Source organism: Typopeltis vanoorti, chromosome 2 (assembly GCF_054136105.1).
Source record: "Typopeltis vanoorti isolate ZY-2024b chromosome 2, IOZ_Tvanoo_1.0, whole genome shotgun sequence".
Classification (NCBI taxonomy): Eukaryota; Metazoa; Arthropoda; class Arachnida; order Uropygi; family Thelyphonidae; genus Typopeltis; species Typopeltis vanoorti.
The window spans coordinates 2,022,681-2,537,063 of NC_143550.1; the positions used below are offsets into that span (position 1 = coordinate 2,022,681).

The 514,383-nt window shown below is 37.5% G+C and overlaps 2 protein-coding genes across 2 annotated transcripts in view; both read right to left on the bottom strand.

The window, feature by feature from the left end:
• Positions 1–5,505, bottom strand: part of LOC150108780 (histone H4-like) — a 9,491-nt gene extending 3,986 nt beyond the window's left edge. The window contains exon 1 of the mRNA XM_090410140.1: positions 1–5,505. This exon is cut by the window's left edge and continues 3,986 nt beyond it. The gene's annotated coding sequence lies outside the window, so the exon portion shown is untranslated.
• A 16,061-nt stretch (positions 5,506–21,566) lies between these two features.
• LOC150108781 (protein-lysine N-trimethyltransferase SMYD5-like) lies at positions 21,567–418,756 on the bottom strand. The gene is made up of 12 exons (XM_090414210.1): positions 418,700–418,756; positions 369,273–369,521; positions 315,840–315,961; positions 280,244–280,313; positions 259,496–259,600; positions 225,672–225,734; positions 200,592–200,662; positions 166,164–166,270; positions 122,293–122,349; positions 94,549–94,643; positions 31,130–31,200; positions 21,567–22,505 (listed from the first exon to the last, which is right to left on the bottom strand). The coding sequence occupies exons 1-12, from the start codon at positions 418,754–418,756 to the stop codon at positions 22,358–22,360; spliced, it is 1,215 nt and encodes a 404-aa protein (XP_090270336.1). The 3' UTR covers positions 21,567–22,357.
• Positions 418,757–514,383: the final 95,627 nt, after the last annotated feature.

A 514,383-nucleotide genomic window follows, 5' to 3' on the forward strand; every position in this document is an offset into this window, starting at 1 on the left:
GACGGAAGTGGATAAAATAGTTGAGTTAATGAGCGACCATTTTGCAAGCATATATCTTCCTAGTCAGGTTAATGCTTTAAGCTATGTGACAGACAATAATGTGGGAAAAGAGGTGGATGAATTGGAGGTGCTGAGGATATTGCAGAATTTCAAATATAAAATACAGCTGTGGGATTAGATGGGATATCAGCTAGGATTTTGCAAGAATGTGCAAGGGAACTGGCAATGCCTCTGACTAAGCTGTTTAAGTCTCAGCTCTGGTAGAGTTCCAAGGAAGTGGAAAGAGGGCAAAATTATTTTTTTGCACAAGGGAGGTTCTAAGACTACAGTAGAAAATTAGAGACCAATCAGTATCTCAGGCGTGGTGGTAAAAGTACTAGAAAAATTGGCAAAAAAGAGAATTCAAGAATGGGTAGATAAAAATATGACACTGTACGAGGTGGTCTGAACAGTTCTCTGCCTAACAATGAAAAAAAAAGAATTTATAATTTCAAAATTATTTGTATTTTTCAACATAATCTCCCTTACGACTAATACATTTATTCCAGAGATGCTACAGTGCCATTATCCCGTTCCTGTAGTGGTTCTTAGTAAGATCTGCAAAATACCCCTCTACAGCTGCAATCACCTCTTGATTCGAAGAAAAAAGGTGACCAGCGAAGAAGAGTATTAGTTTTGGGAACAGATAGAAGTCGGAGAGAGCCAAATCTGGGGAATAGGGTGGATGTTCCAACAATTCATAGTGCAGATCCCTTAATTTTCCCATTGCCAAAACACCTTTGCAGGTTCGTTGTCTTGATAAAAGATGATCTTTTTCTTCTGCAAACTGGGTCTTTTCTCACAAATTTTTTCGTCTAGTCTGGTTAAAAAATCGGAATAATATTCCCCAGTTATTGTTTTACCCTTTTCAAGATAATTAATAAACAAAATGCCTTTAGCATCCCAAAACATCAATGCCATGACCTTTACTGCTGATGGAACCAACTTTGTCTTCTTTGGCACTGAACAATCAGCTTATGTTTGACTGCTCTTTGGATTCTGGTGTGCAATGGTGAATCCAAGTATCAGCCATAGTAATAAATCGATGCACAAAATCAGTTTTATTTTTGTTAAAATGCTCCAAGCACTGTTCAGAGATTTTCATGCGACTGCATTTTTGATCTGCTGTGAGCAAGTGGGGCACACATCTTGTTGAGCAAAGCTTTTTCATTTACAATTCTTCATACAAAATATATCAGACATGTTCTTTTGAAATGCCTATAGTCTCAGCAATTTCATGCACTTTAACTCGCCAGTCATCCATACCATATCATCCACTTGATGAATGATTTCTGGTGTTGTTACAATTTTTGGAGTCCTTCAGGATCATCTTCAAGGCTTGTACGGCCACATTTAAACTTGGCAGCCCATTTCTTCATTGTCGAAAACAAAGGAGAAGAGTGCCCTTAAACTTTTATGAACTTCGAATGAATTTCTTTTGGCATTAAACCTTCTTTTTACAAAGAATTTTATAACTGCACGATACTCAATTTTATCCATTATAAAGGGATATACAGAACACTTTTGCTTCAGACAGCTGTATCAAACAAACTACTTGATAGAATGACTTGCAATTTCACATGGATGCTTATGAGAGATGTACCAACTTAAAAAAAAAACAAACTTGCTGATAGTGAGTATATATGGTCGAAGCTGAGAACTTTTCAGACCACCCTTGTATGAGGGTCAACATGGCTTTGTGAAGGGTTGGTCATGCCTTAGTAATTTACTAACTTTTTATAACAGAGTATCAGATGAATTAGATAAAGGAAATGGCTACACGATGATTTTGCAGCGACATCTGACAGAATACCACATGGAACACTGTTATACAAATTAGCACAAATGGGGATGGATATGACACTGATTAAATGGACAAGAGGGTTGCTGCTGAACAGATATCAAAAAGTGGTATATGGAGGGACAGAATTGAGGTGAAAACAGGTGATTAGTTGTGTGCACCAAGGTTTGGTGCTGGGACCACTGCTATTTAATTTAATGAAAGAGATGTACAGTTATGCATTTTGGGATAAATAGATTAGAAGCTCTGTATCACACTGACAGTACTATACTCCAGGAAATAGATGAAGCTAGAGATTTCAGAGTGGTGGTAGACATAGTTAAAGTTTAGAGGACATATTGCTAAGGTAGCTCATAAGATTACTTGGCTATTGAAGAACACACATTATACAAGCAGAGACAAGGAAGTTGTAATTCCTTGATACACCTACTTCTGGATTACTGTGCTCAAGTCTGGTCCCTTAAGTTTCTTGGGAATGTGGAAGTGGTGGAGAGGATTCAGAGGTGAGTAACCAAGATGGTGAGTGGCCTGTGGAATGTTCCCCACAAGAATAGATCGAAAGTGTGTGGATTGCAAAAGTTGGTTGATATGAGAAAAAGAGGGGATAAGACAGAAACATTTAAGTTGCTTAAAGGATTTTATAGGATATATGCAGGGGAAATGTTTCAGCATTTCACTAGAGGGACATGAACAAGGGGGGCCATCCCTGGAAGTTGAATAAAGGTGTGGTCAGTAGTGATGTTTGGACTAGTTTTTTGCTTGGAGAGTGGTGAATGAGTGGAATGGGTTGCCAGAGTGAGTTGAGAGTGCTTTTTTCTGTTAACGGGTTCAAGGAGAGGTGTGTAGATTATGCGGATAAATTGGGTCTTCTGCAAATGGTCTTCAGACACCATGGAGGTACCCGTATAATAATAATAAAACGGATGGCATGCAAAAACTGGATACAATTGGCACAGACCATCCGTGATAAGTTCCTGAGCACCAGTAGCACCATGGTGAACACTAATACTGTATGAAAAGAACTCCATTTGCTGGGTTTCCATGGAAGAGCAGGAAATACAAGCACACAAGCTGAACATTATAACACAAACTAGGCGCTTCGACTGGCCTGGTACAAAGAGCATGTGAATTGGACAATGTACCAGTGGAAACCGGTACTCTGGAGTGATGAATCAAGGTTCACCTGTTTCAGTCTGATGGCAGGGTGCGGGTGTGAAGGCAGCCTGGTGAACGCTTGTTACCACAATGTCTTGTACCCACAGTAAACTTTATTGGTCTCGAGAAGCAATGTGTGGGATGCATCCAGCTGGTTTGGAATGGGACCACTAGTCATTGTCTGGAATTCCATGAAGAGGACTCAGTACCTTGATATTCTGGATAATTGGGTGCTGCCCACACTGTGAAATTTTTATGGAACAGACCCGTGTTACTATGAAGATGACAATGCCCAATGCCACAAAGTTGCAGCTGTTATGGAATAGTATGAAGAAATGAGTGTTAAAATGACTGCTCTGGCCTGTGTAGAGTCCTGATCTCAACCCAATCAAACACCTGTGGGACGAATTGGAGTGGCGATTGAGGTTCAGAGCAGCATGTCCTCAATCTGTCACTGAACTCAGTGCTGCTTTGATGGAGGAATGGAGACAAATTCCACCTGATGTTTGTCATACATTGGTGGAAAGCCTCCTTCAAAGGGGTGCAGGATCAAAGCCAAAGGTGGACATACCCAATTGTAAGGTTTACCTGCTGGTATCAATTGTAAATTGCTAAAATGTCTGGACAATTATTGGTAGAAAGTGTATGTCAGGACAGGGAAAACAAGAATTGCAAGGATGGTCTCATGTGGAGATAGTGACTTGAGAAATGAGAGGGTATACTACTGCACACAGCCAGGTGAAGTATGTCATGGTGTTTTTTTTCCCTTTTAGTCGTTTCTGACCCTAGGTGACTTTGTAGGCATTGCCCACAAAGTGTTCCTGGTGAGATTTTTACAAGGTAGTTCACCATCGCATCCCCCCCCCCCAAATTTTATCCAGACTCGGGACCTATATATGGCTGGGACGTATTCATGACTGTAATCCATGTGTGTTCACGGGGCCAGTTTGCCTGTTCTGGGGGAACGAAAAACCCCTACCTCCGTATGAGACCGAACTAACTTCCCTTTTGTCAAAAGATACCAGATAAAGGTGTTGTCACTGATAGAAATCCAACCTAGGTCTTTCCGACCAAAGGGATTTGTCTATACTGACTGAGTTACGGAGGCTCAGGTGGAGTATGAGGGGAGTGAAAATGGTTATAAGAATACTGGAAATGACATGCTTAGGAAAAGCTGGTTTTTCTGTATACAAATGATAAGAGTATTAGAAATAAAGGGAATGAGCTGATAACAGTTATTAACTTAGTCTCTCCAAAGATTGTTGTATCAGTGAAACATGGTTAACTGAGAAGAATATTCTAACAGGGGATAGAAATCAAAGGGTATACTATATTTCAGCAGAATAGGGAAGGTAAATGTGGTCATGGTGTATTATTCATGATAAGAGATGAACTGTGCCCTCTCAGGGTGGAGGGTAACAGTGGAAATAACACTATTGGCTTTGAGAGAATACTGTGTAAAATAAATGTTTATAAGAAAATATATTTAGTGGGATGTTGCTATAAACCAGGGAATATAGATGGTGATGAGTAGGAAATGTTTAGGCAAATTAGTTTGGCAAGTGTAAAGCTAGTGATTATTATGGGGGGACTTTGACTATAGCAATATAAACTAGACAAAGGAGGTAGCATTCCCTACTAGGGGAAATGAATATATGGATTTCTGAGGGACAACTGTTTTAGGTAGCATGTAGTAGAGGTAACACGAAGACCAAGAATTTCAGATCAGGAGGTCACAGCATCAGGAGGATCTGATCGTGACTAAGATGTTGTACTTGCCCACCCCAGCTGGTGCGAGCGACCATGTAATCCTGACTTAGGGGATGAATAGGCATGTAGAAATATCAAGGCAGAAAGAATTTCTCCCTTGTGTATCATAGACTTAGAAACCAGCATGCAGAGAAACAATGGATGAAAGAATTTGAAGGGAAGAGAGATCAGTACTGCATGGGAGATAGTTAAGGAAAAATTGTTGACAGCAATGGCAGATTGAATATCATGAGTGAAGAAGATAAAGCAATTTGGAATCAAATATATGACAAGAGAAATTGTAAATGAAAAAGAGATTACAGATAGTGGAGAACAGTTGCATGAGAAATATAAGGCTTTGGTTAGGAAAGTGACTAGTATTGCAAGCAGAGAAAAATTAGAATATGAGAGGAGACTAGCGCTGCAATCAAAGGAGAATTCCAAGGCATTTTGTTAGCTTTATTACGAGTGGGGTGGATTACCTTGTTGGATAGAGTTGGACTTGGGTAAATGCAGATGACATAGTTGAACTATTTCTTGATCAGTTTATTAGTGTGTCAATCCTGGGTATTAAATCAGTGAGTTATAAGGAATGGTGATGACAATGAAGAGAACGTATTCCAATTACTGAGTATTCTAAATGTCAGTAAAGCAGGGGGACTAGATGGAATTTCATCATTTTTAAGGGAACATACTGTGGAATTGACCATGCCATTAACTTGTCTGTTTATGGAAGTCTTGTAAAAAGACAGGTTCCTGGAGAGTGAAAGAAGAGTAAGATGGTGCTACTACAGCATAAAAGTGGTTGTAGAATGGAAGTATCAAACTATAGGCCCGTTTGTATTTCTTCTGTCGTTAAGATTTTGGAGAAATTGGTAAGAACTCGAAACAGAATTGGGCAGATAAGGGAAATATTATTTATGCAGGCCAGCATGGATTTCTTAAAGGGTGCTCTTGTTTTAAAAATCTGGTTACCTTTTATAACAGAGTAGCAAGAGCAGTGGATTAGGGTAAGGCATACTCTAGTTTTTATTTTTTTATTTTATTTTTTTGATTTTGCAAAGCCACATGACAAGATGATTTTTAAGATGCATATTATGTGTTTGGATATTAGATTAGTGGATTGGCTCTCTGATAGATATAGGTGGTGCATATGGCAGAGCCTTATCAAACTGTAGGAAGGTTACAAGTGGAGTTCCACATGTTTCAGTGCTGGGATAATTACTGTTTTCAAATTTTATGCAAATAGTATTGTTGCCATACTAAAGGAAGATATTCAGTTGTTTGCAGTTGATGTGGAGCTTGGGAAGGTTATTAGTAATAGTGCTAAGGTTTTGTCTCTTCAAGTGGACTTGAATAAGCTGGAAAGGTGGGCTGAATGGAACTAAATGTAAGGTTTTGAAATTTAGGATGTAGATGAGAGACTTCATTCTCATTTGGTGGAATTATGCTGGAAGAAGTGGAGAAAGCAAATGATATTGGGTGATTTTTGATAGAAATTTGAAGTTCAGAGGACATACTGTAAACATTGTAAGCTAGCTCAGAGAATTGCTGTAATATTGAGAACAATGATCAAGAGATAAAAGGGTGGTGGTCTCCACTGTGTAAAGCTTTTATCAGACCTCATTTGGATTTCAGTGCTCAGTCTGGTCACCAGGATCTGAAGTAACCTTGAAGGGGGTGCAGAGATGGATAACAAAAATTATATCAGGACTGTACAATGTAATCATGAGGACAGACTGAAAGTATGAATGACTGCAGAATTTAGTGGAGAGAAGGCAAATGTCAGGGAATATGAGCGAGGCATTTAAGCTGTTTTTTTTTTTTTTTTTTTTTTTATAAAATTAACACTAAGGAAATTTTTTTAGAACATATGGTAGAATGAGGGGAAGGAACAAGAGGCTGTCCCTGGAAGTTACATAATGGAGTGGTGAGTAAAAGGGTAAAAAGTAAGTTTTTTTGCATGGAGAGTGCAGGAGCATGGAATGCATTGCCTGAGAGAGCAATGAAAACACAGTGGATGAGTCTAAGGAGTGGTACAATAGACTTTGTATTGACTAGTACTGACTGCCTGCAATGAGTCTTGTGACTCCATGGAGGGCATATTGAAAGTGTTGCAAAGAGTGCACATCATATTATTCCTATGATAAGAATTACACTAACAGACCACAATTGGACTACTGTGCTCAGATTTGGTTATCTCTTTTCATTGTGACATGGAAAAATTGGAGATGGTCTAGAGATGAGCGACTAAAACAATACTAGGACTCTGCAATATTGACTATGTAGAGATATGGATTACAGTTTGGTGGATAGGAGAAAAGAGGTGATATCATAGAGATGTTAGTGAGAGAATTTCAGCAGAAGGCAAGAAGGGAAGAATCAAAGATCATCCATGGAAGTTGTGCAGGAGTGTGGTGAAGATGGTGTGAAGAGTAGATTTTTTACATGGAGAATTGCGAGTGAATGGAATACATTACTGGAATATGTTGGTAATGCAGAGAGTGTTAAGGATTTTAAGATTCAGTATGATAAATATGTAGTCAGTTGAATGAACTTCCCACAATGAGTCTGATAACTCCCTAAAGAGAGTGTGATAATAATAATATGCTTGTCTTGTTAAATGCCTTTTTTTGATTGTGCTATTCTTATTCTCATATTTGATGTTATAAGGCTTTCTAGCTAGGTAAATTGTTTTACTTGCATTAATCTTTTCCCTTGAAGTGAGAGATTTAGAATTTGCTCTCCATCCTTGGTATACTACTTTTTTTTCTCACTGTTCTTCATCTTTCATTTACGAGTTTTTTCATCTCTGCAAGTGACTGTTGTAGTTCTTTTTCATTTTCTGCTATTAATGCTATGTCGTCTGCAAATTTTATTGTATCATAAAGCCTACTGGTGATCTTTATTCCACTATTAATTTTTTTCTTTGTTCAACATGTAGATATTCTATTATTATTATTTATTTATTTTATAAGGAACTTGATAATTCTAGTTAGGATTTTAACTGTGGAATAAGAGACTTAACATTCAGTGATCTTTATATGCTTATGCTCAAAATCTTTTGGAATTTCAGATTTTATAAGGTTGACACAAAAGAAATTTTTAACAAGTATCATTTCATTGATCATTTTAAACTGTTCACTTTTTTGCTTCTTTGTTTAGTGCTTGTAAAATTTCTCTTGGGACAAGGTCTACTCCTGGTGCTTTAGGCTAATTCTGACTTGAAGAGAGGTGGTCCTTTCTCATTTTCCATTACCTGAGTTTCTTCCTCTAGGAGCAATTTATCTAATTTTTAGTTTCTCTCTTATATAAAGTTCTTGGGTGTATTGCACCCATATTAGCACTTTTCCCATCCTTACTCTTGATTGTGCTTGGTGTCTTTATCCTTTCTCTGAATCTTGAATGCCCTAATGGTGTTACCTTTATTCATGTTTATATCTATTCTTTTGTTTTCTTGGCTTCTCTGTTCACCATGGTTTTATATTTTCTATACTCCTCTTGTTTTTTTTTCCCTTTTTTTGTGCTTTCTTCTTTGTGTCATTAGCTCTAATATTTCTCCCTTGATTCATAGCTTGTACATCACATTTTTTTCCTTCTACTCCAAAATATTTTTTCTGCAGCTCTCTCTCTCTCTCTCTTTATAGGTTCTCATTTTTTGTTAATTTAATTTCCATGGAGCTTTTAGGGATTTATTAATTTGTCTAGTTTTTCTCTAAAGACTTTGAGCATTTTGATAATTTTTTATTTTACAGATATTCATTTTTTTTTTGTACAACTTATTTATACATGATTTTTCAAATTGTAATTGATTTATCATTACAACTGGGATATAGTCAGTGTTCACATCTGCTCCAGGATAACTTCTGCATAGTTTTACATGGTTAGGATAGTTTTTTTTTTTTTTTTTTTGGATGAGTATGTAGTCTAAATGATTGTTTGGGGCAAACCACATGTCTTCTTTTTGGCTATTCAGAGTGTATTTATTATAGTCAAGGTGTAGCTTTTGTCAAGTTCCAAATTTACCAATAATCTTCTCCTCTCCAACAACTGCAATCACCCATCAAGTTTTTTTTATCATTTTCTCCTAAGTACTTCTTCAATCTGTTCATATACTTCTTCTATTTCCTCGTTGTGGTATTTCTGTTGTTAGCACGTATATCTATATAAGGGTTACATATGTTGGTTCTGCTTGAATCTTAATCAGGATTATTCTTTTGTTATATTCCCAAATGCTTTTAATTTATGTTCTAATGTCTTATTTACCAGGAATCCAACACCTGCTATGTCATTTGGGGAACCCAATAGATCATTCTGTAATCTCTATTTGTCAGGCCATCTTACCTCATTTATTTTAAGAATGTCAATTTTTATTTGTCTAAATTCTATTTTTAAATTTAAAACATTCCTTCATGGATCTCACATTCCAAGTACCTATTTTTCCAGGGATTTTGCTGGCTGATGGCCTGAGAGGCCCTACAATGATCTCTCTTGCTGGGGATAGCCATTCAATTCTCAGGAGTGCTGGTTTCCCTTAACTGGTGATCTTTTAGTTTAGTTTTATGCTATGTATGGTGATCCCCAATGTTATGCTTCTTGAGAAAATAAAATAGTGGATTCTAGTTTTCTTTCATCTCACAGTGATGTCACCATTTTTCCATGCCTACATTTATCTGGTCTTGAGCCTTGCCAAATTATCCTTCTTCAGCTTCAATCCAGTACTGGTAGAATTGCTGCTCACTATCAAATTCACTGATATAAATTAAAATTAGTAGCCATCCAAGAAACAAGATGGACTGGAACAAATCAGGCAATGCAGAGCAGTTGATCTTGCCCTGCACTGCCTGAAAGTGGGAAGGATCACTACTGGCCCATGTAATGGCCCCTTCCATAATGCATAGCATTATACAAACCCAAAAGGATATGTGCTTTGTATTATGGGACACTAACATATGATGTTAGTATCTTGAGATATACTGCATCTTGATACTAACACAATTAATGTGAAGCCATTAGCCTCTATATACAAGTAGAAAAGTCATGAAGATACTTCATGTGCAAACTTTGCTTACACTTGAATAAAAGATTAAACATGAATATAATTTCTTGACAAGTTTAAGTTTAAAGGATTACTTGGAAATGTTTAGGCAAATTAGTTGGGCATGTAAAAAGATGATCCTGATGGGAGACTTTAATTACAGGAATATGGATTGGAAGGAGGAAATAGTGTATGGGAACAAGGAGAGCGAGTTTGTGGAATTTCTGAGAGATAAGTTATCTTAAGCAGCATGTGACTGAAGCAACTAGAGGCTTTAATGTTTTGGATTTGGTGATAACTTCACAAGATGTAGTTGTTAATGAGGTGTTGATACTTCCGTCAGTTGGTGAAAGTGATCATGAGGTACTTGTTTGGGAAGTGATGAAACAAGAAAAGGTCACTGCTAAAAATGGATACATGTGGAAGTATAAAGCAGGTGATTACAGGAAGCTCTGTGGTCAGTTAGCATCAGTACGTTGGGTAGATTAGCTGAGAAGAAAAGATGTTGAAAATGCATGGAAACTCATCATAAGGCAGTATCTGACAAAAGCAATGTATGACTGCATACCGAGGGTTAAGCGAGTAAATAGAGTGGGAGTGAAATGGATGAACAGCGAAATCAAGCAAGCTGTGCTGGAAAAGAAAATGTTATGGAGGAGGTACAAGACAGTTGATGGTGATCAGATCCATGAAGAGTATAAGATGCAGACTAAAAAGGTGATGAGCATAGTAAAGAAAGAAAAGGTGCAGTATGAGAGGAGATTGGTTGGTCAGGCCAAGATTAACTTGGGGGAATTTTTCTGCTACATGGCAAGCAAGAGGAAGAATAATTATGGCAGCAGACCAACAGCTGCAAAAGATATAGTGAAATTATTGAACGAGCACTTTATCAGCGTATATCATACATGTATAAATTATCTGGTACAATATATAGAAGAGAGGCAAGTATTAGGAGAATTGGAAGTGAAAGAAACAGAGGTGTATCAGATATTGGTTGGATTACATGTGAATTAAGGAATGTGCACCACAGTTGGTTATGCCCTTGACCTGGTTATTTAATGAAAGTCTTGCAGTGGGTAGGTTCCTAAGGAGTGGAAAGGGGACAAAATAATACCACTCCACAAGCATGGTTCTAAGACAGAAGTCTCAAACTACAATGCATAAATTACTTGCATAAAATGCAAGTAATTTACTTGCATTTTATGATAAGGTGATGAGTTGTTAGATAAGGGAGAATCATATACAGCAGTGGTTCTCAAACTTTTTCCACTGGTGTATCCCCTTTTAAACCCATTTCTATAATAAATACTGATACTTTTGTTCAGTGCCTATCTTAACTTATCATGTGGTAATCTATCAAACGCTTTTGCAAAGTCTAAGAATATCACTGTATATCATCGGCTCCCAACTGGTGGTACGCGTACCCCCGGGGGTACATGCCTGGCCGTTCAGGGGTACACAAAAAACAATCAGTAATGGTGGAAAAACAAGTAAAGTAAACTATTTTAAATTAAGATAGGCACTGAACAAAAGTATCAGTATTTATTATAGAAATGTGTTTAAAAGGGGGTACACCAGTGGAAAAAGTTTGAGAACCACTGCTGTACATGATTCTCCCTTATCTAATAACTCATCACCTTATCATAAAATGCAAGTAAATTACTGAAACGGGACCTACCCTTTACAAATCCATGCTGACCTTCATAAAGAATATTATATCCATCAATCCAATTCTGTATTCTATTCCTAAGCTGCAGAGAATGGGAAGACAGTATGTTGGTTAGATGGATCAGAGATTAGCTCTCTGAACAATACCAGCAGGTTGTGTATGATGGAGCAGTGTCTCAAAAAAAGGAGGGTGACCAGTGGCGTGCCCCTACTGTTCAACTTATTTGTAAACGATATATCATGTGGACTGACTGGGGATCTTCAGTTATTTGGTAATAATACAAAGTTGGGAAGAATTATAAGTAGCACTGCTGATGCTGAATCCCTTCAGGAAGATTTAAATAGACTTTTTACTTGGACAAAACAGTGGGGTTGTAGTTTTAATATCAATAAGTGCAAAGTGTTGCATTTTGGAGTGCAGAAATATTAGGCTATGTACTATATTGATGGTACCGTACTGCAGGAAGTGGATGAGATTAGAGATTTGGGAGTGATGGCTGACAGTAGACTGAAGTTTAGAGGGCATATTGCTAGGGTTGCACATTATAGTGCTGCTATGATAAGAAGTACTCTAACATGCAAGGATAAGAAAGTGGTTGTACCATTGTATAAGGCACTGGTCAGACCACACTTGGACTAGTGTGCTGAGATCTGGTAACCTGGTTTTCAGTGCAATGTGGAGACATTGGAGAGGGTCCAGAGATGAGTGACTAAGACAATATCAGGATTTTGGAATGCTGGGTATGGAGAGAGGTTGAAGAGATGTACATTGCAGAGTTTGGTGGATAGGAGGAAGAGAGGTGATATGATAGAGACGTTTAAGTTAGTGAAAGGATTTTATCAGATTAATCCAGAGAGGATTATAAAAAGAATAGAAGGTGAAAGGGGAAGAACCAGAGGTCATACCTTTAAGTTATGTAAAAGTGTGGTGAAGAAGGGTGCGAGGAGTAGATTTTTTACATGGAGAATTGTCAGTGAATGAACTTCCCACGATGAGCATGTCGACTCCATGGAGGGTGTAATAATACTACTACTACTACTAATAATAATAATAGAGTAATCAATGAGTTTTGTGGGATAAGTTTTTATAATTATACGTCAGAAAATTAGCTTTTCTTTTATGAAAATTCTAGTTTTTAAAGTGGTAACTATTTTGCTTGTACAACAGTTGGAAAATTTTATGTATAAAGAATGTGATTTCGCATGTTGGTGACGAATTCATACATCATCTTATTTCTTTCTTCCCTTCAACATGAATTGACTCTTTTTGTTATATTGCCAGCTGAGGTTCTTGTATCTGTGGTCAGAGAGTACACTTGTCACCTTATACTCTTCATGCTGCTAATGGTTACTCTGTTCTTTATACCTTCTCCATAACACATCCTCTTTCTCAGAAGTTCCTATATAATTCCATGATTCATTTATTTCACTCCTACTTTATTTATCCTATAAACTTCAGGAATACAGTTTAACATTGCCCTAAGTAATTTATTCCGAACCAAATCCCATAACTGATTTCCTCTCCCTTTCAAATGATTAAGCCACTGAAAATCACCAATCTGTTTCCATAATTTATCATAGTCTCCTGCTTTGTAATTCCACACATCTCTTGTTCCATGAAGCTAGTAACTAGATAGCCAATCCCACATCAAAATCACTCTCCCCAATTATCTTCTATTATCACTATATGATATATGTTAAATCTAACACTCAAGTCCCACATGGTACCTCAACTATATGCTGCATAAGGTAATTGTCCCACAGTAGCTCAAGAAACTCAATTTCCTTACTCATACATGTCATTTCCTGCTTACAGTCAATGTATGATGGTATAATGTATGGAGCTTCAATGACTTGTGGAGTGCAAAATAGAATGCTAGAGAAGTGCTTGCCTGCAGGAACAACAGATAGTGTGACTATGGCCATTAAGCAAAATTAAGGAGTGGGTCAGATGATTGTAATGGTGGGTACAAATGACCTGAAAGGAAGTATGAATCAGATAGCGAGAGATTTGAGGTTTATGATAGAAGTTATAAGGCAAAAGAGTGTGAGAGGGAATATATTAAGCATGGATATAATAATGCAGTGTTGGAGGAAGAGAGCATCAATAATGAATAGCAATAGCCACAATGTGTTGAAAGAGAAGCTTAGATTATGTGGATGCTTGGAGTGCATTTGAGGAGAGAGAGAACTGCATGCAAGAAACAGATTACATTTGAATGAGGAGGGACTTAGGCATATCAAGCCAAATGAGAGTATTAGTGCAGGAAAATTAGAGTTGTCAGGATGGATGGAATCAGTGGGACCTCTTGTGGGAACTGATACTGGGGAGATGGGTGGAATGAATGGTGATATGAAGAGTCAAATGAAGTCTAGAGGGTACAATAATATGTAAATACGTATAGAAATACTGACAACACATTCATGTTTCTCTATACAAATGCTAGGAGTAACAGGAATAAAGGGGTTTTTGGTTTTGGAGATAATTGGTGGCATTGATGGCCTCAGCCTTTCCAAAATTATTAGGATCAGAGAAACACATGGTTGATGGAAGATGATATACTAAGAGCAACAGAAGAAGATATAGCCTAATCTGGTAAGACAGGAAGGGCAAACAAGATGGTGGAATATTGTTTATGATAAATAATGAGTTGTGTCTTCTCAGAGTAAAGGAGTTGGTGGTAAATGGTACTAATGGTTTTGAGAGCATATGGATTGAGGTGAAGGTGGGAAGGACAGTATATTTAGTGGGATGTTGCTATAAGTTATGGAACACAATGGGCAAAACAGCAGAAGATGCTTAGTCAGCATTTGGAAAGTGAAAACAAATGATCATTATGGGAGATTTTAACTACAGCTGAATAAATTGAAGAGAACAAACAGCATATAGTAGTAGTAAGAGAATGGAATTACTGGAATTCTTGAGGAACAAATGTCTTATGCAACATGTAGTAGAAGAAACACAAGGTTCAAAGTTTTGGATTTGGTCATTGCAATGGAGGAGCTGCTTTTAACTGAGATGACATCCTTGTCCCCTACTTGAAGAGAGTGGCCACGTAGTATTGCATTTGGGAGATGAAAAGAGAATAGTATCATGAAGAGAGAAAGAAATTAACGTGGAATTATTTGGCAGGCAATTATAATAATCACAGAAATCAAACTTGGTTCAGTTTTGTGGATGGAAGAATTGGAAGTGAAAGATATCAGGGTATGAGAACTAGTAAAGAAATATTTATCAGCGGCAATGGCAAGTTCTATACCTAGAGTGAAAATGAGAACACAATTTCGTGTAAAGTGGATAATAAATTATATCAAATGGGAAGTGCAGATGAAGATGTTATAGAAGGAGGAGGGGGGGGGGAGTGAGGAGTGGGTGTGCAAATAGTATAAGACTCAATCCAGGAAAGAGACTAGAATGATAAGGAAGCAAAACAAATATGAGAACAGATTAGCCCTGAGATCAAAGGAAAATCAAAATCCAAAAGAATTCTTTCATAAGGTGGCCAGTAGGAGGAGGAGGAAATGTGATTGAGGAAGAATGACATTGTTAGATGAAAGTGGAAGAAGAGTGACTGTAGCAGACGACTAGTTGAGTTTTTAATGATCATTTTATTGGAGCATTTCATCCTGGAAAAGAAGGTTTTATTACCAGATGGATGGTTCAAGATTTGGAAGTGAGAGAGGAGAGTGTATTACAGACGTATCAGAAATAAGGGAGAAGAAATGGTTTCACTGATTGAATTTATTCATCCCAAAATCATTAAAATAAGTGAACCATGTTTGAATGAAGACGATATTCTAACAGGAATAGAAATGGAAGGATACAGCATTTTTAGCGAGGATAGAAAGGACAAGAAGGGAGGGGGAAGTGCTGCTGATGATAGCAGGAGAATTATGTCCACAAAGAGGGAAATAGTGGTGGTGAGGCAGTGTGGTGTAACATGGAGGTTGACAGACAGACATATTTAATTGGATGTTGCTATAGGATCGGGAATGTGGAGGGTGGCGATGAAGAAACGTATAAACAACTTAGATCAGTGAACAAAGGAAGGGGAATTATTATGGGTGATATTAATTATTGCAGTATAGACTGGAATGAAGAGATAGCATTTGGGAATAAGAAAAATGAATTTCTTAAGTTTTTGAGAGATAAATCTCGAGCAGCATGAGGAGTGCACACAAGGATCGAGATTTCTAGATTTGATCATTTCATCAGAGGATGTAATTGTGAGAGGGGCTGTATACTTTCCTCCAGTTGATGAAAGTGATCACGAGTGATCAATTGGGTTGTGGCTAGCATTATGCAGACTTTTGTGAGGAAAGGATACATGTAGAATTATAAGGCTGGTGATTATGACAAGCTTGGAGCTATAACATGGAACAAGGAGTTAATTGTTAAGGAAATAAATACTGCATGTGAACTGACAAAGAACATCAATGTGGGAGTTCCAAAGGCCAAAAGGCTGAATATGGTAGGTGTAAAATGAATGAATGTGGAGCTTAAGCATGAAATTTGGAAAAAGAAGGTACTTTGGAGGAAGTACAAGATGAAAAATGATAATAATCAGTTACATGAAGAGTATAAAGAACAAGCTAGGAGAGTGACTCTGTTAGTAAGGAAACAAAAGTGCAGTATGAGCAAAAACTGGCATATCAGGTGAAAAAAAACCCTAGACAGTTTTTTTCCAGATAAGTTGCAAGTAAAAGGAAGAATGATCATGGCAAGACGAAGTTAATGGATGAAAGTGGTAGAATGGTAACTTCTGCAGAAGATATTCTTGAGGTATTCAGGGATCAGTTTATAAAGGTGTTTCATCCTGATCAGGGTGGAATCATGAAGAACTTAAGTGTAAAGGACACAGGAGAGGATGGCTTAATTGTGAGTGAGCAGGAGGTATTTGAGAAATAAATAAACTTGCTGTCAATAAGGAAGTAGGATTTGATGACATCCCCATGCATCTTAAGGGAATGTTTCAGGGAATTGGCAGTAGTATTGACAAGCCTGTTTAATAGGAGTCTTGCAATAGCACAGGTTCCAAAGGAATGGAAGGAGGGTAAAATTGTTCCAATGCATAAAGGTGGTGATAAGGCTGCAGCTTGAAATTATAGGCCAATCTGTATATCTGGAGTTGTGGTGAAGGCACTAGAGAGAGAGAGATTGGTGAGAAGCAGGATACAGAAATGGGTTGATAACAGCAGTATTCTCTATGGATATCAGCATGGATTTGTTAAGGGGAGATTCATGTTTCACTAACTTACTTATGTACCGTAACAAAGTGAAAAACATCTTGGACAGGGGAAGTTGGCATATACAGTGGTGTACTTCAATTTTGCAAAAGCTTTTGAACGACTGCCACACAACAAGCTAGTAAATAAATTGAAACATATGGGATTGGATAACAGACTTTTGAGTTGGATCAGTGACTAGCTGTCAGATAGGTATCAGAAAGTTGTATATTGGGGTGCAGTATCCTGAAGGAGGAAAGTCACTGGCAGTGTACCACAGAGATCAGTTTTGGGACCACTGTTGTTCAATTTGTATGTTAATGATATTGGAATGAGTTTAACTAGTGATATGCAGCTGTTTGCATATGATGCAAAACTGGGGAGAGCAGTGTAGAGTCAAGCGAATGTTATGGCCTCACAAGAGCACTTGAATAGATTGCATGAATGGGCAGGTAAGTGGAACTGTCAGTTCAATGTTGCAAAGTTTAAGGTTTTGAGATTTGGTAAGCAACGATGGGATGCGAAGTATATACTTGGTGGGGAATCTTTAAAGGAAGTAGAAGAGATGAGAGATCCAGATGATTGTGATGCCATTGTGTAAGGACTTGATCAGGTTTCATATGGATTATTGTGCACAGATTTGGTCACTGGGTTTTCATGCAAATCTTCTCTGGACCCTGTCCAATGGTCCAGAGAAGATTCACAAAGGTGGTTGGTGGTCTTTAGAATATGGAATACGAGGACAGATTGAGAGAATATAAGTTGCAAAGCCTGGCGAATAGGAGGTGGAGATATGATTGAGACATCTAAGCTAGTCAGGTTGACACGGAAGAGATTTTTCATTGAATGGGAGGGGGGGGGGGATAGAACAAGAAGCCATCACTGGAAACTGTATAAGGAGGGTGTGAGGAGATGGTTCTTTGCATGGAGAGTAGTTGGTGAGTGGAATGCACTGTCTGAGTGTGTGTTGTGAATGTAGACACATTGAATCAATTTAAAGCGTGGTTCAATGAGCATTGTGTGCAATAGCGTGTACCTCCCATGATGAGTCTCTGCCTCCATGAAGGTCAGATGCTAATAATAATTACAAATATTAAGTACTCTGGATGTGAATAAGGCAATAGATCTGGAGTCAAAAGACAGCAAGAGTGAGCCACTGCATAAGAGTGTTGGTAAAACAGAAGTATTAAACTAGAGGACAATTTGTATTTGTTTTGCTGTTGTTAAGGTTTTGGAGGAGATTGTATACAGCATTGAGCAGATGAGGATAATGTTATCTGCGAGGATCAGCATGGATCTGTTAAGGAGTGCTTTTCTTTAAGTAATTTAATTGCCTTTTATAATAAAGTAACAGGAGTGGTTGATAAAGGTAATGCACATATTGCCACTTTTTTGGATTTTACAAAGGCATTTGACAGTGTGCAATATGATAAGCTGATATTTAAGTTAAAGCATATGGGTTTATATATCAGATCAATAAATTGGATTGGCTGTCTGAGAAATATCAGAAGGTTGCCAGTGGGATTCCTCATGGCTCAGCACTGTTTAACCTGTATATATCAGTGACACTGTCAATGGATTGCATGTAAATATTCAGTTGTTTGCAGATAATGTGGAACTGGTAACGGTTGTTAGTAATAGTGCTGATGTGGTAGTCCTTCAGGAGGATTTGAATAAGCTATGTAGATGGGAAAATGAATGGGCTTTTCAGTTTAATGCAACTAGATGTTAAGGTATTGAAATGTGGGATCCATCGATGAATGGCTGCACACTTTGTTCATGGAACTGTACTGGAAGTGGAGGGGGCAAGGGACCTTGGCTTTGTTTCTATCAGTCATCAATCCAAGGTCCCTTGCCCCCTCCATAACACAAATGTGGTGAAGAGGATTGTTAAAATATGCTGAGAAGGACACTGAACAGCACAGATATAAGAGTGGTGATTCCACTGTACAAGGCCCTGATCAGACTACATATGCGTATTGAGCTCAGATTTAGTTGTTGGGATTTGAAGGGGATAAATTGACTTTGGTATCAGTGCAAGGGACATAACAAAAAACCATCAGGACTGCACATTGAGGATACTCAGAGCATGCAGACTACAGAGTTTTGGAGAGAGAGAAGGAGAGGCAATATGATTGAGACCTTTAAACTGCAGAAAGGCAGTTATGGGATTGCTGTTAGGGATGCCTTTTATATGGTAACATAAGAGAAAGGAGCAAGGACAGGGAGTCATTCTTGGAAGTATGAATGTTAATGGTGAAAAAGAGGATGAGTGTTTTTTTTTTTTTTCCAAGGAAGGCAGTTGAACTGTGGGAATGCATTGCTTGGTAAGGTGGTGAGAGCATGAACAGTGAATGAATTTAAGGAATGGTATGATAGGCTGTGTTATTTAAGATGGCTCATCTTAAATAACACAAGTCATTGTGTTATTTAAGATGACACAAGGCTTGGGGCTTCTTGCGACTCCACAGAGGTTCATAATAATAATAATAGTTATTCTTCTGGATTCTAATATGGGTAACCAGTTGACTATAAAGAAACAACTGCTGATCATAAAATGTGAAAAAGTGTATCATTATTTATTTTAAACTTTTTATTCCTGTTCTTTACTTAATCTGAAAATAATTCTTGAAACCAGATTGAAACATTGGGGGTTTGTTAATTTCAGGTACTTTTCATGCTACAAACGATTAATTCATCTTCAGTTGAGATGCTACTTCACTGATCTGATTTCTGAGTAAACAGTGTCTGCTTTCCACTTTTTATGGGTACAACTTAAAATGGATGTTTGGGAATGTCATTAGGGCATTGTACGTCTTTGATTTTATATCAACATGCTTTGGCATGCCTAAAATTCAAGAGGCACTGTGAGAGTGACATTTGTGAAAGTCATTTAGGGGAAAATAAATGTTTACACTAGCTGTTAACACCTTGCTTATTGGAGACTTGAAAGAAAGAAACCATGTTTAGTGTCTAGAAGAGGTTTCCCTGATTATCTTAGTCAGTAATTTTCAATGAGGATGCTTTGGAAATTTGCAGGGACATTTAGAACTAACACAATAATTGGGAAGTGAAACCACTCTGCAGGATAACAAGGTTTCACTGTTCATGTACTTAAGATTAATAAGGAACAAACAACTCACATAAGAAATACTATTTTAAAAATGATTAACAATAGACACAAAGCAGTTGTCAATATTTGAAATCACTGATAACTTTTTCACAAGACAGGATTCCCATTTCCAATGTCAATACTCATACATCAGATGGTGTACCAGCTATGAATGGTTGATTACAGAGTTCTATATCATTTTTTTGAAGTTATTCTTTATTAGGTTTTCCATATACTGGTCACAATATCAATCGAAATAGCAGGTAAAAATCCCAGATTTTTTAAAAAATATATTCTTTCTTTCCCCTCTATTTATAGGATGTGGATTCAAATTCGCCTATTCAAAGATTTCTGTGAATGTGCTTATATAGTAGATGATTTTTTTTCACTGTATAGAGTGAGTCCACCACCTATGCCTGCTTAGAGAAGGGCTGAGGTAACTGGAAAAAGTTACATGTTTGATTTCTATAACAGGGCAGCATTATCTAACACTAACCTGTTTTAACAATATTAAAAATAAATGCAAAAAGATTTCCAATCTTTTGTCAGTAGGATTCATATTAAAAAAATCTGTAACAGAAATGAAAGGAGTGAGATATACTTTAATTTAATTTAGGGATAAAGTAATGAGGAGAAAGACAAAATAACCTCCTACATATCCAACTTGTAACCATCACACTTATAATTTTCTTCCATGTAGTGATACTCTGAATTTAATTGAGCAATCTCTGGAAATCCCAGGCATCTTCAAAAAGGCAGTTTAGTTCATGTTATTGGTTTAGTTCAGGTGAATGAAATATAGATCTTAACAGATTATTATGCAGCAATTTTGATATATCTGAACAGAATCAAACTTACTTTTTTTTTTTTTTGCTATTTAGCTTGCTTCCATCAGTGGTCAAGACTAAAAATTATAAAAGACAGGTTAATAAAAGTCATTAACAATGCAACTGTTTTCAACTGTGAATGAACAATAGATGAACTGGTTAAGTATAAAAATGTTCATTTAACAGAATTATCTCAGCCCCTGTCCTTAGTGGGATCCGATACTTAATGAAAGAAAGAATGATGAAAAGAATAGTTGCAAACAACTTCATCTCTATTGATCAAATGTTTACATGCAGGACTGTTCACATAGTACCCAAACATTTTATTAAATGTTACCATGTCGAATGCATAAATCTGCCTCTGATTGCAAGCAACTGCTAAATGAAGGAGACTTTGCAAGGAATTTGATTCTGAGAAATACTCAGGTGCTTTAAGCAAGGATTATGTCTGTAAGATGAGTATATTATATGATTCAATTGAAAGTTTTGAAATAAGTATCATCAAATGAAAGCTAATATTATATGATCAGTATCAACACCAAATTAAATAAGACTTTCATGGTGTTCTATCAACTTGTATAATGAATGGATAATTTCAAAGCATACTTTGAAGCTCGAGGATGCTCTTCAGATGGTAGTGATATAGTACAGCAATGACTGAACAATTTACTGCCAGTATGTAGTATTAGTAAACATTCTCTGTGACTTATACAGTATGGAAAATGCACTGATATTTTATTTTTCTTTCTTTTTTTCAGAAAACTGCATTTAATGGAAAATTAGTTTTATCATGAGGATTTACATTAAAGAAAAGGATGATATAGTGATTTCAGCTAGCAATGGTTTTTATCTCAACTTTATTCAAATATCAATATAAGATGCTTCCAAGCAAATCACCAAGAATCTCAAGTTTTCAACATGAAGAGAATTATGGAGACAACTATCATTTTTGAATAACTTACTTTAACATAGAATAAACTTATAGCAATAAAGGAGAGGATACTGAGTTCTGTTTTTGAAAAAAGTAATGCATCACAAAAAAGTTAAAAGAACCAAAATACAATACATGACTATGCAAATTTTGTTTTAATATATTTGCATTCTGCATATGTAAAAGGAATGGTGCACAATTTGAATACAGTATCTCCTATTAGGATGTGTGTATTGTTAATAAATATGTGAAAGTATGGCATGCATCACTGGAGGTGTCACATAATAATAATCATATTTACTACAGTGTACAAGAGATGAATTCTATACAATATATTCTATTGAGGGAGATTACCAAATACAATATTATCTTTATACATATACACGTTTTCATGTATAAATGCTAAATAAAATAATTCCATGGATAGAGACAGCCTACAGGACATCTCAGCAATATAACCAACGGAAATAAATATACACAAGTTAGTTTTCATGTTTATAAAGTTATGAAAATATGAGAAACTCTACAACATTTAAATGCTATTTTTACACTGACAATTTAAGAATGATTCCAACAACGACTACAGAAGTTTTATGTACAGCAAGTGATAAAATTAAAAACAAAAAAAAAAACAATAACACCATATTTAAGTACGTACAGTAAATTATGAGATGTACTTTACACCTATTGAAGCTGCATTTTACTGAATGCTGAAATGTGCTCCAATTCAAATATAACTACATGAATAAAACAAAACATGCTTTATTATAAAAATGAAGCTAACTTATTGTAGCTGTGCTTGTCACACATTTTACCGATTTCCAGAATCCTTTTCACTTCCTTCTTTAACTATTTTCTTGTCTTCTATATCCATGTTTTCTTCTTCTTCACTAGTGATATCAGGATCATTAATTTGTGACTGGCACTTTGGGCAGTTGCATGTGAAGAGGTAGTTTTCCCTATATGCATGAAGGAATGGTAAACTAAAAACTTCAATATTAATTTTTAAATGCAAATAAAACAATATTTTAGAAATTAATTAAAACTATAGAGTACAAAGTTATTCCTTACATGATTAGTTCTTTTCGTAACAGTTCATTTCTCAAGCATTCATCTTTAATAAAGCTTATATGTTTTAATGGGCAATGTAAATGCACTGCCAATCCATGTAAAAAATCATCAATTTAATAGAGTAATCTTACCATCTATCCAACCCTTCATTTATCAGAATGGCAAGTTCGGATAATTGAAGCTCTATCATATAGTGCTCTACAGACAAGCCAGTTGATATACAAGGATTGTTCTTTTGAAGGTCAGATAAATGGTAGATTATTGCATAATAAGATATAAAAAACAGTTTATTTGTAGCAGAAAGCATGTCTTCCTAGATGGGACATCATATGACAGAGAATGGATTAGTGCTGCTGCTTATTGTAGTGTTCTGATACAGAGTGGAAAATACTGATAATTTTTTAATTCATGCACTAGTTAACTCACATACTGTGCACAAAATGTTTAATGAAATATTTTCCATTTAGATTTTCTCATTCATTAAGATCAAATATTAAAGTGCTTCAGTAATTGTTTCACATCAAGTCTTGATTGATAGATTTTTGAATTGGAAAAAAAAAAAAAAATTAAATTTCAGTTATAACTAGATAGGATATTCTATCATACATTTCTGGAAAATTTCCCATGTCACTTCTCTAAATTAAATTAATTTTTATTATTATTGTTGGAGGTGGAGGAAATAACAGTTCTTGGGGTAATAGTCAATAAGGATTTGAAATTTAGGGGACACATTGTCAAAATTGTGAGAACACGAAGAATTCTGGGAATGATGCAGAGGACATTGACTTATAGAAGTAAGGAGATTCTTGTTCCATTGCATAAGGCTTTGATTAGATCACACATGGACTTCTGTGCACAGATTTGGTCACGTGGTTTTCGAAAGGACGAAGAGATGTTGGAAGCTGTATGAGGAGGGTGTGAGCAGGGGAGTGAGAAGCAGGTATTTTGAATGTAGAGTTGTGAATGATTGGAATGCCTTGCCTGAGAGTGTGGTGTCTGAAGGAATTTGAGTGTGTTTAAGGCATGGTATGATGAGCTGTGTGTATGACAAAAGGACCTCTTAGATGAGTCTTGGGATGATAATAATAATACTAATAATTAGGTCATGATTCTGACCAAAAGAAAACAACACAGATACACCCAAGACAAAAACACTAAGCTGACATAACATAGCCCCCACTTTTCCCACGAGCTCCGAACACACAGTCAAAACAGCTTACACCCTATCACTCCCACCCCTAATCTTGTTTCATTATATTCTATCCTTCTCCTTTCCCAGAAAAATTTCTATCTTTCACCTTCTTCCCAAAGAATTCAAAGCCTGCCCTTGAAACCCAGCTTTTAAATTCACATACCTTTGTCTTATCCACAATTATCCCACATCTTTCTATCCACATTTCCACACCCTCTTCCTTTCAGTCAGATGATGATGGGGAGGAGAGACTGACTGTAAGTGAGCAAGAGGTGTTTGGGGAGTTGAGTAAACTAGATGTAAATAAGGCTGTGGGACTTGATAATATATCACCACGTATTCTGAAGGAGTGTGCCAGAGAGTTGCACCTGCCTTGACATATTTTTTTAATACGAGTCTTGCACTCGGTCAAGTTCCTAAAGAGTGGAAGGAGGGCAAGATTGTGCCACTTCATAAAGGAGGTGATCGAACTCAAGCATCAAACTATAGGCCTATCTGTGTGTCAGGTGTTGTGGTTAAGTTGTTGGAGAAGCTTGTGAGAACTAGGATCCAGAGTTGGGTTGACAACAATGGTATAATCTTTGATGGACAGCATGGATTTGCTAAAGGGAGGTCATGTTTTAGTAATCTACTTACTTATTACAAAAAAGTGACTGCTTCCTTGGACAGAGGAGAAGGATACACAGTAATATACTTGGATTTCGCAAAAGCTTTTGATAGAGTGCCTCATGATAAGTTGACAGTCAAACTAGAGCAGATGGGGTTGGATATTAGATTAGTGCATTGGATTGGAGACTGGCTATCTGATAGGTATCAACAAGTTGTGTATGAGGGTGCAATATCCAGGAAAAGGAAAGTCACTAGTGGAGTGCCTCAGGGGTCTGTTTTAGGGCCATTACTATTTAACTTATATATTAATGATATTGGTGAAGATTTGGATGGAGATATTCAGTTGTTTGCAGATGATGCAAAGTTGGGACGAACCATAAGGAGTAGTGAAGATGTTGTGGCCTTGCAAGAAGACTTGAATAAATTGAGTGATTGGGCAAGCAAATGGGGATGTGAGTTCAATGTTGCAAAATGTAAAGTTTTAAAATTTGGAAAACAAAGATGGGATGCAGAATTTATGCTTGGTGAGAATATATTGTTGGAAGTAGAGGAAATAAGAGATCTGGGGGTGATAGTGGATAAGGATCTAAAATTTAGGGGACACATCGCCAAAATTGTGAAGACAACACAAAGACTTCTGGGAATGATGCGGAGCACACTGACATGTAGAAGTAGGGAGATACTTGTTCCAATGTATAAGGCTTTGATTAGGCCGCACTTGGACTATTGTGCCCAGATTTGGTCACCGGGTTTTCAGAAGGATGAAGAGATGTTGGAAAGGGTCCAAAGGCGACTGACTAAGGTAGTTTCTGACCTCTGGAATGTTGAGTATGAGGAAAGATTGAAAAGATGTAATTTGCAGAGTCTCGTGGAGAGAAGGAAGAGGGGAGATATGATAGAGACCTACAAGTTGGTAAGGGGTTATTATAGGATCAATGGTGGAGAAGTTCTACAGAGAATAGTGGGAGATCAGGGGAGAACCAGAGGTCATCCCTGGAAACTGTATAAGGAGGGTGTGAGTAAGGGAGTGAGAGGCAGGTTTTTTTCGTACAGAGTTGTGAGTGATTGGAATGCCTTGCCTGAGAGCGTGGTGTCTGCAAGTAGTTTGAATGTGTTTAAGACACGGTATGATGAGATGTGTGTGTAAGATAAAAGGACCTCCTAGATGAGTCTTTGACTCCATGAGGTCTTGTTTAATAATAATAATAATAATAATACTTCAGGAGTAATATATAAATGCGTATCGCCATATGCTGGATGTGGCTAAAAATAAGACAACCAGGAATATCCTACAAATGTATGTACAAAATCATTCCTTCCTAATTTTCTTAATGCATCTATGTCTTTAAAACATCAGTAATGCCCTAAAAATTGAGTCACAAGTGAATGACATCATAAAAAGGGATACTCCTAAAGAAAAATAGACAAAATAGCCATAAAAAATTAATAATTCTATCATGTTTTTAAAACCTACTTTACACAGATGAGACAATGAATAATTACAGAGGATTCAAGTTTTAATAAAGCGACAAAAATGGTTGTACAAATAATGAGATAATAATCAACAGATACAGAAAACTTGTGGTTCCATTGTATTGCCAGCCTGGCTGGCTGAGTGATTAGCATATCTTCTTCCCAGCCAAAAGGCTGCAGGTTCGAATCCTGCCGTGGGCATGGATGTTTGTGATTGTCTGTGGAAATACTAGTGGTGGTGGTCCCCGATAGATGACGTTGGTGTAGTTGCGGTCAGTTGGTGGAGACATAGTTGTAGAGTAGGTGCCCTCCCTCAATTTGACTCCCTGGAGATGACAAATAATAAAACTGTGATCAGACCACATCTGGATTATTATGCTGAGATTTGGTTGCCGGGATTTGAAGGGGATAAATTAACTTTGGAGAGGTTGAAAAAGTGGATAACAAAGATGATATGAGGACTGTACACTGCAGAGTTTGGTGGATAGAAGGGTAGAGTATTCATGTTAAAAAAACGTTTAATTTTCTTGACCAAAAAGCTATGGAAAAAATTTTATTGGGATTATATTGATCAAGTGTATATAATAAACAACTAAGTTATACCAACTAGTTTCACCAACTAAGTCTGTTGGCATCTTCAGGGTATATTATGTACCCTGAAGATGCCAACAGACTTAGTTGGTGAAACTAGTTGGTATAACTTAGTTGTTTATTATATACACTTGATCAATATAATCCCAATAAAAGTTTTTCCAGGGTAGAGTATTATTATTCAGACCTCCATGGAGTCAAAAGACTTATTGCTGGAGATCCTTCCTAAGAAACACAAAGTCTATCAACACTCATCGTGGGAGGTCCACCCTAGGAAACACAATGTCTATCATACCACTCTTTAAACTCATTGACCGTTCTCACTCTCACTACTCTATCAGGCAATGCATTCCATGGTTCAACCACCCTCCATGCAAAGAAACCACTCCTCACCCTCTTGTCACAGTTTCCTTTCATAACTTCCAGGGATGGCCTCTTGTCATCACTCCTTCCCGCTGTTCAACCAAATGAAAGACCATCCCAGTGTCAACCCTGTAACCACCTCTCAACAGTTTAAAAGTCTCAATCATATCACCTCTCCTTCTTCTATACACCAAACTCTGCAGTCCACATTCCCTCAGCCGATCCTCGTAACTATCCTTGTACAGTCCTGAAACCATCTTTGTTATCCGCCTTTGTACCCTTTTCACAGTTAATTTATCCCCTTCAAATCCTGGGGACCAAATCTGAGAACAATAGTCTAAGTGTGGTCTGATCAGGCTCATACAACGGAATGATAACTGTTTTATCTCTGCAGGTCAGTGTCCTTCTCATTATTGCAGCAATCCTCTGTGTTACCTTCGCTACCTTTGCAATATGTCCCCTAAATTTCAGGTTTCTATCAATCATCAACCCCAGATCTCGTCTCCCCTACTTCCTCCAGTATAACTCCTCCCATTGAGTATGCAGCGTCCCATCGATGTGTCCCAAACCTCAAGACCTTACATTTTGCTGCATTAAACTGACATCCCCAATTCATTTGCCCATCTATCTAACCATCCAGTCCCACAGCTTTACTGACATCCAGAGTACTCAGTATTTGGAACAAAGTCTCCTCCTGCACCTCTAAACCTGCCCTATCCCTCTAGTATTAACATTTACTCCTCCAGAATGAAATACTCCAATAAAGTGTTCATGGAACAATTCCACTATGTCCTCTGCCTCAGTCACTCTATTCCCATTTTTATCCCACAATGTTATTCTTCCACAGTCATTTCTCCTCCTACTGGCCACACAGCTAAAAAATTCCCTAGGACTGTCTTTGGATCTTAGGGCCAGTTTCTTCTCATATTCCAGTTTTGCCTTCCTTACCATACTAGTCACTCTCCTGGCCTGTGTCTTATATTCTTCATGCATCTTCTCTTCATCTGTCTCCTTATATCTCTTCCATAGTCTCTTTTTCGCATGCAGTTCCTGTTTAATATTGTTTGTCATCCACTTTACTTCAAATTGTGTTCTCTTCTTCACTCGTGGAATACAGCTTACTATTGCTGCTAACAAATATTCCTTCACAATTTCCCAAGCACTAATGATGTCCTTCCAATTCCTCCCTCCATGAAACTTCCCCAAGTTGACGTCTAAGACTATTATAATGACCAGATTAAATCACAGATATAATCAAATAAGATATAATCACAAGATTATATCTTGATTGAGATGTTAAACTGCTGAGAGGTAGTTACAGGGTTGACACTGAGGAGATCTTTTGTATGGTAGATCAAGCAGATGGGGCAAGGAAAAGGGGCCATCCCTGGAAGTTTTGAATGGAAGTGGTGAGTAAGAGAGTGAAGATTGGCTTTTACGCATGGAGGATAGTTGGACTATAGAATGCATTGCCTGATAGGATAGTGAGAGCACAAACAGTGAATGAGTTAAGGAATGATAAGATAGACTGCATTGTTTAAGATGAGCTTTCCATGAAAAATTTTGTGAGGTCCTGAATAATAATCAGTTACTGGCAGTGACATACCTAGAGTCCGAATAATAAATCAAGTAAGGGTTAAATGGATGAATAACACCATTAAGCTTGAGTTGCAAAAAAAGAAACAACTATGGAGGGAATTTAAGGAGAAGGGTGACCGGCAGGCACATGAACGGTATAAAGCGCAGGCCAGAAGGGTGACGAGTGTGGTAAGAAAAGCAAAAAAGGATTACGAAAGAACATTGGCCATGCAGGCTAAAGAGAATCCTAAACAGTTTTTTAGATATGTAGCAAGTAAAAGGAAAAATGTACATGGCAGATTGATTTTAAAGAATGCCGATGGTAGGGAGGTAACTGAATCAGTGGAGATAGTTGAGTTACTGAGTGAGCACTTTGCAAAAGTATATCATCCAGGTGGTGACATTGCAGAAACGAATAAACCAGTAGATTATACAGGAATTGTGGTTAATGAAGTGGAGGTGAGTAGTCTATTGCATAACCTCAATGTCAATACATCTGTGGGATTGGATGGTATACCAGCTCGTGTTGTACGAGCAGCAGCTAAAGAATTGTCGGTACCCTTGATCATTTTGTTTAATTTGAGTCTCGGGTCTGGGTTAGTCCCGAGCGGGTGGAAAGAGGGGAAAATAGTTCCACTGCATAAAGGTGGTTCCAAGACTGCTGTTGTAAATTACCGACCGATTAGCATATCAGGAATCATTGTCAAGGTCTTAGAGAAAATAGTCAAGAGGAAAATACAAGATTGGATAGAAGAAAATGGGATACTGTATCAGGGACAGCATGGTTTTGTGAAGGGTAGGTCATGCCTCAGTAACTTGCTCACGTATTATAACACAGTGACGGCTGAACTGGATAAGGGTAATGGGTTTACGGTGATTCTGCTGGACCTTGCCAAGGCCTTTGACAGGATTCCACATGGAATTCTAATCAGTAAATTGCAGCATATGGGAATGGACATGGGGTTGGTGAGATGGATAGGAGGGTGGTTGACGGAGAGATATCAGAGAGTGGTTTACTCGGGAGTGGAGTCCACAAGACGGCCTGTGACTAGTGGTGTGCCACAAGGATCTGTTCTTGGACCACTGCTGTTTAATTTGTTCATAAATGATTTAGGAAATGATCTGAGAGGAACAGTTCATTTGTTTGCGGATGATGCGAAGTTGGGTAGGGCAATAGTGAATGCAGATGACGTCAAAATTTTGCAGGATGATTTGGATAGATTGGAGGTCTGGGCTAAGGAGAATGGATGTCAGTTTAATGTGGCAAAATGTAAGGTTATGCACTTTGGAGTGAAAAGATTGGCGGCAGATTACTGCATTGGTGGAACCCTGCTCCAGGAAATTGATGAGGCACGAGATTTAGGAGTGTTGGTAGATAAGGAATTGAAATTTAGGGGACACATTGCAAAAGTGACCAAAACAGCTCATCAAATCACTTGGTTGCTGAGGAATACGTTGACAAGCAGGTTATTGTTCCTCTCTATCGAGCCTTGATAAGACCCCATCTAGACTACTGTGCTCAGATTTGGTCACCTAGGTTTCTTCTTGATGGGGAGGAGGTGGAGAGGATCCAGAGGCGAGTGACCAAGATGATAGCAGGTCTGTGGAATGAACCGTATGAGAACAGGTTGAGGATTTGTGGGTTGCAAAAATTGGTTGATAGGCGGAGGAGGGGAGATATGATTGAGACATTCAAATTACTGAAGGGTTTCTATAAAATTAATTCAGAAGATATTTTTGAGAACAGGGCTGGTTGTGGGAGGACTAGGGGACATCCATGGAAACTGGGCAAAAGTGTGGTTAGTAAAGGTGTTAGAGCTGGGTTCTTTACTTTTAGAGTAGTGAATGAGTGGAATGCGCTCCCTGAGTCTGTAGTGGATGCTGTGACAGTGAATGAGTTTAAGGCGAGGTATGATAGATACTGTATGAATGTCAAATAGTTGTGATGAATATGATTTGGGGCCTCCCTCGATGAGTCTAATGACTCCCTGGAGTTGCCCGTAATAATAGTAATAGTAATATTTAATACAGACTTTATTTTTTTATTTATTAAGCATTTATTTTCAGACAACTTATTGGTCTGGTTGGATGAGTGGTTAGTAAGCATATCTGCTTTCAAACCAACAGGCTGCAGGTTGGAATACTGGCATGGGCATGTATGTTTGTGATTGTCTTTAGCTGGAAGATGAATTTTACCACCACCATGGTTATAGGAGGCCTGAAATGGCTTAAAAAAGAAATCAATAAAAATACAAAAAAAAATTATTATTATTATGTAACACCTCCAGGGAGTCCAAAGACTCATAGAGGGAAGGCACCTACTCTACAACTCTCCATCTCCACCAATCGCAACTACTTTCATCATCTACACCAGGGTTTCCCAAATAGTGTTCCGAAAACTGGTGTTCCGTGGAAAGCGAATAAGTGTTCCGTGAAAAATTATCAAAATTAATTATAAGTTCTTTTCGCTATACACTTTGGTATCAATTTGCTCTAGCTACTCAGAACGATGCATTTTGTGAGTGGGAATCACAAATACACACTTTTGTTTTCAAAAAACTTAAAAATATTTTATTCCATATTATGTTTCAGTCTAAAGAACTGCACCAACACCAGCAGAGTAACTAATTCTGAGAAGACAGTAAATAACACAGCAAAGTTGGTATCACGAAAATCACTAATTATTATTATTACATAAAAGGCTACCTGAGATGTTTAATTCGGCTATGCCTGCTTCTTGTACGATTACATTCATCCAAGTAACAAACTAGGATTTCCTACAAAAAAATTTAATACTAAATTAAAGCAAAGAATATTAAACCAAAATGATAACATAGAAATTAAATGTAAAATTTACTAAATCAGTTCATTACTCTGAAAGTAGATGAAATGAATTTCAATGACTTATTGATATCCCTTGAATTCTTGTATTTACCATTATTATACCAATTTATACACCTATTTAATTTATAAATCAGGCACAGTAAGATATTAACAACAATAACTAATAATAAAATAGGACAATTATAACAACATATTGCACTAAAAATTATTTATCTGAATGGGAATGGAATCTTAGTAACCTCACCATACATTTTATATATTTATTATTTTATGAAGTTGAGAACTTTCACCTTTTAACTTAAAAGGAAGCACATTATGGCTTCTCTTTGGCAAATTCGAATTTTCAGCATCACTACTCTTGCTCTTTGGGCCATTATTAAGTAAAATAAGAGTTACTTGAACACAAGCACTGCGATACCATTACAGTTAATCTGATAACTGAGACCTACTCAGAACGATGCATTATTTAAAACTAATGAATTGTTTATTTCTGGAATTTTTCATTTAATATTTTCGGGCGGTTACTAAGTGACTAACGAGCGGGTAGTGTATATAGTACAGCATGGATATGCTGGGAAAAGGGGTGACTCACGTCCTAGGCGGGGGACAGCACGAGATTTCATTATATTACTCAGAATGGTACTCAATTTAAAACTTATAAATTGTTTATTCGTAAAAGAAAGAGCCATAAGGCTCCATTTCAGTGATATAAAATTACATAGGCAAAGTGGAAACTCTCAGGTCAACTTATGAAACTATGAAAATTTTGTAACCTGACCTGAGAGCTTACAAGAATATAATCCTCGGCATCCCTAGTTGCCTCAACTTGCACTAGGCAATACTTAGGTAGTGAAGCTAAGGAAACTCGGGGATGGGGAGGTTAACTGAGCAAACATTCGGCTTTGAAATAATGTTGGATCTAGTATCCACTTTGCCTGTGTAATTATAAATTATTTATTTTTGGAATTTTCCATTTAATATTTTGTGACCAAGGTTGAGACTGGATAACTAAAACCGTGAACCGGTGGATAAGGGGGGGGGGATGGTACATGGCATCAGAAGACCAACACAACACAGGCATTATTCACAGAATACTTCTCATACTTCTACTTAAATGTAATCAACTTCCAGGGCATTCCCACCCACCTCAGGCAATCCATTCTGGTCACCCACCACTCTCTAAGCAAAAAGTCTAATCCTTACATCCTTACTAACTACACTATTAAGCAATTTTCAGGTATGACCCCTAGTTTTATCTCTCTCTACTCATTGTGTATAGAAAAAAAAATATTTTATATCAATTTTATACAACCCCTCCAATATCTTATAAGTTTTTATCATATCCCTTCACCTGGCAACACTACTTAAATATACTCAGAGAGCACATTCCACAAACCTATCACCAATTGTCATGTGTCTCTGGATCTTCTCCTCCTCCTCCTCCCCAAGAAACCCGGTGACCAAATATGTGCATAGTAGTCAAGATGTGGGCCATATCATATCCTTATAAAGGAGGGATAATAACTTTCCTCTCTCAACTTCTCAATGTGTTCTTCAATATTCATAATCAGTTGAGCTATTTTGCAAAACTTCCTCAATTCCCTACAATCCAGTACCATCAATGTGATACAAAGTATGTAATCTTTTCATTCAAAAGTGCATAAATTTAAATTCTGCAAGATTAAATTGACAACCATATCTGCATCACCTTTATTAACTCCCCCCCACCACATTTTTGTATCATCAGCTAAACAACTGAATGCTCTCTCTCTCTCAAGTCATTTCCTATATCATTAATATAAAAATTAAACAGTAGTGGCTCTAGAACAAAGCCTTCAGGCAGTCTGCTAGTCACCCTTATTCTCTGAGATTCTGCTCCACCACATATACTGCTCTTGGATTTCTGATTGTCAGCCATATCTTATCCATGACAACTGCTTCATTATCCATCTCCATTTGTCCCAACTCATGCAAGTTTTCCATGCAATTTTCTGCCAAATGTTTTTGTAAAATTTCACATCGGTATCATAATGTAGCCATTTGCCTAATTCAATTATCACTATTATAAAATATAAGTAAATTACCAAGGTATGTACTACTGTTTACAAAGCCAAAACACAAAGGTGCCTAGCATAAAGTATCATATTCCTGTCTATCCAGTCCTGAATTCTACCTTAACCAATTTTTCCAATACTCTAGTCAATACTTTTCCAATACTTCTGAGATATTTCTGTCTTGCAGCATCCTTCAAGTAATGAAATTATTTTTCCTTTCCACATAACAGAACTTGCTAGAGTTGAGACTTAGATTAAACAAATTGGCCAGAGGCACTGCCAGTTCTCTTGCAAATTCTCATAACACACAGGCTGATATGCATACAATTATACTGTTGTATTCCTTTGATATTTCTCAATATGCTGAGAACCTCCAGTTCATCTATGTTAACTGCCATATCTCATTCTCATTGGGAACTGCAATACTTCCACATGGATGATACACACTTGAAAAGAGATCAATTAGTAACTGAACTATTTCTTCTGCTTCAACCACTTTCCTAACATCAGTAGAGAATGAAGTTTTCATTCTTCCTCTTAATAGAGGAAGAATGAAATTTTTAGATAGAGCAAAAACCTGCATGATTTCTTCAGATGAACCGCTTAGCTAATTGTTGAAAGTTTATTTTTCACTTGGTCAGACTATAATAAATTTAGTTTAATCCTTTATCCAAGTGTGTGCAAACAAAGTTTGCACCTGAAAGTATCTTCAGGACTGGGGTAAAGTGGTACAACACAAGGCGACTCCTTGCAAAGGTGGAGAAAGCTACCAACACTCCTATCTCAGTATCTCCCATAATGCAAAACACATCTCCTTGCGGATATGTATAATGTTATGCATTAAGGGAAGGGCCACTACCCAGACTAGTTTCGACCTTTATTGAGGTCACTTCAGTGGGGCCCAGGCCCAAGTGGAGATACCAAAGCAGAAGCAATAGCAAGGTCATCTCCTCCTATAGGAGCTGCCAAACGGTGTGCCACCTTTTTATTAAATTACTCTGGATTTAGAGAAATATGTTGAAAGTTTATTTTTCACTTGGTCAAACTATAATAAATTTAGTTTAATCCTTTATCCAAGTGTGTGCAAACAAAGTTTGCGCCTGAAAGTATCTTCAAGACTGGGGTAAAGTGGTACAACACCGGGCGACTCCTTGCAAAGGTGGAGAAAGTTACCAACACTCCTATCTCAGTATCTCCCATAATGTCTCCCATAATGCAAAGCACATCTCCTTGCAGATATGTATAATGTTATGCATTAAGGGAAGGGCCACTACCCAGACTAGTTTCGACCTTTATTGAGGTCTCTTCAGTGGGAGCCAGGCCCAAGTGGAGATACCAAAGCAGAAGCATTAGCAAGGTCATCTCCTCCTATAGGAGCTGCCAAACAGTGTGCCACCTTTTTATTAAATTACTCTGGATTTAGAGAAATATGTTGAAAGTTTATTTTTCACTTGGTCAAACTATAATAAATTTAGTTTAATCCTTTATCCAAGTGTGTGCAAACAAAGTTTGCGCCTGAAAGTATCTTCAAGACTGGGGTAAAGTGGTACAACACCGGGCGACTCCTTGCAAAGGTGGAGAAAGTTACCAACACTCCTATCTCAGTATCTCCCATAATGCAAAACACATCTCCTGGCAGATATGTATATGCATAACATTATATAATATATATAATGTTATATATTTGAGACTGTATATATTTGAGGCTATCTTGCAGCATACAGTCTCAAATAAACTGTCTTCCTCAGATCTAAAATGCTCATAACATTATTTTTGTTGATTAAAGTTCTTTGGCTATAATCAGTAATACTATTGTTCCTGTTCGATTCTTCTATCATCCCTGAAAATACAATATCCTTTATTCTATCTCTATATCATCTTCTGTCAAATCATGTCTCAATGTTGGCAATTATTATTATTATTATTATTATTTGACACCTCCAGGGAGTCCAAAGACTCATCGAGGGAAGGCACCTGCTCTACAAGCTCTGTCTCAACCACTCAAACCACCAACCGACTGCAACTACATCAACGCCATCCACCACCACTAATATTTCCACAGACAAGCACAAACATTCATGCCCATGGCAGAATTCGAACCCACAGCCTTTTGGCTGGAGAGCGGATATGCTAACCACTCGGCCAATCAGGCTGGCTATTTTTGACCAACAGAGTTGACCAATGCCAAAAACTCTTCTTTTATTTCTGATACTTGTGGCATTTGTATACAATGCATTTCGACATCCCACTTGGCCCACAATTACATAATGTAATTATTATTAACATCCGACCTCCATGAAGTCAGAGACTCATCGAGGGAGATATACACACTATTGCACACAATGCTCATCCAACCATGCTTTAAACTGATTCAATGTGTCTAAATTCACAACACACTCAGGCAATGCTTTTCACTCACCATGCAAAGAACCTTCTCCTCACATCCTCCTTATATAGTTTCCAGCGATGGCTTCTTGTTCTACCCTCCTCTCCCATTCTATGAAAAATTTCTTCCATGTTAACTTGATAATAAATCCCCGACTAGCATATATGTCTCAATAATACCTTCCCCACCCTCTTCCTCCTATTCAAGAGGCTTTGCAGCTTACATTCTCTCAACCTGTACTCGTTCTCCACATTCCAAAGACCACTGACCACCTTTGTGAATCTTTTCTAGATCCTTTCCAACATATCCTCATCACCATGAAAATATGGTGACCAAATCTGTGCACAAGGCCATATACAATGGCATTATAACCTCTCTATTTCTGTATGTCAGGGTCCTCAGCATCATTGCCATTATCCGATGTGATGTCTTCACAACTTGTGCAATATGGCCCTGAATTTCAGGTCCTTGTCCACCATTACTTCTAGATCTCTTATCTCCTCTACTTTCTTTAAAGATTACTCACCAAGTGTATACTATGCATCCATCATTGCTTACCAAATCTCAAAACCTTACACTTTTGCAACATTGAACTGATAGTTCCACTTACCTGCCCATTCACACAATCTATTCAAGTCCTCTTGTAAGGCAATAATATCTGCTTGGCTCTGCATTGCTCTTCCCAGTTTTGCATCATCTGCAAACAGCTGCATATCACTAGTTAAATCCATGAACATAACAATTGTCCCAAAAATGATCCCTGTGGTACACCACTAGTGACCTTCCTCTTTTAGGATACGGCACCTCTATATACAACTTTCTGAAACCTATCTAACAGCCGGTCACTGATCCAACTCAGAAGTCTCTTATCCAATCCCATCTATTTCAATTTATTTACCAGCTTGTCATGTGGCAGTCTGTCAAGAGCTTTTGCAAAATCCAAGTACAACACTGTATATGTATCTCCCCTGTCCAAAGTATTTGTCATGCTGATAACGACAGAGAGTACTGCTGTTATCAAGCCATTTCTGTATTCTACTTCTCATCAATACCTTCACCAACTAAATTCCCTTAAGATGCGTGGTGATATGTCATCAAATCCTATTGTCGCTATTAACAAATTACTTACCCATTCAGATTTAAAACCTGGTGAACCTGAATTCAGCATTTCATTTCTCTACTCGCACTCCTTTTCCCCTCATTTTTCCCAGAGATGGTAAGATTCATGTGTTAATGCATCTACCCTCTAATACTTCTAGTCTCCCTGATTTTGCCCTTCCAACCTCTCATTGAAACAATATTTCTCCAAATATAACACTTAAAAATCATTCAAATGTGGTCTGACAGGCATACACCAGTCCTTTTATCCACCAAATTCACTCTATAAATGTATGAACTGCATACCATTCCACTTGTACAATCTTCTCTGATTTAAAATCATGGCCCTTCAAATTCAGCCCTATCATACACAGTGGCAGAAACTTACAATTTACGTTTTCTCACTTTTTCCCAGCAACTTTCATATCTTTTCTCATTGCATATTTCACACCTTTCAAGTCATCCATGCATGCCCAAACAGCCTTCAATTTATTCAATAAAGATCATGAAAACAAACATATAGTCATGTTTCCTCAAAACAAAAATTTTATGAATGACCATAAGTAAAGTACATAAATGGTGGGGATGCCGATTTAACGTCACAAAATGTAAGGTTTTAAAATTTGGGAATTTATGCTTGGTGGGAATATATTGATGGAGGTGGAGGAAATAAGAAATCTTGGGGTGATGGTGGATAAGGATCTAAAATTCAGAGGACACATTCACAAAATTGTGAGGACAACACAACCAATTCTAAGAATGACACGGAGGACACTGATTTGTAGAAGTAAGGAGATTCTTGTTCCATTGTATAAGGCTCTGATTAGGTCACACATGGACTACTGTGCATAGATTGGTCACTTGGTTTTTAGAAAAATGAAGAGATGCTGGAAAGGGCCAGAGGCAACTGACTAAGGCAGTTTCTGATCTCTGGAATGTTGAATATGAGAAAAGGTTGAGAAAATGCAATTTACACAGTCTAGTCGATATGAGGAAGAGGGGTGATATGATAGAGACATAGAAGTTGGCAAGCAGTTGTTGTAGCATCAATGTTGAAGAGAGTTTTCATAAAATGGTTAGAGCTCAGGGGAGAACAAGAAGTCATCCCTGAAAACTGTATAAAGAGGGTGTGAGTAAGGTAGTGAGAAGCAGGTTTTTTTCATGCAGAGTTGTGAATGATTGGAATGCCTTGCCTGACAGTGTGGTGTTTGCAGAGAATTTGAAGGTGTTTAAGGTGCAGTATGATGAGCTGTGTGTATGATCAAAGGACCCTCCCCCCAGATGAGTTTGAGTCCATGAGGCCTTATGGCAATAATAATAATAATAATAAATGTCATTAGAGTGCATTAAGGAAGGCAAGCATTGCAAATCAATGAAAGTCATGGATTTTTATACCTCTCTTAACAGACAGAGACTAAGTTAGGTCCATGAAAGAGTTATCAGAAACTATATGTTAAGTGATATCTAAAATACAAGGTTTGTAAATAAAGTAGTGGCAACATTGTTAGGAGATGTTTGAAACTAAAATGTTACTCTTGACAGATGGTGCTAGTTGTATATATTGTACATATGCATATAGAGACCCAGCCCATTCTAACAGGTGTCCTAGTGTGGAGAAGTGGTTAAAGTGAACATCTCAGTGTTGAAAGTTTTTTCACTTGGTCATACTATAAATTAAAAATGTCAAAAACATTCTAAGGTATGTGTTCACAAGATTAGAACAATGATCCTGGAACAAGGTCCAGGTTGCACGAGGTAAAACAGTGACTGACTGTTATCGTGGCCTTAGGGAAGCCTGTGGCAACAGTGTCCTACCACACTGGACTGTCGAAAGATAAGTCAGTGTATTTCATGTGGGGCGAGATCACCTTGATGATGATCACTGTGTGGGACGACCTGCCGTTTCAGATGAACATGTTGAGTTTGTTCGAGGATTCCTTGTGGCAGATGATCCAGGAAACTGGAATAAATTATCAAAGTGTTTAGCAAATCCTAAAAAAGAGTATGTGCAAAATTTCAGCTTGTTGGGTTCCACATCACTTGACTGAGATGCAAAAATGACACAGGTACGCAGTTGCTGGCTTCCATCTGGAATGATACAAAAATGAAGATGCATTCCTGAATCATATTGTGGTCATTGATAAAACTTGGGCAAGGCTTATGAGTGTGAACTGAAGAGACAATCCAACAAATGGCACCATTCAGGATTGCCCCAAAAAAATTTTGCCAGGAACCAAGCAAAATTAGAGTTATACTTACAACGTTCAAGGTGTCATACTATGCCCCAAGGGCAAAACTGTTAATGCACAGTACTATTGATGATTTCTGGACCATCATTTGCACCTGGCTTTAAGGAGAAAGCCACCATATTTTTTCACAGGTTCCCCACCATGTTTTTTGCACGACAATGCATGATGTCATGTGTCACAATTGGTGATAGAGATGTTGGACAGTGGCAATGGGAAGTATTGGAACATCCTCCACATTCATCAGACATGAGTCCTTGCGACTTTAACTTATTATCCAACATGAAAGAACCCCTCAAAGGTCTGTGGTTTTGTGATGTGCAAGAGGTTCTTCGAGCAGTAAGTCGCACTGTCACAGATATCAACAGGTTTCTGAACTATTTTTTACGAAGGAAGATGTTTTTCCTATATGATGTGAGATCATGTTGGTGAGGTATTTCGCCAAGTTGGAAGTCGGTGAATCTCTTCCATCTGCTATTGGTCTTAAAGGTATATCTGTCTTGTGGATCTTTGGAACACCATAGATTCTTGGTACCGAAGGATGTTTTGATCCTAAGTATTTTTTTAAGTTCTTCCGTCCAAAGAGGCACTTTTTTATGAGATTATTTGTTTTTTTGTGTGTATGCCAAGTCGGGTTTGTAGGTGTTTGTATCCTCCAGGAGACTTTTCATTTTATTATCATATTCTGTAGCATTTAAAACGACAGTTGCATTGCCTTTATCTGCTTTGATTATGACAATATTTTTACAATCCTTTAACTTTTTAAGGCAAGCGTATTCAGTGTAAGGTAGATTCCTAAGAGGTAATCTGCTTTTTAAGTAAAGCTGTATTCTATATATGGATAAGATCTGCCGTGTTGTCCGGTAGATTTCTAATTCCTTTTTCTATTTGTGCTATGATATCAATTTTTGATACGAAACGTGGGGTTAAGGCAAAGTTAAAACCCTTAAGTAAAAGGTTGTTCTCTTCTTTTGTTAGGACTCTCGAAGAAAGGTTAAAAATTAAGAATTAGAAATCTACCAGACAACACAGCAGATCATATCCGTATAGAGAGTACAGCTTTATTATTAAAAAGCAGATTACCTTGTAGGAATCTACCTTACAATGAATACGCTTGCCTTAAAAAGTTAAAGGATGACAAAAATATTGACATAATGAAAGAGGATAAAGGTAACGGCAACTGTTGTTTAAATGCTACAGAATATGATAATAAAATGAAAAGTCTCCTGGAGGATACAAACACCTACAAACCCTTAGACAGAGACCCGACTTGGCATACACACAATAAAACAAATGATCTCATAAAAAAAGTGCATCTCTGGACAGAAGAACTTAAAAAATATTTACAATCAAAACAACCTTTGATACCAAGAATCTATGGTGTTCCAAAGATCCACAAGACACCTTTAAGACCGATAGCAGATGGCAGAGATTCACCGACTTCCAACTTGGCGAAATACCTCACCAACATGATCTCACATCATATAGGAAAAACATCTTCTTTCATAAAAAATAGTACACATTTCATAGAAAAAGTGAAAGATATACATATTGGTCCATCAGACATCTTAGCAAGTTTAGACATTATCAGCTTGTTTACAAACGTCCCGAGACAAGAAATTTTGAATCTCCTAGAAGACCTCTTCCCTCTGGACATCTTAGATCTTTTTAAACATTGCATAAATAATACTTTTTTCACTTATCAAGACAGAATCTGGGAACAAAAAGAAGGACTGGCCATGGGTTCATCATTATCACCGGTATTAGCAAACCTATTTATGGAAAAATTTGAAAACAATGCTCTAAAGAATTACCATAAAAAACTAAAAATATGGCTATGCTATGTAGACGATATTTTCATCATATTCAATGGAACAACAGATGAACTTATAAATTTTAAAGATTATCTTAACGATTTGCACAACACCATAAAATTCACTTTAGAACAAGAAGAAAATAGAAAACTTCCTTTTCTAGATATTTTATTAGAAGTTAATGAAGAAAATAAACTCTCCTTCTCAGTATATAGGAAGCCGACCAACACAGGAAGATTTCTAAATGCAGCCTCACACCACCATCCTTCACAAAAAATAAGCTTAATTAAAACTCTTCGAGACAGAGCATACAATATCTCCAGCACACAAGAAAAATGTAATGAAGAACTAAAATACTTAACACAAATCCTCCAACAGAATGGATACGAAACGAAAACCATCAAGAGAATCATTAAAATGCCTCCAACTAACAACACAATAAAACAGGATTACAAAAACGCAATCTCGCTTCCTTATATCAAAAATGTTACAGATAAGCTAGCCAAATTATTGAATGAACACAACGTATAAGTAGCCTTCCTTCCTATGGAAAAAATATCAAGATTCCTACATCCACCAAAACCACCTCATCATCCTCTTAAAAAACCAGGAGTCTACAAAATCCATTGCTCTTGTGGGATTTGCTACGTAGGACAGACAGGAAGATCTGGAGAAATACGCATGGCTGAACACCAAAAAAACATACAATACAAAAGAGAACAAAAAACGGGTCTTGCTTTCCATACCACTTCCACTGTACACGATGTACTCTGGCAAAAAAACGACAATATCATGCATAGAAACAACTGCTACATAAGAAAATTTAAAGAAGCTGCTAATATGCTGAAAAACCCAACCCAATGCAATAAAAATCAAGGTTTAATTCTCCATCAAGTGTGGTCAGCTCTAATAAAAAATCTACCTCAATCTGAGCTAGGACTGTATGAACGAGAACAAGTGACATCGTCCAGTATTATTCAAGATATAAAACGTCAATAACGTTTTATATCTGCATTCTGTCATTTGAGTCTATGAATAGCCAGACGATTATGATTTGTATTTATTAATTTCTCTTGTTTAAACTTTAAGTTATACTATTTACCTCTGAAGATGAAAATCCTACGATTTACGAAACTTGTCGAGAATTATTATTTCAGTATGTTGTATAACTGAATAATAAAAAATGTGGTGTAATCACCGAAATATGTCTTTTGATCTACTGAATGTCCTGTTTTCTGCGAGAACTTTTGAGGATTGTATGACTGTAGTTGAAGGTAAGCCTTGTCTTCCTCTTCCAAATTTACTAAGCAAGCACAAAGATGCAAAAACTATATGACACACTTCTCTATTTCACAATACACTACAGCAGCAGCAGAATGGGTAACTGGATGTGGAATGTGGTCAAGACTATTTTGTTGGCCTTGTTTATTATTCTCCAGAGAGAAAGGCATTTAGAATAAGCATGGATATTCTGACCTTAACCATTTAACAGCTGCAGTGCAAAAACATGAGCACTCTCAATCACATGTTGTTGCTGTATGCTATTTGGCTAAGCAAGGGTTTCCTTTGAGAGGTCATGATGAGTCTGAAGATTCAACTAATAGAGGAAATTACACAGAATTTTTAAATGTGCTCCATGAGTATGATACTCTTTTAGACAGCCATTTTAAGGATTCATCTGTATTTCGAGGCACTTCTTTAACAGTACAAAATGATATTATTAGCACTATATCTGATGTGGGTAAAGATGCTATAAAAAAAGAAATTGCTGCCACTACATTTGTGGTTATTATTCTGGATGAAACATTTGATGTCATGTCAAAATTGAAGATATTGACGGTTTCCCGTTTTGTCCACAATGGGAAAATACATGAAAGGTTCATCAGATTTATAGACATAAGTGATGGATAGAATGTCTAGTGGTCTTTTTAAACAGAGTTGGAGAATTTAATATCAAGGACAAGTTAGTTGACCAAACATTGTGTCATTGTAATGAGTGGCCATATTAATGGCTTACAGAGGAAAGTTATCGAGGCACATCAAGTTGCCACCAGAGGGCTACATGGTGTGTAGTATTTGTAGAGAGCTCCTGAAAAGATAAGTGTTATTTTGAGTAAAAATTGGCAATATTGCTTGAATCTTATGTAGTATTGTTTACTTTTGGTAACTTAGTGTGTCTGTGTGATTTTTGTGTGTTTTCTGCATTATTTAATTAGTATTTTGATAAGATATGATAGATAGTGTGCACATGGTACCGATGAGAAGAAAACAATGGCGTCCAAATAATGATAGTGTAGTGAATGTGTGCCGAAAGTGTAAGGAAAGTGAGGATTTGAAGTGTGTCTCAGGTCGCGAGACTGATGTCGATGTTGAAAGTCAGAACGTAGAAAATAGTGATATGACAGGAATTTGCGATGTAGTACCAGATAGTTTTGAGAGTGAAGGTAAAAATACAGAGCGAGAGAATGGTTTAACAGATAAAAAAAAATGAAGAGTTAGTTTCAATGAGTAAGATTACACGGTTGCACGGCATGATACATAGGTGAAGCGGCGGCTTGAGCATTTGCAAAATTGTTTACCGAGCACATCAGCTAATAAAAGGCAAATGTATGAAAAGAAAAATAAGAGTATGATTGGGAGTGTAAGAAAAATGAAGGAGCGAATGTTGTACAGTGATTCTTTAGTAAGAGGTGTAATTGATGAGTTTGTTAAAATCTTACTTACTGGGTGCAAAAATTAAGGATGTAAGTGAGTCTATCAGAGCGCAAAAGCAAAGGGTGAAAGAATTTATAGTAGTGGCAAGAACAAATGATTTAAAAGGTGATAAATTTGCTATGAGAGAGGACCTGAAGGAATTACTAGAGGAAGCAAAAGAAAAGAGTGAGATAGTTAAGATGGTGAGTCTGTTGCCACGGTATGACAGAGAAGAGTTGAGAAGGAGGACCATAATTGCAAATGATTTATGCGCTGGTTATGCATTCATCTTATATAATTCCTTTCGCCCATCAAACTCACTCCACACGTGGAGTGAGTTTGATGGGCGAAAGGATTTATATAAGATGAATGTTTTGCATCTGAATGGATTTGGTGTGCAGAGACTGAAAAAATGTTGTTGAATGAACAGGAAGTGGATGTGCCGAATCAGGGAAACTAGAGTTATTAAGGGGGGAGGGGAGGAAGTGGATATGCAGACTTTAGGGAGGCAGTTGAGTTTATGAATGTGTATAATATGCCCAAGCAAGTACAAAGGACAACAAATCAGAATGGGATAGTTAGTATAAGAAATCAGAATAGGGGTGGGACTAACGGGCTTCTGCATTTCATGTATACTAATGCCATGAGTATTAGGAACAAGAAGGAAGAATTTTTGGCCTTGGTTGGCTCTTCCAGGCCACAGGTTATTGGCATTAGTGAAACATGGCTGACAGAAGATGATATAGTTAGTGGGGTAGAATGTGAGGGGTATAGTGTGTTCAGGAGGGATAAAGAGAATAAAATGGGGGGGACGAGTGTTATTGATGGTAGCTGATGAACTGCAGCCAAGGAGAATAGAAGTAGAACTGCAGGGATTAAGAAAAGAGCACATTTGAGGCTATCTGGTGTGAGACTGTGACTAGCAGAACAAAATATACAGTTGAGTGCTGCTATAGACCAAGTGATGGAATAGATGGTGGAGATAGTATGTATAAGCAAATAGAAGCAATGAGTGGAAGGAGGGTAATTATTATGGGGGATTTCAACTATGATAACATAGATTGGAAGGAGGAGAAGACACATGGGAAGAAGGAATTGGATTTTATGCAGTTATTAAGGGATAACTATCTGTGACAGCATGTAATGGAAAATACTAGGGTTCAGAGAGTGCTTGACCTAGTAACTGCATCCGAGAATTTGGCTGTAATGAATATGACCACATTGCCACCAATTGGTGACAGTGATCATAGGGTCTTGACCTGGGAGGTGGCTAAATGTGTGGAATTTTCAATTAAGACAGGGAACATGTGGAATTACCAGGCTGGTAAGTATGACAAGCTTAGGAGATTGCTTGTTCAGTGCCATGGCATGTAAAACTGCAAGGGCTGGATGTTGATAGTGCATGGGAGGTGGTTAAGGAGTGTTTGCAGGAGGCAATGGCTGACTGTATACCAAGAGTCCAAATAGTAAATGAAGTAGGGGTTAAATGGATGAATAACCATTAAGCTTGAGCTGCAAAAAAAGAAACTGTGGAGGGAATTTAAGGAGAAAGATGACCTGCAGGCACATGAACAGTATGAAGTGCAGGCCAGAAGGGTAACGAGTGTGGTAAGAAAAGAAAAAGCGGATTATGAAAGAAAATTTTTTCGAGATGTGGCAAGTAAAAGAAAAATGTATATGGCAGAATGATTTTAAAGAATGCTGATGGTAGGGAGGTAACTGAATCAGTTGATATAGTGGAATTGCTGAGTGAGCCCTTTGCAAGAGTATATCATCCAGGTGGTGATATTGCAGGAATGAAGGAACCAACAGCTTATACGGGAATTGTGGTGAATGAAGTGGAGGTGAATAGTCTATTACAAAACTTCAATGTGAATACATCTGTGGGATTGGATGGTATACCAGCTTGTGTCGTACGTGAAGCGGCTAAAGAATTGTCGGTGCTCTTGACCATTTTATTTAATTTGAGTCTCGGGTCTGGGTTAGTCCCGAGGGGGTGGAAAGAGGGGAAAATAGTTCCACTGCATAAAGGAGGTTCCAAGAATGCTGTTGAAAATTACCGACTGATCAGCATATCAGGGGTCATTGTCAAGGTCTTGGAGAAAGTAGTCAAGAGGAAAATATAGGAATGGGATACTGTATGGGTGACAGCATGGTTTTGTGAACAAATTTCTGAGGGATCATGCCTCAGTAACTTGTTCACGTTTTATAACACAGTGATGGCTGAACTGGATAAGGGTAATGGGTTTACAGTGATTCTGCCGGACCTTGCTAAGGCCTTTGACAGGATACCACACGGAATTCTAATCAGTAAACTGCAGCATATGGGAATGGATATAGGGTTGGTGAGATGGATGGGAGGGTGGTTGATGGAGAGATATCAGAGAGTAGTTTATTCAGGAGTAGAGTCCAAAAGACAGCCTGTGACTATGATGTGCCGCAGGGTTCTGTTCTTGGGCTACTACCATTTAATTTGTTCATTAACAATATAGGAAGGGATCTGAGAGGAACTGTTCATTTGTTTGCTGATGATGCAAAGTTGGGTAGAGCAATAGTGAATGCACAGGATGTCAAAATTTTGCAGGATGATTTGGATAGTTTGGAGGACTGGGTTAAGGAGAATGGATGTTAATTTAATGTGGCAAAATGTAAGGTTATGCATTTTAGGGTGAAAAGATTAGCAGCAGTATACCACATTAGTGGAACTGTACTCCAAGAGACTGCCAGGGATTTGGGAGTGTTGGTAGATAGGGAGTTTAGGGGGCACATTGCAAAAGTGGCTAAATCAGCTCATCAAATCACTTGGTTACTGAAGAATACTTTGACGAGCAGAGACAAGCAAGTTATTGTTCCTCTGTATCGAGCCTTGATAAGACTCCCATCTAGACTATTGTGCCCAGATTTGGGTGCCAGGGTTTCTTCTTGATGGAGAGGATCCAGAGACGAGTGACCGAGATGATAGCAGGTCTATGGAATGAACCTTATGAGAACAGGTTGAAGATTTGTGTTGCAGAAATTGGTTGATAGGCAGAAGAGGGGTGATATGATTGAGACATTCAAATTACTGAAGGGTTTCTATAGGATTAAGTCAGAAGATATTTTTGAGAACAGGACTGGTGGTGGGAAGACTAGGGGCCATCCATGGAAACTGGGCAAGAGTGTAGTTAGCAAGGGTGTTAGAGCTAGGTTTTTTACTTGGAGAGTGGTGAATGAGTGGAATAAGCTGGCAGAGTCTGTTGTGGGTGCCATGACTGTGAATGAGTTCAAGGCGAAGTATGATAGATACTGTGTGAATGTTCAATAGTTGTTCTTGACATAATGTTAGGGCCTCCCTCGATGAGCCTAAGGACTCCTTGGAGTTGCCCGTAATAATAATATTTATACATTGCTATGCCCACGTTTTGAATTTAGTTTTGAAGCAAAGCCTCTCAAATATCAAGGAATGCAGATTGTTTTTCCAAACTGTTAGTACATTGGCAGCACATTTTTCTAAATTATCGAAAAGAATAAATGCTTTGCAAGATTTTGTTGCTAAAAAATTACCCTCAGTTGCACCAACCAGATGGAACTTTACTTCCCATTCAACAAGCACAGTGAAACGTCACGGAAATCAACTTATTGATTTTTTTGAACACACAGTGGATAATTCTGGGGAATGGGACGTGGATGTTATAATCAAAGCTAGTGTTTTTTTTGCATTTCTTGCAAGATTTTCAACCAATTTTGTTGAAAATCGGTTGAAATTTTTTTCTGTTTTATATGACTATACCGATGTCTTAAATAATATACTGTAAACTTCATAGTATGGTATATTGTACTGTTGTAAAAAGTGATTGACACTATTAAGCAGCTTAGGAATGACAGGGAATAGGATTTGATGATATTTGGGTTTCTATCAAAGGAAAAGCATACAGTTGATGAGTCGTGCCCTAAGAGATGAAAAGGACTGGAAGAGACGGAGAAGAGCATGTGCCTTTGATTATACCAGGGAACAGCTGACTGCATGTGCCTGGAGATGGAAGAGGATACGATACTCTTCACTTTCGAAACTTGAATTTTTTCGACTTTGTAGTGAAAGATATGGTAAGTACGCAAAGACATTTTCTGATGATATTTTAGAAAACTTAAAGGATTTCTTCTATGGCCAGTTTTTGACTACATTTGCTTGAAAAATGAACTGAAAGTACTATTTTTTTCTGAAGAATTTGCCAGGAAACCAGTGCATCAACAAGAAAATCAACTTCAGGTTGCATTCAAGGAAATTTATAAGTTAGCAGAACTTGTCACTTCGATTCCGAGCTATAATGCTACAGTCAAGTGTTTTTTTTGGCTATGAAGAGAGTCTCTTCATAGCCAAAAAAGTATACAGGAAAGGCTGTGTGCGACCTAAGCTTAATCGCTATTGAAAAGACATTGATGATGGAACTGAAGGAAAAACCTTCATTTTATGATGATGTGCTAACACAATTCCTAAAGAAAACAGAAAATTGGAACTTGTGTATAAAGTAAGTAAAACGAGAATTTCAGCCTTTCTTTGATATTCCGTCCAGAAAAATGATAATTTCCCAAGTTATTACTTTTTCTGATTTCTATGTGAATTATATATAACTGTATTTAAAAATGGTATCAAAATTCAAATTATCCATGTCTCACTCTAGTATTTGCCAATGATAATCTAACCTCACCAAGAAGTGTAAATCCTTTGTTTCTCAGAAAAACAGTGCGCATGAAGCATAGCTATTGTTCATTTGACCTTTATGCTTTCCATATTTAAAATTATATTAACACTCTGTCATGTTCGCACCTGGATGTCTGTCGTTACTTTATTCCCTGGGAGGTACTAGCTTTTAGCGTATGTATTCCAGTTCTGCATCGAGTGGTTGCATTTTCAGAAAGATTATATGGCATGTTAGTCCAACTTCCATTGTAGAATTTTATTTCTAAAATTAATATTTGTTAGGTGTCTGGATGATATCGAATATCTCAAATGCAATTTAAACTGATTTCAAGTTATATATATATATACATTCATTTTGCTTTACATAAATTGATGTTTTATGTATCCAGTAGCTGTATTACAAACAGATGTTACACATATTTTCTGGAACTGAAAATTTGAAAGCAGATGTTAGGACAAATGTGTTTAATTAGGTGTTATGTTTAGTAATACAATAAATCGGTTCTGTTCGCAAGCATGCAGCATAGCCTGCAGGAGCAGAGTGTTTTTCCATTAAGTGTGTCGTTCGAGTTGTCTCACACTAATTGTTCCTAAATATAGTACACAAATGTTAAATATCTGTTTACTGTATTTAGTGATAAATAAAGCTAATTGATTTTCTTGCTTGTGTTGGTAAGTTCTTTAACAGTATAGGGACATTTTTATTCTAGTCTTCAGAGACAGGCAGTAAAAATTTATCTATTCCTGAATAAAAATGAATACTTCTGTTTATTATAAGAAGTTGTTGATCTACAACAAAATACCAGCATATGTGAGATTGATAATGCAGAAGATCTGCTAAACTAAAAAAAAAAAAAAAACTATACGATTCCCGAAAAGTGTGGATAATTGTGATAATGATCAGATATTTTATTATGTATTCTATTATTGCATAAAATGTATACAGAGTCTCAGTAAACAAAAGAAAATTCTTAGAGCGAAATATACATAAACCAGAGAAATACACATAACATGCACAACAAATTTTACAAGATGATTTGCTGCTTCATCAAACCACATGTATTCCTGCCATGCCTAAATGAATCACCCAATCAACATTATTAGTTCATTGGATTAGCCTCTCCCTGTAGTTCTTAACTGAACTACTAAATGTGGCTGTTTATTATTAGTTAGTTATTTATACTTTGCAAACAAATCCTCTCCTCATCTTTTTTTTTTAATTATGCCATCACAAATTCACTTATTCATGTCTAGACTTCATAGGACCACATGCTATTCGCTCTACTCAGCAACTTATAGAACACACACATATCACAAATGCTAATTATTAATAATTCGTTTGCCATTAATGAAAGTATTTATACTCACACTTATGTATGGGAAATGAAAGGAGGAAAGAATAAGTGTGAGTAGAAATACTTTCATTAATGGCAAACGAATCATTAATAATCCTTTGTGATATGTGTTCCATAAGTCGCTGTGCAGAGCGAATAGCATGTGATCTTATAAGTCTAGATGGCTGAGTGGTCAGCGTATCCGCTCTCCAGCCAAAAGGCTATGGGTTCGAATCCCACCGTGGGCATGGATGTTTGTGATTGTCTATGAAAATAGTAGTAGTGGTGGTTGGCAGTAGATGGCATTGGTATAGTTGCGGCTCATTGCAGTTGGTGGATTGAGTCGTGGAGACAGAGCTGTAGAGCAGGTGCCCTCCCTCGATGAGTCTTTCAACTCCCAGAGGTGTCCAAGTAATAATAATAATAATGATGATGATGGTTCACATATTTTCACCTTTGAGTAATTCAAATATACCAATGAAATAGAGCATTCTCTTTCATTGTTGTTTTCTAATAAATCCTAAAATAAACAGATTGTTCCCCCACTCTATGTACGTTACAATTAATTGCTAATTAAAGTGATCAAAATTCCTATGAAATGCAACAAAAATCAAGGTTTGATTTTAAATCAAGTTTGGTCAGCATTTATCAAACATTTACCCAGTTCAGACATCGAACAGAGTGAAAGTGAACCACAGAACGCGACATCGAATAGCATTGTTCCGCTAACACGTATTAATGGTTGTATAGATCTGTTATTCGGTTATTTAATGAACTTTCTTGATGCTCATAATATCAACAAATGAACATGTTTTTTTCGTAATTTCATTTCTTATAGTTTGTGCTTTAAACTGTTAGTTATCTTTACTCCTGAAGATGTTAGTCTGACGACTAACGAAACTTGTCGGGTTTGTTTTTTAGTACTTGTTTAGTTTTAAAAAACAAACAGTCTTTTTTAAATAAAAATGTGGTCACAAAACCAAAATAATTTGATTGCTAATTAAAGTATTCATTGGTAGAAGCACAACTGACCAAATCTTCATTTTAAGGCAAGTCTTTGAGAAATCTTGGGAATATGCCAAGAATGTCTACATGTTTTGTGGACTAGGAGAAGGCATATGACCGGGTTCCTCAGCTTTGGCAAGTAGTACAGGAGTATGGAGTGGATGGCAAACTATTAGCTTCCATCAAGTCCCTGTATGAATGCCCAGAGTTTTGTGTCAGGGTAAACAGCACAAAGTCTGAACCTTTCACAGTCTCCATTGGCCTCTGCCAAGGGTGTGTTCTATCACCCCTCCTTTTCTTAATATTTATGGACTGGATTGATAGGCACAGCCGAGGCAGTGAGTGTGTCAGAATTGGAAGATGTAGCATTGGACGTCTCCTTTTTGCAGATGACTTAGTTCTGCTTAGCACTTTCACAGATGACCTCCAGTGGATCCTGGATAGGTTTGCAGCTGTTTGTGCAGACGCCGGAATGAAGATCAGCGTGGCCAAAACTAAAACATTTGTGGTCTCAAGACAACCATCCCAGTGCACTCCACATGTAAGTGGGGTCCCAATGAGGCAGGTAGAGAAGTTTAAATACCTTGGGTCCATATTCACGAATGATGGAAAATGGGACGTAGAGCTAGATACTTGAATTGGCTTAGCAAGCTCAATATTGCGGGAGCTTGGCCATTTGGTAGTATTCAAGCGGGAGTTAAGCCAGAAGGCAAAGCTGGCTGTCTTCAATACAGTCTATGTCCCCATCCTCACCTATGGTCATGAGAGTTGGGTAATGACCGGAATGCGGAAACGAATCCAAGCGGCTGAAATGAGTTTCCTTCGAGGGGGTTGCGGGGCTGACAAGACTCGACAGAGTCAGAAGCTCTGCAATTCGGGAAACCCTCAATACTCAACCGCTGCTTCTCCATGTTGAGAGATCACAGTTACGTTGGTATGGGCACCTGGTCAGAATGCCACAAGGGAGGCTCCCTCAGCAGGCCCTCTTTGCCAAGCCAGAGGGTGGGAGGCCATGTGGAAGGCCAGGGACTCGCTGGATAGATTATATCCAAAACCTTGGGTGGACACATTTGGGAATCCCACCAAAACACCTGAGCTTGGTGGCAGAGGATCGTGACCATTGGAAGTTCCTCTTGTAGCTGTTGCCCCCACAACCCAATTAGGAAAGGTGGGCCTTGAAGATGTATGTATGTATGTATTAAAGTATTCAAAGTTATCATACAATTAATTGCATTGGACCAATTAAGATGAGTGCTGATGCGTTATGCACTCTCAAAACTTTCATACATCGATAAAAAAGCAATCATGCGGTCCAATTGACGTGAATTTTGTAGCATGGGTTGCATAACCCACACGACATCACACCCAACCAAAACGGGCAGGCGACAGCATTGATTCTTTCTCATTCAAAGGTAGGCTGTCTCTCAATACACAGTTCTTCTCTGTCGTCAAATGCACTCCAGGCATCGACAGAATCAAAGCATCTCTTTTGACATCAAACTATTAATTATTTTTACTCTTCTCTTCATCTCTGCATTATCATATTTGGGTAACACAAGTATGATATTTCTGTAGATAATGTAATTCACTTTATCTACAGAATGATATAATAAAATGAAATTATGTAATGTAACTTAATTCAAAAAGTAAATTACAAAAAATGTAATTCACTTTTTAAGCATGTAACACTTCATTCAGAGGCAAAAAAAAAAGGGAGGAGGAGATATAATAGAAATATTTAAGTTAAAGAATTTTATAAGATTAATGCAGGGGAAATGCTTCAGCATTTGGCTAGTGGGGACAGAACAACAGGGTCATCCATGGAGGTTGGTAAGAGTATGGTCAGCAAGGGGATGAGGACTAGATTTTTCATTTGGAGAGTGGTTAATAAATAGAATAGGTTGCCTGAGTCAGTTGTGAGTGCTTATAAGTATATTTATAAGGTTGTAAACTAAATACTACAGAAATACAACCTTAATGCCACCATTAAATCTCTTGCAAAAGAACTTATTCAAATCATCCAAGGATCCATTTCCTCCACTGGTCCACCTTGGAGTTTACTGTACTCATTGCACTTGTAATTTGCCTATTATAGGTGAAACAGGACACACAATTCCTATCTGAAAAAAGAAATGTAAATAACACATTAAATTTAATAACCATGGTAAATATGACTTTTCTGATCATGCCCTGAATACTCTACATAGAACTTACTGGAAAGGCACCTGTTGTTTACATCACACCAAAACGTGGTATGAGTGTAAATTTAAGGAGGCCTGTGAAATTCTTATCAATCACCCTAATCTTAACAATAATGGTGGTCTAAAAATCTAAGAATATGGATGGCACATAGCCTTTTGGGCTAAGAGTTAATTATAATTAGGACTGTAGTAATCAAAGATTTTTAGTTCTAACATAACAAACACTTATGTTAAACATTATTTAAAATGAAGCCTATTGGCTCTTTATATTTAAGTAACTTATGTTAAATAATTGATTAGGCTACCAGTTTTGCTGTATTAAAACTTTTATATGAATTTGTTCACAGATGATGTTATAAACAGAATATAGCTTTGATGCAGAATTTTTTCACTATGGGTCAGGCCAGTAGAATAACAGTGATCAAATCATCGTGACCTTGACATGCTGTTTGAAATGGAATATAGCTTGTCTTTATATATATATACATATATATATATATTTGATCACTGTTATTCTACTGGCCTGACCTGTAGTGAAAAAATTCTGCATCAAAGCTATATTCTGTATATAAAGTTTCTATATATATATATATATATATATACATATATTCATATTTTTATATACCGACTTAGATCCGAGAGTTAGAACAAACAAATTTATTCACAACGCAACATGTTTTGTCGGAAGGCCGACTTCTTCAGGCATTAAGAAACACAGAAAGCAAATAAAAAAACACTATAAAGAAACATCGTGTCATTGAAATTTGACTATTATAAACTTCAGTTACTTTTGAACTGGAGCTACAGTCCGTGCTAAAGTTCTATTGTTAGGCATCTGTGAGCGTGTGACTTCACGGGTGTGCCAATATCTGATAGCAGTTGAATGAGTCCGGTAAATTGTAACTAAGGTCACTGTTTATATGATGAGGGTCCATAACAATTTCCTTAGATTCTTATATATATATATATATAGAAAGTAATTTTACCTTTGGTGTACTATCCGTTAAAGATACCAAGAAATTTTTATTTAATAAGGTCAAAGCAACTCGTATAGGTAAATGTAAGTTCTGCATTACTTCAACCTTGGTATCACCACCTCTGGGTCTGGCTCCTACTGACAAGACCTCAATAAAGGTGGCAACCAGGTCTGGGTAGTGACCCTTCCCATAATACATAGCATTATACATGTCCGTAAGGATATGTGCTTTGTATTATGGGATTATTATTGATATTATTTGACACCTCCAGGGAGTGCAAAGACTCATCGAGGGAGGGTACCTGCTCTACATCTGTCTCCACCACTCAATCCACCAACTGACCGTAACTACACCAACACCATCTACTGCCAACCACCACCACTACTATTTTCACAGACAACACAAACATCCATGCCCACGGTGGGATTCAAACCCACAGCCGTTTGGCTGGATAGCAAATATGCTGGCGGAGTGGTTCTAACTTAGACAAGTGATCAGAGCTTATGCCACCTTTATCACGAGTTGCCTCAGACCTGAAAGCACTTCAGGCGCAAACTTAGCTTGTTTGCTTATTTGGGAAAAAAAGGGTTAAAACCAAGTATATGAAATTTCTTGGTATCTTTAACACACACACACACACACACACCAGAGGATAACCTTAATATGAAAGTTGAAACATTGGAGAATTAAAGTAATTATTCCTAACATGATTGTAGTCTCCATAATTTACTGAAATGAACAGTATTAATCTTGCTTTAGTAGTATGTTATACAGAGGTATCAGCCAACATACAAGTTTTTTCATAACTGTTCATTTCAATTTGTAATGAGGAATTCTGGAAAATGGGAGAAACAACTGCAGATAATAATAATATTATTATTATCTGAGACCTCCAGGTAATCAAGGACTAATCAAGGGAGGCTATATATCATCCAAATTAATTAATCATACCTTCCTTAAACTAATTCACAAAAGATGCCCTCGCCACTAAAAAAAAGGCAAACTATCCCCTCACACGTTGCTCTGAGAGAAAAATCTTTTTTATCCTTTTCTTAAAACAGCGAACAAACTTAATTTCACGGATGCTTCCATATAAAAAAATTTCATAAGACAATATCTTATATCACCCACTTAGAAGTTCATACACTTCTATTACATCACTCCTCTTAATTCTGTTAACCAGACTCAGCAGTCTATATGCTCTCTCCTTCAATCTACATTCCATAATCCCAATATAATTTGTAACTTCTTTGCACTGTTTCCACAACTTCTTCATCCCCTTGTAATCTAAGAAACCAAATCTGTGTACAGTACTCCACAATCTTATCAAGGCCTCATAAAGAAGCAAAATGACTTTCTTATCCTTACATGTCAAGGTTTGTTTCAATATCACAATTATCCTCCGAGTTATATTTGTAATTTTTGATATGTGACCTTTGAACTTCCATTTCCTATCAAACATAATGCAAAGATACCAAACACATCAGTTTCTTCTAGAATAACCCTGCCAATATAATATGCTACTGGAAATATCCTAATGCCAGAGTGCAAAACTTTACACTTACTACACTACACTGATAGCCATTATCGTTTGCCCAAATTTTCAGCATATTCAAATCATTGTGCAAGTGCCAGATATCAGTAACATCTCTGATTGCCCTGCCTATCTTTGCATCAGCAGCAAACAACTGAACATCTCCTGTTAGCTCCTTTGAATGTATAGACTGAATAACAATGGTTCAAGGACTGATCCCAGGGATACACCACTGCCTACATTAAATCCGGAAGATTCATGCCTAACATATACCATTTTCATAGCTGTCTATCAACCATTCACTTATCCAGATCAAGAGTTTACATTCCAAACCCAAATTCTTAAGTTTGTGCAACAGCCTTTAATGTGGTGTCCTATCAAATACCTTAGCAAAATTCAACTGTATCATAGTGTAACCATTCCCTTTATCCAACTCAGCGATAACATTATTATAAAATATGAGCAAATTGCTAAAACATGAAGACTTGTTCTGAAAATTTTCCTCTGTATTAATCTTTAATTTAAAAACAATTCGATAATTTGTATATCTCAATCATATCATCCCTTTTCCACCTCTAAACCAATTTTTGTAATCCAGAAATCTTCAACCTGGCCTCATAAGGTTCATTCCATTGGTCACTTGCCTCAGGATCCTCTCCACCTCCTCATGCTCTTCATGCTGATTCAGGGCATGAGTATACAGAGGATTTCAAATAGGAAGTAATCATTTAGTTTTGAGCAGGATAAAATTTAATATCCTATTGAAAAAAAAAATGTAAATTTTAAAAACAATTACCTCACTTTGGTAAACATATACTATTCTTTGCAAAGTATAGCTTGTCTGTCAACATATTTCTGTATGAAAGTTTAAGGCATGGTGTATACCTCCTATGATGAGTCTTTAGACACTGTGGAAGTCAGGTGTTAATAAAAAAAGGTTGAAACCAGCAGCCTGGATAGTGATGCTTACCATAATGGGATACCAAGGCAATTAATTAATGTGAAGTCAACAGCCTCTAAATACAAGTAGACTAGTCATGATATTACTTTACACTTTTGCATAGGATTAAAAACGATCATATAATTTATCATCATGTATAATATACATATACTAATATGTCCATTGATCTTCAGACCTGTCAACTATCACTTTCAAATATCTACAAATATCCTCCTGCAGTCACTTATGGAGATGGACGTGCTTCAGGACACTCCATCCTATACCTTATTTTAGTGCAGCTTTTAAGGTCAGTTAGATTTAAATAATATATTAAAAGAATCGTTATCATAAGATCCATCACACATAAGTTATTTCTTACCTTATTGCATAATGCTCAAAATTTATTAGTCATTTTTCAAAAATTCCTTTGTCTCTGCAAACAAATGTATTTTGGTCTAAGACAGCTCCACATTGCCTGTAATTGCCTGCAGTCACACCAAAAAGCAGCAGTAATGAATCATTGCCAGCAACAGCAAATATAATTCAGCCTTGGCTCAGCAGGTGTCAGTCAAAGGTCTCATGAAACTAGGATGCTCGGAAAAGACACCAATCTCAACCTTGCCAAAAGCAATGGACAAAGGTCAGTACTCTATTTTATGCCAATACTATAGCTAATACCTCAGCACGGATTCCTACTACTGGAATGGCTACCATGTGTACAAATAACTAACCGTGTTCCCTGAGATGATGGAAGTCATCTTTGCAATCAAAAATACCCCATTAGAGAAATATCCAGACGCAGTGGCACACATGTCACACCATAAAATATAATCCACATTTAAGGAGTTATTGGTACAGTGCAAATGTATTTTAATAATGTATTCTGGTCCAAGGTATTCATTGAAAAAGGAGTAAACATCAGTGCTTGCAATTAGAATATTTCAACAATCATGTTATGCCCACAAAAGTAACAGTGGCAAATGTTCCATCGGAAGAAGAAAAAAAAAAAAAAGGTGCTAGTGTCGTGAGAGAACGTAGCGGTAGATTTGAGTTGTGCCAAAAAAAGTATTTTTAATTAGTGTATAGCGTGGCTTTTTGTTGCAAACTCTGCTGCATTTTTTCAGTTTGGATACAAGTGTCCTTTAGTGGTGTTGTTGTTGAAATTTTTCATTGTTTATATTGTGTTTTGCTACTTGTTTCTTGTACCGCTTCAGCTTCTGAAGATGGCATCCATAAAGAAACATACGTCAGCAGCATAGAAGGCTTCTGTATGAAAGTCTAGCAGTTTTTGCAGTAGATGCGTTGTGAAAACTGCTATATGTATGCACTGAAAAATGTGAAAGATTTGTGAAATGTTCAGGTAAATAAGAAGGAGGAGGAAAGCATTAATGCATGTGAAAAGTGTCTAGATAGATTACAGCAATTAGAAATGGGGGTAAACATTGCAACCATAGTAGATGAGCTTCAGCAGGAGTTTGTGAAAATGAAAAGTGAAATGAAACACCTCGAAGAGGATATTAAACAACTAAAGGAGAAGTTAGCTGATGATAAGGACAAGGAGGAAGTTAATACTATTAAGAAAGAGTAAAAGATTAGTTGTATATATCAGTGTATGGGGACTCGATCATTAGAAAGTGATTACTAATAAAGTGCACAAAGCATGCTTTCCTGGTGGAACAATGAAGCAAATAACTAATGCATTGCAGAAAAGGAAATACAGGGCATTAAAATTAGTGGTAATCGTGGGCAATGACTTAGTTGGGGAGAAAAAAAATATTGATAGAAACTTGAAGTTGTTGCAGCAGGAACACAAGAATAGTGTTGTTGGGAAAGTCATAGGCATGTTGCCCAGATATGATAACAGTGAAACTGAGAAGGAGAGCAGAGATAATGAATAGTAAGATGGCCAACTTGTGTGAGGCAAAGGGGGTTCAATTTGTAAATCTATAGAATGAATTTGAAGGGAAGTTGGAATGGTATTACATTAGAGTTACATTAGAGGGGGTTCGATGTCGGGCATTTAGAAAGGATATTATTTTCTGAGAAGGCACAGAGTCGAGAAGTTAATGTAGCAAATGATCTGCGTCTACCTGTGAAACAGGATAGCACAAATCAAAAGATTGTACAGCAGGAGGAAGATGGATATGAGGTTGAAGATATGATTGCAGCAGCATAAGATGATGGAATGCATAAAGGTGAGGATGAGACAAGTAGGAATAAAAATCACAGTCAGGATCAGGGAAACGGGAATGGTCAAGACTGACTGAAGAGAGAGGTGTAGTATATCAGCTAGAATAGAGAATATTGGTGCTGGTAGAATGGCCTCAAACACACAATGACCGTTATGTTTATACACAAATGTAAGGAGTATTCGAAACAAGAGAGCTCAGTTTGTTGCACTGATTGAGACGGTATGCACAAAAATAATTGGAATAAGTGAAACTTGGTTGTCTGAGGAGGATGTGATGTCGGGAATAGAATTAGAAGAATATATAATTTTCTGGAAGGATAGAAATGTGAAAAGAGAAGGGGGAGTACTGTTAATGAATGCAGAGGAATTGTGTCCTCAAAGTGTGGAAGTTGGTAGTGCATGCATAGATTTTGAATTTGCATGGGGCAAAGTTGAAATAAACAGGTTAGTATATCTGATAGGATGATGTTATAGATCAGGGAATACAGAGAATACTGATTGTGAAATGTTTAGGTAAATTAGTTGGGCATGTAAAAAAGAAGGTGATCTGGATGAGGGACTTTAATTACAGGAATATAGACTGGAAGGATAAGATAGTGTGTGGGAACAAGAAGAGCGAGTTAGTGGAATTTCTGAGAGATAAGTATCTTAAGCAGCATGTGACTGAAGCAACTAGAGGCTTTAATGATTTGGATTTGGTGATAACTTCACAAGATGTAGTTGTTAATGAGGTGATGACACTGCCGCCAGTTGGTGAGAGTGATCAGAAGTACTTGTTTGGGAAGTGATGAAATAAGAAAAGGTCACTGCCAAAAATGGATACATGTGGAAGTATAAAGTAGGTGATTGTAGGAAGATGTGTAGTCACTTAGGATCAGTACGTTAGGTAGATGAGCTGAGCAGATAAGATGTTGACAATGCATAGAAACTCATCATAAGGCAGTATCTGACAAAAGCAATGTATGACTGCATACCGAGGGTTAAGCGAGTAAATATAGTAGGAGTGAAATGGATGAACAGTGAAATCAAGCAAGCTGTGTTGGAAAAGAAAATGTTATAAAGGAGGTACAAGACATTTGGTGGTGATCAGATCCATGAGAGTACAGGCTAGAAAGGTGATGATCAGTGGCGAATTCTCCATGCTTGCTGCGCAAGCTCATTAATGTTATGCATGCATTTATAAGCATTCCATTTAGGCTTTTATTTTTGTAGACAGAAGACGTCTTAAGCTTGCAAGGCAATAATTAAGCTTTGCATTGTGTATCGAAGCCGATGCTTGCTTGTCCAGTCAAAGCTACCTTGGCTTGCTCGGTTGTAGGAGCTTACAGGTCCTCGCAGCAGCACTGTGATTTCATGTGCGCACATAGCCATTTCATGCGTCTCACTCTGTTGCTTAAACCACAGACCATACACAGTCAACGTAGCTCTAGCCAGTGAGCTTTAGCAGCCTTTACAAATGTGCGTGTTGCTTGGGAAAATTAAGTTACAACCAACTTTTTATGACGGTGTTATTGACCAGTTCATAGAGAACCATAGGGTAGATTTTTTTTTTTCTTTTTTTAACTAGTAAAATTTATTTGTAAGATTCCTATAATAGTACAAAATGTTGAACAATCATATGTGTAACCTAAGAGCAACAGCTCATCCAGGTTACGATATGCATAAAGTTACAAAAATTTATGTAATTCATTTTCATTAGATACACATATGTACATTCATATAATATACATATTACATATTATTATAATATAATTACATAATAAAATCGCAGGAGACATGCTAATATGTACAGAGAAAGTTGCATAACAATTAATAAGGAACATAATAAAGCAGTTAAATAGCATTAAAATTTTTATGATCTTTGAATACAAATATGCTAAAAAGCAATAATTTACACAATTATTTTGAACAGAGATTCCTCATTTCTGTGGGAAAATAAATACTCTTTGATTAGAGTTTTGTATTTGTTTGGGTTAGTTTCATTTCTTATTGTTAAAGGTAGTGTGTTGCATACTTTTGGTGCTAAATAAGTATAATGTTTGTGTATTGCTTTTTTATTTGCTTTTGGAACTATATGTTTCGTACATCCTTTCGTACAAAAGGATGTACGGACCAATTCGTACATCCTTTATTTCTTTTTCCCCTTCAGCAGCATGAAATGACTGTTCTTGGCAAACTGTCAGCCCCAATTCTATGAAATGTTGGTGTACAATACCAAGGAACATACCCTCTCTTATGTGGATAGGAACTGGCATGAATTCATTAAATGTTTCAAGAAAATACTAGGAAAGTGGGTAGTAATACAAGCCTCTGCCACCACAAGAGGGAGAGTAATAATAATAATAATTATTATTATTAACATCCAGCTTATAAGCTATACCTTGCACCACACAGATTGTACTCTATACCAAGAAATTAATAATATAAAATACACCTCCGAATAAAAAATTTCAATAATCAAAGAAAATGCGTTGAATGATTTGCAATTCTAATTTATTGCATAGAAAATAATTATTACCAAATATGAATTCTTCAACTTTTTGGTTCTGTCCACTGTTGGACAAAGGTCTCCCCCATGGTTTTCCAGACCACTCAGTTTTCTGCCTCTCCCATCTATCTCACCCCTGCAACTTGTTCCAGTTCATCCCTCCACCTTCTTCGCAGTCTTCCCCTTCATCTTGCTGCTCCATCCATTGGTCTCCACTCTGTTGTTTTTCTAGTCCATCTCCTGCCTGTCATTGCATCTGGCAATATGGCCAGCCCATCTCCACTTAGCCTGTTCAATGTATTTTACAATATCCATGACACCTGTTTGAGATCTTATCCAGGTATTTATCTTCCTATCTCTTAATGTTATTTTTAGCATACTTCTCTCCATGTGATACTGTGTTGTTCTCAGCTTTTTGTTTAGGGGCTTCTGTTAAAGTCTATGTTTCTCCCCTGTATGTTAGGACAGGAAGTATGCGCTGGTATGAAGTATGCACAGGAAGTATGCTTTCTCTTCTAGATTCACAGGGATATCACTTTTGAATATATCTCTCATTTTCCCATAAGCTATCCATCCAAAGTGAATCCTTCGTTTAATCTCTTAAAGTTAAACACAGCTACTACCATCGATAATGCTAATGAAATCTTAACAAAACCGCTCTTGCATTGTGCATTAGAAATACGAGATGTAAAAAGGCACCAAAGAGAGAGGAAAAAACTAAGACAGGAAACCTTAGATCTGATGAAGAAAAGAAGAGATATGAAAAGAGATTTGAATGAGACCAATAAAATAGCATATTTGTAAATTTGTAAAACTATATGCAAAAGGATGAAAAATGAAATTAGATCGTATAATTCTAGGAAAATTAAAGAAACAATAGAAAACAATAGTAATATGAAGCTCCTAAGAAGATGAACATTATCAGTTGGAACAAAGGAAATAGCTATAAGAGGAAAAAATGGTGAACTTATAAAAACTATAGATGCAATAATAAAAAGAATTCAGGAATTTTATATTGAACTCTATGAAGACAAGGACCGAGACATCCAATAATCAACTATGGATAACTCAAGTGAGGAAGAATATGATGCCTCTGAGATCTCACAAGGTGAAGTGGAAATGACATTGTGGGAAACAAAGAATGGAAAGGCGCCAGGAGAAGATGGAATTATGGTAGGCTTCTTAAAACTGGGAGGAAGCCCTGTCATCAAACAGCTGACTAAACTCTTTAATAAATGCCTAAAACAGAGAAAAATTCCAAAAAAAAATTGGAAAAATCCACTCCTAATATTAATTTTTAAAAAGGGCAATAAAGAAGAAATTAAAAACTACAGTCCTATAAGCCTACTCCCCACCATATATAATGTCTTCACAAAAATTACAGATAATCGAATAAAATCTAAACTTCAGAGAATGTAATCTTGTGAACAAGCTGGATTTAGGGAGAATTACAATACTTTGGACCATATTCATACATTAAGACAGCTCTCTGAAAAATCAATTGAATACAATAAATCCTTATGTCTGGTCTATATAGACTATGAAAAAGCATTTGATTCAGTTAAAACATCTGCAATACTAAAAGCTCTTGAAACCCAGGGAACTGAGAAACCATATATTGAAACACTAAAACATATTTACAATAATGCAACTTCTGTAATTAATTATATAAAAACAGTGAAAAGTTTCTAGTACAAAAAAGGCATCTAGCAAGGTGATATTTACAGCTGCATTAGAAGAAGTCTTTAGAAGCCTTGATTGGGAAACAAAAGGTATAAACATAAATGGAGAAAGGCTGCATCATCTGAAATTTGCAGATGATGATGTCCTAATAGCAGATAATCTTGAAGATCTGGAAAAAAGGCTAAATCAGATAACTGAAGCATCCAGAGTAACTGGATTAAAAATAAATACAGAAAAAACAAAAATAATGATGAATAAATACATAAACCAAAGAACTGTCAAAGTTGAAAACCATGAAATAGAACAAGTTACCTTATAAATTGTATATTTAGTTTAATCCTTTAACCAAGTGTAAGAAAACAATGTTTGCACCTGAAGTATCTTCAGGGTTGGGGAAACTCGTGGCCAAGGTGGACTAAGTTATTATTATTATTATTCTGGCCTCCATGGAGTCGAAAGACTCATCATGGGAGGTCCTTCCTAAGAACATAAAGTCTGTCACGACTCATCGAGGGGGAGATCCCGCCCCCCTAAGAAACACAAAGTCTATCATACCACTCCTTAAACTCAGTGACTGTTCTCGCTCTCACCACTCCATCAGGCAATGCATTCCACGGCTCAACCACCCTCCACGCAAAGAAACCACTCCTCACTCTCTTGCTCACAGTTTCCTTTCGTAACTTCCAGGGATGGCCTCTTGTCATCACTCCTTCCCGCTGTTCAACCAAGCGAAAGAACTCCTGAGTGTAAACCGTGTACCCCTCTCAACAGTTTAAAAGTCTCAATTATATCACCTCTCCTTCTTCTATCCACCAAACTCTGTAGTCCACATTCCCTCAGCCGATCCTCGTAACTATCCTTGTACAGTCCTGAAACCATCTTTGTCATCCGTCTTTGTATCCTTTACACAGTTAATTTATCCCCTTCAAATCCTGGAGACCAAATCTGAGAACAATAGTCCAAGTGTGGTCTGATCAGAGACTTATATAATGGAATGATAACCCTCTTATCTCTGCAGGTCAGTGTCCTTCTCATAATTGCAGCAATCCTCTGTGTTACCCTCACCACCTTTGCAATATGTTCCCTAAACTTCAGGTTTCTATCAACCATTAACCCCAGATCTCTTGTCTCCTCTACTTCTTCATAACTCCTCCCATTGAGTATGCTGCATCCCATCGATGTTTCCCAAACCTCAAGACCTTACATTTTGCTGCATTAAACTGACACCCCCATTCATTTGCCCATCTATCTAGCTTATTCAAATCCTCTTGCAGGGCTACCACATCTGCACTATTACTAATAATCCTTCCTAGCTTCGCATCATCCGCAAACAACCGAATATCCTCTTGCAATCCACTAGCAACGTCATTGATATAAAGGTTAAACAATATAGGTCCTAGTACTGAGCCCTGTGGGACCGCACTTGTAACCCTCCGCCTCCTTGAAACTGCTCCACCATACACAACTCTCTGATACCTATCAAACAGCCAATCCTGAATCCAGTTGACCAATCTGACATCCAGACCCATGTGCTGCAACTTAAATATCAACTTATCATGTGGCACCCTGTCAAATGCCTTTGCTAAGTCTAAGAAAACTGCAGTATATGCTTTTCCCTCATCTGATGTTCTTGTAACTTTATTATAAAAGGCTAGCATATTGCTAAAACTCTTAAGAGCACCCTTTCACAAATCCATGTTGTCTCTCACAGATAACATTACCTCATCTGCCCAATGTTGTATACGGTCGCTCACCACTTTCTCCAAGATCTTAACAACTACTGATGACACACAGACTGGCCTATAATTAGACACTTCCAGTCTGTTACCACCCTTATGCAATGGCACTATCTTACCTTCCTTCCATTCCCTGGGCACCTTTGCCGAAGCCAGACTTTCATTGAAAAGCCAGGTTAAAGGCACTGTCAGTTCCCTTGCACATTCTCTCAAAACTCGTGGTGAAATACCATCTGGTCCCAAAGCTTTACTGACATCCAGAGTACTCAGTATCTGAAACACACTCTCCTCCTGTACCTCTAAACCTCGAACCAGCCCTATCCCTCTATCATTAAAACTGACTCCTCTAGGATGAAATACTCCAATAAAGTGTTCATTGAACAATTCCACTATGTCCTCTGCATCAGTCACTCTATTCCCATTTTTATCCCACAATATCATTCTTCCACAGTCATTTCTCCTCCTACTGGCCACATAGCTAAAAAATTCCCTAGGATTTTCTTTGGATCTTACGTTCAACCTCCTCTCATATTCCAGTTTCGCTTTCCGTACCACACTAATCACTCTTCTGGCCTGTGTCTTATATTCTTCATGCATCCACTCTTCACCTGTCTCCTTATATCTCTTCCATAGCCTCTTTTTCACATGCAATTCCTGTTTAATATTGTTTGTCATCCACTTTACTCCAAATCGTGTCCTCTTCTTCACTCGTGGTATACAACTTACCATTGCAGCTAACAAATATTCTTTCACAATTTCCCATGCACTAATGATATCCCAGCCTTCCAATTCCTCCCTCCATGAAACTTCCCGAAGTTGACGTCTAAGACTATTATAATCACCTGCTTTATAATTCCACATAAGTTCCCATCTCTTTGATACTCCTGCATGTCTATTCATTTTCCAAGTCAAAACCATATGGTCACTCTCTCCAACTGGTGGGAGAGATGTCATCTCAGTTATTATCAGCTCTTTGGATGCTCATGTCTATTCATTTTCCAAGTCAAAACCATATGGTTACTCTCTCCAACTGGTGGGAGAGATGTCATCTCAGTTATTATCAGCTCTTTGGATGCTATAACCAAATCCAAAACTCTTGAGCCTCTTGTTCCCTCTGTTACATGTTGCCTAAGACATTTGTCCATCAAGAATTCTAGAAATTCCATTCCCCTATTGCTACATGCATCTTCCTCTCTCCAATTTATACTACTGTGGTTAAAATCCCCCATAACAATCATTCTTCTTGCACTTGCCAAACTTAGCTGTCTAAACATCTCCTGGTCCCCATCCTCTGTGCTCCTGGGTCTGTAGCAACAGCCCACTAAATATCCTGTCTTGCCTACCTCTACCTCACACCATAGGCTCTCAAAATCATTTGTCTCACTTCCTTCCAAAGCCTCCACTCTTAGAGGACATAGGTCATCACTTATCATAAGCAGTACCCCACCACCACGCTTTCCCCTCCTATCCTGACGAAAAATGCTATACCCAGCGACTTCTATTCCTGTTATTATATCCCCTTCTGTCAACCACGTCTCAGTGATCCCAATAATTTTTTGCCAGGCTGATGCTATCTGCACCACCAATTCCTCTCCCTTATTCCAGATACTCCTGATATTAGTATAAAACATATAAATGCCATTGTTTCTATACCCAGCATTATCCCTTCTAGACTCCACTGGGCTCAGTGCTACCTGACATCGTCTCCCTTCTCCCAAGTATCCATTCCCACAAGAGGCCATCACATCTCATCACTTCCAGTTCTCATCACTTTCCTTAGTATCCCATAATGCAAAGCCCATCTCCTTGTGGACATGTATACTGCTATGCATTATGGGGTCACTACCCAGACCAGTTTCGACCTTTACTGAGGTATTTTCAGTGGGAGCCAGACCCAGAGGTGATACCAAGGTTGAAGCAATGCAGGCTCCCACTCAACCTCAATAAAGGTTGAAACCGGTCTGGATCACTACCCAGACAGGTTTCAATCCTGCTCACGGCAGGATGCAAACCCGCAAACATTTGGCTGAATAGCAGATATGCTAACCACTCGGCCAACCAGGCCGGCATCCAACCCGATCTGCTCTAGTTTGACTATCAATTTATCATGCAATAATCTATCAAAAGCCTTTGCAAAACTAAGTATATTATTGTGTATCCTTCTCCTCTGTCCAAGGAAGCGGTCACCTTATTGTAATAAGTAAGTAGATTACTAAAACATGACCTTCCTTTAGCAAATCCATGCTGTCCACTATTTCTTACTATCGTTCACACTCTATAATTTAAGGAATTTATTTGATTAATGACTGCACCAGTTAAATTATCCTTTGAGTGTGAAATTTTAAGAATATTAAATGAAGACAAAGCAGATATTATTCCACGTTAACTCTAACCATTGCCTTATATCAGTCATGGCTTAAATTTATTATTTAGCATAAAATAAATACCTTTCCCCTCATTGTAAATTACAAGTCATAGACAATTTCATGTGATTCTATCTTAGGCTTAGATCGCCTACAATTCTAGCATTTCTATTTCATGACCAAAAATGGTTTAGTATAACTTACTAGGATATGTTCATTAGATACAGCAGTTCACTTACTCTTATGATAGATACTTATTTAACTATAACATGAATATTAGAAGGACAGAATATATGAATTATCCGGAATATCCTTCTAAGTACTTATGATGAGTTTAATTCCATATACTTCTTTCATGACAGTTCTTATTTGATTCCTTTGTCTATGCAATAATGTTCCTTTTCTTCTGGCTGTATGCCTGTTCTTTCTTTCCTTCCATTCTTTGTCTTTATTGTTGATATTCTTTATCCTCTGAATTCCATTCATGAGCAAAGTGGCAACCTCGGCAATTCGCCGACTGCTTTCTCCATTGATCTCTCACTTGTACTGATCTCCTCATGCGAGACAATCCAGCAACTGATGGTAGGCTTTCACATGGCGATGGACCCAGGGAAGAAAAGGACCAAAAGCCCCAAGTTCCTTCTCCTTCCTGATGTGAGAGCTTTTATAGCCCCAGACTTCACATAGTACATATGCATTTCTCTCAAGATTTCCATCTTGGAGTCAAGTTAACATCGGGATATGCTGACGTCACAATTCATGCAACATCAGTTTGAATAACACAAGATATTTCTCATAGTTATTACATACAAGAAATTTAGTATTTTACAAACAGTGACAATATCATTTATATTTTTCATTCTAGTTAACAACTTGTAAAATGAACATGATGCAACGTTAATCATGCGAGATTTTACAGGTGCATCATATATGTTGCACAGAGTGACCTCTCGATCTTTGAAACAAATGGGGTGTTGTTTATACTAACTTGTGACAATAAATTTTTGTCCATGGTAGCCAACAATCATCTATTGGAAAGTACCTTACATTCCTTACTTTTCTATCATGTTTTTACTATTATTGTATGTGGCACTAAAAGACTGTTATTATTAATAATTGCTTTGTTAGAAAACAGTGAAAATTATTTTAATAATGCTGATACCTATAAATAAATAATCCATTTTAAACATCATTTTCCTGCTACTTAATGGAAAAGTGTGAATAATGATCATCATCATCATCATCAAATCAAATTCCTGCCATGTACCCTCAAGGGGAATAATGATCATAGAATTGTTAATTTCACATAAATTTGTAATACTCTCTTATAATAACTGTTACTTGCAAGTAATATGTAATATTATCTTAACTGCTACTCTCATGTAACTTGTAATATTAGCTTCTTTCAACAATTAATGAGATGTAAACTCTCTGCCTGACTTCAGAGAATCAATGCCAGTTAATCCTTGTACATAATGCATCACCTTGTACATAAACGCATCACCAAAGTGAGGATCATTTGGTGATGTGCATATGTTTGGACTGGAAGGCCGGAAACAATAGTCTAACCATGGGAATAAAGTATAGTAGTCTCGGAGACTGTCCCATTTGCACCGTTATAGTGCCAAACTACTCTTGTGTGGGGGTGACTGTGTAAGCATTGTTGCATGGGGGAGTAGATGAGGGGGCTCACTACATTCACTGCATATTTGGAGTAGTCATTAGTAAGGAAGAGATCTAGGGTATTTGCAGAGTGGTTTGGGTTATCTGGTATTCTGGTTGGTTTTTGAACAATTTGTGTGAGGTCATTAGTGACTGCAAATGTTTCAGCATCTCTGCCTGCAGGATCTGTATAACTGGAAGAGGAAAGCCAATTGGTGTTATGGACTTTGAAATCACCCAGGAGGATGATTTCGCTGTTAGGAGAGTGGGACTGGAGAAATTCAACTTTTAAGGAGAGGAAATGGAAGAGTTCAGAGTGATTGGTGGTATTAGGAGAGCAATAGAGACAGCAGGTGAATTTGACTGCGTTGGGGAGGGATATCTTCAGCCAAAGAAGGTCGAAGTTTTCTAAAATTAACTATATAAAAAAAAAAATAGTTAAAAGCTATATTCTATTTAAGACATCAGAGGAGCATTCTTTCATATAGATATTTTGTTACAGTGAAAATGATGTCCTAATTTCACATGACAATTGTTATATTAGATTTAGGATCCTGGATTACCTATGGTTCCCTTTAAAATGAACTCTTAGGGAGAAAGGTTAAGTGAGTAGAAAATGTACCTTCCATATGTCTGGGATTTTTAGATGATCATTATTGTTAAGATTAGGGAAATTGATAAGAATCTTACAGGCCTCCTTAAATTTATGTTCATGCCAAGTTTTGATGTGATGTAAACAACAGGTGCTTTTAAAGTCAATTCTATGTAAAGTGTTCAGGGCATGATCAGAAAGACCAGCTTGACCATAGTTATTATATCTAATGTGTCATTTATGTACCTTTTTTCTGATAGGAATTGGGTGCACAATTCCTATCAGAAAAAAGGATGGAGATCAGTGGCGGACGGTGAAAATTTTAAGTGGGGGTGCTGCATATACAAAAAAAAAAAAAATAATAATAATAAAAAAAAACACTTTTTTCCCTAATCAGTAACGAATTTATTAATAAATAAATTTATATATTAAAAATTGCTTTATTAAAAATATTTCATCCTCACCATGAACAAACACCAATAATAAAAGTTTCGTATATCAACAGCAATAACAGGTGCAAACGAATATCGGCGTTAGAACGCAGTGCATTTGTTTTGTGTAACGATAATTGAAAAAATATAATTCTTTTCCTATTTTCAACAGTGACACTCGTCATAATTTAGCCTTGTATCTATAATAAATAAATAATTATATGTTATTTTAACAAAATAAAATAAGATTTATAAAAAAAAAAGTTCACCACGAACACGCATCAATAATAAACATTTCGTATCTCACAGAAATAATGAGCGCAGGCATAAGATACACTGCACAAGCGGCAGTGTATCTAATGACGTAACGTGCAATGACAAGGGCAAACGAATATCGGCGTTAGATCACAGTGCATTTGTTTCGTGTAACGATAGTTGAAAAAATATTATTCTTTTCATATTTTCAACAGTGACACTCGTCATAATTCAGCCTTGTATCTATAATAAATAAATAATTATAAGCTATTTTAACAGAATAAAATAAGATTTACAAAAAATAGTTCACCATGCACACGCACCAATAATAAACATTTCATATCTCATAGCAATAAGGCGCATAAGCATACTAAAAATACACTGTCGTTTGAGCAGTTACAGTTGGGAATGACGTAACGTGCAATGACAAGCTCAAATGAATATCGGCATTAGATCGCAGTGCATTTGTTTCGAAATCTAAAGTGTAAATCGAACAATTCCAATTATCAACTATTCAATCAATGTCAAAACATAAGCTGTAACCTTTAACATGTTGTACTGCATTTATATAATGTTGTAAGCATCGTTATTATTTATAAACACAAACAAAATTTAATTTTTTAATTTTTTCCTTTGGGGTGCTGCAGTGTCGCAGTGCTTATGTACGGGCCACCACTCATGGAGATATTCAGTTGTTTGCAGATGATGCAAAGTTGGGACGAACTATGAAGAGCAGAGAAGGTTGTGGCCTTACAAGAAGACTTGAATAAATTGAGTGATTGGACACGGGAATGGGGATGCGAGTTCAATGTTGTAAAATGTAATTTTTAAAATTTGGGATAACAAAGATGGGATGCAGAATTTATGTTTGGTGAGGATATACTGTCAGAGGTTGAGGAAATAAGAGATCTTGGGGTGATAGTGGATAAGTATCTGAAATTTAGGGAACACATTGACAAAACTGTGAAGACAACACTAAGACTTCTGGGAATGATGCAGAGGACACTGACTTGTAGAAGTAGGGAGATTCTTGTTCCATTGTATAAGGCTTTGATTAGGTCACACATGGACTACTGTGCCTAAATTTGGTTCTCAAAAGGACAAAGAGTTTCCAGAGGCGACTGACTAAGGTAGTTTCCGACCTCTGGAATGTCGAATATAAGGAAAGATTAGGAAGATGCAATTTACAGAGTCTAGTGGATAGGAGGAAGAGGGGAGATATGATAGAGACCTACAAGTTAATAATGGGTTGTTATAGGATCAATGTTGGAGAGGTTCTACAAAAAAACAGTGGGAGATCAGGGAGAACCAGAGGTCATGCCTGGAAACTGTATAAAGAGGGTGTGAGCAGGGGAGTGAAAAGTAGGTTTTTTGCATGCAGAGTTGTGAATGATTGGAATGCCTTTCCTAAGAGTGTGGTGTCTACAGAGAATTTGAGTGTGTTTAAAGTGCAGTATGAAGAGCTGTGTGTATGATAAAAGGACCACCTCCTAGAGGAGTCTTTGACTATTTGGGATCTTGGGTAATAATAATAATATATTTTTTTTTATTACTTCTTTAAATTAAAAAAACAAATTACCAGATAGCTTATCTACAACCCATAGCAGAGTTTGCACAATACAGTATACAGCCTACATGTTTGTATTCCACAGTGCAAACATGTACTTACTGACATTAATGTCAAAAATCAAGTCATCCATCCATGCTAAAGAACTATTTAAATTTTCCTGAAAGAACTTCATATCAATGTTACTCTTTACATCTTATCAGCAAACTGATAATTTAGTATCAATATACATAATATATAATTAATAAACAAATCAAACAAGTGACCCAAGAACAGAACTCTATGAATACCTTTGCAGTCCAGTCTAAGAATATTCTTGGACTATCCTTGTAGATAAACTTATATGTTGGTGATACATAACTGCTAATTTTTAGGGAAAGACAATGTATACAATTATATTAATTAAAAAACTTTAATTAATACTTCCTATATTTCAGTAATGTTACATTACCATCTTCAGGGAACACAAATAATAATGATATCTGCACGCAGGCACTACCACTGAACAAATATGGCTGAAGACAACAACTGAAGTAAGTCCTAGAATCCTAAATGGCCATCTAGTGGGTTATATTGGGTAGTAGTCTTGGCTGTTGGGCTGATGTTCTAAGAATGCAAGCTTCCCATATTTGGTGCAGTCTCATGCATCCAAATTTGTTCAGGCTTGGGGAGTTTTTTTTTAGAGCTGAGGCTGATTCTAGGAATAATCTCTCATATTTATACTTGCTGCGGTGTAGTAAGATGGCCTTCTTCCAGCGTATTTTATGGTGGGTGTACAAAGCATGGTCAGCAAGTCCTGAGTGGCTGTATTGGCAGAAACAGATATAATCTTTATGTTCAGATATCCTGATATTAGCTGTCCTGCCTATTTGGGTGCAGTAAGATGGTTTGCAATTACAAGGGACCTGGTATACTCCAGGTAGGTCTAGGGGAAGTGGCTGGTCCTTGGGGGAGCAAATAAGAGATGCCAATTTTTTATATGGTTTGTAACAAGTTGTCAAGTCATATTTTTTAGGATTTTGGTTAGCTTTTCAGAAGTATCCTGAATATAAGGAATGGTGATAGATTTAGAGTAGTCCCTGTTATGGAGGGGGGTCGGGATTAATTGGTTCAATATTTTTTGGATTTTATGAGGTTGTAGCCATTGGCTACAAAGCTGTTAAGAATATGGTTAAGTTCAGTAGTAAGGGCATTGTTATCTGAACTGATTAATTCTGCCCTGTTATATAGGGTTTTTATAATTCCATATTGTTGAGAGGGGGGGGTGATTGCTGGTGAATGTATCTACCTGTATATGTAGGTTTTCTGTAAACAGAGAAAGCCAGGGGGATCTATCCGTGAATAATCAGGGTGTCTAGGAAAGGGAGATTGTTATTGTTTTCTTTTTCCAAGGTAAACTGGGTCCTGGGGTGTTGATTGTTTAAGTGTGATAAGAAGTTGTGGAGCCATCAGCCAAATAGCGAACACATCATCTACCTAGCGTAGCCAAACGTAGGTTTAAGTGGAGCTGAGTTTAAGGCCTTTTCTTCGAAGGTCTCCATAAAGAAGTTGGCCAGACGTGGAGAACCCATGGCTGTCCCATCTATTTGTTTATAGAATTTTCCCTGCCAAACGAAATAGCCAGAGTTCATGGTGAACTGAAATAGGGCAGAGATATCGGGGGGGATTTGGCTTGGATGATGTCCAAAGTATCTTTGAGTGGGACATCGATGAAGGAGGTGGAGACATCAAAACTGACCATTATGTCAGTGTGTTGGAGTGAGAGGTTTTCTATACTGGCTTTAAAGTGGACTGAATATTTCATGTGTGAAGGTGTGTTGGCAGTATATTGTGTGAGCACTTTGGCTAATTTGTATGTGGGGGAATCAATGCCATCCCCAACGGGACGTAATGGTACATTCTGTTTATGGATTTTGGGAAGTCCATATATTCTGGGGGGGGGGGCTAGAGTTAAAAGGTTTTAGTATGTTAGTCATTTTCACAAGAAGTAACCTTCTTAAGGAGTCTATGGGTGTTCTGATTTGGGAGCTGGTGGGATCATATTCTATAGATAGATAAGTAGACTGATCTAAGAGCAAAGAGGAAAGCTTACCTGTGTAGTCAGTTTTGTAATTGGAAGTTCATTTTGCACTTGGTTAGACTAAATAAATTTACTTTAATCCTTTATCCAAGTGTAAGCAAACAAAGTTTGCACCTGAAAGTAACTTCAGGACTGAGGTAAGGTGGTACATCCCTTGGCAACTCATAGTAAAGGTGGACCAGACTCTCATCACTTGTCTCAGTATCTCCAATAATGCAAAGCACATCTCCTGGCAGACATGTATTCTGCCATGCATTAAGGGAAGGGCCACTACCCAGACCGGTTTTAACCTTTATTGAGGTCTCGTCAGTGGGAGGCAGACGCAGAGTGGTGATAGTAAGGCAAAAGCAATGGAGAGGTCATATTTACCTAAACGAGTTGCCAACCGGTGTACCACCTGATTATTAAATTACTCTGGATTTAGAGAAAGATGTTGGAAGTTTATTTTGCACTTGGTTAGACTATAATAAAGTTAGTTTAATCCTTTATCCAAGTGTAAGGAAACAAAGTTTGTGCCTGAAAATATCTTCAGGACTGAGGTAAGCTGGTACATCCCTTGGCAACTCGTTACAAAGGTGGACCAAGCTCTCATCACTCCTTGTCTCAGTATCTCCCATAATGCAAAGCACATCTCCTTGCGGACTCCGCAAGGAGCCAAGGGATGTACCACTTTACCTCAGTCCTAAAGATATTTTCAGGCGCAAACTTTGTTTGCTTACACTTGGATAAAGGATTAAACTAAATTTATTATATTTTAGTAATTATTATTTTACTGATATTTTTTATTTCCTGTAGAGCTTTGAATTCTTCTTTAGATAGGTTGCTTTTTGGAGGTTTAGCTTGGGTACAGTGGCGGATTTAGGCACAGGCGGAGGAGGCAGCCGCCTCGGGCCCAGCAAGGTTAGGGGGCCCTCGGCCAACACCATATATATTTTTTTTAGTAAAAATTTGAAAAACTAATATTCCATTTTGTTTAAATTTTTTCTTAATTCTTGGAACTACTGTCTGTACTGTTGTTTAATTGTAACTATATAATAAAATAATTCTATTTTCATATTTGTTTTCCAAATCAACCGCTTCAAATAAAGGCGGTATAAACGGTTAAGGAACTAATAAAATTCTTGTAACCCTCAGTATCCTTTATCCTTTGTTGTGGTTCGGTTGTTGTAATTGTAATTATAAAATAATTGTTTTGAATATATATGCATATTTAATATTTTAGCCATGAAACGAACGTACTTGTCCGGGGCAGAAAAAAAGAAAACAATGAAAGGAAAAAGAAAAATTATCACTCTCTCAAAAAAAAACTCCTTGGAGTTTTTTTCGAGTTCATCTTCATCTAAATTTCAGAGCAACGAAGATCATCAACCAACACGTGATGAACGAGACGAAAAAGAAGATAGTACAAAATGGTAACATAATAGAAAACGCTGAATGAAATGAAGAAAATTCTGCGAAGGAAGAAGAAGGTGCGAAATATGACGAAACAACCGACTGCCGAACTTGAACGAGATGTGCAAGACACAGAGGAAAATGCCGAAGAAGAAAAAGAATGAGGTGCTGATGCAGATCAACATAAACAATCAGACTCCGATAATTTTCCAAAAGATATCGCTTTATGGCAGTGCAAAATATCGGAGAAAATGGTAAATTACTTTATAAATAATAAACCATGCAATATCGGAGACAACGTCTTTAAATGTTGAATATAATGACAGAAATCAGATGTACTACAGAAATATTTCAAGTGTTCATTTTTACTGTGAAAAAGCAAATGGCACAAAAGAATATCGAGAATGGCTTATTTTTTCAGAAAGTAGCAAAATGATTTACTGCTATGTTTGCAAACTTTTTACATGTTCTATTATTAAATTTAGTACAGGACAAAATGATTGGAAAAATCTCTAAAGAACATATTTCCTTAATGTTGATTTAAAAAAAAAGATTGTTGATAACTGGACGTATTGATTCTCATTTGATTAATTAGATTGATATTGAACAAAAATAGGCGAGATACTGTAACACATTTTAGGAATGTTAGTCAAATGGGTAATATTTATTATCCTACTAGTTTCACCGATTTTTGCTATTGGCATCTTCAGGGATACAATTGGTAAGCGATATGAAGGTAACAGACTAGGTTTTAACTAAGAGTTTTAAATCATACATGTATACAGGTATGTTATATACTCCAGAGTACTTGTAGAATGGATGAGGATCTCTCGGTGATCTTAAAAATTTCCGAATAGTATTGACCGGCTTCAATGCTACTCTAATATCGTGTGGTTTTAGAAGGATAGCCAATTTTTTGGAAATGCTGCTGACAAATGGAATAGTTATATTACTAATGAATGGGTGTCATCACGTTGTCTTTGTGGTATATCCGAAAAGAGAATCTTGTTGCAGAGTCTTTTAGGATCACCATTTAAGGATAGTTCTCAGGATATTGTAGTTAATTCTTGTAAGTCATCTTGGTCTGTGGTGCACTGTATAGCTCTTTTCTTAAGTATATGGATAATGCTAAGTTTCTGGGATATATGATGTGACGAGTTGAAATGGAGGTAACATCCAGTATTCGCAAGTTTTCTATACACAGACAGGTTGATACTGTTATTGGTTTGTTTCTTTATTAGGATATCTAGGAATAAAAGTTTTTCATCTTTTTCAATTTCTAATGTGAATTTGAAGGTATGGTGGAAACTATTGATTTGGTTGAAATAATTCATTAGTTCTTCTTTCTTATGATTCCAAATGATAAAGATGTCATCTACATATCTGTACCAAGTTTTAGGTTTTGGGGTAATTTGAGATAAGATTTTATCTTCTAGGTCTTCCATGAATAAGTCAGCACAAGAAGGAGAGAGGGGGCTACCCATGGCTAATCCGGTAAGTTGTTTGTAGACGGGTTTTTGCCAAACGAAATAATTCGAAGTTAAATAATGTTTGAACAACATAATGATGTTTCTTGGGAACAAGTTGTCTATGATGTTGATGACTTCCACAACTGGGATGTTTGTAAACAGATGTGATGTCCAGGCTTGCTAGTATAACATCTTGAGAGATAGGAATGTTTTTTAATTTTTCAATAAAATGTTGTGAGTTTTTGATATAAGTATCCGAGTTGTGAATGTGTTGTTGTAAAATCTTGGCTAGATATTTAGACAGTTGGTAAGTTGGAGAATAGATTCCATCAACTATTGGACGTAATGGTGTACCTTCTTTATGTATTTTAGGAATGCCATACAATCTTGGAGTCAACGAGTGCATGGATTTTAGCTTTCTTATCAAGTCTATAGGCCAGTTTGTCATTCCACATAAGAGTTCATTGGTGTCATTATGTTTTTTTTGCGTAGGATCTGTACTGAGAACGTTATAGACAGACGTGTCTGATAATAGATTGTTAATTTTCTCTTCATAATCTTTTGTATTCAAGATAACAGTATTATTGCCTTCGTCAGCTTTAAGTATGATGATGTCTTTATTAATCTTTAATTTGAGTAGTGTTCTTTCCATTTGGTTAGAGTTGGTGTTAGGGGATCTTGACGGAGCGGAGAGGATTATGCTGCTTTTTAATCGTAAGTCATTAGCTATTGGGTGTAGTAGCAATGAAATGGCTTTTTCTAAGTTGATGAACTCTATTTTAGGAATAGCAGTAGGTTTTAAGGCGAAATTGAATCCTTTTTTGAGAATTGAGATCTCAGGTTTTGTTAAAATGTGTTTAGATAGTTTCATTATCACTTGGTTATCTGGTAGAGATGGTTTAGAGTTAATGTAATTATCATATAGCAAGTTGAATTTATCAATTTGCGTCTTTTTGCTATAACTGAAGGTTTTGGCATAACTGTTGTTAATCATATTATCTAAAAGTTGCCAGGTATCTACGTCAAGGTTATTAGAGATGTCTGTGAAGAAATCACAGCATTGAGAGTCTATTTGGTTGAGAAAGGCTCTCATATGGCTAATTCTTTCCCAGAGAAGGGCGAATGAAGTTTTGTGGTAAATAATATTAGTTTTTTTTGTTTTAAAATGTTGTTTGAGACGAAGAAATTTTGGGATAACGTTATTGTCTTGACACCTTTTTAAAAATGTCAGGAGGTTTAAACACTTAGCCTTTTTGCACTTTAAACCTTCAAGATTGCATACCTTTCGTTTAGTGATCTCGTCGATCCTGTTCATAATGTGATTTTCTTTCTTGACTATTTGTATAAGAAGCTATAACACATTTTAGGAATGTTAGTCAAGTGGGTAATATTTATTATCCTACTAGTTTCACCGATTTTTGCTATCAGCATCTTCAGGGATACAATTGGTAAGCGATATGAAGGTAACAGACTTGGTTTTAGCTGACAGATCTAATTCATACAAAATTAGTACAGTGCGAGACAATGCACGTGTGTCTGAAACATGATTTATTTGTTATGAGACATAATGTAATTGGCACCCAATACATCAGTACTATAACTATTCCATTTGTCAGCAGCATTTCCAAAAAATTGGCTATCCTTCTAAAACCACACGATATTAGAGTAGCATTGAAGCAGGTCAATATTATTCGGAAATTTTTAAGATCACCGAGAGACCCTCATCCATTCTACAAGTACTCTTGGAGTATATAATATACCTTGTTCCTGTGGTTTAAACATTGGTCAGACCTCTAGAAGCTTCGAAATGAGACAGAAGGTGCACATAGGCTATGTTAGAAACAACAGACAAGATATCTCAGGCCTTTCTTCCCACTTTGCCTCTACCAACCATCTTATTGAGTGGGATAAGAGTCATATGCCCTATATAGAAGAAAACTACCATTCCAGAACCTTCAAGGAGGCTGCTATGGTCGACCGTTCAACAGGAAACCTAAATAAGAATCAAGGTCTAATCCTACTGGAAATTTGGAAAACTTTAATTAGATCACTAAACATCAAAGAAATGAACTTTCACGCCAATTACATTATGTCTCGTAACAAATAAATCATGTTCCTGAGACACGCGCATTGTCTCGCACTGTACTAATTTTGTATGAATTAGAACTGTCAGTTAAAACCTAGTCTGTTACCTTCATATCGCTTACCAATTGTATCCCTGAAGATGCCGATAGAAAAAATCGGTGAAACTAGTAGGATAATAAATATCACCCTTCTAATATTCCTAAAATGTGTTATAGTTTCTTATACAAGTAGTCAAGAAAGAAAATCACAATATTGGCGAGATGTTTTAAAAAGAATTGTAGCCACAGTAAAGTTGTTAGTAAGTTTGGGTTTAGGATTTCGGGGGCACAGAGAAGATGAAATTGTTTTAACAAAAGAGGAAATTTTATAACTTGTATAGAATATTTATCACAGTTTGATGAGTTTATTACAAATCATTTAACAAGATATGATAATATCAGAAGCGGAAAGGTTAATTACTTATCTCATACGATATGTGATGAATTTATTGCTTTAATGGGAACTGAAGTAAAGGAGAAATTAATTTTGGAAGTTAGAGAAGCTCTGTATTATTCATTGTCGTCGATTCCAAACCCGATGTGAGCCATATAGACCAGTTAACTTTTATATTGAGATATGTAAATAGTAAAGGAGATGTGCTGGAACGTTTTTTTGGTTTTCTGCAATTAAATAATCATTATGCAAAAAATTTAGAGGAACTCGTTTTTAAAAATTTAATGCTCTATCTTTAGATATAAAAAATTGTCTTGGTTAAACATACGACAATGCAGCAAATATAATGGTCTACAAGCAAGAATTAAGATGTTGAATGAATCAGCAATTTTCATTCCATGTTCCACTCACACACTTAACATTTCAATTAAGATTGAAACTCTGCTGCAGAAGCTTGTTCAAAGGCTGTTTCTTATTTCGATTTCGTACAGAACGTATATAATTTTTTTTCTAAATCTATGCAACGATGGAATTTACTTACAGACAGTTTTGCCGATACAAATTCCAAACATATGAAAAGAATCAGCGACACAAGATGGTCATCATGAGCTGATGCCGTATCTTCTTTGCGATTAAATTATAAACATATTAAAACTGTTCTTATTAAAATAGGAGAAAATGAACTTGAAAAACCAGATAATAATTTTGCAAGCCAAAACATTGTCAAAATATTTCGATAAATACGAAATTGCAGTGTTAACAATATTATGGGATAGATTATTGCAAAGAATAAATGACACAAGTGTTTCGCTTCAAGAAATTCAAACACATTTGTTGCAATGTGTAAAACTTTTAAAATCTATAATGGATGTACAAAATGATTTTGAAACCATAGAACGACAAGCAAATCTATTAACTGATGAAACAAATTATGAAATAAACCGGATAAAGAAACAAAAAAGACATTTTGATGAATTAAATACAGCATCAAATAACACGAACAAAACAATTCTAACAGGCCACAAATTGTTCATTGTAGAAACTCATAATATGATTTGTGATAGATTGAGTACCGAAATTTCCACCAATATTAATATGTATTCTAATGTGTTAAGTCATTTTCAATTATATTTTGATCACGATATGAGTAAAGACGACATAAACGATTGCATTTCTAAATTGGGAAATATATATAAGAATGATACTGAAATTAGCTATTTCAATGACGAAGTACATAATTTCTTAAAATACATAAAAGAAGAAAAAATCACATGCATTTCAAATGTACAAAACAATCATTAATGGATATTAATGGATTGCAATCAACTTTTCCAAATGTAGAAACAATACTAAAAATTTTTTTAACAATGCTTATTTGTAATGCTTCTGCAGAAAGATCTTTTTTCCGTCCTTTAAGCGCGTCAAGAATTATTTAAGAAATTCATTGGGGCAAGATCGACTATCAAATTTGTCACTGATGTTTATTGAAAATTCTGTATTACAAGAATTAGAATTTGATTTATTAATTGACAAATTTGCTGCTGCAAAAAGTAGAAAAGTGCCAGTATAATTTCATAAAATACTTATGTACAACATACAGACTGTATGTGAATGATTATAATATTATCGAATTGTTCCTATAATATGTAATATATACAATTAAAATTACCTATCTATTTTCATATTTATATGTATACAAAACATTTTATAATTTTTGTTGTGAAGTAATTATTGTTATGTATGTATGTGTATGCATTGTGCAATTACACATAAAATATTTTTAAAAAAAATTAAAATGAATTGTTTGTAACTTAATCATTTAAAGGGCCCCGAAAATCACAAATGCCTCGGGCCCCTTAATGCCTAAATCCGCCACTGCTTGGGTAAGAACATCGCTAGTCTGATATTGTTAGCAAAATGGTTGGGAAACTTGCAGATACCATGTTCTACCTGAATCATTATTTCTTCAGAAGGGATATTTTTTTGGTGCTACGACGAAGTTGTGGCCTAGGGAGAGTATGCTGATTGCTTCAGGCTTCAAGGTATGAGATGACAGGTTTATTACTGTGTTGAGAGGTAGATGAAGTTTGCAAGATGAGTTCTTTTTTAAACTTTCGAATTTTTTGATGTGCTGACATCGTACTTTTTGGAATTCCTTTTCTCAACAATTAGAGACATCGGAGAGGATCATCCAAAGCTCATCATTCAGTGTGGTGGCAAGCTCTTCTTCTAGCCGACGAATAGCCTTGTTAGTATTGGCCAAGAGAATGTAAGTAGCGGCAATTTGCTCCCATAACAGAGCAAATCTAGTGCACCTATATATGAGGAGAGCTTTAGGTGAAGTGAATCGGTGCTTTAATTTTATGCAATTAGGGATCATATTATTATCCCGGCAGCGTTTTAAAAAGGCTAATCGATTCAGTTGTCTAGAGATCTACAGTTTTAACTTGCTGTATTGATGGCTTGGACACACTCCACAACTTTTTATCACACTTAAACAATCAACACCCCAGGATCCAGTTTACCTTGGAAAAAGAAAACAATAACAATCTCCCTTTCCTAGACACTCTGATTATTCACCAGTCGGATGGATCCCCCTGGCTTTCTCTGTTTACAGAAAACCTACATATACAGGTAGATACATTCACGAGCAATCCCCCCCCCACCCTCTCAACAATATGGAATTATAAAAACCCTACATAACAGGGCAAAATTAATCAGTTCAGATAACAATGCCCTTACTACTGAACTTAACCATATTCTCAATACCTTTGTATCTAATGGCTACAACCCCAATAAAATCCAAAAAATGTTAAACCAATTAACCCCAACCCCCCCTCCATAACATGGACTACTCTAAATCTATCACCATTCCTTATATTCAGGATACTTCTGAAAAGCTAACAAAAATCCTAAAAAAATATGACTTGACAACTTGTTACAAACCATATAAAAAACTGGCATCTCTTATCCACTGCCCCAAGAACCAGTCACTTCCTAGACCTACCTGGAGTATACCAGGTCCCTTGTAGTTGCAAACCATCATACTGCGGCCAAACAGGCAGGACAACTAATATCAGGATATCTGAACATAAGGATTATATCCGTTTCCGCCAATACAACCACTCAGGACTTGCTGACCATGCTTTGTACACCCACCATAACATACGCTGGAAGAAAGCCACCTTATTACATGCAGCAAGAATAATTATGAGAGATTATTCCTAAAATCAGCCTCAGCTCTAAAAAAAACTCTCCAAGCCTCAACAAATTTGGATGCATGAGACTGCCTCAAATATGGGAAGCTTGCATTTTTAGAACATCAGCCCAACAGCCAAGACTACTACCCAATTTAGCCCACTAGGTGGTACCTTTTAGGACTCTAGGACTGACTTCAGTTGTTGTCTTCAGCCATATTTGTTCAGTGTTAGTGCATGTGTGCACATATCATTATTTTTTATGTTCCCTGAAGATGGTAATGTAACATTACTGAAATATAGGAAGTATTAATTAAAGTTGCTCAATTAATATAACAGTATACGATGTCTTTCCCTAAAAATCAACAGTTATTCTTGGACTTTGCGAGAGCATTTGATAGATTACCACGTGAGAAGTTGGTAATCTTTATTATTGGGAGGTGTACAAGCTGCAGAGGATAGGAAATGATAACATATTGGTTAGATGGATCGGAGACTCTCTCTCTCTCTCTCTCAACAATACCAGCTAGTTGTGTATGATGAAGGCATGTCTCAGAAAAGGAAGGTAACCAGTGACATGCCTCAAGGTTCTCTTCTAGGGGCCCCTACTGTTTAACTTATTTGTTAATAATATGTCATGTGGATTGACTAGGGATCTTCATATGTTTGCCAATAATGCAAAGTTAGGTTGAATTATCAGGAGTAGAGCTGATGTTTATTCTCTAGAGGAAAATTTGTATAGACTTTTAGCTTGGAAAATGAGTGGGGTGGCTGTTTTAATATTAATAAATGCAAGGTGTTACACTTTGGCATACAGAGATAGAAGGCTATGTACTGTATGGGTGGAGCTGTACTTCAGGAAGTGGATCAGATTTTGGCTCTTGGAGCGATGTGGACCAGTGGTCTCCAAAGTGTGGTATGCGTACCCCAGGGGGTATGCGAGTCGATATGTGGGGGTACGTCAAAAAAAGTTTTACATTGATAGGAAAAAAATTAAGTAATTAATTAAAGATAAAGAATATTACTTTCTTTCATCGATTAAACATATATCTAATATAGACAAAGACATTATAAAGATCCTGTAAACTTAAATTTGCGAGTAGCGCACATTGGACGACTTTGCATACATAATCGTCCGTGGCAAAGCTGTCATGTTTTTTAAAACTAGGGAGTAAATCTCTTACTTCTTATCATTGCCACTGTTTGTAGAGCATCCTAGTGTTGACAAGCCCAACCAGAGAAGGAAAATTGCTTAGTTATCCTGCTATCTACAGATGACACCACAGTTGTATTAATCATTTGATTATTAGTATTAAGTTTAATGATTTTTTTAGCATATGTTGTTTCTGTGCAATTCCAATGCCTTTTTGTGCTTACTTTTACATTTACATTAGAAATAATGAATTAATATTATCAAAATTGCTTACATTTTTTAAAAGTGTTTGATATTATCAATAGTAAATGAATTATATTTAAATTTTACAAAATAACCCTCACAAAATGGATAAATGTTTAAAAAAATTTCCTCCAAAGAAACCGCAAATTGAAGATAATTATGATAGTACTTCTACATCCGATGAAGAACAAGGAAAAAACAGGATTGATTCTTCTATTCAAACAAGTTCGTTATCAGTCAAATTAAGTGATAAAACATTAATCTGAAACTAAACAAAACCTTGTCCAAGAAAGTTCAAAATTATCAAGAAGACTACTTGAAATGGGGATTTACATCGACGATAGCCAACAATGAACCTTGTCCTACATGTGTATTGTGTCATGAGATGCTATGTAATGGAAGTATGAAACCATCATTATTAGTATGACACTTAAAAACAAAACATCCTGAACATGAACACAAATCTATACAATTCTTTGAATGATGTTTGAAGACACGTAATTCTCAAATCCAACAACTTAAAAAAATTCACTAAAATTAACGATAAATATTTGGAGGCATCTCTTGAGGTTGCATTCTTAATTGCAGAAGACCAAAAGCCACACGCCATTGGGAAAACACTTGTACTCCCAACTGCCATAAAAATGGTAGAAATAATCCATGGAAAAGAATATGCAGATAAACTAAAATCTATTCCCTTATCAGCAAATATTATTGGTAGACCATTGCAGATAATTTAAAGAAGCAACGTATCGCAGTATCAGAAGCCATCAAACCAGAATTTCAAGAAATTATGAAAGAAATGCAAGGCCATTGTTCACATTAAATATTGTAATAAATATGTTTGTAAGCTGTTAATAATAAAAATAATGTGTAAAAATAACTAGCATTATTAATTATTATATGATGATACAAGGCATATTTCCTCTTTATAATACTTATTACAATAGATTTTTGCTCGATCAATTGGAGGTGCGCACTATTTATTTTTTCTGTCTTGGGGGTATGTGATCAAAAAAAAAAAGTTCGGAGACCACTGATGTAGACAATAGACTGAAGTTCTGGGGGCACATTACATGTGTTGCAAATACTGCACGTTGTATTGCTGCTATGATTAAAAAGTACATTAAAATGTGGGGATAAGGAGATGGTTGTGCCTCTATATAAGGCATTGATCCAACCACATATGGACTATTGTGCTTCGATTTGATCACCTAGTTTGCATTGTGGTGTGGAAAAACTAGAGCGGGCCCAAAGATGAATAACCATAGTGATATCACGATTCAGGATTGTTGGTTATATAGAGTGTTTGAGAGAATATGGTTTACAGAAATTGGTGGATAGGAGGAAAAGAAGAGATATGATAGAGACCTTCAAGTCAGTTAAGGGATTCTCTCGATTAATACAGAAGAAATTATAAAAAGAGTAGATGTCAAGATGGGAAGAATGAGAGGTCATCCCTGGAAGTTGTATAAAAATGTGGTGAAGAAGGGAGTGAGGAGTAGATTATTTTACATGGAGAGTTGTTAGTGAGTGGAATGCATTGCATGAGTGAGTTGTGAGTGCAGCTAGTGTAAATAATTTCAGAGTTCATTATGACAGATATGTTGTTGGTTGAGTGGGCCTCCCACGATGAGTCTGTTGACTCCATGGAGGTAACCAAATAATAATAATAATTTTATGAGTGTCTATTCTATGAGTCATCTATCCTCATCCATCAATTTGGTATGCTTTACCAATCTCTCCAATTACTAATTACAACAACAGATATATAAACTGGTCTATATTTTGCAATGTTCATCTTAACACTATTGACGTGCAGTGGCTTTGTCTTTTTTCTATCCATCTGAAATCCTCCTTCTTGCAAGACTCATTAAACAGGTTGAAGAAGACTGTGAATGGATGTTAAGATGGCCACTGCTTATGCAATTATATATTTAGTAGAAAGTGAATGACTGATGCAATTCAGTGAATCAGAACTGATTTTTATTATTATTCAGGACTCCATGGAGTCAAAAGACTCATCATGGGAGTTTCCTCCTAGGAAACACAAAGTCTATTATACTACTTCTTAAATTCAGTGACCATTCTCGCTTGCACCACTCTATCAGACAATTCCATGGTTCAACCACCCTCCATGCCAAGAAACCATTTGAAAAGAAAATTTGAGAACAATAGTCTAAGTGTGGTCTGATCAGGGTCTTATACAATGGAACGATAATTCTTTCATCTCTGCAGGTCAGCGTCCTTCTCAGTATTGCAGCAATCCTCTGGGTTACCTTCACCACCTTTGCAATATGTTCCCTGAATTTCAGTTTTCTATCAATCATCAGCAGATCTCCCCAGATCACCCTCAGATTTTGTCTCCCCTACTTCCTCCAGTACAGCTCCTCCAATTGAGTATGTAGCCTCCCATCGATGTATCCCAAACCCGACACTTCCATTCATTCGTCCATCTGTCTAGTTCATTCAAATCCACTTGCAGGGCTGCTGCATCTGCACTATTACTAATAACCCTTCCCATCTTCACATCATCTGCAAACAACTGAATATCCTCTGAAATTCATTGACAATATAAAGGTAAAACTCATGGAATTTTTTTTAGGCAAATCTCACCATGAAAGTTTATAAATCTATAGTACATTAGTACCATAAGTAGCTAACTTTTTTATTCTATTGTTATTAATATTCAATTTATCATTATTATTATTCAGGTCCCCATGGAGTCAAAAGACTCATCGTGGGAGGTCCTTCCTAAGAAACACAGTCATTTCTCCTCCTACTGGCCACATAGCTAAAAAATTCGCTAAGATTTTTTTTGGATCTTAGGGCCAATCTCTTCATATATTCCAGTTTCACTTTCCTTACCATACTAGTCACTCTCCTGGTGTGTGTCTTATATTCTTCATGCATCTTCTCTTCATCTGTCTTCTTCCATAGCTCTTTTTCGCATGCAGTTCTTGTTTAATATTGTTTGTCATCTACTTTACTCCAAATTGTGTCCTCTTCTCCACTCGTGGAATACAGCTTACTATTGCTGCTAACAAATATTCCTTCACAATTTCCCAAGCACTAATCATATCCCTTTCTTTCAATTCCACCCTCCATGAAACTTTCCCAAGTTGACGTCTAAGACTATTATAATCACCTGCCTTATAATTCCACATAAGTTCCCGTCTCTTTGATACTCCTGCATGTCTATTTATCTTCCAAGTCAAAACCATATGGTCACTCTCTCCAACTGGTGGGAGAGATGTCATCTCAATTATTATCAACTCTTCTGATGCTATGACCAAATCCAAAACTCTTGAACCTCTTGTTCTGTCTATTACATGTTGCCTAAGACATTTGTCCCTCAAGAATTCTAGAAATTCCATTCCCTTATTGCTACATGCATCTTCCTCTCCCCAATTTATACTGCTGTAGTTAAAATCTCCCATAACAATCATTCTTCTTGCACTTGCCAAACTCAACTGTCTAAACATCTCCTGGTCCCTACCCAAAATTTTAAATTAATTTTTCCCCTGGTCCAGAAACCCTGCTCTAGAGACCAAACCCGAAACCTTTTAAGCACTTCAGGTGTCTGATAAGAAGAGGCAGTGGTCTCAGATTAGGAAATGAAATTCATCTACCACCTAATCATTTGCATCCATGCCCATGATGAGATTTAATCAAACATGCAGCCTGTTGGTTGCAGAGTGAATAAGGTAATCATTCAACCAAGTAGGCTGGCAGAAAAGTAACTGCAGAAAAAAAAGCAGAAACAGATCATCTGTGAGAGAGGATTTTCAATTACCATATTACTTTGTTCTGGGCAGCCTCAAGAATTTGTAGAAAGAAAGCAAAACGCACTAGTCCAAGTGCAAGTGCTGCTTTAGCAGAAAACACAAGCAAATTTTCGTTGAATAGGCTTCTGTGGAGATAGGATATTTTTAGAACTTTTTTTTAGTAATTAACCACAAACAAAGATTTCAAATAGAAACGATATTTTTATTTCGACTAGTTTTGTGAAATACTTTGTTTCACTTCATCAAGAAATAACATAAATAAACTAAGAACTAGAAAGCAAGTAATAACAGTTAATATCTGTAGTGAAAAATATTTGAACAGAAAGCATGCATTTGCTATTACACTGGCTGCTGGTTTGTGGGTTGCTCGAACATACCACTGGTAGATATAAATGTGTTGTGATGGATTAAGAAAGACTAGACTTTATGTAAAATCATCCCTTGTTTTTTTTTGTTACACTGTAGAGGATGCTTCATCATTTCAGCTGATTCCTTGAATATTCTTGAGTAAAAACAGTAATCAATGTAGGGCATTTTAGTTTGTTGTCATTCTACTTGGTGTTTTGTTTCCATTGTATGTACCACATACACAGGTTTGCGCTTTATTCAAAGTCCTTGAAGTGTTCTGATCAGCATATTCTCACCAAATCTACCAGTCTGCCTTTGTAGTGTATACCACAACTGAAATTGGTCTTGTGGAAACCTGGTTTTTTGAGTGATAGATGGTTTAGGAGGTTTCAAGTGTTCAGAGATTTTTGTTGATTGGGTAGAAACAACTTTTAAGTTTTGTTGGTGAAGCAATCTTGCTATTTTATCTGTGATTGATTGTAATATATATGGAAGAATCACTGCTCCTTTGTATTCTTGGTTTTTTTTTTTTTTTTTTTGTTCTTTTGATTGTTTTCGAGGGTTAAAATAAAATTTTTTGACTAATGTTCTGTTGTAGCCAATTTTTGGAAGGACAGAATTAAGATACTGTAGAACTTGTTTTATTTTATCCATGTTGGTGAAAATTCTTCATCTGGCCCAGTACTATTACACAATTAGAAGATTTTCTCACCTTCCTGAACAACATTCATCCTCAGAATAAATTCACAGTTGAATCATAAAGAAATACGTCTTATCATTTTTGGATACACTAGTTGAGAAATCAGAACAAAACACACTCAACTTCTCAGTCTACATGAAACAAACCAACCCAGGAAGTTACTTTTGTGCAACTTCTCATCATCACCCAGTGCAAAAATAGGCATCATCCATTCTTTATGATGCTCTATCATGTAAGGAGCATGAGAGCAGAAAAGAAGGGAAGACTGCATTTTAGTAGCACAAAAGGTGACTCAGGCTGCCCTTGATACACTGAAAGGTGGCATAGAGAGCTGTGTTTAAGGCAATGGCTGAGGAAGATTTTGGTATGTCTAAACATTAGATGGTTTGTCTAGTGAGAAAGAGAAATGGAACGTACTATCTTAAGCAAAACTGTAATACATATTTTTATATATATATGTTACGTGCAAATTATGAAATTGCACAATCCATGAACTGTATAATGTGCTTGTATAGTTCATGGAATGTGTAGAATTTTGCACAATTCATTCATGCTCATCTCATGAATTGGGTGCATAGTAACAGCAGCAGTGCATGATGTGCGGAAACTCGTGATAAACTGGTGAAGAGCATTTCTTATTAGTTGTTGCTTCAAGTTGCTGTGTTTTAAGAATTTTTTTTGTAATAGTATTAGTCAAGTGTTACAGTAAATTTGTACAACATTACATCAGAATTCCTTTCGTCGTATTTAGTAATGTTAGTTTCTCATTGGCATGAGTTGCAGGACTCAAGGCTTACACAATATGACAATTCATCACTATTAACTTAATAAAGTGATATTTTAGGATTCCACGAACTATACAAGCGTGTTATACAGTTCATGGAATGAGCAAAAATGTTGCGCACTCCGTGAATTGTGTGATTTCATAATTTGCATGTAACATATGTCACCCAATTCATGAAATGAGCAGAAAACTTAATGCTCATTTCATGATTGTGCAAAATTCTACACATTCCACGAACTGTACAAGCACGGTATACAGTTCATGGAATGAGCAAAAATGTTGTGCATTCCGTGAATTGTGCAATTGCATAATCTGCGCGTAACATATATATTACATGAAATGTAGTGCTATTATAATATCCTATACACCCCTAGAGGGTACATGTCTAGAATTTGATGATGATGATATATATATATATCATCATATATATATAAGCTATAATATACAAAGACCAGTATGCTATGTTTATTAATTGTGTATTCTCCAGCAGGTCTGTCTATTTTGTAGGATATAAAATCCTACCATTTTTATAAGAGACCTGCTAACTCAGCTTCTACTGAAAAGTCCTTAAAGGTTTTCCCATACATGAGATCTGAACCCCAGGTTCTTTCGAATGTTGCAATACAAGTGTACTTGAGTTTTGAGGTCAGTAAAAGAAGAACACTGATGTTCTTTTTTACCGAGAAACATTTTTATGAGAAACAGGGCATAAACACAGTTCAGAGGCACTTTTGTGATTTCAAAAATTCTGAATAGGAAGCTCCATGACCTGCAGTGAACAGAGTAAGCCAACTAGTTATGCAATTACACACAGGCAGAAGCCAAATTGTAGGATTTCAGTTGAAAGAGCAAATGTATATGCCAAACCAGATCAGATGTAAATCAATTAAATCACGATTGAAAAGAGAGGGTTCTAGATTTGGGACTTTGCAACAGAATATCAGAGAGTACAAATACACAAGTGCCACTTTTATAGCAGTTAAAGCTATAATTGGAGGTTCAATCTAATTGGAGATTAGGTATGGATGTAAATGGTGTTCACCATTTATATTTGTTTTATGCTATGAACACTTCAGGGGATGCGATTTTTCTGGGGTTTTTGATATACGGTCATATCCCGACTTAAGCGGTTTCATATATGTACGTATTCCCGTCCACTTCACCACTAGTCGTATCTTTCTGGCGCCGGATGCATTCACCAGTGTCGCACATGCTGTGAACAAGCACTGACGCGTTTCGCGTGGTCTCCATTCATACACGATTTTTATAGTTTACAAACCTTGGATTGCTTAATGTTATGTTCTTGATAAAAATTTTATCACATAAAAAATAATAATGTCGTCCAAAGGAAGCAAGTCCGATTCTTCTACAGCTAGAAAGAAAAGAAAAACATCGACTTTGGAAACAAAACTCAACATTATTAAGGATTTTGAAGGCGGAATGAAAATTTGTGAGCTAGCAAAGAAGTTTGATCTACAGGAATCCACAGTAAGAACAATCATAAAAGAAAGGTTTACAGATTTTGGAGGACATGGATTCTAACGAGGAACGAATTGTAGCCACAAGGTAAGGAATAAAAAAATCATTAGCTTGCTATGAAGAAATTTTGCGTGATAAGAAAAAGACATTATGCCGTCAGATGAATCTATAAGATTTCATGAAACCATTGAAATCGAAATAACTTTCTTTTTTTTTTTTTTTATGTATGAAAAACTACAATTATGATTATATTTCTTAAAAAATATAGGTGTTTTTGTAAACCTTTGGTCCCAATTAATTAATATTTTGTATGTTTATATGCAAAATTATACCCGAGTTACGTGAATTCGACTTACGAGCTTTTTGTTGGTCCCATCTACCGCTTAACTTTGGGATATGACTGCATTTAAAAAATATATTTAAACACCAAAACATAAAAAACACCAAAAGTGTTCTTTGAGGAAAGTTTTTTAATTGTAGTGACCATACAATAAAAAGGTTTTTTTATGTGGAAATAATTTTTATTACAGCGTTTATTTATGTTTTTTTTCTATATAGTTTTTTTTTCAGTGTTACATTGCATTATGTCCTCGGAATGGATACTGAACACGTGAAGAGAAAGTGGGCATCCTTGCGTACATGAAACCAATCAGTTAATACAACAGTTGTTCTTATGGTGGCTTCTTGCTCATTGTACAAATTATCTATCAATCTGATAACATGTTGAGGAAAACTCACTATGTTCATTACTTCTCACAATTTCACATGCTGCTGACCACATTCAAAAGCTTTTGAGTAGTCTATGCAGCACATGACTAAAGGAAAGCTGAACTCTATATTTTTTCAATGATCTATCCAAGGCAAAGAATCTGATCTTTGGTATCCTCGCCATTCCTAAAATTCTATTAAGAATAATCATTCATGGAATCTTTCTTGTGAAACTAATGGTTCTATAGTTATTGAAGTCCTTCATATCTCTCTTAGTGCAATGTATGAATACTGACTTCTTCCAATCTCTAGGCCATACTCCTGCCTGAATCAATTTATGAAACATTTATATCCCTTCATCCCCTGTGGCCTTAATTAACACTCTGTGAATTCCATCTGAATGTGAGGCCTTATTATTATTAAGCTTTTTTAATTAGTCTTTCAGCTCATGCAAAAGTAGAAGTGGTTCCAACTCAACTTTCTGAAGGGAAGGAGTCTCTTCAAATGTTTCCTCATCCTTCTGCTGTATACCTTTCCTCATAGCACTATTTCCATCTGTTTTTGATCTCCTCTTCTCTTGTTAGTCCTCCATTCCTCTCCTTGATAGTGTTCACTTTGGGCTTAAACATAGCTTCAGGTCACATACTAACTTAAAAATCCTTTTTTGTAATTGTGCCTTCTCCCCATCTGGAATATCTCTTCACATTTCTTAGCATAATATTTATCCTTGTTCTTCCTGATGTGTTTTCTGACTTCTCTGTGTAATGTTCAATACCTGTGTCTTTGTTTCTCCAACATCTTTTCTTTGATCAGATCCCATTTTGATTCTGAGATCAATGGATCTCTTGGTCTTCTAACTAGACCTAGATATTTCTTGGCTTCATCCTGTATTACAACCTTGACTCCCTCCCAGAGCATTTCAGGCATCAAAAGAGCATCCAAACTTTTTGAAGTTTCTTATGTGAGCCTTCTGAGGATTATTCTAACTTCAAGTCTAGTGGGACAGGAATGACTTGGAAGGTTTTGGTGTCTCAGTCTTATTCTGGCTCTTACCAGTTGATGGTCTGGGCTACAGTCTGTTCCTGGATGAGTGTGCACACTGAAGATGTTTTTCTTCTCTGTGGGAGTGCTTGGCTAATCAATTTGGTGCCATGACCTATCAATGTTTGATGACCAAGTATAAGGATTTGGCAGGTGCTTAATGGAAGCAGGTATGTGTAATAACTAATCTGTTAGCATGTGCAAATTCCAACAGTCATCTTTGACAATGGGTGTGTTGAATTCTTCCAGAGTAAACCTCCCCCCCCCCCCCCCCTTAGCAGACAGTCTAATACACTGTGTAGGTTTTCATAGAACTCATCACTATCTTCATCAGGCCCATCTGAGATACATAAACTACCAAGAGGCACATTGGTGGGATAAGCCTTCAGTTTAATAAGTATCCTTTCATTTGCAGGCTTATATCCAAGAAGGAATTATTCATCAATATTACAGCAACTCTCCCACCCCCATGATGCTGTAAATCTCCCCCTGAATAAACAACCAGCTCATCACCCTGTAATAACTTCTAAGTATTCCATATACCTACATAAAGTTTACTTCTAAGTTTAAGAAGTATATCAGTCTCCAATACAGGGAAGTGTTACATACACAGAAGACATAGGATATGCAACACTTCTCTGTATTGGAGACTAATATACTTCTTGAACATGATGATCCTCTGTTTACACCTGAACACAGCTATGATTATTCTGCACAACAGCCAATGCAGCATATTATTCATTATAAGGTACTATCATATCAAGATTGTGGAGTGGAGTGGAGTTAAGAAGAAGTGGTAGAATTGCAGAGGCCCTTTTCACAGAATGGGGGAAATACTTGATCCAATTGATGGCTTCTTATTCTTTGTTCAAGACAACTCTTTTAGAGCTTCCTTTATTTGCCACTTGAGGAATGTGCCAAATTAGAGTGGGTTTTCACCAAGGATGTAAACGTTTGTGTAAAGTAACTCGTGTAAGTTAGGATCTGTCTATGTGCACACGGGCAAGCACGTGCACACACACAAAAACTTAGCTTACCAACCACAGTGGTAATATACTAATAGGTTTATAACTTTTTGTGGGGGATGAGTTGTTGCATAAAAATTTGTCTAACAAGCTATGAATGTATTTTACTAGCAAATACCCCATGTTTTCAATGCCAAAGGCATGAAAGTAATTAAAGCAATTTTATAAACTCTTAACAGTGAAGTAACTTTTTATAAAATGTTAATGGTTAAAGTTTGTAAAATATCAACAGTAAGTTAGCATATTTTTCAGACAATAAGATGCACGCCAAATTTATGAGACAATTTTTAGAAAAAATATATTATTATATAAAAATATTCACAAACCTTAAATTTCATTTACTATTACCATAACTTGTACCAGCAGCATTCAGTTCACTGAATGCTGCTGGTACAATTGCTGGTACAAATATTATTGTCTGAACTATTATTATCACTCTCTTCAAAAACTAAGTCATCTTCAGTACCATCCATCAAGTTACTTATGCCGCATTTTCTTAAGACTTAATAATCGTCTCGCCCACTAACTACTATTGATGCTGGTAAAGTTCTCATATGTAAATTGGGGATTCCCACATATGCAGCGAGACACACGTTTGGCTCATATTGAAAACGTGGGAATCCAAGACTTACCAAGTATCACTTACCTTTGGACCATAAGACGCACCCTAATTCTAAGTTGATTTCTCTACATAAAAAGTGTGTCTTACAGTCCAAAAAATATGGTAAGTTCAGAGACTATCATGCTTCTCCTCAAATCAACAGAATACCTCCCATCTTTTGGCTAGTACTCAACTAAGGGGAATGAATACATACATTTATTATTTAAATGGACATCAACAAAAGACAGTAACTGTTTTCATCATTGCCACAACACCTGTTATTATTGAAGGACTACTATGCTCAAAAATGAAGACAGATCACCTTAGCTATAGTTGGGAGAAAATATTATTTATTATTATTATGGGCAACTCCAAGGAGTCCTTAGACTCATCGAGGGAGGCCCTAAACATCATGTCAAGAACTATCCAACATTTGTGCAGTATCTATCATACTCTTCTTTGAACTCATTCACAGTCATGGCACCCACAACAGACTCCGGCAACCTATTCCACTCATTTACTACTCTACAAGCAAACCTAGTTCTCCCACCAACACACCTGTTCTGAAAAATTTCCTCTGAATTAATCTTATAAAAACCTATCAGTTATTTGTATGTCTCAATTATATCATCCTTTTCCACCTATCAACCAGTTTCAGTAACCGACAAATCTTCAAACTGTTCTCATAAGGTTTATTCCATAGACTTGCTACTATCTTGATCACTCATGTCTGGTTCCTCTCCACCACCACCTCATTTTGTGTAACTTATTGTAACTCAAATTAGAATTACTTTAACATAAATGATATCAAAATTTGTTGAACAAACCTCTCCTGGCTCAATGTCTATCACAGCTTCCATTACAAGGGTGAAATTATTATAAGGAAAAGTAGCTTCTGCATTGGGAACACAACTGTGGTTACCTGGAAAAAATATGAAAATTAAATCAAATATATTACTCAATAGTGTTTCTACTGGAGTAGTTTATAATCATTTAACAAACAATGCTTTAGCATTACAAATAAACTGACAGAAACTATTATTGAATGACAATGTGAATGTAATTATATCTGATGGTATTTTTATAATCCTTGGAAAAGAAGCCAATTGTGTACAACTTCAGGAGTAGTTCACTATAAAAAAATTCTTAATCACCTTGTTAGCTACCTGCTCTTCAACCAACAGGCTTTAGGTTTGAATACCATTATGGGCATGAACGTATGTGATTGTCTTCAGGTGGTACATAAATTTCATTTGCTGGTGTGAGACCACCACCCTTCTTATTAGATACCTGAAGTGCTTGAAAAATTTCCATGTTTGGTCTCTCTAGAGAGACAAAAGAGATTTACATGGGAGATATCTATGTTTGGTTTCTCTAAAGAGAGAACCAAAACATAAAACTCTAGAAAGACCACAGCTATTTTTCACAATGGTCCTGAAACTCTACTATAGCAGGATTTGCAGGACAAGGGTGAAAAAAATGTAAGAAATAATTGAGTACATGCTATAAACTGCCACTGGTTCCCCGAGCAAAACCAAAACTGCATATTGGAGGGGAAGGATGTATTTGTATCAGGATATATTAGAAACCACTAACTGAGGAGAATTCCATATATGCTTGGCACATTTAAATCACTAAAAGGTGTGAATATTATTATTATTAACATCTGACCTCCATGGAGTCAGAGACTCATCATGGGAGGTACACACTATTGCACACAATGCTCATCCAGCCGTGCTTTAAAATGATTCAATGTGTCTACATTCACAACACACTCAGGCAATGCTTTCCACTCACCAACCACTCTCCATGCAAAGAACCTTCTCCTCACTCCTCTGCTCACACCCTCCTTATATAGTTTCCAGCGATGGCCTCTTGTTCTACCCTCCTCTCCCATTCTATGAAAAATCTCAAAGACCACTGACCACCTTTGTGAATCTTCTTTGGACCCTTTCCAACATATCCTCGTCACCATGACCAAATCTGTGCACAATAATCCATATAGGCATGATCAAGGCCTTATATAATGGCATCACAATCTTTTCATTTCTGTACATCAGGGTCCTCCAGATCATTACCATCATCCGATGTGACATCTTCAGAACTTGTGCAATGTGGCCCCTGAATTTCAGGTCCTTGTCCACCATCACTCCTAGATCTCTCATCTCCTCTACTTCAATTAAAGATTCCCCACCAAGTATATACTTCACGTCCCATTGTTGCTTACCAAATCTCAAAACCTTAAACTTTGCAACATCGAACTGAGAGTTCCACTTATCTGCACATTCATGCAATATACTCAAGTCCTCTTGCAAGGTATTATCATCTGCTTGACTCTGCATTGCTCTGCCCAGTTTTGCATCATCTGCAAACAGCTGCATATCACTAGTTAATCCTATCCCAATATCATTAAATACAAATTGAACAACAATGGTCCCAAAATTGACACCTGCAGTACACCACTAGTGACCTTTCTCTTTCGGGATCCAGCACCCCTCATATACAACTTTCTGATACCTGTCTGACAGCCAGTCACTGATCCAACTCAGAAGTCTGTTATTCAATCTCATCTGTTTCAATTTATTTAATAGCTTGTCAGTCTATCAAAAGCTTTTGCAAAATCCAAGTACACCACTGTACATACATCTCCCATGTGCAAGTATTTGTCACCTGATACATAAGTTAGTATAACATGATAAACTTTTAACAAATCCATGCTGATAACCACAGAGAATACTGCTGGTATCTACCCATTTCTGTATCCTACTTCTCATCAATATCTCCAGTACTTTCACCACAATTCCTGATAAACAGATTGGCCTATAATATGAAGCTACAGCCTTATCACCACCTTTATGCAGTGGAACAATTTTACCCTCCTTCTACTCCCTTGGAACATGTGCTGTTGCAAGACTCTTATTAAATAACTCCTTTAAGATGCATGGTGATATGTCATGAAATCCTATCGCCTTATTGACATCAAGTTTGTTCTTTCCTCAAATACCTCCTGCTCACTCACAATTAAAACACCCTCTCCTATGTCCTCTACACTTAAGTTCCTCATGATTCCATCCTGATGAAACACCCTTATATACTAAATTTAGTTTAATTCTTTATATAGGTGTGTGCAAACAAAGTTTGTGCCTGAAACTATCTTCGGGACTGGGGTAAAGTGGTACAACACCGGGCAACTCCTTGCAAAGGTGGAGCAAGCTACCAACACTCCTATCACAGTATCTCCCATAATGCAAAACACATCTCCTTGCGGATATGTATAATGTTATGCATTAAGGGAAGGGCCACTACTCAGACTAGTTTCGACCTTTATTGAGGTCTCTTCAGTGGGAGCCAGGCCCAAGTGGAGATACCAGGCAGAAGTATTAGCAAGGTCATCTCCTCCTATAGGAGCTGCCAAACGGTGTGCCACCTTTTTATTAAATTACTCTGGATTTAGAGAAAGGTGTTGAAAGTTTATTTTTCACTTGGTCAGACTATAATAAATTTAGTTTAATCCTTTATCCAAGTGTGTGCAAACAAAGTTTGCACCTGAAAGTATCTTCAGGACTGGGGTAAAGTGGTACAACACACCGTTTGGCAGCTCCTATAGGAGGAGATGACCTTGCTAATGCTTCTGCCTGGTATCTCCACTTGGGCCTGGCTCCCACTGAAGAGACCTCAATAAAGGTCGAAACTAGTCTGGGTAGTGGCCCTTCCCTTAATGCATAACATTATACATATCCGCAAGGAGATGTATTTTGCATTATGGGAGATACTGTGATAGGAGTGTTGGTAGCTTGCTCCACCTTTGCAAGGAGTTGCCCAGTGTTGTACCACTTTACCCCAGTCCTGACGATACTTTCAGGCGCAAACTTTGTTTGCACACACTTGGATAAAGGATTAAACTAAATTTATTATAGTCTGACCAAGTGAAAAATAAACTTTCAACCCTTATATACTGATCACTAAATAACCCAACAATGTCTTCTGCAGAAGTTACCATTCTACCACTTTCATCCATTAACATAATATTACTATGATCATTCTTCCTTCTACTTGCCACATATCTAAAAAACTCTAAGGTTTTCTTCACCTGATTTGCCAATTTCTTGCACTCATACTGCACTTTTGTTTTCCTTACTGAGTCACTCTCCTGGCTTGTTCTTTATACTCTTCCTGTAACTGATTATTACCATTATTCATCTTGTACTTCTTCCAAAGTACCTTCTTTTTCTAAGGTAGGTGTAAAATCGATGAATGTGTAACTTAAGCGATTTTACACCTACCTTATTCACCTTTTTGGACTTCGGAATACATTCACACAGCGATGTTATGTATTTCTTTGTCTGTTTCCATTCAGCATTTATTTCCTAACTGCTCAACTCCTCATTTCATGTCATAGCTCCTAGCTTTCTCGTTCTGTGACACAAGGTGAGAATGACTGGAAAATATAAGGGAGGGGAAAAAACAGGTGTGAATAGAAATACTTTTATCATAGCCAAATGAATTACTAATAATTTACAGTTGCAACATTATGTTTGTTTGTTTCCATTAAGTTGCTGCAGGGCATCCTATAATCTGTAGACATGCATGTTTGCAGTAATGGCTGGATAAAAAAAAAAAACCTCATGAGGAAAGATTGCAAAATTATAAATAAGTAACCAATAAAAAAAATTGCTTGTACACATTAGCAGCTTAAGCGATTGAGCACATGCATCAAATTAATAATGATTAGATGATTCATCTTAGTGTAGATCATGAGTTAAGTGTGCACTGATGGAGTGATGAGTGAGCAGATCATTCTGTACAACTTGCTGTGCTTGTTATGTGTATTTATTTCTATTTTTTTATTTATATGTTGTTATTATTATTCAGGACCTACATGGAGTCCTAACTCATTGTGGGAGGCTCATCTTTCACATTACAATTCTACAATAACAATCTTTAAATTCATCCACTTTTCATACTCTCAGTATCCTATCAGGCAATTCAATTGACAGTCCAACCACCTTCCATGAAATTATCATTTCCATTTATAATTTCCACACTTTGCAGTCTGCATGCCCTTAGTCTATCCTCATAGCTAACGTTGTACAGTCTTGATATCATTTTTGTTATCCTCGTTGGATCTTGGGACTAATCTCTTTTCTTATTCAAGTTCTGCTTTTTTTACCCCATTAGCACTTTCCTGATCTGAGTTACATTCCTCATGCAACTGCTTTCCAACGCTGTCCTTATAATTTTTACACAACCTTTTCATCACAGCTCCTGCTTGATATTGTCAGTCATCAACTTTACACCAAATTGTGTTCACGTTTTCATCGCGGTATATAACTTGCCATTACTGCCAACAAATATTTCTTTACTAGTTACTATGAACTGGTGATATCTTGCCTTTCTAATTAATGGAACTGGCCCAAGTTTATTTCTAAGATTATCCTAATCACCTGCCTTATAATTCCACATATATTCCTTTCTTCTCAATACTTCTGCATGTCTGCTTATCTTCCAAGTTAAGACTATAAGGTTTACTTTCCGACTGGGGACAGGGATGACATTTCAGTAATAATCAGGTCCTCTGATGCTAGGACCAAATTGAAAACTTTTGAGTCTTGTGTTCCTTCTACCATATATTGTCTTAGGCATTTGTCCCTCAAAAATATACAGAAATTCTATTCCTTTACTACCACATGCTGTTTTCTCTTCCCACTTTATACAGCTGTAGTTAAAATCTCCCATAATGATAATTTGTTTTGCACTTACCAAACTCAACTGTCAAAAAAGTCGTGCTCTTTAAATTCTGTATTCCCTAGCCTATAGCTAACATCTCACTAAATATCCTATCCTCCTGGCAACTCCTACCTTACACCATATACTCTCAAAAACCATTAGTACCATTTCCCTCCAATTCTTCTTATCTGATGGGACAACTCATTACTTACCATAAGCAATACTCCACTGTGTTTACTCTTCCTATCTTGCCGAAATGCCCTTCCACTTCTATTACCATCAGTATATCATCTATCAACCATGTGATCACAATAATCTTTGGATTGGCTGAGGCTATCAATGCTAATAATTCCTCTCATTTATTCTTGATACTACTGGCATTTGTATAAACACCAGGGGTCCTGTCAGACTCCATTTGACTCTGCATAACACCATACATTTTCACATTTCCCTAGAGTCTATTCCTACAAGAGGCCAACCCTGCTTCCATCCACCCTGACAATTCTAGTTTTCCTCCACAAATACACTCACTTGTCCTTAGAATAACATTCTCTCCAGATGACTACTTCCTTTCTCATTCAAATGCAGTCTGTCTTTCACATACAGTTCTCTTCTATCCTCAAATACACTGCAAGTATCTACATAATCTGAGTCTCTCTCTTATGACACATTCTTGCTATCGTGGCATTCATTACTGATGCTCGCTCTTCAACTCTATATTATCATATCTAGGTAACATGCTTACTACCTTCCCTCTCACACACTCTTCTGCCATACAATCTCAAATCTCTCGCTACCTAATTTAAGCTACCTCTCAAGCTATCTGTATTCACTGTTACCATCATCTCATCCAGTTTCTCACTTAACTCTCATCCTCACTGAATTGTCATAATCACACTCTAGGCCAGCAGTTCTTAACCGGAGTTTCACAGAACATTTGTGTTCTGCAAACTGGTTAAAAGTGTTCCACTGGTGAAAGATGTCACATGACACAGTTCTGAGTGTAATTGGCTATTCTGATCCTAACAACTGAAGACTGCTATGTGCGTTGACCTCTAAACCAATAGAATATCGTTTATAGGTCATGTGTTTGCAGGAGGGGCAGGGAGGAGCATCCTTTTTAAAGTCATTCAGTGATGTGTGTTTGGATTGTGTGTTGTGTAACATTGTAACAGCGCACAGTCCATTTTTAATGTGTATTTGGTTTATGGGTTGTCTAACATCGTAGTAGCACACAACATATAAATTTATTATTAAACAAAAACATGATTCTGAGGCAAATATTAACGATGGGGCAAGTACAACTGGAAGCAGTAGTAATGATGATGTTGCAAATACGTCTCATACAGAAGACAGCATTATACCTAATAAAAAAAAAAAAATTAGCTAATGCTGTTTTTTTTTTTTTTGTTCCCATATAGGGAGTAGGCGAGGCTGTTTTTAAGCCCTATCTAACTTTTGGAGACTGAGTGGGCAGTTCAATCTCCACTGGTAGCCAATCGGAGATAGCTGGCCCAAGGCTATCACTAATTAATCGGCACGCAGTGAAGGTGGCGACTAGTAAGTGCAGCCACCTGGTGGTCCCTAACCCTAACACAATATTTTAATGTCTGAAATTAGTGTGGGTTCGATGGCCGATTTTCTTGAGTTTCCGGGAGAAAAAACCTGCTAGCCCATGCCAGAGATCGACTAACTCTGGAACTGGTCGAGAAAAGGCTCAGAAAAAGTTCCTCTAGTCAGCAACTAGATTAGAACGCCTTTCGTTGTGCGGTCAAGCGCTGTAGAGTGCAAACACCACTTCTACTGAGCTACATGTGGTTAAATCACTATCCCATATTTAATGAGTTCCATCAGCACCTGGTGCCTTGCTGTTTTTGAGCAGCATTATGCTTTCCTCTGCTTCAGCTATGGAAGGTTTAATTATTTCTGGGTGACAATTTAGTAGTTTGTTAAAGTACTCTCTGAACCTATTTGCTATTTCATCTCTAGAGGGCAGTATTTGTCCATTGCTATTGTTGATTACTTTTATTTTCAAATGTAGGTCTGATTTTTGGTTTCATGGAAAAAATTTCTGGGATTATTTACTGTAAAGTATTTATGGATTTCTTCAATCTGTTCACGAAAAAATTTTCTTTTCTGTTGTCTTCTTTTATTGGCTTTTCCTTGCTGATTCCCAGATAAAGGACTTTGCTTTACAACTCATATCGATCATTTCTGCTCAAAACCAAATATACGGCAGCTATACCCATTGTTGAATCGTCGTAGCCGGCTAAGCATGGAACTTGGTTCTCCTTCTATCATTCCCATACCTCTCTACCCCTTTTGTTTGCTCGTTCCTTTCTCCTAATCCCATCTCTCATGCTTCGGAATTAATTTTACATACATTCCACTTCTTCTCTCTATATCTCTATCTTTCTCTATGAAAAATATTGAATAACAATTGAAAATATTGAATGCATGTATTAAATCAGTCCTTTTATACGAATGCGAAACATGGTTGGTTTCAAAGAAAACTACAAACCGATGTCTGCGGAGAATACTTCGAATTAAGTGGCCACAAATTATTACTAATGAACACCACTGGGACATATTGCAAAGGTAGTGAAGGTAACACAGAGGATTGCTGCAATAATGAGTAGGACACTGACCTGCAGAGATAAAAGGGTTATCATTCTGTTGTATAAGACTCTGATCAGACCACACTTAGACAATTGTTCTCAGATCTTGTCCCCAGGATTTGAAGGGGATAAATTAACTGTGGAAAGGGTACAAAGGCGGATAACAAAGATGGTGCCAGGACTGTACAATGTTAGTTATGAGGATCGGCTGAGGGAGTGTGGACTGCAGAGTTATTGGATAGAAGAAGGAGAGGTGATATGATTGAGACTTTTAAACTGTTGAGAGGTGGTTACAGGGTTGACACTGGGGAGTTCTTTCGCTTGGCTGAACAGCAGGAAGGAGTGATGATAAGGGGGGGCCATCCCTGGAAGTTACGAAAGGAAACCGTGAGAAAGAGGGTAAGGAGTGGTTTCTTTGCATGGAGGGTGGTTGAACCATGGAATGTATTGCCTAATAGAGTGGTGAGAGCAAGAACGGTCAATGCATTTAAGGAGTGGTATGAATCAGCAAAAAGTCAACCTTGAAATAAGAAAATGAAAATTTAAATGTATTGAACATACACTTACAAAAGATCATGAAGAAATTTGTCACACAGCACTGGAATGGAATTCTCAAGAAAAGAGAAAGTGTGGCCATCCTAAAAATACATGGAGGAGATCAACATTAATAGAATGTGAGAAGAAGAGTATTGCGAATTAAGACCAATAGCAAGGATAAGCAACCAATGGAAAGCATTTACAGACTCCCAATGTTCCTGATGGAATCTGGAAAAGAAGAAGATCTGAGCACAGATATCCAGATGTGGTGTGATCAAAGCTTTATACAATCGGACCAGCACATTTTTATCTCTCATGGTCAATGTTATATTCAACATTGTGACAATTCTCTGAGATGTCTTCACAACCTTTGTAATATGTTCTTGAAATTTGAAATCTCTAAGCAGAAACACCCCAAGATCCCTTGCTTCCTCCACTTCTTCCAGCATAACTCCACTAAGTGAGTACAAAGCATCCCATCTGTGGATCCCAGATTTTAAAACATTATATTTAGTTGCATTTGCTAACTGGGTTGTGGGGGCAGCAGCTGCAAGAGGAACTTCCAATGGTCACGATCCTCCACCACCAAGCTCAGGTTGCATTAAACAGATATCTTCATTCATTTGCCCACTATTCCAGCTTATTCAAATCCTCTTGAAGAGCCAAAACATTAGCACTATTACTAATAATCCTCCAAAGTTTCACATCATCTGCAAACATCTTCTCTCTGTAATCCTATGACAATATAACTGACACCAAGATTGAACAGCAGTGATCCCAGGAATGAACCCTGTGGAGTAACCTTTTTACTCCTTGATAGTGCTTCCCCAATACAACTGTCTGATATCTATCACAGAGCCAATCCAATCCACTAACCTGATACTCAAATCTGTGTGAAAAAATTTAGAAATCAACTTGTCATGTGACACCCTGTCAAATGCCTTGGAAAAATCCAAAAAAAATGACAATGTATGCTTTAACCTCATCCACTGCTCTTGTTACTCTATTGTAAGAGGTAACCAGATTCTAATAGATAATCAAATCCAGGCTGGTCTGCATAAATAATATTACTCTCATCTGCCGAATTCTGTATACGAGTTCTTACAAATTTCTCCAAAATCTTAACAACTATATATAAAACTTGAAATCAGATAGAATTACATTTGATGTTTTCCATATCAATGGAATGGTTCAAACATAGAAATAAAATTTTACAGGAAAAAAAATTAAAACTGGCATGCTACATGTATCGAAAACTGTAAAAATATGCCTGTCTGATGCAGAAGTGACACATGGGAATCAAATATTTTCCCACATAATGTGCAACCACACAAGACACAGCCTGGGATGAACATCTTGAAAGTTTTTCCATTTGGTTATACCATAAATTAAAGATGCCCAGAAATTATATTCTTGGATAAAATAACTTCACATCACTTGCCTTATTATCGCATAATGCAAAACACATATCCTTACAGACATGTATAATGCTATGCATTATGGGAAGGGTCATTACCCAGACTGGTTTCTACCTTTATTGAGGCAAAAACTAGTGGGAGCCAGACCCAGAAGAAATACCAAGGTTGAATTAATGCAGAAGTCATATTGTCATATATAAGTAGGCAAAAGGTGTCACACTTTATTACTAAATTAGCCTCTATGTAAGAGTTTTCCAGTCGTGAAGTTACTTCATGTGCAAACTGTTTACTTACACTTGGATAAAGTGTAAGACTAAACCAAGAATATAATTTCTTGGCATCTTCAATTTATAGCATAACCAAGTGGAAAAAAAAATTTCAACATCTATCTCTAATCCAGAGTATTTTAGTTATTATATGTGACACCTTTTTAAAAGACCACACTAAGGCAACTTGCGAATGCCAGGGAGTGCATTCCCATAAGTTCTCTGGTGAACTTTCTTTACGAAGCTTTCATAGTTTCGACTTTCGGCTTTGAAATAATGCTGGATCTAATATTAATTTTGCTGATGTAATTTTGCATAACCAAACTGAAGCCTTTTGGCTCTTTATTTTAGTAATTACAGTGGTATCTCGCTAATCCGAACTAATAAAAACCGTGCTCGTTCGGATTAGCGAATCCCCCCTCCCCCCAGAGACAACAATAACTAATGTTTAAGACAAAAAAAATCAGATTCTAATGTTACAGAGAATTTACTTCTGTAAATAAATTAACTGATAGAAAAAAGCTACTGCACTATAATGTGAAACAAAAAAATAACACAGTACACAAGTTTATTTTAGTAAAAAAATTTAATTTGTATGTCCCTGTATTGTTGAGGATTCTGATTTAATAAAATTGCATACTTCGTAACTTAGCTTCTTGGAAGCTAAACTTTTATCAAATGCTTCTTCTCGGAGTTGCATTATGAACAAAATTTTGTAGAATGGCGTATCATTCTGCTTAGCCCATTCTATACACATTAAACCTGCCAATTGCTCTCCATATTTTACTTTTTTTTCTTCGATTTCTTCATCGTCTTCTAATTCATTCTGTAGCATCATATTTATAATTTCAGCATCTGATTTGATTTCGAATTCACTTTCGGTTCTACTTGTAATCCATTCTGTAACATCTGTTTGTGAAATATCAACATCTGGTTTTATATTTTTAACCAAATTATGCACGTTTTGAATTTCCTCTTTTTGTGTATATTTGTGATTCATACCAACAATACAGTATGTACTGTAAAGTATAAAAAAAGCAAACATGAACACACAATAAATCAAAATAGGCCTCCAGTATAACTGTGCAATCGACAGTATGAAAAAAATACTGTACTATAATAATAATAAAATAAATAATATTAGTTAAAATTATAATTATTAAATACAAATAATAATAAAAATAAATAAAACTTTTTTCTTTCAAACCGCAGTTCGGATTACTGGAGGGTTCGGACTAAAGAGGTTCGGATTACCGAGATATCACTGTACTTTTACTCAATGACCAAGAGTTAGCTTATGAAAAATATATTTCTCTGACATTTCAAGTTCCTTTGTACTGAACGAGAGTTTTTGCTCTCTTAAAGTTTCTGCCTGGTCTGTGAAGAGAGCCAACCAGTTCAAAACACTGTCAGGCCAGTGAAACCTTATCAAAATGGACTAATAAAAGGTGAATATATAGATGCTTGGGCAGCGCCTACGTCTTTTAAGCAGTCTACACTAAGGCAACTCGTGAATGCCGGAGAATGTATTCTCGTAGGCTCTCTGGTCAACTTACCTTAAGAAACTTTCATAGTTTCTACATTCAGCCTTTATTATAATAATAATAATAATTATTATTATTATTCAATAATAATAATAATAATTATTATTATTATTTAAAATGTGGAAATGTGGGATGTAGAAATAATGCGGGATTTAATATCCACTTAATTTAAATAATAATTATTATTATTATTATTATGTGACACCTCCAGGGAGTCCAAAGACTCATCAAGGGAGAGTGTGCCAACAGCATCGAACGATTGATACTTCCAACTACTAACCGCACTCAAACTTGCTTAACTTTTTGCGAGCCATTAGGCAGAGTCTCTACCAATCGACCAACCTTTGCTGGCATGCTGGATCTAATATCCACTTTGCTTATGCAATAATTATTGAGTTTCCTACCACTCTTCAAAATAGTGATACAGAGATGGTCCTTCATGTCCCCATTGGCCTACAAGTGTCCTTTCAATAAAATATCTACTTTTCTAGGCTCAGCTAAAGTGCGGTAAAATTTGCCAGTGTGGATTACCACATTTTGGCCAAGCAGGTAGATCTTCAGCCCTGCATTGTGATGAACATTTAGACTAAATTCCAAGAGCCACAGTATCTGGGATTTGCAGAGCACACTATCGCCACCAGAGACATTGAATATTTTACAAGAAAATTAAGGTTCTCTATAAGAGTAATAATCTCTTGGAACATTTATAGAAAGAGTTGTGAGACCTTGCTACATCGACTGAATGTAAATATAAAAGATGGACTTAAATTATCCCTCTTATGAGAAATAGTTCTTGCAAATTCCAGAATTAAATTTCATAATATTTTTTATTCATTATTAAATTTTTTTAAAGTTATTTTACTAGAACCTTAATATAATTAGACCATGATGCTCTACATCATGTACGTGCAGTTTGTGTGCATCATCATTAAATATACCTATTTCTGTTTTTGTTGTTTAATTTGTAAGCCATATTGAAGATGTCTTTGATACTAGGGCAAATATTTTATACAAATAAAAATATATATGCTAAGATAAATTTGTATCAAGTTATTTATTAATTATCATGTCTTACATTTTTATATGTCAAGTTATAGTAGCATTTAAATAAAGGTGATCGAAAGACTGGGAAGAACACAGAAGATTATTATTATTTTATTATTATTATGTAACACCTACAGGGAGTCCAAAGACTCATCAAGGGAGGGCGCCTATTTGACAACTCTCCGTCTCCAACAGACACAACTACCTTCATCATCTACACCAACGTCATCTACCATTAACCACCACCACTAGTATTTTCACAGGCAATCACAAACATCCATACCCACAGCCTTTTGGCTGGAGAGCGGATACACTAACTAATCAGCCAACCAGGCAGGTAGATAAATATATATATCCATAGGTGATAAAATGTTTCTTTCAATATTTTAAAAAAAGAAAAATGGAGGAAAGATTATTATAAAAGGAATATGAGACGATAGTAATCTAAAAACATAGGAGATTAATATATTCTGGATGTCAGCAGTAATTACTTTTAAAGATTAATAGATAAGATAAATTTAGTTTAATCCTTTATCCAAGTGTAAGCAAACAAAGTTTGCACCTGAAGTATCTTCAGGACTGAGGCAATTCGTGGTAAAGGTGGACCAAGCTCTCATCACTTGTCTTAGCAACCCCCATAATGCAAAGCACATCTCCTTGCAGACATGTATAATGCTATGCATTAAGGGAAGGGCCACTACCCAGACCGGTTTCGACCTTTATTGAGGTCTCATTAGTGGAAGCCAGACCCAGAGGTGGTGATACAAAGGTGCAAGTAATGGAGAAGTCATATTTACCTGTACTCTTTTTTTTGAAAATAATCCTGACATCAAAACAAGGAATTGGACAATGAAATGTATTTGTGCCTACAGTTCCACAGATGGTTCTACTAAGAAGTGGAGGAGTGAATAGAGGCCATTTGACAAACAAATAATAAAAAAAAAGATGGTTCTTGTTGGTGATCTACACAACAGAGTAGGAAATGAATACCAGACATATAGAAATGTTTGGGGAAAATTTAGAAAAAAGAGCATAAGTATCTTCAGTCCTGAAGATACTTCAGGTGCAAACTTTGTTTGCTTACACTTGGATAAATGATTAAACTAAATTTATTATAGTCTAACCAAGTGAAAAAAACAAGAGTGATTTAATAATAAGGTGAGACACCTTTTGGCAACTCGTATGGCTAAATATGACTTCTCCATTACTTCCACCTTAGTATCACCACCTCTGGGTCTGGCTCCCACTGATGAGACCTCAATAAAGGTCGAAATCGGTCTGGGTGGTGGCCCTTCCCTTAATGCACAGCATTATACATGTCCGCAAGGAGATGCAAAGACAAGTGATGAGAGCTTGGTCCACCTTTACCAGGAGTTGCCTCAGTCCTGAAGATACTTCAGGTGCAAACTTTGTTTGCTTACACTTGGATAAATGATTAAACTAAATTTATTATAGTCTAACCAAGTGAAAAAAACAAGAGTGATTTAATAATAAGGTGAGACACCTTTTGGCAACTCGTATGGCTAAATATGACTTCTCCATTACTTCCACCTTAGTATCACCACCTCTGGGTCTGGCTCCCACTGATGAGACCTCAATAAAGGTCGAAATCGGTCTGGGTGGTGGCCCTTCCCTTAATGCACAGCATTATACATGTCCGCAAGGAGATGCAAAGACAAGTGATGAGAGCTTGGTCCACCTTTACCAGGAGTTGCCTCAGTCCTGAAGATACTTCAGGTGCAAACTTTGTTTGCTTACACTTGGATAAAAGATTGAACTAAATTTATTATAGTCTAACCAAGTGAAAAAAACAAACAAAAAAACTTCCAACATTAAAAGATAAGGAAAGGAGAGGAAGAAGTAGTGCACTGTTCTAAACATGAAAATAATATAATAAAATAAAATATATAGCAAAATAAACTTCCAACATCTTTCTCTAAATCCAGAGTAATTCAATAATAAGGTGGTACACCTATTGGCAACTTATATAGGTAAATATGACCTTTCCTATTGCTTCTGCCTTAGTATCTCAACGTTTGGGTCTGCCTCCCATGCTGAATATGAGAGTCTCTGTTTGGGGATAGGTTTTTGCTCATCTCTGAGTAGAGCCACTGCTGAGATTATGACTCTGTCTGGTGGTGGGGTAAGCCTGCCACTGGGTAGGGCCAACACTGAGAAGTTCTTTGTGGTGATGAGGTGAGCCTGTCACTGAGTGGAACAAAGCTGAGTTGGGCGATCTTTCGGGATCGTCTAATTTTTAGAGCGGTCTTTACTTAAATACACCTCAATAAAGGTCGAAACCAGTCTGGGTAGTGGCCCTTCCCTTAATGCATAGCAGTATACATGTCTGCAAGGAGATGTACTTTGCATTATGGGAGATACTGAGACAAGGAGTGATGAGAGCTTGGTCCACCTTTGCTCGGAGTTGCCTGGTGTTGCATCATCTTACCTCAGTCTTGAAGATATTTTCAGGCACAAACTTTGTTTGCTTACACTTGGATAAAGGATTAAACTAAATTTATTATGAAAATAATCTTGAATGGTAGGCAATAACAAACATAACTGATGTAAACAAACATCAAAACAAGGAATTGGACAATGAAAAGTATTTGTGCCTACAGTTCCACAGATGGTTCAGCTAAGAAGTGGAGGAGTGAATAGAGGCCATTTGACAAACAAACAAAAAAAAAAAAGATAGTCCTTGTTGGTGATCTATACAACAGAGTAGGAAATGAATACCAGACATATAGAAATGTTTGGGGAAAATTTAAAAAAAAGTGCAAAACTAATGTTAATGGTGGACACATGCTGAATTTCTGTTCATGATCTGGAGTATTATGTTGGAGGTTTATTGGATTTTTTTACAACACTCAAAAAGAATTAAATTAGAATTTAATGCTTCCTATATTTCGTCCTAGTTACTAGGACATCTACGGGGATTACATAAACAATTAATGTAACATGCACACAAAAACTTACAATACTAAGCCCAACCACGTGGGTGACACTAAAGTCCTATCTAGGTGGAGCGCCCTCTAAGGGCAGTAGTAGGTGGCCTGGAATGTAAGGTGGGACCTCTGGTGATGAGTGTTTCCCAAATCTTCGGAAGCTTAATGCAACCATATTTGTTAAGATTTGGTTGGTTTCTGAGAGCTGCTGCTGCTTCTAAGAAAAGTCTCTCTTTCTTGAATTTGCTGTGGTGGAGCATGGTGGTTTTCTTCCATGATACTCTGTGGGTGGTGTCCAAAACATGGTCAGCCAAGCCTGAATGGCCATAGTTGTGTTTAACGATGTACGACTTGTGTTCCTCCAGGCGGATGGATGCTGATCTGCCTGTCTGTCCAAAGTACGCAAGCTTACAGGAACAGGGTAGCAAGTTTGCGGTAGGGCTTATATGCTGTGTGTAGGTTATACTTTTTTAGTATCTTGGCTATTTTTTCCGAGGTGCCTCGGATGTAGGGTATGGTGATGGCATTTTTAAAATCTTGTTGACGAGAGGGACGGGGAATGGGGGAGGAATCGATTATTTTTTTGATACTGTGTTCGCTGTAGCCATTGGAGAGGAAAGTTCTGTGTATGTGGTTAAGCTCAGTAGTGAGGGCGGTTCCACTGGAACAAAGATTGTGGGCTCTCTTGGTAAGGGTTTTAATGATGCCATATTGTTGTGAGGGGTGGTGGTGGGAGAGTATATAGAAATATATAGAAATAGAAAACTGTATACAGAAAACCCACACACACAGGCAGATATATTCACAAACTCTCCCACCACCACCCCTCACAACAATATGGCATCATTAACCACCCTCACTACTGAGCTTAACCACATACACAGAATTTTCCTCTCCAATGGCTACAGCGAACACAGTATCAAAAAAATAATCAATTCCTCCCCCATTCCCCGTCCCTCTCGTTAACAAGATTTTAAAAATGCCATCACCATACCCTACATCCGAGGCACCTCGGAAAAAACAGCCAAGATACTAAAAAAGTATAACCTACACACAGCATATAAGCCCTACCGCAAACTTGCTACCCTTATCCGTTCTACGAAAGATCAGCTCCCTCCTCTCTCTCTGCCTGGAGTTTACAAAGTACCCTGTTCCTGTAAGCTTGCGTACTTTGGACAGACAGGCAGATCAGCATCCATCCGCCTGGAGGAACACAAGTCGTACATCGTTAAACACAGCTATGGCCATTCAGGCTTGGCTGACCATGTTTTGGACACCACCCACAGAGTATCATGGAAGAAAACCACCATGCTCCACCACAGCAAATTCAAGAAAGAGAGACTTTTCTTAGAAGCAGCAGCAGCTCTCAGAAACCAACCAAATCTTAACAAATATGGTTGCATTAAGCTTCCGAAGATTTGGGAAACACTCATCACCAGAGGTCCCACCTTACATTCCAGGCCACCTACTACCGCCCTTAGAGGGCGCTCCACCTAGATAGGACTTTAGTGTCACCCATGTGGTTGGGCTTAGTATTGTAAGTTTTTGTGTGCATGTTACATTAATTGTTTATGTAATCCCCGTAGATGTCCTAGTGACTAGGACGAAATATAGGAAGCATTAAATTCTAATTTAATTCTTTTTGAGTGTTGTAAAAAAATCCATTAAACCTCCAACATAATGTCCTCACAGCACTTAAGCCTCTACACAAGAATGATCTGGAGTAATCATTATCAACCTCATGCTCCAACAAAGAGATGTGTATAAATCCATACGAAATGAAGACATAAGAAAAGTCTCACTGACTTAAGTTATTGTTGATAGCAACATCTTCACACTGATTAAGAACACAAGCGTATACAGAGGATTTGAAATAGTACATTATAACTGTTTGGTTTGGAGTAGGATGAAACCCAATACCATACTGAAAAGAGAAGTATAAAAAGCTTCTAAAAGAACAGAAGTTGAGCAGCATATAGATGTGAACTGTAGATTCAAATATATTCAAGAAAAATGCAGAAGTTTAAAGACAAGAAACCAAACCTTGGAGACTCAGTGGCAGACACTGAAAGAGTACTGTAAAAGGAATCAGAGATGATAAAGGTGACATGAGAACTAAAGAAAAGATGTTCTTAATATCTGTTTATTCTGGATTAATTACTTCTGAGAACAGTAGTAGAAAATATTCAACAGGAGTGCAATCAGGAGTACATATCAATAGTTGAGGTAAAAGAAGCTATCAAAGACAAAAAAGCAGAAAGGGCTGTTCAATAAGTAATAAGACTAATTTTACTGTCGCGAAACCACTCATCACAATATTAATTTCTGTGGAATAAAGAAATGTTGCTGTCTGTATTAACAAGAGAGGTTAATAGATGGCGTATACGGGCTGATGTGCCAGAGTGTCATGTGACTAAATGTAAGCTTGTTTCGGCGTGCCTATGAGCCACAAACAGTCATCGAAATGGAAGCATCCTTGGAACAGCGTTATGCGATTAAATTTTGTGTGTGTTTGCAAAAATTGGCATCGGACACTTTTAACATGATACGCGAAGCTTTCTACGATGAAGCAATGTCGAGGGCAAGTGTTTTTCGCTGGCATAAAACTTTTAAGGAAGGAAGGCAAAATGTGGAAGATCTTGAACGTAAGGGAAGACCTTCAACGTCCATCACAGAGACAATGATCAACACAGCAGTGATTATCAAGGAGGATCACAGAATTACAGTACGCCAGCTGCATGTTGTCCTGAATATTTCTGTTGAAAGTGTTCACTCAATCATGGCTGAACATTTGGGACTGAAACGTGTTTGCGCCTGATGGATATCCAAACTCTTGACACCGGAGCAAATGCAGCATCGAGTGGATGTGTGCACAGAATGGAAAGAAAGACTGGAACAAGAAGGCGACAACTTCTTAAAATGCATCATTACAGCAGATGAAGCTTGGTTGTATCACTATGACCCTACAATGAAATAACAAAGCAGTGAATGGAAGCATCCGTCTACGGCTATCCCCAAGAAAGCAAAAACTGTAAAATCGGCTGGTAAAGTTATGACCATAACGTTATTTTGACTACAAAGGCATTGTTTACCAACACGCTGTAGAACCCGGGAATACTGTAAACGGCTCATACTATGCGGATGTTTTATGGACAATGGTACAGCACGTCAAAAGGAAGCGTCCATTGCTGAAGAATGGCTTCTTATTGCACCACGATAACGCAAGGCCACATATTGCTGGTGGTGTAGTGGACGTTTTGCAGAAGAACAACATAGATATCCTACCACACCCTCCATACAGTCCTAATCTCGCACCGTGCGATTTCTGGCTGTTTCCTCAGCTCAAGAAACCACTAAGAAGCTGCCATTTCGAAAGCAACAAAGCATGTGTAAAAGCTGCGGAGGCGGTTTTGAAAGAACTTTCAAAAAACGGACTTTCACATGTGTTTAAGAAGTGGACGCAACGTTGGGACAAATGCATCATGTCTCACGGTAGTTACTTCGAAAAAGACCATGTAAATGATGACGATTAAGGGTAATCTGTTTTCTGTATAAATATAGTCTTATAACTTATTGAACAGTTTCCGTAGATGATATTATACCACATATACAGAGATGTAGAAATTTTACTGTGGCTGCACAGTATAATTCAGGACTCATTATTATTATTATTACCTCAAGACTTCATGGAGTCAAAGACTCTTCTGGGAGGTCCTTTTATCACACACACAGCTCATCATAGCGTGTCTTAAACACACTCAAACTCCTTGCAGACACCACACTCTCAGACAATGCATTCCAATCATTTACAACTCTGCACAAAAAAAACCTGCCCCTCACTCCCACCCTCTTTATACAGTTTCCAGGGATGACCTCTGGTTCTCCCACTATTTTCGGTAGAGGCCACCAGACTCTGCAAATTACATCTTCTCAATCTTTCCTCATACTTGACATTCCAGAGGTAAGAAACTACCTTAGTCAGTCGCCTGTGGACACTCTCCAACATCTCTTCATCCTTCTGAAAACCAGATGACCAAATCTGGGCACAATAGTCCATGTGTAGCCTAATCAAAGCCTTATACAACGCAACAAGACTCTCCCTACTTCTACAAGTCAGTGTCCTCCGCATCATTCCCAGAAGCCTTTGTGTTGTCTTCACAATTTTGCTATATGTCCCCTAAATTTCAGATCCTTATCCACTATCACCCCTCAGATCTCTTATTTCCTCCACCTCTGACAATATATCCTCACCAAGCATAAATTCTACATCCCATCTTTGTTTTCCAAATCTTAAAACCTACATTTTGCAACATTGAACTCGCATCCCCATTTCCATGTGCAATCACTCAATTTATTAAAGTCTTCTTGTAAGGTCACAACATCTTCTCTACTCTTCATGGTTCGTCCCAACTTTGCATCATCTGCAAAAACTGAATATCTCCATCCAAATCTTCACCAGTATCGTTAATATAGAAATTAAACAGTAATGGCCCTAAAACAGATCCCTGAGGCACTCCACTAGTGACTTTCCTTTTCCTGGATATCATTCCCCCATACACAACTTGTTGATACCTGTCGTGACGACTCTTTTCTGTCGTGTTCTAAATCTATCTAGTTTCAAGTCACTTTTATGAATAATACAACTAATTACGAAATGATCACCGATCCAAAAGTAGGGAAATTTATATTTATACTGCGCCACCCTATTCTTAGATTAGTCTATATAAATAGTAGGATCAGTTCTAAATTAAGTTAGCAGTCATCTCATTAGGCCGAATCATCTATTATCATTTTTACTTGGGGTTTCCGCAAGATTCGAATGTTTATGAACGGTGCAATAATAAGGAATTCAGGCAAACACAATATTTAGATCAACAAAATAAAACATTTAATATATGATATGGTTAACAAAATACAAGAACTCTATTTTAAAATGGAACTATACAATTAACTTAACACATCTTCTTAGGTCACAGATGCTAATTCAATGTTCTAACTTTCATATACTATTCACAGTCCCAAAAACACAAATCTTCTTCTCTCAAGTTAATATAACAATTTCACATTTTATTCAGTCTTCACAAATCTATCAGCTCAATGTTTATATTCACAGCAGGCAATAAACTACGTAAGCTATATTCCAAGCAAATATATTCCCGGACCTTGAGCATCGGAGGTATATTACAGTTAATGCTAGAATAGAGAAACTTATACAACTACTCTTACCAGACAAATTCTTCAATACATCAAATTATTGAGAGAGCACTTATGAATTAACTTAATTAACATTAGCGGAACACACATAACAAATATTCTCCATAGTTTAAACTGTATTACTGTAAGTCGCACTTCACTATTCCAAACAACAGTAATTAGGTACTAATATCTTTTCCTGTTCACTTTTCTCCAAGTAACCAATATAACCTTTTCCTAGGGCAACATAAAATTTAATCGTAATTCAGATTAACTGGAACTAATCAGAATTTTCGCATTGACTGTCCAGTTTCCTTTTATCTGATTACGGCATCAACCTTTCTTCATAACAACAGCAGATTTCGCTTATGACATTAAACTTTATGTTTCACTACTTATAGGTTCACTTCCGAACACTATACTCATAAATTTCTGCCCTGAGGATTATATAATCTTGGTTCCGCAAAACTCTCTCCTCACTCCTTAATAATAATTCTTCTCTTCCTTTCTATCTTATCTATGACCTTCCCTCTTCTTTTCCTTTCTCTCTATATATCTCCTCTATCTATATGACCTTCACTCCCACCTTACGTTCGAACGCCACGCTCTACTCCACTCGTGGTTGTTTACGCGTGCGTCTCCATGACAACAGACTGCACGTAAACATTTCGCTAATGTAATGTATGGTCTATTATTATTCATGAGTGATTACATAACATTAAATATTTCACAAATAAAAACAACAGAATATTTAAGCTACTTCTTTAACTTTTTGATTACGTATACAGTTAAATATAAATTAACACTTTACGTTACACCACATATATTTAATTATACAAAATTCTAAACATATTATTATTTTATAAACTAATAGCAGGTCAGATTTTGAGTAAATATTTAATTAGTAATTCTTATTTAAGGAATAATAAATAAATTTATATGAACCATGATTAATATTTAATAAGCAATGTTAAATGTGAATGAAAAATAATAAATTACATAACATGGCTTCATTCACAATTTAACATTGGCTCACCCTTTCTTTGAAAAATTTTTATTATAAGAAAAATTTTTCTTTTTACACTAGGCTCCTTTAAAAAAAAACTGGATTACATATTTCCTTTTCGATTTTTGAAGTAATAGCTAGTTTTACTGAAACTTGGTTCTTTATTATGTTTTGTGCTTTTATTCTCTTTTACATTATCAACAATTCTCTTATTACTATTATTATCACTTTCTGCATGTCTTTCAAGTTTGTAGTATAGGATTCTCTTCTTTGAAATAAATTCACGTTCTCCATTATTAGAATTAAGTCTTTGTTGTCTCACAACCTGGCGGTTTGTTCTACGATATAGATTAGACATTTTACCAAAATTGACTTCAACCGATAGTTTACTATTAGTGGTAATTTCTGATTTGGGCTTTGTCACTACTACTTTTTGTTCATCAGTAAGAAGAGGAGTATCAGATTGAATGTGTACATAAGAGTTATCACCACTATCTCTATTAGATGATTGATTCACAGCTGATTTTTCTTCAGTAGATGGTCCTGATTCAAGTGGCAATCTAAGCTGTTTTGTTTGATACTTAGACTTATCATAATTATGAATTTCATTTCTTCTAGTATATCTCCTTTTGTTCATCAGGGTTATTTCCTCCTTAGAAAAGTCACAAGAAAACTGATATCTTGCTAAGAAGTTTGTTCCCAAGATAATGTGAGAACCTAGATTGGAAGTAGTGGGGACAACAAGTAGGTCTTGCCACACGTACAGTCCAAATTCTGGCAGGTATATTCTTGCTCGAAGCTTTTCATATGCCACAAAGTTTGAGTTTGAGAGAGAAGTAATCCTTACAGGTTGTCTCAGCTTGGCAGTGCTCTTCCACAGTTTGTTTTTTAATGTTAGGAAATAATCCATCCTGATGGTAGAGGCATTGCATCCTGTATCTAATAAGATGTCACATTTAGAACCCAGGATTTCTCCTCTAACTGTCATCATTCTTTCATTAGGTGCCTGGTGTTTCTGAATTCCATTATTTCTTCTGTGGTTCACATATCCAAATTTTGAATTCCATCTGTTGTTATAGTAATTTTCTTTGTTATGGAAGCAGTTCCTGGCATAATGTCCAACTTTGTTGCAATTGTAACACCTAAGAGGATTTCTTTGCTTTATCTCTGTCTTGGATTGAGGAATAGCAGACATTTGTTGTCTAACATCATTTAATCCTCGCATTACCCTATCTAGACTACTTAAAATAGGTTGACTTTGTTGTTCAACTTGATGTTTGATCATCTCATCAATTTTATTTGTAGTGGGATTTTGATTTTCTTGAGATTTCAGAGTAATAGCTGATAACTGTCTCACAACTTCATTAAGACTATCCATTATAGGCTGATTTAACTTATTCACTTCCTGGTGAATTAAAGTTTTTACTTCTGTCATCAGTTTCCTGTCCAATTGCTCTTTACTCTCTGTCACGTAGTTTACACTACTTGAATTTTCTCCAGTATTCTTTGCTTTTCCCTTTTCAACTTTACTTCTCTTTTCTATTTCTGATTGGTTGAATGAACTATCAGTTTTATTCACGACATTCAGAAGACTTGCATTAGTTGAGGGATAAAGGTCTCCTAGTTTTTGTTCTTTTTCCTTAACACTTTTGAGACACTCTTCTAAAGTAGAAATTTTCTTCTTGTAGGCTGTTTCTCTTAATTCTTGCCTAACACCTTGTCTAAATTGTTGGAACACAGCAAAATCTAAGTGAGGTTTATCTTCACCAGTAACATTCAAACTGTTGGCCAATGTTAATAACCGATTGTGAAAATCAGTAACAGTCTCTTTATCCTTTTGAACAATTTTCTGCAATTTCCACAAGTTAGGACCTACACTTCTAAGTTTACAAAATTGAGACAATAAGGTGTCTTTAAATTTGGAATACTCAAAAGTTTCTCGAAGTATTGGAGAAGAATGCAAAAATGTTTTTGCTTTACCTACCAATTTACTTCTAATCAGAACTAGCAATTGAAAATCAGTCCAACCTGCAATTTCTCTAAGTTTTTCAACATAGGTAAAGAAAAATAGTACATCATCTGATTCTTCACCTGAATATTGGGGAAAAACCTGTTGCGGGTTTACCGTACGAAAGAATTCACTGTCATTCATTTCAGAGCTTGATGTGACAGCCATAGTGATTAATAAATTACTATCTCAATTAATTCAATCTTTTTACTTTAAAATTAACTTTTATCTTTGCCTGAGTCCAAATTATAACCAGTTCACTGTGATTTAATTATTTCACTTTCTAAAATTTCAGGGAGTAATTCTACGATTATTATCACTAAACTTAAATTCAATTTCTTATCTTATAGTTGTTAAATTTAATTCCTACCTATTAAATCACATCCTGTCGACTGCGCCATTTGTCGTGACGACTCCTTTCTGTCGTGTTCTAAATCTATCTAGTTTCAAGTCACTTTTATGAATAATACAACTAATTACGAAATGATCACCGATCCAAAAGTAGGGAAATTTATATTTATACTGCGCCACCCTATTCTTAGATTAGTCTATATAAATAGTAGGATCAGTTCTAAATTAAGTTAACAGTCATCTCATTAGGCCGAATCATCTATCATCATTTTTACTTGGGGTTCCCGCAAGATTCGAATGTTTATGAACGGTGCAATAATAAGGAATTCAGGCAAACACAATATTTAGATCAACAAAATAAAACATTTAATATATGATATGGTTAACAAATACAAGAACTCTATTTTAAAATGGAACTATACAATTAACTTAACACTTCTTCTTAGGTCACTGATGCTAATTCAATGTTCTAACTTTCATATACTATTCACAGTCTCAAAAACACAAATCTTCTTATCTCAAGTTAATATAACAATTTCACATCTTATTTAATCTTCACAAATCTATCAGCTCAATGTTTATATTCACAGCAGGCAATAAACTACGTAAGCTATATTCCAAGCAAATATATTCCCGGACCTTGAGCATCGGAGATATATTACAGTTAATGCTAGAATAGAGAAACTTATACAACTACTCTTACCAGACAAATTCTTCAATACATCAAATTATTGAGAGAGCACTTATGAATTAACTTAATTAACATTAGCGGAACACACATAACAAATATTCTCCATAGTTTAAACTGTATTACTGTAAGTCGCACTTCACTATTCCAAACAACAGTAATTAGGTACTAATATCTTTTCCTGTTCACTTTTCTCCAAGTAACCAATATAACCTTTTCCTAGGGCAACATAGAATTTAATCGTAATCCAGATTAACAGGAACTAATCAGAATTTTCGCATTGACTGTCCAGTTTCCTTTTATCTGATTACGGCATCAACCTTTCTTCATAACAACAGCAGTTTTCGCTTATAACATTAAACTTTATGTTTCACTACTTATAGGTTCACTTCCGAACACTATACTCATAAATCTCTGCCCTGAGGATTATATAATCTTGGCTCCGCAAAACTCTCTCCTCCTTCTTAATAATAATTCTTCTCTATCTTTTCTATCTTATCTATGACCTTCCCTCTTCTTTCTCCTTGCTTTCTATATCCCTCTATGACCTTCACTCCCACCTTACGTTCGAACGCCACGCTCTACTCCACTCGTGGTTGTTTACGCGTGCATCTCCATGACAACAGACTGCACGTAAACATTTCGCTAATCTAATGTATGGTCTATTATTATTCATGAGTGATTACATAACATTAAATATTTCACAAATAAAAACAACAGAATATTTAAGCTACTTCTTTAACTTTTTGATTACGTATACAGTTAAATATAAATTAACACTTTACGTTACACCACATATATTTAATTATACAAAATTCTAAACATATTATTATTCTATAAGTTAATAGCAGGTCAGATTTTGAGTAAATATTTAATTAGTAATTCTTAATTAAGGAATAATAAACAATTTTATATAAACCATGATTAATATTTAATAAGCCATGTTAAATGTGAATGAAAAATAATAAATTACATAACATAGCTTCATTCACAATTTAACAATACCTATTAGATAACCAGTCTCTAATCCAATGCACTAATCTAATATCAAACCCCATCTTCTCTAGTTTGACTGTCAACTTATCATGAGACACTCTATCAAAAGCCTTTGCGAAATCCAAGTATATTACTATGTATCCTTCTCCTCTGTCCAAGGAAGCAGATTACTAAAACGTGACCTCCCTTTAGCAAATCCATGCTGTCCATCAAAGATAATACTATTATTGTCAATCCAATTCTTGATCCTAGTTCTCACAAACATCTCCAACAACTTAACCACAACAACTGACACACAGATAGATAGGTCTATAGCTTGATGCTTAAATTCGATCACCTACTTTATGAAGTGGTACAATCTTGCCCTCCTTCCACTCCTTAGGAACTTGACCGAGTGCAAGACTCACATTAAAAAAATATGTCAAGGCAGGTGTCAACTCCCTGGCACATTCCTGAAGAATATGTGGTGATATATTAACAAGTCCCACAGCCTTATTAACATCTAGTTTGCTCAACTCCCCATACACCTCTCGCTCACTTACAGTTAGTCTCTCCTCCCCATCATCAACTGCTCTCAATCTCACCATGTCACATTCACAAGATTGAAAGATCTTTATGAACTGCTCATTAAGTATCTCCACCACACATTCCACAACAGCTATCTTTATATCATTTTCTCCAATCAATATCATCCTTCCATAATCATTCTTTCTTTTGCTGGCCACATATCGAAAGAACTCCTTAGGATTCTTTTTGGCTTCATTAGCTAACTGCTGTTCATACCTCTTTAGCTACCCTAACCAAGTCACCCTCCTTGCCTGATCTTTGTAGACCTCATGGAATCGGTTATTTCCACTTCTCTTATGCTGCCTCCACAATGCCCTTTTTCTCTGTATTATATGCTTAATCTCTTTATTCATCCATCTCACACCTACTTTATTTAACCTTCTCACTCTTGGAATACATTTAGACATTGCATCTTCCAGACAGTTTTTGAAAATTCCCAAGCTGCACTGATCTCTTTTCCAGCTAACTCCTCATTCAATGCTACACCCACAAGCTGTCTCCTAAGCTCTTCACAATCACCCCCCCCCCTTGTAGTTCCACATATATCCTTTTCTCACCGAGGTCCTCACTCTGCTGGCAACCACCCAGATAATCACCTCATTTATAATTACATCTGATGAGATGACCAAAGAGAATGTCAAATTCAAGACGAGTGGAGAAGATCTCATAGTACCTATCTATAAAAAGGGAAATATAACTAACTGGGAGAATTACAGAGGAATATCTCTAATGAGTGTTCCATGGTATATTTATGCAAGCATACTTGAGAAGAGGCTAAGAAAAATTGTGGAAGGGAAACTTGAACAAGCTGTGTTTACACCAAATGAATGTTGACAGGTCAGATGTTCACTTTAAGATAAACAGATGAGAAGAAACTGCATGCATATAACATGAATCTGTACTCATGTATTGTAGATCTGGGTAAAGCATACAAAGGTGTCAAGAGAAAACTTTTCAAAATGTTATAATTATGTGGGATTAATGCGACATTACACAGAGGATACTAGTCTATATTTAAGTTATAAGTCAGCAATTACAACTGAAGGAAGTAGAGGAATATTACTTGAAGCAAAATCAGAGAGAAAGAAAGATGCTATCTCCACTGTTATTCATCATCTATATGGATCATATTTTGAAGGAAACTGGCAATAGGCTTGATATCAAAATTGGAAAGGTGACTCGGAGTTCTTTACTTAATGTAGATGATGCTATACTACTAAATAAATCTAGTGCAAGTCTTCCAGATTCCTTAATAAATTGAATAACTGCTATAAAAAATGGTTTGAAAATCAGCAGCAAAAAACTATGAAATAGGCAATAACATTGAAACACGAGCAATGTTTTGAATGTTATTGAAAATAACATCGAAATAACTAACAATTCATGCGAAAACATGAATTGTTTCTGCAGTTACTTGATTGCAATTCCATGTTTTTTGGAAATCTGAAAATGATAAGAAATTCATTAAAACATTAGCAATATAATACATGTTTTGTTCTTGTGTTGTGCATTAATACTATGAAAGGTTAACATGAATAATTGTCAATAGCTTGCATTTCAAAAGACACAATAGAAGAATGTTTAAAAAACTTCTTTATAATAGACCAAATTAAAATGAAAATAACAGTACAAACTAAGTACTTCATATACATATACTTACATGAACTCTGCAATGGATACAATCCAGATCCTTCATTATTGAGAAAGGCCCCAGTTTCTATATGTGAATATGTATTAACATAAAGTTGCTCATATAAAGAAAATAAACTAATATTACTTTTAGTTTAAAAAAAGAAAACGAATAATCAGTTATTAATAGTCATATTTAATAATTTAGGGACACAAAACACACATGCTGAAATGATTATTTTATAATTATTAATAAAATAACAATTTATGTTTCGACCCCTGTATTGAGGTCATCATCAGAAAGATACGTGTATAGGAACCAAGCTACATGCTATTGCACTCTTTTTCTTTCACTACGCATTATTCCCGCTTCCTATGCAGGGTCCGCATGTTACTTAGATGCGACTTCTTGTTAGTACCACTCCCAACTGACCTGTTGCCTAGCCTGCCGCTGGGGGGGATATATTTTTTACTGTAGCAGCGTATGTTCACGGGCCCGGTTTGCCTGCTTGCAGGATGAAAAATGCCAGATAAACTGGCGGATAAAACCCTGCCAATTTATGACTGCCTAACTTGGCTATGGCTGAGGAAGATCCTCAAATTCTTCACGTCTTCGACAGGAATCGAACCTGGGACACTACTTCCCCAGTCATACGGTTGTGCAGTGCAAAGCCACTAGGCTAACCGCATGGACATGCTGTTGCACTCTATAAAGGTAAATTAAATCTACGTTGTTAACTATTTTTCTTAGCCTGACCTCTAGTGATAAAAAAATAAAATAAATGAAAACTACAATAAACTATGCTAAAGTCCTCATGTACTAAGATTCTTCTGGAATTGTACAGTTCTGGAAAAAAAAAAAACACTTCAAGTCTTCTTGTATTGAGATTTTTCTTTGTGGTTGCTATGAAGGTTGCAGATGGGTCCTCCACATTCCTGGAATGGTTAGACCATCATTTTTTATTCAGATTTGGATTATGTTTGAGCATTTCACATGCTTCTTTGAGTTTCCTCTCGAACCAGGTTTTGGTGCGGTGTAGGGACTTGGAACCTTTCCAATCAATTTTATTTTATCTTTTAATTTATTTTTTTATTTTTATTTATTTATTTTATTTTTTTATCACTAGAGGTCAGGCTAAGAAAAAGATTAGTTTTATAATCTTTTTCTTTCCACTATGAATAGTCATTCTCGTGGAAAGGCTTAGACGTTGGTTATGCATTTTCACTATATAATTTAAGGAATTTAAGCATTTTCACTATATAATGAGGACATTGACAATGCCCTAACCACAGAACTAAACCACATTCTCAACACTTTCTCAGACAATGGCTACCCCCCCAAAAATATTGAAACCAGTAAACCACAACCCCCCCTCCCCTCACGACAAGGATTACTCTAAATCCATCACCATACCCTACATCCAAGGCACCTTGGAAAAAATCACAAAAATCTTAAAAAAACATGACTTAACTTCTTGTTACAGACCATATAAAAAATTGGCATCCCTTATCTGCTCTACTAAAGACCAACCCCCTCCCCCCCTAGACCTACCTGGTGTATACCAGGTCCCTTGCAGCTGTAAGCTGTCCTACTTCGGCCAAACAGGTAGGACAGCAAATATCAGAATTTCAGAACACAAGGACTACATCCGTTTTCACAAATACAGCCACTCTGGTCTTGCTGACCATACGCTGGATACCTGCCATAGAATACGGTGGAAGAAAGCCAGGATAATACACTGTAGCAAATACAGATATGAAAGGCTTTTCATGGAATCAGCTTCAGCCCTAAGAAACGATCCAAACCTCAACAAATTTGGCTGCATGAGACTTCCTCAAATTTGGGAAACCTACATCAGAAGACCTTCAGCCCAATCGCCCAAGAATACCAACATTGCCCGCTAGAGGGCACAATCAGGACTTTAGGAGAAATAATAGCTTCTTACTTCTTCCTCACTTACAGTTTTGTTGTGCCTGCGTGCACGTGTCTTGTACTAAAGTTCTTGAAAATGGCAACGTGATGTTGCTGAAATATTGAAATATATTAAAATTTATTTTAATGTATATCCTAGTATGTTGTAATTTCCTTAAATTATATAGTAAAAATATGAATAGTCAAGTGGATTACAGTCATAGAACTTTATTAATATTAAGTGAATGTTAATTTCACATGTTTTGCCATCTTTTTTTTTTTTTTTTGTTTCAATGTCTCCAGGGTATATATAATTATAGATAATTTGAAAGCTATTGGATTGGGAAGGCACATCATGCAAAATCTGTATATTGTGTGGAAACCTCAAGTGTGATTGTCGGTATAACAGAATAACTCCAATGTTACAGAATAACTTTCAGATGTTATAAAGTATAATTCCTTGGTTTCGATTAATGTGCAGTGTCCTCAGAAGACTCCTTAACATTGTGATGAAGTTATTCTCTTCTAAGTATGACATGGAGGATGCTTTCCATGAGTCTGCTTCTTTTGTCTCTTATTTTCATTGTTGAATCTTTTTTTTTTTTTTTACAGGTTTCAAACTTTCCCCAATTTGACCCATGTGCACATTTCTGCAGGAAGAAGGAATCATATATACTTCAGGATTTGTTTAAAGAAAGAACATTGTCTTTGGTGGGAATATCAAAAATATTGTAAGGTGGTAAGTGGTTTGAGGACTGTGACAAATTTTAATAACTATTTGTCTTGATGTGCTGTCAACAGATGGTAGAGAGAGAGAGAGAGAGAGCCATTATAATTCATTTCTGAGTTAACATACGATGATTTATGATAAAATACTTCAGTAACTCCTTTGAGTAGCCATTTTGAAGAAATTGACAAAATAGAATGCATAGAACTGAAGCTTCTATTAGACAAAAGTAATAATGTAATAATATTCTTACTACTAATAAATATGTATTAAATTGAATTGCTGTCCTGATTGGCTGAGCGATCAGCATATCTGCACTCCAGCCTGAAGGTTCGAATCCTGCTGTGGGCATGGATGTTGGCGATTGTCTGTAGATGGCGTTGGAGTAGATCATGATGGTAGTTGCGGTTCGTTGTAGTTGGTGGATTGAGTGGTGGAGACAGAGAGTTGAAGAGTAAGTGCCCTCCCTCGATTCGGACTTCCTGAAGGTGTTACGCAATAATAATAATAAAATTATTAAAACTTTAAACTTTCTAAACTAAAAACTTAAGTTCTAAGCAAAGGTATTAGTTTTGTCATTACTTGAAAACACATTCAGCAAGTTGTGTATGGGTGAGCAATATCCCAGAAGAGGAAGTCACTAGTGGTGTGCCTCAGAGGTCTGTTTTAAGGCCAATGCTGTTTAACCTATATGTTAATGATATTGGCAAAGATTTGGATGGGGATATTCAGTTGTTTGCAGATGATGCAAAGTTGGAATGAGCTATGAAGTAGAGAAGATGTTGTGGCCTTACAAGAAGACTTGAATAAATTAAGTGAATAGGCATGGGAATGAGATGCATGCTCAATGTTGCAAAATGTATGGTTTTAAAATTTGGGAAATAAAGATGGGATGTAGAATTTATGCTTGTGGGGATATATTGTTGGAGGTGGAGGAAATAAGAGATCTTTGGGTGGCAGTGGATAAGGATCTGAAATTTATGGGACATATTGTCAAAACTGTGAGGACAACACAATGAATTCTGTGAATGATGCAGAGGCCACTGACTTGGAAAAGTAAGGAGATTCTTGTTCCATTGTATAAGGCTTTGGTTAGGCAGCACATAACTACTGTGCACAAATTTGGTTACCTGGTTTTCAAAAGGACGAAGAGATGTTGGAAAGGGTTCAGAGGTAACTGACTAAGGTAGTTCTTGATCTCTGGAATTTTGAATATGAGGAAAGGTTGAGAAGATGCAATTTATAGAGTCTAGTGGACAGGAGGAAGAGGAGGTGATATGATAGAGACCTACAAGTAAGGGATTGTTATAGGATCAATGTTGGAGAGATTTTACAGAAAACAGTGGGAGATCAGGGGAGAACCAGAGGTCATCCCTGGAAGCTGTATAAGGAAGGTGTGGACATGGGAGTGAAAACCAGGTTTTTTGCAGGCAGAGTTGTGAATGATTGGAATGCCTTGCTTGAGAGTGTGATGTTTGCAGAGAATTTGAGTGTGTTTAAGGTGCTGTATGATGAGCTGTGTTTATGACAAAAAGACCTCCTAGATGAGTCTTTGACTCCATGGGATCTGGGGATAATAATAATCATAATAATAAAAACTGATATGATGCAATGTGTTGAAAAAACTACCAAGCTTCTGTCATATGATAAAGAATTAAGTAATCTTCTTAATGCTTCATCGCATGATACTTAGTACTTCTTTTTTATTAAAAAGTCGTTTACCCAAAAGTAACATTGCGGCATTAGAGAAGAGCGCTTTAAGAGGTTTCATGACAGGAAGTTCCATAGCCATTTCAAATAGTGTGGATTATTACATCAGAATTGCATCTATATTATTAGCTCTACCACTTGGAAATGGACCACGATCCAACTTGGTTGTCAGACACAAAAACCAATTATATGATTTCTAATACAGTTGGAATTCACAGATATTAAAAACACAAACATCCTGCATAGGCATGGATATTTGTGATTGTCCTCCTTCCCAATATGGACTGGATCACCATGGGAGAAGTAGACCCAAAACCTCCTGCAAAGGAACAGGCCTTCACCCTGCAGTGGGTAGAAAATAGGATGTTAATTTTGTCAGCCTGGTTGGCCGAGTCGGTAGCGTACCTGCTCTCCAGCCTAAAGGCTGCAGGTTCGAATCCCACCACGGGCATGGATGTTTGTGATTGTCTGTGGAAATATCAGTGGTGGTCAATGGTAGATGGCGTTGGTGTGGTTGCAGTCAGTTGTTGATTGAATGGTGGAGATGGAGTTGTAGAGTAGGTGCCCTCCCTCGATGAGTCCTTGGACTCCCTGGAGGTGTCAATAATAATAATTAAAAACACGAGAAGTTAAGACACCCTATTACATTCAAGCTGTAAGAAGTAACTAAAGTACATAAAGAGGATGTGCCACCCCCATCTCCTATGGCAGAAGCTCTCCTATGTCTTGCAAAATACCCATCAAACCTAAAGCCTCGCATAGGAGATTCAAATTCCTTCTTGATAAACTCAGCACAATGCACAGAGAAACTTTCAGACATACAAATTACTTCATCATTCTTAATATTTTGCCATTACAGAAACTATCTTTATAATTCTATCTTATATGTAAGAAATAACAGTCAATAATTTTGTGCACAATGAGGACTATGCTTTATGCTGCTGCCAAAACTTTATATTATTATTATTATCATCATACGGAGTCTCCATCTAGTCTGGAAACTCATTGTGAGAGACCAAGATTAATGTTTTCATACACACAAAAAATATCATACTTTTCCTTACACTCATTTACTCTCAAGGCACTCAACTAATTCTGGCAATTCATTCCATTTAATAACCACTCCAAGCAAAAAATCTTGGCTGTACACCCTTACTAATCACACAACTTTCATGAATGACCTCTAGTTCGTTCTCTGACTATTTGTTATATATTGAAACATCTCCTTTGCATCAATTTTATAAAACCCCTTTAATATTATTATTATCTGAGACCTCCATGGAGTCAAGGACTCATTGAAGGAGGCTATAAATCATCCAAACCAGCTATCATACCCTCCCTTAAATTCATTCACACTAGATGCACTCACTACCCCTAAGGGCAAATTATTCCACTCACTCACTGCTCTCTGGGAGAAAAACCTAGCTCTTACCCCTTTCTTGACTGTGAACAAACTTAACTTCCATTGATGCCTCTGTGTTCTCTCCCCACCTTCCATATAACGAAAAATTTCATCAGCTGAAATCCTATAACACCCATTCAAAAGTTTATAGACTTCTATCATATCACCCTCTTTCTCCTGTTAACCAGAGTCTGCAATCCACATACTCACAATCTGTCCTCATAAACTAAATCCCATAATCTGGATATAATCTTTGTAATTCTTCTTTGCACCCTTTCCACAGCTTCTTTATCCCCCTGGAACCCGGGAGACCAAATCTGCACACAATAATCCGGGTGTGGTCTTATCAAAGCTTTATAAAGAGGCAAAATGACTTCCTTATTCTTACATGTCAAGGTTTGCTTCAACATTGCAATTATCCTCTGAGTTGTATTTGCTATGTGACCTTTGAACTTTAAATTTTTATCCACCAATACATACCAAGATCCCTTGCCTCTTCAGTTTCTTGTAGCATAATCCTGCTAATATAATATGCTGCTGTAACTTTAATCACCAAACTGTATAACTTTACACTTACTAACATTAAACTGACAGTCATTTTTGTTTGCCGATGATGCGAAAACAGGCAGGGCAATCAGGGATGCTATACTGATATTCAGCAATTACAAAATAATTTGAATAGACTGGAAAATTTGGGCAAACGAAAATTGCACACCTGATGACAGACCTTGCCCGATGTCGTTAATGCATAGATTGAACAATAATGGCTCAAGTACTGAACCCTGAGGTACACTACTGGTTACCTTAAATCTGTCAGATTCACACCCACTGTATACCATTTTTGATATTTTTCTGTCAACTATCCCCTGATTCAAGTCAAGAGATTATATTCCAATCCCATATTCTCCAGTTTATGCAACAGCCTTTCGTGTGGTATCCTATCAAATGCCTTAGAAAAATCCAAGGGAATGGATACACATTATCATAGTGTATCCATTCTCTTTATACAACTCGGCAGTAACATTGTTATAAAATATGAGCAAATTGCTTAAACAATATAAAATATAAGTTTCTTTCATCTCCTGTCTTTTACATCTATCAACTAAACTTTATAACCGATACACACCTTCAAACCTAACATCATAAGAATTATACAGAACTGAAACCAGCTGGTCATTTGCCTCTCAATCCTCTCTACCATCTCCTGATCTCCAAGAAAACTAGGCGACCAAATCTGTGCACTGTAGTTAAGAAGCAGTTGAATCAAATTTACTAGTTAGTGTATTTTTAAACTTCCAAAAATCCTTTGAGCCATTTTACCAACTTTTGCAATATGCCCTCTAAACTTCAACTCTGTCCATCATTATCCAGAAGTCCCTGGCCTCATCTATTTCTGCAATTTAGTGCCATCAATGTGACACACAGTATGGAACCTTTTCGACCCAAAGTGCATAATCTTATATTTTGCAACATTAAATTGACAATCATTATCCTTTGTTGCAATACCAATTTGTTTAAATCATCCTGAAGGATATGTACATTGCCTTTATCAACTATCACCCTCTTGTTTTGCATAATCAGTAAACAACTGAATATCTCCCCCTTAAATCTTTACTGATAACATTCATATACACAAATGAAAAAGTAATTAAAATAACTAAACACTGGGTTTATTGGTTGTAAAGATTTAATACTACTAGTCACCTACTAGTTTTGCCACATAACCGTGCAGATGTGGTAGTCATGCAAGAGGATTTGAATAAGCTAGACAGATGGGCAAATGAATGGGGGGAAAGTCGGTTTAATTCAGCAAAATGTAAGGTCTTGAGGTTTGGGAGACATCAATGGGACGCTGTGTACTCCATTGGAGGAGATATACTGGACGAAGCAGGGGGGACAAGAGATCTGGGTTTGATGATTGATAGAAACCTGAAATTCAAGGGACATATTGCAAAGGTGGTGAAGGTAACACAGAGGATTGCTGCAATAATGAGAAGACCACTGACCTGCAGAGATAAAACAGTTATCATTCCGTTGTATAAGCCTGATCAGACCACACTTAGACTATTGTTCTCAGATTTGGTCCCCAGGATTTGAAAGGGATAAATTAACCGTGGAAAGTATACAGAGGCAGATAACAAAGACAGTTTCAGGACTGTACAATGTTAGTTATGAGGATCGGCTGAGGGAATGTGGAGTGCAGAGTTTGGTGGATAGAAGAAGGAGAGGTGATATGATTGAGACTTTTAAACTGTTGAGAGGTAGTTACAGGGTTAACACTGGGGGAGTTCTTTCACTTGGTTGAACAGCGGGAAGGAGTGATGACAACGAACCATCCCTGGAAGTTATGAAAGGAAACTGTGAGCAAGAAGGTGAGGAGTGGTTTCTTTGCATGGAGGGTGGTTGAACTGTGGAATGCATTGCCTGATGGAGGTGAGAGCGAGAACGGCCAATAAGTTTAAGGAGTGGTATGATAGACTTTGTGTTTCCTTGGAGGGACCTCCCACGATGAGTCTTGATAGACTTGTGTTTCCTAGGAAGGACCTCCAGCGATGAGACTTTTCACTCCTTGGAGGCCTAAGTAATAATAACCTAGTGGCTTCATCTGGATTTTGATGGACATACAAATGTGAATATACAACACAACAAGCATTAATTATGACAAACAATATCAAACAGGAACTGAAGGTGAAAAAAAGGTTATGGAAGAGATATAAGGAGAGGGGTGGAGAGCAGATGCATGAAGAATATAAGATTGAGGCCAAGAGAGGGACTAATATGGTCAGGAAGGCGAAACTGGAATATGAGAAGAGATTGGCACTAAGATCCAAAGATAATCCTAGGAAATATTTTAGCTATGTGGCCAGTAGGAGGAGACATGATTGTGGAAGAATGACACTGTGGGATAAAAATGGGAATAGAGTGACAGATGAAGAGGATATAGTGGAATTGTTCAATAAACACGTTATTGGGGTATTTCATCCTAGAGAAGTAAATTTTAGTACTAGCGGGATAGGGCAGGTTTGAGGTGCAAGAGGAGAGTGTGTTCCAAATACTGAGTACCCTGGATGTCATTAAATCTGTGGGACTGGATGGTATTTCACCATGGGTTTTGAGATAATATGCTAAAAAACTGACAGCTCCGTTCACCTGGCTTTTCAATGAAAGTCTGGTATGGGAAAGGTACCCAAGAAATGGAAGAAAGGTAAGATAATGTAATTGCATAAAGGCGGAAGCAGACTAGATGTGTCAAACTATAGGCCAGTTTGTGTTTCATCAGTAGTTGTTAAGATCTTGGAGAAATTAGTGAGGGACAATATACAGTGTTAGGCAGATGAGGGTAATATTATCTGTGAGAGTCGACATGGATTTCATAAGGGATGCTCTTACTTTAGTAATATGATTTCCTTTTATAATAAAGTGACAAGAGCAGTTGATGAGGGAAAGGCATATACTGCCATTTTTTTGGATTTTGCAAAGGCATTTGACAGGGTGTTATATAATAAGCTGATATTTAAGTTGCAGCACATGGGTTTAGATATCGGGTTAGTCATCTGGATTCAACATTGGCTGTCTGATAGGTATCAGTGAGTTGTGTATGGTTGGGCAGTATCAAGGAGGCAGAAGTTACAAGTGGAGGTCCCACAGGGCTCAGTACTGGGATCTGTATTGTTTAACCTTTATATCAATGACATTGTCAATGGATTGCATGAGGATATTCAGTTGTTTGCAGATGACGTGAAGCTGCAAAGGGTTATTAGTAATAGTGCAAATGCAGCAGCAGCACTACAAGAAGATTTGAATAAACTAGACAGATGGGTGAATCAATGGGAAGTACTGGGGCCGATGATTGATAGAAAACTGAAATTCAAGGAACATATTGCAAAGGTAGAGAAGGTAACAAAGAGGATTGCTGCAGAGATAAAAGAGTTATTGTTCCATTGCATAAGACCCTGATCAGACCACACTTAGACTATTGTTCTCAAATTTGGTCCCAAGGATTTGAAGGGGATAAATTAACTGTGGAAAGGATACAGTTTCAGGACTGTACAATGTTAGTTATGAGGATCGGCTGAGGGAATGTGAACTGCAGTTAGTAAATCGAAGAAGGAGAGGTGATATGATTGAGACTTTTAAACTGTTGAGAGGACGTTACAGGGTTGACACTAGGGAGTTCTTTCATTTGGTGGAACAGCAGGAAGGAGTGATGACAAGGAGCCATCCCTAGAAGTTGCAAAAAGAAGCTGTGAGAAAGGGTTTCTCTGCATATTTAGGGTAGTTGACCTGTGGAATGCATTGCCTCATATAGTGCTGAGAGCAAGAACAGTGAATGAGTTGAAGTAGTGGTATGATAGACTGTGTTTTCTAGGAAGGACCTCCCACGATGAGTCTTTTGACTCTACGGAGGTCATTCATTGTTCAGCAGGTGCGTCCGATAGTTAGCAGAGAAATTGAACTCTGCTGTGTTTAGAGCTCTAATGAGTGATTTCCAAATGTTGCACAAAATCATCCCTTGGTTACTGTTTAGACTACCTTGTGAGTGATTACCGCTGTAGCCTCTTTGATGTTGCAGGAGCTGTAGTCTTCTTCTATATATGGCTTGGAGCTCTTATCTCATTCAATGTTGTGGTAGGTGTGGGAGAAATGGAATACCAACCTGAACTGTCCTCTCTGTTTTTATTGACATCTCCAAAATGTGCCTTTTGTCTTATTTATAAACTTCTCGAAGTTTGCATATGTAATTAAGGTCACAAGAACATGGAATATTGCAAACTAGAGGTTGTTTGTTGAAAGAGTTCTGGTCCTCAGGTGAGCGTAATAGATTTCTTTGTCTTGAGGGTTTGAAGGCTACCCTACTGTAATGAGATTAGCAATATTTTGTGAATGTTCGCCCACAAAAGGGATGCAAATCGATGCTCTGTAATGAATGTCATGAATTTGTTGTGGCAAGGGAGTAGAGAATAGTAATCTTTGTGCTATTTTTTTTTAGAGTATCCATTGCTGATCAATAGTTGAAGGACAGAATGCAGTTCTTCTGTTAATATTCCTTCATCTCTTATAATAGAGATTTCCCTCTTTTTCAGCATACGTTCGATGCCTAATTTTTGTGAAATGGTGCAACAAGGAGAAATGTAGATAACGACCTGTGTGGGCTGGCTTATGGTACACCAAGAGAAATGCCTCCGTCTGCTTGTTTCGTAATCAAAACGTCTAGAAAAGGTAATTTTCCTTCATTTTGAAGTTCTAAGGTGAATTTGATTTTATGGTGGAAGGAGTTGATAGATGTTAAAAAAAACATTTAATTTTCTTGACCAAAAAGCTCTGGAAAGACTTTTATTGGGATTATATTGATCAAGTGCATATAATAAACAACTAAGTTATACCAACTAGTTTCACCAACTAAGTCTGTTGGCATCTTCAGGTTACATAAATGATGTAAGGCACTAAAAAATAAGTAAAAAACTGTTACAAACTATAATCAACCGATTCCAAGATCGTTAAATTTTTTGATTTGGTTTCGTTTGCTTGTTGTAAAGGCTGTATCATAGCTAGTAGTGACCATTTTGTCCAAATGCGACCATATGTCTTGATCTAAAGTACTAGAAATATCGTCATAAATCTGATAACAGTCTAAATCTATTTGGCTTAAAAGAAATCTGGTATGCTGTATCCGTTCACGTAGAAGTGCCAAAGATGTTTTAAAATAAATATGTTTCGCTCGTCTTGAATGGAATTGTTCTTTTAAAAATAGAAACTTTGGAATAATGTTGTTATCTCTACATGTTTTCAAAAAAGTGAGGTGATTTATGGTTTGGCATTTTTACATTTAAGGAATTCAAAACGGCGTACCTTTCTTTTGGTTTCCCCAAAAGATTCTATTCATGTTAAAAAAACGTTTAATTTTCTTGACCAAAAAGCTCTGGAAAGACTTTTATTGGGATTATATCGATCAAGTGCATATAATTAACAACTAAGTTATTCCAACTAGTTTCACCAACTAAGTCTGTTGGCATCTTCAGGTTACATAAATGATGTAAGGCACTAAAAAATAAGTAAAAAACTGTTACAAACTATAATCAACCGATTCCAATTATATTAAACAAAGAACAGAGCACATGCAATACATTCATAGAGCGTGGATGATAACACGTGTTGTTATTTAGGAATGTTCTATAGTTGGCACTATAATTCAGTTCTGACGAGTTGAAGGATCTGATAAGGTTCTTCCAGATCACGGGCAAGATTAGTCCTTGGTTCCTGTTAAGGTTTTGTATACAGTGGGCAACTGTTGTGGCCTCCTTAAAAATTCGGGAGCGGAAGTCCTCCTCCATGTAAGGAATTGTGCTTCTATCCTACTCTGTGGTATGGTTCGTTCTTGAGAAATGAAAAGACAACAAGATGATGTACAATATATTTCTGCCATTGTCACTCCATACTTAGGGACAGTTTCCAATAAGATTGCTAGACTCCTTAGACCACATAAAATAACAGTGGCCTTTAAACCCACAGAAACGATTAGACAATTCTTAAGGTCTCCAAAAGATAGCCATCCTTTCTCCAAATATGCTGGAGTTTATAACATACCATGCTCGTGTGGCTTGAATTACATCGGCCAAACTTCAAGGAGCCTTGAAATTCTCTGTCAATAATAACAGAGAAGAAAAATCGGGGTTAGCTTTTCGTTTCTCAAGAACGAACCATACCATAGAGTGGGATAGAAGCACAATTCCTTACATGGAGGAGGACTTCCGCTCCCGAATTTTTAAGGAGGCCACAACAGTTGCCCACTGTATACAAAACCTTAACAGGAACCAAGGACTAATCTTGCCCATGATCTGGAAGATCCTTCAACTCGCCAGAACTGAATTATAGTGCCAACTATAGAACGTTCCTAAATAACAACAAGTGATATCATCCATGCTCTATGAATGTATTGTACGCGCTCTATTCTTTGTTTAATATAATTGGAATCGGTTGATTATAGTTTGTAACGGATTTTTACTTATTTTTTAGTGCCTTACATCAGTTATGTACCCTGAAAATGCCAACAGCCTTAGTTGGTGAAACTAGTTGGAATAACTTAGTTGTTTATTATATGCACTTGATCAATATAATACCAATAAAAGTCTTTCCGGAGTTGATAGATGCCAGTAAATCATGTAATTCTGCTACACTGTGTTTCCATAACATGAAGATGTCATCTACATATCTCCACCAAACTGACCGTTTAGGATTTGTAGATAATAATATTTTTTGAAATTTTCCATGAATAAGTTCACACACAAAGGAGATAGAGCTTCCCACTGCAAGGCCCAAAAGTTGTTTGTAGATTTTTCCATTCCATCGGAAAAAATCTGAGTCGAGACAGTGTTTATAGAGTTGAGAGATGTCTTGTGGGACCAGATTATCTTTTAGTACCATAACTTCATCAACAGGAACATTCATAAATAATGATACAATAGTGAGACTAGCTAGAATGTCTGTTTGTGAGATAAAAATAAATAAGACAAAAGGAAAATACTGGCGACATCAATAACAACAGAGAGGACAGTTCAGGTTTGGTATTCCATTTCTCCCACACCCAGCACAACAATGAATGGGATAAGAGCTGCATGCCATATATAGAAGAAGACTACAGCTCCTGCAACATCAAAGAGGCTACAGTGGTAATCTACTCACAAGATACTCTAAACAGAAACCAAAGGATGATTTTGTGTGACATTTGGAAATCACTCATTAGATATCTAAACACTGCAGTTAAATTTCTCTGCTAACTATTCGAGGACGCACCTGCTGAACAATGAATGACTATGTGCCAGCATCCATGCTTCCTATGTTTCTTTCTACAACAGAAACACATGCTTCGTGTATTTCTGTTGTACTTACGTAATGCTTGTATTGTATATTCACATTTGTATGTTGATCAAAACCCAGATGAAGTCACTAGGTTATGTGACTAAACTAATAGGTGACTAACAGTATTAAATCTTTACGACCAATAAATCCAGTGTTTAGTTATTTTAATTACATTAGTTTTTGTGTTGAAAATAACATACTTAAAAGAGTAGTGAATTGTGAAGGACTCCACTAGTCACCCTAATTCTCCTAGATTCCACTCCACCATATACAACTCTCTGATCTGCTAGCCACCACCCTATTCATGCCTACTAGTTTTATATCCATTCCCATTTGCTCCAATTTTTATAATAGTTTTCCATGTAGCATTCTGTCAAATGCCTTTGCAGAGTCCAGCAGTATCATGGTGTAGCAATTTCTTGTATCCAATTAGTGTGTCACTTTATTATAAAATATGATAAATTACTAAGACCAGACCTACTGTTTACAAAGTCACGCTGATATCATGTTGGAGGTTTAATGGAATATTTACAGCACTACGAAAGGATTAAAACTGATTTTAATGCTTCCAATATTTCATCTCAGCCACTGAGATATCTTCAGGGATTAACAAATAATCTTGTAACTCTTGTAACATACACTCAAATACAACACAATACTAAGTGAAACACGTGCGTGACTCTAAAGTCCTATCTAGGTAGTGCACCCCTATGGGCATTTGGGAAGTATTATGCAACTATATTTATTTAAATTCAGTTGATTTCTGAGTGTCGCTGCAGATTCTAAAAACAATCTTTCTTTTTTTGAATTTACTATAGTGGAGCACAGTTTTTCTCCAGGAGATCCTGTGCGTTGTATTCAAAACATTGTCTGCAAGGCCAAATTGACCACAGTCATGATTGCAGATTATGATTTGTGTTCTAAACGAATGGTTGCTGATCTACTTGTCTGCCCAAAGGTGGAGGTGGACGGCAGATGGCGCTGATGTAGTTAATTGGTAGTAGAGGTTCGGTGGTGGTGGAGACGGAGAGTTGTACACTAAGTGTCCTCACGTGATGAGTCTTCGGACTCCTTGGAGGTGTCACGAATAATAATAATAATTGAACAAATTCCTTTTTAACTTCTTGGTATCAGCCGGACCAAAAAAATTGCAGAGGCTTACTATATAATTGCTTTTCTTAAGCTTCTGTGACATCTGTAATATTTATTATGTACAAATGAGCAGGGAAGATTATGGGTTTAAGTACTATGGCTTTAGAAGAAAAGGAAAGTGGCCCGATTTTTCAGTCTTTAAAAGTTTCAATATTGGGTTAGTGAAGAAGAGAATTCCAAGTATAATGAGGTGTTCTCTCTTAGGGATTAGTCCAAAAGGAATGTCTCCAATATCCCACTTTCCAAAAACTCTTAATTCTGTCTTGTCTGCATTAGCACTTAATTTATTATTTGTAACTCCTCCAGGGAGTCCAAAGACTCATTGAGGGAGGGCACCTACTCTACAACTCTGTCTCCACCAACCGCAACTACCTTCATCATCCACACCAATGCCATCTACCACTGACCACCACCACCACTAGTATTTTCACTGACAATCACAAACATCAATGCCCATGGTGGGCTTCGAACCGGCAGCCTTTTGCCTGGAGAGCAGATAAGTTAACCACTCGGCCAACCAGGCTGGCTAATTTAGTGATCTTGCTGAATTTTTCCAAAATATCAAAGAGATGTATATGGAATCATTATCCTTCAAAGTGCCGTGGAAAAATATCTTTTCTGGATGGGGTTGGATATTAGATTAGTGCATTGGATAGGAGACTGGCTATCTGAAAGGCATTAGCAAGTTGTGTATGGGGGAGCAATATCCTGGAAGAGGAAAATCACTAGTGGTGTGCCTCAGAAGTCTGTTTTATGGCCATTGCTGTTCAACCTGCATGTTAATGATATTGGTGAAGATTTGGATGGGGATATTCAGTTGTTTACAGATGATGGAGAGTTGGGACAAAGTATGAAGAGTAGAGAAGATGTTGTGGTCTTACAAGAAGACTTGAATAAATTGAGTGAATGGGCATGGGAAAGGGGATACAAGTTCAATATAAAACGTAAGGTTTAAAATTTGGGAAAGAAGGATGGAATGTAGAATTTATGCTTGGTGAGGATATATATATTGTTGGAGGTGGAGGAAATAAGAGATCTTGGTGAGGACAACACAAAGAATTCTGAGAATGATGTGGAGGAACTGACTTGTTGAAGTAAGGAGATTCTTGTTCCATTGCATAAAACTTTGATTAGGCCACACATGGACTACTGTGCACAGATTTGGTCAACTGGTTTTCAAAAGGACGAAGAAATGTTGGAAAGGGTCCAGAGACAACTTACTTAGGTAGTTTCTGATATCTGGAATGTTGAATATGAGAAAAGGTTGAGAAGATGCAATTTACAGTCTAGTGGATAGGAGGAAGAGGGGTGATATGACAGAAACCTACAAGTTAGTAATTGTTATAGGATCAATGTTGGAGAGATTTTACAGAAAACAGTGGGAGATCAGAGGAGAACTAGATGACATCCCTAGAAGCTTTATAAGGAGGGTGTGAGCAGGGAAGTGAGAAGCAGGTTTTTGCATGCAGAGTTATGAATGACTGGAATGCTTTGCCTGAGAGTGTGCTGTTTGTAGAGGTTTTGAGTGTGTTTAATGTGTGGTATGATGAGCTGCGTGTGTATGACAAATAGACCTCCTAGATGAGTCTTTGACTCCATAGGATCTGGGGATAATAATAATAATAAATCTTTGAAAGCTCCAATAAGAAAGAAGTGGTTATCTATCTGTTAAAGTTTATATATCTGCAGATGTATGTTTGTAGGAGAAGCAAAAACCTGATATTATTGCATAGCATAAGTTTCCATTTAGTTTCTTGTTTCACTTGACTGTGGAATCCTCATGAATTTAATAAAGACAAATCAGAAAGGAGATGCTACGATTAGTGAAGTGTCAATGATAAGTCTTTAACTTCTAGATTTTGGATGAACCTGATGAGGTCTTTAATCTGTGAATGGGCAATTGTGTAGCCTGCTTTTTGTAAACTATTTTCCACTTTTTTATAGTTGCTTTCCATTAATATCAATTTCATGCCTATCATTGTAGATTTGGACGCTAGTTATTTTCTTTTCATGCAGATGATAATTGTACTGTGAAACTTTGAATCAGTAAACTATATTATTATTTCTTTGATTGTATCTATTCCTTTCCCTTTATTAACCACCTTATCGACCATTATAAATCAAATACGCATCCTCATACGCTTAGTATCCATCATATATTTCAATGTAATATCAATGGTATTACAATTTTAATATGCACTTCGCATCCATGGAAACTTGGACGTATATATATACGTCCTGGCCGGTAGCATGGTTAATATGAGATGGTTCTTCAGTCCATAAACTCTTTTGAGTCTGAAGAGTTTATTTGATGATCAGCAAGCTCCTCCATTTTATTTTTTTTATTATTTCTTTTAGATTTAGTTCCTTTTTTTAACGCATCTTTTAATTTTTTTGTTTATCCTCAATTTTTTTATTAATTCATCTTTTCTTTTTGATGATCTGATCTGCATATTAAGTTTTTTCGGTCGTCTTACTTTTTGTTGCTTCTCCAGTTTCTCCTTGTAGAACAGTTTCATGTGTTTGCATTTCATCTAGTATCTGTTAAGTTGTTATACTAGGTTCATTATTTGTAATTTCAACTAATGTTCTATCCATATTTGATTGGGAAAGTCCTGCAGTTTTGGAATTTTGGGGCTAATTTCTGATTGATTTGGTCATGCACTTTTGTGATTTTACCAAGTACAGTTTGTTTAAAAGCACCACCTTTACTAGACTGAACTGAAAGATCCAGGAATTCTTTTTTATGCCTCTCTGTACAGTATATACAGTATTCTAAGTGGCTCTATCGGTTCTCCCACTCTTTCTGAAAAGACAGGTGTTAATGTGGTGTTCAGAACTTTTGCATTTCTTACAGGGTTTGAGACACAGATCAAGGATATATGTCCGATCTCTATCCAGCTGAAATATTTAGATTTGAGGCAGTTGCCACCCAAGTATTCACATGAACCACAATGCAGGCACTGCCTCTGTACTCCAGGATAGTTTACCATAACTCGGTTTATACCTATGTTGAGAAAATTTGATACGGGCACTTACATATCCACGTGACGGTGACCTCACCAGCAAAACAGTTTGGATGATCTTCACCTGATAAACCCTTTTTGCATGTTACTGATTTTACCACATTTCAAGAATGTCTGTATACGAATTTCATTACTGTTCTCTATATATTCCATTTGAAATCGTTCGATTTTCACTGTTTTAACCTGGCTTCCCACCATTACAAGAATTACTGTGATGTATTTGAATGAAAAACACTGTAATAGTTTATCCTTTGTTTCCACATCTTTAACTACAATTAAATATTTCCCTCTACCATATGGCATGAAAGAATAAATCTTCCTAGCACCCCAACTATCTCTTTTAAAACCTTAGTCCCCAGAGTTCGCACCCTTGAAGGAATTGGTGCCATTATCTTGGACGGGGGGGGGCTACTATATTCTGCAGTATCTATAAAATAGATACTACAAAAAGTAATCTGGTAATGCAGATATTAACTGCACTACCAGCAATCTTAATATTTACTTAAAAACACCAATGTTAGTGGGGCAAAACATCACTAGCAGCAGAAAAAATTAAATCAAAGTGAAAAACGTAAGGAAAGAAAACTAAACTACTTATCTTGCAGAAATCTGAGATGTCATCAGCAGCAGCCAGACCCAGAAGGTTGGTAATGCAGAAGTCATATTTCCATGTACAAGTAGTTCAAAAGATGTCACACCTTATTACTTAAAGACTCTGGATTGAGGATAGATGTTGAAAGTTTTTTTCCCTTAGTTATACTATAAATTAAAGATGCCAAGAAATTATTTTCTTGGTTTCATCCTTTATCCAAGTGCAAGCAAACAAAATTTGTGCATGAAGTAACTTCACAACTGGACTACTTGTATATAGAGGCTAACTTCACATCAACTGCCTTAGTATCCCATAATGCAGAGCATATATCCTTATAGACAAGTATAATGCTATGCATTATAGGAAGGGCCACTACCCAGACTGGTTTCGATCTTTATTCAAGTCTCATTAGTGGGAGCCAGACCCAGAAGTGATATCAAGGTTGAAATAATGCAGAAGTCATATTTCCATATACAAGTAGTCAAAAGGTGTCACACATAAGTCGTGAAATTACTCCACACACACAAGTACCCCAGTCGTGAAGTTACTTCACAAACAAACTTTGTTTGCTTACACTTGGATAAATGATGAAACCAAGAATATAATTTTTTGGCATCTCTAATATATAGTATAATCAAGTGGTCTCCTTGGGGGAGACCATACTCCTACCAGCAAGTCCCTTGGGTAGCAGATGAGGGAAGCCCCAACGGGCTGCTCCAAATAAGAAATAAGGAGCTGTGGACCAAAGACTGCAGCATAGGAATGGCAGGTTGGCTGCAGATAGTTTGCCATAAACCTCTATGAACACGGAGAATTCAAATAGAGAAAATGATACCCCGTCCAGGGCAGCCGAAACAACTGCTTCTCGAGCACAGGAAGCAGTTAGGAAATATGCAATGTGGTCAGCCAAAAAAGTGTTCTTACCTCCCAATATAAGAACACTTTATAAGACAAAAAAGCTGGGACTAATGGAAAAGGAATTGGAAAAAATCAAATGGGATATAATTGGTCTTGTGGAAACACATTGGCCAGGAGAAGGAGCTATAAATTTAGAAAGCAGAAGATTATTCTACTCAGGAAGAGATAATGTCCATAGAGATGGAGTTGGCTTACTAGTAAAAAATACCCTTATAAAATCCATCCCATTGAGCCACATGGACCAAGAATGATCGATTAGAATGAAAGCTAAAGAGGAAATATACATAAAAATAATCCAGATCTATGCACCAGACCATTCACATGATGATGAAGAAATAGATGTGTTCTATTACAAAACTACAAGACCTCGTAAAACTAAAAAAAAAAGATATCTTAATAGTCATGAGAGAAATAACAGAGGAGAAAAATTACTTGAATTCTGCAAACAAATTAATCTATTTGTTTCTAACACCCAATTCTACCATAGGCCTTCCCATAAATAAATATACTTGGACATCACCAGATGGAGTCACCAAAAACTGTATTGACTACATTTTAATAAGAAATAAATGGAAAGCATCAGTCCAGAATGACAAAGCACTAAACAAGCCTGATTTCGACTCTGACCATGATGCCTTCTCAGCAAAGATTAAATTAAAATTCAAAAATAACATTCCAAAGAGCAACTGTAACCTAATAGACATAGGCAAAATAAACAAAGAACATATAAATAAATTATATGAGAATACTAACCTAATAGACATAGGCAAAATAAACAAAGAACATATAAATAAATTATATGAGAATACTAACCTAATAGATATAGGCAAAATAAACAAAGAACATATAAATAAATTATATGAGAATACTAACCTAATAGACATAGGCAAAATAAACAAAGAACATATAAATAAATTATATGAGAATACTATAGAAACAGCACTGCAAAAAATACCCTTTGCTAACGTAGAAACTGTATGGAACCAAGGAAGAAAACACTGCTATCAAGATTCTAGGCACAGCCATCAAACCAAATAACAATTGGATCCCCTGAAATCTTAAAACTCCTAGAAGAAAAAAGGAGGCTAAAAACATGTTAAATCAGATTAATTCCAAAGAAAGCAGACAACACTATAAAAGGCTAAAAAAAAAAATTGATAGAATTTTCAAAGCAGCAAAGGAATCATGGTTAGAAGAAAAAGTAAAACAATGTGAGGAAGCAAGTAAAAAGCATGACCCTAAAACTGTTTGTAAAATAATAAAAGATCTAACCAAAGAATATAATAACATCACCTTAAAAATGAAAGGTTATAATAATAGAAACCAGTGTGATTCAAGATATATAAAAAATATGGAAGGAATACTACCAAACTCTATTCCAAAGAAACCAAATGTGGGATTCATCAAATAGCGAAGAAAAAGAAAGAGTGCCTGCTATCCTAAAAGATGAGCTAATTAAAGAGAAAAAAAAACAAATGAAAACATTCAAAACTCCTGGAATCGACCAAATTCCTACTGAACTTTGGAAACACAGAGACATTTTCAAATATTTATTGAAACTTTTTAACCAAATCTTATTCTGATAAGAAATACCTAAGGATTGGAAAAGTGGGATCATAATATCAATCCATAAAAAAGGTGACAAACAAAAATCTGAAAACTATAGCCCTATCACCTTTTTAAATCATAGCTACAAGATATTCGTTCAAATTATAAAAAACACATGCATAAATTAAAGGAAGAAATCATCGGCTGGTTTCAGACCCACAAGATATACTATTGATCAAATCTTCACACTTAATACTATAGCAGAAATGCACTGGGAACACAATCTACCACTATACTGCAGCTTCATTGACTTTAAACAAGCTTTTGATCCCATAGACAGAGACAAACTGATCAACATGCTAAACTCTAAATCAATAGACTCCGAATTGTTGACCTTCATTTCAAACTTTTACAAAGACACAAAAGCACTCGTCAAATTTAACAATATAAAAACAGAAGAATTTAAGATAGAAAAGGAGTCATGCAGGGCTGCCCACTTTCACCACACTTATTCAACATATATCTAGAGGAAATATGCAAGGAAATCTCCAATGAACCAGGGATAAATATAAATGGAAGAAATACCAACCACATCAAATATGCAGACGAAATATGCATATAGTAATCCTGGCCATCTTTTAAATGAAGCATGTAAAAACTTTGGAATGAGGATCAACAGCAGCAAGACCAAAATAATGAAAATAGGAAGAGAAGTTGAAAACATTTCAATAACTCTGGAGAACCAAACCCTAGAACAAGTAAAATACTTTGTCTACTTAGGAAACACCATTACACAGAATTTAGACAGCAATGAAACAGTAAAACACAGAATTAACATTTGGATGGTTGAACATTATAAAAAACACATGCATAAATTAAAGGAAGAAATCATCGGCTGGTTTCAGACCCACAAGATATACTATTGATCAAATCTTCACACTTAATACTATAGCAGAAATGCACTGGGAACACAATATACCACTATACTGCAGCTTCATATTTCACCACGAGTTTTGAGAGAATGTGCTAGGGAATTGACAATACCTTTAACGTGGCTTTTCAATGAAAGTCTGGCTTTGGCAAAGGTGCCCAGGGAATGGAAGGAAGGTAAGATAGTGCCATTGCATAAGGGTGGTAACAGACTGGAAGTGTCTAATTATAGGCCAGTCTGTGTGTGATCAGTAGTTGTTAAGATCTTGGAGAAAGTAGTGAGGGACCGTGTACAGCATTGGGCAGATGAGGGTAATGTTATCTGTGAGAATCAACATGGATTTGTGAAAGGACACAAGATATACTATTGATCAAATCTTCACACTTAATACTATAGCAGAAATGCACTGGGAACACAATATACCACTATACTGCAGCTTCATATTTCACCACGAGTTTTGAGAGAATGTGCTAGGGAATTGACAATACCTTTAACGTGGCTTTTCAATGAAAGTCTGGCTTTGGCAAAGGTGCCCAGGGAATGGAAGGAAGGTAAGATAGTGCCATTGCATAAGGGTGGTAACAGACTGGAAGTGTCTAATTATAGGCCAGTCTGTGTGTGATCAGTAGTTGTTAAGATCTTGGAGAAAGTAGTGAGGGACCGTGTACAGCATTGGGCAGATGAGAGTAATGTTATCTGTGAGAATCAACATGGATTTGTGAAAGGACGCTCTTGTTTTAGCAATATGCTAGCCTTTTATAATAAAGTTACAAGAGCATTAGATGAGGGAAAGGCATATACTGCAATTTTCTTAGACTTGGCGAAGGCATTTGACAGGGTGCCACATGATAAGCTGATATTTAAGTTGCAGCACATGCGTCTGGATGTCAGATTGGTCAACTGGATTCAGGATTGGCTGTCTGATAGGTATCAGAGAGTTGAGTATGGTGGAGCAGTTTCCAGGAGGCAGAGGGTTACAAGTGGGGTCCCACAGGGCTCAGTACTAGGACCTATATTGTTTAACCTTTATATCAATGACATAGCCAGTGGATTGCAGGGGGATATTCAGTTGTTTGCGGATGATGCGAAGCTTGGAAGGATTATTAGTAATAGTGCAGATGTGGTAGCCCTGCAAGAGGATTTAAATAAGCTAGATAGATGGGCAAATGAATGGGGATGTCAGTTTAATGCAGCAAAATGTAAGGTCTTGAGGTTTGGGAAACATCGATGGGATGCTGCATACTCTATGGGAGGAGTTATAGTGGAGGAAGTAGGGGAGACAAGAGATCTGGGGTTGATGATTGATAGAAACCTGAAGTTTAGGGGACATATTGCAAAGGTGGTGAAGGTAACACAGAGGATTGCTGCTATTATGAGAAGGACACTGACCTGCAGAGATAAGAGGGTTATCATTCCGTTGTATAAGTCTCTGATCAGACCACACTTGGACTATTGTTCTCAGATTTGGTCCCCAGGATTTGAAGGGGATAAATTAACTGTGGAAAGGATACAAAGACGGATGACAAAGATGGTTTCAGGACTGTACAAGGATAGTTATGAGGATCGGCTGAGAGAATGTGGACTGCAGAGTTTGGTGGATAGAAGAAGGAGAGGTGATATGATTGAGACTTTTAAACTGTTGAGAGGTGGTTACAGGGTTGACACTGGGGAGTTCTTTCGCTTGGTTGATCAGCGGGAAGGAGTGATGACAAGAGGCCATCCCTGGAAGTTACGAAAGGAAACTGTGAGCAAGAGGGTAAGGAGTGGTTTCTTTGTGTGGAGGGTGGTTGAGCCGTGGAATGCATTGCCTGATGGAGTGGTGGGAGCGAGAACGGTCAGTGAGTTTAAGGAGTGGTATGATAAACTTTGTGTTTCTCAGGGGGGGGGACCTCCCCTCGATGAGTCTTGACAGACTTTATGTCTTAGAAAGGACCTCCCTCGATGAGTCTTTTGACTCCTTGGAGGCCTGAATAATAATAAAATAAATAAAAAACATGAATAAACTAAACAAAGTATGGAACAATAACAAACTCTCGAAACATCTTAAAATCAAATTATTCAAAGCCATGATCATCCCTATAGCAACACATGGAAGTGAGTCATGGCAACTCATTAAGAAGGAACTACTCAAAATAATTGCATTTGAAGGGAAGTGTGTAAGAAAAATAAACAAAACACACTGGACTGAACATAAAACCACAGAACAAGTAAAGCAGGATCTCAACTACCAGGACAACCTCACAGACATTATTTTTCAGCAACAGCTCTGTTGGTTCAGCTATGTCCAGAGAATGCCTCTTCACAGATTTCCAAACATTGTGCTAAAAGGAAGAACAAGAAAACAGCATGACCTTTATTGACATCCACCTGGAAGATTAAAGAAACGTTGGCTCATATCCTTAAAAGAAAAAGGCAAATTCCACAACTTCATTACTATGTTCGAGAAGACTAGAAGTAGAACCATTTGGAGATAGATTGTACAAAGGGGGAACTCAACCCTGGTCCAGATGGATGATTAAAAGAAGAAGTGGAAAAAACTTTCAACATCTATCTATAATCCAGAGTATTTTAGTAATAAGGTGTGACATATTTTGATTACTTGTATATGGAAGAATGACCTGTGCATTACTTCAAACTTTGATATCACTTTGATCTGGCTCCCACTGATGAGCTCTCAATAAAAGTCATGGAAGTTTAATATCTAATACTTCTGGGTCTGGTGCCCACTGATGTGCTTTTGTACTGAAGTAGTTGCTTTCCCTAAGATATGAGCAGCTCTGCTCAGTGGTAGGGCGAGCCTGCCATTGGCCAGAGTCACCACTGAGGGTTTTCCTGGGGGGTGGTGGGGAGTGAGCCTGTCACTGAGTGGAACTGTCACTGAGTTAAATTATTCTTCGGGTCAGCCACTATTGGGTAATCTGGGGGATCACGAGTTTTTGGAGAGGTATTCCTGCACTTAAACATACCTCAATAAAGGTCATGCTATGTGTGGAATAACAGTTCCTTCAACTATGAAGGAAAATAAGGTATTAGCATATGCTGATGATGTACTTGGCACTTTGAAACAATGATTCCATATATGTATTTTTTTTTTTGATATTTTGGAAAAATTCAGCAAGATCACTGGATTAACTACTAATGCAAACAAGACAAAAATAAAAGTTTTTCGAAAGTGGGATCTTGGAGGCATCCCTTTTAGACTAACCGCTAAGAGAGAGAGTGAACCCCTCATTATGCTTGGAATTCCCACCTCCACTTATCCAATATTACCAGTTTAAGAATTTATATACAATAACTCTGAAACCTGAGCAGATTGGAAAATTGGACCACTTTCCATTTCTTCTAAAGCCATAATACTCAAAACCATAATCTTTTCTGCTCAGTTGTACATAATAGATACTACAGAGACATCACAGAAGCTAAAGAAAAGCAATTATATAGTAAGACTGTGGCTGGACTAAAAAAATTGGCACACAATTTTTTTAGTCCAGCCAATACCAAGAAGTTAAAAAGGAATTTCTTCAACTATCAAAGAAACATTGAGGATTTAGGCTTCCAGTCTTAAAATTCTGCTATTCAAGAAATCCAGCTTCAAAAATCCATAAAATATTGCATACCAATCACACATGTGCAGACCTTCTCCTGTATTACCTGGGTTTTCATCTTTCCCAGTTTGGAGTAAATGATTATAAAGGTCTAAAAGAGATGAGATTGTTCCTGAATACTACAACACTCTGTCCTTATCTCTAAGTTTGCTACAACACTCTGGCATTGACATTCTTTCCATTAAAAAAGTAAAATTTGGTATTATTATTATTATTATTATTATTATTATTACGGGTATCTCCATGGAGTCAGTAGACTCATCGCGGGAGACCCAAGCTAGCAAAACAATATCTGTCATATCTCTTCTTGAATTCATTTACAGATGAAGAGCTCACAACAAAGTCAGGCAATGAATTCCACTCATTCACCACCCTCCAGGCAAAAAACCTTGTTCTGACACCTTTGTTAACCACACTCTTCTTTAATTTCCAGAGATGACCTCTTGTTCTTCCATCACTATCACACAGCTGAAACATTTCCCCTGCATCAATCCTATAAAAACCTTTTAGTAATTTGAATGTTTCTATCATATCCCCTCTTCTTCGCCTATCAACCAATCTCTGCAATCCACAAGCTCTCAATCTATCAATGTAGGGAGCATTTTTTATATCACTCACCAACTTGGTCACTCTTCTCTGAACCCTCTCCACAGCCTCCTCATCTCCAAGGAATCCAGGTGACCAGACCTGAGCACAGTAATCCAAATGTGGAAGTATCAATGCTTTATAAAGGGGAATAATAACCTCTTTATCTCTGGATGTCAGTGTGTTCCTCAACAACCAAGTAATCCTATGTGCAATCTTGGACACCTTAGCAATGTGTCCTCTGAACTTCATCTCCTTATCTACCAATACCCCTAAGTCCCTAGCCTCATCAATCTCTTGGAGTACCTTTCCATCGATGTAGTACACAGCTGGTAATCTTTTAATCCCAAAATGCAAGACTTTACACTTTTCCACACTGAACTGACATCCATTTTCTTTTGCCCATTTTACCAGCTTATTTAAATCCTCCTGCAAACTTTCAACATCAGTTTGATTTTTTATTGCACTACACAACTTTGCATCATCAGCAAACAACTGAATATCTCCCTTTAAGCCGTTTCCTATATCATTTATATACAAATTAAACAACATTGGCCCAAGCACAGAGCCCTGAGGCACACCACTGGTCACCTGCCTCATTCTGGACTCGGCTCCTCCATACACCACCTTATGGTATCTCTCCCTGAGCCATTCTCCTATCCATATCACCAATTTAATATCCATTCCCATCTGCTCCAATTTGCGTAACAGTGTTCTATGGGGTATCCTGTCAAAAGCCTTAGCAAAATCCAGAAGTACCACTGTGTAGCCAGTTCCTTTGTCCAACTCTGATGTTATTCTATTATGGATAGTTAATAGATTGCTAAGGCAGGATCTACCTTTAACAAAACCATGTTGGCCTCTATAGAGTATCATATCCTGATCCACCCATTCTTGAATTTTGTCTTTAACCAACTTTTCCAATACTTTTACCACTACTCCTGAGATGGTGATTGGTCTGTAATTCAATACTGCAGTTTTAGAGCCACCCTTATGCAAAGGAACCACTTTGCCTAACTTCCACTCCCTAGGGACCATACCAGAGTTCAAACTTAAATTAAATATCCACGTAAGAGGGGTTGACAATTCATTTGCACATTCACGCAACACCCGAGCTGATATTCCATCTAAGCCTACCGCAGTGTTTGCATTTAAGTTTCGCAATATATTTAATACCTCTGATTCTTTAGCTTCAATTCTCACATTAGGTATTGCTATAGGTATAGAGATATCCTCACTTGGGTGATAGACTTTTGAGAAGTGATCACTCTTTAATAAAGAAATCTTTAATATCTTTTGCCACGAACTTCCACATTTGGGTACTGACAACAATACTTTGTTTCATAAATTACTGAAGTTCCAAGGATACCTTAACATGAAGGGTCTGGCTTGGAGAAATGCATATGACTGCCTTCCAGTCAATACCATCAAATGGAGGGACTTTAACATCAGAGATCTAATCTGTGACAGTTGTTACCAATTGGAAATAATAGATCATGCGTTCTACAGCTTCCCCTCTTGCCCTGCATATCTGGAATAGATTATATAATGTGTTGAGCATTCCATTACTTACACAACAAAACCGTTTTTTTTTTTTTTTTTTTTGGCGGTACCCACCACCTGTCAGCAATGGGAAGAGAATTTTGATTTTTATTATTAATTTAAAATTCCATTTATGGAAGGTTAGAAAGAAACATGAATTTGAAAACCAGCAATATGATATACAAATGCTTTATAATATTGTATTGTGGAAATTTTAATGTTCACCACTCAAACGATTTTTGTATTTAGAAACAAGCATTCTAAAAGATATCAAATTTTTAACTAGATGGCGGACCACCCACATTATGCAATATTCACTAGGGGAAGATAAAATTCTGTCTATTCTTGCTATGAGAGGTTTTTTAAATAGTTCCATTCTCTTAAATTCAATGTGGTCTTATAGTCAATTGCAGGGATGACTAAAGAGAAATCCGAGGTAGAGAAGGTCAACTCAAAGCAGTTAACTCAGATAAGACTAACCACTTGGGTATCAGTCATCTTTGCGTTGTAGTTTCAATTGGTCTTTTGGTTGTTTATCTATATAGGGCTGTCCAAAGCACTGCCCGCAGGCAGCCCACTTGTGGGTTTTGATTTTCATGAGCGAAAAAAATAAAATAACAATTTGAATTCAATGCGTGCTAGACATTTTAATTCTATCACTAATCGATAATCGTGATGTTTGTTAATTTTATATGGTGTATTTACATCACTATATACCCACATGATTTTCAATTAGATGTGCCAAAGAAGCATTCTAATACTGTTTTGTTCCAACGTGCATGCTCTGGTGTTGTTCGTTTGTTCAGCTATTCAGGTTGTGTTGCTGCTGCTCACCAAATTACTAGATACACATTATTATGTGTATCTAGTAATTTGGATAAATAATATCTAGCCCTCGGATAAATCTTTTTTTTTTTTAAATGCGGCCCTTGGATTACCAAAGGTTGGACAGCCCTGATCTATATGAAATTGTTGAAAAAAGGAAAACTGATAGCCTTTGGCTATATATCATGATATAAAAGAGCTGAGGCCTTTTCTTTCTCTCATACTATCTATCTTTCTTTTCTTTCTCCTAATACTATCAGGCTCTCTTGCAACCCTATACTAACTACTTAAGGGCTATGATGAGCACCCCCTTTACTTTTTCAGCTCAACAAATATCAAAATTGGTCTGGGTAGTGACCCTTCAATAATCATTAGCATCAAACTTGTCCATAAGGATAGGTGCTCTGCATTATGGGATACTAAGGCAACTGATGTGAAGTCATTATCCTCTATATACAAGTAGTCCAATTGGGAAGTTACTTCATGTACAAATTATTATTATTATTCAGGCCTCCATGGAGTCAAAAGACTCATCGTCGGAAGACCTTTCTAAGAAACACGTCTATCAAGACTCATCGAGAGATGTCCCTCCTAGGAAACACAAAGTCTATCATACCACTCTCTAAATGCATTGACTGTTTTTGCTCTCACCACTCCATCAGGCAATGCATTCCATGGTTCAACCACCCTCCATGCAAAGAAATCACTCCTCAACCTCTTTCTCACAGTTTCCTTTCGTAACTTCCAGGGATGGCCCCTTGTCATGACTCCTTCCCGCTGTTCAACCAAGCGAAAGAACTCCCCAGTGTCAACCATGTAAACACCTCTCAACAGTTTAAAAATCTCAATCATATCACCCCTCCTTCTTCTATCCACCAAACTATGCAGTTCACACTCCCTCAGCCGATCCACATAACTAACACTGTAAAGTCCCGACACCATCTTTGTTATCCGCCTTTGTACCCTTTCCACAGTTAATTTATCCCCTTCAAATTCTGGGGACCAGATCTGAGAACAATAGTCTAAGTATGGTCTGATCAGAGCTTATACAGCAGAAAGATAACCATTTTATCTCTGCAGGTCAGTGTCATTCTCATTATTGCAGCAATCCTCTGTTACATTCACTACCTTTGCAATATGCTCCTAAATTTCAGGTTTCTATCAATCATCAAACCCAGATCTCTCATCTCTCCTACTTCTTCCAGTTTAACTCCTCCCATAGAGTATGCAGTGTCCCATCGATGTGTCCCACGCCTCAAGACCTTACATTTTACAGCATTAAACTGACACCCCCCCCCATTCATTTGTCCATCTATCTAACTTATTCAAATCCTCTTGCAGGGCTACCATATCTGCACTATTACTAATAACCCTTCCCAGCTTCACATCATCCGCAAACAACCGAATATCCCCTTGCAATCCACTGACAATGTCATTGATATAAAGGTTAAACAATATAGATCCAGGTACTGAGCCCTGTGGAACCCCACTTGTAACCTTCTGCCTATTTGATATTGCTCCACCATACACAACTCTCTGATACCTATTGGACAGCCAATCCTGAATCCAGTTGACCAATCTGACATCCAGACCCATGTGTTGCAACTTGAATATCAGCTTATCATGTGGCACCCTGTCAAATGCCTTTGGTAAGTCTAGGAAAATGGCAGTATATGATTTCCCTCATCTAATGCTCTTGTAACTTTATCATAAAAGGCTAGCATATTGCTAAAACAAGAGCGCCCCTACACAAATTCATGTTGACTCTCAATGGTAACATTACTCTCATCTGCCCAATGCTGTATACGGTCCCTCACTACTTTCTCCAAGATCTTAACAACTACTGATGACACACACAGACTGGCGTATAATTAGACACTTCCAGTCTGTTACCACCCTTATGCAATGGCACTATCTTACCTTCCTTCCATTCCCTGGACACCTTTGCCAAAGCCAGGTTAAAGGCACTGTCAGTTCCTTAGCACATTCTCTCAAAACTCGTGGTGAAATACCATCAAGTCCCACCGCTTTACTAACATCCAGAGTACTCAGTATGTGGAACACACTCTCCTCTTACACCTCTAAACCTCGAACCTGCTCTATCCCTCTAGTATTCATATTGACTCCTCCAGGTTGAAATACTCCAATAAAATGTTCTTGAACAATTCCACTATGTCCTATGCCTCAGTCACTCTATTCCCATTTTTATCCCACAATGTCATTTCTTCTCCTACTGGTCACAATAGCTAAAAAATTCCCTAGGATTTTCCTTGGATCTAAGGGCCAATTTTTTCTCATATTCCAGTTTTGCCTTCCTTACCATATTAGTCATTATTCTCGCCTGTGTCTTATATTCTTCATGCATTTTCTCTCCACCTGTCTCCTTATATCTCTTCTATAGCCTCTTTTTCTCATGTAGATCCTGTTTAATATTGTTTGTCATCCTATTTACTCCCAATTGTGTTCTCTTCTTCACTTGTGAATACAGCTTACCGTTGCTGCTAACAAATATTCCTTCACAATTTTCCAAGACTAATGATATTCTGGCCATCCAATTCCTCCCACCACGAAACTTCCCCAAGTTGACGTCTAAGACTATTATAATCATCTTCTTTATAATTCGACATACTTTCCCATCTCTTTGATACTCCTGCATGTCTATTCATTTTCCAAGTCAAAACCATATGGTCACTCTCTAAAACTGGTGGGAGAGATGTCTTCTCAGTTATTATCAGCTCTTTGGATGCTATAACTAAATCTAAAACTGTTGAATCTCTTGTTCCCTCTGTTACATATTGCCTAAGACATTTGTCCCTCAAGAATTCTAGAAATTCCATTCCCTTATTGCTACATGCATCTTCCTTTCCCCAATCTATACTGCTGTAGTTAAAATCTTACATAACAATCGTTCTTGCACTTGCCACGCTCAACTTCTCAACATATCCTGGTCCCCACCCTCCGTGCTCCTTGGTCTGCAGCAACACCCCACTAAATATCCTGTCTTGCCCACTTCCACCTCACACCATATGCTTTCAAAATCATTAGTGTCACAGCCTTCCAAAGCCTCCACTCTTAAAGGACATAGGTCGTCACTTATCATAAGCAGTACTCCACCACCACCACGCTTTCTCTTCCTATTCTGCCAAAAAATGCTGCACCAAGCAACTTCTATTCCTGTTATTATATCCTCTTCTGTCAACCACGTCTCTGTGATCCCAATAATCTGTGGCCAGGCTGTTGCTATCAGTGCTGACAATTCCTCTCCCTTATTCCAAATACTCCTGGCATTGGTATAAAGCATAAAAATGCCATTGTTTCTATACCCAGCATTATCCCCTCTAGACTCCACTGGGCTCAGCGTTACCTGATGTTGTCCCCCTTCTCCCATTCCCACACTGGGACACACTGACTCGTTCAGATCAGCAATCTCTCCAAATGCCTCCGTCCTTCCTCATTCAAATGCAAGCAGTCTCTCGCATACAATTGATCTCTGCTCTCAAACGCACTCCAAGCATCCACATATTCGAATTCTTTCTTCTGACACATTCTCGCTATTATGCCATTCAATATCACCGCTCTTCTGCTCAGCTCGACATTATCATGCCTAGGCAACACACACACTATCTTTCCTCTCTCTGTCTTCTTTCGTACAGCCTCAATCAAGAATCTCATATCTCTCACTGCCATATTTACACCACCACTCAAGTCATTTATTCCCACCGTCACAATCATCTCATCCACCCTTTCACCTCTCTTAATTGCCATAGCCACACTTTCTATCATTCCTCCTGGCAAACACTCCTCACGCATCCTATCTTGAACACCACGGATCATTGAGTCCCCATATATTACACCTCTTACCACCGTATTTCTCGAATGCTCACATGCATCCCTCACTTTCTCTCTCTTGTAACAGTTTCTCTCTGTGCTCCCCTACTTACCTGCCTTCCTGACATCACTCTGTCTCTAGTCCCTGTGCTCCCTTGCATTCCTCTCATTCCCTCTCTCCTGCTGTTTCCACTTATCTTATTCTCACCTCTTCTATTATTTATACAACTCTCTCTCATTCCCTCTCTTCTACTGATCCCATTCTCTCCTCTTCTATCACTCCCATAACTCCTCTCATTCCCTCTCTTATACTGTTCCTATTCTCTCTTCTTCTTCTACCATTCCCATAACTTTCTCTCAATCCCTCTCCTCTACTATTGAAACCAAGAATATAATTTCTTGGCATCTTTAATTTATAATTATCCATTAGCAAATGAATAAATTCCACTTCCACCTTGCCATTTCCCTTCTTCCTCCCTCAAATGTATGTCCCCATAGTTATCCGCTCTCCAGCCAAAAGGCTGTGGGTTCGAATACCACTATGGGCATAAATATTTGTGACTCTCTGTGAAAATACTAGTGATGGTGGTGGCCAGTAGACGATGATGTCGTAGATGATAAAGGTAGTTACGATTCACTGTAGTTGGTGGAGTGGGTGTCCTCCCTAGATGAGTCTTTGGACCCTTGGAGATGTGACGTAATAATAATAATATTAAGTGGGAGATGCAGAAAAAGTTGGAGAGTATATAAAGAGAAGGGGATCAGCAAAATTATTAGAAGTGCAATGCATAGGCAATGAGCATGACTAGTATATAGTAAGGCGAAAGCAGAATATGAATGGAAGCTATTTGACGGTCAAAGCGTGCATGCGCGCGTGCACACACACATATATTTATATAGAGAGAGAAAGAGACCAATCAGTATCTTAGGCATGATGGTAAAAAGTACTGCTAAAACTGATCAAAAAGATAATTCAAAAATGGGTGGATAAAAATATGATACTGCATGAGGGGAAAAATTTCTCTGCGAAGGGTAGGTCATGCCTTAGTAATTTACTAACTTTTTGTAATAGAGTAACAGCTTGGATAGAAAAATGGATACATGTTGATTCTGCTGGATTTTGCAAAGGCATTTACGAGAATACCATATGGAACTCATGTAAATTAGAACACGTGGGGATGGATATGACACTGGTTATGTGGATAAGAGGGTGGCTGCTGGCCAGATATCAAAAAGTGGTATATGGAGGGACAGAATCAAGGTGAAAACAAGTAATCAGTGGTGTGCCGCAAGGTTCAGTGCTGGAACCACTATTGTTTAATTTGTACATAAATGATATATGAAATCATCTGAAAGGAAATATTCAGCTGTTTGCTGATCATGAAAAATTAGTCAGAGTAATAGTTAATCAAGGTGATGTGGAAAGCTTGCAGGACGATTTAAACAGGGAGATATTAAGTGGTTGCACTTGATATCTCCAAAGCCTTTGAATGGGTCTGGCACAAAGGCTTACTAAGCAAACTACCATCATTCGGTCTGACCAAGGACTTCTGTAATTGGATTGCCAGCTTTCTGTCTAAACACACACTGTATGTGATGGTGGATGGCTCCCTATCCTCACCATCCAATCAATGCTGGGATTCTGCAAGGTTCTGTCCTCTCACCAACCCTCTTCCTGCTATATATCAACAACTTACTTCAGTTGGCCTCCAACCCAATACACAGTTTTGCAGATGACAGCACACTACACTACTCGCTTTCATTTGACAAACCTTACCCTACACAACTCACCTCAACCTACAGAACATCAACCACCATCACCCTCAATTCTGATCTCCAAGCCATCCTACAAGGGGGTTCGGATAAACTCATCAATTTCAATGCTAATAAAATCCAGTTCTTTCCTATTTCTCATAAAAAAGAACCCTTTTTTTCCAGTATCCTTTTTGATAATACCCAAATTTCCAGACAGTTTGAGATCTCTCTTCTTGGAATTACCCACACATCAAATTTCTCCTGGCATAAACACATCACAACAATTGCATCATCAGCTTCAAAAAAAAAATAGGATTTCTCTTTCGCTCAATACGGTACTTCATCCCTAAGCAGCTATTAACATTATACAAATCACAAATCCGCCCACTAGTGAATACTGCTCCCACATATGGGGGGTGGGGCCCCTAAAAGCTCTCTCAAAATGCTTGATTCAATACAGAGGAGAGCAATTAGACTTATTAATGACCCATCTCTTACCAACTCTTTCCCCTCACTTTCACACAGACGTTTGGTTTCTGCAGTATGTATATTCTACGAATATTTCCATGGGAAATGCTCATCTGAAATAACATCAATAATTCCTCCACTCAGTACTAAGCTTGTTGGAATACATACACCTAGAAAAAAAAAGAACACGTTTTTTTTCCTCCTCCTTCACCCCTGCAACTGCTACACTGTGGAATGTGAATTGTAAATGAAAATTGTAAATTGCAAATGATTGTAAATTATATTCCTTTTCCAAGGAATACAATTTACAATAATTTAAATCAAATGTAAAAAAGTTCCTCCTTTCCCAATCTACTACCCATACACGGTACTAATGTACTATAGGTTGAACAACCAACCTCTTGTGTATGGCCACAACATAAACTGACAGCTTCTTATGAATCTATCAGTATGGGCAAAATATAATGGGTATCAATTTAATGTGGTGAAATATAAAGTTATGCATTTTGGGATAAATAAATTACAAGCTGTCTACCATATTGATGGAAATAGATGAAGCTAGAGATTTAGGGGTAGTAGTAGACAGAGAGTTAAAGTTTAGAGGACATATTGCTAAGGTAGCACATAAGATTACTTGGCTAGTGAAGAACACATTAACAAGTAGAGATAAGGAAGTCGTAATTGCTCTTTATAAGGCCTTGATATGTCCAGTCTGGTCCCCTGGGGATGTGGAAACGGTGGAGAGGATTCTGAGGCGAGTGACCAAGATGGTGAGTGGCCTGTGGAATGTTCCCTATGAGGACAGATTGAAGGTGTATGGATTGCAAAAGTTGGTTGATAGGAGAAAAAGAGAGGATATGATAGAAACATTTAAGTTGCTAAAAAGATTTTATAGGATTGATATATAGGGGAAATGTTTCAGCACTTGGTTAGAGGAGCCAGAACAAAGGTTCATTCCCTGGAAGTTGAATAAAGGTGTGCTTAGTAGGGGTGTGAGGACTACATTGTTTTTACTTTGAGAGTTTTGAATGAGTGGAATGGGTTGCCAGTGTCAGTTGTAAGTACTGTGTCTGTTTCTGAGTTCAAGCAGAGGCATGATTGATTGTGTGGATAGTTTGGGTCTCTCACAATGAATCTTTTGACTGCATATAATAATAATATTCAAAAGTTTTTTTTTGTTTGTTGTTGTTGTGTGGTGAGGAACAGGAGGAACTACTACAAAAGGATATCTTTAATGAGTGCTGAAGATAGGAAAGTAACAGAAATAGATAAAATATTTCAGCTACTAAGTGATCATTCACTCAGTAACAAAAATATTCAGTTCCTGACACTGCAAGGGCTGCTGTGTCAGGACATTGAGTGATGTGAGAATAGAGGTAGACGAAGTGCAGGTGCTAAGGATAACACAGAACTTGAATGTAAATTTGACGACATGCTTGGCTGAGTGGTTAGCGTATCCGCTCTCCAGCCAAAAGGCTGCGGGTTCGAATCCCACCGTGGGCATGGATGTTTGTGATTGTCTGTGGAAAAACTAGTGGCGGTAGTCAGCAGTAGATGGCGTTGGCAGAGTTGAGGTCAGTTGGTGGATTGGGTGCAGAAACAGAGTTGTAGAGCAAATGCCCTCCCTCGATGAGTCTTTAGACTCTCTGGAGGTGTCAAATAATAATAATAATAAAAAAATATGGCCATAGGATTAGATGAAATATCAGTCCACACATGAGAATTTAAAAGGATATCCCAATTCTTTTGCATGAAGTCTCAGCTCTGGGAAAGTGGCTATTGAGTGGAAAGAGGGTAACACATTTCTGATGCATAAAAGAGGCTCCAAGATAGAGGCAGAAAATTTCAGACCAGTAAGTATCTTAGGATTTGTATGCAGAAGTTAGTAAAAGAATTCAGGAATGGGTGGAATGGATATGATACTCCACATGAGCAACATCATTTTGTGAATGGTAGGTGTTGTTTTTGTAATTTCCTCACTTTTTACAATAAATTGACTACAAACTGAATACTGCTAGACTTTGCAAAGACGTTTGACAAGATGCCACTAATTGTTACATAAATTGGAGCAAATAGGGATGGGTAAGAAGCTGGTGATATGGATATGATGGAGGCTCATGAATGTATCAATGAGTAACATTGATGTTACTCATTGATACGTTGTCACAGGTGAGTGACCAGTGGTATACTACAGGACACAGCGCTTCCTGCTATTTAATTTGTACACCAGTGGTACAGGAAATGATTAAAGGGGAAATATTCAGTTGTAGGCCTATGACGTAAAAGTGGGAAGAGAGAAGAATAAGATGATGATATGGATCCTGCATGATTGAGATGATGATATGGATCATGCATGGTGACTTAAAGAGAATGTTGGTATGGGCACAAACCACTGTCAGTTTAAATTGGAAAAGCATATGATGATGCACTATGCTAAGAAGATATCACAAGCCATGTATGCAGCTTGTAATATCCTCTATGATATGTTGATGGAAATGAAGTACAGAAAATTTTGCGAGGGCAAGGATTTCAGTGTTTACAAAGTTGAAGTTTATAGGACATATGCTTAAGAACACTAAGCATGGATAGGAAGTTTATTCCTATTTATAAGGTTTTAATTAGATCACAAGAGGATTACTCTACAACCATCTGGTTACCTGCATCCGTCATCACATTATGAGAATGGACTGAAGGTCTGTTGCTTACAAAAAACTTATCCAAGTTGAGAAGAGGGGGAGGATATGATAAGGCAACATAAGTTATTAAAGGGGATTTATAGAATTATTGATACAGAAGACGTTTTTCAATATGTGGTAGAAAGTAAGAAAAAAGGAGTCAACTCTGGAAACTTGTGTGTGGGTGTAATTAGCAAGATTGAGGAGTAAGTTTTTTTTGCTTGGAGGGTGGTGAACAGGTGTGTGGATTGCCATAGGCAGTTGCAAGTGTTTAGTCATTGGATGAGTTCAAGGTAAAGAATGACAAGCATTGTAAGAACATTGGCTAAAGTGGTAAGCCAAATTAGTTGACTCTGGTGACCAAGTCACAGCTGTGTGTGTGTGTGTGTGTATATATATATATATATATATATATAAAACCTTTCCATCTGGACTATGAGAAATGTTAGTCCACATCACCAACCCACCTAGCCAACCTGGTGACTATGGGCATATTATTATTATCATTATTATTCAGGCCTCCATGGAGTCAAAAGACTCATTGTGGGAGATCCTTCCTAGGAAACAAAGTCTATCATACCATTCCTTGAACTCATTGACCATTCTTGCTCTCACCACTCTATCAGATAATGCATTTCACGGTTCAACCATCCTTCATGCAAAGAAACCACTCCTCACCCTCTTGCAACTTCCAGGGATGGCCCTTGTCATCGCTCCTTCCTGCTGTTCCACTAAATAAAAGAACTCCCAGTGTCAACCCTGTAACTACCTCTCAACCATTTAAAAGTCTCAATCGTATCATCTCTCCTTCTTCCAAATCTACAAAACTCTGCAGTCCACATTCCATCAGCCGTTCCTCATAATTAACATTTTACAGTCCTGAGACCATCTTTGTTATCTGACTCTGTACCCTTTCCACAGTAATTTATCCCTTTCAAATCCTGGGGACCAAATTTGAAAACAATAATCCAAGTGTGGTCTGATCAGGATCTTATACAATGGAACATTAACTCTTATCTCTGCATTTTAGCTTCCATCTCAGTATTGCAGCAATCCTCATGGTTACCTTCACCACCTTTGCAATATGTTCCTTGAATTTCAGTTTTCTATCAATAATCATCCCTAGATCTGTCTCCCCTACTTCCTCCAGTACAGATCCTCCAATCGAGTATGCAGCCTCCCATCGATGTATCCCAAACTTCAAGACTTTACACTTTGGTGCATGAAACCAACACCCACATTCATTTGCTCATCTATATAGTTCAGTGATGGCGAACCTATGACATGCGTGTCAGCACTGACACACTTGAGGGTTTCAGGTGACACACTATGAATGTTGAGTTATTGGTATTCTGATGAAAAAACTGCGATAAATCATGTAAGATCGCTCTCAGTTAAGGTGAAGAAATGTTTCGGTTCATTGAAAGAATTATATTTTATAGTTAGCCTATTTCTATTTTATTTTGTAACAAGCCTATAAACAACGAGCATTTTAAGTTTACGTTTTCCCATCGATGTATCCCAAACTTCAAGACTTTACACTTTGGTGCATGAAACCAACACCCACATTCATTTGCTCATCTATATAGTTCAGTGATGGCGAACCTATGACATGCGTGTCAGCACTGACACACTTGAGGGTTTCAGGTGACACACTATGAATGTTGAGTTATTGGTATTCTGATGAAAAAACTGCGATAAATCATGTAAGATCGCTCTCAGTTAAGGTGAAGAAATGTTTCGGTTCATTGAAAGAATTATATTTTATAGTTAGCCTATTTCTATTTTATTTTGTAACAAGCCTATAAACAACGAGCATTTTAAGTTTACGTTTTCTTTCTTAATCATTATAATTTCTGCATAGTCATATGATATTATACAAACTTATAAAAATTATTATCAATATTATACGATAAAAACTTATAAATACGTGCTTTATATATTATAAACTTAAAAGTTTTCATTTGACCTCTGTGTGAAATTCGTTCATGCATGCATTCCAAGTCTCTCGACTGAGTAATACAAGTTCGAAAAATATTTAAAACCACTTTAACAGAAAATATAATTCGCAGCATTAAATATTGAATTTATTTGAGTAAATAATGAAAACATTTTTATAGTTGCAATAAATTCAGTAAATTTTGTTAAATAATGCAAATAGTAACAACTTAGGATGACGTCGCAACAAAACCAAATAGCTATTTAGTAGCATGATAGAGAGTAAAATGTAACAAGGTTGCTACGAACGTACCGGTAACAAATCTAGCAACCCTGCTGAAAGAAGTAGTGGTAGTCTTGCATGGTCTGCCACTTAAGTAATTTGAGTTGATGGTGTATAATTCATTTCCAGTAATTGTTAGTTCTTATTAATTATTACTGCTTTATTACAGTTGTATATAATTGTGCTCTTTTTTAATTTGTGAACCCTTTTACAATGGCAGCTAGCACTAATAAAAAAAAACTAAAATTATCACAGAAAGGAAGTGGAAGAAATTTCCAAGATGCTCGGACTGAACAATATGGTGTTATTGATAGAGGCGATAAAGTTCTCTGTAAATTGTGTGGTGAGCTATCTGTGAGTAGAACTTGGAATGCAAGAAGACATTTTGAAAATAAGCACAAATGGCTCCTACAAAAAACTTTTTAAGAACGAAAGAATACATATCGCAACATCTAAAACTGGCAGAATCACAATCAAGGACTTTAATTAAATTTGTTTCAGGACCTTCAAATTTAGTAGCCGCAAGTTACAGTATTTCACATACTATTGTTGAACGTGGGAAACCACTTAATGATGGCGATTATATTAAAGAAGCTTTTGTAAAGTGTGCACCATTTTTATTTGAGGACTTTCATAATAAGGAAGCTATTGTAAAGTGCATGAAAGCGTTACCATTAAGTAGGAATACTATTAAAGACAGAGTTATATCAATGAATGCTAGTATAGAAATTCAATTAAAACAAGACTCGAATTCATGAAATTGTTTTTCCATTTGTCTCGACGAAACTACAGATATTACGTCATCAGCTCGATTGGCTATTATTGCAAGGTATGTTCATGGTGATTCTATGCACGAGGAATTGATAAAGTTAGAAAATTTACCTCAAAACATGACAGGTAGACATATGTGACTGTGTGGTTAAAGTGTTCCGTGAGAAACAGATAGATTTATCAAAAATATTTTTGATTACAACTGATGGCGCGACTAATATGGTTGGCTGTAATGTCGGTTTTATCAAACAATTCACAGAATATGTTGGTCATCTCCTGCTTTGTTTCCATTGTATTATACATCAGGAGACACTGTGTGTGAAATCAGGCTTAAAGGATTTGGATGATGTGATGAGAATTGTGACAAAGGTAACTAATTTTATTGCTGCCAGGGCTTTAAACAAATGAGAATTTAATTAATTTTTAAGCGAATTTGAATCAGTTTACAATGGTCTATTAATGTACAATAATATTCGATGGTTGAGTCGTGGCCAAGTACTTGAACGGTTTGTTGAATGTTTAAATGAAATTAAATTATATTTAAATACGAAGGGCATGGAGCATGAATTTTCTCAGTCGAACGATTCTGCTGGAGCATGAATTTTCTCAGTCAAACGATTCTGCTTGGCTCAGTAAGCTGATGTTTTTCACAGATTTTTCATTACACCTGAATGAACTTAATATATAATTGCAAGGTTTCGAAAAATCTGTCGATGTTATGTTTGGCACGATTAAGAGCTTCGAGAATAAACTCAAAATATTTCAATGTGATTTAGAAAGTAACAATCTTAAATATTTCCCAAGAGCGAAATTTTTTTTTAACGAAACCAGCCTCAAAAATCGTGAACAACATATCGACCAATCTATCAAAGTTCTAAAGTCAGTAGCTGAGCAGTTTTCTTCTAGATTTGAGAAATTTCGAATGTTGGAACAAACAATCCAATTCATAAAGCATCTCGATGAAACAGAATTCATGGATCTTAAATTAGATGGTTTTGAGTGGTTGGATTTAAAAGATCTAGAAATGCAACTAGCCAACTTTCAGTGTAATCCCATCTGGAAAAAAAAGTTTATTGCTCTTAGAAATAAATTAGAAGAACTTGAGTGGGAATGTCTGCATGATATCTTATGTAAAAATTCAGACAGTGAAATTCTAAGCATGTGGAATAGCCTTCCCGAATACTTTCATGCTCTTAAAATCTTTGCTAAAGCTCTTCTAACAATTTACTCTTCTACATACTCTTGTGAAACTCTATTTTCTCCCTTAAATACTATCAAATCGAAGAAAGGGAGAAACAGATTGAGTGATGATTTGAGCGCTGCTTGTGTAGCATTAAAATGTACACACTATAGCCCTTCTATAAAGCAACTTTCTACCAGTACTCAGCAACAGAAAAGTCATTAAATGTAATGTAAGTTTGTAATTTCACTTTATTAAATTAATTGTATAATATGAATTCATAGATTTTATATCAATGTCCTATTAAATAAATAGCCTAACATGATATGTATAAGTCACCATCTATGATTATGTAGTTAAATTTATAATGCATGTATGCAAGTGGCACATCAACAACATCAATATTTAAAAAAAAAAAAAATGTTCGATACCCCTGGGTAAAAAAGGTTTGCCATCACTGGTCTAGTTTATTCAAATCCTCTTGCAGGGCTACCACATCTGCACTATTACTAATAACCCTTCCCAGCTTCACATCATCTGCAAACAACTGAATATCCCCCCTGCAATCAATTGACAATGTCATTGATATAAAGGTTAAACAATACAGGTCCCAGTACTGAGCACTGTGGGACTCCACTTGTAACCTTCTGCCTCCTTGATACCGCCCCACCATATACACAACTCTCTGATACCTATCAGACAGCCAATCTCCTGAATCCATTTGACTAACCCAACATTTAAACCCATGTGCTGCAACTTAAATATCAGCTTATCATATGGCACTGTCAAATGCCTTTGCAAAATCCAAAAAAAAATGGCAGTATATGCCTTTCTCTCATCGACTGCTCTTGTCACTTTATTATAAAAGGCACTCATATTACTAAAGCAAGAGCATTCCTTAACAAATCCATGTTGACTCTCACAGATAACATTACCCTCATCTGGAAGTAGCAGGGTTTTTTCTCCTGGAAAATCGAGTTTTTCATCCCACATACAGACAAATCGGCCTTCAGAACACATGTAATTTACAGACAAAAAATACTGTTGTTGGTGAGGATGGCAATAGATGGCATTGATGGTACTAGTGTTGTAGTTGGAGAGGAAGATGTATTTAGCGAAGTAGAGTAGTGTGCCCTCCCACAATGAGTCCTTGGACTCCCTGGACGTGTCACAATAATAATAATCTGTCCAACACTATATGGTCCCTCACTAATTTCTCTAAGATCTTAACAACTACTGATAATCTTCCAAGAATGCTTTATCCTTCTCTCTTATTACAGTAAGAAACCGGGCCCCAACAGAAAAGACTTTGCTCTCATTCTCTGGAGGTGGCCAAGGCACAATAGGTGATAAAAATCACCAGAGATATAGACAGAACTGTCATCTGATGATGACCTTGACTACTTATAATGAACAATCCCTTTACTCTGATTCAAAGACTTCTTGAACTGAAGGATGAACTTGGTAAAATTAATTTGGACTAAGTGAAATAGGGAGAAAGGGAGAAGACTTTATAGATTACACAGTGGATATCTAGTCTATTGCATGGGTAGAGAGAATGGATTATTAATAAGAAACTGAAAACTCTTCAGATAGAATGGCAAAGTCCATTCCAATCCAATCCATCAGTCCAATCTAGAACTAGTGATCTAGCTATTAAGAGAGATCAATTACAACTCATCCAGGCATATGCCCACCATGAGTTAAGATGATGATAAAGTCAAATCTTTTTACAAAGACATCTGACACCTACCTGAGTAACAAAGGAAAACAACAGCTTAAAATGATTAAACTTAAAATTATACTTCAATGCAAGGATTGGTCAACAACAAGAATACAAAACATCAGTTGGTAAATTTGACTATGGTGAAAGAAATGAACATGGTAACCTTCTGGTACAATTTACAGAATCAGAAATTCTTTTATATAAAAAATGGGATAAAGAAGACTTGAAAAATTATAGACCTATTTAGCCTCCTACCTGTAATTTACAAGTTGTTTATAGGGATGCTGTCACATCACCCAGGGAAAATGCTGCCCTATGCTCAACCATATAAACAATCAGGCTTCTGAAGTAGTTTCAGCATCACAAATCACATACAAATACTATGAGAAATAACAGAGATCCAACAAATACAGACTCCCACTTCACTTGGCATTCATTGATTACAAGAAAGCATTTGATTCCATAACACTGGCAATCATCAACTGGCTAGTCTTGCTCTGATGACTTTTCCAAGGTGAATGACAAAAGCTACTGTGGTGATTATATGAATCTCCTTTACTCAACCTAGGAAGATTTTTTTCCTCTCTAAATACTAAGAATGTCAATTTCAGAAGAGTACTAAAAAATAAAAACAGCTGTAAATCATGAAAGTACATTAATCATTTGAAATAAAAAAAATCTTCACACTGTTTTATTACTTTAATGGAATCTCCTCCCCTCCCCTTCTCCCCCAAAAAACAATGTCTCATGGCACTGAAGAGAAAAAAAAGATTTCTGATGACCTTGAAAATAAATGAGGATATCTACATGTTGCATGAAAAATAGTACAGAATTTTAATAATAAATGTGTAATCAGCATATTTAGCAACAAGTCACATGATATATACTCTATTATTAAAAGATGCACTTCACAAGTTTCACATTCTTAAGTAATTAACATATATACCTTTTTCAATATCATCGTAAAGCTTGTCAATTAGGTTATTTAACCTCTCCCTCTCCTCATAAGATAAATCTAATGCATCACAGTTTTTCATCCATGCACTTAGAGCACTGAAAGATAATAATAAAGATAATTAGAAATTAGACTTGTTTACATTATTTTTATTTATTATTATCAAGGTTGCTCACTCCGAAAGAATGGAATACTTCCTTGTTGCAGGAAGTCTTCCATTCTACACACAAAATTAACTATACTATTTTATCCATATTTCTCTCAATGCTGGCCTGGCTGGCCCAATGGTTAGTGTATTTACTTCCAACCAACAGGGCTGTGGAGTCAAATCTCACTCACCGGGGACATGAATGCTGTGTAAATGTCCTTCACTGCCCAATGCGAGCACCACCCCACTTTTTGGAGCATGATGGAAAAGTTCTACATTTAGTCTCTATATAAGAGTTAGATAATCTGGAAACCATGCTCTACATACAAGGACACAGAACTCCTCCAATTCCACTACTTACCAATGTAATATACATTCACTTCCCACTATTCCAATGCATTCCATTCACCAACACTATCTACCATGTGTATTTATAGTAATTTACTATTTATTAGACTTTCACAACAATGAGCCTTCAATTACCAACCCTTATATGTCTATTTCTGGTAGAGTGCTATGAAATTATACTTCAATTATCTGACACTTCACTTATCAGCAGTTGCTGTTCTGATAATTGAAGGGTCGTATAAATGTAAATTGCTGGACTTCTAATGCTCTTGCTCAACATCTTATACAAATGACAACATGTGAACAAGATGTAATCTGAGTATCACAAACCGAATAAGAAACTCAAAGATTGGAATCAGAGAGAGAGTTTCATGCCGAATATAGTAAACTATAAAAGTATCGGCGATTACTAGCGTGAGCTAATGCAAGTAGTCCTAGTATGTAGTACAATCTCGGGCAACTCGCAGCAAAGGTGGTAAAGTTCTGATCACTATTCTTGGTACTTCCCATAATGTAAAAACACATTTCCTAGGAAATGTATGTTGTTATTACATTATGGTGGGAGGTCACTACCTAGGCCGGTTTCAGCCTTTATTGAGGCTTCATCAGTGAGTAGCTAGACCAAATTAATACCAAATGGTATAAGCGAAAAGAACTTATATACTCTGCTATACTCTGATATCGGGGTCGCTTGGTGTCGCACGGATTAGATCGTCGGCTTGTCGAGAGCTCCTGAAAAGATTAGTATTATTTTGTGTTAACATTAGATATTTTACTAGAATTTTAAGTAGTATTGTTTGCTTTTTGTTTCTTGGTGTGTCTGTGCAATTTTTGCGTGTTTTCTGTTATTTCAATTATTATTTTTAAGAAAAGATAGCGTACACATGGCACCGATAAAGAAAAAATGGCGGCCAGGTCGCCATGTTTGTTTAAGAGTTTTGATGTAAACGAATTTATGCAATGTGCTGTCTGTGAGATGTATGCCTTGCGAAGAGTGGTAGGAGTCTGGTTAGAAAGTGATAGTGGAGTTAATATGTGTAGAAAGTGTAAAGAGAATGAAGACTTCAAGCGCGTTTCGTGTATCGGGACTGATATCGTTAACGGTAGTCAGAATGTAGAAAATGGCGGTGTACTAGAGAATTGCGTGGTAGTCCAGATAGGTGTGAGAGCGTCGCTGAAAGTGTAAATGAAGGTAGAAACACAGAAAGAATGGATGATTTGAACGATAATGAAAATGGTGAGATAAATACGAGTAGCGAAATTGCCCGTTTGAATGGCGCGATACACAGAGCCAAAAGACAACTGGAGCGTATGGAAAAATGTGTGTTGAACATACCGACAAATAACCGGCGGAAGTCTGTGACGGCAAATAATAGAATGTTCGTAAACGTCAATAACATGAAGGAGCGAGTGCTGTATGGGGATTCGCTATTAAGAGGCGTAATAATTGAGTTTAACGAAGTCATACCAGCCGGGTGCGAACATAAAGGACGTCAGCGAATCTATTCGACTGCAAAAACAGAGGGTGAAAGAGATGATAATCGTGGCAGGAACGAATGATTTCAAAGAGGACAAAATGGAAATGATAGAGGATGTGAGGGAGTTGTTTGAGGTAGCAAAAGAGAAGAGTGAGAGAGTTAGGATGGTGAGTATCTTACCGCAGTATGACAGCGAAGTGTTTAGAAGGAGGGGCATAATTGCCAATGACTTTATGCGTGGGTTATGCATGGAGAGTGGTGTGGAATCTGTGGATGTGTGGAATGAGTTCGATGGGCGAAAAGACTTATATAAGATGGATGGGTTACATTTGAATGGAGTTCGTGTACGGAGACTTGAAAGAGTGTTGATGAATGATGTGGAAGTGGAGGTACAGACTCAGGGAAACTAGATTTATTAAGAGGGGGGGGAGTAGATATGCAGACTTTAGGGGGGGCAGTTAAGTGTATGAATGAGTATATTATGCTCGAGCGAGTACGACGGACAACAAATCAGAATGGGATAGTTAGCATAAGGCATCAAAGTAGGGATGGGACAAATGGGCTTCTGTGATTCATGTACACTAATGCCAGGAGTATTAGGAACAAGAAGGAAGAGATTTTGGCCATGGTTGGCACTTCCAGGCCACAGGTTGTCGGTATTAGTGAAACAAGGCTGACAGAAGATGATAAAGCTAGTGGGATTGAATGCGATGGGTATGGAGTGTTCAGGAGTGACAGGGTGAATAAAAAGGGGGGAGGAGTGTTATTGATGATAGCTGATGAGCTTCAGCCAAGGAGAATAGAAGTTGAACTGCAGGATGGGGGAAAAAGCAAATTTGAGGCTGTTTGGTGTGAGATAGAATCTAGCAGAACAAAATATACAATTGGGTGCTGCTATAGACTGGGTGATGGAGTGGATGGTGGGGATAGTATGCATAAGCAAATAGAAGAAATGAGTGGAAGGAGGGTAATTATTATGGGTGATTTCAATTATGATAACATTGACTGGAAAGAGGAGAGGGCACATGGGAGGAAGGAATTGGATTTTATGCAGTTATTAAGGGACAACTATCTACGGCAACATGTATTGGAAAATACCAGGGGGCAGAGAGTGCTGGACCTAGTAATTGCAACTGAGAATGTAGCTGTAACGAACATGACCATGTTGCCACCAATTGGTGAGAGTGACCATAAGGTCATGACTTGGGAGGTGTCTAAAGGAGTCGAATTTACAATTAAGACAGGGATACATGTGGAATTACCGGGCTGCTAAGTATGACAAGCTTAGGTGTGTGCTTGGCTCAATGCCATGGCATGTAAAACTGCAAGGGCTGGATGTTGATAGTGCATGGGAAGTGGTTAAGAACTGTTTGCAGGAGGCAATGGTTGACTGTATACCAAGAGTCCGAATAATAAATCAGGTAGGGGTTAAATGGATGAATAACACTATTAAGCTTGAGCTGCAAAAAAAGAAACAATTGTGGAGGGAATTTAAGGAGAAGGATGACCATCAGGTGCAGGAACAGTATAAAGCTCAGGCCAGGATGGTAACAAGGGTGGTAAGAAATGCAAAAGCAGATTACGAAAGGAAATTGGCCATGCAGGCTAAAGAGAATCCCAAACAGTTTTTTCAATATGTTGCAAGTAAAAGGAAAAATGCTCATGGTAGAATGATCTTAAAAAATGCTGAGGGTAGGGAGGTAACCGAATCAGTCGACGTTGTGGAATTACTGAGCGAGCACTTTGCAAGAGTACATCATCCAGGTGGTGACTTTGCGGAAATGGAAGAACCAACAGCTTATACTGGAATTGTGATGAATGAAGTAGAGGTAACTAGTCTATTACAGAACCTCAATGTCAATACATCTGTGAGATTGGATGGTATACCAACTCGATTCGTACGTGAAGCGGCCAAACAATTGTCAGTGCCCTTGACCATTTTGTTTAATTTGAGCCTCAGGACTGGGTCAGTCCCAAAGGGGTGGAAAGAGGGGAAAATAGTTCCACTGCACAAAGGTGGTTCCAAGGCTGCTGTTGAAAATTACCGGCCAATCAGCATAACAGTAATCATTATCAAGGTCTTAGAGAAAATAGTCACGAGGAAAATAAAAGATTGGATAGAAGAAAATGGGATACTGTATCGGGGACAGCATGGTTTTGTGAAGGGTAGATCATGCCTCAGTAACTTGCTCAAGTATTATAACACAGTGACGGCTGAACTGGATAAGGGTAATGGGTTTACAGTGATTCTACTGGACCTTGCTAAGGCCTTTGACAGGATACCACATGGAATTCTAATCAGTAAATTGCAGCATATGGGAATGGACATAGGGTTGGTGAGATGGATAGGAGGGTGGTTGACGGAGAGATATCAGAGAGTGGTTTACTCAGGAGTAGAGTCCACAAGACGGCCTGTGACTAGTGGTGTGCCACAAGGATCTGTTCTTGGACCACTGCTGTTTAATTTGTTCATAAATGATATAGGAAAGGATCTGAGAGGAACAGTTCATTTGTTTGCAGATGATGCGAAGTTGGGTAGGGCAATAGTGAATGCAGATGACGTCAAAATTTTGCAGGATGATTTGGATAGATTGGAGGTCTGGGCTAGGGAGAATGGATGTCAATTTAATGTGGCAAAATGTAAGGTTATGCATTTTGGGGTGAAAAGATTGGAGGCAGTTTACTGCATTGGTGGAACCGTGCTCCAGGAAATTGATGAGGCACAAGATTTAGGAGTGTTGGTGGATAAGGAATTGAAATTTAGGGGACACATTTTAAAAGTGGCCAAATCAGCTCATCAAATCACTTGGTTGCTGAAGAATACGTTGACAAGCAGAGACAAGCAGGTTATTGTTCCTCTGTATCGAGCCTTGATAAGACCCCATCTCGACTACTGTGCTCAGATTTGGTCACCTAGGTTTCTTCTTGATGGGGAGGAGGTGGAGAGGATCCAGAGGCGAGTGACCAAGATGATAGCAGGTCTGTGGAATGAACCGTATGAGAACAGGTTGAGGATTTGTGGGTTGCAAAAATTGGTTGATAGGCGGAGGAGGGGAGATATGATTGAGACATTCAAATTACTGAAGGGTTTCTATAAAATTAATTCAGAAGATATTTTTGAGAACAGTGCTGGTTGTGGTGTGGGAGGACTAGGGGACATCCATGGAAACTGGGCAAAAGTGTGGTTAGTAAAGGTGTTAGAGCTGGGTTCTTTACTTTTAGAGTAGTGAATGAGTGGAATGTGCTCCCTGAGTCTGTGGTGGATGCTGTGACAGTGAATGAGTTTAAGGCGAGGTATGATAGATACTGTATGAATGTCGAATAGTTGTGATGAATATGATTTGGGGCCTCCCTCGAAGAGTCTAATGACTCCCTGGAGTTGCCCGTAATAATAATAATAATATACGAGTTGTCAAAGAGGTGCACCCATTAAGTTACTTAAATATAAAGAGCCAATAGGCTTCATTTCGGTGATGGAGTTGGAGTTGCCATAATAATAATAATAATATACGAGTTGTCAAAGAGGTGCACCCATTAAGTTACTTAAATATAATGAGCCAATAGGCTTCATTTCGGCAATATAAACATTATGTAAATTAAGGGGATATTAAATCACACATTGTTTTAAAACCGAATAAGAAACTCAAAGATTGGAATCAGAGAATTTCATGCCAAATATAGTAAACTATAAAAGTAATCGCCGATACTTTTATAGTTTACTATATTTGGCATGAAATTCTCTGATTCCAATCTTTGAGTTTCTTATTCGGTTTTAAAACAATGTGGGATTTAATATCCCCTTAATTTAAATAATGTTTATATCACCAAAATGAAGCCTACTGGCTCTTTATATTTAAGTAACTTAATGGTTGCACCTTTTTGACAACTCATATAGCAGAGTATATAAGTTCTTTTCGCTAAACCCTTTGGTATTTATTTGGTCTAGCTACTCACTGATGAAGCCTCAATAAAGGCTGAAACCAGTCTGGGTAGTGACCTCCCACCATAATGTAATAACAGCATACATTTCCTAGGAAATGTGTTTTTACATTACGGGAAATACCAAGATTAGGTTACTTAAGTATAAAGAGCTAATAAGCTTCATTTCGGCAATGAAAACATTACTTAAATTAAGGGGATATTAAATCCCACATAGCTTTAAAACCGAATAAGAAACTCAAAGATTGGAATCTGAGAGTTTCTTGCCGAATATAGTAAACTATAAAGTAATACGTAGTACGTATTGTACTACGTACTAGGATCACTTGCATTGGCTAACGCTAGTGTCGCCGATACTTTATAGTTTACTATATTCGGCAAGAAACTCTCAGATTCCAATCTTTGAGTTTCTTATTCGGTTTTAAAACTATGTGGGATTTAATATCCCCTTAATTTAAGTAACCAAGATTAGGGATCAGAACTTTACCACCTTTGCTGGGAGTTATTATTATTATTATTATTGTTCCGGGAAACTCCAAGTAGTCGACACACTCATCGAGGGAGGCCCTAACATCATGTCAAGAACAACTATTCAACATTCACACGGTATCTATCAAACCTTGTCTTGAACTCATTCACGGTCGTAGCACCCACAACAGACTCTGGAAGCTTATTCCACTCATTCACCACTCTCCAAGTAAAAAACCTAGCTCTAACACCCTTGTCAACCACGCTCTTGCCCAGCTTCCATGCATGGCCCCTAGTCCTCCCACCACCAGTCATATTTTCAAAAATATCTATTGGATCAATCTTATAAAAACCCTTCAGTAATTTGATTGTCTCAATCATATCACCCCCTCCTTCGCCTATCATCCAATCTCTGCAACCCACAAATCCTCAACCTATTCCCATAAGGTTCATTCCACAGACCTGCTATCATCTTGGTCACTCGTCTCTGGACCCTCTCCACTTCCTCCCCATCACGAAGAAACCCTGGTGCCCATAACTGGGCACAGAAGTGCAGATGGGGTCTTATCAAGGCTCGATACAGAGGAACAACAACTTGTTTGTCTCTGCATGTTAAAGTATTTTTCAGAATCCAAGTGATTTGGTGAGCTGTTTTAGTCACTTTTGCAACGTGCCCCCTAAACTTCAACTCCCCATCCACCAACACTCCCAAATCCCTGGCCTCATCAATCTCCTGGAGTACGGTTCCACCAATGCGATATACTGCTGCTGCTATTCTTTTCACCCCAAAGTGCATAACCTTACACTTTGCCACATTAAATTGACATCCATTTTTCCTAGCCCAGTCCTCCAAACTATCCAAATCATCCTGTAAAATTTTGACATCCTGTGCACTCACAATTGCTCTACCTAACTTTGCATCATCAGCAAACAAGTGAACACTTCCTCTCAAATCCTTTCCAATATCATTGATGAACAAATTGAAAAGCAGTGGTCCAAGAACTGAGCCACTCCACTAGTCACAAACCGTCTTTTAGACTCCACTCCTGAATAAACCACTCTCTGGTATCTCTCCTTCAACCACCCTCCTATCCATCTCACCAACCCTATATCTATCCCCATCTGCTCCAGTTTACTGATTAGGGTTCCATGTGGTATCCTATCAAAGGCCTTGGCAAGGTCCAGTGGTATCACTGTAAACCCATTACCCCTATCCAGTTCAGCCGTCACTGTGTTATAAAACGTGAGCAAGTTACTGAGGCATGATCTACCCTTCATAAAACCATGTTGTCCCCCATACAATATCCCATTTTCATCTATCCAATCCTGTATTCTTTTCTTGACTAATTTCTCTAAGACCTTGACAATGATTCCTGATATGCTAATCGGTCGGTAATTTACAACAGCAGTCTTGGAACCAACTTTATGCAGTGGAATTATTTTCCCCTCTTTCCACCTGCTCGGGACTAACCCAGACCCGAGACACAAATTAAACAAGATGGTCAAGGGTACTGACAATTCTTTAGCTGCTTCTCGTACAACACGAGCTGGTATACCATCCAATCCCACAGATGTATTGACATTGAGGTTATGCAATAGACTACCCACCTCCACTTCATTCACCACAATTCCCGTATAATCTACTGGTACATTCGTTTCTGCAATGTCACCACCTGGATGATATATTCTTGCAAAGTGCTCACTCAGTAACTCAACTATCTCAACTGATTCAGTTACCCCCCTACCATCGGCATTCTTTAAAATCATTCTGCCATGTACATTGTTCCTTTTACTTGCTACATATCTAAAAAACTGTTTAGGATTCTCTTTAGCCTGCATGGCCAATGTTCTTTCGTAATCCTTTTTTGCTTTTCTTACCACACTCGTCACCCTTCTGGCCTGCGCTTTATACCGTTCATGTGCCTGCCTGTCACCTTTCTCCTTAAATTCCCTCTAGAGTTGTTTCTTTTTTTGCAGCTCAAGCTTAATGGTGTTATTCATCCATTTAACCCCTACTTGATTTATTATTCGGACTCTAGGTATACAGTCAGCCATTGCTTCATGCAAGCACTTCTTAACTACCTCCCATGCGCTATCAACTTCTAGTCCTTGCAGTTGTACATGCCATGGCACTGAACCAATCAATCTCCTAAGCTTGTCATACTTTCCAGCCTGATAATTCCACATGTACCCTGTCTTAATTGAAAATTCTACACCTTTAGCCACCTCCCAAGTCAAGACCCTATGATCACTCTCACCGATTGGTGGCAATATGGTCATATTTGTTACAGCCAAATCCTCAGATGTAATTACTAGGTCAAGCACTCTCTGACCCCTAGTATTTTCCATTACATGCTGTCGCATATAGTTATCCCTTAATAACCGCATAAAATCCAATTGCTTCCTCCCGTGTGTCCTCTCCTCACTCCAATCAATGCGACCATAGTTGAAATCTCCCATAATAATCACCCTCCTTCCACTCATTTCTTCTATTTGCTTGTGCATACTGTCACCACCATCTTTTCCATCACCTGGTCTATAGCAGCACCCAATTGTATATTTAGTTCTGCTAGCCACAATCTCACACCAAATGGCCTCAAATGTGCTCTTTTCTCTATCCTGCAATTCAACTTCTATTCTCCTTGGCTATAGCTCATCAGCTATCATCAACAATACTCCTCCCCCCATTTTATTCTCTCTGTCATTCCTGAACACACTATACCCATCACATTCAATCCCACTGGCTATATCATCTACAGTCAGCCATGTCTCACTAATACCAATAACCTGTGGTCTGGAAGTGCCAACCATGGCCAAAAACTCTTCCTTCTTGTTCCTAATACTCCTAGTATTAGTGTACATGAATTTAAGACCTCCATTAGCCCCAACCCTACCTTGATGCCTTATATTAACTATCCCACTCTGATTTGTTATCCTTATTTGCTCTGGCATATTATATTCATTCCTACATTCAACTGCCTCCCTAAGGACTGTATATCTACTCCCCACCCACCCCCTTAACAAATCTAGTTTCCCTGAATTGGCACATCCACTACATTCAGCAACACTTTCTCAAGTCTTCTTATACCGTAACCATTCAAATGCAAGCCATCCATCTTATACAGATCCTTTCGCCCATCAAACTCACTCCACACGTCCACAAATTCCACACCACTCGTCATACATAACCCACGCATAAAGTCATTCACAATTATGGCCCTCCTTTTAAACATTTCACTGTCATATCGTGGCAAAAGACTAATCATTCTAACTCTCTCACTCTTTTCTTTTGCTACCTCAAACAATTCATTCAGGTCTTCTATCATTTCCATTTGATCTCCTTTCAAATCATTCGTACCTGTTGCCTGAGATGGTACTACGTACTAGGACTACTTGCCTCACGCTAGTAATCACCGATACTTTTATATTTTACTATATTCGGCATGAAACTCTCTGATTCCAATCTTTGAGTTTCTTATTCGGTTTTAAAACAATGTGGGATTTAATATCCCCTTAATTTAAATAAAGTTTATATCACCAAAATGAAGCCTATTGGCTCTTTATATTTAAGTGAGTATCACAATTTATTCAAGCATCATTGAAGGCACTGCACAATACATTCTGTACTTCTATTTGATAAGTTCTACAAATTAAAAAAATATGTGTATTACAAGTCTCATTTTGTACTCCTTGACAATGTCTCTGTAACTGAGATAAAATATTGGAAGAATTAAATACTATTTTAACCATTTTAATCCTTTCCTAGCATTGTTTCACTAGGAAAGTGAAACTCCATGAAACTTTTAACATTAATTATTATTATATTATTATTATTGTTCAAAAGACTCATCATGGGAAGTCCCCCCCTAAGAAAGACAAAGTCTATCATACCACTCCTTAAACTCATTGATCGTTCTTGCACTCACCACTCCATCAGGCAATGCATTCCACGGTTCAACCACCCTACATGCAAAGAAACCACTCCTCACCCTCTTGTTCACAGTTTTCTTTCATAACTTCCGAGGATGGCCTCTTGTCATCACTCCTCCTGTTGTTCAACTAAGCGAAAGAAATCCCCAGTGTCAACCCTGTAACCACCTCTCAACAGTTTAAAAGTCTCAAACATATCACCTCTCCTTCTTCTATCCACCAAACTCTGCAGTCCACATTCCCTCAGCCAATCCTCATAACCAAAATTGTACAATCCTGAAACCATCTTTGTATCCTTTCCACAGTTAATTTATCCCCTTCAAATCCTGGGGACCAAATCTGAGAACAATAGTCTAAGTGTGGTCTGATCAGACACTTATACAACGGAATGATAACCCTTTTATCTCTGCAGGTCAGTGTCCTTCTCATAATTGCAGCAATCTTCTGTGTTACCTTCACCACCTTTGCAATATGTCCCCTAAATTTCAGGTTTCTATCAATCATCAATCCCAGATCTCTTGTCTCCCCTACTTCCTCCAGTATAACTCCTCCTATAGAATATGCTGCATCCCATCGATGTTTCCCAAACCTCAAGACCTTACATTTTGCTGCATTAAACTGACACCCCCATTCATTTGCCCATCTATCTAGCTTATTCAAATCCTCTTGCAGGGCTACCACGTCTGCACTATTACTAATAGTCCTACCCAGCTTTGCATCATCTGCAAACAACCGAATATCTCCTTGCAATCCACTGGCAATGTCATTGATATAAAGGTTAAACAATATAGGTCCTAGTACTAAGTCCTGTGGAACCCCACTTGTAACCCTCTGCATCCTTGAAACTGCTCCACCATACAACACTCTCTGATACCTATCAGAAAGCCAATCCTGAATCCAGTTGAGCAATATGACAACCAGACCGATGTGCTGCAACTTAAATATCAGCTTATCATGTGGCACCCTATCAAATGCGTTTGCTAAGTCTAAGAAAATTGCAGTATATGCCTTTCCCTCATCTAATGCTCTTGTAACTTTATTATAAAAGGCTAGCATATTGCTAAAACAAGAGCACCCCTTAACAAATCCATGTTGACTCTCAATGGTAACATTACTCTCATCTGCCCAATGCTGTATACGGTCCCTCACTACTTTCTCCAAGATCATAACAACTACTGATGACACACACAGACTGGCGTATAATTAGACACTTCCAGTCTGTTACCACCCTTATGCAATGGTACTATCTTACCTTCCTTCCATTCCCTGGGCACCTTTCGCGCAGCGAGACTTTCATTGAAAAACCAGGTTAAAGGCACTATCAGTTCCTTAGCACATTCTCTTAAAACTTGTGGTGAAATACCACCAAGTCCCACCGCTTTACTAACATCCAGAATACTCAGTATGTGGAACACACTCTCCTCCTGCACCTTTAAACCTCGAACCTGCTCTATCCCTCTAGTATTCATATCGACTCCTCCAGGATGAAATACTCCAATAAAATATTTATTGAACAATTCCACTATGTCCTCTGCCTCAGTCACTCTATTCCCATTTTTATCCCACAATGTCATTCTTCCACAGTCATTTCTCCTCCTACTGGTCACATAGCTAAAAAATTCCTTAGGATTTTCCTTGGATCTAAGGGCCAATCTTTTCTCATATTCCAGTTTCGCCTTCCTTACCATACTAGTCATTCTTCTGGCCTGTGTCTTATATTCTTCATTCATCTTCTCTTCATCTCTCTCCTTATATCTCTTCCATAGCCTCTTTTTCGCATGTAGCTCCTGTTTAATATTGTTTGTCATCCTATTTACTCCAAATTGTGTCCTCTTCTTCACTCGTGGTATACAACTTACCATTGCTGCTAACAAATATTCTTTCATAATTTCCCATGCACTAATGATATCCCAGCCTTCTAATTCCTCCCTCCATGAAACTTCCTGAAGTAGACGTCTAAGACTATTATAATCACCTGCTTTATAATTCCACAACTTTTTCCACAATTATACTCCATTAAGTTCTCGTCTCTTTGATACTCCTGCATGTCTATTCATTTTCCAAGTCAAAACCTTATGGTCACTCTCTCCAACTGGTGGGAGAGATGTCATCTCAGTTATTATCAACTGTTCTGATGCTATAACCAAATCCAAAACTCTCGAACCTCTTGTTCCCTCTGTTACATGTTGCCTAAGACATTTGTCCCTCAAGAATTCTAGAAATTCCATTCACCTATTGCTACATGCATCTTCCTCTCTCCAATTTATACTACTGTAGTTAAAATCTCCCATAACAATTAAGTTCTACAAACTTCCCCCTCTCTCAATCCATTCATTATACTCAGCAATCTACAATCCTGATAAAATCTTGGTTAGACTTTGAACCTTCTTGCATCTTCATATCTCAGATAATGAGAAGATCAGATCTGTGCATAGAAATCCAGTTATGCACTTTAATAATGGCTCATATACTGATGTGAATGCAACTATGGGATTAGATGGTATAACAGCTCGTTTATTATGAAAATGTACTAGTGAAATCGCAGTGACTTTAACCAGATTGCTTTATTTAAGTCCCTTTTTATATGATGATACCGAAGTAGAGAAAACAGTTCCATTGCATAAAGGAGGCTCCAAGATTGAGGGAACAAATTACTAACTCATCAGCATCTCAAGAGTGATGATCAGTATATGGGAGAAGCCAGTTAAGGGAAAAATCCAGGATTCAGGATTGGGTAGACAGGAATGGGATTCTATATGGGAGGCAGCAAGGTTTTGCAAAGGACAGATCATGCTTAAGTAACTTACTTTTATAATAAAGTGACAATTGAGCAGGATGAAAGTAATGGCTACATGGTGATTGTGGTAGGCTTTGCTAAGGCTTTTGAAAGGATACCACAACATGGAATTCCATTACACGATTTGCAGCAAATGGAAATGAATATAAAGTTTGTGATGTGGATAAGAGTGGGTGATGAAGAGATATCAGACAGGAGTTTATTAAAGAGTAGCATCTGGTAGAGTCCATTGCCTTCAACATTTCCAAAGCTTTCAACCGTGTATGGCATTGTGGCCTGCATAACATATTGCCATCCTCTGGTCTCCATGCCATCAGCTATAACTGGGTAGGCAGCTCTCTGGTCGTTCTCTGTGAGTCATGGTAGAGATGGATCCCTCTCATCAATGCTAGAATGCCTCAAGGTTCTCTCCTATCACCTACTCTCTTTCTGCTGTTCATAAATAACCTACTCACAATCACCAATTATCCTATCTGCAGCTTTGTGGATGATAGTACTCCCCCCCCCCCCACCCTACTCATTTGACAAACCATACAAATACTCTAACATCCCAAACTACAAGATCATCTACAACCAGTGCCTTAAACATTTATCTATATCCTCCTTATCACTAACAAGCAGAGATAAGGTTATTACAGCCCTTTATAAGGATGGCATCATCTGGAATACTGTGCATAGATGTAATCACCTGTAATCACATCCAAGAATATGGTTTCCAAGATCTCAGAACACTGGTAGTGTAGTCTTTGATTGCAGTCAGAGCACTGTGGCCCATCCCCTTTGTCACTTAATGGCTTTGTACACTTGTTACAGGACATTTTGTTTAGTGAATATGTACCATTCCTATTCTTGGATGGTACATATTATTATTATTATTATTATTATTACAGGTTTTTTTAATTTATAAGTGTTGGAAGGTAATTCTACGTGTCATGCTGAAGAAAGATGTATCATTCGTCGAAATCGGCTAAGCAGAATCCAAATTTTGAATGCTGAAAGTCTTAGACAAAGAGGACTGTGGCCATTAACGAGTAAAGAACAAAGGACGTCGCTATTTTAAAGCACACGCTACAGTTGCTTAGGGGGAAAAAAGTCCAAAGGTCACCGAGACATCAAAGTAACAGGAGAACAAAGCCATTAAGTGACAAAGGGGCTGGGCTGCAGTGCTCTGGCTGCGATGGAAGTCTACACTAACAGTACTTTGAGATCGTGGAAACCATGTGGAAAGCAAAGGGATCTGCAATATGTACTGAATGGCACTGTACATAATGCCATTTTTTATTTAGGGATGAGGAAGAGTTTGAACAGAAGTGAGAGTCAAGTGACCAAGATGGTGGCAGGTCTAAGGAATTCTCCTTGTAACGAGGGATTGTAAATTTGTAGGTTACAGAAATTAGTTAATAGGTAGAAAAGCAGTGATATGTTAGAGACAACCAAATTACTTAAAAGCTTTTACAGGATTGATACAGAGGCTGGCCTAGTTGGCCGAATGGTTAGCATATCCACTCTTCAGCCAAAAGGCTGTGGGTTTGAACCCTGCCGTGGGCATGGATGTTTGTGATTGTCTGTGGAAATACTAATGGTGGTGGGTGGTAGATGGTGTTGATGTAATTGTGGTTAATTGTAGTTGGTGGATTGAGTGGTGGAGACAGAGTTGTAGAGTAGGGTGCCCTCCCTCAATGACCCCTTCGACTCCCTGGAAGTGTCATGTAATTAAAAAAGAAAAGAGGAAATTTCTCAGTATATGTCTGGTGGTGAAGGAGAACTAGGGGCCATCCCTGGAAATTAAGCAAGAATGTGGTTAAGTAACAGTGTAGAGTAGATGTTTTTGTCTTGGAGAGTGGTGAAACAGCAGAAACAGGTTGCCAGTCTGTCGTGGATGCTGTATTGGCAAATGAGTTCAAAGTGAAGTAAAACACATTGTACAAACGGTCAGTGCTCAATATAATTTTTAGAATCTCTTTTGAGTTATGTATTCAATGGAGTTGTCCATGTAGTAGAAATAATAAGAGCATAATTACCTTCCTATCTCTGCTTGTCAATATCCTTTTTAGTATAGGGATATTATATTCTCATGATTAAAAAACAGATTTTGTTACTAGTTAAAATATTATTTTTATTATTACATGATACCTCCAAGGACTCGTTTAATTCACCAACTACACAGAACTGCTAATACCATCATCATCTACACACAACACTGCTGCCCACCGCCACTAATATTTGTCTGTAAATTGCACGTGCTCTCAAGGCTGATTTGCCTGTACACAGGATTAAAAACCCTGAGTTTCTGGGAGAAAAAGCCCTGCTATCGACATGTGATATCCGCAAACTCACCATCAATTGAAAAAAAACGCATATAAAGCTTCTTCTCATTATGACAAGAATCGAACTTAGGCCTTTTCCAATTGAAGGGTGCAATGTACCACTGTTCTTCCAATTGCACTACAGAGGCATTTTTTAAAACCTTTGCCACTTTGAAGTACAGTTACACCCCAAGTTACGTAACACCCGACTTATGTAAATTCTCAGTTACGTAATAAATCTACTAGTGCGTATGAACACATTTGAAGCTTTGCACAGGTGCATATTTAACAGCCTTATTGCAGTACAGTAGTAGTAGATGCCCTGTGCGGTTAGCTCAGTCACTCGTTATCACTGCTAGTTTCATAATTTTTTTACCCTTAAATTGGAATGCAAATGCAAAATCGAATGTGCTGGTAATAAATCTAAAAAACAAAGGTCTGTAATTAATTTAGAAGAAAAGTTGAACATTGAAAGTTGAATACATAATTTGTATGTATGAAGGCAGGAAAATTCTATCAACAATAGCTCGGGAAATAAATCGACCTATTTCAACAGTGAATACAATAGTGAAGGATAAAGTTCGCATTGTTGAAAGCACGAAAGGTGCAGTATAGCGCCTTCATACAGTTACACCCTGAGTTACTTAAGTAATTCAGGGTGTAACTGTATATGAAGGTATTAAAAAGATTTCTTTTCAAATAACCTAGCATTCTTAGCTATAAATTAAAGATGCCAAGAAATAATATTCTTGATTTAATCATTTATCTAAGTTTAAGCAAACAAAGTCTACACATGAAGTATCTTCACAACTGAGTCACTCGTATATTAGAGGCTAATGACTACACATTAAATGCCTTATTAATAGCATTCCTAGCTGTTTGCAATAATCTGAAGATCTTCTTAGGCTGGGACATCCTAACTGCTAAGGCCTAGCAGACTAAGGAGGAGCTGGAGAGAGAGACCCTACAAACTTTTAAGTACTCGTTCCCATGTTCAAGAACCTTTGATATAGACTTCACAAATATGCTGAAGTATTTCAAATCATGTTTCAAGTTTTTCCACTTGGTTATAGTATAAATTAAAGATGCCAAGAAATTATATTTTTGGTTTAATTCTTTATCCAAGTGTAAGCAAACAAATTTGCAAGTGAAGTAACTTCATCACTGGGCAACTCGTATATGGAGGTTACAGACTTCACATCACTTGCCTTAGTATCACATAATGCAAAGCACATATTCTTATGGACATGTATATTGCTATGCATTATGGGAGGGGTCACTAGCCAGACCAACTTTGACCTTTAGTGAGGTCTCATTGGTGGGAGCCAGATCCAGAAGTGATACCAAGGTTGAAAAAATGCAGAAGTCATATTTCCACATACAAGTAGTCAAACCCATCCCAAAATCCTTTTACTATTCATAATACTTCTGGTATTTGTGAATACACAACAATTTTACGTTTCTTCCAGATGATATTTGAAAAAAAAAAAAAAAAAAAAAAATTGCTTAGCTTCTCCCATCATGATTCAAGCCTCCATGGAGTCAAAAGACTCATTGTGAGAGGTCCTTCCTAGAAAACACAGTCTATCATACTACTCCTTGAACCCATTGACCGTTTGTGCTGTCACCACTCTATCAGGCAATGCATTCCATGGTTCAATCACTCACCATGCAAAGAAACCACTCCTCACCCTCTTGTCCACAGCTTCCTTTCACAACTTCCAGGGATGGCCCCTTGTCCTCGTTCCTTCTCCCTGTTCCACCAAGTGAAAGAACTTCCCACTGTCAACCTTGTAACTACCTCTCAACAGTTTAAAAGTCTCAATCATATTACCTCTCCCTCAGCAGTCCACATTCCTTCAGTCAATCCTCATAACTAACATTGTATAGTCCTGAAACCATCTTTGTTATCTGTCTCTGTACTCTTTTCACAGTTAATTTATCCCCTTCAAATCTTAGGGACCAAATTTGAGAACAATAGTCCAAATGTTCTATTGCTTCCAGATAAGTCTTTGACTCTATGAGGTCCTGGGTAATAATGTGGTCTGATCAGGGCTTTATACAATGGAATGACAACTCTTATCTCTGCAGGTCAGCATCCTTCTAAGTATTGCATCAATCCTCTGGGTTACCTTCACCACATGTTTCCTGAATTCAGGTTTCTATCAATCATCACCCAAAGATCTCTTGTCTTCCCTACTTCCTCCAGTACAGCTCCCATTACAATGAACATAGTATCATGATTCTGCCCCTTTGCTTCCACATCCTGCAATAATCATACAGAAAATATGACTAACATTACTTTCAAAGTTCACTTCTTCTTCTTCTTTGGAGCATCAATCGGAAGACTGGTTAGTTAGCAACACATCATAACATCCTGTCTTGTGAACTCCTTTTTATCTCTTCATAACTTTTAGCACTGGTAAGCATCATTATGTTATTTATATATGAAATTCTTGGTCTGCCTGATGGCCTCTTTCCTTTCACAGTCGCCCCATGCCTCAGATGGTGTCCAATTAAGCTTTTTCTTCTCTTATTGATGTGGTTCATTAGTGACAGCTCTTCATGAACTATATTTAGAACTTCATTACTTTTTCTTTCTGTCCAACTAATTTTCATCATCTTTCTCCAGCACCAAAGTTCAAATGCCTCCAACTTTTTGATGTCTTGTTTTGTTAGCGTCCTGGCCTCATAACCATATAATGCAATGCTCCATATGTATGTTTTCACTAGCCTTTTTTTAAAGCTGGGTGCTAAGTCCTTTACTGGTAAACATGTTTCTTCTGTTATAGAATGCTTTTTTGGCCAAGATTATTTGTACTTGAATATCTGATTGGTTTCTTCCATCTTCTGTGATAAAACTTCCAAGATATTTAAAAGAGGATACCTGTTGTATTAGGTTATTACTTATTTCCAGGTTTATTTTCATTGGATTTGCTTTACTTCCCTTATTCAGCCCCTCCCTCCCCCAAAAATGATAACTTCATTTTTTTTTAAAAATGTGAATTTCACTCAAGAGAGGTTGTAAACTGTATTGTATATTAAGCACAAAGGTTGGTATAAGGATTAGATGATATGCATTTTTACTTTCATATCTTTTCTCATAACTATACAGCATTGGGCAGATGAGGGTAATGTTATCTGTGAGAGTCAAAATGCATTTGTGAATGGGCGCTCTTGTTTTAGCAATATGCTAGCCTTTTATAATAAAGTTACAAGAACATTAGAGGAGGGAAAGGCATATACTGCAATTTTCTTAGACTTAGCGAAGGCATTGGACAGGGTGCAACATGATAAGCTGATATTCAAGTTGCAGCACATGGGTCTGGATGTCAGATTGCTCAACTGGATTCAGCATTGGCTGTCTGATAGGTATCAGATAGTTGTGTATGGTGGAGCAGTTTCAAGGAGGCAGACGGTTACAAGTGGGGTCCCACAGGGCTCAGTATTAGGACCTATATTGTTTAACCTTTATATCAATGACATTGCCAGTGGATTGCAAGGGGATATTCAGTTGTTTGCAGATGATGCAGAGCTGGGAAGGACTATTAGTAATAGTGCAGATGTGTTAGCCCTGCAAGAGGATTTGAATAAGCTAGATAGATGGGCAAATGAATGGGGGTGTCAATTTAATGCAGCAAAATGTAAGGTCTTGAGGTTTGGGAAACATCGATGGGATGCAGCATATTCTATAGGAGGAGTTATACTGGAGGAAGTAGGGGAGACAAGAGATCTGGGATTGATGATTGATAGAAACCTGAAATTTAGGGGACATATTGCAAAGGTGGTGAAGGTAACACAGTGGATTGCTGCAATTATGAGAAGGACACTGACCTGCAGAGATAAAAGGGTTATTATTCCATTGTATAAGTCTCTGATCAGACCACACTTAGACTATTGTTCTCAGATTTGGTCCCCAGGATTTGAAGGGGATAAAGTAACTGTGGAAAGGATACAAAGACGGATGACAAAGATGGTTTCAGGACTGTACAATTTTGATTATGAGAATCGGCTGAGGGAATGTGGACTGCAGCGTTTGGTGGATAGAAGAAGGAGAGGTGATATGATCGAGACTTTTAAACTGTTGAGAGGTAGTTACAGGGTTGACACTGGGGAGTTCTTTCACTTGGTTGAACAGCGGGAAGGAGTGATGACAAGAGGCCATCCCTGGAAGTTACGAAAGGAAACTGTAAGCAAGAGGGTGAGGAGTGGTTTCTTTGCGTGGAGGGTGGTTGAACCATGGAATGCATTGCCTGATGGAGTGGTGAGAGCGAGAACGGTCAATGAGTTTAAGGAGTGGTATGATAGACTATGTGTTTCTTGGGGGGGAACCTCTCCTCGATGAGTCTTGACAGACTTTATGTTCTTAGGAAGGACCTCCCATGATGAGTCTTTTGACTCCATGGAGGCCTGAATAATAATAATAACTACCATTCCATGTTTTCTGGATATCCAATTTTGTTATTGGCCTTTGCACTCTCTTCAAATCCCAGTATCTAGATATATGTATGGTAATCCAGATGTGGTGTGATCAGAGATTGATCAGTCTTTAAACAAAGGAACTACTACATTCTTATATCTACTGGTCATTACCCCAAGTACTGTAATAACAATTCTCTTGGTTGTCATTGCTGCTTTTGCAATATATCCAATGGTGAGCTATGGAAATTTTAACAAAGGGCTCACAACATCGAGTAAAAAAAAGGCCTAACTTAGTGTTATAATACTTATATTGCGACTTTGTAGCGCTTCTGACAGATATGTCTGAAGGATATCAATGAATTCCTGTAGGATATCAATCATTAATGCTAGATCTTTTAAAAATTCCAAATTGAGAAGTCAGTTTAAAAAGCTCTTATATTTATCATTCGATGCAAAATGCTTGCATAAAGCTCGATAATTTCTCCACAAAGCAAGAGTCGTTCGTAAACTGCAAGCTGCCCATCGTGGTCCAAACACACGACCGATCTTTAAAATTTCGATACCAAGGTCTTTTGCAATCGTATATAAATCTTGTTGATTTTTTGTGACTGATGATAAAAAGCATATAATTTACCCATAAATATTTCAAAATGATTTATTTCTTTAATATTTTTTTATTGAATCCTCTAAGGCTAAGCGTAAACGATGAGCGCAATGCCAAATCACAACGTTGGGAAATTTTTGTAGAAGTTTGATTGCGACACCTGATCTGTTTCCTAACATTACACTAGCTCCAACAGAACAAAATGCAATGAAATGATTTTTTATATAGTTATCAGAAAATCAATATGAATTTAAAGTAGCAATTATAGTAGCATGTATACATTCCACGGTGGTATTTTCTAGTTCTACAAGATTATTAAACAAGAACAAGGGGCTCGCAAATTTCAGAAAAATTTAACAAAGGGCTCGCACGAGCACATTATAGCTCACCACTGAATATATCCCTTGAACTTTAAATTTTCTATCAACTTATTATCAATTTCTATCTGGATACCTCTTCCACTTCTTCCGGTATTGTTCCAGTAGAGTATGCAGTTTCCATTCTGTGGACTCCAAATTTCAAGATGCATTAAACTGACATCCTAATTCATTTTTCCCATATTTTCAGCTTTGAAAAATAAAATATTCCTGATGAACCACAACACTGGCATTATTAATATCTCTACACCAGCTTCACAAATAACTGAATACCTCCCTAACAGTGACTCACAATATACAGAGGAAGAATGGATCAAACAAAATATACAGAAAATTAACAATCCTCTAAAAGACTCTTCTACTTATCAGGTTATAGATTAGGAATTCTAATAAATCTCAAAAGGAAAAAAAGTGCATAAATTATCAAAAAAAAAAAAAAAAGTTACGCCCTGTTCCAAAGAAATTATCAAAAACTCAAACATTAAATGTTTGAGTTTTTGTCCCCAGGATTTGAGGGGGATAAATTAACTGTGAAAAGAGTACAGAGGTGGATAACAAAGAAGGTTCCAAGACTGTACAATGCTACTTATGAGGATCGGCTGAGAGAATGTGGACTGCAGAGTTTGGTAGATAGGAGAGGGTGATACGATTGAGACTTTTAAACTGTTGAGAGGTAGTTACAGGGTTGACACTAGGAAGTTCTTTTGCTTGGTGGAATAGCAAGAAGGAGCGATGACAAAGGTCTATCCCTGGAAGTTACAAAATGAAGCCACGAGCAAGAGGGCGAGGAGTGGTTTCTTTGCATGGGGAGGTGGTTGAACCGTGGAATGCATTGCGTGATAGAGTGGTGAGAGTATGAATGGTCAATGAGTTCAAAGAGTGGTATGATGGATTTCGTGTTTCCTAGGAAGGACCTCCCACGAAGAGTCTTTTGACTCCATTGGGGCCTGAATAATAATAATAATTAAATGCTAAACCATTCTGAATATATGGTGCTCCAAAATTTCAAAAACTCAATAACCCAATCATTCTATAGTTACCTTAAACAGTCCCACCTAAAAAACTTAGCACCATGGTTTGCAAAATTTCGTCTTTCCCCATGGGCAACTTTCTTCCTTTCATAAAAAATTCTATTCACTTTAAAACTTGAATAAAAAAGGGAACCTAAAAATTTAGGCATCATACTTTGATATGCAGTAAAGCATGGACAGGAATATAATACTCTGTGGCAGGCAGCAAGGCTTTGTAAAATGTGGTGTCTGCACGATTTATCGCAGAAAATTAATCGTGGGGAAATAGTTTTAATATTAATAAGTGCAAGATATTGCATTTTATTCTAAAATGCAATATCTTGCACTTATTAATATTAAAACTACAACTCCACTCCTTTGTCCAAGTCAAGAGTCTATTAAAATCTTCCTGAAGGGATTTTAAGATCAGCAGTGATCTTAAAATTCTCCTCAACTTTGCATCATCAGCAAACGACTGATATCCCATGATATATCGTTTACAAACAATTAAACAGCAAGTGTCCAAGAAGAGAACCAGAGAGCATACCACTGGTTAACTTCATATTTTGAGAAACTTCCCATCATACACAACTTGCTGGTATCATTCAGAGAGCCAATTTACGATCCATCTAACCAACGAGGATATGTTGGAAAGGGTCCAGTGAAGATTAACAAAGGTGGTCAGTGGTCTTTGGAATATGGAGTGCAAGGACAGATTGAGAGAACGTAAGTTGCAGAGCCTCATGAATAGGAGGAAGAGGGGAGGGAGGGTATGGTTGAGTCATATAAGCTAGTCAGGGGTTGTTATCAGGTTGACATTATTATTATTATTCAGGCCTCCATGGAGTCAAAAGACTCATCGTGGGAGGTCCTTTCTAAGAAACACAAGTCTATCAAGACTCATCGAGGGAGGTCCCTCCTAGAAAACACAGAGGAAATTTTTCATGGAATAGGAGAGTGGGGGTAGAACAAGAGGCCATTGCTGGAAACTGTAAAAGGAGGATGTGAGCAGGGGAGTGAGGAGCAGGTTCTTTGCATGAAGAGTGGTCAGTGAGTGGAATGCATTGTGAATGTAAACACACTGAATCAGTTTAAAGCACGGTTAGATGAGCACTGTGTGCAATAGTGTGTACCTCCCACGATGAGTCTCCAACACCATGGAGGTCAGATATTAATAATAATAATAATGTACTATCTATTCCCACCCTCTACAGCTTGTACACCAATTTATCATGTAGTAATCTATCAAACGCTTCTGCAAGTCCATGAATATCTATGTATATGTTTCTCCCTTATCTAACACACTCATTAACTTATAAAATGCAAGTAAATGCTAAAACAAGACCTACCCTTTACAAATCCATCTTGACGATCATATAGAATGCCAGTCCATCAACCCAATTATATATTCTATTCCTAACTAATCTCTCTCTTCAACACCTTAACTACAACTTCAGTTACACAGTCTGGTCTATAATTGGAAACTTGTGTCCTAGAACCATGCTTGTGGATTGGTACTATTTTACCTTCTTTCCACTCCTTAGGAACTCTACCTACCGCAAGACCTTCATTAAATAACTAGGTCAAGAGCATAGCTAACTGTTGTGCTGCACATTCCTTAAGAATATATGGTTATAGATCCCATATGTCCTGGTTTGCCCGGGAGAGTCCCGGTTTTATTACTTCTGTCCGACGTCCCGATATGTTTAGTTCAGGACGCTAAATGTCACGGATTTTTTAGAATATAAAAATATTAACATTTCTAATAAGAATAAGTACAAGTCGTAATATTTTTTTGGGTCTTTTAAAAATGTATGTTTACAAAACAAAAAGCAGAGACATTTATTTTGTAGTTCGGTGAATTACCAGAATGTTAGAATTTTGGAAAAACGATTTAGTTCCATACATTTCATTCAGCAGGAGAAAAGAATGTCAGAATGAGGGAGACAGTCACCCAACTGTATGTTTAACTAATCGCAACCACAGCACCCATTTCGTTCGTCTGGTCGGCCGTAAATTTTTAGCAATCTTTTGTCTCAAGCTTAGTTCGCATAGCATACGATATCCAAAGGTCTGAAATGTTTCTCATTGGTCGACATGTTTTTGAATATTAATGCACCACAATAGTTCATTTTCTTTCAACCAATGAGAAACATTTCGGACTGTTGGATATCGTACGCTATGCGAACTAAGCTTCACGCATCAGGCGCTAAATTGTTTTTATATTGCTACAGGGTATATGATATAACCTAGTTTTGAACTGTTCATTTCGTATTCTTGCATTCTCGTATTAATTGTGAATATTGTATTTTTTAAATTAATAAAGTTATACCATTTGTTACAAAATGCCCAAAAGAAAGTGTAATTTCAACGAAAAATTGAAGGATCTTTTTCCTTTCATTTTCATAACAAAAAGCAGTGATTGTGATGATAGCTCAAGAGTGAAATGTAGTGTGTGCCATGCAGAATTTAACATTGGCCAATAGGTAAGGCAAATATAATTGACCATGTCAATACAAAAAAGCACAAGTCTGCTGTGTCTGCAAAAAGTTCAAGTCAATTCATTGACATCATTTTTTGGGTATCAAAAGTTAGGTAGCCAAGAAATGGAGTTGGTTGCACAAGAGGCTACATTTGTTTTTCATGCAGTTAAACACAATAACCATTTCCAATCTATGGATTGTACGTCCTCTATTTAAAAAAAATTCTTGAATAAGAAATTTTCATGTGCACAAACGAAGTACAAGGCTATTATTACCAATGTCTTATCACTACATGTAAAAAGTGAAATATCGGAAGATCTGAGGAATGTAAAATATTGTTGCATATCCATAGATGCATCTAATCATATTGATCTTAAGATTGTACCTATCAATGTGAGGTATTTCACTGTTGATAAAGGGATTTCAACAGAAATATTAGAATTTTCTAGCCTTCCTGGAGAAGCTTCTGATCTAATTTGTGATCACATTTTAAATGCTGCCCAAAAATATATTACTGATAAAATAATAGGCATTTCAGCAGATAATACCAACACAAATTTTGGTGGATTAAAAAGGAAAGGTAAAATTAATGTTTTTACTAAATTACAAAACAAATTAAACAAGAAAATTAATAGGTGTAGGTTGTGCAGCTCACATTATACATGATGCTGTACAAACTGCTGCCGATATCTTACCAATAGATATTCAAACAATTCTGGGTAAAGTTTTCCAGCATTTTCACAAATTCACTGTCAGAGTCGAAAGTCTAAAATCTTTTTGTGATTTTGTCGAAACTGAATACAAGACTATTTTTTGGTCATAGCAAAACACAATGGCTTTCACTGCAGCCATGTTTAATTCGTTTTATTGAAATGTATGATGGGCTTAAATCCTATTTCTTGTCTCAAGATAAATGTCCAATTATTTTGAATATGTTTTTCAGTGATAAGAAGTCTTTCATTTATCTTCTATTTTTAAAAACTCAGATGAAAATGTTTTCTGAGGCAATCACGCGAATCTAAAGAGAATATGCTACAGGTTGTGAGGTAAAAAAAGAGATAGACATTCTTATTACGAAAATTTTATTGCATGAAAATGAGAAGTGTTTACCCAGTGAAGTGAAAATTGAAATGAAAAATCTTTGTGAAGAAAGTTTAATGACTGAATCATCATTTAGAGACAACATCTCCAATTTCTACTTCACTGCAATTCAATATATTCAAGAATGGACTCAAAATCAGTTTAGTGTATTTACTAAAATGGAATGGGCTTGCTTGAACATACCTGTATCTTGGGAAAATTTAATGGAATGTGTCAAAGAAATTAAGACTATCTTACCAAATTTCAACTTAAATGAAGAGAACTTATTTGATGAGTACAGCCATGTTAAAATGTATGCAACTCAGTATAAAATTAATGAATGGAATAATGCAGTTGTAAACTTGAGGATAGGTGGAAAGAAATCTTTGGTCATTTTAAAAAGGAACAAATTACTTACACTGAGATAGCTTCAATTATAAGTTTTTGTTTGACCTTACCAGGATCAAATGCTTCTATTTAACGAATTTTTTCATTGATGAATTCATTATGGACAAATGAAAGGAATCGCTTGCAACTGGACACAGTTAAATCTATCATGCTTGTTAAAACCCATTACAGAAACATGTCATGTTCAGAGTTTTTCGATATTGCATCTAAGAATCGACAACTCTTGCACAAAATCCATTCTTCGACCAAATATAATAATGATTCTGCAAGTAGCAGTAAAATGGGACAGGCAATGACCAGCTGTAATGTACAAGAAGAGGCAGAATAAGGAAGAGAGGAGGTATATATTCAAAATTAATTATAAATTTGTTTTTATTTTTTTTTAATTTTTAAATAAAATAAAATAAATTAAATAAATTTATTTTTCATATAATTTCAGATATTATGCATCTACACAATACGCATAAGGCTCGTGTTGTTTATATTTTATTGTATTTACATTGTAGTTCCCGTTTTATTGACATATTAACATTTTATATCTTTATTCTGTGTCTTTATATATCATATACTTATTAATGTTTGATTTAAGTGTTATGTGTTTAAGTATTGTCATCTGTGTTTAAGTGTTGTTATTAGAATTCTATTTATTTGACGTATGTATAAACATTTATGTTATTTACATTAACAAATCAAATCAAATCAAATTCAAATTCAAATAAATATTTAATTTTTTTATTTTAAAATACATAATGTTAACGAATAAAATTTATTTCTCTTAACCCTTAATTCTACAAAATTTATTGTGTCCCAGTTTTTTGTTTTCAAAAAATGGGATCCCTATACATGGTGAATATGTCTTCCATTTCCACAGCCTTATTAACATCTAACCCAATCAACACCTGATACACCACTGATTCTTTCACTTCCAATTCTCTTAATACAGGTCCCTGGGTTACTGACGACCCGACTTACGGTGTTCCGTACTTACGAACAAGCTCCCACGGCTCCCCATAAGGATAATCAATAATTAAATAATGAAATTAATAATTCGGGAACTAGTTTCTTTCATGCATGTAAACAAACCTGCACTTTGCCGCATTATTAAAGCAGCTCTTCCTGTTATTTGGAAGTCAAATTTAAGGGCTTGGTCACACTTGCCATGTATGAAGATTGGTTCTTGAACTGTTTTATTCCTGGTGTGGAACATTATTGTTCATAAAGAAAAATTCCCTTTAAAATTCTGCTTGCTGCTTGTGCTGGACAATGCTCCTGGACATCCAACATCTTTAGATGACCTTCACCCTAATGTAAAGGTCGTATTTTGCCACCCAACACTACATCGTTACTACAGCCAATGGACCAGGGAGTTATTTCTGCATTTAAGGCTTATTACTTATGGCATACATTCCTGCAAGCATTCAGGGCTACGGAAGATGATGTGATGACCTTGAGAGTGTTCTGAAAGAAATATAACATCCATGATGCCATCAAAAACATTGCTGATTCTTGGGAAGAAGTGAAACAATCAAAACAATTAAAGGAGTGTGTAACAAACTGTGCCCTCAATTCTATGATGATTTTCATGGCTTCACAGAAGACATCCCCGAAGTCAGAAAAGCTGTGGTGAATAGTGGCAATGCACTGCAACTGGACATCAATGAAAATGATGCCAGTGACATCCAATCTTGTGAAGTCCCATTCACAAGAATTAACCAATGAAGACCTTATGGAGATAGAGAAGCAGCTGATAGAAATACAAGAACACGAAGAATCAGAAGATTCAGAGGCAAGAAAGTTTACAACAAAAGAATTAACTGAAGCCTTTCATCTCATTGAAGCAGGATTTGCTAAGCTTGAGGAGTAAGATCTTAACATTCAGTGGTTTATAAAAGTTTATTGTGCAGTTAGTGAAAGCATCAGCTGCTGTTACAAGGACATTTATGATGAAAAACAGAAAAGGCTGTGCAAATAACCATAGATACCTTTTTCAAAAAACTAACTTCAGTGCTAAGCTCCCCCCTTCTCCAGAAACAGAATCAAATCCTGATTCTCCAGCAACAGGTCCATCCTCTCTAGCACCAGTTCCATTATCATCTTCCAATTAATGTTAGCCTCCCTTCTTGCCTCGGCAAGACACTGATGCGACTGTTAATGTTCTTGTTTGAAATTTTTCTTATCTGCTATCTAAACATTTTGTATGAGTTTGTTTTTATATTCTGTTTGTTTGAAATTAAAAGAAAGAGCACAATAGTTTCTGTAACTTATTATTACAGTACAGGGGTATTATTATTATTAGCACTGCATATGCGCTGTTCATCAGGGATCCGGGTTACATACAAATCTGACTTAAAGATGTTCTCTGGAACGTTTCTCGTTCGTAACCCGGGGACTGCCTGTACTTGCCTCCATTCTATATATTGAACTGCATCATTTACTCCAATATGATATACACTGATAAAGTGCTCATTCAATAATTCCACTATATTCTTTGCAATGGTAACTCTTTTCTTTCTTTACCATGCTCATCATCTTTCTAGCTTGCACTTTATACTCTTCATGGATCTCACCACCACCAACTGTCTTGTACCTCCTGTATAGCATTTTCTTTTCCAACACAGCTTGCTTGATTTCACTGTTCATTCCTTCATTCATTTTGCTCCTACTCTATTTACTTGCTTAACCCTTGGTATGTAGTTATACATTGCTTGTGTTGGATATTGTCTTGTGAAGATCCATGCACCGTCAACATCTTTTCTGCTGAGTTCATCTACCCAACGTACTGATGCTGCCTGACTACACAGCTTACTATAATCACCCACTTTATACTTCCGCATATATTCATTTTTATCAGTAATCTTTTCTTGTTTCACCATTTCCCACACAAGTACCTCTCAATCACTCTCTCACCAACCAGTGGCAGTGTCAACACCTCATCAGCAACTATATCTTCTGAAGTTATCACCAAATAAAAAACACTAAAGCCTCTAGATGCTTTAGTCACATGCTGCTTAAGATATTTATCTCTCTGAAACTCAATAAACTCACTTTTCTTGTTCCCATATACTATCTCCTCCTCCTTCCATTCTACATTCCTGTAATTAAAGTCTCCCATTAGGATCGCCTTCTTTTTACATGCCCAACCAATTTACCTAAAGATTTTTGCAATCAGTATTCTTTATATTCCATGGCCTATAACAGCATCCTATTATATACACTAGCCTGTTAATTTCATCTTCACACCACACAGATTCAAAATCTGTGCATGCACTATCAACTTCCACACTTTCTGGACACAAGTCCTCTGCAATCTTTAACAGCACTCCACCTCGTCTTTTCACATTCCTATGCTCCTGGAAAATTATATATCCTTCCATTTCTATTCCTGACATCACATCCTCCTCAGACAACCAAGCGTCACTTATTCCAATTATCTTTGGGCATACCAACTCACTCAATACAACAAACTCAGCTCTCTTATTTCAAATACTACTCCTTACATTCGTGTACAAATATAATAATCCCTGTGTCTTTGAGGCCATTCTACCAGCACCAACATTCTTTACTCTAGCTGCTATACCACACCTCTCTCTTTGGTCTGACCACTCCTGTTTCCCTGATCCTGACTGATTCCATTCCTACCATTTCATCCTCACCTTTATGCATTCCATCACCTTGTGCTGCTACAACTATATCTTCAACCTCATATCCATCTTCCATCTGTTGCACAATCCATTTAGCTGTGCTATCCTTCTTCCCAAGTACACTGATCATTTACTACATTAACTTCTTGACTCTGTGACTTCTCTAACCTTTATTTCCTCTTCCCTTTTATAAGGTGGCAATTACCTCTCCAGCTGCTGTACTGCATGTAATGATGGATGACTTTCTTTTCTTAGAATTCTCTAGGTGGAACTGCTGAAAGAACTTCCTTCATCTACATTCTCCTTTACATTAATTAACTTAGAGAGGATGATCTAGTCAACTTTAATGCAATCAATACACAGTCCTGTCCATTTCTTGGAGGAAAGATCATCTCATTTCTCATTATTCAGATAAGAACAGAGCCCTTCATATTACAAACATTGCATCTACATCTGTCTCAGACTCTTCTTCTTTGGCTCTTAACCTTACTATTCTCCCATACAGCTGCCAACTTTCTACATATACTAAAGATGTTCTATCTAAGATCTTGACTAACATTAACAAACCTAGATGCAGCAAAGAGTGAGGTGCCAGCAGAGTGTATGAATGATGTTTTGAAGAAGCTGCTAAAAATACATGGTCATACATTCATAGGATTGGACAAGGTCAAAGCCTTACAAGAGATAGGTGCCAGAACAGTGTTGCTAGCTAAAGAGTTAGAGTTGCAAATGAAGAAATGGTAAAAATTAAAGAAAATGAAAATGAATGGTGAAAATGAAGTAGGGAGGTTAGCAGAAGAACATCTCTCAAATGAGGGCCTTTAGAGCTAAAAGTGGAGAAAGTTGCAGAAGAAAAAAAAGAAGAACAAGCAGTCAAACATTCTAAAGAATGTGTATATTGAAAAAACTGGTAGAGGTACATCTATTAACAAAGTAGTTCAGTTGTTTGAGAAACAGACCTTAACATGGAAAAAATGATCAAAATAGACAGAATGATGCAAGCTGCAATTGCCTGCTCAAAGAAATTTATGCAGAAAAGGCAAACTGTGCAAGATTAAGTTGATGTAATGTGTACATTTTTAAAGAAGTCCACTTCTGCTGTTACCTCACCCACCTGAAGATGAGCCTAGACTTTCCACAAGTTATGCATATGTCAAACCATCATCAGAAAACACTGATTTAATTCCTGAATTTGAAAAATTTGGTGTTGATGATCTAGCCTCTCCTTAACTCATCCAATTAATAAAGCAGCAGATTTAAAGAATTAATCTTTTTCCATTGGTTTCCAGCATATTATTTTACTGATAAGTGCAGAGAAATACTGCACATTGATGTTTCATTATAGCACAGTACGTACAGAGTAATTTTATGTTATAATTTGTATATTGTATTATTTCACTATACAAAAAAGTGCAATTTAGTGAAAATATAATTGGCACTGCTAGCATGCAAAGATGGATGTAATGCATGGCACGAGCTGTTAAAAAACAAAGTATTAATAGTTAAGAAAGATATCAATGTGTTTATTTCATAACAATACTGAATTTTATGTTTGTGCTATTTATGATTTTTTTTTTTTTGTATGATTGTGTGGTACTTTGTTAGAACTTTACTGTCTCAGTATTGTCTCCATGTGTATCAATTGTATTCAACATGCAACCACCAGTTTTAGCACACCTATCACCCCCACCACCACCATTTAAAGACTACGATATTCATAGCATAGTTGATGATTTTGTAGTTTGCTATGCATGCAGAATGTACATATTCCATTGTATAAAAATGTGACAAGTGCGAGACAGGAATGTGTATGTGTGCATGAAATGTAAGCAGTGGGAGGCGTTTAGAGATATAAGTGTCTCAATCTTGGGATTTAGCGGTGGCAGAGATAATGCTTCAGAAATGGGTGATCTGCTCACATCACCAAAAGTTTGGGGATGAGCAGTGTATGAGAAGATACAGAAAATGTTTAAAACTTATATATAGTTTTACCCTTGAGAACTCTAGCAGACGGAGATGGTTTGTCTGATGGCCATGATTGTATTTGTGAATGTCAATTGAAAACAGAATGTGTGGAGACAAAAATAGAACTCCTGAGAAAGGAAATGGAAGAAATGAATACTGAGTTGAGGAGGGTGAATGAAGATCTTGGGAGGATAGATAGGTTAGCCAGGGTGAGAAGAATGAGAGTACGTGTAGGAGAACAGCATCAGAGAACAAGGCAGAGACAGAGAGAAAGAAAATGGAAGAGATTGGGGATAAGAAAAAATTGCAGAAAGTCAAAAGTGTGTAGGAACAAGGCATCAGAGAATATGAGACTTCTGGGATAGAGAGATGAGAGGGAGAAGGGAGAGAAATGAGAGAGAGAGAGAGAGAGATTGGAAGCCATAAGATTCGGGCATGCCAATGAGAGAAGGATGAATAAATCTGTTTGGAGTATCAATAATTAGAGGTGTGCAGAGTAGAGTAGAATGCCAGAGGAGGGCTTCAATGGTGGAATGATCAACAGTGTGGCAATGGCAGTGTAGAGGAGCTGATAGTAAAGTTTATGACGAATGACCTGACAGGTAGTGTGAATTGTATAGTGCAAGATTTGCAGTTGATATTAGACATATTGCACCTATAATGTGGAAAGATAATCAGTGTGTTGCCCCAGTATAATAATGCAGAGTGGAATAGAAGATGACAAATGAGATGATAATGTGCAGGGAAAAGAGGTCTGGAATATGTGGATGTGTGGAGTTGGTTTAAAGATAGAAGAGAGCTGTATGCAAGAGATGGATTACATTTGAATGCAGAAGGGTGCAGGCATCTGGAGAAACTGTTGTTTTCTGGGAAACTAGAATTGCACAAGTGGAATGTTGCAGGAATGGACTCATGTGGGGATAGTGACTTGAAGCGAGAGGGTATACACTATATTATAGAGCCAGGTGAAGTATAAGGGGAGTAATAATGGCTATAACTAGTAATATCCTGGTTTTTATGTATACAAATGTTAGGATCATTAGGAATAAAGGGAATGAGTTTGTTGTATTGAATATGACTCAGTCTCTCCAAAAGTTGTTGGTAGCAGTGAAACTTGATTAACCAAGGAGGATGTTCTAACAGAGATAGAAATTGAAGGGTATAGCATATTTTGGCAAGATAGGGAAGATAAATGTGGTGGTGGTGGAGTATTACTCATAAGAGATGAATTCTGTGCTCTCAGGGTGGAGAATCTCATTTGAAATAACAGTAATGGCTTTGAGATTCTGGTGTATAGGATTATACGTTGATTATCCAGCATCGTGTTGTTTAAAGAAATTAACAACATAGATTAGATAATAACTAAAAATTTTTCCAAAGTTAAATCGGCATCTTCAGAGATTAATATACTGGTATTAAACTCGTGTGCCCACAGGCACACTTTAATAACAAAGATAAAACAGGAGAGATACAGAAATATTCAAAGTCCTATAATTACACCACCTATTGGCTTTGGTTGGGTGTTCTTGTCTATTTGGCTGACATAAGAGAGGCTTTTCATATAAGTCGCCTCCCATGCAAAAACCATATGGGTAATTCTTGGGATATACAGATGAGATGCTTCATTCTCACTTGGAGGAGTTATACTGGATGAAGTGGAGAAAGCAAATGATCTTCATGTAAATTTAGATAGAAATTTGAAGTTAAGAGAACATATTTCAAATGTTAGTGTAGTTTTGAAGACTGCTGTAATGTTGAAGAGAGTATTGACCATGAGAGATAAAAGTATGCTATCCCATTGTATAGAGCTTTGATCAGACCACAGTATTTCTGTGTTTAGATCTGGTCACTAGGATATGAAAGAGATGAAGTAACCTTGGAGATGGTACAGAGATGGATATCAAAAATGATATCAGAACTTTACAATGTTGATTATGAGGATAGACCTGGATAGAAGACAAATGTAGAGGTATGACTGAGGCATTTAAGCTGTTGAAGTGTTATTATCATGTTAACACTGAGAAGATTTTCACATGGTAGAATGATGTGGAGTAGAAGCAAAAACAAGGGGCATCCCTAGAAGATGCAAGAGGGAATGATGAGTAAAAGAGAGTAAGAGATATTTATTTTATTTTTTGCATGGAAAATAGAAGGAACATGGAATGCATTGCCTGAGAGAGTAGTGAATGTGTAGGCAGTGGATGTGTTTAAGGAGTGGTATGATAGATTTGGTATTGACCTTCAACGATGAGACTTGTGACTCCATGGAGTTCAGAAAATTAATAATAAAAACAGACCTACACATTTTTGCATCAGGCATGTTAATATGTTCTTATGGTTTAATTGTGTAAACCATAAAGACAGGTTGTTAAGCATGCCCTTATGGTTTACACAGTGATTTCCGGATCATGACCTTCTTGGCTTACAACAGGATCATCAGAACTGAACCCCCATTATAAGTCGAGACTATTAATTGTACACACACACACAATATTCTTTTTTATGTTTATTCTCACTCACACAAACTTAATTTGATCCTAAGAGTATCATTTTTTACTTGGCTGTCTCACAACTGCATACAAGGAAAGATTCTATTCTCCATGTACTTCATTGCTGTTTGATTTTGTAATGTCAAACTATAATATGATGAAGATGGTTTGTGATACAAGTACCAATATATCCATACTTTACCTGGTCTTAGTTCATTAAATTTTCAACTAAAATTTCATGTAAGTATTCTAATCAATAACATCCATTCCTTCATCAAAATATCCAGGTGATTAAGCTTCCATTATAACACAAAGCAATGACATTGCTTTGTGCAATGACAATTGCACTTTCATTGCACAATTGCAATTGTGCAATGAAAAAAAAAATATTTAAAAAGTAATCCTAATATATGTACATTAATATCAGTTTCAATAATGACCTAGCAGAACACTGAGAAGTTAGTTTTCAGACCTTTTCACATAATCACTTCAATAAAAGAAAAAGAATAACAATTTTCATTATTACCTTGTTCCTACACCTTGACCATTGGTTCCTACAAGGGCTATTAAAGAACGAAATCCTTCAGGTGTAAACCACTGTTTGCAAAAATATAAAATAAACAAATGAGTTCTAAAAATAGCATCTGTCAAATAAAAAATTAATCACTAACTAAAAAAAAAAAAATGCATAAACAAGCAGTTTTTAAAAGTGATTATGTTATGTCATTTATCAATAGTTGATCAGTTAGGTAAGGCAATGTGTAGCATTTCATTAATTGGTAACCCTCAAGCCTAGTTTTAATTGTTAAGAAAGAACAAAAGTTAACATCCCTCAAGAATAATGATTTATTGTAGAATTTATTGTTGAAGACTTACTGAGTGGGGTGCTTAAGGGTCAAAGCTGTATAACTGAGAGGAGACCTCCACATAGCCTTTAAAGGAATGCGGAGAACCTACTAGGGCTTCTGACCTAATGTCCAATCCTCACCTTCTCGTGGTGCACCTTGTTGGGTATCTACTTGGATACTGAACAGACGAGGATGGGCTGGCAATTTGGGATTTAGCCAACCAATTTGTATTTTTACTGGCTTAAACCAAAAGATATAAATGATGGTACAACATGATAAAATTTCATGCCGGCTGGGGCGTCGCCCGGTTAAACAAGGCCCCCAGGGAACCAGGGCGAACAGCGAAAAGTCAACTACTGGAACAAATCTGAAAACAAACCCCAACTCAACATCACCAGAGTTAAAGATCAGTACCATCAACGTAAGAAGCCTGAATGGCAGAGAAATGGAGCTAGCTGAGGAATTAGATAAGTACCAGATCGACATAATAGGGGTGACTGAAACAAAAAAGACCAAAACTGGTGAGATCTTTCTGAGCAATAAATACAAAATGTTATATTCAGGCAATGACAATCAAGGAAAAGAAGGAGTAGCCATAGCATTCAACACAAAATACGAGGCTAATCTTCTTGAATGGCAGTCATCGTCTCAAGTAGAGTAATGTGGGAAAATATGAGAATGGGGAACTGGACAATGAGACTTATTTGTGCCTATGGTCCCACAGAAGGTTCTACTAAGGTAGAAGTGGAGGAATTTTTTGAGGCTTTAGAAAAAGCAACTGACACAATGAAAAATGAAAAGTTAGTCCTTGTTGGGGATCTAAATAGCAGAGTAGGAAATGACTGTGAGACATACAAAACTATTTTGGGAAAATTTGGAGAAAAGAGAAAAGCTAATAATAATGGCAAATATCTGTTGGATTTCTGCTCAGGACATGGACTAGTTATTACTAACACCATGTTCCAACATAAAAATGTGCCCAAATTCACATGGAGAGAAGAGGCTAGGAATAAGCCAGTGGATTGCAGGGGGATATTCAGTTGTTTGCGGATGATGCGAAGCTGGGAAGGATTATTAGTAATAGTGCAGATGTGGTAGCCCTGCAAGAGGATTTAAATAAGCTAGATAGATGGGCAAATGAATGGGGGTGTCAGTTTAATGCAGCAAAATGTAAGGTCTTGAGGTTTGGGAAACATCGATGGGATGCTGCATACTCTATGGGAGGACTTATACCGGAGGAAGTAGGGGAGACAAGAGATCTGGGGTTGATGATTGATAGAAACCTGAAGTTTAGGGGACATATTGCAAAGGTGGTGAAGGTAACACAGAGGATTGCTGCTATTATGAGAAGGACACTGACCTGCAGAGATAAGAGGGTTATCATTCAGTTGTATAAGTCTCTGATCAGACCACACTTGGACTATTGTTCTCAGATTTGGTCCCCAGGATTTGAAGGGGATAAATTAACTGTGGAAAGGATACAAAGACGGATGACAAAGATGGTTTCAGGACTGTACAAGGATAGTTATGAGGATCGGCTGAGAGAATGTGGACTGCAGAGTTTGGTGGATAGAAGAAGGAGAGGTGATGTGATTGAGCCTGTTAAACTGTTGAGAGGTGGTTACAGGGTTGACACTGGGGAGTTCTTTCGCTTTGTTGAACAGCAGGAAGGAGTGATGACAAGAGGGCATCCCTGGAAGTTACGAAAGGAAACTGTGAGCAAGAGGGTAAGGAGCGGTTTCTTTGTGTGGAGGGTGGTTGAGCCGTGGAATGCATTGCCTGATGGAGTAGTGGGAGCGAGAACGGTCAGTGAGTTTAAAGAGTGGTATGATAGAATTTGTGTGTCTCATGAGGGACCTCCCCTCGATGAGTCTTGACAGACTTTATGTCTTAGGAAGGACCTCCCTCGATGAGTCTTTTGACTCCTTGGAGGCCTGAATAATAATAATAATAAGAAGAAGAAGAAGAAAAGTCTCATTGACTATATTATTGTTGATAGTGGTGTTTTCTCCCTGGTGCAGGACACCAGAGTGTACAGAGGATTTGAAATTGGAAGTGATCACTATTTAGTCTTGAGAAGGATAAAATTGAATTTCATATTGAAAAGAATAACCTGTAAGAAAGTTTTAAAGTGAATAAAAGTTGAGCAGCTCTCAGATGTGAACTGTTGACTAAAATACACAAAGATTATTGAAGAAAAAATGAAAGAGTTTGAGAACAGGAATCAAATCTTGGAGATTCAGTTGCAAACTCTGAAGAAAACATTGATTGATTCTGCCAGAGAAGCATGTGGTGAGGTTGTCTGTAAGGATAAAAAAATCAGAACTCCCTGGATGACACAGGAAGTTAAAGAGGCAGTGAAGGAAAAGAAGAAAGCATATCAAAAGTTCCTGTCAAATAAGTCAGATTGCACTCTTAGAGAATATAGAGACAAATGCAAGAATGCTAAACACTGTGTAAAACTAGCTAAACAAAAGTCATGGGAGGACTTTGGCAAGAATATAGAAAATAAATATCAAGAAGGTGGCAAAATATTCTGGAGGTTGTTGAAGAAGCTTAAGAATGGAGGAAAGAGTGATGCAAAAGGAATTAGAGATGATAAAGGTGACATGAAAACAGGAGAAAAAAAAATATCCTTGAAGTATGGAGTAATTACTTTGAAAAACTGCTAAATGAAACAAGCAGTGATGACAGCACAGTGGTAAAAAACACTGACCAGGCATGCAGTCAGGAATACATATCCATACTTGAAGCAGAAAAAGCCATCAAAGGCTTGAAATGTGGAAAGGCAGCAGGAGTAGATGATATTCGACCAGAAATGCTGAAGTATGGTGGTATAAGAGTCTTACAGTGGCTGCACTGCATAGTTCAGAAAGCCTGGACAGAGGGACAAATTCCCGATGATTGGAATAGAGCTCTCATAGTACCCATATATTAAAAGGGAAATAAAACTGCATGTGAGAATTACAGAGGTATTTCCCTACTGAGTGTTCCTGGCAAGATCTATGCAAGTATACTTGAGAAACGGTTGAGAAAAATTGTGGAAGAAAATCTTGGTGAAGAACAAGCTGGATTCAGGCCAAATAGAGGCTGTCAGGATCAGATCTTCACTTTACGACAAATAGTCGAGTAAGCATGGGAATATAACAAAGATCTGTATTTAAGTTTTGTAGATCTGGAAAAAGCATATGATAAGGTGCCAAGAGAGAAGCTATTCAAAACACTACAGTTGTATGGTGTCAGTGGGGCATTATATCAAGCAATACTTAGTCTTTATTTGAGTTGTAAGTCAGCAGTTAGAATTGAAGGAAGTATAGGAAGATGGTTTAATGTTAAATCTGGTGTGAGACAAGGATGTACATTATCCCCTCTGTTATTCATTATCTATATGGATCACATTATGAAGGAAAGTGGTATTAAACATGATATCAAAATTGGAGATGTTAATGTCAGCTCTTTGCTTAATGCAGATGATGTTATACTTCTAAATAAATCCGCTACAAATCTGCAAGATTCTCTGACTAAATTGAATAACTGTTGTAATAGATATGGTATGAAGGTCAGCAATAAAAAGACAAAGAAAATGAAAATAGGCAGAATCATTGAAAATGTCAACTGTGTTGTGAATGCAGAACCTGTGGAACAAGTAAAACATTTCAGCTATTTAGGCACGATTTTTACTGAAGATGGTAAATTAAATATAGAAATAGACAACAGAATCAACAAAGCTGGTATGGTGGGAAGTCAATTGAATAAATTCATATGGAATAAGAGAGAAATTAGTCGGAACACTAAATTAGCTGTATACAAGACAGTGTTCAAACTAGTTTTAACTTATGGATCTGAGAGCTGGGTCAGAAGTAAAACACTTGATCAAAGACTAGAGACCACGGATATGAGAGTCCTGAGAAAGATTATAGGCATGAATAGATGGCATCAGTGGCAATATCATATTAAAAACGAGGATATTAGGAAAGAACTTGACATTATCAGCATCCAGGAATGCGTTAGAGCTAATCTCAGGTGGTATGGTCACTTAAACAGAATGGGCGAGGAAAGATTAGCAAAACAAGTGTTCTCTGCCATGTTGGCAGCAAAACGACCCAGAGGAAGACCAAGATATAGGTGGATTGATACGGTACAAAGTGCTTTAGACGATAGAAATAAAAGATCTGATAATGTTGGAGTCTTGACAAGTAACAGACTGATTCGGAGGAAAATTGTAGATAGGAAATTAATAATGATGTAATTTTTTTCATGTAGTACTATCATATCCTGTACACCTCTTGAGGGTACATGGCAGGAATTTGATGATGATGACTTACTGAGTTATTTATGAAACAGAATGAAACTCAGGCAGGCAAGTCTTTATTTAGAGAAATATTTTATATGATGTTAAAGGAAATTGGAAGTATGCTCAAAAACAGAAAATTACACAATTCTAAGAGCCTTTTCTCTAATGCTTCTTTATTCAACAAGGAAAGTAGACAGAACTCTTTTAGCCCTGGAAATCAATGAATAGCTTGTCCGCATCCTTAGCTGCCAGTAATAGCCGAGTTATCACTGATTTGAAACTATGGGATAAATGAATGACAGACAACTACTCCATCTTGTGATCTGAAATCAGAGTGTGCATTTATATCTGGGGGGGGAGAAATAATCAAGTTTCCCTTCTCCAGAAATATGTAGTTTCTGTGATTAAAAACATTCTTTCTAGCATAAAAAAATTGAATAACTCAGAAAGACAACTGAAAAAAGCTCTAAGTGGCAAGAGAAATCAAATGTACAGCATTTTTATTCTGAAACCCCTACAAATAAGAATGGCTAACCTACCTTCGAAAAAGTCCATATTCTATTCTCACATCAAATGAAGTAATGAACACAGATCATATCAAATCAAACTGCAGTTGGTCTTCCAACTGCACTATGGAGGTGCAGTTAAAAAAAAAAGAATGCATCCAGTGATAAAGCAAGTGGCTGAAATTGGGTAATGCACATAAATTTTGTATCATTTATATCAGCCTGAAAAAGAAATCCCAAAAACAACGTGTGTGTTAATTTTGCTTAATTAGACATGAGTGACAATGAATTTTATTCTAAATTACTTTCAAGAAGATTAGTTAAGCAACATTGTTATGGGAGATTTTAACTTCAGTAGTATAAACTGGAGAGAGGAAGATGCATGTAGCAATAGGGGAATGGAATTTCTAGAATTCTTGAGGGACAAATGTCTTAGGCAACATGTAACAGAGGGAACAAGAGGTTCAAAAGTTTTGGATTTGGTCATGCATCAGAAGAGCTGATAATAACTGAGTTGACGTCTCTCCCACCAGTTGGAGAGAGTGACCATATGGTGTTGACTTGGAAAATGAATAAACATGCAGGAGTATCAAAGAGACGGGAACTTATGTGGAATTATAAGGCAGGTGATTATAATAGTCTTAGACGTCAACTTCGGGAAGTTTCATGGAGGGAGGAATTGGAAGGCCGGGATATCACTAGCGCGTGGGAAATTGTGAAAGAATATTTGTTATCAGCAATGGTAAGTTGTATACCACGAGTGAAGAAGAGGACGCAATTTGGAGTAAAGTGGATGACAAACAATATTAAACAGGAATTGCATGCGAAAAAGAGGCTATGGAAGAGATATAAGGAGACAGGTGAAGAGATGCATGAGGAATATAAGACACAGGCCAGAAGAGTGACTAGTGTGGTAAGGAAAGCGAAACTGGAATATGAGAGGAGATTGGCCCTAAGATCCAAAGAAAATCCTAGGGAATTTTTTAGCTATGTGGCCAGTAGGAGGAGAAATGACTGTGGAAGAATGATATTGTGGGATAAAAATGGGAATAGAGTGACTGATGCAGAGGACATAGTGGAATTGTTCAATGAACACTTTATTGGAGTATTTCATCCTAGAGGAGTCAGTTTTAATGCTAGAGGGATAGGACTGGTTCAAGGTCTGGAGGTACAGGAGGAGAGTGTGTTTCAGATACTGAGTACGCTGGATGTCAGTAAAGCTGTGGGACTGGATGGTATTTCACCACGAGTTTTGAGAGAATGTGCTAGGGAATTGACAGTGCCTTTAACGTGGGTTTTCAATGAAAGTCTGGCTTTGGCAAAGGTGCCCAGGGAATGGAAGGAAGGTAAGATAGTGCCATTGCATAAGGGTGGTAACAGACTGGAAGTGTCTAATTATAGGCCAGTCTGTGTGTCATCAGTAGTTGTTAAGATCTTGGAGAAAGTAGTGAGGAACCGTATACAGCATTAGGCAGATGAGGGTAATGTTATCTGTGAGAATCAACATGGATTTGTGAAAGGACGTTCTTGTTTTAGCAATATGCTAGCCGTTTATAATAAAGTTACAAGAACATTAGATGAGGGAAAGGCATATACTGCAATTTTCTTAGACTTGGCGAAGGTATTTGACAGGGTGCCACATGATAAGCTGATATTTAAGTTGCAGCACATGGGTCTGGATGTCAGGTTGGTCAACTGGATTCAGGATTGGCTGTCTGATAGATATCAGAGAGTTGTGTATGGTGGAGCAGTCTCCAGGAGGCAGAGGGTTACAAGTGGGGTCCCACAGGGCTCGGTACTAGGACCTATATTGTTTAACCTTTATATCAATGACATAGCCAGTGGATTGCAGGGGGATATTCAGTTGTTTGCAGATGATGCAAAGCTGGGAAGGATTATTAGTAATAGTGCAGATGTGGTAGCCCTGCTAGAGGATTTAAATAAGCTAGATAGATGGGCAAATGAATGGGGGTGTCAATTTAATGCAGCAAAATGTAAGGTCTTGAGGTTTGGGAAACATCGATGGGATGCTGCATACTCTATGGGAGGACTTATACCGGAGGAAGTAGGGGAGACAAGAGATCTGGGGTTTATGATTGATAGAAACCTGAAGTTTAGGGGACATATTGCAAAGGTGGTGAAGGTAACACAGAGGATTGCTGCTATTATGAGAAGGACACTGACCTGCAGAGATAAGAGGGTTATCATTCCGTTGTATAAGTCTCTGATCAGACCACACTTGGACTACTGTTCTCAGATTTGGTCCCCGGGATTTGAAGGGGATAAATTAACTGTGGAAAGGATACAAAGACGGATGACAAAGATGGTTTCAGGACTGTACAAGGATAGTTATGAGGATCGGCTGAGAGAATGTGGACTGCAGAGTTTGGTGGATAGAAGGAGAGGTGATATGATTGAGACTTTTAAACTGTTGAGAGGTGGTTACAGGGTTGACACTGGGGAGTTCTTTCGCTTGGTTGAACAGCAGGAAGGAGTGATGACAAGAGGTCATCCCTGGAAGTTACGAAAGGAAACTGTGAGCAAGAGGGTAAGGAGTGGTTTCTTTGTGTGGAAGGTGGTTGAGCCGTGGAATGCATTGCCTGATGGAGTGGTGGGAGCGAGAATGGTCAGTGAGTTTAAAGAGTGGTATGATAGACTTTGTGTGTCTCAGGGGAGGACCTCCCCTCGATGGGTCTTGACAGACTTTATGTCTTAGGAAGGACCTCCCTTGATGAGTCTTTTGACTCCTTGGAGGCCTAAATAATAATAATAATAAATCATTCATGAAATAATCACATTCAATGTATATGTGAATCCAATGTTTGTCCTAAATTAAGCTTTAATGTTTATTAATCCTAGTTTGATATCATTTTACAGTATACTTATAGTTTCTACACTTAGGAAGCAGAAAAAAAAAATCTTCACACATATCACCAATTTATAATAAGACAGTACAATTATTATTATAAAATACAAAAAATGGCAGCATGTGCCTTTCTTTGCTGGTTATTTTATCATAAAAGAATCAAATCACTAAAACAAGAGCACCCCCTTTAACAAATCCCTGGTGACTTTCACAAATAATATTACCCTCCTCTGCCCAGTATTCTATATAATCCCATAATACTTTCTCCTAAATCTTAACAACCACAGAAGAAATACAAACTTATATAGTTTGATGCCTGCATTTTACCACTACCTTTGAGCAATGATGCTATCTCACCCTTCTTCCACTAACTAGGCACTTGCTCCCTGTAGCTATGCTTTCATTGAGCAGCCAGGTGAATGGAACTGTCAGTTACTAAGTACACACTGAAATTCCATCCAGTCTCTGCCTTATTGTTCTCCAGAGTACTTAGTATTTGAAACATACTCTCCTCATGCATTTCTAAGCCTTCAATCTTTTCTATTCATCCAGCAATAAAACTTACTTTCCAGAATGAATTGCCCCAATATCATTAAAAGAGTTCCACTTTAAAGAGATCATTAAAGAGTTCCACTACATCACCTTCACTAGTCACTTTGCCTCCTTTTCCATATAATATGGCCATTCGTCCACAATCACATCAACTCCAACTGGCCACATAATGAAAGAATTCCTTAGGATTTTCTTCGAATAGTAGAGGTAAACTCACCTTATATTCCATTTCTGTCTTCCTTACTATACTAGTCACTTTCCTGGCCTGAGTCTTATATTCCTCTCCACCTCTCTCTCTCTCTCTTTATACTTTTTTCAGCAACCTCTATTTCATCCACAATTCCTGTTTGATTTCATTGGCATCCACTTTACACCAAGTCATTTTATCTTGTTCAATTGAGGAATGCTAGTTGCCATTACTGTTGATACGAGTAAATATTCCCTCACTAGCTCTCATGTACTGCTTATATTTCCTTCTCCCTTGCAATCCCTCCATCCATGGAACTTCCCCAAGTTGATTTGAAAGATTATAGTGATGTGTCTAATAATTCCACAATAATTCCTTTCTCCTCAGAACTTCTGCATGTCTATTCAGCCTCAAAGTCAACTGCATGGTCACTCATCAACAGAGGGAGCAACTGATATTTCAGTTATAATCAGCTCCACTGATGCAAGGACCAAATACAAAATGTTGATACTCATGTTCCCTAACCAAATGACTCAGGCAAACAGGTAGTAGATTACATGTTGCCAGAGACATTTGTCTCTCAAGAAATCCTGAAATTCCATTCCCTTACTACTGTATGGCGCTTCCTCCACCCAATTATTATTATTTTTTATTATTTGTCATCTCCAGGGAGTCCAAAGACTCATCGAGAGAGGGCATCTACTCTACAACTCTATCTCCACCACTCACAATCCACCAACTGACCGCAACTACATCAACGGCATCTATCGCCGACCATCACTACTAGTATTTCCACAGACAATCATAAACAGCTATGCCCACAGTGGGATTCGAACCCGCAGCCTTTTGGCTGGGGAATGGATACATTAACCACTCAGCCAGCCAGGCTGGCATTTCATGATTAACTTCGTGAAATTCATAAGGAAACCTAAGCCTGATTATTCAAATCAGGCTTAGGTTTGAATCAATGTCACTAATTCAACTTTTATTCCTGATTCTCCTAACATTTGTAAAAAGAAACATCAATGCATTGTCACCATTTCTATACCTATTATCATTCTTTCAAGACTCCAATTTGACAGGAATGAAAAGAGAAGAAGTTAGCTCTATTACATAAAAGAGGCTCTCAAAAGATTGTACTGTATATTATCTAATCTCACAAATGACTATCTTTTGAGCCTCTTTTATGTAATAGAGCTAACTTCTTCTCTTTTCATTCCTGTGAGACCCACCAGAGGTGTGACTTAAACAGTCTGGTCAAAGCCACTGGCAATTCCCTAGCAATTCTCATAACAGGTAAGCTGATATATCATCTATTCCTGTATCTAAATTTAAATTAAAGATAACATCCTTAATATTGTCATATCCAGCTCATCTACCACTATAATCAGTTATTGTTATGCTTGTTACTGCATCTTTGCTGGATGATACACCCTTGCAAAATGTTGATTCATAATTCAAATAACTAGTTTGCTTTAGTCAACTCCTTACCATTAGCTTTAATCAAAATTATTCTACCATAATCATTCTTATAGAAAGTTTTACCATTGGGTAACCAAGTATATTATACTTGATAAGAAATTATATTAATCCCCTACCCAAGAGTAAAGCAAACAAAGTTTACCTCAGAACTATCTTCGCAATTTGCCTACTTGTTATATGGAGGATGTTGGCTTTTGCATCAATTGCCTCAGTATCCCATAATGCAAAAAAGTTTTAACTCTTTAATTATGGAAAGGGCAACTGCCCAAACCAGTTTTGACCTTTGAGGTCTAATCAATGACAGCCTCATTAGTGACCGGCACTTCCCATAACAAGACCCAGGAAGATACCAAGGTTAAATCAATGCAGAACTAATATTTTCTATATAGGGTCATTTTAGGATCAAAGCCAAATAAATGAGAGGAGACCATCACATCGCCATTGGGAGAATGTGGAGAATGGACTGGGGCATCTAACCTAAGGTATAATCCTCAGCTTTGTGATGCACCCTGTTAGTAGGTATCTACTGGGCACAGAATGAATAAGGATGGGCTGGCAATTTGAGACTTAGACAACCAAACCGTACTCTTTATTGGCTTAAACCACAAATGCATACAATGGTACAACATGATGAGATTTCGTGCCGGCCGGGGTGTCACCCGGTTAAACAAGGTCCACTCTGTTTTTGTCAGAAAACCAGGGTGAACAATGAAAAGTCAGCTACTGGAACAAGCTCCAACTTAACACCTAGAAGAAGAAGAATAAACTCAACATCAGAAGAACTGAAAATAGAAACAGAAATCAAACTTGCAGAAAAATTAGAAAAGTACTTTTTTTTTTATTTATTTTTATTATTATCCCATGGTATTATTACACCAGATCATAGAGGTCAAGTTCATGTATTTTATACAGCACCGTTTTTGGGTTGTTATAGAGTTCACATCTTGAAATATTCATACAGTTTAGCAAATGCATTGGTGATGCTTCCTCGATGTTACAGATTTTGCAGGTGGGGAAGACTTTTATGCCATTGCTAAACTTGATTGGTCCTGTGTGGCCGGTCTTGAGGTGAGAGATCATTGTAGTGGCACTGCAATTAAACTTGGAGTTGATGGTAGCTCCTGGATTTTCTGGTAAGTACCAGTGGCGAGTCATGTCCTGAAGAATTGTTCTTTTTTATGTCTTCTTTTTGGGTGGTTTTAAAAAAGATCGAAATCTGTGGTATCACTTGACGTTGCGCCCATTTTTGCTACTTCATCTGCAGTTTCGTTTCCCTTTAATCCCACATGGGATGGGATCCATGGAAGATTATTTCAGAATCCTTATGTAGTATGTTTATGTTTTTTGCTATGTCTCTAAGTATTTCTTGATGGCTAGAGTAGCAGTTCTTAATAGTTTGAAGGGCTGCTAAGGAATCTGTGAAAAATATAAACTCCTTCAGGTTTTGTTTGTCTAAGTATTGCGGTGCAGTGCTAATGGCTATTAATTCTGCATGGTATGAGTTGCATCCAATACTGTTAGTTGTTTTTAGTTCTATATTATGAGAGCCACAGATGAGTATGCCACCCCCAGAATTGCCATTTGGATTTTTGGAGCCATCTGTGTAGATCTTTATTGAGTCAGGTCCATATTCCATTATTTTTGAAACCGCTAATGATATCAAGATTTCAGTGTTTTCTAGGCTTTTTTTTCTCATGTTTCCCTATTTCAGAGTTGATAACTATATTTTTCCTGTCTTGATTTGGAGGAAATGCTGGGTAGTCAGCTATTTTATTTGGACAATCCAAGGGAATTTTATTTTCTATGATTTCATGCAATGTTGATTTTTTCTTTATTATATTTGTTGGTTTCCAGTTTTTAAAAAGTTCACTTGTTCTATGATGTGCAAGGTTGGCTCTTTTTTCTACAAATTTGGTAAGATTTTCTTGCCACCTAATTTTTAAAGGAACAAGGTTGGATTCGAATTCAGCTATTTTTCCACATATGATTTTAGCTGCATTTTTCTGAATTTTTATAAGCTTGTCTAAACTGGTTTGTGATGTTTGCATCCAGATAGGCGAAGCATATTCCATTATGGGATGGATATAGGTATATGTGACTTTTAAGGTTTTTAGCATCGGCTCCCCACTCTTTACCTGAGATACTTTTCATGATATTTAGTCTTCTTTTTGCTCTGATTGCAACATTGTTGATATGTTTATTGAAGCTTAGAGATGGATCCAGAGTAACTCCAAAGTAATTGGGGTTTTCATTAAATGTAATTAGTTGACTGTTTAGCTTAATCGTTGGTCTCCACTTTCTGAGGTGGTTATTAATAGTAAAAAACAGATTTCTGATTTAGTAGGGTTAATTTTGATTTTTTGGTTTTCACAGTATGTAGCTAAACTTTTAATGGCTTTGTTTAAGTGACCTTCTGCTGTTTGTAGGTTGTTGTGAGCTGAGAATAGGACCAAATCATCAGCAAACATAGCTATCTTTGTTTCTTTATTTATATTTTTATCTAAGTCATTTAAGTAGATGGAAAAAAGGAGTGGGCTCAAAATGCTACCTTGAGGGAGTCCATGTCTTATTTCACTTTCTTGGAAAAGGCATTATTTATTTTAACTCTAATTGTTCTATTTCTTAGAAAGTCATAGATCCAGTTAAGAACTTTCCCTTCTATTCCAATATGACAAAGTTTGGAAAAGAGTTTCTGCCTCCACACCTTGTCAAAGGAATTGCTAAAAATGGTGGATTTGGTAGGTTTGGTCTGGAAGTTATCTTGAATTGTCTGGGTTAAATAGAAAAGTTGATCAATTGTTGAGTGATTTCTTCTAAAGACAGCCTGAAAATGTGGTAGTATACTATTTTTGTTTAGATAGTAATTCAAACGTTGGCGTATCATTCCATTAATTTGCCTGGAATTGAAGTCAGTGAAATTGGTCTATAACTTCCTGGTTGGTCTTGTGGTTTGTTAGGCTTTAAGATTGGTATGACAGAAAAGTACTAAATGGCTATAATTGGCATTACTGAGACAAAGAAGACAAAATCAGGTGTGACCTTACTCAGGCAATAATGATCAAGGAAAGAAGGAGTAGTGATAGCATTCAACACCAAACATGAAGATAATTTTGATTGGAAGGCAGTTTCAAGTAGTTATGTGGGCAAACTTCAAAATGGGGAAATGGACAATGAAACTTATTTTTGCCTATGGTCCCACAGAAGATCTTCTAAGAAGAAATGGAGAAATTTTTTTGATTGGTTAGAACAGGCAGTTGACGTAAAGAAAATAGAAAAAAATGGACCTTGTTGGAGATCTGAACAGCAGAATAGGAAATTAATCCCACCAGGCATATATGAACATTTTCGGAAAATTTGGAGAAAGGGCAAAGCTAATAATAATAATGGTATTTACTGGACCTCTTCTCATAAAGATGGTATTAGTCATTACTAAGCATGTTTCAACATATGGATGTGCACAAGTTCGCATGGAGAGAAGACACAAGAAATAAGAAAAGCCTCATTGACTATGTTATTGTTGAAAGTGATATCATTACTGATTCAGGATACAACAGTGTACAGAGGATTTGAAACTGGAAGTGATCATTACTTAGTACTAAGCAGAATAAAAATGGATATCACATTGAAAAGAAAGTTTTAAAAAGAATTAAAGTTGAGCAGCTTTTAAGGGTAAATTGTACAACTATACAAACATTATTGAAGAAAAAATGAAACAAATTGAAAACAAGAACCATACCTTGCAGTCTCAGTGGCAAACTATGAAAAAGACATTGAGTGATTCAGTTAGGGAAATATGTGGTGAAGTTGTCTGCAAGGATAGAAAAATAAGAAACCATGGTGGACAAAAGAAGTTAAAGAAGCAGTCCTGGAAAAGAAGAAAGCACACTAAATGTCCCTAACAAATAAGTTGGTAGATATCCTAAAAGAATACAGATAAAAACGTAAGCAAAAAGTAGCTAAACAAAAGTCATCAGAAGACTTTGGTAAGAGTATGGAAAATAAATATCAGGAAGGTAGCAAAATATTCTGGAGGCTATTGAAGAAGCTTAGAAATAGAGGAAAGAGCACTGTAAAGGAAATCAAAGATGATAAAAGTGACACAGAAACTGAAGATAAGGATATCCTAGACATCTGGAGTAATTACTTTGAAAGACTTAAACAAACCAAGCAGTGACAGAACTGTACTAGAAAAATTGAAATGCAGAAAAGCAGCTGGAGTAAGATGATATTTGACCAGAAATGCTTACATATGGAAGTATAAAAGTTTTACATTGGCTATACTAAGCGTTCTAGGTAAGATTTATGCAAGAATATTTGCAAAGAGGTTGAGAAAAATTGTGTACCAGAAACTTGGAGAAGAACAAGTGGGGTTCAGGCCAAATAAAGGTTGTAAAGATCAGATTTTCACTTTAAGACAAATAGTTGAGAAATCACAGGAATATGACCAGGATCTGTCCTTAAGCTTTGTAGATCTGAAAATGGCATATGACAAGGTGCCCAGAGAAACGATTTCAAAACATTTCAAATAGTATGGGGTGAATGGAACATTATACAGAGCAATACTAGTCTATATTTAAGTTGTAAGGCAGCAGTCAGAACTGAAGGAAATACAGAAAGATGGTTTGATGTAAAATCTAGGGGTAAGACAAAGATGCACATTATCTCCACTCTTATTCATAATCTATGTAGATTACATTATAAAGAAATGTGGTATTCAACCTGATATCAAAATTGGAGATTCAAACTTAGCTCTTTGCTTTATGCAGATGTGTTATATTCCTAAACACATCTAGTGCAAGTCTCCAGGATTCTCTAACTAAACTGAATAGCAGCTGTAACAAATTTGACATGAACACCAGTAATAAAAAGACCAAAACTACGGAAATAGGCAAGATAATAGAAAATCACAGTTGCATTCTGAATAGAGATCCTGTTGAACAAGTAAAATATTTCAGCTATTTAAGCACAGTTTTCAGTGAAGATGACAGGTTAAATCTGAAATAGACAACAAAATAAGCAAAGCTGGTATCGTGGATTGTCAAGCTGAATAAATTTATAAGGAATAAGAGAGAAATTAGCTAAAACACCCAACTAGCAGTATACAAGATGGTATTCAAACCAGTGTTAAATGGATCTGACAGGTGAGTTAGAAATAAAGCACTTGATGAAAGACTAGACGACTACAGATAGGAGGGTTCTGAGAAAAATTATGAAGTGAATTGGTGGCATCAATGGCACAATCGTATTAAAAATGAAGATATTAGAAAGGAACTTGACATTATTAGTATTCAAGAATTTTGTTGATGTGTCAAAACAGAGCTAATCTAAGGTGGTATGGCCATTTAAATAGAATGGGTGAGGGAAAGGTTAGCAAAACAAATGTTTGATACCAAGATGGAAGAAAAGAGACCCAGAAGAAGACCAAGGTCTAGATGGATTGAATCAGTCTGAAGTGGCTTAGAAGCATGAAATCTTAGATATGACAATATTGGAGTGCTGCCAAGTAATACTGATTTGAAGGAAAACTGTTGATAGGAGATTATTAATAATGTAAACTTAATCATGTAGTTTTGTCATAGTAACCTGAACACCCCTTGAGGGTACATATCAGGAAATTGATGATGATTACTTTCTATATGAAACCTGAAGACAAAGCTGTTCTGAGGTGTTAAAAGTGCTGATAAGATTTTAAGGAGAATATTGAGAGTTTCATATAGAAAGTTAATTCATTCTAAAGTGTGTGATATAGTTTTTAGTAGTGTTCACGGGAGAATGTTGTTTCATATAGAAGTTATAAAAGTGCAATGGATGAAGCTAAAGTATATTTTCTTCAGTGTTCTGTGATTTTAAGGTGCAAGGACAGTTTTCACTTATGTTGCTGTCATAGAGAAAGCACTACTGTTTTGTGTTAGTGTTTCTGCTGTGTGAACTCAAGAAAGAAAAAAAAGTTCTGTAGGAGACAGAATGCTCTTTGAAGGTGATGATCACTAAACAGAAGTTTAGCTAAATATATTATGCGACCTGATGAATCAATGAAAAAGGCAGTTATGTTGGGGAAGATTGAAGGAATGAGAAGAAGACGACCACAAAAGAGTTGGATTGGCAACATAAAAGAACTTGCCACTTGAACATCCAATTACTCAAAAAAAGGACAAGAGGCCAAGTGAGATGGAGAGGATCAATGGCACATCACAACAAAAACGAGACAAGAGACTAAGAGGTTCCAGGAGTTTTGTCTATATAGGATAACTGTTGGCTTACATGATAAGAAGAAAGTTGTGTAATTTACATGCTTTTCTTGTTGTGAATTGAATATAATGGCACTTACATAGTTAAGTAATTGATTTGATGTGCGTATATTTGTGGTTTTTGTAGATTAAAGATTTTTATTTCGGTGATGAAGTAATTGATGGGTTATTTAAGAGGTAAAGTTACATTATGAGATATCCTGACATGCAAAGCTGTGTGCAAGCTACATTTGGAGTTTAGTTGTGTTTTCTTCTTATTTTGAGTAAGAGTTTTAACCACTCAGTTTGTGAGAGAAGTGAAAATATATACACTCTTCCACCCACACTATTCTACTATATTTTGTAGTATCTGTTCAGTTCAATAAACTAATAGTTCCGTAACTAGTAGCACTTCTTTTATCCCCTTTTATAAATATTGGTATTACTATACTTATATTTTATTATATGGATATGTGCTCACTTGGATATACAGTATGGCACACAGACACACAAAAAAACAGTACTGAATAACTACAACGATACGTGTTATGGAGTAAATGGGTTTATTAACAAAGAAATATATGTTAACACATGATGATATGTTTATCCACAACTATCGGTAAAATCTTGGTCGAATAAAGCATTAACGATGGTAGATTATGTGATCAAAATAGGTACTATGCCTTTCAAGATAGGTTTTGCAGTGGATGCGAAGGTTCTCTGTCATCTTGGAGAACAAGCTTGGGAATGTGCTGGACATATGTAATTTTATTCCTCAGGTCATAATGGTCTGAAGGTAGGTAATGGTGGAGTACCCATTCTTTCAATATACCCCAAATGAAGGCATCAAGTGATGTGATATTAGGAGAACGTGGAGGATACGGCAATTCTGTGCACCTCAAAATAAGCCTCCTGGGGAAGTGTTATGATAAACAGGCTCTAGAACCACGTGATATGTGACAGGTTGCTCCTTCCTGTTGGAATACCTGTGCACAAAATGGAATATTTTTTTGCATGACACATCCTATGCAAATCCCAGATGAACGGAACCAACACATTCTTTATGTAACATTTGCTATTCAAGATCACGGTTACACTATCCTCTTCAAGGGAGTAGGGTTCGATTATGCCACAGTATAATTGTCAGTTGTCGACACCTCCGAGCACGAGTGAAGTACAGAGGTATCTATTCTAGGAAATGTGCAGTCACAAGTAAGGTCAATGCGATGCACTGCGGCCTGGCATGTCTGTAGTGTGCGCTGTCGCATTTTTGCGATGTGTTACAGCCTGCTGTGGTGATAGTGTGCACTTAGCTTTACACTGAATACAAGACTGATGATACTCGACTCTAACCAAGGTGCTCTGTTAAAATTTCAGGATTTGTGAAGTGTTCCGTCGTAGGAAAAGTTTGAGAAATCCTCTGCTGGCCCACTCTGGAGTATACCGTATTCTATACTCCAGAGTGGGCCAGAGGAGGAAGTAGATCCTTGGATGAGTTAAGTTCTTTAATTTTGCAGGAGGTTTAAAGGTGGCTTTAAGGTTGTATTTCTGTAGTATTCTGTTTATTTTGTCTGATATCCCTTTAATGTATGGAATGGTTAACAGTTTTATTGTAGTCTAATTTATTTTTGTTTTTTTATAAGTGGGATCTTGTGAAGAATTTTGTTGATAGTATTTTGGCTGCAGCTATTTTTTAGGAAGGTACTGCTGATAACTTTTAATTCATCTTTAAGTGCTTGTTCATTGGAGCAAATCTTCAAAGTCCTGTTTTTTAGTGTGTTAATGACACCTAGCTTTTGTGTTGGTTGATGGTAAGAGTTTATATACTGGCCAGTATGTGTAGGTTTCTGGTAAACAGTGAAGGAAAGACTGCCAGAAGGAAAAAGTGTGACAAGGGTATCTAGAAAAGGAAGTGTGTTCTGCTTTTCAATCTCAACTGTGAATTGCACGTGTTTGTGTTGTTTGTTTAGGTTGACGAGGAAAATGTCTAATGTCTGGCGGCCATGGGACCAGATAGTGAAAACATTGTAAATGTATGTAAGCCGGACTTTGGGTTTTAAACGAGAGGATTATAGAGTACGTTGCTCAAAACATTCTATATAAAAGTTAGCAATTGGGGAGAATAATGGTGAACCCATGGCTGTGCCTTCGTTTTGTAGGTAGAAAGTGTTTTGCCAGACAAAATAGCCAAAGCGTAGTACATGTGCAAAGAGTGCTATGATATCGGGAGTGAATTTGTCCTGCAATAGAAGGATTGTGTCATTGATTGGGACATTTGTGAAGAGGGCAGAGCCATCAACTCACCAACATCAACCTCACCATCAAAAAAAGTTTTGATGGTGAGGTTGCTAGTTATAGTTTTTGTATAATTTAAATTTAATGTTTGAGGTTTCAAACACATTTTATCAGCTATGGTGGTTGGAGGAAATCTTAGGCTTCTTACAATATGGTAAATAAAATCTAGTTTGTTAATCTTCCTAGGTGCCATAGCAAAGTTTAAGTCATTGCTGAGTAGCGAGAGTTCATCATTGTTCAGGACATGGTTAGATAGGTCGATCAAGTGACTGTTCACTGAAGGCTGTTAGTGGCTCCTATTAACCCTTACTTCTGGGTGGTGGTTGTTATCACTGGCTTGTGGTTGGCTGTTTTCATTCACAGTGGAGAAATTCAAATTTGTCCATTGGCTTTCCAAATACAGTCGATCTTTAAGTCTAAGAAATCTGAATATGAGTTTTACTTTCTTTGTTTCAAGGATATGATTAACGGAGTTGTCCATAGTCTTCTCAAGGATATCCCAAATATCTGGATTCAAACAACTTAAAAGTTAAGATTTTTCTGAACTTTTCCACCCATGTAACTTTTACAGGATTAATTTATCCTCTTCAAATCCCAGTGATTAGATCTGGGAACAGTAGTCCAGATATGGCCTAATTAGGGCTTTATATATGGAATCACCACTCTTATCTCTACTGGTAATAATTTGTCTTAGTATTGCAGCAATCTTAAGGGTTGCCTTCACCAAATTTACATGTGCTTAAACTTCAACTTTTTACCTACTATCACTCCAAAATCACTTTCTTCCTCCACCTTCTCTATACAGATCCACCAACAGAGTATGCAGCATCCATCTGTGGATCCTAAATTTCAAGAACTTACATTAAACTGACATCCCCATTCATTTGCTCACCATTCCAGCTTATTCAAATCCTCTTGAGGAACCACATCAGCATTATTTACCAACAACCCTCCCAAGCTTTGCCTCATCAGCAAATATCAACACAGCAAAAATATCACTGGCATAAAGTTTAAAAACTTGTAACTTTCCTCCTCCTTCATACAGCTATCCTCCACACACAATCTTCTAATATCTATCAGACATCCAACTCTTAATCCAATTCAATAAACCAATATATAACTCTGTGTGTTTTAACTTAAATATCAACTTTTCATGTAGCACTTTATCAAATGCCTTTGCAAAAAAAGGGCAGCATGCCTTTCTAACATAAACCTCTCTTGTCACTATCATAATCATTGGAGTTGCTGAAGCACACAGCAGTGGATTTGAGCTGTTGTTAAAAAAAGTGTTTTTTAAAAGGTGTTTAGTGTGAATTCCTTTGTGAATTGTGCTCCATTTTTTTTTCTCAGTAACACAAGTGTTGTTTAGAGGTTCTCATTTAGAGTTTCGTGTTACATATCGTGTTATTTTTGAGATACCGAGAACGCGTGGTCACAGCTGGAAGTATTGGCGGCGGAAGAAAAGATAAGTTATTCGCTATTTGGTATAGATGAATACATTGTTTATACAGGGTGTCCCAAAATTCACGCAAGAAGTAATTTTGATAGGAAACACAGGTTTTTAATTAAAAATTGTAATTTCTTATTGATTCGTAAAGTATACAGTATAGGGTTATGCATGGAATAGCATATCGGGTAAATGGCCTCCACAGCTTTGCTGGCACATACGCACTCTTTTGTCGAAATTTTCCATGACCGTTTTGCATAAATGTGACTGAATTTCGTTGATACAGTGCTCAATTTCCTCTTTCAAGGCGTGGGTGGTCGTGGGCTTGTTGGCATAAACCTTAGACTTCAAAAAACCCCAAAGAAAAAAGTCCAACGGCGTTAAGTCACATGATCTGGGCGGCTAATTCTGATCACCAAAACGGGAAATTACACGACCAGGAAATGACTCATGCAGTAATTGAATTGTTTCTCGGGCTGTATGGCATGTGGCACCATCTTGTTGAAACCACATGTCGTCCACATCCATATCTTGCAATTTAGGCACAAAAAACTGGATTATCATGTCACAATAGCGAGCACCATTAACTGTTATTGCGTTACCAGCCGCATTTTCGAAGAAGAATGGACCGATGATGCCTCCAGCCCAAAATCCGCACCAAACAGTGACACGGTTGTGGATGCATTTGTTTCTCAACAATCACTCGTGGATTTTCTGAACCCCAAATGCGACAATTTTGTCGATTAACAAAGCCATCAAGATGAAAATGAGCCTCATCGCTGATGATTTTGTTCGAAAAATAAGCATCCACTTGTTGTTCCATAATCCATTCAACGAACTCTTTTCGCTGTGTGTGGTCATTTTTAATAACCCTGAACTGTCAGCTGTCACGCTGTCTTTTTTTTCCTCGTTGGCAACACTTTACCACACAAATGGCGCTAAATTTAAATCTTGCGTGAATTTTGGGACACCCTGTATATATATAATACAGTGTTTATTTAGTCTTTATATATAATTACTTTAGTACTTCCTTGGCAGTAAGGAATGATGGCAGATTCAGCTGCAGTCGCAAATGGCATGTCGCCAAGTCCTCCACCATTTAAGAACTCCATTATAAGTAATATAATAAGGGACTTTGTGGAATGCAGTACTTGCGGCATGTATGCATCTCGGGAGTAGGATATGTGGCTGGTGAGAGAGGAGGGAGTGCCTGTCTGTGCGAAATGCAGGCAATGGGAGGAAATAAATGAAATAGATATATCAATAACTGACCTAGTTGCTCCAGGAATGGGAAATGAATATCAGAAGATTAGTAGTGTGATAGGAGAGAATGAAGAAAAAAATATGAATGAGAAAATAATAGTCGATAGTGTGGAAGGTGCGAGTGACTGTGAACGTTTTGGAGATGGTTTTGTTTGGGAGAGTGAATTTCGATTTAGAATGACTGACTTGCAGAGGGAGATAGATGGGCTGAAAGAGGAGGTGGAATGTCTTGTGAATGAGATGAGAATGAAAGATAAGATGAGGAGAATGGAAGAGATAAATGCAAGGTGAATCAGAGTAGGAGAGAGGGAGAGTTTTGGGAAGGATAGGAGAGGAGAGCATTTTAGGAATGATAGAAGAGGAGAGAATGGAAACAGCAGGAGAAAGTGAATGAGAGAGAGGTATGGGAATGCTAGAAGAGGAGAGAATGGAAACAGTAGGAGAGAGGGAAGGAGAGAAAGGTATGAGAATGCTAGAAGGGAGAATAGAAACAGCAGGAGAGGGAATGAGAGAAGAGGAGAATGAGAGAGAGTTATGGGAATAACACAAGAGGAGAGAATAGGATAAGTGGAAGAGAGGGAATGAGAGAGATGTATGGGAATGATAGAAGAGGAGAGAATGGGAATAGTAGGCAAGAGGGAATAAGAGAGAGGGGTGGAGGACAGATACACAAAGAATATAAAACGCAGGCCAGGAGAGTGACCAGAATGGTGAGAAAGGCAAAACTCGAATATGAAAAGAGATTGGCACTAAGATCCAAAGAAAATCCTAGGGAATTTTTTAGCTATGTCGCCAGTGACTTATGCAGAGGACATAGTGGAGTTGTTCAATGAGTACTTTATTGGAGTATTTCATCCTGGAGAAGAAGGTTTTAATACTAGAGGGATAGGGCAGGATTAGGGTTTAGAGGTGCAAGAGGAGAGTGTGTTCCAAATACTGAGTACTCTGGATACCAATAAGGCTGTTGAACTGGATGGTATTTCACCACGGGTTTTGAGAGAATGTATTACTAAAGAACCGACAGCTCCATTGACCTGGCTTTTCAATAAAAGTCTGGCTGAAGGAAAGGTACCAGGGAATGGAAGGAAGGTAAGATAGTATCGCTGCATAAGGGCGGTAGCAGACTGGAAGTGTCTAATTATAGGACTGCGTGTGTGTCATCAGTAGTTGTTAAGGTCTTGGAGAAATTAGTGAGGATCTATATACAGCATTGGGTGGATGAGGTAATGTTATCTGTGAGAATCAACATGGATTTGTTAAGGTGTGCTCTTGCTTTAGTAATATGATTGTCTTTTATAATAAAGTGACAAGAGCAGTTGATGAGGGAAAGGCATATACTGCCATTTTTTTTGGATTTTGCAAAAGTGTTTGACTGGGTGCCACATGATAAGCTGATATTCAAATTGCAGCACATGGGTTTAAATGTTGGATTAGTCAATGGATTCAGGATTGGCTGACTGATAGGTATCAGAGAGTTCTGTATGATGGGGCAATATCAAGGAAGCAGAAGGTTACAAGTGGGGCTCCACAGGGCTCAGTACTGGCACCTGTATTGTTCAATCTTTATATCAATGATACTGTCAATGGATTGCAAGGGAACATTCAGTTGTTTGCAGATGATGAGAAGTTGGGAAGGGTTATCAGTAATAGTGCAGATGTGGCAACCCTGCAAGAGGATTTGAATAAACTAGACAGATGGTCAAATAAATGGGATTGTCGGTTCAATGCAGCAAAATGTAAAGTCTTGAGGTTTGGGATCCATCGATGGGAGGATGAGTACTTGATTGGAGGAGCTGTACTGGAGGATGTAGGGTAGACAAGAGATTTGGGAGTGATGATTGATAGAAAACTGAAATTCAGGGAGCATATTACAAAGGTGGTGAAGGTAACACAGTGGATTGCTGCAATTATAAGACGGACACTGACCTGCAGAGATAAAAGGGTTATCATTCCGTTGTATAAGTCTCTGATCAGACCACACTTAGACTATTGTTCTCAGATTTGGTCCCCAGGATTTGAAGGGGATAAATTGACTGTGGAAAGGGCACAGAGGTGGATAACAAAGATAAGATGGTTTCAGGACTGTACAATATGAGTTATGAGGATCGATTGAGGGAATATGGACTGCAGAGTTTGGTGGATAGAAGAAGGAGAGGTGATATGATTGAGACTTTTAAAATGTTGAGAGGCAGTTATAGGGTAGACATTGGAGAGTTCTTTCACTTGGTGGAACGGCGAGAAGAAGCGATGACAAGTGGCCATCCCTAGAAGTTACGAAAGGAGGCTGTGTGCAAGAGGGTGAGGAGTGGTTTCTTTGCATGGAGGGTGGTCGAATGCATTGTCTGAGAGAGTGGTTGGAGTGGGGACGGTTAATGGGTTCAAGGAGTGGTATGATAGACTTTGTATTTCCTAAAAACGCCCTCCCATGATGAGTCTTTTGGCTCCACAGAGGCCTGGATAATAATAATAAAAGGCAAGCATATTAATTAATCAAACAAGATACCCATTAACAAATCCAGGCTGATTTTCACAGCTAATATTACCCTCCTTTGACTAATTTTCTATATTATCCCTTACTAATGTGTACAAAATCTAAACCACAGAAGAAATGCAAACTGAACTAGAGTATGATGCTTGCATTCTATCACCACTCTTGTGCAATGATATTATATCACCCTCTTTTTGTAACTGGGCATGTTTCTTTAGCCAAAGGAAATCCCAAAGAGTTCTTTCACTACGTGCCAAGTAAGAGGAAGAATCAGGGAAGCATAATCTTAAGGAGAGATGATGGCAGAAAAGTGAAAGAAGTAGACAAAATAGTTGAGTTACTGAGTGATCACTCTGCAAGAGTATATCATCTGAGTGAGGTTATCGCTGTGTGACAGGGACTACTATAGGAACAGAGGTGGATTAAATGGAGGTTCTTAGGATATTATAGAATCACAATGTAAATACAGCCATGGGATTAGATGGAATATCAGCTTGCCTTTTACAAGAAGGTGCAGGGGAACTGGCAGTATCTCTGACTAGGTGCTTTAAGTCTCACTCTGGCAGAGATCCAAGAGAGTGGCGAGAGAGAGCAAAATAATTCCTTTGTATAAGGGAGACTCTTAGACTGCAGTAGCAAATTACAGACCAATCAGTATCTCATGAGTGGTGGTAAAAATAGTGAAAAAGCTGGTGAAAAGGTTAATTCAGGAATGGGTGGATAAGATAACTATACTTGAACCAATGCAGTCTTTCTTCTGTAGACCAAGTATCATGAAAATAACCATGAAGTTATGCAAGCCTCTAAAGTAACAGCAATTTTGATTTTATCAACAGTTGAAGTTGAGCAGGTTACACTCACCATTACTCAAGCCAAATTCCTCTCTAATGTAAGCAGCTATACAGAAGAAAAGTTTAAACTAGAGTCATGTGTCAAACTCAAAAATGGCAAGGAACTACTAATCTGTCTAACTGACCACTCAATGCACCATCAGCTGGTGGCCCATCAGTGACCAAATATATCACCTACGTTATTAACTGTTGGAAAATTACATATCACTCATTCATCTGATAAATCAACAGTTTCTTATAAATAATTCCCCCCACTCCATTTTCGAAAAGAAAAGAGGAAAGTTTATTTTAAATACTTACATGATGGATATCTTCATCATAAAGAGCTTTGGTCATTAGCTGTCTCAAATGTTCAACTTGAGCCTGAAAATCATTCATAAAATTATTTTTGATTTAATTCAACAGGAAATACTCACATATCCACACCTTTTTTTTTTCTTTTGTTACAGAAAAGGATTAAAATTAAATACAGTATGATGTTAACTTATGTTTTAGTTTAATAAGGCATGTTTAATGGCCCTTTCATTTTTTCCTTCCTCATTTGACTGTGTTCATATAAAATTTGGATGTAATATTTCGTATGATTACTTGAAACTGTTATACGCATACGCTGATTTTGAATATGTTTGGATGCCATCTTAGATTTAAAAAAAAGCTTCCTTTTTTTCAGAATTCCATATACCTTACCAAAGAATGAAATCCAAGGATATATATTAGACAGAGCTGCCTGGAAATCTCTTTTCCCCCTGTTCTACATGGAAAAAAGTTACTATAAATTATTGAAAATATATTTTCACTCAAAATTATGCCTTTTACAATGTGTTTTGCGAAATGCAAATCGACATCCAGTACAATTGCTGTATTTGAGTCAAATTCATGTAACAGCTTTGATACTTCTATCCTTTGTCCAATTCCCTCCTGGCAGCTAGAGAAATAATAGGTCTATCTGGAACGTATGCCTTACTAAAGTGAACACCGAATTCTGCTTTTTCTTGGTATCTGACACTTTCCAACCATCTGCCTTTACTAAGGTTATACTACATATGCCCCATCTTAGTCAAAGCTCTTACATTATCACCTCCCATGAATGTCCCATAGTAGAAATCACTCATAATAATAATGGCATAATGACAGTCAGTCATGACTGTGGGGACAAATGATCTAAGTGAACATCAAGAGTATGTGAGAGAAAATATCAGGAGGCTACTGAGAAGAGCGAAAGATAACAGTGTATTGTCAGTGTTGCTGAGGTATGACAATGATGAGTTGCGATGGAGAGCCAAAATCAAGAGTGTTATGCTAGTGGAGCTGTGTGAGGAGGAGAAAGTACAATTTGTAGATGTATGGCACACATTTGAGGGAAGAATGAAATTATAAAGGTGTGATGGGTTGCATTTGAATAGCTTTGAAGAGAGTGCGCCGGAGAAAATGCTGCTGGATGGAAATACAATGTGTCATGTGTGCAAGAGATCAGAAGAAAGAGATGAAGGGAAAAATCAGATGCATGGTAGTATGAAGAGACAGAAGTGCTTGGCAGTGAAAACAGTAGTAGTGTGAGATATTAAGAGAGAGAATAGGAATGCAAGAGGAACAGGGAAATGGGGGGGGGAACCCAGGTGGACAGGGAGACATGGAATAGGGAGTGGATATTGAAAGTGGCACTGAAGATGGAATATATTGCAATGTGGGTCGGGAAGTTGAGACTGAGTGGACATGTGAGTAGACGCAAGTCGTGATAAAGGTGATTGGGCAGGTGTGGTGGGGAAATCACAACCAACAAGTGGCTTGGAGAGGACTGGTTAAATACCTAAAAATGAATTACTGTGATTGTTTACAAATGCCAGAAGTATCAGAAATAAGGGAGATGAAATGGTTTCACTGATTGAGTTCATTTGCATCAAAATCATTGGAATAAGTGAGACATGGAATAAGGTAGACATTAAAGAGGGAAATAGTGGCAATGATTATGAGGCAGTGTGGTGTAACATGGAGGTTGACAGACAGACATATTTAATTGGATGTTGCTATAGGATCGGGAATGTGGAGGGTGGCGATGAAGAAATGTATAAACAACTTAGATCAGTGAACAAAGGAAGGGGAATTATTATGGGTGATATTAATTATTGCAGTATAGACTGGAATGAAGAGATAGAATTTAGGAATAAGGAAAATGAATTTGAGTCTTGAGAGATAACCATGCGAGGTTATCTCTCAAGCACGCGAGGATTGAGAGTTTTAGATCTGATCATTTCATCAGAGGATGTATAGTACGCCCACACTTTGTAGAGTTCCGCTTGGCTTTCTGCCAAGAATAGTCGATTCATGCTGAAGGGAAGAAAGAAATGAAAGATGTACGAATTGGTCGCAAACATGCGAAATCATGTGCTTTCTTGTCTGTCGCTGTACTAGTTTAAAAACTACAATGTTCGTAAAAGAAAAGCTAAATTTTCCGACTAATAATAAACAAACTCATCCCAGAAGACGGATTGATTACCCTATTATCGGAATGGATTCTCCTTTTTGTGACATGCACAGAAGTGTTGAAGGGTCTCGAATCTGTGGGCGTACTATACTTGTGAATAGGATTTCACACTTTCCTCCAGTTGGTGAGAATGATCATGAAGTGATCACCTGGGTTGTGGCTAGCCATATGCAGACTTCTGTGAGGAAAGGATATATATGGAATTATAAGACTGGTGATTATGACAAGGAAACAGCTTGGAGGTATAACATGGAATGAGGAGTTCAGCAGTAAGGAAATAAATGCTGCATGGGAACTGACAAAGAAATACATAAGAGCATTAATGTGTGAATGTATTCCCAAAGCCAAAAGGATGGATAAGGTAGGTGTAAAATAGATGAATGTGGAGCTTAAGCATGAATTCTGAAAAAAGAAGGTACTTTGGAGGAAGTACAAGATGAATAATGGTAATAATCAGTTACATGAAGAGTATAAAGAACAAGCCAGTAGAATGACTGAGTAAGGAAAACAAAAGTGCAGTATGAGCAGAAATTGGCAAATCAGGTGAAGATAAACCCTATAGAGTTTAGATATGTGACAAGTAGAAGGAAGAATGACCATGGTAAGATGATGTTAACGGATGAAATTGGCAGAATGGTAACTTCTGGAGAAGATATTGTTGAGGTATTCAGTGATCAATTATAAGGGTGTTTCATCCTGATCAGGGTGGAATGATGAGGAACTTAAGTGTAGAGCACACAGGATAGGATGGCTTAATTGTGACTGAGGCAGGAGGTATTTGAGGAAATAAATAAACCTGATCAATATGGTAATAAGATTTGATGGCATATCACCACACATCTTAAGGGAATGTTCCAGAGAATTGGTGGTAGCATGGGCATGCCTGTTGAATAAGAGTCTTGCAACAGCACAGGTTACAAGTGAGTGGAAGGAGGGAAAAATTGTTCCACTGCATAAAGGTGGTGATAAGGTTGTAGTTTCAAATTATAGGCTAATCTGTATATCTGGAGTTGTGAAGATACTGGAGAGATTGGTGAGAAGTCATCATCATCATCAGTTGCATCAGTCTTGCGACTGGTAGCTCAGCAGCAATTTCCTCCATTCCGCTCTGTCATTGGCTTTCTTAACCTCCTGGTAACTCCTCAAACACGTGCTGTCTTTGACTTGATCAAGAAAGCTTTTCCTTGGTCTGCCTCTTCTTCTTTTCCCCTCTCTATTTTGCCTTCAGTTTTCACAAGTCCATCATGTCGAAGTATATGTCCAAACTACCTATCCCTTCTAATTTTGATTAGAAGTGATAGGTGAGAAGTAGGATACAGAAATGGGTCGATAACAGCAGTATTCTCTGTGGTTATCAGCATGAGTTTGTTAAAGGGAGATCATGTTTTACCAACTTACTTATGTATCATAATAAGGTGACAAATACCTTGGACAGGGGAGAGATGCATATATACAGTGGTGTACTTGGATTATGCACAAATGTTTGATAGATTGCCACATGAAAAGCTGGTAAACAAATCGAAAGAGATGGAATTGGATAATAGACTTTTGAGTTGGATCAGTGACTTGCTTTCAGATAGGTATCAGAAAGTTGTATATGGAAGTGCAGTATCTATCCGGAAAGAGAGATATTTCTTTCTCTCTTTAATTGCAGCAGTGGCCAACTCCAAAGTAAGTCCAGTGATCTTTTTAATCTGGTTCAGCCATCTTGGTCTTGGGCGTCCTCTTTTTCTTCGTCCTTCCACTCTTCCCCAGATGATAAGATTTTCCAGTTTGTCATTTTCACATCTTGAAATGCGATCGAAATATCTGAGAATTCTTTCATGTCATATAGCAACCTCTTGATTTTTAGTTGACTTATTATACTTTCATTAGACCTTTTGTCCATCCAGGAGACTCAACACTCTTCTCTAGCACCACATCTCGAAGTTGTTTATCTTGTCCACGTCTTTCTTGCTGAATGTCCAAGATTCAGCACCATAAATTGAAAACACCAAGCTATTGTCCAGTCTTGATTTAGTGGTGATAGAAATGTTTCTGTCTTTCCATAATTTATGCAATTGCACCACTGCTGACCTCACCATGGTAATTCTTCTTTTAATTTTTGGTTGACATCTACTTTTGGTGTTTATTAGAACTCCAAGGTAAATAAATTCATCCACCTTCTCAAAGTCAATGTTGTGGGCAAAACTGTCATTTTCATCTATGGCCACGTATTTTATCATGATTAATTCTTAAACCATATTTCTGTTTTAATGAGGGACTCCAGTTCTGAATTTTGAAAATAAGAACAGTATTGTGCATATCTAAGATTATTTATCTTTTTGCCACCAAATGAGAAACCACTGTCGTCTCCATTAAGTGCCTTTCTAATAATGTATTATCCATAAAGATTGTATAGATCAGGGGAGAGTATGCATCCTTGTCTCATACCTTTCTCGACATTGAAACAATGAGATGTTTTTCCATCCATCTTCACTGCAACTGATTCCTCTTGTAGAGTTGTTTTAAAAGGTGTCGAGTGTTCTGGGATGCTTGTTTCACTTAGTATTTTCCAAAGATCCTCTCACCTGACACAGTCAAATAAGTGTAATCAATGAAGCAATACAAGGGGAAATTAAATTCTTAAGCCTTTTGAACCAAGTGCCTTAGATTAAAAATTTGATCTCTGGTTCCACGTCCTTTTCTGCTTGTTCTGCAGGAAGTTGTTGCTCAACATATTGTTTGGCTTTCTTTAATAATATAGAGAAGAATTTTGCTTGCTTGTGAGATCAAGGCTATAGTTCAATAATTATTGTACTCACTGACATTTCCTTTTTTTGTGTATTAGGATAAAAATGGATTTTACCCAATTATTCTCCTGTCTCCCAGATTTTATTACTAAATTTTCTGATGATTTAAATTCCTATAGGTCCTAGACATGCAAGAAGTCTGCTTGGCATTTGGTCGTGGCCTGAGGTTTTCCCTTTTCTGAGTTTTTTTTAGAGCTTCGACCTCTTCTTTTAAAATGCAGTGTTCCTTATGGAAGTCTCTGGTGTTTCCTTTGTTGAATGAGACTGAATTATCTTTGTATAGATTTGAGCAATAGTTTTTCCATCTATTAAGGATGTCCATTTGATCAGTAAGAATATGATTGTTGACATCAGCTATACTTGAATACTTTAGTTTAAATTTTCTATTCAACAGCCTTATTTTGCTAAATAGGTTTGATTTTGATTTGAGCAATTTTCGATTTCTCTGCATATGTCGTTGATAAAGTTGTTTTTATCTTTAATGCAAAGTTTTTTGATAAGCTTGGATAACTCACTATAGATTTGCCAATTATCTTTTTTATTATTATTATTACGTGACACCTCCAGGGAGGACACCTACTCCACAGCTCTCTGTCTCACCACTGAATCCACCATCTACCGCCGACCACCACCACTAATATTTTCACAGACAATCATGAAAATCCATGCCTACAGCGGGATTCGAACCTGCAGCCTTTTGACTGGAGAGTGGATATGCTAACCACTCGGCCAAACAGGCCAGCTTTTCTGAGTTTTTTTAGAACTTCGACCTCTTCTTTTAAAATGCAGTGTTCCTGATGGAAGTCTCAGGTGTTTCCTTTGTCGAATAAGAGTGAATTATCTTTGTATAGACTTGAGCAATAGTTTTTCCGTCTATTAAGGATGTCCATTTGATCAGTAAGAATGTCTTCCATTGAGAGTCCTTCTGACTTTATTTCTCTTATTTTCTTGACTAGTTCCAGAGTTTCATTTGATATCCTGGGTGTGTTGATTCTGGATTTTTTGGGCAACGTTGACATTGCAGTTTCCAGTAATATATGTCTCAGTAATTCCTGTGAAGTTTAATCTGATTGGATATGTTATTTGCTTTCAAACATATTTTCATATCAGCAATGAAGAGTTGGCAATCAGAACCACAGCCAGCTCTGGAAATGCTTTAACATTTTGTATCACAGACCTCAATCTTTTGTTAATAAGGATGTAATCAATTTGGTTCCGTGTTCTACCTCCAGGCAACCTACCTCCAGGTGTATAGTCTTCATTTGTGTTGCTGAAAGAAGGTGTTAGTAACCATAAGTTCTCTTTCTATGCAAGAGTCTATCAGTCTCTCGTCTCTTTCATTTCAGGTGCCCAGTCCTTGAGATCTCAGAACTGTCTTGTTGTAGTCTTCCATCCTTTTTCCAACTTTCGTATTGAAATCACTCTTAATGATCAAAATGTCTCTTTTGGATATTGCATCTATGGCTAAATTCAGATCCCTGTAGAAAAGGTCAATGGTCTCTTCATTACACCACTACAAGTGATGATGTCTGCATCACTTTTAGGGGCATAAATTTGTATGAGTGCAATTAATATTGAATTATAGTCAATCCTTAAGGAAATTATCCTATCGTTGATAGGGTTGTAGCTCAACACTGATTTGCACATACATTTTTTTGATAATTATTGCTACTCCATTTCTGTTTACAGAATTATGCCCAGCAAAATAAATAGTATTGCCTAATTGTGAAGTTGTAATGTAAAGTGTCCCTTGTTTTTCCAATGTCTCTCTGCGATTCCTAATATATCAATGTTTAGTCTTTTCATTTCATTTTGCACTCTGTCCAGTTTGCTTGTATGTAGTAATCCTTGTACATCCCAAGTACCAATACATGTAATTTTCCTTAATTGGTGCTTTTTGATAATAATTGGATTGTGGCTGAGAAAGGCATCAGTTTTTTGGATGTCATAAATTCTCAGCAGTTGTCAAGATTGAGAGTGCACATTCCTTTCCCCTCTGTGCTCGGAGGTACTACCTTGGTTTGCCAGACTAGTAGCTGCCCTACTCTTATCATCATTCTTCATTGTGGCTATCGTTGTCATGGGAGGATAGTAGAGTGTTTCCCCTTGCCTTCTCCAGCAAGGCAATTGGCAAAGCCTATTGCCAATAACGCTGATTCAGCCATGAGCCCTCTGGTGATATTGCATATCATCAGCCTCATGCCAGTACCGGAATGTGCTGTTGTCCACTTCCTAGTTATCTCATTTAGCCTTACTCCTACTCAAATAAGACCTGACTGGCTAGGTGGCCTTGCCAGTTGCTGAGCATACAAGCCCCTTCACCATGTCAAGGTAGAGATACCGTCAAGGGGACGTTTATTATAGCATTTGCCAATTAGTTGCTTATTTGCTATGAACTTTTGGTGTTTTCTTCTTTTCCAGGCCTGCTACTTACTTCTTGTGTCCACCACAGTGTCTTTTCAATGTGATATTCATTTTTTTCTACTTAGCACTAAGCGATGGTCACTACCAATTTCAAATCCTCTATACACTACTGTATGCTGAACCACCATGAGGACATCACTAGCAACAATTACATAGTCAATGAGGCTTTTCCCACTTGCATTTTCTCTCTATGTGAACTTGCACATCTTTATGTTGAAACATGGTGTTATTAATGACTAGTCCATATCTTGAGCAGGAATACCGTTATTACCAGCTTTGCCCGTTTCTTCAAATTTTTCCAAAACATTCCTATATGCCTTGTGGAATTTATTTCTTACTCTGCAGTTTAGATCTCAAAGAAGGCTCACTTTTTTCCATTTTCTTTATGTTAGCTGCCTGTTCTAATGACTCAAAGAATTCCTGCACTTCTTCTTTAAGGGAACCTTCTGTGGGACCATAGGCACAAAAAGTTCCATTATCCATATCACCATTTTGAAGTTTGTCCATATAATTCTTGAGGGACAAATGTCTTAGGCAACATGTAACAGAGGGAACAAGAGGTTCAAAAGTTTTGGATTTGGTTATAGCATCAGAAGAGTTGATAATAACTGAGTTGATGTCTCTCCCACCAGTTGGAGAGAGTAACCATATGGTGTTGACTTGGAAAATGAATAGACATGCAGGAGTATCAAAGAGACGGGAACTTATGTGGAATTATAAGGCAGGTGATTATAATAGTCTTAGACGTCAACTTCGGGAAGTTTCATGCAGGCAGGAATTGGAAGGCCGGGATATCACTAGTGCGTGGGAAATTGTGAAAGAATATTTGTTATCAGCAATGGTAAGTTGTATACCACGAGTGAAGAAGAGGACGCAATTTGGAGTAAAGTGGATGACAAACAATATTAAACAGGAATTGCATGCGAAAAAGAGGCTATGGAAGAGATATAAGGAGACAGGTGAAGAGATGCATGAGGAATATAAGACACAGGCCAGAAATGTGACTAGTGTGGTAAGGAAAGCGAAACTGGAATATGAGAGGAGATTGGCCCTAAGATCCAAAGAAAATCCTAGGGAATTTTTTAGATATGTGGCCAGTAGGAGGAGAAATGACTGTGGACGAATGATATTGTGGGATAAAAATGGGAATAGAGTGACTGATGCAGAGGACATAGTGGAATTGTTCAATGAACACTTTATTGGAGTATTTCATCCTAGAGGAGTCAGTTTTAATGCTAGAGGGATAGGACTGGTTCAAGGTCTGGAGGTACAGGAGGAGAGTGTGTTTCAGATACTGAGTACTCTGGATGTCAGTAAAGCTGTGGGACTGGATGGTATTTCACCACGAGTTTTGAGAGAATGTGCTAGGGAATTGCAGTGCCTTTAACGTGGCTTTTCAATGAAAGTCTGGCTTTGGCAAAGGTGCCCAGGGAATGGAAGGAAGGTAAGATAGTGCCATTGCATAAGAGTGGTAACAGACTGGAAGTGTCTAATTATAGGCCAGTCTGTGTGTCATCAGTAGTTGTTAAGATCTTGGAGAAAGTAGTGAGGGACCGTATACAGCATTGGGCAGATGAGGGTAATGTTATCTGTGAGAATCAACATGGATTTGTGAAAGGACGCTCTTGTTTTAGCAATATGCTAGCCTTTTATAATAAAGTTTCAAGAACATTAGATGAGAGAAAGGCATATACTGCAATTTTCTTAGACTTGGCGAAGGTATTTGACAGGGTGCCACATGATAAGCTGATATTTAAGTTGCAGCACATGGGTCTGGATGTCAGATTGGTCAACTGGATTCAGGATTGGCTGTCTGATAGGTATCAGAGAGTTGTGTATGGTGGAGCAGTTTCCAGGAGGCAGAGGGTTACAAGTGGGGTCCCACAGGGCTCGGTACTAGGACCTATATTGTTTAACCTTTATATCAATGACATAGCCAGTGGACTGCAGGGGGATATTCAGTTGTTTGCGGATGATGCGAAACTGGGAAGGATTATTAGTAATAGTGCAGATGTGGTAGCCCTGCAAGAGGATTTAAATAAGCTAGATAGATGGGAAAATGAATGGGGGTGTCAGTTTAATGCAGCAAAATGTAAGGTCTTGAGGTTTGGGGAACATCGATGGGATGCTGCATACTCTATGGGAGGAGTTATATTGGAGGAAGTAGGGGAGACAAGAGATCTGGGGTTGATGATTGATAGAAACCTGAAGTTTAGGGGACATATTGCAAAGGTGGTGAAGGTAACACAGAGGATTGCTGCTATTATGAGAAGGACACTGACCTGCAGAGATAAGAGGGTTATCATTCCGTTGTATAAGTCTCTGATCAGACCACACTTGGACTATTGTTCTCAGATTTGGTCCCCAGGATTTGAAGGGGATAAATTAACTGTGGAAAGGATACAAAGACGGATGACAAAGATGGTTTCAGGACTGTACAAGGATAGTTATGAGGATCGGCTGAGAGAATGTGGACTGCAGAGTTTGGTGGATAGAAGGAGGACTGGTGATATGATTGAGACTTTTAAACTGTTGAGAGGTGGTTATAGGGTTGACACTGGGGAGTTCTTTCGCTTGGTTGAACAGCGGGAAAGAGTGATGACAAGAGGCCATCCCTGGAAGTTACGAAAGGAAACTGTGAGCAAGAGGGTAAGGAGTGGTTTCTTTGTGTGGAGGGTGGTTGAGCCGTGGAATGCATTGCCTGATGGAGTGGTGGGAGCGAGAACGGTCAGTGAGTTTAAAGAGTGGTATGATAGACTTTGTTTTCTCAGGGAGGGGGGGGACCTCCCCTCGATGAGTCTTGACAGACTTTATGTCTTAGGAAGGACCTCCCTCGATGAGTCTTTTGACTCCTTGGAGGTCTGAATAATAATAATAATAATAAAACGTCTTCCAACAAGAAGTTTATTTTCATTTTTGGTGTTGAATCTATTGCTAATCCTTCCTTTCCTTGATCATTATTCAGGTTACATGCTGAACTACAAAGCAGGAAATTATGACTACCTGAGGAGTATGCTGGGTTCTTTGATGTAGTATTAGTTTTTAGATGGGAAGAATGTCGACAGTGCATGGGAAGTGTTTAAAAATACTTAAATGATGCAATATCAGAATGTGTCCCTAGAGTTTGAAGAATAAATAGGATTGTTGTAATTAAAATTAATGTTGTAATTAATTTTAATTACAAAATACAAGTACACCTTTATGGCATTCGTATAGTGAAGGTATGTAAGTTCTTTTCACTAAGCATTGATATTTTCCTAGGTCTACCTACTCACTGATGAGACCTCAAAAAAGGTTGAAACTGGTCTGGGTAGTGACCTCTCCTCATAATGTAAAACAATAATACATCTCCTAGGAGCTGTGATTTACATTATGAGAGAATATCAAGAATAGTGAGGGATCTTGCTCCACCTTTGCTTCGAATTGCCTTCGCCGATAGTTTTTCGGCGTTGAAACTCTTAGATCGTAGTTCTCGATCTTGAGTTTCACTTACTGGCTATATAACAAAATAGGATTCTTATCCATTTAATAACTATTAAATTGCCAGAAAACTAGCCTTTTGGCTTTTAATTTTAATTACAAAATACAAGTACACCTTTATGGCATTCGTATAGTGAAGGTACGTAAGTTCTTTTCACTAAGCATCGATATTTTCCTAGGTCTACCTACTCACTGATGAGACCTCAAAAAAGGTTGAAACCGGTCTGGGTAGTGACCTCTCCTCATAATGTAAAACAATAATACATCTCCTAGGAGCTGTGTTTTACATTATGAGAGAATATCAAGAATAGTGAGGGAGCTTGCTCCACCTTTGCTTCGAATTGCCTTCGCCGATAGTTTTTCGGCGTTGAAACTCTTAGATCGTAGTTCTCGATCTTGAGTTTCACTTACTGGCTATATAACAAAATAGGATTCTTATCCATTTAATAAATAGGATTGTTGTTAAGTCCATTGAAGAGCTTCCAGATATGACTGTGGAACTGCTTTGGCAATCTGTTGAACTTTGATGGAGTAGAGTGTTTCACTAGGGTTACTGTCAATTTTCTGTAGAGCAGCAGCAACAGCTGGACAAGAATAGATGTGGGCAGGTGTTAGTTCAACTCCTGGATAGTTCTTGCATGCTTCATAGCTCCTACTACCGTCCAGCTGAATTTTCATACCTTTAAAATGTTCCGTCCTTAGTTTGGTGATGTTTGTGGTTATTTCTCTATTTTCATTAATTTCACTGATTTCATTCTTCTTCTTGAGTGTTTGTTTTACCAATCTTATTTTGGCGACAGAGTTAGCATCAGTTAGTGATAGTGGGTGTAATTTTTGAGGTAAATGTATTGCTTCTTTGGTTAGACTGTCTGCTCTTTCATTACCTTCAATATTTACATGGGCTGGTATCGTAATATACAGTTCTTATTTTTCAAATTTAACATTGTTAATTGTTCATGAATTTCCTGTGTGAGTTTTGTTTTTCCATTTTTTTTCTCTACTTTGCAATGAACAGCATGGGTTAACTTAGAGAAGGTGATGTTTGAGCATCTTGTTCACATTCTATAATAATTTTACTGGTGAGTTAGACAAGGGGAATAGACACCTATGATACTTTTGGATTTTGCTAAGGCTGTTGACAGTATACAGCATGAAAGACTGTTGCATAAATTGGAAAATATGGGATTGGATTATATATTATTGAGATGCATAAGAGGGTGGCTGACTGATATATATATATATATTTTTTTTTTTTTTTTTCAAAATTCATTTTTACTCGGTTGGAATATTATAAAAATATAATTTTTATAATATTGTTGTGTGATTGCGGAAAGCCATACTATGGACAGACTGCTAAATCCATCCTTCTACGTTTGGATGAACACCGTAGAGATATCTCCTATAACATGACTAGTTCTCTTTTCAGCTAACTCAGATGAAGGCCGCCAGCACATTGTAAACTGGACTCAAACTTCTAACATCCATGTGTGCTACGATGAACTCGAAAGAAAGATTGTTGAATCTAGAGAAATTTCTCTAGATTCCTCTTATATCAACAACAGCCTGAGTTAGAATCTCTCTGATGCACACGTTGCTTCTGTTCAGTACTGGCGCACTCGCGACAGCACGTAGTATTCGTTTGTTTGGAACTCATACTTGCATTTTTTTCAAATACGCTACTGTCTTTTTATACTTGTTCTGTTAGTGTAATTTTAAGTCTCTGTAATTTTTTATATACTTCTTTGATTGTGATACCTGAGGATGTTCATGTAACGAAACTAGTACTCTAGTAGTATCTTTTTAAATATATCTTGTCATCTTTTTATCTCTCGGTAACAGTCATTAAACCTTTTTTATTATATATATATATATAAGCCTTAAAGTACAAGCCATTAGGAAAAAGAAAACCAGGACGTCCTCTTAAACGATTCAACGATGACTTCTAAGGCCGGAACAGGCCATACTAGGCCTAAATCCTTGATACGTATGATGATGATGATATATATTAAAAATTGGTATATGGGAATGTGAGTCAACAAGATTTAAGGTAATCAGTGGTGTACCACAAAGCTCAGTTCTTGGTCGATTGTTACTCAGCCTGAACATTAATGACATACAGCTATTTGCTGATGATGCAAAATAGTGGTAATTAGGAATGTGGCTGACATGCAGTACTTGCAGAATGATCTGAATAGGCTGGAATTCTGGGCATGTGAAAATGGCTATCAGTTCAATGTTAATAAATGCAAAGTCATGCATTTTGGTGTGTTTAGATATCCAATGTCATATTATATTGGTGGGATTATGCTAGAAGAAACTGATCAGGTTAGGGATCTTGGAGTTTTAACAGACAGGAAGTTGAAGTTCAAGGACCTCATAGCAACGATTGCAAATACAACTCAAAGAATGATTGCAATGCTGAAACAAACCTTGACAAGTAAAGATAAGTCATTTTGCCGATTTACAATTCCTCGATAAGACCTCACTTGGGCTATTGTGCACAATAATGTCTGGTCTCCTGGTTTCTGTAGTGATTCTGACACAGTGGAGAGTGTTAAAAATAATATCAGAATTGTGGAATACTCACTATGAGGAGAGATTGAGAATTTAGAGACAGCAGCAAACAGAAGAAATAGGGATGATATGACTGACACTTACAATCTTCTGAAAGGGTCATACAGGGTCATACAGCAGATGGAATTTTTCATTTTATGGAGGCTTGGGAAAGGATGTGAGGAAATCCTTGAAATTTGAGAATGAATGATGTCGAGAAGGGGTTGAGAACAAGAATTTTCTCTCATACAGAGGTATGTGATTGGAATGGATTGCCATTAGATGTGGTGCATGCATGCAACATGAACGAATTCAAGAACAGGTATGACAGCTGATGCAGATAATATGGCCTCCCTCGACGAGTCGAGTCCATGACTCCCTGGAGGTCTCTCTTAATAATAATGTTGAAGAAATACTTGTGAATTCCTGTTCAAAGTGGTTTGGACTTATTATTATTATTCGTAACACCTCCAAGGAGTCCGAAGACTCTTCACGGGAGGACATCAACTGTACAACTCTCCGTCTCCACTACTACACAGAGCCTCTACTACCAATCGCCTACATCAATGCCATCTATGACCCACAACTACCACCACCCACTGCTAGTATTTTTTGTCTGTAAATTGTGTGTTTTCTGAAGGGCCGATTTGTCTGTATGCAGGATGAAAAACCCAACTTTCAGGGAGAAAAAACCTTGCTACCTTCGTATGAGATCGGCTAACTCACCTTCAATTGAAAAAGTCCATATAAAGATTCTTCCCATCATGACGAGAATCGAACTCAGGCCTTTTCTAATCGAAGGGAACAGCATACTATCATTCTTCCAATTGCACTACGGAAGCGATAAACTTTACAAGCACCTTGTTAACATGTTCTGACAATATGTTGAAGAAATGCATCAATATATTTCTATATATATGCTGTTCCTCTGTATCGAGCCTTGATAAGACCCCATCTAGACTACTGTGCTCAGATTTGGTCACCTAGGTTTCTTCTTGATGGGGAGGAGGTGGAGAGGATCCAGAGGCGAGTGACCAAGATGATAGCAGGTCTGTGGAATGAACCGTATGAGAACAGGTTGAGGATTTGTGGGTTGCAAAAATTGGTTGATAGGCGGAGGAGGGGAGATATGATTGAGACATTCAAATTACTGAAGGGTTTCTATAAAATTAATTCAGAAGATATTTTTGAGTACAGGGCTGGTTGTGGGAGGACTAGGGGACATCCATGGAAACTGGGCAAAAGTGTGGTTAGTAAAGGTGTTAGAGCTGGGTTCTTTACTTTTAGAGTAGTGAATGAGTGGAATGCACTCCCTGAGTCTGTGGTGGATGCTGTGACAGTGAATGAGTTTAAGGCGAGGTATGATAGATACTGTATGAATGTCAAATAGTTGTGATGAATATGATTTGGGGCCTCCCTCGATGAGTCCAATGACTCCCTGGAGTTGCCCGTAATAATAATAATAATAATAATATTATGGAACCTAATATCCATATTTCTCATTCTATCTTTCCTTGTTTTTATCAATATTTCCTCAAAATTATCATTTCCATTGTCTGTTTTTTTCTGCTTCCATATCTCTTCTGTTTAAGACAAATGGATAGAAAGTAACTTCTGTTAATGAAATGTGAGAAAATAACATGGAATCAGCATTGCTGAGATTTGGTTGATGGAATAAATCTTCATTAGGTTTATCTGAATAATCTTGGATATTTAAAAACTAATGAATTTTGATGTCCTGCTGTTTAATATGGTAATCTTATTAATGCCATGTGGTACCTTGTCAATTGTCATTGTAAAATGCAAAAATGGCAGAATATGCCTTTCCCTCATCAACCGCTTATGCAATGTCACTGTCTTCCACTCTTTGGATACCTCTCCATAGCCAACCTTCATTTATTTATTTATTTATTCGTATGGAGTTTCCTCCCTATTTCTCCCCCATCCCAACTGGGGCAAGTTGAGCCCCATCATGGGGGGTAAAGTATTTATGACTGTAGATTTATGGCAGGGCCGGTTTGTCTGCTTGCGGGATGAAAAACCCCAGATAAACTGGAGGAAAAAACCCTGCTGTCCACACCCAAGACCGGCTAACTTGGCTATGGCTGAGGAAGATCCTCAAGCTCCTCACATCGTCGATGGGAATCGAACCTAGGACACTCCTTCCCTAGGCATATGGTTGCGAAGCGCATAGCCACTAGGCTAACCGTGCGGACAGCCAACTTTCATTGAAAAGCCAGGTCAATGAAGCTGTCAGTTCTTTACCACATTCTCTCAAAACCCATGGAGAAATCCCATCTGGTCCCATTGCTTCATCAATGAAACTGTCAGTTCTTTAGCACATTCTCTCAAAATACATGCTGAAATTCCATCTGGTCCCATTGCCTTATTGAAATCCAAAGTACAGGTATCCCTTGCTTAACGCGGGATTTGATTAATACAGTTAAATTAATTGCGACAATCTCTTGGTATATGCAGCAAGGGTTTTAATTAATGCGCCTATAAATTTACTATGCAGAAACATGCAAGCCGCAAGGAGTGTTTCCTGGCCAAGAGAAAGAAAATCATGAGCATGATGACGCTGATGATAATGCACTTGATCACCAAAACTCTCTTAATGATCTACGTTAGAATGTGAAATTGTCTTTTTACTAATTAAAGATTTCACTGTAGTTTTTACGTGTTACATTATTATTTAAAAATCAGAATGTGAAAGTTTTATTTTTTCCACCAAACATGACATCGTTGCTACAACCCATGGCCTTGGGTGTCATTGCAACTTTCAAAGCCTATTTTCTTAAAAAGAAAATAACAACTGGAGAAAATGCGATTAGGCTCCATGAATTTTGGAAAAATTTTAACATTAAACACTCAATTGAAAACATTCATGACTCGTGGGAGCAAATGTCTTCTAGCTGCATGAGAGCTGTTTGGAAAAACCTCTTGCCAGAATGCGCTAATGACTTAGGTGGTTTTCAAAATCCTGAACAACATGGTTGAAGAAATCGTTGCAGTTGGTGAAGACCTTAGTTTTGATGGTGTTGATGCAGAAGTCATCGTATGTTACGCTTTCGTGCACGCCTACACATTTTACCGGGTAAGCTTCCGTAACCAATAATCCAGCAGAATAGGTTGGTTGCTCCTTATTCCAAGTGGTATCCCATATCTGTCAAAGCATGTATTCACAGGACCAGTTTGCCTGCTTTGGGGGGATGAAAAACCCCAGATAAACTAGGGGAAAAAACCCTGCTCTCCACACCCAAGGCCGGCTAAGTAGGCTATGGCTGAGGAAGATCCTTGAGCTCCTCACATCGTCGATGAGAATCGAACCTAGGCCACTCCTTTCCCAGCCATATGGTTGCAAAGCGCAAAGCCATTAGGCAAACCACTCGGATGATACAGATTTTAAAGAATTACTGGATTCAAATTCAAAACATTTCAGTGACAACGATCTTCTTGAAATTGAACAACAATGCATATATGAAGACAACGAACAAACGGAATGTGAAGATGAAGTTGCAGAGGAGATAACAATCAAAGAACTGGATGGAATATTTCGCATTTTAGAATCGCTTAAGAAGCAAGTAATGGATACGGATCCAGATGTTAATCTTTGATTAACATCTAGATACCTTTGCTTGTTATTAAGCTGATAGAAAAAACTAAAACTGTTCAAACGATTCTTGATAACTTTTCTGATAAAAAAAATTACAATAACTAATGTAGGTACAAGCATTTATTAAACATTTATTTTGCATTCATTTTCTATCTTTCCTAAAAGAGTACCATATAAAACAAATTATTAATACAGTTATTATTATTATAGGACAGTATTCTTTATCACTGAGCCTTTTTCCAGATCACCATCACTGGGATCCAACACCCTGCCGCCGTGTTTGCCATGCAGTGTGACCCGTGGACATCCGGAAAGGGGGATCCTGGTAGTCTTGCACTACTATGGCCCCTGCTTTGGCAAGACGGGTGGTCTTGGATGGCCCAGCCAGGATCAATCCGCTAGTGGGCTTGCCTGTAAGGGGCAACGGTGTTGCAGTAAGTCTCTCACCCCATGGTCTGGATCCTAGACCTGCTGCAGTGCCAGTACAGCATCCATGGTAGCCCTGGCGTTCCACTCTTGAGCACAGTCTTTGCTTGCAGGATAGTGGGCGTCCATGTGTGGCTCCGTGGTGGGTGGGGAGCTCTGGCACCGAATTAAAAATTCCTTAAATATGAATTCTTCATCCTCAAATGTTTCAGGGACCCTAACAAAGTCCCAGCCAAGTACTGATAATATAGACACAGTATATGGAATTAGAAGTAAGAAACAAAAGATATCAGATACTAACATAAATGTACCAACCTTTTTAATCATTTATGCAACAGGTGAAAAACCAAGTGGGAAAATGTCACCCTTCTTTATCCAAAAAGGTTTAGAAGGACTGGCAGGACCTCCCATAACTGTCAAGAATTTGCGTTCTGGTGATATCCTAGTGGAAAGAATGTGCAAACAACATTCCGAGACACTACGGAGAGCAGTGACAATGGGTGGAATACAAATTGCAGTAACACCGCACAGAAAACTCAATTCCAGTAGAGGAGTGATATCAGAATGGGATCTCCTTCATGTTTCTGATGAGGAGATATGTTCAGAGCTTAAAGATCAAGGAGTGATGGGTGTGAGGTGCATTCTGATGTGCAGGGATGGTTGCCTGGTCTCAACGAAGAACATCATCCTTACTTTTGATACACCTAGGCCTCCGATATCTGTAAAAGCAGGGTATCTCAGCTGTCCTGTTAAAATGTACATCCCTAACCCGCTGAGATGCTTTAAATGTCAAAGATATGGACATGCCCAGTGGTGAGCTATGGAAATTTTAACAAAGGGCCCACATCGTTGAGCTAAAAAAAAAGCCGCATTTCACACAAAATTTTATTAGTACAGCTTGGGTACAAATGCCAATCAAAAAGTATGAGGGGACAATCAACCTGTAAAGGCTATCATATTAAAACAAATATTTCATGATCTAAACATGAAATATTTGCACACAATCATCTGTGTTAATTTATCTTACATAAGAAAAACATTTTTAACTATCAAAATATAATAAGAATAAAATCTTTTATAATCGCACATATCCAATAGTCTGCATTTTTATAAACAAAATAAATTTGTTTTGTTTGTGATAGAAGTTTTTATGACAAACAATCTATAAATAATAAATAAATATTATCAAAACACAATATTGAAATATGTTATATTTCTCTTTTATTTTTATACTTCAAGTGATAATCAACGGTTTTACCATACGATTGGCTACCAGAAGGGAGAAGGGCAAAGATAGGGCATTCGCCTGTTTTATTTTTAAACTTGGGCGTATTCGTTATAGAGGGTTGAAACAATAACTCCAAATAATCTATACATTGCCGAATAGACTAATTTTTGTTAGGTTACCGTATGAGTTTGTCGCTTAATATATTTCAAAAAATTATTATTATTATTATTATTTTTTTTTTTGAAAAAATAAAAAAGTAAACAAGAAGAACAAGGGGATCGCAAATTTTAGAAAAATTTAACAAAGGTCTTGTGCGAGCCCCTTATAGCTCACCACTGGACATGCCCAAACTGCCTATTGTGGTTCTACCTGTGCCTGATGTGGTAGTAAAGAACATGATAATAAATTTTGCTGTGAAATAAAAGCTAAATGTGTCAACTGTCAGGGAGATCATCCAGCATACTCTCGTGCATGTCAGAAATGGAAAGATGAAAAAGAGATACAAAAAATTAAAACAGAACAAATAACATATCAGGATGCAAAAAGAAAGCTGGCCACCATTACACCTGTTCTACGATCCTCTTATGCTGAAAAAGTACCAATTAAAAAAGTGCCAACAGCAACTCAAACATGCATGTCTATTCCACCATACCTGAACTTTACAACCGCAAGTGCTTCTCTGTTGAGTGCATTAATCACAAGACCTATAGCCTTACTCCAGAGACAACTTCAAAAATGGTCCCATTTGATGAAAACTCACCTGTCAAAAAAATTATGGTGGAGACTTCACTCAAAGATAAACCACCAGACACTCGTACAGAAAAAATGGATACCTCGATACTCACTGAAAGCAAACTAAACATACCAACTGACCCTAACACATTTGAATGTTTGAACAGTCTACCAGAAGAAGAGATGGACACTGGTCGTCCATACTTCCCTAAAACAGTGGATAAATATAAATCTGACAACCTAACCTCACCTCAACCTCTCGAAAACCAGAAAAGTCAATAAAATCAAGACAATAGGAAAATTTTTACAATGGAACTGTCGTGGGATCCACCAGAATATTGACGATATCAAGATGTTGTTGCAGAAACACAAACCTTTCTGTTTCTGTCTACAGGAAACTTACTTAAGACCCAATGAGGACCGTACCTTTAGGAATTTCACTGTTGTACGTAAGGATAGAACTGGAGATGGTCCTGCTCATGGAGGAGTAGGTATCCCAGTGGGCAGTCATATTCCTTTCCTTCAGGTCCAATTTAATACTTCTCTGGAAGCAGTAGCGATTTGCTTCTCTGTGGGATTTCTTATTATAGTATGTTCAATTTATTTACCACCAAATGCTGAGTTAAATGAAATTGATCTTGATAACCTTATCTCACAACTGCCTGAACCCAATACTTTTGATGGGTGACTTTAACGGTCACAATACTCTATGGGGTAGTGCCAACACTAATAGATGAGATCGAATCATTGAAAAAATTCTTGATAATAATAACCTTTCCCTTCTAAATAATAAACTCAATACTTTCTTCCATATGCCTGCCTGCTCATATTCTGCAATTGATCTTACAATCTGTTCCCCTTCCATTCTTCCACTGTTCATGTGGGCCATTGAAGAGAACATATATGTAAGTGATCACTTTCCTGTTCTTTGTACAATGTCTTCACAGGAACTATGTTCACCCACACGGATACCTATATGGAAAATGGACCAGGCTGACTGGAACACTTTCTCTCATCTTGCAAAATTTAATGCTCATGCCATCAGTCAAACACCTATCAATGAAGATGTAAAATATATAACAGAATGCATTGTCCAGGCATCAACAACCTCAATCCCAAAAACATCATCTCGATTTCCAGTCTATCCAAAGCCTTGGTGGAACCCAGAATGTCAGGCAGCCAAAAAAGATCAACACAGAACATGGAGCATATTTCGTAGATACCCCACCACATCAAATTTAATAACTTTCAACCGTGCTCGAGCCAAAGCATGTTATGTAAGACGCCAGAGTCAAAAACAATCATTAATCAAATGAAAAGTCCAAAAATTCTATGGGATAAAATCTGGAAAATGAAAGCCAGATATAGTAGAGTCATACCCCGAAGTTACGCAGCAGGTGGGACCAACAAAAAACGCGTAAGTTGAATTTGCGTAACTCAGGTATAATTTTGCATACAAACATACAAAATATTAGTTAATTGGGACCAAAGGTTTACAAAAACACCTATATTTTTTAAGAAATATAATCATAATTGTAGCGTACATAAAAAAAAAGTTATTTCAATGTCAATGGTTTCATAAAATCTAATAGATTCGTCCGACGGCAAAATGTCTTTTTCTTGTCACGCAAAATTTCTTCATAGCAAGCTAATGATTTTTTTATTCCTTACCATGTGGCTACAATTTGTTCCTCATTAGAATCCATGTCCTCCAAAATCTGTAAATCTTTCTTTTATGATTGTTCTTACTGTGGATTCCTGTAGATCAAACTTCTTTGCTAGCTCACAAATTTTCATTCCGCCTTCAAAATCCTTAATAATGTTGAGTTTTGTTTCCAAAGTCTATGTTTTTCTTTTCTTGTTAGCTGTAGAAGAATCAGACTTGCTTCCTTTGGACGACATTATTATTTTTTATGTGATAAAACTTTTATCAAGAACATAACATTAAACAATCGCAAGGTTTGTAGACTATAAAAATCGTGTATGAATGGAGACCACGCGAAACACGTCAGTGCTTGTTCACAGCATGTGCGACACTGGCGAATGCGGCTGGCGCCGGAAACATACGACTAGTGGTGAGGCGTGAAGCGGGACGGGAATATGTACATATACGAAACCGCATAACTCTGGATTCGCATAAGTCGGGGTATGACTGTACACACTGTTTGCCCACCTTAGACTATAATGGAAGTGTTCTTGCTGATCCCAAAGCTATTGCAGATACTTTGGGAGAAACTTTTGCTAAAATCTCAGCAACAGCTTCATATTCTCCGGAAATTTTAATACTGAAAGAGCAGCAAGAGAAACAAAGGCTTAATTTTTCTACCAACATTCTTCAGCCATATAATCAGCCATTTGTCAAGGAGGAATTAAAAAAAGGTCTCCTACAATCTCACTCTAGTGCAGTAGGACATGATGACATCCATTATGAAATGATAAAACATCTATCATCATCTTCTATGGATCTTCTTCTCTTATTATACAATAGAATACTTGCAGAGGAAGAGTTTCCAAATTCTTGGCATAAGTCAATTGTCATTGCTATCCCAAAACCAGGAAAAGATCCAACACAAGCAAATAATTATCGACCCATTGCTCTGACCAGCTGTCTTTGTAAAATACTAGAGATAATGGTTAATGCCAGACTTCTCTGGTATTTAGAAAACAACAGTCTTCTCTCCAATACACAATATGGTTTCCTTAGACATAGATCAACTTTAGACCATTTAGTTCAGTTAGAAACTTGTATAAGAGATGCATTTCTGAAGCGAGAACATCTCTTGTCTCAGTTTTTTTTACATGGAAAAAGCCTATGACACAGCCAGGAGATATGGCATATTAAAAGACCTCTATAACCTAGGTCTCAAAGGACACCTCCGTATATTTATTAAAAACTTTCTGTCCAGGCAAACTTTCCAAGTCAGAGTGGGAAGTACGCTATCTCAACCATATCATCAAGAACAAGATGTTCCCCAAGTGTCCCCCTTAAGTGTAACCCTTTTTGCTATTAAATTTAACTCAATCATTGAACAGCTTCGTCCCACTGTAGACAATGCTCTATATTTTGATGACTTCACAATTTACTGCCAGTCACGCAACATGAGGGTAACTGAAAGACAACTTCAGCAAGCAATTGATCATGTCTCTCTGTGGGCTCTTAATAATGGGTTTAGGTTTTCAACAGAAAAAAGTGTCTGCGTACACTTCTGTTGAAAACGCACTCATCACCCAGATCTTGAACTGAGAATGGGACATACTGTTATTCCAGTAGCTACAGAAACCAAGTTCTTAGGACTCATCTTTGACAGAAAACTCACATTTCTAGCACACATTCGTCAACTAAGAGAAAAGTGCAAAAGCACTTTGAACCTCCTTTGCATTCTATCCTCTATTGAGTGGGATGCTGATCGAGCTTCATTGCTCCATCTTTATCGTGCACTTATAGTTCAGAGCTGGATTATGGGTCCCAAATCTATGTTTCAGCAAGACCAAGTAACCTACGATGGTTGGATTCCATCCATCACCAGGGTATACGGATAGCTACTGGTGCCTTTCGCATCTCACCAACGCAAAGTCTCTATGTTGAAGCAAATGAACCAGCTCTATCACTTCGACGGAAACAGTTGTCTCTTAATTACACCCTAAAAATAAAATCTCTCCCATATCACCCTACATAGAATAGTATCTTCTCTCTGCATTGGGAAGCTCAATATAACACACATCAAACTGCTATACATCCTTTTGGTATGCATATTAAGAAACTGTGCAAGCTGTTAATATAAATGTTGATAACATTAGCTACACCAAACATAACAGCATTTCTCCATGGCAGGTTTGCACACCATCCTGCAATCTCTCACTTTGTCAGCTACAGAAATCTTATACCCCATCATCCATTTACCTGCAACTGTTTAATGCACACAAAGCAGCACATGCTGATTTCTTACCCATCTATACTGATGGTTCAAGAACTAACACCTCTGTTGGCTATGCTGCTGTGTTTCCTGACATTATTATCTCAAATCAGATCCCACCAGACTGCAGTAATTACACAGCAGAGTTACATGCCATTCAGCTTGCACTTGTGCATATAAAAGAAAACTGCTACCAAAAGTGTATAATTTATACAGACTATCTCCTCTCCTATGTATAATCCGTATCCAGTACTTTATGAGGTGCTACACCTGCTTCACAAAATGAAAATCCTTAATTTCGGTTCAGTTCTGCTGGCTTCCCAGCCACATCAGAATCAAAGGAAATGAGGATGCAGATGCTAAATCAGCTCATACCTTATCCACATACTGTTTGACAGTTCCATATACAGACTACAGACAACTTATAAGATCAAAGCTAATTGCTCAGTGGGAGTTAACATGGCAAGAAGCATCAACAAACAAATTATATAACATTAAACCTGAAATTAAACACTGGCATTCTAGTCAATGCACAAAGAGAAGGGAGGCGGTTGTCCTTGCTAGGCTCCACACAGGCCACAGTCACCTTATGCATTCTCATTTACTGAGAGCTGATGACCCTCCCATATGTGAAAAATGCAACACACATCTCACTATTCATCATATTCTGGTCGAATGTCAAAAATTTATACGAGAGAGAGAGGAATGAAATTTTCACCTATCTAACCAAGCCATATACACTCAGGGAAATGTTAGCAGACTCAGGCAAAATGCATGATGTTTTTAATTTTTTAGAAAGAATTAATTTATACAAACACATTTGACCATAAATTTGTTTATATGTAAATATTTTTTTAACTTAACTTTTATACATACATATTATTCATTATTCATTAGGTTAAATTTGACCAATTATGTATTACCATAAGCCTTGATGTTGTATATTTGTATCACCCTGCTGTAATTTTGTTAATATGTAAATACCATAATGCTAAACTTAAATTTTATGCATCAATGCTGTATAATAATTCCTTTCTGACTCTTTAAGTATTAGTATAATAATGTTTGTAGTAATCTTACTAGATGTAGAGAATGCTTTCCTTGACTTGTTTTGTATATACATATGTTAACCTATAGTTATCTATTTATATACTGCTGAAACTTTTGCAGTAATTTTGTTTATATGTAGATACTGCATCACTTAACATACATTTTGTATGTATCTTATTTACTACTTTATTTTTCGAATAATCATGTAGTGCTGTAGGACATCTTACCAATTTGTGTACTTTCTAGTAATTCTGTTTATACTGTATTGCTAATTTAATTTCATCCATGCATATTGTATAATAATCCCTTTTTTGCCCATTTTTTTGAACTGCTATAAAGGCATCTATTATAATTTTACATATATGTATTCTTACTAAATAGCTTAAGGAAATTACAACGTACAATAGAATATACATTAAAATAAATTTTAATACACTTCCAATATTTCGGCAACATCACGTTGCCATTATCACAGGATCTTAAATACAAGACACGTGCACGCAAGCACAACACACAGTAAACGAGGAATGAAGCAGGAAGCTATTCTTTCACCTAAAAGTCCTGGTGGTGCCCCCTAGCAGGTGATGCTGGTATTCTTGGACGATTGGGCTGAAGGACTTCTGATGTAGGTTTCCCAAATTTGGGGCAGTCTCAAACCAAATTTGTTGAGGTTTGGATTGTTTCTTAGGGCTGAGGCTGATTCCATGAATAGCCTTTCATATTTGAATTTACTACGGTGTATTATCGTGGCTTTCTTCCACCATATTCTATGGCAGGTATCCAGTGCATGGTCTGCAAGACCAGAGTGGCTGTATTGGTGAAACCGGATGTAGTCCTTGTGTTCTGAAATTAGCTGTCCTGTCTGTTTGGCCAAAGTAGGACAGCTTACAGCTGCAAGGGACTTGGTATACACCAGGTAGGTCTAGGGGGGGGTAGTCTTTAGTGGAGCGGATAAGTGATGCCAATTTTTTATAAGATCTGTAACAAGAAGTTACATGTTTTTTAGGATTTTTGTAATTTTTTCCGAGGTGCCTCGGATAGAGGGAATGGTGATTGATTTAGAGTAATCCTTGTTATGAAGGGGGAGGGGGTTGTGGTATATTGGTCTCAATATTTTATGGATTTTTTTTTGGGGGGGGGGGTAGCCATTGGCTAAGAAAGTGTTGAGAATGTGGTTTAGTTCTGTGGTTAGGGCATTTTCATTTGAACAGATAAGTTTAGCCCTGTTGTGTAGTGTCTTAATGACGCCATATTGTTGTGTGTGTGGGGGGAATATTGGTGAATGTATCTGCCTGTATGGGTGAGTTTTCTATAAACTGAGAAAACCAAGGTTCCATTAGGCTGGCAGATGACTTGTGTGTCTATGAAAGGAAGGCAATTGTTTTCTTCTTCTTCCAGGGTGAACTTGATTCTGGGGTGTTGGTGGTTTAAATGTATTAGGAAGGAGAGGACTGCATCAGAGCCATGTGGCCAAATAGCGAACACATCATCAACATAGCAAAGCCATATGGTTGGTTTTTGTGGGACAGAGTTTAAGGCTTTCTCTTCAAAAGTCTCCATATAAGATTGGAATGCCTTGCCTGAGAGCATGGTGTCTGCAAGTAGTTTGAATGTGTTTAAGACACGGTATGATGAGATGTGTGTGTAAGATAAAAGGACCTCCTAGATGAGTCTTTGACTCCATGAGGTCTTGTTTAATAATAATAATAATAAAAGTTGGCCAAGGGTGGGGAGAGTGGAGAACCCATGGCTGAACCGTTTACTCCATACGGGGGAGGGGGGGTTAATTTGTTAGTGACTTCTACAGGCCAATATATGGATTCCCATTTTTGGGAGTCCATATATTGCCCCCCCCCCCCCCCCCCCCCCCGTATATATGGACTCCTAAAAATTACATAAAGAAAATGTGCTATTACGGTCAAATAGTGGATGGCTTTCATTCCCCCGCATACAAACTAGCTAAACATTTGGCCAAAGCCCTCACACACTACACTGGCAACACACCTTCACACATAAAAAACTCAGCCCACTTCAAAGCCAGCATAGAAAACCTTACACTCAAACACACACGTAACGGTCAGTTTAAATGAACTCAGGCTATTTTGTTTGGCAAGGAAAATTCTACAAATAAATAGAGGGGACAGCCATGGGTTCTTCACTCTCCCCACCTTGGCCAACTTTTATATGGAGACTTTTGAAGAGAAAGCCTTAAACTCTGCCCCACAAAAACCAACCATTTGGCTTTGCTATTGATGATGTGTTTGCTATTTGGCCACATGGCTTCGATGCACTCCTGTCCTTCCTAATACACTTAAACAATCAACAGCCCAGAATCAAGTTCACCCTGGAAGAAGAAAAAAACAACTGCCTTCCTTTCTTAGACACACAAGTCACCTGCCAGCCTGATGGAGCCTTGGTTTTCTCAGTTTATAGAAAACCCACCCATACAGGCAGATACATTCACCAACAATCCCACTCCCTCCCAACAATATGAAGTCATTAAGACACTACACAACAGAGCTAAACTTATCTGTTCAAATGACAATGCCCTAACCACAGAACTAAACCACATTCTCAACAAAGCCAATGGCTACTCCCCCAAAAAATATTGAAACCAGTAAACCCCCACCCCCTTCACAACAAGGATTACTCTAAATCAATCACCATTCCCCTCGGAAAAAATTACAAAAATCCTAAAAAAACATGACCTAACTTCTTGTTACAGACCTTATAAAAAATTGGCATCCCTTATCCACTCCACTAAAGACCAACCTCCCCCCCCCCTAGACCTACCTGGTGTATACCAAGTCCCTTGCAGCTGTAAGCTGTCCTACTTTGGCCAAACAGGCAGGACAACTAATATCAGAATTTCAGAACACAAGGACTACATCCGGTTTCACCAATACAGCCACTCGTCTTGCAGACCATGCGCTGGATGCTCACCATAGAATACTGTGGAAGAAAGCCACAATAAGACACCATATTATCGTGAATTCGATAATATGGTGTATACCGTATTATCGAATTCAAATATGAAAATATTTGAATTCAATAATTATCGAATTCAAATAGTAAATTCAAATATGAAAGGCTATTCATGGAATCAGCCTCAGCCCTAAGAAACAATCCAAACCTTAACAAATTTGGTTGCATGAGACTGCCCCAAATTTGGGAAGCCCACATCAGAAGACCTTCAGCCCAATCAGGCAAGAATACCAACATCGCCTGCAAGGGGGAACCATCAGGACTTTTAGGAGAAAGAATAGCTTCCTGCTTTGTTCCTCATTTACTGTGTGTTATGCTTGCGTGCACGTGTCTTGTATTTAAGTTCCTGTGATAATGGCAACGTGACGTTGCCGAAATATTGGAAGTGTATTAAAATTTATTTTAATGTATATTCTATTGTATTGTAATTTCCTTAAGCTATTTAGTAAGAATGTAGAACCAACGTCTAAGCCTTTCCACGAGATTTACATATATGTAGATACTGCATTCCTTGGCTTAGTGCTTCATATATTATGTATTAACTTAATATTGTTAACAATTTTTGCACTACTGTAACAACCTCTGACCTTGTGTGTTGCTGTGCCCTCTTTAATTACCTAGAGATGCTGCTTTGTGAAACTAGATTCTTGTAGAGACATATTGTTTACAATTTTCTGTAAATGCTAATGTTGTAACCTTTATGTATGGCACAGTATGACCTTTGTAGTTTTTGTGCCAAATAAACTATAAACCAACCAAACCATCAAAGACTCATCTGGGAGGTCGTTTTATCTCACACACAGCTCATCATACCGTGCCTTGAACACATTCAAACTCCTTGCAGACCCACACTTTCAGGCAATGCATTACAATCATTTACAACTCTGCACGAAAAAAACCTGCCTCTCACTCCCTCTTTATAGTTTCCAGGGATGACCTCTGGTTCTTCCCCGATCTCCCACTATTTTCTGTAGAACTTCTCCAGAATTGATCCTATAACAACCTTTTACCAACTTGTAGGTCTCTATCATATCTTCCCTCTTCCTCCTGTCCACAAGACTCTGAAAATTATATCTTCTCAAGCTTTCCTCATACTCGGCATTCCAGAGGTCAGAAACTACCTTAGTTAATCGCCTGTGGACCCTTTCCAACATCTCTTCATCCTTCTGAAAACCAGGTAATCAAATCTGAGCACAATAGTCCATGTGTGGCCTATTAAAAGCCTTATACAACAGAACAAGAATCTCCCTACTTCTACACGTCAGTGTCCTCCGCATCATTCCCAGAAGCCTTTGTGTTGTCTTCACAATTTTGGCTATGTGTCCCATAAATTTCAGATCCTTATCCACTATCACCAATGGATCTCTTATTTCTTCCACCTCCAACAATATATCCTCACCAAGCATAAATTCTGCATCCCATCTTTGTTTTCCAAATTTTAAAACTTACATTTTGCAACATTGAACTCACATCCCCATTTCCATGCCCAATCACTCAATTTATTCGTCTTCTTGTAAGGCCACAACATCTTCACTACTCTTCATGGTTCGTAATCGATCATGGACGAATTGTAATTTTTACCATTGATTATTACATTTGATTAACGTGATTTTGATATACGCGGTAACATTGAAGGATTAATTAATCACGTTAATCAAGGGATAATTGTACTAAGTATTTGAGACACGCTCTCCTCTTGCACTTCTAAACTTCAAACCTGCCTCCTCTAGAATTAAAACCTACTTCTCCAGGAAATTACCCCAATAAACTGTTTCATTGAACTCCACTATGTCCTTGCATCAGTCAATCTATTCCCATTTTTATCCAACAATGTTATTCTTCTACAATCATTTTCCCTCCTACTGGCCACACAGCAAAAAAATTCCTTAGGATATTCTTTGGATGTCAGGGCCAATCTCTTCTCATATTCCAGTTTTACCTTCCTTTCCATACTAGTCACTCTCCTGGCCTGAGTCTTATATTCTTCTTCATGCATTTGTTTCCACCCCTCTCCTTATATCTCTTCCATAACTTCTTCTTAACTTGCAGTTCCTGTTTGATATTGTTTGTCATCCACTTTACACCAAATTGTGTCCTCTTCTTCACTCTTGGTATACAGCTTACTATTGCTGCTAACAAATATTCCTTCATAATTTCCCAAGCACTAATGATATCTTGCCCTTCTAATTCCTCCCTCCATGGAACTGCTCTAAGTTGATATCTAAGGCTATTATAATCACCCACCTTATAATTGAACATGCATTTCCTTCTCTTTGATACACCTGCATGTCTATTCATCTTCCAAGTCAAAACCACATGGTCACTCACTGCAAATGGGGGAAGAGATGCCATCTCAGTTATAATCAGCTCTTCTGATACTATGACCAAATCCAAAACTCTTGAACCTTGTATTGCTTCTACTACATGTTACCTAACACATTTGTCCCTCAGGAATTCTAGAAATTCCATTCCCTTATTACTAGATGCATTTTCTTCTTCCCAATTTATACCGTCGTACTTAAAATGTACGACAGTATAAATTGGGAAGAAGAAAATGCTCCTCACCCTCTGTGCTCCTTGGCTTGTAGCAACAGCCCATTAAATATCCAATCTTGCTCACCTCTACCTCACACCATATGCTTTTCAAAACCATTAGTGTCACTGCTCTCCAAATCTTCCAACTCTGAGAAGACGTAAGTCATCACATATCATAAGCAGTACTCCACCATTGCATTTTTCCTTCCCATCCTGTCAAAAAATTCAGTACCCTGCTACTTCTATTCCTATTAGTATATCATCTTTTGTCAACCACGTCTCAGAGATCCCAATAATCTTTGGACTGACTAATGCTATCAGAGCTACCAATTCATCTGCTTTATTCTGGATATTCTTGGCATTAGTGTAGAGAATAAAAATGTCTGCTTCTATACCTATCATTATCATTTCCCGACTCCACTGGATTCAGCATTACCTGATGTATTCCCCCTTCTCCCAAGCACCTATTCCTACAAGAGGGCCACCTCTGCTAGCATCTATCCTGATAATTATAGTTTTCCTGCATTGACACACTGGCTCATTCAGAGAACAGCACAATCTCTCCAGATGCTTAAGTCCTTCCTCATTCAAATGCAAGCAGCCTCTCACATACAGTTCTCTTCTATCCTCAAATGCCTTCCAAGCATCTCTTCTGACACATTCTAGCTATCATACCACTCATTATTAATGTTCTTCTCTACACTCTTCCGTGAGTCTTCTTCCGTATAATCTCATGCACGAATCTCAGATCTCTTGCCATCCGATACACACTGCCTCTGAAGTCATTAGTGCCCACCATCACAATCATCTCATTCACTTCTGCTCCTTGCTTAATTGCTATAGCCACACTTTCTATCATTCCTCCAGGCTTAGACTCCTCAGGTATTCTATCTTGCACACCACAGTTCATCGAGTCTCCATACATCACACCTCTTATTACTCTGTTCCTTCCTTGCTCACCGACATCCCTCACTCTCCCCTCTAACACTTTCTTTTTTTGTTTCCCCCTTCTTACCTGCTGTCCTGACATCTCTCTATCCCTGGTTCCAACACTCCCTCGAATTTTTATATTTTTGAAATCTGTGTGAAAACTCTTTTTCCTGCTTCTGGTTTGTTTCAATGCTGCTGAGGAGATGCTTGTTGAGCAGAATGGATTGAAAAGGCAGCATAGAATAGGAATAGGCAACTAGAATGTATGTTAATTTTGGAGAAATTTTATTAATTGTAATAAAATTATTCTAAAAATTTACTCCAAACTCAATTGTGTTAATTTTATAGCACAACAGAAGGAATATTATACTATCAGGACCAAATGGCTTGGTGTTGAAGATTTCAGGAGTCTCCTGATATTAATTTTAATAGCTCTTTTGTGACTATTTTCTGACATCATCTTTCTATTTTCTTCTAATAAAACCTTAAGGGAAGTATGCAGTGAGCAGTTCTCAGTAATGCACGAATGAGTGGTACTTTGTTTTGGTCATCAGCACAAGAGTAGGAGAACTTTTTTATCTTTGGTTGATACAATACAGGAAAACCTTGCTTAACGCAATTAATTAATCCTCAATTAATGTGCACTAAGCAAAATTGTGTTAAGCAAATACAATAAACAATAAGAATAATTATAATTCATCCATCAGTTAGTGTAAATTTGAAAAAAAAAAGTATGTTATAAGCTATATTAGAAGATAAAATCATCAAAGTTAATAAAATCACTTGCTTAAATTTTCATTTAATGACTAAACATTTGATTGAGCTACTTTTTTACAAAACAATTAAGTAAAGATGTTTGAATCGTGCTAGACTTTTTCATCTTGTCATGCAATTTGCAATAGCTAGCGATCACTTTATCAAGATTTCAGCGGACTTCGAAGCTTCATTCTATATCAGGATCAGCATCAAACAAAATTTCCTTAGCATGCTCAATGTGATTGAAAACTAGCTCAAGTTCTATTGCAGTTAGCTTCTTATTCGTAACATTCTCTTCTTGTTTGCACTCCTAATTTCATCTTCTTCATAGATATGCTGTTATTCTAGTTGAAGGAGATCATTCTCGCTTACCTGTTCTATGGGAATTGAGCAAGTTTCTCACATCTTCATTATTCAGTTCATTAAATCCAAGTTCTTTTCCAGTTGTGCTGATTTCTTTAAAAATGTTATCAGCTGGCTGGGTTATTAAAACCAATGAAATCATTTGCACAGTGAGGTAAGACCTTCTGCCACATGGTTCCTTTATTATTGCAGCTTTCTTTATCAGTCTTTCTCTTTTCCATATCAGGCGTTGAATATAATAAAGCCTTATAGGTATCTAAATTAAAACAAAATGAAGGAAAAGTGATTGAGCAAGAGAACAGAGATTGCACGTGCGCTTGCGATGATAGCTTTGAGTCAACTGCTGAGTGCCGTCGGCCACCACCCACTGCACTGCCACTACACTGAAAAATGTGGCTACTCGCTGCAGATTGGCAACAAGAAGTTTTGCATAACATAAAAAAATTGTGTTAACTGATTAATCTCTCACTTAAAGTGGGAAATAGTATCATTTCACTCACTCGCGTTAACCGATTATTGTGCATATCGAATTCAGGTTAAGCAAGGTTTTCCTGTAGTACTAACTTGGTGTAAGAAGGATGGAAACACTGAACAAAAGTTATGTCCAGTGGCCTTATTAGGAAGGGATCAGAAGGCTCAACTGCTCTTTGAACAAAAGTGAATTTGTTACATTTGGCTCTTTTGCCTTTGCACCCTTGCAATGCCAAAGTGCATAAGACTAATAAGAGCTTGGTGAATATCATCAACATACAATAAAGAAAACTTGAATGAGCTTATGGGATGAGTTACCAAACAGAGAACCAACATCAGTGTATTTGGAAAGTGATTTCAGCTGGTTAAGTAATAGTCAAGGTGTTAAGAACTAAGGTAGAGATGATTTGGTATTCTGTGGACAAATGGAATATGTAAAGTCACTGCTAATGGCAATATTTTGGGCATTCCTGTAAAATTTACCAATGAAAAAGAGAAGGAAAGCCACTTAGTCCACACACTAAAGTCCCAAAGGAAGATGGTCTCACTTACTAGAAGAAGAACAAGGATGACAGGAAGTCAACCTTATCTTTGAGCGATGATATAATGGTACCATCTGGATTTGAGAGAGAGTTAGAAGTATGAGAGGACAGAGGTTATACCCAACAGTCATGACAGAGTAGAAGGCAGCTTGAATACAGTTGCACAGGAGAAGTTGTTTCGTATTTGATTCTTTCAAAGCCAGATTTGGTTTTTGAACTGCTGAATAGGCTAATTGCAAAGATGGAATATTTTCCTCAAGCCACTTGTGATATGCTAAATATTTTTCTTGGCTGCTTTTATATATTTTATGGGGAAACAAAGGTTGAGTAATCTTCAAGAGTTTGGCAAGAGGGAGGGGAATGTGGAGGAATGAAGGTGCTTATTCAAGCATGAATTACTTCAGCTATTCAGATCAAGGATCAGGAGAGCAGAAACACTATCAGACCATGGGAAGAAGTAATCCCATTTGTCACAGTTGTAGTACCAGAGGACTTATGACCAAGAATGTCTGATTAAATGATATTCTGTAGAAAAGAAAGCTTGGATGAGGTTTTGATCTGAATTACCAATGGTGCTGTAAGGATAAAAATTACTTGATATTCGCAGGAAGATGACTAAGTCAAAATAGCCAGTGTTTGGCTATTTTGACTATAGAAAAGTAAGCGTCAGAAAAACAGAGGTTACAATAAATTATCGGAATTTGGAGAGCAATAAAGACAGAAAATGAATATGAAGTATAGTAAAAAAAATTCTCTGAGAGCAGATTACAATGATATAGGATCTGATGAGCATACATAAACAACCTTAATATATATCAAGAATACTTGACTGATAATTTAATTACCTGAAACTGTTCTCCCAAAAGTTTGTGTGCGATTTCTTCTTCTTCATTTACTGTTTTATGGCAGAACTGTGTAAAAAGATGTGCTGCACCGCTTTTATCTTTGGCCTTAACAAAAGTAGCATTTCATTAACAATTTCAATAACTTCCTTATATAAAAAAGGCATCATTACAGTTAAGGAAAATTTAAACATGCATTTAAAAAAAATTTGAATGTTGAAATGAAATGAGAAAGGGGTATCCAACTCATCTGTATATGGATACTTGTGAGATATTGTTTCCTTGACTCCCTCCCCATCCCTTTAATATCAATATAGAGATTACAAAGCATATAGTACAGTAGTACTTTTCTTTTTATTTTGTATGATGATACAATGGCTGTGAGCCCCTTTTATGAGGAGGTATGGCACTAACTCAATCCATCCCTATTTTTATCCAAGCTTGGGACTGGCATAGCAGACAAATCAGGTCTATGGCTGGAAGGGACCATCTTAAATATTACTTACTGTATTACAGTCAGGATCATGAGGCCAGTTTGCTTGTTCTGGGGAATGAAAAACCAGAGCTTCCAGGTGAAAAAAACCCACTACCTCCATATGAGACTGGCTAACTCACCTTTCATCGAAAGAGACCAGATAAAGTTCCTCACGTCACGGACAGGAATCAAACCCAGGTCTTTCCAACCAAAGGGCTTCGTCTATACTGACTGAGCTATGGAGGCTCTACATTAGTACAGTTATGGGCAGATGCTTACTATTAAGGAAAATCAGCAAGAAATTATGATTTATTAAATTTTATCACTGATTAAATAAAACTCACCAGAGAATTCCTAATAAAACAAATTAGTATTATTGCATGGGTACCTTCATGGAGTTCAAACACTCATTGAGGAAGACCCAAATACCCACAAAATTTTTATACCTCTCCTAGAAATGAATGGCTGATTGACAAAGCACTCACAACAGACTCTGGCAACTCATTCTCCTCATTCAATACTGTCCAAGCAAAAAACATAGTCTACATACACCTTAGATAATAATACTTATATAATTAAGATGCCAAGAATATAGTTTCTTGGCATCTTTAATTTATAGTATAACCAAATGAAAAAACTTTCAACAGAAATGATTATTATTATTATTATTATTATTATTCAGGCCTCCAAGGAGTCAAAAGACTCTTCGAAGGAGGTCCTTCCTAAGACATAAAGTCTGTCAAGACTCATCGAGGGGAGGTCCCCTCCTGAGAAACACAAAGTCTATCATACCACTCTTTAAACTCACTGACCGTTCTCGCTCCCACCACTTCATCAGGCAATGCATTCCACGGCTCAACCACCCTCCACACAAAGAAACCACTCCTTACCCTCTTGCTCACAGTTTCCTTTCGTAACTTCCAGGGATGGCCTCTTGTCATCACTCCTTCCCGCTGATCAACCAAGCGAAAGAACTCCCCAATGTCAACCCTGTAACCACCTCTCAACAGTTTAAAAGTCTCAATCATATCACCTCTCCTTCTTCTATCCACCAAACTCTGCAGTCCACATTCTCTCAGCCGATCCTCATAACTATCCTTGTACAGTCCTGAAACCATCTTTGTCATCCATCTTTGTATCCTTTCAACAGTTAATTTATCCCCTTCAAATCCTGGGGACCAAATCTGAGAACAATAGTCCAAGTGTGGTCTGATCAGAGACTTATAAAATGGAATGATAACCCTCTTATCTCTGCAGGTCAGTGTCCTTCTCATAATAGCAGCAATCCTCTGTGTTACCTTCACCACCTTTGCAATATGTCCCCTAAACTTCAGGTTTCTATCAATCATTCAATCATCAACCCCAGATCTCGTCTCCCCTACTTCCTCCAGTATAACTCCTCCCATAGAGTATGCAGCATCCCATCGATGTTTCCCAAACCTCAAGACCTTACATTTTGCTGCATTAAATTGACACCCCCATTCATTTGCCCATCTATCTAGCTTATTTAAATCCTCTTGCAGGGCTACCACATCTGCACTATTACTAATAATCCTTCCCAGCTTCGCATCATCCGCAAACAACTGAATATCCCCCTGCAATCCACTGGCTATGTCATTGATATAAAGGTTAAACAATATAGGTCCTAGTACTGAGCCCTGTGGGACCCCACTTGTAACCCTCTGCCTCCTGGAAACTGCTCCACCATACACAACTCTCTGATACCTATCAGACAGCCAATCCTGAATCCAGTTGACCAATCTGACATCCAGACCCATGTGCTGCAACTTAAATATCAGCCTATCATGTGGCACCCTGTCAAATGCCTTCACCGAGTCTAAGAAAATTGCAGTATATGTCTTTCCCTCATCTAATGTTCTTGTAACTTTATTACAAAAGGCTAGCATATTGCTAAAACAAGAGCGTCCTTTCACAAATCCATGTTGATTCTCACAGATAACATTACCCTCATCTGCCCAATGCTGTACATGGTCCCTCACTACTTTCTCCAAGATCTCAACAACTACTGATGACACACAGACTGGCCTATAATTAGACACTTCCAGTCTGTTACCACCCTTATGCAATGGCACTATCTTACCTTCCTTCCATTCCCTGGGCACCTTTGCCAAAGCCAGACTTTCAATGAAAAGCCACATTAAAGGTACTGTCAATTCCCTAGCACATTCTCTCAAAACTCGTGGCGAAATACCATCCAGTCCCACAGCTTTACTGACATCCAGAGTACTCAGTATCTGAAACACACTCTCCTCCTGTACCTCCAGACCTCGTACCAGTCCTATCCCTCTAGCATTAAAACTGACTCCTCTAGGATGAAATACTCCAATAAAGTGTTCATTGAACAATTCCACTATGTCCTCTGCATCAGTCACTCTATTCCCATTTTTATCCCACAATATCATTCTTCCACAGTCATTTCTCCTCCTACTGGCCACATAGCTAAAAAATTCCCTAGGATTTTCTTTGGATCTTAGGGCCAATCTCCTCTCATATTCCAGTTTCGCTTTCCTTACCACACTAGTCACTCTTCTGGCCTGTGTGTTATATTCCTCATGCATCTCTTCACCTGTCTCCTTATATCTCTTCCATAGCCTCTTTTTCGCATGCAATTCCAGAAATGATAATTTCTTATCACTGCTTGTTATTGTGTTCTCTAATAACCAAGTAATCCTATGAGCTATATTGGTCAACTTTGCAAAATGCCTTCTGAACCTCAACTACCTATCCAACAACACACCAAATCCCTAGCTTCGATTTCTTGAAGTACGGTTCTATCAATATGGAAGAGCTTGTAATCTTTCATCCTAAAATGAAAGTTTACACTTGCACTCCCCCATTTTTTTTTGTCTGTATCATCTGCCTATTCCTAAATCATCTTACAAGATCTCTACCTCACCTTGATTAACTATTACACTACCCAATTTTGCATTAATCAGCAAACAACTGAACATTTCCCTTCAAACACCAGCAAAATATCAGAAAATATGTTAAATAAATATTAATTACTTTATTAATTTTGTGTTGAGAATTAAAACTGTTAAAATAAATGAAACATGATCTATCAACACAAGCTTTTCTAATCATTTCCTATATTATTTATGTGCAAATGAATGTAATTTATGTAGTGAGTCTCGCAGTACACTACCTGCTTTCACATGGATTCTATTCTTTCATATTTTGAAGGTATTGAGAATTGTCATCTCTGAGATGGGGGTTGACATCTTACAATGGATCAAGTTCCAAAGGAATGGAAAGAAGGCAAGATTGTACTGCTTCATAAAGGAGGTGATGACAGAAGACAAGCATCAAATTATAGGACAATCTGTGTGTCAGGCGCTGTGGTTGAAGTGTTGGAGAGACATGTGAGAATCAGGATTCAGAATTGGGTTGACAACAATGGTATTATCTTTGACAGAGAGCATGGATTTGCTAAAAGGAGGTCATGTTTTAGTAATCCACTTACTTATTATAAGAAGGTGACAACAGCATTCGTGCAGGAGACGGATACACAGTAGTATACTTAGACTTTGCAAAGGCTTTTGATAGATCACCACACGACAAGTTGATAGTCAAACTAGAGCAGATGAGGTTGGATATTAGACTAGTGCATTGGGTTGGAGATTGGCTGTCTGATAGGTATCAACAAGTTGTGTATGGGAGAGCAATATCCCAGAAAAGGAAAGTCACTAGTTGTGTGACGCATGATCTGTTTTAGGGCCATTGCTGTTTAACCTGTATGTTAATGATATTAGGGAGGATTTGGATGAGGATATTCACTTGTTTGCAGATAATGCAAAGTTGAAAAAACTATGAAGAGTAGAAAAGATGTTGTGGCCTTACAAGAAGACTGGCAGAGACTTAGTAATTGGGCACAGGAGTGGAGTAGGGATGCCAGTTCAATGTTGCAAAATGCACCATCATCATCATCAAATTCCTGCCATGTACCTTCAAGGGGTGTACAGGATATGATAGTACTACATGAAAAAATTACATCATTATTAATTTCCTATATACAATTTTCCTCCAAATCAGTCTGTTACTTGTCAACACTCCAACATTATCAGATCTTATATTTCTATCGTCTAAAGCACTTTGTACCGTATCAATCCACCTATATCTTGGTCTTCCTCTGGGTCGTTTTGCTACCAACCTGGCAGAGAACACTTGTTTTGCTAATCTTTCTTCGCCCATTCTGTTTAAGTGACCATACCACCTGAGATTAGCTCTGCTAACGCATTCCTGGATGCTGACAATGTCAAGTTCTTTCCTAATATCCTCGTTTTTAATATGATACTGCCATCGATGCCATCTGTTCACGCCTATAATCTTTCTCAGGACTCTCATATCTGTGGTCTCTAGTCTTTGGTCAAGTGTTTTACTTCTGACCCAGCTCTCAGATCCATAAGTTAAAACTGGTTTGAACACTGTCTTGTATACAGCTAATTTAGTGTTCCGACTAATTTCTCTCTTATTCCATATGAATTTATTCAATTGACTTCCCACCATACCAGCTTTGCTGATTCTGTTGTCTATTTCTATATTTAATTTACCATCTTCAGTAAAAATCGTGCCTAAATAGCTGAAATGTTTTACTTGTTCCACAGGTTCTCCATTCACAACACAGTTGACATTTTCAATGATTCTGCCTATTTTCATTGTCTTTGTCTTTTTATTGCTGACCTTCATACCATATCTATTACAACAGCTATTCAATTTAGTCAGAGAATCTTGCAGACTTGTAGCGGATTTATTTAGAAGTATAACATCATCCGCATAAAGCAAAGAGCTGACATTAACATCTCCAATTTTGATATCATGTTTAATACCACTTTCCTTCATAATGTGATCCACATAGATAATGAATAACAGAGGGGATAATGTACATCCTTGTCTCACACCAGATTTAACATTAAACCATCTTCCTGTACTTCCTTCAATTCTAACTGCTGACTTACAACTCAAATAAAGACTAAGTATTGCTTGATATAATGTCCCATTGACACCATATAACTGCAGCGTATTGAATAGCTTCTCTCTTGGCACCTTGTCATATGCCTTTTCCAAATCGACAAAACTTAAATACAGATCTCTGTTATATTCCCATGCTTTCTCGACTATTTGTCGTAAAGTGAAGATCTGATCCTGACAGCCTCTATATGGCCTGAATCCAGCTTGTTCTTCACCAAGCTTTTCTTCCACAATTCTTCTCAACCGTTTCTCAAGTATACTTGCATAGATCTTGCCAGGAACACTCAGTAGGGAAATACCTCTGTAATTCTCACATGCAGTTTTATTACCCTTTTTATATATGGGTACTATGAGAGCTCTACTCTAATCATCGGGAATTCGTCCCTCTGTCCAGGCTTTCTGAACTATGCAGTGCAGCCACTGTAAGACTCTTATACCACCATACTTCAGCATTTCTGGTCGAATATCATCTACTCCTGCTGCCTTTCCACATTTCAAGCCTTTGATGGCTTTTTCTAATTCAAGTATGGATATGTATTCCTGACTGCATGCCTAGTCAATGTTTTTTACCACTGTGCTGTCATCACTGCTTGTTTCATTTAGCAGTTTTTCAAAGTAATTACTCCATACTTCAAGGATATCTTTTTCTCCCGTTTTCATGTCACCTTTATTATCTCTAATTCCTTTCATAGCACTCTTTCCTCCATTCTTAAGCTTCTTCAACAACCTACAGAATATTTTGCCACCTTCTTGATATTTATTTTCTATATTCTTGCCAAAGTCCTCCCATGGCTTTTGTTTAGCTAGTTTTACACAGTGTTTAGCATTCTTGCATTTGTCTCTATATTCTCTAAGAGCACAAGCTGACTTATTTGACAGGAACTTTTGGTATGCTTTCTTCTTTTCCTTCGCTGCCTCTTTAACCTCCTGTGTCCACCAGGGAGTTCTGATTTTTTTATCCTTACAGACAACCTCACCACATGCCTCTCTGGCAGAATCAATCAATGTTTTCTTCAGAGTTTGCCACTGAATCTCCAAGGTTTGATTCCTGTTCTCCAACTCTTTCATTTTTTCTTCAATAATCTTTGTGTATTTTAGTCTACAGCTCACATCTGAGAGCTGCTCAACTTTTATTTGCTTTAAAATTTTCTTACATGTTATTCTTTTCAATATGAAATTCAATTTTATCCTGCTCAAGACTAAATAGTGATCACTTCCAATTTCAAATCCTCTGTACCCTCTGGTGTCCTGCACCAGGGAGAAAACACCACTATCAACAATAATATAGTCAATGAGACTTTTCTTATTCCTAGCCTCTTCTCTCCATGTGAATTTGTGCACATTTTTATGTTGGAACATGGTGTTAGTAATAACCAGTCCATGTCCTGAGCAGAAATGCAACAGATATTTGCCATTATTATTAGCTTTGCTCTTTTCTCCAAATTTTCCCAAAATATTTTTGTATGTCTCGCAATCATTTCCTACTCTGCTATTTAGATCCCCAACAAGGACCAACTTTTCATTTTTCATTGTGTCAGTTGCTTTTTCTAAAGCCTCAAAAAATTCCTCCACTTCTACCTTAGTAGAACCTTCTGTGGGACCATAGGCACAAATAAGTCTCATTGTCCAGTTCCCCATTCTCATATTTGCCCACATTACTCTACTTGAGACTGACTACCATTCAAGAAGATTAGCCTCGTATTTTGTGTTGAATACTATGGCTACTCCTTCTTTTCCTTGATTGTCATTGCCTGAATATAACATTTTGTATTTATTGCTCAGAAAGATCTCACCAGTTTTGGTCTTTTTTGTTTCAGTCACCCCTATTATGTCGATCTGGTACTTATCTAATTCCTCAGCTAGCTCCATTTCTTTGCCATTCAGGCTTCTTACGTTGATAGTACCGATCTTTAACTCTGGTGATGTTGAGTTGGGGTTTATTTTCAGATTTGTTCCAGTAGCTGACTTTTCGCTGTTCGCCCTGGTTCCCTGGCGAAAACAACGGGGGCCTTGTTTAACCGGGCGACGCCCCAGCCGGCATGAAATTTTGTCATGTTGTACCATCATTCTATATTTTGGTTTAACCAATAAGAATACAATTTGGTCGGCTAAATCCCAAATTGCCAGCCCATCCACGTCCGTTCAGTATCGAAGTAGATACCCAACATGGTGCACCACGAGAAGGTGAGGATTGGACATTAGGTCAGAAGCCCTGGTCGGTTCTCCGCATTCCTTTAAAGGCTATGTGGAGGTCTCCTCTCAGTTATACAGCTTTGACCCTTAAGCACCCCGTTGCAAAATGCAAGGTTTTAAAATTTGGAAAACAAAGATGGGATATAGAATTTATTCTTGGGGTGGGAATATATTGTTTAAGGTGAAGGAAATAAGAGATCTTGGGAGTGATTGTGGATAAGATTCTGAAATTTAGAAGACATATTGCCAAAATTGTGAATTCTGTAAATGATCCGGAGGACACTAACGTGTAGAAGTAATTACTAAACAAACACATGCAATAACCACAGTAATAAGTTTTAATAAGCAAATATTTCACCCTAACTATCTTAGGATATCGTCAGTACAGTTAATCCAACAATACTAGGAATAACATACAGTTAGGGCGCATGATTATGATTACAATGGAATCCCAATATGTGTGCAGTAGTGTGTTATAGAATTAAATTAAAATATATCTAGAGAAAAAAAAAAAAAAAGATTATAAGATAACATATATATATAAAAAAAATTATTTTACACAATTTTGTATGACAATTTCCCATACTTTAGGAATAGCAAGAACATCATTATGGTTTAGATTTGGTCTGTGAAGTAGGTCTTCAGCACTTTCTTTATATAAACGTTCATGTTTATATAAAGATCTATGTAGAAGTTTGGTCTTTTTTTCCAATGGATCCTATGGTTTGGGTTTTCAACTTCATGTTGTGCGAGGCCAGATTTCTGCAGTTTGATAAAACAGATATGGTGTTGATGTTTCTGACAGACCAAATCTAAACCGTAATGACGTCTTGCTATTCCTAAATTCATACAAAAATATAATTTTTTTTAATATATATGTTATCTTATAATCTTTTTTTTTTTTTTTTACTCCAGATATATTTTAATTTAATTCTATAACACGCTACTGAACGCATATTGGGATTCCATTATAATCATGAGCCCTAACTGTATGTTATTCCTAGTACTGTTTGAATTAACTGTACTGACAATGTCCTAAGATACTTAGGATGAAATATTTACTTATTAAAACTTATTGCTGTGGTTATTACATGTGTTTGTTTAGTCATGAATTCTCTATAGGTTTCAATGTACAATGTATAAGGAGATTCTGGTTCCATTGTATAAGGCTCTGATTAGGCCACACATGGACAACTGTGCACATATTTGTTCACCTGATTTTTGAAAAGGATGAGGAGATGTTGGAGAGGATGCAAAAGCAATTGACCAAAAAAGTTTTTGGTCTTTGTAATGTTGATCCCTTAGTAAGGGATTGTTAGAGGATTAATGTTGAAATGGTTTTTTCACAAAATAGTGGAAGATTGGGGGAATACAAGAGTTCATCCCTGAAAGCTATATAAGGAAGGAGTAAGAAGCAGTTTTTTTTTGCATGGAAAATGATGAATGATTGGAATGCACTGTCATATAATGCATCACATAACTAGAAACAAGTGTGGTAGTTTAATGCTGAGAAAAGAATTATAGAGAGAAGTTCTAATGGGAAACAAGTTGGAATTACAGATGGTAAATAGTAGCTCAAAGGATGGTGATTTACTGAGTAGGTCTTGAAGCCAGGTTCAATCAGCTTGGGAAATTCAGCATAAGTGTTTTCAAACTTAGTGCTTTATGGTATAAACAACACCAAGACAAAAACAGTTATTGCATTACTAATTTTTGCTGAATTTTTTACATCAGGGTACTAAATACAAATGTGATAAAACACAAAGCACTTGTTTAGATTGTTATATAAACAATTCAAACTGAAAATGAAAAATTAATGTCTTATCTAGGAACTCGATAAAAACAAACTTAATTAGAAAAGTCAGGCTAAATGTGGTCTCAGAATGACTATCTCCCAGATCTTTGGCATATTAATTGAGCCATATTTACTGAGGCGAGGGAAGCATTACATAGTTGATGCTGATTGCAAACAGTTTCTTTGCTTGTAATCAGCATCAACTTCACAATCAACATCTAAAAAATTATCATATCTTACACCTACAGTGACTTCCATGCAAAACAGGTCTTCTACTTAATCCTGTGTAAAAGAGTATTGCATGGTCTGCAAGTCGAGTGCAGCAGACCTGTGATACGTGCAAATAAAATTTTGCAGACATAAGAAACAGCACATGCTCCAGGATGTGCAAGAGGATAAACCAAATCTCTAGGCAAGATAAGATCTCTCTCCTTGGGATTAACAAGACTTCTTGGCATATACACATTACAACCATTGTCTCCTTGGCATCTAAAAAAATTTAAGATTCCTCTAGAAATACAATTTTATTAATACAGACCAGTATTTTACAATAAACATTTATTAAAACCTACCAGTTTCGCCAGCAAACTGTCTGGCTTTTTCAAGGCATTACGGAGATATGAAAGTTAGTAAATGCAAATTAAAAGGAACATAAAAAACGTTGTAAACCAAACTAGTATCTATGGTTACACGTTTCGCGTGACAGAGATGGCTTATTGTTCTTATTCATTATCACGCATGCGTGTTTGTTGTAGACTTGTAATGTGATTACTGGCTAGCTGTAGTTCAGATTGATTGAGAGAGAGGATCAAGTTTTTCCACGAACTGTTTAGAATTACACCCTGATTTCTGTTGAGGTTTCCGCCGGTTATTAGTACTATTGTGGCTTCCTTAAATACACGATGCCTGTAGTCATCATCGAGATATGGCATGGAGCTGTTTTGCCAATCAATAATGTGTTGGCTATTAATGAGAGTTCATTCTGTTTATCCTCCTCTTCTGATATAAACTTTTTGGCTCTATGTTTCAACATGTGGATAATACTCAGTTTGTGTGACTTGTGATGGTTTGAAGTATAGTGAAGATATCTTCCAGTATCTGTGGGCTTTCTGTAAATGGATAATTTGACACTGTTAGGTTGTTTTTTTATCAAAATATCTAAAAAATGCAGTTGGTTGTTGTTTTCTACTTCCAGAGTGAATTTTATCTTGCTATATATTGAGTTGATTTTATCCACAAACGATTTAAGGTTGTCTAAGCTGTCTTGCCATATGATGAATATATCATCCACATATCTCCACCATGTAGATGGTCTCGGAGAGATTGCAGAGAGAATTTCTTTTTCAAGTTTTTCCATGAAAAGGTCTGCACAAGATGGTGATAGTGGGCTTCCCATTGCTAGGCCTTCTAATTGTTGGTATATGGTGTTGTTAACCTTGAAGAAATTAGATTGAAGGCAGTGTCTAAACATCTGTGTGATGTCTAGAGAAAAGAGGTCTTGGATGATGTTTATTACCTCTTCTACTGGAACATTGGTGAAAAGGGATACAACATCTAGGCTGGCTGGCATGTCAGTTGGTGCAATCTTAATGGCTTGGAGTTTATCTACAAAATGTTGACTATTCTTGATATAAGATTCTGTTAATCTTATTTTATTATTTAATAAGTTTGCAAGATGCTTTGCCAAAAGGTAGGTTGGTGATGATCTTCCATCAACTATTGGACGGAGAGGTATATCCTGTTTATGTATTTTAGGTGTTCCATATAGTTTGGGGTGATAGGATGTGAGGATTTTAGTGTTCTCTTCACTTCTTCTGGCCAATTGTTACAATTTCTGATTAGTTGGTTTGTTTCATTATGATTTTTAATTGTGGGGTCTCTGTCTAGGATTTTATAAGTTGAGGTGTCTGATAGTGATACGTTTAACTTATCATAATAATCTTTAGAGTTGAGGATAACTGTAGAATTTCCTTTATCAGCTTTTGTAATAATGATATCTTTATTTTTCTTCAAGTTGAGAATTGCCTTTCTATCATAAGGAGACGTGTTGAGAACAGGTTGTTTTGCTTTGGCTAGGATTATTGTACTTTTGAATCTAATAGTGTCGGCAACGTTTTTTGGTAGTGGATATAGGCCTTTTTCAATTCCACACATAAAATCCATTTTAGGAATGTTTTTGGGCGTAATCACGAAATTAAAACCTTTTTTTAGAATATCAGATTCATTTCTTGTGAGGCTATGATTTGACAAATTGAAAATCACTTTGTCATCCGGGAGGTTGTTTTGTGTCCGATATTTTTTCTTGTAAAGTTCGTTGAATTTCCTAATTTGTTTATCCTTATAAAGTTTGAAAGTTTTTTCGTAATTGCGTTGTATCATTTGGTCTAGTTGATTCCATATGGTGTATTCTACGTTGTTGGAAATTTCATCAAAGAACTTGCGGCAATTACTATCACTTTTATTAAGTTCGTATCTCGTGTGTTGGATCCTTTCTCTAACAAGCGCTAATGAAGTGCGTAGATAAATTTTTTTAGCTGATATAGAGTTGATATGACCTTTGATTATAAGGAACTTAGGAATTATGGAGAATTCCCTGCAACGTTTAAGGAACGTTAAGTGGTTCAAAAGTTTTGCTTTTCTGCATTTTTCTCTTTCCATGCACCGAACTTTGTGTTTCATTAAACTATTTAAAGTATACATTTTTGGTCGTTTTTATAATAGAAATACAATTTTATTAATACAGACCAGTATTTTACAATAAACATTTATTAAAACCTACCAGTTTCGCCAGCAAACTGTCTGGCTTTTTCAAGGCATTACGGAGATATGAAAGTTAGTAAATGCAAATTAAAAGGAACATAAAAAACGTTGTAAACCAAACTAGCATCTATGGTTACACGTTTCGCATGACAGAGATGGCTTATTGTTCTTATTCATTATCACGTTTACAACATTTTTTATGTTTATATCTAAATAGTTTAGATATAAACTATTTAGATATAACTGTATATCTAAATAGTTTTCCCATATATCTTGTAGCTAAACAGAGAGTTACAAAATATTGTATCTTTTCAATATGGGACCCAAAAAGTCACAAATCCAATACCCCATTCTTATGGTTAACATCAGCACAGACAGCTCACCCACAAACTTGGCAAACAGAGGCTTCACAGGCCAACCACTTTCTTTCATTTAACACGTTCGCTGCCACGCTCCTCGGCCATAGTTTGTTACTGCACGCCAAGCACTTTCACTTCTTCAAGGCCAGTACAGGTAATCTCGTAGCCACATGGTAATCAACATATGAGTAAATTGAAATCCCCTAAATTTCAATTTAGGGGACACATTGCAAAAGTGACCAAAACAGCTCATCAAATCACTTGGTTGCTGAAGAATACGATGACAAGCAGAGACAAGCAGGTTATTGTTCCTCTGTATCGAGCCTTGATAAGATCCCATCTGGACTACTGTGCTCAGATTTGGTCACCTAGGTTTCTTCTTGATGGGGAGGAGGTGGAGAGGATCCAGAGGCGAGTGACCAAGATGATAGCAGGTCTGTGGAATGAACCATATGAGAACAGGTTGAGGATTTGTGGGTTGCAAAAATTGGTTGATAGGCGGAGGAGGGGAGATATGATTGAGACATTCAAATTACTGAAGGGTTTCTATAAAATTAATTCAGAAGATATTTTTGAGAACAGGGCTGGTTTTGGGAGGACTAGGGGACATCCATGGAAACTGGGCAAAAGTGTGGTTAGTAAAGATGTTAGAGCTGGGTTCTTTACTTTTAGAGTGGTGAATGAGTGGAATGCGCTTCCTGAGTCTGTGGTGGATGCTGTGACAGTGAATGAGTTTAAGGCGAGGTATGATAGATACTGTATGAATGTCAAATAGTTGTGATGAATATGATTTGGGGCCTCCCTCGATGAGTCCAATGACTCCCTGGAGTTGCCCGTAATAATAGTAATAATAATAATATTCGTAGTTGGCTTGTGAGGCTCATATACCGACTATGAGTATACTCGTAGTTGGCAGCAAATGTGTTAAAATTATATTCACATCAAAACCTTAATAAAAATTTCAACCTAAAAAATTTAGTATTCACACATCATTATCAGTTATGACTGTAAACCTTCACTTCATTAAGTCACATTTCCTACCCAGACATATAGGAATAATTGAAACTTGCTATATACCAAAGTTATTTTTCATTTCCACATTATCATATCTTATACTTCTTTCTTCTAAGGGACTTTTTCATGTATCAATCCACCTATATCTTGGTCTTCCTCTCAGTCTACATGTTTTGCTAATCATTCCATCTCCCAATCTGTTTAAGGGACCATATCACCTGAGATTAGCTCTGCTAATTATTATTATTATTACTACTACCCCAAGACCTCATGGAGTCAAAGACTCATCTGGAGGTCCTATTATCATACATTCCCAAATGCTAACAATGGCAAGTTCTTTCCTAATATCCTCATTTTTAATATGATACTGCCATTGATGCCATCTGTTAAATTCTGAATGAAAGGAATTATAATATAATAGTGTTTCATTCAGGATTTAACATAGTCTGCCATTCCCTGAACCAAATTTGCTCATCAGACAAAATTCACTTACTGATGTATATTCTATAATTATAAAATAATTGTATGTTCTAATAGTTGTCAGTTATTTATCCTGTACTAATATTTTGTAGAGTATATATGTCCTATGTGAACTGTGCACGGAAATTCAGAATTTAATCCATTTATGTAAACCACTGCCAAAGACATAGCCAGTATAACAGAAATTAAGTGCTGTATGAAATTACGAAGTTATCTGCCAGTGCACATTTTGGCACTAGTTATTACTATGCCGAGCTAATGAAGATTGACGAGGCAGATTTTGGTGAAGGAAGGAAGGAGGAGACATGCGCTGTTGAATAAGGGGAGAAACGAGGCGCGAAGGATAAAACTGAGTTGAAAAGATAAAGGAGCCCTCTGTTTTTCTCTTACTCTTTTGCAGGCTCTTATTTGTATCCTGATTCTTATTCTCTCGTCTTATAAATGTGAAAGACGAGAGGCATGACAGGGATTGTCAAGGAAACCTGAAGGATATTCATTTTAGAGTGAAGCAGGCATATATTTCCGAGCCAACAAGACTGTTACGGTGAATCTGGATCCTATTGAACTAAAGTGACCTAAGAGAGAAAGCTATTGAGAAACAAGAAAGTGTTTTCCAGAACACGTGATAATCAACAAAGTATAACAACCGTCCTGGTAAGGAAATCCTTTCTATGTCTTTTGTGAATGTAATTACAATAAAGATGAAGTGTATTGCCTTAATGACAGTTCAAGTTTGAACGTGTGATATCTTGAAGCTTGTTCCAAGATAACGTGATATAAGTCAGAAACTGACTCATTAAGAATTACTGTAATAGACTGATGGAACTTTAGAATTCTTTGGTGTGTATTTAACGATATGTGCTTTGTATATCTTGAATGGCTAAGCAGAGTCGACAATTGAAATATATTGAATAGATAACCTTCGTCTAAAAGTTGTGCTTAGAAGCTTATAACCCTAAGAAGGGTAGAAATCTATATGTTAAAAATTTAACCATGCTGAGTATACTCTACTGTGAAGTTACTATTGTCTTAATAAGAACTTCTTTATTTCATGATCATTTTAGTTATATTTAGATCTTCTTTGATTAATATAAATTCATGTATTAGTGTATTAAATGTTTTTATTTAAATTGAATCTTGTGCTTGCTGAGTTCATTTCAGTGCACCACTCATTTTAACAGTTCGGATCTAAGTGGGAACTCTATTTAATGTGAAAGTAAGGAAAGATTAGAGAACCACGACTGCTATATAACTTAAAGATAATTTGTCTAAAGAAGATTCTGTCTTATTTAGATTACTGTAGCATTGTACTTGCTGATGACTGATTCCTTAACATTGTTCTCTTACAATTATGGACACAGAGTGGCACAGTTAAATATAAATTTTCTTTGTGTTCTAAAAAGGAATCAATCAGCAGAAAGAACTAGGGAATTATCAACTTCGTCAATAACCTCCCATATTGTTTTAACTCTTGTACAGTATTACCCATATAGAGATTAGGCCTAGGCTGTCTTGTGACTGAATATCAAAAATGAATCGGAAAACTGCATTCAGGTGAAATAGAATACACAACGAAGAAGAAAGACATCACAACAAGATAGCGCAGCAGTCGACAGGATGTTGATTCACAAGTATTAATTAATTAAGTTTCGAAATTAGTTTAAGAAGGATTAATTCTTAAAACTTTAGTAACAAAGTTGAGTGAATCATGGTGAGCAGGTTGTGAAACGAATCAGGCAAGGAATTGTGTCTCATTTAAATTCAATTTTAAAGTTTTGATTAATAAGAATTGTAACTGATAAACCAATATGGCTCTTGCGTCCAACATGGAAATGGAGGACAGTGAGTTCTTCCGAACTGTAAACCCCCAGCAGGTCTTTCCTCAATTTTCAGGGGAGGAATCGGACTATGTGCTGTCTTTTTTTTTTCATTTGTTGATAAACTCAGAGAGATAGCAAATTGGACTGACTTCCAGTTATTGATATTACTCCGAAGCAAATTAACTGGTAAAGCAAGGACACTTCTGTATGCATCCCCAGTACTTAAAGAAACATTAGTGTACACAAAATTTAAAGACATTTTAATATCGCACTTTTCTAAACTAAGAAGTATTGGCCCAAATTTATGGAAGCTACAGGAGATCACACAGAAAGATAAAGAAAGCGTTACCAATTTTTATAATCGTGTGTTAACACTTTCTAATAGTTTAAATGTATCCAATGTAGACAAACCTCATTTGGATTGGGCCGTATTTCAACATTTTCATCAAGGCGTAAGGCCAGAACTAAGAGAGACGGCCTACAAGTAAAGAATTACTACGTTAGAAGAATGCCTTAAAGCTGTCAAGGAAAGGGAACAAATGATAGGAGACTTTTATCCCTTATCAAATGTAGGCCATGTGAATGTCATAGAAGGGACTGATTGTTCCCTAAACCTAGTTGAAACTGGAAAGGAGAATAAAAAAGAAAAGGGGAAGAGAAAATTGTTGGGGAGAAATCTATAAATTATAATCACCTGTCTGAGAATGAAGACCAATCCAACAAAGAGAAGTTAATGGAAGAAGTGCAAGCCCTAGTTCACCAAGAAGTAAAGAGATTGCAACAACCAGTGATGGATCGCCTTGATGAAGTAGTGAAACAACTAGCAGCCATCCCTATGAAGTCTCGAGAAAACCAAAACCACACAGCGAATAAGATCAAAGAGACGATCAAACAGGAAGTAGAAAGGCAAAATCAGCCCATATTAGTTAATCTAGATAAAGTGATACAAGGACTACAGAATGTCAATCGACAGATATCCATTACCTCTCAGCCTCAAGCTAAGAGAGAATACCTCACGGACCGTAGAGATCCTCCCAAATGCTTTCAATGCAACAAAGCTGGGCATATTGACAGGAATTGTTCCTATGTTAGAGGAACCTACTCGAACAACAGATGGGATTCTAACTTTGGGCATATTCCTCACAGAGAGGGCAATAAATTTCAAAACTCCTTTAAATTGAAAGAGTCAATGATGAAGATTAGAGGAAATATCCAAGGTTTTCGGTGTAAAATTTTATTAGATACAGGCTGTAATGCTTCAACCATAAGTAAAGAGTATTTCCTAAGCATAAAACATAGATTATGGAAGAGTATTGCCCAGTAAAAGAAACCTGTGAGAATTACCACTCTCTCAGACTCAAACTCTACAGCATATAAGAAAGTTCGCACATAAATTTATCTGCCAAAATTTGGACTATGTGTCTGGCAAGACTTACTTGTTATCCCTTCAACACCCGATGCGGACTCTCACATCGTTTTTGGAACTAATTTCATGGAAAAATATCACTTCTCTTGTGATTTTTAAGGGATGCAGGCTTACAGTTGCTTCTGACATTTCTTCTTCTTTTCTTTTTCTGATGAACAGAAAAAGAAATGTCAGAAGCAACTATAAGCCTGCATATACTGGAAGGAGGCGACTAACAGAAAAGTTGTGTGTACAATGAAATAAGACCTCCTAATAGAGTACAAACATCTGCAGGACTCCTTGAATGGTCACACTTGTAGCACACCTCATTTAACATCAAACCACCTTCCTGTACCTCCTTCAATTCTAACTGCTGATTTACAGTTCAAACAGAGACTTGATATAATATCCCATTTACACTATATAATTGGAACACTTTCAAATATGAGTTTTCCCTTTAGCTTCTTGTCAGATTTTTTCCAGATCTACAAACCTTAAATATAAATCCGTGTTATATTCCCAATATTTTTCAGCTATTTGTCTTAAAGTAAAAATCCCAATTAGCTTGTACTTCACTAAGATTCCTTTCCACAATATTTCTTAGCCATTTCTCAAGTATACTCGCATAAATCTTACCAGGAATACTTAAGTAGGAAAATACCTCTGTAATTCTCACATTATTTTATTTCCATTTTTATAGATGTGAACTATGACAGCTCTACTCAATCATCTGGAATTTGAACCTCTGACCAAGCTTTCTGAATTACACAGTGTAGCCATTGTAAACCTTTCATACCTTCATATTTAATCATTTCTGGTAGAATATCATTTACCTCAGCTACCTTTCCACATTTGAGGTTTGCGATGGCTTTTTCTACTTCAAGTATGGATGTGTATTCCTGATTCCATTCCTGTCGAGTGTTTTCTATCAATATGCTGTCACTGCTTGTTTCATTTAGCAAGCATTCAAATTAATTACTCCATCTAAAGTTTTCATGTCATCTTTATCATCTCTGATTTCTTTAACAATACTCTTTCCTCCATTTTTAAGATTTATCAATAGCCCGTAGAATATTTTGTCACCTTTCTGATATTTATTTTTTATGTTCTTATGCAAGTGCTTCGCTTACCCTGTGCTTTGCTTTCTTACATTTTGCTCTCTATACTCAGAGCACAAGTTGACTTTTGAAATAATGCTTTCTTCTTTTTCTTTTCACCTCTAACTTCCTAAGTCCACCATGGAGTTCTGATTCGTCTATCCTTGCAGACAACCTCACACACAATCCTTTCTGGCTGAATTAATGTTTTCTTCTGCAATTGAATCTCCAAAGTTTGGTTCTTGTTTTCAAAAGCTTTCATATTTTCTTTTGTAATTTATATTTTTCTTGTGTGTTTGTGTATTTTAGTCTACAGTTCACTTCTGAAAGCTGCTCAACTCTGAATAGTTTTAAAACTTTCTTATACACTCTTCTTTTCAATATGAAATTTAGTTTTATCCTGCTCAAAATTAAATGGCGTTGACTTCAAATCCTCCTGAACCAGTGGGAAAACATCATTATCATCAATAAATAGTCAAATGAGACTTTTATTATTTCGTGCATCTTCTCCCCATGTGAGTCTGTGCATATTTTTATGTTTGAACATGATGTTAGTAATAACTAATCCATGTCCTGAACAGAAATCCAGAAGATACTTACCATTATTATTAGCTTCGTTAATTTCTCCAAATCTTCTCAAAACATATCCTATATGTCTGTTAATTATTTTCTACTCTGCTGTTTAGATCTCCAACAAGGAAAAACTTTACCTTTTCATTCTGTCAGATGACGTCTGTAATGCTTCAAAAAATTTCCCTAATTTCTTCTTAATAGAACCCTTCTGTGCAACTTTATTTGTATGTAGGTGCAAATAAGTCTCACTGTCCAGTTCCACATTCTAATATTTGTCCACATCACTCTATTTGATATTGCCTGGCATTCAAGAAAATTATCCTTGTATTTAGTGTTGAATAGTTTTATTATACCTCTTCCTTATTAACGATACTCTTGTACAACTTCCAGGAGCAATCCCTACTTCTCTTCAAACTCATTATGCACGGAATGAGTGAGGATAATAGGCCATTCATAGAAGTTGCAAAAGTCATGAGGAAGATGCTGAGGAGTGGTTTCTTTGTGGATGATGGTGAGAGTACAAACAGTGAATGAGTTTAGGGTGTAGTATGATAGACTGCATTGCTTAGAACAGGCTTCACATCATGAGCCTTCCAACACCATGCAGTTCCTGAAAGTAATCATAATAACGATCTTCTTAGCCCTTTTTATAACTGTTTATGGTTATAGGTTTCCCCCATTTGTTTCCATCTTTCTCTGTTGAAAGGTTCCCTATGCCAGCATTCTCCAACTATCTCCACTAGGTTGTCCTTCCATCTTCTCTCTGGTCATTCTGGTCTTCCTTCATATGGATGCCATTGAGTGACTGTGTGTGTCCATCAATCACTTTTCATCTGTGCAGTATGTCCTATCCACCTCCATTTCAGTTTTAAAATCTCTTCCCATATGTCCAATACTTTTATTTCTTTTCTTATATCATCATTCCTTATTTTGTCTTGCAGTCTAATGTTTAGCATGGTTTTCTCCATTCTACACTCAGTTTTCCTAATTCTGTCCAGTATTTGTTTGTTATCCATGTCTCTGATCCATAGGTCATAAATGGGATTATACACTGGTTGAAAAGTTTGGCTCTATTTTCTGGTTTATTTTGCTTCACAAGAATCTTTTCAGTTTGCCAAAAGTCACTCAACCTAGCTGAATTCTTCTCCTTATTTTTTCATGAATGCTTCTTTTTCCTAATGTAAAAGTTCTTCCAAGGTAAATGTATTCTTGTACTTTGCTCTATTTTGTTATTAACTATTATTATTTGCTCTGTTATCTGGTTTCCTTTGATATTTGTTATTATTTTAGTTTTTCCACAGTTTATATATAATCCTACTTTATTTGATATTGTATTTAATTCGTACATCATTTCTTCTAGTCTTTTTTTTAGTCGTTTTTTTGTTCACTCTTATACTGCATTGAATAATTTGGGCAAGATAGTATCTCCTTGGCATATTCCTGTATTTATTTGGAATGGGCTGTTTTGTTTATATACAAGGATACTAGCAGTTGCTTTTTCATATATTTTGTTTATTAGCTGTATATAATTTTGGCTTATTCAATATTTCTTTAATGCTACTACGGATCGCTTATTTTTCAACTGAATCAAATGATCATAGTCTATAAAATCAAAGTACAACAATCTATTGTACTTTATAAACAATGTTTATAAGCAATGGCAAACAGCTCTTATTTAATTTTTGTCAGACAATGCTATTAAAAAAATACCAATAATGAAACCATTTCTTATCAACTATTTAATAATTACAAAAGTTTTAAAAAAATGTGCATATAGTATAGAACAAATACCTGTTTTACAGTGGCTATCATGCGAGCAATTAACATGATGCTGGCTGTTTCAGGTGGATAATGCATGTGCCTGTAAGAAAAAGGTATGTATAATATGAAAGATCTATTATGATGTAATAAATTATCATAATTATAATATTCCTATTCCTTAAGTTATAGACAGATTTCAAAATTCTGTTTCAAGGAACAGATAATTCTATCTGTTCCTTGTTCTATAATACTACATTAAAAAAAAAAAAATTGTAAGTGTAAGGCTCAGGATCCTTTTATTATCACTCAAAGGCTTTCTAACCTTACATCTTAATATAATTTATTCTAGAAAGCATAGAAAATCAATTATCATGATTCTTGTGCAATGTATAAACATTTGAACCGCTCTTCACTCCATTTTTATTCTAATTATACCCAAATTGTTATTTAGAGTACCTTAAATAACATGAGAAATAATTATATTCAAATTAAGTCAATGGTTGAATGATATGACCAGTACATTTATAAGAGAATGTGATTCTTCCCTATCCCAATTCATTTCAGTCTGATTAGATGGAATTTCTAACATCTTTAGCAGTATAAGAAACAAAATTCCAACTTCATGGATGGATGCTACTTGCACAAGTGTCTGCAGAGGAAGAAAATCCCCTTTAATCATAATGTCCAGGTTCATTTCAGTATGTTTAAACTGTTTGGGTTATTTAATGCACTGTTAAGAAATAAATATATTCCAAGTTTAATTGAACATTCTGAAAAATGCAGATTACAGAGGGTGTCTGAAAAGATATGAATCCTCCTCATTTTAGTCTATGAGTTCCATCGGGAGATTTAAGTCAAAAAAGAGTAACTACAACATTAACTTCCGATGACTTTAAAAATTATGTGCTAGACTGTATTCATATTTTTGAGCAGTAAACCAGAGCACACATACAAAAAAAAAAGAAGAAAAAAAAAAAAAAGCAAATACCAAATACAAACAGGTGAGTGACATATAGCAAACATATCACTGTGGAAGCAACTGAAATATATCTTCCTGAATAGCATATAGAAATAGCTGTTCTATACCAACTAATATATAAAAAAAATTTAAATATTATACTAATGATAATAAGTAAAATATTTTATGTTATTTTTTATTATAATATTAAATGTATACTAGTTATTATTACACCCTCCATGGAGTCAACATATTTATCATAGAGAATCTTAAAGCCCTTAACACTCCTTGCATTAACAACACATTTTGGCAATGAATTCTATTCACTAACAATTCTCCATGTAAAAAATCTACTCACATCCTTCTTCAAACTTTTACACAACTTCCAGGAATGACCTCTGGTTCTTCCCCTCTCACCTTCTACTCATTTTATAAATCTCCTCTGGATTAATCTGATAAAATCCTCTCACCAACTTAAACGTCTCTATCATATCACCTCTCTTCCTCCTATCCACCAAACTCTGCAATTCAGATCTCTTCAACGTCTCTCCATAGCCAGAATTCCAAACTCCTGATCGTGTCTTAGTCACTCATTTCTGGAGCCTCTCCAATGTCTCCACATCACATTGAAAACCAGGTAACCAGATCTGAGCACAATAGTCCAAGTGTGGTCTGACCAGTGTCTTATACAGTGGCACAACCACTTCCTTATCCTTGCAATATTAGAGTACTTCTTATCATAGGCACTATGATGTGCAATCTTTGCAACCCTAGCAATATGCCCTCTAAACTTCAGTCTACTGTCAACCATCACTCCCAAATCTCTAATCTCATCCAATTCCTGCAGTACAGCACCATCGATATAGTACACAGCCTTATAATATTTAATATTAAATAAAACATTTATTTTATTAAAATAAAATATTAAAAGTAATAATGAGTTAAATGGAGAGCCAAAATTATGGATGGTATGGTAGTGATGCTGTGTGAGGAGAAGGGAGTACAGTTTGTAGATGTATGCAATATATTTGAGGAAAGAATGGAATTATATACGCATGATGGGTTGCATTTGAATGGCACTGGAGTGAGTGCCCTGAAGAAAGCATTGCTAGATGGAGGTGAAGTGTGTGATGGGTGCAAGAGATCAGAATCAAGAGATAAAGTGAAGTCAGGAGACTGGTATTGAAGAGACAGAAGTGCAGTGGAAACAGTAGCAGTGTGAGAGATGAAGAGAGAATGGAAGTGCAAGACAAACAGGGTAATGGGGGGGGGACAGGGAGAGTGGATGTTGAAAGTGGCAGTGAATGTGTGTGTGAAACCGGAGTATATTGCAACGTGAGTGAGGAAGTTGAGACTGAGCAGATATGTATGGTAAGTCATAATAATAAAGGTGATTGGACAAGTGTGGTGGGGAAATCACAACCAACGAGTTGCTTGGACAAGACTGGTTATAGACCTAAAAATGAATTACTATGTTTCTTTACAAATTCCAGAAGTATTAGAAGTAAGATGAAATGGTTTCACCGATTCAGTTTATTCACCTTGAAAATCATTGGAATAACTGAAACATGGTTGAATGAAGATGATAATCCAATGGGAATGGAAATGGAAGGGTACAGTATTTTTCGCAAGGACAGAAAGGACAATAAGGGATGAGGAGTCAGCTTGGAGCTATGGCATGGAATGAGAGGTTGAGCAGTAAGGAAATAAATGCTGTTTGAGAACTGACAAAGAAATACATAACAGCAGCAAAAATGTGTGAATGTATGCAAAGGCCAAAAGCTGAATAAAGTAGGTGTAAAATGGATGAATAAGGAGCTTAAGCATGAATCTGGAAAAAGAAGGTACTTCGGAGGCAGAACAAGATGAACAATAGTAATAATCAGTTACAAGAAGAGTATAAAGAACAAGCCAGGAGAGTGACACAATAAGGAAAACAAAAGGGCAGTATGAGCAGAAATGAGCAAATCAGGTAAAGAAAAACCCTAGAGAGTTTTTTTTTTTTAGATATGTGGCAAGTAGAAGGAAAAATAATCATGGCGAGACGAAGTTAATAGATGAAAGTGGTAAAATGGTAACTGGTGCAGAAGACATTGTTGAGATATTCAGTGATCAATTATAAGGGTGTTTCATCTTGATCAGGATGGAATGATGAGGAACTTATGTGTAGAGGACATAGGAGAGAATGGCTTAATTGTGAGTGAGCAGGAGGTATTTGAGGAAATAAATAACCTTGATTTCAAAGAGGTAATAGGATTTGATGACATATCATCATGTGCTTTAAGGGAATGTTCCAGGGAATTGATAGCAGCATTGGCATTCCTGTTTAATTATGATTATTATTATTGATTCAGGCCTCTATGGAGTCAAAAGACTCATCGTGGGAGGTGCTTCCTAGAAAACACAAAGTCCATCATACCACTCCCTGAACTCAATAAACGTTCATGCTCTTACCACTCTATCAGGCAATATATTCCATGGTTCAACACACTCCATGCAAGAAACCACTCCGCACCCTCTTGCTCACAGCTTCTTTCGTAACTTCCAGGTTGGGCCCTTATCCTCACTCCTTTCCCCTGTTCCACTAAGCAAAAGAACTTCTCAGTGTCAAACCTGTAATTACTTCTGAACAGTTTAAAAGTCTCAATCATATCACCTCTCCTTCTGTCTACCAAACTTTGCAGTGAACATTCCCTCAGCCGATCCTCATAACTAACATTGTACAGTCCTCAAACCATCTTTGTTATCAGCCTCTGTGCCTGTTCCACAGTTAATTTATTCCCTTCAAATTCTGGGGATCAAATTTGAGAACAATAATCAAAGTGTGGTCTATTCAGGGCTTTAAAGAATGGAATGACACATATCTCTGTCAGCATCCTTTCTCAGTATTGAAGCAATCCTTTGGGTTATCTTCACCACCTTTGCAACATGTTCCCTGAATTTCAGGTTTCTATAAATCATCATCCCCCAGATCTCGTTTCCCCTACTTCCTCCAGTACAGCTCCAACAACAGAGTATGCAGCCTCCCATCGATGCATCCCAGACTTCAAGACATTTTGTACATTAAGCTTACACATCCGTTCATTTACCAATCAGACTGGTTTATTCAAATCCTATTGCAGGGTTGCCATATCCATACTATTACTAATAACTCTTCCCGGCTTCACATTATCTGCAAAAAACTGAATATCCTCCTGCAATCCACTGACAATGTCATTGATATAAAGGTTAAACAATATGAGTCCTAGGACTGAGCTCTGTGGAACCCCAACTTATAACCTTCTCCCTCCTTGATATTGCTTCACGATACACAATTCTCTGATACTTATCATATAGCCGATCCTGAATCCAGTTAAATACACTGACATCTAAACATATCAGGTGCAACTTAAATATCAGCTTATCATATGGCACCCTGTCAAGTGCCTTTGCAAAATCCAAAAAAATGGCAAAATATGCCTTTCCATCATAAATCGCTCTTCTCACGTTATTATAAAAGGCACTCGTATTACTAAAACAAGAGCGTCACTTAACAAATCCATGTTGACTCTCACAGATAACATTATCCTCGTCTGCCAATACTGTATATGATTCCTCACTAATATCTTGAACAACTGCTTAACAACTACTGATGAAACACAAACTGGTCTATAATTTGACACTACACTTCCAGTCTGCTACTGCCTTTATGCAATGGCACTATCTTATCTACCTTCCACTTCCACTGAAAAGCCAGGTCAACAGAGCTGTCAGTTCTTTAGCACATTCTCTCAAAACCCATGGTGAAATTCCATCTAGTCCCACTGCTTTATTGATATCCAGAGTACTTAATAATTCAAACACATGCTCCTCTTGCACCTCTAAACCTCAAACTTGCCCTATCCCTCTAGTATTAAAACTTTCTTCTCCACGATGAAATACTCCAATAAAGTGTTCATTGAAGAACTCCACTATATGTTCTGCATCACTCACTCTATTCTCATTTTTATCCCACAATGTCATTCTTCCACAATCATTTCTCCTCCTAGGATTTTCTTTGGATCTTAGGGCGATCTCTTCTCATATTCCAGTTTTGTCTTCCTTACCATACTAGTCACTCTCCTGGCATGAGTCTTATATTCTTCATGTATCTGCTCTCCACTCCTCTCTTTATATCTTTTCCATAGACATTTTTTAAACTGCAATTCCTGTTTGATATTGTTTGTCATCCATTTTACACCAAATTGTATCCTCTTCTTTACTCGTGAAATACAGCTTATTATTGCTGCTAACAAATATTCCTTCGCAATTTCCCAAGAACTAATGATATCTCACCCTTCCAATTCCTCCCTCCATGGAACTGCTCCAAGTTGATATCTAAGACTATTATAATCACCCACCTTCTTGCACTTGCCAAGCTCAACTGCCTAAACATCTCCTGCTCCTCACCCTCTGTACTCCACTAAATATCCTGTCTTGCTCACCTCTACACCACACCATATGCTTTCAAAGCCATTATTGTAGCCCTCGAAACTCTGCATAGCCTCTACTCTGAGAGAACATAAGTCATCACTTATCATAAGCAGTACTCGAACACTGCGTTTTCCCTTCCTATCCTATAGAAAAGTGCTGTATCCTGCTACGTCTATTCCTATTATTATATTATCTTCCATCAACGACACCTCAGCGATCCCAATAATCTTCAGACAGCTGCTGATGATATCAGCGCCACCAATTCATCTCCTTTATTCTGATAACCAACTTTTTTTTCCTTCTTCTTTTTAAGTCTATCAGGAACTCATATTCTACTTAATTTTTAGTTACTTTAAGCTTGCTCTGACTTTAAAATCCAAATGACAGAAAATCTACATTTACTGTAATAATGTTGTGGGCCTTTTTCCAAAATAATTACCTGAAATGAACGTTCATATGTGAAGATAACAACATTATTTTACCTCTTTACAAGGCCTTGATAAGACCTCACTTGGGCTATTGTGCAGAGCTCTGGTCTCCAGGTTTCCATTGTGATTCTGATATATTGGAGTGAGTACAAAGGAGAGTGTTAAAAATGATATTAGGATTATGGTGATTATGAAGACAGATTGAGAATTTGTAGACTGCACACACTAGCAAACAGGAGAAAGAGGAGAGATATGATTGAGACTAACAAACTTCTGAAAGGATAATACAGGATTTCAATTGATGAAATTTTTCAATTTATGGAGGGTGGGGAAAGGACGAGAGGACATCCTTGGAAGCTGAGAAGGAAGGACTCTAAGAAGGGTGTAAAGACTAGATTTTTCTCTCAGAGAATGGTGCGTGATTGGAATTGACTGCGATTGGATATTGTGAGTGCAAGCAGTGTGAATGAATTCAAGAATAAGTATGATAGCTGGTGTGTGTGTGTGTGTGTGTGTAGTATGTGGCCTCCCTCCCTGAGTATCTGACTCCCTGGAGGTCTCTCTTAATAATAATAATAATGTCTGGAGTGCTTAAGGGTCAAAGCTGTATAACTGAGAGGAGACCTCCACATAGCCTTTAAAGGAATGCGGAGAACTGACCAGGGCTTCTGACCTAATGTCCAATCCTCAACTTCTCGTGGTGCACTCTGTTGGGTATCTACTTGGATAATGAACGGACGAGGATGGGCTGGCAATTTGGGATTTAGCCAACCAAATTGTATTCTTATTGGTTAAACCAAAATATAGAATGATGGTACAACATGACAAAATTTCATGCCAGCTGGGGCGTCGCCCGGTTAAACAAGGCCCCCGTTGTTTTCGCCAGGGAACCAGGGCGAACAGCAAAAAGTCAACTACTGGAACAAATCTGAAAACAAACCCCAACTCAACATCACCAGAGTTAAAGATCGGTACTATCAACGTAAGAAGCCTGAATGGCAAAGAAATGGAGCTAGCCAAGGAATTAGATAAGTACCAGATCGACATAATAGGGGTGACTGAAACAAAAAAGACCAAAACTGGTGAGATCTTTCTAAGCAATAAATACAAAATGTTATATTCAGGCAATGACAATCAAGGAAAAGAAGGAGTAGCCATAGCATTCAACACAAAATACGAGGCTAATCTTCTTGAATGGCAGTCAGTCTCAAGTAGAGTAATGTGGGCAAATATGAGAATGGGGAACTGGACAATGAGACTTATTTGTGCCTATGGTCCCACAGAAGGTTCTACTAAGGTAGAAGTAGAGGAATTTTTTGAGGCTTTAGAAAAAGTAACTGACACAATGAAAAATGAAAAGTTGGTCCTTGTTGGGGATCTAAATAGTAGAGTAGGAAATGATTGTGAGACATACAAAAATATTTTGGGAAAATTTGGAGAAAAGAGCAAAGCTAATAATAATGGCAAATATCTGTTGGATTTCTGCTCAGGACATGGACTGGTTATTACTAACACCATGTTCCAACATAAAAATGTGCACAAATTCACATGGAGAGAAAAGGCTAGGAATAAGAAAAGTCTCATTGACTATATTATTGTTGATAGTGGTGTTTTCTCCCTGGTGCAGGACACCAGAGTGTACAGAGGATTTGAAATTGGAAGTGATCACTATTTAGTCTTGAGCAGGATAAAATTGAATTTCATATTGAAAAGAATAACATGTAAGAAAGTTTTAAAGCGAATAAAAGTTGAGCAGCTCTCAGATGTGAGCTGTAGACTAAAATACACAAAGATTATTGAAGAAAAAATGAAAGAGTTTGAGAACAGGAATCAAACCTTGGAGATTCAGTGGCAAACTCTGAAGAAAACACTGATTGATTCTGCCAGAGAGGCATGTGGTGAGGTTGTCTGTAAGGATAAAAAAATCAGAACTCCCTGGTGGACACAGGAGGTTAAAGAGGCAGCGAAGGAAAAGAAGAAAGCATACCAAAAGTTCCTGTCAAATAAGTCAGCTTGTGCTCTTAGAGAATATAGAGACAAATGCAAGAATGATAAAAACTGTGTAAAACTAGCTAAACAAAAGCCATGGGAGGACTTTGGCAAGAATATAGAAAATAAATATCAAGAAGGTGGCAAAATATTCTGGAGGTTGTTGAAGAAGCTTAAGAATGGAGGAAAGAGTGCTATGAAAGGAATTAGAGATGATAAAGGTGACATAAAAACAGGAGAAAAAGATATTCTTGAAGTATGGAGTAATTACTTTGAAAAAATGCTAAATGAAACAAGCAGTGATGACAGCACAGTGGTAAAAAACACTGACCAGGCATGCAGTCAGGAATACATATCCATATTTGAAGTAGAAAAAGCGATCAAAGGCTTGAAATGTGGAAAGGCAGCAAGAGTAGATGATATTCGACCAGAAATACTGAAGTATGGTGGTATAAGAGTCTTACAGTGGCTGCACTGCATAGTTCAGAAAGCCTGGACAGAGGGACGAATTTCCGATGATTGGAGTAGAGCTCTCATAGTATCCATATATAAAAAGGGAAATAAAACTGCATGTGAGAATTACAGAGGTATTTCCCTACTGAGTGTTCCTGGCAATATCTATGCAAGTATACTTGAGAAACGGTTGAGAAGAACTGTGGAAGAAAAGCTTGGTGAAGAACAAGCTGGATTCAGGCCAAATAGAGGCTGTCAGGATCAGATCTTCACTTTACGACAAATAGTCGAGAAAGCATGGGAATATAACAAAGATTTGTATTTAAGTTTTGTCGATCTGGAAAAGGCATATGACAAGGTGCCAAGAGAGAAGCTATTCAATACGCTGCAGTTATATGGTGTCAATGGGGCATTATATCAAGCAATACTTAGTCTTTATTTGAGTTGTAAGTCAGCAGTTAGAATTGAAGGAAGTACAGGAAGATGGTTTAATGTTAAATCTGGTGTGAGACAAGGATGTACATTATCCCCTCTGTTATTCATTATCTATATGGATCACATTATGAAGGAAAGTGGTATTAAACATGATATCAAAATTAGAGATGTTAATGTCAGCTCTTTGCTTTATGCGGATGATGTTATACTTTTAAAAAAATCCGCTACAAGTCTGCAAGATTCTCTGACTAAATTGAATAGCTGTTGTAATAGATATGGTATGAAGGTCAGCAATAAAAAGACAAAGACAATGAAAATAGGCAGAATCATTGAAAATGTCAACTGTGTTGTGAATGGAGAACCTGTGGAACAAGTAAAACATTTCAGCTATTTAGGCACGATTTTTACTGAAGATGGTAAATTAAATATAGAAATAGACAACAGAATCAGCAAAGCTGGTATGGCAAAGCTTATTCCATATGAATTTATTCAATTGAATAAATTCATATGGAATAAGAGAGAAATTAGTCGGAACACTAAATTAGCTGTATACAAGACAGTGTTCAAACCAGTTTTAACTTATGGATCTGAGAGCTGGGTCAGAAGTAAAACACTTGACCAAAGACTAGAGACAATAGATATGAGAGTCCTGAGAAAGATTATAGGCGCGAATAGATGACATCAATGGCAGTATCATATTAAAAACGAGGATATTAGGAAAGAACTTGACATTGTCAGCATCCAGGAATGCGTTAGCAGAGCTAATCTCAGGTGGTATGGTCACTTAAACAGAATGGGCGAGGAAATATTAGCAAAACAAGTGTTCTCTGCAAGGTTGGCAGCAAAACGACCCAGAGGAAGACCAAGATATAGGTGGATTGATACGGTACAAAGTGCTTTAGATGATAGAAATATGAGATCTGATAATGTTGGAGTGTTGACAAGTAACAGACTGATTTGGAGGAAAATTGTAGATAGGAAATTAATAATGATGTAATTTTTTTCATGTAGTACTATCATATCCTGTACACCCCTTGAGGATACATGGCAGGAATTTGATGATGATGATGATAATTATGTCCTACTGGTTTCAACAATTGGTTCATATATGAATCAGTCAGTGTATATTTTAAAAATTAACTCATCACCTTCATCATCAAATAAATTGGAAATATTAATGACAATGAACTGAACACCAGTATCTATTTTTATATGCATATACAGGAAAATATGTATAGGAAACAGTTCATCAAGATCTAAAGTTAGCTGATCTCATACAGTGGTAGCAAGGTTTTTTCTTCTGGAAACTCAGGTTTTTCATTCCGCATACAGAAAAATTGGCCTTCAGAATACACACAATTTACAGAGAAAAAATACTGTTGTTGGTGATGATGATGGGTGATAGATGTTGATATTATTAGTGTTGTAGTTGGAGAATTAAGTAGTAGTTGAGAGGATGAGATGTATTCAGCGAAGCAGAGTAGTGTGCCCTCTGACAATGAGTCCTTGAACTCCCTGGAGGTGCCATGTAATAATAATAATATTATTATTATTATGGATACTCCTGACATTAGTATAAAGCATAAAAATGTCACTGTTTCAATATCTATCATCCCCTCCAGATCCACTGGATTCAGCATGAACTGATGTATCCCCCGCCTTCTCCTAAGCATATTTTCCCACAAGAGGCCACCCCTGCTACCATCCACCCTGGTAATTATAATTTCCCTGAATTGACACACCAACTCGTTCAGAGAACAGCAATCTCTCCAGATATCTGCATCCTTCCTCATTCAAATGCAAACGGTCTCTCACATACAGTTCCTTTCTGTCCTCAAATCCCCCTCCAAGCATCCACATATTCCAAGTCTCTCTTCTGACACATTCTGGCTATCATGCTATTCATTATTAATACTCTTCTATTCAGCTTGTCGTTATCATACCTCGGCAACACACACACACTATCTTCCCTCTCTGAGTTTTCTTTTGTACAACCGCAACCATGAATCTCAGATCTCTTGCCACCTGATTTACACTTGCCATAGCCAGACTTTCCCCGGGCAAACACTCCTCTGGCATCCTATCATCGAGTTTCCATATATCACACCTCTTACCACTCTGTTCCTTGAATGCTCACCTGCATCCCTTACTCTCTCTCTCTCTCTCCTCTAACACTTTCTCTCTGTGTTCCCCTACTTACCAACCATCTCTCTCTATCTGTGGTTCCAGCACGCCCTTGCATTCTTCTCATTCTCTCTCTCTTCTTCTATCATTCTCATAACTCTGTCACTCCTACTCTGATTCACCTTGCATTCATATCTTCCATTTGGCTAATCTCATCTTTCTCTCTTCCCACTCATTCCCAAGACACTCCACCTCCTCTTTCAGCTCATCTATTTGTCTCTGTGAGCTACCCATTCTTGCTGGCCATTTATCTTTCCAATTAAGACCATCTCCAAAAACTTCACAATGATTCAAACTTTCCACACTCTCATTTTATCATTTATATTTTGCTTGTTGTCCTCACCCTCTATCACACTACTCGTCTCTCTAGATCGATATTCTCCTACCTCTGATGCAACACTACCGAGGTCAGTTATGCTAATCTGTAACTCAAAGTTCTTCCCATTTCCTACATTTTCCACATATATGTAATTCTCCATCTCTCACCTGTCACATATCCAACTACTGGGATGTATACATACTACAAGCATCACATACCACAAAATCCCATAGTATGTATGCAAAATGTAGTCCTTAAATGGGAAGGACTTGCTGACATGTGATTAGTAATTTGAGCTGCAGCTGCCACCATCATTCAAATAGTGCTGAGTACTAAGAACTGTTACAAATATACTAAACGCTCTACTATAAGCTATACTTGTGCAATACTATAAGTATAAACTATACAAAATAATGAAAACATACTAAACATAATGAAAACTTATCTTTTTCTTCTCTTCTACTGCAGAATGCGTCCAACTCTGACCTCTCCCTCTTGGTAACAATATATCAAAAATAAGCATATTAAGTAGTAGTAGTTGTTAACAACAAAACTAAAAAACTTTCAGTGATACACTTGTTTCACTGAAAAAAAAAAAGTAGCACAATTGGCAACAAAAGCCTCACTATACACTGATTAAAAACACTTTTTTTTAGTACAGTTGAAATCTACTGCCACATTCTTCCGCAACTTAATAAGTCCTACAACAGCACAGGTTCCAAGGGATTGAAAGGAGGGTAAAATTGTTCCACTGCATAAAGGTGGTGATAATGATGTAGCTTCAAGTTATAGGTCAATCTGTATATCTGACTTTGTGGTGAAGGTACTGGAGAGATTGGTGAGAAGTAGAATACAGCAATGGGTTGATAACAGCAATATTCTCTGTAGTTATCAGCATGGATATGTTAAAGGCAGATCATGTTTTACTCACTTACTATAATGTTATGTACTACAACATAATTGTAAAAGCTTTTGATAGACTGCTATACGGAAAGTTGTTAAATAAATTGAAACAGATGGGATTGGATAACAGACTTGAGTTGGATCAGTGACTGGCTGTCAGATGGGTATCAGAACGTTATATATGGAGTGTAGTATCCCAAGAGACAAAGGTCACTAGTGGTGTACCACAGGGATCAGTTTTGGGACCATTGTTCATTTTGTGTTTTAATGATATTGGGATGGGTTTAACTAAAGATATTATTATTATTATTATTATTATTATTAAACAAGACCTCATGGAGTCAAAGACTCATCTAGGAGGTCCTTTTATCTCACACACATCTCATCATACCGGGTCTTAAACACATTCAAACTCCTTGCAGACACCACACTCTCAGGCAAGGCATTCCAATCATTCACAACTCTGCAAGAAAAAAACCTGCCTCTCACTCCCCTACTCACACCCTCTTTATACAGTTTCCAGGGATGACCTCTGGTTCTCCCCTGATCTCCCACTATTCGCTGTAGAACTTCTCCACCATTGATCCTATAGCAACCCCTTACCAACTTGTAGGTCTCTATCATATCTCCCCTCTTCCTTCTCTCCACTAGTCTCTGCAAATTACATCTTTTCAATCTTTCCTCATACTCGACATTCCAGAGGTCAGAAACTACCTTAGTCAGTCGCCTTTGGACCCTTTCCAACATCTCTTCATCCTTCTGAAAACCAGGTGACCAAATCTGGGCATAATAGTCCATGTGTGGCCTAATCAAAGCCTTATACAATGGAACAAGAATCTCCCTACTTCTACACGTCAGTGTCCTCCTCATCATTCCCAGAAGTCTTTGTGTTGTCTTCACAATTTTGGCGATGTGACCCCTAAATTTTAGATCCTTATCCACTATCACTCCCAGATCTCTTATTTCCTCTACTTCCAACAATATATTCTCACCAAGCATAAATTCTGCATCCCATCTTTGTTTTCCAAATTTTAAAACCTTACATTTTGCAACATTGAACTCACATCCCCATTTGCTTGCCCAATCACTCAATTTATTCAAGTCTTCTTGCAAGGTCACAACATCTTCACTACTCTTTATGGTTCGTCCCAACTTTGCATCATCTGCAAACAACTGAATATCTCCATCCAAATCTTCGCCAATATCATTAATATACAAGTTAAATAGTAATGGCCCTAAAACAGATCCCTGAGGCACTCCACTAGTGACTTTCCTTTTCTATAGCAACCCCTTACCAACTTGTAGGTCTCTATCATATCTCCCCTCTTCCTTCTCTCCACTAGTCTCTGCAATTGATATCCAGCTGTTTGCAGATGATGCAAAATTGGGAGAGCAATGCAGGTAAGTGGACCTGTCAGTTCAATGTTGCAAAACGTAAAGTTTTGAGATTTGATAAGCAACGATAAGAAAATTCACAAAGGTGGTCAATGGTCTTTGAAATGTGGAGTATGAGGAAAGATTAAGAGAATGTAAGTTGCAAAGCCTCATGAACAGGAGGAAGAGAGAGGGGGGGGGATATGATTGAGACATGGAAGAAGGGAGGGATAGAATATGAGGCCATTACTGGAAACTGTATAAGGAGGGTGTGAGGAGAGGAGTGAGGAGCATACTCTTGGCATGAGTGGTTGGTCAGTGGAATGCAATACCTGAGTGTGTTGTGAATGTAGACACAGTGAATCAGTTTAAGGCATAGTTGAGAATTGTGTGGACCTCCCCCGATGAGTCTCTGACTCCATGGAGGTCAGATAATAATAATAATAGTATATAAGAATGATATCAAGAAGTTGATGAGAATAAAAGTGTGATAGGAAGGTAGTCAAGTATATTCCTCAGGTATAACCATGATGTGCTGAGGTGAAGAGCAAAGATCATGTATAGTATGTTAGTGGAAATATGTAAAGAGAAAGGAGTGAAGTTTGAGGGACGACTGGACCTATATAAGAGTGATGGACTGCATTTGAATGGGTTTAGCAAATGTCATCTGGAGGGGGCTGATGATGGAAGTGAGAGTAAAGACTGAAGAGAATGGATCTGAGCAAGTAGGAAGCAATATAGAAAAGCAGAAGAATAAGGTAGGAGGAACTGAAGGAGTACTTATGGAGAAACATGAGTGAGGAGAATGAGAGAACAGGAGTTCAAGACAGCTAAATTTGCATCTAGAGAGGTGGGGTGGGAGTCTTAGGATGGCAAAGAGAGAGAGAGAGAGAGAGAAAGAGTAATTGCTGAGGGTAGGTATATAGGAGTGACATCTAAGAAGTGGTATTAATGGAGCTTGTTATAGATGGAGAAATACACTGTTATGTTTGTATATGAATAATAGAAGTATCAGAAATATGGGTAATAAAATTTAATAAAACTGTTGGAGATTCACTTTTTTCACCCAAAAATGTTGGAATAAGTGAGATGTGTTTGGATGAGTAGGAAAACCTGACAAGAATAAAAATAGAAGGATGTGGTGTATTTTATGAAGACAGAAAAGGGAAGTGGAGTGTTATTGATATTTCCAGCTTGCAAATGGGAAATAATGGCAGTGGTTTTGAGGTAGTATGGTGTGAGGTAGAAGTGGATAGAATGAAATACTTGGTTGGATTTTGCAATAGATTTGGCAATGTAGACAGAAGTTAGTAAAAGAAGAAATGTGAGGATCAGGAGTCTTGGATTCAATCATTTCATCAGAGGATGTCATTATAAATGATGCGTTAAATCTTGCTCCGGCTGGTGACAGTAATCATAAAGTGATTACCTGGGTTGTCACCAGCTATATCAGGACTTCTGTGAAAAAGTATATGTGTGGAACTACAAGGCTAGGGATCACGAAAAGCTCAGGAGACAACTTGCAGCCTTATCATGGAATGAGGAGTTAGGTGGAAACGAGATCAATGCTGTTAAAGAGTTATCTAGCAAAGCAATGTCTAACTGTATTCCAAGGATTAGAAAGTTAAATAAAATAGGTGTAAACTGAATGAACAAACAAGATTAAGCATCCAATCTAGAGAAAGAAGACATTATGAAGGTAGAATAAGATGAGTGGTATTAACCAATTGCATGAGGAGTTCAAAGATCAGGAAAGAGAGGTGACTCAGCAAGGGTAGCAAAAGCACACTATGAGCAGTACTAAAAACCACAGGAGTTCTTTTAATATGTAGCCAGCAGAAGAAAGAATGATTATGGAGGGATTGGTTGATAAAAATGGTAACAACGATAACCACTGCAGAGGATATAGTTGAGATATTAAATGAGTAGTTCATAAAGTATTTTATACAGTGAAAAGAAAAGAGGATGGAAGATTGACTGACTGCAAGTGAGCAGGAGGTATATGAGTAACTGAATGATAATAAGGTTGTAGAACTTGACAATTTAGTCTGTAGATGTCGACTCCTTAGTATGTTTCCCTAGGGAGTTGACATCTGCCAAGACAATCGTTTGATGAGTCTTACACTGGTCCACGTTCCAAAAGAGTGGTAGGAAGGCAAGACTGAACCACCTTCATAAGCAAGATGATAAGACTCAAGCTCAAATTATAGGCCAATCTATGTGTCAGGTGCTGTGGTTCAAGTGTTGGAGAGGTCAGTGAGGGCCAAGATCCATAATTGGGTTGAAAACGGTGGCATTCTTTTTGATGGAGAGCATGTTTAGTAATCTGCTTACCTATTATAAGAGAGATGTATACATAGTACTAATATTTTGCAACAGTTAAATTAGAATGGATGGGATTGTATAATAGATTAGTGCATTGGATTGACTATCTGATAGGTATCAACAAGTTGTGCATAAAGGAGCAATATCCTGGAAGAGGAAGGTCACTAGTAGTGTGCTTCAAGGGTCTGTTTAAGGGGTACTGCTCTAAGTTGTATGTTAATGATATTGGTATTCAGTTGTTTGCAGATCTGATGTTGGAATGAGCTATCAGGAGTAGATCAGATGTTGCTTTGAACAAACTTAGATTTGAATAGACTAGGCATAGCAGTGGGGGTTACTAGTTCAATGTTGCAAAATGTAGGGTTTTAAAATTTGAAAAACAAAGATGGAATGCAGAGTAGTATACAACTGATGGGGATATATTGGAGAAGGCGAAGGAAATAAGAGATGTGGAGAGATCTGGGGATATTGAATATGAAGATTGGTAAACCTCTGCTACTAATGGCTCACGAAAGAAGTTAAGCAAGTTTGAGCATGGTTAGTAGTTGGAAGGGATTTAATCATTCGATGCTGTTGGCATGCTCTCCCTCGATGAGTCTTTGGTCTCCCTGGAAGTGTCACATAATAATGTGACACTTCCAGGGAGTGTCACATAATAATGAAGGAAGGTTGAGAAAATATAATTTGCAGAATCTAGTGGATAAAAAGAGGAAGGAGGATATGAAAGTTGGTAAGGGGGTTTCATCAGATTAATGTTGATACGGGGAGCAAGTCAGAGAATGGTGAGAGATGGCACGAAGACCAGAGGTCATCTCTGTAAACTATATATGGAGGATGAGAGCAATGAGTAAGAACAAGGTTTTTATGCATGGAGAGTGGTGGATGATTGGAATGCACTGCATGAGAATGCAAAGAATATAATTTATTCTTGGCATTCTCCTTCCACCCATATCATCATACATTTAATGATGTCATTATGAGCTCTCTCTCTCTCTCTCTCTCTCTCTCTATATATATATATATATATATATATATATTTGTGTGTGTGTGTGTGTGACAGGGTTCCATGATAAGTATGGCTCCAGGTCTGCAGATAATAATAATAATACTTTTTACTAAAATAAAGAGCCAAAAGGCTTCACTTTGGCAATGCAAAATTATAAAAATCAAGTGGATATTAAATTCAGCATTATTTCAAAGCCAAATACAGAAACTATAAAAGTTTTGTATGAAATTTGACCAGAGAGCTTATGGGAATACACTCGCCGATATTTAAGCTCTCTGATCAAATTTCATACGAAATTTTTATAGTTTCTGTATTCGGCTTTTAAATAATGCTGGATTTAATATCCACTTGATTTTTATAAATACTTTTTACATTTAAAAATTTTAGCATCCCTTCCACCCATAACATTTAGTATTTTTCTTAAAGCTATCACATTCATATACTTGCTTTATTATTTAAAATTTTTTTTTTTTACATTTTACTTTCTAAAAACTTTGAACCAATTTCCATCCATTACATTTATCTAATTCATTCTTAGAGCTATTCATACTGACCATTCCATAAATATTCAATACAAACTAAACAAGTTTTTTATATTATTTCTGTCATCATCTTCGTTATGTCCAACAGCAGCACTTTTTTTTGTTGTTGTTGTTGTAGGAAAACAAAAAGGTACCAGTCAGTGGCACACGCAGAGGGGGAAGGGGCAGAACCCTGTTTCCCCCCCCCCAAAGAAAAAGGAAAAAAATACTAGAAAATTTTTCAAAAATCTTTTCCTAATTAAAATTCATTTTTTTACATTTATGTTGTGTCGTGTCTTCTATTTCTATACTACTTATGAATTAGCGATCATTGCAGATGCTCAGTCATAGGTCGTATGCGATGCATAATGTTATTCTCAAATCGTCTACTCAATTCGGGGCCCCTCCCAAGATTAAATCCTGAGTGCGCTACTGGTACCAGTACTCATTCTTTGCCACCACATAAAATTGAAAATTTAAGCAATTTGGAAAGAGACAAAAAAAAATATAGCATCAACAAATTAATACTGTACCTATTTAAATAGTAAATAGGAATATATATATAAAAGATTTTAAGTAGCAAATATCTTAACAATAATTGTAATGAAAAATGCAAATTTCATTAAGTACCTTGCTGCAGATGGTCAACAACATTATTGTTAACAATATACTATCTCCATTAGCTGTCATACCTGTTTTTGAATTCATGCTATTTACATACACCACATCTAACGGTAATCCATTCTAATCATGCACCACTCTATGAGAGAAAAATCTAGCCCTCATCCTCTTCTTGACAGCATTCATTCTCAACTTCCGATGATGTCCTCAGGTCCTTTCCCAACCCTATATAAAATGGAAAACTCTTCCAGAGGTATGAAAGTCAAAATCACATTTCCTCCTCTTTCTCTTAGTACCTGCAGTGTACAAATTCTTAATCTGTCTTCATAATTAGATTGAGAATTTGTAGACTGCAGGTATAATTTTGATATCCTTTTTAAAACTTTCCTTTGCACACTCTCTCTCTCTTTTCACTGTATCTGAACACCATGGAAACCAGGAGACCAGACCTGAGCACAATAGCTGAAGTGAGGTCTTATCAAGGAATTGTAACCGGCAAAATGACTTATCTCATCAACATCATCATCAAATTCCTGACATGTACACTCAAGGGGTGTACAGGATATGATAGTACTACATGAAACATTTATATCATTACTAACTTCTTATCTACAATTTTCCTCCAAATCAGTCTGTTACTTGTCAAGACTCCAACATTATCAGACCTTATATTTCTATCGTCAAAGGCACTTTGAACCATATCAATCCACCTATATCTTGGACTTCCTCTGGGTCGTTTTCCTGCCAACCTGGCAGAGAACACTTGTTTTGCTAATCTTTCCTCGCCCATTCTGTTTAAGTGACCACCTGGGATTAGCTCTGCGAATGCATTCCTGGATGCTGACAATGTCAAATTCTTTCCTAATATCCTTGTTTTTAATATGATATTGCCATTGATGCCATCTGTTCATGCCTCTAATCTTTCTCAGGACTCTAATATCTACTCTAATGACTGCCTACCAGCTTTATTGATTCTGTTGTCTATTTCCATATTTAATTTGCCATCTTCAGTAAAAATCGTGCCTAAGTAGCTGAAATGTTTTACTTGATCCACAGGTTCCCCGTTCACAACACAGTTGACATTTTCAACAATTCTACCTATTTTCATTGTCTGTCTTTCAGAACCTTCATACCAAATCTATTACAACAGTTATTCAATTTAGTCAGGGAATCTTGCAAACTTGTAGCGGATTTATTTAGAAGTATAACATCGTCTGCATAAAACAAAGAGCTGACATTAACATCTCCAATTCTGATATCATGTTTAATACCACTTTCCTTCATAATGTGATCCATATAGATAATGAATAACTGAGGGGATAATGTACATCCTTTAAATCAATGTTAAATCTCACACCAGATTTAACATTAAACCATCTTCCTGTACTTGCTTCAATTCTAACTGTTGACTTACAACTCAAATAAAGACTAAGTATTGCTTGATACAATGTCCCATTGACACCATACAACTATAGCGTATTGAATAGATTCTCTCTTGGAACCTTGTCATATGCCTTTTCCAGATCGACAAGACTTAAATACAGATCTTTGTTATATTCCCATGCTTTCTCAACTATTTGTCGTAAAGTGAAGATCTGATCCTGACAGCCTCTATTTGGCCTGAATCCAGCTTGTTCTTCATCAAGCTTTTCTTCCACAATTCTTCTCAACCGTTTCTCAAGTATACTTGCATAGATCTTGCCAGGAACACTCAGTAGGGAAATATCTCTGTAATTCTCACATTCAGTTTTATTTCCCTTTTTATATATGGGTACTATTAGAGCTCTACTCCAATCATCAAGAATTCATCCCTCTCTCCAGACTTTATGAACGATGCAGTGCAGCCACTGTAAGACTTTTATACCACCATACTTCAGCATTTCTGTTCGAATATCATCTACTCGTGCTGCCTTTCCACGTTTCAAGAATTTGATGGCTTTTTCTACTTCAAGTATGGATATGTATTCCTCGCTGTATGCCTGTTGAGCATTTCATTTAGCAATTTTTCAAAGTAATTACTCCATACTTCAAGGATATCTTTTTCTCCCATTTTCATGTCACCATTATCATCTCTAACTCCTTTTACAGCACTCTTTCCTCCATTTCTAAGCTTCTTCAACAACCTCCAGAATATCTTACCACCTTCTTCATATTTATTTTCTATGTTCTTGTCAAAGTCCTCCCATGAGTTTTGTTTAGCTAGTTTTACAGTGTTTAGCTTTCTTACATTTGTCTCTGTATTCTCTAAGAGCACAAGCTGACTTATTTGCCAGGAACTTTTGATATGCTTTCTTCTTTTCCTTCACTGCCTCTTTAACTTCCTGTGTCCACCATGGAGTTCTCATTTTTCTGTCCTTGCAGACAACCTCACCACATGCCTCCCTGCCTGAATCAATCGGGTTTTCTGATTTTTGCCCACATCACCCTGCTTGAGAATGCTTGCCATTGAAGAAGATTAGCTTAGTATTTAGTTTTGAATACTATGGCTACTCCTTCTTTTCCTTGATTGTCATTGCTTGAATATAACATTTTGTATTTATTGCTCAGAAAGATGTCATCAGTTTTTGTCTTTTTTGTTTCAGTCACCCCTATTATGTCGATCTGGTACTTATCTAATTCCTCAGCTAGCTCCATTTCTTTGCCATTCAGGCTTCTTATGTTGAAAGTATCAATCTTTAACTCTGGTGATGTTGAGTTGGGGTATGTTTTCAGATTTGTTCCAGTAGCTGACTTTTCGCTGTTTGCCCTGGTTCCCTGGTGAAAACAACAGAGGGCCTTGTTTAACCAGGCGACGCCACAGCTGGCATGAAATTTTGTAATGTTGTACCATCATTTTCTATACTGGTTTAAGCCAATAAGAATACAATTTGGTCGGCTAAATCCCAAATTGTCAGCCATCCTCATTTGTTCAATATCCAAGTAGATACCCAACAGGGTGCACCACGAGAAGGTGAGGATTGGACATTAGGTCAGAAGCCCTGGTCGGTTCTCCGCATTCCTTTAAAGGCTATGTGGAGGTCTCCTCTCAGTTATATAGCTTTGACCCTTAAGCACCCCTATAATGACTTACCTTTATATGTCAATTTTTGTTTCAGCATTGCAATTATTCTCTGAGTTGTGTTTGCAATCTTTGCTATACGGTCCTTCAACTTTCTGCCTACTAAAACTCCAAGATCCCTAGCTTGATCAGTTTCTTATAGCATAACCCCACCAATATAATATGACATGGGATATCTAATCACACCAAAGTGCATGACTTTACATTCACTAACATTGAACTGATAGCCATTTTTCCATGCCAATTCCAGCCAATTCAAATCATTCTGCAAGTACTGCATATGAGCAAATAGCTGTATGTCGCATATCAAATCCTTCCCAATGTCATTAATGCACAGACTGAATAACAATGGACAACAAATGATCCTTGTTGCACACCAATGGTTACCTTAAATCTTGCAGACTCAAATCCCCTATTATACCACTTTTTGATATGTTAGTCAGCCATCCTCTTATCTACACTAATATTTATAATCAAACCCATATTCTCCAATTTATGCAATAGTCTTCTGTCAAAAGCCTTAGCAAAATTCAAAAGTATCACGGTGTATCCATTCCCCTTGCTAACTCAATGGTAACATTATTATACAATGTCAGCAAGTTGCCCAAACACGAACTTCCCTTAGTAAATCCATGATGTTCATTGCAAAGTAGAGATTCTCTGTCAACTATTTCTGAATGCGAGCCATAACTAACTAACCTTTCCAAAATCTTCACCACCACACCAGAGATACTGATAGGTCAATAGTTGAATATATCAGTCTTTGCACCACCCTTGTGCAATGGGATTACCATACATTCTTTCCACTTCTGTGGAATGTTCTCTCCTATGATACTCAAATTATATAGCCTGATCAAAGGAATAGCCAGTTCAGTTGAACACTCTTTTAGCATCTGTGCTGATATCACATCAGTCCTTATTGCAGAATATGTATTCAGTTTGTGCAACAGCTGTAGTACCTCCTCCTCGTAGACGAGTTTCTTCATCCAGTGAAGAGGAAGCAGTGAACTCAATGTTGCATACACCAGGTTGATAGCTTTTAGCAAAATGGGCACTCATTAGTTGAAAAAACTCTTCTGTATCTGTCACCATCTGCATTCAGAAGAGTTATTCTTTCATATTCACAGCATATCGACAGAATTCTTGTGGGTTGTCTTTAGCTTGCAGAGCCAGTTTCTTTTCATATTCAGACTTAGGTTTCTGTACGACAGTTGCGACTCATCTGGTCTCCTTATAATTTACATAAACAAAACACCCTTATTCATATGGTTCCCTCCACATTATCCTTTTCTTACGAATCTCTTGCTTAATAAGATTACACATCCATTTCGCTCTTACCCTATTAATTATTCAAACTCTATGGACACTTTCCAATATTATGTCATTTCAATATTTTTTAAATGCTTCCCATGCATTGTCAATATTCTTCCCAATGAACAACTGATACCATGGTGCAGAATCCAGCACACTTCTCAGCTGGTCATGATTTCTTGCTTTGTATGCAACCTTTTGCAATGGAACATTTCTTTTTCAGTATGCAACCTTTTCTGAATGGAACATTTCTAAACTTAGCCCTTCTCAAGTGAGGACTATATAATCACTTTCACCATTCAAAGGCAAAATAGTTACGTGTTTAATTTTTTTTTTTTATGTTGAGCCCATACACGAGAGGTTGGTTAATCAACCTATAGTATGTTAGCACCGTGTATAAGTGTCCGCACGGTTAGCCTAGTGGCTGCGCGCTTCGCACCCATATGCCTGGGGAAGGAGTGTCCTAGGTTTGATTCCCGTCAACGAAGCAAAGAGCTTAAGGATCTTCCTCAGCCATAGCCAAGTTAGCCGGTCTTGGGCATGGACAGCAGGGTTTTTCCCCACCAGTTTATCTGTGGGTTTTCATTCTGCAAGCAGGCAAACCGGTCCAGTGAACACACATGGATTACAGTCAGGAATACTGACCCAGCCATAGGTCTGATTCATCAGCTATGCTGGTTCCGGAGCCTGGATAAAATTTGGGGGGACTGAGATGGTGCCGTACCTCCCCGTAAAGGGGACTCACGGCCATGTATCATCATATGATTATTATTATTATTACCATGTATAAGTAGTTGGTTGGAAAAGGAGAAAATTGTTTATATTTGATTTAAAAACCCATCTATTGTATTCCTTGGAAAATTCATAAGGGGGAGGGGAACTCTTCCACAATACAGCAGTAACAGGGATGAAGGAGGAGGAAAAGAAACTTGTTCTGTGGATTTCAAAGTGTACTGTGAAGGGATGTTGGGTGACAGCTGCATGTGTTCCAAAGGACTTAGTACTGAGCAGGGGAATTATTGATGCAATTTCATACTATGAACATTTGCCATGGAAATATTTATGGAATAAATGCATTGCAAAAACCAAATGCATGTGCAAAAGTGGGAGGAATGAGTTGGTAAGAGATGGGTTATAAATCGATCTAATTGTCCACCTCTGTATTGAGTCAAGTATTTTGCAGGAGTTCTTAGGAGCCCCACTCGAAATGTGAGAGTACTATTCAACAGCTGAGCAAATTTGGGATTTGTATAAGGTTAACAGCTGTTCAGGGTTGAAGTAACATCTTGAGCATAACTGAAACACCCTCTGACACTATAATCAAATCTAACTTCATCACTAGCAACTGATCCACTAGATCTCTAACAACACCCCACTATGTATCTGATCTTGCTAGACCACCTCACACCAGATGTTACACTCATAGGTCTCAATGCAAACTGGATTCAAGTCATCCAATATCATTAACAGCATACCCCACTTGTAATATTACAAATTTCTAAATGTACAACATCCACATATCACATGTCACTGCTAATAAAGGTACTGGTATACTGTTCCATTGTGTACTACCCCCCCCCCCAAAAAAAAAGCACTGCCCCATAGCATTCCAGGCTCAGACAAGTACAATAATGACTAGGTATGTATGCATGCATGTCACATTTGTTATAGACTAATTCTCTTCTCCTGTTAAGGTTAACAAATGGCAATTTAAGTCAGGAAAGTTATGAGTCAATAATTACTCAAAATACTTAGTAAACGGGTGAAGAGTCTTTTCATTAGGCCAACAATCCACTATGCTTTACTAGTTATCTTACCAAAAGATTCCAAAACTTCAATTCCTTATACTCCATGATACCCAAGTCTTTATATTCAGGAAAACTTTCCAATTCCTTCTGATTCAATTTATATTCACTGAATTCTGTTTTATTATCAAACTAAATATATTTACATTTCTTCAAATTAAATTTCACTGTTTAGATTTGAAATCATCTGGATAATTTACTATTTTAGCTAATTTTACATCAGTAGACACAGAAATTTTACTATATGAAACGAAATCATTGATAAATGTATTGAATAATGAAGGCCCTAAAACTGAACTCTGGCAGACTCTCCCTTTAAACACTGCTTCTTGCTGCTTACTTTCAACTAATTACTTATTATTTTTAACTTGCAAATGCCATCAAATCTGCTCACCTGCTATTCCACTTCTCTCTCTCTCAGACAGCATCACTATTAGCAGCTGACCTAATGACACTTCTCCAATTCCTACACAGACCAAGTATAAACCATCTCCTACTATACCAGAAACTGAGCATTATATACAGCCTGTGGTTTTTGGCAAAAAGATATCAAAACAACAGAAGAATACTAAACAGCTTCAATGCTAAAGTCTTCTCATTCCGACAGATCTCTCTCTCTCTCTCTCTCTTCAGTCGTATACTTGATCAAACTCAAGCATTGGATTTGCTCCAGACCTGGCACACATCCTACATCTTTACAATTTTGTATACTCAGCTGCCACTTATCCCAATGCATGAAAGCAAGCATATATGTTCAAAGAAAAAAAAAAGGGGGGGGGGGAGATAGAAGTCTAACAACCAACTACTGTCATCATCTCCATACCCTCCAAAATAATGGAGAAAGTCATCAAATAGTGAACTTTTCCACTATTCTAGCAGTTTGTCAGTTAATCAACAACCATCAATATGAATTTGGCCAGTCTAGATACACAAATAAATGGTTCTATGAAAATTCATTGAAAATCATTCATCAAAAGACAGTTTACCGAATGGCAATTCATCCAAAAAGCAATTCGTCAAATAAACAATTAATCAAACAATTTAATGAATGGCAATTCGTTAAAAAGGCAATTTATCAAATAAACAATTAATCTTTCGAATGACAGTTCATTACACGACAATTCGCCACACATGCAGTTGATTAAAAAAACAATTCACTGATAATTTTTCCATGAATTCTTTCATAATTCATCAAAAGATTAAATTTCTTGAAATCTATTGTTTTAAAGTGTTTGGTAAGAATACCTAACATTACCCAAGATGTATACATAGGTGGTCACTGAGACATTATAATTATTTTGTTGTTTTTTTACAACATTATTCTGTAAGCATACCTGCTACTTCATTGTGTAGATAGTGATTTATTGCTAGACAAAAAAGTTCATTCTACCTACTTTTTTCACAACAGTGATCAGATTGAAATCAAAACTGACAAATTTTGATATAATTTTAACTATAAAATTTCATCCAGCTAGAGTGGAATTATTAATATCATTTCAAAACTTCTTTATCAAAATTTTCTAATAAATGTGATCCTGTTGGAACTAAAATTGAATCACACAGACTTCTGCATTTTACAATTCAACGTTTGCACATATTCCACTAAGTCAGAGACTTATTACAATATAAAAAACTAATGAAACTATGCAAGAGAATAGAATGAAAGAAAAAAGAGTAAAAGAGGTGATGAATGATTTCAGGATAGCCATATATGGAATTCCATAGTTAAGAGGATTAGTTAATGAGAGAATCCATAAGGTCTATTATCCAGGAGGGAAAATGAGTAGGATAATTCAGTGTTGGACATGAGGAAGAAACGACAAAGAGGGTTAAAGGGGATACATCATCTAAATGGAATAAGGAGCATGTGAGGACGAATATCAGGAGGTTGAGAAAAGTGAAAGATAACAGTATAGTGGGAAAAGTTGTCAGTGTGTTTTTGAGGTATGACAATTATGAGTTGCAACGGAGAGCCAAAATCATGAATAGTATGCTAGAGAAGCTGTGTGAGGAGAAGGAAGTACAGTTTTTGGATGTATGGCATGTGCTTGAGGTAAGAATGAAATTATATAGGCATGATGTTTTGCATTTGAATGGCAATGGAGTGAGTGCACTGGAGACAGTGTATGTGTGTGGAAGTACAGTGTGTGATCCGTGCAAAAGATGAAGTGAAAAATCAGCAGAGTGGTATTGAAGAGACAGAAGTGCTTGTCAGTGAAAAAAGTAGTAGTGTGAGAGATAAAGAGAGAAGAGAAATGTAAGATGAGAACAGAACAGGGAAACGGTGGGTGGGAGAGCCTGGGAGACATGGCACATAGGGAGAGTGGATCTTGAAAGTAGCAGTGAATATGTGTATGAAGATGGAGTATATTACGATGTGGGTGGGTAAGTTGAAACTGAGCAGATATATGTGGTAAGTGGTGAAAAAGGTGATTGAGCAGGTGTGGTGGGGAAATTACAACCAACAAGTGGCTTCGATAGGACTGGTTATAAACCTAAAAATTATTTGCTGTGTTTTTTTTACAAATGCCAGAAGTATCAGAAATAAGGAAGATGAAATGGTTTCACCAATTGAGTTCATTTGCCTCAAATCATTGGAAATTATTCCAATGATTTGAGGCAAATGCTGGGAGTGCTGCATAATTCCCCTGCTGATGATAGCAGGGGAATTATGTCCACATAAGGTAGACATGAAAGAGGAAAATACTGGCAATGGTTATAAGGAAGTGTGGTGTGACATGGAGGTTGACAGGAAGACACAGTTAGTTGAATGTTGCTATAGGCTATAAAATGTGGAGGGTGGTGATGAAGAAATATACAAACAACTTGAATTAGTGAACAAAGGAAGGGTAATTATTATGGGTGATTTCAATAATAGCAGTATAGATTGGAATGAAGACATAGCATTTCAAAATAAGGAAAATGAATTTCTAAGTTCTTGAGAGAGAGAGATAACTATTTTCAGCAGCATGTAAAAAGAGGGCACGTGAGATTCAAGAATTATAGATCTGATCGTTTCATCAGAGGATGTAATTATGAGCGGGGTTTCACTTTCCTAGAGTTGGTGAGAGTGATCATGAAGTGATCACCTCAGTTGTGGCTAGCCATATGCAGACTTCTGTGAGGAAAGGATATATGTGGAATTATAAGGCTGGTGATTATGACAAGCTTAGGAGACAGGTTGGAGCTATAGCATGGAATGAGGAGTTGAGTGGTAAGGAAATAAATGCTGCTTGAGAACTGACAAAGAAATACATAACAGCAACAATGTGTGAATGTATTTGAAGGCCAAAAGCTGAATAAAGTAGATGTAAAATGGATGAAAGAGAAGCTTAAGCATGAAATCTGGAAAAAGAAGGTACTTGGGAGGCAGTACAAGATAAAAAATGGTAATGATCTTAAATATAAAGAGCTAATAGGCTTCATTTTGGTGATATAAACATTTAAACATTATTTAAATTAAGGGGATATTAAATCCCACTGTTTTAAAACCAATTAAGAAACTCAAAGATTGGAATCAGAGTTTCATGCCGAATATAGTATAGTAAACTATAAAAGTATCGCCGACTACTAGCGTGAGCTAATGCACGTAGTATAAACTCGGGCAACTCGCAGCAAAGGTGGTAAAGTTCTGATCGCTATTCGCCATAATGTAAAACACATTTCCTAGGATTATATTACATTATTATGGTGACCTTCCACCATAATGTAATAACAGCATACATTTCCTAGGAAATGTGTTTTACATTATGGCAAATACCAAGAATAGCAATCAGAACTTTACCACTTTTGTTGCGAGTTGCCCGAGTTTGTACTACATACTTGGATTACGTGCATTAGCTCACGCTAGTAGTCGCTGATACTTTTATAGTTTACTATACTATATTCGGCATGAAACTCTCTGATTCTAATCTTTGAGTTTCTTATTCGGTTTTAAAACAATGTGGGATTTAATATCCCCTTAATTTAAATAATGGTAATAATCAGTTACATCATGAAGAGTATAAAGAACAAGCCAGGAGAGTGACACAGTTAATAAGGAAAACAAAAGTGCAGTATGAGCAGAAATTGGCAAAATAGGCAAACAAAAACCCTAGTTTTTTTTTTTTTTTTTTTTTTTTTAGATAGGTGCCAAGTAGAATGAAGAAGGATCATTGTAAGATGATGTTAATGAGTGAAAATGGTAGAATTGTAACTATTGCAGAAGGCACTGTTGAGGTATTCAGTGTTCAATTCATAAGGGTGTTTCATCCCGATGAGGGTGGAATCATGAGGTTCTTAAATATAGAGGACATAGGAGAGGATGGTTTAATTGTGAGTGAGCAGGAGATATTAGAGGAAATTAATACCTTTGATGTCAATAAGGCAATAGGATTTGGTGACATATCACCATGCATCTTTAGGGAATTGGCATCCCTGTTTAATAAGTCTTACAACAGCACAGGTTCCAAGGGATTGGAAGAGGGTAAAATTTAAAATTGTTCCACTGCATAAAGGTGGTGATAAGGTTGTAGCTTCAAATTATAGGCCAACATGTATATCTGGTTTTCTGTGAAGGTACTGGAGAGATTGGTGAGAAGTAGAATACAGAAATGAGTTGATAACAGCATTATTCTCTGTGGTTATCAGCATGGATTTGTTAAAGGGAGATCATGTTTCACTAACTTATTCATACACTATAACAAGGTGACAAATGCCTTTGACAGGGGAGATGCATATACAGTGGTGTACTTCGATTTTGCAAAAGCTTTTGATAGACTGTCATACAACAAGCTGTTGAATAAACTGAAACAGGGTAATATAACATACTTCTGAGTTGTATCTGCAACTGGCTATCAGAAAACTATCAGAAAGTTGTATATGACGGTGTAGTATCCCAAAAGAGGAAGGTCACTAGTAATATACCTCAGGGATCAGTTTTGGGTCTATTGTTGTTCAATTTGTGTTTTAATGATATTGGGATGGGTTTAACTAGGGATATCCAGCTATTTGCAAATGATGCAAATTGGGGAGAGCAATGCAAAGTCAAGTGGATGTCATAGCCTTACAGGAGGACTTGAATACATTGTATGAATGGGCAGGTAAGTGGAACTATCAGTTCAATGTTGCAAAATGTAAGGTTTTGAGATTTGATAAGCAAAGATGGGATGTAAAGTATAAACTTGGTGGGAAAATGTTAAAGGAAGTAGAAGAGATGAAAGCTCTGGAAGTAATGGTGGGCAAGGACTTGAAATTCATTAGCCACACTACAGTGGTTTTGAAGACGTCACATCAAATAATGCCAATAATGTGGAAGGCCATGCAGAAATAGAGAGGTTATGATGCCATTGTACAAGGCCTTGATCAGGCCTCATATGGATCGTATACAAACTTTGGCAGAGGAGGGTAATATTATCTGAGAAAGTCAGCATGGATTTGTTAATGGGCACTCATTTCACTAATTCACTTGCCTTTTATAATAAAGTGACAAGAGCTGTTTATAAGGAAAACGCATATACAGTTGACCCTTGAATGACGCAGGAGTTAGGGGTACCAATTGTCCTTGCAGTTGGAAATCTACGTATAACTTTTGATTCCCCAAAACCTTAACTACTAATAGCCTACTGATGACTGGAAACCCTACCAATAAAATAAACAGTCGATTAACACACATTTTGTATGCTATATGTATTATATATTGTATTCTTACAATAAAGTAAGCTAGAGAAAAGAAAATGTTATTAAGAAAATCATAAGGAAGAGAAAATACATTTATAGTACTGTACTGTATTTATCAATACCATAAGTTTATGTCATCTGTATACAAGATGAATCATTTGTCGGTACCTACATCAATATTGTCTTACTGTATATGCAGTACATGTTATATGTATTACTAACACTAGGCATCAAAAATGAAAAGATAATGTGAACAAGAAATTCATATTTATTTACAGGTATAACAATTCATGCATTGATAATGAAGCAGCAGCAATATAATTGCTCTATAGTAATTTTTCCTAGCCTAGCCAATACACTAATGAATGAATCATACTGCATCTTTATGTTGGTTTACATTTCTCTCAACTGCAAATGGCATCATGTATGGCTGTAAGTGTTTGTGTGCATAAGTTATGATAAATTTTAACTTTTTATAATAGATTTGTGTATATTTTATGGTAGTAAATGACAGAATAGACTAGTATCTACTTATATTTTATGCATTCATGACATACCTAACTTTATCTTAATATTTTTTTATATTTACAAGATATGCAGTTTGTTTGCAAGTTCTTTCAAATTGTCACAAATTTCAAAATACTCATTGAAAACACAAATCTTTATTACGGTGAATGTCAGTGATACATAACATAATGAAATCATTTAAAAATTGTGCAAATTAAAAGGGATACTGCATAAATAATTAACTTTTTGCTCGGATGATCGTCAATTGAACAAATTCATCAGTAACATCGCTCATTGGAAGAAATGCTAATGCTGTGAAGCATTTAATTTTCGTGTTGAATTCAGCATTTTTTTGATAGTGTAACTTCAAACCAATGGCAACAATTTGGCAATAAAGATTTTGTGCATATGAAATAAACAACCTGTCATAGTTGGTGATGTAAATATGTTAGAAAAAGCGTTGATAGTTGCTTTCTCGAAGTCAACGATTAATATTTTGGGATCTAATGATGAATGTAAGCCCTTTAAGCCACTGAATAATCTGCTGTAAGTTAATTCTGATCTGCCAGGAAGCAAAGCAAAAAGTGCCATGGAATCCTTAGTGGTCTCATGCCAGTCACAAGCCTGGATAAAGGAGGAGGGTTGGTTAGAAGAGTATGGATGCTCTGAGCGTAAAGAAAAAACACGATTGTTATATGATGCCTATACGATCAACAGTGCCTTAAAGGGTTTACGTTCATCATTAGATGAATATTCAGGATCTTCAAAACCTTCTGGAACTAGTGAATGAAGAGAGTGAAAAAATGGGATTAAAATTAAATTCATGGTCATAAGCAAGAAACCAATTCTTAATTCATCACTTTCTTTAAATAGGAAACGAATAGAAAGCGGGACAAAGTTTAAATATCTCGAATGCTGGTTAAATGAAGAATGCAATCCAGAAATGGAAATAAAAGTTAGAATTGAAATGGCAAGAAAAAATTTCTCCTGGTGAAATCAACACTGTGTAACCGCAACTTAAACTTAGATCTTAGAGTACGCATGGTTAAATGCTATGTATGGTCTATACTGCTATACAGTACAGAAATTGGACCGTGAAGACAACATCAATAAAAAAACTTGAAGCCTTTGAGATGTGGTTATACAGACGAATGTTAAAAATCCCATGGACAGCAAAAACATCCAATCAGGAAGTACTGGAACAAATGAGGAGATCACGTGAACTTTTAAATACCATAAAAAGAAGGAAAACTGCATATCTTCGTCACCTACTTCATAATGAAAAATATAAAATACTTCAATTGCTTTTAAAGGGGAAGATAAATGGAAGAAGAGGACAACGAAGACGAAGAAAATCTTGGCTGGCAGACACACAATAACCAATCACAGCCACATGTGCTATGTCTCAGTGTACACCCTGCCTTACCTTCTAGACCATTTAAAATCACTGGAATGCTAAGAATTTGATACTATGTCATCTGCACATCTGTTTAAAGGGCTAAAAGGTATCTGTATTTGTGATCACACACACCCGGGTTATTAATACAAATGCAATACGCATCATACATATGTTTATGCATCGAAATATCTCCTCTTCGTGAGCATTATTATTATTACCCAAGACTCCATGGAGTCAAAGACTCATCTAGGAGGTCCTTTTATCAAACACACAGCTCATCATACCATGCTTTATACACACTCAAATTCTCTGCAGACACCACACTCTCAGGAAAGGCATTCCAATCATTCACAACTCTGCATGAAAAAAAACCTGCTTCTCGCTCCCCTACTCACACTCTCTTTATACAGCTTCCAGGGATGGCCTCTGGTTCTCCCCTGATCTCCCATTATTTTCTGTAGAACCTCTCCAGCATTGATCCTATAACAACCCCTTACTAACTTGTAGGTCTATCATATTTCCCCCTCTTCCTCCTGTCCACCAGACTCTGCAAGCTGCATCTTCTCAATCTTTCCTCATACTCGACATTCCAGAGGTTAGAAACGACCTTAGTCAGTTGCCTCTGGACCCTCTCCAACATCTTCCCATCCTTCTGAAAACCAGGTGATCAAATCTGGGCACAATAGCCTGTGTGTGGCCTAATCAAAGCCTTATACAATGGAACAACAATCTCCCTACTTCTACACGTCAGTGTCCTCCACATCATTCCCAGAAGCCTTTGTGTTGTCTTCACAACTTTGGCTATGTGTCCCCTAAATTTCAGATCCTTATCCACTATCACCCCCAGATCTCTTATTTCCTCCACCTCTGACAATATATCCTCACCAAGCATAAATTCTGCATCCCATCTTTGCTTTCCAAATTTTAAAACTTTACATTTTGCAACATTGAACTCGCATCCCCATTCCCGTGTCCAATCACTCAATTTATTGAAGTCTTCTTGTAAGGCCACAACATCTTCTCTACTCTGCATGGTTCGTCCCAACTTTGCATCATCTGCAAACAACTGAATATCTCCATCCAAATCTTCACCAATATCATTAATATACAAGTTAAATAGCAATGGCCCTAAAACAGACCCCTGAGGCACACCACTAGTAACTTTCCTTTTCCTGGATATTGCTTCCCCATACACAACTTGTTGATACCTATCAGATAGCCAGTCTCCAATCTAATGCACCAATCTAATATCCAACCCCATCAACTCCAGTTTGACTATCAACTTATCATGCAGTAATCTATCAAAATCCTTTGCAAAATCTATGTATATTATGTATCCTTCTCCTCTGTCCATGGAAGCAGTCACCTTATTGTAATAAGTACAATAAGTAGATTACTAAAACATGAACTCCCTTTAACAAATCCATGCTGTCCAAAGATAATACCATTGTTGTCAACCCAATTCTGGATCCTAGTTCTCACAAGCTTCTCCAACAACTTAACTACAACACCTGACACACAGATAGGCTTATAGTCTGATGCTTGAGTTCTATCACCTTCTTTATGAAGTGGCACAATCTTGCCCTCTTTCCACTCCTTAGGAACTTGACCGAGTACAAGACTCGTATTAAAAAAATATGTCAAGGCAGGTGTCAACTCTCTGGCACATTCCTTCAGAATATGCGGTGATATATTATCAAGTCCCACAGCCTTATTTACATCTAGTTTACTCAACTCTCCAAACACCTCTTGCTCACTTACAGTCAGTCTCTCCTCCCCATCATCAACTGCTCTTAATCTCTCCATGAAGTCACATTCACAAGATTGAAAGATCTTTATGAACTGCTCATTAAGTATCTCCACCACACCTTCTGCAACAGCTGTCTTTATACCATTTTCTCCAATCAATGTCACCCTTTCTTTTGCTGGCTACATATCGAAAGAACTCCTTAGGATTCTTTTTGGTTTCATTAGCTAACTGCTGTTCATACCTCTCTCACCCTTGAAATACATTTAGACATTGCATCTACTAGATAGTTTTTGAAAATCCCCCAAGCTGCATTGATCTCTTTTCCAGCTAACTCCTCATTCCATGCTACACCTGCAAGCTATCTCCTGAGCTCTTCATAATCACCCCCATTGTAGTTCCACATATATCCTTTTCTTACAGATGTCCTCACACTACTGGCAACCACACAGGTAATCACCTCATGGTCACTCTCACCAATTGGTGGGTGATTTGACACTTCATTTATAATTATATCCTCTGATGAAATGACCAAATCCAAGACCCTCAATCCTCGTCTGCCCTCTATTACATACTGTCTGAGGTAGTTATCCCTCAAAAACTCAAGAAACTCATTTTCTTTACTTCCAGCTGCTATCTCATCATTCCAGTCTATATTGCCATAATTAAAATCACCATTTCACTATCACCACCATCCACATTACCAGGTCTATAACAACATCCCACCAAATATTTGATTCTATTCACCTCTATCTCACACCATACTGCCTCAAAACCACTGGCCCTATTTCCCCCTCTTGCATCTCTATTTTGTATGGACATAAATCTTTCGCATTATGTTCATATCACTTATTTCACTTATTTCAACAATATCACCTATTTCAACAATTTTTGGGTGAACAGACTCAATTAGTGCAACTATTTCATCTGCCTTGTTTCTTACACTTCTAGCATTTGTAACACAATGCTAGAAGTGTAAGAAACACTTCACAACACAACAGCTCATTCCTGGATCTACAGCTAGTTCCACTGATAGCAATCCTTTAATGTGATCTCTCCATGCTCGACTGGGGCCATTTCCCTTTCTGCTTATTCATTTTAGAACCCTCTTCAATTCCAACTGCTTCCTCTTGGTCCCAGGTCATAGCATTCCTTTCTACACATGCTCTCACATTCTCTTGGAGCATCCACCTTTCTCATGCTGTATACTCCTGTCCACCCTGAGCCTCCCTGTTTCCTTCATCTTGCACACCAATTCTCTCATTCTCCATACTCATGCCACTTACTTCCTCATTCATAACCACCTCTTCAATCTCTCCTGTCGTACTCTCCTGCTCTTCCACATCACTTCTCACTTGATATGATTCATTCTCTATACTCACTTCTCTACCTTCCAGCAACAGTCTCTCCAAATGACTCAAACCATAACCACTCAAATGCAGTCCATTGCTCCCATACAGTTCACTTAGTCCTTCAAACTCATTCCACAAATTAACAAATTGTACTCCCCCTTTCCTCACACATTTCAGCCAACATACCATTCATAATTCTTGCTCTCCGCCTCATCTCACCACAGTCATACCTAGGCAACACAGGCAACATGCTTACTACCTTCCTGTCACACTATTCTTTTTTATCTGTCTAAGCAGCCTCCTGATATCTATTCTGACGTGCACTTTGTCCTCTGTCAAGTCATTCATACCTAGATATTAGTATAATGTGTTTAATTTTATGAATCACGTGAAGTCAGCAAAGAATTAGGGGAGTCTTTAACAGGAATAAATGCAAAAATATAATATTGGTGAAATTGTTATTCCACAGGTGTGCACGCACAGCTAGCACACCCTGAATATATGCTCTTGACACACACACACACACACACACACACACACACACACACACACACAAAATTCGTGCAAGAATCTAGGAATATGCTGAATCCTGCCCCCCTTCTTCTTCTGAAGATGTGCTATTATAAATGTACTTCTCCAAAATATTGAATTTAACTTTATCTGCTACATTATAAATACCTCAAAGAGAGTGAATATTAATGCAATTATTATTCAATATATTTCTTTTCCACTTTGACATACACACCTCCTATAATACTAATAAAATACCTAAATATAGAGAGAAATAAACAAAAAATATTTTTGACCTGATAATACTGTACCTCCATGCATCTTGTAGCTGCTCAAGAGGATGATTAGGATCTTCTGCTGATGCACCAAGGCAGAGAGCCTGATGATACTGTTCATTTGCTTGGTCCCTACACACTGCACAGCAATATGAAACCTACCATCCAGATAAAATAACAAAATATTATTATTCATGAAAAGCACTTTTTTTAGAATAATGGATAATTATCCCTTTAAGCAATCACAGATTGTCTAAAATACTATTTTTTTTAAAGTACTTTAGAAACCTACTTTGCAAGTACTTGAAAGTACTTGAAAAGTTTTTACAAGCATTCTCTTTTTTTTAAAAAAAAAAATTAAGTACTTGTAAAAACCTACTCTAGATGAGCATGATAACTCGAAGAGCTATCATGCTCATCATCTATTATTATTTATTATTCTCCAGGGAATCCAAAGACTCATTGAGGGAGAGTGTGCCAACAGCATCGAATGATTGAACTCCTTCCAACTACTAACTGCGCTCAAAGTTGCTTAACTTTTTTACGAGCCAATAGTAGCACAGGCTCTACCAATCGACCAACCTTTGCTGGCAAAGGTTTGGTCGATTGGTAGAGCTCATGGAAGAACTCAACATCAAAAACTCCGCTGTATAATCTTAACCATAACCATGCAATATTTATCTTAATTATTATGAGAGCAGGGGAACCTTCATGGAGTCTGAAGACATTGCAGAAGTACCACTCTATATATTTCATACATCTCCTTGAACATGCTGACCAACAAAGTGTTCACAAAAGACTCTGGAAGCCCATTCCATTCATGCACCACTCTCACGCAAAAATGTAGTAAGCATGCATCCTATCTAACCACACTCTTATTCAATTTCCAGGAACGATCCCGTGTTCTGTCCCTTCCCCCTCTAGTCAAGTGCTGAAATATTTCCTCTTTTTCAGTTCTATAAAAGAACACTTTAAGTAACTGAAATGTTTCCATCATATTCCTCTCTTCTACCTATCAACCAATTTTACAATGCACAAATCCTCAATCTGCTGTCATAAGGTGCATTCCACAGGTTACTCGCCATCTGCCTCTGGATTGTCCCCACCACTTTCTCATCTCCAAGAAATCCAGGTGACCAGATCTGAGCACAGTATCTAGATCTGCCATATTAAGACCTTATAAAGAGGATTGATGATTCCTCTTTATAATAATAATAATTCTGCTTGTTAGTGTGTTCTCCAATAACCAAGTAATTCTATGAGCTCTACCTTGGCCACCTATGCAACATGCTCTCTGAACAACTCCCTATCCTCAAATATCTCTAAATTCCAAGCTTCAAATTTCCTGAAGTATAGGTCCAACAATGTGGTACACATTCTTGTGTAGAGGCTTAAGTGCTGTGAGGACATTATGTTGGAGGTTTAATGGATTTTTTACAACACTCAAAAAGAATTAAATTAGAATTTAATGCTTCCTATATTTCGTCCTAGTCACTAGGACATCTACGGGGATTACAAAAACAATTAATGTAACATGCACACAAAAACTTACAATACTAAGACCAACCACGTGGGTGACACTAAAGTCCTATCTAAGCATGGAAGAAAACCACCATGCTCCACCACAGCAAATTCAAGAAAGAGAGACTTTTCTTAGAAGCAGCAGCAGCTCTCAGAAACCAACCAAATCTTAACAAATACGGTTGCATTAAGCTTCCAAAGATTTGGGAAACACTCATCACCAGAGGTCCCACCTTACATTCCAGGCCACCTACTACCGCCCTTAGAGGGCGCTCCACCTAGATAGGACTTTAGTGTCACCCACGTGGTTGGGCTTAGTATTGTAAGTTTTTGTGTGCATGTTACATTAATTGTTTTTGTAATCCCCGTAGATGTCCTAGTGACTAGGACGAAATATAGGAAGCTTTAAATTCTAATTTAATTCTTTTTGAGTGTTGTAAAAAATCCATTAAACCTCCAACATAATGTGGTGCACAGATTGTAATCTTTTCATCTCAAAATGCACACCTTTACACTTTTCCACAATAAACTGCATCCATTATCTTTTGTCCATACTGTCATTATTTAAATCACCCAGGAGGCTTTCTAAATCACTCTGCTCAACTATTATTATCTTTATTATTTTACAGATATATCCATAGAGTCAGAAGACTTATCATGTTAAACTCACAAAACCTTTATACAGCCAGTATCCCAATACCTATCCTTAAGCTCATTCACAGTCAGGGCACTCACATCCAATCTATTCCACTCACTGGCTACTCTCCAAGCAAAAATCTAGTCTACACTTCCTTACTGAGCACAATCTTACACAATTTCCAGGGATGATCTCTCATTATATATTGGAAACTTTCATTTATGTCAATCTTATAGAACTCCGTTAATAACTTATAGTTTCTAAAATGGTCCTCTCTTTTTCATCAAAGTAAATTCTGCAACCCACACATTAAACCTATCCTCAAAGGAGCATTCCACAGACCTGTCACCATCATGGTCACTCATCTCTGAATCCTCTCCAGCAACCTGGTGATCAAATAAAAATTAAGATGAAATCAAATCCCAGACTTATAAAGAGGGAAAATAATCTCCCTATCTTTACTTTTTAGTATGTTTTCCAACATCCAAGTAATCCTTTGAGCTATTTTATCAACAACTGCAATATGCTCTGAATTTGAACTCTCTGCCTGCCATTAACCCTCCCCACAACCCAAGTCTCATCAATTTCCTGCAATCCAGTACCATCAACTGTTATACACAGTATGTAACCTTTTCAACCCAAAATGCATAGCTTGACATTTTTCAATATTATATGACAATTATTATCCTTCACCTACAATGCCAATTTATTTAAGTCAATCATCCTGCAGGATATTATCGACATTAACCTTTACCAACTGTTGCCCTCCCCACTTTTGCATTATGGCTAACAGCTGAATATCCCCTCCCTTAAATATTTTTCTGTATCATTAACATGATACCACCTAGACACTAGGTGGTGTATATTAAAGATACCAAGAAATTATATATTTGGTTTCATCCTTTATTCAAGTGTAAGCAAAGTTGGCACCTTTCTTTTACTTGCCACATAGTGAAAGAATTCTTTGGATTTCCTTTGGTCTGATTGGCTAATCTGACATAATTTAGTACACATACCATGCCATTCTCATAGACACTTTTCTAAATCACTTAAGGAATTGAACAATGTAGATCCGAATATAAATTAAATTACACTTTAATAAATATTTCCGATATTTCGGCAACGTCCCATTGCCATTTTCAAAAGGAACTTACAAAAAGGCACGTGCACACAGGCACTACAACACAGTAACTGAGAATGAAGAGATGATGCTATTGTTCTCCTAGAAGTCCTGATGGTGCCCTCTAGTGGGCTAAGTAGGTGTTCTTGGCTGTTGGGCTGAAGGTCTGCTGCTCATGAGTTTGTGGATCACCTTTCTCCTTATACCCTTCACTCCATTTTATTTATGATTTATTTTGTTTTATTATTATTTTTTGGAGCTCCTGCTTAATGATTGCTATTCATCCAACTCTTGATTTATCCTCCTGATTTGAGGTATACAATCTTATACTGCTTCCTTCAGAAACTCCTTAATGTACTGTTATCATCCTTTTCTTGAGGATTCTTATATCCTCTAAACATGTCGTAATCATCTGCCTTGTAGTTTTATATATTATTAGACCTCCAGGGAGTCAAGGACTCATTGATGACAGCCATACATTACTCACGCCAGCTGTCATACTTTCTCTTACTTATTCACACTAGATGCACTCACTACTTCAACAGGCAAACCATTCTAGTCACTCATGGTTCTCAATCTATCCTTGTAACCTATGTTCCATAATCCTGATATCATCTTTATAACACTTTGCAGCCTTCCCACAGCTTCTTTATCCATTGGCACCCAGGAGACCAAATCAGTGCACAGTACTCCAGATGCGGTCTATCAAACTCTGAAGAGACAAAATGACTTCCACATCCTTACATGTCAATGTTCATTTCAACATTGCAATTATTTATCCTCTGAGTTATATTTGCGATTTTTGTTATCTGACTTTTGAACTTCAACTTTCTATCAATCATAACTGCCAAATCACTAGCCTCATCAGTTATGCCAAGTAAAATCTCACCAATAAAATATTCTGTTGGATATTGCATTATGCCAAAGTGCATAACTTTATTTATTGATATTGAATTGACAACTATTATCCATTACCCACACTTTCAGCCTATTGAAATCATCTGTAAAATGCTGTATATCAGTAGCATCACTTAGTGCTAATGCCTATCTTTGCATCATCAGCAAACAACTGAAGATCTCATGGCAGTCCCTTTCCAGTATTATTGATGTATAGATTAAACAACAATGGTCTGACTGGGATACACCACTGGTCACCTTAAATCTAGCAGATTCACATCCTCCATATACCAACTTTATGATACCTTTACATTAGCCACCCATTTATACAAGCCGACAGCTTATATTCCAATCCCGTATTCTCTAGTTTACGCAACAGCATTGCATGTGGTATCCTAGCAAATACCTTAGCAAAATAAAACAGTATTATTATTATTATTGTTGTTCCGGGCAACTCCAAGGAGTCGACAGACTCATCGAGGGAGGCCCTAACATCATGTCAAGAACAACTATTCGACATTCACACAGTATCTATCATACCTTGCCATGAACTCATTCACGGTCGTAGCACCCACAACAGACTCTGGAAGCTTATTCCACTCATTCACTACTCTCCACGTAAAATACCTAGCTCTAACACCCTTGTCAACCACGCTCTTGCCCAGCTTCCATTCATGGCCCCTAGTCCTCCCACCACCAGTCATATTTTCAAAAATATCTTCTGGATCAATCTTATAGAAACCCTTCAGTAATTTGAATGTCTCAATCATATCATCCCTCCTTCGCCTATCGACCAATTTCTGCAACACACAAATCTTCAACCTATTCTCATAAGGTTCATTCCACAGACCTGCTATCATCTTGGTCACTCATCTCTGGATCCTCTCCACTTCCTCCCCATCACGAAGAAACCCTGGTGCCCATAACTGGACACAGTAGTCCAGATGGGGTCTTATCAAGGCTCGATACAGAGGAACAACAACTTGTTTGTCTCTGCATGTTAAAGTATTTTTCAGAAGCCATGTGATTTGGTGAGCCTGTTTTAGTCACTTTTGCAATGTGCCCGCTAAACTTCAATTCCCTATCCACCAACACTCCCAAATCTCTGGCCTCATCAATCTCCTGGAGTACGGTTCCACCAATGCGATATACTGCTGCTGCTATTCTTTTCACCCCCAAAGTGCATAACCTTACACTTTGGCACATTAAATTGACATCCATTTTTCCTAGCCCAGTCCTCCAAACTATCCAAATCATCCTGTAAAATTTTGACATCCTGTGCACTCATAATTGCTCTACCCAACTTTGCATCATCAGCAAACAAGTGAACACTTCCTCTCAAATCCTTTCCTATATCATTGATGAACAAATTAAAAAGCAGTGGTCCAAGAACAGAGCCCTGTGGCACTCCACTAGTCACAAGCCGTCTTTTAGACTCCACTCCTGAATAAACCACTCTCTGGTATCTCTCCTTCAACCACCCTCCAATCCATCTCACCAACCCTATATCTATCCCCATCTGCTCCAGTTTACTGATTAGGGTTCTATGTGGTATCCTATCAAAAGCCTTGGCAAGGTCCAGTAGTATTACTGTAAACCCATTACCCCTATCCAGTTCAGCCGTCACTGTGTTATAAAACGTGAGCAAGTTACTGGGGCATGATCTACCCTTCACAAAACCATGTTGTCCCCCATACAATATCCCATTTTCATCTATCCAATCCTGTATTCTTTTCTTGACTAATTTCTCTAAGACCTTGACAATAATTCCTGATATGCTAATCAGTCGGTAATTTAAAACAGCAGTCTTGGAGCCACCTTTATGCAGTGGAACTATTTTCCCCTCTTTCCACCCCCTCGGGACTAACCCAGACCCGAGACTCAAATTAAACAAAATGGTCAAGGGTACTGACAATTCTTTAGCTGCTTCTCGTACGACACGAGCTGGTATACCATCCAATCCCACAGATGTATTGACATTGAGGTTATGCAATAGACTACTCACCGCCACTTCATTCACCACAATTCCCGTATAATCTACTGGTACATTCGTTTCTGCAATGTCACCACCTGGATGATATATTCTTGCAAAGTGCTCACTCAGTAACTAGACTATATCAACTGATTCAGTTACCTCCCTACCATCGGCATTCTTTAAAATCATTCTGCCATGTACATTTTTCCTTTTACTTGCTACATATCTAAAACACTGTTTAGGATTCTCTTTAGCCTGCATGGCCAATGTTCTTTCGTACTCCTTTTTTGCTTTTCTTACCACACTCATTACCCTTCTTGCCTGCGCTTTATACTGTTCGTGTGCCTGCCGGTCACCTTGATGTATCCATGTCCTTTATCCAACTCTGCCATAACTTTATTGTCAGGATTTCAGAAATCCACTAGCACACTTGACACAGGTGAGTCAGACAAGTGGGGACTGAATTTTCATCCTAGTTCTAACTGCATTCAAAATATATTAGTTTCTTTGCATAACTTACCCTTTTTTATTAATTTTAAAACATTATCTCCTTCACTTTCAAGTTCTTTAACTTGACTGTGAACAAACTGATTAAAGAATTTTTATTTCCAGAAAGCTGGAAATAAAACTTCTGGATACGAAATCCTTAATTCGGACACTACAGTGTTCCCTTTTAAAGAATCATAAAATCTTTTGCAATTTTAGTTGCAGGTTTTCTCTAAAAGTCCCAATCATTTTTATTCATCGTCATTCAATCATCTTCACTTTCTTCTACTATCTCCTTTCAAGGTTCAGAACTTCATTTTCCTTTCTATATCAAAGACTAAAAAAAAAAGTCATTAAAAACTCAACTTGCCATATCTTCATCTACTAACAGTTGTCCTGTGGTCATTGCCATAACATAACTGCTAACTTGTTATGAGACTTCATAAATAACCACTATTGAGTTCCAAAATCCCACTTCTTTCTCTCATATCAGTATTATTATTTCAGGCATGAAGTCAGTAAAACGAACTGCCTTTACATGTTGTAGTTATGCCCCAATAAAGTGTTCATTAAATTCCACTATGTCATTATATCAGTCACTCTATTCCCATTTTTATCTGACAATGTCATTCTTCCACAATAATTTCTCCTCTTACCAGCAACATAACAAAACAATTTATGAGAATATTCTTTAGATTTCAGGGCCAATCTTTTCTTATATTCCAGTTTTATCTTCCATATCATATTAGTCACTCTCCTCGCCTGAGTTTTATATTCTTCATGCATCTGCTCTTCATCTGTCTTCTTATATTTCTTCCATAACTTTTTTTTTTTTTGACCAGCAGTTCCCATTTGATATGTTTTTCATCCACTTTACACTAAACTGTGTTCTTTTATTCACTCACAGTATACAACTTGCTATTGCTGCTAATAAATATTCCTACACAAGTTCCCAAGCACTGATGACATCTCGCCCTTCCAATTCCTCTGTCCATGGAAATAACCCGAGCTAATTTCTAAGACTATTATAATCAGCTGCCTTATAATTAAAAGCACATTCCTTTCTCTTTGATACTCCTGCATGTCTATTCATCTTCAAAGTCAAAACCACATGGTAACTCTCTCTAACAAGACATGCCATCTCAGTTATAATTAGATCTTCCAATGCTATGATCAAATCTAAAACTCTTGAACCTCGTGTTCTTTCCACTACATGTTGCCCAAGACATTTGTCCCTCAAGAATTCCAGAAATTCCATTCCCATATTAGGACATGCAGTTTCTTCTTCCCAATTTATACCATTTATAATGCTGTAGCTAAAATCTCCCATGACAATCATTCTTTTTGCACTCGCCAAGCTCAATTGCCTAAACATCTGCTCTTCACCCTTTATGCTCTCTGGCTTATAGCAACACCCCCTAAATATCATCTCCACCTCTATCTCACACCATATGCATTCAAAACCATTAGTGACACTGCCCTCCAACTCCTTCACTCTGAGATGATATAACTCATCACTTATCATAAGCAGTTTTCCACCACTGCGTTTGCCTTTTCTATCCTGTTGAAAAATGATTTACTCTGCTACTTCTATTCCTATCAATATATCATCTTCTGTCAACCATGCCTCATTCCCAATAATCTTCAGACCAGGCTGATGCTAATAGCACCACCGATTCATCTCCTTTACTTGAGATACTCCTGGGTTTAGTATAAATAATCAAGGCATTGTTATTGTTTCTATACTTATCATCCCATACACTCCAATGGATTTAGCAATACACAATGTATTCCCCCTTCTACCAAGTGAGTATTGGTAGAAGGGGGGGGAATACATACCTGCAAGAGGCCACCTCTGCTACCATCCACACTGATAATTCTACTTTCCCTGCATTGACACACCAACTTGTTTGGAGAACAACATTCTTTCCAAAGAAGAACACAAGTCTTATATTCAATACCTTGAACCTGAACAGTCTGGACTTGCAGAGCATGCCATCAACACAAACACAGAGTTCATTGGAACAAGACAAGAGTCCTTCACAAAAGTCGCTTCCTCATGGAACGGCTTTATAAAGAAACGTGAAACTTTACTTCACTCTCCTAACTTAAACAGATCCGATGGTCTACGTCTATCCCCTTTGTGGGAGACAGTACTTTTTACATCAGCTAATCTTTCTTAACTTTTTAAATCACACACACACACACACACACACATATATATATTATTTATTTATTTATTTTTAAATAATGTAGGAAATTTAATGACCTTTTTTAGTTATCTTACATTAGCTATTTAGGTGGCCCTTTGGAATTGTCGGTTATTGTTTAATTAGCTTTTTACATGTACTGAAGATGCCTGTGATACTCAGGAGAAAATTCTACTAATAAATAATATTTTACGTGAGTTAATTCCATTATTATAATTTTAATTAATTCTTTCCAAATGCAAGCCATCTCTTTCATCAAGTTCCTTTATGTTCTCAAATTCCCTCCAAGAATCCATATCAGCAAAGCCTCTCAATACATTCTTGCTATTATACTATTCATTATTGATGCTCTTCTCTGCAGCTCTGCATAATCATACCTGGACAACACACTATCTTCCCTCTCTCAGTCTTCTTCCATATAACCTCAAGCATGAACCTTGGATCTCTTGCCATCCAATTTACACCATCTCTCAAGTTGTTTGTGCCCACAATCATCTCATCCACTCTTTCACTTTGCTTAATTGCCATAGTCACACTATCATTCTTCCAGGCAAACATCCTCTGGAATTCTATTTTGTACACCATGGATCACTGAATCTCCATACATCACAGTTCTTACCACTGTTTCTTCCTTGCTCACCTGCATCCTTCACCCTTTCTTCTCTAACACTTTCTTTCTTTGTTCTCCCACTTACCTGTCATCTGGTTATCTCCCAATCTCTATAACTCTCTCTAACACTCCTATTCTGATTCGCTTTGCATTTCTTGTTTCTAGTCTCTTTTTTCATACTTGTCAACTCATTCTTGATACACATTCCACTTCTTTCAGCATCCCTCTCTCTCTCTCTGCAAACTACCTACTCTGGCTAGACATTGATCTCCCAGTCAACACCATCTTCAAAAACTTCACAATGTTTCAACTTACTACACTCCTTACCTTGACAGTGTCACATTCAATTCATTTTCCTTGCCCTCGATCACGCTACTCATCTCTCTTGGTCGATATTCACCCATTTCTAATGTAACGCTGTCAAGGTCCATTAATTTCTAAATCAGAAAGTTCTTCCCATTTTCTACATGCACTCCCCGATCTCTCATCAGACACATTCCTAACTGCCAGGACACGTACATACCACAAAATCCTGTAGTGTGCTGTGCAAAATGTAGTCCTTAAATGGGGGCAGACTTTGTGATAAACCATTGGTAAACTGAGTCGCAGCTGCTGCCATTATGCAAACACTGCACAAGGAATGTTACAAACTATACTGAAATATTATTTTTAAGTACAAAGGTGTAAGTATGTTTAAGTACAAAATATGAAAGGGCAAATGTCCAAATCTACATGATGAATTATATATAAAACAATTAAGCAGTTAGCAAAGTATTATAAGTAATGCTAAATAATTGCAAAAAAGGATGCACTGCTGCAGTTCGTCTCTTGTTACTAAAAATATAAGTAGGAACAGAAGATATATAAAAGATAATGAGCAAACTCAATACTCATATGAAACTCAATATGAGATGAAAAGCATTTATGAACAAACAAAAATAACGGCCCCATATACATGACTTTTCTATTTATATTACAAACATATTTACATTATCAATACATCTCACAAGTATGTTTTAGCCCATTTAGCATTCATTTTTCAAATATAATATAATGAGCCTATGATGAAAAGCCAAACGGCTATTTTTTTCTGGCGAGGTTGATAAGTTAAGGGGATAAAAATCCCTACTGTTTTTCAGCCAGTAAGCGAAACTAAGATCGAAAACTACGATCTGTAACGTTTCATGCCGACGAACTGTCGGCGTATCCAAGCGTAAGTGACCACTTGGTAGTGCCACACCACGGCAACTCGTTGCAGACCTAGAATATCAGAGTTTTTTCGATCTTAGTTTCGCTTACTGGCTGAAAAAATAATAGGGATTTTTATCCCCTTAACTTATCAACCTTGCCAGAAAAAAATAGCCATTTGGATTTTCATCTTAGTTATACTATGTTATAATATAATATAGTGACACACCTTTCTGGCAATCGTATAGCAAAAGTATGTAAGCTCTTTTCACTTAAACTCTGATATTCTAGGTCTAGCTACTCAGTGATGAGACCTCAAAAAAAGGTTGAAACCGGTCTGGGTAGTGACCTCTCCTCATAATGTAAAACAATACTACATCTCCTAAGAGCAGTGTGTTTTTACATTATGAGAAAATATCAAGAACAGTGAGGGATCTTGCTCCGCCTTTGCAACGAGTTGCCGTGGTGTGGCACTACCAAGTGGTCACTTACGCTTGGATACGCCGACAGTTTGTCAGCATGAAACGTTACAGATCGTAGTTTTCGATCTTAGTTTCGCTTACTGGCTGAAAAACAATAGGGTTTTTTATCCCCTTAACTTATAATGAGCCTATGTTAGTTAACCTGCGTTTTTTGTAGTTTTAGAATAAAATTTTAAGTACACAATAAACTAATATCACATGCAGATAATTTTTGTCTTTTCATTCCTTCTGCTGGAAACTCGGGTTTTTCATCCCGCATACAGACAAATAGGCCCTTCAGAACACACGCAATTTACAGACAAAAAAATACTAGCTGTGGAACTGACAGCTGTCAAGTGAAAACACTGGAAGGTTCCATATAGTTGTTGTCTGTTTCAGTGCTGGATATCTGTGTTTTATAAAGTAAACTGTTAATGTTTTCGTACTTGCTTTAAAAAAAGGTTGTAATATATATTATTATTATTATGTAACACCATGCCTTACTTCATGTAATATACATCTGTTATATTATCTGTAGACTGGTCCCTCCTCTTCCTCCCTTGCTTCTTTCTTTCTTCTCTTCTTGCTCCTTCCCCCGAATGCTATTAGAGTATTCGAGGGGAATCTTTCCTATTTTTCTGTGTCATTTCGTCTTGTGCTAACAGGACATTATCAAACACTGTAACATGATCAGGCCATCAAAAAATGTTCATACCGCATCGTCCGTCGTGTGGGTTACCAAGGGATGTGTTCGGGTTTTAGGCAGAGGGACCCGTTCGAAAAATATGTTACAGTCTCCCTTAGACACCACTCCTCAGCACTCTGCTAGAGGAAACTTCATCAATGGGCCTACTACCCATTTGGGCATGTGTTCAGGGGCAGCGCAAAGAAATGGTTCTGCAAAAGGACGGAAATGACAATGACAACAGCACCAGACTATGGCTTTAGGCAACTGGAACATCTTTTCTCTGACAGGGAAGGAGTTGGAACTGGTTGAGGAAGCCAACCGCTACTGGCGAGACTTAGTCGGGCTTTCTTCAACCAAGAGGAGAGGCTCTGGAACTGTCGACCTGGATAAGGGGTGGAAGCTCTACTACTCTGGTGTGAGCCAGACAATGTCTGCTCAGGCAGGTGTGGGGATACTCACAAGCCCCCAGCTGTCAGACTGTGTTGCTGAGTGGATCCCATTGGAAGGACGGGTATGCGTGTTAAGGCTTCAGATGAAAAACCATGATTTGGCTGTGGTGCAGGCCTATGCACCTAATCTGGAGTCAGAATACTCTGCCTTCCTAGAGGAAGTGGATGCTGCTTTTGACAGGGTGGCAGACATGGAATCAGTCCTGCTAATGGGTGACTTCAATGCACATGTTGGAACAAATGACCAGACATGGAGGGGTGTGGTTGGGAGGAACGGTGCCCCCCTGACCTTAACGCGAATGGGTTGAAATTATTGGATTACTGCTGTACTAATAGCTTGTCCATAATGAATACCTTCTTCCAGCACCGAGAAGTCCATAAGTATACCTGGTACAGGGATACACTAGAACAAAGGTCTCCGATTGACTTCTTTATAGTCTCAGCAGACCTATTTTCCTCAGTGTTGGACGTTCGTGTGATAAGAGGGGCAGAACTGTCAACTGACCACCACCTTGTTGTATGCATCACCTTGTTGTGGCTTCAGAAACCAGATGCTACCATCAACGCTGGTAGGCCCAAGCAGCTATACCGCATGAAATGGGAGACAATGGAAAATTAGGTTGTGAGGAAGAATTTTGCAGATGACATTTCCTCCAGGTTCAAAGAGATTCCCAAGCATACTGCAGATGTTGAGGAGGAATGGAAGCTGTTCAGAACAGTTGTCACTGCCTCTGCACTCTCATGGTGTGGCAGAAAGCGGCTTGGCATGGCAATGAGCAGTGAGAAAAGGACACCTTGGTGGAACCAAGAAGTCCAAAAAACTGTCCGGGCAAAAAAAGGAGTCCTGCCTAACATGGCTTAGAGTCAGGCCACTTGAGATGCGTTTGCGGTATGCTGAGGCACGTAAAGTGGCTGCTAAGGCAGTAAAGACAGCAAAGCAGAAGGTTTGGGAATCCTTTGGAGAAAGATTAGACTCATCCTATGCAAATGCAAACAAAGTATTCTGGCAGACCATCTGCCACCTTCAAGGGAGGAAATCGTGCACAGCAAGGGCAATTAAGGCCTCTGATGGTGCACGTTTAACAACCGAGAAGGATATCCTCCACAGATGGAGGGAATACTCTGAGAGCCTTCTTAACCCAGGTGGCCCAGCATTTGTGGACATCCAAGAGGTGCAGATCAGGGTAATGACTAGTCTCACAGCAGAAGAGGTACATTTAGCAATAAAATCGGGCAAGGCTGCTGGCGATGATGAAATTCGGCCCGAAATGCTAAAAGCCTTAAATTGAGACGGTGTTCTCTGGCTGACTCGAGTGTGTCAACCTGCTTGGATATCTTGGTGAGCACCAAAGCAATGGCAGACAGGCATAATAATGCCAGTCTTCAAGAAGGGAGACCAGAAGGATTGCGGTAACTATCGTGGAATCTCTCTTCTCGGCATGCTTGGGAAAGTGTAGGCTAAGTGCATGGAAAGACGGTGCAGGAGCATAGTTGAGTCAAAGATCCAGGAAGAACAATGTGGCTTTCATCCTGGTAGAAGCACAACTAACCAAATCTTCACTTAAAGGCAAGTCTTTGAGAAATCTTGGGAATATGCCAAGAATGTCTATACATGTTTTGTGGACTTGGAGAAGGCATATGACTGGGTTCCTCGGGATAAGCTTTTGCAAGTAGTACAGGAGTATGGAGTGGATGGTCAACTATTAGCTGCCATCAACTCCCTGTATGAATGCCCAGAGTTTTGTGTCAGAGTAAACAGCACAAAGTCTGAACCCTCTCACAGTCTCCGTTGGCCTCCGTCAAGGGTGTGTTCTGTCACTCCTACTTTTCATAATATTTATGGACTGGATTGATAGGCACAGCCGAGGAAGTGAGTGTGTCAGAATTGGAAGATGTAGCATTAAACGTCTGCTTTTTGCAGATGACCTAGTTCTGCTTAGCTCTTCCACAGATGACCTCCAGCGGACCCTGGATAGGCTTGTAGCTGTTTGTGCAGATGCCAGAATGAAGATCAGTGTGGCCAAAACTGAAACATTTGTGGTCTCAAGACAACCATCCCAGTGCACTCTAAATGTAAGTGGAGTCCCAATGAGGCAGGTGGAGAAGTTTAAATACCTTGGGTTTATATTCACGAATGATGGAAAATGGGATGTAGAGCTAGATACTCGAATTGGCTTAGCAAGCTCAATATTGCGGGAGCTTGGCCGATCAGTAGTATTGAAGCGGGAGTTAACCCAGAAGGCAAAGCTGGCTGTCTTCAATACAGTCTATGTCCCCATCCTCACCTATAGTCATGAGAGTTGAGTAATGACCAAAAGAATGCGGACATGAATCCAAGCAGCTGAAATGAGGTTCCTTCGAGGGGTTGCGGGGCTGACAAGACTCGACAGAGTCAGAAGCTCTGCAATTCAGGAAACCCTCAATACTCAACCGCTGCTTCTGCGTGTTGAGAGATCACAGTTACGTTGGTACGAGCACCTGGTCAGAATGCCACAAGAGAGGCTCCCTCAGCAGGCACTCTTTTTCAAGCCAGAGGGTGGGAGGCCACGTGAAAGGCCAAGGACTTGCTGGATAGATTATATCCAAAACCTTGGGTGGACATGTTTGGGAATCCCACCAGAACACGTGAGCTTGGTGGCAGAGGATCGTGACCATTGGAAGTTCCTCTTGCAGCTGTTGCCCCCACAACCCAATTAGGAAGAGTCGGCCTTGAAGATGTACGTATGTATGTATTATGTAACACCTCCAGGGAGTACAAAGACTCATCGAGGGAGGGCACCTACTCTACAACTCTGCATCTCCACCACTCCAGTAACCGCCACTACCTTCATCATCTACACCAATGCCATCTACTGCCGACCATCACCACTAGTATTTTCACAGACTATCACAAACATCCATGCCTACAGCGGGATTCGAACCCACAGCCTTTTCGCTGGAGAGCGGATATGCTAACCACTCAGCCAACCAGGCCAGCAATGTGTTGAAATATGTTGATATGTTGAAATTGTAATATTCTGTTGCACTAAGTTATCATTATCAAGAAAAATTGGAAGATATACAAATCTTGCTATGTTGTTAGAATTAAAATACCTGTAGATGTTTTATTTATTTTATACGAGTGCAATGAAATAATCATTAAGTGGAAAAGAAACTTCGTCACACTCCAAATAAACATATCTACATCCATCATCTGGGTGCTTAAGGGTCAAAGCTGTATAATTGAGAGGAGACCTCCACATAGCCTTTATAGGAATGCGGAGAACCGACTAGGGCTTCTGACCTAATGTCCAATCCTCACCTTCTCGTGGTGCACCCTGTTGGGTATCTACCTGGATACTGAATGAACGAGGATGGGCTGGCAATTTCGGATTTAGCCGACCAAATTGTATTCTTATTGGTTTAAACCAATACAGAAAGTGATGATACAACATGACAAAATTTCCTGCCGGCTGGGGCATCGCCCAGTTAAACAAGGGCCCCATTGTTTTCACCAGGTAACCAGAGCGAACAGCAAAAAGTCAGCTACTGAATGGCAAAGAAATGGAGCTAGCTAAGGAATTAGATAAGTACCAGATCGACATATTAGGGGTGACAGAAACAAAAAAGACAAAAACTGGTGAGATCTTTCTGAGCAATAAATACAAAATGTTATATTCAGGAAATGACAATCAAGGTAAAGAAGGAGTAGCCATAGTATTCAACACAAAATACGAGGCTAATCTTCTTGAATGGCAGGCAGTCTCAAGTAGAGTGATGTAGGCAAATATCAAAATGGGGAATTGGACGATGAGACTTATTTGTGCCTATGGTCCCACAGAAGGTTCTATTAAGGTAGAAGTGCAGGAATTTTTTGATGCTTTAGAAAAAGCAACTGACACAATGAAAGAGGAAACGTTGGTCCTTGTTGGGGATCTAAATAGCAGAGTAGGAAATGATTGTCAGACACAAAAATATTTTGGGAAAATCTCGAGAAAAGAGTAAAGCTAATAATAATGGCAAATACCTGTTGGATTTCTGCTCAGGACATGGCCTGGTTATTACTAACACCATGTTACAACATAAAAATGTGCACAAATTCACATGGAGAGAAGAGGCTAGGAATAAGAAAAGTCTCATTGACTATGTTATTGTTGATGGTGATGTTTTCTCCCTGGTGCAAGACACCAGAATGTACAGAGGATTTGAAATTGGAAGTGATCACTATTTAGTCTTGAGAAGGATAAAATTGTTCATATTGAAAAGAATAACATGTAAGAAAGTTTTAAAGCGAATAAAAGTTGAGCAGCTCCCAGATGTGAACTGTAGACTAAAATACACAAAAATTATTGAAGAAAAAATGAAAGGGTTTGAGAACAGCAACCAAACCTTGTTGATTCAGTTGCAAGCCTTGAAGAAAACTCTGATTCATTCAGCCAGAGAGGCATGTGGTGAGGTTGTCTGCAAGGATAGAAAAATCAAAACTCCATGGTGGACACAGTAAGTTAAAGAGGCAGTGAAGGAAAAGAAGAATGCATATCAAAAGTTCTTGACAAATAAGTCAGCTTGTACTCTTAGAGAATACAGAGACAAATGTAAGAAAGCTAAAAAAGGGAAAGAAAACTGAATCTGAGAATTACAGAGATATTTCCCTACAGAGTGTTCCTGGCAAGATCTATGCAAGTATACTTGAGAAACGGTTGAGAAGAATTGTGGAAGAAAAGCTTGGTAAAGAACAAGCTGGATTCAGGCCAAATAGAGGCTGTCAGGATCAGATCTTCACTTTACGACAAATAGTTGAGAAAGCATGGGAATATAACAAAGATCTGTATTTAAGTCTTGTCGATCTGGAAAAGGCATATGACAAGGTGCCAAGAGAGAAGCTATTCGATATGCTACAGTTGTATGGTGTCAATGGGGCATTATATCAAGCAATACTTAGTCTTTATTTGAGTTGTAAGTCAGGAGTTAGAATTGAAGGAAGTATAGGAAGATGGTTTAATGTTAAATCTGGTGTGAGATTTAACATTGATTTAAAGGATGTAGATTATCCCTTCTGTTATTCATTATCTATATGGATCACATTATGAAGGAAAGTGGTATTAAACATGATATCAGAATTGGAGATGTTAATGTCAACTCTTTGCTTTATGCGGATGATGTTATACTTCTAAATAAATCCACTACAAGTTTGCAAGATTCCCTGACTAAATTGAATAACTTGTAATAGATGTGGTATGAAGGTCAGCAATAAAAAGACAAAGACAATGAAAATAGGTAGAATCGTTTAAAATGTCAACTGTGTTGTGAACGGGGAACCTGTGGAACAAGTAAAACATTTCAGCTACTTAGGCACGATTTTTACTGAAGATGGTAAATTAAATATGGAAATAGACAACAGAATCAACAAAGCTGGTATGGTAGGCAGTCAATTGAATAAATTCATATGGAATAAGAGAGAAATTAGTAGGAACACTAAATTTGCTGTATACAAGACAGTGTTCAAACCAGTTATAACTTATGGATCTGAGAGCTGGGTCAGAAGTAAAACATTTGACCAAAGCCTAGAGACTGCAGATATTAGAGACCTGAGAAAGATTAGAGACATGAACAGATATCATCATATTAAAAACGAGGATATTAGGAAAGAATTTGATATTGTCAGCATCCAGGAATGCATTAGCAGAGCTAATCTCAGGTGGTCACTTAAACAGAATGGATGAGGAAAGATTAGCAAAACAAGTGTTCTCTGCCAGGTTGGCAGGAAAACGACCCAGAGGAAGTCCAAGATATAGGTGGATTGATATGGTACAAAGTGCCTTAGACGATAGAAATATAAGATCTGATAATGTTGGAGTCTTGGCAAGTAACAGACTGATTTGGAGGAAAATTGTAGATAAGAAGTTAGTAATGATGTGCATTTTCCATGTAGTACTATCATATCCTGTACACCCCTTGAGGGTACATGTCAGGAATTTGATGATGATGATGACGCCCATTATCATTGATGAAATTTCTCTTTGCTATTCAGCTGCTGTGTCATTCATGGAATTTCTCTTCACTGTTGAGAAATTTGTTGCAAATGAGAGATAGCATATGCTTGACTGTGATTATTTATTATTATTAGTGACACCTCCAAGGAGTCCGAAGACTCGTCGTGGGAGGACACCCACTACACAACTGTCTGTCTCAACCACCACCGAATCTCTACTACTAATCAACTACATCAGCACCATCCACCGCTTACCACCACAACAAATGTTTTTTGTCTGTAAATTGCATGTGTTCCGAAGGGCCGATTTATCTTTATGCAGGATGAAAAATCCGAGTTTCTGGGAGAAAAACCCTGCTACCTCCGTATGAGATCGGCTAACTCACCTTCAATTGAAAAAGTCCATATAAAGATTCCTCCAGTGACGACGGGAATCGAAGTCAGGCCTTTTCCAATCGAAGGGTGCAATGTAACGTCGTTCTTCCAATTGCGCTACGGAGGCACTTAATGGAAACAAGCAGCTTATGGACATGAGAAAGAGAGAGAGAGGAAACACCATTTTTATATATATAGAGAGAGATGCAATAAAAGATTTTGGAACAGTATGCTTAACGTAAGGCATAAGTCGAAATACGCAGGTATGAGTTGTCATATTCTTGTGATTGTGTGCAAGGAAATTTGTTGCTGCTGTTTCCTTTAGTGAACTTAAGGACTGATGAACACTTTTTGATTTTCCAGAGAAAGATTTCCAAGTTTCTGTGAATGGCTGTTTGAATCTCCGATTCAAATATGCTAATTTCTGCTTTTCAGATATTTTGTATTTAATGCCAGAACAACCAATGTTCTAAAGTTTTGAATGTGGAGTGAGTACAGGGGTCACTATGCTGTTTTAATGTACAATTTTAATTTATATGTTGTGTTTACACACACACACACTTTGTTAATAAAATATATTACTCATAGTAGCAGTAGCTCATGGAATCAATGACTCAATGCAGGAGGTCTATCACACACACACAGAGAGAGAGAGTTCATCAAACTGTAACATGAATGCATTCACTGTCTCCATGCTCACCAACTTCCAGATAATGGATTTGAAAAACCACAACTCTCCAAACAAAAACCTACTCCTCACTCATTTGCTCACATCCTCCTTAAACAGCTTCCAACGATGGACTCTTGTTCTTCGCATCCCCACCCATTCTATGAAAATCTGATCCATATTAATCTGGTAATAACCCCTTATTAACTTATATGTCTTGATCATGTTTCCTCTCATCCTTCTATCCACTAGACTCTGCAATTTGCATTCCCTCAATCTGTCTTTGTACTCTACATTCCAGAGACCATAAACCACTTTAATCAATTGTCTCTGAACTCCATCTCTTCATTCTTTTGTAAACCTGGTGACCAAATCTGCACACAGTAATCTTATGTGGTCTGATCATTGTCTTATGCAACAAAATCATAACATTCTCAGAGTTTTCTGCATCATTCTGACAATGCACTGTGTTGTCCTGACAATTTTAGCAAATTGTCTCACAAATTTGAGGTCATTATCTCCAAAATTCCTCAGATCACTCATCTCCTCCACCTCACTTAAGATATCTTCACCAATCTTATACTCGGCATCCCATCCACGCTTCCCAAACCTTAAAACCTTACCCCAGGGTTTCTCAAACTTTCTCTACGACGGAACACTTCACAAATCCTGAAATTTTCACAGTACACCTTGGTTATTTTGTAATGTATTAATTAATAATTAACTGGTAATTTAGCTGATTTTTATTAATTAATGATTGGTAATTTATTATTAATTGATAAATGATATTTAATTAATTAAACATCAATTAAAACATCATTAAATTAATTTTTATTAACATATCCTATTCTGATCACCAAAAATTTATATTATAAGTAATTACGAGTGAATGCAGACTTTTGTGTGCTGGTTTTGTAGGGTAGGTAAATATAAATAATAAATAAAATAAATGAGTAAATTTAACTGTTAAGAAAAAACAAACATTTATTGTCAAATGTTAATTATTAAAAACAAAACACATAAAAATAGTAAAATAAACTAGGATATATACATGTATATTGCAAATTAAGTTCTTAATGACTCCAATGAATTTTGGGTCTTTGAATTACAAATTCTTTTGATATCAGGCACAATATTAGAAAGTTGAATTCTCATATTTGGTGTAGCGTCGAGTCTGTTTCTGGACTTTGATTTGGTTGCAGTATAATATGAAAATCCTGCCTCGCATAAATATGTTGTAAAAGGAAGTAAAACAAGAATAGCTAGTTTCGACACGCTGGGATACTCTGCTGTTAAATTTGTCCAGAAATCATTTATTGGCACTTCCTAGTATTTTTTTGTTTTAAATCAGGAGTCACTAATTAAGTCAATTAAATTTTCATAATCACTTGTGCTGAAGCCTGCTGGCTTAGCTGTCACTGTAAATGGATTCAGAACCCAGGAATTATCCACAATGGATTTTGGAAAATATTGCAAAAGGGTTGATTGTAAGTCATGTAAGTGTTCTTAAATTACGTTAGAAACTTCATTTACTTATTATTATTATTAAACAAGACCTCATGGAGTCAAAGATTAATCTAGGAGGTCCTTTTATCTCACACACACCTCATCATACCGTGTCTTAAACACATTCAAACTCCTTGCAGACACCACACTCTCAGGCAAGGCATTCCAATCACTCACAACTTTGCACGAAAAAACCTGCCTCTCACTCCCCTACTCACACCCTCTTTATACAGTTTCCAGGGATGACCTCTGGTTCTCCCCTGATCTCCCACTACTCTCTGTAGAACTTCCCTGCCATTGATCCTATAACAACCCCTTACCAACTTGTAGGTCTCTATCATATCTCCCCTCTTCCTTCTCTCTACTAGACTCTGCAAATTACATCTTTTCAATCTTTCCTCATACTCGACATTCCAGAGGTCAGAAACTACCTTAGTCAGTCGCCTTTGGACCCTTTCCAACATCTCTTCATCCTTCTGAAAACCAGGTGATCAAATCTGGGCACAATAGTCCATGTGTGGCCTAATCAAAGCCTTATACAATGGAACAAGAATCTCCCTACTTCTACACATCAGTGTCCTCCGCATCATTCCCAGAAGTCTTTGTGTTGTCTTCACAATTTTGGTGATGTGTCCCCTAAATTTTAGATCCTTATCCACTATCACCCCCAGATCTCTTATTTCCTCTACTTCCAACAATATATTCTCACCAAGCATAAATTCTGCATCCCATCTTTGTTTTCCAAATTTTAAAACCTTACATTTTGCAACATTGAACTCACATCGCCATTTGCTTGCCCAATCACTCAATTTATTCAAGTCTTCTTGAAAGGCTACAACATCTTCACTACTCTTTATGGTTCATCCCAACTTTGCATCATCTGCAAACAACTGAATATCTCCATCCAAATCTTCGACAATATCATTAATATACAAATTAAATAGTAATGGCCCTAAAACAGACCCCTGAGGCACTCCACTAGTGACTTTCCTTTTCCTGGATATTGCACCCTCATACACAACTTGTTGATACGTATCAGATAGCCAGTCTCCATCCCAATGCACTAATCTAATATCCAACCCCATCTGCTCTAGTTTGACTGTCAACTTATCATGAGGTACTCTATCAAAAGCTTTTGCAAAATCCAAGTATATTACTGTGTATCCTTCTCCTCTGTCCAAGGAAGCAGTCACTTTATTGTAATAAGTAAGTAGATTACTAAAACATGACCTCCCTTTAGTAAATCCATGCTGTCCATCAAAGATTATACCATTGTTGTCAACCCAACTCTGGATCCTAGTTCTCACAAGCTTCTCCAACAACTTAACCACAACACCTGACACACAGATAGGCTTATAGTCTGATGCTTGAGTTCTATCACCTTCTTTATGAAGTGGCACAATCTTGCCCTCTTTCCACTCCTTAGGAACTTGACCGAGTGCAAGACTCATATTAAAAAAATATGTCAAGGCAGGTGTCAACTCTCTGGCACATTCCTTCAGAATATGCGGTGATATATTATCAAGTCCCACAGCCTTATTTACATCTAGTTTACTCAACTCCCCAAACACCTCTTGCTCACTTACAGTCAGTCTCTCCTCCCCATCATCAACTGCTCTTAATCTCTCCATGAAGTCACATTCACAAGATTGAAAGATCTTTATGAACTGCTCATTAAGTATCTCCACCACATATTCTGCAACAGCTGTTTTTATACCATTTCCTCCAATCAATGTCATCCTTCCATAATCATTCTTTTGCTGGCTACATATCGAAAGAACTCCCTAGGATTCTTTTTGGCTTCATTAGCTAACTGCTGTTCACCTCTCTTTAGCTACTCTCACCAACCAAGTCACCCTCCTTGCCTGGTCTTTGTAGACCTCATGAAATTGATTACTTCCACTTCTCTTATGCTGCCTCAACAATGCTCTTTTTCTCTGTATTGCATGCTTAATCTCTTTATTCATCCATCTCACACCTACCTTATTTAACCTTCTCACCCATGGTATACATTTAGACATTGCATCTACTAAATATTTTTTGAAAATCCTCCAAGCTGCATTAATCTCTTTTCCAGCTAACTCCTCATTCCATGCTACACCTGTAAGCTGTCTCCTGAGCTCTTCATAATCACCCTCCCTTGTAGTTCCACATAGGCGTTGCTAGGTGTCGCACGGATTAGATCGTCGGCTTGTCGAGAGCTCCTGAAAAGATCAGTATTATTTTGTGTTAACATTAGATATTTTACCAGAATTTTAAGTAGTATTGTTTGCTTTTTGTTTCTTGGTGTGTCTGTGCAATTTTTGCGTGTTTTCTGTTAGTTTAACTATTATTTTTAAGAAAAGATAGCGTACACATGGCACCGATAAAGAAAAAAATGGCGGCCAGGTCGCCATGCTTGCTTAAGAGTTTTGATGTAAAAGAATTTATGCAATGTGCTGTCTGTGAGATGTATGCCTTGCGAAGAGCGGTAGGAGTCTGGTTAGAAAGTGATAGTGGAGTTAATATGTGTAGAAAGTGTAAAGAGAATAAGGACTTCAAGCGTGTTTCGTGTATCGAGACTGATATCGTTAACGGTAGTCAGAATGCAGAAAATGGCGGTGTACTAGAGAATTGCGTGGTAGTGCCAGATATGTGTGAGAGCGTCGCTGAAAGTGTAAATGAAGGTAGAAACACCGAAGGAATGGATGATTTGATCGATAATGAAAATGGTGAGATAAATGCGAGTAGCGAAATTGCCCGTTTAAATGGCGCGATACACAGAGCCAAACGACAACTGGAGCGTATGCAAAAATGTGTGTTGAACGTACCGACAAATAACCGGCAGAAGTCTGTGACGGCAAACAATAGAATGTACGTAAACGTCAATAAAATGAAGGAGCGAGTGCTGTATGGGGATTCGCTATTAAGAGGCGTAATAATTGAGAGTTTAACGAAGTCGTACCAGCCGGGTGCGAACATAAAGGACGTCAGCGAATCTATTCGACTGCAAAAACAGAGGGTGAAAGAGATGATAATAGTGGCAGGAACGAATGATTTGAAAGAGGACAAAATGGAAATGATAGAGGATGTGAGGGAGTTGTTTGAGGTAGCAAAAGAGAAGAGTGAGAGAGTTAGGATGGTGAGTATCTTACCGCGGTATGACAGCGAAGTGTTTAGAAGGAGGGCCATAATTGCCAATGACTTTATGCGTGGGTTATGCATGGAGAGTGGTGTGGAATTTGTGGATGTGTGGAATGAGTTCGATGGGCGAAAGAACTTATATAAGATGGATGGGTTACATTTGAATGGAGTTGGTGTACGGAGACTTGAAAGAGTGTTGATGAATGATGTGGAAGTGGATGTACAGACTCAGGGAAACTAGATTTATTAAGAGGGGGTGGTGGTAGATATGCAGACTTTAGGGGGGGCAGTTAAGTGTATGAATGAGTATATTATGCCCGGGCGAGTACGACGGACAACAAATCAGAATGGGATAATTAGTATAAGGAATCAAAGTAGGGATGGGACAAATGGGCTTCTGCGATTCATGTACACTAATGCCAGGAGTATTAGGAACAAGAAGGAAGAGTTTTTGGCCATGGTTGGCACTTCCAGGCCACAGGTTGTCGGTATTAGTGAAACATGGCTGACAGAAGATGATAAAGCTAGTGGGATTGAATGCGATGGGTATAGCGTGTTCAGGAGTGACAGGGTGAATAAAAAGGGGGGAGGAGTGTTATTGATGATAGCTGATGAGCTTCAGCCAAGGAGTATAGAAGTTGAACTGCAGGATGGGGAAAAAAGCACATTTGAGGCTGTTTGGTGTGAGATACAATCTAGCAGAACAAAATATACAATTGGGTGCTGCTATAGACCGGGTGATGGAGTGGATGGTGGGAATAGTATGCATAAGCAAATAGAAGAAATGAATGGAAAGAGGGTAATTATTATGGGTGATTTCAATTATGGTAATATTGACTGGAAAGAGGAGAGGGCACATGGGAGGAAGGAATTGGATTTTATGCAGTTATTAAGGGACAACTATCTACGGCAACATGTATTGGAAAATACCAGGGGGCAGAGAGTGCTGGACCTAGTAATTGCAACTGAGAATGTGGCTGTAACGAACATGACCTTGTTGCCACCAATTGGTGAGAGTGACCATAAGGTCATGACTTGGGAGGTGGCTAAAGGAGTCGAATTTACAATTAAGACAGGGTATATGTGGAATTATCGGGCTGGTAAGTATGACAAGCTTAGGTGTGTGCTTGGCTCAATGCCATGGCATGTAAAACTGCAAGGGCTGGATGTTGATGGTGCATGGGAGGTGGTCAAGAACTGTTTGCAGGAGGCAATGGTTGACTGTATACCAAGAGTCCGAATAATAAATCAGGTAGGGGTTAAATGGATAAATAACACTATTAAGCTTGAGCTGCAAAAAAAGAAACAATTGTGGAGGGAATTTAAGGAGAAGGGTGACCATCAGGTGCATGAACAGTATAAAGCTCAGGCCAGGATGGTAACAAGGGTGGTAAGAAAAGCAAAAGCAGATTACGAAAGGAAATTGGCCATGCAGGCTAAAGAGAATCCCAAACAGTTTTTTCAATATGTTGCAAGTAAAAGGAAAAATGCTCATGGTAGAATGATCTTAAAAAATGCTGAGGGTAGGGAGGTAACTGAATCAGTCGATGTTGTGGAATTACTGAGCGAGCACTTTGCAAGAGTATATCATCCAGGTGGTGGCCTTGCGGAAATGGAGGAACCAACAGCTTATACTGGAATTGTGATGAATGAGGTAGAGGTAACTAGTCTGTTACAGAACCTCAATGTCAATACATCTGTGGGATTGAATGGTATACCAGCTCGTGTCGTACGTGAAGTGGCAAAAGAATTGTCAGTGCCCTTGACCATTATGTTTAATTTGAGCCTCAGGACTGGGTCAGTCCCAAGGGGGTGGAAAGAGGGGAAAATAGTTCCACTGCACAAAGGTGGTTCCAAGGCTGCTGTTGAAAATTACCGGCCAATCAGCATAACAGGAATCATTATCAAGGTCTTAGAGAAAATAGTCAAGAGGAAAATACAAGATTGGATAGAAGAAAATGGGATACTGTATCGGGGACAGCATGGTTTTGTGAAGGGTAGGTCATGCCTCAGTAACTTGCTCACGTATTATAACACAGTGACGGCTGAACTGGATAAGGGTAATGGGTTTACAGTGATTCTGCTGGACCTTGCTAAGGCCTTTGACAGGATACCACATGGAATTCTAATCAGTAAATTGCAGCATATGGGAATGGACATAGGGTTGGTGAGATGGATAGGAGGGTGGTTGACGGAGAGATATCAGAGAGTGGTTTACTCAGGAGTAGAGTCCACAAGACGGCCTGTGACTAGTGGTGTACCACAAGGATCTGTTCGTGGACCACTGCTGTTTAATTTGTTCATAAATGATATAGGAAAGGATCTGAGAGGAACAGTTCATTTGTTTGCGGATGATGCAAAGTTGGGTAGGGCAATAGTGAATGCAGATGACGTCAAAATTTTGCAGGATGATTTGGATAGATTGGAGGTCTGGGCTAGGGAGAATGGATGTCAATTTAATGTGGCAAAATGTAAGGTTATGCATTTTGGGGTGAAAAGATGGGAGGCAGTTTACTGCATTGGTGGAACCGTGCTCCAGGAAATTGATGAGGCACGAGATTTAGGAGTGTTGGTGGATAAGGAATTGAAATTTAGGGGACACATTGCAAAAGTGGCCAAATCAGCTCATCAAATCACTTGGTTGCTGAAGAATACGTTGACAAGCAGAGACAAGCAGGTTATTGTTCCTCTGTATCGAGCCTTGATAAGACCTCATCTCGACTACTGTGCTCAGATTTGGTCACCTAGGTTTCTTCTTGATGGGGAGGAGGTGGAGAGGATCCAGAGGCGAGTGACCAAGATGATAGCAGGTCTGTGGAATGAACCGTATGAGAACAGGTTGAGGATTTGTGGGTTGCAAAAATTGGTTGATAGGCGGAGGAGGGGAGATATGATTGAGACATTCAAATTACTGAAGGGTTTCTATAAAATTAATTCAGAAGATATTTTTGAGAACAGGGCTGGTTGTGGGAGGACTAGGGGACATCCATGGAAACTGGGCAAAAGTGTGGTTAGTAAAGGTGTTAGAGCTGGGTTCTTTACTTTTAGAGTAGTGAATGAGTGGAATGCGCTCCCTGAGTCTGTGGTGGATGCTGTGACAGTGAATGAGTTTAAGGCGAGGTATGATAGATACTGTATGAATGTCGAATAGTTGTGATGAAAATGATTTGGGGCCTCCCTCGATGAGTCTAATGACTCCCTGGAGTTGCCCGTAATAATAATAATAATAATAATAATAATAATATACCCTTTTTTTCACAGGGGTCCTTGCACTGCTGGCAACCACCCAGGTAATCACCTCATGGTCACCTTCACCAATTGGTGGATGATTTGATACCTCATTGATAATTACATCCCCCGATGAGATGACCAAATCCAAGACCCTTAATCCTCGTGTGCCCTCTGTTATATACTGTCTGAGGTACTTTAGAATTTATTTCAGTCAAAAATTCATGCAAGATGGGAAAACAATCAAAATGATTCTGTTCAACTGTAGAAATCCAGAATTGCAACTTCCTATCAAAAGATGCAATTTTATATCTTGTATTAAAAATGTAATATTAAGTTAATTTCATTGCACTTTGTAAAAATATCTGCCACATACACAAGACTCATCAACCATGAAGAATTTCTTAATAATTCAATAAAAATTTGTCCTAAATTATGTGATGTCAAGAAGACCATTAACTCACTACGAAGTTCAAATAGCCTCAATAATGCTTTTCATTCTGTATAACCATCTCACTTCAGTATGTAATAAAAGTGTGTTATGTGCACTACCCATTTCATCACACAAAAGTTTAAATACTCTGGATTGAAGTGGTTGAGATTTTACATAGTTGATCATTTTTGCGGCTTCATCCAAAATAGTTCTTAAATATGTAGGAATTCTTTTTGTTACTAGTGCTTGTATATGCAAAACACAATGACTTTTGGTGGCTCTTGTAGCTACTTGCAGGATACGTGTTGCAACTCCCTTCATCATTCCTACCATTGCTTGAGCACCATCTGTACAAATATCAATACACTTCTCACAACCGATTTCTTGTTTTGCAATATAATTATTAATACAGTTGAATATATCTTCTCTGGTAGTTTTTTCTTGTAGATATTTGCACGAGTAAATCTTCTTCAATACTTTTATCAAATATAAAATATTTGATAACACTAGTAATACAGTGCGTCCTGCGACATCTGTAGATTCATCCATTTGCAATGAATATTCACTGCAAAGTCTAAGTCGATGAATTAGCTCTTTCTCTATGTCAGCAGAAAGATTTTTGATGCAGCATGAAACAGTATCATTTGATAATTGTACTGCATCTATTTTTTTAGCAACCTGCTTGTTTAACATGCATGATACAATGTCTTTCACACAAGGCTTAATGAGTGTCTCACCAATTGTATGAGCTTCACCATGAAGTGCAATGCGGCAACTCATGCAAAAAGATGCCTCTGTTGCATTTTCGGTTGTAGCAATTGTAGCCATTTGAAGTTTAGATTTTTCTAGCAAGTCACATCGTCTCTTAAAAAAATGTATATCTTTTCCTTTGTAAACAGTGTGTTTCGTTTCGAAGTGCCTATGAAGTTTAGCTGGAGCCAAAGAACTGTTTACTAGTATTTTATTACATAAAACACACATTGCATCAGGAGCATGCGTATTGCCAATACACGTAAATCCATAATTTAAACAACTTTCAGGGTACTCCCATTTTGGTCTGTTCTTAGATGACTCGTTCTTTAATATTAGCTTTTGAAGAAAATTACAGTTTGTAATTCCATATCTTCTCCAATCATATGAGTAGATGTGTCAGCAGAAGTACTTGCTACTACTTGTGTTCAAGTTCCTGTCTTTAAACAAGAAATCCATAGGTAATTTTTTAATAATATTCAAATTCCAATATTTGTCAGAGCTATAATAAAAACAAATAGAATTGTGTTGTAAAGGTAACTTTAGTATGAAAAACAATAAGATTATAAATAAGAAATGTCGAATAATATAAAAGTAAACGAATAATGCAAAATAGTAAAAAAAGACTGCAACACACAAAAGTAAATATGAATTGTAACAATACTTGTAAGAAAAGTACTAAACCATGTCAAATAATGTAAAAGCAATTGTAATAAGAATAATTTGATAAAATGTTCAGTAACAAAAATTAAACAGTTCAAAATAAATCAGATATATTAATTATAAAATTAGTTAAAAGAGTAAGAAGAATTCTTTTTTTAAAAGCCACCTCGCCTACTCCCTATATACGGGAATAAAAAGGCGTCAGATTTTTTTTTTTCTTTTTTCGAGGGAGGGCCTGGTCCCAACAAATTTACTCGTAAATACCTTTCCAAAATTTTTTAAAGTTCATAGATTAACATAAGTATTAATAATTAATTATGGCATAATCATAAAGAGTATTAGTACACTTATGTATACAGAGTGGCATGTTGATAACTAATTTAAATTATATTTAAATTAGTTATCAACATTATATTTAAATTAGTCCAGTGATTGATAACTAATTTAAATTATATTTAAATTAGTTATCAATCACTGGACTAATGAAATCGTAGTATGCTGTAGTTTCCTCAGGCAAACATCATTAAATTAATTTGTGCTGATTTTCATTGACATATCCCATTCTGATCACCAAATATATTTATAATATTATTATATGTACTTACGAGTGAATGCAGACTTTTTCTCCTGTGTGCTGGTAGTTTTCCCCTCCTTTTGTACATCCTGGAGATCTTTGTAGGCTCGAGGTGGATGACTCACTATATGTTCTGTCACAAACACCTTCAATAAGAGATTTCTTAATACCAAAATTAAACAAAGTGCCTTGTCTCTTATTCATAATTAGATTTTAACTCTGTATCCCTATTACTTTTAAAAAAATGATGGCACTCCGGTTTCAGAACAAGCACTTAAACACTGCAATACGAACTTGCGAAGAAAGTATTCAGTATTAATAGATTTGAGAACCGGATACAGACTATCTTGATCTTCAATTTCAGTGGAAAAATTTTCTTTATACTTCCTTGCTGATCGGTCGCTGACATTTGCAACACAGATGTTATTTCGTTCAGTTTTGAGAACATAATGCCCATTGTTGTAATTGACTTGCAGGCAATTTTTATGATCGGTCATAAATGGCAGTACTCTCTTTCCCGATTGTTGAAAGATTTCGATGTGTGAAAATTAACGATAATTCATGAATATTTCCATGTTTAAAAATATGCTGCTTGGTCACTGACACCTGTGTAGCAGATGTCAGTGACCAATTCATTTCCTTCAATTTTGAGAACAGAGGATAATATGCCACCCATTGTTGTAATGGGCTTGCAGGCAATTTTTATGACCCATCATAAACAGTGGTATTCCCTTTCCCAAATGTTGAAAGGTTTCGATGTGCGAAAATTAATGATACACAGATGTTATTAGGCATTTTGGGTCTGAACTTTTCGACATATTCACGAATATTATTCTCCTCAGAATATTTCTACTATAAAATATTTATTCATGCAAAATGCTAAGAAAACTAAAATGACAAATTCCAGAACTTCTCGCGGAACACCTATTCACCTTCCGCAGAACACAGGTTGAGAAATCCTGCCTTACACTATGCTATGTTGAACTGGAAGCCCCATTCATTTGCCCATTCAGAATTTTATTTTTTCTAGTCCCTTGCAAAGCTATAACATCCATTGTATTCCTCAGTTCTTCCCAACTTTGCATCATCTGAAAATAACCGTATATCACCATTCAAGCCCTTCTCAATATCATTTACATACAAATTAAACAGCAATGGACCAAAACAGACCCTTCAGGCACACCACTGGTGACTTTCCTCCTCCAGGATATTGCCCCCACCATACACCTTGTTGATACCTACCAGACAGCCAATCTCCATTTCAATGCACTGGTCTAATACCCAATTCCATCTGTTCCAGTTTAATTACCAACTTGTCATGTCGAAATCTGTCGAAGGCTTTAGCAAAATCCAAATATACCATTGTGTATGCTTCCCCTTTATCCAATGCACCTGTCATCTTGTTATAGTAAGTAGATTGTTAAAATATGATCTTCCTTTATCAAACCCATACTGTCCATCAAAAAGAAGGTTGTCGTCATCATCCCAATTCTCACTAGCCACTAACACCTTTACCACAACTCTAGACAAACAGAGTGGTCTGTAATTTGAAGCCTTAGTCTTATCACTCCCTTTATGAAGCAGAACAATTTTGCCCTCTTTCCATCCCTTTGGAACTTGGGCATTTTGTTAAAACTGTTAACTCCTTGGAACATTCACTTAAGATGTGGTGATATACCATCAAGTCTTACAGTTTTATTGACATCAAGTTTACTCAATTTCTCATATAACTCCTGCTCACTCACCATCAGTGGCTCCTCCTCCCTTCCTACTGCTCAAGTTCTGCATGATGTTATTTTCACGAGGATAAAATACCTTCATGAACTGCTCATTTAACATCTCTACTGTATCATCTTCAGTGGTTATCATTCTACCATTCTCTCCAATCAGTCCGTAAGTTGCTTAAATTGACATCTCTGGCGTCTACCTGGCATTATTGTCACTCTGTACTCTAGCTTGCGTCAGCCAGTGCTTTTCGCTTTAATCGGCTATCGACTACATGCCGGCTTTATAAGGCTGCCAGTTCGTGCTTGCAGCGCCACCGCAGGGTGTGTGGGCATGCGCAATCGCACCAAACTTGGATCATTTGCATACTACCCCACTCTAGCTATTTGCTTAGTTTCGCCATTGTACCATGTTTTCTTCCAGGTGTGCTAATTTCTTTGTCTGTGTGTGCATATAGTGATATACTTTGATTTTGCAAAAGCTTTTTTGCAAAAAATGAAACTTGTCGGGATTTTTAATTGTTTATTTTTAATAAACTCTTTATATTGATATGTGGTCTCAATACCGAAAACTACCCATAAAACTGCTTAACCACAGAAACCTATGTTTATATCTGGAAGTTCACGGTTAGTGCCTATGATCCAAAGTAACAACTAGAAAAATTGAGCGTTAAACACAATAACTTCCACTTAACGTTTTTGATTTGATGCAGAGATAATGATGTTGTACCTACGTTCGTTAGAATTAAACATGCATTTCATTCAACTAAAGCAAATAGAATCTACAAAAAAACGGAATGAGCTATCTTAAAAGAAAGGATCACAGCCACTAGATTAGAGCTTGCAAAGATAAACCACAATACATTTACTGTACATAGTGAATTGGCTACATTGCTACCATCTGACCTATGGGATAACACTGTTAGAATTACGTCCAACAAAGCTACGGTGATTGCCAATCATAAGAAATATAATTTAATAAAAAAATTTAACTTGCTTCAACAAGAAAAACATCTAGATCAATCTAAAGTGGTGATTAATCTTTCTTCCAAAGTTTTGTCAAAAACAGAAAAAAATCTTCTAAAAGGTTTTAATTTTGCCTTATCTCCACAGAATATTCCAAAAATAGACATCATAGTGCATATTGAGAAAGGAATCCACAATCTTCCTAGATATTCAGGATCTCATCCGCTTACAAATTTCAGCTTTATTATTAAAATGTAATAATAAAGAAACTTACCTAAATTGGAATCCATAGCCCTTAACCTCTCTACCAGCCATTGTGGATGAAACAGTGAGACCAAATTGTACTTCTTATCCATGTTATTCAATAGGTGTTACAGAATCGTATCCAGATTTTGCTGGACGTCTATAGGCGTCATGGCCAGTTGGGGTGTTAAAGAATTAAGCCGAGATAAAAACATAGTAATAATCAAGGCAGACAAAGGAAATGCAACAGTAGTCATGAATTCAGAGGAATATGCAAGAAAATTAACATCCTATTAGAAGATTTCAATACCTATTCATCCTTAGACAGGGATCCCACATGGCATGCACTTAATAAAACCAATGAGTTGATCAAAAAGTTACTAAATTGGCCAGAGGAATTAAAAAGATCTTTATCATCAAACATCCATTGGTCCCAAGAATTTATGGAGCACCAAAAATTTATAAAAAAGATATTCCGTTATGGCCAATTGTAGATGGGAGAGATTCTCCAATCCCAAACTTAGCAAAATATCTGACAAACATGATAACATCACATATAGCAAAAACAGAATCATTTATAAAGAATAGTTTGCATTTCATTGAAATATAGAACCTTCAGACATCTTAGCAAGTTTCCCCAGTGTACCCAGAAATGACACAGTGGATCTACTTGGGAAACCTTTTCCCACTGGACACTGTAGGACTTTTCAAACACTGCATGGAAAACACTTTTTTCATTTTTCAAGACAAATATTGGGAACAAAAAAAAAAAGGACTTGCCAAGGATTCCCCCCCTTTCTCCAGCTCTAGCCAAGAAAATTTCGAAACAAATGCATTCAAAACCTATCAAAAAAGACCAAAAGTTTGGCTACGTTACATTAATGATATTTTTGTCATTTTTCCAGCAATGGTAGATGAACTGATTGCTTTTAAAGATTATCTAAACAACTTGCATCCCAGTATAAAATTCACTATGGAACTAGAACAGCACAAAAAATTACCTTTCCTAGATATCCTTGTTGAAGTAAACGAAGAGGAAAAAAGGTTATCCTTCTCTATATAGAAAACCCACTACAACAGGAAGATTTTTAAATGCCGCTTCACACCACCATCCATTGCAAAAAAAAGTAGGCATAATTAAAACTTTGCGAGATAGAACATACAATATATCGAGCCCACAGATTAAAAGAAATGAAGAATTGCACTACATGGCACAGAACCTCGCACTTAATGGTTTCGAACCTAAGATAATCAAAAAAATTCTTAATACAGCTCTTGCAACTCCCTTACTTAAGAAAGATTTCAAGAATCATGCTGCCATACATCAAAAATGTCAGAGACAAAGTGGGCATGATGCTACACGAGTACAACATAAAAGTGGCATTTCTACCTTTACAAAAAATATCATGATTCCTACATCCACCAAAACCATCACATCATCCCATGAAAAAACCAGGCGTCTATGAGATTCATTGCTCTTGTGGCATTTGTTATGTAGGCCAAACGGGAAGGTTGGGAGAGATCTGCATGTCTGATAATGTAAAAGATGTCGAAAAAAGAAGAGAGCACAAATCAGGTTTAGCATTCGACACAGCCATTACTGGCCATCAAGTACTCTGGCAACAGAGAAACATGTTTAAATTGATGATAATTGTTTCACAAGAAAATTTAAAGAAGTCACGCAAATGCTTAAGATCCCTACACAGTGCAATAAAAATCAAAGCTTGATTTTACATCAAGTGTGGTCTGCCTTCATCAAAAATTTAACTACCACGGACCTAGGATATAGCATACGTGAAGCACAGAACGTCAGAACAACTAGCAATGTTCCAGCAGGCATATGGTAACGAATATATCATTTATATTCTGTTTCTCAATTATGTAACAGTTGTGAAGTTATTAAAAACATCTAATATGTGTAATTAATTGTCAATAAGCTTTTGTTGTGTAAAACCTTTATGCACCATTATCCCTGATGATGTAAGTCTAACGACGCACAAAACTTGTCAGGTTTTTTATGTGTTTATTTTTAATAAACTCATTATATTAATATGTGGTCTCAATATCGAAAACTACCTACGGAATTATAGATAAGGTCCATAGGAGATTCACAAAGATGCTGAGTGGTCTTTAGAATGTGGTGTATCAAGACAGATTGAAAGAATGTAGTTTGCAAAGTCTTGTGAATAGAAGGAAGAGTGTGTGTGTGGGGGGGGGGGGGGAGATGCATAATTGTGACATGGTTTGTAAACAAGTTAACATAGAAGAAGAATTTTTTCATATAATGGGGTGGGGGTAAAACAAGAGGCTATTCCTGGAAAATGTATAAGGAGGAGGTGGGATGTGAGCAAAGGGGTGAGGAGTAGATTCCTTGCATGGAGAGTGGTTGGTAAGTTGAATGCATTGCGTGAGTATATTGTGAATGTGGACACAATGTCCATATTCACAAAGTTTAAGACATGGTGGATTGAGGTTTGTGTGCAATAGTGTGTATCTTCCATGATGAGTCTCTCACACCAAAGATGTGAGATGTTAACAATAATAATTACCATGAAAAGACAACCAAAACATCACTGATTAACAAGGGAATTATGAAAACAATTTGGTGCCAACTTAATTATTTTTTTTTCCTCAGTCTGCTGGCATAAAAATAAGCATTAGGAATAATTTTTAAAAAGTAGGAAGCAATTCTAAATAGAACTTAGACATAGCAAGCCAGAACTGAGTGAATGATAGTTGGTTATGGATGAGATGTTGGTATGAAGGAACCGATCAATTTTTGCAATGATGGGAGAACAATGTGATAGAGGATAAATAGAGAGGGAGTAGGGATGTACAGGGTGTCCACATTGGACCTCCCTAGTTTCAAAGAACAGTAAAAAATCGAAATGCGGAAATATGTGAGGTTTGGGTTGCTCAAACGTTCCAGAGACTCTACAAGTTTCATCCAGAATTTTTTCCTGCAGCGCAATGCAGTGGCTGCTGGACAGGGCTGTCGTAGTTTTAAACGTCATGTTAGGGGCAGAGAAAGTGCAAGTTGTGTGGTGGTTAGCTGAGCTGAAATCATTCAAAGCAATGCAGCGTAAGTTCCATCAGGTGTACAAAAAGGTAGCACCCGACCCCAAGAGTATATACGTTTGTGGAAAGAAAATTTCCTAATGGCAGGAAGATTTCCGAAACAACATGGAGGAGGGAAGCAGCCAAGTCAATATCAGAAGAGAAGGTAGAGAGGATTTACATGATCCTTTGCATGAAGCCTGATAAAATCTGTTAGGAGAGCATCGCATGAACTGTAAACCTGCTCGACATTTGCAAAGTCGTCCATCATAAGTTGCATCTACATGCAACAAAGTGCAGGTGTTGCAGGAAATCAAGGAAAATGATAAGCCACAATGGGTAATGTTTGCAGCTGAAATTTTGGAATGTGTCAAAGAGAATTCAGATTTTCTCTCCCAAATTTGCTTTCGGACAAAGCCACTTTTCATGTCAACGAAAAAGTGAACAGGCACAATGTCAGGATATGGGAGAGTGAAAATCCTCACTGTGACATGGAACACATGACTGACAGTTCCAAAGTAAACATCTGGTGTGGTGTAATGTGAAATGCTATCATTGGTCAATTTTTTTGTGTGGTAAGGAATATTGATGGAATGATTCACCTGAACATGCTGGAAAATTTTGTCTTTCCACAACTCGAAGACTTGCAACTGCACATCCTCTTTCAACAGGATGGTGCCCCACCACAATGGCATTATGAGCTCTGTGCAACTCTTAACATTGTCTTTCCTCAGCGGCAGATTGGACGTGAAGGACCAATTCCCTGGCCACCATGATTACCAGATCTTGCCCCACATGATTTTTTCTTGTGAGGATATGTGAAGGACACAGTCTATGCAACTAAAGTGGACAGCCTGGAGAACCAGAAACATTGCATTTCTGCTGTTGTGTCCTCCATCGCCCCTGATATGCTTCAGAGAACCTGGTTGGAGATAGACTATTGACTTGACATTGTGAGTGTACTAAAGGAGCACACGTGGAAGTGTACTGATTTTTTTTTTACAAAAACTTGATGAGTATTCCTTCTCATTTATACAATTTCAACATCATGGTTCATACACTTAAGTAGTAGTAACATACTGAAACTAGGGAGGTACAATGTCGACATGCTATAGTAAAGGAAGAACAAACACTGCAACCAACGAGACGTACTAAATAGATGGGAGGTCATTTCTGAAATATAAAGATATATAAATTCAGACATTTAAAGAAAACTGCAGTGTGGAAGGATAGGAGAAATAGGATAATAACTTCAACATAGTTTCTTTACTATTTTTATGCTCTAAGAGGCATAAATATCCTTTCACTAATGATGGTCACTCAGTTTTAAATTGTAATATCTAATATTTTTTACGAGTAGTAATAACCTAGAAGTCACCTACAATATGTCTAGTCTTCAAGTCACAATTAATAATAAATACTTACATTACTTCAGAAATAAAAAGTATTGTTTGAAGCATGTGCCTGTGTTAAAAAGAAACATGTAAAAGGCAGTTTGAAACTCCAACTAAGAAGGTAGAATTTAGACCAGTGGTCCCCAAAGGGGTCGATATAACATTGTTAGGGATCGATTCGGGCTCAGGGGTCGATTGGGAGTCGATAGAAAAATATAAGACATTGTACGGGTAATATTTAATTTGGTAAACTTGAATTACCTCCATCCTGAATGACAACGCAATTAAGAGTGAATCGTGGGAACAGTGACATGAAGAGGACCTGTAAGATGGAGCAAGGTCATGAAAATAGTTACGGAGGTAACTATTAGCTAACTTAAAATAGTTAAAATGACGTATTTACCAATAAACGGATGTCGGTGGTTCTGGCTCAGCAGCGCAGCGGGAGCGGGATTGCAACACATACGTGGTTGCTTATTTACTTATACTTACACGTATTCGATCCCGGTTCTCATTTTTGCACATCGACATACAAGTGAGCGTTAATTCTAAAATTCATCAACATACATATTATAATTCAACAGTTATTCATTCACTAACTAAACTTCTCTATGTTGAAGAGTTGAGCAGGGCTGGTAGTTTTGTACATCCTATATATACCTATAGGAAGATTGTATTATTGTTATTTTGTTATCTAAATTAAATTTTATATATTATTTATCTCTCCTATCAAATATGTAATGTTAAGAATGATGTCAAAATCTAAAACGTATCCGTTTGATGTTAAGCCAATATAATAATATATACTATGTTATACATACAATAAACACTGTAACTATAAAATAAAAACAATCTAAAAACTCACATAAGCATCTTTTCTGCTTGTCCTATTATAATTACGTAATAGTAAAATAGAGGGGGTCGATAAAAAGTAACAAACTCTTGAAGGGGTCGACGGTCAAAGAAGTTTGGTGACCCCTGATTTAGACTATAAAAAATTCACATCTTGAACGGTTCACTTGGTCTAACATGAAAATTAGGCCAAATGAACTGTTACTGTCAAACAGGGTCTATGCATTACACTTTATCTAAAATTTCAACTGTTCCTCTGATTCCAATATCATTCATTGTTTGCACATTGCACGTTTCAAGATGTGAATGTTTTATAGCCTAAAAATCCTACCTTCTAAGTTGGAGTTTCAAGCTGCTTTCTACATGTTTCATTTTAAGACAGGCACATGTTTCAAACAATACTTTTTGATTCTGCAGTAAATGTAAATATTTATATGCTAAGACTGTCAAGGCCAAACATAACCCTAAGTAGCTTAGGACCAAAATTGATCTTCAGACATCAAAAACAGAATAATAACATTACTTTAAAAAAAACTTAAATAAATTGAAACAGATGGGATTGGATAACAGACTTCTGAGTTGGATCAGTGACTGGCCGTCATATAGGCATCAGAAAGTTGTATATGGTGTTGTAGTATCCAAAAAAGAGGAAGTTCATTAGTGGTGTACCAAAGGGGTCAGTTTTGGGGCCATTGTTGTTCAATTTGTATACAGCAATCCCTTGTATAATGCGCCTCCGATGTGCATTTTTGATTAGTGCATCATTTTTTTTTTCTATACTCAAATCCGATTAGTGCACCTGTATACATCTTAAAAATAAATGTTACAGATTTTAAAAATTTTAATTTTTTATGGCTAACTATTTTAAAAAATCACTCACCAGGATGAAATAATTTAGTTACCGAATTAAAACATTTTACATAGTTCATCATGAAGGTTATTTTCTTGATCATAAATTAGTAAATAATAATATTTGGTTAACCGATCAAGTGTTGATCAATTTTATTATTAACTGAACCAACTAGTTTCGCCACACTTATCTGTTGGCATCTTCAGGGCACTTACATATAGGTTTAAACACTCTCATAATTATGCGTAACTGCAAAACTGACAAGAATAAAAACTGACTAGAATAATTACAAATAAAATAGTATCGAAAGTGAGTGAAACACGTATCGCGTGTACAAGATCAGCTAGCTGTTGCTGAGGAACTTTCTGTAGTTTGTATTAAAGTTCATTTCTTCCGTTTTTAAGGTTCTGATTAGGGTTTTATTCTTGTCAGTTTTGCAGTTACGCATAATTATGAGAGTGTTTAAACCTATATGTAAGTGCCCTGAAGATGCCAACAGATAAGTGTGGCGAAACTAGTTGGTTCAGTTAATAATAAAATTGATCAACACTTGATCGGTTAACCAAATATTATTATTTATTTATTTCACATAGTTATTTTTAATGGCATACTACACTATTTCCATGTACACTATGTTCCAAATTTACAGCCAAAATTTATGTCGTCTGCTAATTACATAGCATTTTGCTGATCATACCTCATACTTTCTTTGTAATTGTTATCCTTATTTTTTTTATTTTAAAGTATTTTCCCAGCCTTTCATTACGAGTAAATGAGTAAAAGAATTAGTGAGCAAAAAAGTGGAAGTGTAAAAATGATTCGAAAAGTCATCTCATTGGAAGAAAAACTTGAAATATAAAAGAAAAATGAACAAGGCAAGTCCAGAGCAAACATAGGACAAGAACACAAAAATGGGTGAATCAACTATAAGTGCAATTTTAAGCAAAGTTGCTGAATACAAGGAGAAAGCGACCAACCTTTGCCAGCAAAGGTTGGTCGATTAGTAGAGCCTCTGCTACTAATGGCTCACGAAAGAAGTTATTATTATTATTATTTGTAACCTCCAGGGAGTCCAAAGACTCATCGAGGGAAGACATCTACTCTACAACTCTGTCTTCACCACTCACAATCCACCAATTGACCCCAACTACACCAATGCCATCTATCGCCGACCACCACCACTAGTATTTCCACAGACAATCACAAACGTCCATGCCCACAGCAGGATTCGAACCCACAGACTTTTGGCTGGGGAGCAGATATGCTAACCACTCGGCCAGCCAGGCTGGCTGAGTGTTAAGCAAGTTTGAGCGCGGTTAGTAGTTAGAAGGGGATTCAATCATTCGATACTGTTGGCACACTCTCCCTCGATGAGTCTTTGGACTCTTGGAGGTATCATCATAATAATAATAATAAAAAAGGTAAGGGTGCTTCAAGTTCATCATGCATGCACTCACAATCAAAGTATTATAATGATTGAATTAGAGACTTCTTTCTATATGGATTGAAGATTGTAACCAAAAATTGATCCTACAAAGCACTGACCTTATTAAATCAAAAATATTACAATATTACAATTTTTCTTTTCCATCATTGATAGCCCTTTCTTTCAAAGTTGCAAAGAGACAGCTATCAATGATGGAAAAGAAAAATTCCACCCCTGGGTGGTTGGAGCGTTTCAAAAAGTTAAATAGCCTACATAATATTCTAATCACAGGCGAAGCTGCAAGTGCAGATAAGGAGGTGGCTGCAAATTATCCAGAGATTTTGAAGAAAATTGTGGAAGAAGGGGGCTATCATGGCTAACAAATATTTAATTTCGATGAAACCAGCCTTTTTTTTGTAAGTGAATGTCTTCCAAGACTTTTCTTGCCAAATCAGAGAAATCTCAGCCTAGTTATAAAGTCGCAAAGTCGAATGAAATTACTGCTAGCAATATGGGAGCCATTTGGATGCACATTCTTCCACATTGTGCAAATTATTTTAGAGGCTTTTGAAATTTTTATTTATTTCGGATCCAAACACAAGTAGTACAGTAGTAAGTAAGTGGTACAACATGATTTACAACAAATATGGATACATTACAATGAGATCAGCTTAGATTTCATAGGTGAATTATACAGGGAATAATAATTAAATATGAAATAAAGGAAACTATACATAACTTATATACAATAAACATGGTCAGATGTTCCTTCAGTATCTTACGTGTGTAGAGGCTTAAGTGCTGTGAGGACATCATGTTGGAGGCTTAATGGATTTTTTACAACACTCAAAAAGAATTAAAATAGAATTTAATACTTCCTATATTTCGTCCTAGTCACTAGGACATCTACAGGGATTACAAAAACAATTAATGTAACATATGCACAAATAACAACAATACTAAGCCCAAATACGTGGGTGACACTAAAGTCCTATCTAGGTAGAGCGCCCTCTAAGGGCAGTAGTAGGTGGCCTGGAATGTAAGGTGGGAACTCTGGTGATGAGTGTTTCCAAATCTTCGGAAGCTTAATGCAACCATATTTATTGAGATTTGGTTGGTTTTTGAGAGCTGCTGCTGCTTCTAAGAAAAGTCTCTCTTTCTTGAATTTGCTGTGGTGGAGCATGGTGGTTTTCTTCCATGATACTCTGTGGGTGGTGTCCAAAACATGGTCAGCCAAGCCTGAATGGCCATAGTTGTGTTTGAAGATGTAAGACTTGTGTTCCTCTAGACGGATGGATGCTGATCTGCCTGTCTGTCCAAAGTACGTCAGCTTACAGGAACAGGGTACTTTGTAAAGTCCAGGCAGAGAGAGAGGAGGGAGCTGATCTTTCGTAGAACGGATAAGGGTAGCCAGTTTGCGGTGGGGCTTATATGCTGTGTGTAGATTGTACTGTTTTAGTATCTTGGCTATTTTTTCAGATGTGCCACGGATGTAGGGTATGGTGATGGCATTTTTAAAAACTTGTTGACGAGAAGGAAGGGGAATGGGGGAGGAGTTGATTATTTTTTTGATACTGTGATCGCTGTAGCCATTGGAGAGGAAAGTGCTGTGTATGTGGTTAAGCTCATTAGTGAGGGCAGTTCCACTGGAACAAAGATTGTGGGCTCTCTTGGTAAGAGTTTTAATAATGCCATATTGTTGAGAGGGGTGGTGGTGGGAGAGTTTGTGAATGTATCTGCCTGTGTGTGTGGGTTTTCTGTATATGGTGAAGGTAAGTGTATCGTTAGGCAGGCGTGTGACTAAGGTGTCTAGGAAGGGTAAACAATTGTTCTTTTCCTTTTCCATAGTGAACTGGATTCTTGGATGTAGACTATTGAGATGACTGAGGAAGGGGTCTAACGTGTCTGGGCCATGAGGCCAAATAGAGAACACATCATCTACATATCCTAGCCAGATAGAAGGTTTGAGTCTATGGCTCGTTTTTCGAAATCTTCCATATAGAAATTGGCAAGGGGGGGGAGAGGGGGGAACCCATGGCAGTTCCCTCTATCTGCTTGTAGATTTTGTTGTTCCAAGAGAAATACCCAGAGTTAATGGCAAAGGAAAAGAGATCTAAGATGTCAGAGGGAAAAACGTTTTCTAAGAGAGATAAGGTGTCAATTAAGGGAATATTGTTAAACAAAGAGGAGATATCAAAGCTTACCAATATGTCTGTCTTCTTCAAGGTTAAATTTTCTGTGAGGGCTTTAAAGTGGGTCGAGTTTTTTATATAGGAAGGGGACCTTCCGGTGAGGGGGATCAGAGAGTTGGCCAGCTGTTTAGATAGTCTATAGCAAGGCGCATTGGTAGCATCTACTATAGGCCTGAGTGGGGAATTGGGTTTGTGGATTTTTGGTAAACCGTATATTCGGGGGGGACGGGAGCGGAAAGGTTTAAGTTTTATCGTGACATCAGGGGATCAGGAAGATACTTTTTTGAGTAAAATTTTTAGTTTCTTAACTTGTGTTTTTGTGGGGTCGCGTTCTAGCGGGATGTAGGTAGCGCGATCGTGACATTGCGGTCTGGCCTAACAGTGGGTGGCGTTCATCATTCATTTGTCTGTTTCTTTCATCAGAATGATTTATTGTTACATTAATTGTTTTTGTAATCCCTGTAGATGTCCTAGTGACTAGGACGAAATATAGGAAGTATTAAATTCTATTTTAATTCTTTTTGAGTGTTGTAAAAAATCCATTAAGCCTCCAACATGATGACCTTCAGTATCTTGCACAATCAACTGATCTTCCTGTGCAGGATATAAGGCCTCTTTTGCACAAGGCGATGGAAGAAAGGGACAAGAAAGTAGGTGTTCCATGGACTGGGTTGTCCCACACTCACAAGTGTCTGGGCCAGTGAGGAAGTCCCATTTGATGAGGTTTTCTTGCGGCATCCTGTCGTCCGGAGTCTGTCGAGGCTTTTCCAAGTATTCCAGTCCAAGTGGGCACCACGTGGAAGATGTTCGGCTGTTGGAATACCAGTATTATTTTCAGGATATAGTGCAAGCCATTGTTGAAGTCTTATCTCTGGGAGGTTTTTAGGTGGTTCAAAAGTTGTCAGGAAGCTATGTCGGGATCTTAGACGGGATCTTAGACGAATGATGAACGCCACGAATGGTGGCGTTCATCATTCGTCTGCTTCTTTCATCAGAACGAGAATGAGAATTGAAGGGGGTGCAATACCAGCCAAAGTATACAGGTCTTTTAGTGGTGTTGGTTTCAGGCATCCTGTAATTAAGCGGCATCATTTATACAATGCTGGATCAAGTTTTTCAGCATGGCAGGATCTGGACTATACCGGGCAGGCATATTCAGCAGAAAATCTCAGTGTGCTAGGGTCTGCACCCCATTTTGAGGAGGTAAGCTTTCTTAGTATGCTGTTTCTTGCATTCACTTTTGCCTTTGTTTTTTCTATGTGGATTTTATATGAGAGGGTGCGATCGAGAGTCACATCGAGGTAGATTGGTTTCCAGGAATGTTCTATATTAGAGCCTTCCCAAGAAATCTGTAGCTTCCTATTGGCTTCCTTATTGTTCAGGTGGAGAAGGCCAGTCCGAGTTTTCAAGGGGTTTGGTTTTAGTTGATTGCCGGTATAGTATGTGGTTAGACTATTTATTATTATTATTATTATTCAGGCCTCCAAGGAGTCAAAAGACTCATCGAGGGAGGTCCTTCCTAAGACATAAAGTCTGTCAAGACTCATCGAGGGGAGGTCCCCCCCTGAGAAACACAAAGTCTATCATACCACTCTTTAAACTCACTGACCGTTCTCGCTCCCACCACTCCATCAGGCAATGCATTCCACGGCTCAACCACCCTCCACACAAAGAAACCACTCCTTACCCTCTTGCTCACAGTTTCCTTTCGTAACTTCCAGGGATGACCTCTTGTCATCACTCTTTCCCGCTGTTCAACCAAGCGAAAGAACTCCCCAGTGTCAACCCTATAACCACCTCTCAACAGTTTAAAAGTCTCAATCATATCACCAGTCCTCCTTCTATCCACCAAACTCTGCAGTCCACATTCTCTCAGCCGATCCTCATAACTATCCTTGTACAGTCCTGAAACCATCTTTGTCATCCGTCTTTGTATCCTTTCCACAGTTAATTTATCCCCTTCAAATCCTGGGGACCAAATCTGAGAACAATAGTCCAAGTGTGGTCTGATCAGAGACTTATACAACGGAATGATAACCCTCTTATCTCTGCAGGTCAGTGTCCTTCTCATAATAGCAGCAATCCTCTGTGTTACCTTCACCACCTTTGCAATATGTCCCCTAAACTTCAGGTTTCTATCAATCATCAACCCCAGATCTCTTGTCTCCCCTACTTCCTCCAGTATAACTCCTCCCATAGAGTATGCAGCATCCCATCGATGTTTCCCAAACCTCAAGACCTTACATTTTGCTGCATTAAACTGACACCCCCATTCATTTTCCCATCTATCTAGCTTATTTAAATCCTCTTGCAGGGCTACCACATCTGCACTATTACTAATAATCCTTCCCAGCTTCGCATCATCCGCAAACAACTGAATATCCCCCTGCAGTCCACTGGCTATGTCATTGATATAAAGGTTAAACAATATAGGTCCTAGTACCGAGCCCTGTGGGACCCCACTTGTAACCCTCTGCCTCCTGGAAACTGCTCCACCATACACAACTCTCTGATACCTATCAGACAGCCAATCCTGAATCCAGTTGACCAATCTGACATCCAGACCCATGTGCTGCAACTTAAATATCAGCTTATCATGTGGCACCCTGTCAAATACCTTCGCCAAGTCTAAGAAAATTGCAGTATATGCCTTTCTCTCATCTAATGTTCTTGAAACTTTATTATAAAAGGCTAGCATATTGCTAAAACAAGAGCGTCCTTTCACAAATCCATGTTGATTCTCACAGATAACATTACCCTCATCTGCCCAATGCTGTATACGGTCCCTCACTACTTTCTCCAAGATCTTAACAACTACTGATGACACACAGACTGGCCTATAATTAGACACTTCCAGTCTGTTACCACTCTTATGCAATGGCACTATCTTACCTCCCTTCCATTCCCTGGGCACCTTGGCCAAAGCCAGACTTTCATTGAAAAGCCACGTTAAAGGCACTGCAATTCCCTAGCACATTCTCTCAAAACTCGTGGTGAAATACCATCCAGTCCCACAGCTTTACTGACATCCAGCGTACTCAGTATCTGAAACACACTCTCCTCCTGTACCTCCAGACCTTGAACCAGTCCTATCCCTCTAGCATTAAAACTGACTCCTCTAGGATGAAATACTCCAATAAAGTGTTCATTGAACAATTCCACTATGTCCTCTGCATCAGTCACTCTATTCCCATTTTTATCCCACAATATCATTCTTCCACAGTCATTTCTCCTCCTACTGGCCACATATCTAAAAAATTCCCTAGGATTTTCTTTGGATCATAGGGCCAATCTCCTCTCATATTCCAGTTTCACTTTCCTTACCACACTAGTCACTCTTCTGGCCTGTGTCTTATATTCCTCATGCATCTCTTCACCTGTCTCCTTATATCTCTTCCATAGCCTCTTTTTCGCATGCAATTCCTGTTTAATATTGTTTGTCATCCACTTTACTCCAAATTGCGTCCTCTTCTTCACTCGTGGTATACAACTTACCATTGCTGATAACAAATATTCTTTCACAATTTCCCACGCACTAGTGATATCCCGGCCTTCCAATTCCTGCCTGCATGAAACTTCCCGAAGTTGACGTCTAAGACTATTATAATCACCTGCCTTATAATTCCACATAAGTTCCCGTCTCTTTGATACTCCTGCATGTCTATTCATTTTCCAAGTCAACACCATATGGTTACTCTCTCCAACTGGTGGGAGAGACATCAACTCAGTTATTATCAACTCTTCTGATGCTATAACCAAATCCAAAACTTTTGAACCTCTTGTTCCCTCTGTTACATGTTGCCTAAGACATTTGTCCCTCAAGAATTATATGGACAAACTTCAAAATGGTGATATGGATAATGGAACTTTTTGTGCCTATGGTCCCACAGAAGGTTCCCTTAAAGAAGAAGTGCAGGAATTCTTTGAGTCATTAGAACAGGCAGCTAACATAAAGAAAATGGAAAAAAGTGAGCCTTCTTTGAGATCTAAACTGCAGAGTAAGAAATAAATTCCACAAGGCATATAGGAAAGTTTTGGAAAAATTTGAAGAAACGGGCAAAGCTGGTAATAACGGTATTCCTGCTCAAGATATGGACTAGTCATTAATAACACCATGTTTCAACATAAAGATGTGCAAGTTCACATAGAGAGAAAATGCAAGAAGTGGGAAAAGCCTCATTGACTATGTAATTGTTGCTAGTGATGTCCTCATGGTGGTTCAGCATACAGTAGTGTATAGAGGATTTGAAATTGGTAGTGACCATCGCTTAGTGCTAAGTAGAAAAAATGAATATCACATTGAAAAGACACTGTGGTGGACACAAGAAGTAAGTAGCAGGCCTGGAAAAGAAGAAAAAAACCAAAAGTTCATAGCAAATAAGCAACTAATTGGCAAATGCTATAATAAACGTCCCCTTGACGGTATCTCTACCTTGACATGGTGAAGGGGCTTGTATGCTCAGCAACTGGCAAGGCCACCTAGCCAGTCAGGTCTTATTTGAGTAGGAGTAAGGCTAAATGAGATAACTAGGAAGTGGACAACAGCACATTCTGGTACTGGCACGAGGCTGATGATATGCAATATCACCAGAGGGCTCATGGCTGAATCAGCGTTATTGGCAACAGGCTTTGCCAATTGCCTTGCTGGAGAAGGCAAGGGGAAACACTCTACTATCCTCCCATGACAACGATAGCCACAATGAAGAATGATGATAAGAGTAGGGCAGCTACTAGTCTGGCAAACCAAGGTAGTACCTCCGAGCACAGAGGGGAAAGGAATGTGCACTCTCAATCTTGACAACTGCTGAGAATTTATGACGTCCAAAAAACGGATGCCTTTCTCAGCCACAATCCAATTATTATCAAAAAGCACCAATTAAGGAAAATTACATGTATTGGTACTTGGGATGTACAAGGATTACTACATACAAGCAAACTGGACAGAGTGCAAAATGAAATGAAAAGACTAAACATTGATATATTAGGAATCGCAGAGAGACATTGGAAAAACAAGGGACACTTTACATTACAACTTCACAATTAGGCAATACTATTTATTTTGCTGGGCATAATTCTGTAAACAGAAATGGAGTAGCAATAATTATCAAAAAAATGTATGTGCAAATCAGTGTTGAGCTACAACCCTATCAACGATAGGATAATTTCCTTAAGGATTGACTATAATTCAATATTAATTGCACTCATACAAATTTATGCCCCTAAAAGTGATGCAGACATCATCACTTGTAGTGGTGTAATGAAGAGACCATTGACCTTTTCTACAGGGATCTGAATTTAGCCATAGATGCAATATCCAAAAGAGACATTTTGATCATTAAGAGTGATTTCAATACGAAAGTTGGAAAAAGGATGGAAGACTACAACAAGACAGTTCTGAGATCTCAAGGACTGGGCACCTGAAATGAAAGAGATGAGAGACTGATAGACTCTTGCATAGAAAGAGAACTTATGGTTACTAACACCTTCTTTCAGCAACACAAATGAAGACTATACACCTGGAGGTAGGTTGCCTGGAGGTAGAACACGGAACCAAATTGATTACATCCTTATTAACAAAAGATTGAGGTCTGTGATACAAAATGTTAAAGCATTTCCAGAGCTGGCTGTGGTTCTGATTGCCAACTCTTCATTGCTGATATGAAAATATGTTTGAAAGCAAATAACATATCCAATCAGATTAAACTTCACAGGAATTACTGAGACATATATTACTGGAAACTGCAATGTCAACGTTGCCCAAAAAATCCAGAATCAACACACCCAGGATATCAAATGAAACTCTGGAACTAGTCAAGAAAATAAGAGAAATAAAGTCAGAAGGACTCTCAATGGAAGACATTCTTACTGATCAAATGGACATCCTTAATAGACGGAAAAACTATTGCTCAAGTCTATACAAAGATAATTCACTCTTATTCGACAAAGGAAACACCTGAGACTTCCATCAGGAACACTGCATTTTAAAAGAAGAGGTCGAAGTTCTAAAAAAACTCAGAAAAGCTGGCCTGTTTGGCCGAGTGGTTAGCATATCCACTCTCCAGTCAAAAGGCTGCAGGTTCGAATCCCGCTGTAGGCATGGATTTTCATGATTGTCTGTGAAAATATTAGTGGTGGTGGTCGGCGGTAGATGGTGGATTCAGTGGTGAGACAGAGAGCTGTGGAGTAGGTGTCCTCCCTGGAGGTGTCACGTAATAATAATAATAAAAAAGATAATTGGCAAATCTATAGTGAGTTATCCAAGCTTATCAAAAAACTTTGCATTAAAGATAAAAACAACTTTATCAACGACATATGCAGAGAAATCGAAAATTGCTCAAATCAAAATCAAACCTATTTAGCAAAATAAGGCTGTTGAATAGAAAATTTAAACTAAAGTATTCAAGTATAGCTGATGTCAACAATCATATTCTTACTGATCAAATGGACATCCTTAATAGATGGAAAAACTATTGCTCAAATCTATACAAAGATAATTCAGTCTCATTCAACAAAGGAAACACCAGAGACTTCCATAAGGAACACTGCATTTTAAAAGAAGAGGTCGAAGCTCTAAAAAAAACTCAGAAAAGGGAAAACCTCAGGCCACGACCAAATGCCAAGCAGACTTCTTGCATGTCTAGGACCTATAGGAATTTAAATCATCAGAAAATTTAGTAATAAAATCTGGGAGACAGGAGAATAATTGGGTAAAATCCATTTTTATCCTAATACACAAAAAAAGGAAATGTCAGTGAGTACAATAATTATTGAATTATTGTATATATAGCCTTGATCTCACAAGCAAGCAAAATTCTTCTCTATATTATTAAAGAAAGCCAAACAATATGTTGAGCAACAACTTCCTGCAGAACAAGCAGAAAAGGACGTGGAACCAGAGATCAAATTTTTAATCTAAGGCACTTGGTTCAAAAGGCTTAAGAATTTAATTTCCCCTTGTATTGCTTCATTGATTACACTTATTTGACTGTGTCAGGTGAGAGGATCTTTGGAAAATACTAAGTGAAACAAGCATCCCAGAACACTCGACACCTTTTAAAACAACTCTACAAGAGGAATCAATTGCAGTGAAGATGGATGGAAAAACATCTCATTGTTTCAATGTCGAGAAAGGTATGAGACAAGGATGCATACTCTCCCCTGATCTATACAATCTTTATGGATAATACATTATTAGAAAGGCACTTAATGGAGACGACAGTGGTTTCTCATTTGGTGGCAAAAAGATAAATAATCTTAGATATGCACAATACTGTTCTTATTTTCAAAATTCAGAACTGGAGTCCCTCATTAAAACAGAAATATGGTTTAAGAATTAATCATGATAAAATACGTGGCCATAGATGAAAATGACAGTTTTGCCCAAAACATTGACTTTGAGAAGGTGGATGAATTTATTTACCTTGGAGTTCTAATAAACACCAAAAGTAGATGTCAACCAAAAATTAAAAGAAGAATTACCATGGTGAGGTCAGCAGTGGTGCAATTGCATAAATTATGGAAAGACAGAAACATTTCTATCACCACTAAATCAAGACTGGACAATAGCTTGGTGTTTTCAATTTATGGTGCTGAATCTTGGACATTCAGCAAGAAAGACGTGGACAAGATAAACAACTTCGAGATGTGGTGCTAGAGAAGAGTGTTGAGTCTCCTGGATGGACAAAAGGTCTAATGAAAGTATAATAAGTCAACTAAAAATCAAGAGGTTGCTATATGACATGAAAGAATTCTCAAATATTTCGATACAGTCTCAAGCAAAAATCTCATATCTCTTGCTACCCGACTTACATTACCACTCAAGTCATTCGTTCCTACCATCACAATCATCTCATCCACCCTTTCACCTCTCTTAATTGCCATAGCCACCCTTTCTATTGTTCCTCCTGGCAAACACTCCTCACGCATCCTATCTTGAACACCACGGATCATTGAGTCGCCATACATTATACCTCTTACCATTCCCTCGCTCCTATTGTTTCCATTCTCTCCTCTTCTTTCATTCCCATACCTCTCTCTTCTACTGTTTCCATTCTCTCCTCTTCTAGCACTCCCATACATCTCTCTCCTACTGTTTACATTTTCTCCACTTCCAGCACTCCCATATCCCTCTCTCATTCTGTCTCTCCTACTACTGTTTCCATCCTCTTGTCTTCTAGCATTCCCATACCTCTCTCTCATTCCATCTCTCCTACCTTTTCCATTCTCTCCTCTTCTAGCACTTCCATATCTCTCTCTCATTCCGTCTCTCCTACTGTTTCCATCCTCTCTCGTCTGCTAGCATTCCCATACCTCTCTCTCATTCCCTCTCTTCTACTGTTTCCATTCTCTCCTCTTCTAGCACCCCCATACCTCTCACTCATACTCCCTAAATTCTCTCTCTCTCCTACTCTGATTCGCCTTGCATTTATCTCTTCCATTCTCCTAATCTTATCTTTCATACTTCTGCTCTCATTCACAAGACATTCCACCTCCTCTTTCAACTCATCTATCTCCCTCTGCAGGTCAGTCACTCTTAATCTAAATTCACTCTCCCAAACAAAACCATCTCCTAAACTTTCACAGTCACTCACACCTTCCACGCTATAAACTATTATTTTCTCATTCTCTCCTATCACACTACTTGTCTTCCTACATTCATTCCCCGTTCCTGGAGCAACAAAGTCGGATACCGATATATCTAATGTACTTATTTCCTCCAACTGCCTGCATTTTGCGCACATACGCTCTCCACTCTCTTTAACAAGCCACATATGTAATTCCCGAGACGCATACATGCCGCAAGTACTGCATGCCACAGAGTCCCCTATTTAAGGCAAGTGATAGAGTAGTTTCAATGGACTTGAAATTTTTTGACTGAGTAGCTATGGCAAGGTCATCAGCATAGATAAAATTTCTAGTTCCTGGAAAGATGGGGAGATCATTGACGTAGATGTTTAAAAGTAATGGTGATAACACTTCCCAGGGGGAAGGTCATTTTTTTGGTGGTGCCAGCAGTTCTTCCTACCCCCAAGGTCCACGTAAAAGCATCTGTTTTCCAAGAGTGATTGGATTAGGAGGACAAGGCGATAGTCTCTAGTTATTCTGTATATTTTATTTCTGAGTATGAGATGGTTTATGGTATCATATGCTGCAGTTAGGGTCTACAAAAACTACTCCTGTGGCTAGTTTTTGTTCATAACCATTTTCTATATACTGAGTGAGGTTGAGAATTTGTGATGTGCAGGATTTGCCTGGTCTAAAGCCAGCCTGCTCAGCAATTAGATGGGGTTAGATTAGGGGTTGTAGCCTATTCAAAATTAATTGTTCTTAGAGTTTAAATAGGTTGCTGATTAGTGATATAGGTCTGTAATTTTTTGCTTTGGTTGGGGTTTTCCCTGGTTTCAAAAAGGCCACAACTTTGGCATGCCTCCAGATAGTTGGTATCCTTAAGGTTCTGAGGCAAGTGTTGTATAGGTTTAATAACCACTCTTTAGTACTGGTTCCAAAATGTTTAATCTGTTCATTACAGACATCATCAAGGCCTGCAGATTTTCTAGGTTTTAATAGGTTTATGGCAGCATTGAGTTCAGTGATGGTGAAATCTGAGTTAATCATATTTTGTTCCTCACTTGGGGTTCTAAGTATCTTATTTTTTGTGTGTTTTTTAGTGAATTTTCCATTCAGCAGCAGCTGGTGAGCAATTTGATTAGCTGTTACCTGCAGATGCTCATATGGCTTAGTGAAATCCTTCCTAATTCTGTTGATAAAGTTCCATGCCTTTCTGCTACTATGGGTCATATCAAGGGCTTCTATTTCTTGTTTCCATGAGGAATGCCTTTCCCCTGCCATCTTGAAGCATAATTTTTCTCCTGCTTGGATAGTCTCTTCTGAGAAGGGATTGGTGTTGTCAAGTTGTAAGTAATCAGCACTGGGCTTATATGTCACTGGAAAGGTCTGGAATGTAGTTTGTGCAGCATCCTCGGGGGATGTGTTTGGTGGAGATTTTCCTCAGTATTTTTATGAATTCTGGATACTCTTGAGGGTTTTGGAGGGGCTTCTATGGAGTGGTCAAGATCTTCCATTTTATTGGATTAGTGCATTTTAGATTAATTCAGTTTTAAAGAACGCATTAGGCACATTAATCGAGGGACTGCATGTATTAATTATGACATGCAGCTGTTTGTAGATGATGCAAAATTGGAGAGAGCAATGTAGAGTCGAGCAGATGTTATGGCCTTACAAGAAGACTTGAATAGATTACATGAATGTGCAGGTAAGTGGAACTGCCAGTTCATTGTTGCAAAGTGTAAGGTTTTGAGATTTGGTAAGCAACAATGAGATGCAAAATATACACTTGGTGGGAAAACCTTAAAAGGTAGTAGAAGAGGGGAGTGGTGGTGGTGGTGGAGAACAAGGACCTGAAATTCAGGGTCCATATTGCACAGGTTGAGAAGACGTCACATCGGATAACAGCAGTGATGTGGACCCTGACATACAGAAATAAAGAGGTTAATGTGCCTCTGTATCAGGTCTCTTGCTCAGCCCTCATATGGATTATTGTGCACAGATTTGGTTGATGGGTTTTCATGGTAATGAGGATATGTTAGGAAGGGTCCAAAGAAGATTCACAAAAGTGGTCAGTGGTCTTTGGAATATGGGGACGGATTTAGAGAATGTAAATTGCAGAGCCTCGTGAATAGGAGGAAGAGGGGAGGAGATATAACTGAGACATATAAGGTAGTCAGGTGATTGTTATCAGGTTGACATGGAAGACATTTTTTGTTGAATGGAAGAGGGGGAGGTAGAACAAGAGGCCATTGCTGGAAACTGTATAAGGAGGGTGTGAGCAGAGGAGTGAGGAGGAGGTCCTTTGCATGGAGAGTAGATGGTGAGCAGAAGTCTGTTGTGGATGTAGACACATTGAATCAGTTTAAGGGTGAGAATTGTGTGCAACAGTGTGCATCTCCCACGATGAGTCTCTGATTCCATGGAGGTCAGATAATAATAATAAGAATTCCATATTCTTAGTTATACAACAATGGGTTTCTGCAGGAATGTAAGTATCTATACGTTAAGACTGTCAAGCCCGAACATAACCCTAAGTAGCTTAGGACCAAAATTGATCTTCAGAATTTAAAACTTAGAATAATAACATCACTTTAAAATACTATAAAATAATAATTTTATAGCAGTATTTTCTTGAAGTAATTTGAGTACTGATATATTTCCTTACCTCACAATAAGGACATTCCACATATTCTTCTTTCTTAGTTATACAACAATGGGGATATGGAAGACAAAGGTCTTGATTTCCTGTTAGTCTACGGACATTTTCTTCAGCTGTCTCTAAAGGACGCATACAGTAATCACAAGCAAGATATCCATATGCTTGGTTCCATAAAAACTGAGAACACACCAGTGGACGTTCTTCAAATATTATTTCTCCCGCTTTGAATTTGTGCAAAGCAAATAAGCCTTTACCCTGAATAAAAAAAAAAAATAATAATAATAATAATAAATATTTACTTTTATCAAAAACAAATAAAAACAGTAAAAATGAATACTGAAAGTGAATTGGAAAATCTGCTGCAAGAAATGAATCCTCCAAGAGTAAAATGACTGATCCATTTTAAAAGCAGATTATACCAATCAATGTTAAAAGTTTTGCTGTCTTATAAAATTAATATTAGGAATTTAATACCTTTACATTCAACACTCTGCCTTTCACATTACACAAAAATCATACTTGCATACTACCAAAACAATATCACCACTCTTCTTTCTCCTCCTCCCACCTCAAACATATCAATAAAGCACTAGCTGACTGAGCAAATAATCTATGTTCTGATTAGTCCTTCTTCAGAAATGAATTTAATAATATTCATCCACACTGTCTTAGCTATAATTCCAACAAATTAACAAAATTCTGAATTCAACACACTGACTATTGTAAAATCATTACCATTCCTTACATCTGAAGCACTTAAAATAACATTAACGTTCCCATATAATGTTCCATCAAGCTAGTTATTTTTATCTGCTGCCTACACCAAAAAACCAATCTCTGCCTTTCAGTTTCGGGGATGTGGAGGAAGAGGTCCAGTTTGTGGAGGAATAGGTCAACTTTCCAGGGAGTTCCTGGAAAGTTGACCTATGAAGAATAAAAAAATGTAGAAGTGAGTAGTTGAAAAGTATGGACACTGGAGGAAGAAGTGAATCTTGTCTACTCATGCAAAGGATCAGGATGGACTGGAATGTGGTGATATGATGAAATATCTAGTTAGATATTGCTATAGACTTGATAATGTGCAGAGTAGTGAGAAGGAAATGTACAGGCAAATTAGCCTAGAAAATAAGAGTTATCATTATGGATAATTTTAATTAATGCAATATAGACTGAAATGATGAGATGTCATATAGGGTAAAGGGAATAAATTTCAAGTTTGAAAGACATTAGGCAATACATAACAGAGGTCACACAATGATCAAGGGTTGAGGAGTTGATCATCTCAGAGGATGTTACTTGTAATTAAGGAATCAAATCTTCCTCTAGTTGGTGAAAGTACTCAAGAAATGAGGAGCTATATGAGAACTTCTGTGAGAAATGGAAGTATGTGGAAATATAGAGCTGTAGATTAAGAAAAGCTCAAAAGACAGCTTGCAGCTGTCACTTTCAGGAACAAAGAAGTGGATGGAATTAGATGAAAAGGAGATCAAATAATGAGGATGTTAAAAGCAGCACTGAAGTACAGTGGGAAGGGCAGAGGAATTGATGGTGAGTAAGCAGATGAGGAATTGAGTAAATGACATTAATAAAGCTGCAGAGATTGACATAATCAATGCATGTTTCGAGGGAATGTTCCACGAAGTTAACAACTGCTCTGATGTACTTGCATAACAACAGTCTTAGACTGGATAAAGCTCCAAAGGAATGGAAAGAGAACAAAATTGTTGCTCTTCAGTGACCAGACTAAGGCTTCAAATTATAGGCTGAGCTATGAGTCTGCAACTGTGATTAAAGTGTTAAGAGAGGTCAGCAGACACTAGGATTCAGAATTGGGTTGATAATAGCAGCATTCCTTTTGAAAAATGGCATGGATTTCTAAAGGAAGATTGTGATATTTTGCAATCTGCTTACTTATAACAAGGTGATAAATGCACTGAATAAAAGATGCATGCACACTGGCATATTTAGTGTGCAAAGCCTCTGATAGACATGGCAAGCTGGTACAGATGGATTAATTGAACTGGAATGGATGAGGTTGGATTTAATGCACTAGACTGCAAATTGGGAGAAGCAATATCCCAGAACAGTACATGCCATTAGGAAAAAGAAAACCAGGATGTCCTCTTAAACGATGACTTCTAAGGCCGGAACAGGCCATGCTAGGCCTAAATCCTTGATACGCATGATGATGATGATGAATATCCCAGAACAAGAAAGCCTCTAGTGGTGTGCCTCAAGGATTTGTTTTGTGGCTTGCTGTGCTTTAACTTATATGTTAAATGTATGAAAGGTTTGAATGGCAATATGCAGTTTGCAGATGATGCAAAGTTGGGAAAAACTGAAGAGTAGAGGAGATGCTGCAGCTTTTAGAACTTGAATAGACTGGGTGAATGAGCAAGTGAGTGGGATTACCATTAAAATATTGCAAAATATAAGGTTTTAAAATTTGGTAAGCAAAGATGGTATGTAGAGAATACAATTGGTGAGGATATCTTAGAGGTAGAGGAAATAAGGCATATGGGGATGATTATAGATAAGGATCTAAAATTTTGGGGGAATTGCTAAACTGAGGACAGCACAGCAGATTATGGCAATGATGCAAAGGATGCTGATCAGTAGAAGTAAGGATGTTATAGTCCCATTGTAAGGCAAGGCTCTGATCAGGCTGCATATAGATTACTGTGCACAGCTTTGGTCACCTGGTTTTCAAAAGGATGAAGAAATACTACTAGAATGCAGTGCCGTAACGAGGGTGTGGCGAAAGAGATGCCCACAACGGGTGCAACAAGGTTTGGGGCACAAAACGTAAAATATGTAAAAAATAAAAATAAATATAAAAGTTTGCTATTTTATATTGTACTGGGGGGGGGGGATACGGCACCCAACCCCGTGTTCTGGACTGGTAGGCCGGTTCTCCTTGAATTCTGATGACTCGAAAGGGAGATTCCCCACCCTGGTGCCTACGCCGCTCAACCCCCCGAGTTCCAGACTGGTAGGCTGGTTCTCCTTGAATTCTGATGACTAAAATTTTTATGACTCGAAAAACTTGATGAAACTCACAGTAGCCCCTGAGTTTCAAAACGTTTCAAAAAACATGACATACAAACTGACATAAAAAGGCTTATCATTTTATTTATATAGGGTAGATTTTTAAATTTCGGCAATACGCCACTTTAGACACACAAATTCTGCAACACATTGCAACTCATTCTGATGGGGTTAATAGCAAGTATTTAATATATTGCATTTAGCAAAATTTAACTTGTTACATTTAAATTTTTCAAACTTTTTGTCATTTTTGGGTTGGGGGGTGCAAGTTAGAAACTTGCCACAGGCCTTCATACCCTCGTTACTGTACTGTTAGAATGGACCTGGAGATGACTAAGGTGGGTTCCTGATCCATGGAATGTTGAATATAAAGAAAGACTGAAGAAATGAAATTTGCAGTCTAGTATTATTATTATAAGTGTACCTACATGGAATTGGAGGATTCATCGCAGCAACACATGCTAACCTTTATACACACAATACTTATCATGCATCTTCTTAAACTCATTCTCTGTCAGGGCATTCAAATAATTCTGGCAATCCATTCCGCTCACTAACCATTCCACAAGCGAAATATTTAGTGCTGAGACCCTTACAAACTTCCAGAGATGAACCTCTAGTTCATCTCTAGAATTAGTCAGGTATTGAAAAACTTCCTTTGCTTTGATCTTATAGAACTCCTTTAATAACTTATATCTATCATGTCTTCCTCTTCTCTACCTATCAACTAAATTTGGCAATCCGCACACCTTCATCCTATAATCATAGGTTGCATTCAACAGATCTTCTGTCACCAGCTTAGTCACTCATCTCTGAATCGTCTCCACCACTACCTCCTGATCCTCAAGAAACTCAGGTAAACAAATCTGTGCACAGTAGTCAAGATGTAACTGAATCATAGTCTTATAAAGAAGGACAATAACCTCCTTATCTTTATTAGTTAGTGTGTTTTTCAACATCCAAGCAATCTTTTGAGCTATTTTGTCAACTTTTGCAATATGCCCTCTGAACTTCAACTCCCTTTTCACCATTACTCCCAAGTCAATCGCCTGCAATCCAGTACTATTAATGTGATAAACAGCATGTAACCTTTTCAACCTAAAGTGCATAATTTTACATTTTGCAACATTAAATTGACAATCATTATCCTTTTCCCACAATGTCAATTTATTTAAATCATCCCAAAGGATATCTACATCACCTTTATAAATTATTGGCATCCACAGTTTTGCATCATCATCAAACAATTTAATATCCACCTTTAAAATTTCACTATATTGTTAATATGCAAATCAAAGAGTGGTGGCCTTAGTACAGAACCCTGAGGCATTAGTCACCCCAGAACACTCCACTAGTCACCCTCCTTTTTCTAGATTCCACTATCATATATTACTCACTGATGTGTCTGTCAGCCACACCCCTATCCAAGATACCAATTTCATATCCATTCCCATTTGCTACAACTTTTGTAAATAGTTTTCCATGTGGTATTCTGTCAACTGTTTTTGCAAAGTCCAGCAAAAACATGGTATATCCATCTCCCTTATCTAATTTTGCTGTCACTATTATAAAACATTAACAAATTACAAAGCCATGCCATCACCATAGGGTATTTTATTTCCACTATTCATTGTTGAATTTTACTTTTAATCAAAGTTTTCAATACTTTAACTAGCAAACTGGGATGTTAATCAGTCTGTAATTTGCTACTTCTGTCTTGGAGGCACTTTTATGTAATGGAACTATCTCATCCTCTTTACACTCCCTTGGAGCCTTGTCAGAGTAGAGACTTAGATTGAACAATTTTATTACTGGCACTGTCAATTCTATTGCACATTCATATAGCACATGGTACATATAGCAGATGTACCAGCCAGTCCTATTGCTATATTCACATTGGTATTGTTCAATATGCTGAGCATCTCCTGTTCATCTACCTCAATTCCAACATTAGACTGTCACATCAGCAACTGCAAAAATCTCCAGCTGGATGATACACCTTTGCAAGTGATCACTCAGCAACTCGACTTCTGTTTCTGTCACCTTTCTACCACTACCATTGATTAAAGTCATCCTTCTTCTTACTTGCTACATGACAAAAAAACTCTTTTCGATTTACACTGGCCTGCTTAGTTAATTTTCTCTCAAACAGATCTGGCCTTTCTTACCATACTAGTCACTCTTCTTGCTTTCACTTTGTACTGCTCATGTGTATGATGATAACTTTTTCTTTATGTTTCCCTCCACAATTTTTTCTTTTTTTTTTGCATTATATCCCTACTCATCCACTTAACCTCCAGTTGTTTATCCTCTTGACAATGGCTATGCAGGTCTGATACTGATTCTCTCAAACATTCTCTAGCCACTTCCCATGCACAATTTACATCCTTTCTTTGCAGTTCTTAAGCCATGGCACTGTTCCAAGATGCCTCTTAACTCTGTCATAATTACCAGCTTTATAGTTCAACATAAACCCTTTCTTGATAGAGAGACTTTCACATGTTTAGCAGCTATCCAAAACAAGAGTGTATGGTCACTCTCCCCAACTGGAGCAAAGTATTTACCTTGGTTATGGGTACATCTTCTGATGCTATTATGAAATTCAGCACTCTTGAACTCTGGTCACCTCCATGACATGCTTCTTCCTTAGCAACTGTATAAATTCAACTTCCATCCTGTCATGTCCACTTTCCTCCCAACTTATGTCCCCATAACTGAAGTCTCAGATAATAATTGCTCAGCCTGTATGGCATCCACAACTTCCTGTGGACCTCCTGAACAGCAATCAACAATATACATTGTTCTATTAGCCTCTATCTTGCACCAGATAACCTCTAATGAACCATCATCCCAGACCTAAAATCCTCTAATTTTTAATTTTGTTGAATTCCTTCATGTATCATCAGTTATACCCCACCTCCTGTACTATTCCATCTAACCTGCATGAAAATACCTCTGTTCTTATAGATATATCACTTCTGTCAATCGGGTTTTACTAAGGCATGTAATTTTTGGCCAAGTGTGTATGTGACAGTGGGATCTCTCATGATGAGTCTTGACTCCATGGATCTGATGATGATAACAAAATAAAATATATCCAATCAGTTACAATCAAGCCTGGAAGAACATGCTCAAAAAACTATAGCATTTCGGTACAACCTATCATGAGTGGGAGTCACATAAAAATCATCGAATTCCTGACTCATACACTTGGGGTGTTATTAACAATTTTCCTCCGATAATTCAGTTATCTCCAAAGACTCCTGTATTGTCAGATTTTATATTTGTGTCTTCTAAGACACTTCTGGCAGCATCAACCCACCAAGATCTTGATCTTTCTCTGAGTCTTTTTCTTGCCATCTTAACAAACACCTGTTTCGATAATCATCTCTCTGCTAATTCTGTTTAAGTAATACCAAATTAGATCAGCTCTTCTCACGCATCCATGAATGCTGACAATGAAAGGAAAAATGAAGCTGCTTCATTTTTCCTGATTCTGCCACCAATGCTACCTGTTCACTCCTCTAATTTTTCTCATAATTTTCAAGTATGTGATCTCTAATCAACTGTTTTATTTCTAACCCAATATCAGATCCATAAATTATAACTAGTTTGAACACAGTTTTGTATACTGGTAGTCCAGTGTTCTGGCTAATTTATCCCTTATGCACTTGCCATTAGGTAGATGAAGACAGAAGATGTCTTCTGTGAAAAGGAGATTTTTCATGGGTATATTCATTAACACCAGTTTTTAAGTATGTGCTACTGAACTGGTTTATCATATTATTGGTATGCTTTTACTGTACAAACTTATTGTTCTGCCTTGTGACTAACCATGCCCATATCATCATGATAGCTGTCAGAGATAACACATGGTCATCCGATCTGCTACTATATTATTCATAGCCTAGTGAAGGATTTCATAGCATGCTATGCATTTGGGAATGTACACAAATTGAGGATTAGAAATGTGGCTGGTGAGGAACAGCAACATGTATGTGTGCATTAAACGTAGCCGGTCTGAACCACTCTGACCTTAGTGTTACTATCTTGAGCTTTAGGAGCAGCAGAGGTAGAATGCTAGAAATAGATGAGTACCAACTAGTTAGACACAAGTGGCCTGTTAGAGAGTGAAGAAAACATGAAAGAGGTGTCTATGGATTTGTCCTTCAATAGTATGGCAGAAGAAAGTGTTTTGATGCACGAGTGAATGTCAGGTGGAAGCAGGATGTGTGAGGGAAACTAAACTGCTGAGAAATGGAAGGCATGGAGAATGAGTTGAGGAGGATCAATGAATAAATTAAGAGACGAGAAACGTTATATAGTGCAAGGAGAATAAGAGTAGGCATGAGAGAGAGTAAGGAAGTGGAGAAAGAATGGGACAGACAAGGAAAGAGGCAGTGGAATAAAGTCAACAGAGAGAGAAAGGAAGCAGAAAAGAATGAATGGAGCTATGAGGAGTGTGACACATGGTGTCCATGATTTGGGGATGAGCAGGGTAGGGTTTAGAGGAGTGCTTGCCTTGAGGAATGATATAGTGTGTGGTAATGAAGTGAGATTAAAAAACAAGAAATGATGGTGATAGTTGGTATGAATGACTTGAGAGGTAACACAAATTGTGTAGCAAGAGATTTGAGATTGATGTTAGGCTCTATGCAGTTGAAATGTGAGAGAGGGAAGACTGTGTTCTTCCAGCGTGGTAAAGCAGAGTGGAAGAGAAGAACAATGATAATGCAAATAAGACAATGGCAAAAATGTGCAGAAAGAGAAATCTGAAATATGCTAACACTGAGAACATTTGAATAGAGAAAGATATGGGCATTTAAAAAGACTGTTTTCAAGGTAAGTGAGTGTGCTGGGACAAATAAACTAGAATTGGAAGAATGGAAAGGTAGCAGAGATGGCATAATGAGATAGAGGCCTGAAAAATTAGAGGATACATACTCTATTGTAGACACAAGTGGAGATTACAAAAATAATAGTAAGAACTATGTTAATACTGATGATGGACTAGATTTACAATATACAAATGCCAGGAGCATCGGAATAAAAAGGTTCAGTTTGTGATAGTGACTAACTCAGTATATCCAAGGATTCAGATAATATATCCAAAGATCACCATCATTTCTTCAATGTTTTCATCTCACTTCACTGCCACACACTGCGATTCCTCAAAGCACAGGAAAAGCTAGTGGAGAGAAGTGCGTCAGTGATCAGAAGGACTCGGGCTTCAGTCTAGCCTGGTGTAGTCCGTCCTTCAGGCCAGCACCAGCTCACCTTCCACTAACTGAATCCCCCTGCTTTTGAGAGCCACCTGTTTACCTCTGAGTAGTTTCATATACGCTTGAACTCTGAAATGGATAAGACAGGATTTTTTTTTTTTTTAACAATTCATTCCTCGTTAGAATCTGTGTCCTCCAAAATCTGTAAACCTTTCTTTTATGATTGTTCTTACTGTGGATTCCTGTAGATCGAACTTCTTTGCTAGCTCACAAATTTTCATTCTGCCTTCAAAATCCTTAATAATGTTCAGTTTTGTTTCCAAAGTCAATGATTTTCTTTTCTTGCTAGCCGTAGAAGAATCGGACGTTTCTTTTGGATGACATTATTATTTTTTATGTGATAAAATTTTTATCAAGAGCATAACATTAAACAATCGCAAGGTTTGTAGACTATGAACATAGTGTATGAATGGAGAGTGCGCAAAACACTTCAGTGCATGTTCACAGCATGTGCGATACTGGCGAATGTGGCCTGCGCCTGAAAGATACGACTAGTGGTGAGGCGTGAAGCGGAACAGGAATACGTACATATAAGAAACCACGTAACTCCGGATTCGCGTAAGTCAGGATAGCGTAAGTCGGGGTATGACAGTATTCAATGTGTCGTTTGTGTTCGTCTTGTCTAATTGGGATAGTTCACCCTGTTTCCCCTATGTATGGTATGTTACATATGCATATTTTGTATACCCTGGGTGGGCTAGGTGTGGAAGAGGATCTTTAGAAGAACTGAGTAAGTGTCTTAATTTATTCAGGGGTTTAAAGGTGGTTTTAATGTTGTATTTGCGTTGTGTTCTGTCTATTTTTTCAGAAATGCCTCTAACACAAGGAATGGCAATAGCATTCCTGAAATCTTTTTTGTTCTTACTGGTATCTTTGTGGAGAATCTTGTGAATAGTTTTTTTACTGTATCCATTTTTTATAACTGTTTGGTTGATGATCTTGTATTCCTGGTTTAGAGCTTGTTCATTAGAACAAACAGTTTGAGCTCTGTGTTTAAGGGTGCTTATGTTTATGACACCTAGTTTTTGTGTTGGGTGGTGGTAAGAATTTTTGTGTATGTATTGGCCTGTGTGTGTAGGTTTGCGGTAGACCGAGAAGGAGAGACAGCCAGAGGGAAGACGTGTGATAAGTGTGTCTAGGAATGGAAGAGAGTTGTTTTTTTCCATTTCAATGGTGAATTGGATACGTTTGTGTTGTTTGTTTAGGTGACTAAGGAATGTATTTAGTGCTTCTTGGCCGTGGGGCCAAATCGTGAAAATATCGTCGACGTATCTGAGCCAAATTTTGGGCTTTAGACATGCTGTCTCTAAAGCACGTTGCTCAAAGTCTTCCATAAAAAAGTTCGCTATTGGGGGGAAAGCAGTGAGCCCATGGCTGTATGTTCTTTTTGAAGGTAAAAATTGTTTGGCCACACGAAATATCCGGAGCGGAGTACGTGGGCAAAGAGGACCATGATGTCTTGTGGAAATATGTTCTGTAAGAGCATGATACTGTCACTGATTGGGACATTGGTGAAAATGGAAGGTATGTCAAAGCTGACTAATAAATCTTGGTCGTTGAGTGTAATGTTTTTAATTTTATTTATGAAATATATATTTTTTTATGTAGGAAGGGGACTGACCTACCAATTCCTTGAGTATGGCCGCTAATCTAGCTGATAAAATACGCATAGAAACATCGTTTGTGTTCGTCTTGTCTAATTGGGATAGTTCACCCTGTTTCCCCTATGTATGGTATGTTACATATGCATATTTTGTATACCCTGGGTGGGCTAGGTGTGGAAGAGGATCTTTAGAAGAACTGAGTAAGTGTCTTAATTTATTCAGGGGTTTAAAGGTGGTTTTAATGTTGTATTTGCGTTGTGTTCTGTCTATTTTTTCAGAAATGCCTCTAACACAAGGAATGGCAATAGCATTCCTGAAATCTTTTTTGTTCTTACTGGTATCTTTGTGGAGAATCTTGTGAATAGTTTTTTTACTGTATCCATTTTTTATAACTGTTTGGTTGATGATCTTGTATTCCTGGTTAGGAATACAAACAAAAAACTAAGCAGCAACTTAAACAAAACCAAAAATCTAGCCCTTAAATCCTTAAAAAATAATCAAGACATTATAATCACGAAAGCAGATAACGGTAACGGCAGTAGTCCTTTTAGACCGTACAACATACATTGAAAAAATGAACCATTTGATATCAGACCACAACACCTACCAAATGGTAAACTACAACCCCACAAAACATAACAAAAAGAAAACAACTGAATTAATCAAATCCATCCACACATGGCCAGAAGAAATAACCAAAAAATTAATACCTCATTATGCCCGCGCGCCCAGAATTTATGGCCTGCCAAAAATACACAAAGCAGACACACCATTACGTCCGATTGCTGAAGAAATTGACAGCCCAAATTATTTCTTAGCCAAAAAATTAGCAGCCACACTCAAGGAATTGGTAGGTCAGTCCCCTTCCTACATAAAAAATTCACATTTCATAAATAAAATTAAAAACATTACACTCAACGACCAAGATTTATTAGTCAGCTTTGACATAACTTCCCTTTTCACCAATGTCCCAATCAATGACACTATCTTGCTCTTACAGAACATATTTCCACAAGACATCATGGCCCTCTTTGCCCATGTACTGGATATTTATTAATGGATACTGGATGCTCTGGATATTTTGTGTGGCAAAACAATTTTTACCTTCAAAAAGAAGATAGAGCCATGCGCTCACCACTTTCTCCCCCAATAGTGAACTTTTATATGGAAGACTTTGAGCAACGTGCTTTAGAGACAGCATGTCTAAAGCCCAAAATTTGGCTCAGATACGTCGACGATATTTTCGCGATTTGGCGCCACAGCCGAGAAGCACTAAATACATTCCTTAGTCACCTAAACAAACAACACAAACGTATCCCATTCACCATTGAAATGGGAAAAAACAACTCTCTTCCATTCCTAGACACACTTATCACACGTCTTCCCTCTGGCTGTCTCTCCTTCTCAGTCTACCACAAACCTACACACAGGCCAATACATACACAAAAATTCTTACCACCACCCAACACAAAAACTAAGTGTTATAAGCACCCTTAAACACAGAGCTCAAACTATTTGTTCTAATGAACAAGCACTAAACCAGGAATACAAGATCATCAACCAAACATTTATAAAAAATGGATACAGTAAAAAAACTATTCACAAGATCCACCACAAAGATACCAGTAAGAACAAAGATTTCAGGAATTCTATTGTTATTCCTTATGTTAGAGGAATTTCTGAAAAAAAAAAAAAAAAAAAAAAATAGACAGAACACTATGCAAATACAACATTAAAACCACTTTTAAACCCCCGAATAAATTAAGACACCTACTCAGTTCTTCTAAAGATCCTCTTCCACACCTAGCCCACCCAGGGGTATACAAAATACAATGCACGTGTAACATACCATACATAGGGGAAACAGGGCGAACTATCCCAATTAGACAAGACGAACACAAACGACACATTAAATACCTCCATTTTGGAAAAACCAGACTTTCTGACCACGCACTCCAAACATACCACAGAATTGATTGGAAAAATACTAAGTCTCTACACTGCACTAAAACCTGGTTTGAGAGGAAATTTAAAGTCATGTGAAATGCTCAAACATAACCCAAATCTCAACAAAAATGATGGCCTAACCATTCCAAGAATGTGGAGGACCATCTACAACCTGTATAACCATAAACAAGCCAAAGAAAAAGAAAAATCCCACTACAAGAAGACAACCTGGTGAAGTGTTTGTAACATTCAACAACAACTGAAGGAAATCATATAACAATCAGAACTGTACAAATCTAGAAGAATATTAATACATGAGGACTTGAGCAGTTTATTCTAGTTGTATTTATATAAATATATATATATGTTTTATTTTATTTATTTTATATATATATAAATTTTGTTTTATTGCTAGAGGTCAGGCTAGGAAAAAGGATTAACTTCATAGATTTAGTTCACTGGTATATAGGGCTATAGCATGTAGCTTGTTCCTTATACACATGTATCCTTCTGATGATGACCTTGATACAGGGGTCGAAATGTCAAATAGTATTTTATTAATAATTAATAAAATAATATTTTCAACACGTGTGTTTTTGTGTCCCTAAATTTATAAATATGTATCAAGAGTTGTATTTGCAATATTTGCTATGTGACCGCTGAACCTCAACTTCCTATCCAACATAACTCCAAGATACCTAGTCTAATCAACTATTCCAAGAATAATTCTACCAGTATATATTCTATTAAGGCAAAGTGCATAACTTTACACTAACATTAAACTGACAGCCATAATCATTAACTGCCCATGGTTCAGAGTTCAAAAATCAAAATTACTCTGTATACATGCTGCATTTCATTAATATGCTCATTGTCCTACCTATCTTTGCATCATCAGCAAATAACTGAACATCTACCGGGTCCTTCCCAATATCATTAACTAGATTAAACCACAATGGTCCAAGGACTGATTCCCGGGGGAACACCAAAGGTCACCTGAAATCTGACAGACTCACATCTCAACTTTCTGATACTGTTCGCCAACTACCCTCTAATCCAAGTCAATAGTTTATATTCCAATCATATATCTTCTAATTTATGCAACAGCCTTTTACATGGTATCCTCTGTTCCCAACTATTCAAGTTATTCCATAAGTGTTGCATATCAGTAACATCCCTAATTGCCTGCCTATCTTTGCAAACAACTGAACGCTATTGTCAAGTTATCCTTTCCAATATCATTAATGTATAGATAGGAGAACAGTCAACGGACTGATCAGAGGGGATCAGTCTTAGGACTATTTAAGAAGACTAGTCACAATCACTACTGATCACCTTAAATGTGTGTGGCATACTCACACACCCTTATATACCGTTTTCTGTTTATCAGCCATACTCCTATCGAAGTCAAAAGTTCATATTCCAATCGTATATCCTCTGATTTATGTAAAAGAGAGTCTTTCATGTGGTACCCTGTCAAATGCGTTTGCTAAGTCAAGTAGTATCAGAGTATCTATCCCCTTGATTCAACTCAACCATAACATAAAATATCAGCAATTTCTCAGGAGCATAATTTTCCTTTAGTAAACCTATACTGTTCCTTGGAGAGTACAGCTAGTATGTTAACCATTTCTGTAATCCAGTTCTTAACTTTTCAAAAATCTTCCCCACCACTCCAGAGATAATGAGAGGTTGGTTGTTAGAGATCAATTAGATAGCCCTGTTTGCACAACCCTTGTGCAAACAGGACTATCATACATTCCATTCCTGTAGGATCTTCCCTGAGCTAAGACTCAAATCATACAACACCAGATCAAGGATTGAACCAGTTTAGCTGAACATTCTTTTAGTATACATGATGATAACCCATTTGTCCCTACTGCTGATTTTTGTCCAGGTTATGAAACAGCTCTAGCGCCTCCTCATGAATCTCTCACTCTGGTAGCACTGTGTTGCATGTTGCATGGCCTATGGATAGATCTCAGTAAAGTGAGTGCTTATTAGATGAACAATCTCATCTGCTTCAGTCACCAGTGTACTACCTGCTTTCATTACTTATTCTTCCAAATTCATTCCTTCTTTTACTCACACAAAAAGGAAGAATGTAGAAAAAGGAAGAATGTAAAAAAACAAGAATGTAGAAGCAAAAGTTAGCAAAAGCAAGAATGTAGAAGCCAGGGAAAGTAAGAATGCAGAAGCAAAAGTTAGTGATAAGGAAGTGAAAGAAAGTATGAATGAGGAAACGAAAGTATGATGCAGCAGAATGAGAGGGTGACAAAGATGAAATTGTCGGATTGCAAGATTTTATGAAAAAGTTGTTGAAAATGAAAAATGAAATGAGGAATATGAAGAGTGATACGAGACGTTTAGTGGAAACTAATAGAAGTGTGCAAAAGAAGAGAATGAAAGAAAAAAGGATAAAAGAGGTGACGAGTGACTCCAGGATAGCAGTGTATGGATATTCCATAGTAAGCCAATTAGATGATGAGAGAATCCATAAGGTCTGCTATCTAGGAGCGAGAATGAACAGGATAATTCAGGTGTTGGATGAGGATGAAACAAGCAAGAGAACTAGTGGTGGTCATGGAGAAAAATGATTTCAGTGGACATAAAATGCAAGTCAGATATGCAAGTCAAATATCAGGAGGTTGTTGAGAAGAGTGAAATAAAACAGCTTAGTGGGAAAAGTTGTCAGTGTGTTGATGAGGTATGACAATGATGAGCTAAGACAGAGAACTGAAATCAGGAATGGTATACTAGCAGAGTTGTGTGAGGAGAAGAGAATACAGTTTGTGGATGTATGGCATATGTTTCAGAGAAGAATGGAATTACACAGGTATGATCAGTTGCATTTAAATGGCTATCGAGTGAGTGCAATGGAGAAAGTGTTGCTAAATGGAAGTACAGTATGTGCTGCATACAAGAGATCAAAAGTAAAAGATGAGGTGAAAGAGCAGGAGAGTATTGAAGAGACAGTAGTGCTGGGCAGTGGAAACAATAGTAGTTTGAGAGAAGACAGAACAGGAAATCAAGAGGAACAGGAAAACTGGGGGGGGAGCAGTGATGAACAGGGAGACACATCGCATAGGAAGAGTGGATGTTGAAAGTAGCAGTAAATGTGTGTATGAAGATGGGGTATATCGCGATGTGGGTGGGGAAGTTAAGACTGAGCAAACATATGTGGTAAGTGGTGATAAAACTGATTGGGCAAGGGCAGGTGTGGTGGGGAAACTGCAACCAACCAATGGCTTGGGTAGGACTAGTTTTAGACCTAAAAATTAACAGCTGTGTTTGTTTAAATGACAGAAGTATCAGAAATAAGGGGGATGAAATGGTTTCCATGATTGAGTTTATTCGCCCCAAAATCATTGGAATAAATGAAACACGTTAAATGAAGATGATATTGTAATGGGAATAGAAATGGAAGGATACAGCATTTTTTGCAAGGATAGAAAGGGCAAGAAGGGCGGGCAGTGCTGCTGATGATAGCAGAGTAATCGAGTCCACATAAGATAGACATGAAAAAGGGAAAGAGTGGCACTGATTATGAGGTAGTGTGGTGTAACATGGAAGTTGACAGGAAGACATAGTTAAATGTTGCTATAGGTGAGGGAATGTGGAGGGTGGTGGTGAAGAAATGTATAAACAATTTGAATTAGTAAATAAATGACAGGTAATTATTATTATAGGTGATTTTAATTATGGCAGTATAGATTGGAATTGGAAAAAGTATAGAGGATGGCTTAATTATTGTAATAAAAAAAATGACATTTGGGAAGAAGGAAAATGAATTTCTTGAGTTTTTGAGAGATAACTATCTCAGGCAGCATGTAAAGGAGGGCACGAAGGATCAACAGTTTTAGATGTAATCATATCGTCAGAGAGTGTAACTGTAAGTGGGGTTTCACACTTTCCTTCAGTTGGTGAGAGTGATCATGAAATGATTACCTGGGTTTCTATGAGGAAAGGATATATGTGGAATTATAAGGCTGGTAATTATGACAAGCTTAGGAGACAGCTGGGAGCTATAGCATGGAACGAGGAGTTGAGGGGTAAGGAAATAAATGCTACTTGGGAACTGACAAAAATATACGTAACAGAATCAATGTGTGAATGTATTCCGAAAGCCAGAAGACCGAATAAGGTAGGTGTAAAATGGATGAATAAGGGGCTTAAGCATGAAATCTGGAAGAAAAAGATACTTTGGAAGCAGTATAAGATGAATAATGGTAATAATCAGTTACACGAAGAGTATCAAGAACAAGTCAAAGAGTGATGCAGTTATAATGAAAACAAAAGTGCAGTATGAGCAAATCAGGTGAAGAAAAATGTAGAGTTTTTTTTATATATTTTTTTAAGCTATGTGGCAAGTAGAAAGAAGAATGATCGTTGTAAGATGATGTTAATGGATGAAAAATGGTAGAATAGTAAGTGCTGCTGAAGGCATTGTTGAGGTATTCAATGATCAATTTATAAGGGTGTTTCATCCTGATCAGGGTGGAATTATGAGAAACTTAAGTGTAGAGGACATACGAGAGGATGGCTTAATTGTAAGTGAGCAGGAGGTATTTGAGTAAATAAATAACCTTGATGTCAATAAGGCAATAAGATTTAATGACATGTCACCATGCATCTTAAGGGAATGTTCCAAGGAACTGGCAGTAGCATTGGCATGCTTGTTTAATAAGAGTCTTACAACAGCACAGGTTCCAAGGGAGCAGAAAGAAGTTAAAATTGTTTCATTGCATAAAGGTGGTGATAAGGCTGTGGCTTCAAATTATATGCCATATCACAAGTTGAGGTGAAGATACTAGAGAGAGAGAGATTGGTGAAAAGTAGGTGAAAACAGCAGTATTCTTTATGGTTATCAGCATGGTTTTGTTAAGGGGAGATCATGTTTCACAAACTTACTTATGTACTATAACAAGGTGACAAATATCTTGGACAGGGGAAATGCATATATAGTGGTGTACTTGGATTTTCCAAAAGCTTTTGATAGGCTCCCAAACGACAAACTAATATATAAATTGAAACAGATGTGATTGGATAACAGACTTCTGAGTTGAATCAGTGACTGACTGTCGGATAATTATCAGAAAGTTGTATATGGGAGTGGGGAATCCCGTAAGAGGAACATCACTAGTGTTGTACCGCAGGGATCAGTTCCGTGATCGCTGTTGTTTAATTTGTATATTAATGATATTGGGATGAGTTTAACTAGTGATATGTAGCTGTTTTCAGATGATACAAAATTGGGAAGGGCAACCCAGAGTCAAGCTACTGTTATGGCCTTGCAGGAGGACTTGAATAGATTGCATGAATGGGCAGGTAAGTGGAACTATCAGTTCAATGTTGCAAAGTGTAAGGTTTTGAGATCTGGTAAGCAATGATGGGATGAAAAGTATACACTTGGTGGGGAAACTTTAAAGGAAGTGGAGGAGATGAGAGATCTAGGAGTGATGGTGGACAAGGACATGAAATTCAGGGGCCACATTGCATAAGTTGTGAAGACGTCACATCAGATAATGGCAATGATGCAGAGGACTGTGACATGCAGAAATAGAGAGGTTATGATGCCATTGTATAAGGCCTTGATGGCCTCATATGGATTATTGTCCACAGATTTGGTCACCAGATTTTCATGGTGACCATGATATGTTGGAAATGGTCCAGAGAAGATTTAAAGTTTGTCAATGGTCTTTGGAATTTGGAGTATGAGGACAGATTAAGAGAATGTAAATTGCAAAGCTTCGTGAATAGTAGGAAGTGGGGGGCAGGTATGACTGAGACATGGAAGCTAGTCAGGGGGTTGTTATCAGGTTAACATGGAAGAGATTTTTCATAGAATGAGAGAAAGGGGTAGAACAAGAAGCCATTGTTGGAAACTGTTTAAAGAAGGTGTGAGCAGAGGAGTGAGGAGAAAGGTCTTTGGATGGAGAGTGGTTGGTGAGTGGAATGCATTGCCTGAGTGTGTTGTGAATGTAGGCACACTGAATCATTTTAAGGCATGGTTGGATGAGCATTGTGTGCAATAGTGTGTACTTCCCACGATGCGTCTCTGACTCCATGAAGGGCAGATGTTAATAATAATAAGTACTACATGATCACACTGTCACCAACTGGTGGTGCAATCACATCCTTAAATGAGACTCTTCTGATGCTAAAAGGAAATCTAACACTGTTTGACCTTGAGTTCCTTTTTTCCCTGTGTTGCATGAGAAAACTGGTTTGCAAGAGATCTATAAATTCTCCATTCTTAGGAGTGTTTTCTCAGCAACCTATTCCATACTTGGATAATTTAGGTCCCCCATAATGATTACTCATTTAGTACCAATCAGTAGTAGTGCCACTGTTACATACTGTCTGATGTAGTTATCTCTCAAAAAATTGAGAACTTAATTTTATTTACTTTCAGTAACTATCTTGTCATCATAATTTTATTGCCATAATTAAAATCACCTATAATGTTCACTCTTTTCCTATTTACTTGGGTAATTTGCATAAACATTTCATGGTCAATATCCTCCAAATTCTCAGGTCTATAGCAACATCTGACTAAGTATTTCATTCTATTCACCTCTATCTCACATGTTAGTGACTCAGAACCACTATTTCTCCCCTTGCATCACTACCTTATATGGGCATAACTCTTTTTCTAACATAAATAACACTCCTTTTTACCCTTTTCTATCGTCACGAAAAACATATCCTTTCATCTCTATTCCTTTCAGGATGTCCTCCTCATCCAACCATTTCTCACTTATTCCAACAATTTTTGTGTAAGCAAACTCAATCAATCAATGCAACCATTTCATTTTCGATGTTTCTGAGACTTCTAGCATTTGCAAGACATAACTCATTCCTGGATCTATTACAAGCACAGGCACCACTTATTACATGTGACTTCTCCATGTCTTCCTGAAACCAATTTCTTTTTCTCCTTATCCATCCAGAACCTTCTTCAAATCCAACTGTTCTCCCTACATCTCTGGCCATCCCATTTCCTTCTTGCATATACACACCACTTCCTCTTTGAGCATCAACTTTTTGCACACACTATGGTCCCCTGTCCACCCTGAGTTTGTTTGTCTTGGACACTTCTCTCATTTTCTACACTCATGCTTCCCACTTCTCCATTCATAAGCACCACTTCAATCTCTCTTTCTTTACCCTCCTGCTCTTTCACTTCACTTCTTACTTGTTCATTCATGGTGACGAGGATATGTTGGAAAGAGTCCAGAGAAGATTCACAAAGGTAGTCAGTGGTCTTTGGAATGTGGAGTACGAGGACAGATTGAGAGAGAATGTAAGTTGCAGAGCCTTGTGAATAGGAGGAGGAGGGGGGGGGGATATGATTGAGACATATAAGCTAGTCGGAGGGGTTGTTATCGGGTAGACATGGAAGAGATTTTTCATACAATGGGAGAGGGGGAGTAGAACAAGAGGCCATTGCTGGAAACTGTATAAGGAGGGTATGAACAGAGGAGTAGGTTCTTTACATGGAGAGAGCGGTTGGTGAGTGGAATGCATTGCCTGAATGTATGTTGTGGGTGTAGACACATTGAATCAGTTTAAGGCACGGTTGGATGAGCATTGTGTTTTATTATTATTATTATTATTCAGGCCTCCATGGAGTCGAAAGACTCATCGTGGGAGGTTCTTCCTAAGAACATAGTCTGTCAAGACTCATCGAGGGGAGATCCGCTCCTAAGAAACACAAAGTCTATCATACCACTCCTTAAACTCATTGACTAATCTCGCTCTCACCACTCCATCAGGCAATGCATTCCACGGTTCAACCACCCTCCACACAAAGAAACCACTGCTCACCCTCTTGCTCACAGTTTCCTTTCGTAACTTCCAGGGATGGCCTCTTGTCATCACTCCTTCCCGCTGTTCAACCAAGTGAAAGAACTCCCCAGTGTCAACCCTGTAACCACCTCTCAACAGTTTAAAAGTCTCAATCATATCACCTCTCCTTCTTCTATCCACCAAACTCTGCAGTCCACATTCCCTCGGCCGATCCTCGTAACTATCCTTGTACAGTCCTGAAACCATCTTTGTCATCTGTCTTTGTATCCTTTCCACAGTTAATTTATCCCCTTCAAATCCTGGAGACCAAATCTGAGAACAATAGTCCAAGTGTGGTCTGATCAGAGACTTATACAACAGAATGATAACCCTCTTATCTCTGCAGGTCAGTGTCCTTCTCATAATTGCAGCAATCCTCTGTGTTACATTCACCACCTTTGCAATATGTCCCCTAAACTTCAGGTTTCTATCAACCATCAACCCCAGATCTCTTGTCTCCTCTACTTCCTCCAGCATAACTCCTCCCATAGAGTATGCTGCATCCCATCGATGTTTCCCAAACCTCAAGACCTTACATTTTGCTGCATTAAACTGACACCCCCATTCATTTACCCATCTATCTAGCTTATTCAAATCCTCTTGCAGGGCTACCACATCTGCACTATTACTAATAATCCTTCCCAGCTACGCATCATCCGCAAACAACTGAATATCCCCTTGCAATCCACTGGCAATGTCACTGATATAAAGGTTAAACAATATAGGTCCTTGTACTGAGCCCTGTGGGATCCCCACTTTTAACCCTCTGCCTCCTTGAAACTGCTCCACCACACACACAACTCTCTGATACCTATCAGACAGCCAATCCTGAATCCAATTGACCAATCTGACATCCAGACCCATGTGCTGCAACTTAAATATCAGCTTATCATGTGGCACCCTGTCAAATGCCTTTGCTAAGTCTAAGAAAATTGCAGTATATGCCTTTCCCTCATCTAATGTTCTTGTAACTTTATTATAAAAGGGTAGCATATTGCTAAAACAAGAGCGCCCTTTCACAAATCCTATAAGATAACATTACCCTCATCTGCCCAATGTTGTACACGATCCCTACTTTCTCCAAGATCTTAACAACTACTGATGACACACAGACTGGCCTATAATTAGACACTTCCAGTCTGTTACCACCCTTATGCAATGGCACTATCTTACCTTCCTTCCATTCCCTGGGCACCTTTTGCACAGGGAATGGAAGGAAAATCCAGGTTAAAGGCACTGTCAGTTACCTGGCACATTCTCTCAAAACTCGTGGTGAAATACTGTCCAGTCCCAAAGCTTTACTGACATCCAGAGTACTTAGTATCTGAAACACACTCTCCTCCTGTACCTCTAAACCTCAAACCAACCCTATCCCTCTAGCATTAAAACTGACTCATCTAGGATGAAATACTCCAATAAAGTGTTCATTGAACAATTCCACTATGTCCTCTGCATCAGTCACTCTATTCCCATTTTTATCCCACAATATCATTCTTCCACAGTCATTTCTCCTCCTACTGGCCACATAGCTAAAAAATTCCCTAGGATTTTCTTTGGATCTTAGGACCAACCTCCTCTCATATTCCAGTTTCGCTTTCCGTACCACACTAGTCACTCTTCTGGCCTGTGTCTTATATTCTTCATGCATCCTCTCTTCACCTGTCTCCTTATATCTCTTCCACGCCTCTTTTTCGCATGCAATTCCTGTTTAATATTGTTTGTCATCCACTTTATTCCAAATTGTGTCCTCTTCTTCACTCGTAGTATACAACTTACCATTGCTGCTAACAAATATTCTTTCATAATTTCCCATGCACTAATGATATCCCGGCCTTCCAATTCCTCCCTCCATGAAACTTCCCGAAGTTGACGTCTAAGACTATTATAATCACCTGCTTTATAATTCCACATAAGTTCCCGTCTCTTTGATACTCCTGCATGTCTATTCATTTTCCAAGTCAAAACCATATGGTCACTCTCTCCAACTGGTGGGAGAGATGTCATCTCAGTTATTATCAGCTCTTTGGATGCTATAACTAAATCCAAAACTGTTGAATCTCTTGTTCCCTCTGTTACATGTTGCCTAAGACATTTGTCCCTCAAGAATTCTAGAAATTCCATTCACCTATTGCTACATGCATCTTCCTCTCTCCAATTTATACTACTGTGGTTAAAATCCCCCATAACAATCATTCTTCTTGCACTTGCCAAACTTAGCTGTCTAAACATCTCCTGGTCCCCATCCTCTGTGTTCCTGGGTGTGTAGCAATACCCCACTAAATATCCTGTCTTGCCTACCTCTACCTCACACCATATGCTCTCAAAATCATTTGTCTCACTTCCTTCCAAAGCCTCCACTCTTAGAGGACATAGGTCATCACTTATCATAAGCAGTACCCCACCACCACGCTTTGCCCTCCTATCCTGATGAAAAATGCTATACCCAGCGACTTCTATTTCTGTTATTATATCCCCTTCTGTCAACCACGTCTCAGTGATCCCAATAATTTTTGGCCAGGCTGATGCTATCTGCGCCACCAATTCCTCTCCCTTTTCCAGATACTCCTGGCATTAGTATAAAACATATAAATACCATTGTTTCTATACCCAGCATTATCCCTTCTAGACTCCACTGGGCTCAGTGCTACCTGACATCGTCTCCCTTCTCCCAAGTATCCATTCCCACAAGAGGCCACCCCTGCTATCATCCTCCCTGGGACACACTGACTCGTTCAGAACAGCAATCTCTCCAGATGCCTACGTCCTTCCTCATTCAAATGTAAGCGGTCTCTCGCATACAATTCCTCTCTTTCCTCAAACGCACTCCAAGCATCCACATATACCAGTCCTCTCTTGTCACACATTCTCGCTATTATGCCATTCAATATCACCGCTCTTCTGCTCAGTTCATCATTATCATACCTAGGCAACACGCACACTATTTTTCCTCTCTCTGTCTTCTTCCGTACAGCCTCAAGAAAAAATCTCATATTTCTCACTGCCCAACTTACATTACCACTCAAATCATTTGTTCCTGCCATCACAATCATCTCATCCACCCTTTCACATCTCTTAATTGCCATAGCCACCCTTTTTATTGTTCCTCCTGGCAAACACTCCTCACGCATCCTATCTTGAACACCACGGATCACTGAGTCGCCATACATTACACCTCTTACCATTCTCTCTCTCCTATTGTTTCCATTCTCTCCTCTTCTTTCATTCCCATAGGTCTCTCTTATTCCCTCTCTTCTACTGCTATTCTCTCTCTTCTAGCATTCCCATACCTCTCTCTCCTACTGTTTCCTTTCTCCCCTCATCTAGCACTCACGTACATCTCTCTCATTCCCTCTCTCCTACTGTTTCCATTTTCTCCACTTCTAGCACTTCCATATCCCTCTCTCATTCCATCTCTCCTACTGTTTCCATCCTCTCGTCTTCTAGCATTCCCATCTCTCTCTCTCATTCCATCTCTCCTACTGTTTCTATTCTCTCCTCTTCTAGCACTTTCATATCTGTCTCTCATTCCATCTCTCCTACTGTTTCCATCCTCTCGTCTGCTAGCATTCCCATACCTCTCTCTCATTCCCTCTCTTCTACTGTTTCCATTCTCTCCTCTTCTAGCACCCACATACCTCTCACTCATTCCCTCCCTTCTGTTTCCTTTCTCTCCTCTTCTAACACTCCCAAATTTCTCTCTCTCTCCCCCACTCTGATTCGGCTTGCATTTATCTCTTCCATTCTCCTAATCTTATCTTTCATACTTCTGCTCTCATTCACAAGACATTCCACCTCCTCTTTCAGCTCATCTATCTCCCTCTGCAGATCAGTCACTCTTAATCTAAATTCACTCTCCCAAACAAAACCATCTCCTAAACTTTGAAAGTCGCTCACGCCTTCCACACTATCAACTATTATTTTTTCTCATTCATACATATATTTTTTTCATTCTCTCCTATCACGCTACTTGTCTTCCTACATTCATTCCCCATTCCTGTAGCAACAAGGTTGGATATTGATAATTCGACACTTATTTCCTCCCATTGCCTGCATTTTGCACACATACGCTCTCCGCTCTCTTTAACAAGCTACATATCTAATTCTCGAGACGCACACATGCCGCAAGTACTGCATGCCACAAAGTCCCTTATTATATTTCTTATAATCGAGTTCTTAAATGGCGGAGGACTTGGCGATACGGCACTTACAACTGCAGCTGAATCCACAATCATTCCTTACTGCTGAGTAGCATAATCGTTAATTATTCAATTAATAAATTCCATTAAATAAATTAAAAAAAAGTACAAACAATTACAAGCAAAACAAAACATTTAAGTACACTAAATAAAATTGTGTGCAATAGTGTGTACTCATGATGAGTCCATGACTCCATGGAGGTCAAATGTTAATATTAATAATAATTCTCTACATTCATTAATCTCCCTTTCAGCAGCAGTCTCTCCAAATGACTCACCAAAATCATTCAAATGCAGTCCATCACCTTTATACAATTCAATTTGTCCTTTCTCTTCACACATTTCCACTAACATATCCTTGCTCTTCACCTCATCTCATCACTGTCATATCTGGGTAGCACATTGACAACCTTTCATAACACACTATTATCTTTTATCCTTCTCAAGAACCTCCTGATATCCAATTTTACATTCTTCTTGTTCCCAGTCAAGTCATTTCTTCCTACTGCCGCTACCAACTCATTTGCTCGCTTACTACTCATATCAAATGCCTTAATCGATCTATTCGTTTTACCTCTCTGAAAACAAATTTGTACATCATCTTGTTAACCACACCTGTAATAATTGAATCCTCATACAACCACTTGTGAGTCTTTCATTACCTTTTTCATAATAATATCATTCATTCCCATCTTCTTTACTCTTCCATATATATCAAGAATTGTCTTCATTTTACTCTGCATCCACTTCATCTCTTGCCTCATCTTTACTAACTCTGCTTTCAAATCTTGCATTATTTATTTATTTATTTGCTATTATTCACTCTTACTATCTTATCATCAGTCAGATAAGCTCATTTACTGTCAACCTCACTTGCCATCTCACTGTTAATTGCATTCTGTTTTTCAACATCATTATTGCCTGCTTTATAGTCAAACTCTTTTCCTCACTATCACTTCTACACACTTTCTGAACATTCACACAATCTTCAACTACTGTGTCAGTTATGATGCCATGTTCCTTACTCATATTTAAACAAACCTCATGGGCCACATTGAGAAGTATGTTGATCAACAGAGATAAACGGACAATGCTTCCATTGTGTAAAAGACCTGATTAGATCCGCCTGGATTGTTGTGCTGCTATCTGGTCACTGGAATTGGAAGGAAATGAAGTAACATGGAGAAAAAATTCAGAGATGGAAAACAAAAATGATATCAGGACAGTAAAATGTTGGTTACGATTATGGCAACAGACTGAGGGTATGAAAATTGCAGAGCTTAGTGAATAGAAGACAAATGTGGAGGAGAATATGATTGAGACTTTTCAGCTGTTGAGAGAGATTTACTGGATTGGCATTGAGGAAATTTTTTATATGGTAAAATGAGAGGTAGGAAAGGAACAAGGGTCATCCCTGGAAGTTGTAAAAGGAAGCAGCAAGCAAAAACAATAAGAAGTTTTTGCACATGATGCATGGTTGGTAGAATGAATGGTCACTCTCACCAACTGGAGGGACATTTGACAACTCATTTATAATAACATCCTCTAATGAGGTGATCAAATCCAAGATCCTCAATCCTCTCAAATCCAAGATCCTGAATCCCTGTGTGTCCTCTGTTACATACTGCCTGAGGTAGTTGCCCCAAGCTCTCTCAAAAACTCAAGAAACTCATTTTCTTTACTTACTTCAGTTTCTATTTTGTCATCCCAATCTATATTGCCATAATTAAAATCAACCATAATGATTGCCCTTTTCCTCTTTGCTTGACTAATTTGCTTATACATTTCCAGGTGACCACCCTCCCCATCACTTCTTGCTTGCTGAGATTCATTCTCTGCACTCATTCGTTTTATTCACTCCCTTCCAGCAACAGTCTTCCCAAAGCTCTTCTCTACATATTTCTTGAATATTGCAAAAATTACAAATGTAGATTAAATGTGTTGATTGCTAACATAGAACGAAACAATAAGGCAACCCAGTAATGCCTATAAAGCTTCAATGAAGAATTACATAATTATTGTTATTATTACCCCAAGACCTCATGGAGTCAGACTCATCTGGGAGGTCCAATAATACGAAGCAAGATTGAAATAGGTGAGATAACAAGAAATAAATGTAAACAAGATTTGAAAATCTAGAATGGAAAAAAAAAAAAAAGCTTACAGAAATACTTTTAAAAGAAAAAGAAGAGATGAAATACTGATACAAACAGTGAGAGGATGACCAAAGCAAATGTCACAATTCAAGAAAAAAGGAAACGATGACATCTCATCCATGTTTTTACCTCACTTCACTACCACCACAATACTATCATTCTTCAAAGAAAGCATTCCTCTAACATCTCATTAAACATCTAAGCATGGTTAATGGGCCACTATGGGCTGGTGATGCATAATATACAGCCTCTCCCAGTCAAGTCAAGTCAATCCAGCCTTCTCATGGTGTAGACTGTTTCCTCTAAAATTGGTTATGGCAACACCCAGTATTCCTGCTGCAAAGAGATATCTTCCTAGTTGGTGTGATTGCCAACTAGATCTACCAGATGGTAGATGACTTTCATTGCCAGGTGAAATAACACCACCTGCTTATTGGGAGCTGAAGTGGTAGCTGCCATGTTTGATTCCTAGATCAAGAGTTCTGGTTTCTGTTCCCTATCTCAATCTTCTACATGCAGTATGAGTGATACCCATTGAGGGAATGCCAAACATACTACAGAGATCCAGTACCTTCACCATCTTCGAAAGTACATCAGAAAAGCAATTTTGCAGCCTCAGCTGTCAGTTAGGGTATGTGACCAAACTAGATCTTAACATTTTTAAGAAGCTTCCTGATCAACTGGAAAATAATTATGGCAAATATGCATAAGTAAGGTGTCCTCGTTACCTCCAATTGGTGAAAGCGATCATGTGATATTGACTTGGGAAGTTGCAAAATCTGTGGATTTTTCTGTTAAGAAGGGGTATATACAGAACTACAGGTTAGGCAATTATAGCAAGCTTCAGAGTGAGCTAGCAGCCATCCCATGGCAGAACATATTGTAGGAGAAAGATGTTAGCAGTGCATGGGATAAAATCAGTGGGTATCTGAGGAAAACAATATCAGATTGTGTCCCCATGGTCAAGAAGACAAACAAGGTGGGCGTTAGATGGATGAGCAGTAGTATCAAGCTTGATCTGCAAAAAAAGAAAATGTTATGGAGAATGTACAAGAATGAGAAATGTGCGATCAGTACACCCATGAGTAGTACAAGGCTCAAGCTAGGAAGGTTAACAGCATAGTAAGAAAAGCTAAATCAGATTATGAGAAGACCTTAGCCAATGAGATCAAGGGTTATCCCAAAGAGTTCTTCCGCTATGTGGCAAGTAAAAGGAAGAATGACTTTGGAAGGATAACTTTAGTGGGTGCTGATGGTATTCAGGTGACAAAATCAGATGTAATAGTCGAGTACTGAGTGATCACTTTTCAAAAGTCTATCACCCAAGTGAGGATATCTCTGTAGCAATAACTAATGTGAGAATTGAAGTTAAGAAATCAGAGGTATTTAATATATTGTAAAATTTAAATGCAAACACTGCTGTAGGTTTAGATGGAATATCAGCTCGGGTGTTGCGTGAATGTGCAAAGGAATTGTCAACCCCTCTTACTTGGATATTTAACTTAAGTTTGAACTCTGGTATGGTCCCTAGGGAGTGGAAGTTAGGCAAAGTGGTTCCTTTGCATAAAGGTGGCTCTAAAACTGCGGTAGTTAATTACAGACCAATCACCATCTCAGGAGTAGTGGTAAAAGTATTGGAAAAGTTGGTTAAAGACAAAATTCAAGAATGGGTGGATCAGGATATGATACTCTATAGAGGCCAACATGGTTTTGTTAAAGGTAGATCCTGCCTTAGCAATCTATTAACTTTTTATAATCGAATGACATCTAAGTTGGACAAAGGAACTGGCTACACAGTGGTACTTCTGGATTTTGCTAAGGCTTTTGACAGGATACCCCATGGAACACTGTTACGCAAATGGGAGCAGATGGGAATGGATACTAAATTGGTGATATGGATAGGAGAATGGTCAGGGAGAGATACCAGAAGGTGGTGTATGGAGGAGCCGAGTCCAGGATGAGGCAGGTGACCAGTGGTGTGCTTAAGGGCTCTGTGCTTGGGCCATTGTTGTTTAATTGATATATAAATGATATAGGAAATGGCTTAAAGGGAGATATTCAGTTGTTTGATGATGATGATGCAAAGTTGGGTAGCGCAATAAAAAATCAAGATGATGTTGAAAGTTTGCAGGATGATTTAAATAAGCTGGTAGAATGGGCAAAAGGTAATGGATGTCAGTTTAATGTGGAAAAGTGTAAAGTTATGCATTTTGGGATTAAAAGATTACCAGCTGTGTACTACATTGATGAAGCAGTGCTCCAAGAGATTGATGAGGCTAGGGACTTGGGGGTGTTGGTGGATAGGGAGATGAGGTTCACGGAACACATTGCTAAGGTATCCAAGATTGCACATAGGATTACTTGGTTGTTGAGGGACATACTGACAACCAGAGATAGAGAGGTTATTATTCCCCTTTATAAAGTGGTGATACTTCCGCATTTGGATTACTGTGCTCAGGTCTGGTCACCTGGATTCCTAGGAGATGAAGAGGCTGTGGAGAGGGTTCAGAGAAGAGTGACTAAGTTGGTGAGTGATGTAAAAAATACTCCCTACGTTGATAGACTACATTGATAGTGAGCTTGTGGATTGCAGAGGTTGGTTGATAGGCAGAGAAGAGGGGATATGATAGAAACATTTAAATTACTGAAAGGTTTTTATAGGATTGATGTAGGGGAAATGTTTCAGCTGTGTGATAGTGATGGAAGAACAAGAGGTCATCCCTGGAAATTAAAGAAGAGTGTGGTTAACAAGGGTGCAGGAACAAGGTTTTTTGCCTGGAGAGTGGTGAATGAGTGGAATTCATTGCCTGACTTAGTTGTGAGTTCTTTGTCTGTAAATTAATTCAAGAAGAGATATGACAGATATTGTTTTGCTAGTTTGGGTCTCCCACAATGAGTCTACTGACTCCATGGAGATACCCGTAATAATAATAATAATTTTGCTGCCATCTACACTGCCAAATCATGCCTGGAAGGAGGCTGTGTAATGGTATGCAACCATTACACAGTCACCAGGAGTAATTTTCTCTTCACATTTTGAAACATAAAATATGAAACAGCCTGAATAATTAGTGTCCCTGCAGTTAAACTAAAAAATAATCCTCCCTCAAAAAATAAAAATAAATAAAAATTAAAAAATAAAATAAACTCAAAAATCTCACCAAAAAAATCTTTTATATTGACTTTACCAGAAATTATCTGCATCATCAACAATAACTTAAATGATAAACATCAACACAACAGGCATCCATATTTGATGTTTTATTTCTGACTAAATCTCAAATTTCTGCTACATCAACCACAGCTCATCTTAATTGTCCAAATTACATCCTGTATGATTCCTTCTGCCATAAGGGAAGTGCTCATACCTTTGTGCATTCTAATATCCCTTGCAAACTGATGTCTAATCTTGAATCTCAATTTTTTGACCTCTTTGGGCTTAAGATTTCTTTCCACTTTGACCTCTTTTGACTTCCTATCTTAAAAGTTTGATTTCAGTCAGTCGAAATTTCCAAGCAGTGAAGTCATTGTTCTTGGTAATTTCAATGTCCACAATTGTAGATGGCTCTCTTTTTCAAATTTCACTGACCAAACTGGAAAAGAGAGAGAATTTTTACTGTCAACATGTATTCCTGAAGATGACCTTAATATAGAGGTCAAAAAGGTGAGTGTTATATTTCTGAATTTTAAGTGATTGCTCCAACATGTGTGTTTTTGTCTCCAGAAATTCTACACAATAAATACTGACAACTGTAACCATGAGAGAAAGAAATAACAAACTAGTTAATTCATCTCCCTATCAGAATTCCCAACAATCCTCTTAACTCACCCAACACCCTAGATCTCTTGTTAACTAGTTCTCCTTTATTTACTCTGTTCAGATGACTGTTACTCTTGGTCATTCAAATCACAATCTCATCTAAGTTTCATCTCTGGTGGAACATTCCTTCCTAAATTCATAATGCTGATTACTCTGGCATTACAACAGTGCGAAGTGGGAGGTCTTGCAAGACTTTTACTCCTCCTTTCCATGGTCATGCTACCATTTTCATTCATCAGATTCAGATACTTGTCCTCATATTACAAAAATAATCCATGTTGGAATAAAGCTTTCATTCCTCACTCTGTTCAAATTTCTCCCCCCATATCTAAACCATGGTTCTCCAAGAAGTGTGCCAGGATAGTCCAAGAAAAGCAAACAGTCAACCAAATGGCTTGAGACTGAACACCAGCTTCCTTCACAGCTACAACAGTTGCCAAACAATACTTGTAAACCTTATAAAAGTGCATTAATTCAACAAGGAGAAATGTAGAAAACTCATTGCTTATGCCACCAGCAGTCATACCTTCTGGTCTCATGCCAAAACTGTTGAGTGTAACTTTCATCCGTCTGAGAAACTGAGATTTCTGAGACTGGTTTTAGGAACCGGTCTCAATGAGGCATGGGTTCAAATCCCACCACTGCCAAATGTTTTGTATAAAGGAAATGGCTACATGATGACTTTGCTGGATTTTTCAAAGGCATTTGACAGAATACATGGAATTCTGTTATGCAAATTAGAACAAATGGGGATGAATATGACAATGGTTAAGTGGATAAGAGGGTGGCTGCTGGACAGATATCAAAAAGTGGTATATGGAGGGCAAAAACAAGTGACTAGTGGTGTGTCAGTGGTGTTCAGTGCAGGGACCATTGCTCTTTAATTTGTACATAAATAATATAAGAAATAACCTGAAAGGAAATGTTCAGTTGTTTGCTGATGATGCAAAATTAGGTAGAGATAGTTAATCAAGGCACTGTGGAGAGCTTGCAAGACGATTTAAATAGGCTGTTAGTATGGGCAAAAGTTAATGGGTGTTCAGTTTAATGTGGAAAAATGTACAGTTATGCATTTTGGGATAAATAGATTACAAGCTGTGTATCACATTGATGGCACTGTACTCCAGGAAACAGATGAAGCTGGATATTTAGGGGCAGTTGTACACAGAGAATTAAAGTTTAGAGGACATATTGCTAAGGTTGCCAATAAGATTACTTGACTATTGAAGAACACATTAACAAGTAGAGATAAGGAAGTTGTCATTTCTCTTTATAAGGCCTTAATACGCCCACATCTGAATTACTGTGCTCAAGTCTGGTCCCCTGGGGTTGAGGGGACCAAACTCATGCTCAAGTCCGGTTTCTTTGGGATGAGGAAACAGTGGAGAGGATTCAGAGGCGAGTTACCAAGATGGTAAGTGGCCTGTGGAATGTTTCCTATGAGGATATATTGAAAGTGTGTAGATTGCAGAAGTTGGTTGATAGGAGAAAAAGAGGAGATAGGATAGAAACATTTAAGGTGCTTAAAGGTTTTATAGGATAGATGCAAGGGGAAATGTTTCAGCACTTGGATAGAGGGACCAGAACAAGGGGTCATCCCTGGAAGGTGTGGTCAGTAGGGGTGTGAGGACTAGACATTTTGTTTGGAGAGTGGTGAATGACTGGAATCAGTTGCCAACATCAACTGTGAGTGCTTTTCAAGGAGAGGTATGACAGATTGGGTCTCCTGCGATGAGTCTTTGGACTCCATAGAGGCGCCCACATATTAATAATAATATCTGTGGTATCTAGTCTTTGATCAAATGCTTTATTCCTAACCCAACTCTCAGATCCATAACTTAAAATTGGTTTTCGCACTCTCTTGTATGCTGCTAGTTTAGTGTTTTGGAAAATTTCTCTCTTATTCCATATTAATTTATTCAACAGTATTGCCTATTCTGTTGTCTATTTCCAAATTTAGTTTAAATTTGGAAATAGACAACAGAATAGGTTATATATTTTATTTTTCTATAGGTTCGCCATTTAGAATGCAGATGAAGTTTTTTATGTTCTTGCCTATTATCATAGTTTTGGTCTTTTTATTGCTGATTTTCATGCCAAATTTGTTACAGCTGTTATGCAATTTAGTTAGAGAACCTTGGAGACTTCCACTAGATCTGTTCAGGAGTACAACATCATTTGCACAAAACAAAGAGCTAAAGTTTGATATCTCCAATTCTATTATCAGGTTTAATGCTACATTCTTTCATAATGCAACCCATATATATATATATATATATATATGATGAATAAGAGTGGAGATAATGCATGTCATTGTCTTATATCTGATTTTACATCAAACGATCTTTCTGTATTTCCTTCAATCCTAAATGCTGACTTACAACTTAAATACAGACTATGCATTACTCCATATAATGTTCAATTTACCCCATATAATTGCAATGTTTTGAAAAGCATTTCTCTGGGAACCTTGTTGTATGCCTTTTCTAGATCTATAAAACTTAAGTACAGATCTGTCATATTCCCACAATTTCTTAATTGTTTGTTATAAAGTGAAAATCTGATCATGAAAACCTCTATTTGGCCTGAACCCAGCTTGTTCTTCTCCAAGTTTCTCTTTCACAATTTTTCTCAACCTCTTTTCCATATGCTTGCATAACTCTTTACCTTGAACACTTAGTATAGAAATTCCTCTGTAATCATCTTCCATAATCAATGATAAAACTGACCATTCTTCATTTGCCATTCTTCAAGTATAGAGTAAGGATAACCTTCTGAATTTCAATGCTACCAAAACACAGTTTTATCTTATACTTTGCATGAAAGACTGCAAGATCCCAATTCATTTTCCATCTGGAAAATATCTAGTCCAACACAGATCGGATTTCCTTTCTTGGGCTAACTTATACCTCTAGCCTCTCTTGACATAAGCATATTTCAGCAAAAGATTCAGCCTCCAAAAGAGGATGGTGCACCTAAAACCTTTCTGAGAATACTGATATGCAAAAGAGAGCAAACAATTAACTAATGACACACAAATTCATTGCAAACTCTTTTACAGATGTTCTGTTTCTACCTTTTGTCTCTTATGCAGGTATTTCCATGGACAATGTTCTGTTGAAACAGGTAACATCATTCTTCCAGAACTGTTAGCAGGTGAGCAGTTGCTGGTCAACATCAATTTACTGACCAGCTTCAAACCTATCTCCTCTGGTTAGCAAGACTTCGGTTCAAATCTTATCTAGGAGATGCAGAATCTTTATTATTATTACCCAAGACCCCCATGGAGTAAAAGCCTCATCTGGGAGGTCCTTTTATCATACACACAGCTCATCATACTGTGCTTTAAACACATTCAAATTCTCTGCAGACACCATACTCTCAGGCAAGGCATTTCAATCATTCACAACTCTGCATGAAAAAAAACCTGCTTCTCACTCCCTCTTTATAGTTTCCAGGGATAACCTCTGGTTCTCCCCTGATCTCCCACTATTTTCTGTAGAACCTCCCCAGCATTGATCCTATAACAACCCCTTACTAACTTGTAGGTCTCTATCATATCTCCCCTCTTCCTCCTGTCCACCAGACTCTGCAAGTTGCATCTTCTCAATCTTTCCTCATACTCAACATTCCAGAGGTTAGAAACTACCTTAGTCAGTCACCTCTGGACCCTCTCCAACATCTCCCCATCCTTCTGAAAACCAGGTGACCAAATCTGGGCACAACAGTCCATGTGTGGCCTAATCAAAGCCTTATACAATGGAACAAGAATCTCCCTACTTCTACAAGTCAGTGTCCTCCGCATCATTCCCAGAAGCCTTTGTGTTGTCTTCACAATTTTGGGCAATGTGTCCCCTAAATTTCAGATCCTTATCCACTATCACCCAAAGATCTCTTATTTCTTCCACCTCCGACAATATATCCTCACCAAGCATAAATTCTGCATCCCATCTTTGTTTTCCAAATTTTAAAACCTTACATTTTTCAATCCTTTCTTTTAGGCTTGCACGGTGATCCGAATGCATTTTTGAAAATTATGGAGACAACTACCATGTTTGAATGAAAACTTTAGTTTAATATAACTAAAATCTACAATTCGACGTTTCGACCTTTATGTCAAGGTCATCTTCTGGAGCATACAACTATACACAGAAAACAAGCTACACTACAATCAAACTGGTTTGTTAAAGATACTGACCAACCGCTACAACAATTGTTGGCCTGACCTCTGGTGAAATAAAAAAATAATAATAATTATAAAAAAAAAAAAAAAAATATATATATATATATATATATATATATATATATATAAATAAAATAAAAATAAAATATAAAAGAATTATACATCAATGCTAGAGTCCTATTATTAGTGTTATCTGTTGGTTGTAGAAATACATTGGGCGCAACAACAAGTAACTATCTATATACATATAATAACAACATGTTATACCTGTACATTCCAGCCAGTTGGTATGGAATGGCTTCTAATAATAGTTGTAGATTGGCTAGAGTCCTGACTTATGCTGGATCTTATATATCAGGTAGGCTGAATGTGTGCCATCCAGATCCTTGGAATTTTCATGCCTTCTTTGTTATTGATATTTGGATGGTTTATCAAGATTTCGCAGGCTTCCTTGAATTTCCTTTCATACCAGGTTTTTGTGTGGTGTAAAGAGCGGGTGCTTTTCCAGTTGATTTGGTGTAAGGTGTTGAGCGCGTGGTCTGAGAGGCCTGCTTCACCATAATGGTTATATTTAATGTGTTCTTTCTGGCATATAGGGATTGTCCGTCCTGTTTCACTAATGTACAGTAAGTTACAGGTGCAGCGGATGCTATAGACTCCAGGATGTGCTAATGGGAGGAGAGGATCCTTAGAGGAGTTGAATATAGTTTTAAGTTTAGTGGGTGTTTAAAGGTGGCATTGAGGTTATAATGTTGTAGGATTCTATTGATTTTTTCTGATAACCCTTTAATGTATGGGATGGCTATGGTTTTACTGTAATCTAGATTAGTTTTTGTTGTTGTTTTATGGAGTATTTTATCTCATCTCATCTTCCTTATACCCTCTTTTACCTTGCGGTGTCGAGGGTCCATTGATCATCGGACCTCACTCCGTTTACAGGATAAGGTGGTCAGCCTTATGCCCCGGTGTATCCTATGGCCTGTAGTTTTGAGTTCTCAAGGCCAGTTTGCTTGCTTTGTGGGATGAAAAACCCCAGAATAAACTGGGGAAAAAACCCTGCTGTCCACGCCCAAGACTGGCTAACTTGGCTATGGCTGAGGAAGATCCTTCAGCTCCTCACATCACCGATGGGAATCGAACCTAGGACACTCCTTTCCCAGGCATATGGTTGCGAAACGCATAGCCACTAGGCTAACCGCGCAGACTGGAGTATTTTATTAATAGTATTTTTGTTATAGCCATTATTTATGAATGTGTCGCTGATGATTTTTAGTTCTTGTTTCAGGGCTTGCTGGTTAGAGCAAATTGTTGTAGCTCTGTTTTTAAGGGTGTTAATGACTCCATATTTTTGTGATGGGTGATGGTATGAATTCGCATGTATGTATTGGCCAGTGTGTGTCGGTTTTCGGTAGACTGTGAAAGAAAGACTGCCTGAAGGAAGACGTGTGACTAGTGTGTCTAGGAACGGGAGTGAATTTTGATTTTCGATTTCGATGGTAAATTGTATGCGTTCGTGTTGTTTGTTTAGGTGGCTAAGGAATGTGTTTAGCGTTTGTCGCCTGTGCGGCCAGATCACGAACACGTCGTCAACGTATCTGAGCCAGGCTGTTGGTCTTAGCGTGGCAGAATCAAGAGCCCTTTGCTCAAAGGTTTCCATGTAGAAGTTAGCGAATCATCCCCATTCCCAATCACTCAATTTATTCAAGTCTTCTTGTAAGGCCACAACATCTTCTCTACTCTTCATTGTTCGCCCCAACTTTGCATCATCTGCAAACAACTGAATATCTCCATCCAAATCTTCATCAATATCATTAATAAACAAGTTAAACAGTAATGGCCCTAAAACAGACCCCTGAGGCACACCACTAGTGACTTTCCTTTTCCTGGATATCACTCCCCCATACACAACTTGTTGATGCCTATCAAATAGCCAGTCTCCAATCCAATGCACTAATCTTATATCTAACCCCATCTGCTCTAGTTTGACTATCAACTTATCATGGGGTAATCTATCAAAAGCCTTTGTGAAATCTAAGTATATTACTGTGTATCGTTCTCCTCTGTCCAAGGAAGCAGTCACCTTATTGTAATAAGTAAGTAGATTACCAAAACATGACCTCTCTTTAGCAAATCCATGCTGTCCATCAAAGTCCAGTGTTGTCAATCCAACTGTACCATTGTTGTCAATCCAATTTTGGAACCTAGTTCTCACAAGCTTCTCCAACAACTTAACCACAACACCTGATACACAGGTAGGCCTTTAGTTTGATGCTTGAGTTCTATCACCTCCTTTATAAAGTGGCACAATCTTGCCTTCCTTCCACTCCTTAGGAACTTTCATTCAGTTGAAGGTGCTTTAAAAGCACTTTTCAAATGAAGGGACGTTACCTGTACTCATATAGAAGTCTCACCCTCCCAGAAACTCTGGTTTTTAGGAGAGAAAATTCTGGAAAACAGGGAAATGGGCCAGACATAATACACAGGCCTCACAGCCATAGATGTTACAAATATAATTCAAAAAACAAAACAAAACCAGCAACAAAAAAAAAAAAAAAAAAAAAAAAAAACTAATTTTTCATTTCCTCTACCTCTGTTCTTTGTAATAGTGACTATAATCTTTATTAGCTGCTAAAGAAAGTGAGCAGATTCCTTCTTTCTTTTTACCAGTGGTGGCCTGTGAAGTTTTAAATGGGGGTGCTGCCTATACAAAATAATTTTTAAAAAATTATTTTTTTTCCTAATTAGTAACCAATTTATTAATAAATAAATCTGTAAATTTATTTATTAATAAACTGGTTACTGATTAGGAAAAAAAGAATTTTTTTTAAATTATTTTGTACAGGCAGCACTCCCACTTAAAACTTCACGGGCTGCCACTGCTTTTTAATCTCTTGTGCACACACAGCACAGAAGTGCTCTACGTTTTGCAAACTTTTGAATGTGGGTCTGGTATTAAAACTTAACACTTATATGCTCTGGTAGCACATTCCATTCCCATGCCACCATGTTAAAAAACCTACTCCTTATTCTCTTGTTTTTTATGTCCAAGAAATGAATGACAATGAAATAGCTTCATTCAAGCTTTAATGTGTCTCTATGTAGGGAGAAGACACTAATAAAAAAATTTAAAAAATTTAAAAAATTTAGTTGCATGCACCTAAACAAACAGATTACAGGATGCTGGAATAGTAATAAACACTATCCATAAGATGGACATTCAACAATGAATCGTCCATTATACTTAAAACTGTATTAGGATTTATAGCTAGAGAATGCATGTTCATTTTTATGAAAAATTTTCTGAATATGATAGATGGAATGATATTTATAAGTGTTTAGCATTTATACAGGGTTGCCATAAGTCATGGAATATTCTGTAGAAAGGACCCATTTTTGTGAAACTGAAAATGGAAGGCATTTTCATAAACAAAAAAATTTGGTAATGTTAAAACACTTATGCAGTAGATTCACAAAGGAGGCCCTTTCTATGGCATGTTCTGACTTATGGGCCATTCTGTAGAAAGCAGGTCGTAGATGTATTTTCCAAAAGTTACAGAAGAATAGTTTTGTTTTTGTTTTTTTTATGAGAATCCCCCCCCTCCCCACCCAAAAGATCATCTATCATACATTAGTATAATATTACACAAGTGGGCTAAGAGCAAGATAATCCAAGGGTCTTCCTTTGCAGACCATACATGATACTAATAAATAGGATGGTAGTCTCACACTATGGACAAAATTCATCTGACTCCTAAATTCATTCACAAACATTCATCCTGCACAGGAATTTGAATACCCTGCTTTAAGAGCAGAAACACCATGCACTCAGCCAATTAGGACAGCTTGATTGGTTGGATGGTTGTTAAGGCTGTGTGCAAATTCAGATATGAGTGAGTAAGTGTCTTTATGTCTGTAAATTGTATGCGCTAGGCTAGCTAGAGCATCATGAAAGATGAAAGCTTGACATTCCAGGAGGAGATTGGAGTTTGGTATTTTAGAGTTATAGCCTGAGCACTAAGGCTATGAGGCTTATGTACTGTATCTGTTAATATGTATTCTTCTAACTAGTTTCTCTTGTGAGAAGAAAAAACTTTGCCACCTACAAAACCAGTCATCAGTTGAAGAACTGTGTCACCACCATATGAGAATAATTTATCCTTTAAACATCCCTTGTGAACTGGATGAGATATGGATCAAGATCTGACCAAATGGAGTTGCTGCTACTGATAGGACTATGAAGAGAATGGATTTTTTTTTTTTTTTGGAATGGGAATCTCATCCACAAAAGTTTATAAAAGTATCATCATCATCATAACAGTAATTACGGGTACAGACCATATTGATCTGTTCTGGTCTCATTATCCATCTAATATCCTTTTTTGAGGTCTATCTACCCTGTTCTCTTTCCAATTGGCTTATTAGTATTGGCTTAAAAGTATTGTACTTTTTAGTATTGTGTCTTTCAAATGGAAAAGACCTGAGTTTGATTCTTGTTGTGAAAGAGGAATCTTTATATGGGCATTTTCAGTTGAAAGTGAGTTAACTGATCTCAAAGATATAGCAGGGTTTCCTGGCCAATCAGACTTTTCATCCCACATACAGGCAAATTGGCCATGAAAAAACACACAATTTACAGATAAAATATACAATTAGTGGTGGTGGTGGGCAATAGATAGTAGCATGTGTTGATGGTAGTTGTGCTGTGTAGTTGGAAGAGTAAGGGAGACAGTGAGTTGTAGTGGATCCTACTATAATGCGTCAAGATCCTTAGAGGTGTTATGTAATAATAAAATTAGGAAGGAGATGCCAATAAAAGGTGTTATAATAGCTAAAATAACTGCTATTGTCTACATCTTGCCAAAGTCAAATTGGCATCTACAGGGAACAACACATATGTAAAGATAAGGGCATGCAGGCATTATGGAGGTTAAACTAAAGCGAAGAAACAAAGCAAGGTCTCAACTCCTGAAACTGAAGTAACTAGTATGTTTCACTGAGCACACACATCCACTGGAATGATGGTCTGAGGATGTGTATTTTCCAGATGGGAGACAATTTAACACGTCCAAATTTAGTGAGATTAGTTTTCCAAGACAAAGACATTTAAATTTTGTACTGGTATTTGCTTCTGTGAAGCAATGTGTCCTTTTTCAATTTTCAAATGAATTCTGTGACAGCAGATATAGTCTACTAGTAGTGAGAGTTATTGTGGTGGTATTATTTGATATCTGTCATTAGGTTTAAAGAGGTTTAATGTTGGTTGTCCCTTGTTTGGCCATGGTACGACAGATTACAGCAGCAGGGTATTTGGTAGACACTAGAGAAATATGGAGATTGTAGTGTATTTTAGGAGAGAAGATAAGGAATACTAATTTATGTGTAGTCTAAAAGGTAGTCAGTTTATAATTATTTTTCAGGATTTTTTGCCACTATTTTTTGAAGTGCCATGGATACATGGAATGGTAATGGATTTACTGTGGTTTATATTTGGAGGATAAAAATGAGGATAAAATGTCTTTATTTTTAAACTATTTTATTTGGTGGAGACTGTAGCCATTGGCTAAAAAAAGTATTATGTTGCATGTGGTTAAGTTCAGTGGTGAAGTCATTATCAGACTAAATGAAATTTGCTGTTCAAAGTTTTCATAATATACTGATGAGAGGGATGACAGTGGTATGACTATTGTAATATATCTGCCAGTTTGTGCAGCAGGGGGGGGGGAGCTGTAACTGCTAAGGATTCAACAGGATTGAATGTAATTAAGGTATCTAAGGAAAGACAACTGTTACATCCTATGATGTCGGCAGCTCACTGTATTAAAAATAATGTGCCAGAGCCATGTGGTCAAATGGAAAACATCGATGTTATTATCTCCTTCCTAAAAATATCAATACAAGTAACAATATAAGCATGAACCCCTGTGATTTAATATCATGGATTAGCTAGGGATTACATACACTGGAAACTCTGAGACCAAACTTTAAGCCATTTCAGGTCTCCAATAAACGAGATGGTGGTCTTGCAGTGCTTTGAAAAAATCATCACCTAAACACTTGCATGAAATCTGCATCATGGAATTATTTGGATCCACAACAAGACTGGAAAGCAGAGACAATATTCGCACAGCATCCAGGCTACTCATTAACCACCCAACCAGCCACACAGAGCAACTATATCAAAAATATACTGTTTATATCCATATAATTTTTTCTATGATGTCTAAAGGTTATATTGACTTCAATGGAGACTTCACATCCATGTAATTATGGATGTATATGCACATCCAAGCTAGTACTGTGACTAATGAAATTCTGACAAATGCATAAAATTCTCATTAATTTAAGGATGCTTATAATGTTTTCATTAATGGGAAAATTGGAGAAGTTTTCTCACTTTGTTGAGTAGTATATTATAATTATCAAGAAATCACATTATTACTTTTATTTAATGTATACCTAGCCAATACAAATACAAAAAAGCACACAAATTCATATTTGTGTAGTGAAAGTATCAGACTTCACCATAAGTTGTCCTAAGATATATATACTACTATTCAAAAATATGAATCTCTTCAACCAGTAGCGCACTCAGGATTTAATCTTGGAGAGGCCCGAGCACTTAAAAGATTTAATCTTGGGGGGGGGGGGGGGGGGGGTGAGTTGAGTAGACGATTTGAGAATGCATACTACATTGCATACGACTATGACTAAGCATGATCTTCTTTGGCCCGGCTCTGGCAAACGAAGTAGCGTTCGGTCCTCAAGAGCACTACTTCGTTCGCCTTACGTTAACAGCAGCTGTGATTCCCGAGAGCTATACGTATTTCCACCTTATGTGGCCGCTAATTCATAAGTAGCATAGAAATAAAAGACACAATATAAATTTAAAAAAAAAAAAAAGAATTTTAATTAGGAAAAGATTTTTGGAAAATTTTCTAGTGTTTTTTCCTTTTTCTTTTTTTTTGGGGGGGGGGGGGTCAGGGCCCCATTTCCCCCTCCCTGGGTGCGCCACTGTCTTCAACCATTCAAAGTCTAGCAATAAATTAAGATGTCTTAAGACCATTTTTTTTAATTTATTTATTTAACTTCAAAACGAGCTACAGAATTAACTCAAAGTATATGTTGGGACCATATACACAGTCACATCTGCAAGGGGTAAAACACATTTGAGGCAACTTAAGTCTTGAAGCAAATAAATGGAATGGGGTTATGAGGCCAGCATATTACACTGATATCTCTTTCTAGTTGATTTGCTTGTAGGATGAAAATCCAGCTACTTTTATGTGAGACCACTTAACCCCAGCTTCAGTAAAATAAAATTATGTTCTACCATGAATTATTAGGACAACTCATGTGACATAAGCTGATCAGCATACAACATACAAGTTAATTTTTATCTGTTCCTCCACTGTCCCTTAGGATAGGTTCAGCTGTAGATCCGTGTGTGTGTCACAGGCCGGTTTGCCTGTTCTGAGGGACGAAAAAATCTGAGTTTCTGGGTGGAAAAACCCCTCGGGTTTTTTCACCCAGAAACTTTTCAATTTTTCAATTGCAGAAAGATTGAGTGTGTGGAATCAAGGGATAGAAAGGTGTGAGGGAGGAGAGAGAGTGGGAGAAAAAGGAAAGAGACACTGCAAGCTGTGTGAGTCATGGATGTTAGTTTTTATTTATTCGTATGGGGTTCCCCCCCCCTGTTCCTCCACTGTCTCTTAGCGCAGGTTTAGTCCTCCTAATGAGGGGGATTAAATATGCATTTTAAGACTGTAGATCCGTGTGTGTTCACGGGCCGGTTTGCCTGTTCTGAGGGATGAAAAACCCGAGTTTCTGGGTGAAAAAACCCCTCTACCTCCATATGAGACCAGCTAACTCACCTTTAGCTGAAAGAGACCAGAAAGGTTCCTCGTCATGGACGTGAGGAACCTTTCCTAGGCATTTGGAGAGACTTGTTTTCTGGGCAACTGAGTGTGTCAGAACAGAGAAACTAGAATTGCAAATGTGGAATGGCCTCATATGGAGATAGTGACTTGAGAAATGAAGTGGGTGGGTGTACACTATTACAGAGCCAGGTGGAATATGAGGGGAATAATAGTGGCTATAAGAATGCTAGCAATACACTGGCTTTTTCTAGAAATAATAAATTACACGATAACCACAGTATGTAACTTTAATGAAATGAAAGTACAGATATTTCATAAAAATTCATAAAGAAGGTTACCAGTAAGACCCATCGTGAATTGTATCGACTCTCTAACCTGTAGAACTGCTAAATTTCTGTCACGTTTATTAACTGCCCATACTGGACAATCCAGATCATTCATCAAGAATTCCACACATTTTCTTGAGAAAAATCAAGGATATTCAAATACAAGAGTCGGATTTGTTAGTCAGCTTTGACATTGTTTCCCTCTTTACCAACATTCCATTATCTGTCACTGTTACTATATGATGATTACCCTCCTGATATTGCAAAGATTTTTGAATTTGTCATACAATCAGGATATTTCAGCTGGAAAAATGAGATCTACAGACAAGTTGAAGATACTGCCATAGGTAGCCCTCTGTCTCCACCTTGGCAAACTATTTTTTGAACCATTTGGAAGATACTTTGTTGTCATCCATTCATCCCCAACCCTCCCATTAGTTTCATTATGTTGATGATGTCTTTGCTATTTGGCCTCATTCTGAAAATGAACTTACCATTTTGCTACAACAGATCAATAGCCTTCACCCATGCATTCAGTTCACCATGGGAAAAGAAAAAGCTGGTAGTTTACCATTCTTGGACATCTGTCTTACACGCACAGACTCCGGTAATTTATCAACCAGTGTTTATCGAAATCCTACCTTTACTGGCAGATACGTTCTTCCGAGTTCTTCCTGCTCATCACACCTCTCAAAAAATTGGTGTTATCAAGTCGTTAATTAATAGAGCAAACAAGGTGCGCTCCTCTTCCTCAAGCTTACAACAAGAACTTCTCACTATCAAAACATTAATGGAATTTAATGGTTACAACGTTAATCAAATCCAGCAGATAATTGACTCCTATGTTCCAACACCTCAAGATTCTTCAACAGAGAGCAGGGTTCCCATGGTTCCAATCCCTTATATTTCTGGCATCTTGAAACCGATTGGTAGAATTCTGAAGAAGTATCATCTCATTCCCACATATTTTCCGATCATCAAAATTTCTCATTTGTTGCCATCTACAAAAGACAAACTGGTACCTCTATCATTAGCTGGCATTTACCAGATACTGTGTGAATGTAATCTAATATACTTTGGACAAACAGGCCATTCTGTAGAAAAAAGAATTAATGAACATCAATATATCAAATACATGAAACCTCAAAAGTCTGGTCTGGCACAACATAGTAATGACACTAAACACAATATCCAGTGGGATAAAGCTCATCTTCTCCACAGATGCAGGTTTAAATATGAACACGTTTTCAAAGAAAGTTGCAAAGCCATTTTACATTGGCCAAATCTGAATTGGAATAATTGTCTCTCTGTCCCAAAAGTTTGGGGGATTCTTATCTTATGTAACCATCAAAAATAGTTATTAATAATATTTTTAATAATATTATTTATTAATATTAATTTCTAGCATGCGGTAACAGTTTTTAATTGGTAAACCACCAAATGCTGTATGTACTTTGTAATCCGGTTCCTTTGATGGCTTGTTTCTACACAGTGATGATGCAATGTTATTTTCAGTAAGAAATATCTGTACTTTCATTTCATTAAAGTTGATTACTGTGGTTATCGTGCAATGTATTATTTATAGTCATGCCACAGGTACCTTTAAAGATTACACTGGTTTTTCTGTATACAAATGCTAGGGGCATTAGGAATAAAGGAAATGAGTGACATTGTGACATTGATTGACTCTCCAAAGGTTGTTGTATCTGTAAAAATTGGTAAACTGAGGAAGATGTTCTAACAGGAAATAGAATACAGAATGTATTCTATTTCACAGGATACAGAATGTAAACAAGGAGGTGGAGTGTGACTCATGATAAGAGATGAATTGTGCACTCTCAAAGTGGAGAATCTCAGGGGAAATAACACTAATGGCTTTGAGAGTATATGGTGTGAAATGGATGTTTTTTAGGAAAAGATATTTAGTGGGATGTTGCTACAGACCAGGGAATATAGATGGGGATGGCAAATTGGTTTGCCAGCCATAAAGCAAATAATTGTTATGGGGGACTTCAATTATAGTGATATAAACTGGACAAAGGAGACAGCACGCAATAATAATGGAACAGAATTTTTGGATTTCTTGAGGGACAATTGTCATAGGCAGCATATGGTGGAGAGAACACAAGGATCGAGAATTCTGGATTTGGTCAGTGACTGAGATGACATACTTGCTCCCTGTTGGTGAGAGTGACCATGTAGTTCTGACTTGGAGGATGAATAGGCATGGGGAGGTATCAAAGCATAAAGAAGTTATGTGGAATTGTAAGGCAGGTGACTATCATAGACTTAGAAACCAGCTTCGAGCAGTACAGTGGATGGAAGAATTTAAAGGAAGAAGGGATGTTAATGCGGAGCAGATACTTAATTAAAAAAACTGCTGACAGCAATGACAGAATGTATACTTCAAGTGAAAAAGATAAAACAATTTGGAGTCACATGGATGTTAAAAGGAAAACTGGAATTGCAGAAGAAAAAAAGATTATGGAAGACATAAAGAGACAGGAGGAGAAAGTTAGAATATGAGAGGAGACTGGCACTGCAATCCAAGGAGAATCCCAAGTGAATGAAGAGGATGTATTCTGAATACTAAGTACACTAAATGTCAATAAGGCAGGAGTCAAGATGGAATTTCACCACGTGTTTTAACGAAATGTGCTATGGAACTACACTGTGTCATTAATTTGGCTGTTTAATGAAAGTCTTGCAATGGGAAAGGTTCCTAGAGAGTGGAAGAATGAGGGTAAGATAGTACCAGTGCACAAGGGTGGTGGCAGAATGGAGATATCAAACTAAAGGCCTGTTTGTATTTCTTCTGTAGTTATTAAGATTTTAGAGAAAATGGTAACAACTCACATACAGAATTGGGCAGATGAGGGAAATATTTATGCATGCAAGCATGGATTTACTAAATTGTGCAACTGTTTTAGTAATCTAATTACCTTTTACAATAGAGTAACAAGAGCAGTGGACGGAGGTAAGTAACACACTGTTATTTTTTTTGGGGGGGGGGGGATTTTTCAAAGGCATTGACAAGGTGCAACATGACAATTTGAATTTTTAATTTGCATCATATGGGTGTGGATATCAGATTAGTGGATTGGATTGACTCTCTGGTAGATATATTTATAAATCTATAAATATAAATTTATAAACCAGAGTATAAATTTAGGGGACACATCGCCAAAATTGTGAAGACAACACAAAGACTTCTGGGAATGATGAGGAAGACACTGACGTGTAGAAGTAGGGAGATTCTTGTTCCATTGTATAAGACTTTGATTAGGCCACACATGGACTATTGTGCCCAGATTTGGTCACCTGGTTTTCAGAAGGATGAAGAGATGTTGGAAAGGGTGCAAAGGCGACTGACTAAGGTAGTTTCTGACCTCTGGAATGTCGAGTATGAGGAAAGATTGAAAAGATGTAATTTGCAGAGTCTAGTGGAGAGAAGGAAGAGGGGAGATATGATAGAGACCTACAAGTTGGTGAGGGGTTGTTATAGGATCAATGGTGGAGAAGTTCTACATAGAATAGTGGGAGATCAGGGGAGAACCAGAGGTCATACCTGGAAACTGTATAAAGAGGGTGTGAGTAGGGGAGTGAGAGGCAGGTTTTTTTCGTGCAGAGTTGTGAATGATTGGAATGCCTTGCCTGAGAGTGTGGTGTCTGCAAGGAGTTTGAATGTGTTTAAGACCCGGTATGATGAGATGTGTGTGAGATAAAAGGACCTCCTAGGTGAGTCTTTGACTCCATGAGGTCTTGTTTTAATAATAATAATAATAATAATAATAATATCAGAAAGTTGTATATGGCAAAGCAGTATCAGGAAGTACTCAGATTACAAGTGGAGTTCTGCAGGGTTCAGTCCTGGGGCCATTGCTGTTCAATCTTTGTCAATGATATTGTTACAGGACTACTTTTCGGATGATGTAAAGCTTATAGTAATAGCACTGATGTTATGGCTCTTCAAGAGGATTTGAAGAAGCTGGAAAGGTGGACAAAGGCATGGGTATGTCTGTTTAATGTAAAATAAATCTAAGGTTTTAAAATTTGGGATGCATCACACTTGGTAGAATTATAGTGGAAAAAGTTTATCTTTCTTCTGGAAGTTGATCTGGAAGAAGTGGAGTTATACTGAAAGAAGTTTTATCTCTCATGGTCAAAATACTGACCACAAGAGATAAAAATGTACTGGTCCCATTGTATAAAGCTTTGATCAGACCACATCTGGAATTCTGTGCTCAGATCTGGTTACCAGAATTTTGAAGGAGATGAAGTAACCTTGTTGAGAGTACACAGACAACAAAAATGATGTAAGGACTGTACCAACATGGATTAGGAGGATAGAATGAGGGCATGTGGACTGCAGAATTTGCTGATATCATAGAGATATTTAAGCTGTTGAAGGGTTATTATTGTATTAACACTCAGGAGATTTTACATACAGTAGAACGAGGGAAAGTAACAAGGACAAGAGGCTATCTATGGAAGTTGCAAAAGGAGGCGATGGTTAAAGGTTAATATGTAAATTTTTTGTATGGAGAGTGGTAGGAGCATGGAATGCATTGCCTGAGAGGGTGGTGAACATGCTGATTGTTGATGATTTTAAGGAGTGGTATGATAGACTGTGTTTTCTAGTGTTGACCTCCTTCAATGAGGTCCTGTGATTCCATGGCAGTCAGGAAATAATAATAGGATGAAAATAAGTTTATTGATAAAACTTGTGCTGGCATATGTCTGTGACAGAACAGGGATTAAAAGTGAAAATATAATTCTTCCTCTACATCATATAACATCATTTATTTGCAACAGAAGTAGGAGGAGTCCCTTTTGTTCAAACATTTTGAAGATCAATAGGCAGCCAGTCTCCACCCTTATCACTAAGAGTTAGCTCAAACTATTAATGAATCAAGGCTATCACTTGTAATAATGTTATGACAAGTGCTGCTATCCTGTGATCCTAAAAGGTATATATTTTATTTGAAGGAGAGGAAGTTATATGGCTAATTTTTTTTATTTTTGAGGTGAAAAAAACTGAATTTCTTGAAAGAAAACTACCTGCCTATGTCAAAGATTGGCTAACACAGGAAATGCTCAAAGAAAGACCTAGTAAAAGTTTCTCTGGTCAGCCAACAGAATCAAAATAATGGTCTAACGCCACTTCCAAATGGTTACAAAAGGCAAAATATAATTCCCTATCAACTATAATGAAGTGTTACTAGAATGATCACTACCTTTGAAATATTTCTTACAAAATAAAAAATAAAAAAATAAAATAAATAAATAAATAATGACAACTAAGTAAATAATAACTGCCTGAAAGAGCTTAGTTAAAGTTAAGAAAGTAAGAACTCTTTCTAATGCATTTATGAGATCGATATAATTCCAGTCTTAGCTAACAAGTGCACATTATGTCAGTATAATGGCAACTCAGCAGTAGAAAGCAGGTTATGCTGTTATGTGTGTAAGATTTCAAAATTCATAATTAGAACATCCATTTATTCCTGTATAATAAATTTATGGCAAAATAATGCTACTGAAAACAAAATTTCTGATATCCTTCATTAATGAACAGATTATAATACTGGGACATAGTATTTTCCCCGGTTTCCATAGTTCATGGACTCAGTGTTCTAGATATGATTACTGTCATAATTTGATGAGTGTCGACAGTGCAGTAACTAGCTTTTCATGGGCCTTGTGCAAGATTTTATTTTTGGCCACACTTTTTTTGTAAAAAAAATAAAAAACAAATACGATAGAAAAAGATACATTAATTTTTAATTTTAGTCAAAAACGTTAAATAATTGGCCCCCATAGTAGCAAAATTAAAAATATGAAATTGAAAATACGATACTGGTTATTTTATGGATACCCGTTTCAGGCCCCCTCCTTCGTTCTAGGCCCTGTGCCTGCTGTGCACCCATCGCACCTGCCTGGTTACAGTACTGAGAGGCGAGTTGTGGATAGCCCTAACTTTTGAATAAACAAAGGCCTATTCATAGTGTTTCCCAGAACTAACCTTTGCTACTGGGGGGGGGGGGGGAAGAGAGTTAAAGATTCTGCTTATTATATCACTATTGGGTGGGATAATAAGCACAATGTGCTTGCAAATATTACTCAATGGGTTGAAAATATAACTGATGCAGTGACATTTTCTGGTACAATGATGACACCTGTGTGTTTGTGCAACATTAAAAGAATAATCTGGTGAAAGACATGGCAGTGACTGAAAAAGCTGCATGAAATGGCTCTCATGAAAAGCAAGAATTACAATATAAGATTCAGAAGGCATTCATCCTTTCTTTAAAAGATGTTTGGCCTGTAGAACTTTCTGAGAGGGTTTGAGTAATGGTAATAAAAAGTTTAAATCTAGTTCTGCAAATTGAAATTGTTAATATATATATATATATTATTATTATTATGTGACACCTCCAGGGAGTCCAAAGACTCAATGAGGGAGAGTGTGCCAACAGCATCGAACGATCTAACCCCTCCCAACCACTAACCGCGCTCAAACTTGTTTAACTTTTTGCGGGAGCCATTAGTAGCAGAGGCTCTACCAATCGACCAACCTTTGCTGGCAATATATATATGAAAGAACTGGATGTGCACACACTTCCAGTTCTTTTTTATTTATTTTTTTGTTTGTCTTTGTCTAAATAAATATCAAGTTATTTATCCGTAAACCTAGGAAAATCCATCTTTACAGGAAAAATGCACTGATGTTTTTCCGGAGTTAATTCACACTCGAATACAAATTTATACAACGTCTTCAATGAAAGATTATAGGAGGATGCTAGCCTCTTTTTACAAAAACATTAGCACACCACTTTTAATAATCCAATAACTGATGGCCAATATAATTGTACAAAAGAGGTCAGACAATGTTAAATTGAAGGTTATAATGCCTCACTCCCGCCAGTGAACATCCAATGGAAAAACGAAAAGATACAGATGAATGAGTACGTGATGTTACTTCCATCTTCAATTAAAAAAAAAAAAAAATGAAAAAAACATGAAGCGAAATTAATATCCAGCGATATAACATATTTTGCGTTAAAATACAACTATAAATCTGTACACATATTTTATCTGATATATACATTTCTTTTAACAACTCAAAAAGCAAATAATTACCTTTACACCACCGATTTCACGAACTTCCACGCCAGGCGAATCGGCGTGGAACGCCATTTCACTTAAAAACAAAACAGTCTGCCATCTGTCGGTAGATATTGAACTTATTTTGTCTTTATGTGTTTCGAGCTCAGCTTAAGCGAAAAGCTAAAATCTAAAATCAATCAACAGCCACTTTCATGCTTTTTTCCCCCTTTGTAGTTGTGATTATACGTAGACATTCAATATTAACATAAAAATAATATTTTCAATTCTTTAATTCCTCTTTTCCTCCATCTGTACATTAACAGATAACGAAAACAGCAGACCTTATTTAAAAATTAGTCAAGTATTCTTGAGCGATATCTGTCTGCAAAAATCATCGTCGTTACTTAATTACTAACGCTGTATTTTTTTCCCCCCACGTTTACCTGCTTTTTAAGAGAAGGCAAGTTTATTTCGTTTTCTGTATTTTGCTTAATAGTTTACATCTAAATGTTTGTCTAAAATCATCTTTATTTAATTATTTATTATTATTATTATTATTATTCCTGACACCCCCAAGAAGTCCGAAGACTCATCGCGGGTGGACACCTACAACTGTGTCAACTGATACGTCTCAACCACTACACCGAACCTCTACTACGAATCATTTCCATCAACGCCATCTACCGCCCACCTCTACCACAACTGGTATTCTATGTCTGTAAATTGCGTGTGTTCTGAAGGGCCGATTTGTCCGTATGTGGGATGAGTTTCAGAGAGAAAAAACCCTGCTACCTCCGTATGAGATCGGCTAACTCACCTTCGATTGAAAATCGTCGAGATAAAGATTCCTCCCGTCGCGACGAGAATCGAACTTAGGCCTGTTCCAATCGGAGGGTGCAATGTACCGCTGTTCATCCAATTGCGCTACGGAAGCGCTTGATTATCTAAATAAAATTATCTAAACTAATTTAGTTCATTATTAAAATCATTTGAATAATAAGCTAATTCTTTTGGTAAGTAGGAAGATAATTTTAAAAGAAATGCATTGTGATTATTTTGTAATTTAACATAATATGATAAGCAATTTGGAAATAATGCCATTTTTTTCCCCGATACGAGCGCAGCATAAGCTTTACACGTCACTTTGAGGACTGCAATAGTTTCTATATCAACCATAGCAACAAGACTCGGCAGCTAAGAAGCCTTCTGCGGACAAAGGCATGACAATTGTGTTCTGGAACAAAGACAGGATCGTATTTGTTGACTTTGTGACCACTATCAGTAAAGAATGGTACGTGGAGAAGTTGCAGAAATTGGGGGGGGGGGAAGGATCCATGTTTTGGCTCACCATAAACATGAATAAGGTCCTCTTTCTCTGTGACAACGCCCGCCCTCACACCAGTTTGTGCACCAGGGATGCAAATGAAATATTTGCATCCTTTATGCACAATCTTCTTGTGACTGATCTTCCCTACCCCCCACCCACAGGCCTCCTAAAGGATGCATTCTCGGATGACTATTTTTTGGATGACGAGGACTTGAAACAAACTATTCGTGAAGAGCTTTCGATATGCCATTTACACCAAAGCTCTTTGGAGCTTTGTCTCACTCAGCGATGACAAAAGTGAATAAAGAATGATGGATACTTTGTTGAAAATTGATAGAATGCAGCCAAAAAATGGAGGATGTCCATTGTTAAATATGCTATATTTTCTGCGGAGGAGAGAAAGCATGACATTCATCACCACCATGCACACCCTTTTGAGTTCGGTTGGTCCAGTGGGAGACAACATTTTATGTCATTATTTAAAAATAAAAAAAAAATAAAGAAAGAAATCGGATAGCCGTTAACAGACATACATATCACCTCCAGTTTTTGCTCAGTAACAAAATGATATCCTTTCAAACTACTTCTGGGTTAACCAAGCAGGTGATAATCCGTTGGACAGAGCATAATCGGAACCATGAGGGAGGCCCTGAACACAGTCAGGTCTGTAATATTTTCATGGTTCTGTTCTTCAATATGGAGAAGGTGTTATCACCCGACAACAAAAACACATGACACAAGACACGGCATTTACTCAGAACCTTATGACGCAGCATCTTTCACTGTATGTGCATGATAGTGAAAGATAGTGATGAAGATATTTTCCTTAATCTAATAAGGTACTAGGATTGGCACTTGTGAAACCCATAAAACTGAGAGCGTCTTTTTGTGCTAAACGGGGTTAGTAAGAATGAGGAACCTTATGTAGAGTGGAGAATCTATTCATTTTGAATAAAAGTAACACAAACTCCAATTGTACATACTGTTTTATCTGCTACAGAAACGTGGTAGCTTCATTATAGCACCTGTAGAAGGCCACCCCCCCCTCTCTCTCTCTCTCTGATAGAGGCTGCGATTTGCTATTTGATTGATTCTTGATGAGAAAAGTTTCGTATTTCCATTCAAAACTCTGTTGCTTAATATCTAATTTCCAATACTAGATTCATGTTTTATGATGATACTCTGCCTGAGGAAGATTTCACCTTTCTCACTTTCCTCGTTCAAAAGGCGGCTGCAGTTATCAGCGAAATTTCCTTCTATTCTTATCCTTCAGTGAATTAATTGAGTCCATCTTTCACAAACTTTCTGGAAGTGAAGTTCGTTATGGAGGGGCTAAATAGTGTGTAATCCGCAGATGTGATCTTCACTTCAAGTTGGGCACCTAAATAAGTGTAAGACTGTTCTGTAATCCTTTGATGAATTTTTTTCACATGCTACAGCTTCAACCCGCAAAAAACGAAGTAAATTCATGCTTAAACTTGAGAGAACATGAAACATGAAACATTTTTAATAATCCGAAACTTTGCTCTAGATACAAATGATGAAACTTTTTTCAAGTCTCCAATTAGTTTGGAGGTGGTTTCACACTGGACGATCAAATTCACTCGCACATACATAAAACAGTTAAGACCAATATTACTAAATTTTGCTTTTATTTAATTTTATTACTAGTAATTAAATTTTCTTACTAATACTAATATTAGTTAGTAATTATTTATTACCACTAACTTCCTACCACGATGGACGCAGCTTGATGTCGTCAAAAGCAATGAAATACGACCGGAAAATATTTAATGAACCCTTTAAATTTAAAAACGAACCCAGTAGTTAAGGAACCCACTGATGGCTTTTACTTCCCAAATGTGTAAGTGAAAGGAGTAGGTAAACCGTTTTAGTCCTTCCTTCTTCAAATTGGTAGGCGCCCATGCTCTGCCATTAACACACCTGCGATTTGTTGATTTTATCCATCTCGCATTCCTAAATCATAACCGGCAGATTACTATCAGAAGTAGTAAGAGGTCTGAGGTCAATTTTTCTAAGTTGTTGGATTAAAATCTGGATTTACATGCTCCTGAAATCGACTAACTCCAAACCCGCCTTAAAAATAAAAAGCCATTTGAAGAGTTTCTGTATTCTGCAACTAGAATCGAACTTATAACGATATCTTTCTTTATTGTGTTTAGCGTTATGGAAGTGTAATATGTTTCTATTACTTTCAATATGCATGAAATTGTGATTGTTTGTGTAGTCTGTTGAATTACGGTCGAATCAACTATGGCTATGATGTCACTTTATTAGGACAATTAAGTGGATGCTCTTTTGGCCAGTTTTTCTGATTTGTGGGTTGTAAACATTGCGACGTATGAGACGGCTATCTTACCTTCCCTTGGAAAGTAATAAAAGCGTGTTCGCATTCTAGGTGAGGTTTAAATCTAAGTCTTTCCAAGCGATGATCAAATCAATTTAGATATCCAATAGGCCAACCTTCTGGCCTAGTTGGCTAAGTGGTTAGCTCATCTGCTCTCGTACCAACAGGCTGTTGCTTAGAAACCTGCCTTAGATATGAAGTTCTTGGAAGTATTCAGATGAGAGATGAATTTCATTGCTTGTTGTGAGACTACCACTCTGATTATTGGGGGACTGAATTTGTTTGAAAAAAAGTTCTATTTCTACAATAGGGTTGCCGATTATGTAAAATATTAAAAATAAATAAAATAATTTTTAAAAGAAATAAAAGGGATAATTAATAGAGCTTTAGCCCACGCACTCTACTAATGCCATGCACGTCAGCAACTTTGATGAATGGTCTCATTAAAAAAAGTCTCGAAATCCTTGCAACTGTCAAAAGCTCAGTTTGACATGTAACCATTCGTATCGAAATTTTCTTCATGGAAAAATACTTTGCACGATATTTTTAAAAAATTACCATCAAGCTAATAAACAAAAACATGATCTGGATTGGATTGCCAATGCTGAAGAAACCAGATATAGCTCATATTTTCATTCCATGATAACTGCATCGTGCTCTTCATATACACAAACTCGTGGGATCGAATCTTCTAATTTCAGCAAGGCGATCGATATATTTTGCGCCCGTGAAAAGGATATGGAACAGTTGTCCATCAAAAGGATATGAGCACACTCATCCATTTCTATCAAAATGCACTTCACGTAGGGGACGAGTGTGCGATGATCGATTAAGTCCATAAGGCTTTCATATAGCAGTTGTACTAAGAGACAGGTCTCACTTGATGCTATTGCATTCCAGTGACAAGCGATTTCAGTATAGTGAATATCACTGACATTGTGGATTGATTCTTGAAAGCCAAACTTTTGAAAACTGGCTTGATACGAGTCTTTGTTCACTGAGTTTTTATGGCAAAACCCTAGTGGCAGTCTGGAATCCTACCGATGAGGCTCTAGAACTCTAATATGCTTTTTGATAGTGAACTTTATACAATATGATTAAAAATATTTAATGATTGTCTTTTATAGTAATATTTGAAGCTCGGTTTTTAAAGTTGACCTCAAAGTTCATCATCGACAAATGGATATCAGCAACTTGGTTAGAGAATGTTATTGTCCAAAATACACTAAAGAACTTTGCAAACGTTGGAAAGCAGAGGAGACTACAATCTTTCATTTGTCTTCTTGAAACCTTTCCTCTTTAAGTTCAGTATGCTGCAATCGAAATGAAAGCATAATAATATCAAGGCAGAACTTCGAATTCAACGGCGGAATTGCATTTAATAGAGAATGACGTCACATTCAAGATCTGCAATTCGTCCTTGAAGCACAATAAAATATTTATAAAAATAATCACTTTTTAAATGATTATCTGATACATTATTCTCAATGAGTGAACGATACCTCCTTAGAGATGCGCACGCTATATTTGAAATATACAGTAGCTATTTTGTGAGCAGGAGCCTTATCCGTAATGCATGGGAAAAGGATAACTACAGGGCGTAACTGATCGCTTATCATATGTGTGTTAGGCACTCACACACACACATATATATATCACGAGCATTTGCTCTATCGATGTCTTTCAAACTGTGTAGTATTTAATATTTTTTCTTTTTTTGAAATTTCATTAATTAAAAGGAACAAAATAGAACTTCGAATCTTTTTATTGAAGGAAAGCATATCAATCTGTGTGCTTGCATCTTTAACCAGAAAGAACAAACAGGAATGTGTTAGCAGAGCCAATCTCAGATGGTATGGTCACTTAAATAGAATGGGAGAGGAAAGATTAGTAAAACAAAGACCCAGAGGAAGACAAGGTATAGGTGGATGATACAGAGAAAAGTGCCTTAGAAGACAGAAATATAAGATCTGATAATATTGCAGTCTTGAGAGGTAACAGATTGATTTGGAGGAAAATTGTAGATAGGAAGTTAGTAATGATGTAAATTTTTCATGTACTACTATCATATCCTGTACACTCCTTGAGGATGCATGTCAGGAATTTGATGATGATGATGATGATGAATAAATAATAAGAAAACGTCTGGGGACAGTGCTTGATTTCTACTTAGTGGAAAATCCTGATTAGTAAGCCATATGTGTTATCTACAGAGTATGTGCTTAAATATAAATCATATGACACTTATTTGTTGCAAGCTTTGAAAGATTATTCAGATAAACTCGTGAGGCATTTTTCCATGAACAAGATCTTCATAGTAATGACTAGTGTCCATTTCGTAGATATCGGAAATAATATGTGAAAGAAACATTTCAGTTTTATATATATATAACTGAAATGTACCACACACGCATATACCAAATCTTGTTTTATGGTTTCCTTTTCGCGATTTTTTTTAAATCAATTAATAAACTTCGTGGATAGCTTCTGACTTATGCCTTCTCCAAAACCAACTTTCAGATCCACTGAAACTCTCCTTCAAAAGCATGATCAGATGGAAGTCGCATTATCGATTCCACCACCTATGAAGCTCATGCATATTTTAAAAATAAGTTTATGCTTCCTCACGCGTGTGCCAAATTAATCCTGGTAATCACAGAATTATCATAATGATAGAAAATAATGGTAATTTAAAAAATATTGACCAGAGTATTGGAGCTTATGTGATACAGAAACAAACTGCATTCTCGGTAAAGGCAAGCACAAACAATGAGAAGGAAAAAGCAGGTACAAAATTACAGGTGCCAGGCTGTTCCAAAGGGGTACCTGGAGTCCGGCTATATTGCATATGTTTATATTTTTCAGCAGTGTCAATAGTAACCTATCCGTCCTTGTTCAGGGGGAAGAGACGAGAGACTTTTCACAGTGGTCCGAATCCTGATGTTCACTATACCACCAACAATATATACACTACACACTCCCTTCTTTCTTCAGAAAGATATCAGAAGAATCCCGAATAGACTGCACACCAACAAACAAGTTCTGGTCCTGATTGAATCTCGCCCACAACATTGCTCACAATTTGAGATCGAGAGCTGACATGCATAATATACGATTGAATATAATCCTCTGGAAAACAATTGAAAAATCGCCCTTTTTACTACCTGGAGACCACCAGGTAATTAATGATCACCAATATCGATTCCCTCCACGCATGGTCCTATTCAATTTCACTGAACCCTGAAATAAACTATAGAAAACATGAAACATTTCTGCTTTGACATATCAAGGAAATTTCATGATATATGACACAGATCTATTCAGAGGTCTATTACCAATCTATCAATAATAGTCTGCCAGCTATCATTTGCAACTGAATTTGCTCGTTTCCTCTGGTCATTAACTATAGTTAGTTAGTTAATTATTAACATGTACGTCACTGGACGGCGTTTGGTCACTCCTGTGCCTCATAGGGTTTGACTAGTGAAGCCTTCTGCCAGAAAAAGTAGTACTGATGCCTTCTGCACACAGAGTTACTAGGACGATCAAAAACATCCATTCCCATGTTAGGTTTTCGACTCGCTAACCACTCGGCCAACCAGACCAGCCATTAACTATATGGCATGGTAAATGCCTTCATTTCTGTACACTTTTTCGCTAAATTTGAAGTAGTCTAGGGCACTCAGTTTTCACCCATACGTTTACTTCTTTGAAATAATGATATTATCTCACTAACATCAAATACTATCTACAAATTGCTCAGCTTAATAAACCTTGCAACTTAATATTCCAACGGCAAGATTTCCCATGGACAGTCGAAAACACACACACACACACACACACACACACACACACACACACACACACACACACACACACACACACACACACACACACACACACACACACACACACACACACACACACACACACACACACACACACACACACACACACACACACACACACACACACACACACACACACACACACACACACACACACACACACACACACACACACACACACACAGTGTTATACATTTCATGCAAATTAAATATGTTTTTGGGAAAATTTGCACTTTCATAAGGCAGTCCCAATAGGTTGAGAATTGGCGCATCCCAATTCTCAACCTATTGGGATGCGCCCCCTTTTGGGAGGAGAGGAATACCTAAAGTAGGGCTCGAAGAAATTGGAAAGCAAAGAAAAAACTGAAACTACTTTATTGAAACAAAAACCATATAAAAGCAAAAATATAAAATACACTCTGAAAATAAAATAATAAAATGTATAAAATCCACAGTATTGAATGAACTAGTTACGCTGACGGGAACATATCAATATTGCAAAATATACCAGCAACTAATTAAAACTAAACAATAACAATGAATCTAAAAATTAATGGCTTCCTTGGGCCTGTTTTCATATGAATTTCATATTTCATATTAAACTTTCATATGATGATGATACATTGGAAATTGGCGCTCTTAGTTCTCTTTCTATATTTAACTGAGACCTATATTTTGTTTTTATGGCAGCCACGGCAGAAAACCCGATTTCACAAAGGTAAGATGTTCGAAATGGCAAAAGCGCACGAAAAGCTGTTGACTTTAGTACAGAAAATTCATCATCAACACCAGCCCAAAATTCAAACAGCGATTTAGATGCAAATTGTCTTTTGATTTAGCCGCTTGACGTGAAGTCTATAAATTGTTCCTCTTCTTCAATTGAGAAATCTTCACGGTAATCTGACGTGGGTTTCTAACCCATCGTACATTGCCATTATGTTGTCGTTGGTTATAAAATAGTTTCTAAAATTCTTCGTCGACATTGTTAAACGATTTTCAATAGTTGTAAAACTTTCATGTGTTGCTCTTCTGCCTTGTAGGTTTTTGCGAATTCATCTACATTTGCAAACATTTCTAATTTTTGTCACTTTACCTTTTTGTTCCATAATTCTAGTTTTTTTACAAAAAGCATTAACTTTGTCACTCATCTCTAAGATATGTGTACGTTAGCTTCTCTGTGAATCATGCAATGTGTCCAGATACATTGTGGTGATTTTTCCCTCACAAGGGCTTGTAAACTTTTAAATCTTCCAGACCGAGCACCTTCAGTGCAAATTCCAACACAATTTTTCTACTGCATGTTTATCATTTGCCTTGCATATAAAATCGTCCAATATTTTGAACAATTCAGGTTCTGTGACTCTTCTTTCTATTGGTTTACAAAACAATAACTCTTCAACTGCTGAGAGTCCACTACAAAATCGAACGTAAGCAATTAAGTGACAATCCTTGTTGCCTCGTCAAGCTGAATTGACAATAATTGGTCACAAAGCTTCGACAAACGTTGTTGCTGCATATCTGCACATATATCAGCAATTCACCGAGCAACAGTATCATTTGATAGAAATATGCACTGTAGTTGTTTAGTAAAATTTTCTCAAAGCATAGTTTCCACAATATCAATTGCAGCTGGCAGAATTAGGTCCTCTCCGATAGTGTGGGGCTTTTTGCACCTAGCTATTTTCTATGCAACTTTGTAAGAAGTTAGTAGAGCTTTTTCATTTACAGACAAAGCTTTTTTAATGCTAGATTTTTGCTTTTCAAAACATTTCAGTTTGGCAGCAAAGACCTCTTGAAGTTTGTTAACATACTCCTGATGAAGTGCTTCCAAAATGTCTTTTAAGTTTATTCGGTTTCATGCTATCAGCCGCCAAAATTTTCGAACAAATAACACACAATGGTCTTTCTTCATCATTTACTTGAGTCTTTGTAAAACCGAAATCTAAATATTCTGCTGCGTGATTGCTTGATTTTACTTTCGGAGTGATATTCTGTGAACCTGAGTTGTTGACGTCGACGCTCCACAGTCGTCAGATGCTCGCTTACGTCCAGTAAAAAATTCATCAATTTTTCTACACTAGAAAATATTGTTTTTATACCGTGCATCACAGTCTTTGCGAAGAGAAGTAAAATAACGCCGACCATCGACTTCTCACTCGTGGTCACTGTTGCAGTGTTACTGCCGTCTTACCATTTCAAGCCTTATTTATACTCGCAGAAACATTTCCAGAAAATTCGAGATTTCTCGTGATGAAATCCTTTCAGAAACTTCCCTTCAGAACACACGCAATTTACAGACAAAAAATACTAGTTGTGGTGGAGGTGGGTGGTTGATGGAGATGATTCGTAGTAGAGGTTCGGTGTAGTGGTTGAGACAGTTGTAGGTGTCCTCCGGCGATGAGTCTTCGGACTCCTTGGAGGTGTCAGGAATAATAATAATAATAATAATAATAATAATAATAATAATAATAAATCGCGAATGTTTCCAAAAGGCCGATACGATTCAACGGTCTGTGCAGTGATGCCAGATCTATACAATTTTCGAAAAATTTGATGACGTATTTAAATTTGTATGAATATTTAAACATTTTTATTAATTCTTAGTTTTTTTGTTTTTTTTTTGTTCTCGTTGTTGTTGTTTTGCTAACCTTTATGATTTTTTTCAGTATGGCAACACAAGAATTGCAAGGGGGAAGGTAGGGGGGAGCGACAATAACTAATATTCTGCAATGGGGCACACATGAATGAAGATTCAGAAATACTGTCCTAAGGAATTAATGCACAGTGCTTACAGAAAACTATGCAGAGAGACATTTCAGTATGGAATATGTCTACCAGGAGCTGCGATATCCAGTTCTCACAACGTCGTATTATTATATTATTATTTATTCATATAATTGATACACAGTCAAAACAAGATTTAAACAACATTATTTAAACAGCAAATATTATTCAAACAGCAATTTGACTGGTACTATAGAATAATTCGGATTCCACAGAAGAATCTAAGAATAGTCCGTCAGGTATCGTCGTAAAATATGGACTGTTCCAAGTAATGGTGTTTTTGTAGGTTATGTGGGGTCACTTCGTTGATGTTTAATTGCTGTAAATAGCTGGATAGCTTCTTTGAAATTGCACCAAGTGCACCGATAACTATTGAGATAAATTTAGTGTGTTTAAGCCATGCCCTGCCAAATTCGATTGCCAGATCTCGATATTTAGTAATTTTTCCCACTTTTTTGTTGTCATTGTTGTTATCACTGGGTACTGAGATGCCGATAATCCAAACTTGTCGATGTTCGATAATTATGATGTCAGGTCTATTGTGTTCCAAATGCCGATCAGTTTCTATGCGAAAGTTCCAGAGAATTTTTGCTGTTTCATTTTCCAATACAGTCTCTATTTTATGCTGCCACCAGTTATCAGAAGTAGGAAAGCCATATTTTTTGTATACATGCCAATGAATTATTTTGGCCACTTGATCATGGTGGTATTTATAGTCAGTTTAAGCTATCTTTATTTAAACATTTTAATTAATTCCTAGTTTTTTTGTTGTTGTTTTGCTGCTAATTATTATTATTATTATTATTATATCACAGAAATTAATCCCATCTATGAGGAGGAGATGGGAGACCATCTCCTCATAGATGGTCTCCCAGAAATTGCCACTGAACATTTAAAAGACACGGTAATCCAACTAAGCCAGAAAATTGGAGCTCCCATAGAATCAAAAGATATTCAGTCGGTACATCGACTACCACAAAAAAGGAAAAGAGAAGGTTTTCCCGATCCTCCCCCCGTCGTGGTGCGACTCACTAACAGCCGAACAAAAGTTAACTTCATAAAAGCTAGCAGGATTAAAAAAAAAACAGTAGTCAAGGATCTGAACGGAACCCACTTCAGTAGGCCCAATATACTTGTCCGAATACTTAACGCCATATTTTCAGAAACTATTCTACCACACAAGGAAAGTAAAATCAGAAAAAAAATTATCAGTTTATATGGTTAAGAGAAAGAAAAATATTCTTTAAAAAGACACAAGACGCAAAGCCAATCCAAATAAAATCAGTAGAACACCTCAACAGGCTGCCACATTAAGAGGAACATTGAAAAGTCATAAAGAAGGGAACAACATACCAATCTAAATGAACAAGATTACGAACAGATCTAACCACCCCGGAACATGACAGCTGTCGCATTCTAAACTCGATAACAGAATGGAAACAAGTCACTACACCCCCCCCCCCCAAAAAAAAATAAAGGACTATCTATTCTTCTTATCAACATTAGGAGCATTCAAGTATACTGGCTGACCCTGCAAGCTTAACTGAAGGAAGGTATATTAGACAACACAGATATTTTAATACTAACAGAAGTGTCCACAACAAACGAAGAGGCAACCATCTATTAATTGCCGAAATTTCAACACTGCAGACGAACTAAAGGAGTCGGTGGTATAATAATATTTTAACAAACAAATTAGAAGTGATAGAAATAAACTATAAATTATAATTTCGAAAAATATATGCATCGAAATTAAAAATATGAAACAGGAAAACTACTTGATATTAAACGCAATAAATACAGACCACCCAAATTAAGCGCTACCAAATTTCTAGATGAATTAAACAGACGGCTTTCTGCCCAAGGAAGAAAGCGCCTCAGAATATCTGATAATAATAGTTGACATAAATATAAACATTATGAGCATAAACAACAACAGAGCACAATGATTAGACCTCTTATCAACATATAACATGACCCCATCCATACAGTCGTATACAGAGAAGAAATAGTCGAAAATACAATCACCTCATCCTGTATTGACCACATAAATATACAGGCTCCTCCAAACAGCTACGCAGCAACCGACATAACGTGCAAACTGGCAGACCATTATATCACTGCATTAGTTACACACAGAACCCTTAAAACTCACCGAGAACAACAAAACAGTATCATAGCATTGTAAACGAAACAATAGTAAGCGACGAAATCAGAAATACAGACTGGATGTAGATAGCATCTTAAAATTCTGCTGACACTGTATATAATAATCTTAAACTTGCATTTAACAAAATATATAACAAAGCATTAACAAAAATAAAAATACGCTTTCAAACTAAACAGAATCCTTGGATATCAGACAACATACTAACAGACATACAAAGAAATGATGCCCTATGGAAACAACTTAAGAAGTAACCTAACAATACCGTTCTACAAGCTGAATACAAAAGAAATCGGAATCACTAATAACACAGATTAGAGTGGCAAAAAGAAACTACTACAGCAACAAATTAATAACAGCTCAGAACGACATAAAGGAAACCTGGCACCTGATTAATGAAATGCTGAACAATACACCCAGAACCACTGCCTCAAAAACAATAAAACGCAGCTTTGCTTCCAAGCCCAAATCCTTCAAACAGTTGGCAAACAACATTAATCAGAACTTCGTGAACTCTGTCCAAACACTACAGGAAACAACCTTTCCTCACACAAAGAAACGTTCTTCACTAGGTCCACAAGCAACCCAGTTAATGTGGTTCCCCACAGTGACAAAAGAAGAACTATATGACTAGCAATTCAACAAATTAACCCTAACAAAGGACCGGGAGATAGACGGAATCAGACCAAAAGACATCAAGAAACACTCAACCAACCTACTTCCAGTTATACAAAAACTGTTAAATAAAATCTTCGAAACGGGACACATACCTGAAACACTGAAGACTGCATTAATCACACCCATACACAAACATGAAAAAAAAAAAAACCATTATAAGTAATTACAGACCCATCGCCACATTTTCTGTAATCAACCAAATCATGGAGAGCATCGTGCATCACAAACTCTCCACATACATTGAAAAATTCCAAATCATCCCCAAAACACAATATGGCTTTCAAAAAAAACAAAGGAATAACAACACTCCTGTCAGATTTCACAGACCTAATGAACGCTGCACTAGATAAAAACAGAATAGTATTAGTCGTCTTCATTGACCTAACAAAAGCGTTTGACAGACTAACACACGAAAACTTTGTTGAACAAACTAACAAAATAATAACACATATCGGAATCGAAGGTCGTCTACCCAAGTGGTTCAAAGCATACATGAAAAACAGAAAGCACGCCACACGTATAGGATCAGCGTACAGCAAAGAGGTACAGGTAACCTGTGGAGTACCGCAAGGAGCTGTCTTATCTCCCATTCTATTTGACATATACACATACGACATAAGTCACCTTCCCCTAAAAAGTAAAATCTTCAGTATGCAGACGACACGGCCATAGTATCCATTCACAATAACGCAAATATCGCTTACACAAATATGCAACACGACATCAATCAAATCACTAACTGGGTAACCGAAAACGGCATATATATAAATCCTGGAAAAACAAAGCTAATGATATTCAAAAACCCCCAAACCCTGCCCACAGAAACTAAATATCTCACAATCCGACTTTCATCCTCCTATACACAAAGCGCAGAACCTAAAATCACAACCATCACACAGGTGAAAACAACACGCTATCTTGGACTTCACTTCGATGCTGATCAAAGTGAAATGTGTTATGCTACTACACAGTCATGTTAAACATTACTTCAGTCCGACCTACAGAGTAACCAGAACAACATATCAGATAACAAGACCACAGTCAACAAACTACATAACATATAAGAACAACAATCACTACGGCAAAGTCCCCCGAAACTTCTACATAAACAAATCGCCGACTTGATAAACAAATCGCCGTTCGATGACACAAATCTAGGGACATACAGAGAGCTGAAACAGGCGCTATATAAATATTATAGCGAGTGAAAATTAGAGAAATTCCTCTCTCTCTCTCTCTCTCTCACACACACACACACACACCCGCACGCACGCACGGACGCACGCACGCACGCACGCACACACACACACACGCACGCACGCACGCACGCACGCACGCACACACACACACACACACACACACACACACACACACACACACACACACACACACACACACACACACACACACACCTATACAAAACCTTCTCAAACACCACTACAAGGACACAAACAAACCATATCCAAATCCAACCCCCCCCCCCACCTTACAAAAAAGTTAAACCGCTCAAGCAGTAGTAGTCCATGGGCACGTGTACTCGCCTCTACACGCTAACTGGAAAAAAGCATCTATATATGTTTACATGTAAGTTTCCAAGCACATACATGTAAACAGTAAAATCAACACCTGGTTTGCGACTGGTATAGAAACAAAACCACGAAACAACTGCTATCTATTATCTTCCTCAGATAAGCCCTGTAGAGCTTCGAGGAAGAAAGCAGAAATGCCACCCAAAGAAACAAGTATATTTATTATCGATCTAATAAAAAGTGAATCATTGTGAATGTGTATGTGAAAAAAGATGTAAAATGCATTGTTAATATAATATTTATGCAATTTAATTAAGATATTTACCTAGCATCTGTACTGAATATTTGCACTGAACAAAAATCTAATAATACGAGTAGTGTAATAATACAGAATATTTACAATATATACTTGTAAATATTCTGTATTTGTGAAGAGGATAATAAACTTTGTCAAAAAAAATATTATTATCTGAAAAAAATCTCCATGGAGTCACAAGATTCATTGTAAGAGGTCATCCTAAACAATACAGTCTGTTACACCACTCCTTGAACTCATTCACCATCTCAGGCAATACATTCCACGGTACAGCCACCCTCCATGCAAAGAAACCACTACTCACCTTCTTGTTCATGACTTCCTTTTGCAAGGGTGGTTGGACTGTGGAATGTATTGCCTGATAAGATGAGCACAAACAGTGAATGAGTATGATAGACTTTGTGTTGCTTAAGACGACCTCCCACAATGAGTCGCATGATTTCGTGGGGCTCTGAATAATAATGACTCGTATCATAGGGTTTATTGTTTGTATTATTTTTTTTTAAATTTCTGTCACGTGTGACATCAGTCTTAAATGTTAGCTGATTGTTATTTGTTCTGCCTTTTTGAATTGTTCACCTTTGTGCAAAAATGGATTTAATGTTTAATTATCATTAAAGAATTCTTTGCTACTAATACATACATTTATTTCACTATGGAAAAGCCACCCGAGGGACTTACGGAGGGCTGAAACAGGCGATATATAAATATTATAGCAAGATTGAATATTAGAGAGAAATCACACACACACACACACACACACACACACACACACACACACACACACACACACACACACACACACACACACACACACACACACACACACACACACACACACACACACACACACACACACACACACACACACACACACACACACATGTAACGAATTCCTCTCAAGTTTCATTACAAGGTCACACGAACATGCCATAGCGAAATCTACTCACCCCCTTCAAAAAGTTCAAAAAGGTTACACAGTGCACATGCAGTGGTAGTTTGCTGGTGCATGTACTCGCCCCTGCATGTTAGCCAGAATTTCGTACGGGTAAAAAGCGTTAAAAAAATATATATATACATACATACGCTACGCCTAAATCTACACCTGCTCAACACGGGTACTGAAACAAACCCACGAAATCGCTCTCATTTCTTATCTTATCATCTTATCTTTCTCAGATAAGCTTTGCAGAAACTTTGAGAAAGACAGCAGAAGTGCCACCCGAAACAAACAAGTATATCAATTAATAATAAAATTATGATTATTAAAAATATCTTTATTAAAATTATCAGCATTGAATACAGAATGTATAAAAAATATATTGAAAGAAAAACGCAAATGACAAAATGCAGAAAAATTATGTATATTTATCTAAAATTCTTCCATCATTAATTTTACTATTGAATTGAGTGTTTTTCGTTGCGTTGTACAGGGACTTGTACAACGTACAATGTAAACGAATGTACATTCGTGCCATTCATAAATAGACAAATATTTAGCAATTTTTAAAATGTGTATTTATATTTATAAAAATTTAATACCCTGCATTTTGTACTGAATCCTTGTACTGTACAGAAATATAATAATTACTATTGAAAAAAAAATGTAATGTAAATGTATATGGATATATACATGTATGTAAAAAAATATTATTGTTACTTTTAAAAAAAATTATGTTAGCGGTATGTCAGAGCCCCGTAGCTCACTTAGTCAGTATAGACAAAACTCTTTGGTCGGAAAGACCCGGGTTCAATGCCTTTCAGTAACGTGAGGAACTTTTATCTGATCTCTTTCAACTAAAGGTGAGTTAACCGGTCTCTTACGGTGGTAGAGGGTTTTTCTCCCGGAAACTCGGGTTTTTCGTCCCTCAGAACAGGCAAACCAGTGCCGTGAACACACACTGCTACAGTCAAAAATACAATCCCACCTCCCAGCGGTAGGTTTGGCGACTGGCCGATTTCAGAGTTGTACTCACAAAGTCGTCAAATGTAACATGCGGACCCTGCATTAGAAGCGGGATAAACGCGCAGAGGAAGAAGATGTTAGCAGTACGTTTAAATACCTGTATGCAGATTAGTGTGCAAGTATATATTGTAAATATTACGTGTGAATAATAATAAAGTTTGATGTAAAAGAAAATATTATTTACATGGGCACTCCATGGAGTCAAAAGACTCATCATGGGAGACCCACTCTATCCATTAACACAATACCTATCATACATCTCGTTAAACCTATTCACTGTAGGGGCATTCATTATCACCACTGGCAGTCTCTCCCACTCATTCACCACTCCCCAAGAAAAGAACCTAGTCAGCACACTCTTACTAACCACATTCTTAGACAGCCCCGGGTTTTTATCCCTACTCCCTGTCCATTGAAAAAGTATTTCTGTGTCAATCTTAGTGTCCTTTTAGTAACTTATCCTCCATGTCCCTTCTCCTCCACCTGTCAGCTAATCTCTGCAACCCACACATCCTCAATCCGCCCTTATAGTAGGGAACATTGCACAGGTCACCAACTTGGTCACTAGTTTCCTTATCCTCTCCACAACCTCCGTATCCCCAAAAAATGCGGGTGACCAAATCTGTGCACAGTGGTCAACATATGGCCAAATCATAGCCTTATAAAGAGAAATAATAACCTCCCTATCTTTACATGTCAAGGTGTTCTCCAGCATCCAAGTAATCCTCTGAGCTATTCTGCCAACTCTTGCAATATATCCTCTGAATTTCAGATCTCTAACTGTTGTTAGAGATCTGAAATTCAGAGGATACACCCCAGAACCCTAGCCTCTTCAATTTCCTGTAAGCTGGTACCATTAATATGATAAGAAATGTGTTATTTTCGTCTTGAAGTGTCATTTGCTCACCCTGCCAATTTCTTTAAATCATCTTGTAAGACATCTACATAATCTTTATCAACTATTGCTCTCCCTAGTTTTGCATCATCAGCAAACAACTGAATGTCCCTTTCAAATCTTCTGCTATATCATTAATTTAAAAATGAAAGAGGACAATTCTAGTACAGAGCCCAGAGGCACTTCACTAATCATCCTCATTCACCTTGACTCCACTCCTCCATACACTACCATCTGATGTCCATCAGCCATCCCCTATCCATGCCATATCATTCCCATTTGCTCCAGCTTATATAATATGTTTCCATTCGGTATTCTGTCAAATGCCTTTGCAAAGTCCAGCAGTATCATGGTGTAGTCGTTTCCTTTATCCATTTCAATGCCTTTTATCTTTTTACCATGCTACAGAGTTTTATATTCCTATCAACCCATTTCTGAATTTTACTTTTAACCAACTTTTCCAATACTTTAGCCACCATTACAGAGATACTAATTGGTCTATAATTTTCTACTTCTGTCTCGAAGGCACTTTTCTATGCAATGGAATTATCTTACTCTCTTTCCACTCCCCTGGAACCCTGCTAGAACTGAGACTTACTGTAAGTTGGACAACTTCATCAGATGCAATGCCAGTTCTCTTGCACATTCTCGTGTCACATGAACAAACATACCATGCGGGCCTACCCCGATGCATTTACATTGACATATTTCAATATACTGAGTACCTCAACGCTCACATCAAGCTCTGTCAGCTCAAAAACTGCAAAGTCACCACCTGGATGATATACCCTTGTAAAGTGATCCCCTAGTAACTGAAGTATTTCTTTTGCTTCTGTCACTTTCCTACCATCAGCACTAAGTAAAGTTATCTCTCCACAGTCATTCTCTCTCTCTCTCTCTCTCTCTCTCTCTCTCTCTCTCTCTCTTATTTGCTATGTAGGAAAAAAACCTTTCGGAATTACTTTGGCCTGCTTAGCTAATTTTCTCTTAAAAACTGACTTAGCCTTCCTTACCATACTATTTATCCTTCTTGCTTCTGCTTTATACTGCTCATGGGTACGTGTTTCCCTACTGCATCCCAAACGTGCTCTATGGGGTTGAGTGCTTTTCACTCTATTTGATTAATATCTTCGGTCACGAGAAGTATTCCTACTGCTCGTGTACGATCTGGTGTGGCATTTTCATCCATAAAAAGGAATTATTCTCCTGGAGCACCACGGAACAGTCGAACTTGACGTTGAAGAACTTCGTTGCAAGAACTTCGTTCACCGTTATTATTTCTAGCACGTGTAGCTTAGTGCATCTATTAAGCACAATGCCTCCCCACACCATGATCCCAGCACTGCCGTATCAAGCTATATATGCTTCGCTATTCCTTTCAAGTTCACGATGGTAACAGTACCACTTTCACGCCAGGTTAAGTGTCGTCTAGTATCAGAGGAAAGGCTAAAACGACCTCATCTGTGATGAGTACATTAGCCCATTGATATGTTGTCCATTTTTTATGGATACAATTCCACTGAAAACGTGCTCTGGATGAGCTGTCGCTATAGGGACGTAGACTATAGGCCTTCGGGAGTATAAGTATTTGCTGCAGACGTCTTCCCGCAGTCTGTCGAGATATTCGCGTACGTGTGCTTAAATAGAGCCGACTTGCAAGATGACTTTCCGTGGTGCATCGATTATATTTTGCTGCTATAATCAAAACTCTGTCTTCATGCTCCATGGTAGAGTAAAGGTGGCCTCTTAGCAACAGTCTGGAACACTACATTGGTTTATAATGCGGCCCAGAGCCTGGGTAATACAACGCTATGTGAGATTCCAAACTCTCTGACAATATCAGGCAACACCGCCTTCTTCAAACTTTCCAATAATTCTTCCCAGCGTGAACTCATCTAGTTAATGTCTTTCTTTGAGACATTACAAACCATTCAAGTTCACAATATTATTCCTTGACGAAAAGAGCTTCACTCAAACACAATTCGCTTAGCGCAGCCTTTTGCATTTTATCCTTTTATATTTTTATGAGAACCACCACCACGTGACACCTTTGAAAGCGATTCGAAAATATGTGTACATGCTTTCTATTCGAAATCGTGAGTTACACAAATTGCCAAAAGGTGATTCATCTCAATATGCAGATGTAAATTTCAGAAATAGTGTTCGTACTTCGGTTTTGGACACCAGTGTATTGTATTGTATTACTTTATACTTCTTTAAGGATTTTGTGTTCTAGTTCAATTTACCTCTTTCTAAATATTTGAAGGTACAAACATAGTTTATAATGTAAATGATTTTATAATGAACTGACAATAAATGAAAAGCAGGGCAAACTGCAAGTGTGTTTAATCTTCTGACTATGGACTAATTCTTACTTCTGCTGCGAAGCGACTGTGGCAGTAACAGCGTTTTAAGACGCTAAATCTGCACTAGCACAGATTGTAGTACAGTACCCGCTAAAAAAGAAAGCATGATCCATTTTGCTGATGTTACAAATCCTGCGTTCTATTGCACGCTGAGTTATCCTGAGAGTCTCTTCATCTTTTCTTGTGTTCCATGTTTCTGATCCATATGCAAGTGATGGAAGAATATCACTATTAAATAGTTTTGCCTTCGGAGAGATGTCAAGATTTGGATCAGTAAGTGTTTCTTTTAGTCTGTTGAATGATAGCCATGCAGCTATCTTTCTTTTTGCTAGTTCTTTAGATAAATCGTTATTCATTTTTATTGTTTGTCCTAAGTAATTGTATGAGTCAACTTGTTCTATAGGGATGTTATCAATACATAGGTGACTGTCACTTGTGTAGATGTTTTTGGTTCATTTTGTTTTTTCTAGATTCGTTTCTAAGCCTATCTTACTGCTGTTTTTGTATATTTTTTCACCCATTTCTTCTAGGTCTTTTGGGTTGTAGGATATCAGTACTAGATCATCGGCAAACATAAGGATTTGTAGTTTTTCGCAATCTATTCTTATTCCTCCGTTTTGGTCTATTTTGTTTTTCAGAATGTATTCTAAAGTGCTGATAAATAGATTGTGGGCGATCACATCGCCTTGGAGGACCCCTCTCTTTATATCTATATTTAAAGTTTGATCAAATAGGGTTATTTGTGTGGTCTTATTTTTGTTAATTTCATTTATCATGTGGATGTAAGTAGGGTCCACATTTATTTCCTGTAAGGCACTGATGACTGCATTGTACTCTATGGTATCAAATGCTTTTTAAAATCTATAAAGAGGAAACATAGAGGGATTCTGTATTCTCGGCATTTTTCTCTTAGTTGTGAAATGACCTGGAAATGATTTATTGTGGAGAAGCCTCTTCTGAATCTTGCCTGCTCTCTACTGGAGATGTCTTCGAGATTGTTTTGGATTCTGTTCAGTATTACTCTGTTCATGATTTTATATATGTGAGAGAGTAGACATATTGGACGATAGTTTTTTTATGTCTTCCTTGTTCCCATTTTTTGAATAGAAGTATGGTTTTTGAGGTCTTCCATTCCTCTGGAATCTTTCTTTCTTTGAAGTACCACGTGAATCTGGCAGCCAAGGCTTTGAAAATAATTGGTCTACCTTGTTGAAATTTTTCAGCCTTAACATGATCAAGTCCTGAGGCTTTATCTTTACTCATTTTCTTAAGGGCATGTTCTATCTCTTCTGGAAGTAGATCTGGTATATTGCTTGGTTTTGGAATAATATGATCTGAGACGTGTTACTTAGTTGCAAAAAGATCATTATAAAAATTCTGCACAATTTCTTCTATCCTTTTTCTATTCGTATGTTTTTTTCCCCTCCATTTTGATCCTGTAAAGCAGATGGGATTGACTGTTTAAAATTTAAGTCTTTCTCTGTTTCTTTTCAGGGCTGGTTTTTGCCTGCACTGCTTTTCTTAGTTTTTGTATCCTGAAAGCTTTGTAGTCTTCTGGAATTCTTTTCCTTAGTAACTTACAGATAATTTTGCATTCTAGAAAATTTCCTTCACATTTCTTCAGTTCTTTCCTCATTTTCAGTAGTTTTATAGTTTGAGGTGAGAGTCGTTCTCTTTTCTTTTGTTTCACAGGAATTTCTGATTTTTTCTTGCACTCGTTGAATTTATTAATAAAGTCAATATAGTCATTTATGTAACAGTTCTTAATAGTCCATTCGGTCTCTTCTATGTACTTCCTGAACTTGTAGTAGTCTCTTTCTTTGGATTGTCTTTTGTGGTTTGATGTTGCCCTGATATGTTGTTCATTTTTGTGGTCTATTCTTATACTGGCAGTGAGGAGTCTGTGATCAGAATCTATATTGAAGTATGTTTTGCCTATTTTACCAACATTTTTTTACCAGTCTTTTATAGTCTGTTAAAATGTAGTCAATTTCGTTTTTTGTGTCTCCATTCGGTGATTGCCACATCCATCTTCTTCATGATGAAGAGTTGTTCAGCTGCAGAAAATTCAGCTAATCTCTCTCCTTTTCTATTTCTTTCTCCCCGGCCATTTGTACCTATAATCTTTTCGTTTTCTTTTCCACATCCTATTTTGGCATTAAAGTCATTACCAATGAATGTGTATGTTTACTTGTAGTTTAATACTGTTCAAGATTCATGTAAAAATTTTCTATTTCTTGATTATCAGCTACAGATGTTGAGCATAGCAAGATATTAATTTTATTGTTATATTGTTCTCTATTCCGATTAGGAGTATACCCATTCTTTCAGATATGATGTTACAAGAAAGGATGGACTGGGTGAGCTTAGATTTAACAATGAAGACCACTCCGCCTTGTTTACCATTGTTTGAGGATGCTCCGAGGAGTATCTGTGAGCCATCGTATCATCTTGCTGTCAATTCTTTCAATCATTTTGTTTCATTCACTAGCAGGTTAGTTCTTTGATTAATAAATCTAATCTGTAGTCTCTTGCCAAAGTTCGAGTATTGAGGGTACCGATTGCCATTTTCATAGATTTAAGAGGCGGCCTGTTTTCATCTGCGAGATTCTTAGCTCCCCTGGCCTCACTCGGTGCCTTACCGTCGCTGTAGAAAGGTGAGTGTGGGCCGCGCAGGACTCGGGACCGTTTCTGTTGTTGCACTAGTGGCATCTTTGCTGTGGTCGTATGTACACTTCTCCTGACCAGAGTTTTGAAGTGTTCGCCAGAGCTCTGTTAGTGGTGTTGGGTCCAGGTCCGATAATGGTTAGGATTCCCAACACCCCAGGGTGCACCACGAGGAGATAGAGTTGGACTTTGCATCCCCTTTGCACTTAAAAGTACATAGAAGTTCACAAATGTCTGTCACATTATCATAATGACTTCCTTATTTTAACATGTCAGTGTCGATTTCAATATTCAGTTATCCTGAGTTGTATTGTAATCTTTTCTATGTGATTTCTGAACTTCAACTTCCTATCAAACATGACTATGATCCCTAGCACCATTACTTACTTACTTTAAGCATAATCTTGACATTATAATATGCCGTTGATGGAAATCTCATCAAGTTGCGAATAACGTTTCAATTTCTAACATTGAAATGACAGCCGTAATCATTAATTGCAAAGTTCAGATTTATTCAAATGATTCTGTACGTGCTGCTATCTATCTATCTATATGTTCACTGGGTATCTACAGATGTCGCATGGTCACTCCGATGCTCGGTGATGTGCCACACCAGGCCTCGCCAGATAGTCCTGTTGTATGCTTTTCTGGCGACCTCAACTCTCTGAAGATCAGTGACTCCACACACACACACACACCATCCATCCATCTTATTGATAGTCTACCCTTTCCTCTTTTTCCAGTTCTGAGAAGTCTCCCTTCCATCCTTTCTATGTGTCCAAAATATTTTAACTTTCTTCTGTCAATATCCTTAAGGAGCCTTAAAGTTCTACTGATCTTTTCTAACATCCATTCATTTGTACACCTTTCAGTATATGATATGTTCAACAGCCTTCTGTAAAACCATGTCTCAAAATAAGATATCCATTTCTTATCTGACTTCTTTAGGTTCCAAGTCTCACATCCATAAGCCGCTGTTGAAAAAAACAACTGCATCCCAAATCCTTAACTTTGTTCCCGTGGAGATAGATCAATCCCTCCAGATTTTAGACAGGTCTCTGACTGTTGTTTTAGCCATTCTTAACCCTTTTCTGATGTCTTCTGAACAGCAATTCTTCACATTAATGATGGATCCCAGGTACTCAAACTTGCTGACTCCCCAATTCTTTCTCTATTAAGGTACACTTGTTTCTCAAGAGCTTCTCTGTTTGTATTTCCTTTGAGAACCATAATCTTTGTCTTGCTAGGATTGAGTTGAAGTCCTCTCTTACTGAACTTTGTCAAGAATTAGTCCTAGTTCTTCCATGTCATTACAAAGGAGTACTGTATCATCAGCGTACCTCAGATTACTGATCAATCTACCTCCTATCCTAATTACTGTCTTGAGCTCATCCAATGCTTCACGCATGATGTTCTCCGCATATATACTAAACAAGTGAGGAGAAAGTAAACATCCTTGCCTAACTCCTTTTCCAACTTGAAGCTAGTTAGTCAATCCAACGCCTGTTCTTACCGTGGCTTCTTGCTCTCTGTACAAGTTGGCTATCAACCTGACAGTGTGTTGAGGAAAACCCTTTCTTTTCATTACTTATCACAGTTTCACATTCTCAACCTAGTCAAAAACTTTAGAGTAGTCTTAGAACGCATTACCAGAGGGAGTCTGAATTCTTTATATTTTTCTATAATCTGTCTAAGGCCAATGATCTGATCTCTGGTGCCCTCACCTTTCCTAAAACCTGCTTGTTCCTCAGGCATCTCTGCCTCAACTTTGGCCTGAATCTTATTTAGTATGATCTTCAATAAAAGTTTGCTTGCATGAGATATTAAACTGATAGTTCTTTAGTTCTTGCACGCCTTCATATCACCTTTCTTATGCAGTGGTATGAAAACCGACTTCTTCCAGTCTTTAGGCCTTAATCTTTTCATAGATTAATTGTAATCAATCTATGAAACACTCTTATCCCTCCATTTCCTGTGGCCTTAATTAACTCTGCTGGGATTTCATCTGCACCTGGGGTCTTATTGCTGTTAAGCTGCTTAACTGCTCTTTCAACTTCATGCCTAAGTGGAGGATGTTCTAAATCAAAATTTTCCTGGTGAGAGGGCTCCACATTTTCTTTATCCACTCTGCTGTACAGTTCCTCACAGTATTCTTTCAATCTGTTTTTGATTTCCAACTCTTCTGTGTTAGTAATTCTCCATTCCTGTCTTTGATGACATTAAATTTAGGCTTAAACTTGTGCTTTAAATCACGAACTAAATAAAACATCCTTTTATAATTGTGCCTCCTCATCCGGAACTCCATCGCTTTGCATTTATTAGTAGAGAACTTTTCCTTGTCCTGTTTGATGGCTCTTATGAGTTCTCTATGCAATCTCTTGTATTCTTCAGTCGCTGTGTCTCTTTGTTTTTCCAACCGCCTTCTTTTGATTAGTTCCCACGTTGAATCTGATATCCATGGGTCTCTTGGTCTTCGTATTGGGCCGGGATACGTCTTCGCTGTATCCTGTATTATCACCTTGACTCCTTCCCAAAGAATTTCTAGTGAGTGTTCCTCATTGGCCTCCAAACAATCATCCAGCAGAGTTGATGTTTCTTCTGTGAATCCACTAGGAAACGCTATAACATCCAATCTAGTGGGATATGCCTGACCTGGAAGTTTTCGGAGTCTTAGTCTTACTTTGGCTCTTATTAGCTGATGGTCTGTACCACAATATGCTCCACGACAAGAATGCACATCAGAGATGCTCGTCTTCCACCTGGAGAGCCAGAATGTAATCAATCTGGTGCTTTGACCTATCAATCTTAGATGTCCAAGTATAGGTCCGTCGTGGATATTTCTGGAAGCAGGTATTGGTAATAACTAATCTATTAGCACGGGCAAATTCCAGCAGTCTTTCACCATGGGTGTTACGTTCACCTAGACCAAACATGCCACACTCTGGGCTGACTCTCATACTCTTTCCCACTGTTGCATTTAAGTTCCCTATGATGTACAGTATGTCTCTCCTTGGTAAGCAGTCCAAAACAGTTTGTAAGTTTTCATAGAAGTCTTCACTCTCTTCTTCAGGCCTATCCGTGTGGGGTGCATACACTACCACAATTGATACATCGGTAGGCTGAGTATATAGGATACTCTCTCTAATAGAGAGAGTATCCTATCATTAATGGGGGTTATAACCAAGAAGGCTTCTTGTCTGAGCTGTCTTCAGTATCACGGCTACCCCATGATGTTTTGAGTCACCACTTGAGTAAATACCTAGCTTACCATTCTGTCTTTTAAAGGGACCTTCTCCATTCCATCTGGTCTCTGTAATTCCCAGGATGTCAATTTTATACCTATCGAAGCTCAAAAGTACCCATCTGTAGACTCTGAACATTCTATGTGCCTAAGTAAAATTTCTTTCTAAGATTAATTTTATATAGTCTGTGTTGCTCATTCACAGTATCACTGACTTTTGATGGAGACTGTAATATACTTCTCGAACAGGACCCTCTGCCTAAGCCCTGAACGCGGCTCTGATTATTCTGCGCAACAACCGATGCAGCATGAAAAGTGTTACAAGGCACAACTATATTAGCATTTTGGATTGAAGTCACTGCAAGAAGAAAGTGGTAGGGTTGCAGAGGCTCTTTCCACATAAGATGAGATGAAATAGCAAAATAGGAAAGATTCACCCCTAGCCCTCGAATACTCTAATAGCATTGGGGGGAAGGGGCATGAAGAAAAGAAAGAAGGAAATAAAAAAACGGGAGGGACCAGTCTACAGATAATATAACAGATGTATATTACGTGAAGCAAGGCATGGTCCAGCATCAGGACCCTCGGGTTTGCCATGCCCGTACTTACTAAAGTAAGCCCTTGAGGCAGTACGTGTCGCAGATCAGTATTATCCCACGTCTGGCAGACAATATTATCATACTGTCTATCTTCGCATCATCAGCAGATATCCACTGCAAGCTCCACACCAATATTATTAATGCATTAAAAGAACAAATTGATCGAAGTACCGATTCAGAGGAATAATAATGATAACCTAAAATCTTATAGATTCATTCCGCGACTTCTGAAATGTGTCGATCAGCATACAATTTATCGAAGTCCTGAATTTATATTGCAATCTTATATTCTCTAATTTACGTAACAGCGACTCACCTGCTATGCTATCAAACTCGTCAGCAAATTTTGCTGGTGTCATGGTGAATCCATTCCCTTTATCCAACTCAGTCGTAACATCGTATAACACGAGCAAGTTATTCAGGAACGATCTCCCTTTAGAAAGCCTACGGTGTTACTTGCAAAATGCAGCTTGTCATTCAACTAATTTCTTTAATTCAACTAACTTCTCAGCTTTTCTAAAATGCTGAATATTTCCACTATAAGGATACACGGGTCGGCAGTTAGATCACGTTTTCACCACCCTTGTAAAACTGGACTGTCATACATTACTTCCACATGTGGTCTTTCCTGATGTCTCGTTAAGGGCTTAATCTGTTCAGCGGGACATTTCTTTAGTGCCCGTGCTGATATCACAACGTCCCTGTTGCCGAGTTTATTTTTTCCTGGTATAGAACTCTCTTCTCACGTATCTCTCACTGTTTCGTCATCCATCGTCCATTGTGCGCCACGTTGCATGCACCTGGTTAGTAGATCTTAGTGAAGTAAAAGCTGATTATTTGACCAATCGCATCTACTCCGGACACAAGCGTACCATTCTCTCTTTCTTTCTTTCTTTCTTTCGCTTGCAACATAACATTATCCTGGGTTGCCTTCCTGAACAACCAAATTCTTTTCGTACTCCGACTCGAACTGTAGGAACGCATTTAGATAGTGAATCATTTAAGAATCGTTTCACTGTTTCCAGTATGCTGCTGATATCCTTCCGTTCAGCAACTGATACCATGAAACTGAGCAGAGTATTCTTCTGAGTATGTCGTAATATCAAGCTTTGTACTTTAATTCAGCATGTATCCTATCCTGATTGAAATCCCCACGTGCTTAGGTCATTTCCAGGTCAGTATGGTGGCAACTGTAACCAAATTGGTGGGAAAACAGTCACATTCTTAACTTAGACCCTTTCTGATGCTGTGATCAAGGCTCGCATCCTTTGACCTCGAATTCTTTCTTTCTTTCTTTTGCATTCTGCTTTAGAAAGTAGTCTCGCAACAACTCAATAAATTTTCCTTCATTCTTATCATGAGATCAATGTTTAGATAATTATAGTCATAATGTATACTCGCTTAGTATCCACCAGGGTAATTTGATGATGCATTTCATCATCGCCAGCAGCTGAACCACTAGGACCGTTGCAACATCCCACCATATAGTTCATCCTATTAACTTCAACTTCACACTAGATAGCCTCAAACTCACTGCTTACGGAGGACATATTACTCTTATTTCTTTCATGAGTTTCTACTCTATAAATGGCACAAACCATCTAATATCATTATTAGCCCACTCCTCTCCTGTCACTTCTCTCTTCCTAAAAAACTATACTTTTCACCTGATTCCAGTTTCTACATCTGACTCTGAGAGCCAGCTCCCACCAATACCGAAATTTAGGCCTAACCGTATTTACCAAACCAGCGAACTCAACCACTTTGTTCATATTGCTCCCGACTTTGTGTATACCATAACCAGTTTACCACCTGTCTTTTTTATTATTATTCATACACATCTACAGATTACTTGGCCTGGTTGGGCAACGTCCTCCTTTTGATTCTCTAACACGATGAAAAACTCCGAATGCAAAGCGTACCGCGTTCAAAGCAGTGGTGTAGCTAAAGCTTTTGCCGCGCGGGGTGGTCCCTGAGTTTTCCGCACCTCTCCATACACACCGAAAATACTTCAAAAAGTCAAAACGACGTATAGGGAACTAAATTAAAACATATTTATTTTTGAAGGAAAACTTTAATTTCAACATTCTAAAATGTTAGTTTTCTTGCTTTTCTGTTAGCAAAATCGCCGATGAAATTGCCGAAGTCTATTTCATAGTAATGTAGATAATTCTTAATTTTATTTAGAAAAACTCCTCTCACAACTAGCAACACTCACAGCAATTGTGAGGAAAATTCGCAGTAGGATTAATTACAATATCTGGAAATGAGTTCTCGAGACTGCATTTTAGAATTAGCTGCAAAAGTTCAAAAAGATTCAAAGTGTCGCCCGGGGAGGACCGTCCCCTCCGCCACCCCTAGCTACGCCTCTGGTTCAAAGTTTTATTAGGTCTCATCCTAATAAACAATGTTTCCACGCTTTTATGCAAGCCTCTTCTACGAGGGTGAGCTGAAGAATTATCGGCCTCGACCAGAGATGGCAACACTATTGGCAAGATTTTTTTTTCTAAGTTGATACATCTGTCATAAGCATCCACGTAAAATTGAAAGTCGTTCTATCAAGTAGTATGTTTTATACAGCTGTATGAAGCAAGAGTGTTGTCAGTATCCCTTGAAATGGAGTATCGTGCGGTTATAAAATTCTTTGTAAAAGAAGGTTTAACGCCAGAAGATATTCATTCGAAGTTCATAAAAGTTTATGGGCACTCTTCTCCCTCGTTTTCGACAATTAAGAAATGGGCTGCCGAGTTTAAACGCGGCCGTACCAGCCTTGAAGATGATCGACGTGAAGGACGTCCAAAAAAGTGTAACAACACCAGAAATCATTGATCAAGTGCATGATATGGTATTGGTTGACCAGCGAGTCAAAGTACATGAAATTGCTGAGACTACAGGCATTTCAAAAGAACGTGTAGGGTATATTTTGAACGAAGAATTGCAAATGAAAAAGCTTTGCTCAAGATGGGTGAAGCGCTTGCTCACAGCAGGTCAGAAACACACTCGCATGAAAATCTCTGAATAGTGCTTGGAGCATTTTAACAAGAATAAAACTGATTATGTGCGTCGATTGATTACTATGGATGAGACGTGGATTCACCATTACACACCAGAATCCAAAACGCAATCAAAACAGTGGAAAGAAGCCGTTGTTCAGCGCCAAAAGAAGGCAAAGTCGGTTCCTTCAGCAGGAAAGGTCATGGCATTGGTGTTTTGGGATGCTAAAGGCATTTTGTTTATTAATTATCTTGACAAGGGTAAAACAATAACCAGAGAATATTATTCCGATCTTTTAACCAGACTAGACGAAAAAATTCGTGAGAAAGGATCCGGTTTGCAGAAGAAAAAATCATCTTTCATCAGGACAATGCACCTGCCCACAAAGGTGTTTTGGCAATGGGAAAATTAAGGGATCTGCACTATGAATTGTTGGAATATCCACCCTATTCCCCAGATTTGGCTCCCTCTGACTTCTATCTCCTCCCAAAACTAAAATTCTTCCTCGCTGGTCAGCGTTTTTCTTCGAATCAAGAGGTGATTGCCGCTGTAGAGGGGTATTTTGCAGATCTTACTGAGAACCACTACAGGGACGGGATAATGGCGCTAAAGCATCGCTGGAATAAATGTATTAGTCTTAAGGGAGATAATGTTGAAAAATAAAAATAATTTTGAAATTATAAATTCGCTTCTTCATTGTTAGGCCAATCACGTTTCAGACCACCCTCTTATAACCCAACTCGCTATACACACTGAAAAGCTCGCACTCATTTGTTCTACATAGCCTGAGCATCGAATCGTTTTTTTATGATAGCCCTCACCCTCATAACATTGACATCGATAAGCACAGCTAATCAACTTTCTTTAGCATTTCACTGAAACTGGGAAAGGAAAAGATTAGCACATGTAACAAGTATAGCCGAAGTAGATCACTGTGTGTTGATGGTGGTCGGTGCCATTATGTTAAGATGGAGGAATTCAGTAGTGAAGATGGTGAAATATATCAAGTTTAATTTCCTGCCTTGATGAGTCCTTGGAGGTGTCTCTTAATAATAATAATAAGAAGAAGAAGAAGAAAAATCGGTTAATGCCTTTTATTCCAGAGCAGATGAGGCAGTTTAGTAGATGGCTATTTCAAGGTTAACAAAGATTATTATGATTATTATTAGGCTTCTGAAAAGCAGACTACAGCAGGCAAATGCCGTAATATCGTGATCCGTAACCCTATGTATTATTATCATAAATACTGTGGTTTTAAGAAAATCAGTTGTAGAATTACGATTGATTTCTTGAAATAGCATTTAGAGGAATTACAGACCGAATTCCAGTTATTTAATAACCTCATAGTGCTGCTTAGCTACCAAAAGGCACGGTGCACGAGTTTAAACTTGCACTACTATAATTTCCAAAGAGAAAATTTTCATATTTCTGTAGACACTATTTTTCTGAAAATAAGCTTTGAAATTTAATATCACGTTTCAGATTTCTTCTTAATCTAAAGAACTATTCCGAATAATTACTGATCTTATTAACAGATAAATATAAGATTGTCTTCATGACTAATCGGATTGAAATTGAATTAATAGATTTTTTTCCCCGTTCTTTAATATCATCGCGATTTAATTCATTATGAAGATAAAGGTTATGGCGTAATTTTAGTAAAATGCTTAAAATTTCCATTTTTTCCTGATTTTTATCTTAAGATGGTGTATGTGTTTTTTTTTTTTTTAATAATTAATAATGATTATTTTGTAATATTGCTGAAATATTTTTGAAATTGTAGAGATATTCTGTGAATTACGTCTAGATGGCAGCACCTCTGCAACTTGAAGTAATGACAACAATTGTAATAACCTAGTTTGGTAAGTTTAATACTTCACGCGCAAACTCTGTTTGAATTATATTATTATAATTACAATAATATAATTACTTGCAACTTTAAATTTAATTTCTAACCAATAGGGAAAAAAAATCAGTTTTTACAAGTTTAAACAATACATAACTAGAAATGTTTGACAATGGCGGATTTTCCTTTGTAAGCTTAGTAAAATCAGAAGCGTAACAGCAATAATGAAATAATATTTACTTATTTCACTGTATTTTAGATAAGAAAGAATAACATATTAATTTTTAAGACGTAATAATTTGATTATGGGATGACAGTTACGAGTTTTAAGTGATCATGGGTCGTCGCTTGTTAAGTCCTCTCTGACTTGTGTAAAACGGAAGAAGTTGAAAATGATGGTAATGTACAATATTAACAATATTAATATTTTTATTCGAACTCATAGAAAAGCATAACGTCACTAAATTTCAGCATAAAAATAAGGAAGTTACGAACAGTGTTATGTGAATTGTAATTGCATATATTTTATTTCATAATGAAGTGCAAAACTTTTATAACAAGGTATAATATAATCATTGTAGTCATTGATATCAAAATGCCAAGTTTTTCCCTTTTTCTACCCAAACGGCAATTAGCAGTATTAAACACAAAACTATTAGAAGCATATAAAAGACAGAATAATATACGAATAAATAAAAATGAGGAAGAAGTATAAATACTTTTTAAACTACAAATTAATAGGCAACCATCTGTTGCCGATTAACTGAAAAGAAGAAAAATTAGAGAAATACCACGTTGACATAATTGGTGTTACTGAAACAAAGAAGACCAAAAATGGCCATTCTTCTTCATAATAACTACAAGATGTTAAAATGATATTAGCCATAAAAATTAATCGTGAACACGGACACCAGCCACTGCATTCTGAAGTGATTAGTCCTGACTGACAACGGAATAATTTCGAGGAAAGTCGTCAATAAGAAGCAGGTAATAATAAAATATAGCACTGCCCTACTATCCCGTGCACTTGTGAGTTAAATTTAAAGCGCGTGAAATTTCGTGACATCTCTAAATTTATGATCTATTTGAAATTATTTTACGATCGACTTGCGATCGCATTCCCGCTGTCCAGGTATTAGTAATAATTACTTAGCTTATGTCCTTGCAGTAATGACATGTGGGGCAAATGATGGGGGGGGGGGGGTAAAGCATCCGGTGGGTGCTTTACCCCCCATCATTTAACCCTCGACGGATCGTTCTGGCTCTCTTGTTCCTTTGGTGTTTTATATTTAGAGTCCTGTAAATATTACTTAATTAATGGCCTCATTTTTTCTCTTAAAAAGAAAAGAACAAATACTTCACGCGCTGAAACAATTAAAAGTATTCTTGTGTAGACCCGCCATGAATGCTGACTGATGGACTTAGCAATGTTGTTCATTGCGATCAAAGAAGTGAACGATTAGAAAGAGAAAAGGTTAAATTAATAATAAATTCTGATTCTTTAAAAAATCTGTCGGGCAGATTTTTATATTGAGCTAATTAGTTCGATAGAGTAACTAAAAAAACACGTTTTTTGTTGATGAATGCTTTATTATTAAATATCGATATAAAATATTGATCAGTTGGTTGAATTGGTTGCGAATTCTTTCTTGACCACAAATGGCGACTGAAAACAAAGGCAGCTCCAGTTTCTGTGAGATTCAGAGCATTTTGTATGAAACTCCTCAGTGGATTTTATTCCTCTTCATTCTAAGCCACAGGTCGACAATCCGTGGCTCTTTTACAAATTTTTGCCGTTCTTCAGATTAGTTCGATTTTTTATTTTTTTAATGAAAAGAATTTGAGAATATTTTTTTCTATTTTCTATCTGTATTAATTAAAGACACTTTTATTTCAAGGTTATAATCAATTTAGATTAGAAATGTCACACTATTTTATTTTTATTATTGCAGCTTTTTTTAATTTTATTTATTTATTTATTTTATTTTTATTTAGATGCCATTTTCACTATCAAATGGTGACAACTTCCAGTGATTGGAGAAATTTCCAAAATTTTCCACTTTTTTTTTTTTTTTTTTGATGCAACTTAGAGACATTTCGTGAAATGATCGAGGGGGAGGAAACCAAGGTGTGAAGTTGTGGTGAACTTATTAGTGCACTTCTTGTTGCCTTTGGAATTATAGCCAAAGCTTGATACCGTAATAGCGGTTTAACTTTTCCCTCCCTTCAAATACGAAAATATTAAAAGCAAAACAAAATGCTTTCATAAAACGGCTTATAAGACGTTTCATCAAATATGGAATTTTATTCAAACCTCGGATGTATTTCATCCGATATAACATGGGCGTGATCAACGAGAAAGAACGGCCCCTGCATTCAAACAATAATAAGTAAGGATGAATCGTGGTAAAATGTACTTGTTAGCTCGTGTCTCAGTCGCAGCGAAGTTGACAGGATTACGCTACAAAAGCTGAACGCGACAACTACAAAAGTTTGCGCAGGTTAAATAAGCTTAAAAAAAGTATGAACAATTGAAGCTATGAATGATGATGGGAGGACGAGTCCATCTGCCAGTGAACGATGGTTTTCGATAAACCTAAAATTCAACATGACCTGTGGGATCACGAAATTATTAAGGTATCCAAAAAGGATAGGCGGTTGTTGGATTCACTTTCAATAGTGAACTGCTGGACACGGGAATACAAAGACATCAGCAACAAGGCATCGCATACGAGGTTGAGGAAAAATATTGTGGAAGAGTTGTTTTCCAGATGCTCCATAAAATGATCCCCTAAGCCGGTGAGATTGGACTGCCCATCGCTGTTCCTTCGACCCCATCTAGCAAAGGAGTTTCGAAAGGCTCTTACCAGTTGCACGCTGTTTTTATTCCCGATTGTTGATCATCATAAATATGTCATTTGAGTAAATTTATGTCAATATTTTAGTAAATACGCTTTTGTAAATACGTCAGAGGGAAGACGGTTCCAGAAAACAGCAGTAAGAAAGATGAATGAAGAGAAGAAAAATTCGTTCTTCTAGTTTCAAGTTAAACTGAGCAGGCGTGTCGAACAGCTGCTGCTCGTGTTTTAACAGTTTAGAGAAAAGTGTGAAGTTATCAATGCCAATTCTGATGAAGAGTGTCCGTGGACATTTCTAGGGATCTCTTATAGACACCAGCCCAAATGTGACAACAGTCTTCAACGGCTGCATGGATTTTGACTTGTGTTAGGTTTATTAGCAGGCGAAGCCTTGAGCGAATGAGAAAACCAAATTTTTCGGACGCTGAGGATGCGACATTTGTAATATGTCTACACCACGAGAGAGATTCCATATTCACAGAGTTCGAAATGTTATTTTGTCGAAAGATGAGTGTTGTCAAAAGTAAGTCTAAAAGGAAAGGGTTCGCTTTTGCTTGCGAGAAATAAAAAGAGAATTTCTTTTACATACGTAACATCAACAGAAGTTATTAAATCTACATTGCAGAACAGTGAGTGGTCAGAATTTAGGACTGTAGCGGTTGAAATTCTGGAAATTTTGGAGATTTATGTAATGAAATGCCCGTCATGTGAGAAAGATGAGTGAAGTGCACTTCCATCTGCAGAACTGCGCAGTGTACTCGTATTACAGTCGACTGCAGATGCGGGTCCTTTTGGGGGAAGATTTTTGTCATATAGAAGAAGGAGAGTAGGCGAAAGAATAGTCTTGTGGAACACCGGTATCAGGTGCAAAGCCAGAGCATAAACATCCATCTACAATGAAGTATTGTGCTTCCAAATGAAAAGCCGGAATTCCAGCTTTCAGAAGACAGACCATATGACGGAAGCTTACTTAGTAGACCTTTGTGCCAAATCATTGTATGCTTTAGAGATTTCAAGGGCAAGTATTCATATTCCTGGAACTTTTCCTTAGCATTCGTCCACAGAGGGATGACATTAGCGAGAAAGTCATCATTGATCGACAGTAGCAGAATGGACACTGGCGTTCGTTTATTAGTTGGCGACTTCAAGACAGCGTTGAAGTCGAATGTTGGTCGTTTTCCACATACTGCTTTACACGAGCGAATCAAATGCGACGGGCATTTGATGTGGAATGGCTGAATGTAGATTGCCTTCCAAGCAGCCGAATTGAAACCATTTAAATATGGGAAAATTAAAAAAATAAAAAAGCCAACAGCAAAGATTCATCTGTCGTGCAATAACCTTCAGCACAATCGAAGAGATACCATAAGGACACCAGGACTATTTAGTATCTAATTTCGACAAGATTCCTCTGATTTATTTTGGAGAAAAAGAAAAATCAAAGGAGTGCACTGAATGATGCCTGTTTGGAATGATAGAGCTAAGATGAATAAGAACTAAGGAAATTGGCTTTTTCTGGTAAAAAACTGCGTTCGAAATGGAGGAAAGTGTACTCCTGGAAAAGGAATGAATAAACATGACGTGAAAACTGAGGATCAGGATATCGGAAAGACAGCTCGAGTAGACGATATTCTACCAGAAATCCTTAAATATACAATTTAGTGGCTCCACTACATAATCCAGAAGGCCTGGTCAGGAGGTCGAATTCCAGATGACTGGAGTAGAGCTAGAATTAAACAATAATTTCTCTACTAAGTGTTCAAGTTACATGACGACAAATAGTTGAGAAAGCGTGGGAATATCTTTATGTTGCTCCCACTCATGTGAGCTTATTTGCAAACCCATAGCTCATTTTGTGCAATGGGTGGAGTAAGGATATTTTTTCTATTTTTATCAATTTTATATATTTTTGCATTTTTTAAATTTATTTTTTACATAATCCGGAAACCGTGTTCTAGAGATCGATCACGGAACTTTTTCAAGCCACTTCAGGCCTCCAATAAGCGGGAAGGTGATCTCACACCGGGCGATGAAATTCATCTTCCACCTAAAGACAACCTCATGCATCCATGCCCACGGAGGGGATTCGAACCCACATCCTGTTGGTTGAAGAGTGGGCACGCCAATCGCTCGGCCAACAAGAGAAGAATCCCACAGAAAAACTTTTCCAAACTAAAATTGTATGAGGTAAATGCACCATTATAAGGAGCAATACAAAGTCTGTATTTAAGTTGTAAGTGAGCAGTTAGAATTAAAAGAAATACGGGAAGATCGTTTGTTGTTAAATCAGGTGTAAGACAAGGATGCACTCTATCTCCACTATTTCCACTTTTATTCATCGTCCACACAGATCACGTTATGTATAAAATTAACATTAAACTCGATACTATATTGGAGATATTAAGCTTAGCTCTTTGCTTTTTTCAAGTGATGTACTCTTAAACATATCCAGAGCAAGAATCCAGGATTCTCTAACTAAATTGAATAACAGCTGTAACAAATTTAGCATAAAAATTAGCAAATGAAAATAAAATGAAAAGACCAAAACAATACAAATAGGAAAACTTCAGCTGTATTCTCAGTGGAGAACTTGAAGAAGTAAAATATTTTAGCCATTTTGGGCACAGATTTTCGTGAATTTGGCAAATAGACAACAGAATCAAGAACGCTGGTATGGTAGGAAGTCAACTGAATACATTTATATGGAATAACAGAGAAATTAGTCAAAACACTAAATTAGCCATATACAAGACAGTGTTCAAGCCAATTTTAATTTATTGATCTGAAGGTTGGGTCAGAAGTAAAACACTTGACCAAAGACTAGAGACCGCAGATATGAAAATTCCGAGAAAAATGAGGGACCTGAACAGAGAATCATATTAAAAATGAAGATATTAGGAAGGAACTCGATTTTTTTTCTTGCATTTAAGAATGGGTGAATGGGGCTAATCTAAGGTGCTATGGTCACTTAAACACTGCTGGAGAAGATAGGTGTAAAACAGTTGTTTGATGCCAAGATGTCAGGGAAAAGACCCAGAGGAAGACCAAGGTCTAGGTGGATTGATTCAGTCAGAAGCCTTAGAAGAACGAAATGTTAGATACGACAATACTGGAGTGCGGACGAGTAATATTTGCAGTGGAAATGTTCGATAGAGGACTGATAATAATGTAAACTTAATCGTGTACTACTGTAACAGTAACCTCAACACCTCTTGATGGTCCTAATCCTAATCCTGGAAAGGTGAGATAGGAAAGACATCAACGCACACACCCCCATGAGCAAGGTGCATCGAGCCATGTAACAAGTCACGTGTTTGTATTAATTGGAGAAATATGATGCACCAAAGTGAATGCAACTGTGTGTCCGGGTGAAATGGCTGCGAGATGGGGAACTGACGGAGTTTGAAAGATGGGTTGTGATAGGATGGCATGTTGCAGGCCTATCTGTTCGGCAAATTGTTAAAAAATTGGGCCATCCCAGGTTAATGATCGGTGACCATACTGAGATAGAAGAGCAGGGAGTCAACTGCAAGTGGACGACTCACCACACGCATCGACCGTAACCAAGGGGGTGCTACGAAGGATAATATGCAAAAACTGCTATTCGTCGGCTGACACGTTGAATGCAGACTTCTGGACATCGACTGGAACACGAATCTGCACAAACGTTTATTCAGAACCGAGGCTCGCAACATGGGTTTCCATGGCAGGACCGCAATATACAAGCTCCACATTACCCGAACAAACATGCAGCGTCGTGGCGCAAAGAGTGGGACGTGGAAAACTGTGTTATGGAGCGACGAATCACGTTACAACCTCTACTCCCTTCGAAGAGTGTCAGAAGGGTCAGATTTTTGAAAGCACTTTCTCATCGGATGCAAGCATTTTGAAACGCCTTCTGCATTGCAGTTCGTTTTCTAAAATTAGCCTCGCGATCGTTCGAGCTACGTACGTCGTAGGGTTAGAAGTATCCAACACACGTCGAGCAGAGGCATTTTAGGCTATAGGCACAAACGGCAATTGTCGGTGACCTTTGCTTCCGCCAAGACGGAGGCAAGGGCATCAGCAGCTAATATAAAAATTCAGTGAAGTGAATTCAGTGTTCATAAAGAATTTTATTGACCCGAATGAAGAATAGTCGACATTGTCCATATTTTAATGAAATGCCATTCAAAATGAAAATCCGTGGGAACTCAGTTGGCGTTTGTGCGCCGCTTTTATTATCTAAATGTAACAAGTCTCTGCGAATTTCGATGAGACAAGGATATGGTCTCGGCGCTGTTTTCGTTTTTTCTTTTCTTTTCTTTCTTTCTTTTTTTTTTTTTTTGTTAAATCCATTAATAAACAACCATCTGTCCTCAAAGGAAGTTAGGACGAAACGAGCTCCTCGTACTATCCTTGGCTGTTTAGGAGATTGATTGATTGACTTCTTTTCGCGTTTAAATGAAGCCCTTTAAAACGCAATTTTTACAACGAAATTTTATTTCGGACTTGTGTTGTGCCGAATATGACGTCATAAAACAGACACATTTGGGGACTAATATTAATGTACTTTCAAATACGAATTCAAATACTCGAGACAATTTGTAAGCAGATTTTGCATTTTCCATCGATGCTTACTTGGAACGAATTAGAACCAATCGATTTTCTTCCTTTTAATAAACTCCACTAATATTAATGCTGTGTGTATTTTGCTTATGAAAAATAATTAGTTAATTTTAATATTTTAGATATTTCCACGTCAGAAGTGAATATCTGGAGTAGAATTCTAACATTATTTTACAATCTTCAGCTCCTGAAGTAGTTCGCGCGCCCACACTCACACACACACGCATTAAAATTTTCGATGCGCGATGTGATGTACACCGTGAATGGGGTCAACGTGTCTTGCACTGGATATTTCATTCAGACTGACGTGATAATGAATCACCCTGCGCTGAACAGTGTTCTTTGTAGCTTTCCGAAATTTTCCGTGGGTCTCCAGGAATCTTTCTCTTGTTGAATGTTAGTTTGTTGGTCGTCATGTATGTAAAAACTCCGACTTTACACGCATGGCTTTACACGCAGTTCTTTTCCTCAGTAGTTGTTCTTATATGCGCATTACTTGCTTGATTGCGGTCTTGTTGCGATGATCTGTGAAGTCGTGTTTTAGATGACTACTGTAAGTGGTGGAACGGACATTTTACCCGAAGTGTTCGTTTACAGTGGTACGTATTAAGTGTATCATCTTCTTTTTCCCCAAGAAAGTCAGTTTTGCCATTTCACATTCCAGTGATTGCGATATGTTTTCATCTTGCACGGAACACCTATGTTGTTACAGCACACCGTAGCGGTGTCATCGCATGATACCGAGTGGGTCGTTATTTTTATGCACGTAGGAGCCGGTTTTAATCTATATCGTGTGTTTGCCATTATCTCGGAGGTGGGAGGGGAAGTCCTGTACAATGTACGTGGCTGTTTTAATTTCGATCATGTTAAGACCGATGGATCGTGTTTTGTTCAAACTACGTCACAACCGTGGAGTACTGGAGTTACGAACGGATGTCCGATTATGTGATACTTGGTTTCAGTGGGTTGGATATGTGGGATTTTCAATAACACCCGACTGTTTCTTTAGGGTTTATATGCGACTGAAATGCCCAGCATGTCATTAACATACTGAAACGTTTTTCTTTTTTTTTTACTGTCAGTGCATTGTAATAAAGAGGGTCGGGGAGAAAACATCCCCCTATGGACTCCACAGATCACCGATCTTTCTCTCTCTCTCTCTCTCTCTCTCTTGATAATAATATATATATATATATATATATATATATATATTTTTTTTTATTGATCTGCTAAAATATTTACACGTACAATAAACATCTTGAGTGACATTGCAACTTATAGTTTTACAGAATTCAGCACAAAGTGCTACATTTTCTACATTGGGTTTCAATTAAAATTTTTAAAAATACCTTTTTGCCTCTGTATTATGTATTTACAACACATGTTCTTCTAATATTTACAATAAGGATTATACAGAATTTTTGAATATAGAATATACATAATAATAATAATAATGATAAGTTATTTATTTATTTTTTTTTATGTCTCAGATAAATTGCATACATAGATGCTGTAATAATTATATATATATAATATTTATAACACAATTGTGAATAACAGATACTTGCAAGTTAATAATTTTCTTCCTCGAAGCTTAACAGAGCTTATCTGAGGAAGATAATAGATGATAGATGGTGGTGGTTTCAATGTTATGTTCCTATACTGGTCACAAGCCAGAAGTTGATTTTATTGTTTGTTGGTACGTGCTTGGAAGACTTCGACTGCTGTTACACAGTTTAACTTTTTTTTTTTTTTTTTACAAATAGGGTTGGATTTAGACATGGTGTGTTTATTTCTTTGTGTTCTTGTAGTGATGGTTTTTGAGAGGGGCTTTGTCATAGGTTTGTGTGTGTGTGTGTGTGTGTGTGTGCGCGCGTGTGTGTGGGGGAGAGAGAAACAGGAATTGCTCTAATTATCATTCTCGCTATAATATTTATATAGCGCCTGTTTCAGCTCTCTGTATGTTCCTAGGTTTCTGTCGTTGAACGGCAGTTTGTTTATCATGTCAGGTACGTAGAAGTTTCGGGTGGCTTTGCCGTGATGATTGTTGTACTTATATGTTATGTAGTTTGTTGACTGTGGTCTTGTTATCTGATATGTTGCTCTGGTTTCTCTATAGGTTGGGCTGTAGTAATGTTTTAACATGACTGTGTAGTGGCATAAGTGTTTCACCTTAAATATTTTGTGTTTTGTCCGTGCTTCCTGCATAAGAGTGGGTTGTTTCCAGAATATCAGTTTGACGATTTTATCTTGCAACCATTGCAGCCTGTTAAGTCTAGTCTGCGCAGAATGCGTATGATGTGATTGCATATCTTAAAATGTTTTCACATAATGCTTTATAGATTAGTATTTTTATGTGGGTTGGGCAATGTCTTTTAATCTGTATATTTTGCTTGCTATTATCCTAAGCTTGGTAGGTAGGTAGTTTGTATGGCTATTCCAACTTTGATCAGCATCGAAGTGAAGTCCGAGATAGCATGTTGTTTTCACCTGTGTGATGGTTATGGATTTAGGTACTGCACGTTGTGTATACGAAGATGAATGTCGGATAGTGAGATATTTAGTTTATATGGGCAGGATTTCGGGTTTTTTGAATACCATTAGCTTTGTTTTTCCAGGGTTTATATATATATGCCGTTTTCGGTTAGCCAGTTAGTGATTTGATTGATGTCGTGTCATATTTGTGTAAGCGATATTTGCATTGTTGTGAATGGATACTATGGCCGTGTCTTCTGCGTACTGGAAGATTTTGCTTTTTAGGGGGAGTTGGCTTATGTCGTGTGTGTATATGTTAAATAGAATGGGAGATAGGACAGCTCCTTGCGGTACTCCACAGGTTACATGTACCTCTTTGCTGTATGCTGATCCTATACGTGTGATGTGCTTTCTGTTTTTCGTGTATGCTTTAAACCACTGGAGTAGACGACCTCCAATTCCGATATGGGCTAGTTTCGTTAACAAGGTTTTGTGTGTTAGTGTGTCAAATGCTTTTGTTAGGTCAATGAATACTACTAATGTTATTCTGTTTTTATCCAATGAAGAGTGTTGCTGTTCCTTTATTTTTTTGAAAGCCATATTGTGTTTTGGGTATGATTTGAAATTTTTCAACGTATGTGGACAGTTTCTGATGCACGATGCGCTCCATGATTTGGTTGATTACAGACAGCGTGGCGATGGGTCTGTAATTACTTATAATGTTTCTTTTTCCCTGTTTGTGTATGGATGTGATTAATGCAGTCTTCAGTGTTTCAGGTATGTGTCCCGTTTCGAAGATTTTATTTAACAGTTTTTGTATAACTGGAAGTAGGTTGGTTGAGTGTTTCTTGATGTCTTTTGGTCTGATTCCGTCTATCCCCGGTCCTTTGTTAGGGTTAATTTGTTGAATTGCCAGTGATAGTTCTTCTTTTGTTACTGTGGGGAACCACATTAACTGGGTTGCTCGTGGACCTAGTGGAGAAAGTTCGTTTGTGTGTGGAAATGTTGTTTCTTGTAGCTTTTGGACAGAGTTCACGAAGTGCTGATTAAAATTGTTTGCCAACTGTTTGAGGGATTTGGGTTCGCAGGCAAAGCTGTGTTTTATTGTTTCTGAGGCAGTGGTTCTGTGTATATTGTCCAGCATTTCATTAATCAGGTGCCAGGTTTCCTTTATGTCATTCTGTGCTGTTGTTAATTTGTTGCCGTAATAGTTTCTTTTTGCCGTTCTAATCTGTGTTGTTTGGAGATTCCGTTTTCTTTTGTATTCAGCTTTTAAAGCGATATTGTTCAGCGACATCTTAAGTTGTTTCCATAGGGCATCTTTTCTTTGTATGTCTGTTAGTATGTTGTCTGTTATCTATGGATTTTGTTTCGTTTGGGGGCGTATTTTTATTTTTGTTAATGCTTTGTTATATATTTTGTTAAATGCAAGTTTAAGATTATTATATACAGCTTCAGCAGAGTCTAGAGATGCTATCTGCATCCAGTCTGTTTTTCTGATTTCATCGTTCACTATTGCTTCGTTTACAATGCTATGATACTGTTTTGTAGTCTCAGTGATTTTTATGGGTTCTGGTTCAGTGTATAACTGTAATGCTGTGAAATAATGGTCTGCCAGTTTGCATGTTATGACGGCTGCTGTGTGGCTGTTTGGAGGGGCCCTTATATTTATATGTTCAATGCAGGATGAGGTTGTTGTGTTTCCGACTATCTCTTCTCGTGTATACGACTGTATGGATGGGGTTATGTTATATGCCGATAGGTATTGCTCTGTATTGTTATTTATGTTCCTAACGTTTATATTAATGTCTCCTATTATTATCAAGTATTCTGAGGTGCCTACTTCTGGCTGAAAGCCATCTGTTTAGTTCTTCTAGGAATTTTGTGGTGCTTAAGTTGGGTGGTCTGCATATTGCGTTTAATATCAGGGAATTTTCTTGTTTGAGGCTTTTAATTTCGATGCATATGTTTTCTGCGTATTCTAATTTATAGTTTATTTCTGTTACTTCTAGTTTATGTTTGGTAAATATTATTATACCACCGCCTCGTTTTGTTTGTCTGCAGTGTTTGTGTTGTTGGAGGTGTGGCATTTGGTAGGTGGATGCCTCTTCGTTTGTCGTAGATACTTCAGTCAGTATTAAAATGTCCATGTTGTCTATATCTTCCTTCAGATAAGCTTGCAGGGTCAGCCAGTATTTTTGAATGCTTCTGATGTTGATGTGGGGAATAGATAGTCCTTTTTTGGGGATTGTCACTTGTTTCCATTCTGTTATTGATTTCAGAATGTGGCAATTATCATGTTCCGGGGTGATTACGTCTGCTTGATGGTCTGCATTCATGTAGGTTGGTGTGCTATTCCTTCTTTACGAGTTGTCAATATTCCATTCAATGTGGCAGCCTGTTGAGGTCTTCTACGGATTTTATTTCGATTGGTTTTGCGTCGTGTGTCTTTCTAAGGCATATTTTGCTGTCTCTTATCCATATAAACTGGTAATTGTTTTCTGTTTTTACTTTCCTTGTTTGGTAGAATATTTTCTGATAATATGGCGTTAGGTATTCGGACAGGTATATTGGGGTATTGTCGTGGTCTCCTTTCAGATCCTTGGCTACTGGTTTTTTAATCCTGCTAGCTTTTATAAGAGTAGTTTTTGTTGGGCTGTTGGTGAGTCGCACTACGACGGGAGAAGGACGGGAATTATTTTCTCTTTTCCTTTTTTTGTGGTAACCGATGCACTGACTGGATGTCTCTTGATTCAATGGGAGAGCCGATTTTTTGGCTTAGTTGTATTACAGTGTCTCTTAGATGTTCCGTAGCTGTTTCTGGGAGACCATTTATGAGGAGGTCATTTTTGTGCTACTGTTGGTTTGAGAGTTCGTACTGTTGCTTTAAAGAGTTTAGTTCTTGCCGTAGTTCCGTTGTCTTTTAATTAAATTATGCTGTCTTTCCGTTAACTCTTTAACGCAGTTTTTAATTTCTCTAACTGTCTATAACATACCTTCTATCGAGTTATTATTAAATTTAATAAATTCCTCATATTGGTTGAATTTTTCTAGTTTGTGCGGTATGTTTTTGAAATAGTTCTCCAACAAAATCGATTAAACAGTCTTTTAGGTTTTGTAATCTATTTCCAAATAATGCATTTAAAGTTGGCTCACCTGAGTTTCCGTTATTGTTTTCTTGGTTTTTAATAATAATAATAATAATAATAATTTGTGACTATCTATAAATATATCAATCTGAGTTCTTGTTTCTTTCTTTCTTTTTTCTTTTTTTACAGTAATTTTATGGCTTTCCTCGTCTCATGCAAAAGAAACAACCAGTATTATCAGACAAAACTACGTGTGGAAGTAAGATTAGATTAATTTCCCACTCGTTATCCAAAGTATAACATAAGAAGCAAAATTATTTGAACCTAACCAGCCATTGGAGATAACACTTAAGTTACAACGATTGTGTATATGTGTGTGATCTATATTTTCTTTCCCGTACTTGGTCTGATATATCTTTGCAATCATGTGCTGTTTCTATAATATGGCTCCAAAAATATATAAGAAGTCAAATGACTTAACAAGTCATTGGAAGTAATACGTAACTTAAAACGATTACACATTATTCCACACACACACTTAAATAAATAAGTAGTGAGGCTGCAGATGATTAGAGGAGATATGGAGCGAGTTGGTCTTGGTAATGCAGGAAGTCATTTTATAGGGTAATGTACACAGGATGCCGCCATCATACTATAAGAATGTTACATTTTTTTTTTTTTTTAATTTTTGGCTGATTATTTTGTTATCGACAAAAATATTCTCCTTATATATACAAGTAGAGTAAAATACGTTATCAGATATCACATTTGTGAGTTTTTACATTTTTTTTAATATATTTTTTTTATGTGTGTAACCAAGGTTCGTAGCCTTACTGGTTACTAGAAAATTAAATTGGTTCACTACAGTCACTACAAAATCCAGTGACTGAATTTACGAGGGCTCACATTACATGGTATATACTTGTCGTAATACAATCCTGATTACAATTAAGTATTACAATCATAATTGGACATGATATATAAGTTATATTGATCTCTTATAATACACGTTTAAAATAAATGTCAACATTATTTAGTCTCTCTCAATCTTTTTCTGAAATCGTTTTCTGAGGTTATTGATTTGATTTCACTTGGGAGTTTATTATAGCTGCTTGTTGCTAGGTGTTCAAAGGATTTATGAAAAATTTCTTTGTTTGCATTGAGTACTACCAGCAAGTTTGGGCCACAGCGTAAATCATAATCTACATTATATACCGATAAACTTACAGCGTTATTTCTTACATATAATATGCAATTAGAGAGATAGAGTTTTTGCAATGGCAAAATATTATGAATGACAAACAGTTCGTTAGTTGAATGTGCGAAGTCAGTAATGTCTATAACTCCAATTATTCAGTTTTGTGTTCGTATCAATGACAGCAGATTGTTCTTGTAATCTCCACCCTTACGTATGATAACACGTTGCAGTGTTTGATTTACCCAAGAGCAGTATAAGTCTAAGATTCTTATACTATAAGCTTAGTATAAGCATCTTAAGAATGCTGCATTTACAAATTTTTTAACATAATATAGTCTGTTAATTACGAACCTCAACTTATTTATTAAAAATGTGATGTGGGAGTTCCATTTCAGATTGCTATCGATGTGGAAGCCCAGATACACTTGTCTGATTTTGTTTTTTTGATTAAGCTACAGTTACAGTTTTGGATATCACTGCATTTCGTTTCATGCCATTTTAGGGTTACATCGTGGTCTAGCTTATCTGTAAACGTGAAGTTATATATATATATATATATATATATATATATATACAGGGTGTTCGGGATAAATTTGACAGTTTCGTAAGGAAAAAGAAAATCTTCTTTGTATCTATTAAATTTAATGAATTGACAAAAAAACATTACAGGCAGAGTTAATTACAATACTATCAACAAGATTTACTCAAAATAACCACCATTAGCATCGATCACAGCTTCAATTCTGCTTCGGAACCTCGAACAAGCTGATGCTACAGTCTCCCTGGGAAGGGCCGCAAAAACTGTTTTAATTTTATCCATTAACTGGGCTTTTGTATTACTGGAAGTGCGATTGGTGTCTTTTTCAACTGCGCCCCATACAAAATAATCCATGGGGTTAAGGTCTGGGGAGTTTGGAGGCCAAACATTTGGACTGGTGAAGTCGTAGAAATTTTCAGACAACCATTTTTGACTTTTCCCAGAGGTGTGGCAAGGGGCCGAATCCTGCTGCCATACATACGGCCTACCATTGCCTACCCTTGTTATCCAGGGCTTGACTACAGTTAGCAACTCCACGAACAAAGCCCGAATTCCAATGCCAGGGTTCTTCAACACCTGTTCCTGCAGATTTGCGAGGAATTCTGCTGTACGAACGCAATCAGATCGTCTGCTAGGGATCTTTCTTCTTGCTACATCCTCGTAGTCACCATTGCAAGTCTCTAGTTCATGCCTGATTGTTTTTACTGTATTCAGGGAGCATTGGGCAGCAGTCGTAATATCCTTATTTTGATGGCGGGCACGAATCATCATGATACAAGTTATTCTCTTCCATGATTCAGGTGGGTTCCAGCTATCCATCCTTTCTGATATCTTGTATATGAATGAAGAAGGGTCCAAACTTTTAAATGAAGAGAAGTGTGTGTTAATACATGTAACTTACGGAAAAATATAATTAATTATAAATATGTCAAATTTATCCCGAACACCCTGTATATATATGTTGAGTCCATACACGAGAGGTTGGTGATCAACCTATAGTACATTATTACCGTATATGGGTAGTGGGTTGGGAAAGAAGGTACTTGTTCACATTGGATATGAATGACTGTATATTGTATTCCTTGGGGGAACACAACAGAGGGGGGGAAGACTGTTCCATATACAGCAGTTGCAGGGATGAAGGAGGAGAAGAAACTGTGGGTTTCAAGGCGTACTGTGAAGAGATGTTGAGAAGCAGCTGCACGTGTTCAACGAGCTTAGTACTGAGTGGGGAATTATTGATGCTATTTCAGATGAACATTTTCAATGGAAATATTTTTAGAATATACACGGTGCAGAGACCAATCGTCTGTGCGAAAGTGGGAGGGGAGTGATTGGTAAGAGATGGGTCATTAATTAGTCTGATTGCTCTCCTCTGTATTGAGTCAAACATTTTGAGGGCGCTTTTGGGAGCCCCACCCAAAAGCGCCCTCGTGAGAGCAGTATCCAATGACTGGGTGGATTTGTAATTTGTATAATGTTAACAGCTGATCAGAGATGAAGTAACGTCTTGAGCAAAAGAGAAACCGTAGTTTTTTAGAAGCTGAGGATGCAATATTGTGATGTGCTTATGCCAGGAGAGGCTTGATGTCAAGTAATTCCGAGAAGAGAAATCTCAGATTGTCTGAAAATTTGGGTGTTGTCAAAAATAATACTGCGCGAAAATGGTTCTTTCTTATGAGAAATAAGAAAAAAAAAAAAAAGACAGTACTGGGTTTTATTAGCGTTGAAATTGACTAGGTTATCTGAAGTCCATTGGAGGATGGCTTGGAGATCAGAATTGAGGTCAGTGATGGTTGAAGTTCTGTGGTTGAGGTGAGTTGTGTAGAGTAAGATTTATGAAAAGAAAGAGAGGAGTGCAATGTGCTGTCGTCTGCAAAACTGTATATTGGGTTGGAGGTCAGCTGAAGTAGGTCATTGATATATAGCAGGAAGAGGATTGGTGATAGGACAGAACCTTATGGAACCCCAGCATTAGTTGAACGGTGAGAGGATAAGGAACCATCCACCACCACTACACATAGAGAGCGCCCAGACAGAAAGCTAGCAATCCAACTGCAAGTCTTGAGATAGACCAAACGATGGCAGCCCTTGTGCCAGACCCGGTCAAACACCTTGGAGATATCAGGTGCAACCGCTTGAGATTCACCAAACTTCCCCATGGCATTTGTGCAGAGATGGGTAACATATGTGAGTAGATCTCATGTTGATCGGCAGCGACGGAAACAATACTTGCGGTCGTTAATTAGACGGGTAGCTTCAAGGTAGTGTAGGAGTTTGGAATTGATGATTTTTTTCCATTATTTTAAACAGGACTGAGGTGAGCGAGATGGGGTTCTACGGCAGTGACTTATCACTGTTCTTGGGAACGGGCGAGACATATATAGGCGACATAGGACAGGAGTCAATTCTGGTGCAAAAAACCTTCAGGACAATTGGAGGAATGCCATCAGGATCAGGAGACTTTTTGTGTCTAATTTGGACAGTATTTTACTGATCTCGTTCTGGAAAAAGGATATAGTGGAGATAGTATGTTAGGCATCTGGAATGGTTGGGGGGAATTTGCCATTGTCAATTATTACGAACGATTGCTTTGGCGAGAGACCAAAAGGCTCGGCTGCCGTTTGGACAAGCTGCTAATTTCCTGCTTTTTGCTCTTTCGAACTCTGTTTTGGAAGCATTGATTGTTTTTGTTTTTTTTTTCATTTATTTCGGCTTGGGTATAAGCTAAAAATAGGATGGAGTTTTTGATTTGAGCCAGTTATGGAATATTTGGTTTTTCATTTGAACAGCCTTGGCGCATATTTTGGAAAACCAAGGTTTAGTTAGGGAATGGCAGTTCAGAGTACTGTGGGAAATGCATGTTTCCACGCCAGTGAGAATTACTTCGGTTATAAGTTCGGTACATGTGTTTGGGTTGGAAGGTCAGAAGCAATAGTCCAACCATGGGAATGAGGCATAGAAGTTGTGGAAGCTGTCCAACTATTTACAGCAATTAAACATCAACGAAGTGACCCCATATGACCTACAAAAACAGCATTACTTGGAACAGTCCATATTTTATAATGCCACTGTTATAATGCCAAACTACTCTTGTATGGAAGTGGCTGTGTAAGTGTTGTTGCATGGGGGAGGAGATGAGACTAGATTGTACTAGTGCCTTATTGTCAGTGAACGATATCATTTTGCCAAAAAGTTTGTATTTACTCCGATCATTAACATTTATTTAAAATAGGATGGATTCTAGCACCGATCCTTGCGGGACTCCGTATTTTATTATTTTTGGTGCGCTATTGAATGTACCGTAGCTGGTCTGTTGTTTTCTATTATTCAGATAGGATTTGAACCAGGCTTTAGTCACTCCTCTAATGCCGTATTTGGACATTTCCAGTAGTAGTAGGTCACGATGAACACAGTCGAACGCCTTAGATATATCAAGAAAAAACGGCTGCTGTGTGCATTCCTTTATTTATTTATTCCACTACGAACTGTTTTATGGAACTCCAATAGCGCTTTTTGTATTCGGATCTAAACCCGTATTGATTAGATGTGTAAAAGGATACGGTATTAGCTATTTAATCGTTTTTTCATTAGAATTTCAATAACCTTTGAGGTTGTGGACAGTATAGAGATTGGTCTGTAATTTCTGGTTTCGTTTCGATAACCTCCTTTAAATAGCGGTTCAACTGAAGCAATCTCTTTTAAGGGTTCCATAAATTTCCCATTTTTCAAAAGATTTATTGATAATATGAGTAAAGAACTTATCTTTAATGATAGTATTTAGGTTTTTGACATTTATATGGTCACATCCCATTTTTTTTAATCCGATTATTACACTCTTTACCTCATCTTCATTTCCTGCATATAGAAGGTTACTCACGTACTTTATCTTCTCTGTAGGATCAAAATCACACCTACCATAGTTTGTAAAGTGGTTGTTCATTTTGCTAAGTACATCGGTGACATCATTGCCCTCTAGGAATTCTCGTGTTTCCTGTTTTGTATTAACAAGTATCATGTTAACCAACTCCCATTCTTTACTTTTCTCACGCATAGAGGAAAGAAATTTTGATAGGAGATGATGTTCTTTTGACTGCTCTATTTTTAAGTGTTTAGCGAAATTTTTGTAGTCGTGTTCAAACATTAAATTGTAATGATTTTTCCTATGCATATAGTAGAGCTTTTCTTTTGTCTTTATTATATTTTTAGTTCATGTGTTATCCAGCGTGTGTGAACTTCCTTTTTCACAGAACTCCTTTCCGATATTGCTATTTGCTGTCTGTATATTAATCGTTTTGATACATTCCTCATATAGCTGATTTCTGTCTAATATGTCGGTTTGAGGCAGTTGATGATGTTTTATGTAATACTCAATTATAATTGGTGCCAATTTCGAATTTTTCGTGACTACCTGCACATCTAATGTCAACACTGTTAGGTAATGATAGATTGAACAGTATCGAATGGTGATCTGTTACTTTGCTAAAATAGATTGCCGAGGATACTTCATAGGTGCTTTCGTTTCTTATGAATATATTGATCAATACAACTTATTGAGTTGTCGATTCTCTCGTATTGCCATCGATGTATGCAAGTAACCCAGGTGTAGATAATATATTTTATATTCTTAAATTTTGCTATTATTTTTATATAAATCCAAATTTATATCGCCCAACTAATAACCCATTATCGTGTTTTAAGTTTGTAATATTTGGAATTTCCCTGGGGGCATATGTGTTAGTGACATCAGTTCTTGTGTTTTGGTTTCACGTATGGAATTATGGGTGATGGAAGATATAAGGATTCGTGTTGTGATTGGTGGTGCACTTCTGACCAGATCAAGATCAAGATAAGATAAGGGATCGTGTGGTGGGTGGGTGTTGTTATGAGATGTAGATAAGTGACGTCATTTGTTAGTTGTAAATAAGTGACGTTATTATCTTGAATGGATATATTAGTGGATAAGGAATCGTGTCGTGATTGGTGGACACTTCTGACCAAATCAAGATCAAGATAAGATAAGGAATCGTGACGTGAATGTTTGTTGTTATCAGATGAAGAAAAGTGACGTCATTTGTTAGTTGTAAATAGGTGACGTTATTGTTTTGAATGGAAAGGAAGCTATATTAGTGGATAAGGAATCGTGACATGGATGTGTGTTATTATAGAGTTTGGAATGTTTGGAACTTCGCTGGGGCCCTCGTCTGTCAGGGACATCATGTGGTGTGTTTGGTTCACGTAATGCCTTGTGGGTGTTATTTAGAGATAAGAATCGTGACATTATGTGTTTGGAAATTTCTGGGGAACATATGTGTCTCTGTAATATCACATGGTGTTTTGGTTTGTTATGGAATTTTGGGCGATATTTTTGAGATAAGATATCTTGGAATTTTCCCAGGGTGACACACACATCCTTCATTGTCGTCACGTTTTGTCTTTGGTTGTCTATAGATGGGTGTACTAATTTTCCAATACATTTTGGGGTCTATCTCTCCAGTTAAAGGGTGGGAATTCTTAGAGTAGAGTAGAGTCTAGTGGCGGCAGTGTTTCGCGCTTCTCTGAATAATTTAATTATATGCTGATGTCAATCAAACATACATTTTTTTTTCTATAGATGGCTGTACTAATTTTCCAACACATTTTGGGGTATTTCTTTCCTGTTAAAAGACTATGGAATTTTTAGAGTAGAGTAATGATGGCGGCCGTGATTAGGCTTTTCTGAATAATTTAATTATAAGCTGGTACCCCCCCACACACTTAATTTTACTACAGTAATAAATTCGCAATGATCACCAAATGAAAATTAACTTTCAGATGAGAGTCACATTGTCAAAAACCACATGATGGCAATTCCACAAGCGTGGGAAGAACCTTTGAACAACAATGTAAATTTAACAATAAGAAGATTAAGGAACAAAAAAATAATAAAAACTAGATTGTATTTTTTACTTTATTTATTTTCTGTATGTTAGATTCAGTAAATACAATTTATAAATAATATTTCATTCAAATAAAATATGTAAATTTAAATGAACAAATAGTGTGTCGTTGATGTGTTATACAAATTTAAGTAAGACCATAACATTTATTTTTTTTCCTTCTGAAATTTCATGCTACAAACTAACCAGACTTTTTTTTTTGAAAATCCACTCAATGAAACTGCATCAGCTCTTGGAAGCAAAATGAAATGGGTATTAAATTAATATGCAGAATTTTAGTGGAGAATATTTCACCTGAAAAGTGACAATTTATTTATTATATATGTAGATACCTCCAATGGACTAGAAAAAACAATCGTACTTAAAGATTTAAGTACTTTGTAAATTTGGTTATTTACAAAGGGACATTAGATATTTTAACCTATCAAGTTACTAAACTCTTAAAAGTTTGTTCTATAAATAAAAAGATATCGTAGCATGCAGATAACAAGTGAATCAACATGCATATATCAAAAAATACTCGCCATTGGAAGAGAAAAATCAAAAAACATTCACGAACTTAATAGCCAGACCCGTTCTTCATTTAAATGATACCAAATGAGAAAACAATATGGGTAGGAATTTCAAAACTTTGAAAACGCTGATGAATTTCTTGTTTGTTGTGATCATAAATATTTGTATTGGAAAGAATATCTAATATAATAATTGTGTTAAAATATATATATAAATATCCCTACTGTGAAATAAATGTCGGGCTGAGAGGACAACAGTCAATAGGGACTAAACGCTATGAGGTTTACATAGTTGAACAATGTAAAAACCATAATTCAACTTGTTTTGAAATGTCACATGGAGAAAAAGCACATGAATTACACGTAAGCACCAGTGGTAAATCATACACTATAAACATCAGCGCAAATGTGAAATCAGAAGAATAAGAAAAACAAAAAAACACTGTCTTTTTCACTTTATTTAATTTCTGTATGTTAGATTCAGTAAAATACAATTTGTTAATAATATTACAGTCAAATAAGAGGTAACATAGAAATGAACAAAGTATATATATTACAGAGCTATATTCATTTGAAATAAATTCCAGTTTCCTAGCTACACAAAATGTAATCAAACAAACAAGCCATCTACTTGGAACAATAACTGTATAAAATCCTTAATCAGGAAGGAATAATTTTTGGATATGTGTCATAAGAATTTTACACTAGAAAAACAGTTTTACTTCCCCAAACTGATAATACCCCGCAAAACATCAAAGGGAGAATATGAGTCATGAAAAAGATGACATTTGGAATGTCGTGTGGGAAGTATTATCAAACCCTCGATTAAGATCAGGAGAATTCCAATCCCTCCCATTCAGAAACGTGCACAAGTAATCACAACAATTACCAATCGCTGGCGGATATATTAGTCAGCAAAAGACAGGTGCTGTGAATATATGCTAGCCCCATTAACCTATAATTTAAAAGTCAACTGCATTTTCAGACTTGTGTTTGTGTTCTGTGCTATGAATATATGTTAAAAATCAACAATTTGGAATATTCAGAAAACCTAGATAGTACCAAGATGTTCCCATTCTGGAAAGAAATGTAAGTTAATTTTTTTTAAAACTTAAACATAACAATAGATAATTGTAATTTCAATAATCACTGCTCGTATGTTTTGGTAAGCGTAATTCTAATACTGAATAGTTTTTTTTTTCATAAGAATAATCATAAGGTATATATTAGGGTATCAACTTGGATACATTAGCGACTTTTCATGGCTAAAGTGTGTGTGTGTGTGTGTGTGTGTGTGTGGGTGGGTGGGTGGATGGGTGGGTGGGACACCTGCATATAATTAAATTATTCAGAAAAGCCTAATCGCAGCTGTAATCACGACTCTGCTCTATGAATTCCATAGTCTTTTAACAGGAAAGAAATACTCCAAAATGTATTGGAAAATTAGTACACCCATCTATAGACAACCAAAGACAAAACATGATGACAATGAAGGATGTGTGTTACCTTGGGAAAATTCCAAGATATCTTATCTCAAAACCATCGCCCATAATTCCATAGCCAAACCAAAACACCATTTGATATCGCAGAGACACATATTTTCCCCAGAAATTTCCAAACACATAACATCACAATTCTTATCTCTAAATAACAACAGACGATTAAGCGAACCAAACACACCATGTGATGTCCCTGACAGACGAGGGCACCCAGCGAAATTCCAAACATTCCAAACTCTATAATAACACACATCCAAGTCACGATTCCTTATCTTATCTTGATCTTGATCTGGTCAGAAGTGTTCCACCAATCACAACACGAATCCTTATATCTTCCATCACCCATAATTCCATATGCGAACCAAAACACAAGAACTGATGTCACTAACACATATGCCCCCAAGGAAATTCCAAACATTACAAACTCATGACGTCACACACAATGACGTCATTAAATAAACAACCAATCACGTCACGATTCCTTATCTGATCTTGATCTTGATCTGGTCACTAGTGCCACCCCTACTACTTATGTGCATTATTGCGTCATAAATCATTAGTTTCAGCACTATGCATATTTGATTCCAGTTTTTGAAAATTGAAAGTATTTTTCCTAGCGTACAGAATTAATCCGTCTGAGCGAATATAATCAAGACAGTCATAATACGTGTCGTAATTAACGAGAGAATTACAATCAATTTCAAGTTGTTTAATCCGTATTCACTTAAGACTTGGTACACCTATATGTGGTTCGATTTCTGTGAAAAGTAACATTAAATCATCAAAATTTGATCTTAACGACCTAATATTTACATGAAACGTTGACGTTCTTGGATGAATTTGAAGTACATCAGAAGACTTAGAGATAAGAATATGGAAGAGCAGATGTTACAACTAAACCAGTGAGGAACTTTTTACTGGTCTTTTTCAACGAAAGGTGAACTAACCGGTCTCATGCAGTGGTGGAGGATTTTTCTCTTGAGCATGCATGGCCACAGTCATAAAATATACTTACGGCAAGGAAGGCAACAGGAAACCACCTTGCTTTATAATCATCTCCCTGGTGGAGTATCGTATTGCTGCCCCACCAGCCATAAAGACGGAAGCGAATAGACACAGACTTGAACTCTATGGACAATGGCATTATCATGCATAAAAAGAAAATCTTGGCCATCGACATCCCTACAGAATCGCACATGGGGTTCGAGGATCTGTTCTTGTCATCTGTGTGCAGAGAACGCTGCCTCCACCGTAAGTGTCCCTTTCGCTGATCGTGGAGGGATGGTACGTATTCCTCCATAAAAACATCTACAATCAGTTTCTAAGGTAAAAGGGACACTTCAGAGAACAGAGCAGCATCCCATTTGTAATGACTCTTAAGACTGTGGTTTGTGATTAATGGTACACAAACCACCAATTTCCTCGGGCGCTGTTCTTACCACAGTGTGCTTGGAAATGTGTTCGTCTGTAGCCGCAGCAACATCGAGAGGCAGTTAACGACAGAGCATCGTAGGGTCCCGTCTTACTGTTAGAGCCAGACAGCAGTCCGTTTTGATTGACGTGGCCATCAGATGCCTTGGCCAGCTCTTCTTGTAATGGTTCCCCTCTCCTTAACTGCATTTACAGTATCGAGAGACTTCGTGATACATTAAGCCAATGCGTCATCTTCGCCTGCGACTATCCAACTTCGAGTCGTCGAACGCCTGCCGTCTCAAAGAATCGTCTAAACGATGGTGAGTTTGCCATCCTGAAGGTGGAAATGTGGTTAATCCACAGAGCAAGTAAAAAAAAAAAAAAGAGAATGAAGTGACGTATTAGCAATCTTTTATTATTATTATTATTATTATTATTATTATTATTATTATTATTAGACAGGAGTAAATTGTTATGAGCAGACCTGTTGAGCAGGGGATCAAAATCTGTTGGACAGTTGTAATTTGCGTGTCAGAATGCCTGTTACATATTCATCCCCTCGGAGACGCTGTTAAAAATATAATATTAATGAGGGGCATTTTGTTGTTGTTAATTTGGTCGAGCAGTATGAAGTACATATATACATACATCTTCAAGACCCACATTCCTAATTGGGTTGTGGGGGCAACAGCTGCAAGAGGAACTTCCAATGGTCACGATCCTTTGCCACCAAGCTCAGGTGTTCTGGTGGGATTCCCACACATGTCCACCCAAGGTTTTGGATATAATCTATCCAGCGAGTCCTTGGCCTTCCACGTGGCCTCCAATCCTCCGGCTTTGTAAAGAGGGCCTGCTGAGAGAGTCTCTCTTGTGGCATTCTAACCAGGTGCCCGTACCAACGTAACTATGATCTCTCAACACGGAGAAGCAGCGGTTGAGTATTAAGGGTTTCCTGAATTGCAGAGCTTCTGACTGTCGAATCTTGTCAGCCCCGCAACCCCTCGAAGGAACCTCATTTCAGCCGCTTGGATTCGTTTCCGCATTCTTTCGGTCATTACCCAACTCTCATGACCATAGGTGAGGATGGGGACATAGACTGTATTGAAGACAGCCAGCTTTGGCTTCTGGCTTAACTCCCGCTTCAATACTACCGAGCGGCCAAGCTCCCGCAATATTGAGTTTGCTAAGCCAATTCGAGTATCTAGCTCTACGTCCCACTTTCCATCATTCGTGAATACGCACGCAAGGTATTTAAACTTCTCCACCTGCCTCATTGGGACTCCAATTAAATGTAAAGTGCACTGGGATGGTTGTCTTGAGACCACAAATGTTTCAGTTTTGGCCACACTGATCTTCATTCCGGCGTCTGCACAAACAGCTACAAACCTATCCAGGGTCCACTGGAGGTCATCTATGGAAGAGCTAAGTAGAACGAGGTCATCTGTAAAAAGCAGACGTCCAATGCTACATCTTCCAATTCTGACACACTCACTGCCTCGGCTGTGCCTATCTATCCAGTCCATAAATATTATCAAAAGGAGGAGTGACAGAAGGCAGAGGCCAACGGAGACTGTGAAAGGTTCAGACTTTGTGCTGTTTACCCTGACACAAAACTCTGGGCATTCATACAGGGACTTGATGGCAGCCAATAGTTGGCCATCCACTTCATACTCCTGTACTACTTGCCAAAGCTTATCCTGAGGAACCCGGTCATATGCCTTCTCCAAGTCCACAAAACGTGTAGACATTCTTGGCATATTCCCAAGATTTCTCAAAGACTTCCCTTAAAGTGAAGATTTGGTCAGTTGTGCTTCTACGAAATCCACATTGTTCTTCCTGGAACTTTGACTCAACTATGCTCCTGCACCATCTTTCCAAGCACCTAGCATACACTTTCCCAGGCAGGCTGAGTAGAGAGATGCCATGTTAGTTACTGCAATCCTTCTGGTCTCCCTTCTTGAAGACTAGTATTATTATGCCTGTCTGCCATTGCTTTGGTGCTCGCCCAGATATCCAAGCAGGCTGACACACTCGAGTCAGCCAGAGAACACCTTCTCGATTTAAGGTTTTTAGCATTTCGGCGCGAATTTCATCATCGCCAGCAGCCTTGCCAGATTTTAGCGATTTTATTGCTAAATGGACCTCTTCTGCTGTGAGACTAGTCATTGCCCCGATCTGCACCTCTTGGATGTCCACAGCTGCTAGGCCACCCGTGTTAAGAAGGCTCTGAAAGTATCTTCGTTTAATCGAGAGTGATCAGTGATCATTATGGCAATGTTCATGTTGTTTAACGTCTGTCGCCTGGGAAATATTGCAATCCAACAGCAGACACGACCTCGCGAACGACTTCATACATTCATGCTTGGTCTGTCGACTTTCTGGGTCCGCACTCACCCCGTCAGGTAAACAGACCTGGCAGACTATTCTTAAGGAAAATTTTGCCGAATGCTGTTTCGCATCAGGCGACAGTGAAAGTAAAGCTACAGATGAGTTGCTGTTCCGACGGACGCGTCCTCAATGAACGTACTCGACATAGACCTGGGACATACACATGGGAAGTGTCGTGAGTGCTTCGCGATGGTGGAGAAACAAATAACCACTTACTCCGATTAGAGGGGAAAAAAGAATAACAGCGCAGTACTTACCCAAGGAGAACTCGGCATAAATAATTCTGATAACGAGAACAATGTTTGGCAGATTTCTTATGGAAATTTTGGTCAGGTGAATGAGTCAGATATCCACGGCCATTTTGTTTCGTATCGCGATGCAATCAAGTTTTTTTCTGCGCCAGCTCCTGGCAACTGAAATTGTTGTGCCGGCTTAATTGGCCATCCTGCGTTACATTACGATCCTTGCGATACATAAACGATGTGTAACAATAACGGAAATAGTTTCGGAATTTCTTTCTGCCCGGTTCTCTAAATGGCGATCAGCATAGCGGACCCTTTGCGAGCCCTGACCAAAGCAGGGGAGATGTCGTTTCCATTATGGCAGGGTCTGACTGTTGATTTCATTTATTTCCCCCCTTTCATTTGTTTATTTCGCCTGATCGCTATGGACATCGCTATTACAGCGCACGTGTCGTGTTTCGTTCAGATTCCGACCATCAGAAAGCTCGTTTGCAGTTCTCTCCCATTCCTGAAAACGGCGAACACTCTTGAACGTGCAGAGAGGTCCTGCCTAAATTGGCCTCGCAAACTCGCAAACATATTTCAACCGCAGTTGTTGGTTGGAGATGTCGCACGTTACGAGATCGTACCGAACATGAAAAAGTTCCATATTCGATCTCTACACTAGCAGGGTATCCGGGCTGCGTAAAAAATAAAGAAAAAACATCCTACGCCCATCCAAGATACTAATGTGCAATAAGTGCGGTGGGCGGAAGTCACATTTAAGAAACAATACAGTTTCGGAGAGGCGTAAACAGACATCTGATACAAGTAGGACGTGAAAACGAGTCCGAAGAGTCTTCGCATTTTATTATAAACGATTGTTTATTTTCCTACATTAGCATTAACACTTTTATAATTCGTTCACGGTTATTATTTATTACATTTTTTCCATTCTGATATGCTCATCGTAGGAATGCCACGGAATTCACAAAAAAAAAAAAAAAAAAAAACGGTGACGTGAATGTTCTGTTAGGAAAACGCGAATGAGGTGAGTTGGTTAGATGGCGTGTGACGGAGAAAAAAGGGTCAAAGTTCTCCCAAAAATGAACGGTATCTTTGACCATGCACTTGATTTTGACTATTTTTAAACAGAAATATTCAAATAGTTCGAAAAACGATTTCCTCCTAGCGAACCAAAATTTTAAAGAATTATTTTGATCTGAAATTATTCTAAGTTCCCTTGCAGGCTTTCGACTGTTCCTGTGCTGTAAACACACAGCGCGGATAAATTCGTTTTCGGAAATGGATACTTTATAGGAATGACTGTACGAAATAATTATACTTGAATTGTTTACCTCGATGGACCTGTTGTTTCCTTCCGGATGCCTCCACGAATGCAGGTCGCAAAGTTTTGAGCGATGGGGATCTTGGGCCATTATTCCCCATCTGTTTCCTATCACTCTGGTTAGAGCGTTTTTCCATCTAGTTGGAGGGCTTCCGGGTTTTCTCTTGGTTGATCTTGGATACCGGTTTGTGACACGGTAGGTCCACGTGTTCTCGTTGAGTCTTGCAACATGACCTGCCCACTGTGCCTTGTTGTCCTATATGGTTTTCGCTACTTCTTTTACTCCGGTTAATATTCTGAAAGTTGTTTTTATGGTGTGGTCTTTTTAACTTATCCCTAAGATTCTTCTTGCCATAGTATGCGGGATGGTTTGAAGACTAAGTTCTTCTTTTTGTGTGTGATGCTCCAGGTTTCGGGGGGTAGGTTAAAGATAGGAGAACAAAGTAGTTGAACATGCGAGCTCTTATTTCAATATTTAGCTTAGGATCTGTGATTATGGATTTGATACGGTTAAACGAGGTCCATGCAGCTCTTTTTCTTTTAGATATTTCTTCACAATTATCGTTGCCCATGCTTATTGTTTGACCAAGATATGTGTAGGATTCTACACTTTCTGTGGTGAAATTATTTAGTTGGATGGTGTGGGTTTGGCAGTATTTATTTCTCATCCATTTGGTTTGGTTTTGTCAGGGTGAATGAATTTTTAGTCCTTTTTTTATTATTATTACAGGCATATGCACTTAACGAAGCATTGTTTCAAGTTGAGAAGGGTCTTCAGCTATGAGTATTATGTCACCTGCAAACATTAGTATTTGGAGCAGCTCTCCATCGATGTCAATGTCACCTTTTAAGTCAATTTTCCTTAAAGTGCTTTCCAGAGTACACGTGGAAAGGTTTGGTGATATGACATCTCCTCTTGCACACTTCGGTTTATGGTAATAGTTTATGGGTCCCCCCCCCCCACCCCCCCCCCCCCCCACCCCCCCCCCCCCCCACCCCCCCCCCCCCCCACCCCCCCCCCCCCCCACCCCCCCCCCCCCCCACCCCCCCCCCCCCCCACCCCCCCCCCCCCCCACCCCCCCCCCCCCCCACCCCCCCCCCCCCCCACCCCCCCCCCCCCCCACCCCCCCCCCCCCCCACCCCCCCCCCCCCCCACCCCCCCCCCCCCCCACCCCCCCCCCCCCCCACCCCCCCCCCCCCCCACCCCCCCCCCCCCCCACCCCCCCCCCCCCCCACCCCCCCCCCCCCCCACCCCCCCCCCCCCCCACCCCCCCCCCCCCCCACCCCCCCCCCCCCCCACCCCCCCCCCCCCCCACCCCCCCCCCCCCCCACCCCCCCCCCCCCCCACCCCCCCCCCCCCCCACCCCCCCCCCCCCCCACCCCCCCCCCCCCCCACCCCCCCCCCCCCCCACCCCCCCCCCCCCCCACCCCCCCCCCCCCCCACCCCCCCCACATTTTATAAACAGGCTATACTAAGAACACAGATAATTACAGTAACCCTTGCTAGCCCAGATATGGATAATCTGGAGCAATCAATAAACTGATGTTATGACTCATTGCACAGATTGGGCAGTGTCTAACCTGATAACATGACCCTCTTTCCTCTGAATGCTCCCTATGGCATTATTGTTAATTCTGGCATATGAACATTCGGAGTAGTTGGTGTGCATCTGGGCTCTGTTATTCATGATCATATATTTTAATTTAATGGATCTTAATCAGTTGAACAGCAGTATAAAAAAATCAAACATGTTTATTAGAAAGGAACAGAACCACTTGAAAAAGGGATTTCTGGGAAAAAAACTGGTGAAGTATTTGGAATAAGTCCACAGACATTACAAAGCATTTAAAGGAATTTGCTTTAAAAATTTAGTGTGGAAAATGATAAAAGCAGTATATCAAATAGGCAGGCATTAAAGAAGTCAAAAGAAGTGTTACACTAAGAAGTATCTAAGTGGTATTTTACAACAATGCTGAAGTTACACATGATGTTGAGCTACGGGCAGAAAAAAAAAAAAAAAGTCTGTAAAGCCTTTTAAATTGTATAATTTTATTTACAGTTCACGTTGGCTGTAGCAGTTTATTATTATTATTAACATCATCAGATATCCATGGAGCCTTTGACTCATTGTAAGAGGTACCACTAACACAACAGTTCATTCAACCATTCCTAAAATGCACTCACTCACTACAATCTCAAGAACGTGCTTTCCCAATCACCTGCCACTCTCCACAAAAAAGACTTGCTCCCCGTCCCCTCTCCCCTGCTTTTAGATATACCATCCCCTTCTACAGCTTCGAAGGATTGCATCTTGTTCTATCCCTTTCTTCCCTATAATATGAAACACTTCTATATTAACTGAGTAATAATTCCTTACTAACTCATAACTTAATCATATCTCCCCCCCCCCCCCCTCCTGCTATCCACTAGACTCAGAAAATTGCATTTCCTCCATCTTTCATACTCACTTCCAGAGACCATAAACGACATAAGTGAATCATCTCTGGCCCCCCTTTTTAATCTCTTCATCTTTTTGAAAAACAAAATGATCAAATCTATGCACATGTTGTCTGATCAAGATCATATACAATGAAACTATATCTTTTTACTCCTCGTGTATGTGTGTGTGTGCACAACAGATTATGGCAATGTTGTGGAGGATGTCAGTGTTCTCCATAATCTGATGTGCTGACCCCACAATTTTAGAGACGTGTCTGCTAAATTTTAGGATCCACCATCACCTCAGATTTCTTATTTCCTTCAACTCCTTTAACCTCTAAGATATCCCCCACTAATTGCGTACTTTACATCTCATCATAGCTTCCTGAAATTTAAAACCATCGGATCTGGTTTCGTAAGTCTGCATGGTAGTATTGGTCTACGCATAAGTGTAAAACTAGGAGTATACTTTGGAACACTAAATTGGCAACTTCATTCACATGCCCATTCAGCTTAGTCTCTTCAAATTCTCTTGTGAAGTCACATTTTTCAAGAGACTTCAGAGGGCTTTTGCTGCTCTACTTCTCATGGCTCTCAACTTTGTATCATCTGCAAGTGGCTGCATATTCTCATTCAAACCTTTCTCAAATATCATTAACATACATGTTAAGCAGCAATGATCCCAAAACAAACCCTTAGGATGCTTGAAAATTGACTGATTTATGTTTATTTATTAGAGTTTAATGGTGCAAAGACTAATCAGGTCATACTCTGTCAGATGAAACTAATATGATTTTTGAAAAAGTATATAAAATGTTAAAAAAATTAAGTGGATATGAAATCCAACATTATTTCAGAGCTGAATACAGAAACTATAAAAGTTTAATGCGAAAAATTTACCAGAGAGCTTACAGGAATATACTCGCCGCACATACTACGAGTCACCTTAACCAAACCTTATATGACAGATAATTGTATACTTTACATCCCATCATTGCTTCCTGAAATTTTAAAACCATCGGATCTGGTTTCGTAAGTCTGCATGGTAGTACTGGTCTACGCATAAGTGTAAAACTAGGGGTATACTTTGGAACAGTGAATTGGGCAACTTCACTCACATGCCTATTCAGCTTAGGTCTCTTCAAATTCTCTTGTGAAGTCACATTTTGCAAGAGACTTCAGAGGACAGATGAACGCTAGAGGTGTCCATATATTTGTCTCCTATTGGTTAATTTTAATAGGTTTCACTGACCACCTGACAGCTGTTTCAAACTCATCGGTTTTCATCAGGGATCAGGTAGAAACCTAAGAGAGCAAAAACTCTCAGTACTAAAGGACTCAAAGCGTCAGAGAAAGTATATTTTCCATAAGCGAACTCTTGGTTGGTGCGAAACGTATTTACTAAAATAAAGAGCCAAAGGCTTCAATTTGGTGATGCAAAAATTACAAAAATTAAGCGGATATTAAATCCACCAGTTCGGAGCTGAATACAGAAACTATAAAAGTTTTGTGCAAAAACTGACCACAGAGCTTACGGGAATATATAAGATGTATATAAATGAGTATATAAAATGTATTTAAAAAACTTTAAAATGGGGATACCAAACAATTATAAACAGGTTTATAAGCAAGTAAAAAAGGCGCATAAATAGCAAGTGTAAAAAAAAAAAATATATAAAAAGCAGATAAAAAACAACTAGGTATTAAAAGCTTATTTGTTAAATAGCATTCGTTAAATAAAATAAAAACAACACATATATGTATATGGCTTATATACAGTGAAAAATATTTATTTTCTGTAAAGAAATTTTCTGTGAAGACCAAACATTTCGTAAGTGTGTAAAATTTACCTGAGTATATGTATAGGGTTCAGATGGATTATGAATAAAGCTAAATAAGTATGCTCATTCCTGAAATGAGGGCAGTCAATTAAAATATGACTAATGGTTAGGCCAGTATTACAGCACTCTCTCTCTCTCGCACACACACACGTCATCACCCCTCAACAGAAAGGAGCATGTGAGATGACTACAACCTATGCATATCCAAGGAAAAACAACTTCCTCTTTATAGACTCTGCACATGCCAGACCGCCACAATTTAATTTGAAGCTTAATTCAATAGATTATTATTGGTTTTTCTATCCCATGATGACCCACTGGGATAAACGTCTGTGCCTGATAATCTGCTAGTAGTCACTGTAGAGCACTGGCAGATGGTGGAAGCTTTAGAAACAAGCTGACCTAGCTGCAGAATCTGCAACCTTGTTAATCCCAACATGACTGGAATCCAACAGAAATGTATACTCAAGTATAGCTCACACAAGAAAAGACATTGGATTTGAGACAGAACTGGATGTCTCTGTAGTCAAGCCTTCTTATTGCCTGTAAAGGATATTTTATACACTTTTGGTAACAATGCAATGTTACATATTTTAAAACAAGCTCTACAGCATATAGCTCAGTGGTGAAGCTAGTACATTCTAGTGGGATCTGAGCAGATATTATGCTGTCTGGGAAGACAGGAGGAGATCCCATTAGTGCCTCTGATTTTGAACCACCTGTATAGAACAGCACAAGATCAGAATATTTGTATCTATGAGCTTGAAAGAGATGCTGGTAGATAACAGGAGGGGTAGAATGTTTGGGTGCTTGCACAAAGAAAAATTGTATGGTAAAATGTATGAATGCCAAGGTGGAAGTGTATTTGGTGATGTCTGTGCTATGTAGTCTACTCCTATTTCTAGAGCTTGAAAAAGAGCTTTTATATGCAAACCAAAGAATTGTATGGCATTTTGATGGATGTTGTAAAGATTCTAACATCGTGGAACAAAAAATTGGCCACAGAAGATGATCTGCTAAGAGATATAATTATCTTTGAGCAAATCATTTAACAAGACCTACAGACAAATCTTTGACAAGATCCACTGCTTTCATTAAATTAGAAGTTTGTACCTAGTCTAGCCATAAATACTGTTACAACTTGAATTGAACAGCACATAAACCTTTAATCTATCGGAAAACCATTTACAGCTTTCAGCACACAAACCACGTGTATAATGTGCACATAGCAGCACTCATGTTCAAAATGTGTCCCTTTTGCCTTCATGCACACCTGAAGTGTCTGAGACCACTTACTGATGGCGGCCATAACATCTAATGGAAACGCTGCCAATGCTTTCCAGGTGGCCAATCAGATGGTGATATGTGGTCGAGCACATTCGTCTCCAACCACTGCTGCATGGTCCTTGCCTTTTTTGCAAGGACCGAGTCCTGTTAGAAGGTCCACTGCCTTCCAACAGGGCTAGAAACCAAAAGCTAAGCAAGATTTGCTTAGCTTGAAAGATTGTACTCAAGCTTTATAAACAAGGAATTATTAACCCATGGGATATCAAAGAAATCCAAAAAAGATGACAGAGAAAAAAAAAAAAAAGATAATCACATTTATGATAATCCTCCTTTCACCTCACACAACTCTGCTAGCATACTCTTCACTGGTCACTGCCTTAACTCATCGTGACAGTTTAACTGCTTTATCTGGGCAATACACAGACTACCCTTCCTACAACTGTTACCTTTTACTCTCTTCAACAACCTCCTGATATTCATTCTTGCATTTTTATGTTCCCAAACAAACCATTCATTTCTACTGCAACTATCAACTCTTTTTCTTACTTGATACTCATATCTAATGCCTTTATCTGCTCAATCTACCTCCAGGAAAACAAATTTTGTGCACATATTTGCCACACATCTAATTAGTGAATCTCCATATAGTGCCACTCTCAGAATCATTCATTTCTATCACATCATTTCATTCCTTCTCACACTTCACACAAATATTTCTTTCTCCTGTGCTGGAAAACACAGATATCTGTCATCTTTCTGAATATATATTCCGGTGATTACGCCACATTTTTTTATTATTCAGTTATACAAAATACTGAAATAATAGTTCCCGACAAGTTTCGTAAATCGTAGGATTTACATCTTCAGGGGGTAAATAGTAAAACTTAAAGTTTAAACAAGAGAAATTAATAACTACAAATCATAAACCGTCTGGCTATTCATAAACTCAAACAACAGAATACAGATATAAAATGTTACTGACGTTGAACAATACTGGACAACGTCACATGTTCTTGTTCTCGTTCATACAGTCCGAGCTCAGATTGAGGTAGATTTTTTATTAGAGCTGACCACACTTGGAGAATTAAACCTTGATTTTTATTGCATTGGGTTGGGTTTTTCAGCATATTAGCAGCTTCTTTAAATTTTCTTATATAACTGTTGTTTTCTATGTATGACATCGTCGTTTTTTGCCAGAGTACATCGTGTCCAGTGGAAGTGGTATGGAAAGCAAGACCTGTTTTTTGTTCTCTTTTGTATTGTACGTCTTTTTGGTGTTCAGCCATGCGTATTTCTCCAGATCTTCCTGTCTGTCCTACGTAGCAAATCCTGCAAGAGCAATGGATTTTGTAGACTCCTGGTTTTTTAAGAGGATGATGAGGTGGTTTTGGTGGATGTAGGAATCTTGAGATTTTTTCCATAGGAAAGAAGGCTACTTTTATGTTGTGTTTGTTCATTAATTTGGCCTAACTTATCCGTAACATTTTTGATATAAGGAAGCGAGATTGAGTTTTTGTAATCCTGTTTTATTGTGTTGTTAGTTGGAGGCATTTTAAGGATTCTCTTGATGGTTTTTGTTTCATATCCATTCTGTTGGAGGATTTGTGTTAAGTATTTTCGTTCTTCATTACTTTATTGTGAGAAATATGCATGGCTGAACACCAAAAAGACGTACAATACAAAAAAGAACAAAAAATGGGTCTTGCTTTCCATACCACTTCCACTGGACATGATGTACTCTGGCAAAAAACGACGATGTCATACATAGAAAACAACAGTTATATAAGAAAATTTAAAGAAGTTGCTAATATGCTGAAAAACCCAACCCAATGCAATAAAAATCAAGGTTTAATTCTCCATCAAGTGTGGTCAGCTCTAATAAAAAATCTACCTCAATCTGAGCTCGGACTGTATGAACGAGAGCAAGAACACGTGACGTCGTCCAGTATTGTTCAACGTTAGTAACATTTTATATCTGTATTCTGTTGTTTGAGTTTATGAATAGCCAGACGGTTATGATTTGTAGTTATTAATTTCTCTTGTTTAAACTTTAAGTTTTACTATTTACCCCCTGAAGATGTAAATCCTACGATTTACGAAACTTGTCGGGAACTATTATTTCAGTATTTTGTATAACTGAATAATAAAAAAATGTGGTGTAATCACCGGAATATATCTTTTGAACCAATTAGCCACAGAAGTCTATGCCTGCAATCATTCTGAATAGAAATGAATAGGAGAATAAGTTATAAATTATGAAATAGATAGCATGTCTTTAAATAAAACTGTAGTTAGTAAATTTTTCAATTTGTGTTTATTATTTATAATTAAGAAATAAATCTTACACTTTTGGTTATCAATTTATATGCATTGACAATAGAATAAACCAAACAAATACTTTAAATTCTGAAAACCAAAATAACTTTGCTATCTTTGTTTAATAGCCTGTTAATAAATTTAGTTTAATCCTTTATCCAAGTGTGTGCAAACAAAGTTTGCGCCTGAAAGTATCTTCAGGACTGGGGTAAAGTGGTACAACACCGGGCAACTCCTTGCAAAGGTGGAGCAAGCTACCAACAATCCTATCTCAGTATCTCCCATAATGCAAAACACATCTCCTTGCAGATATGTATAATGTTATGCATTAAGGGAAGGGCCACTACCCAGACTAGTTTCGACCTTTATTGTGGTCTCTTCAGTGGGAGCCAGGCTCAAGTGGAGATACCAAGGCAGAAGCATTAGCAAGGTCATCTCCTCCTATAGCTGCTGCCAAACGGTGTACCACCTTTTTATTAAATTACTCTGGATTTAGAGAAAGATGTTGAAAGTTTATTTTTCACTTGGTCAGACTATAATAAATTTAGTTTAATCCTTTATCCAAGTGTGAGCAAACTTTGTTTGCTCACACTTGGATAAAGTGTGACCCTGGTATCCCCACTTGGGCCTGGCTCCCACTGAAGAGACCTCAATAAAGGTCGAAACTAGTCTGGGTAGTGGCCCTTCCCTTAATGCATAACATTAGACATATCCTCAAGGAGATGTGTTTTGCATTATGGGAGATACTGAGATAGGAGTGTTGGTAGCTTGCTCCACCTTTGCAAGGAGTGCCCTGGTGTTGTACCATCTTACCCCAGTCCTGATGATACTTTCAGGCGCAAACTTTGTTTGCACACACTTGGATAAAGGATTAAACTAAATTTATTATAGTCTGACCAAGTGAAAAATAAACTTTCAAAGCCTGTTAATAAAGTTACTTTATTCAATATATTTTTGGAATTGAAACAAGTAAAATAGAATTGTACTTTTATATATCATTCAGTAATGATAATCAGGAGTGTCATTAAATAAAATGTTGTACAGGAAATGAAGGTAACCATTTTTAACAGTTTATTTCTATTTATAAATAATCAAAAACTAATATATACACCTATGATGTATCTGACAATCTGAATGAACTTTGCAAAAATTGTTGCAAGTGAAAACGTTCTTTCAGAATTTGTTGACATTAGTAGAATCATCAGCAAAGCCTGATATAATTACTCCAAGTTTTGTGTTCTCTCCTTTGTATTTTTACATGAGAAAAATTCTTGTTTTTAGAAAATCTCTCTCTCTCTTTCTTCCTCTCTGAAAGAAGGCATTAAAGAATTTTCTTTGCATCTTTTAAAATATGCTTCAGTTGTTCTTCCATTGTTAATTCATTAGTATAACAATATATTAATTTGAATTTTCCTGGTTTACTTACATTAACTATTTTCAATGGAAAAAGTCTCCTCACTGTTTCTTAAGAAAAATCTAAGGTCTGTTTTGGTGGAACATCAGCATTTGTAAGATAACCCAAAATATCTTTTAAGCTTGTATGACTGGGCTTTTTTGTGTGGGTTTCTATTTTAAATAACAACTCTTGATATTTGCCCTTAATGCAAAGCACATCTTCTGGAGGAGATGTACGAGGGTTTGTATTAAAGGCAAGGGGCCACTACCCAGACCGGTTTCGATCTTTATTGAGGTCTCATCAGTGGGAGCCATGCTAGAAATACCAAGATTTCAGTAATACAGAGCTTATAAGTATTTTACCGGAACAAGTTACCATAAGGTGTTTTAACCTTATTAAATAAAAATCTCAGGAGGAGATATAAATGTACAAAGTATTTTACCTTGGGTATAATAAATGTTAAAGATACCAAGCTATTTTAAACCTGGTTTTACTCCATTTCCCAAGTAAGCAAACAGACAAATACTTTTACCATGAGTTGCCTTGGTCTTGCACTACGTACAGGGTCAGCTAGACTTGCAACACTTGCAGGTGCAAACTTGACTTGTTTGTCTGTTTGCTTACTTGGGAAATGGAGTAAAACCATTTCCCAGGATTAGAAAGGTAAAATACTTTCTACATTTATATCTCCTCCTGAGATTTTTATTTAATAAGGTTAAAACACCTTATGTTAACTTGTTCTGGTAAAATACTTATAAGCTCTGTATTACTAAAATCTTGGTATTTCTAGCCTGGCTCCCACTGATGAGACCTCAATAAAAGTCGAAACTGGTCTGGGTAGTGGCCCCTTGCCTTTAATACAAAGCCTCATACATCTCCTCCAGGAGAAGTGCTTTGCATTAAGGGCAAATATTAAGATTAGTGTTCAGAGCTTATTCTACTTTTACCATGAGTTGCCTTGGTCTTGCACTATGTGCAGGGTCAGCTAGACTTGCAACACTTGCAGGCGCAAACTTGACTTGTTTGTCTGTTTGCTTACTTGGGAAATGGAGTAAAACCAGGTTTAAAATAGCTTGGTATCTTTAACATATATATATACAGTGGTGCCTTGGTTAACAATGGCCTCAAAAAACGACGTACTTGGTTAACGACGAGTGGCTGTAAGAAAAAAATCTCTTGGTTAACAACACAGGCTTTGGTTAATGACTCTCGATTATGTGAACCTCTATCCGATCTAAAAAACTGGAATTTTCTGATTGCACTCAGCCACGCGCAGGAAGACATTGTCAAATAGAGAACAGCCACGCGGCATAGCTGTGAAGCTCAGATATTTGACCCATCATAGCCAGCTGTTTATGTTTTCCGTTTATTGTTTCTTTTCTTGTAGTGTACTGTGCTTTATTTTAAAATCTGTGGTTATAAATGCGAATTATGATGAAAATGAGTATTTAAGCATTTATTTTTTATGTGTTGGTTCATATAGACAATAAATCAGCGGGTGAGTGTCACTGTTCGTTTGCCATCAAAAGGCAAAATCAAATCTCATCTGTATAATAATCGTTGTATCTATAAGCTGCTAATCAGTGTATGTTACGGTAAGTGCTGTATCTAATATCGTCGCCTTACAAGCAAAACGCACTAAGTCAAAAATTGCAGGTTTCGAATTTAACTGTTAACTTTTATTTCAAAAAGTTTTTTTTTTACTTTTACTTTTATTTTCAGGTGACGATATGTTCTTTGTATCCCCTGTCTTAGTGTTGTACAATTTGTAATAATAACGTATTTTGCGTATCTATTTTTTTATAGAGTGAATTTTTTTACCGTGTGACAAAATGGGTCCCAAAAAGAAAGCTAGTGAGGGAAAAAAAAACAGAAAAATTTTCTCTATTGAACAGAAGAAAGAAATAATAGCAAAACATCATGAAGGTGTGAAAGTGATGCAGCTAGCCCGAATATATGAAACCAGTCATTCTACAATATCAACCATTTTGGATAAGAAAGAAGAACTTATGGTAGCTAAGGTTGCTAAGGGAACTTCAAGGTTGAATGTCAGAGGGCTCCTTTTTGAGCAAATGGAAAATCTATTACTAATTTGGATCAAAGAAAGAGAAATGCAGGCGATACTACATCTCAAAATGTAAGCTGTCAGAAAGCTAAACAGATTTATCAAGATTTGAAAAAGAAGACTTCGGGATCAAGTTCTGAGGTAGATGGTGATGATTTCAAAGGTAGCAGAGGTTGGTTTGACAACTTTAAAAAAAGAACAGGAATTCATAGTGTGGTCAGACACAGAGAGGCAGCTAGTACTGACAAAGCAGCAGCAGATAAATTTGTCAATAGCTTTAAAAAAATTATAGAAGAAGGAGAATACCTACCTCAACAAGTCTTCAATTGTGATGAGACTGGGTTATTTTGGAAGAAAATGCTCAACAGGACATTTATCACAAAAGAAGAAAAAACATTTCCTGGGCATAAACCAATGAATGATAGGTTAACATTGCTTTTAGCAGCAAATGCAAGTGGAGATTGCAAGGTAAAACCAATGTTAATCTACCACTCAGAGAATCCCCGAGCATTCAAAAAGTTCAATGTCTCTAAATCCAATCTCGGTGTTTTGTGGAAGTCTAACAGCAAAGCCTGGGTCACAAGAATGGAATTTACAGACTGGATTCGCAAAGTGTTTGGACCAACTGTCAAAGCCTATCTTGAGCAAAACAATCTGCCTCTAAAAGCCATTTTAACCTTGGATAACCTGGCCATCCAACGGGCATACAAGAAGACCTACCAGAGGAATTAGATTTTATCAAGGTGATTTTTCTTCCTCCCAAGACTACATCTTTGATTCAACCTATGGATCAGCTGATAATTGCAAATTTTAAAAAAGTTTACACATGGGTACTTTTTACCAGGTGCTTTGAAATGTGTGAGGTTACCAACATAACCCTAAGAAAATTTTGGAAGGAAGAAATCAACATTGTCATAGCAGTTAGGCTAATTGTAAAGGCTTGGCAAGAAGTAACAATGAAATATCTCAAAGCAGCATGGAGGAAACTGTGTCCTTCCTTTGGTAATGAAGAAACTTCAGATGAAGGACACAAATTGGTAAAGGATACTGTGGCAACTGTTTATGATCTTAACTTGGAAATAGAGGAAGAAGATGTTGAAGAATTATTGGAGATGCATGACCGAGAACTGACTACTGACGAGCTAAAAGAACTTTTCAAGCAGCAATGTGAAGAAAAGGAAATGGAAATTTCATCTGAAGATGAGGATGGAGAGAAAGAACAAATTACGACTGCTGAAATCAAAAATGTTTTGGCAAAGTGGGAGGAATGGAATCCAAACAAATCTGAGGTTATCAGAACTGCAGATCTATTTAATGAAAAGTCCATGCAGTTTTTCAGAAACATTTTAAAAAAGAGATAGAAGCAAACAACCCTAGACATGTGTTTTACAGGTCCATTTGTCAAAAAAACTCTGAAGTGAGCCCAATTGTTCTTCTGGTGAAGATTGATAATTAAAAACTGTTAAATGGATAAGAATCCTATATTGTTATATAGCCAGTAAGTGAAACTCAAGATCGATAACTACGATCTATGAGTTTCAATGCCGAAAAAATATCGGCGAAGGCAATTCGAAGCAAAGGTGGAGCAAGTTCCCTCACAATTCTTGTTATTCTCTCATAATGTAAAACACAGCTCCTAGGAGATGTAATACTGTCATTACATTATGAGGGAAGGTCACTACCCAGACCAGTTTCAACCTTTTTTGAGGTCTCATCAGTGAGTAGGTAGACCTGGAAAATATCAAAGCTTAGTGAAAAGAACTTACATACCTTCACTATACGAATGCCATAAAGGTGTGCTAGTATTTTGTAATTAAAATAAAAAGCCACAAGGCTAGTTTTCTGGCAATTGAATAGATATTAAATGGATAAGAATCCTATATTGTTATATAGCCGAATTGCCTTCGCCAATAGTTTTTCGGCATTGAAACTCATAGATCGTAGTTATCGATCTTGAGTTTCACTTACTGGCTATATAACAATATAGGATTCTTATCCATTTAATATCTATTCAATTGCCAGGAAACTAGCCTTTTGGCTTTTTATTTTAATTACAAAATACTAGCACACCTTTATGGCATTCGTATAGTGAAGGTATGTAAGTTCTTTTCACTAAGCTTTGATATTTTCCAGGTCTACCTACTCACTGATGAGACCTCAAAAAAGGTTGAAATTGGTCTGGGTAGTGACCTCCCCTCATAATGTAATGACAGTATTACATCTCCTAGGAGCTGTGTTTTACATTATGAGAGAATATCAAGAATAGTGAGGGATCTTGCTCCACCTTTGCTTCGAATTGCCTTCGCCGATATTTTTTCGGCATTGAAACTCATAGATCGTAGTTATCGATCTTGAGTTTCACTTACTGGCTATATAACAATATAGGATTCTTATCCATTTAATATCTATTCAATTGCCAGAAAACTAGCCTTTTGGCTTTTTATTTTAATTAAAAACTGTTTTCATGAACAATTCATTTTATTAATGTTAATTTTTTTGTAGCAAATACATATACTGTATAATAAATAAATGATATTTACCATATTTTTATGACATTTTAAATGAGTTTTATCTGCATTTTTAATATGTACTATGGTTGTGGGAAGGAGCCGGAACAAATTAATCGGTTTTCAATTAAATCTTATGGGGAATCGCGCCTTGGATAACGACAGTAATCCGTTCCAGGATTACCGTCGTTAAACAAGGCACCACTGTGTGTGTGTGTGTGTGTGTGTGTGTGTGTGTGTGTGTGTGTGTGTGTGTGTGTATCAGAGGCATATATTCAGGATGTGTTAGGTGAAACTAATGTCCTTTTCATGAAACAGGCACTTTTCGATGCATGAACATTGTATCACATTCGCATTAATAGCCCGAGTGTGCACTCACAAAATACAAACATCTTTGAACAGACATGCAGATGGCAGAGAGGGTCAAATTCTTAGCATTCCAATGGTTTTAAAAAACCCAAAAGGAAAGGCAGGGTGTGCGCTGAGACAACAGCACCTAGAAATCAGTGGCTGTGATTGGTCATTGTATCATCCAATCCAATTGAACATTGTCATTTATCATGAGTTGCTGTTTTTGTTTTCTGAGTTTCATCTGTTTTCATGTAGGAAGTGTGAACTAATGTGTTTAGACACCAATAAAAACAAGTAATTTTCTATAAATAATTTATAACTTTTTTACCCATATTTATAATGGAAAAACAGAGTTGACGATCTACTGAATGTCCCATTTTTTGCCAGAGCTTTCGTGGATTGTACGATTATAGTCGAAGGAGGTTGGAACTTGTGTATAAATAAATTAAATGACTAATTTCAGCCGTTCTTTAGTTTTATATATATTATATATATATAATATTATATATAAACCAATATTATATTATATATATATAATATAATATTGGTTTTATTATATTATTTGGTTATATTTGGTATTATTCATTTGACCTTTATGCTTTCCATATTTAAAATTATATTAAATGATAAATGAAAGTATTCAAGTATCCTACAATTAACTGCATTGGATGAGTGCTGATATGCTATGCGCTATGGGCGGATGAGATTTGGTGGTGGAGTCGGAGAGTTGTAGAGTAGGTGCCCTCCCTCGATGAGTCTTGGACTCCCTGGAGGTGTCAAATAATAATAATAAAAAAATTATAAAAAAAAGAATAAAATTGAAGCCTCAAACTATCATTGTACATGAGATTATAATGATATTAACTTACTTTTGTTAGGTTTTGATTTTAAATGTAGCTTTTAATTTTAAATTATTTTAAAAAATCAAAATGTATTTAAAAAGAAAATTAATACTTTTTCCTAACTGAACTACTAGTCATGGGTAAAGAAATTTTTTCAGGTATCAATTGGGAACATGTTAAAATATAAAAAGTGAAATAAGGGTATATATTTTCTAAATTGAAATTCAATATTATGTATAGTTTCAGAATTGTAGATATGACAATAAAATGAGCATTATTAGTAAATGTGAACAAAAACTATAAGTAGTAGAAATCAATGAAATTCAGTTTATTTATTTATTTTTTTTACATTTTTTTGTGAATATTAACAAACCTAAAATTTGGTTTCAGCCTCAGTGAGTTTTAGATTGGACATCAAGTCCAAGTAAAAATTAAAAGACACACCGAATCGAAGTACTTGGACCAGAGAAACCCTAGTAGTGACAGGAAAGTGATAATAATGGATGACTTGAACTATGGAACCAGTGACTGGAAGCAGGAAATAATGTGTAAGGAGAATGAAAAATAGTTGAAAAGAGAGAAATCAGCAGTGTCTGGGACTCCGGATTCAGTCACTTATGGCTTGGAGGATAAATAAAGAAAGTGGGGATGAAATGGATGTATCATGGAATTATGCAGAAGCTTCTAAGAAAGAAGGTTATGAAAGAGATATAAAGAAACAGGGTTTCAGTAGAAGCATCAAGGAATGTAAAGTACAGTGACTACTGTAGTGAGAAAAAAGAAATTATATGTAAAGAGATTAGCTGAAGCAGCAATGAAAATTTTAGAATGTGGCTAGTAGTAGAAGAAACAGTACATCTGGATTCAGGAAATATATGGTGGAAATGTTTAAATGAGTACTTTGTTTTGTATTTCATGTTGGGGTGTTAATTCCTTAACTCTCATGTTGAGAGTTCAGGAATGTAAAGTGTTTAAAATTTTAAGTAAGTTGGTTAAGACTAGAAATGGATGGGATATCACCAAATATATTAAGGAAATGGGAAAAGGAATTTATAGTGCACTAGAACTGGTTAGTCAACAAAAGGAGCCTAACAATAAGAACAGTCCCAAGCTAGCGTCGCAGTAGCACGTGGCGGTGAATTTGAGCTGTGCAGAAGAAAGTGATTTTTAATCGGTGAATAGTCCTCTTTCCCCCCCGTTTTTCTACGTTTTTGAGTGCTAAATTGTTTCTCTGAATACGAGTGTACTTCAGTGGTTGTTTTTTTGGAAGTTAGTTGCTGTCGCGATACAATATATGTTGGTACCGTCGGAATCGAACGCGTAACGGTGGAAGACAAAACGAAGCTAAGTTACTGTATTTAGTTATATTTCGTTTATTTAATTATATTTAGTACTTTAAATGTTCTGATGTTTGTACTTTTTTCCCTCTTATTTATTAATTGAATAATTATTAAAGATTACGCTACTCGGCAGTAAGGAATGATGGTGGATTCAGCAGCAGTCGCAAGTGGCGTAACGCCAAGTCCTCCGCCATTTAAAAACTCAATTATTAGCAATATCATAAAGGACTTTGTGGCATGCAGTACTTGCGGCATGTATGCTTCTCGGGAATTACATATGTGGCTTGTTAAAGAGAGTGGAGAGCGTATGTGCGCCAAATGCAGGCAGTTGGAGGAAATAAGTACATTAGATATATCGATATCCGACTTTGTTGCTCCAGGAACGGAGAATAGGAACACAAGTAGTATGATAGGAGCCAATGAGAAAATAATAGTTGATAGTGTGGAAGGTGTGAGTGACTGTGGAAGTTTAGGAGATGGTTTTGTATGGGAGAGTGAATTTAGATTAAGAGTGACTGACCTGCAGAGGGAGATAGATGAGTTGAAAGAGGAGGTGGAATGTCTAGTGAATGAGAGCAGAAGTATGAAAGATAAGATTAGGAGAATGGAAGAGATAAATGCAAGGCAAATCAGAGTAGGAGAGAGAGAGAATTTAAGGAGTATGAGTGAGAGGTATGGGGGTGCTAGAAGAGGAGAGAATGGAAACAGTAGAAGAGAGGGAATGAGAGAGAGGTATGGGAATGCTAGCAGACGAGAGGATGGAAACAGTAGGAGACACGGAATGAGAGAGAGATATGGAAGTGCTAGAAGAGGAGAGAATGGAAACGGTAGGAGAGATGGAATGAGAGAGAGGTATGGGAATGCTAGAAGACGAGCGGATGGAAACAGTAGTAGGAGAGACAGAATGAGAGAGGGATATGGAAGTGTTAGAAGTGGAGAAAATGGAAACAGTAGGAGAGAGGGAATGAGAGAGATGTATGGGAGTGCTAGAAGAGGAGAGAATGGAAACAGTAGAAGAGAGAGGTATGGGAATGAAAGAAGAGGAGAGAATGGAAACAATAGGAGCGAGGGAATGGTAAGAGGTATAATGTATGGCGACTCAATGATCCGTGGTGTTCAAGATAGGATGCGTGAGGAGTGTTTGCCAGGAGGAACAATAGAAAGGGTGGCTATGGCAATTAAGAGAGGTGAAAGGGTGGATGAGATGATTGTGATGGTAGGAACGAATGACTTGAGTGGTAATGTAAGTCGGGCAGCGAGAGATATGAGATTTTTGCTTGAGACTGTACGGAAGAAGACAGAGAGAGGAAAAATAGTGTGCGTGTTGCCTAGGTATGATAATGATGAGCTGAGCAGAAGAGCGGTGATATTGAATGGCATAATAGCGAGAATGTGTGACAAGAGAGGACTGGTATATGTGGATGCTTGGAGTGCGTTTGAGGAAAGAGAGGAGTTGTATGCGAGAGACCGTTTACATTTGAATGAGGAAGGGCGTAGGCATCTGGAGAGATTGCTGTTCTGAACGAGTCAGTGTGTCCCAGGGAGGATGATAGCAGGGGTGGCCTCTTGTGGGAATGGATACTTGGGAGAAGGGAGACAATGTCAGGTAACACTGAGCCCAGTGGAGTCTAGAAGGGATAAGGCTGGGTATAGAAACAATGGCATTTATATGCTGTATTCTAATGCCAGGAGTATCCGGAATAAGGGAGAGGAATTGGTGGCGCAGGTAGCATCAGCCTGGCCAAAAATTATTGCGATCACTGAGACGTGGTTGACAGAAGGGGATATAACAACAGGAATAGAAGTCGCTGAGTATAGCATTTTTCGTCACGATAGGATGGGAAAGCGTGGTGGTGGGGTGCTGCTTATGATAAGTGATGACCTATGTCCTCTAAGAGTGGAGAATTTGGAAGGAAGTGAGACAAATGATTTTGAGAGCGTATGGTGTGAGGTAGAGGTAGGCAAGACAGGATATTTAGTGGGGTGTTGCTACAGACCCAGGAGCACAGAGGAGGGGGACCAGGAGATGTTTAGACAGCTAAGTTTGGCAAGTGCAAGAAGAATGATTGTTATGGGAGATTTTAACTTCAGTAGTATAAATTGGAGAGATGAACATGCATGTAACAATAGGGGAATGGAATTTCTAGAATTCTTGAGGGACAAATGTCTTAGGCAACATGTAACAGAGGGAACAAGAGGTTCAAAAATTTTGGATTTGGTTATAGCATCAGAAGAGTTGATAATAACTGAGTTGACGTCTCTCCCACCAGTTGGAGAGAGTGACCATATGGTGTTGACATGGAAAATGAATAGACATGCAGGAGTATCAAAGAGACGGGAACTTATGTGGAATTATAAGGCAGGTGATTATAATAGTCTTAGACGTCAACTTCGGGAAGTTTCATGGAGGGAGGAATTGGACGGCCGGGATATCACCAGTGCGTGGGAAATTGTGAAAGAATATTTGTTATCAGCAATGGTAAGTTGTATACCACGAGTGAAGAAGAGGGCGCAAGTTGGAGTAAAGTGGATGACAAACAACATTAAACAGGAACTGCATGCGAAAAAGAGGCTATGGAAGAGATATAAGGAGACAGGTGAAGAGAGGATGGGTGAAGAATATAAGACACAGGCCAGAAGAGTGACTCGTGTGGTAAGGAAAGCGAAACTGGAATATGAGAGGAGATTGGCCCTAAGATCCAAAGAAAATCCTAGGGAATTTTTTAGCTATGTGGCCAGTAGGAGGAGAAATGACTGTGGAAGAATGATATTGTGGGATAAAAATGGGAATAGAGTGACTGATGCAGAGGACATAGTGGAATTGTTCAATGAACACTTTATTGGAGTATTTCATCCTAGAGGAGTCAGTTTTAATGCTAGAGGGATAGGACTGGTACGAGGTCTGGAGGTACAGGAGGAGAGTGTGTTTCAGATACTGAGTACTCTGGATGTCAGTAAAGCTGTGGGACTGGATGGTATTTCGCCACGTGTTTTGAGAGAATGTGCTAGCGAATTGATAATACCTTTAACGTGGCTTTTCAATGAAAGTCTGGCTTTGGCAAAGGTGCCCAGGGAATGGAAGGAAGGTAAGATAGTGCCATTGCATAAGGGTGGTAACAGACTGGAAGTGTCTAATTATAGGCCAGTCTGTGTGTCATCAGTAGTTGTTAAGATCTTGGAGAAAGTAGTGAGGGACTGTGTACAGCATTGGGCAGATGAGGGTAATGTTATCTGTGAGAATCAACATGGATTTGTGAAAGGACGCTCTTGTTTTAGCAATATGCTAGCCTTTTATAATAAAGTTACAAGAGCATTAGATGAGGGAAAGGCATATACTGCAATTTTCTTAGACTTGGCGAAGGCATTTGACAGGGTGCCACATGATAAGCTGATATTTAAGTTGCAGCACATGGGTCTGGATGTCAGATTGGTCAACTGGATTCAGGATTGGCTGTCTGATAGGTATCAGAGAGTTGTGTATGGTGGAGCAGTTTCCAGGAGGCAGAGGGTTACAAGTGGGGTCCCACAGGGCTCAGTACTAGGACCTATATTGTTTAACCTTTATATCAATGACATAGCCAGTGGATTGCAGGGGTATATTCAGTTGTTTGCGGATGATGCGAAGCTGGGAAGGATTATTAGTAATAGCGCAGATGTGGTAGCCCTGCAAGAGGATTTAAATAAGCTAGATAGATGGGCAAATGAATGGGGGTGTCAGTTTAATGCAGCAAAATGTAAGGTCTTGAGGTTTGGGAAACATCGATGGGATGCTGCATACTCTATGGGAGGAGTTATACTGGAGGAAGTAGGGGAGACAAGAGATCTGGGGTTGATGATTGATAGAAACCTGAAATTTAGGGGACATATTGCAAAGGTGGTGAAGGTAACACAGAGGATTGCTGCTATTATGAGAAGGACGCTGACCTGCAGAGATAAGAGGGTTATCATTCCGTTGTATAAGTCTCTGATCAGACCACACTTGGACTATTGTTCTCAGATTTGGTCCCCAGGATTTGAAGGGGATAAATTAACTGTGGAAAGGATACAAAGACGGATGACAAAGATGGTTTCAGGACTGTACAATGATAGTTATGAGGATCGGCTGAGAGAATGTGGACTGCAGAGTTTGGCGGATAGAAGAAGGAGAGGTGATATGATTGAGACTTTTAAACTGTTGAGAGGTGGTTACAGGGTTGACACTGGGGAGTTCTTTCGCTTGGTTGATCAGCGGGAAGGAGTGATGACAAGAGGCCATCCCTGGAAGTTACGAAAGGAAACTGTGAGCAAGAGGGTAAGGAGTGGTTTCTTTGTGTGGAGGGTGGTTGAGCAGTGGAATGCATTGCCTGATGGAGTGGTGGGAGCGAGAACGGTCAGTGACTTTAAAGAGTGGTATGATAAACTTTGTGTTTCTCAGGGGGGGACCTCCCCTCGATGAGTCTTGACAGACTTTATGTCTTAGGAAGGACCTCCCTCGATGAGTCTTTTGACTCCTTGGAGGCCTGAATAATAATAATAATAATAAAAATGGAAAGAATGTCACATACTGGGAGAATTGGAATCAGCGGTGTCAAACTACAAGTATAAGCCAGTGTGCATATTAGGTATAGTGATAAAGGTGTTAGTGAGGTTGGTAATAAGTACAGAAATCTTTTGACAGCAGAATGGTTTGTTAAGGGATGGTCTTGCTCAGAAACTTATGTTTTATAATAGGTGAAAGTGTATTTGATGGAGGAATGTTTATATGTCAATTTTTCTTGATTTTGCTAAAGTGACTAATAGAATACCACACGACAAACTGCTATTGAAACTGGGCAGGATTTGATGAATAAGTTGGTAGCATGGTTAGAGGAGCCAGTAAGTTGTATACAGGACACAGCATCACAAAAAAAGAAAGATGACAAGTGGATACCACAAGGTTCTATTCTAGAACCACTGTTGTTTAATTTATATATTAATGATATAGTTCATGGTTTGAGAGAAAATATTCATTGCTTTTCTTAATTGCTAAATTAAGAAAAGCAATGTCAGGAAGCTCTAATGTTGTGATATTACAAGAGGATTTGAACAGGTTGTAATTTTGGGCTGAAGGATGGTGATGTAGCTTTAGCAGTGCAAAGTCATTTAGTTCAGCCCAAGAAGATGGAACGAGGTATTATATTGCAAGAACTTTGCTCTGAAGCAAGAAATCTAGGGATCTAGGTGGATACTGAGTGAAGTTCTAGGGACACGTTGCAAAACTAGTAAAAAGGTTATTCAGAAAATTGTTGCCATAATACAAACAATTCTGAAGCAGGGATAAGGAAGTGATAGCTCTGCTGTATAAGATACTAATCAGGCTACATTTGGATTTCCGTCACAGATTTCTGCCACCTGGTTATGGACAATAAGGAAACATTAGAGAGACAGAGTGCAGAAATGAGTTACTCTGTCATGCCTTTGGAATGTTGAGTATGAGGACAACAAGAGTGCCAAGTAGAAATATGTCTGAGACTTTTATTTCTCTTTTCCATGCTCTCAATTTCCTTACTATTAATATGTACTACATAGTTCTGTGTCACATTGTTCCATTTATACAGTTTCTTCTGAATGTGCCAAAATCACCATATCATCTGCAAACAAAGCAGATGATATGGTGTCCTAAGTTCTGTTTTGAGCTCATCCAAGGCTACACGCATGATGTCCTTAGCATAGATACTAAACAAGTGAGGAGAACATAGACATACTTGCCTAACTCCCTTTCCAATCTGAAGTCAATCAGTTATTCTAACACCTGTTCTTACCATTGCTTCTTGCTCCCTGTACAGGTTAGTTATTAACCTGATAGTGTGTTGAGTAAAACTCATTCTTTTCATTACTTCCCACAGTTTCACATGCTGAACACAGTCAAAAGCTTTAGAGTAGTCTAAGAAACACATTACCATAGGGAGTCCAAATTCTTTATACTTTTCAATGAGCTGTCTAAGGCAAAGGATCTGATCTTTGGTACCCTTACCTTTCCTAAAACCTGCTTGTTCCTCAGGCATCTTTGCCTGAACTTTGGTCTCAATCCATGGGACTCCAATAATGTCAAATCTTGCATTTGGGTCTTCTAAGGCACTTCTCACTATATTAATACATGAAGATCTTGGTCTTCCTCTGGATATTTTTCGTGTTATACTGGCATCAAAGTTTCGTTTTAACTTTTCATTCTTTAAGAGACCATATGACCTGAGATTAACTCTGCTCAAACATTCCTGAATGCTAAAAATATTGAATTCCTACCTAATATATACTAGCTTTTAATATGATTCTGCCAATGTCATCTGTTCACTCTTCTAATCTTACTCAGAACTCTTATATCTGTGGTCTCCTGTCTTTGATCCAGGGTTTTATTTCTAACCCAGCTGTCAGTACATAAGTTAAAATTGCTTTGTAAACCATCTCATATAAGCAAGTTTAGGCAAATTAGTTAACTAATTTGTCTCTTATACAACATAAATTTATTCATTTGATTTCCTAACATACGAGCTATGATTATTCGGTAGTCCATTTCCATACTCAATGTACCATCTTCACTAAAAACTGTGCCTAGATAGCTGAAATATTTTACTCATTCTATAAATTTACTATTCAGGATGCTGCTAATATTTCTGCATATTTAAAAACTAAATTATTTACAGCAGTCATTCAATTTACTTCAGGAATCCTGCAAACCTGAACTGGATTTATTCAAGAGTATAACATAATCTGCATAAAGTAAAGAACTGAGATTAACATATCCAATTTTGATATAAGATATAATGCAACTTCCATTTTTATGTAATCCATATAGATAATGAATAACAGTGGAGATAGCATGCACACTTGTCTCACACCTGATAAATATAAACTATGTAGTGCTAAATATAACATCTGATTTACACCATGTAATTGCACTGTTTTGAACAGCTTTCCTCCTGACATCTTGTAATATGCTTTTTCCAGATCAACAACTTAATACATATCCCTGATACACTTCTTGAAAGGAAGTCAACGGACATCCCCATGGGCAAGGTATATTGTGCCATGCAATGAGTCACTTGTTTGTAGCTGGTATAATTTGAAGAAATATGATGCTACCAAGTCAACTAGGTCTGTGTCAAATGGCTGTGAGAAGAGAACTCATGGAGTTTGAAAGCAGCATTGTACATGCATAGGATGTCACGCTGCAGGCCTATCTGTTTAACAAATTCGGCCATCCCAATTTGTTAAACAGATAGGCCTGCATGTCAACAATCAGTGATACCATATTGAGGTGAAAGTGCAAGGAGTAACCTGCAAGTGCTGCCCACAGTGGATGACCCACCACACCAACCAAACATGACCATAGGTTGCTACAAAGGATAATATGCAAAAACTACCATTTGTCAGCAGACACAATGAATGCAAAATTCCAAGTATCGACTGAAACATGAATCTGCAAAAAAAAAAAAAAAACATTCAAAATTGAGCTCACAACATGAGTTTCTATGATAGGGCTGCAATATGCAAGCCCTACATTACCCAAACCAACATGCAGTGTCGGTGCAAAGTGCATGTACAGTGGGATGATGTGGAAACTTAAAAACCTGTGCTATGGAGTGATAAATCATGCTACAGCCCTCAACCAAGCAGATGGACAGGTGTGGGTGTGGCAAATGTTTACCACAGTGTCATATTGCTACGCACGCAAGCATATGCAAGTCATAGCGAGATGCGAGCTATTAGCATAATGCTGCACTGTCCGTCGCACAGTTCCACTGTTGTCTATATGCAGTTTGTGCCAGTAGTCGAGTGTTCGTAGTGCTTATCATGTTTACTCAGTCTCTTTAAATATTTAGACATTACAATTAAATGATTTAATTGTAATGTCCAAAAATTGCAAATCATTCCTTTAATTACAATTAAAGGAATGGATTTTATTTTTAAGTAAATTTTGAATTATACTAAACTGTATAATTTTATCGATGATAAACAATATTTTTTCATGTTTTAATTTTTTTTTTTTTTCATTTTTACCATAATTTTGATATTTTATCCAAACAAGTATACACTGTACTTACAGTGTATATGTATTTTCAAAAGTTGCAGCACCCCCACAATTTCAAGCCACGAACCGCCACTGATGCCAAAGATAAACCGAGCTGTCTCTCCTCTAAATGGGAAAGAGGATATAGATTTGTGCTTCTGTACTGCAGGTAATAATGGCGGCCACATCCTCATCTCTAGGAAAGTATTAGACAATTTTCCAAACAGCCAACATCAACCTATAATCTATAAAGTAGGCCTAAATATTCCAATCATTAGAACAGTATTAAAACCTCAAAGCTGACTGGGATTCTTTTAAGAAACAGGTTGACACTGTAATGAGATTTATAAAGCCCACTGTAAACAATTACAATAGATTTGTTGGCATTATTATTGGTGCTGCCAAACGAACCATTCCAAGAGGTTTTAGGAGAGATTATATCCCAGGCTGGAATAGTGAAAGACTGTATAAAGAATTCTCTACTAATAATAACCCTACAGTAGCCACTGCACTACTGAAGTCACTTGACAATGCTAGAAAGGACAAATGGATTAAAACAATGAACAATTTTAATTTTACTCATTCCAGCCGAAAAGCTTTGTCCCTGATTAGGAAGCTTGACCCTAATACAGGGACTTCTGCTAAACTGCCCGCCATAGATCCAAAGCACATTGCAAAGCATATAGTTTCTATGACTAAATATCCTCAAGATAGACTAGCTACAAGAGAGGTGACACAAAAACTAAAAAAAAAATTAAAACAGATCTTCCACCATCATCACTGTCTCAGGCTTTCACTTCCCAGGAATTTGCCCAGGCAGTTAACCCATTGAGGACTGGGAAGGCGGCTGGACTCGATAACATCCACCCTGAATTCATTAAGAACTGTGGACCAAAAACTATTAAATGGCTTACTGCTATATATAATAATATCAATTTTTAAAAGATCTAAAATCATTGCCGTCTTAAAACCTGGCAAAGACCCTACGATTGCTTCCAATTACCGTCCTATCGCCTTGTTAAGCATCTGCCTGAAACTTCTCGAAAGAATGATATACAACACAATTTCTTCAAGTATACTTAATAGAACTCCACAGGAACAGGCTGGCTTCAAACCTGACAGAAGTTGTTGCGATCAAGTACTGGCCTTGACAACCTTTATGGAGAATGTTTATGAAAAATAATTGAAAACAATAGCAGTACTCGTAGACCTCTCTGCTACCTATGACACAGTGTGGAGAGAGGGTCTTATTTTAAAATTCCTAGAAACTATCCCATCACCAAAACTAGCCAACCTAATTAATCAAAACTAGCTTCCCTACTCCTGCTTCACAAACCAAGCCAGAAGGAAAGCTGAATCGTTTGCCAACCAGAATACCAGATGCTCATCATCATTCTTCCAACACACTCAGCACTTTCTTAATTAACTCTCCCTCCAACTACATCGTTGATGTCTGCTCTTCCCTTGCCAACTCTCACTTTCGGGGGGCCTCATCCCATATGTGAGACCAGTATTCAATAGCCTGGGCAGATTTGTGATTTGTATAAGGTAAACAGCTGTTTAGGGGTGAAGTAACGTCTTGAGTGAAAGAGAAATCTTAGTTTTTTAGAAACTGAGGATACAATAGTTGTGTAATAGCTGTGTGTGGTTGATGGTCTTTATTCTTGTTGGCTGCACCTTTTGCTATTCTTCATACTTCCACTATCCTGCTTTGCCTTTGTATCTTCTTTTACTTTGATAGTTAAGTAAAAGAAGCAGATGTATGCACCATTGAGTCAAAAAGAACTGGGCAAATTTTGCATTTCTGTTCTCTTATCAAACAGCGTATTAAGTTATGCAATGATTTACAATCACAATGCTTCTTCTCATTCTCTCTCCTGTCATGCCTTAATGCAGTCTTTACACTCTCACTCTTCATTTTGCTTTCTTCCAATAACTTTTATATCCTCTTTCATTCATACCAATCAAAAAACTCTTTCAGATTCTCTTATTGCATTCCAAATTTCAGTTCCAACAAGACCTCAGCACTGATTTCAATTTTTAAAGATGAAATACCAAATTATATTTCAGCTTCACTGAATAAATGTATTTCAGAACCTTATCTAAATTTCATTAGTGCATTAGATTAATTAACATTTTAATTAACAAAGTACTAATTATATAAAACTGAAGGGAGAAAACAATCTCAAAAAAAGAAAGAAAAGAGCAAAAATAAACAAAAGAAAAATTATATTTCTAGAGTTAAATAAGACAAAAACCAGTTAGCATTATGTGCTATAAATTTCAACAACGTAGTTGGATATTCACAAAAGTGCTGCAAATCCTTTGGATATAAATTTTTTACAGTCATTATTATGGTTCTCACAAAAACAAGAATAATACTAACAACTGAAAAGCTGACTTTGAACAATTTCAAACTGCACTAGCATGTAAAAAATTATAACAGAGTATTAAGTCTAATGCGCAATTAGTTAAATGCATATGCTGCATGCTGTTATTTTCATCAATAAGCTAATACTAGATTAAAGACTATCTGGCAAAAATTCTTCTCCACCTTTATAATAAGACAAATAATTCCATTAATTAATGAAAATGATTAATTGAAATGATATTCCATTGCTGTTTATTGTTATTCCATTATTCATTGGATAAGAGGATGGCTGAAGAACAGCATGAAAAAGTTGTATATAGAAGAATAGAACAATATCTATCAAGGTGCAAGAGGGAACAAGTAATTTTTTTTGCATGGAGAATAGTAGGAGGATGGTATACACTGCCTCAGAGATTGATAAAAGTGCAATAGGGGATCAGTTTAAGGAGTGGTATGATAGACTAACATTTACTCATTTACTTATATGATGAGTCTTATGACTTCATGGAAGTCAGGAAAATAATAACAATAATACTTCTCCTTGAACTCACCCACTGATAAAGCACTTGCAACTACCTCTGACAACTGATTCATCATCACCAATCCTTACATCATCTTCACTCACTCTTTCTAGTTGTATCATCGCACCAGACAACTGAATATTTCCCACATCACTGATGTACAAATTAAACAGCAGCAAACCAAGCATCAAAAACCCTGAGGTACACCACTAGTCACCCACCTTCTCCTGGATTTAATTCTTCTATATATAATTTTTTTCATGCTGTTCTTCAGCCATCCTCTTATACAAATTACCAAGCTTATATCCATCATCCATTTTGATCCAATTTATGCAACAAAGTTTTATGTAGTATCCTATCAAATGACTTTGCAAAGTCCAGCAACATCATTGTGTAGTCATTTCCTTTATCCAAATCATGCATCACATGATTATAGAAAGTGAGCTAAGGCAATATCTACCATTCAAACCATGACACCCTAAAGAGTATCATATTTCTGTCCATCCAGTTTTGAATTCTACCTTTTACCAATTTCTACAATACCTTAACCAGCACTCCTGAGATAATACTGATTGGCCTATAATTTTCTAGCATTTCCCAAAGCTCAGTTGTGCAACATAACTATTTTTTTTCCCTCTTTCCACTTCCTATACACCTTCACAGAACCCAGGCTTAAACATCATGCTCGGAGGAGATGGCAATTCCCTCACATATTTTTGTAATACACAAGCAGATATCCCATATAATCCCATGGAATGATCTTATTTGCATTAGGGTTCTAATATTGGAGGTCCTAAGCACCTTCACTGCAGCTACTTCTATTCTCACATTTGTCAATGTCACATCTGGAATTATATCCCCATCAATCACTCAGTAACTAGTTCATTTTTTTTATGTTGTTCCCACCTACAAAAGTTATTTGCAAACCTATAGTACATTTTATGCTGTGGGCAAGCTATTTTTTTTCTATTTTTATCAATTTTATATGTATAAAATTGATATATAAAATAGATATAAAATAAAACATATAAATACATATAAATATATATTTTTTTATTTATTTTTCACACAGCCCAGATATCCTACTCTAGAGACCAAACATGAAACTTTTTCAAGCTATTTCAGGCCTCCAATAAGCAAGATGGTGGTCTCACATCAGGCAAGGAAATTCATCTTACCTCTTACCTCTTAACATCAGCACTTACAAAAAGTCATCCTTTATGGTCATTCTTCCTTTTACTTGCCACATTAGTGAATTTACTTTTTAAGATTTTCTTTGTTCTCCTCAGTTAGCTTCCTCTCATAATTAAATTTTGCCTTCCTTTCCATCTTGGTCACCTTTCTTGCCTGCACGTGGCACCGCTTATAAAAATGCTAATTGCCTTTCTCCTTATAACCGTCTGCTTTTCTTTCTTTTCTTTTTTTTTTACTGCTCATGCTTAATACCATTCATCTATTAACTCTTACCTGATTTATCTTCCTGACTGAGTATACAATACAATCTGATGCTACTTTCTTCAAACACCTCAATGCAGTGCTAATATCCTTAACCTCCAAATTCTTATGCCATGCCACTGCTCCAAGCTGGCCCTTGAGTTTGTCTTAATCATCTGGTGTGTAAATTCACATATATTCACATGCCTCCGTAGCACAATTGGAAGAACATCAGTATGTTGCGTGCCCTTCGATTGGAAAAGGCCTAAGTTCGATTCTCGTTATGATGGAAGGAATCTTTATATATGGACGATTTTCAATCGAAGGTGAGTTAGCCAATCTCATATGGAGGTAGCAGGGTTTTTTCTCCCGGAAACTCGAGATTTTCATCCCGCATACAGACAAATCGGCCCTTCAGAACGCACGCAATTTACAGACAAAAAATACTATCTGTGGTGGTGGTGGTGGGCAGTAGATGGCGATGATTGGTAGTAGAGGTTTGGTGTAGACAGAGAGTTGTACAATAGGTGTCCTCCCGCGATGAGTCTTCGGACTCCTTGGAGGTGTCACGAATAATAATAATAATATTCCTTATTCACTGAAAATTCCATATATGTAGCAATCTCCCTGATCAAAATCACGACTGCTCTCTCCAGTCAGAAGTGATGCAGCTACCCTTGGTATTGCCAAGTTCTATGATGCTATCAGAGAACTTGGCAGTCACCAGATTCTGCAGTCTGAAACCTTAATTCATCCCCATTACATGTTGTCTCATTATTAAAAGAACATGTAAGACCACAGTAATAACTTTTAATTAATAAAGGTACAGATATTTCATACTAAAACTAATAGTACATCTTCAGTGTCACAAAACAGTTACAGGAATGCAATACAAGTAACAAACATTTGGTGGATCACCTATTAAAATACAATTGTTGCCGTGTGCTAGGAAATGATAGAAAATAATAATTATTAATCTTTAAGTTAATTAGTTTTTTTATTGATTACATAAAATAAAAGTCTCCCAGATCTTTGAGAGAGAGAGAGAGAGAGAGAGAGAGAGAGACAATCATTTTGATTTCAATTCGGTCGGTGTAAAATAGCTTCACAACTTTCTTTAAAAAGGCGTTCATATTTGAACCTGCATCTATGGAGGAGAATAGCAAGGAGTCGCCCTGGTGTTGTACCACTTTACCCCAGTCTTGAAGATACTTTCAGGCGCAAACTTTGTTTGCTCACACTTGGATAAAGGATTAAACTAAATTTATTATATTCTAACCAAGTGAAAAATAAACTTTCAACATCTTCCTCTAAATCCAGAGTAATTTATTAAAAAGGTAGCACACCAATTGGCAACTCCTATAGGTAGAGATGGCCTTGCTAATGCATCTGACTGGTATCTCCACTTGGGCCTGGCTCCCACTGAAGAGTGGGAGCCAGGCCCAAGTCTAGTCTGGGTAGTGGCCCTTCCCTTAATGCATAACATTAGACATATCTGCAAGGAGATGTGTTTTGCATTATGGGAGATACTGAGATAGGAGTGTTGGTAGCTTGCTCCACCTTTGCAAGGAGTCGCCCTGGTGTTGTACCATCTTACCCCAGTCCTGAAGATACTTTCAGGCACAAACTTTGTTTGCTCACACTTGGATAAAGGATTAAACTAAGTTTATTAAATTCTAACCAAGTGAAAAATAAACTTTCAACTTCAAAATCAAGGAGGAGAATAGCTTTATCCCACTGGATATTATGAGTAGTGTTAATACTGTGTTGTGCTAGACCAGACTTCTGAGGTTTGTTGTATTCAATATAATATTGATGTTCCTTAATTCTTTTTTCCACAGAACGGCCAGTTTTTCCAAAATAAGAAACATCGCATTCGCATGGTATTTGGTAAGCGCCAGCCAAAGATAGAGATGACAGTTTACCCTTTGTAGAAGGCAATAAAGAGGAAATTTTGTTGATAGAAACATACGTGGGAATCAATTGGTACTTTTTCAAAATTCTACCTATAGGTTCCGAGATTCCTGGAATGTAAGGGATTGGAACTCTGCGGACTGTTGAAGAAACCTTAGGTATTGGAACATAAGATTCAATTATCTGTTGGATTTGATTGGGGTTGTAATTATTCGATTCCATTAACTTTTTAATGATGGAAAGTTCTTGTTGTAAGATTACTGGAGAAGAGCAAACTTTATGTGCTCTATTAATTAGAGATTTAAGAATGCCAAATTTTTGAGATGTGTGGTGAGCAGACTTTTTATGAATGTATCTGCCAGTAATGTAGGCTTTCCAAAGACGCTTGTAGATAAGGTACAAGAAGAAGTTCGAGTAAGGAGGATGTCCAAGAATGGTAAAGTACCAGAATTTTCTTTTTCCATGGTGAATTGAATACGTGGGTGAAGGCTATTTATCTGTTGTAAAAATGTGGAAAGCTCATCTTCAGTATGTGACCAAATAGCAAAAATATCATCAACATAACGATACCAAAGAGATGGTTGAGGATGAATGGATGTAAACATAGTGTCTTCGAATTGTTTCAAAAAGTAGTTTGCCAAATGTGGAGACAGAGGGCTACCCATGGCAGTTCAACTTGTTTGTAGATCTTGTTTTTCCAGCTGAAATAACCTGAATGGATAGCAAATTCGAAAATCTTTGCAATATTTGGAGGGTAATCATCATATAATAATTTGACTGTGTCAGCTAATGGAATATTGGTAAACAGAGAAACAACGGCGAAACTGACTAACAACTCAGACTCTTTGATTTTTATATCCTGTTATCTATGTTGTCTCAGATAATTAGCCAATTAGCTGCTGTATAAAATTCCATTTTCTACTCTTCCTTTCACTACTCCTACTTCTAATCAATGTTCCCTTACTTGTCCTGTACTTATTCTGCTAATGCATGTTATTCATAATCATCCATGCCCCCCCCACACACATACAATCTATAACAGTAGCCACTATACATTCCATCCTTTTGGTCTCTATATCACACCAGATAACCTCAAGTGCACCATACAAGGCATCTCCATGTTCTCTTAATGGAAATCTACTCTTTTTGGCTTCAGTCCTTCTTCTTTCATTAATAAACTTCTTCCCCATTCTGTTCCCTCTATCCTCAGTGAAAATACTATACCCCATGCATTTTAATCCCTAGGACTAAATCAACCTCTATCAACCAAATCTCACTAATGCCTATAAATTTTGGCAAGTTAAAACTAACTAATGCCAAAATCTCCCCCCCCACACACACACTTCCCATTAGTCCAGACTTCTGGTATCAGTAAACATAAAAATGCAGTATTCTTTTCATCTCATTTTACAGATTGTGTTGATTATCCCACCTCAATTACAAAACTTGAGGAACCACATTCATCACCATCACATGATCATTCTCCTACTCACTTCTAGGATGCCTGCACTCACACTTGCTTGCATCCCACCCCCACATTAAATACTTTAGTTTTTCCCTGACTCTGTTCTTCAAACCCCTCACCGAACAATGCTTTTTCAAGAGACCTAACTGCAAATACATTTAAATGTAAACCTTATAAGTCTTTTGTGAGGTGAAGTCACACATCCATAAACTCTACTGAACTTACTCATTGACTCTAAATTAAAGATGCCAAGAAATTATATTCTCAGTTTAATCCTTTATCCAAGTGTATGCAAACAAAGTTTGCACATGATGTATCTTCACAACTGGACTAATTGTAGGCAAATTATTTCATACCAATTTCCATAATATCCCATAATGCAAAACGCCCCTTCTGAACATGTATAATGCTATGCATTATAAGAAGGCCCACTATGCAGAGTGGTTTAACCTTTATTGAGGTCTCATCAGTGAATGCTAGACTGTTGATGAGAAGATATACTGAGGTTGAAGTAATGCAGAAGGTCACTTGTTTCCCATACAGAAGTAGTGAAAAGGTGTATCACCTTATTATTAAAATACAATAGATCAGAGATACATATTGAAAGGTTTTACACTTGGTTATACTATATGAGAGTAGTCTGAAAAGTTCTCGGCCTCGACCATGAATGGCAACACTGTCGGCAAGTTTTTTTTTTTCCAAGTTGGTACATCTGTCATAAGCATCCATGTGAAACTGAATGTCATTCTATCAAGTAGTTTGTTTTATACAGCTGTGTGAAGCAAAAGTGTTGTCTGTATCCCTTGAAATGGATAAAATTCAGTATTGTGCGGTTATAAAATTCTTTGTAAAAGAAGGTTTAATGCCAAAAAGATATTCATTTGAAGTTCATAAAAGTGTATGGGCACTCTTCTTCTTCATTTTCAACAATTAAGAAATGGGCTGCTGAGTTTAAACATGGCTGTACCAGCCATGAAGATGATCCACGTGAAGGACGTCCAAAAAGTGTAACAACAACAGAAATCATTGATCAAGTGCACGATATGGTATTGGATGACTAGCGAGTCAAAGTGCATGAAATTGCTGAGACTATAGGCATATTCAAAAGAATGCGTAGGATATTTTTTGCATGAAGAATTTCAAATGAAAAGCTATGCGCAAGATGGGTGCCGTGCTTACTCACAGCAGATCAAAAAAGCACTCATGAAAATGTACAGTGCTTGGTGCATTTTAACAAGAATAAAACTGATTTTTTGCATCGATTTATTACTATGGATGAGACTTGGATTCACCATTACACAACAAAATCCAAACAGCAGCCGGTTGTTCAGCGCCAAAAAAGACAAAGTCGGTTCCATCAGCAGGAAAGGTCATGGCATCAGTGTTTTGGGATGCTAAAGGCATTTTGTTTATTAATTATCTTGAAAAGGATAAAACAATAACCAGGGAATATTATTCCAATCTTTTAACCAGACTAGATGAAAAATTCATTAGAAAAGACCCGGTTTGCAGAAGAAAAAAAAACCATCTTTCGTCAGGACAATACACCTGCCCACAAAGGTGTTTTGGCATTGGGAAAATTAATCACTGCGATTTGTTGGAACATCCACCCTATTCCCCAGATTTGGCTCCCTCTGACTTCTGTCTCTTCCAAAAACTAACTAACGCTTCCTCGCTGGTCAGCGTTTTTCTTCGAATCAAGAGGTGATTGCAGCTGTAGAGAGGTATTTTGCAGATCTTACTGAGAACCAGTGCAGGAACGGGATAATGGCACTGGAGCATCGATGGAATAAATGTATTAGTCATAAGGGAGATTATGTTGAAAAAAAAAAAAAATTTTGAAATTATAAATTCGTTCTTTCATTGTTAGGCCGAGAACTTTTCAGACCACCCTCGTAAATTTAAGATGCCAAGAAATTATATTCTTGGTTTAATCCTTTACACAAGTATATGCAAACAAAGTAAGTATGTATGTAAGGTATCTTCACTGCTAGGCTACTTGTATATAGAGGGCAATAACTTCACATCAATTGATTTAGTATCCAATAATGCAAACCACACCTTCTTTCGGACATGTATAATACTATGCATTATTAAAAGGATCACTAGCCAGACTGGTTGTGACCTTGCAGGTTAGCATATAATAGTCTGGGTAGTGGCCCTTCTCATAATGTATAACCTTATACATATCTGAGAGGTCTGCTTTGCATTATGGGATACTATGGCAATTGATAAGAAGTCGTTAACTTCTATATACAAGTAGTCCAGTGTCAAAGATACTTCATGCACAAATTTTTTTTGCTTAAACTTGGATAAATGATTAAACCCAGAATATAATTTATAGTTGAACCAAGTAAGAAACTTTCAATACCTATCTGTGATCCAGAGTAATTTAATAATAACGTGATACACCTTTTCATTACTTGTATATGGGAAATTTGACATCTCCATTGTTTCAACATCAGTATCTCTTCTTGGTCTGGCACCCACTGATGAGCTTGATTCCAGGGAGTAGAATAGTTCTGCTTGGTGGCAGGTTTTAGCCTGTCACTGAATAGAGACACCAATGAGAGTTTAATGAGTTTAGAAGTGATCCCTTTGGATCACTCAGTGAGATTTAGAGTGATCTTATAGACCACTCAGAGCTTGTGGAGAGTGTTTCCTCCTCCCACCTCAACAGTACCTCAATAAAGGTCAAAAATGATCTGGGCAGTGGCCCTTCTCATAATGCATAGCATTATATGCATCCAAAAGGTGTGCTTTGCATTATGGCACTAAGGCAATTGATGTAAAGTCAGCCTCTATATACAAGTAGCCCTGTCATGAAGACACTTCATGTACAAACCTTGCTTGTGTGCACTTAGATAAAACATTAAACCAAGAACATAATTTCTTGACATGTTTAATTTACAGTATAACCAAGTGAAAAAAAACTTTCAACATCTTACTCATTGGCTCATTTGCAATCATGGTCCTCCTTCTCAGCTTGCCTGTATCATATATGGCAGAAGACACAATCTTTACGCTCTCACTCTTGTTATTTAGCTTTAGTAGTAATTCATTCACATTAATATATTCACATTTTTTTTTTTTTTCTTTTTGCAAGCTATACTTCTCACCTGCTAAATCATTTACATCTACCAAACTGATCATCTCTTTCAACTTCCTTCTCTGCATCCTAATGGCATCACTAACATCTTTACTGCAGGAAACAATTTCATCGCACTCTCCTCAATTCTTCCATGTTTTAATGAAATTTAGTATTTAGAATCACTATTAAAGTCTGTTGTTTCATTTGGACCATTTTAAGGATAAAATCAAGTAAAACAAAATTATATTCACAGTATATGTGCCAACAACTTTTGCAATAATGAATCATGTCATTAATGAGAAGGCTATTAAGAAATGCATCTTTGTATGATTGTCTATATATATATATATATATATATATATGTATTATGCGAATTCATTTTTACTCGGTTGGAATATTATGAAAATGTTTTGATGACTGTTACCGAGAGATAAAAAGATGACAAATATATTTAAAGAGATACTACTAGTTTACTAGTTTCGTTGAATAGATCAACATCCTCAGGTATCACAATCAAAGAAATATATAAAAAAATTTTCTCTTAGGTCACTTCATCCCTTGATACCTCGACTGTATGGTCTCCCCAAGATTCACAAAAATAACTGCCCACTCAGACCTATAGTTGAGGGCATACACTCTCCTACTTATAATCTCTCCAAATATCTCGCGAGTTTTCTAAGAAATCTTTCTGGAAGTTCCTCTTCACATATTAAAAACTCTGCAGATTTTGTTTCTAAAATCAAGGACATCAAACTTAAAAGAACAGATTTAATGGCCAGTTTTGATATTGTTTCTCTCTTTACAAATGTACCTGCTCAAGAAGTCCTCAATAT

Bases quoted from the DNA above. Each gene is read 5' to 3' on its own strand.
- LOC150108781 (XM_090414210.1), bottom strand. From the start codon at position 418,756: ATGGCGTTCCACGCCGATTCGCCTGGCGTGGAAGTTCGTGAAATCGGT. The intron at 280,314-315,839 runs GTACAGTATTAT...TTTTTCTTACAG, and splicing joins CAGCTACAAGATGCATGGAG to GCACATGCATTATCCACCTG. The intron at 94,644-122,292 runs GTAAGTATATGT...TATTTTTTCCAG, and splicing joins GTATCCATTGCAGAGTTCAT to GTAACCACAGTTGTGTTCCC.